Raw genomic sequence first — 576,716 nt, 5'->3', positions numbered from 1 at the left:
TTCCTCACCCTCTATGGTAAAACCTCTGAGACCAGGGATGTTGAAAGGGCCTCTCAACACTCCTGCCATAGGATTTTCTGTCTCTTTGGATTCCTCTATCTTCTGACAATAAACATTTGTCCCACTAGATGGCAGGCACCGAACTGGACAAGCCAGACCTGGGGTTTGTGGATTTAGAGTAGCAATGTATCTACAACTAGTCTGGGCAATGAAATCCTACCTGTTTGAGCCTGTGTGTAGTTTCAATACATGGTTTACAGGTAATTAAAAGGCCCTTATCACTTCATACCTTGGCTGCTGCAGTAAATGCTTCATCCCCACCTCTTCTGATCCATCTCACAACTGCTTCCAGGCTTATCTTCCTTAAAGCACAGCTTCAATGGGGTCACTCCCTGACTCAACCCCCTCATTTTACAGATAGAGACATTGAGACCCAGAAAGATTGAGTGATTCAGGAGCATAGACTCACAGACTGACAAGTGGAAGGGTTCTCAGAGACCATCTAGACTAGGATTTTTAACCTAAATGAGTGGGCGGATGGATGAATAGATGGATGGGTGGATGGATGGATGGATGGATGGATGGATGGATGGATGGATGGATGGACAAACAGACAGATGGATGGATAGACAGATAGCTAGACAGATGGATGGATGGATGGAAAGGGATATATTATGCTGGAACCAGCACAATTGTATAGTTATACTATGTAGTACTGTACTGAACCAGTGACAATTGTACTGGCTTGCAGGAGCATATTGTTAAATTTTCAGCATGAGCATTTATACTCCAGGAATCAGCAAATACTACAAATCAGGGCTTTTTGTTGCTGATATTGATTGTCTAGTCTTTAAAAAGTAATGGAGAAAATGTTAATGCCGATTAAACATTAAAGTGTGTTATTTGTACTTTTTTTTTTCAGAGAGCTGATTGTTAAATATTTAGTAGCACACTCCTGGGGCAGGAGAGAGAAAGAGAGAGAAATATTTCAATATAATTTATCCCTTTTGTAATACTACATATTTTATTTTATGCATTTGAAAACATTATTCTGGGGGCAGCTAGGTGGCACAGTGAGTAGAGCACCGACCCTGGAGTCAGGAAGACCTGAGTTCAAATCCAGCCTCAGACACTTGATGTATGTACTAGCTGTGTGACCTTGGGCAAGTAACTTAACCCCAACTGCCCTGCACCCCCCAAAAAAACAAATAAAAACATTGTTCTGAAAAGGGGTCCATAAGCTTTACCAGACTGCCAAAAAGATCTGGAACACCAAAAAAAAAATAAGAACCCCTGATTCTAATCAAACTCTATCATCTTCCATGAGGAAAGGAGCATCTAAAGAGATTAGATGACTTACCCAAGGTCACAAAGATAGATTGTGATGGAGATAGGATTTGAACCCAGGTCCACTGGTTCTCTTTCCTCTGAACCACACTGCTTCACATGGTTGTGGTCTTGAGGAGAGCACAATTTCCCTGCCCTTACTCTGACCCTGACACCAGCAGTCTGAAAGAAGAGGGGATTACAGGAATAATCAATCAATCAATAAACATTTCTTAAGTGCCTACTATGTGCTAGGCACTGTGCTAAGCACTGGAACATAGAACCTGGAGCTGGAGGAGATCATTTAGTGTGCATCCCTCTCCTTTTACAGATAAGGAGACTGAGGCCCAGATAAGCAAGACGATGTCCAAAGTCACACAAGTAGAATATATCTCCACCAGGAATGAAGACAGATTGGTAGCAAAAGCCCCCAACTCCCTAGTATCTGCACTGAACTAAATGGAATGAGCCATTATAGCCAGATGAACCCAATTCCCCCAAAGGGAATGCCCCCAAAACATTGTCCAATACAGAGATTTGAGTTTGGATCTCAGCTCTGCCTCTAGTAAGGCAAGACCTTAGATAAGTCACTTCTCTGATTTTGGCCTCAGTTTCCTCATGTGTAAAATAAGGGCGTTGGATTTAATGACCCTCCTAAGGCCCCTTCCAGCTCCAAAGCTAAATGTATAATCTAGAAGATGAGGCTTTTTCCACCATACCATATCGCTCTTCTATGCTGCTATATCTCTAGCGATTTCTCCCAAGGAGACTGCCTCCCAAAACCCACAGGTACATCGTTGGTTTGCTTTTTTTTTCCCCCAGCTGAATTCTCCAAACAGAGGCAAATCCACAGGGAACTAATTAGAGTCTTACACAGCCAAATTCTCCTCCACTGCCTGGCTTGTAACTGAACTCTCCGTAAAATTTTTGGCTGGAGACGCAGTCATGCATTTACAATGCTCAGCTTCGAGAGGATGCCTCAGCTTCCCGATAGTTCGATGAGCAGTTTTAAATGCCCAGCCCTCACCCTGGAGATCACAAACTCTGAGCTAGGGGGGATGCAAGTAGATGTACTTCCATTGTGTCAGGAAGCCTGTGATGATTCATCTCCACACCCACACCCAATTCTCAGGGCAGCTGCTCGGATCCAACAGCCCTGCTTGCTTCACAGGTTAACTTTGGAAGACAGCTTGAGTTAGAAGGAAAGGAATTTGGAAAAAAGAGTGCTTATGAGTGAGGAAACAGCAGGGCAGGGAGTGAAACAGACTTGGAAGAAGAAAGCATAACCATGTCTTAAAAAAAAAAGTATCAGCGTGTTTGGTTTTTCCATCATTTACATGTCCCAATGTATCCCTCCCTCTCACTCTCAGGGAGCCATCCCTTATAACAAAGAAGAAAAAAGGAGTTCACCAAAACTACCAGCCTATCAACCAAGCCTAATGTAACAGGCAAAGTTCCACACCCATAGTCCTCCACTTCTGGGAGGAAAAAAAATCAAGGGGAGGGGCCTTGCAGGAGTGTATTGGAGCCAGTTCTAATCAGTTCCCAAGAGTGTTAGCAAACTTTATGAATCAAGGCTAGATTTATTGTTCTGTTGATTTCGAGACTTAAGAATGTGATGGAGGAAATGTCAATATTGCAGAGTAAACTTAAAAGTGTGCCCTGCATTTGTTTGTTTGTTTTTTTCATAGAGCTAGTTGTTAAACATTTACCAGCATATCCCCGGTACATTGTCACCTTTGTTCTTTGAAGCCAAGCTTGGTCATAGTATAGCTGCTTCTAAATTATCAATATTTGACACTTCTATAGTTTTTGATTTAATTTACAATGGCTTTAAATTCTTTAACAGGCTCCCTCCCTTCCTTCTTTCCTCCCTTCCTTCCTTTCTTCTTTCCTTCCTCCCTTCCTTCCTTCCTCCCTTCCTCCCTCCATCTCTTCCCTCCTTCCTTCCTTCCTTCCTTACCTTCCTCCCTCACTCCCTCTTTTCTTCCTTCCTTCTTTCCTTCCTTCTCTCCTCCCTCCCTCCCTCCTTCCTTCCTTCCTTCCTCCCAACCTTCCTTCCTTCCTTCCTTTCCTCCCTCCCTCCCTTCCTTCTTTTCCTTTCTCCCTTCCTTCCTTTCCTCCCTCCCTCCCTTCCTTCCTTCCCTCCCTCCCTCCCTTCCTTCCTTTCCTCCCTCCCTCCCATCCTTCCTTTCCTCCCTCCCTACCTTCCTTCCTTTCCTCCCTCCCTCCCTTCTTTCCTTTCCTTCCTCCCTTCCTCCCTCTCTTCCTTACTTCCTTCCTGCCTTCCTCCCTCCCACCCTTCCTTCCTTCCTTTCCTCCCTCCCTCTCTTCCTTCTTTCCTTCCTCCCTCCCTCTTTTCCTTCCTTTCTTCCTTCCTTCCTTCTTTCCCTCCCTTTTCTCCCTCCTCTCCCTCTGTCCACATAGGATATCTTTTCCTTACCTGGCAGTGCTCTGCCCAAAGCAATGTAAATTTTGATCACTGAAACCTCACAATGTATCTTGGGGTTTAAGGGCTAGATTTCTTTCTTAAGAACCATGCCTTAAACCCAAATCACTCTGGCTCTCATTGTTTGGCCAACTATAGGTCACAGCCCAAGCCTCGCTTGGTCATTGTTTGAGCCCAGATGGCTCAGAGTGAGTATAAATAGCAATTGTTTCTGTTTTGGCCAGAAATCCTGAAGGTCTTCCTCTCCCAGATTGACTTTGTATTTTGACTAGGTAAAAGAGGCCATTCCTTGCCTCATTTCTTACCTAGCCTTAATCACTGAGTGGGCGATGCTTCAGTCAAAGTGAGACCTAGGAAAGCCCTTAGCTTAAAAAGGCCAAAGTCTCCCAGGACCATCTCCAATCATCTTGATCTATATCTGGCCACTGGACCCAGATGGCTCCATAGGAGACAGCGAGGCTGGTGACTCTGCACAGCCCTCCCTCACTTAAATCCAATTCACTCGCAAGTCATGGCATCACCTTTCTGATGTCATGGTCCTCTTCTAGCATAAAGGATAAACAACAATAACAATCTGGTCATAGTATAGCTGCTTCTTAATTATCAATATTTGACATTTCTATAGTTTTTTCTTTAATTTAAAAAGGGCTTTCAGCTTGTGATCTCATTTAATCTTGCAATAACCCTGTGACTTTAGTAATATACATAGATATAGATATATTAGTATTATAGATAAGGCATTATTATCCCCACTCTGTTGAGGAAGGTGAGATAAAGAATTTAAGCTACTTTCTAGGGGTCATACAAGCTAGTAAAGATACCACAGGAACTAGTTATTCTGCAGATGAGAAAACATGAAGCTGAAATTTAAATGACTTTGGTCTCTGCTCCTAGAACTACCCTGGGTTCTGCCAGGCCAGCTTTGGTGTGATTTTGCCCCTTACTAGGCTTCGTCCATACTTTTAAGCCATTTTGATGACATTCCCCTGGTCACATAACCCACCCTCCACCCCTTTTCAGGTCTCCTTTTATTTATTGTCTCTCTTCATTAGAAGGTAAGCTCCTTGAAGTCATGGAACGTCTTTCTTGCTTGTATTTGTATTTTTATTTACCATGGGGTCTGGCTCATTTATTAAGGAGTTAATAAATGCTTTGTCTACCTATAAAATCACAAGCTTAGGTCTGGCAGGGGCCTCGGGGTCACAGAGTACAAACTCTTCATTTTACAGATGAATAAATTACCTCCCAGAAAAGACAAATAACTTATCATAAGCCTCAGAGCCTCTGACTCCAGAACCAAGGCAGCCAAATGGTAATGGCAAAATTCTCCAAAGGAAAAATGATGTGTGTTGTTATCTTGCTATGGATACTCTTTGTAGGATCGAGGCCAAACCCCACATTTTCCAGGTGAAGAAACTGAACCCTATAAAACTGAAGTGACTTACCTAAGGTCACACAGGCAGTAAATGGAAGAACCGATATCCTCTGAGTTCTAATCCAGAGCTCTTTTCATTACACCAAGACTTGTCCAGAGGTCACATAGTAAAGATACTACAGATTTTATTGTCCCCATTTTCCAGATGAGAAAGCTTGAGGCTGACTTATCCATGGTCACCCAGAAAGCATACTACAGGCATTCTCCCCATTTCACTGAGAAAACTGAGTTGAGAGTCATTGAGTGACTTGCCCGTGATCACAGAGCTGACAATTATACCACAGATATGATTGTCCCCATTTCATAGATGACAAAACTGAGGCTGGAAAAAAAGGCTAAGTGACTTGCTTGATGGTCACCCTTCTAGTAAAGATAAAATGTGGAGTTAAAACTCAGGTCTTCCTGACATCAGGGCTCCAACTCTTTCCACTACACCTCTGGAGATGCTTATTCTTCTACAAGAGAACCCTTCAGATATTCTTGGACCACTTCCAAGGGAAGCTTTAGCTTTGATCTTTTCCAGGCTAACAAACTCCAATAATTTCCATCCTTCCTCTTATGAGATGCTCAACAGAGTCTTGCTCTCCCTCCTCTGGATTCTCTCTAGCTTACCAATATCCCTCTTAAAATATGGCACCTGAACTTACTAGCTGTGTGACCTTGGGCAAGTCACTTAACCCTGACGATCTTGCCAAAAAAAAAGAAATTAAAATATGGCACCTGGAATCAAACATGATTTTCAATATATTATTAAATGAACAAGAGGAGAAGTGACCTAAATTTCCCACAACGGGGATGCAATATTTCTATTAATGAAGTTTCCAATTAATTGCTAGCTTTAAAAAAAAAAGCAGCCATATTGCACAAACCTTAATAAATTTGGAGTCAGCTATAGCCCTCAGATCTCTTTTACAGAAACTCCTGTAAAGCCGGATCCCCTGTGTGTATTTGATTTTTTTAACCTAAAAGCAGTAGTTTACATTTATACCCACTCAATCATTATACCAATTCTAGTGTCCTAGCCTCTATTTTTATTATTAACTATCAAAAAAATGAAGTATCAAAACCTATTACCAACCACAAATTATTTGGTAAAAGCAGCTGAAAGATATTATCAAAGAGCTGCATATAATATAAAAATGGACATGAGTTGACTAGGTACCAAAAGAGACAGGTAATTAGTATTGGTTAATTTCTTTTAATAGATCAGTGGTGTGCTGGCACATGCCTATAATTCCTGCCACAAGGCATGAGGCTGCTGGATTGCTTAAGCTCAAGAGTTCTGAGTTACAGCAGGGTTCGAGCCAATCAGGTGTGCTCAATAAGTCTGATGCCAATATGGTAAGTCCCCAGGACAGGTATAGGAGAGGTGACCAGACTGCCTAAGAAGGGTTGAACTGTCCCAGGTCAGAATTAGTTCCTATGAAGGGGGATCAGGCCCATGAGTGAGTGCTGCACTTCTGAACTAGACAGGATGGAAAGACTCAGACAGACAGACAGGCAGCAGGCAGGCAGGCAGGAAGACAGACAGACACAGAGAGAGAGAGAGAGAGAGAGAGACGGACATACATAGATAGACAGACGGATGGATGGGTGAACAGACAGACAGACAGAAAGACAGATGGATAGATAGATAGACAGACAGACATGATAGATAGATAGACAGATAGATCGATAGACAGATAGATAGACAGACAGACAGACATAGATAGATAGACAGACACACACATAGATAGATAAACAGACAGACACAGACGGATAGATAGATAGACAGATAGATAGATAGATAGATAGATAGATAGATAGATAGATAGATAGAACACAGACTAGACAAATTCTAGAAGTAGCTGAACAATAGCAGTCCAGGGTTCAATAAACCCAAGATCAATAACTATTCCCTGAATTGTACAATTGACTTCGCTTGGAACTTTGTGGTTCATAGGAACTTTAGTGATCATCCAGCCCAACCCCTAATTTTAAAAATGAGAAAATGGAGATGCCCTCAAGAAGGAAAGTGACAGGATCATGGGTTTAGAGCTGGATAACACCGTAGAGGTCAAGTCTGACCACCTCATTTTACATAGAAAGAAACTGAGGCCCAGAAAAAAGTGATTTGCCCAGGGTCTCAAGCCCATTGACATATCCATGACGCCACATTGCCTCCTTATTTCCTATACCCCTAAAAGTGCAAGCATTTGTCATCCTTGGCTGACTCTAAAGACTAGGCACTATTAGGTATTCAATGTATCAGTGTATCCTCACACTGCCAAGAGTCCACCACAATTATGGCAAAGTCCTACATTTGAACAGTTTGCCCCATTTATCCAAAGTGCAAAGTTGAATATCATATACATGTATCCTGAATCTCAGTGCTGAACTAAGTCATTCCCTAAGCCTGCTTTTGATTTTAATAAACTCATTATCACCTGCTATTGTTCTGAACTGGTTATGTAGTTTGATTTTTAATTATTATTATTAATAATAATAATACTCATTAGCACCTGCTACTGTTCGGAGCTGGTTACCTAGTTTGATTTTTTAATCATTATTGTTAGCAACAGCAATAATAATAATTGCCTTTATATAGCGCTTAAAGGTTTGCAAAGCACTCTACAAATACCTCATTCAATCCTTACAACAACCTTGGATATTAAGTTTAACAAAGTGGCAACAAAATAACCATTTGTTTATATCCTTTTCCAGGCTTTTGTTGTTTTCTTTAGCATATTTTAAACTGATGCTGGGGGGCGGGGCAGGGGGGCATTTCTCATTACTCAACCCTCCACCATTGCCTATAAAAGCCTTGTCATGAGAAAGAAGTAGAGTCAAGCAGAACAGTTCAAGACATTGGTAGTCATCGTCATCATTATCCAGTGACCCTCCATTCTCTCCCTGTAAACCTGCCATGTCTGGTGCTACCAGTGTGTTACATGTTCTTCGGTTACAGCTATCAGCCTGTCTGCTTGGCATGTGTAGTCAGAGGTTACACTGTCCTGAATTATTGAAGAGCATAAACATCGAGACGGGATGTATATGCAAGATGTTACACAAAAACAATTCTGTACGCATGGAAACTCACTACTGAAATAGAATTTCTGACTGGAGCATCTGCTGTTATGAATATTTTACAATATTTTATGTCTTGCCCATATGATAACTGTTCTTCTCCATCTGATATTTTGCCTTTCTAGTGGCAATGGCAAGGAGAGGGAAAATGCACTTTTTCTCTCTTAATTGCTTTTTTTCCCTTTTGATAGAGTTTTGTTGTAAGGATTTTAAAGAATAAAAAGTTTCTAAATCAGCCATGAAATTTATGTGTTAGAAATTCTATCCCTTTTTTTTCAATTCCTAGTTTGAAGTATGTACTTTTTTCACATATACCTCTTTTTCTGTTCTATTCAATATATGGAGATGTTCCATTTGGGGGGTATTCAGTAAGTTCAGAATTTTAAAGTTAATTTTAAAAGATGTGCTTTTAGGAAAAGGTGACTTATGTCATCATAGCTTTAGAGCTAGAAAGAACCTCAAAGGCCATCTAGTTCAACCACCTAGTTTAAAAAATATTATTTAATTTTTTCAATTATCAATCATTTTCTCCCTCCCACCTCCCCCATCCACTTAAATAAGAAGAGAAAGAGAGAGAGGGAAAGGGAGACAGGAAGAAGGAGGAAGGAAGGAAGATTGGAAAAGAGGAAGAAAAAGAGAAAGAAAGAAGGAAGGAAGGTAGGAAAGAGAAAAAGGAAGGAAGAAAAAAAGGAAGGAGAGAAGGAAAGAAAGAAAAAAAGAAAGAGAAAAGGAAGGAAGGAAGGACGGAAGGAAGAAAGAAAGAAAGAAAGATAGGGGGAAAGGAAAGAAAGAAGGAAGAAATAAGAAAGAATTCTTGTGTCAAAAATGCCCAGTCAAGCAAAACATACTCCCTTATTGGTAACATCTAAAAATTCATTTCTCATTTTGCATATTAGTCCATCATAGCTCTATCATGAAGTAGGCTGCATTCTTCTTTACTTTTTCCTCTGGAATCATTTTGCAGATAGTATACTAAGACCCAAGGAGGTTGCGATTTGCCCAAGTTCACACAAGCTTCAGAGGTGGGATTTGAACCCAGGTCTTTTGACTCCAGATCCAGTCCTTTTTCCACACGTAAACCAAAAGAAATCTAAGAAGGCTTGTGATTTGTGCTGGACAAAGCAGTGGTACTCACACAAAAGCAGCTAAAAATAAAATCCTCCTTCTCTGGACAGGAAGTTTGTATTTATTTCACGTGGGTGTGCTGACGGCTATTTCTAATTTCATCGTCTTTCCTTAAAATAATTCATTGATGCTTTTTATTCTTTTATCACAATTATTTCTGGATATAGTTTCCCCCTGCCTGGAATTAAACCTTCCCTCTCTTGTGAGAAAGAAAATTCTGAACTCTGCTTCTTAGGCACAAGCTGGCCAGACACAATTTTTTTGCCATGGCATTACCATTTTCAAGTTACAATTTACACTGTTCTAAAAACAACAGGCAAAATTCTACATTGATGTAAAATATATTTAAGGACTCTAGGAAAAGTTTAGTCAATACAACAAGTCTCCTAACTTTTGCTTATCCTTGAAGAGTGATTTCCCTCAAACCATCTAATCCCTCTTTGGCCTTTAAAAATTCTTTTTTCCATTTGGTTGAGAGATACTTCCATTAAGTGAAATAATCTGAGACCTGCTCATTGAAAAGATAAAATGAATTTTAAAACAAAATTTGTAAGCTGGAAGGGACCTTCAAGGTGATCTAGTTCCATCTCTTCTTTTGACAGTTGAGGGAGCTGAAGTGTCTCTTACCCAAGGTCACATAAGTAGTGACAAAGGCTGGATTTGGACCCTGGTCTTCTAGCACCACATCCAACAGTGTACGGATGTACATTTTATTAACTGACCTCCACGATCAAGATTAGGCAGCTAGATAGCACAATGGATAGAACACTGGACCTGGGGTCAGGAAGACCTGAGTTCAAATCTGCCCTCAGACACCTACTAGCTGTGTGGCCCTCAGAGAGAGTCACTGTTCGCCTCAATTTCCCCATCCGAAAAATGAGCTAGAGAAGGAAATAGCAAACCACTCTAGAATCTCTGCCAAAAAAAACCAAACAAACCCAAATGGGGTCCCGAAGAGTCGGACACCACTAAAACAACTCAACAACAAACAGTAATGATCAGAATTGGATGTTATTGGATAACTGGATAATATTGCATATTACAATTACTTAGTTCAGTTTCACTGATCTAACAACTACACCATCATCTATTCCAAACCCTTGATCTTACAGATTAAGAACAAAGGAAAGAAGGGGTGAAACAAGTAGGACGTGGTAGGGTTAGTATGGCAGCTAGGTGGTGCAGTATAAGGCAGTAGATTGTAAACTCCTTGAGGGCAGGGACTCTTTTTGTACCATGGAGTCTTAGCACTGTGCCTGACACTTAGTAGGCTCCTAATAAATGTTGATTGATTGATTGATTGATTGCAGTGGATAGTGCTGAATTCGAAAACAGAAAGACCTGAATTCAAATCCAGCCTCGTGCATGTGACTCGGGACAACTCACCGAACCTCTTAGCCCTAATTACCTATCTATAAAACAAGGGGGTTGAACTCTCTGGCCTCTACAATCCCTTTCAGAATCTATGCTCCTTTGAAAAGTTCTCCCTTCCCTCAAAGTAAGACCGTGATCTTGAAATCGGAGGAAAATGGCTTCCAGACTAGATGGAGGTTCTTTGGCAAGTGACTTAATTAACCTCTCTGCTTCTTCATCTGTTTAGGAAAAAAAAAGTATAATAATTAAGCCCCTAAGTCATAGGGTTGTTGTAAGGATCAAATGAGTTCATATTTGTCTAGGTGGTACAGTAGATAGATATAGTGTTGAATTTAGACTCAAGAAGACCTGAGTTCAAATGTAACCACAGACTCATAATAACAATAGCTAATATTTATATGGTGCTTACTAGGTGCAAGGCACTGGGCTAAGCACTGGTCATCTCCTTTGAACCTCACAACAGGTAGGTGCTATTATTCTCCCCATTTTACAGATAAGGAAACTGAGACAAACAGAGGTTAAATGCCTTGCTCAGTATGTATCTGAGGTCACCTTTGAACTCAGACTCCAAGCCCTAGTTCTATCCCTAGTTCCAATTCCATGCCCTGGGCTTTATCTAATGTACCACCTATTTGCCAGTTACTAGCTGCATGACCCGGGCTGCTTAACCTCTCCCAGCCTCAGTTTCTTCATCCGTAACCCCAACCTTAAACAGCACCTGCCTCCCAGGTTCAAATGAGATAATATTTGCATTCTGCAAACCTTAAAGCATTATGCTAACTATTACTATTCCTAAAAGGCTTTGCAAACATAAATATAAATGGCTGCTGTTTAACCCGGCATCCCTGCCTCAGTTCGTTATAGTACCCTTTCTACTTTCTGGGTCCAAGGGGCTTTTTTTCTCTGACATCATTTTGTACATTACCCTTCTGGTTCTGCTCATTTCATTTGGTAACATTCACGTTTCCTCATATTTCTCAGAATTCCTCATATTTCTCATTTCTTTCTGCATAATAATGTTCCATTCCATTCCTATACGACAACTTGCTCAGATACTTCCCACTCAGAAGTATCCTTTGCTTGCCTTCTATAGTGGTGATTCTCTTCTACTACAAAAAGCCCCGCTTATGAATGTTTTGGTACATGATGTTCCTCATTCCATTTGCCATCTCAGAGTTATCTTGCAAGGCATTCTAAAATGCAAAGCATTCGAAAATGACTTTGAAAAATACCAAATGCTCCCCAAACATGCTTAGCTCACCCTCGGAAACAAGGAGACTAAGCAGACCTTCCAACATTTGCCCATGGCAAAGCTTCTGATTTCAGAAAACAATGACTCATGCAAGCATCCAGGGTTCATCTGCCTTCCTGCAATAACAGTTGAAGCAATCTATTATTAACCATGTTTCCTGTGCCCTTACCACTGGAGAATTAACTAGATGTAGGAGGCTAAATTTTCCCTTAGTAACAAAAAAAATGTATTGGATCAAAAGTCAATATAAAAGTGTCCAGCCCCTTACTGACTTTGTTTTCCAAAGCATGTTTTTGCCCTACAAGTTTTCCTCATCCCAATCTTCTCCAAAGACCAATGCTAGCGTAATCTTCCTCACATGTTACTCCTCCTCAAAGGCTGTCACTGGTTCCCACATCTGGAATTAAATGAGATAATATTGGGTCATGAGATAATATTGGATAAAACTGGATCAAATGAACTAACATTTGGAAGGCACTTAATACAATGCTTGGCACACTAGTCACTTAATAAATGTTTATTCCCTTCCCCTTACCACCACCCCATTGCCAACAGAAATCTCCTCCATATGAAGGAAGGCCCTGTTACCTAACCTGGTCCCACCCTAGCCATCCAATCTTATATCCCATCAGTATCTGCACTCAAGCAGGATGTAGTATATAGTATACAGAACAATGGTTTGGAATCAGAAGAAATGAGTTTGAATCTTGCTTCCATTACTTAATAACTGAGGTGATTCACTGCCATTACTGTCAGTGAGACTTTCTGATTCTCAGTGTCATCAGCTACATAATGGTATCTTTGTAACACCTCTTTCAAATGTGCCCTTCTCTCCTCTGACACTGCTCTGGTGAAGACCCTCATTTCCTCATACCTGGATGGTTACAACTGCTGCTCATTGATCTCCCTGCTTCAGGTGTCTCCCCACTCCAGTCCAACCTCTACCCAGCTGTCAAACCGATTATCCTAAAAACAAGTCACACCCCCACTCAGTGAACTCCAGTGGCTCCCTATTACCCCAGGATCAAATATAAAATCCTCCGGTTTTAAAAGCCCTCCACAACCTGGTCTTGTACTACCTTTCAAACATTCTTATATTTTATTAACACACCACCCCCTTGGGATATTGATCTCCAGGTGTTTTCACTGGTTGTCCCTCATTCTAGAATGCTCTTCATCTCCTCCTCCTGGCTTCCCTGGCTTTCTTCAAATCCCAGTTAAAATCCAGTCTTCTACAAGACCCCTTACCTAATTCATCATGATTCCAGTACCTTCCCTTTATCGATTATTTCTAGTTTATCTTGTATATATCTTGACCATTTCCATGGCTATTTCCTTCTTGTCTCACTCATTAGACTATGAGATCCTTGAGAATTGTTGTTCAGTTGTTTCAGACTCTTCATGCTCCCATTTGGGGTTTTCTTGGCAAAGATACTGGAGTGTTTTGCCATTTCCTTCTCCAGCTCATTTTACAGATGAGGAAACTGAGGCAAACAAGGGTAAGTGACTTACCCAGGGTCACACAGCTAGTAAGTGTATGAGGCTGGACTTGAACTCAGGTCTTCAAAACTCCAGGCCTAGTGTTCTATCCACTATAGCACCTAGATGCCCCTCCTTGAGAATAGGGACTATCTTTTAGCTTTCTTTGTATCCCTAGCACTTAGCACAATGCCTGGCACTTAACAGGCAATTAATAAATGTTTATCAACTAGTTAATTGATCCTTGAAGCTTCTCCCACACTCCCTCTGTATCTCTCTGGTACCCATGTCTGTCTGGAGTGTGTATCTCTGCTCCCCAGTGAAAACATTGACTCTTTCTGGTCCATTAACTCCCTTTCACAGTGTGAGTAGGGGGAGAGGGAAAAGAAATTCCCTTCTCCCTCTTACAGGAGTTTCACTGTACAAATGCTTCAAGTCTTGACTGTCTAGAAGTCTTTGGGATATTAGCTTGTTAGAGCCCCCAGAGGACCGCTAATTTGCCTTCTCGGCCATTGCTTCCTTTCTTGATAGGATTAAGGGAAGGGATCCCACTACCCATTCAGTTAGTTACACTTGGTGTAATCACCAGGTATTAATGAGATATTAAATTGAGTATATCATCTACGTCCTGATCCCTGTAACGAGTACTGAGCTCTCTGATGCTGGAGTGCTCTGTGACTTATAGCCTTCTAAAAAATGAGAGGATTAGACTAAACGAGCTTTAAAGACCCTCCTCTGAATCCTATGAACCTTCGAAGTTCACTCTCCTGTGTATCAACAGGATTACAAATACCAGGGCCTGGTCAGTAAGATTTGCTAAACTTTGACTATGAGCCAGGCAACACTGGTGTTTAAAAGATGTGCTTTATCTCAGTCCTCTCTGTAGAGAGGTGAGGGGGCTACAGATGTGGAATATGGCCTATGCTGTCCAATGAGGTCACCATACCAGATGGTGTCATTTTTTTTCTTTCCAACAAAGAAGGATTCAAAGTCATCAAAGGCAGTGCAATGATTGTGGGCTAAAATAAAATTTTTTTTATAAAGATGCACTCAGTAAATATTCATGAAATGTTGATAAATTCCCTAAGACCTGTGACCCTGTGTTCCCTTTTTCCCTTCTCTCAGCAGTTTTAACACAGAGACTGGACCCGTGATGTCAGGGGCTTAGAGAATACCCAAAAAAGGAAACTCCTACCAGTGCAAGCCAGCATGGTCTCTGTAACTTAAGACACACAGCCTCAGGGTGTAATGACAGGGTAGGTGATTTGCCCAGGGTCACATACATAGGTATCAGAGTCACCTATTGAAATCAGGTCTTCCAGGCTCTAAAAGCCCACATTAGCCACTCTGTCACACTGCCCCTCTCCTTTAATATATACAAAACAAAAGCATATTCTCTTTACAATGCTTTATTATTCACATTTTTCAATCATTAGTCAATCAGGAAGCATTTCTTAAGCTCCTCTGTATGCCAGGCAGTGGGGATGCGAGCAGGAAGGATGAGGCAGTCTTTACTTGGTTAAGAGCCCACCTTCTGGTCATTCAGTAATTGACTCCTCCTCTAGGTTATTTTTACCAAGAGGCCCAGAGTGATTTCAGGAGACCCTTCTGCCTCTCTAATTCTTTGACTCTAAAACGGCAAAAACAGTTCTCTCCACCCTAGTGACAGAGACCTGAAATTCCAAATGGAATTGGTTAGATGTAATTCTTGGATCCTACCCAAAGTCACCCCCTAGCCTTTCATCTTTTTCTACCTGTCCTTTTATACACACTTTCCCACCCACTGCCAGGCATAGGAAGGTGAAGTGAACTGTGAGTAAATGAACTTAACTGCATTAGCTTTAGTAATGCAAAAAAACACATGATTCAGAAGTCATGTGTACCTTTCTCAATAACACTTGTACTACTTAGAGGGTCGAGTACAGATCACACACACTTTTTTTCCTTTTTAGGAATTCATGCCCTCTTTTTGAACACCACACAGTGCAAAGGAAGGGCTCCAGATTATCTTTGCTTCTTGTAAAGCAGTGAAAGACACATAAAATGATGGCCCTGGCTTTAATTTTCAAATACTTCCTTAATGTTCTTCTCTCGTTTACATCACTATCAATTTCCAATGGTTCCCACCACCGAGACCCAAGGATGAGTCAGAACGATTCTTTTTTATGAGTTCAAATCTGGCCTCAGACTTCCTAGCAGTGTGACCCTGGGCAAGTCACTTTAACCCTGTTCACCTCAGTTTTCTCCTCTGTCAAATGAGCTGGAGAAGGAAATGGCAAACCACTCCAGTACTTCTGCCAAGAAAACCCCAAATGAGGTCATGAAGTCAGAGATGACTGAAAAAACGACTGAATGAAAATGAGAGAGACACTCTGGGTGGCTTCTGAGGTCCGTTTTCACTCTAGATCTATATTCCCATGAATCACAATTTTTAAAAAAGCTTTATATATGCATAAATATAATATATATGCATATATTATATATATAAAATAAAGATCACTATTAATGGGAAGATAAGAGGGAGATGTAAATAAAGCCAGCTTTAAAATGAATATGTTGAATCTATACTATAGTTGAAAAAACCAAACTGTCCATAGAGATGTACCATTTCATACATGATCCTCTTTCCTCATTCCACTGAATTTTACTTACTCTCCCTCTTTTTTTTAAAATCTTTGCCAAAAGGGGTGGATCATTGAGGAAAGAGATGTATTTGGAAATAAATGTAATTGTAAAAACAAAAGACATTGACAAAAATAAGAATAAATTTATGTTTCTTTCTACTGTATGTTGGTATAGGCATCAGTATCACCCTAGAAGCCTGGCATTCCTGGAGGCAAACTAGAGAGCACCCTACAGACTAGCTGCATTTTGTTGCTTTATTTTTCCACTATGGATGTTCCCATGACGTTTTATTTAGGATCACTGAAACTGGTTTTTTTTTAATGTATCAGTTTATTCTGAATACTATTTACTCTATTACTCCATCTCAGATAATGATCACCAACCATGGGTTGGGTTCTCGTTAGTGTTTTTCCCCCAGGTTCTCATGAATCTGAAAATGAGGATCAGCAAAAGAAAGTTCTTCCTTTTTTTTTTTTTAAATGAAGTAACTTGGTGATCTTTTTTTCCAGATGATGAAAATGGTATATCCTGCTGTTTTGCCAGCACTTCCAAAAAAATCAGTTTTCTCTGATCTGTTCTAACTGGTAGGACTTGGTGTTATAGAAAGCGCCCAGGTCAACAGGTCCTTTTTTAGAAAAATAATCTTTATTCCTATCTGAAAGTCCACTTGCAGCTTATGACTTCCTTGGTTAAAATCCTGGTATTGTACTGATTACAGGAGCCTGGAAGTTTCCCATGACCCTCCTTTGGGTTCAGCCTTCCTGTGATTTCCCTTGAAATTTTAAAAGTTAGTACCTTTTTTAAAACACACATAACACCACCAAAACTCTTAAAAAAGTACCAGCCCTTCTTTCTCTGGACCTCCTGAGAATCCACTTTCTTAGCAAGAACACTACTGGGGAATATAAGCAGATCATTCCTTATGGGCGATCTACATTACAACAGGTTTTCCTGGCAGCTTACCGAGGACAGCAGGTTTTCTTCCTGTTCTCTGCCAGGCTCAACAAATGGCAAGAGAAAAAAAAAAAGGTCCCAGCCTCCCCAGAAAAGGTTTTTATAGAGAGCTGTATTCCTACCCTGAAGTGGACCAAACCTTATAGGGAAACTCCTAGGCATATTCCTGAACCAGGAATGAACAAAGCTCAGGCTAGATCCTTCCTGGGATACCCTCTATCAAATCCCTTAAAACCAAACTGAATCAAACTAGGCACAGGCTCTCAAATCAACTAATACTCACTTCCAAATGCCACCACTCCTTCTTATCACCCAATTAGTCTCTGATATAATTAACAAGTCAATGGTAGCTCCTTGGAACTGATCACTTACCCACTTAAATAAACATTCTCCAACCTTCCAGAATTTCCTGCCATGTGTACATGGTGATTTAAAGCACAGACTACTCAGAGAAGAGATGAGAAAATATACCTCCTCTATTCCTTGGAGAAGAGTGGGGCTATGGGTGCAGAATGTCACATATGCTATTAGTCTACATTTTTAACAGAGAAAAGATGGGATGGACTGGTCGATGAGGATGCAGCCCTTAGAGCTGGCTCAGACTTGCCCTGTCTGATGAATTCTACAGAACATGGACTCTGCCTGTTTCCATTCTAACATATGCAGGCTTGTTGAACCTGCTTCTACTCATCAGTGACGTACCAGCTGGTACTGTGTGATAATGAAGAGTCTTTGGATTGGTTGAGGAGCTGGAAGGGAAAGGCATGGAAAGCATGAGCTGAAACTAAACGTGTCTACAAAAGGTTGCAGGAACTAGTCTTTCACTCTCACCTTTGGTGACTTTCAGGTCAGGAGGACTGCCATGAGTTGCTTGATAGAAGAGGATGTTTTTCCTCCCACCTGACCATCATGTGTACCTGAGCACATGGTGCCACTGTTTCTTTTGGGATTATTCTTTTCTGACCTTAGGTAGATGAGTATCCTGAGACAGAACTGATCAGGTGACCAGAAATTTCAGGAGATCCACCAAAGCTATAAGAAGTCACAACAGGAACCTAAATCAGTAATAAAGTCAAGTGGAGGAGTTGTTGGTGATTTAATTTTTTTCTCCCAGTTACATGTAAAAACAATTTTAACAATTTTTTTCAAATTTTGAGTTCCAAATTCTCTACCTCCCTTCTCTTCCCCCCCCCCCCGCCCCGCCCCCATTGAGAAGGCAAGCAGTTTGACACAGGAACACAGAGACTTCTCTGATGAGAGTACACCATGCTGGGTGGTCCTGTGCCAGTGTTTCCCATGTCACACAATCAATTCCTATGTCAAACTGTTTGCCTCAGTTTCCTTATCTGTAAAATAAGCTGGAGAAGGAAATGGCAAACTACTCCAGTATCTTTGCGAAGAAAACCCCAAATGGCGTCACAAAGTTCTTGGGTTCAAGGTCTTGACTTAATGAATTCATGAATTAAGTACAGAGGTAATGTCTGAGATGAGATTTGAATCCAGATGCTCAGATTCTAAAACCAGAGTTCTTAACCTTTTTTGTATGTCCTAGTTCCTAGGTTTGGAATCTGATGAAGCCTACAGACCCCTTCTCAAAATCACATTTGTCGCCTACGTTCATAATTGATGATAAATGCTAAATTTCAGTTAGACGTTAGTCAAAATAAAGATGTGATTTTTTTTATACCAACCTAATTCACAGAACCCCTGAAATCTATCTATGAAGATATTGGAGGTCTGCGGACCATAGGTTAAGAACCTCTGCCCTAGAATCAGCATGCTTATCAACAGGCTACACTGAGTCCATTCCATAAGTACATAATACGTAATATTACTCAAGACATTTTGCCAAGTCAATCAACAGTCTTTAAATCAAAGTTTAATTAATTCATTAATTCATTAAGTCAAGACCTTGAACCCAAGAACTTTGGGGATACTTTCAATCCAATGCCCTTAGCCTTAATCCTGGGAAGGGAAGGTAAAGTAAAGGGAGCAAGCATTTAATAAGTACTTACTATGTGCTAAGCACTTTACAAATATCTCATTTGTCCACTGTGGAGATTCAGTCTGGAAACTGCTACTTCACAAGCCATAACTACTGTAGACCCAGAAAAGAAAATTCTTAGCACCAAAGTCTTTGGCATCTTACTACTTGTTATAAAAGACCTTGTCAGCCCTCACTCAAAGTCCTTGGTCATTGAGACAGACCACTGACCCACTTTATTGGTTATTGCTAGCCTAACATTACAATAATAAATCAGACAGTTAGGTGACACAGGGGATAGGATGCTGGACTTGGCGTAAGGAAGACCTGAATTCAAATCTGGCCTCAGACACTTAATAGCTGTATGGCCCTAGGCAAGTCACTTCACCCTGTTTGCCTCAGTTTCCTTATCTGTAAAATGAGCTAGAGAAGGAAATGGCAAACTACTCCAGTATCTTTGGCAAGAAAACCCCAAATGGTGTCAAAAAGAGATTCCAAAGAGGTCTCCTAAGGATGTCTTTCCTTGTTTTCTTCACAAGCAGCCTTATTATTGACTGATTTTTTAAAATCCCTGCAGCCTTTCCTTGTGAGTTAGCCGTTTAGTAATTCCTCACACCATTGGGATTACCCAATGCATTTTAGATCTGAGAGAACAGAAATATTCTATTGACCGCTTCACTAGCTAAGAGGTATTTCTTTCTTGACAACCCATCTCAGAGTACTCCAAATTCATTTTTTTTCTTCAGAGGGAAACATGCTCCCTTTCCATAGCTTATTGTATATATATATATATATATATATATATATATATATATATATACACACACACACACAGAGAATCCTCTATTACCACTTATAATTATTATATATTATTATTTAACATTACCATGATAGCTCCCACCTTTACTGAGGGTTTTGCCAAACTCAAATTACATGCTTTTAAATTTAGTTACTGTGTCTATTTTTAATTCTACTTCTCTATTTAGAGCAGGTTAATCAGGAAAAGCATTCTGGTGCAGTACATTAACAGTAGGAAGAAGCCCGGTAAGGTTCAAATCCCATCTCTGCCAGTTACTAGCCATTGGAGTTTGTGGACTGGTCACTAACCAACCACAACTCTCCTCGGACCCAGAATTTGCAAACCTCTCAAACTTATAAAGCCACCTCCGAGTCTGAACACATTTACCCTATTTACAAGAACCCCGTTCAGTCACCTGCTCAGGAAACACAAAACAGAGGGCTTTGGGCGTTAGGTAGACTAGTTGAGTTTACATTCTCAGCAGGGTTGGTCATAGGGAGGAGGAGAGAACCTTGGAGGGAAGAGTCAAAGCAAAAAGTGTACTAGACGATGCACAGGAGCATGGAAGCCAACAGGTCGAGGCAAAACCCCATCTATCCTATTAGCTAATGGTTTCCATTGACTTCTCCCCTCACCACCTTTAGCTGAGGGAATATGTGGAGTGACTGACGACTCAGGGCTTATCATATCATTCTAAAAGCAAAGTTCTTTCCATTCTAGGTCACCAATGCCTCCAAAGCATCCATGTAGTCACTGGAATGGCAACTATGAGCATGGACCATAGGATTGCTTTCCCTTCCCAATGTGTAAAATAGGAATTTGGACAAATCAAGGGTTAATCTGGAGTCTATGAAATTTGTCCTTTTTATTCAATATTTTTATTTGTTATTCAGTTGTTTCAGTTGTGTGCTACTCTTGGTGACATTTGGAGTTTTCTTGGCAAAGATACTGGAGCAGTTTGCCATTTCCTTCTCCAGCTCATTTTACAGATGAGGAGACAGAGGCAAACAGGCTTAAGTGACTTGCCCAGGGTCCCATAGCTAGGAAGTATCTGGGGCTGGATTTGAATTCAGGTCTTCCTGACTCCAGGCCCAGTGCTCTATCCACTCTGCCCCCTAACTGGCCCCAATATTTTTATAATTGTATTTTAATCAGCCACATGGAGGATACTTCTAGGACAATCATGATGAGCTATAATGGAGCATTCATGGACATTCTGTAATTGGTTCTGGTTGGGATAACCACGTTTTGAAAGGGAGCCTCTTTGGCTTCTGGGTCATTTTTCAGTCATGTCCAACTCCTTATGACCCCTTTTGGGATTCTCTTGGCCTTGAATTTAGGACTGGCTTTAGAAACATTCAAAAAGGCTTGTCAGCACCAGTCATCTCTTCCAAAGAGCCTTGGTAATGATCACTTACAGAATGGAACGTGGGCCTGCTATTTCACATGGAAGGAAAGAAACAAAATGAGCATTTATTAAGCACCTACTGTGTGCCAGGCACCATGCTAAGCACTTTACACATATTTCATTTGCAAATCCCCGGGAGGTAGATGGTATTATTATCCTCCTCATTTCACAGATGAAGAGACTGAGGTTAACTGATGTAGGTAGTGAGTGTCTGAGATCAGATTTTAACTCAGACCTTCCTGACTCCAAGGCCAGTGCTTATAGTACCACCTAGCTCCCTGGGCCAGCTAATGTAAGAACATCCTGGGTGGGGGAGTTAAAAATCTCAGGTACGCCACATGCCAAGGTTAGGTAGACTACATTTGATCCATGAAGTCGCTGTTTGCCTCAGTTTACTCACTTGTAAAATGGCAAACTACTCCAGTATCTTTGCCAAGAAAACCCCAGTTGGGGTCACAGAGACTCAGAAACAACTGAAAAACGACTCAAAGGCCAAATCTGAACATCCAGCCTCTTGATTTCCAGCTTCACTAAATATTGGACTGGATTTTCACAGTCCCTTCTAGCTTCAAAAACCTATGATTCCATGGTAATCCCACTATACTAGTCCTGCTAAATTCTACTTTATTTCCATTTAATCCAAATCTTCGATTTAAGTTAAGCTACTGACTATATTTTGCCCCTGTGACAATCTTTCTCCAACACTTCTGTTGTGAAAATGAGACTTTTCCACTCAATAAAATACGGCACCAAATCTATCAGGAAGATATGCATAATAAAGACAGATCTAGTACATAGGAACACTGAGGAAAAACAACAAACCTTAACTCCTTCCTCTTGACTTGGAGGTGACCCTGGGTTCTCAAGGCAGAGTACAAACTCTATGTTGGCTCTACCAAGCTGGAGAGGTTTTAAGTAAAGGCACAGAAATGGACTGTGTCTTGATGCATAAATTTACAGACATCTCCACTCCAAACGTTCAAATGCTCTATTTGTGCCTAATCTGTGGTAGCGCCTTCCAGGGCCCATAGGTCTGATCAGTCACACTGTATCTTGACCCCAACATCGAGATGTCATTTTGAGCCTCTTCTGGCATGAAGGTCAACAACCAGTTATCTCAGGACTAAGCCCTAAGAACAAAGTTCAAAAAGGCTCTTTTTGGTGAGTTGGCCACTAGATGAGGATTTTAATTTATTTATTTTTCAGCTTGGAGTCCTAAGATCTGAGCTCATAGCCTGACTTTGCTAAAACCTGCGTGAACTCAAACACTTATCTAATGTCTGGGCCTCATCTGTAAAATGAGGAGGGGATGGGAGTTCAAGAGACAAAAAGAAACATACATTTTCCGACTCCGTGTATTTGTCACAAAGGGTTTGTTTTTCTTTCTTTTAGAGAAGAGTGGGTAGGCAAAGAAGGATAGGTGTGGGATAGAAGAAAAGAAGGGGTGGAGAGGGGAGTGGAAAAGGTTGAAGTTATGGACACTTAAAGTGCTGGTCTTAACTCTCTACAACTTGGGCTGAATTTTGATTTGACAAAGAAGAAAAGAGTTTTTTAAAAACATGATCACACCCCTCGCTGCTATTGTTCATTTCTGCCAAAAAGTCAACACTGGTGCCTGCAAATGATGACTCAGTCTTAGGGGCCCCACTACTCTGGGCAGGCCGGTGTGCAAATTCCTACTTTAAAATTCCAGGCATTCTAACCTGGCTCAGTCCTGGGTCTCGACCGGAGTCTTTGTTTGCCTCGCATTTGTACTCACTTTGGCCACAAGAGGGGGCCAGGATGGCTGGCATTTTTCAAATCTTAAACCAATGAAAATGAGAAAAACAATCGGAGACACGTGGGGCAGGGAGGATGGGGAGGAGGGATGGGCGGGGTAGTTGTGGCACAAGCTGCTTTGCTAGAGTGGAAGATGGATTATTCTGTGTTTAAGGAACCAGAAATAAGAAGCAACTTCTTAAGCTACCCAGCAAGGACTCAGATTCAGTTAAATAAACCACTGGGGCATGCTAGAAGACCAGGACTGGGGGGAAGGTGGGGAGAGGGCAGGGGGAAAACAGTCATAACCGTGCCCGTGGGCTGTCTGCTCTCCCTGCCACCAAGATTGTACCAGTCATCCAGCAAGCAGCCCTTGGGAAGCAAATTGTGAGCATATGCTGTGTGCCAATGCCAGCTCTGTGTGTGTGTGTGTGTGTGTGTGTGTGTGTGTGTACATGTAGGCTGGACAGCCCAGCTTCCACACCGTTTTTCCCACTTATTTCATTCCCAAGTTTGACTGTTGCTATACCAAAACGGAATGTGTGTGCGCGTGTGTGTGTGTGTGTGTGTATGAATAAATAGAATGCATTGCTGGAGATGCAGTTTTATACTATCCCAAGACAGAGGACAGGAATTTTACACTGAGAAGATGCCAGAAATAAGATCACAGGACATGGGATCATACATTCAGAATCAGAAGGAAACTTAGAGGTCATCTAGTCCAGCATCCTTAATTTATTATTATTTTTTTTAATTTTGTGGTTTTATTGTTATTGTTCAGAACTGTGATATCATCAGGTAGGGGACTCCTGGTGCAGAAATTCCTTGCATTGGTGCAAATCTGTATCTCTTCTATAATTTATAGCCAATAATAATAACAATGATATATAACATTTTTGTTGTTCCGTAGTGTCTGACTCTTCATTGATCCCATTTGGAGTTTTCTTGGCAAAGAGTAGTTTGCCATTTCCTTCTCCAGCTCATTTTACAGATGAGGAAACTGAGGCAAACAGGGTTAATGACTTGCCCAGGGTCACAATGCTGCTAGTGTGTGAGGCCCAATTTGAACTCAGGAAGATGAGTCTTCCTGACTCCAAGTGCAGCACAGTATTCACTGTACTACCTAGCTATCCTGTTGGGGAGATGAAGGGAGGAAGGGAGGAAGGGAGGGAGGGAGGGAAAGAAAGGAAGAAAAGAAGGAAAGAAGGAAGGAAGGAAGGAAGGAAGGAAGGAAGGAAGGAAGGAAGGAAGGAAGGAAGGAAGGAAAGAAGGAAGGAAGGAAGGAAGGAAGGAAGGAAGGAAGGAGGGAAGGAAAGTAATAAAGGACCCTGTCCTCAAGAGGTTCATAATCTAATGGGGAGACAAGATACAAACAACTATGTACAAATGAGATATATTCAGCAGGAAAGCACTAAGATTAAAGGGAGATTGGGAAAAGCTCATAAAAAGTGGGCTTTTAGCTAAGACCTGAAGCCTAAGATATCTAAACAATCCGTGACTCTGTGATTCTAAGCTACAGTAGGTCTGTTGAGACCACATGCTTCCTTATAGCCCAATGTAACATCAGTGTCACTAAGTTGTGTAGGTTTGAGATCTGATCACCTTAGCCAAACCAATAAACTTTTATTAAGTAACTACTATGTGCTTGGCACTGTGATAGGTGCTAGAAACATAAAGCCCCTTTCCCCCCTTCCCCCCCCAAAAATTCCAGGAACGTTCCACTGAATTTAGAGGACATGGAAACAAAAGTATGCGATAAGGCTAATGCAACAGTAACCTGAATTAAGAGAGGCCCGGTCTCTAGTATGAATGAATAAGAATCCTGCTGTATATACGCACTCTGCCCTGGTCAGATTACATTTGGAGTACAGTGTTCAAAGCAACTTTGAGAAACTTAAGAACTCTGATCAAAGCAATGGCTAGACAGGATCCCAGAGGACCAAGCATGAAACATGCTACCCACCTTTTGACAAACTGGTGTCTCCGTGTGCAGAAGAAGTCCAATATTTTCAGACAAAATCAGTGTGGAAATTTGTTTGGCTTGATGGTGCATATTTGTTTCAAAGCTTTTGTTTTTCTTTTTAGAAAGAAGGAAGGAGGGAGCAAGGCAGGAAGGAAGAGAGGGAGAGAAAAAGGAAGAAAAGAAGGAAAGAAGGAAGGAAGGAAGGACGGAAGGAACGAAGGAAGGAAGGAAGGAAGGAAGGAAGGAAGGAAGGAAAGAAGGAAGGAAGGAAGGTTGGTTACTGAACCATTTTTTAATAGGAGAAAAGGAAGAGCAGAAAGAATGACAAAAAGGACAGCATTGAAAGAAACAAGTTGACTTTGTTATATACTTAAAAACAAAAGCAAGTTCTTCATGATAGAGATTCACTATTTCATGTACAATCATTTGTTTCTGTTCTTTTATGTAAATGGACATCCTCATTTTAGTTGTTTTGTTAGTGGCAGAATTTTTTAAACGGAGAAAAATAAATGAAGAAGTAAAAAAAAAAAAAGTAGTATTGGGTCCAGCTCTAGATGCCACATTTTATGGAACACATCTAGAGGACGGTGACCAGAATAACGAAAGTCTTCTAGATCAAGCCATGAGAATCAGGAGAAGGATCCAGCAATATTTAGGCTAAAGAAGAAAAGCCTGGGGTCTTAGTTGTTTTCAGGTATCTGAAGAACTGTCACGTGAAAGAGGGACTAGATGTTTTCTTCTTGGCCCCAGAGGGCACAACCATAGGAAATGGGAGTTGGTTACAAAAAAGGACATTTAGGCTTGGTGTCAAGACAAACTTCCTAACAATTGTAACTGTCCAAAAGTAAAATGTGCTCCACTTTATCAGGGACATTCCAACACAGCCTGGATGAACTTCAGTCTGGTATATGGTAGATGGGATGCTTGTTAAGAAAAGGGCTGGAGTTGGCAACCTCTGAGGTCCCTTGAAACATTGAGATCTGTAATTCTGTGATTCCCTGAGATCACTTTCTTGGATCCTCTGACTTCTTGTTTCTCCTTCCTCTGAATGTTTCTAGCACTGGAGTCAGAGCTAGGAAATCCGACCTCCTCTCTTTACTCACCAAGTCTATCTTTTATCTGGACTTTAGTTTCCTCAACTTAAAAAATGAGTATTGGTTCACATGTTCTCTCAAAGGTCTCTTCCAGCTCTGATACTCTGATTCCATTGTGGCCCAAGAGCCGACATAATCTTGAGGCAGTATGATATAGAGGAACAAGAGCTCCCCTAGAAGTGAAAAAGGCCTGGGTTTGAATCCTACCTCGGACTCATGTGACTCTTGGCAAACCATTTGATCTCTCAGTGCTTCCAGGCAAGTCTCTGAAATTCCTATTTGCAGAAAAGTTGCTGATCTGGGGTGGGCCTAGGGATTTCCAGAGCTTTTCCAAGGCAGGCTGCCCATGTTTTCTGAGCTCACCATGCTGCATGAAAAAGGATCCAGGACCAGTTCCCCAGTACTCCACTGGGTGGTCTCCTGGCTCAGTACCATCTACTCCTTGGTGAGAAACACCCTGATCATGAAGTTGTTTTGAGTTCTTTTTTAAAGTAACTTTCTCATTAATCATTGCTTTGTCCCTGTTTCAAAACACGGAGCCTGAACTCTTAAATTATTGCTTCATTTTCATAGTGTCTGGCACAAAGCAGGTGCTTAACAAAAGCTCACTGGATTAGGGGTGCAGTAGAAAGGGCATTGGCTCCAGAGTTAGAGGACCAAGGTTCAAATCCTGTTTCTGTCACTTACTACCTCTGTGATCTTGGGCACATCCTCCCTGGGTGTGACCTTCATTTGTTTAAAAGGGTTGGACTAGAAGGTCTCTGATGTCCCTGTCAGCTGAAATCAAATTGAACTTTGAGGACAGCTTTGTTAGATCCTTGAATATAGGAGGCTCTCACAAAATGTTTAATGAGTTAACTGAATTAAAAGAGAGAGAAGGAGGAGGAAGAGAAGGAAGAGGAGAGAGATAAGGAAGTCATGCAATAAACATTCCTTTCTGGGATTTGCTATGCAAACATCATTTTTTTTCCTTTTAATATTTTACTTTTTCCCTAATTACATGTTAAAACAATTTTTAACAGTTGTTGAGTTTTTTTTGAGTTCCAAATTCTATCCCTCCCTCCTTCCCCTCCCCACTCCAAGATGGTAAGCAATACATGTGCAATCCTGTAAAACATTTCCATATTGGAGAAGACACAAACGGCAACAAAATGAAAGAAAGCGAGAAATAGCATGCTTCAGTCTGTATTCAGACAATATCTGTTCTTTCTGTGGAAGCTGTGTGGGACAAAAACCCACTGGCTCAAGTAAGAAAAACCAGAGATGTCTTGGTTTCTTGAGGTAGAAAAAAAACAGAAGCTTTATTTGATCAAGTCTCAAGAATTGGGCATCTCTCACTACCAGGGCAGAGATAGCAGTGAAGAGAGGCAAGGAGCAGGGAGGCAAGCAGGGAGATATATACCCTTGTACAAACAATTCTAAGAAATGCCACCCCAGAGGCTGGACCCCATTTTGGAGACCAGTGGCCTCACAATCTAACCAGGAATAAGTTTTTACCCAATACAAGCACAGAAACTACAGAATTACCTTATAAGGAAACTTTAATGCTAAGATGGCCATTTGTAAGTAGGCTAGGGGAGGGGGAGAGGGGAATATCATCTGGTTTCCCTGAAATCATATGATTTACAGGAAAATGAAACTTAGGCCTGGTGAGGTTCACATCCTAACTAAATTTGTGCTATCTCTATTTGAATATTGCCTTGCCTGAGTTATTCATAGGGAAGCTTTCACAATCTTGTATTCCATTCACGATTGAGGTGACATCTATAAATCTAAAGAAGGAGGAGGAGAAAGACATTCCTAAAGGCTAAATAATCAGATTCCCACAGACTCAAATTTATCCCATTTCCCCCTTCTCTAAATATTGATTCTCAAATGTTTTAGATATAAATACATATGTACATATATATATATATATACATATACCCTGTGAATTCTTCACACTTTGTTCTCTCACTACCTCACACAAAGCGGATAGTATCTTTCATCATAAGTCCTTTGGGATTGTCTTGGATCATTGTATTGCTGAGAATAGCAAAGTCATCCACGATTCTTCATCATACGATATTGCTGTTACTGTATACAATGTTCTCCTGGTTCTGCTCCTTTCACTCTGCAACAGTTTATGTAAGTCTTTCCAAAACATCTGTGTGACCTCTGTATGTGCCTCAATTTACTCATCTATATAATAGAGGCAGTAATACTTGCTTCTTGGTCTTTCACAAGCCTAGGATGGAAAAGCACTGAATTTAAAATCAAGGAGCTGGGGGTTCAAATACTGACCCTACTTCTCGGTACTTGTGTAATCCTGGGTAAGTCTCTTAATATCTCTGGATCTCGATCCTCTCCTGCAGAAGAGATTGTGTAGTGCTGTGGAAGGAGACCTTATCTTGGAGTCCAGGGCATGAGTTCGAATTCCTACTCTGCAGCTTACTGCCCATGTGACCTGTCCTCTCCCTACCCCACACCCCTTCCTCAGTATGCTAGTCACCTCATCTCTTTGATCCTGAGGAGCTGGATTAGATGCTCTCTCTCACATCAAGAGGAAAGTGTGGTCCAGAGAAATTGGGATTTATCTCAGGTCACATGGACAGTGCCAAAGGTGGCATTTGAAAGGGAAAGGGTGAACATGCAGGAGCCAATGTTCTTTTCACTATGCCATGCTTGTGGAGGGGGACGGAGGAATTATTGGGTCTCTTATGTCCCTTCTGACTCTAAATCTATAAACTTATGACAACCTCCCCCCAAACACACACACACTATTACTATCTGGGTAACTCTGAGCATCCTCTATCAATTGAGTCTGATATATTTGCCTTGCCTAAACCTACCAGATTCCAGTGAAGAAAACCTTTCGTAATCCTTAAAGCAACACAGAAGTGGGAGCTCACAAATACCAACAAACACAAATGTAAGACGACCTTCTTCCCCTAATGGCCTTCGTGTTATTTTTCCTCTAAATATAGCCGTGTCCTCAGAGACTGTCTGATAGATATCCCAACTTAACCTATCACTGTCTGATGGTGGAGGATTTGTTTCATTCCCGATCTTAAACCCAATTGGTCTCTCCTTTCCCTTCCTTTTTAGGAAGAAGAGTAACAGGTGGGTGACCTCCGTGTTCCCTGGCTACTGCAGATGCAGGCCCCTTCTCCGGTCCCCTGGGGGGTATTGGAGATCACGATTCCACATATATCTTCCTGATGGTATAGTTGCCAGTTCTTAGTCTGCAGAATATAGGACACAGTCTCAAGCCTTTCCAGAGTTCCCCTACTCCCCCACCGCCACCTCTGAAGTTGGGTGTTTCCTCCCTCCTCAAATTGTCCACCAGAATCTCATCTTTGTCTCCATGGCTCTCTACCTGGTTTTATACTTACCTTAGAGCCAGCTAGGTGGTGAAGTGAATAGAGTGCTGAGCCTGGAGTTAAAAAAAACCAGACTTCAAATCTAATTTCAAATACTTACTAGCTGTGTGACCCTGAGCAATTACTTCATCTCATTTGTTTTAGTTTCCCCATCTGTAAAATGGGGATAATACACGCACTGAGCTTCTAGGAATGGCATGAGGATAAAGAGATCCTATTTGCAAAGTATCTAGTAAGTGCTTATTCCCTCCCCCTTCTCCGGGTCTATTTGTGGAATTCCTCATTTGTCTCCGTCCTCCAAGTAGAATGTAAGCTCTTTGAGCAATTGAATCTTTTTTTTTTTAAATAACTGGGTCCTCAATGCCCTAGAAGTATCTTGCTCAAAGTAGGTGCTGAATAAATCATCACTATCTAGTGGAAAACATGTCTGTTGGTATATGAAGTCAGAGGACCTGGATTCATATCCAGCTCTCCCACTTTGGGCCTCGGTTTCCTGGTCTGTAAAGTAAGGTGGGGAGAGAGTGTCAGATTAAATGGCCTTTAAGTCTCTTCTAGCTCTAGATGGATTGATAGCAAGTCACTTGATGCCTCAGAGTCCCAACTTCCTTATTGGTAAAATTAGGGGGTTTGAGAAAGTTAGTCTCTCCAAGGACTGAGATTTTCCACCACTGTTACTGGAGAAGGTGGGCCCTTTGTATTGTTACATATATTAATGTAATTAATATCAACATGGCCTCATACATGCATCTCAAATTCTTTGTTTCCAAAACAGAACCTATCTCTCCCATCTTCCGAACTTTCCTATTACTGTTGAGGGGACCACCACCCTCCAGTTTAGTGAATTGCATGAAATCCAATCCAGCAAAAGTCTACCTCTTTTCTCTCCCCATCTTGACTGTCCCAAAGGGAAGGTCTCTCCCTCCTCTGAATTCTAATAGTACAACAAATTTTTATAAGTAGCTACACACTGTCTTGTGACATCTCATTGACCTGTTACTTAAATTGGTATTAACTTTCCATCTGTTTATTTGCTTTTCCAAGCAGTTTATAACTTTGACAGTAGAAGCATCATCTTACAATGACTTCTGCTGTTTCCCCATAGTGCCCTGAATACAGAAGGACCTCAGGAGAGTGGTATGTCTGCTTTCATTAACTGCCTGCAAAGGCATGTGTCTAACTGAACTCAGATACCAGACCATTATATTTCTCGACCAGGTCAAACGCAGAAAAAGGCCTTGAAATGTGAGGCAGGCCTGAATACACCCGACATATGGTAGCCACATGATGGGAACTCAACAGCCCTGCTCCAGGGGGAAAATTTTAACTTTCTTGCTGCTGATATGCCAACTCACCCAATCCGTTTCTTTTTTTTCAAATGATAACATAATTCCTATGTAGCCCTATCTCTAATATTTCACATTATCATCTAAAAGAACTTAGAGAAAAGCCTTGCATATATGGGGGGGGGGGGAGAGCATTATTATCCCCGTTTTATAGATGAAGAAAATAAGGCTGAGGCTGAGAGATTACGTGATTTGTCACATGACTAGTAAGTGTCTGAGTCCGAATGAACTCCACTGTTCTATCCACTGTACCACCTAAAGGCATCTCCTCTGTGGGAGGACACGGACAAGAGGGACACAGGAAGAGAGGGAGTAGATGGGGTATGATATGTACTGTTAGAGCCAGTACCCACATGGAGATTTGAATCCATTGAGGATGCTGAAATAGTAACCTCTTAGTCTCTTCCACCCCCTACTCCACCCTATACCACTGAAACCCTATTAGTATTATGTACACACATGTATAATACATATGCACATACAGACAGTTCTCACTTTTTGTAAACTCACATTACAAAGGCAAAGAATTCTGAAAGGCATCTGCATTCCAAAAAATAAAAAAATCCCTATTTACTTTACAATACTGTGCTCTTCCTCTCCTCCTTCCCTTCTGCTAGGCACTCAGCCTGTCCCCTTACTCAAAAGTGACCAGTGGCAGCGATCACTGCCAGATGGGGGGTGGGGTGGGGTTGGCTTAAGACCACCAAGAAAGGAGACCTTTGCACCACCCTGCTCATGTGCCCAGCCCCTGTCTTCTGTCTGTCTGTGTTGCAGTATCACATGGCTATCCCTGGCCCCCATGTCCCTTCTCCTGCTCTGATTATGTCCCCAGCCCCTATGTGTCCTTGAACCATGTGCTGCCCCCTCCCTCAATGGGTCAGTGGTCCCCTTGCCTGCCTGCCTCCCTCCCTTCCCCACTTCTAAGGACAAATTCCAATTACATAAAAATTGCTTTAAGTCTGCAGAACTGTCTGTATGTGATTAGAACAGCATGTCCTAATGGGTACATTTCAAGCTCAGCATGTCCAAAACAGAGCTTATTTTCTATCTTCTCCAAACCCTCACCTCTTTCAAACTTTCCTATTTCTGCCTCTGATGGCACTACCCAGGCTCACAACCTGGGGGTCAAATTCGACTGTGCACTTGCACTCCCTCCATATTGATACATATTGTGGTTTCTACCTTCATATCTCTTGGACCTATCTCCTTCTTATCCTCGATAAACTGCCACCACCGTGATCACCTGGATTATTACAATTGCCTCCTAAATAGCCTCCCTGTCTCAAGTCTCTCCTCGCTCCAATCCCTCCTCCGGCAGCCAGTGACTTTCTTGAAGCATAGGTCTCCCTACGTGATCCATCTACTCAATAAACTTTTAGCTCCCTATCATCTCCAGAATTACATATTAAGTTCTGTTTGGCATCCAAACCTGGCCCTTTCCTACCTTCCCAGTCTCCTGGCACTTCGCTCTTCTCCCAATTCTGGATCTTCCCCATGATGTAGCTACAGCAGCCTGCCTACTGCTCCAGCAGACCATAGCCCAGCTCCCAACTCCTCACCTTTGCACCATGCTTGCCCCTCACTCCCAACTCTTAAATGTTTTGGCTTCCTTCAGGCCTCAGTGCTCCTGCCACCTTAGGCTGGAGACGGGGCCCAGGCCCAGGCCCAGGCCCAGGGGCTCTCAGATCACCTTCCATCTACTCTGTAGTTACTTACATGTCTCTCCCCAACAGAATGTGAGGTCCTTGAAGGCAGGGACTATTCTTTGGTTTTTTTTTTCTTTGTATCCTCAGTACTTAGTACAGTAATCAAATCAAAATGCCCTTTGATCACTCATTTAAACAACTGCATAGCAATCACCATCCATTTTATAACTGCCAAACAAGTGTCCAGTCCCAGTGATTTTTATGTGCACCTAAATTTTTAAAAGGATTGTAAGCTTTTATTTTATAAAATAAATATGTTCACATCATAACTGCCAAACAAGCGTCCTTCCCAGTGACTTTCATATACACGTGTAAATTTTTTAAGAGGATCATAGGTTTTTATTTTATAAATATTTTCACAGTACACAATTCACAGTTTAGTGTTCTCTGAGGACTTAAGAGGAGACTACCAGTATTCTCAAAAATAACTAATCCAGTCATTTTGCTGCATTGTCATAAATTTAAAAAAAGGCACGCCGGCCTGCGTGGTTTATAATTTGAATCTCTGTTCCATTTCATCTGCGATCACCTCCGCGATGGCCAGCGAGGCGGTGGCGGCTGGGGAAGGGGCGTTTCTCACGTGGAGGACGCGGGCCCCTAGAGCCCCCACGCCCCCGTCGAACACAAAGTCCTCCACAAGGTTTCCGTAGCTGTCCAGGGCCTGGGCTCGAACTCCCGAGGGGCCTCTGATCACGTCCTGGATGGTGATCTCGGGGATGAACATCCTCAGCTGCGTGATGGTGGCAGGGAGGTAGAAAGCTCGGTACATCTCCCCGAGGCCGAAGGCCACATTGCGGAGGGCCAGGCGGAGCAGGCCGCTGTTGCAAAGGGCCTCCCACGTGTCCAACGCCGAGAAGTCCAGCGGGCCGTAGCCCTCGCGCTTGAAGGCTAGGACGGCGTTGGGTCCGAGCCAGACGCTGCCGTCCATCCTGGGCGTGAAGTGGACACCTAGGAAGGGAAAGTCGGGGTTGGGGACGGGGTAAATATTGCCCCGCACTAGGTGGGTCCTGTCGGGTCGGAGCTGTAGGTAGTCCCCGCGGAAGGGCACAATGGCAGGCTCGGTGCTGCAGCCGCTCATCCGGGACACGCGGTCCGAGTGCAGCCCCGCGCACGTGACCACAAACCTCGAGTGCACGTGGGAGCCGCTGGCGCTGCGCAGCACCACGGGGGCCCCGGGCCGGTCAGAGGCCAGCCGCATGCCTGTCACTTCAAAGCCGGTAAGGAGGGAGCCCCCGGCCTCGCGTAAGTCCTCAGCGAAGGCGGCGGCCACGCGCGAGTAGTCCACGATGCCCGTGGAGGGGCACTCAAGGGCCAGCAGGCCCTGGCAGTGGGGCTCGCGGGCGCGGATGTCGGGCGGCTGCAGCAGGCGCAGGCCAGGCACCTGGTTCTGCAGGCCTCGCTCGTGGAGCGCCCGCAGGCGGGGCAGCTCCGTGGGCCGCACAGCCACCACGAGCTTGCCGCAGCGCCGGTAGGCTAGGCCCCGCTGGTCGCAGTAGGCATAGAGAAGGCTGGCACCGCGCACGCACAGCCGGGCCTTGAGCGAGCCTGGCGTGTAGTAGATGCCGCTGTGGATGACGCCGCTGTTGTGGCCCGTCTGGTGCCGCGCCACACCGGCCTCCTTCTCCAGGACTAGCACGCGGAGGCGCGGCCGCCGGAGCAGCAGGGCCCGGGCTGCGGCAAGGCCCAGTATCCCCGCCCCCACCACCACCACGTCGGAAGTGTCCCGGCTGCCACCGGGCTGCGGCTCTGAGCCGGCTAGGCCCCGGGTCTGAGCTAGAGGGCCCAAGCCCCGGACAAGCCTAGCCAGCACGGCGCTCCTCGGAGCCAACATGACGACCTTGAGAGGTAGCACCATGGCCCTCGAAGGCCTAAGTGTGCCGGAAGTGAGGCTGCACCTGGCCATGACTTCCGGTGGGTAGGCGTGAAAGGCTTAGCGGAGCCTTGAATTAAGCCTTAGACGGCAGCGTAAGCACCAGCTCCTCGTTAGTATAGTGGTTAGTATCCCCGCCTGTCACGCGGGAGACCGGGGTTCAATTCCCCGACGGGGAGAGTGGAGATCATTTTTTGCTAGACCCAGAAGCGATATAAATTTATTTTCTAGGAGAAATTACCGAGTGGCGCACTAGTGATTAAAGTATGGGCGTCCTATGCTGCGCTTGTCAAAACAATTCAAAGTCGGAGAGGGAGAGTCTGCGGGCGCCCACTGCGCTCACACAGGAAGGGGGCGGGGGCACGGCGGCCGCGAGGCCACCCGCAGTAGCCAGTACAAAGCCGGGAACCTAGGCGCGGGCCTTTGGCCGGCGGGGGCGCGCGCGCACCACCGGGAGGGGCGGGGTAGGAGCTCGGGAGCGCGCCTCGGACGGGCGGGAAGCGCCAGGAGCCACCTCCCTCCCGCGGAGAGTGCAGGGTGGAGACTCACTCCTCCTTCTCTTCCGCCGCCCCCGGGCTGGGGGAGTCGGACGCTCGGATGGGGGCCTGGGCCCTTCCCCACCGCAGCCAGGCCAAGAAGGAGCGGGAGCAGCCGGCTCGGCTCGGCGTCCCTGCCTCGCCGGAGGGCGGCATAACGAGGGGGCCCGCGCGCACTGCGCAGGCGCAGGCGCGAGGGCGGGGCGGCGAGGCGAGGTGGGGTGGTGAGGCTCTAAGATCCTGCGGGCGACACAGCCCAGCAGGACCTCGTGGCGCAACGGTAGCGCGTCTGACTCCAGATCAGAAGGCTGCGTGTTCGAATCACGTCGGGGTCAAGACTTTTTTAACTTGATGCTGGACATCCTTTTAACTAGAGTTCTCGAGCTGCCCCGCCGACCCATGTCCCTGCGGGTGGAGCGGGGCGCAACACCACAGTGAGGTGTTTACAAATTCCCCGATGGGGGGCCGGGGTGGGGGGGGTGGGCTGAGCAGGTAGACTGGCCAAAGTTTCCTGCCTAACTCTGCGGTCACTCCCTTAACAAACGAAACGCGTCTAGCGCAGCTCTGGGTCGGGGTCGCCCCATTCACCGGCTGCTCCGAGGCCGAGGCCCGCGAGTGGTGGTTGGACCGGAGAGATTCAGAACTCGGAAGGCGAGTTGCGGCCATCTTGAGGTCATCCAACGCTCGCCCCCCATTCCACCGGAGAGGCGAGGCTCGTTCTCTGTCCGGATGACCGCAGGCCCCCTATGAGCCCCGCAGGCCCTGAGCCCGGGGCTGGGCTGCTTTAGGGGGCTGCCCCTGGCGGCAGGGAGATCGGGGGCCTCTTCGCAACCCGAAGTTTCCACCGTGTTACGTACATGTGGTCGAAGAAGAGGGCGAAGAGAAAACTCGCGGGTTCCTGGCTGGTTTGTCACTCTGTGGCCGTGACCCCCACAGAGGGAAACTGATCAAAGAGCAAGACTCTGCCCTTCCCCCCCAACCCCCATCCAGATGTCCTCTCGTTAGAGTACGGTACCTCGTCAGGAGGGACTCAGGAGTTTTTGTTTGTATCCCTAGGACATGATAGACTTAATAAATCCTTGTTAAACAATTAGTAAATTAATCGACCTGAACTTTCCTGATCTTGTACCTGCCGTAACCCCACTCACCTGAGCAAAGAGCAGCCCGGGCATGGTCCCCAGAGGCATAGGGAGAGCTCAGGGCATCCTGTCCCATTGGATGCCCCGGGCTGGGAGCACCCTCTGGTAGGCTATCAGGGACTACCTCCTCTTGCCAAGATCTGAAGGCCGCAGTGCCCACAAACTGGCAACATTCTCTGGTCGTACTCCTTCCCTATCCCCTTCTCAGTTTAGCTTGAGAGGGTTAGTCCCAACCCCAGGATGAGAGGGTTGGTGGGCTGTCCTAACCTGTGAGCATCACTTGGAGTCACTGTCAAGGAGGTGTGGGAGAGGGAGGGGGCTCTACTCCCAACCTTTCCTCTCCTTTGCTCTTGAATATCTCCAGGCAAGACAGGTCGCCTCAGCTTTCACATAAAAAAGGGCATTTTCTCAGTAGGGAGGGATTGGCTCCTCAGTTTTCTCAGTTTTTTGGTTTGTTTGTTTGTTTGTTTTGTTTTTTTTGTTTGTTTTTTTTTGGTGATCTCTCGTCAGGTACAACAGATCCTGAGGGATGTAACGCTTGCTTTTGTCCTGAAGGTGGAATTTTTCTCCTGGTCCCTCTCTGTTATTCTGGATCATTAAATTTGACTTCTGCTTGTTGGTAAGGAGGAACAGTATACACAGGAGGAGAGGAATCCTGAATCTAGAATGAGTGCTGTCATTGGAGGACCTTAAGTTAAGTGCCTGTGTTTCACAAACTGTTGGGCCAGAGATCGGGAGCTAGACAGCAGCTTAGAATTTTCTAGCCTGGTCCCTTTGTTTTACAGATAGGGAAACTGAGGCCCAGGGAAGTGAAGGAACTTGCCCAAGGTTGCATTGGTAAATGAAGGTTTTGTGAGGTGCCTGGGGTAGACTAACCAGCTATAGAGCTAAATGCTCTATCTGAAGCTTCCCACTCTTTCCACTTAAACTGCCTCCCTATTAATAAGTTTGATTTTAGATGGCCTAGAAGTAAGAAGAGGGCTATGTTCCTAGGGAGGGCCATAATGGTATGGTCTGGGATTAATCTTTCAAATCACAGCCTTAATTATGATGTCAGTCATGCTGGTTATGTCACATGCTGGTTACATCTCTTCTAATATGGCTCCTTGTTCTGGAATGATCTGGGAGGTAAATGTATTCTAAGACTATTGGGCAAGAGGGATGCCAGGTTCTTTCTAGGACCTTATATGAAGGTCACTTTCTCCAGGAAACTGTCCCATATGAGTGATTCTGTCTAAAGCAATATGCTGATAGTCTCTCTTCCTACCTGTCTTCCACCCCTAGAACAGAAGTAGGTCCCAAGGAAGTGGTATACCACATTCCACACCCATAGCTCTTCACTTCTACAAAGAAGAAAGCTCTACACTTCTCCAAGGATATGTTTTAGGGACATGTTTTCTTGTATGGAAGAATTAAATTCAAAAATAATTCATTTCAATAAAAATAAGTCACATACTCTCTTTTTAAAACTAAACTGATTACATACTAAAAGGACAAGTCCCCCTCTACTCTCCCCCCTCCCCCAGCCAGGCCCTGGGACCCATCGATGTCTACTTTCCACTCAACTTGTACCACTTGAATTTAGTATCCAGCCCCTTGATGCCTCTTGAATACTAAACGTAGTAAATATTTTATTCTTTGTCAGAGAACATCTAGAACCCCCAAAGCAAATGTAGGATTCTTGTAGATTTGGGGTAAAAAGGCAATCAGGACTTAAAAGACTCAATCTCTGCTGATAGAATTTCAGGTCCCATGACAAGGAGGGATTTTTGCCTAAGGAGGTCTCCACTGGACCTATCCAATCACAGTGTACAGGCAGCTGCCTACCCATAACAGCTCTCCTACTGGAATTGATACTTGGTCTCTCATTTCTTTGATCTGTGAACTCAAACCTCTTTTACTTCTCAAAGAAAAAACATAAGAGGCAAGGTCGATGAAAAGTCATTCAACTCACTGAATAATTATAATATTATAATGAAAATTATAATATCATAATTATTAATGATAATGTCCAAGAAACTTAGCCCAGAAAAAAAAGACTTGAGAAAGAGCACCTCCCTCCTTTCTTGCAGAGTTTGGGGAGACTCTGGGTGTGTAAAACTATATTGGCAGGTTTGGTTGATGTGTTGATTGTTTTGCTGAACCACCTCTTTTTAATCTTTCTTTTCCTATTCTTTTTTTCAAGGTTAGCTTGATAAGGAATTGAGATAGAAGAATATATTCAGAAATGAATGTGATATAAAAATGAAAGATACTAATAATTTTTCTTGAATAGGGGAGAAAAAGCATTCAAAAGAAATCTACTCATTTATAGATCATGTTGAGTGGGCAAATTGTGCTTTGGAGAAGTGAGAGAAGTGTGAGAAAGGAAGAACAGAATCCAATAACAAAATTATTCCCTTCAAGGGAAGAAAATACAAAAAACTATATTTGAAATCAGCTATCCCCATAAGTAAAATTGCACCCTTTCTTCCTATCTTGCAGCATGTATTATCCCATTAAACTATTTTAATGTTATAAACTAAAATTATTTCCAAAAAATTTGGCATTTTTTCTCATCAAAAGAACAAAAAGCTTTCATTTTTATGTATTTGTGATATAAGTCTCATTCTCACCGTAACACTGTAACGTCTAAAGTATTTTCTCGACTAAGAAATTTGCGAGAGGCCTTACACATTTGGTTTGCAAAACAAAAAGATACTCGTATGGTGCCAAACACATATCCTACAACTGAGAAGTGCCAAGTTCAGACCTGTGCTTTAAGGATATCTCTTTGGCAACTAGGTAGAGGATGCATTCATGGTAATTTAGAAAGACTAGTAAGGCAAAGGGACCAATTTGGAAGCTATTTCAATAGTCCAAGAGAAAAGTGTTAAGAGGCTGAATTACAAGAACTTATGTAAGTTGAGGGAAAGGAAATGGATGCTAGAATCCACAAGAATTTACAAGTGATTCGATGTAATAGATAATAGAATTGATATGCAGGGGGTATCCAGTCTTAGCTTAAACTGTAGCTACACCATGAAAGCTTAAAACTTCCCTAAGACTTTGGGGCCAATCTGTGTATTAGGTGGATAAGCTAGCTATTTTCTGTTTTTATTCCCACAGCTTAGCATTTATGGTTAGCGCTTTGCCCATTCCTTTTGTTCAGTCTTGTAGGGCCTGAGAGAAAGGGAAGAGTCGGGGAAGATTGCAACATTGTAAAATTAGGAGATAAGAAGGAAAACTTTTATGTCAACTGGGAATTTAGGAAGAAGAGTGTGCTTTAGTATAAAGATAATGTGAGATGCCCATCTTTCCCATACAGGCAGGGTGCTCACCACTGCAGAGAGGCAACCTGACCCTTCAGTGAGAATCTGGGACCTTTGCCTCTGGCCACCCAGTTGGAAATGTCCAGGAGGTAGATCTCAGGGGAAAGCCTTGGACAGACCAGATCTAGGTGTGATCTCCATCAAATCTACAATCTTAGCTGAAACATCTTAAGAGCTCAACAGAGAGAGAAGAGGAGTGAAGGGTCTAGGACAGAGCCTTGGGGCTAAGGGGTAGATTGGTGATGATCCAGCTAAAGAGACTGAGAAAGAATAACCAGAGAGGCTAGAGGAGAGTAGGGACAGAGCACAGTGTATCCACAAAGAGAAGCGGGTGCACAATGACAAAAGCTGCTGTAGGTCAAGAATGAGGATTAAGGAAAAGCTGTCAAATGTGGCAATTACGGGATTGTTGGGTTACTTTGGAGACCGCAGCAGCTTTCGGTCAAGTGATAAGATCAGAAGCCAGACTGCAAGGGATAGGAAGAGAGGGAGAAAAGAAAATGGAGAGAAGGATCAGGGACAGCTTTTTCCATGGTGGGGGGTCGGGGGGGGGGTGTGCTTTGCTGGAGCTAACAGAAAACTGGCTAAATTAAATTTTCAGTATGAGCATTTACACCTCAAACACTGGAAAACTTGATTCGTTGTTTTGTTGACTGACAAGTCAAGAAAGTGATGGTAAAAATGTGAATAATGCAAATTAAACTTAAAAGTGTGTCATGCCATACATCTCCCTACCACTTCCCCTTAAAAAAATTACCAGCATACCCCTGTGACAACTTCAGGGGTGATAGAATTAAGTCTTGAGAGTTGGCTTTTCTGGGGTTTTGTTTGTTTTGTTTTTTAAAGTTTGGAGATATCTCTGCATGTTTGTATGCTGGAGGGAAGAAGCCGGGAGGTAGGAAAAGATTGAAAACAGAGAGAAGGAGGCAGATTCTGGGGGCAGGCAGCCAGAGGAGACAGGAGGGGATGGCATTAAGAGTACAAATAGAACTGTCATTGCCAAAACTGGATAATTAGCAGAGTGTATATTACCATGCAGGCAAGCTGGCTTGTGATTACCAAAGGCTCTTGATTACTAGGGAATAGTCAATTAGAAGTTAAAGATAAAAGAGCTCCAGTGACCTAATTCTCTGAACTAAGAATTGGGACGCATAGTCTCATAACAGATAATCCCTTCTGAAAAACCTCCTGCACTTTGTTTTCTTAGAATTAATACTTCCCTAGGAAATCCAGGACCTATAGTCACCACAATTATAGCAGGTCAAAATCAAGAATTATACTGTAGATAAATATGATGGTGAAAGTTGAGAAAGGTTGGAAAGGAGGAACGGGAGACCAGGAGCAGGGAAGACCAAACAGAACAATGGAGATGCTAGAAATTCCTGCTGTAGCCCCACCAAGCAGCATCTGTGCCAGAGGGGAAATGTTTCTATTGGCCGGGGCAAAGACCCAAGATTCTCAGCAAAGGGTCAGGCTGTCTGCCTGCACGGGTGAGCACCCTGCCCGTATGGTCATAGTGAGAGAACCCTGTGCCCACTGGCAAACCGAGCAGGGCCTCTTGTGAAGTCTGTTCTTAGAAAGGGGAAGGGGGGGATTATGGGTTGTCATCAAGACTACAATTTACTTGTGGGCTTAGCTCAGTCAGCAGTGGGGCTGAATCTCATTCATTTGGTTGCCTTCCCTGGCTATTTGCATTTAAATATTTATCTCTAGTTGTGCAATAAAAAACCTGATTTTATGTGAAAGGAACACGTTTGACACTTATGGGAGATATTGAGGGAGGTTGGCAGGGGACCAGTAGACTTGGGGGAGGCCTCTTCCTGGATCCTAAAACCACAATACAAAGCTGTGGATGTAGAGTCAGAAAGAACTGGACTAAAATCCTACCCCAGACACTTACAATGCCTGACATAAGTGCTTAATTAATGCTTTTTTCTATTCCTAGCTCTGTAATCACAGATAAGTACCTTCCCCTCTTTAAACCTCAGTTTCCACAAGCATAAAATGAGGATAATACCACCTACCTCACAAGGTAGATATGAGAATCACATGAGACAATGTATATAAGAAGCTTGGCAAACCTCAGAGTTATATAAATGTGACCTATAATGACAAAGGTAATTAGAAATGGCCCTGAAATTTAACTCATTCTAGTTTTAATTTTTACTTCTAATGTTTAACTTTTATTTTCAATTAACCAGCATTTATCTTCTCTCCCTCCTACCCCCCCATTAAGAAAAACAAAACCCTTGTAATAAATATGCATAGCCAAGAAAAAGTTTCCCACATAGACATGTTCAAAAATTGATGTCTTATGCTGCATCTTGAGTCCATGACCTCTCTATCAGGAAATGGATAGCATGTGGTCCTCTGGATCATGGTTGGTCATTGCATCAGGCAGTGGTTCTACAGTCTTTCTAAGTTGCTTTTCTCTATAATGTTATTATATAAACTATTCTTCTGGGTCTATTCACTTTACATCAGTTCATATAAGTCTTTGCAGATTTCTTTGAAACCATCCCTTTTATTCCTTGTGTTAAGATAATATTTCTTTACATTCATATGCTATAATTTGTGAAAAAGCTTTTAAATTATATATATAAAGCAGAGTTGTCCATTTTATTTTCTGTGGTGCTATCTTTTGGTCATGGACTCTTTCACTGTCCAGATTTACAAAAGGCATAATCCTTCTTGCTCCTCTAATTTGTTTATGATGTGATTAAGTCATGTAGACAGAGTTTATAAAAGGAAAGTCAACTCAAGAAGCATTGGAGGCTCTCAATAACTAAATTCTGGCGAGAGTAACAAATTTGATGCAGAAGGAGATGGGAATATGCTTAAAGAAGCCAATGAACTGCACACTGAAGTTACAAATGATCACATCTCTGAAGGCCATGAACAAGAGACAGATAAAAAGCAAGGACAGGTAACAGATGATAAATCCAGGAGACTGGCAAAGCCCCAAACATTCAGAAGGCTAAAGTCAATATAAGTTTTTGATAAGTACTAAAGACAATGGAAAGGGCTTCTGAAATTAGATTTGAGTTCAAGACCCAGGAAACAATAAGATCCTTTGCTTGGGGTGGCTGGAAAGATGATGAACCAATTAGCCATGGGAGAATTCCTAGGTTCATCTTTTGCTTCTTTTTTCTCCACCAAGGAGAATGATTTCAGACTAGAAAGGATAGAACAAAAATGGGTAACAGGACATTAGAAGACAAATGAACAGATGGATTGTAAAAGAAGATTCGATGAACTTTAATAAGTTCAGATCCCCTGGCCTAGAAGAAGTGCTTGCACACAGTAGGTACTTAATAAATGTTTATGGACTATCTCCCAGGGCACTGGAGGAAAATATAGACACGATTACTAAACTAAATGATTCTCTCTTGGAAGAATCCTGGAGAGCAAGGGTTGACTTGAGACCAGAGATAAGTAAAAATCTCATTTTTTAAAAGGAAAAAGATACTTCAAAATACTGTATAGGCTGATGAGCTTGATATTCCTTGCAGAATTCCTAAATAGATTATTATATTGTAAGCAATAAGAAAGAACCAAAGCAATCATGAATGAAGGAATGAAAAAGCATTTATTTAGTGCTGCTTATGACAGCAAGATAGAACAATGGATAGAGTACTGGACATGGAATCAGAAAAATATGAGTTAGATTCCTGTCTCAGGCACTTTGTATGTGACCCTGGACATGTTATTGACCTGTTGTGGCTGATTTCCTCACCTATAAAATGGTAGTAATAATAGCCTCTAACTCAACAAGAGGCTCAAACCAGAGAAAGTACTTATTAAGCACTTACTGTATGCCAGTCACTGTGCCAAGTGCTGAGGACAGAAACACAAGCAAGCAGAACTACTGCTAGCCTCAAAGAGCTTACATTGCAATGGCTGAAGAGAACTTACTAAGCATTTTGGAAAGCAGATGTGTTAGGGAAGAAGAGCAGAGGGGGATAATATATGTAAAGCTCTTTTCAAATCTTAAAGCTATATAAATGTTAGCTATTATTGTATGCTAGACCCTGAGGATACAAGTAATAAAAGACAGTCCCAGCTCTCTAGAAGCTTAATTGGGAGAGAAAGTAGAAAGAAGGGTGGAAAAGGCTCAGAGTTCCCTGAGGTTTGAAGGGCAGAGGCAGAGCCCTTGACCTGGTGTGAATAATGTTGGTACCCCAACTCAATTTAATCAGTATTTACTCAGCTTATGGTGATTTATGGGTACCAGTGATTGTCTCTAAGTAAGATGAATAGGATAGCATTGAGTTTCGTGTAGTTAACAGAATAGGAGTTGTAGAAGATTGGATTAATTAACCCATTATGTATTGAGGATTATATTGCTTTTAATTGATCTATAGATTTATTTACACCTTTTACAAAGATTCACATCAGCTTGTGTATCAGTCTTGCTTTACTTCACCTCTATGAATGTACTATGAGAGCTGTGTTCCAAATGTTCTTTCACGCATAGTAACTGCTTGTGGAAAGTCCCAGAGCCCTGGCAACTGAATACTGATGAAATACAGGTAATTGATTAGTTTTTAATTGTAATCAGTTACCAGTATCATTCTGTTATAGATCACTGGAATAAAGCAAATATGTGAGTCACACAATTTCTTTTGTTTCCCAGTGCATATAAGTTATATCTATACTATACTGTAATGATTAAGTGTGCAGTAGTATTACGTCTAAAAAGACAATATACATACATTAATTTGAAAATATTGTAAAAAAAAAAAGTTGACCATCCTCTGAGTCTTCAGCCAGTAGTAATCTTTTTGGTGGTAGAGGGTATTGCCTTGATGTTGATGGCTGCTGACTGCTCAGTGTGGTGCTTGCTGAAGGTTGGGGATGCTGTGGCAATTTCTTAAAATAAGACGACAATGAAGTTTGCCATATCAATCGACTCTTCCTTTCACTTAAACACTTAGAGGCCACTGCAGTGTTATTATCTGAGTAATTTCAATATTGTTGTGTCTCAGGGAATGGGGAGGCCAGAGGAGGGGGAACAGCTGGTAGGTGAAGCAGTCAGAACATACATTTATCGATTAAGTTTATAGGGGTGTGGTTAGTGGCACCCCTAAACAATTACAATAGTAACATCAAAGATCACTGATCACATATCACAGTAACAGACCATAATGAAAAATTTTGAAATATGTAGAGAATTACCAGAATGTGACAGAGACATGATGTGAGTATATGCTGTTGGTAAAATGGCACTGATAGGTTTGTTTGGGTCAGGATTGACACAAACCTTCAATTTATAAAAAAACAAACAAAAAACAATCCTTAGTATATTTGGAGCACAATAAATTGAAAGACAATAGAACAAATTACCCCTGTCTTGAACCAACTAGGAAAAGTGGGTGGACCTGATTAGCCTGAAGACAGATATGATCTTTCATTGGCTTCAGAACATGTCCATCATTTCTGCTCTTAAAAATAAGCTGAGAACTGAAAGTATGCCTTTGTAGTCTTAGTAGAGGTTGTACAACCAAGAAGAACAGGTTTTGAAAAAAGAAAAGAACTGTGCTTGGATCTGGTGGGGTCACGCTTGAGAACGCAAAAGCCAGGGAATGACAGATGTAAAGGATATTTAAGGCCATGTGGTTAGTGGTGAAGCTAGGCCTGGCCTGCATCGTGAACAAGAGGTGAAGGAGCTTGCTTCACAAAAGAGTAGGAAGAGTACACAAGTAGCTTGTGAAAATGACAGCAGAGGTTAAGAGGTGGATCTTGACCCTGCAGTCTGCTCTAGAAACAACTCAATCATATCTTAGGACAGATTTTCTGGGCTCTCCAAACATGGCCATGCTTTGTATTGTTTCCCTAGCATCTTCTCCGGTCTCGCTCCCCCAGTTTTAGCCAGGTCCATCTGCTGCCAGTTTTCCCCCCCAGCTCCACCAGGCTCTGGCTTGGCTGGGTGCTACCGTGCTTTTCCAGAAAAGGCAGGGACCCCCAGCCTAGGACAGCAGGTTCGGTAACCACAGGGGCAACTGCTGCCTAGGGTTCTAGGAGTAACCCTTTGGGTACCTGTTCTATTCACACCCCAGCTCTGAGCTGCTGTGCTCTTTGAGAACTGTGGTCATACCTGTTGTCCCTGGGAGGTTCTTGCTCTACGAGGATGATGTTTGTTTAACCATATCTGTGATTTCATCAGTACAGGGAACACAGGGTAAGAAATTTCTTCTATCAACATAGAACAATCTTAAATTATAAATTGCAAAGTAGGTGCATAAATTTATAGTCTTAGAGTTTCTAGAAACAGAGAAGTGACTTGCCCAGAGCCACGCAAGCCAGTATGCAGCAAAGGCAAGACCTGAACCGAGGGCTGCCTGGTGCAGAAGTCAGTTCTCTTTAACAATAGGCAGCCTCTCTCAGCGTTAGTTTTTTGAAACTTTTACCATCTGTGTGTTTCCCCTTATCAATCAGACAGTAGACTCAATTAACTTTTAGAAAAGGCATTTGCTCAAATGCTGAGGCCCAGCAGTAATTACAAACCACTCCCTGCTGCTCCTTCCTAAAGGTGCTTGGGCCATTACCCTTTCAAGACTCAGGTCTCTAGTAGGTGAGTCACTGGGTTGGGATAGGGCAAGTATTTGGCAGTAATCTGTGCTCTGGAGCAAATTCATTGTCATTTTGTATTTGAGCCATTAGACCCCTTAGAACCTTCCAAGGTACAGAAAACTTCCTGTGTATTTGAAAGGGCCCTTTAGTTCCAAAGTCTTTGTCTCAGTGACTGCCCTTAAATTTGGTTTATATTTAAACAGAGCTAACCCTTACATCTTCCCTAGAGACTGCATAGAGTAATAGATGGAGTACTGACTTGAGAGTGTCCAAACCGTAGGTTCAATTGCTGCCTGAAGCTGTATGAAAACTGGGCAAGCCACTTAATTTATCAGCAGCCCAGCCAGTTCTGATTCAGGTTACCTACCATTCACTGGCTCATTTGTTGACATTCGTTAAGGGAGAGTAAAATTACAAATGGGGCTGCTAGGTGGCTAAGTGGAGAGAGCGCTAAGCTTTGAATCAGAAAGACTCATCTTCATGAGTTCTAATCTGGCCTCAGATGCTTATTAGTCAGGTGGTGCAGTGTTAGGTGGTACAGTGAATAGCACTCCTGACCTGGAATCAGAAGGACCTGAATTCAAATTTGACCTCAGACATTTAACTTACTAGCTGTGGGCAAGTCATTTAATCCTGCTTACTTCAGTTCCTCATCTGCAAAATGAGCAAAGAAAGAAAGAAATGGAAAAAAAAATTGGCAAACTACTCCAGTATATTTGACAAGAAAACCCCAAATGGGGTCATGAAGAATTGGACACAACTGAAATGACTCAACAAAATTACAAATCCCTAGTAAAAAAATAAAAATAAAAAAAAAGGCTTTCCTTGGCTATTGTGGAATCACAGAGGCTTAGAGCTACAGCTTTTGTCTTAAATACTCTGCATTTTTAATACTTCAGTCATGTCCTAATGATCTCACTCTTTACAATCTGGCCTTTTCCAGCCTTTTTGTCTTCCTACAGATTACTTTCCTTGACACAGAGCTTAATTTTCTATTCCTTGCATTTCACTCTTTACACTGGCTGCCCCCAGGTTTTTATTCCCCATCATTCCTCTTTGGAATCTCTGGCTTCCTTCCCAATTCAGCTCCAATGCCACCTTTCCCATGAAGACATTCTGATCCACCTTCTCTTCCTTTGTGTAGATTATGTATGTGTGTGTATATATATTTAAATGTTGCCTCCCCCATTAGAATTCCATCTCCTTCAGGACTGACACCAATTCACTTTTGTATCCCCCATGCTTAGCACAGTTCCTGGCATATGGTAAGTATTTAATATTTGCTAATTATGATCTTCATTTTAAATTTTTGTATTAACTCTTGAAAATTAATATTGTTAACAATTGAAATTGTATGTGTACATCTCAGAAGGTTTCGATAAGTATCACAAGGGAAGGAACCTATGCCTTCATTATTTATACACCATGGGAGCTTAAATAAAGCCATTAATAAAGAAATTTGGAGAAATTTGAAGTGGTAAAGGACATTAGAGATTGTATAGTCTAGGGGCAACTAGGTAGCACCGTGCCCCTGGGCAAGTCTTTTAACCCTGTCTGTCTCAGCAACTCATCTGCAAAATGAGCTGGAGAAGGAAATGGCAAACCACTCCAGTATGTAGAGGGGGAGCGGGGGGAAGGGAGGGGGGAGAGAGAGTAGTCCATCCATCTCCTCTATGAATGTTCTGCACAGCAGTTTCAATAATTGGTTACCCAGCCTCCACCTCAATACCTCATTACTTGAAGGGGCACTCCAGTCTACTTGGGGTGTCCTGTTAAAATGTTCTTCCTTCTGTTGAGTTAAAATAGGATTCCCTGTAAATCCCATCCATTGGCCCTACTCCTCTGCTCTAAGTTTAATTCCTCTCCCACTCTGCTTTCCCATGACTATAGATACAGGCAACCAGCAAGCATTTGCAAAGTTGCTTAAATGTTGGACACCTTATTCTGAAATTTAAAATATAATGACCTGTCAGACTGTTGTTATTCATCATTTTTCAAGAGGACCAATGACATCATGGGTGATGTCTTGACTTGTCTGTGAATTGTATTTAAGTGAGGTAGAGCTGCACAAAGTGGTCAGCCTCACTGTCTTCCAGAGTCATCAAAGTTCAGTGGCAAGACAAGCCAAGATGACTGTCACTGGCCTTGGATGCAGTGAATGACCTTGGCATCTTCCATGTCTGACCAAGCTCTAAGCGTTCCACGGCACCTGCTTCAGCCTCCTTCACGGCCGTAGGAACAAATTGTTCTTATGTACCCATACTGCCCAAGGAAGTCTTCATGTGCTTGGGGTAGACATCCCCCTGTTCGCTGACAGGTTTAAGGCCTGTTGGTTACCCTCAGCCTGCTGTAGCCTGTCTGCCAAGATGGTTTTTACCAGTGTTTGGCTGCTGTGCACGCTACAGCTTCTTGGAGCTACAGGTGAGGGCAGACGCCAAAGGTGGATGAGCAACCCTCACAGGAGAGGTGCTAGTCCTTGAACACCCTGTACACTCCACCTGTCGGGCTAGTGTAAAGATTAAGTTTTTTAATATCATTTAAGAAACCTACCTGGAAGAGTTTTGTTAGGATTCCAACTCTGCTACAGAAATCCTTCTAGTGACTTATTTTGGAGACAGAAAAGACTGTAGCCAAGCAAACATGGGGCCACCTGTGTGGTCACATTTTAAATCATCTCAGACATGAGAAGGAGCTTTTGCTTTTGCCACAAAGGGACCTGAGGGACATCTGCTTCATGTTTACAAAGCTAAAGTTTATTTTTCCTTTGTGTTCCATAGACCTTGACTGTTGGCCTTAAGGGCATTCTACTATATATCTATTCAGAGAAATGTCTGGCTCTGTAGGTAAGTTTTACCCTACGAGTATAGCAAGATAAAGCATTTTCCCTGGAGATTAACCAGCTGGCAAATCTGACAAGAGAGTCCTTGTGAAACATCTATAGTTACTCCAGTCCAAATTACTCTCTAATCAAAAGAGATTTCTATATCAAAACTGTAGAGTAGAAGGATTTTGGGAGGGTTATCAGGCTTTAGCAACAATAATACTAAATACCATCACAGTAAAACTGTTGTATTTGAGCAACCCTATAAACAGTGCAAGTTTGATTATTTCCATTTTACAAATACAGAAACTGAGTCTCAGAGATTAAATAACTTACCCATAGTCACATAGGTAATAAGTACTAAAGACCAGACTCTATACCAAGTATACTGACTACAGGTCAGTACCACATTGCCTCTCAATATTTCCAAACTCCTGGCTCCCACATTCATCAGGAACCTTCTCCAGAGATCTCATTCTCTATGGCCTCTCCTCCTGGCTTGATGCCTTTGTGATAGCAGATAACAGAAAACAGGGCCCCCACTCGGGCAGTACACACCAGTCTGATTAAATCTGTAGACACTAGCTAGGGTCAGAAGTTAAGGGAAATAAAGAGGAGCGTGGTGGGTCACACATTACAAACTTATGCAGCATTTTCAGTATAAAAGAGGTCGTCAGAGAAATATATGACCAAAAACAAATGGGCCAATCTCATAGCAACAGTGGGCAGCAACCCGTGGACAGCACATATGCTTTCTTGGTGTCCAAGGAATGATGAGAATGTGAGGAAGGTCCCAGCACACCAGGTAAATCTCAAAGTGGCAGAGTTATGTAAAAGAATATGGACAAGAGTCATACAGGATGGGTAGGCGTAAACAAGCAACTTGGGCTGGAAGGATTGGGTCTTGACACATCCACAGGTCTTTTGCATTTGATCCTGTTTGAGCTGAGCTTCTGCTCCCTGAACTCGGGTTTTCAATGAGAAAATTCCTTTCAACTTCTTTCCATTCCTATCATGACAATCTTGGTCCACATTAATTACACTGGGGGGAAAAGACTAAAAGGCACTGGGTGGAGTTGGTAATCTTTGTCCTACTGTCCTGCCTATAATATAGTTGATGGCCAACCCCACACGATCATTATCACCTATTTGCCAAGATGATTCAATTGATTTAAAACTGCTTCTTCTGTGCCTCTACTAGGTTTAATTTATATTCTGAATTAAGAGTTTGGTAAGGATCCCTGATTATAACCTGAAGGTTTCTCAAGGCTATGTAGAATATTAGATTTACTACTAATCGAGTCAGTTAACTATAGTTATCTTTTAATGGCCTTTATTTGATTCTGTAATTTTTTATTAAAACTTGGCCTCTTTCAAACTACCACTGTGTGACCTGCACATAACTTAAGCTGCCACTCTATAGTGGTGGGATACACAGGAAATGAGTTTGGAGCCCAAAGGCTGCTTTTTTTTTAAAGGGAGTCTTTGTTCTGAATCATCAACTGCTCAAAACACTCCAGCTCCAAATGTTGTGGATATTTGAGGACAATTTAGTAATACAGTCTTGTCAAAAGTTGAAGATTTGGAAAGCCTTCATGCTGGAAGTCAGACTTTTTCTAGTAATTTTTTCTTTCAAGAGTGTTTTATTGAAGCTTTAAAAAAATAATAATCATGTCCTGATGAGGTATTGGAATTCCAGAAACCCAGTCCCTGAACTTAGCGAATAATCCTTTTAACTTCCCTTTCACTGTGGCCCTCATAGTCTGCATCTGGCCCCACCTAGACTGCTAGTCCTTGATTCCATCTAGACCCACTCCTTGACCACTGTACGTGTGTCCATCTTGCCCCCATTAGAAAGATCAGATTCTTAAAATCTGGCCAATAGTTTGGACTCTTAAAATCTTACCCACCTCAACCAGTATTTTCATAAACCCTGTCTCTGACTAAAAAAGGGCTTGAGTCAAATTTGTTCGAGGCAGGACCTGAATCTGCTGCCCTTGAATTTCAGGGTTCCCAGCACCCCTAGACCACAACAGTCCCAATATTAACCCACACAGAACCCTGCTTTGTGATTAAGTACAGTTAATGATGGTAGCTAACATAAAAGTGCTTTACATATGGCATTTCATTTGATCCTAACAACAATCCTGTGAAGCGGAAGACAATGGAGTCTATTTTACAAATGAGGAAACTGAGGCTGAATGTTAAATAACCAACCGAGGGTTACACAGCTAGCAAGTGTCTAAGACAATTTGAACTCATGTCTTTCTTGCTCCAAGTTATATAGTTTGCCATGTACATTAACCACATCTGACAGCATGTACTTTGTTGCCCACCCATGGTTTGCCTCTGTAATTACAAACAAGATTTTTTTTCACCATCAGCCCTTTAGAGGCAACATCAGTGATTGCTCTGAGTTCTGATGCCTTTTCTGTGTTTTCTTCAGTTTTTTGAGATTATTACAAATGTTGCATTCATCTTAAAGATTCTTCCAAAGTCTTCCCAAAATTTTCCCAGCCATTCCTTAAATGTTTGGGACCCAATTTGCTTCCAGTTGTTTTGCTAACAATAGGTGCCTCTAGGAATTATGGGTAGGAGGTTTCTACTATCAGCCTCCCTTGGGTTTATTCCCAGTAGTGGGATCTCTGGATCAAAGAGCTTAAGATCCTTGAAGCCAGTGTTTTCTACTTTTATTTCTGGAGTTCCAGTGCCTGAGAGGCAGCATTGAGTCAAGAAGACCCGAGTCCAAATTTTACCTCTGAGCAGACACCGGCCATGTGACCCTAGTCACTGATCCCAGTGTCCTGGACCAGATGTATCCAACTCAATTAGAAACTAAATTCTGTTAAGTGTAGCCTCCTTCTTTAAGAATGTAAGCTCCTTGGGAGGTTTGCTTTTGCATTTTTATCCCCTGACTTCACACTTAGTGCTTAGTAATTTTCATTCATTCATTCACCAAACTCACCTCAAGAAAACTCCCTCAGTGTATGTACATCAGCCGCTGTGCAACAGTTTATCGTAGAACATAGGCTGTTCTTTTTATATATTTGTGAGAAAGTGGAGCCCAGCACTGGCAGAGGAAGTTTTTTTATATGAAAGTTCACTATACCAATGAAATCACAGGTGCCAGTCCCTACTGCAAAATTTCCCCAAGAAGGGGCATTTCACTTTGCATTGTCTCCTTGAATTGACTCTGACAGACATGGCCTGCTGGATAGAAAGGGGAACCTCCGAACCACACGACCAGTATCTGGGCCCGGTCCACTTCTGTCCTCGCTGGCTGGATGAGTCGGCCCTGCCTGCCCCATGCTTCCTCGGTGACCCCGTCCTCTTGTAGTTAGTAATCTGGGGAGGAATCCTCGTCTAAAAAACAAAACAAAAAAAACCATTTCACTATAACTGATTTCCTTGGTGGTCTTATGTACTTAATGCATTTAAAGTCACTTCTGAAAAGGGGCCCCAGACCCAAAAAGGTTAACAATCCTCACCTCGGCCCCACCCCCCACCCCCACCCGGTCACCCACTGCAATCTCAGACTCCTCTCCCCTTCACTCCTGAGCTCTCACCTTATCTGGGGGGAGGGCTGGGCCGTTAGTTCCCTTCTAGGCCTGCCAGCCAGCATATTTCCTTTCCCTTTATCTGTGTGACACTGGCCAAGTCACTTCCATTCTGTGCCTCAGTTTCCTCATCTGTAAAGTGTGGGGGTTGGCCTCGACGGCCTCTAAAGTCCTTTCTAGCTTTAGGTTTGTTAAATTAAGTCGAAATTAACGGTACCTAGTACACAACAGGCACTTAATGGTAACTGCTTTAAAACCCTTGCCGGCTCGAGATCAGTGACCCCACCATCTCAAGTCTCTTGACCTTTCTCTGCCTCAGTTCTCTCATCTGTCAAAGGGGGACGCCCAGCTCTAGGTCCGGGATGTCGCTCGCCCTCTCTAGTGACCCCAAGCGCCCAGGTCCCTTAAACTCCGTGCCTCCGTTTCTTCATGTGTAAAAGGGGCCTCGGCTGGTCGTACATCAGGCTCTGGCACACAGCAGGCGCCTCTTCCGGCAGCGGCCCAAGCCCCGGGGGCTCGGTCCGAGGCCGGGCAAGGGCCAAGGCGAGGAGCCGGAGCCAAGGCGGTGGCTCCCGCCCGGGCGTCTTTCAAACTGCGTGTGTCGAGGTCCGCTCGCAGGCGGCGCCTCTAATGGAACCCGCGCGAGGCTCCGGGCCAATGGACGCCGCGCTTCCTGCCGCCGCCGGCCAATGGCGAAGCGCGTTCTTGGGGCGTGGGCGGCGCGGGCGTCTCTCGGCGCTCGCGCTCCGAGTGTGTGTGAGTGAGAGGGAGAGAGCCGAGCGGCTGGGCTGGGTGCGCACAGCCGGGCTTCCTCTGCCTCTCGCTCCGGCTCCGTCTGCTCAAGCGCGGGCGCTGCGGCTCGCGCCCATCCCGTGAGGCCCCAAGGAAGGGGGTGGGGAGCCCGCGAGCCGGGCGGCAGCCGAGGAGATGCCCGAGTTCCTGGAGGACCCGTCGGTGCTGACGAAAGACCGGCTCAAGAGCGAGCTGCTCGCCAACAATGTGACGCTGCCGGCGGGCGAGCAGCGCAAGGACGTCTACGTGCAGCTCTACCTGCAGCACCTCACGGCGCGCAACCGGCCCTCACCTGGCCCCGCGCAGCCCCCGCCGCCGGCCCCGGCCGCTAACAGCCGCGCGCCCCCGGACTTCTCCAGCGACGACGAGCGCGAGCCCACGCCGGTGCTGAGCGTTGCGGGCCGCGGGCGAGGAGGCGCCGCCGCCGGAAGGGTACGGATCCCCCCCCCCCCCCCCGCAGAGAGCGGGAAGCCCCCCCGCCGTGACCGAGGACTCCCCCCTCCACCCCCCAGTCGAGATTGGGGATCCCTCCCCTGCCGGGCGTCCCCTGCGGGGAAGGGCGGGCCTTGTCTCAGCGCCCCCTCCCCCCCAGGGTACGGAGTGTTCCCTTCCCCCGCCTTGACAAAGCCCCGAGTCTTCTCCATTATCCTCTCCGCCCCCACTAACGAGCGTCCCCCTCCCCCCTCGGCGATGGGGCGCCCTCTCCGTGTCCTTCCTCTCCGTCCCTTTGTGGCCGTGAAGGCCAGCCCCGGGCCGCCTCGGAGCCGGTCCCCGGCCGGGGCCTCAGTTTCTCCTCGAGTGTTCTCGGGGCCCCCATCTGGGACGCTCGGTTGCCGTCGTAAATGTGGTGTGGGCGGGCTCACGGGCTGGCGAGGCAGGGATTCCGTTTCTCCGACTGTAAGGGAGGGCGGCTCTGCGGACCCGTCCCAGCTCCGCGGGCCTCGGAGCCTCAGTTTCCTGCTCTGTAAATGTGGGGTTTAGGGCCCCCGCGGGCTTCACGTGCGATGGCTTCGGGAGCCCCAGTTCTCTGCGGGGGGGGGGGGCTGCCCTATGCGCTGCCCCGCCCCCGCGGGGGGGGTCGACAGTCGCCTTGTACTGGGGCGGGGGGAGGGCACTGTCTCTAAGCCTCCCGCGGGCTGCTCAGGCCTCGCCGCTGCCTTTTCGCGCTCGGGTAACCGCCGGGCTCGGAGCGCGCCCTAGGGGCGGGGGGAGGGCTGGGGCCGAATTCAAACTGCGGGCCTCAGCCGTTCCCGCCTTTTTGCCCCGCGCGGGGCCGAGCGCCGCAGACTCTCCTCGGCGAGGCGGCTTCGCTTTCACCGTGACCGCTGCGGGGCTGGGAGCGCACTCGGCCCGGGCGGGGGCAGAAAGAGCGGCCCGGGAACTTTACGGTCCTATACCGGGAGGGAGGTTTTGTGCCGGGAGACGCCCCCTGGGAAAGGACCTTCCGCCGGCCCCGCTGGGAGAGACTCTCGGTGTTTAGAAGAGTACGGCGATTCTTACTTTACATGTGTAAACTGGGGCTTATTGATGCATCTCATGGCTGGGGGCGGGGGATTCGGGGGGCTTTGTTTTGAATCAAGGTGAAACTGGTTAGATTTCCTAGAGTTTAATTGTGTCAGTATTCCGATCTGTAGTTGCTGGACCTGTGTGATGTACTTCAGAACAGACTGCAAACTAACGTTTGACTAGAAAACGGGTTTTGAGTAAGAGTCGACGTTCAGAGGAAAGCACTCAGCCAAAGGATCCTTCCCTTCAGTAGCTGGTTTTATTTGCACAGGGTTTTTGTACTGATCATGTATGTTTGAAATCATAGGACTGCAGTATAAAGCAGTTGGTGCACTAGTGCCTAATTCAGAACAATGTAGTAGTTTCAGTACTTTTTTAGATTATTATCGAAAATAAATCTTTGAAAGTGTATCTGTAATAAAGTAAGTATAGAAATAAGAAGACTTGGCATGTACCTATACTAGTATTAAGGCGAAGTTTCTTTCAGAGCCACTTGTATTCCAGTAATTGCAGTACCTTTTTAATTGTGCACAAATACTTGGTCACCACCTTTAAACCTAGAATATACAAACATAAATGAAAAAGTTAGGGTAGCCTGATAAAATTTCAGCAGTTCATTCTGGAATTAAAAATCAGGTACAGTTTATGGTGTAAATTCCACTGCTTTATTCTTAATTATTTTTACATATTTGAACAAGGCCACCAGTTTTATTTTTAGAATTTGAGAAGGGAATATTTAGACAATTTAAATGCTCTCTATAGGAAATAAAATTTTCTTTCAATACTTCAATATCAACATTTTAAAAAGTATAGAATTTTATCATCAACAAACATTTAGAAATTGCCCTCTATGTTCAGCTGCTCACTGTGTTAGGAACAGGTGGTACTGAAACAAAATTGACATGGCCCCAGTCTTCCAAGGAGCTTACATTCCATTGGGAGGTTAATGTAATAAGATAATAAGTATGCAGAATATGTAGTCAGAATACGAAGGGGTTTTGTGAAAGATCATCCCTAAGTATGTCTCAACAGTTTAATAATAAATTGTTGTGTTCATTTCTGCCGATGAATCTTTCTGAACTTAGCAAAATCCATCCTCTGGGAATGGTCTGTCAGAGCCCCCCTCCCACCCACTATTAAGCCTGGCTAGCTTGGTACATAGAAGCTAACACTAAGGTGGCAATAAACCACCTCCGCCACAATGAAGAGTCAACTGGGATACTTCACTGAAGGAATTTTATAAACTTTTAACAGCAGCTTTCAGTTTTACATTACTTCTTAAACCAGACTGTATATCTTAAAGTAAATAACATGCTTTTTAGACCCACAAAATTATGGAAGTGGTTTATTTTGTACCAGGGCAGTTCTTTTTGATCATATGTACCTGTATTTTATTTAACTACTCAGTGCTGGCAAATATGATCTCATTAGATATCTTTATTCTCTCAATAAACTCTTGGGGTGGGGCAGGGCAGTTGGGGTTAAGTGACTTGCCCAAAGTCACACAGCTAATGCATGGGTCAAGTGTGTGAGTTCGTATTTGAACCCAGGTCCTCCTGACTCCAGGGCCGTTGCTCTACTCACTGCGCCACCTAGCTGCACCTCAATAAACTATTAAAAATAATACGCTCTTATTATATGTTCTGGGCTCAGTAAGGTCAGAGTGGATGGTCTTTAACATTCTTTAGAACCTGTTCCTTAAAGTAATCTATGGAATAGTGTGTATGTCTGCAAGTATGATTTATTCCTTAAATAAACTGACGGCTTGAATTAAAAAAACAACTAAACTAAATTTGGTTCTTTGATTCTGTTATTTGGCAGCGGTTTTATTAATAGTCTTTCCAAAAAGACTTGTTGCCTGCCGCCCCGCCCCCCCCCACCCTCCCGCCAGTTAGGTCCTAGCTCCAGACCCTTCAGAGAAATGCTTACTCTCTGGATGCAGGGTTAAGATAAGTGGTCAAAACAACTATAATAAATGACATGTTGGGAGAGGTGCAGAGTAACGGGAGGTTTTAAAAAGAAAGTTCGGAGTCGGAGCTGCTGCCGTCACGTTGGGGTGAAGACGTCCAATAGATGATGGTTCAGAGCTGGAAGGTGCAAGCTTAAGTCATCCAGTAGTGCTGTTGGTTGAAACAAAGTGTACTAGAGAAGGTTATTAGGGATATTCAGTTTTTCTGGGTTGTCACAAACATTCAGAAATAGCTTTTATCCTGTCTTAAAGTTGGAAGTGACCTTAAAGGTTCATCACCTGAACAGCTTTGAAGGTGATCTTTCTTTTTTTGGTTTTTCAATAGAATTTCAAAATTAGTGAAGACTTGTCCTAGACCAAACATTTCCCTCCTTTCAGAGTGTACTGTTTGTTTTATCAAATGTGATTGGCTGTATGAGAGGAATGTTGGGAATGAAAGATGAAATTATTTAAGCTTCCAGTTTTTAGCATTTAGACTTGTGGCAAATTGCCTTTCTCTTTCATGAAAATAATCATAAAACTTGGACTACTTGGAAGCCAGCATCCTTGAACAGCCCACTGAACCAAACTTGTTGCAAATGATAATCTCCTAGCGGAAAAAATCTGACTCTTAAAAATATGTACCAGAAATTTTAAAACATACTTAGAAGAGTGCTAGACTTTAGCATACATTTGCATTGATAGGATTTTGTAGTGTTTTACTTTATGACCTCACTCTATGGAAACCTCTCTATAAATATTATGCCCTCAGCATCAAGGCCACACTTTCCAGGTTGCTGCCATAAGAGTTGCAATGATGTTGCTGTTGAGTACTTTTTGGCATGTTCATAGTAATGTAGGTCACTGATTAATAGACCTAAAAAAGATCTACTTGTGGTTTTTTTTTTTTTTAAAGCGCCTAATTTCAAAAGACCATGGCCAGTGCCATCAATAGGATTTCAGGGTTTGGGGGGAGTATAGGTGTGGAGAATTGGAAAGAGTTGGTATTGGGACAAGGAAAATGAGAGATTTCATAGGAACTGACAAAAGAGGCAAGAGGAATGGTGCTTTGAAAGGGAATTTTAGTGTATAGTGGCTTATTTTTCGGCACTGATGGCTGGGTCTCCAAGGGACATTTTAAATGCTAAATATTGTTTTAGGAGTATTTTTTTTTAATTGGAGAGTAATATTAGAAGTTTTATGGCTAAAGTGCTAGGTTTATAAGTTATGTATATTAAGAGAAGGGAAAAAGCATTTATTAAGTACCTACTATGGGCCAGGTCTTCATAGGTCATCTGGTAGGTAGGTGCTATTAAATAATTTCCATTGTACAGTTGAGAAACTGAGGTCTACAGGAGTTAAGTAGCATGTCCAGATTCATACATCTAATGTCCTGAGGCCTGATATGAATTCAAGTCAGACTAAAGACCCAAGGTTCTCTTCATGGTACCACCTGGCAAGCTTTTCTCCATGCTTATTATATCTCCGGTTCTAACAGGACACTGACAAGGTTTGAAATAGTGGGGTTTTGACTATCATTATGAATGAACTGGAGATGATTGTTTTCGACAGATGTTTACATTTGACAGCCTTTGTGACTGGCAGTGTTTTTTAAAGCAAGACTTACTAATCTTGTTTTGTAGGTTATTTTCAAAGTTTGAAAAAGAAATGTGTGGTCCAGTTTATTTTTTGGAGGATTGAGTATTTACAACTTATCTTTTCAAAAGTAACATTCAGTGCTTGCTGTGTACAAAGCAATATGCCCGAAGTTGGAGATGAAAAGTTGAGATAAAACATCCTGATGCTTACTGACTAATTGGGATGTTAGATGCAAACCTATCTCTTTAATGAGTCATGGATACTACTCCCTCTACTGGCATATTGTCTCAACCTCTGTAACTCTCCTTTTTCTTCCTTTAGCAACTGGGCCCTTTTCTCTAAAAGGCAAAACCAAACACTTATAAGCATTAGTAAATATCAATACAATCTACTTAACTTGGTTTTGCAACCGTTTACATTTAAATGAATGAATTTTAACCTGAATCATAATTTCAGTCACTCTCTCGAAGTCTTCATCAGATGTCTTTGCTCTCCTTCTTATTCACTTGTCCTTTTATTTAGTTCTTGTTAGTGCATGCTTTGTCCTGCTATTGTTTTTATTTGTTGTTGTCATTATTTTATAAAAGTTTTTCACTATTTTTTATACTCTTCATGCATATTGCTTTTATTTGCATTGTAGGTCCTGTTAAATTAGTATAGTTTATAACGCTTTCAGGATATATTCCTAGCAGTGAAAATAATTGGATTAAAGAGTGGGGTGTGTTTGTGCTGCTGCCAAACTCATCTATATGAGGGTGCTCTGTTTATAATTCCATCAGCACTCTTAAGAAGTGAATCAAGGGATGGCCCCTTTAATTTAAAAAAAAAAAAAATCAGACTGGGTGGGGAAGATCTTCAGGGTTGCTGACCAAAGGAGAAACAGTATTTACATTCACTCTGAGTCAGGAGGGCCCAAAAAATTAAGTGGTGCTTGGGCAGAGACCTATTGTCTAATTCTTGAGAGCCAGAGTGAATTAGGTTTAGGCTTGGTTTTTGAGGAAGAAATCTAGCCAGTAAACCCCAAGTAAACTAGGTAGCTTTCATCAACATTTCCCTTCCTTAGGTGGGAGGAGAGGACAGGCATATTCTATGAATGGCTGTTTCCTCAAAGTAAGAACTTGAAAAGACCTTAGCTTAAAAGAGCCAAGGTCTCCAGTCATCCTGATTGATTGATATCTGGCCACTGGTCCTAGATGGCTCTGGAGGAGACAGTGAGGCTGATGACTTTGCACAGCCCTCCCTCACTCAAGTCAAAGTCAATTCCAGGTCATGTCATCATCTTCTTGATGTAATGGTTCTCTTCCAGAATGAAGGACAGACCACATTTGTTTGCTTTTTTGAAAAAACTATCCCTTGACCATTTATAGCCGTTGAGGACTAGAAGTGGACTTTATAAATTTTTAATTTCCCTATCTATTTTAGATGTCAAATTTTTATATGTTACAGAATAACTTTTCCCGATTTGTCTTTTTTTTCCTTTGGATCCTTTGTTGTACAGAATTTTTTTTTTTTATTTTGAAGTGATTGAGACTCTTTTATCTCTATTGATCCCTTCTGGTTTAATAGAAAGTCATCTATATTACCTTCTAATAGTGTTTATATTACTTGAGGCTATTGTAATAGTGACACTGGTTAATATACTTAATTTTAAAGTAAATTAGGAATGATGAAATATTATATAGTGTATTTCATTTATATAATAGCACCAGAAAATGAGCTATTTCACAACTTTAAAAAAATAAATATTTTTGATAGAAATCTTTCTGTCTTAAATATTATTTTACCTTTTCTTTGTGATTTGTGGGAATGAGCAGTGTAATGAATGGAAAGGGCACTAAAGTTGAGGTCAATGTCTGGGTGTTCCTGTCCTTATGTGACTTTGGGCAAATCCGTAAATTCTCTGAGCCTCGGTTTCTGTATCTATAAAATGGAGATAGGGAAGAAAGAACTTTATAAACTGTGAAGTACCGTGTAAAAGCGAACTGTTTTTGTCAACTGAGTATCTTTGATTTGTGTTTAAAATAAGAACAAATGGCCTGAGGGGTAATAAGACCATACATTTAGAGCTGGAAGGGACCTTAGAGGTCACCAAACCCAATCCTCTCAATTTGTAAATGAGGAAACTAAGGCCCAAAGTGGTTATCTAATTAATTAGTAAGGTACATAGATGACATTTTAAAAACTTTAGTTCTTTTTCAATTAACAGGCATTTATTTTCTATTCTCCCCTCCCCCCAGTTAAAAAAAAGAGAGAAAAACAAAATTCTTATATAACATATCCACAGTCAACAAAACAAATTTCACACTAGCCATATCCAAAAATGTCTGTGTCCTTCTTGCTTCATCATTGGTCCTCTGGAATCCTGGCTGGCCACTACTTTGGTCAGAGTTCTTGAAGTCTCGCAGAGTTGTTTGTCTAGACAACTGTTATTCTTATATACATTGTTTTCCTGGTTCTCCTCACTTCACTTTGCACCAATTCTTAAAAGTCTTTTCAAGTTTCCCTGTCATCATTTTCCACTTTTGCATCTTATGTTTGGACTTGATGTCTATTAGAGAATGCTTAAAGGCTACATTTTCCTAATTTCCTAGTACTATGGTTGATGTTGTCAGATAAGTGAAGTTTACTGAAGTAAAGTTCCAGTAGGCTTCCTGGTAATTTTTTTTTAATGTGTAGACCTAGGCAAAAGAATTGATTTGATATATTCTGGAAAGATATTTGAAGTTAGAGGACTGAGCTTCAAATCACACCTCTCATAAACTAGCCTTTGTGACCTTCGGCAAGTCATTGAACTTCACTGGGTTTTAGTTTCCTTATCTGTAAAAGGTGAGAGCATTCGGCTGGATTTCTTCTAGAGTCCCTAACAATGTTAAATCAGTGATCCTAATGTTTAAAGCTATAAATAGGTGTGACTTAAAAAAAAATAATGCCCAGAAATACTAATTATAGGTGTAGTTTTTTTAAAAGATCTCTCCTTTTTTATTAACTTTGAAAATGATTGGAACCTAAATTTAAGATATGAAATGAGATTTTTAAAAATAAATGACAACTCAAATATTCAGGTGTTTTCTCCTTCAAATTAGTCACTTCAGAGACTATATTTGAATGATGCTACTAACATTCAACATCTTTCTAAGTTTTCTTTCAAAATATTTCAGTGAACAAGCAATTAATTTTCTCTCCCCACCTGTCTCCCATGGGGGAGTGGGAGGAGCAGGAAAACTCGTATAACAAATAAGTATAGGCAAACAAAATAAATCCGCAGCCTTCACATTCCTTTGAATAGTCTCTTTTATTCAAAATAGCTTATCTTTCAGTTGGAAGTTAATTTGAGTCTGATAGATAATCTTTGTAGGATCAAAGATTTAGAGCTAGAAGAGACCTTTTTTTAGAGGCCATTGAGTCCAATTCCCTTATTTTGTAGATAAAGGAAACTGAGGCACAGTGAGGTTAAGTGATTTGCCCTGAATTACACAGTTAGCTCATGTGGGAAATAGAATTTGAACTTAGGTCCAGCACACACTGTCATCTTGTTGCCTAATACCAACAGCTAACATTTATTTAGTTTTTTTTTTTAAGTTTGCACAGCACTTTACATATATTAGTGAGGTGTAAATGCTGTTTCAGTTTTACAAATGAGAAGACTGACTGAGAAGTTAGTTGATTTGCCTAGGACCACACAAGTGTCTAATGCAGATCTTAACTCCCATCCAACCGTTTCAGTCTCCTGTACCATGTAGATAATTTAGGTTGGTTGGTAATCTTTTTGTTTAAAAGTGACATGTGATCATAAAATCCTCAGTTACATTTTCCATCAAATCAGATAGTTTCTCAAAAGAGTAGCTTGAGAAATGTTTTCAGCAATTATTGCTTTGTTGGAATAAAGATTATCATCTTGGGGGAGAGGGAGACTATTTTGAAGAGAACGCTCATTTAGATATATAAATTTTCTCACATTGCACAGGTGACTTAACCTCTCAGTCATAGTTTTTTCATTTGTAAAATGACAGAAGTAGATTTGATTATTATGCTCCTTCTAGCTCCCAAGTTCTCTCCCTTTTTTAAGCTCATTATAATCACAACGTGTGTCAGTCAGTAACATTTATTAAACACTTTGTGCCAAGTACACGTAACCCTACATTCATGCTAAGCTCTGAGGATACAAAGAAAAGTAAAAGACAGTCCCTGCTCCCAAGGAGTTTATCGTCTAATGGGGGAGCACCGGGAAAACAACCACACACAAACAAGCTATAGACAGAATAAATGTGTGCATGTCATAAACGTAGCCACATTAAAATTGGATTACACTGGCGGAGAAGCTTATAATAATCCAAGTTCCTCAAACTATTCTCGAGACCAGTGCTAAACAAAAGGTTTTCTTACCTTTAAATGGAATTGCCAAATTTGTTTTCTAGTACGTTCATAGTTTGTTGAAGGAAAATATTTAGGCCCAGCCTGTGATCGTTAACACATTTTTAGTATGCCTTCCCGTGTTTGTCAAGTGGTGTTGTTCAGTCATGTCTGACTCTTTCTGACCCCATGGACCATAGCCTGTAGCAAACTGGACCTTTTTATCCTCCACTCTCAAAGTCTGTCCAAGTTCATGTTCATTTTTTCCTTGATACTATTTATCCATCTCATCCTCTGCTGTCCCCTTCTCCTTTTGTCTTCAGTCTTTCCCAACAGCAGGGTCTTTTCCAATGAGTCCCATCTACTCGTTACATAGACAAAGTAGTTAAGCTTCAGCTTTAGTATCTGACCTTCCCGTGAATAGCCTAAATTAATTTCTTTCAAGTATTGACTGATTTGATCTTGCTGTCCAAAAGACTCTCAAAAGTCTTCTCCAGCACCGGAATTTGAAAGCGTTACTTCTTGCACACTTGCACTGAGCTTTCCTTATAGTATAACTTTCACAGCCATGCATTGCTACTGGAAAAACCATAGCTTTGAATATATGGACCTCTGTCAGCAAGGTGATGTCTCTACATTTTAGTTTGCTGTCCAGATTTGCCATAGCTTTCCTTCCAAGGAGCTAACTTCTTTTAATTTCATGGCTGCAGTTGTCATCTGTAGTGATCTTTGAGTCTGAGAATATAAAATCTGACACTGCTTCCATTTCTTCTCTCTTTTTGCCAGGAAGTGATGGGACCAGTTGCCAAGATCTTAGTTTTTTAGATGTTAAGCTTCAAGCGAGCTTTTACACTCTTACCCTCATCAAGAGGCTTCTTAATTTCTCTTCACTTTCTGCCATCAGAGTGGCATCTGAGATTGTTGCTATTTCTCCTGGCAGCCTTAATTCTGGCTTTTGATTCATTGAACCTGGCATTTTGCACAATATGCTCTGCATTTAAGTTAAATAAGGTTACAATTTACAGGCTTGTAGCACTCCTTTTCCAGTCTTGAATCAATTAGTTGTTCCATGTTTGGTTCTAACTTGCTTCTTGGCCCGCATACAGGTTCTTCAGGAGACAAATAAGATGGTATGGTACTCCCATATTTTTGAGGACTTGCCACATTTTGTTGTGATCCACGTAGTCAAAGGCCTTATTATAGTGAATGAAAGCAGAAATATGGTTTTTTTTTCCTGGAATTCCTTTGCTTTCTCCATAATCCAGCCAATGTTGGCAATTTGGTCTCTCATTCCTCTGTCTCTTCCAGCCTGCTCTTTTGGTAGTTTTCAGTTCATATTTTGCAGAAGCCCAGCTTGCAGAATCTTAAGCATAACCTTGCTAGTATTTGAAATGAGCACAGTTGTCCCTTAATTTGAACATTCCTTGTCATTGCCTTTCTTTAGGATTGGGACAGAAACTGATCTTTTCCGATCCTTAAGACTAATTGACCATTTTGACTAAGATTTTTTTAATACAGAGTTTATACACTGCTGTTAAGTGTGTAGACTCAGAACTTAATTCATCAATTTCTTGTGCTTTGCTTTTTTGTTGTTATTAAAATATAATCTAAGAATGGGTTACTTTAAAAGCTCGTTTTCACTTTTAGTGTAATTGTATAGTGTGCTGATTGTCAAGATAAATGGATGTCTTGTTAATTTATGTGGAAAAAGAATTTTAGATATTTATACAAAATGTACTGTTGTTTGCAGAAAGCTACAAAGAAAACTGACAAACCCCGCTCAGAGGAGAAAGATGATCTTGATGTAACTGAACTCACTAATGAAGAGCTGTTGTCTCAACTTGTGAAATACGGAGTAAATCCTGGCCCTATTGTGGGTAGGTTAATCTAAATTCTTTTTCTTTTCAGAGAGAGAGTACCAAATTGTTGAATTAAAGTTTCATTTGACTCAGAATTGGACAATACTACCCAAACTCATTACATCAACAGGGATCCTAGTAACCATTTACCATGTGAGTTTGAAGAAGTGCACAAAGTGTTAGATGTGATTTTTGCTTTTCTTCATATTTCTGTCTTCATGTTTACATTCTAGTGAAGGAGACATGTAAATAAATGATACATATAAGAAATCAGATATTCAGCAAATATTTACACCTTTCTGTGTGTAAAGCTCTATGCTAGGTGCTTATATATATATCTATAGATATATATTATACAGATAGATATGAAAACAGGGCAATGCTTTACCTAAAATCTGGCATTTTATACAATAGGTATTTCTATCAATACAGATTGCCACCCTTTTGTGATTCAAATGATAAGACCCATTAGATTTTAGTGGAGCAATAGTATCTTTCTATAATGCTTTATATATTCTGAGATGCTTTCCTGTATATCTAGACTCAGAGTCAGAAGCACTCTAGTCTTGACTGCCAAGTAACTTAACTCTGTCACAGGATCAATTCTATGAGTCTCAATAGTTTCCTTTGTAAAGTCATTATAATGATATTTAGACAATTCACCTCTTACGGATACTGTGAAGAAAGTATTTTGCGCATTTTGAGGCACTACATAGATGTGTGCTATTAACAAGGATAATAACATTTCAGCTGCAGAATTAAATTGGATTACGTCTATTATGATTCCTTGTAGCCATGTCTCACTTCATATTTCACCCTTATGAAGCATGTAGGGTAGATATATCATTATACAAGTATCAGTGGAGATTCACAGAAAAGGAACCGGAGACCAAGGGACTAAAATAAGTTGCCCAAGGTCACAGACCTGGACTAGAACCCAAGGCTCTTTTATTTTACCTTAGTGTTTAGTGTTCTTTTGACCGCTGCACCACGGCATAGGGAGAAAAGCCTTGACACAGAATCAATAGAAATGAAGGTTTCAACACACTTCCCAACTCTAGGACCCTGAACAAATCATTTATTTGACAAACTGGGACACCCAAAGACAAATTATGTTCTTCCTGCCCTTCAGGAGCCTATTTTCATTTGGGGAGATATTATGTATGTGTATAAGTAGATAGAAAATGAAAGGAAGGTATGGGGGAGCATACAAGGCAAGGCCTCAGAGGCGGAGCAGCACGTAGAGTGCTGATTTATACAGAGATGACTTCTATAAGGACCTGAGTTCAAATTCTGCCTCAGACACTTATTAGCTGTGTGATTCTGGGCAGGTCATTTAGCCTTTCAAATTCAGTTTCTGCATCTATAACATGGACATGCTAATAGCACCTAGCTCACAGGATTCTTGTACTTATCAAATGACATATTTATAAAGAGATGGATAGATAGATATAGATATAAAACATTGCAATGCTCTACCTAAAATCTGACATTTTATACGATAGGTACTAATACCAAAACAGATTGCCACCCTTTTAACAGTAAAGTTACTATTTTATTATTTGCTAGAATGATTTTAAGATTCCGAGCCTCAATTTCTTTATTTGTAGAGTTGGAGTAATGGTACTTCCACTATTTCTCTCATAGCATTTTGTGAAGAAAGGACTTTGTAGAACTTAAACTACTAAATGTGTTATTTTTTTCTATGTAAGATTAGTATAACATTCATTCATGCCAGGATTTACTATCTGTTGATTATTCTTGGCTAAAATTGACTAGGAACTAGGGACTCTTTACCTAACTTAGTAGGCAATAATATTATAATACTGTTCCTCCATTACAAATTGAAAGAAGATATTCACAAATTATAGAATCAGTTATTTTTCTTGATAATGTGCTGATGGGCAGGTGACAGGGATTGTCTTCTAAAGCTGATGCAGTCGGTGGCAGTCACTTCCAAAGCTGTAGACAAGAACAGTTCCTTGTCAGAATGACTTTTTGTAATGCTTTGTGTACAGTGGTTCTTTTTCTTTGTTTTGCGATGTACTTAAGCAGACTGAAGTTGTCTTCACTCAGTTATTTAATAAATTATGAATCAAATAAATGCTTACTGTCAATTCCTTGTACTCTGCTGGTTATAAAACTCCAGTTACTACTATTGCCTTGAGGGTCAAATAGAAGCTTCTGTTTGACTTCACAGTTTGACAGAGTCTGCCTTTTCAGACTCATTACACATTACTCTTCACACACTGTACCTTCCAGCTAACTTGGCCTCCACAGCATTCTTCAATGTCTTGTCTCCCTGCCTTTGGGCCCATAGGCTGGCCTTGGAGTTATACACTGCCTCTTACTCTCTGCCTTAGAGGAGACCCTCCTACTTGAGGCCTTTCTTGACCACCCTTTCCTTTTCCTATCCCTGTCATACATATGTTCTCATTGTGTATGTGTACATCTTTCCCTTCAATAGAATGAAACCTTGAGGGAAGGAACTATTTCATTTTTGTCCCTATATCTAGTATCTAAAACAACACCTGACCCAAAGTAGGCCTTTAATAAATAAATGCCCATTAAACAATTAAAATAAGGTCAAGTGTAAGTTTGATTTCCCTTCATTTCAGTGTAAATGACTTGAGAGAAATAGTAGTTATACTATATATTGGGCAACAATTTTATTCCAGAGGCAGATAGTTAAAATTTATTTTCATAAAGATCCACCTTCTCTCCCTACCACCCCTTCTCTATTATCTGAGAAAGGAAGGAAAAAAATACTCCCGTTACAAACGTGTAGGATCAAGCAAAACAGATTTCGACCTTGGCCAGGTTCTCTCCCTTCCAATTCGTGTCAGTCTGCACTCTAAATCCACTGGCTCTCTCAGGAGGTAAGTTTCATCATGACTGCTTGAATTGTGATTGGTCCTTATATTCATCAGAGTTTTTAAATCTTTCAAAGTTGTTCGTCTTCACAGTATTGTTATAATAATAACTGTTCTGCTATCTATTTATTGTTCTACTAACTTCACTCTGCCTCAGTTCATGTAAGTTCTCTCCACACCATCATCCCATTATTTCTTAACAGCACAATAGTACTCCTCATTCATGTATCTTATCTTGTTCGGCCATTTTCCAGTTAATGGCCACCCCTTCGATTTCCAATTCTTCACTACCACAAAAGGAGCTGTTTTAATTATTTTCCTCTTTTATTTGTTCTCTTTGGCATATAGACCTAGTAGTGGTATTATTGGGTCAAAGGGTATGCCCAGTTTTATAACTTTGGAAGCATAGTTCCAAATTGTTTTCCAGAATGTCTGGACTAGTTCACAGTTCCACCGGCAGTGCATTAATGTGCCAGTTTTCCCAAAGCCCCTTTTGTCTTATTTTGCCAGTCTAATTTGTGTGGAGTTTAAATCAGGAGTTCCTAACCATTTTTTTATGGTTAAGTTTTTTGGTAGTATGAAGAAAGCTATGGACCTTTTCCCAGAAAGGTTAGTGAAAATAAAAATGAATTCCCACTTCTTATCTTCTCCCATCTAATACATAGACATCCTTGAAATCTGTCTGCAGACCTCCCAGTTAAAAGTCTCAGGATTAAACAAATTGTGAGGTTTTGTTTTCTTTTGTAGTACGTGTTTTTGGTAAATACATTTTCTTGAAGTGCCAGATACTAATAGTCATAACTGATCCTTTTAGGGATTCTTCTAGGAAGTCTAGTTTTGGTGTTGGGTTTCTGAAAGAAATTTGTTACAATTAATACTTATCTAGGAACCAATATAACACAAAGACAAGACAAATATAAAATATGGAGACTAAAAGGTTTTTTAAGGAAAACTTTGTCAAGACACTTCATTTATTAATATTGAAATTAAATTACCTTGTAGTTTATTTAGATTTGATATACAGGTATTAACTACTGAAGTTAAGACCATTCACGTGGTTACTTTTAACACACCCATCATCAGTCGCCAATATAAATGTTTACTGCCATGCTTAGTGTCATGCTAGGAATTGCAGGGAATACAGAAAAGGTTATGACATAATTGGGCATGTAAAACTAGTGTTTGAAAAAGTTAAGTGTTACATTTTGTGATTTTGATTATAAATACATTAGTTCATTTTAAAAAGCAATCAGTGGGTTGAATTTGAGGAAAAGTTTCACATAAGAGATAGAAATTACAGTAGAACTTGAAGACAGGAAAATAATGTTTAAAACTTTTTTGAAGTAATAATAATAAGCGTGTTGGGAAAGATTTGATGGGGTGAAAATTAAAACATATCTAGGGTTAGTTTTCATATTCTGTGCCCTTGTCTGACCGCGCATGTTTATGTATCAGGTTTATTTTTAACTACATAGATCAGTTAAATTTGAAACTGATTACTAGTAGAAAAAGAAGTATAAAAAATAACCAAAAGTAATAATGAAATATGAGACTACATGACAATAGTTACTAAACAAGTTTCATTTTAATATAGGAACTACCAGGAAGCTATATGAGAAAAAACTGCTAAAACTGAGAGAACATGGTCCAGAGTCAAGATCTTCAACACCTCTGCCAGCAGTTTCTTCATCAGCAGAAAATGCTAGACAGAATGGAAATGATGACTCGGATAGATACAGTGATAATGAAGAAGGTAAATTTTAGCATAGCAGTAAAAGAGCATGTAACTTTTGGGGGGGATTTGGGTAGAGTAGTGCCACAAGGTAAAATTATTTCAGGGTAACCCAAAAGCAGATCTTTTGCCCCTATTGTTCTTAATGAAGTAATGTGATGTGGAAGAATTTTTCCTTATGACCATTCCAACTTAAATCTAAGATAATTATAATTGTTATATACTTGTCAGTGAATCTGATGGTTTCAGATAGGAAGAAAAAGTTAATTTTGATGCTTTTTAAAGAGTGATATGATTATGAGGATGGACAGTCTAAAATCTAGTCTAAATACAATAGTGTTTAATAAATCTCCTATTTCCCCCTTATTTCCTGACTGGTAATTTGACCCAGGTAGCCCATGTTGCTATACTAGTTAACTTAACCAGAACATAGAGAGCCAAAACATTTCTATGGATTTACAAAAAATAGAGGCTTTTTTTTCCACAACATCATTTTAGCAAGGAGGCAAAAAAGAGAACCAGGTCATCCACCCAACTATACTTAAATTTCCTGCCTCTTTTGCTTCTACAGGAAAGAAGAAAGAACACAAGAAAGTGAAGTCCACTAGGGAGTCTGTCCGTATTTCTGAACTTCCAACCTCTCCCTCTGGTGGATTTTTTCAGGCAGTTTCTTTTCCTGAAATTCGTGCCCGTCCTCCCTTGGGCTGGACTGAATTACAGGCAGCTAAAAGAGGACATAGCTCTAATAGAGACCCATTCAGGGAACCTCTGAGTACCTCCAGCTCACTTGGCATAGGACAAGCAGAAAAAGTAGTTTCAGGGGAGGATCTTTTCAGTTCTCCTAAGTATGGCCAGGATAGGTTCTTGGGCAAAAGTTCATTATCTTCTTCTCAGGCTGAACCATTTGCCACATTGGCCTCAGCTGCAGCTAGGCCTTCGTGTTCTCCTTCACTTAACCCCACCCCCAAATACCCCAGAGACCACTTAGAAAACATTTGTGGTGGAAATAAATATGAGTTTGGTTCTTCATTTACCGAGAGGGCATATAGTCTAGCACAGTCAGTTCTCTCCCAAAATAGAGAAAAGCCAGACATTTTAGAGAACTCACAAGTAATTACTCCACCTCTAGCTCAAGCCATCAGAGATTATGTAAATTCTCTGTTAATAAAGGCAGGAGCTAGTAACTTACCTGGAATTTCTAACCCCACCTCAGCTAATGTGGAAAACCCAGATAAAGAGGTTGGTCTGTCTCAGTTTCAAGAAACAGAATCCAGGTGTTCTCCCCCAAAATTCCCCAGACTGCATGAGAGTTCAGCAAAGGAAAGAGATTCAGGTTCTCTTCATGCTTCTCAAGATAACGTAGCACTTCCTGCCTTGGCAAAGGCTGTTATTTCTCAGTCACTCAGTACCTTAGGCATAGAAACTCCTAAAGAACGTCAGCATGACACATTAATCAGCCCAGAACCATCTTTTCCCCTCCATGAATCTATTTTAAAGGTAATTGATGAGGAGTGGAGTCACATTGATAAGGAGATCCCTCCAATGGCGAGCAAATACCCAGTTTCTTCTAGAGAGACCTCATGTGTGCTGTCAGTTCCCAAAGTGGATGATGAAATCTTAGAGTTGACTTCTGAAGTCACTTCACCAGCATCCGCTCGGGCTTGCAATAAGCAGCTTGATTTTGCCCTTTGCAGAACATATGAAGCAGCAGCAGGAGCCCTACAGATTGCAGCCCATACTGCTTTTGTTGCTCGGGCCATACAAACAGATATAGGTCAGGTTGCACAGATTCTCAGCTCTGATCCCAGTCAGATACCTGAAGCACTTAGGACCCTAAGCAGAACATATGATGCAGCCTCATTTCTCTGTGATGCTGCCTTTGATGAAGTGAGGATGGCTGCTTGTGGCATGGGATCTTCTACTGTGGGACGCCGGCACCTCTGGCTGAACAATGACAAAGTCAGTCCCACTCATAGGAACAAGCTGTCAGTGCTTCCTCTCAAAGGGGGAACACTGTTTGGAGGAGAAGTACAGAAAGTTATTAAAAAGCGTGGGAAGAGACAATGATGAAGTTGTAAGGCTGAGATCCTTTCTATGGTGATTAAGGCATGAAAAGCCCTGGAGACTTGACTAGCAGTTTCCAACTGTTACGGGCCAAGTTCAACCCAATCCTTCCTTTTTCTTTGCACAGATGAAAACCATATTCCAAAAACATTCAAAACACGGGAGTTGGCACTTTTATGGTTTATGGCTTACAAAGTACTACTAATTATTCCTTTCAAACTTTGGTGCATTTTATTCAATACTTTCCATTTGAGACTATTTCTATAAGATCATGAAACTTTTGATAGATTACAAGTTTATCTCCTTTGACCGTTAGGTGTACATTTTTACAACTAAGAAGCAAAATAAAAATCTTAGGTGCATTTCAATACTTTTAAAGATCTGTAATTTCATTGCTGTCAGTACTTTTTCTTCCAAAGCAAATTACAACTTCTCCACACCTTAGTATATTCTTTAATAGTTATAGTGGCTAACCTAATGATGAAGAGCTTCTCCAAACTTTGATTAGCTAGTCCTCTGATGCTAGTTTGTCTCTGGACCATATTAGAAGTCTTACTGCTTAATCACACCTTGCAAAACTTGTACATCATTAAGATAGCTTTGGAGAAATCATGACACCCACCTTGTTTTCCTTCCTTCCCCTCTAGTCACATGAGACATATGAATGGGAATTTAATGTTAAATACATGGAAAAAATAAGAGTTTTAATTAGATAGTCATAGATTTCCTAGAAATAATTCCCCATAGGAATACTGTATCTTTTCAACAACTATGTTTTGTGCTAAAAACATCAGAATTACTATTTTTGACTATTTTTCCTTCATCTTATTTTGTGCTTCGTATTAAGTAAAACTTTGTGATTAAAGTTAAAATTAATTTCCAAAATAAGTTTGAAATATTTGGTGTGTAAAATGATGGCAATGCCAAAAGTATGTTTATGTAGCTAGTTCTACAAAAGCTTGGTATCTTTTCTCATGTTTTGTTTTTGAAAGTATGTATTTAGTAATTGAATCCCCTATTTTTCTGTTTTATGGGAAATAGTAGCTTTGGTCTTAAATGTACCAAAAAAGATTATCTGTAGAGTAAGGTGTAATAGCAAATGGACTGCCGACCCATCAAAAGTGCCTAGAGTTTTTTATTGAGTAATCTTAAAACATTTGTATATGATAGAATATATAAAAGACTATATAAAAATTGAATAGCTACTAAATGTAATCACCTGGGCATTTGCCATTCCAGAACCCAACTAGCCTTAGGTTTTTTTATATGTTTTATACCTCTTATCTGCCTTTGGACTTTGTAAGGAATGTCATTGTTTTGCTTTTGTTTCTTCTGAAATGCTGTATGTGCTACTTACAGAGCGCTGTGCAATTAAGTTGTGATAATGTAGAGTGCCTCCACAAATTCAATAAAGTTTTTAAATTTGAAAGATATTGTGTGGCCTTCAAAAACCATGTAGCATGTGTGTTTATTCTTGGAACTTCACCAAATGATATCTTACTCAACATGGATCCCTTTCCCAGGTCCTTGGAGTAAATTTGACATCTTACAGTATTTACTTATAACTGAAAACTCATATTGCCAAATTCACATTATCATCACTTTTGATTTTCCTATTGTAGGGACCTGTTTTCTATACTCCTTTAAGCTTTTTCCAAAAGTTAGCAAATTTGTGAAGAATTAAATTTATTTGAATCCATTTAACTTCTTTTGTATACATACTAAATACAACTTGACTACTTTTTTTTAACTTTGTTTTCCAGTTCTTAAATTTCTATTCTGCTTCCTGTCTAGTCAAAACAAAACAAAACCCAAATACCCAAAATTTAAGAAACCCAAAGGGATTATCTATTTAGAGTTAGAAACAATCTTAGCCGGTCTTTAAATTTTACAGTTGAAAAAACTGAAACCCAGGAAAGGTTGTGCCATGGTCACCCAGGTGTTAAGTGAGAAAGCCAAGATTCAAACCTAGAGCATCCAAATCCGTTCTGTCTTCCATTTCAGTAGATTGCCTCAGTTTAAATAGCTCTTGTCCAGAAATAAAAGCTTTGATCACCCTGGCGGGGAGGGAGCACTTTAATCCCTCAATATGAAATAAAAGTAGTATTGCCTTGGTAAAATCATGATTTCATTTCTAATTTTGGCATTACAGTAATGTTTAAAATCCAGAAAGCTGAAGAAGCATAAGATGACTTTCTGCAACTGCATCTGTTTCAGGGATAGGGGTCATGGAGTAGAACCCTTGATGTTAGCCCAGTATACACATTCATAGCTGATGGTCAAACAAATAGTCACATAGGTTTTTCATTTGTTTAAGTGACATATCTGTGTATTGGTTTTTTTTTTTCTCTTATTTCATTAAGGGGCCAAAGAAGGAAATAGAGCCAAGGCCTTAGAATTTAGAAATTTAGTTTTCTGAATCTTTAAGCGGTGTCAGCAAATCTTATGACTAGGGCAATGGAATTGCTGTCTTTTAGAAAGATTTTTCACAGTTTTAGGAAGACAGCTTATGACCAGAAAGGTTATAAGCCAGTTAGCATCTTGATAGATTATAAACTCCTTGAGCAAAGGAATAATTTATCTTACAAATGTATCCTATTTGTAACCTCCATAATAGCTAACAGGGGTGCTTAGCAAATACTTTTAATTGAATTGATTTCTCAAGATACTGACAAAAGAATGTTCTATGAATCGTTTTTGTCATTGCATACAATTTAACACCCCCCCCCCCACCCCACCCCGTGCATTGCAACCACAGGGATAAAAGTAGTTTGCCTTAGAAAACACATAATTAATTTTGGTTACTCCCATCAAGTACCATTTGCTGGTTAACTGAAGGAATGACCAGAATCATTCCTTCTATAACATCATCTATTTCTTGAGTACACATAACTAGTTGTTAGTTTATTTCCATTAGAATTTTAATTTCTAGGCTATATCTAAGTTACTGTTACTTTAATTAAAAGTACTTTGTAAAGCACTTTAGAATACAGAGCTGAATGTGTTTTTATAAAAAGGAGTTTGGTCCCAGAGAGAATGGTGTGGAGATGAAAAAAGTAAACAGCATGAAAAAATCGTTACTTGCTTGAGAAAGATAAATAGGACACAATCAAATGGAAAAGTGGGGAACTGAAGAAGGCCTCATTTTTGGACAGATGTTGCATTTGAGCTGCTTTTTGGAATTTTGCATTTATAAAGACTGATATTAATTAGACTGATTTCAAAGCAACAGCAAGATGAATTAAGAGTTAATTTATTTTAAGTGCCAAAGAGTAATGGTGCTTTTGATGTTATTTCCAGAGCTCAAGCTTGAGAAGAGAGAGCCATTAAAAGGCAAGGCAAAGACTCCAGTAACACTCAAGCAAAGAAGAGTTGAACATAATCAGGTAAGTATCTTTCGTTTTATGATCTAGTCACTTAGATGTCTATTTAATTTTTTGGCAGTTGCTCATCTGACTCAATTTTCCCTTTAATGGATGATATACAAGTCCTAACAAGTATCATAAACTGTTAACAGTAGAATTGTTTTACTACTAATATGTTAAATAGTATTGAAAGTCTGAATTCTTGTCATGTGTTCCTTGTACGGTGGTAGCTTGTGATTTCTCTGAGAACATCAAATGTTCAGTGTATTCTCTGTCAGTCCTGTGTCTTTTTTTTAAAGCAAAGCAAACTATATCGCCTTGAGAAACATTAAAAAGATACGATCAGATCAGCTGAACCTAAACATAAACAGTCCTTTACTGTGTGTCTGACTTAGTAGTCACCTTGGAAGAGCTGACCTAGGTACCGTATGAGTTTTTCATCCTCCTGCTTTGGACTTGCTGTTGTTGCCTAGGACTTCCTTTACTTTAGTCCAGAGTGAGGTTTCAGGTCTTAACACGGATGATTGGTGAGAACAGATCCCAAAGCCGGCTTTTTTTCTGCACTACTGTTGTTCCCTGTTGCTGATGCTGGTCTTGTCTTGGCCTCCTGAGACAATGCTGTCTTTTCCCAGAGACATTTTCCTTATTTTTACCTCAGAAGTCCCACCTCTGCTTATCTCCTATGGTGAAATGCCCAAGATTGTCAGTTACCAGAGTTGCCACAGAATGGCTTTGAAGTCAACTCAGGTCCTGGAAGTATCTTTCAGACTTGATGATGGCAGGAAGTCTTTCCCCTATGGATGCTGACCCCACCTTCTATTGCAACTCTTGAGTCCATTTTCCACTTCTCACCCCAGAGTTTATCACCACCTGTGTGGTGGGAAAGGGAAATCAGCCTGGTTTTCCACTATATGTTACTGGTATCCCAAGTTGAACAACTGAATGCTTCCCTCCATAAAATGTTACACGTGTCAGTCAACAAAATCTGGGTTCATATCTTCTTACTAATCCCGTGTTCTTGAGCAAGACATCTGCTAAATAAGGACAATACTTGGTCTCAAAGAACTATTAACAAGGAATAGATAAAATAATCTAGGACCTCGATTCTAGGTTAAGTACTCAGCAAACTTTAGAGCATTACATAAATGTAAGCTACTATTACTATTGTAGTACTGTGTTTCAGCTACATTATGTTAAGATTTTTGTGGGAATCTACCACTTAAACACACTGTTAATTTGGGATTATAGGATCATAGATTTAGAGTTGGAAGGATCCTTAAAAGCTATCTTGTCCGGCCCCTTCATTTTACAATTGAGAGGCAATTAAGGGTCTTGCCTGAGGTCACAAGAGACAGGATTTGAACCTGGGTTTTCTTGATGCTAAGTCTGGCACTATTAACTCTGTGTGTGTGTGTGTGTGTGTGTGTGTGTGTGTGTGTGTGTGTGTGTGTTTTTAAGGTTTAACATAGATTCTTGGGATATCACCCATTTAAAATTTAGAGTTATTTTACATCTACACTTCTGAATGAGTAAACCAGAAGGGACCAAGGTGCACAGTTGACTCCATTTCTATCTCTCTGGTGCTCTCCCTGTCTTTCCTGATTCTAGAACTTAGTATGTCTCTCAACCACTAGAAATACTCTGATTCAGCCAGTAGGAGTACCCCGATGCCATCTTCAGCGAGATTGTGTACACATCTCATTTGCTAAGGCAAACCTGAAATTCCTTTAAAAAGAATTTTAATAATAGAGTAAGGGAAAAATAAATCCCAAAGGCTATTGAAACAAAATAAAGGGTGCAGAATTCTGACCCTCAGTTTAGTGTCTAGCTAAAGATAACTTAAATATACAGTTGTTTTCTTTTCTTTTCATTGACTCAGTCATATTTGGCTTAAGTAGATTTGAGTTGGTTACCACATCCAGTCTAGAGGGACCCTTTCCATTCTGCCCTGTCCCTTGTAAACATAAGTTTTTGTAGCTGATCTTCCTTTGCCCATAAATGAAGAGGGTACTTTCTAATTTCTGTCCCCTGACTTCGGTCCTCCTTCCACCCCTCCTCTGCTTGAGGTTCTGCTGCTAGCTTGCTTTTAGGTGCTTTCTTCTCCTTTTCATGGAGGGCTCCAGCAATAGCCCTCTTTATCCCCATTCCTACCTGAATATTTACTATCTACTCTGGTAGATCAAATATAAATTCTTGTTTATTCCTGACCTGACCCCGAGCCTATCTTTTCAGCCTCATTGTACATTCTTTTTCCTCCTACATGCTGATCTAGCCAGACCTGGCTTTCTTTCCCTTCCTTCCAGAGTAGTCTGTCCTCTCTCTCTGTGTCAGTGTGGTAGCAGAAGCACTCCCTCCTTAGTGATGGCTGTAGGCCCATCTGATGCATCAAGCCTTTCCTGCTCTCCCCAACTGCTGGCGTCCTCTCTTCCAAAAACTACCTTGTGTTTAACTGGAGATTGGCATTTATTTACTTTGTACTTATGCTGTGTGTATTTTTATATGGGCTTGTTTTCCCCATTAAAATATGCACTCATAGTGATTGTTTCCTCCTTTGTTTGTTCTTTTCTCCCCAAGCACAATGCTTGACATATAGTAGATGCTTCAGAAATACTTATTGGTTGATAGATTACTAAAGTAGACTGTGAAACCAGGCCTCTCCACCTGTTGCTCACTAGCAGTCATGTGACCTTGATAGCCCATGTCATTTTTCCCAGAATCTTGTTTGTATCGTCAGACAGACAGAAGCACAGTAGTTGTCTTAACTCTGCAAAATTTTCTTTTTGCACTGTCTTCCTATGCTTGTGTTTCCTGTTTGAGGGAAAACTACAGCTCCCAGATTATTTGCAGAGATGAGATAATCCATAGGACCTAATAAATTCAGAGAGTGGTCAATCAACGTCATGTTATTAGCTCACTTTACTAGGTCCTCTTTAGTGACTACTAAAGAGAAGAGTGGATTTTCATAACAGGTTTATGATGTTTGGTTGTTTGTGTTTTACTCTTTTTTTTTTTTTTGTCCAGGCTTTTGATATGTCAGTGTGGGGACCCCCTGATTTGAAACTCCTTCTTGATAAGACTTCAAACTGTCTATAACTTAGTCTTTTTTTTATTTATGGAATAAAAACAATCATTTCCATAACACAGTACAATAAAAAAGATGATTATACATGAAACTGCAAATCTACTATGCACAACTTGCTATTCCTTTCAAAGTATCGTGTAAATTTCTTTTTTTCTACCTTCCCCCTCAAAGTTGTTCTTAATATTTCTGCTACTGTAGTGCCCACTGATGTGGGAGGTTGAACACACGAGAAAATTGAGAAAGATAGATATATACCACATTCAGTATATTTTGTGTATGTGCTTAATCTAATCCTTTTGCTATCTTACTGTTGGCTGGCTCATGACTATATCTCAATTTGTATGAGTTCCAATCTCGTTTGGGTCTTTCCCCCAATATCTTCTGAATTCTTATTTGCTTGGGGGTTTTGTTTTGTTTTGTTTTTAAAATATGATAGACAAACACAAAAGCTTTCTGCTCCCTGCACATTATTTTTAAAAATTTTGTTTTTCCCCAATTATATGTAAAGACAATTTTTAACATTAATTTTTGTTTCAAATTTTGAGTTCCAAATTTTCTCCTTACCTCCCCCCTCCCTGAGATGGTAAACAATTTGACATAGGTTACACATGTTTACTTATGCAACACATATTACCATATGTTGTGAAATAAAACACAGGCTGAAAGGGAAAAAAACCATGAAAAAATACAGAAAGTGAAAAATAATATGCTTTGATCTGCATTCAGACTCTATCAGTTCTTTCTCTGGAGGTGGATGGCATTTTTCATCATATGTCCTTTGGAATTGAAATATCATTGTATAGCTAAGTCATTCACGGTTGATTGTCATGTAGTATTCCTATTATTGTATACAATATTCTCCTGGTTCTGCTTACTTCACTTTGCATCAGTTCATTAAGTCTTTACAGGTTTTTCTGAAATCCTCCTGCTCATCATTCCTTGTAGCACAATAATACTACATTGCATTCATATACCACAACTCGTTCTGCCATTCCTCAGTTAATGGGCATGCCCTCAATTTCCAATTCTTTGCCACTATGAAAAGAGCTGCTACAAATAGTTTTGTATAAATATGTCCTTTTCCTTTTTTTATTTCTTTGGGGTACAGACCTAATAACTGTATTCCTGGGTCAAAGTTTGTGCAGTTTTATAGCCCTTTGGGCATAGTTCCAAATTCTCCAGAATGGTGGGATCATTTCATAACTCCAGCAGTAGTACATTAGTTTCCCAATTTTCCCACATCCCCTCCAATATTTCTCTCTGCACATTGTCTTAAAGAATATTGGGTAGGTTATTTTATAGTTCAGATCTTCAGATCACACTGTGTCCTGATTCTAAATTAACCTTTGCATTCTATTCTGGCATACTATATTTATAAAGGGGGGAGGGGGTCCTGCCATTATGTTGATAGGAAAATCATAAGCCTCAGAGTTAAGGAGAAACTTCAACCCATCTAGTTTAATCCACCACCCCCCACCCCTCCCCAGTCTACACCGGATCAGGATTACCATGGCAGTATCCTTGAAAAGTGGACATCCAGGGCTAAAGAGCTTCCCCAAAGCATTTTTTTTTTTACTTTTGGAAAGTTTTCATTATTAGAAAACTTTTCTTTAGACTGATCCAAAATCTGTCTCCTTGACCCATTAGTCCTCTATCAGCCTTCCTAGGCTGAGCTGAGCACATATAGTTGCTTTTCTACTCAAGACATTTAACAAGTTCCCACCGTCTTCTCCCTTCTAGATTAAACAATTCCTAATTCCAAGTCAGCCAACTTTCTGTGACTTGGTTTTGAGTCCTCCCATCATACCATTTTCCTTCCTCAGGATATTCCCTAGTTTTGTGATGTCATTCCCCAAATGTGGGAACTGGTCACTGCACAATATAGCAATGCTATCAACTCTTTCATTCTGAGTATTTTATTTTTTATTCAATCTAAAATCAGATTAGGTGTTTTTTGGCTGCCGCATGGCATTGCTAATAAGTGTCAAGCATGAATCCCACTAAAACCTTGAAATTTTCACATCAACTTTTCCAGGCATACCTTTATATCTTCCCATCCCTCTAAGCCAGGGTTGTCCAACCCTAGTTTTTTATTGAAACAATAGACAATATATTTTGATTTGCCATTTTAGTGAGAGCCCTGCAGTAGCTCAGCTTCTTTTACTAAAGCATTTATGTAAATTTCTTTGCCTGTGGGCCTGTCACTGCCGGTGGCCTGTTTGGACAGCCCTGCTGTAAGCCATGGGGTCCTACCTATCCTTTGTCTTGCACGTTTGGAAATCTGCCTATGAGCAGCTCAGATTTTAGTAGTTGAAAAGCCCTTCTCATTGCTTCAGTGGTATTTTTGTTATCTGTTTCTGCAGCTCATCTGTTTGCTTCTTCTGGCTTAGTGGTTTGTAATTCCACAATATGGATTCTGGTTTTTCTTCCTTTGATCTTTGTTCCAGTTTCAGATACCATGCTTCCCTTTTCTTTTTGTGAATCCCATGAGGTCCCAATTACCTCTTTGCCTTACAATCTTAAAAAAAATTCTAAAACTTTGAATAGAAAATACCATTAAAAGAAATTTGTCAGACTTTGATAGTTGTAGACAAGACATTTTGAAATTTGAACACAACAGTAATTGAATTAAAAGAAAAATAATGGACCAAGGAAAATTCTATGGCTTACAGGACAAGTAAAAACTTGACATCTAAAATGTGTAAGGAAATGTTTAAAAAACTTTTCCCAGGCCACAATGGATAAATAGTGAGAAGGATATAAATGGAATTTTCAAAAAAGGAAGCATGATAATTACTTGAAAAAATGTACACCTTACTATTTATCAGATAAATACAAATGAAAATAATGTTGAGGTACCACTACAAATCCATCAGATGGGTGTAAAATGAATTTTTGAAATGAAACTCAGTGCTGATAAGAGTTATGGAAATAGATATGCTTGTTCATGACTGATGGAATTGCAAACCAGTAAAATCTTTGGGATTGTAATGGGACACAGCAAAAGTTATTTTTAAAAAAATTATACCCCTTAACCATCCAATTCTCATTGGAAATATCACCTGAGACTTATTGAAAAGAAGAAAGAGGTTACACGTTCAAAGATTTTCACAACTGGCTGTTTATAATTGAAAAAATGGAAGCAGCTTAATATCTGATAATAAATGTATTGTAGTATATTAATGTAATGGAATGCTAAAATTCAATTAAAGTTAATGTATATGAAAGAATATAAAGAAATATTGGAGAAGGGAGAGAAATATGGAAAAACCTTAATGAAATAATGAAAACTGGAAAGAAGCAGGACCAGAAGAACAAGAGTTGCTGACGATGACCAAAGAAGAGGAAAAGCAGGTGAAAATGAAAGGGACTTAAAAAAGACTCTTGGTGAAGGCTTAGAGTGGCCCCAAAATACACCATCTTTTTTATGGAAATCCAAAGTAACATTCAGTGAACAATTTATTTTAAATATATACATACACATACAAGGTGACCTTTGGATTAAGTTGTTTTATTTGATGTCTGGAAAATTTTAAATTGCTTCCCATTTCTTTGCTCAGGGCAGGTCACCTCTTGATTCTATATGAGGCAGCCAGGGGCACCACGGCGGGCATAGCTCTGGGCCTGTCGTCAGGAAGACCCTGAATTCAAATGTAGCCTCTTACACTTAGTGGCTATATGACCCAGAGCTGAAACTCTGTTTGCCTGAGTTTCCTCAGCCATAGGATAGGAATCATAATAGCACTTCGCTCTTAGTGTTGATGTGAAGATCAAATGAGTTGACATTTATAAAGCGCTTAGCACAGTGCCTGGCTCATAGCAGACACTTAAAACGTGCTTTTCCCCCTACCAATATGAAATGAAGGGACTACTTTTGAAACTTAATTCAAACAGTCTGGACTTAGGATACATAGAATAGTAGAGTTTGAGAGATGGAAGAGACCTCAGAGATCTACTCTCCAACCCTCTAGTCTATACTGAAACTGAGACCTAGAAAGTTAAGCTCGATTGTTACAAAGAAAGTGCTTTATATACTTTAAAAAACCTTTGTTAAGTGTTGTTATCATCATCATCAGATGATGATGTCGTGACTTGCCAGAGCCAAGGCCAAAACCTAGTTCTCCCAACTCCTGGGTCAGGGCTTGTCTGCTAGACCACACAGCAGATCTCACTCATCTGTCACAGAGCTAGCCTTTCCAATGTGCACAAGTTAAAGGGAGAGTCAGTTCACTATTTCTTATTCAACACCCTGGAGCTTAACGGTCCACCCTTTGAAAACCTATACACCAGAATACTCTGCTAAAGCCTGGGATCATCTTGTTTTCCAAAGCATTTTTTTAAACCTTTATCTTAGTTGGGTTTCGTAATGACACTGTATGTCAAGGATGTGTGGTGTCATCATCATGTGGGTGCTACCTCCACTGATGAAGATTACAACTGTTCTATGTCTCAGTACATGACCTTTGAGGGTTTCTGTGACTTTTCGTACTTTTGAGAGTTGAATGATTTCTCATCACTCTGTAGCCTGCCTGTTACGAAATTTAACAATTTAGCTTCATTCTTCCACTGCAGATACAGTTTCTGATCCACCATGGAGAAGTACCTTCATAATGTTGCTTTTTAAAAAGTTAGAAACAACCTTTGGATAATGTGGCAGAGAACAGGTGGTATCATGCCCTCAAGGGACAGTGTGGGCTTAGTAACAGAAGATGGGGATAACATGATTTGCACTACCTTCCTTAGGTTTATTGTGATAAGTACTTTGCAGAGTGTTAAAGCACTATGTCAAATTATTGTTATTAGAGACATAAAGAACCTAATACAAAGGTTGTCACACAGCTAGTTACTGAGAGAACAAGAATGAGAACCCACTTTTGCTGCTTCAATATATCCACAGTTTATTATTTTCTTCATCTATAAATTAGACCTCAGAGTTGTGAAGATCCAATGAGTTAATATCTTTGTAAACCTTAAAGGAACAGAATATATGTGAGCTGCTATTATTACTGATACATAATATCAGAACCTTTCGAAAATACTGTCATCTTTAGAAAGCCCTAAGGACTGGGTTAGCTTTAGGTTTATTTATAAAGTAACAGTGGGGAAGGAAGAGAGAAAATTTACAGGTACTCTGGAATTAGGACTTCATTTTTTTGTTTAAAGCAGATTCTTAGACTAGTAGACACATCCGTATTCAAACTGAAGTTCAAAATATCTTTTTAATAGTTTAGATAATTACAATTTAACTGTATTTTGTTTATAGCTATGTACATATACAGATTTACTTTCCTAATTATTTTTTAAGCTAAAACTAAATTTAATTTATGTTCCATGAAAATACACTAATTTATGGCAAAAATAAGCAGACCAGAAATTCTGAATTGGCAAAGAAAAGCCACATTAGTATAAGAATATCTGGCCATGAATAATATAGCTTGATAAGTATATCATGGCCATGGTGATTGTCCCAATATCAACAGTTATCTCATTTTGGCACAAGAAGAATAAAAGACTTGAAAAGTCTGTCAGGCCCCATCTAAGAACATCATATTTGGTGTCCCTGCATTCTCATTTGAGGATAACAGACATTAGTTCATTAGTTATCTAAATTACTAATTTGGACACATCACAACATAAGCAGACACTACTAAAATTTTCTCATCTTCTGTGGATATTATATGATGACATTATTGAGTAAACACTGCTGATTTTCAAAAAATAGTTTAAAATTTTTCATGGAGGGGTAGTTGCTGATGTACCATTGAGGAAGAGCATTTAGGATTACCTCTGCATACTTTCTTTGTGGCAGGGGATACCCGAAGTGGCTTTGGCAACAACATCTTTGGGCCACACGCACAAACGGGTGCCTGGCCTAATTCTCTTCTGCTGTGCAACTTCAGGATTTGTTTCCAGGGACAGCTGGAAATCTGTTAAAAGAGTGTTTATAGATTATAACTGGATATGTATCATTTGTACTTGTGCCTGCTTAACTACTTGAACATAGAAAAAAATCATATGTAATCTGATAATATTCTCCAAAGTTTAATGACAAAACTTTTATGTTTTAATTGGAAATTTACTTCGATTTAGGGAGGGATCCTTTCCCTTGTGAAAGAGTGACACAGGTATTGGTAGTTTGGTCTGGTTTGGTTTGGTTTTTTGAGGTTGTTGAGAGATTTGAAGATAGGCTTTGATGTCAAAGCTAAACACAAAAGTAGCTCACCAGATGTATGTCATTGATCTGAATTAGCCAATTATAATGTTGAAGAACCATGGTTATTTTTGTCATGTTTCCCCACTCCTCCATACTTGAGGATGTTTGGTTATCAGACTTCAAGTGTTAGAGTTGGGCTTTTCACTTTATTCTAATGTGTTTTCAGTACTGTCTAATATGATCTGATTGTGAGTATAATAAAGGGTGGAATTGTTCTACAAATTTGGAAATATTCTAAAGGTGTAATTTAGTGTGTACAAATGTTGGTGTAGCCATTTGATGACTGTGTATGTTGGTCAATAGCATGCACTGCTTTGGGAACCAGGTGGCTTGGGAAAAAAATTTTCTCTGAGTGGTAATATAGCCATTAGTTAAGCTGTTGGTGTTTAATGTTGGTATATGGCTTTCTAACTTGTTGATGCTTGAAATAGAGCTATTCTCAAGCTGGACTTACTGAGACTCTCTGGACAAGTGGATCTTCAAAAAGCGGACATCTGCAGGGATTAACTAGGGAGCCTACAAGAGGCTCGAGAAGAACTCCAAGGAAAAGGGTGATGCAAGGCTTCTTGTCTAGAATGGTTTGTCAGATTGGCAGGGCTTTAGTGATGATTTTACATTTATTGTTTTTGTTTTGTTTTCAAACTAACAGGTGGAAACTGCAGAACAGTTGCGTGTAGATGGTGAAGTAATTTCAGAGAGTCTTCCTATAGCTGAAACTATAATGCCTTCAAGCAACGAGACCTTAGTAAATATGTTTCATAAGTTATGCAAGTGGCTTCTTCTGTAAATTGACTGGGGAGGTGGTGAATCTTGACAAATTTCAAATTCATGTTGTTGAAAATACTTTTACTTTCTCCCAATCTGAGTTTATTTTTTTAAAACACATGTTCCTTAAATAAGTAAGCAGTTATTTAAACAGCTAATTAGAATTTATCTTTTGTGCAAGGTCTGAAATGGTTTGAAGAACCTTTTTGCCAAAAGAATTTTTTGAGAATTGCTGTAGCTGAACATGTGCCATGCTTTTAAAATTACATTTATTTCAAGGCTGTAGTGCCTGTTTTTATTTTAAGAGTTACTAGCATTTAACTATCAAAACCTTACAACTTCAGTTTTATTATTTTTTTTAAATCTTTGATGTGCTTGTAATTCTCAGTCTGAATAATTTGAATCTTGGCAGGTTGTCAATAGGGTGACTGGAAATTTCAAGCATGCAGCTCCTATTCTGCCAATCAGTGAATTCTCAGACATACCCAGAAGAACGCCAAAGAAACCATTGACAAGAACTGAAGTAAATGATTAAAATTTAGATGAAATGTCATTCCTCTTTTTTTGGGAGGAAATGTTTGTATTTGTATCCTGAAGTGGGAGGGGACCAAAGCTTTATTTATTGGGTTGCACCAATAATTAAAATTAGTGAAGTATTACAGTGTTTTATGAAGAGATTATGTATCTGAACAACATAACAGATTTTTGAAGATAAACCTGAATTTTACTAGTAAGGTAGTAAAACTAATCTTCCAGTCTAATGACAAAACTAATACCACTGTTATCTTGCTGCTTTATGTCTCTGAAGTGTCTGTTTTACAGGAGAGGGACAGGGAGCATTCTGGTGCTATGTGTACTTTCTCTTTGTTCTCTATGCTGTGGATAGAAGTTGAAAGTGTGATAGATGAGTGCTTTAAAATTGGTGATTTTACTTCTCATTAGCTAGTGCTGTAAAGAGATCTTGGATGGCTTTCAAGTTGGTTAATACCTCTCTAATCCAGCTGTAATATTTTCCATAACTGTACTAACCTGCATGGTATCTTACAACTATTTTACTGGCCTCTTTTTTTTTTAACTGCTACAAGAGAACACCAAATGTGCTTGATCTTGATCTGTGTCCTTCAAGTTGAAAACAGTAGCAAATAAAGGAAATCTTTTCTTATTTGTTCATAAGCATTTGCATGTTGCCTAAGAAAGGGAGTCTGGGATTGCTACTCATTGCTGCACCATGGCTTAAGAAAAATTCGTACAGTCATATGTTTTTAATTACTTTTTGAGATTTAGAATTCATTTTGTCTAGAATATCTACATAATGAAGCAAGAGGAAAGAAATTTTCTTCACTCTCATTGTGGGTGATTATGCCAGATGAAGTGATGTGCTCAATACAGCTACATGAATCCTGTTGTGTAGTTTTGTTTTTATTTGTGAAGCAATAATTTTTCTTAACTAGGCACGTAAAGATATTTTTACTTAAAGATTACTTAGGGAGATTTGAAGGTGTGAGGACTGCTAAACTAATTTGAAAATGAAGCTTGTAACCACAGTTTTAAGATAGAAAATACAGCTATACGTGCATGGGTAAACAAAAAGTCTATCACTTTGGGTCAGTTTAGTGTATATCCATTTTAATTATCCAAATTATATATAAAAGATTTTTACCTTTCTTTTTTCTATAGGTGGGAGAAATAACATTAACAGAAGACAGAAGAATTGAAAGAGATATTCTTAAAGAAATGTTTCCCTTTGAAGCAGCTACACCAACAGGAATTAGGTACTTAGATATCTACTACCTGAGAATTTCTTCGTATTCACATATAGTGCAACTGACAACAATATGACAGCAGCTCCGCCTTGAGTCTTAATTTTATCTATAAGGGAAAAATCTCTTTTAGTCCATAACTGCTAGTGTACTTAAGAGTTATTTATGTAATTTTAGAGTTGAAAGAGATCTTAGATATGATCTAGTCTTTACTTTCAAAAAGTAAACAATCAGACCTTTGGGTAGGTAATTTACCTGACTAGTTGTTTGGAGGAAGATGTGGGTTTTTCCTCCTTTTTTTCTTTTTCTTTTTTTTTTTAATATTAAGAAAAATATTCTTGATATTACTCTAGTAATAGAAAAGGCTGGGTATTTGTATTGAATTGCTGCTGTTGGTCAAATGACCCTGATTATTCCTCTAATTCTAGTACTCTTATATTTTACTGGTGTGCTTTTCACATTATGAAGGCAAAGAAGTTTGAACTTTGTGCAGCATTTATTAATATACTATGTTTTCATCTTTAAAAACAAAGTCTGTCTTCCCCCCATAGGCAAAGTTCTCTAAAAAGTTTTAAAATTATAATAGAAAATATACTTTCACACAAACAGAACTGTTTTTCACCTCTAGTTTTCTGTAGTGTCATTTATTGAAGTATGAAGAAGAAATAACTGAGTCATGCATATTTATGTAGATTAGAGAACTTGTCTTTTATTTTACTCTGAGGGAACTGATGTAAATTATTTACATTAATTGTGACTTAGATTCTCTTTTTCCCCCTATCACAGTGCTAGTTGTCGCAGACCTATCAAAGGGGCTGCTGGCAGACCATTAGAACTTGGTGACTTCAGGATGGAGGGAACCTTTTCGTCAAAATATGTCCCTAAATATGCTCCCTTGGCTGATGACAAGACAGAAAAGACAAGAAAAGGACGCTCCATTCCCATGTGGATAAAGATTTTGCTTTTTGTTATTGTGGCAGTTTTCTTGTTTTTGGTCTATCAAGCTATGGAAACCAACCAAGGAAATCCCTTTTCTAATTTTCTTAATAATTCTCAGGCAAATGCCAACTGAGTGTTATCTCAATGGCACACCCAACCAACTTGGTCTCCTATTTTTAGTAACTATAGAAAGAACTCTTGTTGGCTCAAGAGCTACTTTTAAAAATGTGATTTCAACTTCTTAAATTTAATATTCATTGAAAATGAACAAGACAGTACAAATGGACTCCAGTTTATATGTTTTGGACCTTGGACTAGTAGGAGATCACTTTGTGCCATATGAGTAATCTTTTTTGTAGCTCTCTGGAACCTTTTTGTAGGCTTTATTTTTTTAATGTGAGCATCTTAATTCTTTTTTGGAAAAAAAAATGTATATTTGTTTTGTGTTTTCGGGAAATGAAAAGGGCAAAACATAGTAGAATAATGTGAAGCTAAATGTTTTCAATGCTCTGAATTCATGCAGAAAAGATTTTTAAAAATTATTTCTCCTGGACAGAAAGTTTAGAGAAGAAATGTGAAACATAATCTAATGCAGGATAAAGGGAAATTCATTGGAGGTTGTGTTTTCTGTAACGGCAGCCAAGTATTTGACATTGTTTATTTGAAAAAGTACAGCAATAATCATTTATGTAACTTTTTAGTAATGTTACTTTAATCCTGTTGTACTCATTTTTATAACAAATTTCTAGTATCATGAGTTCTATTCACCTAAGCATAGAATCAGGTTTTACCTGAAGATCGTTTTTTAGTGTTACATTTACATGTTTGCAAAACCTATTACTGTAGCACCATAGTTCAAAACTTAATACTTGTTTTCCCCAGAAACTTTTGTTTCTTATTGATTGATTTAATCAATTCCAGTTTACTACTCAAGTAACATTTAGATGAAGATGTGTGTGCAAAGAATTTAGGAAATTTATAACACCATGCTTACATTTCTTCCACTCATTTGACCTAAATTGTTACAACTAGACTCATTTCATTAAGCAAATTTTGCCAATTCTTTTTGCCCTATACGTAATGTAATCTGAATATATGTTTCATAAATTTTTATTTTTAAACTGCATTGTTACTTTCTTGGATACTCCATCCTTTACTCATGAAGTTCTATACTCTTGATGTGAGGAGGGCATTATAATGCTATGTATAAACTCTTTGTAGTTGTCTTATTTTTTAAATTGAAATTTACCTCATATATAACTTGGTTAAGTAGACAGCTGAGATTTTGGTAGAATCAAGTGAAATGTGTAAAAATTAAAAGTTGTGCTTTTGAATTTGAAATATACAGCCATTGGTCACATAGTATACTTTATACAAATAAGTTATTTTAAAATACCATGTCTTATAAAGACTGACATTTCTAATAAAAGAATAAAGTAAAGACATATGTTTAGATGGGCGCTAAATTTTGATCTGAACTAGACATAGATACCCTGTAGGAATTTTACTTCTTCTGTAGTCAAGACCAGGCACTCTAATTTCGGAGTAAAGGGGCTGAAATACCAACTCTTAACCTAGAAATATTTGCTGATTAGAATAAAATTGCTTCTTTCTGTTAAGTACATTACTTCAAGAGAGGTCATGTTCTACTCTTTCCCACCAGGACATGACTTGAGTTTTGGTTGTAATCTTAGTCTAACTTTGTTCTTGAATTTTTCTCATTTAAGTTGTTATGTGTTTAGGTCTCATGTTCTTCCTTTAGAAATTAAGAAGCCACATCTGATGTTTTAAAAGCTAGGAAAATCATCATGACTTAGTGTTGTATATAACATGATCAGTTCTCTCATAGGAAGAATGCGGTCCAAAATAGCGCAGGTAGGACTCAGTTAATCATCCAGTCAATTTCTCCCTTCCCTCTCCCCCCCCCCCCCCAAAAAAAAGAAAACCAAACCCATGTACTCTGTTTTGTCTTTGTCTGTTTTATGCCACTAGTGTAAATGTGTTTGAGCAGTAAATTCAAAGCATTTCTTTGATTAAATTGTAGAAGTAGTGATTAATACTTTACAATACAATCTGATTAATAAAAAATAAATAACCTCTAGTTTTGTCATTGTAATAAGTGCTTTTCAGATAGCATAGGCAAGTTTTTTAAACAATCCCCAGATAATAAATATTCTCATGGGATATTGGTGAATTGTGATTATGATAAAATCCTTGAATTTTTTTTGAATTCTTACATTAATATATCACTCCACATTTCATTTGTAATATTTAAATAAGGCATTCATTAAATCATGAATAAGCAATATGTGTTGGTGATGCCCCCACTTGTCTTTGGAAGTGCTATCAAATTGCTACCACTGGTACTTTTTTTTCCATCATATTTTCTTCCTTCTTTGTGTCTTGGATCTGTTAGTAGTACCTTCAAGCTTTGTTAAGTCCTACTGGTGCCCTTGAAAACTACAGTAGTTTTTGATCTTCCCTTAGGGTTGGTGCTCTTGCATATTTATGTAGCAACAATATCCCCTGCATTACATACCAGACAATTGGCTTCCAGTCAGTGATGACTTCATCATCAGTGTTGTTCTAAGTATCACCTTTGCTTTATTATCTTTTAGCAGGACTACAGCATTTGTAATAGGTTCGTGGATTGGTTGGTTTGGGTATTTTGGGTGTTGAGGAGTACCTGTAGTACTGCAGTTACTTTTTATTATGTGTTATTTCCTAATTGCCCCTCAAATTGCCACCAAGAGACTGGACTGATAGCCTTCAGCATGTGCTTTATTTGGTTTTGCCTTTGAGGTTGCGAAAATCTTGAAAAAAATTAGTCATCTGGGATATTTATCAATATAATATAGTGACATGAAGGCTTACCTCCTTGACAAGAATATTCTGTTAAAAATAGTTAAATTTTCTTTATCCCTGAGGAAAAAAGAAATGACCATGGTCTGTGCATTTTCAGGAAGAGAAATAAAAGTCTGAGTTTCAGACTTGATCTTTTCTTTAGGGATCTACAGCAAGCCAGCAACAATGCAGAGATGATCATGAACTTGAAATCTAGTCATACCATTTCGTTTGGGTTTATTGTCCAACAAAATAGTACTGAAGTTTACATATGCATCTTGCCAGTGGTAATGCAATGAATTATGATAAAAGAAGTAAAGGGAAGATTACATTCTAATGAACTTTTTTGTGCATGTTTTCTTGATTTTAGATGAAATAGGAACTTAATAGGTGATGCAGAAGTATGCACCTTTTTTGACTCATCACTTTTGATCAACTTTGATCAAAAAAATTACTTTTTCAGGGCATCTTCAGCCTTCTCCTTAGAACCGATAATGAGATCAAGATGCATCCTCCTTTATGAGTTTGAAGTGCCAGCATGATATAATGAGTAATGTAGATTAATCACAGTGTCATTTAAAGCTTAGTTCTTTTGTTAAGCTAAATGATGCTTTTAAAGAGTTAGTGCAGTATACAGGAGACAATGCTGGAGTAGAAATCTACTGACTTTGCCTAGATTCTAAACATGGTTCTTTACTAACAAATTGTATAACTGATCAAGTATCTTATCATTGGGCCTCGGTTCCTTCTATATAAAATGTGAGGGGCCTAAATTTGCTTCATTAGTAAGTCTCTAATATAACTTACCAAGAAGACGGTTAATTTGTTGGAAGTATGTTCCTCAAGTCTCTGCAGCAGCCAGAAAGAATACAAATTAAATAAAAGTCCAGAAAAATTCTTGGAACTGAAACTTCATTCTCTGTGATCAAATTTCTTAGTGGAAAACTTATTAGAGCTGGTTTCAGCCATATCTTAAAAGGTATAGGCCCAAAGCAAGGGAGCATCTGGATTTGAAGGTCTAGTCACAGAATGAAGGGTAAGAAGTAGAAGTGACTCATAACATTTTAGAGTTGGAAAGAATTTCCTTACTGTATTCAGATTTTAAGTCCCATCTATACCTTCCCAAAAGGTCCTCCAGTCTCTGCTTCAAGACCTCTAGTGGTAGAAACCCATTCCCCTGTAAGTCAGTCCATTTTAAATTGACAGCTCTAAATAGATGGTTTTTCCTTAAATTCTGCCTTTCTGTAACTTCATTTATTTATTGGTTGTGGCTATTGGAGCCACAGGCTACTTCTAGCACCTCTTCAATGTGACAACAAATCATCTTTTTTTCTTTTCTACCTCTTCTATGGTCTCACCCATTTACTGGGTGGGGAGGAACCCTTGTAATAAACATAGTCAAGTAAAAGAAATTGTTTTGTCCATTAGGCACTTTGAAGTTGAGTAGCAGACTGCCTCATCAGCCCTCTGAAATTATGATTGACCACCATGGTGTTGATCAGTTTTTGATTCTGCTCACTTCACTCTGCATCAGTTGATAGTCTTCTCAGGTTTCTCTAAAACCATCACCTTCATCATTTCCAGCATAGTGGTATTCCATCACTTTCATGGTCCACGTACTTTGTTCTTCTAGTCCCCAATTAATGAGTCTCCTCTTAGTTTCCAATAAGGCAGTTCTTAAAATACTTGGAGATAATTGTCATAGCCCCATCAAATCTTTTCCCAGGGTTAAACATTCTCAAACCTCACACAGTAAGGTTTCTGGAAGCTCAGGCTTTTTGCTTTATTTTAAATGTGTCCCAGCTTCCCAGTGTCCTTCCTGAACCACAGTCACCAGAATTAAACAGTCTACTTGAAGATGTCTGATCTGAGCAGAGTTCATAGTTAGACTTTCACCTCCATCACTTTGGATAACATAGGGTTGTGTTTTTTTTTTTAATTAATGCTGCCCAAGATCACATACCAAGAGACTACTGAAATCCCCAAGCTTTCCTTGCATTAATTACTATTACTATGTATTTTTGATTTTGTTTTAGTTCCACTATTCCAGTTTATTTTTGTACTGTTTTTATCATCCAGCACATTCTTTGTCCCTCCCTAGTTTTGCCACCTACAAACCTTATTTGTTCCATCTATGCTTTCATCCAAATCAACCATAAAAGTCATTGAACATCATAGTCTCTAAGGAAAAAATTATATAACCCTTCACTACAGACTTCTCTTCAAATTGAACTCCTAAAAATCAGCTTTGGATTTACTTGGTCAATCATGCTCAGACCCATGCAATTTCATTATCATCTAGTCTACGTCTCAGCATTTTATCCGCAAGGATTTCATGAGAAACCTGTCATCTGCCTTGCCAAACTAGATGCACTATCCCCGTTTTGCAGTAGATATTAATGTATATGTGTGTACATATATACATATGTGTGTATGCATACATATAAACATTTACCAATATAGCAAATGTGTCATAAAGGAAATAAGGTTATTCTATCACAATGTTCTAAATAGGCCCATGCTGACTTATTAAGCACTCAAGCCATCGCTTTAACAAGTCATTTTAGAATTTTCCTAAGAATAGGATGGTCAGACTCACTAGCTTACAGCTAAAGGTATCTATCTTCTTCCCCCTTTGAAAATTGAAGATACTGCCTATCTATACTTCCAGGCCACCACTCCTTTACAAGATTATTCCAAGAAAAATCAAAGCCACAAGTTCTTTGAGTATCCTAGCATGGAGTTTATTCTGTCCTGATGATTTGAACTCAATGGAGGGAGGTGGGTACTTGCTTGCCTTCTCAATTATCTTTGATCTGATTTCCCTGTAAATGATTTTTGTTTTCTCCAGTTTGAAGTGATTATCCATGGAAAAAAGCTATCTTTAAATTATCAGTTTTCCATTCAGGCCAAGAAGGTTATATTTATACATGTACAAATGCACACATACAGTTTCCTTGCTAGAATATAAATTTGAAAGCAATGATTTCTTTCTTTTTGGTTTTTTTATCCCTATCATCTAGGACAGTGTCTAGCATATTGTGAGCACTTAATCAGTGCTTCTTGATTGAGTCTCATCCCTTTCTTGGTTTTCTTGCCATGTTTATTTTGAAACAGTTTGTTGCCCTCAGTATTTCTTGAAAACTTTACCTTGCCCACATTGGCCCTCCCTATTCTCTTACACTCATATATTCATCTTCAGATACCTGCCCTTATTTTTTGTATATATCCTTTAAATCTCAACTTCTTATTCATCAGTCTCTTTAAGCACCTTCCTTTTTACTTGTCAAAGTAGATTGTGAATGTGTCACCAGAATCTTGTTCTTGAGCCTCACACATATTTCCCTTTTGGAATTTCACCAATGAAATCTTTAAAATATGGCTGCTGAAGTTGAGGATCATATACTTAGATTTATAGCTGAAAAGGGCCTGAGAGGCCATCTAGTTCAACCCTTTCATTTTCACAAATGAGGCTCAGAGAAGCAGACTTGCCCAAGGTTACGTAGTGTCAGAGAAACTCAGCTTCTCTGACTCCAGAGCTCTTTCCATCGTATCTCACATCCTCATTTATTTGTTTAGTTGTTTGTTCATTTATTTATTAGCTAGCTCTGTGTTCAACAATTTTTATCACCAATTTCGATGAAGATGAGGTAGCAATAGCATGGTTACTGGGTCAGAATTTAAGATAGTTCCTCTCATCAGTTACTATTTTTTCTGTCTTTTGTGAAATGAGCAAATCAACCATTTGCAATAAAAACTAGTCCTTTGGTTCATTAACCCAAAATGGAAAATCAATGAGTTAATAAGGTAAGTCATCCAAGGCAGTATAACTCAAGGTATGTTATTTTGTTCTAAGACTACGTATATTGAGATATTTTGTTATATTAAGTACTCTTCCAATGAATACTTCATCGTGTTGTAGAGAGGACTCTGGATTCTTGATGGTTATAACAACATAGCTTGTACTCCCTGTCCTGATAGTACAGAAGCTCAGTGTTGAACTTATCACTTGGTTGGCTGCCTCCTAGGAGCATTGCAGCCTGAGAGGTTTGCCACTTTAAAGAGGTATTATGCAAGGGATCAGTTGTGGGAAATACCCCAGCCAAAAAAATTACAGATCCCACATAAATGCATAATTTCATTAGTATGCTTTTATATCCCCTACATTTCCTAAAAAATATCCTACCTGCCTCTCAGAAAACCATAACTTCTAGCAAAAAAATAAATTTTTTTTAAATGGGGGAATGTTTAACAAAAATAACCAATGGTTTTGATTTGTTTCTCTTTTTTCCTTCCATTTACATCATAGTAAGTTGTTTTCCTAGTTCTGTTTCCATGACTGTCAGTTCATATAAGTCTTCCCCATGTTTCTCTATTCTTCATTTCTTGGTTCAATAATATTTCATTACATTCAGTAACCATAATTTCTTCAGCCATTCAGTAGACATCTACTTTGTTTCCAGTTCTTTGTTACTGCAAAAAAAAAAATTCTGATCTAAATATTTTAGTGAATATGGGACCTTTTTTTATCTTTGATGTCTGGTCAGATGCTCTTGGAATTTGTAAACTTGTTTGTGTGTGTATGTGTGTGTATACACATGCATATATAGGTGTGTTTATGCCTATAGTTCAGTAGAATTGGTTTCTTTCGTAATCCTATTTTATTTTACCCACTTACAGTCTCAGAAAGGGTCCATAGGCTTCACCAGCCTGCCAGAGGGGTCCATGATACAGAAAAGATTAAGATCCCTGCCATAAAATAACCTTGTTTGAGTTCAATGGTAAAGGGTATGCCCAGTATCATAAAGTATAATACCAAGGTTTCCCTTTTGATCAGCAAGACTGTTCCATGTAGCCCAGACTGTAATAGGGTCTTGTCCATCCATGAGACAGAAACAGCTACCTCACACTTTTTGCACTTGATTGCCCATTTTAATACGAACTGAGAAGCCATATCAACTCAGAACCTTTCATTGGAAGACTTACTAAGCCTCGAGAGTCAGTGATGCACTGAGAGGCATGCTGCAATTGAAGTTGGACCAGGTTCAGAACCCAGCTTTGATACATGATTAGCTGAATGACTAATGGCAAATCATGAAACTGTTCTGAGCCTCCATTTTCTTCATCCTTGAAATAAGGATAATATCATCTGTTATGAATAGGTCACAGGATCACTGTGAGGCTCAGTGAGATACTGCCTTATAGGACTTTGCGAACCTTAGAACACTATATAAATGTCACCTGTTAAATTTTCTCTTTCTAGGGAGCACCATAATGCATAAAGCTCTGGGTCTAGAGTCAGGAAGACTCCTCTTCCTGAGTTCAAATCTGGCCTCAGACACTTGCTAACTGTGTGACCCTGGTCAAGTCACTTCACCCTGTTTGCCTCAGTTTCCTCAGCTGTAAAATGAGCTGGAGAAGGAAATGGTAAACCAGTCCAGTACCTTTGCCAAGAAAACCCCAAATAGGGTCACCAGGGATTGGATACAAGTGAAAAATGACGGAACAGTAGTGGAGAGTACTGGGCCTGGAGTCAAAAAGACCTGAGTTCAAACATCGCCTCAGATACTTTCCATCTGTGTGACCCTGGGCAAGTTACTTAACCCACATTTATCTCTTTTTCCTTAACTGCAAAATAATGATGATAATAGCCACCTGCCTCATAGGGCTATTGTGAGGCTCACAAGAGAATTGGAAGACGCTTAGAACAGTGCCTGAGGTTCTATATAAGCGTTAGCTGTTATTATTCTATGGAGGCAGCCTGGTACAGTAGTTAGCAAGCTCATCTCTGAGTCCTGAAGAATCTGGTTTCAAATCCTGCTTCTATCTATATATAGACTTGCTCTGTGACCCTGGGCAAGTCACTTAACCTCCTTAGCATCCACAGCTAACTCTCTAAGACTGAAGTTGCATAACAGGGTCCCATCTTCATTGGTAGAGGAAGCATTAATAAATCAGATAAATCAAGCATTTATTAAGTACCTGTTATATGCCATACTGTGGTAGGTGCTGAAGATGTAACAGCCAAGAATGATTTGTTGGGAGTACGCTTCTTGTGGGTAGGGATTTTTTTTTTTTAATTTTGTATCCCCAGCTCCTAGTAGAGTGACTGCCACACAATAGGTGCTTATTAAATGCTTGTTGATTGCTTGGGAGTTCCATATACCAATGAAATCACACGTCCAATCTCCAAAAAAAACAAATCCTATCATTGATGTTTGAGTTTTCTGTGCTTTTAGGACAGACCACTAGGTGTCACTATGAAACACATGGAAATTAATACTTGATTTTGGTAGTAGGCGGCTTTATCCAAGAAAAATGTGGCTATTTTAAATAATAGTATGGAAAGATATCAATCCCCAGGTAGTAATCTTGAGTACCAGATTAAAACACCCATTTTGTAATTCCATGGTGTTTAGAAAAGTACATGAACTTGTGTTCAAATGCCACAGAGCCTTCCTGGGCCCCATCATGTTTCTAGCTTATTTGTGCTTGCTAGAGCTTGTGCTCTGTTGGCAAGGCCTTCAAGAAGCCATGCTCACCTCTGCTGTATAATGGATGCATGAAGGACGATTTCATGAGAGTACTTTAGTACTTTAGAAGGGTATCATGAGGCTTAAATGACAGTGTGAAAAAGCATAATTTGCTTGTGAGTTTTTAAGTACTAAATACATATTTTATTTAAATATTCAGAATGTTTTCATTAAAGATAAGAATTCATACTTTAGACCTCTATAGTGCATTCCAGCCCTAAGATTCTCCTCTGTGAAATGCAGCCATAAATTAGCCCCTCTGTTTATATGTTGAGAGAGGCAGGATGGTGATGGGTAAAGGGCATTGAACTTTGATTCAGAGGATCTAGCTTTGAGTCTGAGTTCTAGCACTTTCTAGCTCTCTGACACTTCTGAAACTCAGTTTCTTCATTTGTGAACTGAGAGTAATAGCTGTCTACATGCTACATAGTATATTGTTAGGAGTAAATCATTTCAAAACTCCTAATCCTTTTTGTGTTTATGTAAAACAGGTTCATTAAAAGAGAAGTCAAAGAAAGGCTTTTTTTTTTCATTACATGAGCAGCTTAATTTCTGTTCTCCAAGTAAAATAAATCCATACATTTGTCACGTCTGAAAATGTATGTCTGATTCTTCATTTTGAGGTCATAACCTCTCTTTAAGGAGAAGACAACTTGGGTACCTTGCTTGTGAACTCTGGAGTTGTGGATGGTCATCGCTTTGATAAGCCTTTCAAAGTTGTTTTGGTTTACAAAGTTGTTATTGTATAAATTATCCTAGTTCTGCTCACTTCACTCTGGATCAGTTCACACATTTTCCCATACTGCTTTGAAACTATTCCTTTTGTCATTTCTTATGGTATAATAATATTCCATTATACTCCTAATTTATTCAGCCATTACCCTAATTGATGGGCATACACTTTGTTTCCCATTGTTTGCCACAACAAAAAGAGCTCATCTAAGTATTTTCATATATGGAGGAAGGGTGTCTATTTTGTCTTTGGGGTTTTTAATACCTTTAGGGTACTAGTCAAATACTGTTTACCTGATGGTTGTAGAACTCAAGACCTCCAAGTGGAGAGCTAGAAATCATTCAAAGTCAAATGTTTTCGGGGGGGGGGGGGCGGTATGACAGCCACTGACTCAATCTGAGAATCCATTGTGCACCTATGTGTGTAGTGTGTACACTTCCAGGGCCAGTAAGAGCCCTTGCTTGGTACATTCACACGGTAGCAGGTCTGAATGGTGCTGTTTGAAGTCCCTGGCCTGGGCTGCTTATCTGTACTGTTGAGACAATGGCCGAGATTGTGTTATCCTATGAGTCTGAGCCATAAGTCACACCAGCCATAACATGATCTATGAATGTGAGCTATAAATTGTTATTGGTTGTTCACTTGTTTTTCAGTCATGTCTGACTCTTGACAAAGGTACTGGAGTGGTTCTCCATTTCCTTCTCTAGCTCATTTTACAGCTGAGGAAACTGAGGCAAACAGGGTTCAGTGAGTTGCCCAGGGTCACACAACTGGTAATTGTCTGAGGCTGGATTTGAACTCAGGGAGATGAGTCTTCCTGACTCCAGCTCTATTTGCTGTGCCCTGTGGAGCTACAATTACTATATTCAAACAACAAAGTTTACAAATGTGATGAATTGAGGATATTTTATCCCTAATAATAATTTTTTTTATTTAAGAGCAGAAAGTTCCTAGAACTTTCTGGATTGTTCTTCCATATAGCATAGATATTAGAGGCAGTCTAGCATAGTGGATAGAAAACTGGCCTCAGGAAGGTAGGTTCAAGTTTTGCCTTTTGGTTGCTAGATCTGTGACCCTAGGCACCACTCAGCCTTTCATTGCCCAGAGCATCCCTTTAAAACTTAAAATAAAGGAACAGCTGCCAATCTGCATTGATGTAAAAGAAAAAGTCTCTTCATCTGGAGTTCCAGATAGATAGATAGATAGATATAGATCTATAGATGTGCATGTGTGTATATACTTATATAAACTTTCATTGTTTGAGACCACAGTTAAAGCATTCTGAATAGCCAGGTTTCCCAGGTAGCTGTCTTTATCTCTTTAAACCCCTCCCCCCATTTAAAAACTTTATTCATACTAGGTGTAAGGCATTCATAAACATATTGCATGTATAATCAGTAACTTAGGACTGTGTTTAGCTCAGTGCTTCACATAGTATCTGAACGTTGATTGACTGCTTGTACGTCTAGGCTTATGTGGACCAGATCCAGTCTTGAACTTTTCTCAATAAGTAGATAATAGCCTTTTTTTTTTTTTTTGCAAGGTGGGGGTGTTGGTGGGGGGGGATGTTATTTTTGGGAGGGGGCGGTGAGAGAAGGTTGGTGATAGTGTTGACTAAAAAAGAAAACGAAACAAAAAAGCATTATCAAGATATTTAAAACAAATGCACACAAGAACAGATGAAGCACAGAAGGAAACAGGCAAGCAGGATAGCTTTAAAAGTAACTTAGAATTTATGAGATACTTTGTAAAAAGCAAGTTGTACGTAATAGAGATTGAATTTCCTATGCAATCCTCTTTCTGTTCTACTTTGTATATGGAAATGCCCTTTTTTGTCTTTGTTTTTTTTTTTTATAAAAAATAATTTAAAAAATAATAATTTTTAAAAATAAAGTTCAACCAGAACACAGGTCTATTTAAAGCCATACAAAGGGGGAGTTGGGCTATGTGTGGTGAGTTTTGCATATGTCATCAGACCCAACTGATGAACTAGTTGATTATATTCGGGGGGTGCTAGAGCCAGCATTCTAGCAATGGATATCCTGCGAGCTGATTGTTAAATTTTCAACTGGAGCATTTATACCTCAAAAATCAGGAAACACAACAAATCGGAGTTGGATTTATTATTTTGTTCATTGTCTAGACTTAAGGTGATGGAGAAAATGTTAATAATACAAATTAAACTTAAAACTATGTTATGCTGTACTTCCCCTCCTACCCCCCACAGAGAGCTGATTGTTAAACATTGACCAGCATACCTCTAGTTATGCCAAACTTCTTTGTTACAAGAGATGGCTTCCTGGGTAAGGAAAAGGGAGGAATACACTTGGGGATGAAGGTGATGTAAAAACAAAATATATCCATTAAAAACATTAAATCATGGTGTTGTTTAGTCGTGTCTCTTAGAGATACTGGAGTGGTTTTCCATTTCCTTCTCCAGATCATTTTACGGATGAGGAAACTAGGGCAAATATGGTTAAGTAACTTGCCCAAGGTCACACAGCTAATAACTGTCTGTAAGAGGCTGCATTTGAACTCAGGTCCTCCTGACTTCAGTGCTGGCGCTCTATCCACTGCATCACCTAGCTGCCCTAATATTCTCAGGCAAGCCCAAATAGCAAGGGAATAATATTTTTAGGCTACATTCCCATCAGTGCCATTTCCTTTCTCTCAGAGGGCTAGTCACCATCCCAGCAAAGTCACAACGTTTTTAAATATGAAGAAACTGAGGCCCAAGGAGGGGAAGTAATTTTCCCCAGGTCACACCATAAGGGTCAGAGCTGAGATTCAAAATTGGGTCCTTCGGCACCAGATCTAGGATTCTTTCCACTGCCAAGCAGGAAAAGACTGACCCTGATTATCATTTCCTGTAGTGTTACCCTTGTAGTAAGTCAGTAAACACCTACTGTGTGCTATGTGTTGGGGGTTTTCAAAGAAAAATAAAATTCTGTCCCTGTTTTAAAGGAGCTCACTGTCCAATGGGAGGGAAAGTGTGCAAACAACTATATACAAATACAGTGTGCAGAGGATAATGAATAGGGAGAGATCCACAGAGGGAAGACACTGACATTAAGGAGGATCAGGAGAGGAGGCTCCTAGAAAATGGGGTTTTAGCTGGGATTTAAAGGAAGCCGGAGGCCAGTGTGAGGAGGCGGGCTATTTCAGGCACAGGAAACAGACAGTGAAAATACCCAGATTGGGAGATGAGTTTATCGAGGAGACCAATGTCACCAGATCTCAGAGTGCGTGAGAGAGGAGATTGGAAGTCCAAGTGTTGCACTGGTGCTCCTCTATGAGGAATTCCCTAATTCACCCAAATGAATTATCTGGTATTTCCATTATATGTTTTTTCTGTAAACTTCAGTGTGTCCATGTTTCTTTTGATGGAAATTAAGCTTCTTGGGGACAGAGATTATTTCATTTTTGTCAGTGTCTCCAGCACCCTGCAGAGTCTGGCACATAGTAGGTGCTTAAATGCTTGTGGATTGATTAATTTATTATTTTATAACTGTAAAAGACCATAGGATTATAGATTTAAAGCTGGAAGGGCCTTTGGAGGCCATCCAATCTTTTTTCTGATAAGGAAACAGGCTCAGAAAGCTTAAAAGATTTGTTTAGGGTCAGATAGTGTCAGAGGCGAGACTTGAACGTGGTCCACCACTCTATTCATCTTGCTATGTGGCCTCTTAATAATAGTTTAGTAGTTTATAAACCTAGGGTGACTTTTTAGAATTAGTCAGTAACAATGAAGTGTTTCCTACAGTACCAGACGTTGGCTGAATGATGGAGATGCAAAACCAAATTAATCAATTGACAAATACTTGTAATGCTTTATTCTAGGTACTAGGCACACAAATACAAAAAATAAAACCATGACTGCTCTCAAGAAGCTTATATTCTATTGGTGAAGACAGGAATAAAACTAAGAATACAGGAAAGGAAAAAGAACAAATATTAAGTGCCTGCTATATACTAGGCACTGTGCTAAGCACTTTACAAATATCTCATAGATAGAATTAATTTAAAGAGCATAAATGTAAAGTAATTATAAGGTAGTTGGGAGAGAAGAGCTTACATTTTATCTAAGTAGCTAAATGTTTTAAGCACTTAGGGCTTGAATCAAAAGACTGGGAATGGGAATCAGGATTATGTTTGCAAATATACAATAAATCAATCTCCGTATAGGTGCTTTCTGTTCTTTTTTCTTTCTTTTTTGGAATTCTGAACATTTTATTTTTTCCAATTACATATAAAAACCATTTTTAACATTCTTTTTTTAGATTTTGAGTTCCAAATTCTCTCCTTCCCTCCATCTCCTCTTCATTGAGAAGGCAAGCAATTTGATATAGGTTATACATGTGCAGTCATGCAAAATGTATTTCTGTATCAGTCATGTTGTAAAAGAAAACAGATAAAAAAATGAGAAAAATAAAGTAAAAAAACCAGTATGCTTTAATCTATATTCAGATTCTACCAGTTCTTTCTCTGGAAGTGGATCACATTTTATATCATGTGTCCTTTGGAATTCCCTTGGATCATTGTATTGCTGAGAAGAGCTAGGTAATTCACAGTTCTTCATCAAACAATATTGCTGTTATGGTGTACAGTGTTCTGGTCCTTCTCACTTCACTTTGCATCATAAGTTTTATATGTGTTTCTAAGTATTATATAAGTTCATATAAATCCTTCCAGGATGTTTTTCTGAACCCATCCCCCCTCATCATTTCTTATAGCACAATAGTATTCCATCACAATCACATACCACAACTTGTTCAGCCATTCCTTGGTTGATGGGTTCAATTTCCAATTCTTTGACATCACAAAAAGAGCTGCTACAAATATTTTTATACGTATTGGTCCTTTTCCTTTTTAAAAAAATCTCTGCAATATAGACCTCGTTTTTCTTTCCATTCTGTTGGGCAGGGAGGGCAGCACGGTCCAATGGGTAGAGAATTATCTTTGGATCCGGGCAGACCTGGTTTCAAGTTCTGCCTCTGACACTGTCTCTATATCCCTGCGCAAGACCCCCTGAGAGTAATCTCCTGGTACTCCAGACAACTGTCTAAGATGCAGAGGAGCTACCACCTTGCTTCAGCAGAGAGACTCCTCATCTGGGAGTTCCCTATCACAATAAAATTACAAGTCCACGCCCTATTCTCCTCTCGGGCAGACATTAAGGCCCAACTGTAGCACAAGCAGTAGCTGCAATCTAAGCTTAAAGGTTTTACAACGGCCCCACAGTTATGATGCCAAGTTAAGCTTGAGAGTATATCAAGGGCGGCTGCAGTGAGCCATTCATTCATTCTGCATGCTTTCTACCCAAGAGCTACAAGCAATGCCAACGAATCCAGTGTCTCCTGGTCAAAGAAACCACATTTCCCTGAGTTCAATTGGCCCGTAGCCTTTTGTAAAGAGGCATAAAATAGAGGTTCCAGAAGAATTTCAATAGGCTCTGTAAGCTCCAGTCTCCAGAACTTCCCAATAGAATGCAGAAGACATAGATAAATAGGAGCACAGTTAAAGCTGTTCCTGATAGTAGAATGTGAGTAGTATGTTATACCCTTAGTTGCTGGCCCAGAACAAAACACGCGGAGAATGTCGTTGCTCCACAAATCACTTTGTCACGGTTAAGGCTGAGCCAGAACAGGCTTCCTAAAAGCAGCATTGGCAAGTACATAGTGGGACATGTGTTTTGAGTCTGGGCAAGCACCCAAGTAACTCTGGGTATTTCCATTCCATTGGAGTTCAGCCTTGAAAAAAAAAGTCTCTGAAGGAGGTTCAGGAATAGGTGACCTTCCCAGGAAAGGTTGTAAAAGCACAGCGGTGTCCAGGAGGGCTGCTCCGGCTGGGCAGGGAGCTCAAAAACTACCTGTATGTTATTAGTGCCAATTTGCATTCATGGGCCAAAAGGGAAGTGAATTTTAGTCTTTCCTTAAATCAATTAGGAAACTTAAGTATTGATCTGTATACTGGGGACCTAAAGGAAAAAGACTTAAAAGAGAGAATGTGACAAATTTTATGTTTTAACTGGCCACTAACTAGTTGTGTGACTCTGGTTAAGTTAGATCCTGTCTAAGCTATAGTTTGTAGAAAGAAGTTGAAATGCGTGTTTTAACAAATCCTTTATATGTTGTTGTTGTTGAGTCATTTCAGTTGTGTTGGGACTCTCTGTGACCCTACTTGGGGTTTTCCTGGCAAAGATACTGGAGTTTTGCCATTTCCTTGTCCAGCTCATTTTACAAGTGAGGAAACTCAGGGAAACAGGGTTAAGTGACTTGTCCAGGGTCACAAACACAGTGTCTGAGGCCAGATTTGAACTCAGGAAGAGGAGTCTTTCTGACTTCAGGCCCGGCATCCTATCCACTGTGCCACCTAGTTATATGTACGTATAGCATAAACAGAGTCTCAACTCACTCTCCAATCCCAGCTTTACTGACTGGTTGAGCACAAAGGAAGGTCACTGACTGCTTCGTCTCTCCTCAAGTTTCTGTCCACATGTGGTGTATTCCCCTCCCCAATATTACCATTAATATGATATGGATAATTAATAATACCAGTGCTTAGCTCCCATACCTCTCTCCAAACTCTTCCTCCTTCTCTTCATCTGTTGCATTGTGAACTTTAGAAACCTCTCTTCTTGGCTCATTGGTGACTTCCTCCCTGGACCACCATTTTAGGAAAGACCTCAGATATATTTCACCTCTTTCTCACCTGAACACCCTATTGACTCCTCTTTCTCTTCCACTGATATTTTGACTCATGGGCACACCCTTGCTCTCCACCCCCTTCTAGGATTCCTGTACGATTTGTCTTCTTCTAAGTGAAATGTAAACCCCTTAAAGATGGGGACAGTTGTGCTTGCTGCTCTTTGTGCTCCTAGTGATTTGTACAGTGCTTAGCACATAATAGCACTTAATAAATGCAGTATCTGTCATCTAAAGAGTAATAACATTTATATCATGTCTACTACATGCCAGGCATTGTGCCAAGCACTTCACAAATATTATCTCAATTGATCCTCACAACAACCCTGGGAAGTAGGTGCTATTATAATCCTCCTATTATAGATGAGGGTCCTGGAGTCACAGAGCTAGTAAGTGTTTGAGGCCTGATTTGAACTCAAGTCTTTCTGAGTCTAGTCCCAGCTCTCTATCCACTGGGCTACCTACCTACCTACCTACCTGCCTGCCTGCCTACCTGGCTGTCTACCTGTCTGTCTATCTGTCTGTCTGTCTGTCCATCTATTCTCCTGTCCATATGTCTGTCCATCCGTCCATCTGTCTGCCTATCTCACACTTTTTATCATCTAACTAAAATCAATTAACCCATTGATACCTCTTCAATATCACTGATTAGCAATGAACATCAGTTAGCTTTCGCAGAAGGCTATTTATGAGAAGATACAGCAAGAACAAGAGTAAAAATACATTCTTCCCACCTCCTAACTGGGGCACACATTTCCTCACTTTCTTTTCAGTTTTAAAATTCTTATAACCAAGCGTTGCCTAGGAAATGACCTTCAGGTACCATGTGCTCTGCAAACTAGGCATTTCTGCTACATACTACGCGGAAACACCAAGGAGAAAGAGAGATGGGGCAGGGTCACTCCCTTTTAAAGGTCTACTGAGTCATCAGTCCTTCCTGGTCAGCTACCAGTGAGGGGATCGCCTCTCAAAGTGCCAACCCTTCAGCACTGAATCACACATGGCCAGAAGGCTCCAGAGGTTTTATCATCCATAAACATCCTACCACTAAACTAGTATAGATGGAGTTATGCTCCCAAAGTCACTAAAATGTGGATATCCCTAGACCCAAAAATAGGGTCTAGGCACATACCTTAAAGACAGCAAAGAAAGAAGAAAAAGTCCTTTCCCAAAGTCTTAGGGCCTTTGTATGCTTTAATACATTAGCATTAAAGGTGGGGAGTGGGGTGGGGGTGGGAGGGGAGGGAGGAATACAGAATGGCCCTTGTAGAAGATGGATATTTAGCTGGGACTTGAAGAAAGTCAAGGAAGATTTGGAGCTTTAATAGCTTAAGATGGCCCTGAGACTTTTGGGACCTGATGCATTTGTAGCAGCTGTTTTTGTAGTGACAAAGACTTGGAAATTAAGAAGGTGTCCCCCTTATGAGGAATGGCTAAACATTTATAGCATATGGATGCAATGGAATATGACCGTGTCGAAAGAAAAAAAGAAGGCAACAGTCTTGGAAAGACCTGGAAAAATTTGGATGAACTGATGGAGGGTGAAACAAGCAGAACTATAACAATATGGTAAAAATGAACAATCCTGAAAGATTTAGGAACTCTTGGGTAATTCCTGGTGCAGTAGTCTAATCTGTGGAATTCCAAGTTTGGTTTTGCTTGGCTTAATGGGTTTACTCTCTCTTGTTAATTTCTGATGGACTTTTGAATGACCATTTTGGTGGGAAGGAATCCAGCTGGCAACTGTAAGCTGAGGTCTAGTGACCAGAGAAGCAGCCTTTGTTCTGAACCTACTATACCCCTAGGACAGAAATATTTAGGGAAAAAATAGATACAAAACTTGCCCAGTACCCCCCTTGGAAATAGGTGAGGGAAGGAGCAAGTAAGCACCCAAGACAGAGCTCTTTGTCCAGTTCCCGTTGGGTAAAGAGATGGGCCTGGAGTCAGGAAGACTTGAATTCAAACCCTGCTTCAGATACTTAGTAGCTTTGGGACCCTGGGACCATTAATCAACCTCTGCCTGCCTCAGTTTACTCAACTGTAAAATGAGAATAACAACACCCACCTGCCAAGGTTGTCTTGAGCATCCAATGAAATATTTCTAAGGTGTTTAGTTCAGTAGCTGGCACACAGTAGGTGCTTAACGAATGCTTGTTTTTTCCTTCCTTCCTTCCCTCAAGGCAGAAACCACAGTTTTCATTAGAGAGGGGTGGAGGGTGGAGGCAGATTCCAGAGATATCTATCCATGTTGTCCATCTTCAAACCACATTTAAACAGCCCATGTGGTATACATCATGCATGTGCATGTACACATAGTTTAAAATCGACTCTCCCATTCATCACAATGGCTTTTCCAAACCTCCCCCATCCCCATCTTCTCAGCTGAGAACTTTACCTCATATTTCACAAATTGGATCCATTTGCCAAGAACTTCTCTTCAACTAACTATTGGATATTTTTAACTGGAAGTACAGTAGACATCTTAACTTCAACATGTCCAAAACCAAACTTCTTATCTTCTCCCCCACCAATCTTCCCCTCTTCAAAACTTCCCTATTACTGCCTAGGGTACCATCATTCTCCCAGTCACCCAGGCTTGCAACCTAGGCATCATCCTCAACTCCTCCTTCTCATTCTCCTCTCTCACATCCAATACAAGCCAAGGCCTCTGGGTTTTATTTCTGCAACATCTCTCAAAGTTGTTCCCTTCTCTCCTCTGACACTGCCACCACTCTAGCAAAGGCCCTCACCTCTTCACTCCTGGACTACTGCAATAGCCGGCTTGTGGGTTGGTCTGCTTGCCTCAGGCAAATATAATATATATTCAGCCACCAAAGTACTTTTCTAAAGTACAAGTCTGACCACACACCCCTACCCCCCCCCCCCGGGTCCCCCTCCCTGATCAATAAACTCCGGTCATTCCCTATCACCTCCAGGTTCAATATAAAATCCTCTATTGGGTTTTCAAAGAGCTTCATAATCTGGCCCTTTCTTACCTTTTTTAAAAAATAATTAATTTATTTTTCGTTTTCAACATTCTCTTCCACAAGATTTTGAGTTCCAAATTTTCTCTCCATCTCTCCCCTTCCCCTCACCCCAAGTTGGCATGCATTTTGCTTACCCCTTCCCCCAATCTGCCTTCCCTTGTATCACCACCCCCCCCATCCCCTTCCCTTCTATTTTTCTGTAGGGCAAGATAGATTTTTATACCCCATTGCCTGTATATCTTATTTCCCAGTTGCATGTAAAAACACTTTTTAACATTTGTTTTTAAAACTTTGAGTTCCACATTCTCTCCCTTCCTCCCTCCCCACTCATCCTCATTGAGAAGGCAAGCAATTCGATATAGGTTATACATGTGTAGTCATGCAAAACACTTCCATAATAGTCATGTTGTAAAAGACTAACTATATTTCCTTCCATGCTATCCCGCCCCCCCATTTATTCTGTTCTCTCCTTTGACCCTGTACCTCCTCAAAAGTGTTTGCTTCTGATTACCCCCTCCCCCATTTGCCCTCCCTTCTATCATTCCCCCCACCTTATCCCCTTCCCCCATACACTCCGTAGTGTAAGATAGATTTCCATACCCAATTGAGTGTGTGTTATTCCCTCCTTAAGCCAAATCTGATGAGAATAAGGTTCACTTATTCCCTCTCACCTCGCCCCCTTCCCCTCCACTGTAAAAGCTTTTTCTTGCTTCTTTTATGTGAGATAATTTACGCCATTCTACCTCTCCCTTTCTCCCTCTCCCCGTACTTTCCTCTCTCACCTCTTAATTTTAATTTTTAGATATCATCCCTTCATATTCAACTCACCCTGTGTCCAACTACCTTAATACTGAGAAAGGTCTCGTGAGTTACAAATATCATCTTTCCATGTAGGAATGTAAACAGTTCAACTTTAATAAGTTCCTGTTTACCTTTTTGTGCTTCTCTTGAGTCTTATATTTGAAAGTCAAATTTTCTATTCAGCTCTGATCTTTTCATCAAGAATGCTTGAAAGTCCTCTATTTCATTGAATGTCCTTTTTTCCCTGGGTAGGTGGTTCTTGGTTTTAATCCTAGCTCCTTTGAACTCCGGAATATCATATTCCAAGCCCTTTGATCCCTTAATGTAGAAGCGGCTAAAAAAGCTGTTGTCCTGGTTGTGTTTCCACAATACTTGAATTGTTTCTTTCTGGCTGCTTGCATTATTTTCTTCTTGACCTGAGGACTCTGGAATTTGGCTGTGATATTTCTAAGAGTTTTCCTTTTGGGATCTCTTTCAGGAGGTAATCGGTGGATTCTTTCAATTTCTATTTTATCCTCTGGTTCTAGAATTTCAGGGCAGTTTTCCTTGATAATTCCCTGAAAGATGATGTCTAGGCTCTTTTTTGATCATGGCTTTCAGGTAGTCCAATAATTTTTAAATCATCTGTCCTGGAACTATTCTCCAGGTCAGCAGTTTTTCCAATGAGATATTTCACATTATCTTCCATTTTTTCATTTTCTTTTGATTTTGTTTTATAGTTTCTTGATTTCTCACAGAGTCATTAGCTTTCATTTGGTCCATTCTAATTTTTAAGTAATTATTTTCTTCAGTGAGCTTTTGGACTTCCTTTTGTATTTGGCTGATTCTGCTTTTTAAGGCATTTTTTCCTCACTGGCTTTTTGACCTCTTTTGCCATTTGCGTTAGTCTATTTTTCAAGGTGTTATTTTCTTCAGCATTTTTTGGGGTCTCCTTTAGCAAGCTGTTGACTTGTTTTTCATTATTTTCTTGCATCACTCTCATTTCTCTTCCCAATTTTTCCTCTATTTCTTTCACTTGATTTTCAAAATCCTTTTTGAGCTCTTCCGTGGCCTGAGACCAATTCATATTTTTCTTGGAGGCTTTGGATGTAGGAACTTTGACTTTGTTGTCTTCTTCTGGTTGCATGTTTTGATCTTCCTTGTCACCAAAGTAAGATTCTAGAGTCTAATTTTTTTTCGTGCTGTTTGTTCATTTTCCCAGCCAATTTACTTGACTTTTTAACTCTTTGTTAAGGTAGGAGTCTGCTTCCATTGAGGATATACTGTCCTAAGCTTCAGGGGATTTGTGCAGCTGTTTTCAGAGATACTTCTAGGGATCTGTAAATTTGCAATTCTTCCAAGGTTGTATGATCAAAGGAGAGGTGTTTACTCCTCTCCTGGCCTGTGCTCTGGTCTGTGAATGACCACAAGCACTCTTTTCTGCCTTGGAACTGTGAAGAAGATTCCTTCGCTACCGCCACCACCAGCTCTGCCACAGGCTCTTCTTTGCCCCAGACCACCACCCAGGACTGTAACCCAGATCCAAGTATGGGCAAAGGAAGAGAATCCTGCCTCAGTGCCAGCAAAGAGATCATTGCAATCCCCCTCTGATCAGCTGCTCGATCCCCACACTGTCTGTGAACTGGAGTTCCAGAAGCAGCGGCTGCCACTGTCACTACCCCTGCCCCTCCATCCCTCTAGCCTAAGGTGCTCCTCTCTCACCCAGGAAAGAGACCTTTCCTGCTGACCTTCTAAGTTGTCTTTGGTGTTTGTGGGTTGAGAAGTCTGGAAACTACCACACCTGCCAGTGATTCAGTCCCTTGAGGCCTGCGCTGGCCCCCATTTGCGCCAGCATAGCCCACACTGGACTTTGCCCATCTCCCAGCCCAGTGCAACAGACCTTTCCTGTAGACCTTCCAGGGTGTCTTGGGCTAGAAATTTGTTTCATTCTGTCATTTTGTGGGTTGTTTTGCTCTATAATTTGTTTAGAGTACTGTTTTACAGGTATTTGGAGAGGTTTGAGGGAGAGCTCAGGCAAGTCTCTCCTTTTACTCTGTCATCTTAACTCCACCCCTCCCCCTTTCCTACCTTTCTAGCCTTATTATGCCTTATTCCCCCATCCCTCCCACACATTCTGTGATGCAGCAACATTGGCATTCTTCAAATAAGACATTCTATCTCCTGACATTTTCACTGCCTGTCACCCACACCTGGTACCTCCTCATCACTATCTCCTGGCTTCCCTAATTTCCTTTAAGCCCTAGCTAAAATCCCATCTTCTACAAGAAGCCTTTGCAGATCTCCCTTAATATTAATGGCTTCTCTCTGAGATTATTTTGATTTACCTTGTGTATATCTTGTTTCTACATAGCTATTTTCATGTTGTCTCCCCCATTAGACTGTTAGCTCCTTGAGAACAGGGACTGTTTTTTTCTTCTTTTCTTTATATCCTCAGTATTTAGGATAGTTCTTGGTCCATAGTGGGTGCTTAATAAATTCTTGTTGACTTGACTTGAGAAGAATCTATTAGTTCTCGAAGTTTTACCTGTGTGTGGATTTTCTCTCCAGAAGGAGAGTTTTGCCTCCACAGATCAAATGCTTTTGGGACATAAGTTGACCAGTTAAGTAGAGTTCATAAGCATTTAATCTCTTTGATCCTGCTTCCCCTTGATCTGACACAAGCCTCTCTTTGACTGAAGGATAGAAAGTGCACATTAACTTTCATCTCTTCCTGATAGCTAAACCGCACCCTTTCAACATCATTTTGGGAAGCAAGATGAATTTTAACAAACCACCAAAGGCCATTTGGTCCTGAGGCTCCATCATTTTTACCAGCTCTCCAACCGTCCTTTAGATCTCCTTTGCAAGTGAAAGGAAGGGAAGGAAGGCACAAAAAGGAAAAAAAACCTAGGTGGGCGTTCTCTTGTGGGAAAAATGATTTATTAAACTGGAAATAATAATTTTGCTGCTTAAATCCAACCTTATGTTGTCCACACCCAGAATGTCGCTTAATCCAGTAACTCTTGGAATACCAGAGATGGGTACAAGAAATTTCCAATTCCCCCAGGCTCCAGATTCACCAAAAGCTTCCTAGTTTTGGTTACCACACCCAGGAGCTCTTGAGGTCCACCCCAAGCTTCTCTTTAGGGTTACAGTTATTCAAACCTATCTCCATCTACCTTGCTTTCCTCAACAAAACTGCTTACGAAACCCTGGTCCACATACTACATGATGTAAATCTTCCAGAACCTGGGAAGAGGAAGCTACACTTGCTTTCTGGCTCATTCTCCTCTACCAAATGACCTAATAATTTCTTTCTAAAACCATTTCAGATTTTGGGGTCTGTTTTCACAAAAACCAGTCTTCTGCCTCAATTCTTTGGCTACAAAGTGGGAGTGCATTCCAGGCATGGGGGTTGGCTGGGGACGGAATATCAAATCCTGGGAAACGGAATATAGCCCAGTCCTTCTAGAATTCATAGTTCATAGTACCATAGATTTAGAGACAGAGGGGACGTTAGAGGCCAGCTAGTCCAAAACCCTTATTTCACAGAGGTAAGAAAATTGCCCAAAGTCACGTTGGTCATTGGTGACTGTCAAAGTGAAGAGTTGAACCAGCGCCCAGAGTCACAGGGCTGGTGAGGTTCAAAGTCCACTTTCCACATCCATCGGCGAGCACTGATGAAGAGCCTAGCCCACTATGTGCCTGGCAGGGTGCTATCCAACATCCGGACCTTTGTGTCACCTAATTTTCTCCTATATACGATTACGGAGAATGGGTTTATATTCCAAATACACGCACTTTCTGCTGTATTAATAATAGCAGTCACCTGAGCTCTAAGGTTCACAAAGTGCTTTACAAACGTTTCATTTTATCCTCGCAGAAACCCCGGGAGGCAGGTGGTATTAATAGCTTCATTTTGCAGATGGGGAAACAAAGGCAGCCTGTTTCCCCATCTCGCCTGAGGGTCACTTAAATAGTCAGTGTCCGCGGCTGACTTTGCACTGAGGGACTGGCCACCCTGGGTCCGGCGTTGTGTCCGTTGTGCCACCTTAGCCGCCTCCGTTCTTTAGGAAGAGTGTCATAAAGGTTGGAACAGGCGGTGGGCGTGGGGGGGGCAGGTGTCGACTGGCCTTCAATGCCATACTAACGAGTGTGGGGTTTTAACTCCTCAGGCGGGCCATAGGGAGCCCCTGAAGGTTCTGGAGCAGGAGAGGGACGCGGTTGGGCTAGGGGCCGTGGGACCGTGAAGGCGGGGGAGGGGAGGAGAGGGCGAGAGAGGGCGGGGGAGGGGAGCAAGTGGAATTTCGGGTCAGACACAAGATAATCGAGGTCATTGCATCGTCAGGTACAAGCAGAGTGAAAAAGATCTTCGGCACCGGAGGACGCCTCACCTAGGTCTAAATCATATGACGTCACAGGACGGACGTCAGTCCTGCCGGCCCGCGCTCCCGAGCTCAGGGCTCTGAAGGGCGAAGACAAAACGCAGCCGACCAACTTCCGCATATGGCGGTCTCGAAGACGCCCAAGGGCGCGCCTGCGCAAAAGCTAGGTATCTTGCGCAGGGGGCGGGCATCCCGGGGTAGGGGCGGAGCCACGCGGTGACGTTAGCGGCTGTGGAGCCGCTCTCCGCCAACCGGCGGGCTCCTGGTTGCGGTGACGTAGACGACGGCGTCACGGTGACGCCGGGCGGAGGGCACAGATTTTAGGGCGGGGAGGACGTTCGGTCTCTGTGAGCCGCAGCCTGCCGGAGCGGACGGAGGCTTGTGTCTCCGCCATCTTAGGTGAGCGGGCGACGCCGGAGGGGACGCTGGGGAGGCCCGGGTGGTGGGCCCGGGGTGGGCCGGCCGCGGGGAGCGGGGAGGGTGGCAGCCGAGGGCGCGCGGCCGCGGCCCGGGTGACAACGGCGGGGCCCTTGCCGGCCTCCGTCGGCTCAGCGCGGCCTCGCCTGCGTTCTTCCCCCAGGAGGATGTACTCGTCCGTGGCGCACTTGGCGCGCGCCAACCCCTTCCACGCGCCGCACCTGCAGCTGGTGCAGTATGAGGCGGACCCCAGTCCCGCGGGGCCCCCGGGCGCGCCCCGCCGTCTCCGCCCACGCAGTCTGGCCGCCGCCGCCGTGGAAGGTGAGACGCCTGGCCCGGCCCCGTGACCTTGGGCAGGTCATCGGGCCGCGTCGGCGCCGGACAGAGGGGCTGCGGAGGATCGCAGCCCCGGAGCTGGGCCAGCCGGCCGACGCCCTCTCCCTTACAGGGGAGGAAACTGAGGCTGAGCAAGATGCAGGCCCGGGGTGGGGGTGGGGAGGACGCAGAAGTCGCCCGGCCCGGAGCCATCGTTCGACGGAAGAGGAAACCGAGGCCGGGGAGGTGACAGCCCCGTAGATTAAGAGCCGGAATGGATTTCGGGGGCCACTGACTTAAGTGCTCATTCTGACAGAGAAGGAAACTGAGACCGGGAGGTCACGGGGTCAGGCTTTTGTTAAGTGCTAGGGCCGGTACTGAGGGGCAGCAAGGAAAGGTCTTGGCCGGAGCAGTGCCCAAGGTCACATGGTGACCCTGCTGGCATCCTCGACTCCTGGGCCTCAGTTTCCCTGTCTGAAGGGAGAAAGGTCGTCGGGGCTCCATTAAGCTTTATCTGTGAAAATCCCCGACATTTGATAGACTTTGAAAAGGTGAGCGAAATGCAGTGCCAGAGCTCTGGACCTAGGAAGATTTGAGTTCAGATTCTTCTCTGATAGTTGCTGGCTGTGTGATCCTGGGCAAGTCCCCTAACCTCTGCCTCAGTTTCCTCATTTGTAAAATGGGGATAATAATAGCAGTCAGGAAGGCCATAGGAGGTAGTAGTGTTAGGGTGTGTCTTCTAAGCAAATTCCACACTTCCACACACCTGGTGGCAAAGTAGTAGCCATGTAAGGTTTATTTTCCATTGCTGTAATTTCCTAGTAACACCCCCCCCCCCCAATTCCAGTGTAAGTCTTAATTTTAAATGTAATAAAGCAAGCTTCAACTATGCCAGGCATTGTAATGTCGGCAGTGCTGTGAGCTAGCCCGGGAGCTAGGAAGACTAGGGTCATCCTTCGGACAGATTTACAATGTGACCTTGAGCAGATCCTGGGCCATTTTCTTAAGACCAGCATTTGCAGAGAAAGCCCTTAAGTCCTGAATTTATTAAGTACCTACTGTGTGCCAGGCACTCTGCTAGGCTGGGGATACAAGAAGAGGCCAAAGACAGGAGCTCACAGTCCAGTGGGGAGAAACAACAAGCAAACATGAGTGCAAGCAAGGTGTAGACATATACTGGAGGTAGTCTCTGAGAAAGCACTGAGATACAGGGCTGGAGAAGATTTCTTGCAGTGATGGCTCTTGCGGCAGAAAAATTTATAAAAGAAAGAAAAATCCTTTTCTCTGATCAAGGAGCGTTTGATCTATTTAAATACTGTTAAGGTGAGAGGTAGGTCTGACCTTATCATTTATCTCTGATCAAGGAGCATTTGATCTATTTAAATACTGTTAAGGTGAGAGGTAGGTCTGACCTTATCATTTCTCTGACAGGAGAGAACTAAGATTCCAGGGGTAGAATCATTTAGCATGACATTATCTTGTTGAAAAAAGATAATTTATCCTAACTTGTTGAAATGGATGTTGTTAACTGTGTGTTTTAAATCCCTGTAGGGCTTTTGTGGCAACCTTAAACCAGCAGGGACAATTAGCCCCTGGAGTGGATCAGTAACTGCTGGACTTCTCTTCCTTTCATCCACTCCTTTGCTGATTTTTTTCTAAATAGACCTCCCTAGATTTTTTCCATATCATTGTAGTTTAAATTTTTTTGTGCATATTTACTGTAATATTTTTGTTCATGGTCCTATTTACAGATTGTAAGAAGGTTGGTAAACAGTAGGGTGAAGTATTTGTGCTAGACACAAGCTAGTTTACTTTCTTTCTGGGAAGCTCCCTTAGTTTTGTTTTTTTTTTCCAAATAGTAAAGCTGGCTTTCCCAGTATTTAAGAATCAGATACCTGGTATTTATACTGTCGAATCTGTATTGCTAACTTTAGGTGCCAAATATCTAATTTTTGTGACTGAATTGGCAATTGAGCTAGACCTTTTATAAGTGTAGCATGTTGGTCAAATTGGGCAGTTATGATTCTGTGTAGAAATATTTCTCTCACTTGCAGTATTGTGGTGTCTGGAGAAAAAACCTTTTTTTTTTTTTTCTTTAAATGAAAACAGAGCAGTATAGCTGCGAATATGGATCTGGCAGATTCTTTATCCTTTGTGGCCTCGGAGGAATTATTAGCTGTGGCACAACGCACACAGCATTGGTTCCCCTAGATCTGGTTAAGTGCAGAATGCAGGTTGGTTTGGCATGTTGGACGCCAGTCCATCCTTGCTGCATGGCTATGAGAGTGGCGAGTGTGGGCCTCTACTAACCAGCTGTGTGCAAATCCTAATTGGCCAGAAGGTAAGTTGCTGTCTAGTAACATGAGTTTTTCTATTAAAAAGCATGGTGTGTCTTGTTTCTGCTACAGAATACAGTTGTGAATATGGCTCCATGAAGTTTTATGCGCTCTGTGGCGTTGGTGGGGTTTTAAGTTGTGGCCTGACACACACTGCTGTTGTACCCCTCGACTTAGTGAAATGCAGGATGCAGGTTTGTACTGAGTTGGCTCTGTGAAAGGCTTTGGGATTTGTGGCAAGATTCTTAAAACCATAAAATGCTCTTGAATGCAAGGAAGAAAATAGCAGAAAATCAAATTCTGCCATTCATTTGAATATTCATGATGCAAGATACAAGATATTCAAAATACTGCCTTTTTTTCTTAATTGGTCCCCAAAGCAGTTTAACCTCTACTGACAAGTAAAAGCTGTTACTTCTTACCTGAGGTATTTGAAACCTGCCAGGACTTTTTTAAGAAACACTTTGGGGGAGGTGCCTTCTCTTTCTTGCCTGATTCTTATGCTGCCTTTTCCAACACAGCTGAAGTGTCTTTTCAGTCATTTGGGTCCTTTTTCTTATCCCTAACCCTAGTTACCAGCTTCTGTGTTGTCCATCTTGTTTTAGCTGCATTATGAAGTGTTACTTTGGCAGTCCAAGTTTTACTGTCTAGGATTTGCTTATGTATTTTTTTTTATAAAAGGGTTGACTTTTAATATATCTGTACATAGGTTTTTTGTGCTTAATTTTTTAAAAAATCAAAATGATCAAGGGTTAAAAATAATGAATTATAAAAAATTTACTTATCCGAAACAGGATTAGAAGTCCATTTACCTATAAGGGAGGGAGGGAGGGAGAGAGGGAGAGAGAGAGAAAAATGTGAAATGTGAAATATTAGGAGTAAGAGGAAGGTGAAGTATCCCAGCATTGACAGTAATAGTGAGATAAGATCTTTTTATCGTAGATAATTGTAGAGGTTTTCTAAAGGAATGTGAACAGTTTTCTTGACTGACATACTGGGCTAAGTGTGTTTTGCGATGTGTTTAATAATTGAAGCACATTGTGTTCAAAAATACCTAGGGAGTAGCTTAATTAATATTTTGATGTGTATTGTCAAAAAGTGTTTTACTTTGATACCTTATTTACAGGATATGTATTATAAGTCTACTTTGTGCTTTTTAGACTATTAAAAAATAATGCCCATATTTAAGGAGTATTAGGCTCAGTATCATAGTGAACCACTTAGTGCTTGAATTCAGGCGTTATCCTTTCAATATTACAAGGATGGCATGCCCGTATTTCAGTGAGCTACTAGTGAAAGTAAGTTTCCTTCAGAAGCATTGGGATCTTATGGCTCAAGTTGAAGGTTTGGGGAGATGTTACATCTTTTTATTTTGTGTGGCTTTTTAAGGTGGACCCCCAGAAATACAAGGGCATCTTTAATGGATTCTCCATCACACTTCGAGAAGATGGTGTCCGTGGTCTGGCCAAAGGATGGGCCCCAACATTCATTGGCTACTCCATGCAGGGTCTCTGCAAGTTTGGTTTTTATGAAATCTTCAAAGTCTTGTATAGCAATCTTCTTGGTGAGGTAAATAATCTTCTCTTTAAGTATATATACACTAAACTAGACTTAACAGTTGTTATTTTTCCAAAATCAGAAACTGAAATTTAAAGATGTAATATGCCCAAGGTCATAAACCTGCTTGGTGACGAAATCCAAAGTTATTTTTACAATACCACGTTGCTTCTGCCTTCTCCAGTAAACTTAGGCCCTTTGGCCTGGATAACCAGAAGGAACCTAGGCCAGGATATGAGAGGTCCGATTGTACCCCAGATTGCCTGCCAACGTTTAGAGAATGGGAAAGTGGTAAATTAAAAGTGTGATTGCATCTAACTTCGTGTCTTATGTGTCAAAGCTGTAATTATGAGTATAGCTCTCCCTGTACTTGTTTTCAAAATGATAATTTAGAGGTAATAGGAAAACAAGTGAGACAGGAAGTCAGAGATGGTTCCCTTTCACTTAATTTCTCATTTTGGCATTTCAGGAAAATGCTTACCTCTGGCGTACATCCCTGTATTTGGCTGCCTCAGCCAGTGCTGAATTCTTTGCTGATATTGCCCTGGCTCCTATGGAAGCTGCCAAGGTCAGAATTCAGACCCAGCCAGGTTATGCCAATACCCTGAGGGAGGCTGCTCCAAAAATGTTTAAAGAAGAGGGCCTCTTTGCGTAAGTGATTGATCTAGATTCTGAGTGGAGTCTGTTTGCATGGTTTTCTGGTCTTTTGTGGGTCCTTTCAGTCATTTTCTGTTAGCTTGGGCAAATAAAATGTAGCAGGTTCCCTAAAATGAGCCAATAATATAACTGACTACTAACAAAAAAGGACTAATCTTGACTTAACCATTTAGGCAAGCATTTGTGATTGAAAGACTTGGCCCCAAGTCTCAGCTTCGAATCAGAGGCCACACAGAAGCAGTACCAGTGTGAGCATCCCATCCCTTTGTTTCTGAGCTCTCCAGTCTGCTCATCTATAAAATGAGGCCAATACACTATGCCTCACAGGCTTATTGGACAGTAATCCTCTTGTAAACTGGAAAGCTCTTCTTGAGTTACTAAGTAATTTTATTTGCATTAACTTGTGCACAGTGCCTGACACATAGTAGGCACTTAATGCTTTTTTACTACTCTCAATGTTCTCATACTCTGTAAATCCTTTAAGGTTTAGTTCTTTAATCTCTGAATCTATTTTATTGGTACTTGGGCCAGTCTGAGCTGTCTCTTTAGAGATGGCTTATCTTATTTTTGTGTATGGGTATGTATATATTTGAAAAAAAATTTAAGTGAGAAGATGTGTTGATTTAAGAGTTTACACTTCAGTGCAGGTGTGTAGCCAACATGCTTCCTTAGATCCACCTTTGTGGATGCCAACTCTTGTTCTGAGTTCTACTTGCTAACGTTTGTTTCTTGTAGTTCCAGTCAAGAGGCATCCAGCAACTTTACCGGTTGTACTGTCAAAGGTGCTTGAGTCATTGGCATGTGAGAGGAATATACCTGCATATTAGTCATACGTTCTGGTAGAAATGGCCGTGTGTCATTTTTTACTATCAGGACTTGATTGGTATGCGGACAGACTTTAAAAAAAAAAAAAAAACTTTGGTTTTAAAAGTGTAGTTTTGTGTTACATTAACTACTTGGGTCTTATAGATTCTACAAGGGTGTTGCTCCGTTATGGATGAGACAGATCCCATACACCATGATGAAGTTTGCTTGCTTTGAGCGAACTGTTGAGGCCCTGTACAAGTATGTTGTTCCGAAGCCCCGAAGTGAGTGCTCAAAGGGAGAACAGCTGGTGGTGACGTTCGTGGCAGGTTACATAGGTGAGAAGTGCTTGTGAATCTTCAACTGCTTTTGAATAGATAGATACTTGCGGCTTTTAGTTATCGAGTCTCAGTATCGTTGGGATTTTGTACCAAGTTTAATTCATTCTTCCAAACAAATTCCTTTTCATGTTCTGTGACTTCAAGACTGAGGCATCTGGTTTGAAACTCACCTTTATTATTTTATGTGACATTGAGGCATGCTGTGTCACCTTGCTTCTCTAAATGAAGGTGATCAGACTAGATTGCTGTGATTTCTTTCCACTTTACCCGATGAGCCCTCAGGAGCAAATATTTTTATAAAGATTGTCTTTGAGTGTTGATTAAATTGTTGAAAAGGATTGACACTCAGCTAAAACTCTTATGGTTGGCACTTTGTGAATGAAGACTCACTAGTTTCTGCAGAGAAAATACAAATCAACAACTATACCTCTCCAGTATACAAAGTATAGGGAGCCTAAGAAGAGTGAACACTTGAGTTTTACACCTTCATAGTTGGTCTGTTTCTTACAGTGGCATTAGCCAGGTGAGCCCCCACCCTAGGCATAGTTATTAACTGTCCACTTCTTCTAGCCGGTGTTTTCTGTGCCATCGTGTCTCACCCTGCTGACTCCGTGGTGTCCGTGCTGAACAAGGAAAAGGGCAGCTCAGCCTCACAAGTCCTCCAAAGGCTTGGATTCAAAGGTAGAATTTTGTCTCTTAGATAAAACTCCCATACAGGATTGAATTTTCCCCCTCATTTCAATGTGCTTTACCTGTTATTTTTACCAGGTGTATGGAAGGGGCTCTTTGCCCGTATCATCATGATTGGTACCCTGACTGCACTGCAATGGTTTATCTATGACTCCGTGAAAGTCTATTTCAGACTTCCTCGTCCTCCTCCACCTGAGATGCCAGAGTCTCTGAAGAAGAAGCTTGGATTGACACAGTAGATAAATTAAGATTAACTATGGACTGAATCTGCTTGCTGACCAGTGTTGAGCAAACGTAAAAGAAACTTTTATATATTTGACTGTGTAGATCGTCTCTTCCTGATATAATTACCGGTTGTGCCCTTGCCTGATGCAAGGGTTTCAAAATGTAACTGTTGGAATAAACAAACTATTCGTGATTCTTGCTTTTTTGTGATCTGATTTTCACTTTTGAGGTGATAGATTTAACTTGCATTTTTTTATGTTCTGAATTTAATCATTGACAGAAATAGGACTGCGTATGAAACCCCACATCTACCTTATATAAAGCTTGGATTTTTTTTACAAGTGATCCTCCTTGTCTTTCTCCTTCTGTTTTAACATTTTTTTAATGCTAAAATGACCCTCTTCTTTTTTTGCATCTTCACCTTTCCCACCCCTTGAAAAAAAAGTTAGCAAAACCCTTACAGTTCTAGTCAAGAAAATAAATCCCTGCATGACCACTTCAGAAAATGTATGTGTCTCGTTGTTCTTGAGTCCCTCACCTCTGTTGGCCTATGGAGAGCATATTTCATTACCAGCTATCTTATCTGATCATTGCTGCTCAGAATTCTTAAATTTTTATTTTTTTCCTTTCACTTTACATAAAACATTGTTTTTGTTCTGTATGCTCTGCATTAATTTTTTGTTTGTTTTTGGCAGGGCAGTTGGTGTTAAGTGACTCGCCCAAGGTCACACAGCTAGTAAATTCATTAATTGGCAGGCTGGATTTGAACTCAGGTCATCCTGGTTCCAGGGCTGGTGCTCTATTCTCTGTGCCACTTAGCTGCCACTCTGCATTAATTTCCATCTAGGTTTCTGAATCCTAATCCCTCATTTCTTGTACAATGTTTAATTTGTATTTATATGCTACCATTTGTTCAAGTATACCCCAGTTGTAGGGGTTACGTTTCTAGTTATTTCCTAGCAGAATTGTATTTTTTTATGCATATGGGTAAAAGGACTCCTTTCATGCCTTTTGGGGCTTAAAGGACTATGAGTGGTGTTGCTGGGTCAAAGGGATCCAGCTGGACAGTTGAGTGACTGAGTAGAACTGCTTCCCAGGATGGGCCAGTTCACAGCTCCAGCAATAGTGTAGCCCCTCCATTGCTGGCATTTTCCTTTTGTCATCTTTGCCAAGCTCAGGGAGTTAAGGTAAAAATTCACTTTTTTTATTTTTCATTTTTCTGGGGTAAATAGTTTGTATTTCTAGAGAACTGACAGGGTTTAACTCAGCATGTTTATGAATTTAGACCTTTTATACTCATTGGGCTACCTTAGATACTTAGGTTTTTGGCACAGATCTGTGGTGTCATTGTGACAGAGCTCCTGGTAAGGATCCAGATCACCTGTTCTACAACTTAAGAAAAACCACCCCACCTTATTGATTGCTTTTGTATGAACAGAACCTTCATTTCTGAATATTACCCTCCTCTACCCAGTGAACCATCCCTTGTAATAGAATGGAAAGGAGTGAGGAGAAACATCAGAAGGCAGTTTTTTCTAACCCCCCCATGTTTTGACAATACAGTGTTCCACACGCCTACTGTTCTTCACCTCTTCAAAGAAAGAAGTTAGTTTTTCTCCCCATCTCTTGTTCATAATGTCCATTTTGTTTTTGTTTTATATTATTCCCATTTACATTTGTTAAACTTAGGTCCTTTTGCTGGTTTTACTTTACTCTATCAGTTCACATGTTCAGCCTTGTCTGACTCTTCGAGATCCCATTTTGGGTTTTCTTGGTACAGATCCTGGAGTGGTTTGCCATTTCCTTTTTTTTTTTTTTTTTTTTTTTTTGCCATTTCCTTCTATAGCTCATTTTACAGCTGAGGAAAATGAGGCAAACAGGGTTAAGTGACTTGCCCAGGGTCTCACAGCTAACAAATGTCTGAAGCTGACTTCAGGCCCAGTGCCCTCTCCACTCACTGAGCCACCTGGCTGCCCATCAGTTCACATTAAGCTTCCCTTCTGTAACTTAGTTTTAACAACTGCCTAGAATCGTGAGAGAATAAGCGATTTGCCAGTTAAATCTAACACCCTAAGGAAAATGATTTCTGGTTGGAAGCAAGCCCAAGAGTATCTTTGTATCTTTCTGCCTGTCCTTTTCCATCTTGAAAGGAAAAGCAGACAAAACTTGAGCTTCCTCTGGATCAAACTGCTTCCAGGCCCCTTTGACTTTACAGTGCTGATTCTTAGCATGGTGTTTGGCAGATAGTGCTGCAGGTAAGAAGTGTGGGGGGATGATGTGCTACCTAAAGACAAGGAGTAGAATTTGCACTGTTGGCACCTATGAATTACAGAGATAACTGCTACCCAGAGAAGGCCCAGTAACAGCATAGGCCCAAAGAAGTCATGTTCTTCATTAGATGAATCGAAGTTACTCATTATGGGTATTCTATTGGGATTATAGAATGGTTATTATTGATTTATCTGTTGGCTTATGAAATATGCTTACATTTAATTTAGAGGCAGAAGTTGCATAGTGGGAGGAAACCTGGATATACTGTCAAGAGAACAGTTTGACTCCTTGGCCTTGCTATTTTTGCAAATGACTGGGCAAGACATTTCTCCATCTATAAAAATGAGGTTTTTAGTGCCAGATGATTTCTGGTATTCTAGAAACCTTCCAGGCTCTAAACTCAATTTAGAACGAAATAGGGTTAAAGTAACCGCCTTTACTCCTTTATTAATAAGCATTAGATAGCTCAGATGTATTACCTGCTAGAACATCCTTAGCTTGTAGTTATTACACTCTTTAGCAAATGAAAGAGTGACTTTTTCCCTTTGAGTTTACTGATAAGGATTCTGAAGGTTAGACTGCTTTTCTTCGTGTAGCAAATTAATGGCAGTATGAGTTGAAATTCTTTTTTGCCCCCTGTAAAAATACTTTTGCTGTTCACAGGGTTCTTAATTAAATTATGCCTTGTTACCTAGCTGCAAAAAGATATTCAGGATTTAAATAGTATTGTTTCAGATGATCATACATAGAATTTGGCTCATTGTTTTAACAACTCCATGTGGTAATCTCCATAGTAATTTGAAAATTCTTGAAAAAAAATCTACAATTTTTGCTAATTTGTTATTCTAATTTACTTTGTTGTTAAGTCGTTTCAGTCGTCTCACTTTTCATAAGCCCATTTTCGGTTTTCGTTGTCAAGATACTGGAGTGGTGTGCCATGCCCTTCTCCAGCTCATTTTACAGATGAGGAAACTGAGGCAAACAGGGTAAAGTGACTTGCCAAGGGTCACACAGCTAGTGAATGTCCGAGGCCACTTTTGAACTCATGAAGTTAAGACTTCCTGATTGCCAGCCCAGTGCTCTGTGCACTTTGGTGCCACCTAATTGTCTTTTCTAATTTACTAGTGCAGTTCTGCAGAAGATGGAATTTCCTAACTGGAAGTTACCAGTGACAACAAGATTTTAGTCCCAAAGAAAATTACTACTTGCCCATGGAGTTGAGCTATAAAGCTTTGTTACTGTGACTTAAGTGATGGATTTAAGTTTTTTTTTTTTTAACCTTCATTAGCATTTAAAGACCTATAAAACTTAATCACATACACAAGTCTTTTGGGGCCACATCTGAAGATGTTTGATATGTAACTGATGATTTTTAAGCTTGGTCTTTCAGTCCAGAGTCAAGTGCTGAGCACTGATAGAGAACCATGGCCCACTGGGCCAAGTGGGAATTGGTGGATAATGTATGGTTATGCTTTTAATTTTTTTTTATGCACCTTTAAAAATTAAAGTTATGGGGCAGCTAGGTGGTGCAGTGAGTAGAGCACCGGCCCTGGAATCAGGAGGAAGTTAGGTGGCTTTGATGGGGTGCTTGGGTGCTTGTGCTTGGACCCTAATTCTAAAAGCCTCTACTTGGGTGCCTGTGCCTGAACCCCAATTCCAAAACCACATCCAGTTCTAAAATCACATCTCTCCCTAGCCTCCAAATGCTGTCTCAATTTTTCTCTAGCTCAAGGGCAGCATGCCCCAGCAACACACTTATCTCTGCTCCTTTCACAGTAGGCAGCTGTGCCTATCTATAGACTGGCTCCCCTGTGTACTGATAATTGTCTGTGCGCTGGGTCATGACAATATTTACTAATTGACCTTACTGAGATGTGTCCTAGTTGTAGTCAAATGTATACTCATATTTATTTTGTCTAACAAGACATTTGATGAGAGCCACCTAGATATTCCCAGTCAGCCCTGACCCTTAGTTAACTTAGTGACTTTCACAGTCAAAACCACTCCTAGTAGCCCCCACTTGGGCTATTTCCCAGTGAACTCTGGGTAATACACCTGCGCAATAGATACAAAAAATGTATGTTCCTTTAAGAACTGACCACCATTTAACCACTCCCTAATCCCACCCCAAAACACCTAATTGACATGTTTCACCCCCAAATCTCGTATGTAAACTTTGCATCCCTGTAAGGTTGCAGGTTCCCTAAGAACGCTATTACTCTATAAAGCATAATAAATCTTTGCCACCTTGACTTAAAGAATGCTTGAGATCATGAATTCATTCCACACAGCCCCTACCCTCTCCAGTACTCGGGTTCTTGAGGGGTACTCCCCCTCAACGAACCTATCTGGGAACTTTAGTTTTGGGATTCCTGAATCCCTGGGTTTTTCTCCCTTAGCAGCTTCACTGGGATAGAGATTCTCTTCCCACTTAAGCAGATTTTTTTTTTTGGTGGCTCCCACCCCCACCCCTATAAGCCTTTCCAGATCCCTGGAAGGGGAAAAGCAGCAATAAATGGTATGAGCAAGATCTGTAAGATATTTGGCACGTTGCTGTAAAATAATGAGACTGATTTACCTTCTTTGAAGGCAAGTACTATCTCATTTTTGTCTTTGTATACCAAGTGCCTGGCTCATAAATGCTTATTGATTAATTGTAGTCATGCAGTTCATGTCTTTGGACATCTGAAGTCTTACCGTATTAGTCTTTTTATCTGAAACAAAGTTGAGAAAATGGAGAAGTAAAAAAAAGGCTTCTGATCGACCAAGATAACACCCTTACACCAAAGTTCAGTTAGAGGGTGCCCAACTGCATTGGTAGACGCAGTTCCTATTTGTAGTCTAAGATTCAGAATTTTAGAAAATTTCGGGAGCCTTGGGAGGAGTAGCACTCTCACTGGCTGGTGGGACCAACAGTCCTGCTTCCAGCCCAGCCCTCACTGCCATCATTCAGGGAAATGGCTCGTGTGGGGAGAGGGTTGGCCATCTCTACTAACTGCAAAACAGTTGGCACCTAGGACAGGCAGACCAGTCTGGCTGGGGCAGCAAGGCACTTAGGGTGGGGGTGGGGGATGGTAAGAGGCAGATGAGAGGCATTATGGGCCAGGCAAGTTGGATCAGCACCACGACCTTGATCTTCATTTCCCCTTGGATCCTGATGGAGACAGCCTGGAATCCTGAGCCCAGTACCTTCCCATGTCATCCTGAGAAGTGAACACCTTGGAGATGCAGCCTGAGGCCTGTCTCTGGTGCTACAACCACAGCTCCCCAAAGACCCAGAAAAAAAGTCATCCCCAAAGTCCTTGGCACTATCAAACAGTTTCAACATCAGAAACTACTAAGATTCGATCTGAGGAGAGAACATTAAATGAGGCATTACTGTCTGCTTTGCTGTTGCACCCTGAGGACCACTGAAATGTAAGCTCCTTGAGATCAGAAACTGCCCTGCTTCTCTGTTAGGGTCCCCAGTTATTAGCACAATACTTTGTACATAGTAAGAATTTAGTAAATGATTTGTTCATTCATTCAGAAAAAAAGAGTGGGAGAAAAAGAAGGCCAGGGTCATTTTAGTGGTAGGGGCAGTAGGCCTTGAGGAGATCCCTATGATTACAGCACAATGAATGATATGATGTAATGATGACCCTCTGTCAGCAGGAAAAGGTTAAATTACATTATGGATACTTCTTAAAGAAGGCAGGGAAGTGTGCGATACAGTTTAGAAAGATTTCCTTCTAAAAATAATTAAATTCAAGGTTTAACGTAATATTAACTAATGTGCTTATAGAGCTCCCGACAATCTGGCAAACCTATCTTACCAGTGTGAGTATAGAGGTGGGCTTAGAACAGGTGTTGTTAACTTGGTGTCTATGAACTTTTAAAAAAATTAATAACTGCATTTCAATGTAATTGATTAATTTTGTAATCCTATGCATTTTGTTTTATCTATCTCAAAACGTGCTGTTGAGAAGGGTTCATAGGTTTCACCAGATTGCATAAGGGATCTGCAGCACAAAAAGGTTAAGAATACAATTACTCCACCACACTCAAAGTCAGTGATAAAGTGCTATGTCCTGAGGCATTTACCAAGTGAGAGCATATCTTGGTTGTTCAGTAGGTGTGAAAGTAGCCTGAACTCTTTTTTGTTCCAAGGAAGTCTGTTTGGATTGACTAGGGGACTTGGGTGTGCCATTTAAGACCACTGATCTAGTGGGAACCAAAGATTTCAAGGGCACATCAAGGCAGGAGAGCAGCTCCAGCCAAGTCCCTGAGGAATTGCTTGGATTGGGGAAGGGGTAAGGGGAAGGAAGGAGAACACCTTAGCCTAGGCCTGGATCTCCTCCTTCCTTCCTTCCAGCAGTGTCCTGTTAGCATTCCTGGAACAACTGATGGCAGTGACTTCAATGACAGCTAAAGACAGACTGCACTAAGAAAGCAGTAGAAAAAGTACGCTATTGCTTTTCCCTAGGACTTCTAGGAGCTGAGAGTTATCCCTTTAACATAAGTGCTTCCTCTTCACTTTGTATGTCCTTGTGGCACAATGTCACAGACTTCTGGGGCATGTTTGTCCCAGCTGTTCTTACTCCATTACCTTAATATTACTTTCTAAAAACCAAGACATTGATACTAACAGATAATCATACTGGAAAGTACACTGGTGGACACTCATGAGTTGTGGCATTAGAAAGACACCCTGAATCCATCAGGGTTACCCCTGGAGCTTTGAGGAGACAGCCTGCCAGTGCAGTTGGGGACATTGGGATAATAAGGACCCTCAAAGACGTTCTATGTGGGTTATACTGGCCTCCTTTATATAGTCCTTATTTCTTCCAACAGAGTATTAGGCATTCTCTGAATTCATATTCCTATGTGCTAGGCCTGGGATGCACTGCCTCTTCATCTCAACCTCTCAGAATCTTTTCTTCATGTGCTTTCCCTTTTCAAATGACCTTGTGATCACTGCATACATGCCACATTTTATAGTAGAATGTAGACTCCTTGGGATGAAGGACTGGGTGGGTTTTTTTCTTTCTTTTTTTGTCTTTGAACCTCCAAAGCCTGACACAAAGTTTCATAAAGTGCTTATTGAATTTATAACTATTCAGAATGACTACTTCCTTGAAGGTTCCAGATGATGGTTTTACTTAGGGAAATGTGTCTTGACTGAAGGGAAGTATATCTGTAAAATGCTTATTTCGTTTCTTTTTAAAATATAAGAAAATGCTATAAGGAATGACTGGTATGAAAAATTTAGAGAAACAAGTAGTTTTGCACTAACTTCTGCAGTAGAAAAAAGCAGATCCTAATTATACAATGATGACAATATAAAGTCAACATTACAGGTCAATAAAACTGGCCAATCCAGTGCTTAGTCTTTGTACCATATTCCCAAAGGTAAAGGACACACCACTCATTATTATTAAAAACTGGTTAACTATTTGGGGAGATTTTATTTTGTGGATGGGTACTATTTGGGTGTTTGCTGAAAAGTGTCCAAATTATCAATAAATTTAGAAAAATGCAAGTAAATCAGAAAGTGTTTTACATTCAAAATATGACTAGCACAGGCAAGTGGATGTAAAAACCAGTCATCCTTCTTGTTCAGCATGCTCAGTGTTTGCTTCTCTTTTAAAGTAGCTCATGTCTTCCTTAGAAGTCACTTTGCCTTTCTACACTTCAATAGCTCCCCCATCCACTGAGGCTTTCCCATTTTCTTGCATGTCTCCTTGGCCTATACCCTTCTAACCTATTATGCTACCACCCTCTCTTCTCATCTTCCCAAGCTTCTCAGAAAAGTTGCCTATATCCTATGTCTCTACTTCCTCACTACCTGCTATCACCTCTTGAAATGTGGTTTTCATTCCTGGTACTTCATTGAAATTATTTTTTCAAAGAGCTGTCAATTCATTCCAAACTGACCTGACTACATTATCACCCAGGAGTCCTCAACTCTCTATATAATGGGAGACTTTTAAGAAATGCCTTGCTGACATCAAGGTCCATGTCTACAGAATTTCCCTGATGTGTAGTCTAGTAATCCTAGCAAAGTAAGAAATGAGGTTAGTCTGGCATGACTTCTCTTCCCTTTCTAATTATAATTGTTTCCTGAGTGATCAAGTAAAACAGTGCAATCTTAGAAAAATTCTCTACCTTTTTTTAAAATTCAGTTTTATTTTATTTTGGAACAGAGATCTGCCTTCTTTCCTTTCCATTGCGAAGGCCAGAAAAAACAAAACTCATTACAAACACGTACAGTCAAGCAAAACAAATTCCCACATATAACAATGAGATCCGCAGAGCTCAAAAACCAAAAACTTTTGGAGAGAGTTTAAGTTTAACAAGTTATTCATGCCTCAAGTAGAATGGCACAAAACTAACAGAATATACTTCACATTGTTTTAAACATGATCTCCAAACTTCTTGAAAAGCCTTCACTAAAATTTTCCAAGTGCTTCAATTACATTTTTACAGTCATTCAGATAAGGGGCCAGAACTTGTCAGAATCCTCTGATGCTTTGTGCAAGGTATCCCTGCTGGAGATTTAGGGGGAAGTGCAGGGGTGATCAGAAAATCAGGGGTGATCCTTCCTGTGCTAGACTGAGGTGCCCCTCATGGAGCTGAACACATGCTCCAGGTCCTTGTTGAGAAGACAATGAAACTTCTGACTCCTGGGGACTGGGCTGGGGGGAGGTTGTCAAAAACATTTGACTTCAAGGAACCTCCCCTATCTGTAGTCTACATGAGGATTTAAGGAGACTTGGACCTGCCTGTCTCTTTTGTGACTTTTTTTTTTAAAGCACTCTCTCTCTTGGATTTATAGCAAGGGGTAGAAGGATCTTTCTCTCTTTTTCTGTCCTGATGAGTCCAACCTGCTCCAAGCCCAGAAGATATGCTGAGTTTTCTTTTAGGATTAAAAGGGGCTGCTACCCTATTGTTAACATCATCTGTTCTTCTGTATAGTCAGTGTGGGGCACGGGAAAAGGCATGCTCAAGGACACCTGAGTTTAGATCCCAGCTCCAAAACAGACGAGTTATGTGACTCTGGGAGAATCACTTCATTTATCTGAGCCTCAGTTTCCTCATCTGCACTCTCCTAACCCACAGGATGACTGTGGGGAAAGTGTTTTGCCAACCTTAAAAGTGACTCTATTAGTGTGAGCTCTTGTTATTTTAAAAATGGTGATGATCCCAGACATTATCGGATGAGAAGATGTCTTCCTGATCTTGAAGACCCTGGAGTTGGCTAAAGTAAATTCTCTTGGAGTCCCTGGGATGGCAGGGAAGCCATTTGCCCCACTGCTGTTTGGCTTAGGAGTTTTGTGACTCTTCATGTGTGAAAAGAAATCAGCCAACTAAAGAGCTGACGTGATAGTAATGAGTGATTATTCCTATTTGTTTGTGTCTGTGGATCCTCACAGAATTTGAGGTGCTATTCACAGCAAAGGCCCAATGAGGTGTTTATGGAATCAACAGCCAGACAGTCTTTGCTGAGGAAAAGGAAGAGTCACTGCATTAAACAGCTCACATTTATAGGGCCCCCTTCAGGGTTGCACAGGTTCCACCCCCTTCCCCCCCGCCCCCCGCAATGATCCTGGGAAGCAGGTAAGGCAAATATTTTCCCCATTTCCTCCAAATAGAGGTTGAAAGGACTCACCCATGGTCACATGGCACAGCTAGGCAATATGAGAGCCAGGCTCTGACCCTGAGATCTGATCTCCAAGATCTCACAAATTACTCTACTCTATGACATGGTCTCTCTAGGACATACTTCCTACTGGGTTCCAGAAATGGAGGTTTGACTTTTAGGTCAACAGACTCTCTTTTTGGTAGCGGTCCACTCTGAGGATTAATTCCATTTTTACAGACCAGTCTATGGAACTAAGTTTTCACAACCACAACCACATAATTTCACAACCAAGCAGACTATTTCAACCAAGATATCTAAATCTTGGGTCTTTAGTAGGAGGCAAAAACATGTTGTACCTTATTAGGTCTTACACACACGAATAAATAATGTTTTTATGATAGTCTTCCACATGAAATCTTTCATGATCACCCACCTTCATTCCTTATATCTATTTTCTGTATAGCTATCTATGTACATCTCTAAACCAACTAGATTGTAAGCTCTCTGAAGGCTTTTTGATTGATAACCTAAAACTCAATCCTGGTTATGATTAGCTAGCTATACTTAACACATATAGGCACAGCTATGGCTCCAAGAACTGAGTGAGACATTGAGTCTGAAGGTGGCAGAGTCATGTAATGAAGCTGAAGCATTCCAAAACTTGCCCAGCCCATTCTGGCAATGGGGAGACTCATGCCAGGGACTGAATTTTGTCAGGAGTTACTAAAGTCTCCCAAAAGCATTCCAGCACCTGGATAGAAACATGAGAGTACATGCTCACTTGCTGAAAAACTGAAGTACTCAATTGTTACACAGCTCACTAAAAAACACTTTTATTTTACGACACATTTTATCAAATACAAGAAAATTCAGAAGCTTCCCATATTTTAAGTATTAAATTTAAATCGTTTCTATCAATGTGTAATATAAGTAAGGTCCCATTTTTCATTTTTTTTTTGGTAATTTAGTTTAAAAAAACCAATTAATTTAGGGATTTTTAACCTGGGATATGTGAATTTTTTTCTTTATAAATTTCAATATAGTTGGGTTTCCTTTGCAATCCTATGTATTTTATGCACTTAAAAACATGACACAAAAGGTTAAAAACCCCTGAATTAATTTATATCTGAAATTTTGGTTATTTCCTCTTTCACATCCTTAATCTCAGTTTGAACTATAGTTAAATTAGATATTTTTTCATTTAAGAAAGCAATTTCTTTTTCTCTTTGTAGCAAGTCAGCAACCAATCTCCCAATTCGTAAGGTTAAATCATTTATCATTGGTTCCAAACGGGAAAAATCCTTTTTGAGGTTATAAACCTTAGGCTTTAAATCATTTGCAAAATTCACTGTTTTCAGAATTTTAGCCCTGTCACTTTCTAAGTTTAAAAGTCTATCTGAATGTTTGGTGAAATCACTCTTCAGTTCAGAAAGCATCTTCCTAGCAACCTGAATTCTTTCTGAATTTTCAGACGCTAAACTCCTGAGCTTTGCGGTTCGATCAATGCTACTAGAAAGAAGGTCGCCTATGTTTTTGATCGTATTCTGTTCTGCTTTTTCTAATTTGCTTTCCAGGTCTTGTACAGATTCTGTCAATGAAGTTACATCAGTTACTAACCCTGATATCCGCCTTATATCAGTTTTGACAGCTGTAATCTTGAGGGAAACCTCTTTGGCCAGGAAAGTTGTACTCTGGTCTGTGTTTGTAACTGCTTGATAAAGAGCTGTCAAGTTGTTGTTCAATTTATCCCTTTTTTCAGTTATCCTGTTGGACCAAGTTTTCAAGTTATAAACATCTTCCTGAAGACGTTTTAGATGAGCAATGATCTGAAAATCCTTCAACTGTTTTATCATAGCTTCAGACTTCTGACACTATAGGAAAATAAAATACAACAAGGATTACAAATGATAAACCCAACATTTTAACTCGACTTAATTTAAAATGTTATTTTTTACTGCAGCTTTTCCCTTTGCCAACCTGGAAAGTGATAGAAGTTTACATGAATTAAAAACCTTTAAGAGTAGATGGATTTACTATGGGAAGCTGCCCTTCTGGTAGCTTCGATAAACTATAAGAATGAGAAAATTCACAGACACTTACATGAATATTAGTTTTTGACTGTCTTTGAATTATAGATGCTTACTGACTGAATGCTTGAGAGAAACTGTAATAAATACACGCATTTGTCAAACAAATTAAGCACTGAATTCTAAGACTTGCCAATGTAGTGGTTTCCGACTATCACGGGCTCTTTTCAGATACAGAAAAGGCAGTATTACTTCATTAGATAACAATTCCCAGGCTTTTTTTTCCTCCAGTAGTCAACTACTTTAAAAGATCAAAACACGTAACATTTTCAATTCCCAACATTCAAAAGAAGGCCACTGAGTATATTATGTCTAGATAGTGGCAAAAAAGATGTCTTCTAATAATGACTAGGAAGGGGAGGAGGAAGTCTCCATTCGGCATAATGATGGATTTCGAGATAAGGTGGCCAAGGAGGTCCTCAAACACAAACCTCAGGGAATTTATGATAATTTGTACAGGATAAAGCATTTATTAAGTGCTTCCTATGTACAAGTCCCTGCTCTCAAAGAGCTCACATCCTAATAAGGGAAACAACACACACTAAAAGTCTCTTCTGCAAGTTAGATAGAAGGGCGTGGTGGCAAAGCAGATGGAATGCCTCTTGCTTAATGTCATTTTTCACTGATCGAGTCATAGAATGAATGCATATGCTTCAGTGTTCCATCATATTCTCTGACACCGAACTTGTGTGACACTGATCAAGCCATAATTTTCCTGGGGATCTCAAACATTTCTCCATGCTCTAACTTAAAAAAAAAATATTCTACGCAATTTTCTGTCAGTGCAAAAAAAAAAATACTACAGATCAGTATTTCCTTGAAAATCCAGAAGTTAAAATTGGATTAGCAAAAGTATGCTAAAATTGTGGGGCATGTCTTTCATTAATTCAGTCATCCATTCAACCTACATTTATTTTTAAAATTCAGTTTAATTTTTTTTTCAATTCTGAATTCTGTCACCTACAACACCCCCTCCCTCCCCCCACCAAATGAACAAGCAAGAAAAACAAAGCTTGTTATGAACATGTACGGTCAAGCAAAACAAATTTCCACATTTGCCATGTGCCAAAAACAAAAAAAAAAAAACCCAACTTCCTTCCATCAGTACTCTGAGTGCATCAGCTCTCTATCTGGGGATGGACAGCTTGTTTCATTATGAGTCCTCTGGAACTGTTCATTCAGCCTATGTTAAAATTCCTACTATGTAATAGTTTTTTACCTTGAAAGCCGCTCAACAGGCTGAAAAAACTATGATTATAGCTGTGTCTCCCAGAGTGGATCTGCAAGTTTAGCAGAACTCATTCAACTGAATGATCTTGATGAGTTTAATCTGTCACCCCAAATCTATCTACCAGGCTCAGTGAACTGTGGGCAACCTCAAAGAGCGAGTCTCTGCTTCTCAAAGAAGATCAGAGAATTCTGACTTAGAAAGGATGTTAGCAATGACCTAATTCAAGTCCTTCATTCTGTGGATAAGAAACAGAACCTTGAAAAGGTTAGGTAACTTGTCTAGTGTCACACAGCTTGTGAATGACAAAGCCTGGACACAGGTCTTTTGACTCCTGATGAAAAGGTTTTTCAACAACAACAACAGCCAATATTTCCCAGTTTTTATAAGAGGGCCACTGAATTTTTAGGACCAGTTATTTACATTCACTGGAAATTGTCAAGAGGATAAATACTAAGTTTGTATAATTTGGTTTGCTTCATGTGCTCAGCATCACAATAGAATAATTAGTGGTTAGAGAAAATTACAAGGTCATTGATAAATTTCCGTATAAACCGACTTTAAGCTTTCTAGATAAGGCTGGCAGGCGGAGGTTTTCCTGTGCACAGGTAGTGCTAGCCCACACCTACCCATTCTGGCACTACAACCTTGAAAATTGGCGGCATGGAGAGTTCCAGCCTAGCACTGATTCAGGGTTTGGTTTTTATTTAGTGCATTTCTGAATTTGGCCATATGCCTTGAAATGTAAGTACATTCTTCCATTCGAAAGTGACTGCCATCTGATTGGTGGCTATTCCTTAGCTGAATATCACAGGCACTGCCCCCCTTTGATGTTCTGTCAGCTAAAAGGCTTTATATAGAAACTATTCTGAGAATTTAGAGAAGGATGCCCTCCGGTACTAGGTGTATGGATTCTGTTCCCAGGCAGTAAGGTTTGCTGCTAGGCTTTGAAAGATCAATAAATGTACAAGTGCTAAGGTAAGCTGAGAGGGAAGTATTTCCTTTTGCTTCCATTTGAAGGCACAAAGGTGGAAGTAAACAAGATGTGAACCAGATTAAAATGTAATTGGGATATGTTTAATAAAATAAAAATACAATATAACATAGATAATGTTAACTTGTGACTTTCTAATGGCTTCTAATTAAGTTAGATACCATTGGTGTAAAGAACTTGGGTGTCAGGAAGCCTGAGTGTAAAGGTGGAACCTAGCATTTATCTCCTGTGTCATGTCCCAGGTAAGTCAGTAACCTGGAGGTCTCATTTTCCTCATATGTAAAGTGATGGGGTTGGAATAGACCATTTCTAAGGATCAGGAAACTTGAAAAAAATTCATATCTTTCCAGTTTTACTACTTGTGTTGAGGGAACCATCATCCTCCCAGTCATCCAAGTTCACCATCCAAGAGTCATTCCAGATTTTTCACTCTCCCTGACCCTCCAGAGCCAAACGACTGCCAAGTCTCACAGATCCTGTTTCCACAATGTGTCTTGCATCTGCTTCCTTCTCTCCACTGCCATATCTGCCACTCAGTTTAGGTCCTCATCGCCTCTTGGCTGAACTAGTGCAACAGTCTCCTTATAGGTCCGTTTCTAGTCTCCCTTCTCTAATCCTCCCTCGGCTTAGCTATCAAAATAATCTTTATAAAGGAAATACCTGACCATGTCAGTATCATGTAAAACAATCTCCAGTGTCTTTTGACTGTCGTTAGCATAAAATACAAAAATTTCACCCCAATATTTAAAGGTTGGCAGGAGCCCACCTTTCCAGACTTATCTCGTGACTCCGCTTAATGCACTCTTTATTTCTACAGCCCAAATTCTGTATGTCGTCTCCCACTGCTATGTCTTTGCATAGTGTGTCCCTGAAGCCTGAACATACTCCCCTCATCTCCACTTCTTAGTATTTTAAATTTCCTCTCAGGCTCAGTTCCTTCTCCTATAACAAGCCTTTCCTGATCCCCTCAGCTGTGTTTTCTCCCTTCTCATTTTGTTGTTTGTTTACATATATACACTAGAAGAATATCCATTAAGGCAGGGACTATTTTTTGTTTTTGCTTCTTCAGTGTTTAGCTGATCCTAACTGGGTGCCTTGCATATAGAATGACCTTCATTAACATTTGTTGAATTTAATTCACTTCCTTACATCTCTAATCAACTATGACTACAGATGCTGGCCTGAAATGTATATGGCGTCTGTAAATAGTATCATGGAGTGCAAAGAAATGCTACCCGGGAGTCAGAAAACAGATTTCAGTTCTGGCTTTGATAACTTGCCATGTGACCTTGGGTGACTCATTTCACCTTAAACTTCAATTTCCTGATCTGAAATATGCAGGAGTTAGATAGATGATGCCCTCCAAGGTCTTTTCTAGAGCTAATGTTTTATAAATGAGATGTGACAATAAAGGAATGAGACATTTTCACATGTGGTTTATGTAAAAAGGTTCATTTTTTGAGGGAGTCTGGCATGCTTTTTTACCCAAGGTTCCATAATCTGCCTTGTAATACAGATAGACATAAATGAGGTTTCATCTTATTGTTCTATTTTGTATCAAGCCTTGATCAGAAGTGTGGATTCAATTATGGGTTTATGATTACAGATTAGGGGACTATTAAACCTAAATTTTACAGTTTTCTTTGGAGTGATGAAATAAACACCTAATAAAGTATCTAAGCCCACCTGGTCAGCTGTATTAATTATTAGATTAAAAGTCTTTAAAAGTCTACATTTGGAAATTTTATAGCAAGAATACTTAGGGAACTTTTTTTTTTACAGTTAGCAAAAGCCCCTCTTTCTATACTTCTTTGTGTGATTTATGTTGTAGTAAGGAAGATAAAATAAATATGGTGAATGGAAATCTTCTATGAGCTAATTTCAAAATGAAAACAAAATTAATTACTATCTCCTTGACTATTTCCAGGGCCCACAATTCCATTGGCATCAATGCAGGTGGCAAATCCTCTGTAACTTAGTGTTCAGGAGTTGCTGTGGCTGAAAAAATTCGCTACCTGGTGACCACCTTCTGGCAATAAGGCACTACAAGCTTAGCTGGGCTCCTCCTTGATTGAGAGATGGGGGCTCTGTTGCTGGGCCTTTTCCAGCTCTGAAAGACCCACCAGAGCTTGGCCTCTGCTTACCTAGCAATCAAGAATACCTTGATTGACCTCTACAACACCATGCACCATTAGACATCAGGGTAGGACTTTAATGGAGGCATTATTGTAGGTGAAAGAATTTTTAAAAAGTCTTGAAATATAAGTGAATTATTTTCTTAAAGGGAAGATAAATTTTATAATTCCATGTTTGTTACAATATGTTGAGATTTCAACAGCTGCATGCAAGAAATGAATGAGAAGGGGAAGGTGAATTTTGTGTATATAATTCAGACTAATATTTTTGAAAAATCAAATTTTCAGATCCTCAATGGGAAGCATATACTGAGCCCCATGCCCTATGAACGGTGTCCTTATTTATTGATTATATAAATTATAATCTGATCTACTTCACACACTCATGATGTTGTTGCCAAATTCCTTGGAACACTCCCTGTAAAGTATGGTGGGGCCCTTCACTTAAGCTATGTCCAAGTTTGTAACTTCAGTTGTACTACATTTGGTAACATGAAAAAAAAATGTAATTAAGATATCCACTAAGAGAGAGAGAAAGAGATCATGTCTGCCTGGAAATTTCTACTAAGTCATTAAAGGGTCTATGATGATAAACGGAGGAGGCAGCATAGGGGCTAAAAAAATTTTATAATAATAACTTTCGCTGATATTCTAATCTGTTGTGCTATTTAAAAACTCCAGACTGTTTCAGTTCATAAATTTTCTTAGGTTAAATTAAATGATATGGTGTAAACAAAGAACAGAATTTTGTTAGTACACAGTTATGGGTAAGAACGTTAACATTAAGAAGTCAAGAAATTTAAAGATAAAATTCCAGGAATTAAATCTGTGTCTTGTAACCACTCCATCTTAAAGACTCAGCTCATGTCCCTCAGTGTATTCAGACCCTGCTTTCTGTGGCAACTCTACATAACTAAGGACAAAAAATACGAACAAGAAAAATAATTCATTTGGGTAATTTGAATAACATCTGGAATAATACTTTGAGTTGAGATATTTGAAAAAGGCAGAAGTAGTCTCTACATTTTATTTTACTGTTTTTATTGTTTAATATATTCCTCCAATACAATCCATAGGCTTATTTAGTTTATCTGAGTAATAAATATATTACTTCATTAATCTGATAAGCTCAAGCATACAGAACACAGATAAGAACCAAGATGTGAGCAAATGAGATCTGCTTAGCTGGAATGGATGACGCAGAATTGTCCATGCACTAATAATGCTCATGCAATGAACTCCTAGGTGAGTCCCTCAAAGCTCACCCTCTGCACCTATTTATTCACTCTTCCTACTCACACCAAGTGTGTTTCTCTCATTTCCTAGCCCACAGAGGCGCAATGGAGGTGAGGGGGTGCTGCCGGAAGCAGGCATATTGATATTGAGAAGTGATTGCTACCACTGTGTTGACAAGGCACCACCCCCACAATGACACTGGTGTGAAGTAGGCACAACAGGTACCATCATTCCTATTTTACAGAGAGGGAAAGGAAATGAGGCTCAGGAGAGCTGGGACTCAAAGCCAGGTCTTCTGACTCCTAGTCTAGTGCTCCTTCCACTATACCACATGACAATATACACAATGACTCACAACTCATAGCAGTCTGTGGCCGCCTGAGGCCTCTGTAAAATAGCTCATGCTTCTAATGACAACCTAGAGGCTAAATTATGTCAACTCTACTCTATTTAAGAAGGCAGGGAAATATGTCACACATTTTAGAAACCTCGGTGAAAATGGATATGATTTTTGGGAAGTTTTGGTGTTTAGGTGGCTACATTTGGTTATCTGGAAGATCCTCTTATGTGAATGAGACCCCTTGTTCTGTGATCATGCTGCATAAGTGAGGCGTTTTTACCATATATCAAAGTAACTACAAAACACGATATAAATGTATGAGATAACACACTTCCTCCTAACACAAATTGGCCGAATTTACTGTTCGCCAATTCCTTTATTTTCTAGGTCGTACTCTAAAATTCCTTTTTCCCTAATACTTGAAGATGCTATGAACTCTTGAACTTTGCCCTTTAGAAAATGTAGTTCATTCTGCATTTTCAGCATGCTGTTATCATACTGCATTCCTTCAAGGGCTTTCTGCATATCCATAATATCCGACACGGCTTTCAGCATATCATCTTCCATGTTAAACATCTTCATGGTCAGATCTTCCATTTTCTTTTCTGTCCCTATCAGATCTTGGGAGACCTTCAGAACCGAGTGAACGGCGCTTTCGAGCGCCGGCAAGTGGGTCTTGCATTCTTCCACTTTAGGCTCATAGTCAGTCAGCTTATTGCTCAGATCTATTTCTCTAGCAAAGAGACTTCTTTGTTCCTCTTCTAACTTTTCAACTGCTTTTGTATCTGACACTAGCTGCTCTTCCACTTGTAAAAGATCGTCGTCTTCTTGCCTCTTGATGGTTCTAATATTTCTCATAGTGCTATCTTCCAAATCTTTGAGCCTTTCAGTAAGCAATTTTATGCCTTGTTCAGCCAGGTTAATTTGGCCAGTAACATGAGAATGCATACGTTTGGCTTCAGATTTTAAACCGCCAGTATGAGCATTCATGTCATCTAGGTTTCTTTTCCAGGAATCTGTAACATTCTTAAATTTCACATTAACGTTCTGCATCTTTTGCATGAGCATCTGCTCACTGTTCTTAATGTCATGGATGATGTTATGGAGACTGGACACTTCCTGCTCAAATTGGGTCATCAAAGATATGGCTGATGTAGTTTCCTGCAGGACACTTTCAGTAGACTCAAGCTGCATTTATAACACAAAACAATTCCCAAGTCTACTTAATAGCAGTTAATGGTGGAGAAACACACACATTAACAATTAGGAACACAAGAGATGTGCAAAGTTCAAGTTCTGAAGATACTCTACAATATATAAGCACATCAGTATCAGAGCACTACTCACAAAGGGGAATTCATTTACTAGTTGTTTCATTTTATGACTTTTGTCAAAATTAACAGATTACATATTCAAAGTTACAAAAATATATACCTGCACCCTTCTCAAGGTCTTGGAGATTTGTATCTTAGTAAATAATATTAAAAGCAAGAGAGAATTTCATCTTAACTACTTTTTATCTTTTCTGGGGTGTATAAAAGTGATCTAGATAAGTTTTATAATTTACTCAGCTGCCTCTAATTTACAATCTGGTTATTCATTCAAAAAACATTTGGATAAAAAAATTTTTTTTCATAGAAACATTTTTCTTTGTGGTTTTCCAAACCTCTTCAAGAGAAATTACCTTAAAGTTATACTTTGTAGAAATTACAAACAAGTGTAAAAATGAATACAGAAAGTTAGTGAGATTGAAAGCCCTTACAAGTTTTGATCTAGATCCGTGATTTTGCTGGTGTAGGGACAGTTGCAAATTGTCCTTTGCTCTTCAACCTAAGTCTTAAGAGAGTTTGCTGGGGGCTTTTTGAGCTTAAATGAGCTGCCCAGGGTTAGGCAGGCAGTATGTGCCAACTTCCTGAGTCTGAGTTTGGCTCCTAATTGACTATGCTGATGTGATGCCATCTCTCAGACTCTGTACTACTCGCCTAATAATAAGGTACCTTTAGATTTTATATTCTGACATGCCCCTGGGAACACTGGTAAACCTCCGCATAGATCTATAGTTTGTAGTACCTGGAACTGAGGTGCCTTTTATTAACAATGCTAACCTTGGGGACATACAGAATTTATCTCTCATAGACAAAGAGATGGCTTTGGGGGCCACCAGGCCTGTGCTAAGCCAGATTTAGCTAATGGAGCCTGGAGTGGATCATGACCACTCTCCTGGTGTCTCCAATTGCTTAAGGCCACCCTTTGGTCAAAGGCCTGTTTCTTTCATAGAGGTCACCCACTTTCAGGACTTAGAATTTCACCTTTACAAATAACTCCCAAATCTGCAAGTTCTCACCTCAGGATCTCTAACTGGATACTGGACAGCTTTGTTTGGATGTTCAGCCATCACCTCAAACCTAACATGCTAAAAACCAAACTTGTGGTCTTTACATTCAGGTGGGTCCCTCGAAACTATATAGCAAAACTTTCACCATAGAATTGTTTCAAATATTGTTCACACTCTTTCCCTCCCAGACCTTCTCAGTCTCAGATGCTGCATCCTACTTTAATGATAATGAGGGACCAGAATCTCTTTGTCCACAGCAATTATCTGTAGTGTCAGTCATTATTTTTTCTCTTTTCCTTCTTGCATCAGAGGAAGTAGTATCTCTTTCCAAGGGCAAACCTGTCTACAGATGGTCTTCATCCCAATCCCTCCTACCTTTCCTCCTTATCTGAGATCCTCTTTTTTGCACTTTCAACCTCTCCCTCTCTACTAGCTTTTTTGCTTCAGGCTACACATATTAAATCTCTCTTTTCCTAAAAATAAAAAAAAGAATCCTTCTTTACTCTTAAGTTACTCCTCCTGGAGATACTGCCTCATCTCTCCTTTTACTAGCATTCTTCATGAATGAGTACTTTACACTCAATGCCTCCACTTTACAACTTTCCCGCTCCTCAATCTCTGGCAATCTGTCTTCCATATTCTATGTAAAAGATTCTTCTGAGGGTCATCACTGAATTCCACACTGCCCAATCCAATGGCCTTTTCTGTTTGCATTCTCCTTTGTCTCTCTGTCGTATCTGACACTATCAATTCCCTTCCTGCCTTTCTTGAAACTCTCCTCCCTTGGGGTTCCATGGCTCTGCACTTCTGGGGTTCTTCTATGAATTTTCTGTCCACCCTTTTTTGTCCATCTCCCTGGCTCTTTTTCTTCCCCTTGCTCCCTAATTTTAGGCATTCCCCAATGTTTTGCCTGAAGCCTTTTCTACTTTCACCATCTCCACTCCTTAGAGAACTTATCTATTCTCATAGCTTCAACTAACACCTTGGGGTAGGGGACTCTCCAATCTAGATCTCTAGTTCCCATTCCCACCATGCTCCAGCCCCCATTTCCAACTTCCTGTTGGTTAGTTTTACCTGAACGTCCCACCAGAAACTCAAATTCAACTTATCTAAAACCAAACTCATCATCCTTTCCTGCTTTCCTTTTCCCACAAGGGTCTAATATCTTTTTGTATTTTTATGAGTCCAATACTGTAATGAAAAATAAGACATTTTTGTAAAACCCTTAAGGTATGCATTTGGATAAAGTACCTTATATTTTTTAAGCACAGTAATCTTTACCAAATTTTCTTATGTTGAAGTTATTACCTTTTCAGAAATTAAATCAACTTGACTTTGAAGGCTATGGAACTCTGCAGCTTCCAATTTCAGTAGCTGGTATTTATTTTCCACATTATCAAACTTTTCTGACTGCTGAAATACAAACCTGTAAAAGACAAGCAAACAATAGTGATAGGGCTACACATTACACATTTCAAACAGGTACTATTTTGCATCAAGGTTGTAAAGAACATTCCAAATCCACAAGGTCATAAATTTAATTCTGGGAATTAACTTCTTATTCCTTTTTACTGCTGAGAGGGCTTTGAGCTGACTTGCCCAAGGCCTCTGAGGCCACAGGAAGTAGCTGAGGTGGGATTTGAATTCTGTTCCTCTGACTCTTCAGGCAGGGCTCCTTCCACAGCACCATGCTGCCTCTAAGAAAATCTCTATTATGTAAAGTTGCAAGGGAGTTTTATCAGATTTAGCATAATTATTAAACAAAAAATTTTCACAAGTGATAACTGAACATTACCTTAAAGGACATACCCACTTTTGAGATGAACAAATATATTCTAAGATTGAGCAGTTAAAATTGATCACAAAACTTATGAAAATTATTTAATTCAACTAAACTAAATAAACATGTAGTTTTATAGTTAGATAAGATATTTAGATAGTTAGATAAGAAACTGCCTTATTGAATTTATGGTCTAGGAAGCAGGTATGGTACATACACAAATATCTACATGAGAAACGCATGCTACACATTCAAGCAAAGTGCTAGGTGACGAGAAGCCAAAGCGGGGTTTGTTGTTGGCTATTTGGGGTGGCTAGAAGGTAGTAGCTGGAGGCTTGGCAGAAGGTTTCAGTAGCCAGGGATAGATTCAAAGTCCAAGAACCTGAGTTCAAATTCTGATGATGCCACTAATATCTATGTGCCTTTGGGCAAGTGCTTTAAGTTACCTGGGCCTCCTCTGTACACGGAGGATTTGTACTCTTCCACTGCTAACCCTGTGACCGAGTTAGCCTTTAGAGGATGTACAAAGCCACCATGAAGAGGTGGAGGATGGGGAAGAAGAGGGAGGGCTGAATATTTTCAGTCTGATGGAAGGAGGTAAATAAAAAGAATGTCCAGGATGGTTGAGGAATTCAGCTGGCTGCAGTGCAGAGTATGTAGAAGGGTGGGAGGTGAGATAGGGCAGAAGGCAGAAAGAGCCAAACTATGAAGGGTCTGAATGCTGGGAAGGGGAATAGGAAGCCATTTATAGATTCTGAGCAAAGAAAAAAAGGCATCACTGAACAGGGGGGCTGTATCTGGCAGGAGGGTGAGGAATGGTTTGGTGGGTGGAGAGAATGGAAGCCATGTCATAGTAAAGAGGGTTTGTATTAGTGCTGGCCATGGGAATATAGGGGAGAGGACAAATGTGAGAGATGTTGGGGAGACAAAATTAATAGGGCATTATTCATCTCCAGGAGTGTTTTCCTGAAGAATTAAATTCAGCGGTGTAGGAAACAAGAGAATCTCCAAGTGATTTCTATAAAATCTGATTACCCTACTTAGACTGTGTAAACTTTTTTCAAGCTAAAATCTTATTAATGTCTCCCTTAGGGTTATCATTTCCTGACTTTTTTTTTCTCATCTACCCAAGTCAGCATACCCAAACATGCAGTGAAAATATATGACAGAAGGCTAAGATATATTATATGTGTGTATGTCTGTGTGTGTTTGGGGGCAAAAGGGTGTGTTTGGGGGCAAAAGGCAAGGACCAGTAATGATCTGCCAGTCCAAAGGTCAGAGGTTAGACAGCACTAATTTCAGCTAACAAAGAGGGAACAATCCTGTATTGAAATGATCAAGTCTCTAGATATAGTGAACCCTCAAGGTTTTTAGGCCTCTTAGGCTTCTGGGGTAGTTGGGTTTGGGAGGAGCTGGGGTAGGAGCACTGATAGATGCAAAGTGGTCTCACATAATCTATCAACAATCAACTCAACAAATATACATTATGTACCTAGGATGTGCCAGGTGTTGGAACAAAACTACATTTGTTAATGGATATTTTCTGTCTTGACGTCATCTTTCTTTCTAGTTTTTGCGGGGATGGGGAAGACTGGTGTCTCCCTCTCTCACTCAGGCCAGAAGTGCAGGGGCCACTCATGGGCCTGATTCTAATACTGTGGGTTTTTTTTTCTAAAACTGTTTCACCCCTTCTTAAACAAGGTGCTCACCATACTGATGCCAGACTTCGTGCAGATACCAGGTTGGCCCGGTCCACTGAAGCTCTGAAATCCCGGGGTTAGGAGATTCTCTAGTCTGAGCTTCCTCCAGAAACAGGTTTAAACTACCACACCAGGCCCATCTTCCATATCTAATTTGTCCCCTCCCACACACTTAGCCATTTCTTGTAACAAAGAATAAGAAAAAAATCAGTTCAGCATCAACCAAACTGACAGCGTAACACTCCACAGCTATTGTTTCCCATCTCTGCAAAAAAGAGAAGCAGGCACATTTTCCCAACTCTTCTCCAGGGCTTTCAACAAAGCCAAGGAGGCAAAGACCAGAAAATTACATTCAACATCTTGGGACTGGTTTGTTGTAAAGGATGACATGTGGATGATGTGTATACAAAGTGTGAAAGTTCAGAACGAACAGGAGACAGAAGAAATGAGAGAAAAGACAACAATACAGGAGGGCTAATGACAGAGATCTAGTATAGAATAGATCTGAATTACTGAGGGAGGGGGAGAAGGAGAGGACATCATCTGCACTTTGATACAGTGTCTTTGAAGGCCTAAGACATCTATCTCTTTGCCACGTGGCATCTGACCATCACTTAACTGAAACTCCTCTCTCCAAAGCTGCCAGTGATCTCTTAATTGCTAAATCTGATGGGTCTTTTCTCAGTCCTCATCCTTCTCAACCATCTACTGTATCTGACACAAGTGACCAACCTCTCTTCTTGGATATACTCTCTGATTTGGGTTTTCATGACCCTCCTCTCTCCTGCTTCTCCTTTGATGTACCCACTCCTCAGACTCCTTTGCTCATTCACTATTCATATCCCATCCCCTAACTGTACATATTCCCAAAGGCTCTATCCTAGAACCCTTCCCCTTCTCTCTCTACATGCCCATTGATCTCATTAGCTCCAACAGGTTTAATTAAATTGATTTGAATGACTCCTAGAGGTACATATTCAGCCTCTGCCTCTTCCCTGGTGTGTATTACAACACCAACTGCTTAGTGGACATTTCAAACTAGATGTTCTGGAGATACACCGAATGTAGCAATATCTAAAACATGATCCCTTCCCCCATATCCGGCCCTCTTCCAAACCTGCCTATTTTTGATGAAGCTCCCCATTCTTGCAGCCTCCAGATTCTTAACCTTGGTATTATCCTCTACTCCTCACTCTCCCTCATCCCTCGGTCAGTTGCTGAATGTTGCCATTTCTATCCCCACAACATCTTTCTCATCCCAACTCTTCGTCTCTCCTCTCACAGCTACTGCTTTTTGCTGAGATTACTACTGTGGCCTCCTAATTGGTCTCCCCATCTCAATTCCTTCCCCAGGCCAGTTCATCCTCCACTTGGCTGCCAAAGAGATTGTCCTTAAACACTCAGTCAACATCGGGGTCTCTCTTGCCTTTAGGTGCAATTATACATTTCTCTGCTTAGTTTTTAAAAGTCCTTCACAACTTGGCCTCGTTATATCTTTCCAGCTTCATTATGTATTCATTACCTCCTGTACTTTGCGATCTGGCCAAACTGGCCTTCAGTTCTTCATCTAAAGCTTTCCGTCTCCTGCTCTGTGCTTCCCTCCCTCAACAGATACTCCTTCCCCCTCTACTCTCTTCTTTTGTTGCTTGTCCTGTTTCAATGACATCATGATGGGTGATGTCTTGACTTGTGCATTAACTGGACTTAAGTGAGACTGTTGTGCAAAGTCATCAGCCTCACTCTCTCTTCCAGTCATTGAAGTCCAGGGGAAAGACAAAAGTCAAGATGATGATGGCCCAGATGCAGTGGATGACCTTTGTGTCTTTGATGTCTGACCGATCTCTAAGTGTTCCATAGTGCCCATTCTGTTGGGGGAAGTCTTCACACACTTGGGGCAGGCACCTCTCTAACTCACCAGCAGATCTGAGGCTTGTTGGTTATCTACAACCTGCCTTAACCCAATGGTTTCACCAGGGCGTGGCCACTGTGCATGCTACAGCTTCTTGGAGCTACAGGTGAGAATAGGCAGACAACAAAGGTGGATGAGCAGCCCTAAAAAGGCCTCAGCGAGCCCTCACACCAGAGGTGCTAATCCTCCCTGAACCCCCTATACACCACTCTCTTACTTTACGATTAAGCTCAGCCACTGCCTTCTATATGGAGCCTTCCCTGATCCCTCCACCTGCTGGTGCTCTCCACCTTAAACTACTTTGTTTTTAACTACATTGTATTTATTTGTGCTTATTCTCTTTAGATTTGCTCTGTGCGTCTTTACACATGTACTTGTCCTTCCCATCAGAATGTAAGCACCTTCTCAGTTGAATTTGCTTCATTCGTTGTATTTGAAGCTGTGGTGCCTAGCACACTGCTTGGCAAACAGTAAGTGCTTAATACTTGTTGACAGATTGATCTCTATAGTGACGAGGCAGATGTGCAAAAAGATTAAGAGGAAATGGACATGTGCATATGTCCTGGAAAGGGGGTTTAAAAGAAAATATAGGTGAATATATCAGTTCATTTATTCAGTTCATATTTAAGATTTGGAAGGAAAAGTTATTTAAATTCTTTGTACATTTTTAAGTATCTTAAAGATGTGGAGCAGTATCTGAGGAGCCAATAAACCTACTTATATTAGAACAATCAGACCCATGTCGTAAGTGAATGGTTCTCAGTACAAAGTTTTGAGGGCTGTTCTGTTTTTGGCCCAATGATCACCGAAAAGCCACAATATTTTTATAATCAAATGATGTTAACTGAGCTATATATTTTTTGGGAGAGTGGTTTTAGTATTTATAATTGAACCACAATACAAGCTAGATATCGCTCCGAAAAAGTCAACAAGTGATGACAGCACTTTTTTCAGAAAGTATTTCTGATTACAGTTTATCTTTATGGACACTTTTACAATGTTGTTTTGTTCAGTCATGTCTGACTCTTCATGACCCTATTTGGGGTTTTCTTGGCAAAGATACTGGAATGGTTTGCCTTTTCCTTCTCCAGCTCATTTTACAGATGAGGAAATTGAGGCAGGCATGGTTAAGTTACTTGCCCTGGGTCACACAGCTAGTTGAATGTCTGAGGCCAGATTTTAACTCAGGTCCTCCTGACTCCAGGTAGGGCATCTATCTATGGGGCTACATAGCTGCCCCAACTTTTACAACACAGTTGATCTAAGTCTATTCTGGCAATGCTAGCTAATTATATTTCCCTGATAGCTGAATCAAGTTCTACCTTGCTTTAAAGTTAAGTAAAGCTTGTTCTTGCATCTTCCTAAAGCTGCAGGTATCCATTAAGTAAAACCTTTCAAAGTTGGAAAAAATTCACTTTCCTCAAGCTTCCAAAGTTATCATACAAAGTTATCATATCATACAAAGTTAACATACATATCATACATCTGTTACTCAAAGACCCCAATCTAATGCATGTCTGACTATCAGAATCACAGACTTAACTGAAATATTCTTCTCCTGCCTGAGAAAGTAACGCGTGCAAATACTGTCTACTTGGTCCTCAATGTTACCTTACTGACCCAAGGTAGCAGGGAATTATTCAGAATATAAAATCCAATTACAGAAAAGATTTCCTGAGGAATTTTTATCATGTAGACACAAGGCTAGCAATTTCAATTAACAAATAAAGATGGCAATTTCAATTCCATTTGTGCTTGTAATTCAGTTCAAAATCCAACAGCAGGATTGATATCATGTCAGCAGAAACTGCATAAGCAAGAATAATCTTAATCCACATCTCTAATCACATAACCATAGTATATTAGGAAATGTAAAGAATCTTAGAGATTTAGTTCAATCCTTTCATTTTATAGGTAAGGAAACTGAAGCCCACTATGCTGATTTACTCAAGATTACATTGCTAGCAAGAGAAGTTGAAGGAAACAGGTACGTTTGTACTGGAAAAGAGAGGATTTCAGAAGATCATGATAGCTTCAAGTACATGAAGGCCTAGTATACGAAAGAAGGGATAGAGGGTTCAGCATGGCCCCGGAGGGGAGAATTAGGAGCACAGGGTGCAAGACAAAGAGAGGCAGATATTGGTTAAAATTCCCAATAATTAGAGTCATACCAAAGGGGGATGGCCTGCTTTATGAGCTGATAGGCTTTGCCTGGCTGGTGGTTGTTAAGCAGAAGCTGGTAAGGGCTGAACTTGTGGACTTCCCAAGTCCTTTCCAATTCTGAGATTTGAAGAAAATTGCCAGCTGCTAAGAACTGTGGATTTCCTCGTTCAGTGCTCTTTCCCTAACTCCAGAAAGTCCAACTCTAACCTCCTCAAGCATATTTCATACTATTTTCTCTTCACGTACTTTATGCTTCTTTCCTTTCCCTGAACTCAACCCACCACCGCTCCTGTTCTCCTCTTGGCCTGGAACATGCACCATTTCTACCAGCTGAAACATTTGGATTCTTAAAGGTAAAGTTCAGGTCTCATCTTTTCTAGGGAGCTCTAAATTTCCCCAATTGGAAGTCATCTCTCTTTTTCCAAAGTCTATCCCATTCTTTAATTATATGCACTCTTCAGATTCTAATCAAAGGTAAGCAGCTAGGTGACACTGCAGTGGAGACTTGAGTTCAAATCTGGCCTCAGACATGTCAAGTCACTTCACTTGTTTGCCCCAGTTTCTTCAACTATAAATACGGATAATCATTGCACCTACTTCCCAAGGTGGTTGTGAGGATCCTGTGAGAAGATATTTGTAAAGTGCTTAGTGCACACAGTGCCTGGTACAGAGTAAAGAAAAAGGAGTGGACGTGGAGTCAGAGGACCTCGGTTAAGATGCCATGCTTCGCCACCTCTTGGGCAAGTTGTTTCACCTATCTTAGCTTCGCCTTCCTCATCCCTAAAATGAGCGTGGTGGACTTCCTTCCAGGAACTTCCTTCAAGCTCTCTATTGTCTATGCCTTGCATGTGGGGGTGCTTGATAAAAGATGTTTGCCAAATTAAATTCTTCTGAATTAAGCCCCACATGCCCAAACATCCTAGCATGAGTTCTTGAAATACTGAGACGTTTCCTGCTCACATTCCAAGAACAAAGTTTGCCCAGATGATCTATAAGTGTGGGGGGCAAATAAGGAAGTGCCTGTTGGTCTATTGTGTTAGTGGTAGAGACAGAGTATGTTGAATAGTGGTTACTCTAGCAGGGATCAGCCTAAGAAGGGGAACCCGGCCAGAAGGGCAGGCCGAGTCATACTTACCATTTTGGGTAAGTGAAAAAGTTAAAACATTCAGGCCAGAAAAAAAGGGAACTGCTATTGGGAGCAGAAATCACTTTTTTTTTCTTGTCTTTGGAGGGGGGAAGGCAGGGCAATTGGGGATAAGTGACTTGCCCAAGGTCACACAGCTAATAAGTGTGTCAAGTGTCTGAGGCTGGATTTGAACTCAGTTCCTCCTGATTCCAGGGACGCTGCTCTATTCACTGCGCCACCTAGCTGCCCCAGAAATCACTTTCAGTAAGGCTCCATGAGCACCATGCTATGTCCATTTACAAGCAGAAAGCAAGGCATAATCAATGTTGTCATACGTTCTACGTATCAGAATATCTGATGATGCTGTTATGGAGTTTCAGGGAGGAGGGCAAATTGTAATTATACCTGTGGTAGACAAGGAGTAATAGTCAAAAGTAGGGGTAAAACATCATTATCTACATGCAACCTGTACTAGAAGATTCTGATGTGCCACTAAACTACAGGGAACTGGTCTGGAGGGGTAGGTATCATGACACATTAAGACCTTGAGGGGCCCCAAACTGATAAATCCAGAACAATGACAACAAGTGTGAAGAAGATGGTTTTCTGGAGTGTGAGAAAACCAACTTGGAGAAACTTTTGCATTTGAGTCAATAATTAATTTTGCAAAGAGGCTGCCATGTTATATTGCCTGGGAGGTTTTTACATGCTTTGCCTTCATTAGAAAGAAGCAAATGACCAAAAAATAACTTCTATGACTTGTTAAAAAAATTATATTCCTCAGTCATTAAGTCATATATCTTATATTTCTTCAATCACCAAGAACTGGTAAAACTATAGTTAGTAGATTCTTTTCAAGAAGGCAGGAAAGGGTTATACATTTTGGGAAGAGTTTCATCAAAACAGAGTTAAAAAATGTAGAAAAAAATCCACTCTTCAGAAAGCCTTTCTGAAGGGGTTCCAGATGGTTAAGATTTCATCATACAAATAACTGCAAGAGAAAGCTACCCTACTACATGAGTGAAAGTGGGTGGGTGGGGGGGAGAGAGAGAGAGAGAGAGAGAGAGAGATGTGATTCTTGGTTCACAAATGATACTTGATGCTGCCTAATCTAGAACAAGCTATCACAAACTGATGTCTTAAAGAGGGCAAAGATAATAGTACAAGAATGAGAAAAATTTAAAATTCTACAAGAACAAGAAAAGTAACATACTTTCAGAGATAAACTCTAAACATCTCAAATTTCTGCTATGGAGAGCTCATTTGAGATAAGCTTCATTTCTGGAGAAGAACTGACACGGGGCTACAGTAAATCATGAATCTGTTTACTAATGTGTGGAGAGGTCACAATATGCATTGTTAGGAGGAGGGAGGAAATAAAAAATGCTTAAGATATTAAGGTTAAAGTATTCCAGAATTAATTCAAAAAACTCTACTGAACCCTTGCTAGACTATGCTCCACTACAGATCACAATTGGCCTGCTTTGTATCCTTCCAACCCTCTCATTGTTTAGAAAACATGAACTTCTTGAGATCCACTTTTATGTAGGGTCTTCTGAATGAAGGGTCCAGAGATATAATGATATGTGTAAAATGACACACAAGATTTTAGCACTGTGCCGAATGGCCTCTCCAACATTTCTACTACTGGGGTTAGCACAACATATTAGGACCGCACCTAGCTAGAGAGGATCCTAAGGGACAATACTTACTTAGTATGGTGTCGGTTGGCCCTGGTAGGAGCTGCTGGAGGGGCCATGATACACAGTGTAACACCCGGTTAGTTATCATCTGAACACAATTAATAGTTTTCCTGGAGAGATATTACTGCCTTCTAAAAATATAAAACTTCACCCTAAATTGAAGAAGTGCTTGAGGGATAACACATTAATAATAATCTCAAAATAGGGTTGGCTACTGAAACGCCATGAATTGAATGGCATGAATTAGTGCCATAAGTGCCCTTTAGTAGCATGAATTAAATTCGAGTCAATTTGGCAAGCTTTAAACACTTACCATGTGCCAGAGAAAGAAGGTCAAAATGGTAGTAGCCTTCAAGGAGCTAGTTATACTGAGCGATATAGGTGGATGGAATCTCAAGAGTGCTATGATTGGTATAGTTCCAGCTGTCTCATTGGTGCAACAAGGAAAATTCTTCGTCTGTTACGTGATAAAATAGGCCACAGCAACATTGACAAACATTTTGCAAATGTTAAGCTTTTAGACAGGGATGGGAACTGGGATTATGACTTCATTGGTACAGGGAACTCCTGAGTACAAGAAATCACTTTACCAATGCTGGTTGCCACCTTCTCTGAATTTTTAGTTTCTGAGAGCTTCATAGGGCAGAGATGTCAAACTCAAATGCAAACATGGGCCACCAAGTTGTATGTAAAGGATACCTATGGGCCTCATCTTAACATAGAAAACTACATGTTAACAGTATCTATGTTTTACTGTATTTTTATTTGTTAAATATTTCCCAATTACATTTTAATCTGGTTTGGGCAATACTCAGGAGTGTTGTGGGCCATGTGTTTGATACCTCTGACCTACAGCACTGAGAGGTGACATAGCCAGCATGTGGAACTTGAACCCATGTCTTCTTGACTTTAAGACCAACTTTCCATTCATTATAGTTGAAAGATAGAAAGTTTATTTCAACGTAATTTTTTTTGTCTAAAAAATGCTGCCCAAATGAAGAAAATTATTATTGAAGAAAAATACATTTTTAGGGTCTCATCAAGTATTTTTCTATGGTTTTTTATTACTTTTTTCCCATCATTAATATAAAGTTTTCCAGTAGGCAAAGACCCTGGGGCCATCTAGTCCAATTTTTACCTGAACAAGAATCCTGTCTCTAGTATTCCTGACAATTGGGCATCTGGTCCTTGCTTGAAGACTTCCAGGGAGGGAAAGCAAGTACCTCCTAAAGAAATCCATTCTATCTTGAGATGTTTCTAATTGTTGCAAAGTTGTACCTGACATTGAACTGAAATCTCCACACTTTTACCTCTCATTTGTAGTTCCAGTCTCTATGACCAAGTTGAACCATCTTTCGAATGTCCCTTCCATATGACAGGTCTTCAAGTACTTTAATACATAGTTTTATTTCCAGGTAGCCCCAGTTCTTTTCTTACCCAAACATCTCTAGTTCCTTAAGTCCTTTCATGTTTGCATGGCATAGTCTCTAGTCCCTTAACCATTCTGGTTACCATCGTCTGGTCACTTTTCAGCTTGTCATTGTCTTTCTTGAAAGGTGGTAACTAGAACTGAACACAGTCTTCCAGATATAGCCTGACTTTTCATGATCAAAGAATCACAGATACTTCAAGGCCCTCAGAGGCCAACTAGTCCAACTCACAACTCTATTTTGGAAAGGATCTCCATTCTGTAACTCTATTTCCCACAGAGCAGCACATGCCTGGGTACGGGTTCCATCAGCAATGGAAATATGATAGTTAATGAAAACTCATCTTGAGAGGTCATGGCAGAGCATTTCAATCTATGGCATGGGTATGAAAGCAAAATCACTAAGCTATGATGCCACAGAGGACTCTATGTGATACCCTGTAGAAATGTTTGCAAACTTAAAAAAAAGCATAGAAGATTATCTCATCATAATTAAAAATAACAAGAAAGAGCTTGGAAAAACATTTTTGGCAGACAGATTTGTATTGACATTTAAAAAATATTTCATGCATTCTAGCAATACTTTATCTTCTAAGGAAAACTGAATTTAAATAAAATCTTCCTGTAGAATTCAGCTTTTTCTAAAGTAGTCCTTTTCCTACATCTCCTTGTGGCAAGGACTTGACCATGAACTCTTGAAGGCCATGCCATCAGAGTGCCACCTCAAGGTCTACTAAGCAGGACAAAATTCAAGTGTAGGCCTTGTGGTGAACTGTCTGTTCTCTGAGGACCAATGTAGCTAAGACTGGGGACACTCATCACCAGGCTGGCCACAGAAGCTATCTACTAAGTCAGAGGAGAGTGGCAACCTACACTGTTAGGAATTATATTGCTGATAAAATCACACAGCTTTGAAGTATGAAGTGCAGCATGTTTGTCTACAGTAGGCACAACCTGGTAAATGTCGAAGTGGAAGTAGATGCTGTTAATTTCATTTGTCTTTGTGCTTTAATTTTCTATTGGGGCTTCTTGTAAAAATGAAATTTATCTGACAGTGTAGCACTTCGTGAAATCATAAAACTAAATATAAGCTTGCAATAAAGGGTATATTTTGGGGGAACTCTGGATCAAAAGGCTCAGAGATGATAAGCAGTATTGGATTTTACTAAAGAGGATACTTAATCTTTCAAATTACTAGGCTCCATTATGAAATTATTTCTCCTAGTGAAACAAGAGCTTCTCACTGTGCTCAAGAAGATGATGCATGGTAAAGAGTGTGACCAGTTTATTTTCTGCAATAGGAATGGCTGAATTTTCTCTTCCCACATGAAAATTAAATATTCTATATAAAAAAGAAAGGTTATTTAATAATGGGTTATCTTGCCTAAATGGAATATAGAAACAAAGTCAGGCATCATTAAACATTTAATTCTTTCATTTGACAAGCATTAAGTACTCATCTTAAGTATTAAGTACACTGTTTAAACAGAACAGAAAACAAAGATGAATATGATTTCTGACCTCGTGGAATTTACAGCTTGGGAGAATACAACATAACCCCACCTCCAACAATTCATGTCAGTAATCCAAGGATCCATGATTTTGGTGGTAGGAGTATCCCCTCTATCTATGTCAACTGGAGGAGAACAAATGCATAAATAAATACAATGTATATCACCCAAATACATGAGCGTGCCTACCTCAGAAAAGTGTAACTTCAAAGTCAGCATTATACAATAAATTCTAGAAAGAAAATAAGGTTTAAAATATCCCAGGAATGAAAACTATTTTAGATCTGATGGCCTCAAAGGTCCTGTCTCGTTCTAAATTGTCCAAGGCTCTCAGCAAATGAAAATGTACAAAACCAGGATGTAATGAAGTCAGTTAATTCAAAAAGTAGGGTGAGAGTTTCGCTATTTAAATAGTTAAATTAACATTTTTTTTGGAGGAGGGAAGGCAAGGCAATTAGGGTTAAGTGACTTGCCCAAGGTCATACAGCTAGTAAGTGTGTTGAGTGTCTTAGGCTGAATTTGAACTCAGGTCCTTCTGACGCCAGAGGAGGTGCACTCACTGCACCACCTAACTGTCCCTAAATAGTTAAATTAAATAAATATAATTATAGGAAAGGACTAGGAAAAACCAGCCAACAAAATAATGACATTTTACAGCTATCCCAACACTTAGCACAGTACTTGGTACATAATAATAGTAATACCAAGCATTTATATAATTTAAGGGTTTGTGAAGTGCTTTACAAATATTCTGTTTTTTTCCTCCCAACAGAAGATATGTGCTACTATTAACCCCTTTTTATAGATCAGGAAACTGAGGCAGGCAGAGGTTAAAGCTAGTATCTGAAGACTAAATTGGACTTGTCATAGCAAGTGCTTAATATAGGTTTGATTTGACTTGACTATTTCCTAGAAGTCCATTTGTCTTCACTTACTCTGAAATAACAGAAAGATCATTTTAATTTTTTAGAAAAAGCAAAGACTGATGCTTTATTTTTGTAACTTTTAGGTCCACCACAGCCAAAGATTGGAAAATTCAAGAGAACATGTCCACTTTCATCAAAATCTTCTGCATAAATCCTACTATCAGATTTTGGCGTAAGCAGTAGTGTTTGCATATGACAGGCCAACAAGTTTTGTGTAAATTATTAAAAAACCTCTATAAATCTCTCCAGAGTGAAGGGAAAGGTGATCAATCAAAAACATAATACTTGTTCTATGTGCCTTAGAGGACTGCCATGAAGAAAGCACTTTGTCAACCTAGAATCAGTAGAAAAATTATTATATATAGTACATGATGTGTTATCATGTATTATCATTGTTCAGGAGCTTGACTCTCCAGTTGAAACACAGAGACCTGCTATCTCTGCAAAGATAAAGATCAAGTAAGAAACCGCAAGGGAAAAAAAAAGTTGGCTTCTAGCAATTTGGGGATGGGTTTGGCTCTGAGGTATAGGGGTCTGTAATAATAAAGTGAAAAAGCTCTGTCCACGGTTCTCTCTTCTCTGTCTATACTCTCTCGATGACCTCATTAGTTCTTAAGGATTTAACTATTATTTTTCTGCAGATGATTCCTAAATCTACCTATTTATTGTCATCTATTTTCTGAACTTCAGTTCTGTATACCACCTGTCTGCTGGACATCTCTACCTGCATACCCTATAGTCATCTCAAACTCAACATGTCTGAAACAGAACTTATTATTTTTTTCTTTTATTGTTTACATTTATTGTTATATTATTGCTGGTATTGTGTACAATGTTCTCTGGCATTATTCATTTCACCTTGCATCAGTTCACATAGGTCTTCCCAGGTTTTTCTGAACCCCCTTGTCATTTCTTATAGCATAATACTATTCCATCACAATCACATATCACAACTTGTTCAGCCATTCCCCAATTGATGGGCATCCCCTCTTTGCCACCACAAAAAGGGCTGCTATGTTTTTGTATATATAGGTCTTTTTTCCTTTTTCTTTAATCTCTACGGGATGAAGATTTAGTAGTACGCGTTGCTGGGTCAAAGGGTATGCATAGTTGGATAGCCCTTTGGGCATAGTTTTAAATTGTTCTCCAGACGGGTTGGACCAGTTCACAGTCCATCAACAGTGCATTAGTGTCCCTATTCTTACCTCTGTTGAGGACACATTCTTCTAGTCATCCAGGTTCACAACCTAAGAGTCACTCTCAAGTTTCATCCAAATCAATTGTGCCTCAATATTACTCACATCTGTTACTTTCTCTCCAATAACAACCATAGGTAGGATGAAAACTTGGGCCTAGTATACTGGTCACGTATGACCCAGGCTCTGTGCATTCCTTCCCCCTACCACGCAGCTAGGTGGCGCCATAATGTACAGAGTGGTGGACCCTCAATCAGGGAGACCTGAGTTCAAACCCCACCTCAGATACTTATCAGCTTGTGATCCTGGGCAAGATGCTTAACTTCTGTTTGCCTCAGTTTCCTTACCTTTCAAATAGAGCTAATAATAGCACCTACCTCTCAGGGTTGTTGTGGAGGTAAAATAAGATATTTGTAAAGTGCTTTACAAACCTTAAAGCGCTATACAGGCATACCTCAGAGATACTGCAGATTTGGATCTATACCACTACAATAAAGTGAATATCACAATAAAGTCACACAAATTTTTTGGTTTCCCAGTGTATATAAAAGTTATGTTTACACTCTACTGTGTAGTCTATTAAGTGTGCAATAGTATATGTTTAAAAAACGTACATACCTTAATTAAAAAATATTGCTAAAAATTGCTAACCATCATCTGAGCCTTCAGGGAGTTTTAATCTTTTTGTTGGTGGAGGGTTTTGCCTTGACATCGATGGCTGCTGACTGATCAGGGTGGTGGTGGCAATTTCTTAAAATAAGACAATAATGATGTTTGCCTTATCTATTGACTCCTTTCACTTGAACACTAAGAAGCCATTGTTGGGTTATTAATTGGCCTAATTTCAATACTGTTATGTTGCAGAGACTATGGGGGTGGGGTGGGTGGAACAGCTGGTTGGTAGAGCAGTCAGAATATACACATTTATCAATGAAGTTCTCCATGTTATATGGGCATGGTTAGTGTCACCCCAAAACAATCACAATAGTAACATCAAAGATCACTGATCACAGATCACAATAACAGACATAACAATAATGAAAAAGTTTGAAATATTGCAAGAATTACTAAAATGTGACACAGAGATATGATACAAGCACATGATGTTAGAAAAAGGGCATCAATAGACTTACTCAATGCAGGATTACCACAAAATTTCAATTTGTAAAAAAAAATGCAATACCTGGGAAGCACAATAAAGCGAAAGTGCAATAAAACAAGGCATGCCTGTACAAATGCTAGCTACCATTGATAACTTCCAAAATGGTCTTCATGCATCTAGCCTCTCTACTCTCCAATCTATTCTCACAAAGCTACCAAAACAATCTTCTTCAAACACAGGACTAATCCTTCCCTTGCTTAAGAAGCCTCAGGAGTTCCCTATTGCCTCCAGGATAAAATACAAATGGCCTTCACATGTTGGCTCCAGTAAACCTTTCCAGGTTGTGATTACACTTGACCACTGTCATTTATCAGACAGCCAAACTAGCTGATTTCCGTTCCCCAGATGAGATGTAATATTCCATTTTTTGGACCCTCTGCATAGACCCACCTTAGGCCTGAAATACTCTCCTACCTCACTTCAGCCTACTGGAATCCCTAGTTTCATTCAAGGGTCAGTCCAAGTGCCACCTCCTTCGAGAAGCTTTTGCTGATTTCTCGTTAGCAGTCTCTTCCCACCTGCCATTTTAAATTTCCTATATATCCTGCATATGCTTATCTGTGAACGTGTATCTTTCTGGTAACATGTAAGCCCCTGGAGGGCAGGAATGGTCTCATTTTTGTCTTTCATAATCTCTAGCCCCTTGCACAGTACCTGGCACATAAACAGGCCCTTAACAAATGCTTGAGAGGCAGTCTGGCATAGTAGCTAGAGAGCTGGGTTCTGGCCTGGAAGAGCAGGACTGAAGTCCTGCTTCTGTCACGTACTGACTGTGTGGCCTGGGACAAGTCACTTAAACCCAGTGTTCTAGGCAACTTGTGAAGCCTATGACATGAAAGCAGGTGTTGATCTGTGCTGGTACAGAAAGTCTTACCAGGAACTTCCTAAGGCCATGAAGTCACAGGTCTGGTAAAAAACAGAACAAGAAGAAAATAAGCAAAAAACCCCAAAGAAAAGCAAAGCTTGCCAACTGACACTTTAAGCCAACTGTGGCTGGAGTAGGGAGGCCACTGTACAGGGTGTTCCTAAAATCTGGACACATATGCAAAAATGCATATTTTCAAGAAATGAAATGAATGAAATTTTCAACAACATTTTATTTAATTGTAATATTAACAAATAACATCTTCAATATGATTTCCATCATTTGTGATGCAAAGGCTTTTGCAAGATTCACGTGAACTCCATGCAATAACTCCACATTGCCGTCAATTGCCTATGTGTCCAGACTTTAGGAACAGCCTGTGGTATGTAGAGTTGTGGACAACACGATTCTACCAGTCTTCAAGCTGATGTGGGATGACTACTTGTTGGGTTGTTCTAGTGGTGATTTCCTTTTCCATGGGTGTTTGGCTAAAGGGTTGCTGAAATTCCTTCTTACTCTGAAATTCTGTGACCTTAGAGGCCATCTGGTGTGATCCTCTTTTTAAAAATGAGGAGACTTAGGCTCAGAAATGTTAACTGACTGAGATGAGTTTTGAAACTGGCTGGGTCTTCTGACTCTAGAACCAGTCCTTTTTCTCCACGCTATTCTGGGCCTCAGTTTCCTCCTCTGTAAAGAGGGGGCAGGTCTGGATGAGCCAAATGGGACAAGTTAAGTCAACAAGCATTTATTAAGTACCTACTATGTGCCAGGCACTGTGCTAAATACTGGTAATACAAAGGAAGACAAAAATAGTCCTCGCCCTCAAGGCCTCACAATGTAATGGGAGGAACTGTGGACAACAACGTACAACTAAGATATATATATATATATATGTATATATATATATACATATATGTGTGTGTGTGTACACATACATACACACATGTGTATATATGTATATGTACATATATGTATATATATGTATATAAGGGATCACTTGGAGATAACCTCTGGGAAAGACACTAACATGAAAGAGGACTGGATAAGACTTCCTGTAGAAGGTGGAATTTTAGCTGAGATTTGAAGGAAGCCAGGGAAGCCAAGAAGGATCGAGAAAGAGCGTTCCAGGCATGGGGGAGGGTGCCCAGTGAAAATGCCCAAAGTCAGGTAATGTCTGGTGTGAGGAACATGAAACGGAGGCCCATCTCACTGGATAGATTTGGAGGCGAGGAAGCTGTAAGCAGGATAGAATGTATGATGTAGGAATGCAGGAAGGAGCCAGGTGATGAAGGACTTAAAAGGCAGAGGATTTTATATTTGTGCTTGGAGATGAGAGGGTACCACTGGAATTTATTGAATAAATGGTCAGACCTGTGCTTTAGGAAGATCACTTTGAGAGCTGAATGGAGGATGGAATCGAGTGGGGAGAGACTTGAGGCAGAGAGACTAACTAGCAGGGTATTTGAATAGTCCAGGAGGGAGGTGATGAGGACCTCCACCAGGGTGGTGGAAGTATCCAAGAAGGGTGTGTAGCTCCATAGGACTAGAGGACTGATTGGCTTTGGGGGATGAGGAGTGAAGAATTAAGGATGATGCCTAGGTTTGGAGGGAGTGATGCTATTGACAAAAACAGGGCCCTTGAGAAGGCCCGGGGAAGAGATGAATTCCGTTTTGGACAGGCTGAGTTTAAGATGTCTACAGGACGTCCAGCTCCAGATGTCCACCAGACATCTGGAGCTGTGAGTCTGGAGAACAAGAGGGAAGGGAGAGCTGCATACATTTGCGAGTGATCAGCACAGAGATGGTGATTCAATCCACGGGAGCCGATGACATCACCGTGGGAACAGTGCAGAGAAGAGGGGGTACCCATGCCACCGGGGACCCCCGATGCTCCAGGGCAGGGCCGAGGAACGGTGGGAGAGAGAAAGCTGAGTCGTGGGATAGGAGGATGCGGGAGAAGAGGGTCGCGGTCTGGACCCAAGGCTGCGGGGCCCGGGGAGGATAAGGACGGAGAAAAGACCCTCGGAGGGGCTTTTAAAGGCAGGACCGCGGATCTGGATCCGAAAGGGTTTTCCAAGGTCTTCCAGTCCAACGCCCTCATTTTACGGAAGAGGAAACTGAGGCCTGGAGAGACACCTTCTAGTCCAGCCCCTCCCCCATTTTAGACATGAGGACGCTGAGATGCTGGGAGGGGGGGGTGTGATCTGCTCCGGGCCTCAGTTTCTCCTCTGTAGTAGGAGGGGAGGGCCTGGATGGGCCCCTCCTGCGGGTGCTCCACAAGGATGGGGTTGGGGATGGATGGACGGACGGACGGGGGCGCCGGGGTCCCCTCACTTACCAGGCCAAGGCCAGGCTGGTCCCGAGGGAGAGCAGGCACAGCACGGTCCGCGGGTCCGCCCAGCCGCCGCCGCCTCCGCCGCCTCCACCTCCCGCTCCCCGGGCCGGCTCCGGGGGCTGCCCGGGCTCGCCTCGTCGGCCCGGCTCCGGGGGCGCCCCCTTGACGCCCGCCTTCTTGCGATGCTTCGCCTCGGACATGTCCGTGGGCCCTGGGGGGGGACACGGGCAGCCGCTGACCGTGACGAGGCCGGGGTGGGGGGCGGGCATCGCAGCCTCCCCCGCCCGGGCCCCCGAGGGCTTCCCCGCCCGCTTCTTTACCTTAGAGCATCCGTCTGTCAGTCTGTCCGTCAGTCAGTCTGTCAGTCTGTCCGTCTGTCCGTCTGTCAGGGCGTCCGCAGCCGCCGGCAGCGCCGCTCCTCCTTCTTTGCCGGGAGCCTGGGGGGCGGGGCCGCTCGCGCCCACTCTGGGCGCGTCCCCGCCGCGCGCGCTCCACCCGCGGACCCGCCCCGCCCCTTCCCTCCTGGCTTTCTGGTCCTCCAGAAGACAGCCAAATGCGGAGCGTGCGCGGGCCCAGAGCTCTAGGCCCCGCCCCCCACTCCTTCCCCACCCCCCCACCCCCCAACCTCAGAGGCAAGCCCGGGTTTGGTTGCGCGCGCAGCCCTGGGCAGCCCGGGCAAGCCGAGCCTTGCATTGAGGGTTCTGAAAGCTGGAACGTGAGAGCGAGACTGAGGCAGCCCCCGAGGTGCGCGCGCAGCCCGGACAGCCTGAACAATTACTACGTGGGCTGTGGAGGCCCGGGCGCGAGCGCCACACGTCTCTGAGAAGCAAGCCCCTGTTTGGTTGCGCGCGCAGCCTGGGAGGCCTTCAGCGAGTCGGTCTGGGCTGGCGCTCGCGAGCGCGCGCTTGCCTCGTCCCGCCGCTTCTCTCGGCCTCGGGGCGGAGCGTGGAGGGCTGCTTGTTGGCCCGGCCTCCTCTCCTCCCTCCCGGCTGTAGCCGCGGCCGTGTGCCTCAGGCGGAGAAGGAGCCGGGCGCGCTGCTGCGGCGGGAGCCTCGCCCTGGTCCTCCAAGGTGGGGGGGAGGAGGAAGTCACTGTAAAGGCTCAGACTCGGCCTCGGCCCCGCCCCCCCGCAGCCCGGGGCAGGACCCCGGCCCCCGCCGCTCCTTTCCCTCAGTCTGCGGCTCCGGCTCCGAAGGCTGGCACCGGACCGAGCCTGCGGCCGCCCCGGAAGAAGCTGTGTCTCGTCCCGGACCGAGCACCTGCCGGCGGCCTGCGGACAACGGACGGCCCCTCCCGGGAAAGGTTTGTGCTGAGCGGCTGCGCATCCCCGCGCTGCTCCAGCTGCGAGGGACCGGGGCGATCCGTCAGTCACTCAACAAACCTGAGTGCCTGCTGTGTGCCAGGCACCGCGCTGGGCGCCGGGGGTGACAGAGCCAAGAAAAGGAAACAGGCCCTGCCATCAGGGAGCTCACCGTCTATGGGGGGACACTGTATGTAATGTCTCAAATGAGTTAAAAGGAAAGCGCTTTGCAAACTTGAAAAATGCTGTGTAGATGTTGCTTATGTGTATGTATTGTCCATATCTGTATCTATCCGTATATACATATGTGCATACATAATATACAGAATGCAGATACATAAATTTGTTTCTCTCTGTCTATACATACACATAAACCCGCATATCCTTTTCTACCTGTACAGAACACAGGGAATCGCAGGGGGGAGGGCACCAGCGTTTGGGGGTGTAGATCAGACCTTGGAGGTTCGACATTTCTTGAATTTTTGAGCATGGTACATAGTAGGCACCCTCAGCAAATGTTCCTTGATTGGAATTGAAACTGATCTCACTTCCTCCTTTTACAGACAAGGAAATGCTCTCTTAATTTCTAGTGAGTTATTGCCCAGCACTGACTTGAGTGTCAGAGCCCAGCTGTCTTCACTTCGCATAGGTGGCATGTTCTGGCTTGTACCTAAGTGACAAAACTTGGTTTTTGGCAAGAAGACTTTTTTTTTATCTCTAGGGGACAATTTTTCAGCGTGAAAATGTTTCATTTTGTTGTTTGCTCCAAAATCTCCGACTTCAGTCTAGTTATTTCATTCCAGCATTTATGGATTCTGTCTGTACGTTGAGAAGCCGGATGTAGTCCCTGGCCAAGGAAGTTTGGAAAATGCTGGCCCTGGCCATGTCACTTTTGCTGTTGCCTTAGGCTTGTACAGTCTCAGCAGTATGTGTAAATGAGGGAGACGAGGACATGGTCCTCCGAAGACCAAGGGCTAACCCAACAAGGACCTGTAAATGAGGGAGAGAGGGAAGGGGAGGGAAGGGGGGGATGTGATCATAGGGGAAACTCCTTTCACTGTGCAGGTCCACAGCTTTTACTTCCTAAGTTAAATTCAAATTAGACAGATAATGACTCATTTATGTGTCATTTTAAGAAGAAGCTAGGTGATTCAGTGCAGGGGTTGTACTTGGAGTAAGAAAATTATTGTTTAGACATTTTTTTCATTTGTGTCTGACTTTTCTTTTCCCATGTGTTGTGACCCCATCTGGGGTTTTCTTGTCCAAAATACTGAAGTGTTTGCCAGCTTATTTTACAGATGAAACTGAGGCAAATTAGGTTAAGTGACATGTCCAGGGTCATACAGCTAGCAAGTGTCTGAGGCCAGATTTGAACCTGGGAATATAGTCTTCTTGACTTCAGGCCTGGCAGTCTATCCACTGTACCACACAGCTACCCCAGTTATACTCTATCTTTTATTATTGTAATTTGTGTATACATATCATACCTTGTACTAGGGTACTAGAGTAAAAAAGTAAAAAAGACCTCAGACACTTGCTAGGGCTGTGTGAGTGTGGAGAAAGAGAGAGAGAGAGAGACAGAGACAGAGACAGACAGACAGACACAAACCGACCAACTTGGGCAAGTCACTTTGCCTATTTCAGACTCAAATTTCCTCATCTGTCTAGTGGGGATAATAGTGATGATAGCACCTAGTTCGCAAGATTATTATAGTGAGGATCACTTTACAAAACTTAAGGCACTTTATAAATGTAAGGTGTAATTATTATGGCAAAGACCTTTCCACAGAGCACTGCTGTGATGTAGATAAATAAGCATAAATATTATTGTCCCCCATCTCACAGTTGAAGAAACTGAGACTCTGAATAGTTCTGTGACTTGCCTAGATCACACAGCTAGTGTTAGCTAGGATTTAAAACGGGTTTTTCCCGATTCCCAAACCGATGATCTTTCCATTACATCATGCTGCCTCTCTGAAATATTAAAATATTTAACAGAATTTCAGAAGCTCCTAAAACTCTTCACCTCCAGGCATGGTTTTTCCTCCTGTTTTCACAAAAGAAGCTTTGGTTCATTCCAGCCGTCTGCATTTGTGAACATTGACAAATGCAGACAAATGGTCATGCTTCTATTTTGGGCCCCCCCCTCATTTGGTGATATTTATTTTAAACGTAGTCATTTGTTAATAGCCATTTTAGAATCTTGCTGCAATGAACTTGGTGGGAAACTGTGATTGACTTAGAAGCACGAGCTTTTACTAACATTAAATATCTTACTTAAGGCTTTGAAACATTCATGTTTGTTGTTGGCTCTAAGGAATTTGGAAAGCAGATTGTGGAAGCCTGATTTTTACTGTACCTTGCTTTGCCCTGAATCCAAGGGATGACATCAGAGAGTGTACGTGTGTGGGGGAAGGGTTTCCTTTCCTCTTGTTTTGTCTTGCTTAGTAGCCCAGCTGGGAATGCTGAGCACATGAGAAAGGTTTCCCTAACACAGACAAAGAGCTGGTGATGGGGATTTCCACCTTATTAATGGCCCAGACAGTTCTAAAAGCCATTTTTAATTTTCCAGATGGAAGAAACTAGCTGGGGTGGGACTGCCCTGGGACTTCAGCTTTTTGGTGTCTTGATTACAGCTCATGTTTGTTCGTCCTGAAGAGGAAGATCAGCTTGGAGGAGGATGGATGCCAAAGCTCGGAACTGTTTGCTCCAGCACAAGGAAGCCCTGGAAAGAGACATCAAGACTTCCTACCTCATGGATCACTTGATTTCTGATCAGGTTCTTAGTTTATCAGAGGAGGAGAAAATAAGAAATCAGGTACATCTCCTTCTCCCCTCCCCTGTGGCACCCTTCCCCCTAATGCTGGAAGGACTAGGTGTGTTAGTTGATGCAAGAGTTTTAACATTTTTTTTTTATAATTTACCAGAGTTTCTCCTATCTGCCCAGATGCAGTTTGGATTTTAAATATAAATAATTATAAGCAGATATTGCAATTTTATTTTGAAATAAAGTTTTCATCTTGTCTCTATTTTCTTTTTTTATGTATAAAAAATGTACTGTGTCAATGATGCAGCCTAGTTCTTCAAGGTATTAATAAATTTTGGTCCTTCTGTTAGCTATACTCTGAAGCAGGAGTTCTTAATATAGGGTCTTACATACTCCCAACAGGTCTGTGGATGGATTTTGGAATGGGTGTGTCTATGAAGTTGGATGTAAAAAAATTATGGTTTTATTTTCACAACCTTTAACTGAAATTTAACCTTTAATTATTTTAAAATATTATTCAGAAATGGAGTCCCTAGACTTTATCAGACTACCAAAGGGGACCATGACAGAAAAAAGGTTAAGAGCTCCTGTTCTAAGGCTACTTGTGTTGCCTTAGAAGTTATCAGTATTTATCTTGGGTACTTGCTTATGGGAGAAAAAAGTTCTTATCATATATACTAAATTTCCTTTTGTTTTTTTTCTTTTTAGCCTACCCAAAAGAAGAGAGCATCTATGCTAATTAGGGTGTTACTTGCAAAAGATAATAACTCATACATATCTTTCTACAATGCTCTTCTACATGAAGGCTACAAGGATTTGGCTTTCCTTCTCCAAGATGGTATTCCTCTTGCTTCATATAATGGAAAGGATTCTGTGGATGGAGTGACTTCATATGGTCAGTATCTGATCTAGCCCATGTTCTGTCGAGAAATACTAAAATGCTAAATTTTATCTTATAGGATCCAAAGATTACAGGATTAGAGCTAAGAAGGACCTTATGAGCCATTAAGCCCAGCCTCTTCATTAACAGAGTTGTGACCTTTAAAAGGTTTCTGAATAATGTAATCATTTTATTAATAATGCTAGCATCTGTATTACTAAAAGGCTAGTCACTTGACCATCTCTCTCTTAGACCAAAGACAATCATGGGGTCAGGGCTAAGGCTTATATGTCCATTGGACAAGAAGTGTGTTCCTGAGAGTAACAATCAACTCTGGTTAACAGTTAATGAATGAATATTACAATGAGGGGCCTAACCTATTCAAAAGAACTTTGTGTCATTTACTTTTAAGTTATACCCCCTTCTCCCCTCAACTTGGGCAATCTTTTCAAAGAATTTATCTCTTCCAAAACTGAGTAGAGCATAATGGCTTCCTCACCTGGATGGGGTCTGAAAGTTAGTCCAGTCACATTATCAGTAATGTCTTTCAAGAGATTAAACTTTTGAAATCAGGACCTTAGAAAAAGGGGGTACTCTGGATCTCCCCAAATCATTGCTTATTAATAATTATTTCTCTCAGTCAGGATTTGAACGCAGGTCCTTGTACTTAAAATACAGCACATTTTTTTTATTGTGTTATCCTGCCTTCCCATTAGGAAGGCCCACCCAAGGAAGTAGTTGGTCAGTTCTCTTTAGAAATGAAGGTCTAGGATAGAATTCTTTTCCACTTAGTTTTTAAAATCATATTGATTCTGCTCATTGTAGTTTGGTCTTGGTCATTCTCGGTTTGTTTTTACATTTTCTATTAGTATCATCTTGGTTGTGCTCTCAAGTCCTCCTCTTAACACCCCATCCTTGTGGTGGTCCTTGAAGGCCATGCCAACGAGCAGGCCTTGTGTTGGACAAGAGCAAAGGTAGTGGGCTAGTGATGGACTGACTGCCGGGGGACCAGCCAGGATGCTGTGAAGAGGCCCATGGCCACTAGCACTAGATTATAAGATTAAAGAGGTTGACCCAGAAGGGCCCTTCGAGGTCATCAAGCCCAACTCCCTTATTTAACAAACAGATGGAGAAGCTGAGCCCCAGAAGAGTGAGGTGACTTGCCCAAGCCCCCTGGGAGTCAGGGACAGAGCGAGGGCCAGTTTGGGGCTACGGTGATGCCTGGAGATTGTCCTTTAAGTCAGAGGGTCAGTTGGAAGTGACTTCAGAAGGGCCTGAGTCCTCCTTTTATTACAGTTAAGGAACCTGAGTTGCCAAGCAGGGAAGTGACTCTAGGGTTGTAAAGGACATTAGAGGCCACCGAGTCCACTCTGAAGAATTAGAGACCTAGAGAGGGAAAGTGAGGCAGAATTTGAACTCAAATCCTCGGCCCAAATCTAACACATAAAGAACCATCATCTTTGGTTAAATTCCTCCTTATGCCCGGCCCTGAGGATTGGCTTGTTGCCTTCCCATGATAAAATTATATTGTGTGCATTTCAAAGAAAGCTATGGGGCTTAGTCAAAGCCCTTTCAGTTGGCAGGGAGATGAATAGGATAACGGGATGTGACAATTTTACAACTGTTTGTTAGTCAGCTAATAACACAAAGACCAGGAACTTGGGCTTGTTGCTCAGGCTCCTTGAGGTCACCGAACCTGTTTCCTTGTGGGATGATTTCAGTTGTAAGAGACGTTACTTTGCAGCAGTTGTATTGTTTATCTTGGTGCCACAGCTTTCCTCATTTTGGTTTTGTAATTGGTGTATAGGACAGATACTCTCACACTGCTGCTGCTTGGAGCCCTGCATTCCCAAAGCAGGTTCTAGCACCCTCACGTTCTCCCTTTCAGGCTTCATTATCTGAGAGAGGACGACTCAGGCGAGGTAGCTTGGAGGAATAGGGGAGTGGAGGGCAGATACTGCCAGGGCAAATGAGGGCGCTTCCTTGGCCTTCACTGAGGGGAGTGTGCTGTTGCTTTTCTTCTGAGTAACTTCGATTAGCCACCAGCTCATTTTCTTCCTCCTTTGGGTGTTGGGCTGGAAGCCTCCACATTGTTCCCTCTGTCCACTCACTTGTAAGAAATCAGGGCTGATTTGGGCCTGGATCTTTATTATAAGTTGGCAGGAATTCAGGCAGCTTGAGAGTGGCCATCTCCAGTTAACAGCCATTAAGTGAAAGGATGCCTGGGACCGTTCCCTTTCTTAAGTCTCCAGTCTTTACGTTTCAGATTTAGACTGCTTTAGCAATTGTTAAGAGGTATATGGCCTTACCTTATCTTCTCTTCTCCATCTTTGTTCCTTTATCCTGAACTGCCTTCTTTCTTCACAGAGACCTTTCTTGTTGTTTTTTCACTATTCATTTACTGCTTTCTTCATCTGGGCTTTTTCAAATGCTTTCTCCTGCTTCGATTTCTGGCTAAACCACATTTCTTGGGCAAAGCCTCTGAAGTTTTCATCCAACTCTATGAGCAGAGAGACCAAGAAACTTATAGGACAAATTAAAAAATGTAAAGTCATGGCTAATAATTGGACTTTGAAGTTTGTCCATATTCGCTAACTTTCTTTTAGATTTATGTTTCAATTTTTTTTACTTAAAATTTAAATGGATATCTTTTGTTTTTATGTTCCTTTTGCTTCCATATACATTTATTATCCCCTTCCTACCAACTTTAAGGCTATTCCTTGTAACAGACAAGAAAAAAAAAGAAGAGGAAACAGTTCATCAAAAGTAACTAGCACAGTATCTATAGTATTTCATACCCACAGACCCTCACCTGTCCAGTAAAGGAAAGGAAATGAATTTTATCTCATCTTTGAGAGCCTGATTGGTCATAATTAAACAGTATTAAATTTTTCAGTTATTTACATACACTGTTATAGTCATTATATACATGGTTTCCTTGTTCTGATTTCTTTACTCCATATCACATCATGTAAGTCTTCCCTTGTTTCCATAGCATCTTTTATTATGGTGCAGTAATGCTCCATTATATTCATGTGTCATATTTTGTTTAGCCATTTCCCAATCAATAGGCATCAACTTTTTCTTCAGTTCTTTATTACCACCAATACTTTGGTGGTAATAATACTTTAGTGTCTGTGGGATCTTTTGTCTTTGATCTCCTTGAAAAATATACCTAGTAGTAGGATCTCTGGATCAGAGGGTATGGTCAATTTTGTGACTTTTTTTGCCACCAGTAGTAGGATTTCTGGATCAGAGGGTATGGTCAATTTAGTCACTTTTATATTTTTTTTGCCAAATTCCAAATTATTTTCCAGAATGGTTGGACCAGTCCACAGCTCTAGCAATAGCATATTCATCTTTTGTGGAATTGGATGGAGACCTGTGTATGGTGTTAAAAATACGAGCCATTCTAGGCTGATTTAGTGGCATTCCCCGAGTGACCTTTTGTATGTTTTATGTTTGTTCTCATCATTTTGGGTTTCAGTGAAGACAGTGCTGTGTGAAGGTGGTGTACCACAGAGGCCTGTTGTATTTGTGACCAGGGAGAAGCTGGTGAACTCGATCCAGGAAAAGCTTTATAAACTCAAAGGTGAACCTGGATGGGTCACAGTCTATGGAATGGCAGGCTGTGGGAAATCTGTCCTAGCCGCAGAAGCTGTCCGGGACCACAGCCTCTTAAAAAGTAAGTGCTCAAAAACTGAGAGTGGTGGCTAATAATGTACTTTTCATGAATGATTACTTCGAAATTATACAATTTGGGGAGGACTGGCTGACAGATTTGATCAGGTCACTGTGAGCTGTAGTTCCCAGAATATTGGGTTGAGAAGTAACTTAGAAGTCATTTAGTCGAGGGGTCTTGAACCTGTGAGATTTTTATTCCATGTTATGTTACAAGAGGCAGGGTACTGTGGTGGGTAGAAGTCATAGCCTTATTATTTTTATTCAGAGTTTAACAAAACTGAATAAAATGAATGTTTTCATATGCTTAGTATAATAGAAAAAGAGGATTTTACATGAAGCTACAGTTCTCTCTGAAGTATAACTTTTAATATAATTTATATATACACACATGCATACACATATGGATATATGTGTATGTATACACACATATACATATATCTTTATCTGTAGCAATATAAATTTGTATATATGTATAGAAATAAAAATAAGGTTACCCCATAATTTTCAAACACATCCTGCTTGTTTCTGATTCCTTATGGCTTTCCTTCTGTTTTCTTCTATGCATTTTAAAAAAGTGCTTCAGTGACAGTCTTTTATTTTTCTTTCTTTTTTTTTGAGGGGGGAGGCTCTGTTTACTCTTTCTCCCCAACTCATGGCTAAAAAGAAAAACAAAAACTTTGTAACAAGTATGCATAGTCAAGTAAAACAGATTCCCACGTTGGCTATGTCCAAAAATGTTTATCTTATCCTCATCTATGAGCACTTCATCTCTCTTAGGAGGTGGTAGATAGCATGGTCCTAGAATCATTGCATTGATCTAGGTTCTTGTGTCTTTCAAGGTAATTTTTCTTTACAGTATTCTCCAGGTTCTACTCACTTCACTATCCATTAGTTCGTATAAGTCTTAAACTTCTCCTTTTGTAATTTCTTATCATGCAATAAAAAATATTACATTTACCTCTCATAATTTGTTCAGCTGTTTCCCACTTGATGGATACCCCCCTTAGTTCCTAGTTCTTTGTTCTAACAGAAAGAGCTGCCATAAATATTTATTCACATGAGTCCTTTTCCTTTTTCTTTGATCTCTCTAGGGGTATAGGCCTAGTAGTGATATCACGGAGTCAGAGGGTAAACACAGTTTTGTGACTTTGAACATAGTTCCAACATGATTTCCAGGATGGCTGCGCTAATTCACAGCTCCACCCGTAGTACATTCTGGTGGCTAGGCAACTCTTTTAAGATGATTAAATTATGGACAACTGCAGACTTGCATCTGGGGAGAGAGTTTCCACGTTGGAATTTCATATATCCCTGAGATTATAGTTAGTTCTCAGTTCCTATTCTTCCCCTATTCCCACTTTACCTGGTATTTATCTCATGTCTATTTTGTTTATTCTTTTTTGTGTACACTTTTTCTCTTGGATAGAATATAAGCTTCTCGGGGTAGAGAATATTTCTTTTTGTCCAAGTGCCTAGCAAAATTTCTGGCACATAGTAGGCTCTTAACAAATGCTTATTGATTGATCAAGATTGATCCAGTCTGTTTTACAGATGAGAAAACTGAGACCCAGAGAAAGGGAGTAATTTGCTCAAAGAAAGTCACACAAGTAGTAAATGGCAGTACCAGGACTTAAATCCAGGTTCTCTGATACCAAAGTTAGTGTTTGCTATTCAAGGACACATCCTTCTGAAGGAAGGCATTTTCTTTTTTGGAGGAAGAAGGGGAAAATGGCTTGTAAGCAGTGGTCTGGTATCTACTTCAGAAGTTGATTATTTTTAGTTTCTTAAAATTAATTTGTAAAATTTTGAGTTCCAGATTTTCTCCCTTTCTCCTCTCCTCCACCCATTGAGAAGGAAATATAATACACATTATACATATGAAGTTGTGCAAAGCGTATTTTTCACATTAGCCATGTTGCGAAAGAAAAAAAAGCAAGAAAAAAAATCAGGAAACAATATACTTCTATTAGCACTCTTTGCAGTTGCATTGCAACTCATGGATAGCAAATTCATTAGTTTTCTCTCTGCAGGTGGATAATATTTTTTATCATGGGTTCTTTGGAATTGTCTTGGATCATTGTTTTGATTAGCGTAGCAGAGTCTTTCACAGTTTATCTCCCTTAAAATATTGCCGTTACTGTGTACAGTGTTCTCTTGGTTCTGCTCACTTCACTTTGTATCATTTCATATAAGTCTTCTCAGGCTTTTCTGAAACCATCTTGCTCATTATTTCTTATAACACAATACTATACTGTCACAGTCATATACCACAACTTGTTCAACCATTCTCCAGTGGATGGGCAATCTCCCAGTTTCATTTCTTTGTCACAGCGAAAAGAGTTGCTATAAAATAGCTTTTGTACTTATGGGTCCTTTTCTTTGATCTCTTTGGGACACAGAGCTAGTAATGGTATTAGAAGTCGATTCTTGAGTTTCGGTGACACCACGATACTTGTGATTTTCTGGATGGCTTTTCTGTGATCTAGGTGTGGAAGAGAGATTGCACTATACTATGAGGTGGAGCTTTGCAGCCAGTGTTAGCTGGTGAGCTCCTGGTCACCACATCTACAAACCTTTTGTTTTCAGTCCTCAGCCTCCCATGACCCTTACTGCTTTTGATACAAATGCCCATCTGCTCCCTTGGGGTTAGGGGCCTGCTCCCTCCTTCCCCACTCCCAGGGCCTCAGACTCTTCATAGCTCTTCTGCTCAGTCCTCATCTACTTCTGTACTGAATATGTGTATTCCTCCTGGGTCGTTCTTAGCTTTTATCTTTTTCCTTTGTAAATTCTTTTGGCAGCTCCATATACTAAACAGTGACTAAGGGGAGACCAAATTATGGGCAAAATGACTGTTTATTTAGAAAATAACTTCAGTAAAACAGCAGGGTAAAAAATGAGCCCACACAAATCCTCAACTTGTCTATATATTACTAACACAACCCAGAAGGAAGAGATAAAAAAATTCCATTTAAAATAACTGCAGCATATATGAACTATATGGGAGTCAGTCTGAGAGAGAACATGGCATAGTGGGAAGATCATTCACTGGCTTTTTGGAGGCTGGCAACCTAGGTTCAGTGTCAGCCTCTCATGCTTGTTCCATTGGGATTTGAGGAAAATAACTTCTTTGGGCCATGTTTTCTTCAGCTATAAAATGAAGGGGTTGAACTTGGCTTTTGAGGCCCCTTCTAGATCTCAGTCTGTATCCTGTCATCAGGGAGTCGACCCAAGAAAGGCAGTGTGGTGCTCTGGAAAGAGCTGAATCTGGCATTGAGATCTTGGGTTCAGACTCTAGTTCTGCCATGTACTTTGGGTGAGACTGCAGGCAAGTCTCTGACTTTCTGTGGCCCTCAGGTGCCTCATCTGTAAAATAAGGGGCTTGTATTACCAGGCCTCTAAAACCCATTCTAGGGTTAAATCCCTAGGGTTCAATCTAGGGTTAAAGCCCTAGGATTCAGGACCTGGATGAATGCTGCTGTGACCTTATTTATTTCCATGCAGTCAGTATATCTGATTTCCAAATCTCAATCTCTAGCCCTGACCTTCCTTAGATTGACAGAAAGAAAGATACATACAAGCACACATACAGGCAGCATTTATTAAGTGCCTACTTTGTGCAGTGTCTGTGTGATATTGGGAATGCAAATGTAAGCAAAAATAAAGATGGTCCCTGCCCTCAAGAAACTGACATTCTAGTGGGGAACTACACATAAAAGGAATCTGAGAAGGGGAGTGTGGCAAGGTTCAGAAGTACTCAGAAAAGTACTTGGGCCAGTGGTGGGCTGGAACTCCACACCTGATCCTGTACCTGGCTTCACAGCACCACCACCTATATCAGTAGGATCATAGGCTAGTGTTGGAGGCTGTCTAGGCCAACCCCCTCTTTTACAGATAAAGAAGCTGAGGTCCAGGCAGGGGAAGTGATTTCTCAACGTTACCTAGGTAATAAGTATTAGTGTTGGAATTTGAACTCAGGTCCTTGGACTTCAGGCCAAATGTTTTCAATTGCACTGTGCTATTTTTCTATAAAGCCTGTAGTAAGTATTTATTCTGTACCTATGGTTGGGTGCTTGTGATTACTTCTGGAGCTCCAGAATCTGAATCATAGGACATTAGGGCACATGTAGTCCAACCTCCGTTTTACATTTGAGGAAATCAAGACCTAAACGCAGACCAAATGCTCCTTCCAGAACTTTGTACTGCTGGGTTCCCAGGTACTTTTTGTGTATCTGTATTTAGTGTACAGTTTGCGCAGTGCCTTCTGTAGATGGGTAGGTGTTCAAGAAACATTTTTGTTGTTATTTGATTCTAGAAAATTTGGATTAGGTTTAGTAGTATTCTCTTTCCTCTGGCATTAACTAGGTGTGTGAACCTGGGCGATCCAACTGATTTCCTCCTTCCTCCCTTTTCCGTTCTTCCTCTTGAAACTGGTTTTAACATATGGATTATTCTTGGGGACCTTTCAGAGAGGTGCATCTGGCCTTCACAGATTACCCTATTTTCCAGTTTGTATCAAAGTTGAGCCTAAATTCTTAAAGTATAAGATGACTTAGGCTTTGATTTAAAAAAAAATCCTCCATATCTTGTAGTAGCTACAGTCAGTAACAGGCTTATTGAAGGTGTCCAGTTTTAGAATTTCAGAGAAATGAGAGCAGCTCCTTTGCTAAGGAAGATTTCTATCTCTTGAGTTCATTTCTTTCCCCGACTCCCTTCTGGTCCCCAACTAAATCCCACCTTCTCCAGGACATCTTTCCCAATCTCTCTTAGTTCTAATGCCTTCCCTCAGTTGCAGATTTCCTCTTCACCCTGTATATGTCTTTTGTGCAGACTTCTTTGTACACTGTCTCCCTTATTGTAATGTGAACTCCTCAAGGGTAGGGACTGTCTTTTCCCTTTCTATCTCCACCACTTAGCACAGGGTCTGGTGCTGTAAATGCTTGATAAATGGATGCTTCTTTTTGGACAGAGTTCTCACTCTACAATGACCCCACCCCAATAGAGCCCTTCCCTGTGACAAAGAATAACAGTTAAACAAAACAAATAGCACATCAGCCTTGGCTGAGCGTCTGTGCTTCACTTTGTGCTTGTAGTTTACCACCTGTTTGCTCATAAATGGGAGCCATGCTTCACCTTGGTGCTCTGAAGTCAGGATTGGATACTGCATGGGTTGGAGTCTTTTCATTGGTGCTTTTCTTTGTCATTGTGGTCATCATGTAACTTGTTCTGCTGGTTCTGCCGGCTTTGCCTTGCCTCTGTTCATGTAGGTCTTCCAAGTTTCTCGCAATTCTTGGTGTTCCTTCTTATGACACAATGACATGTTATGTGTTCATATACACAGTTTGTTTAGCTATTATCTAATTGATGGAAATCACTTGGCTATTTAAAAAAAAGCACCGCTCACAAATATCTTTGTGACTATTTGGGTTCTTTCCCCTCTGTCTTTGACCTTTTCTGGATCTAGTAGTGATAATCCTGGGTCAAAGCCCACGTGCAGGTTAGTGATTTTTCTGTATTATTCCAAATTGTTTTCCAGACATGGTGAAACCGATCGATAGTTCCTGCTACAGTCTGTTAGCCAGCCTTCTCACTGCAACTCCAGTAGTTACCATTTTGTCTTTGGTATTCATTGCATCATAAGAAGAAACACCAAGTTATTTGAAGCATTTTCCATATAATGGTTACTAATTTGCATTTAGAAGAACATTCTTGCTGATTATATAAATATATGTTTTTTGAGTGAACTTGTGATTTCATTGCTTTTCACTGAATCAGTTCTTTTTCCCTCGGTGAGGGTGGGGCATCCCTGGGCATTCCTCCTGCTTGTCCTCCCTTAGGGTACTCCCACCCCCTCAGATCGGACATTTGGCCATTCCTCATTACGGGCCTCCCAGTGTGTGAAGAGTTGGGTATATATCTCACCTTCCTTTTTGTTTCTAAAATCCGAAGTATGTATACCCTCTAGCGTGGCCTCTGGGTAAAAGAATAACTTCTGTGTGTATGCCAACATCATTTCCTCTTAATTACCAATGTCCTTTTGAATTGTTTTTATGTTTTTTAGTTTAAATTAAGTAAATGTGTTAACCCTTAACAGATTCCTTATATCATGACTTTTGGTCTCTGAGGTTTGTACAAATAATTAACTTTGTTTTTAAAAATTTTATCATTTAAAATGTTTTTCGCATGCCCCTTCCCTTCTTTATTTGGTGAACTCCAGAGGTTCCCTATTCCCTCCAGGACCAAATAGGAACTCTTCTGCGGTTTTTAAAGCCCTTTGTGTTCTGGCACCTTCCTCACTTTATAGTCTTATGCTGTGCTTCCTTCCATATGATCCACTGATCCTGGCGTTCTTGCCCTGGGGCTTTTTGTCCCCTGACCCTTGCCTTTGCCCTGGCTGTCCCTCATGCACTCCCTCCTCCCCTCCACCTCTTGATTTCCTGGCTTCCTTCAGGAGTCAGCTCCATCGCACCCTCTGCAGGAGGCCTTTCCTGAGTCCTCCCACTGCACCTGCTTCTCCCAGAGATTACCTTCCATTTGTATTGGATGTGTCCTATGTGTATGTAGTTATTTGCATGTTGTCTCCCCCGTTAGACTGGGAGCTCCCTGAGGTCAGAGACAACATTTTTTGCCTGCCTTTGTATCCCCAGTCACTGAGCGTAGTGCTTGGCACATAGTATATGCTTAACGAATGCTTGATGACTGACTGTGGTCAGATTGTGTCAGTGATTGGATTTGAATCCAGGCCTCCCTGACTTCTTGTTCAACATGGCATCCTGTACTCCCACAGGCTCATTCTCTCTCTGAAGCATTTATGCTGCCTATATTCTTTCTCATTTAGAGAAGCCATCTCTTCTGGTGTGGTAGAGATAGCCTCCAGCCCATGGGATCACCACAGGATTCATACGCTGTAGCATCTGAGGGCTGTTTGGTGCTTAGTTATTAGGGAAGGGCTTTCACGCCCATCTTTGAGCTGCTTTCTGCCTAGATTCTGAACAGGAGCTACTCCCAGACCTCATCGAGCCAGGCTGGCTCAGCTGTGCTGGAGGGATGGAGGCTGGTGGAGCTTTATGAGCTGAGATTTTGTGGTTATTCTCAGCCTTTAATTTATCTGGCTGCAATTGGGAGTGAGGGGCGAGATCAGCTGCTTCTACTGCCTTGTAGAGACAGTATGAGTAAAGAAAACCACTTAGCTGAGGGAGGGGAGCACAAAGGAATTAGGAGAGGGATGTCCTAGACTAGTTTGGAAGACCCTGAAAGGATGGCTATAAAGCACCTACTATGTGTGGGCACTGTGATAAGCACTCAGAATACAAATACAAAGAATGAGGCAATCCCTCTGCCTGTGAGATTACATAACAGGGGAGACATTGACCAGATATATAAGCATGTATAAAATGAATTTAAAATAGAGAGAAGGTAATTTTTTTGAGCGGAGGGGTTGGGGAGAGGCATTAGCAGCTAAAAAAGTTTTTCCTTTTTTTCCCACTTAGGAAATGGATTTATTTTGTTTCAAGAGAACAAAAGAAACTTTTTTTTTGGTTTGGACTTGTGATTTCAACTGTATAGCTAATTCCTAGGGAGCAAATTCCCTTGCCCGTTCTGATCCTCTGCTCTGCAGTTTCTAGCCTTACGCTCTTGTGCCAAGTGTCTTGGGATGATTTTGGCAGAATTGGATGAAGCTCAGGGGTCCCTTTGCAGAATAATGCAAATTGCATTATTTTAAATTTTAATGGCATGACATATGAATGATTATACAGGGGATCAATTCTATTGAAATACAGTGATCATAATAATTAAAGAAAAAATCCAAATTAGTTCATGGACCCCAGGTTAGGAGATCCTGCCTTAGAGAAGTGCCTGAAGCACTAAGAGATGGAGTAACTGGGACAGGTTCGTGCTTTCTGGGTCAGAGTGTAGGACCTGAACCCAGGTTTTTTTTGTTTTTAATTATTTTTTTTTCAATTAACAAAATTCTGTTTTTTCTACTTCCCACTTCCCTCTTGAGAAAGAACGAAAGACAAAACTTCAGTTGTAAACATGTGTAGTCAGACAAGACAAATTCTCCATGTTGGCCATGTCCAAACCAAACATGCCTCTGAGGCTAAAATGCAGGTCTTGGCTGACTCCACAGCTAGCTCTCCTTCCATGCTGCCAGAGGTGACTGTGCTGAGAGGATGGATACATTCTCACAAATGACCCAACAAAGCCCTGCCCCCCAAAGAATCAAGCAGAATGACCAGATCTTCCATTTGTCCTCCTTTTTCAAAGAAGCAAGGAGGAGATGTGGATCTGGAGCAGGTCTGCTTTTTTGTTCATGCAGCGCTTTAGACTGAAGGCTTCTTCAAGTGTTAATTTAAGCCTCTTGGCTTGGCTTGCTGTCTTTCCCAGGTTGCTTCCCAGGAGGCGTGCATTGGGTCTCCATCGGCAAACAGGACAAATCTGGGCTCCTGATGAAACTCCAGAATCTGTGCACACGGCTGGACCAGGATGGTGCTTTTTCCCAGAGACTCCCGCTGAACCTTGAGGAAGCCAAAGACCGCCTCCATTTCTTAATGCTGCGCAAGTGCCCAGGGTAGAGATCGAGTCTGGGAGCCTCACTCCTGGCTTTTCCTCATCGTTGCTTAGGGTTAAGTGGATTAAAGAGAGCTGGTTTTAGCCCCTGCCTTTGGGTCTTCCGTCTATAAAATGACGGGAGACAGTAGAGTACTTAGAGTGGACCTGAATTTGAATCTTGTCTGTCTTCCTTATGAGCTCTGGCTCATAACCGGGCAAATCAAGTAATCTCTCTGGGCCTCAGTTTTTTCATGTATGAAAGAGTTGGCCTCTGGTCTCTTAAAGCTCTTGATTTATGATTCTGTCTAGAATAGGGATTAAGCCTGGTCAGTTTGTCTCTGGAAAGCAGAACTGGAAACATTGGGTAGAAGTCCTGTTTCAGCTTGGGAGAACTTCCCTCCTGGGTTGTGAGGATTCTCTGTGTATTTGTCTGGCACTTAGCATGGTGCCTGGTATGCAGTAGGTGCTTAATAAGTGCTTATTCCCTCTTTCCCCTTCTCAGCTGTCAGTGTCATTTCCTAATCTGGTGCAGAGCCTGATTTTATCAAATCGTTTTTACTAAAAATACATTTGATTATCCTCATTGAAAAGCAGTTCTCTGGGTGGCTAAAAAGTAGCCCAGGAAGAGAAAAACAAATCAGTACCTCTGGCAAGAAGGTTCCTTGGGATCTCAGTAGTTCCTCCCTGAAGTCTATGGCTAATTGCTAGATGTGAGGTGAAATCTCAGAGTTGTTGATCTGCATTTTCCTTATTATTAGTTTTTTTTTGTTTTTAAAATTTTTATTTATTTTTTAAATTTTGTGAATGGGAATGGGATAAACTCTCCCATATTATTGGTTATTTGAAGCATTTTTCATGTAATGGTTAATAATTTGCATGTAGAAGAACACTCTTGGTGATGATATAAATATATGTTTTTTGACTGAACTTGTGATTTCATTGTTGTGGGGAATCCTAGGTAAGGAAACTCCCTCTGCCAGTATAGAGCAGCATATTTGCCCCCATGGGAAAATTCCCTATGCTTTTAAGCTTTTTTTACATTTTGTCTTTTCCCATTAGAATATAAACTCCATGAGGGCAGGGGCTAGCTCTTTTTGCTTGTGTTAATTTCTCCAGCACTTAACATGGAAGTACACACTAGGAGCTAAATCAATGCTTGTTGCCTGCCTTCCTGTCCTGCAGCTTGTAGTCTTAGATGCCTGGAGCAGTAAGAGGCAAAGGAACTCACCCAGGGTCACACAGCCAGTTTATGCCAGAGGCAGAACTTGAGGCCAGCCCCCCTCCCAGGCTTCTTATAATATAGTCACGTTGCCTCTTAAAGTGAGATCCCCTAAGTGCTCTCAGCAATCCTCAGAGTTTTCCTTCCTGCTCTAGGTCTCTTTTGATCTTGGATGACATTTGGGATTCGTGGGTGCTAAAAGCTTTTGACAGTCACCATCAGATCCTTCTCACGAGCAGAGATAAGAGTGTGACCGACTCGGTGATGGGTAAGCTTCTTTGCTGCTGGCTGCCCAGTGTCTTTACCTTTTGATTCCAGTCATTGAGATGTGCCTTGTGGTTTATTTCTTTTCTCTTACGCTCCCGTTACAGGTCCCAAATATGTCGTCCCTGTGGAGAGTGGCTTAGGAAAAGAGAAAGGATTGGAAATCTTGGCACTCTTTGTTAATATGAAGAAAACAGACCTGCCCGACCAAGCTCATAGTATTGTGAGGGAGTGTAAAGGTAAATTCCTTGGAGGTCAAGCAGATGGATTTGAGGGGTGGGGGCCCTCACTTGCCATTGCTTAGGTCAGCCTGTGAATGTTAATAGTTAATTCCACATTGCCCTCCCCTCCCCACCCTGGATTATTTCAAGGTGCCATTAAGTAATTTAGTCATGAAGTCATTCCTGGTTCAGGGTTTTATTACGTCTTGCCTGCCTGGGATTCCTGCATCTAGCTTCTCCCGTGGAATCTGTCTGATTGCTGTTGTCCAAGCCTATGGCTGACGCTCTCTCTTCTCTGCCCAGAAGCCTCAGGGTGTCCACAGCCACCCCAGATTGGGTAGGAGGAGCTCCTCTGGCTCAGACCTGCAGAGACAGCCTGGGATCATGGAAGGATATTGCCTTGTGCTCTTTCTGCCCTTGTGGGCTGGGCCTGAGTGTCATCTGCTGTAAAATGACAGCATTGGACTAGATGCCCTCTGGGAGTCCTTTGAAATTGAGATTGATGGCCCTGTGAGAAGGCTGACAGGGTAGAACAGTGCTAGGTTGTGGTAGGCCTTGAATTCCAGGCAGAAGGGTTCAGCCTTATTTTTTATTTTTTAGTGTGGGCAAGGGAACCACTAAAGATTTTTGAGCGGAGGAGTGACTTGACCAGAGAAATGCATAGTAAGGTTTTTCTAGAAATGAGATAAAGGATGGATTGGAGGGCAGGAAGAGAATGGAGGTTGCAGGCCTTTTATTTGGATGCTGTTGCTGTAGTCCAAATGGGTTGTAATGATGACCGCTACTATGGTGACGGCCATAGAAAAGGGAGGGGGAGGGTGATGAAGTCGACATTATGGAGGTAGAATTAACTTTCCTTTTCTCCCTTTTGCCATAGAATGGAAATACCTGGCCTGAGCTGGCTGACTCTCTCTCTCTCTCTCTCTCTCTCTGTCTCTCTCTGTTAATGATTTTCTTTTAAAAGGGTTTATGTTGACATTGTTGATTTACTTTCCTCTTTTTTTTCAGGTTCCCCTCTTGTAGTATCTTTAATTGGTGCTCTATTACGTGATTTCCCCAATCGCTGGGGCTACTACCTCAGGCAGCTTCAAAATAAGCAGTTTAAAAGAATTAGGAAGTCTTCATCTTATGACTATGAAGCCTTAGATGAAGCCATGTCCATAAGCGTGGAGAGACTGAGGGAAGACCTCCAGAAGTATTATAAGGACCTTTCCATCCTGCAGAAGGATGTTAGAGTACCTACCAAGGTGAGCCCAGATGGATGGTTTGGTGGGTCAGAGTTAGGGCCTCATTGGAATACTTGAGTCTCATTGTTGGGTTATTATCATATATAATCTTTCTTGAAATCGTTTTCTCCATTTTTCCATTGATTCTCCCCTTGTCCCCCTTCTTTTTTTAATAGCATAGCAGTTTTCCAGTAGCTCCCCATGCTTAGTTCCTTCCTTGATTTCTCCCTTGTAATAAGTCAGTTAGTCAGCCAGCATTTATTAAACGCCTACCTACTGTGTGCCAGGCACTGTTTTAAATGCCGAATACACAAAGAAAAGACACAAAACAGCCCTTTCTCCCAAGGAGCTTGTGCTCTAAGGGGGAGACAACATGCAAACAACTAGGTACAGGCCAGATACAGACAGAACAAACCAGAGGTGGTTTCAGAGCTTGGCAAGGCGCTAAGGTCAAGGAGGACTGAGAAAGGCTTCTTGCAGACAGTGGGATTTTATCTGAGACTTGGAAGCCAGGGAGGTCAAGCCGGGCACCGTGTTAGGCTCTGGGGCTCCTTCAATTGATCCTGTGTGTGTCTTTTATAGACGTAGTTGTTTGCATGGTGTCTTCTCCATGAGTATTCAAGCTCTTTGAAAGTGGGGATTGTGTTTTTCCTTTTCTTTATATCCTCGGGGCCTGGCACATCATAAGTGCTGACTAAGTGCAGAGAAGGAAACGATCCCTCTTCTCCAGTAGCTTGTATTGTAACAGAGGAGGCAACGTTGTTGTGCAGTCGTTTCAGTCGTGTCTGGCTCTTCCTGATCCTATTTTGGGTTTTCTTGGCAAAGACACCGGAGTGATTTGCTGTTTCCTTCTCCGGCTCATTTTCCAGGTGAGGAAACTGAGGCAAACAGGGTTAAGTGACTTGCCCAGATTCACACAGATAGTAAGTGTCTGAGGCCAAATTTGAACTCAGGGAGATGAGTCTTTCTGATTCTCAGCCCTGTGGTCCAATCACTTTACCACCAAGCTGCCTTGGAGGCAACATGAACATGTACAAATGTGTATAGAAGAAATAGGAGGAAGCTAGGGAGTGAGGGCTCAAGCAGTTAAATAACACAATGGGAAAAGCAACCAGGCCTGACCACATATACCATGTTTCACATCTTTGGTTTTCTCCTGTCAGTGAAGAGGACGGTTGGGTGTTAACAGCCTGTTTCCCAGAATGGGAGGTATTCCTTGTGATCATTCTGAGTTCATTGACCTTTTAGTATTGATCTGTTTATATAATTGTAGTCATTATGTAGATTATTCTCTTGATTCTGGTTTCTTTGCTGGCTCATTTTCCATAAATCTTCTCATTTCTCAAAATTCCTTTGTCACATTCATATTCCTCTACATTCCTGTATCACAGTTTGTTTAGCCATTCCCTAAATTGATGGGAATACCCTTAGTTTCCATTTTTTTTTGACCATGCAGAATGCTGCTATTTATATGATAGGGATTTATCTCTTGGCATATATGCCTAGTAGTGGGATCTTGAGGTCAAAATGTATGAACAGTTTAATCACTTTTCTTGCATAGTTTTTGCCCAAGTGATTTTACTGAAGTGAAAATCTGACTATGTCACTTTTCTACTCACTGAACTCCATTGGCTCCCTTTTATCTCTTCTGTTTGGCATTTAAGCACCTTCAAAATCTGTCTCCCACCTACCTTTCAGACTAATCATATGTAACTCCCCTTCATGGCCTCTGTGGTGTCGACAAATGGGCCTTCCATCCTTTCATGGGTCGTCCCTCATGCCTGGAAGCATGTCCTCCTTCCCCTTTACCTCTTAGAGTCCTTAATTTCTCAGATCAAGCTCAGATCTAGGCTTAGATCAAGTGTCATCTTCCTCGCAAGGCCTTTTCTGATCTCTCCCAGCTCTTAGCCCCTGCTTCCCCTGCTCCCAAAGGTATCTTGCATTTACGTATTTACCTTGTCTATTTTTGCATATGTAGATAACATATGCACGTGTGCACAGATGCACACTTGTAGGTATACACATATGCATATATTCATAGACCCAGATAGACACACACACAAGCATATTTATATGTGCTTTTTGTCCTGGAAAAGCATAAGCAATGTGAAGGCGTGGATTGTTTCTTTGTGTCCCTAGCACCCAATGGAGTGTCCACTACAGATAGTTGATGAAGGAACACTTGTTTTATTTGTATTTTTATTTTTTTTCAACATTGGCTTTTTTAAAATTTTGAGTTCCAAATTTTTTTCTCTCCTTCTCTCCCCATCTTCTCTCCCAAACAGCAAGTAATCTGGTATAGGTTATACATGTACAATCATATTAAACACATTTCCACATTAGTCATCCTGTGAAAGAAGAATCAGAACAAAAGGGAAAAACCACGAGAAAGAAACAAATTTTAAAAAGTTGAAAATAGTAAGCTTCAATCTGCATTCAGACTCCATGGTTCTTCCTCTGGATGTGGATGGCATTTTACATCACGAGTCTTTTGGACTTGTCTGTGTGTACAGTTTGTCATTGTATTGCTGAGAAGAGCCAAGTCTCTCAAAGTTGATCATCGCACAATGTTGCTGTTAGTGTGTATAATCATGAACACTTGTGAATTGATTAACGTGTTGCAGTTGGCCAGACATTCCCTAGTCAGTGGTTACCCTCACAGTGTTTTTCCTGTTCTTCTTCCATGAAGCTGCTGCTTTGAATGTCCATGGAACCTTTCTGTTCTTGATCTCTTTAGCCAATACCATATAGCTGGACTGTGGAATGTCAGAAGATGTCCTTGGGGTGCCTTCATTTCCTCTTATTCTAGGGCTTGAAGAACCACAGGCACCTTGTCAGCACAGAGTTACTGAATTGGGGGTGCAATGGGGAAGTATCTACTAGTCTCCCATTTACACCTGTTCTCCAGTGATGTTGTAGAAAGTTGCATGTATGAGTATATTAAAGATATGTATTTTATATGGAGCTTGTCCAGGTGACCAATTTCAGGCATCCACTTCTTTTCCACAAATTTTGAAGTGGTTCTGATGAAGCAAGAAAGCATCCGATTCCTTAGTGCCCTGCCTGCTCCCCAGAGGAGCAGGTGGGTGGCCACCTGCATTCACTGAAGTTCGTGATCTAGCTGTACTGGGTAGGCCCCTTCCCCACATCCCTGTTCTTGTTGCTTCTGGGTATCTGAAGTGCTCACAATGTTTCTCAGGTATTATGTATTCTTTGGGACATGGAGACTGAAGAGGTTGAGGACATCCTACAAGAATTCATTAATAAATCACTCCTGTTCTATGACCGAAATGGAAAGTCATTCCGTTATTATTTACATGATCTTCAGATTGATTTCCTTGTGGAGAAGAACCGCGACCAGCTCCAGGTACCAAGGTCTTTGGGAATTTTGAATGGCACAGTTTTTTTCTTTCCATATTTTGAACAGTCATTTTTGGCTAGTGTCCAAGTATTTGTGAGAGCCTTGACTATCTCTTTCTATGTGATTCTTCATGAATTAAAAGTCAAAGTTATATGAGTTGATTCCAAAATCCTGTCTTTATGAGGATGGTTTTGTCTTGCAACTAGAGCCATCCATAGTGAGGCGCATGGAAAGTTGTTGAAGTTTATCTGTCCACTGAAATTATCTGAAAAATTTTTTTCTTAAAATATATATTTTGTCTCTCTTCCATTTTCCCCTACTCCCAATGAAGAACAAAAAAAAAAAAGGAAAGAAAAAGAAAGCTCTCTAACAAATATGCATCATTAAGCACAGCAAATTCCCTCATTGGCCATGTTAAAAACTGTATGTCTCAGTCTACACCCTGAGTTGGTCACCTCTGTGTCAGGAGCTGAGGAGCATAGATTATTGTCTATCCTTTGGAGTCATGGTTGGTCATTGCATCGATCCAGAGGTCTTAAAGTTGTTTGTCTTTACAGTGTTGTTATGTAAATTGCTTTCCTGGTTCAGGTAATTTTACTCTGTATCAATTAGTACAAATTTTTCTGTTTTTTTTTTTCTGAAACTATCCCTTTGGTCATTTCTTATGGCACAGTAGTATTCTATTGCAATTGTAGACCCTAGTCTGTTCAGCCCATTAATGGGCACCCCCTCCCTGCCATTGAAGTCTGTCATTCGGGTTACAGGAGCTGCACAGAAAGGTGGTGACTCAGTTCCAGAGATATTTCAAGGTACACTCCCTCACTTCCGACCAAGAAGACTCCATGTACTGGTACAGCTTTCTGGCATATCACATGGCCAGTGCTGACATGCGCCAAGTAAGTCGGCTTCACCTTGGTTTCTTCGCTGTCTCCCTCCCTCCTGTGATGGTTTTCCATTTTGGTCTTGTTGATGCTAGAGGACTCAGAGCTGCATCTTCTCATGGACTTGGGGTCTGCCAGGGAGACAGGCCAGTGTTGCTCATTTTAGGAGGTGTATTAATTTTAATGAAAAAATTTTATTGATACATGTTTGTTTTGACATGATAGAGGCTTCCAGACAAACTTGTACACCTCCACCTCCCCCCACAGACTTCATCTCCTTAAAAATGAATCGATGGCTAACAAAAAGAAGAAATGGATATGTCACATACATGCATGCACATATACATGTGTGACATAGTAACCTAAATATAAAACACATGTTACATATTGTGTTGTAAAGCTGTGTGTGTGTGTGTGTGTGTGTATGTCTATGTATATATAGGGATATATGGGTGTATATAACTATCTGCCCGTTTCTCTATTGATCTCCATCCCTCCTTCCTGTTAATATCTGATTAAATTTTTTCGGGATATGAAGTCTGTAAAGGGGCTTGTTGGCAGGTTTGTTGGGATACGACACAGACACACATACACACACATGTAAGGCAATAGGACAGGTTTGCGGTTGGGGGGAAACTTTCCTGACGGGGGATGGGGAAGGTACTAACATTTGAAAGGATGATGCTATTATTGACTGTTATCATTGACCAGTGATTTTCCAGCCCTCTGTGTTGTCTTTATATACAAAGTTGTAGTGATTTTGTATGTTAACTTTTCTGCTCTGAATTCTTTACTCTGGAAGGCTTCCTACAGGTCTCTTATGCTGTTTCTCATAATTTACTCAACTAATTAGTCAGCATTTATTAATTCCCCTCTCTGTGCCAGCCACAGTGTGAGGTGCCGTGTGACCCTGGACAGGCCAGTTGGCTTGTGTGAGCCAAGACTCCTTGTCCCCCAGTGGGGATAATATAGTACTTTTAGGGCTGTTGTCGGGGTCCAGGAACATACGTGAAGTAACTTTGCAGCTCACTTAAGGTACTAAATACATGTTAGCTATTGTTAGGGTTGTTATTATCATGCTTTCCCCCCATTTTTTGTTATTACCAGTAATGTGAGGTGCCTTTGTTTTAAATGGTAACATGGTACCCTCAGTAGAGAGTAGGCAGAGGGAGCATGATGTAGTTTGGTTGAGAGAGCCAGCAGCGTGACCCTGGGCAAGTCACAGCTTAGTGCCCCAGGCAGCCCTCTGGGGCTCCATGTTGGAGAGTTGGGGCTGACCTCCGTTTACTCACTGGGAGCTTGAGACTCGAGTGACATCATAGGTCTGGATCAAAAGCTATAGTGGGAGAGTGTGACGTGGATCTACTTTGGAAGAAGTTGACCCATCTTTGCGACAGCTTTGTGTGGTACCAGGTATAGTTAGTATGTCCAGGGAAGTCATGGACTTGGAGATTGAGAAAACTAGGAGGGTCCTCAGAGGCCTTTGAGGTATTCCATTCCCTTCCATTTCCTTTTAAATTTTTTTTCTTACGTTCATTTATTTTTATTGTGAATTTCAACATGAAATAAAATGCAACGTCCTTTTACCAAGGGAGAAACTGAGGCCCAGGAATATAAATGACTTGCTTAGGTTCTCTCTCACAGGGCGTGAGCATCAAAGACAGGATTTAAGCTGTTTCTTTGCTGTCTCTTTGGGGCATGTCCTGGCTTCTTGAAAATTTATCGGTGAAGCGTGAGCTCTTCTAGGCCTCTGGAGCTGGAAGGCATTTGAGTGTGGGCTTGGGAATGAGTCTTGGTCCCTCGTCTGCTGACCAGCCAGCTGGAGCCTCAAGGTCAGAGGGCCCATCACCAGGTTGCCTTTAGGAAGATGAGCTTTTTAGCAGCAGACTCATGAATTCCATGTTCTTAAGTTGTATCAAGACCGGTAATGACGTGCAGTGGTATGAGGAGGTCCTAGCACCTCTCATTCTTGTTTGCAAAGCTGTTGTACCTGGGTCAGCTCATTCCCCGCAGTGAGGCCAGAAGAGACCATCTCTGAGGCCTCTTCCAGTTCAGATCTGGATCTGACATTCTGTGATTTCATAACATTAGCAAAACCGTTAGTATTTCATTTCAGTCAGTCCACAAGCATTTAGGAAGCAACTGTGTATGTGCTGGAGACCAGGCTAGGAGCTAAGGATGCAGGCAAGAATTAAACAACCCCCTGTTCTTAGAGAGTTTATATTTTATTGGGAGAAGAAGCACATATATGTAAAACTAAATAGAAACATGAACAGAATAAGGATGAAGCCTTTGAGGGGTAGGCAAGCACCAGGAGCTGGCAGGACCAGGAGAGGCTTCATGAAGGACAGACCACTTGAGCTGAGCTTTGAAGGAAGTGAGGGATTCTGAGAGGCTGAGGGAGGAAGGAGGACACTGCCCAAAGACAAGGACATGGGAGTCACATATGGGGAGTGGCAGATGGGCTCTGGGCTGCAGAACAGAAAGGGGGGGACATGTAATAAACGTGGACAGGTGGGTGGGGACCAGAATTGAAGGGCTTTAAATGCCAAACAGATGTTTCTATTTGTTGAGCAGGGCTGTGACCTGGTTCAACCCATGCTTTAGGAATATCACTTTGGCCACTTGGCTGGAGGTTGGGTTGGAGGAGACAGAGGGATCTGCTTTTGATACTTGGGTGTCTGGTTTGCTTCATTCCTCATTCTTGGTTGTATTCTGTGTAGTTGAGGTTGCCAGTGAAGTGAGCTGTGGAGGAGTGAGGTGTTACTATGTGAGGACCTGAAGTAACAGGAATCCGGCAGCAGGTGCTGCCAGCGGCTGCAGGTGCTGCTTCTGAGCTGCTGAAGGCTGCAGCCACAAGTAGGCCCAAGGCATCTGTTGGTCCTACCCTGCCTGTTCCCTTGGGGCCTGAGGTCCTTGGCGGAGCTGCACATAATACCAGGGGAAAGCAAGACATCATTTTTCAGGCTTTCTGTCCTTCCTCATTTCTGCCCTGCTTTCGCCTGTCCCAGATTTAGAAATGGGAAGAGGGGATTTCTGGTGATACAGAAATGCAGCTGTCTCTTTTCCTAGGAGACTCAGTGTTGGGTGGTAGCAGAACTCAGCCAAGCAGATGCTTGTTCAGAAGAACAGGGCGGAGGAGCTGAAGTTCCCCTGCCTTCTCCCAAAGAAGAGATCCAAAGATCCCTGAAGGGAGTAAATACAAGGGATCACATCTTTTTTATATAAACTTGAACCCGAGTTTGGACACTTTCTTTTTTTAAAAATAGTTTTTTGATAGTCATTAGCAAATAGGAATATTTTCACATATGAAGGACAGAAAAAGAGGATTTTATATGAAACTTTGAATCTTCCAAATACAACTTTTCAAAAAAGTATACATTTATTAATTTTTGATTTTATTTTTCAGTTAACAAGTATTTATTTTCTTGTTCTTCTACCCTTTGTTGTTGTTCACTTTTTTCAATCATGTCTGACTCTTCATGACCCCATTTAGGGTTTTCTTGGCAAAGATACTGGAGTGGTTTACGGTTTCCTTCTCTAGCTCATTTTACAGATGAGGAAACTGAGGCAAACTGGGTTAAGTTACTTGCCCAGGATCACATAGCTAGTAAGTGCCTGAGACTGGATTTGAATTCAGGTCTTCCTGACGCCAGACCTGGCGCTCTACCCACTGAGCCACCTAGCTTCTTTTCTTTCACTCTATGCCAGTTTAAAAGAGAAGCAAAACCTTTGTAACAAATAGCCATAGGCAGGCAAAACACGTAGTATAAAATATGTCCTCGAATCAGCTTTTAAAGGCATTCATTTGAAGGGGTGAGAGAAACATTTGGGACACCAAAACCTGTCCTGGGATCCTGGTCTCTTTTAAGAAGAATGATGGAAATCTTCTGTTACATCACCACTATTTGCCACCTTTTTATCCACTCTTCCCAGAGAGCCATGCCTTTAAGTAAAGAATAAGAAAACCTTTGGGTTTTATAGTTGTTTCTGAGTTAGTGCTTTGGCATCTTTGGGTCTTGGTGTCCTTTGGTAAAGTCCCGTTCATCATATCGTCATTAAAGCTCTGCATTTCCTATATGGGATCGAGGAATCTGTTAGAGGCCTTGTTTACATTAGCGCCTATGTATCCTTTAAACTAGTGTAAAACAGAATTAAATTGGTACATCAAAACCATATCAGAGACTTCTTTAGTTGCTTTTGTGCTGCTTATTGCTTTTGACAAGCATTGTCCAGGCCCTGTTCTTAGAAAGGTGATGTGCTTTCTAGTTTCTACCAGCAGTGATAGGCATAGTGATATGTGTGGTTGTGGTTGTGTGTGTGTGTGTGTGTGTGTGTGTTTGAGAGAGAGATGGAGTGTCTCTCTTTTGGAAATCTAAACTGTCCTCCCCTTTGTTTTAGGAACTTTGTGATCTACTGTTTTCCCTAGATTGGATTAAAGCAAAGACTGAGCTGGTGGGGCCTGCTCATCTGATACATGAGTTTATGCAGTATGGCCATCTACTGGATAAGAAGGTACGTATCCAGGTGAAAAGTGAGATCTTGAGTGACTCCTTGTTTGGATGCTGGGATCTAGCTTTAATAGTGGGTCTACATAAAATAAAAGGGATGAGGAAATACCTCTTAGAATGTAAGCTCCTTGAGGGAAGGGACTAATTTTTGTTTTGTCTTTGTATGCCCAGTGCAGTGCTTAGCACATAGTAGGCACTTAATAAATGCTCTTTGGGTGGTTTTCTTTTTATATTTTCCCCCATGTGGTGAGGTGGTGTGAGGAGAGAAAATGGATTTTTGTTAGTTGAAAAAAATTTAAAAAATTTAAACTTATTACCTTCTGTTCTTTGAGTTGATTGTCTTCCTCTATAATTTGCTTTTTGTCCTGTCTTCTGGATATTTCTTGAAGGGTAGGTTTTGGGGGCTTCAGGTTGGGACTAGAAAAATATATAATGGTCGTTCTTAATAACTCTTGGAAATAATTTAGAACAACTTAAAGAGGGTTATTTCTTGTGTTAGGAAAGTAAAACTAACCCTGAATGGAGGCACCTGGCTAACTGACCTTTTACTAGATCCTTTGCTAGATCCTTTAAAAGCCAGGCTAAGAGAGGTCACTTCACATTAGTTCAGAGGAAAGAATGTTTCCTTCAAGCCTAGAAAATGACAAGATCACAGAGACATTTAGAGAAATATCAAATTTTAGATCTGCTTGCATTTCTAAGAGATTTCAATTTGCCACAGGATTGCTCCGTGTGTGAGAATTTTCAAGAGTTTTTATCTCTCAACGGACACCTTCTTGGACGCCAGCCGTTTCCCAATATTGTGCAGCTAGGTCTCTGTGAACCAGAAACTTCTGAAGTGTACCGGCAAGCCAGACTACAGGCCAAGCAGGAGGTCGATAAAGGGGGGCTTTACTTGGAATGGATGTAAGTCGGCTAAGACAGACTCTGAAAAGGGGTGAAGTTAAAATCACACCACAGATCTTTAAGCAGTGAACACTGTGGGAGGATTTTGGGGTTCTGAAGATTACTTTGACTTTTTTAAGAGCCATTCTTGGGAAAGGATTCCAGCCTCTAAGACAATTCCATGGAAGTGATTATAGGGAGAGACAGATGGGATCCCATAGTCTAGGGACCTCCCATCTTCCAGTGCAGGTCTGGCCCCTTCTCTTGAACTGAGAACCTTGGACAGATGCCCCAAACTCTGAGAACATCCAGTATCTTGCCCAGGGTCATGTGGCCAGTATCCATCCCAGGTGGGACTTGAAGGTGGGTGGGCCTTCTTGGCTTCCTGGCTGGCTCTGTAAGACCATGCCAACCTAGCTCAGTGAGTAGAAGAGACATGATTACATCAGCCACGGAAGGTTTAGAAATAGGATCGGGAAGAGCCCTGGACTTGGAGCCTTAAGATCTGGGTTTGATTCCTGTCCCAGATATCCAACTAGCTGAGTGACTTTGAGCCAACTGTTTAGCCTCTCTGCGTATCAGTTTCCTCATCTATAAACTGGGAATGGTGATGCCTTCGCTGTCTGCTTCATGGAGTTGACATCCTTTCCAAGTCAGTCTTGTGTTTGCAGTCTTGTGTATACCGCTTTGTGTACATAGTGTTTCCCCAGGTCCCTCATTAGCACAGTAGGTACTTAAATGATACTTGAACGATTGGTTGATTGAGGAAAAGTATATCCAGGTCTCCTCATCTTTAAAAGAGAACAAACAGGCTCCCTTGATCCCTGCGTTCTCTCTCTTCCCTTTGCTGCTAAACCTTTGGAAAGGAAAGTTCACCCTCCATGCTTCTGATGTTTGATCCCTGCTCTCTGATCTGTTTCTATCAATCTTCTACAATGGCCTTCGCTAAAGTAATTTCCTTTTCATCTCCAGTTTGCCCAGTTCAGTGGCCTTCTTTTCTGGACTCCCCACTCCTGTTCTCTCTGGACCAGGGCCTCCTTCTCGAGACTTCCTGCAGCTCCCTGGTTTCTGTGGTCCTACCTTTTCCTTTTCTCTGAGCCTGGGATGGTTCCTCATTCTTCACCTGCCTTCACCTGTGTTTGCCACAGTGGTTATTGGTCCTCCCCTGGCTCTCCTCTGCTCCTGTAGCTTCCATTACCATTTTCATGCAACTTTCTCCCAAAGTGTCATCTCTGCCTCTGTGCTCTTCTAGACCCCCAGGGTAGGGGAGGGAGGGAGAAAGGAAGAACCATTTATTAAATACCTGCTATGTGCTGGACACTGCTGAGCGCTGTACAAACGTTACCTCATTGGATCCTCACAACCATCCTGGGAGGTGGGTGCTGTGATCATTTCTACTCTACAGTTGAGGGAGGGAAGTGAGGCAAGCAGAAGGGAAGCACCTTGCTCAGGGTCACACAGCTGCTCAGTGTATGAGGCAGGATTTGAAGTCAGGTCTTTGTGACTTTGAGCAGGTGAGGAATTGTGCTCGACTATTGTGCCACCAGCTGTCTCAAATACCAGATTTCTAGCTACTGCCTCAACAGCTCTGCCTGTACCTTCTGGGCGGGTCTCTCACCAAACCATTCCCAAGAGTCTCCACAGGCAGCCCTCTGTCTACTGTCCTTGTTCCACAGTCCTGGGTGTCTGGCTGTGCCCCAGGCCCGGTTACCCAGGCCCTCACCATCGCTGTGTTATCTGTTTAGTATTGACCTGTCTGTGCACGCGTTGTCTCTCACAGACAGATTGCGGGCATGACGGCCAGCATTGGTCATAGTGTTTTAAGGTTGGTAATGCGCAGGACACAGGATTTCACTTGATTCTATGAACACTGTAAAGTAGGTGCTGTATTAACCCCATTTTACAGATGAGGAAACGAGGCTTGTACAACACAGCTAGTAAGCGCCCAAGGCAGGATTTGAACCTGGGTCTTCCTGATTCTAGGTGCAGTATTTTATTCAGTGCATCCTCTTTGCCTCTATATGCTCCCTAGATGAGTAGATTGAAAAACCAATTGTGGGCTTTGAGGGGGAGAGGTTCGTTTACATACACAGTATTTTTCTGTTTGTGTATTATTATATTTGTAAATACACAGTTATGCAAAGAATCTCAGTTTTGTCATGGTGGGGAACTCTTAGAGTGGCAAATGCTCTCCACAAAACAGATGACAACCAGCCTGTCGCATTATGTGTCATGGGATCACAGAATCTCAGAACTGGAAGGGCATTCTGAGGCCATTTTGTTTACATCATCTCTGAGCAAGAATCTCCTCCATGAATGAGTCTCAGAAGCTGTCTGAGTGAGTGAGAGCCCAGAGCTCTGCTCCGTTTCCATGCTCTAGTTGTTGTTATTGTCCACAAGGGTGATTTCATCTTCGTACTGAGCTCCCTGTTCGGATCTCGCTGGTCACTTCGAGTTGGAGAGAGTAGCTTCAGGCACCAGGCGATTAAGGGACTCGCCCACGGCCTTCCGGTCAGCCTCGGCTGTGGCAGAAGGAGGAGGGAGCCCAGGCCTTCCTGCCTCCAAGGCTGCCTTGTCTTCCACGACACCCAGTTCACTGCCTCTCGTTTTATTTTTAGCAGTTTAATAAATTGTTATTTTTAATAATGAGCAGCAACAATCAAGCCAGAACAAAAAGTCAAATGCAATTGGTTCCCTAATTTGCTTCCATTGGAATGAAATTCACAGTACCCAGCACTGATTGCTTTTTTATGTGGTCACATTTTTAGAGAAGAATAATTTTTTTTTAAATTTTATTTCATTTGAAATCTGCGTGTCGGTGCATTTTATTCGAAGAGGAGAAATATATTTCTGAGGAGGGGGAAGCAGGCTCCTCATTAGGTGTTAGAAGAGAAATCAGTTATTACTGGGAAGTATGGTTGCCAAGGATCCTCATTTACTGGGACTTGTGTTCTTCTTCTTTGTGTCTAGAAACAAAAAAACCATCAAGAAATTCTCCCGTTTAGTTGTCCGCCCCCACACAGATGCTGTTTATCATGCCTGCTTTTCAGAGGATGGGCAGAGGATCGCTTCCTGTGGTGCTGATAAAACCTTACAGGTGAGGCAAACCGGCCTGATGGGCCTGCTCAGTGAGAGGCGTGATGCCCACCCCATGAGGGGGCTAGTGCTTGGTCCTGAAAGGCAAGGAAACAAACAGTGGAGACTGCCTCATGGGAACAGGCCCGGCTCTCAGATTTTTAAGGGCAGCCTTGCCTTGTGAAGCCTTCCCCTACTTCTTACTGACATGCCCATGAACTTGCTGGCAGGCATGGAGGGGGCTCTCGCACCTCCTTCATTTAGCTCTCCGTCAGTCTAGCCGTCCACCCCCAGCTCCCCTGGCACACATAGCAGCTGTCTTCTCTCTCCCCACATCTGTCTTCCACCTCCTCCATGAAAAATGGGCCAAGAGCTGGGAGTATTTGGAGGATGGGTGATTGGTGGTTTCCACTTGAGGTGGTAGTGTCAGGGGGCACTGGTTAGGACAGCATGGACTAGCTTTCTCCTCCTGGAAGCTGTAAGTGTTGTCCTGTCTGCAAACAGCAACTGGACTCTATTGTTTTCTGAAGTCCCTTCATGACATCTACAAGATGATTTGTTTTAAAAATTGGCTTTGTGCCTTTTGCTTTTACATCCCAGTCATATCCACCCTCCCTTGTAACAAAGAACAGTTAAGCAAAACCCTTCAGCATTGTGGTTGTGTATGCGCCATTCTGCATCTGTGGCCCTTTCCCTCTCTACTGAAAGGAGGGAGGCATGGTTATGGGATCCAGATCAGTCTCTACAGTTCTCAGAGTCTGGCTTCCACATAGTGTTGGAGCCCTTGTGGATGTTCTCTTTCTGCTTATTCCAACTCTGTAAAGCTTCATGCCATTTTTCTTACATTCTTCTGGATTTCTTAGGTTTGTCATTTCTTTTTTTTTATGTTCTTCATTTCTGATGGCGAAATAATTCTCCATTTATTCCACCATTCTCTAGTTGATGGGCAACCCTTTTGTTTCTTGGTTGTGTGTGCGTGTGCGTGTGCGTGTGCGTGTGTGTGTGTGTGTGTGTGTGTGTGTGTGTGTGTGTGTGTCTGTCTGTCTGTCTCGGGTGCATGCATGGGTGTGGTATAAAGAGTGCTGTTGTAAATGCCTGTCTTTGGCCTCTGTGGCGCACATGCCCAGCAGTGAGAGCTCTGAGTCAAAGGATCTTAAGTTTGGTGACTTTTGTACTACGATTCCAAATGATTTCTCATTCGTTTTCCAGTAAAAATAGATATTCTTGTGATGGTGGCTTCAATTCTGAAGGACACAGGATTGAAATTTCAAATTTTAATATAATTTTTATGAACATTTGTATGGTGGATAGATGGTGATGGTGCTTCAATTCTGAAGGACACAGGATTGAATGTTTGGAATTTTAATAGCATTTTTATAGACATTTCTGTGGTGGATAGAATGCCAGTCCTGGAGGCCGGAAGACTTGACTTCATATGCAACCTCAGATACTTATTAGCTGTTGTTGTGACCCTGGACAAATCACTTAACTGTCTTCCTCAGTTTCCTCAACTGCAAAATGAGGATAATTATAGCCCTTACTTCACAGGATTGTTAGGAGGCTTAAATTAGATAATATTTGTAAATTGCTTTATGAACCTTGAAGAGCCACAGAAATGGGACCTTAAACCGTCTATACGTGTGATTTCTTCAGCCTCTCCCAAAGTAAGTCTGACCTTGCTCAGTAACTGAGCTTCTTAAGAGAGTTGTCCAGGCACTGGGCATGTCCCTGTTTATTTGCTTGCTGTTTCCCCCATCAGAATGCAGACTCCTTGAAGGCAGGCCCAGCTTTTGTCTTTCTTTATATGTTTTTTACAGTGCTTGGTGTAGACGAAGCCTTCAATAAATGCTTGTTGATTGACAGAAGTTACTTGATCAGAATTGCGCAGCTTGTGCGTGTGTGTGTGTGAGTGACCAGAAGCCAGGCCTTCTGACTCTATGGTCTGCCCTCTCTATAGATCATGTCATGAGGCTGCCCTGGCATTGTCATAGTCATCATCGTCATTCCTCCTCATCATCAGAGAGGAAAGGTTTTTCCTGACATGTATTTAATTCTGTGCCCTGCAGGGGTCAGCGTTGCACATTCCACGATTGTATTTTTAGCTTTTGAGTCCCTGAAAGAATTCGTTTTCTTCTGGTTGGACTGTCAGAATAGTGCCCCTAAAATTATGCCCGTCTCCTTACTGAAATGTATAGATGTCCTAATGATGGCTAATAAATGATAAAGTGTTCACTACAATGAAGGAAGCAATCTCTTCACCAGAAGAGATTAGTATTTTTGGATTGTTTGCCAACACTCGTTTCATCTCTGCAATTAACACCTGTTAAGATGATGCTTTGAAACAGAGATTTCACTGCAGGGTTCCTATCCCCCCCCCTCCCCCCGGCGCTTAGGTTCGGTGGGTTGGTGATGGTGGAAGGATTGATCAGCAGCTTTATGCTCATGCAGGTGCTGAAAGCAGAAACGGGAGAGAAGCTCCTGGAAATCGAAGCCCATGAGGACGAAGTGCTTTGTTGCGCTTTCTCCAAGGATGGTAGATTCATAGCGACCTGTTCAGTGGATAAGAAAGTAAAGGTAGGCAGATGCTTTGCCTGGTGGCTTCAGGTTACAGTATCATGTGATTTTTTTTCATTTATTTTGTCTATATGTTCTTCTAAAAGTCCCGTTCTGATGACTTCCCACATTGGATGGAGATGATGCTAAGTGGTGGTGGTGGTGGTGGGGGCACGGTCTCAGAGCCTTTGTTTTCAGAAAGTAAATTCTGACATGTCTTCCCAAGCTGGAAAGGCTTTAAGTACAAGCCTGGACTGCATGTCTGTTGTTTATGGACTGGTATAAGTAAGCTCAGTTAGACCCATCATCTGGCTGGTCATAGGCTGGTAAATTTTTTTGCCCACAGCAACTCTTAAAGCCCACCTATCAAGTTATAGAGGGGCTGCAATCTATACTGGTGAAGGGACTGCGTACACTAATGAAATTAAAGAACCTTGAATCAGTGGAGTATTTTTTCCATAATAAAGGCATGAAGGCAGGTGGTGTAGATCATCGAAACTGGAGCCAGAATACTTGGGCCAAGTTGTGGTTCTGCTGCTTATCAGCTGGGTGATATTGAGTAATCTAATCAGTCAGCCAAGGAAGATTTATTACAGTCCATCACCTTGTTAGGCCTCAATTTCATTATCTATAAAATGAAGGGGTTTGACTAGATTAAGTAGGGATTCTTAACCTGGGGTCAGTCCATGGACTCATCCCAACTTTGATGTTGAATGGAATAAAAATGATATCTTTATTTTCTCTAGCCTTTAACAGAAATTTAGCATTTCCTTCAGTTCTGCATTTAAAAAATATGTGATTCTGAGATAGGTTCTGAAGGCTTCCCCAGTCTGCTAGAGGGGCCCATGATACCAAAAAGGTAAAGAGCCCCTAGGCTAGGTGGACCCAGGAGGTGACTCTGTTATGCTCGCTGCACGATGGCACCCTTGAAAGTGATTTCATTGGTATGTGGAACACCAAAGATTCTTAGCTTGTTCCACCTGTAGATGGTTTTCAGAGGTTATTGGAATACAAGAGGCAAAGATGAATTTGCATATTCTTGAATTATTCTTCTGCATTCTTTTTAAAGGGTGTCATTGCCTTAGAGTTGTTTCCATATGAAAGTGTGGGCCAGTCTTAGTGTGCAGTGTGTGATTTGTGAGAGTTTCATTTACATATAGTCCCTGATGGATCATAAAGTACAGCTTGTCACAGGACCGTGTGCACACAGAGGCTAAGTCATGGATTTGCTCATAGCTTTTTCCGCTTGGTCTTTAGCTGGGGCGGTTCCATGTGGCATGGCAGAGAAGCCGGGGGTGGCACCTTCTCTGTAGGCTGCTCTATGGGACAGGAAGGGTGGGGGCGGGATGGAGGGGGGTGGAGGGGTTCCAGTCCTGGGCTAGACTAGTTCTGTCCAAGCCCGTTTGGCGAGGTAGCCTCAGGCCCCAGGATCCTGCAGAGGGTTCTTATCTGTGCGAGCTCAGGTTAGACTTAATTGTTTTATGACCTTCTGAGCCAGTGAGCGTGCCCAGGAGAGACCTGGATCCTCTTAGGGACTTTGCCTTTGGGGCTCTGGCTGCCTTGGAGTGTTTGCCCTGGGGCAATGCTGCGTTTGGGCCCCTGAAGCTTGGCCTGGGTATTGCTTACTTGCTCACAGCCTACCCACCACTTGTTGGAATGCTTGATTGAGTCATTTGAGTTGCCCATCTTCAGATCTTCAGCTAGTACAGTGGCAAAGAACACTGGGTTTGGAGATAGGATCTGGGTTCAAATTCTTCCTATGCAAGTTACAAGTCACCATGTGACCCTGGGCAAGCCTTTTGACTTCTCTGGTACTTCGTTTCCTCATCTGTAAAGTGGGGAGATTAAGTTTTCTTTGTGTGTGTCACAGAACCCTTTGGAAGTCTGGTAAGCCTAGTAAGCCTGCCCCCCGCCCCACCCTGCCCCAGCAGAATCAGTTTTTAAATAAATAAATAACATTTACAAAGGAAACCAATTATATTGAAATATAGTATCAAAATATAAAAAAAATAAGTTTGTGAACTCCAGGTTAAGAATCTCTGGAATAGAGGTGTCTGGGAGGCTTTCTGGAGCTGTACCCCTATGGGATCTGCTCTATGCACTCAAGTCATCTGGTCTCTTTGGGCTTTAGTTTCATCATTTGTGAAAAGATTCAATCAATTAATCAGTAAGCCTTTATTAAGCACCTACCATGTGCTCAAGGGGCAGCTAGGTGGCACAGTGCATAGAGTTCAAATTCAGCCTCAGGCACTTACCCCCTATGTGACCCTAGGCGAGTCACTTAACCCTGATTGCCTCAGCTTCCTCATCTGTAAAATGAGCCGGAGAAGGACATGGTAAACCACTCCAGTATCTCTGCCATGAAGAGTCATACTCGACTGCAACAACTGAACAACAACCAACAAAGATCAAAACCTTAATGAAACTTAGTGGGGTGCAGGTTTGATTTGCCTCCAGGAAAGCTGAAGTCCTTCCTGAAACTCATTGGGGGAGTTGTCAGCTTTCATTCATTCACAGATGCAGAGTGAACTCCCCAGAGTTTGATTTGTGTGGGTGTTGTGCAAAGTCAGAGGCTGCTGGGGGGCATCACAGTGCACAGAGTGCCTCCCCTGGGGTCAGGGAGACCTGAGTTCAAATTCAGCCTCAGACAGACTGGCCATGTGACCACTGTTTGCCTCAGTTTCCTCATTTGTAAAATGGGGACAATGACAGCACCTACCTCCCAAGGCTGTTTTGAAGATCAAATGAGATAGTAATTGAAAAGCTCTTTGTAAACCTTTGAGCGCCATGGGAATGGAAACTATTCTTATTATCACTGTTACTACATCCTTGCCATCACATGATGAAGACAGATGATTAAAAGCAAGTGAGGACCTTAGCCATCCCCTAGTGCAGTACCTGGATCTTAGAGATGCAGAAACCAAGGGGACGTAATGATGGGCTCAGAAGCAGTGAGAGGCAGAGTGAGGATTAGAACCCAGGTCCTTTGATGCTAAATCCAGAACTCTTTTAACTTGTGCCCCCCAATTATTTGCAACACTAAGCTGAAGCCGCACCTTCTCTGGCTGCCTCTCCATTCCTCCCGGATGCTAACCTTCTTCTCAGGAGGTTCTCTTTCATCTGTTTCCCATCTTCCCTCCCTCTCTCCCCCACTTTTGTCTCCCTGTTCCCCTCCTGTCTCCTCTCTATGTGGTCTCATGGTGTGTCTATATAGACTGTGTTCATGTATTGTCTCTTTGAAGGTAGAAGCCTTTGTTTTCTCATTCCCAGGGCTCAGCATATAGTAAGCAAGCACTTAGCAAATGCTTGTTGGTTCATTAATCAGTATTTTCAGGAAATTTGTAATCTTGTCAGAAAAGACACTCCTGAGTAGGCTAGTGGAGATCCTTCCTCCTTTGCCTCTGTGCAGACTGATCGTTATTCCCTGAACAGTGTCAGCTATACCCACAACAGGCGTTCAGGATTGTTCCGGTCCTCTGCCTTTCCTTTGAGAATGTTGTGTTGTCATGAGTCCCTGGGTGCTACAGAAAAAAGTCAGTTTGCTGCCTCAGCATTTTTTTTCATCCTGTTTAGATTTGGAATTCAAAGACTGGGGAGCTGGTACACACCTATGATGAGCATTCGGAGCAGGTCAACTGCTGTCACTTTACCAATATGGAGAACCACCTCCTCTTAGCCACCGGATCCAGTGACCATTTCCTCAAAGTAAGTGTGAATGTTGAGTTAATTTTTTGAGTAAATTTATTAGTTTGGCTTAAAATTCATCCCTTAATTTCCTTATATTTAAACATAAGATAATAGATTTAGAAGTGGAAGGGACTTCAGAGTCCTACCCTCTTATTCTAAAGATGAGGAAACTGAGTCAGAGAGGGGTTAAGACTTGCCCTGGGGTCCCACCACTTAGTAAATGTCTTCTTGACTCCAAGTCCAGTGCCCTAACCACTGTACTGTAGTGCATGTCAATGTTTGGTAGGTTCTTGTAATTAATAATCACTGAAAGGTGATATTTTATACGTACGTGAGAATGCTGAGAAAGACATAGGGATTAAATCTCCTGGAGTCTTGGAAAGATGTGATACATTCCTTTCGGTCCCAGAGTGACAAGTTTCTCTCTTGAAACCTTTAGGAGTTTTCTTCCACAGTGTGCTGCCTGCAGTTAATCAGCTAAGTTACTAGATTGAAGATTTGTATTGAGGAGTGCCAGAAACATCCATTCCTAGAGTTAAATGATAGCTTTTGCTATAGATTGCCTTTTAAAAACATCTGTGGGTAATTCCTATTGCTGAGATGCACCTTCCATTTGAACACCAAGCTCAGAAGCAAAACTGTAACTGTTCTGAACTAGTTAGTTAAAGGAGGCAGTAACTGTCTAGCCAGTTATTTAGTGTTCAAACTAATGGACTAGGGAAATCTTATGGTTCCCTAGTGTCCCTTAGATTCTCCCCTAAATGCTGTCCCATGGCGAGGTACTCGCTAGTTCATGGCACCTCTGAAATACTTCGAATTAAATATCCTCCCTTAGCTTCAGAAAAATGAAGGAAGCAGATTTAGTCTTGGTGTAAAGGAGAAAGTCTGACAGTGGGAGGTGGTGGGCTCTGCATTGCTGGAGGTCTTTGGGCACAGGCTGGATGACCACTGGTTGACCTTGTTGTAAAGGACATTGCTGTTAGGTACGGGCAGGATTTGTCGGCCTCCTGGGTCCCTGCCAGCCTGAGATTCTGCATGATTCTCCTATCTTCACTTAGCCTTCTTGTTTCTATTTCCACCTAGCTCTGGGATCTGAATAAGAAGGAATGTCGGAACACCCTGTTTGGTCATACAAATTCCGTGAACCACTGCCGATTCTCACCTGATGATAAACTTCTGGCTAGTTGCTCAGCGGATGGAACGTTGAGGGTACGCTTTTGTATGTGTCCGGAATGGACCGCAGTTTCGTTGGATGTATCCTGATTTATTGGAAAGTGCTTAGATTTAAAAACAGGAGCATTAATCTGTTTCCCATCAACCTTTTCCCAGGAGCATGGTCAACTTAGCTGTCACTATTTGTCATAAGACTCCCGGGAATAGTTTACAGCTTTATTCTTGAAGCACAGATACTTTGGGTTCACTAGCTGGAATTTTTTAAAGTGTATGACTTTGACACATTTTTAATTGTATGGGATTGGCACTTTAAGGGACCTATGAAGGTAACATGGCACAGCAGCACAGGAAGCTGGCTTCAGTCATGAAGGCCTGATTCAGGTGCTGCTGTTGCCATGTCCTGGCTGTGTGACCCTGGGCAAGTCACCTCCCTGTACATCAGGTACCTCCCTGTATTCATGGAGGGACTTTCCTTGTTGGGAGTTCCATAACAGTGAACTCAGCGGTCTGGCCCAGCAGTAACAAGGGTGCATTAACTCAAAGAATACTTATTGTAGTTACTGATTTTTATACTTTCACTGATATCCTGCTCTGATGCGTCATTGTCACTATGGGCCTCAGTTTCCTCATGTAAAATGAGGTGGTTGGACTAGACTCCTCTGAACTCCCTCCTGGCTCCAGATCAATGGTCTAGTGTCCTTGTGACCTGGCGTCTGGTTGCTGGAGGACTTTGGTTTATCTTCTCATGTTAGTCTCAGACTCTTCTCTCTCCCTCAAGCCTCAGATTCAGCCTTCACAAAGCACTGTTGCTTCTTACGCATGGGTGACTTGGGATCCATCCCTTGCTTTCCTTTTCCTTAATGTCTAAGCTCAGGCTTTAATGCCTTGTGAACAGCTTCTTAAGATGGTCCTTTTCCCTCCTAGTCTTTGTTCTTTCCAGGCCTCAGAGCTGCTAGAACAGTTTCCCTCTGGTGCCATTTTCATCACATAATTTGCCTGTTGAATTCATTTCGATTCAGCAGTCATTTGTTGAAGCCCTGCTTCACGCAGGGCCCTGTGCCTGGTGTTGGGCATACACAGACAAAAACAAAACACTCCTTGCCCTCTGGGGCTTCCGTTTGTGAACTGACTGTGGATGTGAGGTCCTGTGACACTGGAGAGTCCTACCAGGGGAATCAGGGAGGGCTTCCCAGAGAAGGGGGCATCAGAGCTGAACCTTGAAGGAAGCCCAGATGAGGCAGGAAGAAGTCCAAGGATCTGTGGACTTCTTCCTTCTCTCCCTGATCTTGAAGGTCCACCACCCCCTGGAATCCTCCCTTCCCCCAACAGATACTCCCCTGGGTGGTGTTCACACTTGCCTGGGGCCAAGGGGAGGTCTAGGGGTGGATGCTTGGCTGCGGGAAAATGACTTCTCCATATGTACTTCTGCCTCCCTTCGAACTCCCCTCCATGAGAAGTTGGCCCCCCACTAGAATCCTTTGTAGCATAGGTAATGCCTTGTGTGCTTCTTGAGACTCCTGGCTCAGCCCATCTTCAGATTTCTGCTCTTCCTCTCTTACCATCTGCCCCCTCTGCACACGTCTGCCCTCAGGCCCGCTCTTGGGGTGGCGAGGTGCCAGCCATGCTGTGTCTTTCTAGGCTAGACTGGATTTCTCCACTTCCTTGACAAGAGCCTTGCCTTGCCTCAGGTACCCTCTCCTCATTCCAGCCCAGCTTGGCAGCCTTCTTCCTGTCTTGTTGTCCGCTTTAGATTGTAAGATGCTTGAGGGCAGGGACCGTTTTCTTGCCTGTATTTGTATCCTCAGTGCTTATTACAGTGCCTGACACATAGCTTAAGCTCTTAACAAAGGCTTGCTCTGTCTGTCTGTCTCTCTATCCATCCATCCATCCATCCATCCATCCATCCATCCATCCAATATCTACTCATGCACCTTCCCTCTCCCGCTTCCAAGGTAAGGCCTTCTGCTCATATCCCATAGCTTGAGTAGAACATTCATTAAGCTGTTCCTGAGCCAGTCTGCTTTTCTGAACTTAGCTTCATTATAAATGATTCAGTTTGATTAGATCAGGGATTTCCCCCTGGAGTCTCTGAACTTAATGTTCTGATAACTGCACTTCATGACATTTGGTTTCCTTTGTCATCCTGTGTACATTATCTTATGCATTTAAAACATTCTGTGAAGGGGCCCATAGGCTTTGGCAGGCACTGCCATTGGGGTTTGTTTATGTTGATGTCCTTTAAAGTAATGTCTGATAGCCTTCACAGTCAAAGTCCTTTGAAACCTTTGACTAACAACACCTTCCATCCCCACCCCCCATCACCAATTCTCCTCCAAGCAACTCAGATGTGCCAAGCATTGTTGAAGTAGTTGGGTAAGGCTAAGAGTATTGAGAATCATAGACTTAAGACTGAGAGGAACCTCGGAGGCATCCCGTCCTGTCCTGGCCAATTCCAGTCTCTGTTTCTTACTTCCTGAGGCCCCAGGGATTGGCCCAAGGTCAAAGAATCTGTGGTGGGATTCGAATCCAGGTCCTTTGACTTGTGAGCCATTGCTGTTTCCACTGCACTGTGTTTATTCTTCAGTTTCTGATGATAAATCTTATCAAAATGAGTTATGTACGAGGGAGTGCAGTACTGTGGAACCGGGGTGTCGGGGCAGAAGATCTGGCTTCACGTCCCAGCTCTCCTCCTCACTCCCTGTGTCACCTTGGGCAAGTGCCTTGGCTTCCTTGGGCCTCAGTTTCTGTATCTATACAATGGGGGCGAGTGGATTAGATGGCCTCTGATGTCTCTTTCATTTCTAAATCTACAATCCTGTGATCACTTATGGTAGGCCCAGAGGAGAAGTCATGTTAGAAATTACAGAATGTCCGAGCTGGCAGGGCCCTCGCGCGTCATTTAGCAAAGCCTGCATCTGACCAAGGGCCTTGTCTGTAACATCTGGTCACCCATCCTGCCTCCACTTGATGGCCATCTCCAGACAGCCCATTCCCCTTTCTGGGCTGCGCTGTCCTGACATGAAGCTTGAATCCTGGCTGTCTGCAGCTTCCAGGCTGTGCTCCTGGGTCTTCTGTCTCCAGGAGTCAAACAGACCAAATCTCATCTTTCTCCCCAGTCACTTTACAGGCTAGGACCTTCTCTTCAGTGGCCACTGAGGAGCTCCTCTGGAGCTTCCTTTGTCTCATTGCAAGGGTAGCAGGGAGAGGACACTTTGTCCTTGGCTATACTGAAAGGCCCATTAGTGCCTCAATGTCTGCCCATATGTCTGAGATGCTTCAGACTGTGCCATTGAGATGAGTGTGTGGGCCTGGCCGGCAGGGTCCCCACAGGCTCTTCACAGGTAGTCCAGAGTCCCCAGCGTCCAAGCCTTCAGATTGGGGCTGCCTCTGCCCACCTCTGAGAAGCACCGCGCCTCAGACGCTGGCATGGCACTGGCTGAGAAATGGCACCTGACGTCCAGAGTTCTTTACAGCTTGCGAGGGGAGGTCGGTGTTATGGGTATCGCTGTCCCCATTTTACAGATGAAGAAACAGGCCCAGAAAGGTTAAGTGCTTTGACCAGATCATAGATGTAGAGCTGAGAGGGACTGGAGAGGCTGTTGAGCCCAGTCCCCTCCTTTCATAGATGAAGAAACTGAGGCACAGTCATCCAAGGTCCCATGGCTGGAGGTATCTGAGGCGGGATTTGAACTTGTGCCTCCATGATTCTAACTCTGACATCCTGTGTACTGCCGTGCTACTCAAGGAACAAATTTGCTTAGCAAAGTCAGAGCAGGCTGAAGAAAGCCTTGGCTGTCTTGTATTCAGCTGCCATAGCTCGGGTGTTCTTGGGTCCTGTAGCTTAGTGCTCTACAATCAGCTCTGTGGGTCTCTCCTCATCCACCCCACTCAACGGCTCTTGCTTTTCTCTTTTGCACACTGTTATTATGCATTTATTATGTTTAGTTAAGCAATCAAGGCTGTGCATTGTGCCAGGCGCTGTCTGAGAGCTGAGAGTATAGTGCAAAGAATGAAACATGCCAGGCCAGTGAAATTACCTGTCTGGACCCCCCAGAGTCCTCACCATTACCACCTGGGCTTTCACCTGTTCTGCTCCAAGCAAGTGATGGGTGGATTTGTACTTTTAAAAATCCAGATGATTATCTGGACATTTTATTTATATTTTATTGTTCAGTCATTTTTTAGGCACGTCCAGCTCTTTGTGACCAGTCTCTTTGAGACTTTCTTGGCAAAGACACGGGAGTGGTTTGCCATTTCTTTCTCCGTCTCATTTTACAGATGAGAAACTGAGGCAAACAGGGTGAAGTGACTTGCCCAGGGTCACGCAGCTAGCGAGTGTCTGAGGCCAGATTTGAATTCAGGTTTTCTTCACTCTAGTCCTAGTGCTTTGTGCTCTATGGTGCCACCTTAATGCCCCTTTATTTGCATTTATATCCTGCTTGTTGAGAGGCAGGAAAGTCTAGAGAATAGAGAGCCAGTCTGGAAGCCAGGAGACCAGGATTAAGGCCTGCCTCTGATGCACAGCATGTACTTTGTGTCCTTTGGTGAGTTGCTGGCCCTGTTAGTGCCCTAGGCAGCTCTGTAAGACTCTTAGGTTCAGAGAAGGTGCTGCCGAGTCCAGGCCACATCCCCTCCTCTGTTGATGCTTTTCCAGTTGTTGACCCTGCTTCTACTGTTTTACTTTCAGAAAAGATGGAAATGGAAACTTTAATGAAATATCTAATAAAAAGTAGTGCTTCACCTAGAGAAAAATTCCTTTGGGATCATGGCTGTGTGAGGCTTAGTTGTTTGAGATTTGATTTGTTCCTTTTTTTAAATCGAAGCTTTGGGATGTCAGTTCAGCCAATGAATGGAGCAGCATTGACGTGCGGCAGCACTTCCTCAATTCTGACGGGTTTCAGGAAGATGTGGACGTGATGGTGAAATGCTGCTCCTGGTCCAGCGATGGGGCACGGGTGATGGCCGCTGCTGCCAGCAGGCTCTTGGTACGTATGGACGTATAAAATGAGAGTATGTTTTCTTTTCGTTGTTGGACGGTAGATCTGGGTGGCTTTTCGTGATTCCAGAGTATGTACGGTGTGGATGTTCTTGGATGCAGTAAAGTGAGGAAAAGTAGCTGTATGATATTGGCCATGTCACTCATCCAGGGCCTCAGTTTCCTCATCCCTAAAATAGGTGAGGGGAGACAACAGGATTCTATGAGCAGCGAGGCAGTTCAGTGGATAGAACACTGGACCTCAAGTCAGGAAGGCCTGAGTTCAACTGTGACCTCAGATGTCCCCAACCACTGTGACGTAAGGCAGGTGCCTCAGCTCGTCTACCTCCAGGGTTTTTGTCAGATGAGGTAATATTTGTAAAGTGCTTTACAAACCTTAAAGTGCTGTATAAGTGCTGTCATCATCATCATCATCATCATCATCATTGCTAGAGATTCCTTCCAACCCTAGTGTGATTCTGTGACTACATGAAATTTTTAATGTTCACTGAAGACTGAGTAAGTTTGGGCGAGAATGTGAAGTGAAAAAAAGGGGTGTAAGTGTGTACTGGGTTTGAAGTCAGGGATCTGGGTTCAAATCCTGCTCTCGTCATTACTTCTGGGCCCCTAGGCAAGTTCTTTCAGGTCTGTGAACCTCAGTTTTTTCATCTCTAAAATGGGAGTCGGGAGACCTCAGAAGGTTGTCCTGAACAAAATGATAAATTTCTTTGTTCATGTCGCCTGTGATTAGGACCAGGACAGTGCTGTGACTGGGACTTCCCTGGTAGAGAACTCCTGGGTGAGGAAGCAGCCTCCCCCAAGGTGGGTCACCACCTTTGCTGCAACTTAATGTGTTAGAGAGCAGCCTGGATCACTTAGAAATTAAGGGACTTGGCCTGGCCAGAATGTGCCAAGGCAGGCCTTGAATCTGGGACTTCCTGGCTTCGAGGCTGGTTTTCTGTCCAATGTGCCTCTCAAAAACTCTCTCTGCTCTTCCACATTGTCTTTGAATTTGTTGTCATCTGTAATAGCTTGGGCAGGCCTGCACGATGGGCTGCTCGTGGCATGCCAGAGGATTTCCTCTACGTATAAAGTATTTTCTTGTACAGTTTTTGTGGGCTGCCCTGAAATCTTTTAGTGTGCCACAGGCTGTGCAGGCCCACTATAGGGCAAGGAAAATCCTGCCTCTTTGTCTCACTTAGGGGCTTTTAATTTGGGGTCTGTGAACTTTTTCCCCCCGACTTAGTAGGATTTTGTTTTTTCCAATTACATGTAAAGATAGTTTTCAACATTCACTTTTATAAGATTTTGAGTTCCACATTTTTCTCCCTCCTTTCCCTCTGCCCTCCCCTCTCCCCAAGCCGGCAAGCAGTCTGATATAGGCTGTACATGTACAATCATATTAAACGTATTTGCATATTAGTCATGTTGTGAAAGAAGAATCAGAACAGAAGGGAAAAACCACGAGAAAGAAAAAACAAAAAAATGAAATGGTCTGCTTTGATCTGCATTCAGATTACATAGTTCTTTCTCTGGATGTGGGCAGCATTTTCCATTATGAGTCTTTTGGAATTGTCTTGGAACATTGTATTGGTGAGAAGAGCTAAGTCTATCAAAGTTGGTCATCATACGATGTTGCTGTTACTGTGTACAGTGTTCTCCTGGTTCTGCTCACTTCACTCAGCATCAGTTCATATGAGTCTTTCTAGGTTTTTCTGAAATCTGCCTGCTCATCATTTCTTATAGCACAATAGTATTCCATTGCGTTCATATAGCACACCTTGTTCATCTCTTCCCCAACTGAGGGCATCCCCTCAATTTCTAAGATTATGCTACCACAGAAAGGGCTGCTATAAATATTTTTTGTAAAACTGGATCCTTTTCTCTTTTTTATGATCTCTTTGGGATACAGACATAGTGGTGCTATTGCTGGATCAAAGGATTGCAGTTTGGTTGCCCTTTGGGCATAGTTCCAAATTGCTCTCCGGAATGATTGGATCAGCGTGAACTTGTTTTTAAAAAACATTTTTATAACTATATTTTGATATAATTGGATTTCTTTGTAATACTATGCTTTTTATTTTACGCATTTAAAAACAGAATTCTGAGGAGTCCATAGGTTTCCCCACACTGACTTCCAAAGGAGGCAGATATAAAAAAGGTGAAGAACTCTTTTTAATGTAGCAATGTAGCAATACCCACTGTACCAGATTGGTGACTCTTCTGTAACCCTGCCCTAGAGAGTTTCCCTGGGGCAGTTAGAGGTCAGGTGACCTTGCCCAGGGTTTCACACCTAATGTATAGTACAGATCTGAGGTGGAATTTGAACCCATTACTGAACTCTTGTGCTCCCTCTCTACACTATGCTAGCAGCCTTTCATCTTATAAACGTGTGGTGTTTTTTTTGTTCAGAGATCTTTCATACCCATTACTTTGTTTGACATGACTAACAGTGTGAGAGGCAGGGCAGGTGGTGTTAATTTTACAGATGTGGAAACAGCTTCATTGGAAGGCTTCTCCAAGGTTGCACACAGACACCTCCTTGGCTGCAGTTGAGAGCCCGGAGCCTGGTAAGTGGCAGACTCAGAATTAGGAGCTGGGTCTCTCAAGTCTCAGTTCGATCCTCTGTCCACTGGGCGACACTGTCTCTGTAATAGTAATTAAAGGGAAACGTCAAGTCAAGCACTTCTTGAGTACGTGCTGTGTGCCAGGTGCTGTGTTGAGTGCTTTACAAATATCTCACTGGATCCTTAAAATACCCTGGGAGGTAGGGACTCTTATTGTCTCCATTCTACAGTTGAACACACTGAGGCAAACAGGGTCAGTGACTTGCCTAGAGTCACATGGCTGGTGAGTGTCTGAGGCCAGATTTGAGGTCAGCTGTTCCTGGCTCCAGGTCTTACTCAATGTACTATGCCACCTATAATGACTGATGTAAGTGTAAAATGAGGGTCTTGGATTAGATGGCCTTTAAGGTTTCTTCCAGCTCTGCATCTCCGAGTTTTGCTCCTGGCTCCTGTGACTTCTCAGGATTCCAGCTCCAGTAAAACCAGGGAGCTGGACTTGCCGGCCCCTTGGGCCCTGTCCAGCTCCAGGCCAGGGACCCTCTGAATTTATGTCATGAAAACGTAAGGATGGTCATGGAACCACGTATACAGCACTAGCAGCAGGGCCTCTGGACAAAGATCCTCTGAGGAGGAAAACACGGGAAGGCTCTTTTCCCTTTGTGCACACCTACGTGTGTGTGTATAAGCTGTTCTTTGCAACATTTGTTGATGTTAAATGATGCATCCAGAAGAACAGCTGTGTGATTCTGGGCAAGTCACTTCTCTCAGCCTCAGTGTTCTCATTTGTAAGATGGGGTTAATAGTGCCTATGGCAGCTGCCTCCCTGGTGCTTGTGAGCATCAAATGAAATAGTTTAGGCAAAAGGCTTTGCCAACCTTGATGTATGATAGAAATATACCATCTATTATTAAACATAAACTGCCTTTCCTGCTTCTGAAATCCTGGTACCTCATTTTTTATGTTGAATTAAAACTATTGAAAGAATGAACGAATGAAAGAACATTAGTGCTCATTTTCAGATCCTTTGCTAGGATGGCCCTCAGCGCCATGGGAACTCTCATTTTCTCTTGTTTGGTTGGCCTTTGCTCCCTTTATTCCTCATTCCTGCACTTGCCTCCTTTACCGTGGCTATCAGAGGGCTATCATCCTGCTCCACATGTTGGGCCTTTTCCCTCATTGCCCAAGTAATGGGCACAGTTGCAGCTGTTCACCTCCTAACAATTGTTCTCATTTTCAGAAGGTAATTTTCAGGAATCCCCTATTCTTGAAAATATTCAAACTCCCATGATCCTTTGGGCAGCCTCTTTGTGGCATTGTCTGATCTTAGCAGGGACTACCTCCTATCTCAGGGATACCATTCACTCTCCTTTTGCAAGAATAGACAAATAACTGGGATGCTCTCAGGAATATAATATGTTGTGGCTCCCAGTTACCAATATGGGCCTGAATTTCTTCCCTCTGAGGATTGCAGATCAGTCCTAAATTGTCATCAGGTGAAAATTGGTATAAAGTATTCTTACTGCTTTAAAAAAGTCTTGAAAGAATATATTCAGTGGCTTAGAAACTTCTTAGACAGTGAAAGGAAGTGTGAATAAGTCAAAAATAGTTTGTTTTTCACTTTTCCCATGGGGAAATGTCTTGGTCACAGTGAAATTTTTTTTTCTTTAGCAACAAGTTAAAAATGGTTGAATTAATTGTTTTTTTTTTTTTTGCAAGTTTTTGCTTAGCATTATTGTGGGGTCTCCATTCACTGTGACGCTCTCTGTCTTTGGGATAAATCAGCACATAGTAGACTCTCACTTGTTGTCTGGGATCATGCTCTCCACCAGTGTGGACTGCAGCTCCTTCAGACATTCTTGCGCTGTTTGATCTTTGTGTGGCGCTCTCCATGGATCCTTTATGAAGGGTCCATTTGACTCACTAGAGGCCTTCCTTTCTGCTTCTTTGAATATCTCAGAAGTGCTAGTGGATACCTTGGGTTGCTTCTTTGTGGTTTTCTCCCTCACAGTTCACGACTAGCCTGCCTGCTCTTCTGGTTATTTGTATCCTTTTGTCTAATTTGTCCTATTTTGTTCTTTTAAAGAATTGCAAATGCTTTAAAAAAAAAAAGCACAGTTGCCTTCTTGTCACTGTTTAATCACAAAAGAATTTTCTCTCAAAACAAAGAACTACAGTCAAACAGGACAGACACCTTGGCCATATTTGAGAATGTATACCTCATTTTGTACCTGCAGTCCCCTACCTCTGGCTGAATGGTAGGAAGAATGCTTCATTGTCTGTGCCTTGAAGTCACAGTTGCTCACCTCAGTGTTTGGAGTTTTGAATTCTTCTGATATTGTTCCCTTTTACATTACCGTGGTCAAATGATGTCTTTTTCACCATTTCTTAGGGGGCCTTCATGCCGGCAAACTGCTTAGAGTTCACCGTGTATCTTTCTTCCACCCTTTAAGTTTCTTATGATTTAATTTTTTTCCAAATTCATGGTCTATGCTTTGAAGTCAGGGAGTGTGGGCATGTTAAAGAAATGGGCTTTTGTAGCAGAATAGTTTAGGATTATTGAAAGGACTGTATATTTGCCTGAAAGTGGCTCAGCCAGTGTTAAAATACTTCATAGAGTCCCTGCACAGCCTTCTACAGGAAGCCTGTCCTGATCTCCTCAGGTACTAGTGTCCTGGGCTCCAGAAATTATCTGGTAATGACTTTACTTACCATTTGGATTTACTTTTCTGTGTATGTGTTGTTTCTGAACACTCTCCCTTTCCCAATAGAATAGAAGTTTCTTGAGGTCAGGGACTCTTTAAATCAGCCATTCAATCATCATATATTAAACATGTGCTATGTGTCCTCCAGTATCTTTGCTAAGAAAACCTGAATTGGAGTCCCAAGGGTCAGAACCAACCGAGAACGACTGAACAACAACAAAATGTGCCATCCAGGCATTGTGCTAAGCACCGGAGATCCAAAAAAAAAAAAAAAAAAAAAAAGGAAAAAAGACAGTTCTTGCCCATAGGGAACTTAAAATGTAATGGAGGTATACCATGCAAACAAATGTATACAAACAAGCTATGGACAGGATCAGTGCTGTTGTTCACTTTTCTCCAACTCTTTGTGATGCCACGAACCATAGCATGCCAGGCCCTCCTGTCCTCCACTATCTCTTGAAATCTGTCCACATTCTTGTCCAGATTGTCCAAGTTCGTTGTTTCCGTGATACTATCCATCCCATCCTTTGCCGTTTCCTTTTCCTTTTGCCTTCAGTCTTTCCTAACATCAGGGTCTTTTCCAGTGAATCTGATCTTCTCATTTTGTGACCAAAGTATTTAAGCTTGAGCTTCAGTATTTGACCTTCCAGCGAATAGCCTGAATTAATTTCTTTAAGTATTGACTGATTTGATCTCCTTATTCTCCAAGTGACTTTCAGAAGTCTTCTCTAGCACCAGAAATCGAAAGTGTTGATTCTGCAGCGCTCAGCTTTCCTTGTAGTCTTAACTCTCGCAGCCATTCATTGCTACTGGAAAAACCATAGCTTCAATTAGGCATACCTTTGCCAGCAAGGTGATGTTTCTGATTTTTAGTTTGCTGTCCAGATTTGCCACAACTTTCCTTCCAAGGAGCAAGTGTCTTTTAATTTCATGGCTGGAGTCACCATGTACAATGATCTTTGAGTCCAAGAATATAAAATCTGACACTGCTTCCATTTCTTCTCCTTCTGTTTGCCAAGAAGTGATGGGACCAGTTGGCAAGATCTTAGTTTTTTGGATGTTAAGCTTCAAGCCAGCTTTACACCCTCCTCTTTCACCCTTGTCAAAAGGCTTCCTAATTCCTCTTCACTTTCAGCCATCAGAGTGGCATCGTCTACTTATCTGAGCTTGTTGATATTTCTCCTGGCAACCTTAATTCCCACTTTTGATTCATCCAGCCTGCCATTTTGCATGATATACTCTGCATATAAGTTAAGTAAAGTGACAAAATACAGACTTGTCATACTCCTCTTCCAATCTTAAACTATTCAATTGTTCCATGTTTGGTTCTAAGTCTTGCTTCTTGAACCACATACAGGTTCCTCAGGAGACAAGTAAGATGAAATAGTACTCCCATCTCTTTGAGGACTTGGCACATTTTGTTGTGATCCACACAGTCAAAGGTTTTTGTGTAGTGAATGGAGCAGAAGTTTTTCTGTAATGCTTTTGATTTCTCCGTAATATGCTTTTGCTTTTTCCGTAATCTAGCAAATGCTGGCAATTTGGTCTCTATTTTCTCTGCTTCTTCAAAAACCAGCCTGCTCTTCTGGTAATTCTCAGGTCACATATTGCTGAAGCCTAGTTTACAGAATCACCAGTGTGTGAAATGAATGCACTTGTTTGATAATTTGACATACTTCAGCATTGCCCTTCTTTAGGATTGGGATGTTAACTGATCTTTTCCAATCCATAAGACCAATTGACCATTTTGACTAAGATTTCTTAGAAGACTAAAAGTACACATTCTCTGCTGTTAAGTGTGTAGACTCAGAACTTAATTTTAAAAAAAGTGGCCACTGTTGAGTTTTCCAAATTTGCTGGCATATTGAGTGCAGCACTTTAATAGCATCATCTTTTAGGATTTAATACTCATCTGAAATTCCATCACCTCCACTAGCCTTATTATTAGCAATGCCTCCTAAGGCCCACTTGACTTCTCTCTCCAGGATGTCTGGCTCCTGGTCTAGACACCTGATAACACCATTGGTTATCAGTGAAGTTAAGATCTTTCTTGTATACTTGTTCTGTATTTTCTTGCCACCTCTTCTTAATCTCTTCTGCTTCTGTTAAGTGCCTGTCATATTGTTTTTATATGCCCATTTTTGCATGAAATATTCCCTTGATCTCTCTAGTTTTCTTGAAGAGATTTCTTGTCTTTCTCATTCTATTGTTTTCTTCTATTTCTTCACATTGCTCATTTAAGAAAACCTTTTTAATCTCTCCTTGTTATTTTTCTGGAATTCTGTATTCAGCTGGGTATATCTTTCCCTTTCTCCTTTCCCTTTTCTTTTTTTCTCAACTTTTTATAAAGCCTTATCAGACAGCCATTTTGCTTTTTCTTTCTTCTTTTTCTTTGGAATGTCTTTTTTGCCACCTTCTGTGCAGTATTGCAAACCTCTGTTCTTCAGGCACTCTATCTACTAGATCTAATCCCTTAAATCTGTCTATTACCTCTACTTTATGTTCGTAAGGAATGTCATTTAGATTGACGATTTTCTTTACATCAGTTTAAGTCTGACTTTTGCAGTAAGAAGCTCATGGTTTGAGCCACAGTCAGTTCCAGGTCTTGTTTTAACTGACTGTGTAGAGCTTCTCTACCTTTGGCTGCAAAGTACATAATCAGTCTGATTTCAGTAGTGACTATCTGTTGATGTCTGTGTGCAGAGTTATCTTTAGAGTTGTTGAAAAGGAATGTTTGCTATGACCAGCTAATTATTTTGGCAAAACTCTATTAGTCTCTGCCCAGCTTCATTGTGTACTCCAAGGCCAAACGTCCCTGTTATTCCAGTTATCTTTTGATTTCCTACTTTAGTATTCCAATTCCCTGTGGTGGATATGACATTGTTTTTTGGTATTATTTCTGGAAGATGTCCCAGGTCTTCATAGAAACTGATTAACTTTGGCCTCTTCAGCATCAGTGGTTGGAGCATTGACTTGTATTACTGTGATGTTGACTGGTTTGCTTTGGATTTAAACAGCTGTCATTCATTCACTTTTGAGATGATGCCCCAGTGCTGCTTTTCTCACCCTTTTATTGACTATGAGGGCTGCTGTTTCTTTCTAAGGGATTCTTGCCCACAGTGGTATATGTAGTGACTACCTGAATTCTCATCACCCATTCTCATCCATTTAAGTTCACTGACACCCAAAATGTCAGTGTTTAATCTTACCACCTTCAGATTGACCATATCTGGTTCATCGATCTTAGTTCATAGATCTTGCATTCCAGGTTCCTGTGCAACATTGATCTTTATAGCGTTGGACTTTCGTTTTGTCACCAGATGGATCCACAGCTGAACTTCATTTTGGCTTTGGCCCAGCTGCTTCATTAGTGCTGGGACTACTTTTAATTTCCTCTGCTCTTCTCCAGTAGTGTTGGACACCTTCTGACCTGAGGGGCACACCTTCTGGTCATCTTTTTATTATTTTAATACTGTTCATGGAGTTTCCTTGGCAGAAAGACTGGAGTGGCTTGCCATTTCCTTCTCCAGTGGATCACCTTTTGTCAGAACTCTCCACTATGACATGAACGTCTTTGGTAACCCTGTATGGCATAGCTCATAGTTCTATTGAACTACATGAGTCCCTCCACCGTGACAAGGCAGTGATCCAGGATAAATAGGAAATTATTAACAGAGGGAAGGCACTGGAATTAAGAGGGGTTGGAGAGGACTTCCTTTAGAAAATGGGACTTTAGTTAGAATTTAAAGGAAGCCAGGAAAGTCAACAGGAGCAGAGGAGGGAGAGCCTTTTAGGCATGGGGACAGCATGGAACTGAGAGATATGCAGGGCCATGTTTGTGGGATGACCACAGGAGGTTAGTGTCATTGAATCAAAGAGCATGTATTGGGGAGTGAGGTGTAAGAGGACTGGGAAGGTGGGAGGGTGCTGGGTTCGGAAGGGCTTTGAATGTTAAACAGAAAATTTTAGCTTTTATGTTGGAAGCATTTATGTCTTTGTATTCCCAGTGCCTAGCATAGTAGGCACGTAATAAATGCTTGTTGAATGAGTAAAGGAATTTTAATAATGATAATTTTGGACACTTCAATTAAGCAAGCATTTATCAAATGCCTGTTATATGTCAGGCACTGCTCGGTGCTGGGGATATCACTTAACCAACAAGCATCTATTAAACACCTACTGTGTGCCAGGCACCAGGGATACAAAGGTGAATGTAGAACATCCCGTGCCTTCAGAGAGTTTACGTTCTATAGGGGGACTCGCTGTATGTCCGCAGAGAAGTAAATATACAGTCTGCACAGGCAGTTTTAGGGAGGGGCCAGGAGAGAGGCCTCACGTCTGGATGATTGGCAAGGCCTTTTTCCACAGATACAGGGCCAGAGCTGAGGCTTGAAGGATGAGAGGGACAATGTAGGCAAAGGCGAGGAGATCATACTTACATGGTGGCATTTTGGTCAAATGCTATCTCCTTTTGTGTATTTGAAATGAATGCAGATAACCAGTTTTCATTTTGTGTTGGCTTTTGCTTGAACATAATTGCTTCCCTTCCATGAATCTTGCTTTGCCATTTATTTGCAGATTTTTGATGTCCATAGCAGGAGCCTGGTAGGAGAAATCCACACTGGTCACAGCAGCACCATCCAGTACTGTGACTTCTTTCCCAAGAGTCATCTCGCTGTGGTAGCTCTGTCCCACTACTGCGTGGAGGTGAGTTGCTGAATCCATTGAATTTGTTGGAACCTCTCCCTTCAGGATGGATGGATGTAACAGGATCATAGTTTTAGAGCTGGAAGGAACCCAAGAGATCACATAGTCCCCATCCCTCACTTTTTAGGTGAGGAAATTGAGTCTGAGAGAAGTTAAGTAACTTGTGTAAGGTCACACTGACACATATCTGAGGTCAGATTTGAGTCCAAGTCCTTCTGACTCCAGGTGTAACACTTTATACACTGTAGCCTTGCTGCCTCTGGATGGGAAGGTTTGACTCCTGACTGAGAATCTCTTCCCACCCTTTTGGAGGAGAACACGAAGGGCCTCATGGGAACTGAAGGGTCAAAATCAGCTATGGAAACTTGCAGCCATGTTGAACATGGAAGCAAATTTGTCTTTCAGACATTTTTCATTTCCTTGTAGGTGAGGGAAATGAGAGATATGTGTGGTCTTCTCCTTCCCTCTCCAAAGATTGCCAGGCCCTTTTGTTGAATATAAACGTCGTGAGGGTGGGGACCATTTTTCACTTATGTCTGTGTATCCCCTGGACCTAGTCCAGCTGCCAGCAGATAGTAGGCACTTCATGGACTTCTGTTGACTGCACAAGAAGAATCTGAGTTGTTAGTGGCCCTCCATGTGTTTGAGAAGAAGTGGAGAAGTTGGTTTTTATCCACAGCTAAAGGCTGGTGGTGATTGTTTATTGAAATGCAAGGCCTGTTGGGTTACTTCAAGGAAGACTTAAAACTTTAATTCCAAGTTTATGGGGGGAAAGGCTCCGCCGGCTCCTCTCCATAGAACAAAGCATAGTTTTGATGAAATAACATGTGCCCAGGTCAGTGCTTCAAGGAGAGAAATAAAGACTCGTGAGTCCCATTCAGATTTCCTGGGTGGCCAGGAAGGGCAGGCGGGCAGAGAAGCGGGATGGGGGAGGGCAGAGGAGAGGGAGGAGGTCTATTTCTGGGCTTTGTGCTCTCCTGAGGGCTGCGCCTGGAAGAGTGCCTGGCAGGGCCCTGAGCCCAGGCTGCCTTGTGGCCACATCTGTCTGCTGAGCTGTTCCACTCCTTTCTTGAAATGAGAATGAATTTCTTGCCATTGTTATAGCCCAAAGACTGCTCAGGAACGCCGGTTCCTCTGAGCTCCCCATTCCTTTCTTTCATCTTTGTTTTCAGTGTAATTTTTTCTTTTTTCTGTTGCACCTCCCAGTCATCTGCAAATACAAATACTCCAACATATGAAGAGGATGACATAGGAATGTGACAGACAAAAAAGGAGGATTCTATGGGAAACCATGAGCTTCAGTTAGTCAGCCAATGTCTGTTAAATGCTTCCTGTGTGCTAGCCACTGTGCTAAGTATTGGAGATCCAAAGAAAATCAAAACCCCCCACTGTCCCTGCCCTCAAGAAGCTCATGTTCTAACGGGGAGACAACGTGCAACAAATTATACTTAGAAATTGTGTATGGTGTAAGCAAGGGGTGCCTTGGGGGGTACTAGAGGTAGTGTGGGGGCTGGAAAGGCCTCCCACAGAAGGAAGCCGGGGTGTCAGGAAGTGGAGGTGAGGAGGGAGAGCGTTTGGGGTGGGGGGACACCCAGTGCAAAGTCAGGAGATGGAGGGTCTTCAAGGCAAGTCACACCAGCATGCATTTATTAGGCACCTGCTGTGTGCCAGACAGTGTTCAGCACTGGGGTTACAAAGAAAGGCAAAAAACAGCCCCTGCTCTGGAGATAATCGCTACTGTGGTTTATTGAGCAGGAGGTGACACGGACCGCTGGAGGATCACTTTGGTGGCTTAACAGAGGAGAGATTGGGGAGAGACTCAGAGCAGGCAGACTCACCAGGAGGTTATTGCAATATTCAGCTGTGAGAAAGTGAAGGCCTGCGCCAGGGTGGGGGCCGTGACACCAGAAGAGGGGGCATTTTCGAGAGAGGTTGTAAAGGTAGGAAGGACAAGAATGAATGAGAGAGGAGAGTCAAGATCCCACTAAGGTTAGAAGAAGGGAAGGTTTGGGGGAAGGACAGCAGGGGCATTCTGTTTCGGAAATGTTGATTTTGAGACGTCTGTAGGATATGCAGACGTCCACTAGGCAACTGGACTCAAGATTAGAACTCCGAAGAGAGGTTTGGGCTAGATTAGAGCTGAGCATCAGAATGGTCATCAATCCCATTGAAGCTGCTGATCTCATTCTTCAGGATGGTGTAGAGGGAGGGGAGAAGAAGGCCTGGGTAGACCCTTGAGGTCATCCACAGAAGAAGAGCTAGCAAAGGAGGAGGAGGAGCAGCCAGAGAGTTAATCAGTAATTGGGATTTCCATAGGGGTTTAAGGTTTATTTAGTCTTTTTATGTATCATTTAATCCTTACAGTAACCTCATGAAATGGGTGCTGTCATTATCTCTATTTTACAGTTGTAGAAACTGAGGCAGACAGAGGTCGTTAAGTGATTTGCCCAGGGTCACACATCTAGTAAGTGTCTGAGGTCATATTTGAACTCACGTCTTCCTAACTCCAAGCCCAGAGCTCTATCCGCTGTGATGGCACCTAGAACCAAGGAAGAAGGATGTCATGAAAACCTAGAGAAGTGAGAGAATCGAGGAAAGAGCAGATAGCAGTGTCAGAGACTGCAGAGAGGTCAAAAAAGTTGAGGATTGACGAAAGGCCATTAGATTATCTACAATTTGTTTTTTAAAAGTGCACATTCAGTTTAACAAGGGATCAGTGAGACTATGCTGTTTGTGTCCCCTTCAAAACATTTGAATTTTCTTTTCTTTGTTAAAAAAATGTTTTATTGATGGAAATGACTGCACTTTCCTCCTGCCCCCCCCCACCCCCAATTCCTGAATTAGGGCCTCCTGTGACTGAGTGAAAATTTGAAGTGAAGAAATTCTAGTTATGAGAATATTTCAGGCTTGGGAAATTGGGAAAATTTTCCCATTTAACAGCAATAATAGCTCACGTTTCTATAACACTTTAAGGTTTATAGAGTGTATGTATGTGTATATACGTTTGTTGTTGTTCAGTCATTTTAGTTGTGTCTGACCCCTTGTGACCCCATGTAGGGTAACTGGGAGAGAAGGTGTGCTGGTACCAAGGTTAGTGGCTGCCTCCAGACCCTTGAGAGGACCTTTTGTCCAAGAAGCCAGACTCTTAACCCTGCTCTAGAGAACCTCTCCTTCATTGCCTCCTGTTCTCAGCTCACAATGTAATAGTCTCTGTTTGACAGCAAGCAAGCTTAGTGTTGTGCAGGCTGACAGCTGCCACGGCCGCCAAAGCCACTGTGGCCCTGCTTTCCGTGGTGGCATTGTTGGCAACATTTACGGCAAGTCTAGGTTCTCATCTTGGCCCTGCTTTCCTTGTTTGGTGTTGTCATCATTGCTAGCATTTATGGCGGCTCTGGCTTCTCATCTCGGCCCTGCTCTCCATGTTTGTCATCATTGCTAGCATTTATGTTGTGCTTTTAGGTTTGCAAAATGCTTTACATTTGTCTTTTGATCCAGTTCTTACAACAACTCTGGATGGTAGGTGATATTCTTTTCATTTTACAGATAGGGAGACTGAGTCTCAGGGGGAGTGACTCTGTGTGCCCAGGGGCCCACAGCTAGTAAGTGTCTGAGGCCAGATTCAAATGCTTCACACTTCCTGTCTGCTGTGCCCAGTTGCAGCCACTTTCTGACTTTGTGGCCTTGGGCTGTTCCCAGACCAACATGGAGCCTTCACTTAAGGCTTAGGCCACCGTTAGCCCTTCCCAGTGACCTGACCCTGCTGGAAACTTTTCTTCAGTTAGTGATGTCAGTGAGCTCTGTGAGGAAGATGCCTCTCCCATGGAAGAGCAGAGAAGGGACACTCTTGTATAAACTGGCAAGAGGGAGGAAGTGAGGCCTAAGAACCTTTTGCTTTGTAGGAGCATGCGTGGCACTTGCTCAAAGAGTTTTTCCTCATGAGAATGAATATATATGTAAGAGAAGCCATAAAGCCCAAGTGTTGCCTAGGAGAGCATGAATGATGTCCTTGGGAAGACCCTCCTATGGCGAGGGTGCCGGCCTTAGATCAAGACCCAGGCAGCTTGGTATTAGGGAGAATGCTGGAGTTGGAGCCAGAAGATTTGGGGGGCAGGGTCCAGTCCCAGCTTTGTTGCTTTCTGTATGTGTACTGAATCACAAGCTCTTAGGTCCTTAGCTTGCTCATCTGGTAGGCAGGCAATGGGCATTTATTAAATACTTACTGTATGATAGGCCCTGGGCTAAGTGCTGGGGAGAGAAATGCAAGTCAAAAGAAAGACAGTTCTTACCCCTAAGGAGCTTATACTCTAATGTGGGTATACAAGAAGAACGGGGAGCTGAAATGTAAGGGATGGTGAATATGGAGGGGAGGGAGAAGGTACCTCTACACGGGCATGGTAGCAAAGTCTAGGAGAGTCAGAAGCCCAACTGGGAGGGGAATAAACCCTGTTCAGCTTGGATCCATCCCTAAAATTGAGGCCCCAGAAGGAACTCACTGATTGGAAAAGGGGGACAACGTGGTAGAGGGGTGCTCTAGAGTGAGAAGGCTGCTGAGTTGTGGTGGTGGAGGTGGTGGAGTCAGAAGCACATCTGGGAAATGGGCATGAGGCTACTTGGGTGACCTACCTTCCAGGGTTGTTATATGTAAAGTGTGTGTCAGGCTGAAAGCCCTCTTGAAATGTGAGCTATCATACTTATCCCAGAGTCTTCCCTGAACATCCATCTCCAGGCTGGCTGCAGCTGCAGTGCCTGCCTCCCTGAGGTTTGTCAGGGAGTTTGGACTAGGTTCCCACTGGGAATCCACAGGTTCAGTCCTTATCTCTTGTACATAGATGGATGGATGGGTGGGTAGATAAGAAGGCAGACAGAGAGGTTGATAGATGGAGGAGATAGAGACAGATCGGTGGGTAGAACACTAAAGTGCTTACCATGTGCTAGGCCCTTTTCCATCTTGTTTCTCCCAATAAAATGTAAATTCCTTTTGGGCAGACGCTTTGATTCCTGTCTTTGTGTCTCCCAGCAGTTAATACAGTGGCTGGCACACAGCAGTCCTGAACACGTGCTTGTCGGTTGATTGACTGGATAGTTGAAATACAGCTACCCTTTCCTCCCAAGCTCCCTGACTAGACTGTGAGCCCTCCCCTCTCCTGCCCCACTGGGGGGAGCTTTCAAGCTTTCAGAGAAACTAAGGGTAGCTCTGCACAAAAAATTAGGCCCTGCTTGGTCTGCCGGGTTACAAGTAAGACCAAAAGGAGCATAAGCGGGAGATCTTTGGGTTATGAGATGAATCCTGTTACTTTCAGGCAGCTAGATGGTGGTGTGCATAGAGTATTTGATTGGGGTGAGCAAGGTGAGAGTTCAGATCCTGCCTTGGACGCTTGATAGCTTTGTGACCCTTTGTAAGTCACTTGACTTCTGCCTCAATTTCTTCATCTTTATAATGGGGATAATAATAGTGCCTGCCTCCCAGGGTTGTTGTGAGGATCAAATGGGATGGTTGTAAGTGTTTTACAAACCTTAAAGTGCTATATAAATACTAGATAGCTATCTTCTCATTTGTTATCATTCTCATCATCATGTTGTCTCAGACTGACATAACACAGGGAAAAAATTTATACTCTGAGTCCCACAGAACTCACTAAGTGAAGAACATGGGAAAAACCCTCCTTTTTTTTTTCTTAAAAACCCATGCAAGTTCTGAAAGCCTGGAGCATGACCATTATTCAAATTCTGATGATGGGGAACTCTGGCACACGGGGTATTTTATGAGGTTGGTGTGTGGATGATTAATTTACAAGGAGACATGGGCCAGAGCAAAAGGGAGCTGAAAGCAGATGCTCGAACAGGCTTGGAGATTGTAGGAGCAGCACAGGCTCCTTCCTTGGGTTATCTTCCTTATTTCTTCCTGTATTTCTTTCCCTTGTAGTTATGGAATACGGATACAGGTTTAAAAGTAGCAGATTGCCGAGGTCACCTGAGTTGGGTTCACTGTGTAGCATTTTCTCCTGATGGATCTTCATTTTTGACGTCTTCTGATGATCAGACAATCAGGGTGAGTCAGCTCAGGTTTTCATTTCTAGATTTGTGAGGCCTCCATTTCCTGCAAACTGAGAAACTGCTGGCATGTGGTGCAGGGGTGGGCAGGCAACAGAGTATTTACTCAGGTCTTGAAAATTATATATGAGATAATATTTGCTTGACCCAGTTCTAAAGATTTTGAGATTTTTTTGTGAGATTTAAGAGTGACATGAGATATACTCCCCCCAAAGCAGGCAGCCAGAAAGAAACAATTTAAATATCATGGAACTACAGGGTGTTCCTAAAGTCTGGACACATAGGCAAAAGTGCATATTTTCAAGAAATGAAATGAATGAAATTTTTATTTAATTAGAATATTAACAAAGAACATCTCCAGTATGATTTCCATCATTTGTGATGCAAAGGTTGATGCTCTTTGCAAGATTCATGTGAACTTGATGCAGTAACTCCACATTGCCATCAGTGGCCTATGTGTCCAGACTTTAGGAACGTCCTGTACAGTTAGGATCACAGAGGACCTTGCTGCTTCTACATTAAAAGATTGGAGGGATTGGAATATGATATTCAGAAGGGCAAAGGAGCTTGGACTACAACCAAGCAGTTTTTGGAACGAGATAATATTTGTAAAGTGCTTAGCATATAGGAGGTGCTGTATAAATGCTATGATTATTAACCATCATCATTAGTTCACCATGGGGCTTTCTGGAGCTTGTGAGAGCTAGTTCTGGAGTTTAAGTCAGTTTTATGATTTCATTTGATTATTTTCAAATGGTAACATTTTGATTGTTTACAGACATAGAGTTGATGGGTTGACCTGCTTCTCAGTAGGCATTTCAAAAGCCTTGTTTGTACCATAATCAAAGACCAAGCATTTCTTATTACATGGTCTCTGTCTGATGAAGCTGGAACCTCTATCCTTCACAATGTGGGTAGCCCTTTCACTCTTGCAGATCTCAGCCTATTTCCACCTTCTCATCCTGTATCATCATTCTTGTCTTGTTTCTTCCACAAATCCTTGAGAAGCAATCTATTAAGCATGCTTCCCCTTTCTTGGCTTTGCCTGGATACCAGGCACATGGGCCATTCATCACTTTTTCTCACTCACCACTTGATCAGTTCCTCTCCTTTTCCAGTTCTCTGTCTCTCCTTTACATGGAGATGTCATTTGCACAGCTTCTCCCTACAGAAGACAGACCTAATTTTACCTCTGCTTTGTAATGCTTCCTTCCTCCCTCCCTTCCTCCCTCTCTTCCTCCCTCTCTTCCTCCCCTCCTCCCTCCCTTCCCTCCTCCCTCCTTTGTTCTCTTCTCCTTTTTCTCACTTTCTCTCCCTTCTCCTCCCTTTCTCCCTTTGTTCTCTCCCTCCTCTCCCCTCCCATCCCTTCCTCATTTATTTGCTTACTTATTATCTAGTCATTCATTCATTCATTTATGTATTTATTAATTAAATTCACGTATTTATTTTAACCAGCTTTGGGAGACAAGAAAAGTGTGTAAGAATTCAGCTATCATGTTAAAGCAGGAAGTAGATGTTGTATTCCGGGAGGATGAAGTAATGGTTCTTGCAATTGACAATGTACGACGCTTACAAGTGAGTATTTTTTTAAAAATATGAATCAGAAAATTTTCTAATTCAGCCCATCCAATTTGTAGATATTTTCTGTTTCTGAATTTTATTTTTGAGGTTCTATCTTGTACACAGTAGATGCTCAATAAATACATATTGGTTTTATGAATGAATAATACCTCAGTGTTACAAGAGTCCATGGCTTTATCAGTGTGGGAACTTCTCCTGGGAACTTTTCTTGTATTATGGACCCATTTTGTAGGGCCCGGGAAAGCCAGTAGGCACTCCTCAGTCATGCTTTTAAGTGCACGAGATAAAATACACAGGAAACCAGTTATGTTGAAATAAATATGTAATTTTTTTACATCCAAATTCATGAACCCCTGAAATCTGTCTATGGATCCCTTAGCATCTGTGGACTCCAGGTCAGGAACTCCTGATATAGACCTTTGTAAGTGATCTTTAAGATTTGCAGAGGCTAAAAAATTCATTATCTGGTGGTCAGCCTTTTGGTGCTGAGCCTCTCCAAATTTCACTCCCTTTACCAGGACTTTTCCCAAAAAGTGCTGCAGCTTCTTTAGAGTTGTCATCTACTGTGTGTATAACAGCACAAAGCGCTGTCCTAGGTGCTGAAGGAAATAGATTAAAGAAGACATTGTCTTTGCTTCTAGGTGACTTCAAGGGATGGCCCCTTTAATAAAAAAAAAAAATCAGACAGGGAGGGGAAGACCCTCAGGGTTGCTGGCCAGAAGAGGAACAGTTACTATTTACATTCACTCTGAGTCAGGAGGGCCCAAAAAATAAGCATTAAGTGGTGCTTCGGCAGGGACCTATTGTTGTCCAATCAGTGAGATCCAGAGTGAATCTTTGAGAAAGAACTCTGGCCAGTAAACCTCAAGTTAACTAGTGAGGTTTTGGCCATTAAAATTGACCTTCCTTTTGGCAGAACACCCTCAGGTAAGGGCATGATACCCCAGGAGAAAATAGAGGAAGAGACTGAGGAGGAGAGGAGAGGAGGAGCTGAGTTGCTGAGTTGTATTACTCAAAGTGATAACTCAAAAAGACCTTAGCTTAGAAAGGCCAGGGTCTCCCATTGCATCCTGGGCCATCTCCAGTTGTCTTGATCGTTGTCTGGCTACTCGACCCAGATGGCTCTGGAGGAGAAAGTGAGGCTGGTGACTTTGCACAACTGTCCTTCCCTCAAATCCAATTTACTTGCATGTCATGGCATCACCTCCCTGATGTCGTGGTGCAAAGGACAAACCACAACACAAGTTACTTAGAGTCTTGTTAATAGTAGCTCAAGATGGGCTCTCAGAACCGCAGTCCACGGTATACAGCTGAGGTGCAGACAAAGAATCTTCTTGGGAGTTTCAAAGATGGAGATGGTGACATTTGTTCTGCATCTTGAAAGATGGATAGGATTTTAACAGGTGGAGGTGAGAGAGTGAAGGCCTGGTCCCCTTTGCCTGGAGCATCAAGTATATGGAAGAGCCAAATGTGAAGGAGATGCTGAGGCAGAATTTGGCAGGTTTGTGACTGTGGAGCACTTTGAGTACCAGGCTGCAGAATTTGGACCCACATTTGGCAGGGGAGCGCTATATGTTTTAATGGGCTGTAGGCTCGGTATGACTTAGAGTATAGTGAGGTAGCCAAGAAGGCCAGTATTATCTCAGGCTATATTGAGAGAGACTGAGTATTCAGGCTAGGAGGAGGCTAGTTCCAATGTACTCTGTCCTGGTCAGGCTATGTCTGGGGCATCATGTTCAGTTCTGGACTTCACAAGAGCTTTCAGAGCAGAGCAAGCAGGAACATGACTCAGGCCTTTAAAGTCATGCCTTATGAGGATGGGGATATTAGCCTAAAAATGGAAGACAAGGTGAGTGCCATAACTTGAGCAGTGGAGTATTTGAAGGGCCAGCATGTGGAGAAGAGAGTAGACTTACCCTCCTTGGCCCCTACCAGTGCAGAACTGGGTAGGAGTGACGGTGATGTGGTATAAGTAAGGAAGGGCCTTGCAGCCATCTGAAGGTGGGATGGGCTGCCTTAGGAGGTGGTGAGTTCTCTGGGTGGTCACTTATTGGGTATGTTAGAGAGGGGATCAGGGATGAGTTGGATTTGACAGCCTCTGAGGTGCATGCCATTTCTGAGATTCTCAGAGTCTGTTTTGTTTTGTGACTTTAATGCAGGGGAGAGGTATTGAAGGTTTCAGGCAGTGGAGAGATTGACCAGAGCAGCACATACATAAGGAAGATTAATCTGTATGGCAGAGATCCTGAGTCCTTCTTGTGTCACAGACCCCTTTGGTAGTCTAGGGAAACCTACGATCTCCTTTTCAGAATCACATTTTTAAATGTCTTTAAAAACAGGACAACATGGGAAATTAATTATATTGAAATATATTTATCAAAATATATTTTAAAAATCAAGTTTATGGATTCTTGATAAATGGACATATTACTGCCTTTGGAATCAACATACCTGGGTTCAACTCTCGGCTCTTTGGATTACTGTCTGTATGACCATGGGCGCGTCACCTCTCTTGGCCTCAGATTTTTCAGCTATACGATGAGAGGGTTGGACCAGATGACCGCAGGGTGTTTGTAGTTCTAAATGTATTTTCCTGTGATTTGTGTCAGTTAGGACTGACTGGCTTTCTATTGCTTATGTCACACTGCTTTTCATGAGAAAGATCAGGCTCGAAATCCCTTTTTAGTGGTTGGGGGAAGAGTTTCAGTACACCAGTACATAAATGAACAAAGTACTTTTTGTTTCTTTTTAAAAAGCTTCTTGAAACTTTCTTTGGAGAAAAAAAGGTTTTGTTTTCACTAGCTGTGACTTCCATCTAAATAGAGGATATATAAAGTTCCAACCCTATACAATACGATACAGGCAGTAAGGATGTTAAAATGATTTCCCTGTAAGCTTTGTGCCTGAAACAAAGATTGTTCCATGTCTTATGTTGTAAGACTTGGGGTTATTGAAATAAAAGAAAAGGAATGGGGATCTCGCAATGTCAGCCATTCAGATGAGTCACTGTTTCTTTTAGAAATGCTTCCTTAACTTCATGTCTTCCTCATAGTCTAAGAGAGGGACAGTGGGAGAGGGGTGCTTCTCTTTGTTCAGGAAGTCACTGGGAAATCCTTCTCATCCTTCAGTCTCAGTTCAGGTCCTGCCTTCTCCATGAAGGCTCCCTACGAGGCAGCTGGTCCATGGAGGGAGCACCTGCAGACTTTGTAGGCAGAGGTCCCCCCCCCCCCCACCCCATGCTTACTGCCTGCTGGGAGACTTGGGAAAGTTGCCACATCCCCTGGGCCTCAGTTATCTCATCTTTAAAATGAAGGGATTTGATTAGATGCACTGAGGTCCCTTCCACCTCCGTCCATGATCCTTCCTGTTGTTTGGATTGTTCTTTTGCCCTTATTCCTGTCTCCCTTGTATCTTCGTTGTATGCTTGCCACATTTTCCCGATTAGATCACAAGCTCCTTGAGGTGAGGGACTGTGAAATTTGCTCTCTTTGTATCACTAGTACCTAGCACAGTGCCATATGTTAAGGAAGCATTGGGTACAAAGTAATTAAATGTTTGTTGAATTAATTCTCTGTGCTTCTGTCATCAGCGCTGGTGCATATATGGTAAGTGAAGGTGATAAAACAAGGTAACCAAAAGACAATAAGGTTTTGTTTAAGGATGCTAGGAAAAGGGAGGTGCCTTAGCAGAACTAGGGAAGAACAGGTTTGCAGACATTATGCCCAATCTGAACTCTGGTTACCTTTGGATCTGCTGCAAATTGAGATAATCCCATGCCTAGCTCAGAATGCTCTATAGATAGGTTTCAGGACACACTTGAAAGTGTGTGGAAAAAAATTACATCTTTATTTCAGTAGAATTGATTGACTTTGTAACCCAATGGATTCTATTTTTTGCATTTAAAAACATGATTCTATGCAGGGATCCATCTAGGCTTTAGTAGCCTGACTATGAAAGGGGTCCAGGATACCCCAAAATTAGGAACCTCTGTTGTGGCCCAGTAATTTGGGGACTACTACTCTCCTCCAGCTTGTGCCTGTGGACACCTCTCTGCCTCCCTGAAAGGTGCTTTAGTTGTGTTCTGTGGGTCATATGGGAGGTATAGATTCCATTCTACATTTGGATTTTGACCTTTGAATTGTGGGTGTCTCAGACCAGGTTTGCCTTCCTTGAACAATGTTAAGTTCGCTTTGGAAAATTCTATTTCAACATATCCTATCCTGTATTAAAATAAGCTTTGTGAACAATGGGAAACCTGGCTTCTATTAGTTGGAGAAGCCAGTTGCAGACCCCCAAAGCAGACAGATGTGTCTCCTGTGGTAGGCATGGCAGTGGTTTGGGGAACCTTTAGAAACTCGTTTCGTTTTATGAAAATGTATTGGAGCATCAGCACTGCTATAAACAGGAAGGTAAATGCAAGCCCAAGAAGCTAAAAGCAGCTGCTGAGACATGCAGAGGGTTTTGTTGTTCCTGCGGGAGCCCTGGCAGGCCATATTCTGTGTGCACATTCTGGGGTTTTTTCCCCCCTTCTTTTCCAATTGAAACTCGGTGCTTGAGAACACAGCAGCAATTACCATTTAATCACTTGCTCTGTTTTATTTTCATTTTAGCTAATTAATGGAAAAACAGGTCATACCGATTATCTGACAGAAGCCCAGAAATCTCGAATTAGCTGCTGTTGTCTGGGTCCAGACCTGCACTATGTGGCATTGGGAGAAGAAGATGGGTCTGTAAAGGTAGGTACTGACCTCTTTGGCCTTCAGGATTTGGGATTCTTTAGTTTCACAGAAAAAATGTGTCTCCTCCTGTCAGTGAGAATGCTAAACATAAATTGGCCATCTGTTGCTGCTTCGTTAAGGTTTTAAAAGAGCTTTTGTAATCTGTTTGGATGTGGCTTTTTCAAACTGACAACTCTACCTTTGACCTTCCCTAGTTTTGTTTATTTCTCTCGTCTGATTCTCAATCTCTGCCAGTTCTGCCAGTCCGTTGTCTCAAAGATCCCGCAAGACCCTCGGCCATTTGTCTTCTCTGAGACCATTCAGTCATTGAGTGAGGCTATGCCAGTGACTCTCCATTTTGGCCTCAGTAGGATGGAAAGTCCTCGAGGGCAGGGCCCATTTGTTTTTTTGTCCTTGTATTTCCAGTGCCTGGCATAGGGGTGTCACTTAGTAGGGGTGTAAATAATAATGCTTGTTGAATTGGATTGCATGGAACTGACTAGAGAGCTCTGATAATGTAGTGGAAGGTAAAGGGACCTGGGTTCACATCCACCCTGTGTGACCTTGGGTAAGGTCCTTAACCTTTCTGAGCCTTAGTTTAGACTTGACTTTGTTTCCTCATCTGTACAGTGGGGATGATGATATTATTAAGTTGTTCATATGATCAGAAGATCCTAGAGGTAGAGCTGAGGCCAACTCAGGTGACTTTCCACTGTCTTAGCCAAGTGCTTAGTATACCTTAAAGTGCTTTAGGGTATCTTCATTTGATATCTGTCAGTCAATCAGTAATTTATTAGGACCTTACTATGTGCCAGGCACTGTGTTAAACACTAGAGATACAAAGAAAAAGCAACAACAGTCTCTGCCCTCAAAGAGCTTACGTTCTAACCATACACAAATAGGTGTGTGTAAAGCGCATACGTAGCAGATGAGATGAAGAGTAATTGTGGAGGGGGAGGTGCCAGCCGGGGGTGGGGAATGGCCCAGAGCCTTCCTCCTCACAAGGTAGCATTTGAGCTGAGTCTTGACAGATACCAGCCAGGGATTCTACCTCTCCATCTCCCTGCCTCTCCTCTTCCTCCTCTGAGCCTGTGTACTTCAGGTAGAGGAAGTCATTGTCAGGGTGTCTGAAGAGAGGACTCGTAGTGATGGCTTCAGTCACCTGAGTTGCTTCTCTTGTCTTGTTTCTTACTGTGCTTGTGCATTTTGGACATGACTTTTTCTATTTCTTTCCCTCTAAAGGTGATTGAAAAAGCCTTTTGTTTAGAGTATCTTTTCCTTTTTTGGGGAGTAGGGATGGGGTCTAGACAGGGTACTTTAAATGGTTCAGGGAGCTACCTGTGAAGAGTCCTTGTCTCCCACAGAATAGGAGTTACTATGGTAGCTCATCCTGATAGAGGACTGCCTGGTCACTGTATGGTTAAATGAATGACTTTCCCAGGATCACCTGGTCAGTACCCGAGTTCAGGTCTTCCTGGCTCTGAGCCCAGCTCTTTTTACCCACTCCTCCATGCTTTCTTTGGCTTCAAGGTGTCTTACCAAAAAGCCTGCCCAGGATCTTAAGCCCAGCAGATTGGTGTGTGTTGTATCTGCCTCAGGGTCCATCCATCCATCGGTAGGATTCACTGAGTCACATAAGCACCCTTCCTGTTCACATCCCTTTAGCTTGGAAGGTCTACTTCTAGTTGGGCGAGCTTGGTTATTTTGAATGTTAACATTTCTCCTTGTTCATCCCTATCTCTGTTTTCCTTAGGCCTTTGGGTAAATGGTAATCTGAGTCAGGAACAGAAATCGTGTTTTCTGTGGCTCATTTCTTGGCTCACTCAAGAAGCTGTTGACCCACTTATTACTTCTGTCCTGTTATCCACCTCCTTTGGCCCTTGGAGTTAGGTCAAGAGTCCCCTCTTTAGGTCAGAGGGCCTGCTCTGTGATGCTGTTTGGAGATCAGCATCTGGTGTAAGATGCCTGTTCTACCATTCCTGCCCTGGGCACGTGCCTCTGGGTTGAATTTGTGATCTTGGGCTTGGAAGATGTCCTGCTGTGGTTCTTCCTCAGACTGTGTTCTTCCTAGATCTCTTTTGAAGTAGTTATGGGTAGGTCTGGGTAACAGGCCTACCCACTCCACTGTCTTGGGTGGTCTCTAGGGCTCTCAGGGTTGGAAGGGACTGGCGGCTTATCATTGGGTCAGAGTTGTGAAGAAGAAATAGTGTTGGACATATAGGAAATGAGGTGAATTGAATTGAATGGATGGAAGTTGCTTTGGGCAAGTCCTTAATCTCTGAGCCTTAGTATTCTTATCTATAAAATGGGAGTCTTAGGATTTCAAGCTAGAATGGATCTTAGAGGTGATCTAGTTCAAGATCTCACTTTATAGATAAAGAAACAGAAATTCATAGATGTTAAAAGACTTGCCTCAGGCCCCACAGAATAAAGAGCAGAGCCAGGGCATGGCCCAGATCATCTGACTTCATATCCACTAGGTTTTTCCCTCACTGTATTATGTAAATAATGTATTCTTCACTATGTAGAACCTTCTTTATTGAGTAATTGTTAGGATTGAATGAGGAAGTGCTTATAATGTTCTTTCTAAACTTTTTTTTTTAGAAAATAAATTTTTATTTGTATTTTTGGTTTTTGACATCATCATGGTTACCCTTAGTATCCCTCCCTGCTTTCTCCTCCCAGATAACCATCCCATATGACAAATTTATTTTATTATTATTATATTATATAGAGAAGGCAACTAGGTGGTGCAGTGGATGGAGTGCTGGGCCTGGAGTCAGGAAGACTCCTCTTTGTGAATTCCAATCTGGTCTCAGACACTAACTAGCTGTGTGACCCAGGGCAGGTCACTTAACCCTGTTTGCCTCAGTTTCCTCATCTGTAAAACCAACTGGAGAAGGAAACAGCAAACCACTCCAGTGTCTCTGCCAAGAAAACCCCAAATGTGGGGTCACAAAGAATTAGACACAACTGAAAAACAACTTAACAACACTAAACAACAAATTATTTAGAGAGGAAAAAAATCCAGCATGGCATATGAAAACATAGAAAACATCTGAAAGCATGTTAAGGGCTCTAAATTTTCTTAAATTTTCAAGCACTGTGTCAGTTACTATAGTTGGCATTACAGAAATATAGTGGGAGGAGTAGATAAAGAGCTGGCTTGGGGTCAGGCGGGCCTGTGTTCCATGCCTGCCTCTGACCCATTGGTGGCACGACCCTGGATCAATCCCGTCAGTGCTTTTGGCAGCTCTTATAGGCTCCAGTCTGTAGAGCAGGTGCTAGCTTAGAGTTATCATCATCATCTCATCCACCATGAACCTAAATGAGTGTCTCCTCTACCACATCCCCTGCAAGGGCCACCTCTCTGCCCTCTGAGGCGGCCCATTTAGAGGATCCTAGATGCAGATCTGGGAGAGAGCTTGGAATCCATCAAGCACAACCCTCTCATTTTTACAGATGAGGAAACTGAGGCCTAGAGAGATGAAGAGACTTAGATAATAAGATCATGGATTTGGAGCAGGAAGGGACCCTAAAAAGTAAATCAAGCCCAGTGCCCCCATTTTACAGATGAGGACACTGAGGCCCAGAGAAGTTACGGGCTAGGAAGACACAGGGATTCATCTCCCTTTCCTCTTTCGTCTGTCTCAAATGCCACTCTCTCTTTAGAGGCGAAGTCCAGGGGCTTCTCACAAAGACCTCCAGTGCCAGTCACTGTCTGTGGCATTCCAGTCAGAGGTAGCCTGCTTCCTTGTTGGGGTAGTTACCTTTCCTCTGTGTGTCTTAGGCTCGACAACAAGCTCCCCAAGAAGGTCATTTCTTCCCTTCTGCCTGATACACTGAGGGCTCTGGGCTCTGTTCACGCACAGAAATGCCCAGCTTTCCTCCAAGTAATCTTGGTGTGCTTTTCCACTTTGGAGATTTTAGAGCTCCCCAATGGAAGAGAGTTTCGATCTCGAATGGGGCACGAGAAAGCTGTACGGCGGGTGCAGTTCACATCTGATGGGAGGACTCTGATTTCGAGCTCTGATGATTCTACAGTTCAGGTGAGTCGGATGAAGCAGAATTGAAGCTTTGTGGGATTTGGGTTCCCTTTTCCTGGCACATGAATATTAAAAGTGTCCAAAAGCCAGATCTGGCATACTGGGGTCACATACATAGATGACGGGAAAGTCTTTTGTGCAGTGTTTTCCATAGTTTTTTGGTCTCCAGACCCCTTGGCTTTCAACCAGCCTAATATTTCACATGGAAGGTAATAAATGCTATAGATTACCATGTTATGTGCAACTAAGAAATCAAATTAGGAGATTAATTTAAAAAGGATGATATAGTTATTTACCCGATAGTCTCTGTGCCCGTTTATAAGCTCCTTGCATGCTGTGGAGCTCTAGGTACCCGAGGATGGGAATGCCTGGTAGGGTGGAATTCCTTCCTTTGGTGTTGTAGATGGAACAGCTTCTCTGAGAGCCCCTGATGGAGAGAATGAACAACAGAGGCTTTAGCCAGCTCCATCCAGCATGGCTTGTAGCTCAGTAGACACCATTTCAATTAATGCATCTGTGCATCACTAAATATTAAGCACCTGCTCTGTCCCAGGCACTGTCTCAGGTGCTGGAGATCAACAAGCATTTATTGAGTACCTACTGTGTGCCAGGCACCGTGTGTGGTCCTGGGGATACAAAGACAAATCAATCAAAAAGTGTTTATTACGTGCGTACCATGTACCAGGCAGTCTGTTAGGCACTGAAAATAGAGACAAAGATGAAACTGTCCCTGCCTTCAAGGAGCTTAGGTTTTATGGGGAGAGACTACATGTACATATACACAAAATAAACACAAGGCAATTGTGAGGGGAGGGCACTAGGGACTGTACTAATTGGGGCGTGGGGCACTCTAGCCAGGCTAGACTGTACTGTAGGCTGACTTCTACAGAAGGAGGTATGCTGCTGTCTGGAAGGGCCCAGTGATGAGCCTGGACTGATCGCTTTTTTTTCCATCCTATAATGGCTACATATGTTTTCTGTGCTAATAGGGTAGATATCTGCAGTGTAAAGAGTTTTGGAGTCAGAGAACTCAGGTTTGAATACTGAAACTGGGCCTCGATTTCTTTAACTGTAAAATGAGAGAACAAGATGTTCTCTGAACTTCTTCTGGCTCTAGGGCCTTATGTTAATTCTAATGAAGTTTTTTTGCTGCGTTAGATTTATTTATAAATTTATATATTATGTATTTTGTAAATTTATGTACAAATAAATTTACATATAGATAATATAAAAATAAGTATTAAATTGTTAAATTAATTTTTTTTAAATAAAGAAAAATCTCTTCTGTAGCCTTCCTTTTCTATTGAGGGAGGGGGGAAGAAAGACAAAACCCTCATAACAAATATGCATAATCAAAATTCCTACATTGGCCATGTCTAAAACTATCTCATTTTGTGCCAAGTCTATCCTTTCTTGGCAGGAGGCTGGCCGCAAGCTTCATTATGGGTCCCCTGGAGTCATGGTTGGTCATCTTACAATACTGTTTGTGCTGTATAAATTGTCCTTCTGGTTTTGCTCCCTTTCACTCAGCATCAGTTCATATAAGTCTTCCAAGGTTTCTCTGAAACTGTCCCCTTCATCATTTCTTATAGCACAACAATATTCAGTTACATTCATACCATGATTCTTTTAGCCATCCCCTAGTTTCCAGTTCTTTGCCAATACAGAAAGAGCTGCTAGAGATATTTTTGCACATAAACTGTTTTTCTTTTCTTGGATGTCTTTGGGTGTAGGCTTAGTGGTGGTACTTTTGGGTCAAAGTGTATGGATAGTTTGGTAACTTTTGGGGGCAGAGTTCTGTGTACTTTTCAGAATGGCTGAACCAGACTGCACCTCCACCATCCAGACACAAATGGGCCATTCTCCCTCCACCCCCCAACATTTATCGTCATCCTTTTTGGTCAACTGTGCCCATCTACTAATTAAACCGAATGGAGCTTGGGCAGGTAGGGTGGTGTGAGTCATTTCATCTTCAAGGGCCTCAGTTTCCTAGTCTGAAAAATGAGAGAAGGTTGCTGAAATCCCTTCCCCCTCCAGATCCGCGCTCCCATGAGCTTAGCTGTTAACTTCAAGATTGATTCCTTGAAGTTAAGATGCCTAAGTGGCGTTAAGTATGATTCTAAAACCCATTTGTCAATTTACGATCTCAGGCTAAACAGAAATGACCATGGGGAGATGCTGTTGGGACTTCAACTGTTAGTAAGTTTTGGTTCTCAGAGAGGCCACCTTGTTCCCCCCACGTTAGTTTAGTACAGGACAGCACATCAGCCCCGGAGTCGGGCCCTGGGTTCAAACCCTGCCTCTGATGCTTTCTGCTTGCATGACCTTGGAGCTCGGTTTCCTCATCTACGAGATGGCGTGCTGAGGTCCTTTCCAGCTCCTGAGCTGTTATGATCTTATGAGCGTAGCTTATAATTGGTATTATTTTTTCATCGTAGACTCATAGATAGTTTTCTTTCAAAGAGCTCATTTTCGGGGTGCAGATTATGTTCAGAGGCGGTCTTTTTCAGAGTATGGTCATAGGATCATAACATCTAGAGCTGCAAAGGAGGTAGTTTAGTCCTGTCCTCTGACGTTAGAGATGAAGAAACTGAGGCCTCTTGTGATCCTTCGCCCGCAGACATATGGGTGGTTGGAGCAGAACCCAACCAAGACCAGTCAACTCTCACAAGTGGCTATTCAGCCTTTCCTTAAGGATCCTGAGTAAAGTAATTCCTTTTTTTTGGTCTTTTTTCTTATCAGTAGAGATAGCTAATCAAAATAATTTCATTTCCTTCCCCTGCCTGTTCTGAAGTAGCAGAAATACCTTGGCTTTGTGACTAGAGCTGGGTTCAAGCCTTGGCCTGACACACTGGCTCTTTGACCCTAGCCCCTGTTAACATAGGGATTTAAGGTTTGCAGGGCTCTTTACACATGTTATCCCATCTGATCCTCACAACAGTCCTGGGACATGGAGAGGCTGTTACTAGAGGCAAGTGGAGTGACTTTTCCAGGGACGCCAGGCAGGACACCCTGGGCTGCCTAGGACTGAGAAGTCCCCCAGCCCCTTTCCTGGATCCTCTGGCCACCATCAAGTGAAGCCTGTGGACCCCTTCACGGAATTGTGCATGTTTTAGATGCATAAGATAAAACACATAGGATTATAAAGGAAACCAGTTATGTTGAAGTATCGTTACTGACGTTGTTTAAAGTTCATCAGCTCCGCATTAAAAGCCCCTAGTCTAAGGCTGAGGTGCCTGGATTGGGGCAGAGAATTTCCTCGTCTGGGAGTGAAACAGGAGTCTGGTCCCTGATGCCATCCTAGGGCAGCAAAGTGCACTAGAGTCAGGAGTGGGTGGGAATGCTGATGCCACACCTCACTCAAGCCACAAGACCTCTCTGAGCCTGTTTCCTCTTCTGGAGAATGTGAAATAATGTCCTTATTTGTACTTGGACTGTTTGCCTCACAGGGTAGTTGTGAGGACAGCATTTTGTAAGCCTTAAAGTACTCTGTAAAGGTGAGGAAGGGCAGCTAGGTGGCACCAAAGTGCACAGAGCACGGCCTGGAGTCTGGAAGACTCTTCTTCCTGAGTTTGAATCCAGCCTCAGACACTTCTTAGCTGTGTGACCCTGAGCAAGTCACTTCACCCCGTTTGCCTCAGTTTCCTCATTTCTAAAGTGCGCTGGAGAAGGAAATAGACCACTTCAATATCTTTGCCAAGAGAACCGCGAGTGGGCTCACGAAGAGATAGAAACAACTGAAAAATGATTAAACAACAAAGGTGAGAGGCTCTCATTATTTCTTTGAAGACTAAAATGACCGTATTTGGGGTTATGATCCTCACAACTCTGAAAAGACTCACTCATTTTAATGAAGAATTTGGGGGTCCAAAATTTGAGCTTTAATATATTTTAATAAGATATTTTGGTTTTCTTGATTAACTTCAGCTATTAAGAATTAAAAAAAAAGCCTAAATCATACCCCCTTCCCATCCTACCCCCCAAAGTCATAAACAAGCTCTTTTTTATTTTTTGTGGGATCTATTAAAAGAATAAGATACGATGGGTGAATTTTGCTTCCAGATGGAGATTGGCTAACTAACGCAGCCCCTGGGTGTGCTGATATCTAGACCGAGGCATTTGAGCCCTGAGCTCAGCACATGCTTGCCTTTCTTCTCCCGTGAATGTCTTTGAAATGGGTAAAACTAGACCACAAATAGGAATGAAGCAGATGAAATCTTGCCAGGCAGCTGTTTGCCTGTCTTTCCTGTAGGAAGATAAAGTTAGAGAGTTTTATAACCAGCTTGAAGTTCAAGGTCTCCCAGCCAGAATGAAGCCCTGCAGTCATCCTGGTGATGCTCTCTTAGAAGCTCCCCCGCTTTCCCCTGCTCAGCCTCTTTTTAAGTGAGGGAATGTTCCCAGATGTGTAGATCCTTATAATAAAACTCTTGCTCGAGGTTTCTGAGAAGTGGCCTATCTGAGATTTTTAAAAAGCAGCATAATGAGGAGTGATTGAAAGGAAGGAAAGTTGTCCTGTAGAGTTGAAGAAGTGATCCTGACCTGGTCACAAGGCTTAGATCTCAGAAGGCTGAGGTCAGTTTTAGTGAGTGTTGGTGTAAGGCTAGAGTGGTCAGTGTTTCCATACGGGCCACAGATGAAGAGAATGCTGGTTTCTAAAAATATTTTAATGAGAGGCCGCATGATACAGTAGAAGAGAGGCCTCGGAGCCAGGAAAACTTGAGTTCAGATGCTACATCTGACACTAGCTGGCTGTGACCCTGGACAAACCACTGCCTTTCTCATCTCTTTGGGCAACTCTAATTTATAACTTATTGAGGGACTGATTTATTTAAATTAATAAAAGATATATTGACAGTAAACAGGATAATAAAATTAATTGATTTTATTTTTTTCTTCTTCAGTCATTTCATTCATGTCTGACTCTTTATGACCCTTTTTGGGGTTTTCTTGGTGAAGATACTATAGTAGTTTGCCATTTCTTTCTCCAGCTTATTTTACAGATGACGAAACCGAGGCAGAAGACAGTTAAGTAGTGCCCTATCCCAGGATTCTTAAACTTTTTCCACTGCAACTTTTATTGCCTTTGCATGGCCTGAGGGCATGCGCAGTGCAAAGTGTACATCCTTCGTGTTCAGAACCAAGGCTGCAGTGGAGTTGCATGATGCAACACAGACAAGTGTTGCCAGAAACACCTCAGCTTCATTATGCATTTGACTTTTAATTAATTTTTAGTTGTGTGTTCAGAAACCTTTTACTGTTGCCAAATTTTTCACAGTTTAAGAAGGGCTGCTGTATCCACTACACCAACCGTGTTCCCTATCTTATTTTAAAATATATTAACCATCCCAAATTTGAGCTTTAATATATTTTGAAATAGTATTTTTTATAAAATTATTATATCATTTACTGTATTAAAATATATTAAAGTTCAAATTTGGGATCCCACACTTTCCATTAAAATGAATGTGAATCTGCAGTGGTAAGAGGAAATTTGCTCCTCTGGGAGTATCCAATGCCACTAAAATCACAAGTCCAGTCTTTAACCCCGTGACCTGCACAGTCATTAACAAATGTGACCATTCTGGTACAGAAAGAAAACTGAAAAGCAAAATGAGGAATTTACATGAAACTGAACTTCTAAGTGTGATTAAAAAAATTTTTCATTGATATCTTGGTTTTTACATCTTCATAGTTACCTCCTACATCCTGTATCTTCTGGCCCTCCCCCCCAGCCCCAGGCATTGCATATAACAAATAAAATTTTTTAAAGACTGGGAAAAAAGAAGTAAAGCCAAAATGATGGAGTGTTAGGAAGCAGTGTGATGAGCTCTACTCCACAGATTCCTCCTAAGAATCTAGAAAATGCACCAGACTGAATCCTGATGGAGAAATCCATAAAAAGTCACAGTGATTTCTTTGTCTGGCCCAGCTAGGTACAGAAAGACACACATGGAGCTTTGTAGACCCACAACAGGGCATGATGATGAGGACAGGGCTGAATTGGTAGGTCTCTTGCCCAATCCTCTGTTCTGGGTTACAGATCCAGGGTGGACTGAGAAGGGGACCTGTATATGGGAGTGGAATTCCCAGATGAGGAGGCCCTGGGTGGTGTATGGAAAAAATAAGAAATTCAGAAACCCCCCCACAGTGGCAGTGTAGCAGTGTGACTCAGACCCCAATCTCAGAACAGGGTCTCACTTCCAGCATGTAGACACCCCCCTACAGAGGAATAACAAGGACAGGAATCCCAGACCACAGGGGAGTCTACAGTTCTGCAGCTCTGAACCAGCAGAGCTTCCAGATGGCCAATGGAGTGGAGTCCTGTAGTATCTTTTTTTTACAGACCTATGCCAAGGTCAGAATCTTGCAGTGCTCAGACCAAGGGGGACAGCAGACTTTGCCCTGAATCAGACCACTTTGGAAGCACTGAAAATTTGAAGGTCCTCAGCCTGAGCTGTCCTTGAGATCCTGAAATAACATGTCACTCTAAACCCCAAGAAAGCAGCTCAGACCTTCTTTCCAGAAGTGCCAGAAACCAACCCTCACTTCAAGTCTAAACTCAAGAAATAGGCTGGAAGAATGAGAAAACAAAAAAAGAACCACACCATAATGAGCTATTATTATGTCAGAGAAACGTAAGATGCCTATTCAAAAGAAGAGAATGACTCTAAAATGTCTACAAGCAAAGCTTCAGAGAAAAACACAGCTTGAGCACAAACCGAACCAGAATTCCTGGGAGAGATGAAGGAAGAGTTAAAAAAAAAAGAATTGAAAAATGTTTTTGCAGATGTTTGTAGAGTGTTTGAGGTCCTTTTACTTCTCTACCAGGAGGTGGATAGCATGTTTCATCATTAGTCTTCTGGGATCCTGGTAGGTCATATGCTAATATGAGTTTCGAACAACAGTATTCCATCACATTTATATACCATAATTTGTTTATCCATTTCCCAATTTATGGGTACATGTACTCAGGAGTCCCATTTTTTGCCACTTCAAAAAGAACTGTAAATATTTTTGTACATTGCTAGAGTTTGTTTTACTTAGGACCAATCCCTCATTTACTCTACCCTCCTCCTAATTCCTCCTCCCCTCTTCCCATCCCATTTCCCTGTTGAATGAAGTCTATTTCTGTACCCAACTCTGCGTGTGTATGTGTGACTATCTCTGTGTGTGCCCGCATGCACATGTTCTTCCTTCTTCTGGTCATTTCAGATGAGAATGAGGTTCAGGTGTCAGGCGCTCCCTGAACTTTATCCTCTGTTCCTAAAGATGTCTGCCTGTTCATAAAATAATGGTAACAGGGATGATGATGTTGGTGATGCTGTTACCAGTGTTTGGTACATAACAGGAGCTTAATAAATGCTTGGTGAATGAAATCTTTTTTTCCTTCACCTTCGTGTAGGGATCAGCTGACCAGTCCGGAACATTATGGGTTTTCAGTTAATTAACATCTGTGCTTTTGCAAAGATTTTTGTGGTTCAGAAACCTGGATAAGTAATTTGTATTATTTCCACCACAAAACTTCATTGTCGAAAATTTATTAAGCACCTGCTATGTGTCAGGCACTGGGTGCCCTCAAGGGGCTTATGTTCCATCAAGGGAGACAACACATCCACATCGAAGCACATAGAATGTATGTACAGAACACATATGAAGTAGGTTTGAGAAGGAGGGCCTGAGCAGCTTGGGAGCAGGTCTGGGGGATATTAGGGAGTGAGTCATGGAGACCAGGAGGCTTAAGCTGAGCCTTGAAGGAAAGAAAGGGTTCTGAGAGGCCGATGTGAGGGGGGAGAGCATCTGGGGGATGGGGTACAGCCCATGCAAAGGTGCAGAGACTGGAGATGGGCTGTAAGGAACAGCAAGGAGAGCTGAATCATAGAGTTTGTGAAGAGGAGTGATGTGCAATAAGCCTGGGAAGGTGAGCCAGATTTAATATCCACAAAGGATATTAAATACCAAAGAGGGTCTTGTATTGGATTCTAGAAGCACTGGAGGGCTCTGGGAGCTTTTTGAGCAGGGGCATGAAAGGAGCAGACCTTTGCTTTTGGAATGTTGCTTTTAAGTGTCTGAGGCAGGATCCAAACTCACATCTTCCCCACTGAACGTCTGCTACTGTGCCTGTGTATGTGGGGTAGCACGTTTCTCCATCGGGCGGCACAGAGGTATGTATGTCCAAGCAGGGTTCCTAACTGGTGACTTTATCCCTTTGTCGTACAGGTGTGGAACTGGCAGTCGGAGGAGTTTGTGTTTCTCAAAGCGCACCAAGAGCCCGTGAAGGACTTTAGGCTCCTGCAGAATTCACGGCTCCTGACTTGGTCATTTGATGGCACAGTGAAGGTAACTGGAAGCTCGAGCGGCTGTGGTCACTGTTGGCATCTTCATCAGGCCCCTGGATGACCTTGTAGAAACTTCGTGGATGAAGTCAGAGACCTGAATGTTTGTGGTGTTGGGGAGCCTCTCTCCAGGGACTCTCTCGCCCACATCAGGCGCTTCCATTGGCGTCCTTTCCTTTTCTTTTAGCTCTTTAGGGCCCTCCAGGCTGTGAGAAGGTTCCAGCAGGGACTGGTCATACCTGTTGTTTCTTAGCTCTGTTGACTTCTAGCTCTTTAGATGAACTGATTGGAAAAAAATCACAGCTCACGTGTTATGGTTGGAATCAATCTCTTCTATTCATGAGTGGGCTCACAGATTTAGAGTACTCTTGGCACAATACCCCTCTCTCTTGTATTTTTTTAAAGGTTTGGAATATCCTTACTGGCAAAGTAGAGAAGGACTTTGTTTGCCACCGAGGTACAGTTTTATCCTGTGATGTTTCTTCTGATGGCACCAAGTTTTCATCTGCCTCTGCTGACAAGACTGCAAAGGTATTTTGGTGAATCGGGATTTGCACGTGAGTGAATCAGTCTCCTTAGGCAGCAGTGGATCAAGTGCTGGGTGTGGCCTCAGAAAGACCTGAGTTCAAATGCCACCTTTGAGACATTTCATCTCTTGAAGCCTAAATTGTTTCCTCAGACTTATCTGTGAAGTCATAGCTGGATTATGGTTTTGTTTGGTGAGGGAGTTCGCTCACACTGATAAAATTAGTTTTTTTGCATATCTACCGGATCAAAATACATATGCCTTGAGGCCTTTAATCCTGTCTGATCTGATTATTTTTTCTGTGTCAGTTATTATTCTGATGCATTCTCTAAAACAGTTGGCAGTTCCTGGGCAGTCTAAATAGTTTTTCCTCTGCTTATGGAAGAGCTATCTTACTTTCTTAAAAACCTTTTTTTTTCCCTTAGATTTGGAGCTTTGAGAGCCGACTGGCTCTTCACGAGCTGCGGGGTCACGAAGGCTGTGTGCGATGCTCTGTCTTCTCTGGGGATAGCACCCTCCTGGCGACAGGAGATGACAACGGAGAAATCAGGGTATGGCTCTTGGTGCCACGCTCCCACTGCTTCTCTTGCCTGCTGTCTGGGGGGTCAGCACCCTTGTGCCCCATCCTCCGGATGCCCTCCCTCCTCACATCAGCCTCTCAGAACCCTTCCTTTCCTTCAAGGCTCTTGAGCTGTCTGCATTCATCCTTGTTTGATCTTCTGGAAGGTTCTGTGCATGCTGTTTTTATAGCCTCACCCTACATCAGAGGAGGATCGGTTTGCCGTCTGGGCCAAGCTTTTCTTTGGGGCGGGGTGGGGTGGGGTGGGGCAGGCCCAGTCATTTGCTGTTGCTTTCTGTCTTAGAGTCTTAGTAGTGGGAGCTTGGAGGAGTCATCCTCACTCTAAAAGGGACTGGGCTCAGTTTATATTGGCAGAATTAGAGGGGAAAATAATTCTTTAAAATGTTCCTTTGTCTTCTCAAATGACAAGTGAATACTTTTTAGAGAAGAAAGAAAGAAAGCCCAATCATTCTGAATCCTTTGACCATGAAACAGGCAGCCCAAGGTATTGTCTTTTTCCAGGGTCTGCTCCTCTGCTGTTTGTTAATCAGTGGAGGAGAGATGAGCATTTCAGATATTAAACATAGAAGGTTTTTGGTAGGTAAAGGGTAGGTGTGCTTGCAGCTGGATGGCTCTCATTTCCTTGTGGTTTAAGAAGTGCATGTGTCTCTCAGACCAGTTTTACTTGGGAACTAAGGGCCCTTTGGTCTGTGCTAAGACCACGTGTTTATGTGACAGTGCTTCTTCAGGGGAGCCAGGACTACACTGCCGGGGCTGCTCGACCCATCCGTACCTTTTTGTCTTGGGTAGCTCTTGTCCTCATCCATCTCTAAATCACTGTGAAACATGATGGAGACTTCCCTGTGGGACCTTTAGCATTAGCCATGTAGCTAGGTGTTGGGCACACGCCTGCTTCTGGGGAGGGCGATGCTGGTGGTGGTTCTCTTGAGCTTGGCAGTTGTGAGCTACGGTGAGCTGTGCCAGTCAGATGTTGTCACTTGTCACTAAGGCAGCGCCAGTGTGGTGGGGGGCAAACAGGTGACCCAGGTCAGAAATGGAGTGGGTCCAAGGTTTTGTGCTGAGTGGGTTAGCAGTGAGATTGGGCCCATGAGTGGCAGCTGTAGCACTTCCAGCCTGGGTGACATAGACCCAGTGTTAAAAAACCAGCCATCCGACCCCAAACCGGAGACAGGCCAGGTACCAGGCCATGGGTACCAGTGCTGCAGTGGGTAGGCCATCAATATTCCTTGCTGATGCCTTTGACCACAGTACTGACCTTTTCCAATCAAATCTCTTGCCAGTCTTTCTGTGCTTTGACACTGTGTCCTCTGGTTTCCCTGGCATTGGCATCTGCTTTGCCACTGTCCCCTAAGACTTACATATGAACCCTCCTATGTACATTGCCTCACTTGGTAAGAGCTGCCACCACCTCACTCTCTTCTTTCTGTCCCAAGTGCTAAGTTCAGTTCTGGCACTTAGTCTCTGGCACTCCATGCCATTCTTGGGTGCTTCTTTGGTGGTGCCTGTTGATGTAAACTTGGATGTAGAGTGCAGTATTCAGACACGGAAAGGCTTCAGACAGTGGAGACAGAGCCAGAGAGGCCTGGGTTCAAGTCCTGCCTCTGACCCATACCTGGCATGTGACCCTGAGCAAGTCCCCAACCTGCATCTGTGGAAGGAACTCCCTGCACCAGAAATCACAGGGAGATCGTGTATCTATGTGTAAGTGCATGTAACACAGATACTGTGTATCTCATGTACTACATGTACACATTTATGTATGTTTATAGACACGCACGAGTACACAGGGAATCTCTGTCAGAAGCAGGTCTTGAACCCGTGTCTTCATGCCTGAGGTCACCTCTCCATCCACTTTGCCACAGCTACCTCATGCAAATTAGAGACAGAATAAATCCAGGTAACATTTTGTGGGAAGACAGCAGCAGCTAGGGGCATCAGGTAAGGCTTCATCGAGAAGATGATGCTTGAATTGACTCTTAGGGAAATCCCAGGATTCTTCTGTAAAAGGCAGAGATAAGAAAGGAGGGTGTATGAGGCAGGAGGCAGAGCCAGTAGCAAAGGCTTGGAGGTGGAAGATGGAGGGTTGTGTATGACTGCCAGGAGAGGCTTGGTTCTGGGCAGGGTTTTCTCCCTATTTTTGTGGTAAGTTTCTGTTGTGTCTTCACATCTTGTGTAGGAAGAACTGAGTCTTGTTGGTTTCCTTTTTGCATCCCTGGTGCTGTGGTTTGGAGAATCCACCACCAGGGTGGAAGGTCCAGGGAGGGGGAGGTGGCCTCCAGCTCTGACGTAGAAGCAGGTTTGGTTCCGACTGCTGCTGCTGATGCCCTTCCTCTTGTCTGTGTGTGTGTGTGTAGATATGGAACGTCTCCACTGGCGAGCAGCTTCATTCCTGTGTTCCTGTGACTGTGGAGAAAGGAGAGGCCACCTACGTGGGCTGGGTGACCGACCTGCGCTTTTCTCCTGATGGCAGAATGCTCGTGTCAGCTGGGGGCTACCTGAAGGTAAGGCCATTCTGAGCATGAGAGGTGGGAGCTGGGCCCTGGAGGGGCCGTGAAGGGCTTGTTGCCTTGGACTGAGGCAGGCAGCCAGGACAGGTGCTGTCATTGCTTTCCTATAAACAAGGGGCAGCCTTGGTGTAGTGGAGAGAGAGCTGATCTTGGACTTAGGGAGATTTGGGTTCAAGTCCTGCCACATACCAGTTTTATGGTCCTGAGCAAGTCACTTAACCTCCAACTCATCAGTTACAAAGCAGGTGCTGGACTGCGTTGGTTCAGTTTGCTCCCTGGGGGCTCCCTGCCTCAGTGATACCTCCGGTACTGCTTATGGTACAGCTGTGGTACAGATCACAAAACTTGGAGCCACCTGGGTACTGGAATGCCTTCTTTTAGAATCTTTTTTAAATTTAAATTTAATGTAATAAGTCTTAAATGTTCATTCTGAATTTAACAGATACCAAATAAAATGAGCATTTCTACACACACAGTAGAGTGGGGAGAACGCTGTAGCTTAGGGAGGGTGTGGCGTGGCACTCTTGTCAGACTTGTAGCCTGTCCGCTGGCTGTGGTCAAGCTGAGAGGAATTGGGATGGGTTCAGTATTGAGGGTTGTGGATGGTTAGCAGGAACACATTTGTGTATGTGCATGCGCACATGCACACACACACACACTCACATTCCCACTCACACACACTCTGTCTGCTCTCTGAGCTGGCCCGCTTAGTGTTATCAAGGATATTGAAAGAGGAGGAGCGAGGCCAGGAGTTTTAAGTTCTATGGGTCGCTTGGATGTCTTGTGGTAGTTCAAATTGATCAAAGATGAAACATAAAGCCCAGAGGAGCCTCCCACCCATGGAAATAGTGTCACGGCGTTGTCTGGGGCTCCTGAGCATTAATGTCCCATCCCTTGGGGGGATCTGTGTGTCTGCTGGGCATGCTGCTTGGCAAGGAAGTGCCTTGTTGACATGGCCCTGCCCTCTGTGCCTAATAGGGAGATTGGCAGTGTGCTGTAGTGAATAGATCATGTGCCTTGGAGTTGTGAGAAAAACTTGGGCCTGAATCCCAGCTCTGCACCTGCAGGCAAGTCTCTTCTCCCCTTTCTACTCATCTGTAAAATGGGAACAGTCATACCTGTACTACCTGCCTGCCTTTGTGAGGCAGTGGCTGTAAGGTGCTTTGTCAGCTTGGCGGGGTTAGTTACATCAGTGTCTTTGCTGTTGTTCTTGCTGCCCCCTTGTGGCAGAGGGCAGGGTCTGGGAATGCCCTGGGAGGAATGCCTAGGGTCTTTCTGAGAGCACTTGAGGTCACATTTTTGAGCCTCTGGCACCCCCCCCCCCAGATGGACGTAGGCCCAGATCCCAAATGTAATACTCTTAGTTCAGGACTTTTCCCAATGCCCTGGATTTGCTTGGAGTCAGGTGGAAGAGCTCCAGGCACCAGGCTTGGCACTGCCACTTCCATGTGTGATCATGGGTTAGATGTTTAATTTCTTGTAGCATCAGTTTGCCCAGTTTATAAGACAGGGTTGAATGTATTCGTGTGAGGGTAGCTGTAAGGCCCAAATGAGCTAATGAGCTGGCTGTATTCATGAATCTCAGCCACTATACTCATTCTTAGGATTATTGGTTATTTTTTTCTGATAAAATCCAAGTCTAGAAAAGAATTCTGGTTAATTAAGCATTCTGCCTCGCTGGGTTCTAGTTAGTTGGAGTTTTATCATATAGGAAATCTCTTTGTACAACAGGTAAATTAGGGTATGTTTCTTTGTATGCCCAGAGAACTCATTTTGAGATTCTCTTACATAGTTTGTAGGAGGGCAAGGACTGTTTTTTATCCCTGTATGCCTCGTGCTCAGCACAGTGCCTGGCACATTGTGGGTTATTAATCAATGGACTTGAGTTGCTTCATGGATCTAGAGCCAGAAGGCACCTAGAAGGCCAGGCCTGTCATTTTATAGATGAGGAAATAGACCCCAAGAGGAGCACTGACTTGCTTGAGGTTGCCCTGGCAGGAGGCACTAGAAGCAGAGGAGCTTGGGTCCTCAGATGCCAGGCTCTGCTCTTTCACCTGGACCGAGCAGACTTCTTGGTCTCATTTAAATGAATTATATTTTGAGTTATAAAAAAATCTCCATTGCCACCTGGCCATTCAGGAATGCTTCTGTAATCAATTCCCAGGGCACAGATGTCCCCCTTAGGAAGAATTGGTGCCCTGGTTACCATTTGCCCCCACTTCACTCTGCATCAGTTCACATAAGTCTTCCCAGGTTTTCCCAAAAACAGTCTGCTCATCATTTCTTATATATAATAGTATTGCAACAGTCTCAATTTTCAATTCTTTACCACCACAAAAAGAGCTGCTATAAATATTTGTGTAAATACAGATCCCTTTGCTTTTTTTTTCTTTTGGATACAGACTCAGTAGTGGTATTGCTGGGTCAAAGGGTAGGCATACTTTGTATCCCTTTGGCCATAGTTACAAATAGAATGGTTGGAATGGCTCACAACTCCACCAATAGTATATCAGTGTCCCAGTTTTTCCACATCCCCTCCAACATTCGTCATTTTCCTTTTCTATCATATTAGCCCATCTGATAGGTGTGGAGTGGTTTCTCTAATTAACAATCATTTAGAGCATTTTTTCCAGATACATGTAATTAGCTTTGATTTCTTCTGAAAACCTGTATGTATCAGGTATTGCTGGGCCACCTTCCTTCACTTTTCTTTCGTTGATTCCTTTGATATTCTTGACCTTTTGTTCTTCCAGATAATAACTTTGTTATTAGTTTTTCATAGCTCTGTAAAATAATTTTTTGGTAGTTTGGTTGGCATGGCACTGAGCAAGCAAATTAATTTGATAAAATTGTCATTTTTATTATATTGGCTTTGCCTACCCATGAGCAATTAATATTTCTCTAATTGTTCAGATCCGACTTTATTTGTGAGAAAAGTGTTTTGTAATTGTGTTCATGTGGTTCCTGGGTTTGTCTTGGCAGGTAGACTTTTTTTATTTGTCTGCAGTTATCTAAAATGGAATTTCTCTATCTCTTGCTGCTGGACTTCGTTGGTAATATATTGAAATGCTGATGATTTATGTGGGTTTGTTTTCTATCCTGCCATTTTGCTGATGTTAATTATTTCAAATAGTTTTTTAGTTGATTCTCGAGGATTCTTTAGGTATAGCATATCATCTCCCTTCTCTCTTCTCTCTCTTTCTGCCTCCCTCACTTTCTACTTCCCCTTCTCTCATCCCCCTTTTTTTTTCTAATTTACCTACTTCAGGTTCTCCTCACCTCCTCGATTATTTCAATAGCCTCCTAATTTCCTGCCTCTTTTTCTCTCCCAAATCCATCCTCCATTCAGCTGCCAAAAATTGATTTGTTTAAAGTACAGTTTGACCACATCCCCCTGCTTAATAAACTGCAGTGGCCCCTTAGCGTCCCTTTTTGGCATTAAAGCCCCTTCCCAGCCTTACTCCAGTCTGCATCTGCAGACTTTGTGTGCTGTAGAATGCAACCAGCCTGCCCTTGCTGATCTTCCCCAGAACATTCCATCTGCCATGGTCATGCCTGAGAGCCTCTTCACCTCTCACTTCTACCATCCCTGGCTTCTTCATTGCCTACCCTGTCTCTGTCTTGTGTGTTCATAATTGTTTCTACGTTGTCTCCCTCCTCAGGCCCTGAGCTCCAAGAGAGCAGGGACTGTCTGTGGACGTTCTTTGTGTCCCCAGCAGCGCTTAGCACAGCACTTAGCAGGCACTTTATAAGGTGCTTGTTGGTTGACTCAGCCCGATCAAAGACCACCCTCCTTCTTGAAGCCTTTTTGGATTCCCCAGCTGGCAGTCCTTCCCCCAAATAACTTTGTATTTATTTTATATCTCCCTTTATACCTATGTGTGTGTTATCTTCCTCTATAAACTTTGAGCCCCTTAAGGGCAGGAATTATCTCATTCTTGTCTTTGTAACCCTATGACTAGCACAAAGCTTGACACATAGTAGGCACTTAATACATGCATGTTGATGGATTGCTTCGTGTAGGCTGACTGGTAGATAATAAATGAATACTCTTATTGAAATTACAAAAAGCAGTCATTTAATCTACATGTCTTAAGAGTCTAAAGAGTATTAAATAGGTAAGAATAATGGGAGCATGGTCCTCATCTTTGGACTGGCTTCTTCAGAGCCTTATCCAGAAGGTGAGAAAAACAAGATAATGAAGGAAGGTACCTGGCTGTTAGATAGCGCTCTACCATTTACAAAATGCTTTCTATGCAGACTTCCTGGAACTCACAACAACCCAGGTAGGCAGGTACTGTGTGTCTTCAACTCACTTTGCTGAGGAGGGGATTGACACTCAGAGTTTAAGTGGTTTTTAGATGAGGTCGGATACCAGAATCAAGATTTGAACCCAGGCCTTCCTAACCCCACACTGTCCTTCAGTGACCCTCTCTCCATGAGGCCCCTGCCCTCATCAGGGGACCCTTGCCTACAGTTGGATTGGGTTTCAGTGGGCTTGGGAGTGGAGGAGAGATGGGATGCTGTATTAGGAGGGCAGAGTTTATAATCTCAAAGAGGATCATATATATGTCTGAAAAGTTCGGAACCGCCGGATATAAGAAACTCTCAAAGTAGAAGGCAGAAGAATCAAAACATATATTTAGGCTCCACAGTAACCAACCCATGAACCAGCAACCCCATTTTGATATATTGATCAAAAGCTTCCAGGCCCAATAAGTACGCCTCGAAAGAGTAACCAGGAGGCTACAGAGAAGCATGATTGCATAAAGCAAAATCATGCTTCCCCCTTCTATGGTAAAAAGATTACCCACTGGCCTGAAGTCCTTGTTCAGCTTCCTCCCGTAGGTCAGCTCTGCTACTGGCAGCTCCTGCTTCGGCTGTGGCTGTGGCTGTGGCTATAGCAGCCTCTGGCTCCAACGGGAGCTGCTTTTAACCATCCGGTTTCTGCGGGGGGGTGTAAGGTACGCCGGGGAAAGCACAGGTTCTTTCAATCTGCTTAAGCAAGGTGAAGGGGTTGACTGGGAAAGCACAGGTTCTTTCGATCAGCTTAAGCAAGGGAAGCAAGGTGAAGGGGCCGACAAGCTTACTCCAACCCAACATACAAACAGCATTCAGTTCAGGGGAAAAAGCCAAACTAGTCAAGGGCACTTGTTGACTAAGTGCTAAGGAGCCCATTTTTGGTTACCAACACAGATGCAGACGACGGCTTGCAGGGGATACATACAACTCTTCATTGTAGTCATGAGTCGAATGCTGCTGAGGCCCCTTCCAGCTCTCAGATTCTCTGATTTTGTAATTCTCTGTGTAAGGCCATTAACTCCATCTGAGACTCTCTTTTGTCTTTTGATAGTGGTGGAACGTGGACACCGGCGAATCCCTGCAGACCTTCTATACGAACGGAACTAACCTCAAGACAATACTCGTGTCTCCTACTTTCAAAACATATGTGACTGTTGATAACCTTGGAATTTTATATGTCCTGCAAACATTAGAATGATATTGCTATGCTCAGTGTAAGTCATCCTTGACTGCTTGTGGCTAGGTGCTTTGGAATTGGGGGTGGGGGAGGTCCCACTCAGACTCTGTATGTCAAGTTTTACTAAACTGTGAATCATTTTGCAGTATTGAATTCATTACACGTGCTTGTTGTCAGATGAATAATGTTTATGTAGATTTTTCCCCAAATGAGTGCACCTTTAATCTTGTTTTCCATAATCATTATTATTGTTAACAGTTTGTACTTTTGGATGCAAAAGAAAATTTATGTAGCTTGTTATACTGTTGATATAATTCTATTTTCAGATATATTCAAATTGATTGACATAATTAATGAGGCTCAGTAAAAAGAGAATAGATATCTGGAAAGTAGGATAAATGCCTTTCAGGCTTGGAGGGGTCGATCTAGAGAGGTGCCTTCACAAAGCACCTCTTACCTCCCTTCCCCCCACCCCCGCCACATTGTGGGAGAAGGCATTTAAGTGAAAGAGACTCTCTTTTAATTTATCATGTTTTGTAACTCATAAATGTGCTTTATGAGAAGCAGTGTATTGTAGCAGCTGGTGGGCTGGCCGGCCTTGGGATCAGACGGAAGACACGGGGTCACTTCCTGCCTCTGCTGTATAGGGGAAAGTCATTTAATTTGTCAGTGTCCCAGGCAATTCTTTAAGACTGTAAATGGCAGATGAGAAGCTGATCTGCATTGGTGGAGGGAATTTCCATACCAGGATCTCTACCAGTGAAATCACAGGTCTGGGCTCTCCCTGCCCAAATTGCTATAAAAATATTTTGTGGTTGCAGTGTTGACTTCAATTGACTCAGAACCATGAACCTTTAAATTTCAAACTTGCTCCTTTATAAAGCATTATGGAAGGATGAGAAAAAACCAAATCCATTAGCCCAAATATTTTCATTACCAACCTCCCCTACAGTGAACATGGTACCAGGGAGATCATAGTGGGCCAGCCATTAGGAGACTCTAGAAATGTGATTTGGAACTGATGTCATGGGCTTTCAGTCCCTTCACACCTACATCCTGGTCAGAATGCTTCATTGTCTGAGCCCTAGTTTATTAGAATCCTTTTCCAGAAATTCCATTTCTACTGGAAAATAATTTTGGGGTAGGGGAAACCCATCTTTGTTGGAGAAAATTTAACTATAGATTGATTTAGGCTTTGATAGGCCTATCTGCATGACCTCTGCTAATCTCACTGGGTCTTAGTTTCCTTATCTACAAATTGAACTAGATGGTCATTGAAGGTCCCTTCCATCTCAATGAGATTTTAAAACTGCTGTTATTTTTTTTTTATGAACACAGAACACCCTAGGACTTGGTCTGTGTTTAAAGGAAGGGCTTTATAACTCTCAGCAATGCCAGGTGTAACTTCGTAGGGTTTTTCCCCCTCTTCAAAAAGTGTGTGAAAAGTGGATGTTCCATGTTGGGGTGCCATGGATATCTCGGCATTAACTATTTTGAAATCTGCTAAATGGTCCAGCCAAACCAGAGAGTGCCACTCAATTGGAGGCAAAATTGTATCAGCATTCACTAGCAGGAGGAAGAGAATGGAGAAGTAGAGGAGCATTATTGTAGCATAGAGCTCCCTTAGACAGTCCTTTTTTACAGATGGGGCCTGGAAAGGTGAGGTGACTTTGCCTGAGGTCCTGCAGATCATGAGTGGCTGAATGAGCAAGCCCAGCATTCTTTCTGTTGCAACATGAAAGCTGGGAAATGAGACCACCAGAGCTGGAGTCCTGCCCTTCCTCCTTGGCCACATCCCTTCACCATTCTTAGCCTCACTTTTGCAGTCTTATAAGGTGGGGATCAATAGCACTTTCACCATCATACTGGAGGGAGAAGCTCTTGGTCCTCATCAAAGTGTTCCAGAAATGTGGCTTGTTATCTCTGTTAAGTGGAGGTGCTTAACAAGAGCCAAGCTTTTTGCATTTTTTAAATGCAGTTTGCCAGTCTTAAGAAAAGAAGTCCAGATGAGAAACTCAAGTTCTGTGCTGGAACCTTGATGCAATGACTGATGTCACCTGTGGGCGTGGAACTGACAAGCTTCCTGTCATCTGTGCTCAGCTGACAGACTTGTTGTGAGCAAGGACATCCATCGTGGAACATGTTTCTAGAATGGAAATCCAGCATTCAGGATGGCTTTAGAGCTCATTGAGGGGCAAGGAGGGTAAAGAACACCCCCGACCCTCTGCTGTTCTCCAGGAGCTAAGCTTTTCTCGTATTCAGGAGAGAAAAAACATTCTCAGGTGTATGCTGTGTTAGCCAGAACCAAAATATGACAATCTGAAGTTGTTATGGTGGTTGTTTTTCCCTTTAGAAGGAACATGTAAATAGTTTTCCCTTTTGTCTGGTCAGAATTGGATTTATAGCAATAATTATGTGTGCACTTTTTCAGAAATACCTTTATTACACAAAGCCACGCATAGTTTGTTCGTAGAAGTATAGATTTAGAACTGGAAGGGAGCGTTGGAAGCCATCCGATCCTACCCTTTCATTTTACAGAATTGGAAACTGAGGTACAGAGATGTTAGCTGACTTGCCCAGGGTCTCACAGCTAGTAAGTGTCTGAGGTAGGATTTTAATCCAGGGGTTTCTGACTCCAAGACCAGTGCCCTCTCCTGTACCGTGTCACCTCTCGTCACTTTGGCATTACTTTTAAAATATAATACTTTGAAAACGTGTTTGTATATTTTTTGTTTTAAGGGTTATTATTTGTGTATGTGCCTTCTCCCCCATCAAAAGACCCTTCCCCATCCAGGGCTTCCAAGATAGGATAGTAAAGGAAAAAGCACAGTCTGACTTGATTATTTAGTGACAAGGGCTGGCCCCTTCTGAGGTGAGCAGTGACTCCAGAGGAAGGATGGCTTTGTTTTGTCGCTCTCTTGGGACCCTGTTAAGCAGTTCCCCCTGACCATTCTGGTGTTTGTATTGGGAGTCCCAGCTCGTCCTCTGGCTCATTTCTCTGTGACCACATTGTATACCTCTTACTGTGTAAGCGTCTATCAAATGCTACCAGTTTGTACATGAATCCTTTTGTTTTCCCTTTGCTATACATTTTTTAATGAATTTTTAAAGATGTTATTTGTATGAATAAACTTTTGGAATCCTGTTTGAAACGTCTCTTCCTCTACAAGCAAACAGATAGACATAGTCTTTGTCCAAAATGCCATCGGGCTGGGCCATATCAAGGCTGGTTGAAAAAAATAAGACCCATTTATGAGCCTCCTTCAGGCTTGCCACTTATGAGCTTTCTTCAGATGTCTGGTCTCTTCTGGATGAATCTACGTGTATGTCTTGCCCTCCCCTTCTCTCTCTCTTTGGTGGAATTAACCAGGGTGTCCACAGTGGCAGGAGGGAGAATCCTTTCCAATAGAGAGTAGAATTTTGTAGCCGGGCTGCCCTGAAGGCTGTTCAGGCAGGATGACCACCACATGTGTACATAAACCACCACTGGGTATTTCCATATCTGCAGGGTTCCTTCTAAACAGGTTAAATCAGCCTAGTCCTGAAATTATTTTAATGCAGTGCTTTGGCTGGTTTCTGGAGTAACTTTGCATCTGTTTCCTGGTTGGCCATGACTCAGCCATTAGTTGCTTTAATGTGTTCACATGCTTTATGTGTGTGTGTGTGTGTGTGTGTGTGTGTGTGTGTGTGTGTGTGTGGTGGGGGGAAGTTAAGGAGACAGGGCTTTTTTTTTTTGTTATTATGGGAGGCCCAACTTCCCCTCTTATTAGCAGGGTGAACCTGTTTGCTCATCTGTAAAATGGGGATAATGCTACTTTTTGTCTTGCCTTTCTCTGGGGTGAGGATCATGTGATGAACAGGCATAGAAGCCTCATTGCAAGTCTTAAAGCATCCTATCACTGTTGCCATTTTACCATAGTTGGTACAGTGGATAGAGTACTGGGCTTGGAGTCAGGGAGACCTGAGTTCAAATCTAGCCTCAGACACTTCCTAGCCGTGGGACCCTGGGCAAATTACTTACTCTGTTGCCTCGGTTTCCTCATCTTTAAAATGAAGATAAGAGCACCCACCCCACCTACCTCTCAGGGCTGTTGTGAGGACTAAATGAGATGGAATTGTGAAGTGCTTAGCACAGTGCCCAGCACATAGTAGGTGGCATATCAGTGTTAGATATTATTGATTATAGGTCCCTAGAGTCAGATAGAACCTTAAGTTTTCTCTGGTCCTGGGGAAGGATTCCCTTCTGTACCCTCCCCATCGGATGGTTAAGTCCATCTTGGAACATTTCAGGGGATAAAGGAATCTTGCTATCCACCAGGCAGCCCTGCTCTGGTTCCGTGGCCTTGGGCACAACACTGAACTCTTCCGATTCTCAGTCGTGCCCATGTGTAAAATGGAAAGTATAACGTCATATTTACCTATCTCATTATCTTGGAAGAAAGGTGAACCTTAAAATGACTTAGAAATAGGAGTTGCTATTCAGTTTTTGGACCTCTCTCCTAAAACATAGCCAGAAACTGTATGAGTTTCTGAGTCGAGCAACATCAGATATATCACTGACACATTCTGTTTTATCAAAAAAAAGTGGATTCAAGTTTTAATTTAATTGCATTATATAACAGTGTCATCATCACCACCACCACCACCACCATCATCACCAACTAGGGGGACAAGAAGAGACCACACATTTATTAAGCGCCAGGCACTGTGCTAAGGACTGAGGTTACAAATGCAGTTAGAAAGACAGCCCCTGCCCTCAAGAAGCTACATTCTGATGGGGGAAGACAAATACATGAAAAGGGGTAGAGTAGAGAGTGGGGAGATGAAAGTACCCAATGTGGGGACATGAAAGAAAACATCCAGGAAAGTCATGGGTTCAGTTTAGAAAGGAATGAAGACTTGTCTTGCCTGAGTGGGTCAAAGTCTATAGAACTTGCCTTGTTTCTATTGCTACATCCAGTTCACTCAAGAGACATTTATTATTGTTATTTATTGTCATTATAAACTTGAGGGCAGAGACTCATTTTTTGGTCATTGTATTCCCCGGTGCCTTGTGAAATATACATATCAGGCACTTGGAAAATGCTTTTTGTGGATTGGTTTATTGATGTGTGTGGCTTTGTTGATACAGGGAGACATGAAACAATCCCTGCCCTAAGTAAGCTTATCTTCCATAGCAGCCAAACTGTTAGACCAGTTTCCTTCAGTTTCTCAAATTGAAAATTATTGACTCTTGTTATCGTCATGCCCCTTGAGCTTAAAATAAAACTTTACTTGGCTATTCGGTTTTCAAAACTTGCTACCAAACTTTGTCTTTATAAACATATCTCTGGAGCATTCAAGTCAGCAAGTATGGGCATCTATTCTAATTAATTTACCTTTAGAGAAGGAGAAAATGATTTCTTTCTAATTCAATTCTCTGAAGATAGTAATTAGAATAGATTCATGACTTGTCGCCCTTCTTCCCCTCAGGAACCCCGATGTGTTATACAGTTATTAAAACTCCCAAATTAGGAAGATGTGCCTCTGGTGGGCTGTTTGTCTGCAGAAGCCCCCTAGACTGAGTTGGCAGAATGTGGTCAGGGCACAGCTTCAAGAAGTTGGACTTGTGATCAATCTCCCTTCTGGGGAGCCAGCCTTTGAAGTGGTTGCCCCCAAGTTCAATGGCGTTGTCAAAGGACCAAGACTTGTGAAATTTTCATCTCTCTTTATGCTTCAGAAGGAAAATGAATCATGGGTGTTCGTTGTAAATTCATTTATGAGGTCAGGCCTCTAGAACTGGGAATATTGCTTATCTGACAGAAGTGAATAAAAATTCTGCCTTTGTAATTTGAGATCACCCTGGGCTAGAATTTATCAATACAGAGAGCATTCATTTCACACTTGAACTGGAGTCTGTTGGTTCCAGCTAGCTGATCAAACTGGACCCCAACAGGTACACTTGAAGTACTCGGAATTACTTGCAAACTGAGAGGAGACCCCTGGGCTCTACAAAGTTCAGAGTTTTGATTTACTTCAAAGAAGTTGTGATCTCCTCATGTGTCACTCAGTACTCCGTCCACTGCTTCAGATCATAGTCCATTCATGCCCTTTTGTCCTGGGCTATTCTTCTCCATGTCTTTCCATAAACTCTCCACAGAGAAACCCTCTAAGGTATTCTCGAGCCTTTCCTCAGCTTTTAATAGTTTATAAAAACCAATGTAGTCTCTGGCTGTTCATTTATTATTACCAGTCTCCCCTCCTTTTTTATCATACTTGACTTTGAAAATACCCATTTTTATTTATTTTTTAAAAATTATTTTTATTTGATATTTTATTTCCCCCAATTACATGTAAAAACAATTTTAACATTCTTTTTTTCTCCAAATTTTGAGTTCTAAATTCTCTCCCTCTCTTGCTCCCTTCCCCACATTGAGAAGGCTAGCAATTTGACATAGGTTATATATGTGTAGTCCTGTAAAATGCATTTCCACATAAGCATGCTGTAAAAAAACACACAGACAAAAAACATAAACCCCCAAATAAAGAAAGTAAAGAACAAATATCTTCAATCTGCCTTCAGGCTTCACCACTTCTTTCTCTGGAGATGGATAGCACCCGTCATCAGAAGTCCTTCAGATCATTGTGTGGCTGAGAATAGCTAAGTTATTCGCAGTAGAAAATATCCATTTTTAAAATATTTTCTTTTTATTATAAACTTGATAAATGTCAGCCATCAACGAAGGCTAGAAAAAGCGGATTGTGTGTATGTAACCAGGGGTGTCCTTGAATTCCGCGTCAGTCATCATTGGTGATGGGTTGCAGCCTCATACTGACCGTGCATCTTTCTTTAGGATACTGTGATACTGTCTTTCTTCATGAAGGGCGCTAGATGAAAAAGACAAGGAATACAGCGATAATATCTCCAACCTGACATTCAGATTCACTGTTGAAGCTGAGAAACGAGAAATGGGTAAAGAAAGACGTTGACATTGATAGTCGCCATTTCCTTCAGATGTTTAACTGATATAAAAGCAAGTAAATACAATAGGGAGGCCCAAAGGACCCAGAAACCAACTCGGCAAATGCTTTGTCTCCTTTCTAGGCGACAATAATAGGCCCCCGAGGGCAAAATGAATTTAGGATATAAACTCATTTGCAAAATCTCATAGAGGAAGATTGTGGAAAGTTATAAGCAAGATCACCTCATAAAATAGCATGGACCGAGGAAAGAAAAATGAGTCTGTAGAAAGCCTTAGTGTGAAACTCAGTTAAGCCAGCTGACAAGCATTTATTAAATGTGCCAGGCACCGTGCCAGATCACTCCAGTAGCATCTAAAGATGCAGATGGAAGGGGTGCAATAGATAGAGAATGGAACAGATTTGTCTACGTGGTTTTTTAAAGTATTATTTTTTATTCTTGACGATGGAACTGCTACACCCAAATTATTTTTGATTAAACAACCAGCATTTATTAATAATAATGATAGGTGACATTTACATAGCGTTTACTGTATGCCAGGCACCGTGCAAAGTGCTTCACAATTATCTCATTTGATGTTCACGACAAGCTTGGGAGGTGGGTTCTGTTATTACCCCCACCTTATAGATGAGGAAACGGAGACAGAGAGAGGTGACGTGCTGTGCCCAGAGTCACATAAGTAGGAAGTATCTCAGGCTCGATTTGAACTCAGATCTTCCTGACGCCAGGGTGGCGCTCTATCCCCTGCACCATCTTGCTGTCTCTGTGCTAGGTACTGGGGATGCAAAGAAAGTCAAAAAAATGTCCCTGATCTCCAGGAGGCCACGGTCTAAGGGTCAGGGAACAGGAGGAGCTTTTTGTAACAGCTTTTCTGAAGCAGACTCTAGACACGTCCCCAGACGTCTTCATGTCAGGCCTCTTTACCACCATCCTATACCTCCAGCTTTCGTCCTGGGGTCTCAGAGTTCTCCCTAACTAGCCTCAGCCAGACACCAAGTTTGCTACTCTTCAGCCATCCGGACGCCATGCCGCTTCCCCAATACTCTTTCTCCTCTTCCACACATGCCTGCTTTCCACGTCTTTCTCTGGGAATAATAATCAACTCGATGCTACCATTCCTGGAAAGAGAATCTCAATTGCCCCCCAGCGACATTCACCTTCCCTGTGATTTCCCGGTTCAAAACACCTCCCCGACCACCAGGGAGGTAGGTGGTGCTGGGCCTGGACTCAGGAAGACTTGAGTTCAGATCCAGCCTCAGACACTTATTAATGGCGTGACCTTGGATAACTTACTTAATTTTCTCCTGCCTCAGTTTCCTCCACTGTAAAATAATAGCACCTACTTCCCAGGGTTGTTGTGAGACTCAAATGAGATAATATTGTGCTTATTAGCACAGTACCAGGCACATAGCAGACTCTATAGATATTATTGTTGTCATCAATATTATTATTATATAGAATATTATGTGTAATATATAATTAAATATTATATAATAATATAACTATATTATTATATATTATATAATATCACTATAATATATTATTATCTATTATACAATATCACTATAAAATTATATATTATATAATAATATAACTATAATATATTATATAATATCACTATAATATGTATTATATAATAATATCACTATAATATATATTATATAATAATATCACTATATTATTCTATATTATACAATAGTATCACTATAAAATGATATATAATAATATAACTATATTATATGCTACATATCACTATAATATGATTTTATATTACATAATAATATAATTATGTAATACATTATTATTATTATATTGTGTTATAACCAATCCTCTGTATGTGATGTCTTTATGTATTAGAATGGTAAACACTTAAGGACAGTGACTGTTTTGCTTTTTGTATTTGTACCTCCAGCACTTAGCAAGATGTTTGGCACATTAATAAATTTTTTTTTGATTCATTTATCCTTTTCCAATAACAGTTGGTAGGGAGATATCGAGAAGAAAAGACTCTACTGCATTTGTTGTTCGATAATTTTTAAAAAAGCATTTCACTTGGTCAAGGACAGGCAGCTTTTAAGGCAGTCCCCCCAACAAGGCATCTTCCTCGGCCAGTTCCTCGACAGACCCAAAATGCTCTGATTATCAGTGTCCAGAGAGGGATATCCCTGTTTTACACCTCTCTTGGCACTGATAATCAGAGCATTTTGGTTTTTGTTGGTTTTTAGGCATTTTTCAGTCACGTCCGACTCTTTGTGACCCCATCTGGGGTTTTCTTGGCAAAGATACTGGAGCTTTTTGCTGTTTCCTTCTCCAGCTCCTTTCACATGCAGCTAAGCTGGGGTCTTCTCCATTGCTGGGTCTGTTGAGGAACTGGCCCGGGAAGATGCCTTGCTAGGGGATTGCCTTAAGAGCCGCCCGCCAACGGCATCCCAATTGTCTTAGAATAATAACAGTGAATATTTATATATCCCTTGAAAGTTTTCAAAGCACTCTATGTATGTCATCTCATTTAATCCTCATGAGGTAGTGCCGTTCCTATCATCATACAGATAAGGAAGCTGAGGCAAACAGCCAGACTCGCTCAGGGTCCCACAGCTAGTAAGTATCTGAGGCAGGATTTGAACTTGGGTCCTCCAGCTCCAGAAGAGGCCTGACTGGTTCTCTGTACGCTACAAGTGACGTATGGTCTTTATCCTCTAGGAGGTGACGAGTATCAAAGTAATTACTCAGTAGTTCAGCCCCGGCTTGACGCAGATTGTTACAGAGTGAGAGGCCTTGGAGCTCATGCAGGACAACCCCGTCATTTTATAGAAAAAGAGCCTGAGGCCTAGAGTGACTTCCCCAGTCACACAACTAGTAAGTGCAGAGGTGGGATTCGAACCCTGCACTCTTCCTATTGCTAGGTCTCTGAGTCTTTACTTAGGGCATGAGTACTGCTGCAGCCACATAGCAAATACTTTTTTCCCCCTCTTAGGGCACTCCACCAGAGACTTGCTTTATTTTTTTTTTAATTTAACATTTAATTTTTATTTTATTTTTTCCTCAAATTACATGTAAACAACAATTTTTAACATTCTTTTTTAAAATTTGAGTTCTAAATTGTCTCTGTCCCTTGGTCCCTCCCCACCTCCCTCCTTGAGAAGGCAAGCAATTCGATATATAGATTATACATGTGCAGTCATGCAAAACATTTTCATATTAGCCATGTTGCAAAAGAAAATGCAGACAAAAAAACCCAAAATAATCAAGTTAAAAAAGTATACTTCAATCCGCCTTCAGATTCCATAATTTTTTTTTTTTGGAGATGGATAGCATTTTTCATCAAAAGTCCTTTGGAATTGTCTTGGATCATTGTGTTGCTGAGAATAGCAAAATCATTCACAGCTCTTCATTGTGCAATATTGCCGTGCTATGTACAACATTCTCCTCATGCTGCTCATTTCACTATGTATCAGTTCATATAAGTAGTTCCTGGTTCTTCTGAAATCATCCTGATCGTCATTTCTTATAGCACAATAGAATTTCATTGTAATCCCATGCTACAACTTGCTCAGCCATTCCCCAATAGGTGGGCATCCCTTCAATTTCCAATGGCAAATATTTTTTTACAATGAACAATTGAGCTTCTTAATGTCCTTTCCCTTCCCAGGCCAAGGTCGTGGTTTCACCCAGTAGCCCAAGACTTATCCTCTCCAAGTGAAACTCTTGTCCTCTCCACCTGAGCTCCAGAACGCACAGAATCCGGGCTTTCTGAAAGGTCAGGAGTCACTCATTCAGGTGAAACTTGTTGCCTAGGTGTGACCTGGGAAGGAAAGAGGAGGGGAAGGAGACAGATAATAAGGTTTTACACCTGGGTACCTGGTGAGGCCTCACGGAGAAAGGGAAGAGGGAAGCAGGAAGCAGAAGGAGCTGGTTTATCAGGGAAGGTGGTAAGTTCAGTTGTTTAAGTTTGAATTTTCATAAGAGGTTAAAAAATTTTTTTAAAAGGTTATGTATCTGCTTTATAATGTTATTTTCTCTTCACCTTGGGTGCCTAAAGATTTAACCCCGACAGAAAGCCTTCATCGGTGCCTTGTAGCCGGTGGCAAAAACTTGTTTATTCTTTCAAAAAGTATTTAAGTGCCTTCTGTGTGCCAGGCAGCTGTTAAATGACAGTGACAAGACCTGTAATTTTATTGGTGAAGGTACCACCTAGTACTTTTATAACCTTTTAGGTGGTGCAATGGATAGAGCACCCCCATCTGGAGTCAGGAAGACTCATCTTCCTCCATTCAAATCCAGCCTCAGGCATTTACTAGCTGTGTGACCCTGGGCAAGTCACCTTAACCCTGTTTGCCTCTGTTTCTTCAAGCTGTAAAATGAGCTGAAGAGGGAAATGGCAAACCGTTCTGTATCTTTGCCAAGAAAACCCCAAATAGGGTCACAAAGAGTCAGATGTGACTGAACAAAGACCTTAGAGAGTTGCTTATAGCCCTGACTTGCCCAGGGACACGTAACCAGTACATATCAGTGGGGAGATTTCCGCCCGGTTTTCTGGACTCTGATGTGGGCTCTGTATTACACTGTATTCTCAAACAGCTCATTCCCTCATGGGCTTACATTCTGCTGGGCGATACAGTGGGAACACAAATACTAATATACGCAAAATATTTTGCAAAATAGATGCAAAAAAAAACAGGCAATGCAAAATGGAAGTGTATGGCTTTCCTAACTGGGAGGATGTTGAGGGACCTCATGTAGAAAGTGACATGTGAGCTGAGTGGTAAGGTAGCTGGAGATTCTGAGAGAAGAGGCTGAAGAGAACTGGGACCTGTGCACCTCTTTGGGATAAGGAATAGAGCAGCCCTGACTTAGTGTATGGAAATACTAGAGCTGGAAGGGGCCTAACAGAATATGGTGTGTTGTTGCATCATTTCAGACTCCTCATGACTCCATTTGGGGTTTTTTTTGGCACAGGTGCTGCAATGGTTTGCCATGTCCTCCTCCAGCTCATCTTACAGAAGAGGAAACTGAGGCAAACAGGGTTAAGTGACTTGCCTAGGGTCACATAGTTAGTAAGTGTCAGAGGCTGGATTTGAATTCAGGTCTTCCTGACTCTAAGCCCAATGCTCTATCCGCTGCACCACCCAGCTGCCCTATACTCAGGTGTTTAGTGGGCCACATTCAGACATTGGGCAGCATGCTTTACATCTGTGCTCTAACCTAACTCCCTTACTTTACAAATGAAATGGAGACCCAGAAAAGATGCTGTGACTTTCCCAAAGTCTTACAGGTGATAAGTAGCAGAGCCAGGATTTGAACCCAGTTCTCTTGACTCCAAACCCAGAGTTCTTCATCTTTCTATTCTGAGACTGGGCCACATACGAACTGCATGACCTTGGAAGGGGCCTCAGAAAACATGTTTCATCTCATTTTACAGATGAGGAAACTGAGGCCCAGAGAGGTTAGGTGATTTGCCCAAGATCACACAGGTAGTAAGCAACAGTGGATTTGAACTCGGGTCCCTGGACTCCGGAAGAGCACTGTCTACCACTCTATTGATGGGACTTTTCTCTCCCCCGAAGTGGAGTAACTGGGCTTTTGGCCCTTAAAGTGCCATGAGATCCTAGGGAGTGTAGATCATAGCCAAGAGGTTATTTTTCAGACTCAATGCCGTGACTGTCTCCCTTCCCCTAGTTCATTGGCTCTCAGCTTTTAGGACATCGAAATTATTTTCTGCAGACAACTGAACATTGACTTTGAAAAAGGAGGGAAATTAGCCCGGCACCCTGATCAGAAAATAGCTGATGCTGCCTCTTCCTGGGGGCCGGCTGACTTTCACCATCGGACTGGCAGCAGACAGCTGGTCGCCATGCTTGATTGAGGTGCTAACATCCAGAGCACAGTTAAATTATAAATCAGGCTCGGTATTGCTTTTGTAGCTTTTTCTTTTATTACCTGGGTGGAATTCTCTTCTGTTGCAAGAGACATTCAGCATTTGCTGAGATAGGAGTAGTTCAGCATCTAGCTCTTAAAAAAAAATTATTGACATAGAACATTGATTAAGCACCTACTGTGTGCGAGGCACTGTGCTATAAATACTTGACAACTGTTACCTTATTTGATCCTCACAACAAACTGGGGAGGTAGGTGCTATTATTATCTACTTTTTACAGATGAGGAAACTGAGGCAAACAGGGCAAAGTGACTCGGCCAGGGTCATGCAGCTAGCAAATGTTTGAGGCTGGATTTGTACTCAGGCATAATTGACTCTAGGCCCAGCACTGTGCATTGCCCAATTGCCTCTAGCGTCGGCATTATGATTATGCAGGGTTTTGTTATGGTTGTTGCCGCAGAGGCTCTTCTTTCCTTTTACATCACTGTAGTGAAGTAGTCATTTTGTAAATTGTTATTGTGGTAAATATCCTATCTCTTAACAGATTTCTCAAATCACATTTGCTCGAAAGGGTTTTAGCAACCACCAGCACATGCTTTATGAGGTCTGGCAGTCGCAGCGTCCTTCTTCCGCCTCTGCTCTTTGGAAGGAGCAGCCCTTTCCCTGTTAGTCCTTATTTCCCAGAGGTCACCTGGTGAATTGGCCTCAGTCACATGGGGTCCCTCTTGGAACAAGACTGAGAAACTCCGTGGAATCCCAGGCCCCCCAGAGGGAGCCACCCAGCTGAGGTTAGCTCTTTGCTGAGAGAAGAGCCAAGGCAGAGGTGGGAATCTGGGAAGGGAGCCCAGAAGGCCACTCACCCCGCTGTGGCTGGGGAACAGACATTCCATAGCATTTAGAACTGGAAAGGGATCTCAGAGGTCATTTAGTCCATGCCTTTCAATTTCTAGAGGAGACACTGAGGCCCAGAGCATTTAAATGATTTACCTATTGTCACATCGGTAGCAAGGGACAGATCCGAGATTTGAACCCAGATTCATTGAAGTTCTTTTGTTTGAAGCAAGAAACAAAGCAAGAAACTATTACAAGAACCTAAGTAGGAAGAGTTGAATCTAATGTCAGAAGGCCTGAGATTAAATATTATATTTATTATTTCTATTATAATAGGATTATATTAATATATCACTAACATGCTAATGATATATTAATAATAAATTGGATTTGAAAAATATCTTTAAAATCTCTTGATAGGCAGGCAAAAAACAAGGCCACAAGTATTCATTAAGTGCTTACTATGTGCCAGGCTAGAATTTATTAAGTGCCGACTGTATGTAGAAATCTGTTCAAATATGTTGGGAGGGGAGAATAAATTTCAAATTGGGCTTGGTCTCTTCTGTAGCAGAACTTACTGAAAAAAGTTTTCAAATGCGAATGCCGAGCAGCCGTTGGCAATAGTTGAAAACCTATGGCGAGTTGGAGAGGTGTCTCAGCACTGAAGATGGAAAAATGTCTGAATTTTAGGTGATTGTTTTCTATTAGCCTAGGCCAGTGAACTTGCCTTGGGTTCTTGGGAAAATTCTAGACTAAGGGAGATACAAGGATGTTTTGTGAGCACTTGGGACTAGGATGGAGAATCGCTCAACCCAACAGGAGTTCAACAAGCACAAGTCACGCCCGAAACATCCCATCCTTTTTTTGACAGGATCATTAGACTGACACATCAAGGGAATGCTGTAAGCGTGGTATCCCTGGATTTCAACAAGCCAGTTGACTGACAAAGTTTTTTTTTTTTTTAATGATAGCCTCATGGGTAAGACGGGGAGATATTGGCTGACTACATTTAGCTTGATTGGCTGACCAAAGAGCGGCGATTTCCCAAAGAGTAGTGATTAAGTGAAGTAAGTGATTAGTGATGTCCGTGTAAAGAGAAGTCTGTAGCTCGGTACCCCAACACTCGTTCTAGTCGACATCTTAAACAATGATGTGGATGAAGCATAGATGGTGTGTATCAAGTTCACAGGAGAGAAGCATAGTTCTTATGGTGGGTGACAGAACTGGGTTCTAAAAAGAACTCTGTAGGCTAGAATGTTGTAGAGTCATTTTTCACTTGTGTCCAATTCTCTGTGACCCCATTCGGGGTTTTCTTGGCAGAGATACTGGAGTGGTTTGCTGTTTCCTTCTCTAGCTCATTTTACAAATGAGGAAACCGAGGACAACAAGGTGAAGTGACTCGCCCAGGGTCACCCAGCTAGTAAGTGTCTGAGGCCAGGTTTGAACTCATGTCTTCCTGACTCCAGGCCCAGTGGTCTATCTACTGTGCCACCTATCTGCCCTTCATCCATAGCATCACATGGCCATAATAACAGCTGGTATTCATATAGTGTTTTAAAGTTTGTAAAGCATTTTACAAACCATGTTATTTTAATTAATCTGTACAGCAACTCAGGGAGGTGGATAGTTATCCCCAAGAGGAAAGTGAGGCTCAGAGAGGTTAAGAGACTTGTCCAGGGTCTCACAGCTAAGACCAAGGCAGATTTGATTTGAGGTCCTCCTGACTCCATGTCTGGCTCTCTACCTACTATGCCAGCCAGCTATGTGATGTAACTTTGGATGGAAACCTGGAATTGAGGCCTTCGAATTTTCTTCCAGTTCTGGGATTCTGTCCTTGCTAAACCAGAGGAACTGTGCATGCTCCTCACTGTCCATCCTCCCTTATCATGCTCATTCCTCACCTTGTACCTTTTGCTCATGGTGCCCTTTGCTGCTCCTCGCCATCTATTCTAAATCTACTCATCCTTCAAGGTCCAGGTCAAATGTGGTTTCCTCCATGAAGCTCATTCCTGACAATTCAGGCCTACAGGTGATTTATTTTCATCTCGATCTCCCTTGGTCCCGCTTCACTGCACTACACATTTTAGCCTTTAATTGCCTACTTCATTTCGTACTCTGATTGTTTCACAGCTAGAAGTTTTGTCTGCTGGCTTCCTTTAATTCATCTACTGATGACTCTCTGTCACTTTCCCCCAAGGGCTAGAATCAGACTTCTTTTGGCCTGCTTCCCAATCCATACTCTGCTCTTAGCAGATGACCTCAGCTTCTACTTTACTGAGACCAATGGACATAAGCTCCTTCAATTCCTCAGATTCCGTCAGCGTCCTCACCCATTCTCTCCTTCCCCTTTCAGTCTCAGAGTAAGAAGGGACCCTCTTCCTTATCAAGATTCATAGATCCAGACCTGGAAGGGACTTCAGAGACCATCTGGTTCAACCTCCTCATTTAAAAAACTTTTTAAAAAATTCAGTTTTTTTTTCAGTTCCGATTTGTCTCCCTCCTCCCTCTGCCACCCATTGAGAAGACATGGAAAACAAAACCCATTATATATGTATATAGATATATAGATGTGCAAAACAAATACCTGCATTAGTCCAAAAAAAGAAAAGAAAAAGAAAGAAAAGGAAATATGCTTCATTCTGCACTCTGAGGCCATTTGCTCTCTATCTAGAGATGGATGTTAGCAGGTTTCATCATGAGTCCTTTGGAAATTGTGGTTGGTCATTGTGTTAATCAGTGTTCCAAAGTCTTTCAAAGTTGTTTATCTTGACAACATTGTTGTGATTGTATAAATTGTCCTCCTGGTTCTGATCGCTTCACTTTGCATCAGATCATAGAAGTCTTCCCAGGATTTTCTGAAACCATTCCCTTTCTCATTTCTAGCAGCATCGCATTTATATAGCATAACTTGTTGGCCGTTCCCCAACTGATGGGCATCCCCTCAATGTCTAATTCTTTTCCACCACAAAAAGCTGCTAGAAATATTTTGATACATGTGGGTCCTTTTCCTCTTAGATCTCTTTGGGAGGTACAGACAGTATTGGTATTCCTGGGTCAAGGTGATGCCCAGTTTAATAGCTTTTGGGGAGTAGTTTCAAATTGCTTTCTGGAATCCAAACATTTCAGTTTTACAAATGGGGACCCAGAGGTCAAGGAATGTTAAATGACTTGTTCAGGGGCACTTGGTAGGAAGGATCATAGGTGGGATTTGAACCCTGGTCTTTTGACTCCAGGGCTAATACTTTTTTTTTTTTGCTCCACCATTTTGCAAACTTGATTGCATCCCTCTGGTTGTCTCCATGACCTTACTTTATCAGTTGCTGTCTCATGCATTGTCCCTCTCTCCTCCCTTCTTTTATAAATATGCAGCAGTCTACCTAAACCTTCCCTTTACCTCCCTACCTCTTCACGTTACCATCCTAATTCTGCCCTCCCTTTCGATGTCATTCAGAGCTGCCTTAGCACTCAATTCAGTTTTAAGACCACAAACTCTACATACTCCAAACTAAGATAATTACCTTCCCTGCCTTCTTGGGATTTCACTGTTTCTTTTTGTGGTGTCAAAACTCATCACTTCTACCATGTTTGCAGCTTTGGGATTTTCTGTTACTCATTCTCCTCCTAGCCAACCAATCAGTAAAGTTTGCCAGTTTCACCTGTGCAACATCTTTTGCCTCTGTCCCTTCCTCTCAATTTCCACCGCTACTACCCTAATAGAGTCTTTTACTCTCAGTCTCCTAGGGCAGACACGGATCAGGGTAGTGTTCCTATATTAGGCAGTCGTAGGACCAGTCTATGAACAGCTGTCTTTCTGTTTGGATAAGATAAGGAGATCTAGTGTCACATTTTTTTTATAATGGTATTTCATTATAATTGGTTTCCTTATTATTCTGAGGAGCCTGTCCATAGGCATCACCAGATTTCCAAAGGGGTCCATGATACAAAAAAAGTAAATCCCCATCCCATCTTAGAGAGTTTCCTGAGGATATTGGAAAATTAAGTGATTTGCCTAGGGTTGCGCAGTTAATATGTGTCATAGGCAGGATTTGAACCCAGGCCTTTTTGACTCCAAGGTTTGTTCTCTTTCTACTTGGCCATGATACTTATTCAAATTCCTCTCCCCAAATGCCATCCTTTGCCTGACATTCAAAACTTTATACAATCGGTTGATTCATTGTTTGTTTCCGATTCTTTGTGACCCCATTTGGGGTTTTCTTGGCAAAGATCCTGGAGCGGTTTTCCATTTTCTTCTCCAGTTCATTTTACAGATAAGGAAACTGAGGCCAACAGGGTTAAGTGATTTTCTCAGGGTCATATAGCTAGTAAGTGTCTGGGGGCCGATTTGAACTCAGGAAGATGAGTCTTCCTGACCCCAGCCCTAGCGCTTTATGCACTATGGCGTTCCCTAGCGGCCCAGTAGGCTGAGGGGGGCAGAGAAAGAGAAGGACGTTTATACTTGTGGGCTGCATAGTTTAGGAAGAACACTGATAATCTGGAGAGTGTTCAGAGGAGGCAGCATGGATGTTGAAGGACCTGGAAAAAAGGTGATTTGGGGGGACAGCATAGCTATATTCAGATATCTGAATGGTTGTCATGTGGAGGAGGAAGTGGACTTGCTCTCTTTGGTCCCAGAGGACCAGGAGCCATGAGAGAAAGCTGCAAAGACCAGTATTTGACTTTGGTGCCAGGAACAGCTTTATAACATAAGAGATATCCCAGCATGCAATGGGCTGCCTGGGGATTTGTGGCTTTCTCTTCACGAGAGGGCTTCAGGCAGAGGCTGAATGGACACAGTTTGAATTAGATGGCTGCCAAAGTTCATTCCAGCTCGAATTCTGTGATATTACTCCTTTACAGCACTCTACACTTAGATTGAATTGGTGTATTTTTGGTCCCTCAAACATAGCCTGAACTCTCTTGCTTCTGTGCCTCTACTCACACTGTGCCTTATGTCTAGAGTGAATGAATGAATAAATGAACAAATGAATGATGAAGTGTTTATTAAGTAGTAACTATATGCCAGGCACTGTGCTGAGTACTGGGGATATGAATACAAGCAAACAAGACAGTCTTCACATGAACAACACAAAGGAATTGAAGTAGTGGTGGGTGAATGGAATACTTCCAGGGTGGTTTGGCTTGGAAATGGCCTGCTAGTGACTTGGAAGCCTCATTCTGGGCAAGATAGGATTCAAAGTCGCTTCTCAGCCCAAGGTGGTTCCTGGAGTATGAGCTGAGCATCTGATGGGAGGGGGATTAGGAGAACAGGGACAATGGCTGGAGAGTTGGCAGATTGGTTTGGAAATGGCTGGAAGGTGACAATGAGGCCTTCTTCCCAGTTCCTTTCCTTTCTTTAATAAAGTCCATCGCAAATGCTATCTCCTATAGGAATCTTCTTTGATTTCCTGCTTGGCAATGATCTTCTCCATTAGATCTCACCTAATGTCTTCTTTTCTCTTCTCTAGTGCACTTAACAGTTAATAATGTCTATCATAGTTGTTTGTGTTTGTGTCTTATCTCCCTACTAGACTATAGGCTCCAGAAGGTGTTTTATCTGGACTTGGTAGATAAAACTCATCCAGCACCCAGCTCAGCAGGAGCTCCCTACATAGGTCAATAAAGACAAAAAAAAAAAAGGCCCAAATTTTACATCTCCATCTTTTCTGACTCTGCAAATTCTGCCAATTGCTTCTGATTCTTCCCTCTGGGACTAAGCACAATAAATCAAATCCCTTTTCCATATGAGATGGACTGGACTTAGTTTTACTAGTATAGCCGGATCCTGATCAGTGCAAATAATAAAGTGGTAGAATTCTTTAAATTGATACTGCATATTTCCATCGGGCTGATACCAGTGACCATATTTGACATAGTTGTAACTTCAAGTAGTATGAACGTGACCATCTCATGGGATTCAGTATTCACACTAATCACAGCCTGGCTGTATTAGACAACAACTTCTTTTAATGCAGGTCCACACTTTCTCAGCAACTTAACAGTTGCCTGGGCAGCTAGATGGTGCAGTGGATGGAGTGCTGGGACTGGAGTCAGGAAGACTAATTCTCCTTGGTTCAAATACAGCCTCAGACATTTACTAGCAAACGATATTTACTACTTAACCCTGTTTGCCTCCATTTCCTCATCTGTAGACTGAGCTGGAGAAGGAAATGGCAAACCACCCCAGTATCTTTGTCAAGAAAATTCCAAATGGGGTCATGAAGAGTTGGGCATGACTGAAAATGGCTGAACCGCAAAATATCCTTAAATGGAGCCTAAAGTTGCCTTATAACAGCTCCTGAGTCAGCTTTCTTGTGGCCAAGAAACAGACAATCTCTCTTCCCCATATTTGAAGATATCTACCATTGTCCTAGTCTCCCTTCCCTCTGTACTCCATATGAACAATGCTATTTCTAGAATAGAGTGTTTGGATCTGGAAACAGCATTCAAGATGTGGTCTGACCATGGTAGATATGGTCCTAGGTTAATGGGATCTTAGATCCAGGACTAGAAGGGACCTCTGAGTCAGCCTAGGCATTTTACAGATGAGGAAACTGAGACCCAAGGAGGTTAAGTTGACTTAGGATAACAGGATCATAGATGTAGAGCTGGAAGGGATGTTAGAAGCCATCTTCTCTAACCCCTTCTTTGGAAGATCTTCAGTCTATACCTTCTCCAGTCTATCTTTTTCACTACTACCTGGATAATCTTCCAAAAGCCCTTCTCTGCTCACATTCCTCCTGCACTCAGAACCTTCAGCGCCTCCCCAGTAAGTATGAACTAGCCACATATCAGTGACTGGGGCAGATGTCCAGGGCCCTCCACGAGCTCCCTCCAAGCTGCCCTTTCCAGTCTCATTTCATGCCAGTCCCCTTCAGTCACTCGATGTTCGTGCCAGACTAGACCCATTCTCCCAGTTGTCCAGCCTTGCCCTGCCATTTCCCTCCCCTGTGGCTTTGCGCACATCTCGAGTAACCCCAACTTCACCCATTTTAGTCCCTCCTTTCTGACAAGGCCCAACTCAATTGTCACCTCTTTCATTAAAACTTCCCAGACTTTTCCCTTCAAAAATGATCTTTTCCTTTTAGAGTATTTCCCAGACAATTTTGCTCTTCTCTCCTGTATTTGTTATACGCACACTTGTGTATGTATTCCCTCCCACCCCCACATTATATTATTGGATTGAGAAGCAGCAGGGTGTGATGGACAGGACTCGACAAAATGGTAGACTGGCTTCTTATCATCCAGCTCCAAATCTGTGATCTGGAATTGTAGAGAAGATACTGATTTTCATTGGTGGAGGGAGTCTACACACTGGGAGTTCCTCATAGGTCTAGTCTCTCCAAAAATATTAGGTTGTAAACTCCTTAAAAGTAGGGTTTGGCTACAGATACCTTTGTATCCACAGGTACCTTAGTATATTGAGTGATGCTTAAAATTTTGCACAAAATCCTCCCCCTGGCATTTAAAGCCCTCTACAATCTGACTCCTATCTACCTTTCCTATTTTATTTCATATTAATCCCCTCTACTCTCTGTCCCAGTGAAGCTGCCCTGCCAGCTGTTCCCGATAGATGCTTTTCTGTCTCTTGCCTTTGTCCCCTTGATGATGTCTGTCATAGTTGTTTGTGTCTTATCTCCCTACTAGACTATAGGCTCCAGAAGGTGTTTTATCTGGACTGCCCCTCCTCCAGTGAAGGTTGGGATATTCTCTTTCCTCACCTTCAGCCCTTGAAGCCTCAGGATTTCTTCCAAGGACAACTCAGGTGTTGCCTTATACACGAGACCCTTCGATATCCTCCCACCCCCGTGAATTAGTTTTCTCTTCCTAATGAAATATTTTGTATAACCTCAATTTATATATATGATTATATGTAATCATATATATATAACAACCTCGATTTTATAGATATTATATTATATATAACAGATAATTCAAGGTTATATACAAAGTAGTTTCTAAAAGTATATGTGTGTACATATATATGTAAATGTATGTTTACATAGATATATGTATATGTGTGAATATGTGTGTGTATGTGTGTATATGTATATATGTGTGTATATATATACATATATATACATACATATATGTATATGTATATATATGTAAACATTTACCTATTTACATAGAACGTAAGCTTCTTGAGAGCAGGGCCTAGTTCATGTTTCTCTTTGTGCCTCTGGTGCCTCCTACAGTATCTTGTACATAGCAAACCCTGACTGTTTGTTAACTTCTCTGATGGCAGAGACTGGGCCATTGACTTCTAGCCTGTACTTTTTGTAGCACGGTGCTGGGCACATTGCTAGGCTCACTGACACTTACTAAATCAGTTACAGTGTGAATCCTTAGTTTCCTTCAAGATTCAAGTCAAGTCTTTTACGCTAATGAGCGGCTCCTAATCCTACCAGGTACTCATGCTCCCTCCATTACTCTGTATCTCATTTGTATATAGTTAGTATACCTATGTATTAACACAGTGGATGGAATCTGGGGGGCCTCGAGTCAGAAAAGGCCCAAATTTTAATCCTACCTCACATACTTCCTCGTTATGTGACCCTGGGCAAGCCACTTCACCTCTGTCTGCTTCAGTCAGTTTTGTCATCTATGAAATGGCATCTAATAGCATTTCCCTCCAAGGGTTGTTATGAAGATCCAATGAGATAACATTTGTAAAGCACTTAGCATTTTATATAAGGCGCCAGTCCCTGGTACATCTTAATAAATGCTTGTTTCCTTCCTTTCTTCCTTGAATATATGAACTGTTTCATTTTTTATCTCTGTATAGTGGGTACTTAATAAATGCTAAGTGATTGACTAATAAATAGGGAAAGCATTTTGATATTTTGGTTGTAGGTAAAACTTAGGGCAACTAGGTGGAAGAGTGGATAGAATGTTGGCCTTGTGGTCAGGAAGATTTAACATTCAGATCCTGCTTCCATCACTAGATGTATGGCTCTGGATGGGTCATTTGATTTTTCTTTGCTTCTGTTTCCTCATCTGTAAAACTACAGGGTTGGATTCAATGGCCTCTAAATCTATGAGCCTGTGAAACATTACATCCGCTTGAGTTTTTAGCATGGCTTTTATTCTTCTTCTCTCAAACTCCCTGCAACCTAAGATTCCAAGTAAACAAAGACTTTGGCTCCAGAAATCCAGGCCTGGATCAAAGACAGTATAATCCCCTAAGCATGGATCACAGGTGGCATTAGCTGAGCTGTCCATATGCTGGCCCGAAAACAACTGGCATTCTTTAATGAAGATGGAATGTTCATTCATTTTAGGCAGCGATCTAAGAACAGCTCGCTATATCATGCACGAGGCTTAATTTAGCCATCAAAATAAATTCTGACTCATGGGTTTAGGGCCCCAAAGAAATCAGGGAGTGAAACAAATGAGAACCAGCCTTCAGGCTTCTAAGGGCACTCAATATGTTCACTTACACTTTCTCCAGTCTATGCCATTTGCATGGAACTCTGTCAAATACAGGATTCAACATTTCTGCAGGGAGGCATGGGAGGGGGACCCTGGAACAGAAGGGCTGAGAGGCATCAAAGGGTCATGGCTGGGAGGGACCTTAGAGATGGAGACCAACCCTCTCATTTTACAAATGAGCAACTGAGGCACAGATGAAGTGACTTGCCCAAGGTCATCCAGGTAACAAGTGAATAGGGTAATGGGATCATGGATTTACAACTGGAAAGGATTGGAGGTCATCAGTCCATGATGAAACTGAGAACTAGAAAGGAAAAGCACTTTGCCCAAGGTCACATGGTAGGAAGCATCCAGGAAAAGAGCCGAATTAGTAACTGGGTGAAGGGGTGTGTGTGTGTGTGTGTGTGTGTGTGTGTGTGTGTGTATGTATGTATGTCTAGATGTCTAGAAAATACTCAGCGAATTACTCCCAAATGCTAAAATTTGTAATGACTAATTTTAAAGATGGAATATCCTATATGCAGGTCAAATAAAAAAAAGTCACTTTAAAGTTGCTTAAAAATATCAATTTCATACTAATGTCAATACTTGATGATAACTGCTATTTAGGTAACACAATGACACAAAGAGCAAACTGTTCCTGCTTTTAAAGAGATGACATTTGAACTCACTTTTGTATTTTTAAGTCAACAAGCATTTATTAAGTGCTTGCTATTCGAAGTATTGGAATCCCATTATGGTACCTGGTACACAATAGATGCTTAATAAATGCTTATTGATTGAAAGATACTTTTATATATACATGTCTTCTGAGATAGGATGTAATCTTACTAAAGGTAGGGACTGCTTTGTTTTTGTCTTGGAATCCCCAGCATTTAGCATGTAGTAGGTGTTTAATAAATGCTTATTGTTTGAAAGATAATTTTATGCATACATGTCTTCTGGGATAGGATGTAATCTTATTGGAAGTCCCAGCATTTAGCACATAGTAGGTACTTAAATGTTTGTTGATGGAGCGTATTCTGCCAGTTGGCATTAAAATTGGTGAAAATTATGCTAGGGATAGTGCTGGTTAATTTTCCATTTTTGTTCAGAGATAGCCTCAAGCAGCAATTTTAATCCTATAATGTACCCTCAGTTCAGTTGGTGGGGAGGTGGTGACAGAGACTCCCTGAAACTATGAGGTGACTTGGGGGAAAGTGGGCAGTATTGAGAAGCTTCCCTGGGATGTTTGCTTTCTAGTAACTTCCTATTTTAGCTAGCCACTCTTGCTAGCTAGGTGCTAACCAGAGATCTTTCTTTTCTGCTGAAAGATCCCAAGTCCACTGTTCAGTGCCCCAGTGCAAAGCCCTGATTGACCTGCCCTAGTTCCATGTGGTCCAAGAAAACACTGGAGCGGTACTGTCTGGCCTCTAGATGCGATTTGTTCATTCACGTTTAAGAATTTGGTGATGACTTACTTGGCGCTCCTGTCTCCTCCTTATAAATAATTATAGGACCATAGATTTAGATCTGGAAGTAACTTTCGAATCCAAGTCCCCTACCTTCTTAGAATCAGAAGACTGGTTCAAAGCCCACCTCTGACACTTATCACCTGTGTGTCCTTAGGTAAGTCAATCTTCCTGGACCTCAGGTTTCCTAATGTGTAAAATGAGAGGGTTGAATTTGATGACTAAGTTCTGTGACCACCTGTGATCCTAACCAAGTCCCTTCACTTTCTTGGGCCTCACTTTCTCCATCTTACAGATGGGGAGGGGACTAGATGGTCTTGGAGGTCCGTTTCAGCTGTACATTCATTATCCTGTAACACAGTAACTGCTTAATAAATGTGTGTTAAATGAATGAATGGAGCCAGCAGCAGGGAACTTTTCCTCTGGTCTCAGAGCATCAAATGTAAATCTCTGATCTCGATAGTGATTTGAGAAAGGCGTATTATACTCTCAGGCCTCTTCCCAGTTGTGTTCCAGAAGACAAAGAGTTGGAGGGGAGGGTGGATAGTGAGCCTTGGAAGGCAGGTTGCCTTCCCTCAAGGGTCAGGGTCATTTTGTGTCCTTTCTTCAAAACACATGGCTGCTTTAGAGAGGTGGTGACCTGAATAGTCGGGAAGACCTGAGTTGGACGCCTGCCTCAGGTTCTTATCAGCTGTGTGACCTTGGGCAAGTCACTTAACTGTGCCTCAATTTCCCCATCTGTAAAATGAGAGGGTTGGAATCTCTGGCCTGTAAGGTCCTTTCCAACTCTAGGATCCTAAGGCTCTCTGATCTGTCCTGTTAAAAATAAAATGGCGAGTCTTAGAAGTACAAATGGGAATTTCTGGTGCCAAATGTGCCTACCTGTGTCATAATGTCACCCAGTGTGGTCCCCATCAGCTGATTTGGCAGACAATGGCCTTTGGAAAATCACCTTGGGGGGGGGTAGAGGGGAATTATACAGAGCCAACTCAAGCTACTGGTTCTAATTCAAGGGCCAGAGAGAGGCTTGTCAGAGTTCCTTTCTCAGCCCGAGTAGGAATAGCAAAGAGGAAGAGTCTGAGAAAACTTGGAACAAAGAGAAAACCCCTTCGTTGTGGGTTTTTCACAGAATGGGCCTTTATTTTTGCTGCTTCCCAAATCTGGGAGGTGGGAGGCACAGAACGATGCCAAGCATCAGTGACTGTACAACTTCCATTTTATTATTATGTGTGCTTTTATAGGATATAAATAATGACAAAATTACAAAATTTATAACTGGAAGCCCAAGCATATTTACACATATGATTCTGTTGCAATGAGGCTATTATTTGCTTAGCTCCTATACAATTTCCTTTGGGTACCATATTTCTTTTTAGTGTTATTTTTACTGTCAAGTGACTACATACATATCGACAGTGAATAGGCAAGATATGTACAAGGAACTCTTCTGTTCAAGTAATTTAATAACGGTATTAAAAGTTTGTATCACTCTGAGCTATAATCAGATTCAACTAAATCATACTCATTGACCAGTTCAAAATGAAGTTCAGTTATTCATCTTTGGCATTCACCAAGCGATGAACATAACTGAGAAGCTCAGTTAGATTTAAAATAATGTTAATTAATTAAAAAAAAACATTAAGACAACCACACAATTTATCAATATCGCTATAATGAACTTCAAAGTGATTCACAATTTGACTGGTTAGAACAATATACAGTAAAATGCCAGTTTTGTCTATAATGATATTGTATTGTATTTTTTTAATAATTCAGTTCTACATAAATATACATTATGGTATCATACAAATACTCCACAGAGACATTAAAAAATTAAAATACCTTAAAGAAATGTAAGTAAATTTTATTTCATCAAATAGTAAGCAAATGGTCAATTCTTTTTTTTTTTTTTTGTGGTTCATTTCAAGAAAAGAGTTTTATTACTTTGGAATTTCTTCTTTTTAGTTTTTTTTTTTTTTGCATGTGTTTCATTTTGTTGCTTTTTTTTTTTTAGAAAAAAGATTTTTGCAATAGAATTTTATCAACACTTTCCTCAAACACTGTTTCCACCACAGAAATCTCGATAGCAAGGTCCCTAGGTCCCAAATGTGTTTTTTTAATACACGCCATAAAGATTTTAAAAAATATTTGCAGGGTTCACGGCTATCGGCAACATCCTCCATCTCAATGCTAGCTCTTCATAGTGCAATGACTTGCCTGTTTCTGATTTCTCTGCCTACACAGAGCAACTTGTGCCCCTGTGGCCATGGCTGCTCCATTTTTTTTTTTTAGTGGGAGCAGCAGAGATTTCATTATGCAAAATAAAGCAGAAATATCTTGTAACATTTAACCTCTGTTCCTTATTGTCACATCAATGAGACATTCTTTTAATAAAAATATTTAATACAAGAGACACATCTGTGCATAAATTCCTCTTTTTTTTAAACCATTCTTAAATTTTCCGCTCTGTAATAGGATTAAAGGCCATCTTTATAGGCTATCATGACACAATTGATGACGTAGAAAACCCACAAGTATAGAAATTAGGAAATGGAATTTCTTGGCAATTGTTGGGATTTTTTTTTGTCTGCCTACAATAAATGATAGGTAGCAGTTCAGTGAGTGTACAAATACTATGTGGCGCAAGGTCTTTTCTGATGTTACTTTAAAACTGCCAACAATGAAAAAGAAGCCCACACTATTATATTCTTCGGCAGTATTAGAGACCCTTTTTAAAATGATAATAAGAAGAATAAAAAGTACAATCTCCAAATAACCAACCAAAAGAGAGCACGGTGGCAAGAGTCACTACAAATGCCTCATGTGTGGGGGGATTGGGGAGGCCTGGCATAGTAGGATGGGAAATGGGGGGGGGGCTCTCAACTCCCTCCTCTTATGGATTGCAATGGGAAAGTCTTGGATGCATTCTTCGGTCATTGGTTCAGGAAGAACATTGCCAGAAATAGCTGGTGCGCAGGGCCTTTTGTGAGTGACAAGGCCATGCGTGCAGCGCAGGCTTCCCCATTGGCGGGGTGGAAAGGTCGCCACAAAGGAAGGCTGGGCTGTGACTGCTTGGAGTGCAAGGCACAACAAGGACGAGAGGGCGGTTTAGTATCAGAAAATTGTAGTTTCATACTTGGTATTTATTCCCCTTTTGGCTTCCTGTCCCGGTTCTACAATCCAGGGTAGGTTGGCGAGAGTCTTTTGTTCCGAAGGGTCTATCTGCTTTAAAACAAAGACAGATGGGTATTTTTACTTCAGGTATCCTCGAAAGGGTTGCAGCTCACCATAAACAAAGTACTTTCCACCTGAAAACTTTGCTAGGTAAATAATGCAATTATCATTATCCCCATTCGATATATGTGGACCCTGAGGCTCAGAAAAGGATCACAGCTTTAGAGCTGGAAGGGAGTCTTTTCACAAATGAGGAAAATGAAGCCTAGGGAGATGAAGGGCAGCCAGGTGGCAGGGCCTGGGAGTCCGGAAGACTCAACTTTGTGAGTTCAAATCTGGCTTCTGACACTAGCTGTGTGACCCTGGACAAGTCACTTTGCCCTGTTTGCTTTGGTTTCCTCATCTGTAAAAGGAGCTGTGAGAAACAAATGGAAATCACTCCAATATCTCTGCCAAGAAAATCAGTCATGGAGAATCAGATACTACTGAAAAAAAAATGACTCAACAATGGAGAAATGAAGCAACTTGGCCCAGGTCACACAGCTGGTAAATGGCAGCTTAATTTGAACCCTAGTCATAGGATGATAGGATCATAGATTAGATTAGGGACCTCAGAGGCCATTTAGTCCAAGCCTCCTCATTTTATGCAGGATGAAGCTGAACCTCAGGGAGATTGTGTCTTGCTCCAAGTCACAAAAGGAGGAAATATCAGCAGTGAGATCTGAATCAAACTGTGCCATATCACTTTGTCCAATGCAAAGGGTGCCGGACTAGATTCTGAGCTAGGATTTGAACCCAGTTCTCACAGATTCTAATCTCAAGACCCTTTCCCTTATGCCTCTCTATGCAGATCAAGATTCAATCTATATCTGCGAGTTCTCCTGGGAGACATGCTGGAAAAAAAAGTCATTTTGGACCAATTCTATTGCAAATCGAGATTTCAGTGAAATGATTACATAAAAGAAAAATCAAAGGCTATAAAAGACAGTATCAGGTTGGTGACATTTCCTGTAATGTTGGGGTAGAAGAAGAATGGGATCCCTGTGGGGCACCATAGTACGTAAGACTCCTCAAATCACTGTATCATTTTTGGGCTGTTTCCTGGTCTGTTGCATTATTTCATTTAGAGGGGTGGGGATAGGAGGAACAGATGGTGAGCTACAGTGTAAGGAACATTGGATTTGGATTTGGTTTACAATCCTGGCATGGCCACTCTACTTACTACCTGCAAAGGTCAAATGAAAAGATTTGACCAACTGACTTTTGAGGCTTCTTCCATGTTTCATCCTGTTATCCCTGATTCCCTGAGCTGGAAGGCAAAGACCTGGTTCTTGCCACTAATATGTTCAGGCAAGTCTCCTTAACCTTTTTGGGCCTCAGTTTCCTCATCTATAAAATGAGAGATTTAGATCAGAGAGTTTCTGCTCATTGCTCAAACTCTGATCTTGTTTGACCAGACTGTGCCTCAGTTTCCCCAAACTACAAAACAAGAGGGTTGGAGTAGCTGACCTTGAAGGTCTCTTCTGATCACCAATCCATGATTTTATTTGTGGTTGCTCTGATGGCCTCCAAATCAAGTCTCGCTCATGAATGAAGGTGAGTTTTCACCAAGGTCATTCCTTGTTCGTTTTGTATTTGCTGCTATCGTGAGGTTCCGATCGCTGCTTCAGGGCTGTGGGATTTGTGTCCATCTGGCCACCTTCAGAATATGTTTTGAGCTATGTACCTACAAGGCTGCACTGAAGATTATATATATATATATATATTTCAGGAGCAACTAAATTTTTCTCAACAAGAAGGAAATGGAGCCGAGGGAAATTAATGTGAACAATGACACCAGTTGTGTGTGTGTACAGCAGATAGGACCTTGAGGCTGTGAATGCATACCAATCTCCATCCTCCATTTTCACAGTCCCCGGTGGAGGCCCTTCAATGAATATTCTATCAGCCCTTATGCCACCCAATCTTTTATGTTCCTCAGAAAGATGTCTTGAGGGACCCGATTAGTGTTGGATGTAGGTACTTGGTATGAATAATTTTATCAAGCTAGCAGTGAAAATGGGCAGAGAGGTGTAAGGGGGAAACCAAGGAACACACAGAAAACTTGCTAATCATGTATCAATCCATCTCCAAGGCCTCAGAAAGGCTGCTGAACTGTGTTGGGTTAGCAGGAATCTTTAATTATTACCAACCACTAACTAGGGAAAACTTTTCCCTGAGGCTTGGAAAGCATGCGCTCGAGAGTGTGTGTGTGTGTGTGTGTGTGTGTGTGTGTGTGTGTGTGTGTGTGTGTCTATGTCTATGTACATGCAGTGATTCCAGATAACAGAATCCTCGGAACTTAGAGTTAGACCTGGAAAGGAGGACCTCAAAAGCTATCCAGTCCAGCCACCTCATTTTACACATGGGTAAGTGGAAAAGGTGGTAAAGCAGAAAGCACACCAGTGCTATAGTCTGGGCCTGAAGTCAGAATCCTGCCCCTGATGCTTGATAACTGTATGGCCTTGGGGAAAACCACTGAAACTTCCTGGGGTTCCGTTGACTCATCTGTAAAATGTGGGATTGGATTATATAGCCTCCATGGACCATATGTTTAGAGGATTGTAGATTTAAAGCTGGAAGGGACCTGGGAGGCCCCTTAGTCCAGGTTCTTATTTTATACATAAGGAAACTGAAGCCCAGAGAGGTGACTTGACTAGGGTCACACAGGTGGGCTTCTAGATTTAGAAGAGAATGGACCCTCCAGATCATATAATTGAACCCTTTCTTTTGGACATCATGGATTATAATGATGGCATGTGAACAATGCCAGTGCTAATTGAGGAGGTGAAGTGAAGGGGGAATATATGTATGTCTAAAAATGCCTTGGGAATGGCAGGATTTGAACTCAGGGTAATGTAATCCCCCTCCCCCAGTTCAGTACTCTCCTCATTGCACTGCACTGTTGTCTCTATGGGGGTGCTAGATGGGGCTCTGGTTAGGGAATGGACTTGTGATCTCATTGCTGTAGGATACTCCCTCTGCCAATGAGTTCAGTACCTTCTCCAGAACATAGTTTTCAAGAACTTCCTACAACACTCAGACTCATCTAGGGTCTCACAGCCAGGATACTTCAGAGGCAGGATTTGAAACCAGGTCTTCCCGGCTCTCTGTACACAACTCCTTGCTGCTTCTGCTAGATTGAGAGCCTCCCAAATATGGGCCACTCTTACCAAAATAAGGCCTTTCAGGAGTCAGGAGACACACAAGAGCCTTTTAGGACCAGCCCTTTAGGGTATGTATAGAGGGGAGGAACATTACTGAGGAAGATTGATGGAGAAGTGGGAGGCCCACACCTGCTGATGTGTCTCACCCCAAAGCTATAGGGTTTTAACCCAGTGGAGCCTTCATAATTCAATCAAAGGAGGCTAGGGGATGCAGACAGCTCCATGTTAGGTAAACTGAGCATTCTCAAAACCGGGTCACAGGGTGCATCTGCTACAAAGCACATCCAAGCACACTTTGGCAAGCCTCACTTTGTGCAGAGATGTGAGTTTTATTCTGGAAAAGGAGGCAATTACACTTGGATTCCCAAGCCAGTGATTTTTATATTAGATTCCCCCAGGCACCGGATGAGGTGTGTGGTGGTTTTAGATTCAGGCCAATAGAGAAAGCTTTGAAAATTTGGTTGTTGTCACTTATTAAGGTGGATATGGGACATTGGAGAGAGAATTAGCCCTGGGCTCCTAGGCCTTGGTACTTGCTGCCTGAATGACTTTGGGCTAGGCACTTAACTCCCTGGGCCTCAGTTTCCCTAGCTATAAAGTGAGAGGGTTAGATTAGATGGTCTCTGAGGTTTCTTTCAGGTCTGGCTCTACAGTCCCATGTGTCTCCCATAGAATGGAGGGATAAGCATGAAAACTTTGCACTCTCTGCTCCATTTCCACTCACACAAACGCACATAGACATGAACACAGATATACATACCTATACAAAATATACAAATGTATATATGGACATATAGGAAGAGCAGTCCCATGCTGATATTATGATACCTAAATCCAGCCTATACCAACCATATTGCTAAAGCCTCTACATGCTGATAACAGAGGGCAACTCAGTGTGCAAGTATATATTAAAGACCTGCTGTGTGCCAGGCAGCTAGAGTGGTGCATGAGATAGAGTGCTGGGACTGGAGTCAGGAACACCTGAGTTCAAATGTGGCCTCATAGCACTTATTAGCTCTGTGACCCTGGGTAAGTCACTTAACCTTGTTTACCTCAGTTTCCTCATCTGTAAAATGAGCTGGAGAAGGAAATGGCAAATCACTATCTCTGCCAAGAAAATCCCAAATGGGGTCACAAAGAGTCAGACATAAGTGAAAATGACTAAACTAAACAACAATGTGCCAGGCGTCGATGAAGCCATTGGGCGTACATGTACGAAGATGGATTCAATTCAAGTCACTCCAATGATCACTTGTACATTCATTAGCAACTGTAAATGAGGGCCAGACACATGATGTTTTTACCAGCACAGGGTAAAGGAAGGCTGTATTTGGAATGAGAAGTTGACATTTATTTATGCTGTGACTTGGATCAAGCCACTTTACAACTCAGTTTTACTTATCTGGAAAATGATGGGATTGGACCATGTTGCTTCTGGGGTCCCCTCCAGCTTAGACCTATGAGACCATGATCTTTTTAAATCACTTCACCACCCTGGGCCTCAGTATTACCTCTGAGGTCCCTTCTGGCTCTAAATCTATGGTCTTCCAAATTAGACTGACACTCCTGAGAGTGCCAGAGGAAAGGTGGAAAGCCAAACTCAGTCAGGCTCTCAGGCTTATAAACTCATCACTAGAAGGAATCTAGGTGAGAATTGATTCTAACTCCTCGAAATCCAGAGCCACTGTTCTTTTCCATGAGGATGGAGGACTCTCTGCATACCACTTTTGCCCAAGGTCATGTGATTAGTAAGCGTATAGCCCTTTCTTCAACAAACATTACTCACTTCTATTAATGCAAGGCACGGTACTAGACGCTGAGCTAGGATTTGAATCCAGCTCTTCCAGATTCTAACCCTGGTGCCCTTTCCCTGATGCTCACTGCCTTCTCACTGCTGAGAGGTAAAGGGGGGAATTATGGGCTCTATCTGTGGCGTCTGAAGAGCACAGATTCTTGAGGAGGGAAGGAAGGGAAGGCATAAACACATGCCTCTAAGGATGGCTTTAGAGACCCCTCCTACTTACCACTGACTTGCGAATACTAACTCGCGGCTTGGGAATGGGCTTGGCGGGTTTGTTTTCGAAGCTTTCTGGGAGCGTTGAGGAATGCCCACCTTTTCTTGCTTGGAGCGCGAGCTGGTAGGCCACTTCAAACGCTTGTCCTAGTGTGAGTATGATTTCGTAGGCTAAATTCTGTTGCAAAAATAAAGGGGGAAAAAAGCATTTAGTAACAGGCCCATTTCAAATGACGAGTTAAAACACTTGGGAACATGGGAGGAGGTGAGCTAGATGTGACCTTGAACTATTTATTTCACCTGCAGTCTAAGTGATTCAGAAAACACCAACCAGAACAGCACATTCTAGGACCAATTTAAGAGTCTGATGAAAGGGATTAGTCATTAATTAGACACCTTAGTTTATAGCCAATGGGGACCTCAACTTGTTTAATGAATGATAAATAATTCTTTTCTATTTTCAATTTAATAAACATTAAGTGTCTGCTGTGTGCAGAGCTCACTAGGCTGTACTAGGCTCTGAGGGAGGAGGGAAGAACAGCTCAGATTAGAGACGTTCTGTATCCTCATGGGGTTTAGAGTTTAATAGTGAGATATCTGTTTTCCCCAAGAGGAAATGGAGTTTTGTAGGATTACAGATAGATTGAGAGCTAGAAAGGACCTCAGAAGTCATCTAGCTATTTGATGCCCTCATTTTAAAGGGGCCTATTCACTGAATGGGCGTTACCTTACTCTAAGTGAGTAAGTGAAAAGGCTTTAGCCTAAAAGGGCCAGGGTCTCCCATTGCATCCTGGGTCCTCTCCATTCATCCTGATGAATATCTGGCCACTGGACCCAGGTGGCTCTGGAGGAGAAAGTGAGGCTGGTGACCTTGCACAGCCCTGCCTCACTCAAATCAGTCAACTGCAAGTCATGACATCCTTTCCTTGATGCCATGGTCTTCTTCGGAAACAAAGGACAAACACAACAACAACAACCCTCATTTTATGGACGAGGAAACCGAGCCCCAGGGAGTTCAAATAACTTATTGAAGGTCACCCATATAATGAGATGCCAAAGGAGGGTGTTTGGAAACATACAGAGAAGGTGCTATGGTCATGGACAGTCTTCGTGATTAGATGCAGGACTTCATTTAATATACTTTCCAGGACAGCACTGACATTTCTTGTCCATCCTCAGATGTTTAGGGAATCACATAATCATCAAGTTGGAAAAGACCTGAGAGTCCCAACCAGAATTGGTGAGGGATGTCACGAAAGCCTCTTTGGTATGCCAGTAACTCAGGGCAACTGGGATGGAGTCAATTCAATCCAATCGAACAGTGATTTACCAATTCCCATGGGCCAAGTGGTGGTGGTGGTTGTTGTTTGTCCTTCATTCTTGAAGAGGACCATGACATCCGAGAGGTGATGCCATGACATGCAAGTGAATTGAATTCCAGTGAGGGAGAGCTGTGCATGGTCACCAGCCTCACTCTCTCCTCCGGAGCCATCTGGGTCCAGTGGCCAGATATGGATCAAGATGACTGGAGGTGGCCCTTGTGGGCCAGGTGAGGCTATGCCAAAAAGACAAAGATAAAAGAACAAACAGTCCCCGCCCTCAAGGGGCTTACCTTCTCCTGAAGGTGAGGTGGGATGGGAACAACTCAAATGCAGATAAATCAGTGCAAACAAGATACAAAGTAATTACAAAGTGTGAGAAGCAGAGCAGCGTATCTGATAGGGAGACAGCCTTGAAGTCAGGAAAGTCTGGGAGATAGAAACCCTGGGTTCAAATCTCAGCTCTGCTACTTACTGCTAGTATGACCTTGAGGAAGCCACTTCAGTTCCCTAAGACCTCAGTTTCCTCATCTGTAAAATGGGCAGCGGGGTGTGTGTGTGTGTGTGTGTGTGTTTGTGTATAAATGACCTCCAAGATCCCCTTCCAGCTCTAATTCTGTAATTCTGTTTCTAGATTTCGTTAGGGGTTCCCTCCAGCTTGAATTCTGGGATCCTATGATTAGGTGGTCTCTAAGGTCTTTTCCAGATAGAATCCTATGACTGTAACCCACCCGATCTCTCAGTGCCCCTGAGTAGCTCTAAGACTATAAGCTATAGGCTAGTTACCAATGTGCCTTGGGAGAGGGAATCTCCTCACTGGGAGTTCCCCACATAGATGAGGTCACCTGTAAGGACCAAAAAAGTACAAAGAAAATTGGAGGGGAAGAGGGGGAGGGGGGGGAGAGAGAGAGAGAGAGAGAGAAGGAGAGGGAGAGGGAGAGGGAGAAAGAGAAAGAAAGAGGGGAGGGAGAGGGAGAGAATATGAATATATGTGTGTGTACAAGGAGAACTCCATGCACACACCTGGGCACTTGACAAAGCCTCCTCTATTTTTGGTCTCTAGACATGGGTGCCCCTGGGTTATGTACTGTTTGCAAGCAAAGGGGAATATTTCTGCTGGATCCTCAGGGTGTAGAACAAGTCCCATACCTGTATGGTGGTAAGGAAGTTATCAAGTTGGTGCAGTGGCTAGAAAGCACTGGACCTGGAATTGGGAAAGATTTGAGTTCAAATTGAGGCTTAGAAACTAGCTAGCTGTATGACCCTGGACAAGTCATGTAGCCTCTGTCTGCCTGAGTTCCCTCATTTTTAAGATGGAGATAACAGTAGCATCTACTTCTGAGGGTTGTTTGGAGGCTAAAATGGATGATATTTGTGAAACGTTTAGCAAACCTTAAAGTGCTCTATAAATGGTGGCATTATTAATAATCTTATCAACAATCTCCCAACCCCCCTTCTTCCCACATGCACTGGAGAGGGTCCTCCAGGGGAGTATGGGGCCTCAACTCTTTTCTAACACCTGCATCTAAATTAAAACACAACCAACATTTTGCCTAGGAGAAAGGCATTAGTCACTCAGACACGATCAGCTGCAGCAGCAGGCATAAACATACTGTGGAAGTGCAGCCCAATGAAGTCTGCATGACTAGACATTTCCTGGTCTCCCTCTGGCCAGATTTGGCATTTTATGGCCACTTTGGTCACAGCATCATCCCCCTTCTGAACTTTCACTGACATTTCTTAAAACAAATCAAATTAACACTTTTTGGATAGCTTTTGGGTATTTTTTCTGGCAAGTTCATGGATTGAGAATTGGAGAGGATTGGAGAAGCCACGTAATCCAACGACCTCATTTTTCAGATAGGGAGGTTGAGACTTGCCTAGGGTCACACAGCTAGTTAATGTCAGAGGTGGGCTATGAATACAGGTTCTTGTTCTCAAAAGCCACTGCTCTTTCCAGTGTACAAGGCTGCCTCCTCAGCACCTTCATTTCCAAACGTACATCTTCTCTGCTCCCCTCTTAAGCAAGCCATCTTTATGACAACAAAAAAAGGAAGAGAGGGAAGTTGTTCTGCATACCAACACATCCACAGAGCCTGATGGTGTCTGAACTGTTCCATACCCATAGTGTCCCACCTCTGCGAAGAAGTGGGGGAAGGGGAAAGAGTCTGGACCTATGTTTTCATTAATGTGGGCAACTCAAAGGTGAGGAAACTCTCTCTACCAAAGCAGGTTGGCCCCTTCTTTGCAACTTAGAAAGTTGTTTAAGTGACGTGTCCAGAGTCACACAGTTTGTGTCAGAATTGGGGCTCCAGGGTCAGTTCTCTGTCCACTATGCCACTGTGCTTAATGCCAAATGGCATTTTGGACCAAGGCTCTGCTGATGGGCTGTCCTTGATGACATTCAAGTGGATGTTCTCTTTTAGAACTAGGAAAGGATACTCTCCCACCAAACTCTCCTAGGACCACTTACTTGCATATAATTGGTGCTTCCTGGGTTACAAAGAATTTTCCCCAAAACAGACTTGTGAGGAAGGGAGGGCAAATGTTATTGCTCCAGTTTTCAAAAGGAAGAAACATAAGCTTAGAGGTTCAAGGAATCTAGTAGCTTCCTGTTGCTTATAGGCAAAGTCCTGAAGCCTACTTTGCCAGATTAATTTCCCATTACTCCTCTATGAATCACAACCTTCCATCTGTGCACCTGTAGGCTCTTCCTCTTGCTTGGAAGGTCCTCCCTTCTCTCAGAAGCTCCAGCTTATGTGCCATTTTCTAAGGGAAACCTGTCTTGCTCTCTCCTCAAATCAGTGTGTGTACGTGCATGTGCATTTGTGTGCGTGTGCGCGTGTGCGTACATGCATATGTGTGTGTGTGTGTGTATGAGTGATGTATATGTAGTCAGGAAGACCTGCGTTCAAATCCAGTTGTGAGTATGTCCTAGCTGTGTGGCCCTGGGCAAGTCACTTAACCTCCATTTACCTCGGCTTCCTTATCTGTAAAATGGGGATAATAATGCACCTACTTCCAGGGTTGTTGCAAGGATCAAATCAGATAATATTTGTAAAGTGCTTTGTAAACCTCGAAGTGCTTATGTAAATGTTGGGTGCTATTTCCACCATGTCAGGCTCCCTTTGTGGCCTCACCACTAGAAAATAGAAGAGCTGGGATCTGAACCCAGGTCTCCTGAATCTGAATTTGATGCTCCAGTCACTATACCACATTTCACTTCAATTTTCACCCTCCTAGAGGAAGAAGTAGGAATGGAACAGTGTAAACCATTTCCTTTCTGAAATGGAAGCAATGGAGAGAACTGTAAAGGTGCCTTAATGTAAGTGACCCATGGAAAATGGGTTCAGATTTTAGTGAGGAAGACTGAGGCTAAGGAGGGAAGAAAGGTGAAGTTGAAAGAGTTCTGGGGTCAGAGGCCCTGGGTCCAAATCCTCCCTTTGAGGCTTTCTATCTGTGTTGACCTCAGGGAAATCCCTTCCTGGGCCTCAGTTTACCCATCTGTAAAATATGGGCTTGTTCTATATAGCCCTGATGGGATATATATCTAGAGGCCATCTAGTTATAGGATTATAGAAAGGAGTTTTAAATCTTTGATTTTAGGATCCTAGGCTAAAGGTAGAAGAGATTTTAAAGACTGTTGAGCCCCACCCCCTCACTTTATAGACAAGGAAATTGATACTTAGAGAGGGTATGTCACTTGCCCAAGGTCACATAGCTCCTAAGTATTTGAGACAGAATTTTAATTCAGGTCTTCCAGACTCTGAGTCCAGCCCACAACCCCAAACTGCCTCTCTGAACCAGAATGGACTTCAAAACAAGGTTCTGCCTTGGCATGGTTTTTACAGACTGCATCTTGAGGTGAGCTGGGATCCTGGGAACAAGTGAAACAGACGTTATCAGGTTGGATGCTGATTTGACAAGAGGCAGCAATCTTTACTGTGGCACTTTCCCCTCCTTTTGCTTAGGAAAGATTGCCTTCTGAGACTATGTGCATGTTTTGGGGAACTAAGGAAACCTGCAGAGTCTGCTAAGCATCCCCTCCCACCTTTCCACCCCCAGCCCCAGTAAACACTGAAGTAGCACTGGCCTCTGTAGATGGGTCAGACTAGCACATTAGCAATACAAGTCTCCAGATGATAGTGGAGGAGGATGGCAAGTGGTAGCTGACCACCACTGCCCTGGGTAGCCTCATCAGCATCAGCCCCACCCTCGGCAACGCACCCAGCCTCCTTGGAACAATTTTCAAGGAGGTTTTGGAATCTAACAAAGACATTCACCTAAAAAAATGAGAGGACTCTTGATTTCATTCAATGCCCTGAAGAAGAGGCTGGTTGGCCAAATTTGTGGGGGCTCTGGGGATGATTCTGTGGCGCACTGGGTAGGAGGGGACTGGAGGAACTCTGAAGGTCCCAGCTGACACTGACAGTCTGTGGACCACGGTGTTGCCTTTTGTCTGGCACACTCAGATTGTCGTGGGTGTTTGGGAGAGAAATCTCCCCTCAGAAATAATAATGATGATAATTTACATATCTTTAACCCTGTAAAATTCTCCCTGCAGTAGTCCTGGAAGTGAATGAAATCTCTAGATCATAGATTTGGACCTTGGAGGCCATTTTGTCTAACCCCTTCATTTTTCATAAAGGGAAACTGAGGCCCAGAGTGATTAAGTGATTTTGTCATCAGCTACACACTTGCACAGAAAAATCGGCCCCTTCCACTGCTCTCTCCCCCTCCCCCCCCCCCACAAAAAATGCTCTAGAGTCTTCAAGGTAGAAGTCAATGACAATCATTATTTGGGCTACTGGCTCGTTTCAAATGATTTCCTTTTCATATGGGAAACAACAGAAGGAACTGCTGCTGGATGGAAAACAGGTTAACAGTTCAGGCACTTAGCTTTTAAGCAGTGCCCAGGGTCAGGAAGGCAGCCAGCTGAGTAAAGAATTCAGCTGGGAGATGCTTGGAGAGATTGGCTGGTTCCAGAGTTTAATCCCCAAACACAATTAGGTTCAGCCTTTAACAGTATCTAGAGTCTTCGGTGCTGGGTGCCCGTGGCCATCACAGATAGCACTTGGGGTAGCAGGATCCTGGTTAATTCAGAAACAACATGACCTTGCACTTGGACCCAGGGAGCCCTGGCTCCAACATTTTCTGATTCCAAGTCTAGCCCTCTATCCACTAGGCTACACTGCCACACACGTGGTAAGTATTGGAGGCAGAATTTGAACCTGGGTCCTCTGATTCCAAATCTCTTATGCAACGCTGCCTCCCAGGTTACCTCATTGTATTAGATAACTTCCTGTCTAGCTTGTACTACAGTTATTTGTGCATGTTTCACCTCCCCCCTCCTGCCCATTAGACTATAAGTCCTATGAGGGCAGGAATGGTGCCTGATTTAATCTTCACAGTTTTAGCATCTGTCACAGAACTAGCACTCAACAACTTAGTTGAATGAAATTAAACTTCATAATGTCTCTGAGGTTTTCCCCTTGGCTTCAAGAATGGAATTCAAGCCCACTTATCCTCCCATCCAACACCAGGCCACTCAGGTGTGATCGTTCCCTGTGAGACTTCCTCCTACTCCAGTCCTCCGTTCTCTGCCTTGACTGTTTCCTCATGGACAGTTACTGAGACAGCCTTCTAATTGTAAAAGCCAGACCCGGTATGCCTTGAATGGCAATTCTTGAATCAAAATCACATAGAGCAAAATATTTTCTACTTGAAGAGGACATCTCGGTTAGGATGATAACTTCCCTTAGCAGCTGTTCGGCTAGCCTCAGCATGTCAGTCTCCTCAGTGTGACCTCACTTAGGGGAGGGAGGGAAGGGGCGCCTACTTTGTAGTTTCCCCAGGCATCATGCCCAGGACCGGCTAAAGCTCTAGACAGCTAAAGGGCAGCCTCCAGGCAAACTCTGTAGGAAGCATGTGAAGTGTGACCTACATTTAAGGATTTAAACACGAGCCATTAGAGCAGCTCAGCAAACCGTCAGGTTTTAGGAAGAGAACTTTAACTAAGAATTAGGAAGATGATACATGGCTATATTTCTCCAGAAGCGTGGAGATGAAACTGAGTTGACAAGACTGGAATGACTACTGTGGATCCTCCAAGTTTCTCACAAAGATTGAAAGGCAGGCTTATGATTAGACCAAGTGATGTTGGAACCTAATGGTGGAAAGTGCTGGGTTTGGAGCTGGGGGGGGGCGTGGTCTATAGTCACTTTGGTCACATGTTAGCTTTGGGACCTTAGGCAAATCACTTGGCTTCTCTGGGCCTCAGTTTTCTGATTTGTAAAATGAACAGGTTGGATTAAATGGCCTCCGAAGGCCTTTCCAGCTGAAAATCTATGACCTAGAGATTTCATTGGCTTCCAGGGCTGTTACAGGGTAAAAGGTATGTGAATTATCATCATTATTATTCTGAGGGGAGAGTTTTCTTCTGATCATATTTCTCCCAGGCTCCTTGTTCCCTCCCCATTCTTGCTAAGTCTGGTTCCCCTATTCACCTCGCCCACATCTCAGAGTAAAATAACTTTGTTACTGTGCCCAGCATAGTCACAGAATTCATCAATATTGCCCTGGTTCTACACGTCACTCTCCAAGGTACTAGTAAGAAACTAGACTTGATAGGCTAAGATTGTAAAATGTAAAACGCTGCCTGAGGTTTCTGGGCATCAAAAATCTTAGTGAATTCCATTACAGTTCCTATAGAGATGGCCAGGGCCTGCATGCTGACTGCTGAGACCTTCCAGGGCATAGAATGCCTAGTGACTGCTTGGTATTGGAAAGAATTTGCAGATTTTTTTTTCTCATGCCTGCTAAGGTTTATCGCTTTAGGCTTCATACCAAAGAGATTGTCATCCACTGGCTTAGTAAGAGACTCTGAAAAGAGGGCAAAACATAGCCTGCTGAATCACCCAGCACTGTTTTCTCAAATTTCCTGGCACTGTGCTCTCCTATCCCGACCAAGCCACTTTTATGAAAATTGACAAGGCCGCAGCTCAGGATGGCAGGGCATAGGCAACTCACGAAAGAAGTGGGGCAGTCGGTGTTTGGGAAAAATACTCTTGACTGTACCTGCAAGGAATGCTATTACTAGTTTTGGGGATAGAGAGCATATGCAGGGGGGAGAAGCTGATGCATTCCAAGATGCTCAGAAAGAATATATAAGAAAAGATTGAATCCTAATGGAATCTGCAGGAAAATTCTCATTAAGTAGGAATATATCTTGTAAATACATATAGGTACATGTAGATATATAATTGACCAACATTTATTAAGTGCCTATTATGTGCCAGGCACTGTGTATACAGGTATGCATGTGTATATACACATATATGTGTATGCATGTATACATATACATGTATATGTGTATGCATGTATACATATACACATATATGTATATAAGGCAGTTAGGTGGCACAGTGGATAGAGTGCTGGCCCTAGAGTCAGGAGGGCCTGAGTTCAGACCCTTATTAGCTGTGTGACCCTGGGCAAGTCACTTAACCCTGCTTGCCTCAGTTGCCTCATCTGTAAAATGAGCTGGAGAAGAAAATGGCAAACCCCTCCAGTGTCTCTGCCAAGAAAACCATAAATCAGATCATGAAGAACCAGACACGATCATCAACAACAAAAATGCGTGAATATATGCATATGTATGTGTACACACATCTGTTCATAGATTTACAACTTGAAGGGACTTTAGAGGCCATTGAGTCCAATCCTTCCCATTTTACAGATGAGGAAACTGAGGCCCAGGGAGGTTAAATGACCTGTCCAGGGTCATGTAGCTAATAAGCATTTATGGACAGAATATTTTGTCTCCTGAGAATGTCATATCCTTAAGAGTATGGATTTCTGTTCTCTCCCTTCTGTCTTTGTGTCCCCAGATCCCTGTACAGTGCCTGGTATACAGTAATCACTTAATAAGTGCTTGTTGCTTGAATGTGTAAGAAAAAGTAGGGGTGTTTTAATAAAAGTCTGGATAACTGGAGGCTAAAGGGGCAACCCTTCTTTATTTTTACCCTCATTGTTGGAAATTTTTCTAAAATGTGTTTTTTTTTCCCTTTGTCACACGGCAAGTGGCCTCTCTTTTAGGGCCATCTTGTATTCATTTGGAATATGTTGTCTGTCTCACTAGAATGTAAGATCCTTGAGGGCAAGGAGTGTTTCATTTCTGTGTTGGTATCTCTAGCACTTAGCATAGGTCCTGGGCACATAGAAAGGTTTTAATAAAAGCTGTTGAATGACCAGCTACTTGTTATGGGATAGAGGAAAGGAGGATTTATGGAGAAATGACTGACTTGTTAAAAAGAAGGAAAAATAAAAAAACGTATTTGTCTACTTCCCTGCCTTAGGACATAGAGTAAGGCTCATTAAAAAAGGAAAAAGATTTCTGTAGGCATGGAAAATGCTATAGTACTGAATAGAGTATCCGTCCTTCTCAACATAAATGATGATTATATTAGATTGTAGAAAGGTTCTATGGCCTAGTGGAGAGAGCTAGCCTTGGAGCTGAGAAGACCTGGGTTTGAATCCCTCCTCTGACATAGACTGTCTGTTTGACTCTGGATAAATGACTTACCTTCTCAGTACTCTATAGGCATAAATTGCTGGTAAGGTGCCAACCTCTATTAGTAGAAGGGGGTTCCTCACTTGGGAGTTCCCTATGCCAGTGAAATCACAGGTCTAAACTCTAAACCTATCAGAGCAGAGTTATATTAGGTGTAGAAGATTGGGCTGATTGTGTATTCACCTCAGAATACGGTATTTCTCATTCCTGGACAAAGGTGGGAAGTTTTGACTCTGGTAGGTCAATGGATCCATGATCTCATGGTGACTGTGACTGTTCCCTGCATGCTTTTGACTTGTTCATGTTTTTTTCCCCTCAACTCTTCCATTTGTTCAGTCATGTCTGACTCTCCATGACCCCATTTGGGGTTTTCCTGGCAAAGATACTGGAGTGATTTGCCATTTATTTCTCCAGCTCATTTTACAAATGAGGAAACTGAGGCAAATAGGGTTAAGTGACTCATCCAGAGTGAGTCTGCTAGTATTGAGAAGCCAGATAGGAACTCAGGTCTTCCTGACTCCAGTCCCATTGCTCTATCCACTGCACCACCTAGCTGCCCCTAACTCTTCCATAGAGGATTTTATACAACCTGTTGGATGTTTTCCTCTGTATCACAGACCCAGAGTTGGAAGGGACCCCAGAGGCCCTCTAGTCCAGCTCTCTCATTTTCCAGACGAGGAAACTGAGGCCCATGGGGTGGTTAAGTGATTTGCCCCAGATCACACAGGTAGGATTTGCATCCAGGTCCTCTGTCTCCAGAGCCAGTGCTCTTCCCATGGTACCTCTGATAATTTTTCAAGAGATTTAGTGTGATACTTAGTCCATCTGTCACTCTTTACTCTGGTGACACAGATCTTTCCCCAATCATCTATGTCATAGAATGCCAGAATTTTGGAGTTGGAAAGGATCCCAGCGGCCATTGAGTCCAACCACACACAGAGAAGAGTCCCCTTGATGGTATAACCAACCAATGGCCATCAGACGTCCATGTGAGGACCTCCAGGAGAGAAGCCAGTTTCACCTCTGGACAGCTCTAGCTGTTAGAAAGCCCTTCCTTCTATCAAACCTAAATGTGCCTCATGGCAGCTGCTCCCCTTGGCTCTTCGTTCTGTGCTCTTCACTGCCCACATCTTGACGGCTCCTTGCATTTATGATCATTCTCTTTCCCATCACAGAAATGACCATCACAGATTTCTGGGTTATGCTAATTGTGTCGTGATGAACCTGGGCTTCTCTTATAATAAGAGCAGAGATCTCTGGCACACTGGAGAATTAGGAAGATCTTAGGGACACCTACTAGCCATGTGACCACAGAGAAGCCTCTCTACTCCTCTGACCCTCCCTGTTTATAAAATGGGTATATCCCCCATAACACAGCACTTGGTCACCACATATATATATATTATATATACACATATAAATATTACTGTTATTACACATAACTATTATAATTATAACTATTATTATACAATAACTATTAAATAGTATTTCTTCATAATTTGATAATGACTTCTACATTGCCCCCCTCCAAAAAATGGACTTGAAAGCATTGTTATCATCTTGAGCTGACTCCAAAGATATGCGAGGAGAGGGAAGATAAGCTGGCAATTATAACTTTGAGCAGAGATCATCTTGAATTTATATAGTTAAGGTTACAGATTCATCCATTGTTTCATTACTTCTCAAGTCATAGACTTTCAACCAGTCTCCTTGTTTTCATCCTTTCTCCACTTCTAATCTGTTCTCTCTACAGTACCGCAGCAGGCACAGCAATCTTCTGAAAGCATGAGGTAGAACACAGCCATTCCCATTTAGTGGCTCCCTAGTGCCTACAGAATTAAATGAACTCCTTCCCTGGTTGGGATCAGTTGCCTACAATCCAGTTCCAGCCTACCTTCCTGACCTTTCTCACACTGCTTTCTGCCTTACTCTTTCTTTATATTTGAGCCGAATTGGAATCCTAGCAGTTCCTGATTTCTCGTTGCCCCTTCTCCATCCCTGGATTTTGATAGGCCATCCTCCCATCCTGGCATGCACTCCTTCCATTCAGTCCACAAGCATCATGCTAAGTTCTGGGGATACTTGTTGAAATCCTTATCATCTTTTAGGGTCAAGCTTGGGTGCCACCTTTTCTATCACACCTGCCTTGGGTCTCCAAACCATCTCTCCAGTCCTCTGATGACAGTGATCTTTCTCAATTTTTCTTAATCTTTTTAAAATCTTAATCAATTTTTCTTAATTTTCTTCAAATCTTTCCTTTGTCCCTATCAAATCCTGCCATATACTAGCCTTATTTGTGTACATGTTTGGGCTTTGTTATTAGATTGTAAATTCCTTGAGGGTAAGAAGTGACTCTTATCACCTTTGGATCCCCCATGTGCCTGATACATATTATGCACTTACTAAATCACTAAAAAAAATAGTATCACAGCTTTAGGAGACTTCAGAGGCCACCTAGTCCAACCTTCTATCTTACAGAGGAGGAAATAGGCCAACGGAGGTGGCATCACTTGCTTAGGGTCATGCAGCTATTAAGTATCTGAAGTTGGATTCATGGGAACCTAGATTTAGAGCTCAAAAGGATCTTAGAAGCTATAGTGTTGAATCCCCTAATTTTACAGATGAAGAAACTGAAGCACGGATAGGCTAAGTGACCTGTTCAGAGGCTAGATATTTTAATTCAACTTTATAGATGAAGAAAGGGAGGCAGTTAAAGTTTGAGGGACTCACCCAATTTAAGGCATTAGATCTAATCAACACGAAGCTCTTCTATTTTTAAGACTGTCCACCTAGGGGAGAATGTGCCAGAACATGCCATAAGCAAAGCTAAAAATTGCACTAAGAATTTTGGGCCATGCCGTATTTTAAAGAATAAATAGTTTTCTTAATATTTTGGTGCTTCTATGGCTCCAGGAAAGGCATGGACCAATAGGGGGCAGCCTGGTGCAGTGTAGAGTGAGAAAAACCTGGGTTCTAATCCTGCCTCTGATTCTTGCTAACTATGTGACTCCGGGACAGGTAATTTCCCTTTTCTTAACCTCAGTTTCCCCATATCTAAAGTAAGAGAGCTGCTATTTGATGGCCTCAGAGATCCCTTCCAACACTAAACCTAGGAACCTATGATATTTTTAATCCAGCTTGTCTTTCCATTCCCTTGCAGTGCAGATAGGAGACAGGAATGCTTTTAGCAAGAGGGAGATAGTGAAAATCCTTCCTGCCTGAAACAGGCAGCTCTACTGAATTCCTTCCTTCAGAGGAATCAGGATAATATTTCACTGCTTTGTTCTGGTCAGGACCTTTTGTGTCAAAACTGACATTCTTTTCATTCATTCAGTAAACATTTATAAAGTGCCTACTATGTGCCAGGCACGGAGCTAAGCACTGGACTTTTTGATTTCATTGGTCATAGGGGACTCTTGGTGATAAAGCTCCTCCTCCCAGTTCAGGTTGGCACTTGCCTCCCAGCTTCTAGTCTCTCTCCGAGAACAGAATGCTGAGAGGTGAAGTGACTTTGCCCATGTTCCTACAGCTAGTCCATATCAGATGTGGGATGCCAATGCATGTCTTCCTGAATCCAACCCAACTCTCTTGCCACTGCCAGGACCGCTTTTTTGTTAACATTTGTTTCACTAAATGTGGTCCCTTTTATATATAAGATCCCACTGAGAATGGCTGGAGGAGGGAGATGGGGAATGATGTCCTTCATGCACAGCCAGCCGCCATCATGACAATTCTTCAAACAAAGCCCAACCTCCTGGTGCACCTTGCCCTGCTGGCTGCTAAATTTTTCCATCGCAAGGGAATGGAAAGACAAGCTTGATAAAAAATATCAAAGTCAGAAAGGGTGACGTTTATTCTGAGGATTAGCAAAGTGAGAATTAACAAGGGTCTTGCTGCAAAGTCACATCTCTTCAGTGTTGGGTTTTTTTGAGGGGAAAAATAATCTTTTTTTAATGCTTCAGTTACCCTGAATGTAGCTCTCTCTAGAGCTTGAGAGAACTAGATATTCCCATAATAGGATGCGTCTGAATTATTTCTCATCCAGTGAGCATAGTTTTATTTATGGGAAATGAGCTCAAGGATTATCAAAAAGAATTGACTTGGGGTAGCTAGGTGGTGCAGTGGATAGAGCATCAGTTCTGGAGTCAGAAGGACCTGAATTCAAATCTGGCCTTAGACACTTGACACTTACTAGCTGTGTGACCCTGGGCAAGTCACTTAACCCTGATTGCCTTGCAAAAAAAAGAAAAAAAAAGAATTGACTTGTTGACATATACTTTAGGAGAGTCATAGTCTCCTCTTTCTGGCTACTTCCTCTAGGGATGCAGAGAATAGCTCCTTCACTCCTTATCAGGTGGTTTTTGTGTGATGTGTACAAGCAGTTGGATCACTTGGTGGCCACGCTTCAGGCTGGATTAAGCCAGGCAGCATGGAATGTCAAACTAAGAGGCATGATGTTGGCCACTTCCTCCCTATGAGACCTTAGGCAAGTCTCTTTACCTCTCTGGACCTCAGTTTCCTCATTCGTAAAGTGAAAGAGGTAGACTAAATCGCTTCTAAGTTCCCTCCCAGACCTAGATCTTTGGGTCTATGTGAGGTCAGTGCTATTATATTTTTATACATGAGTAAACTCAAGTTCAGAGAAATGACTTGGCCAGTCACACAGCTAGTAAGCATTCAAGCCCAGGTCTTCCCAGCCTTATCCACAATGTTGTGCTGCCTTGTCTCTCTCCCTCTCTCCCTCTCCCTCCCTCCCCCCCATCTCTCTGTCTCTCTCTGTCTCTCTCCCTCTCTGTCCTTCTCTCTCTCTCTCTCTCTCTCTTTCTCTCTCTCTCTCTCTCTCGCTCCCTCTTGCTCTCACTCTTTATCCCCATCTCTCTCTCTGCCCATCTCTCTCTCTCTCCCCATCTCTCTCTGTCTCCTCTCTCTCTCTGTCTCCTCCTTCTCACCTTCCTCTCTCCCTCTCTCTTCTCTCCTCTCTCCCCATCTCTCCCCCCCTCTCTCCCCATCTCTCCTCTCTCTCTTTCTCTTTCTTCTCCCTCTCCCTTTCTCCTTCCTCTTCCTCCCCTTCCTCTCTCTTTATGTCTCTCTCTCTCCCCATCTCTCCCTCTCTCCATCTCTCTTTCCTTCTTTTTCTTTGTCTCTCCTCTCTCTGTCTCTCTTTGTCCCTTTCTCTTTCTTCTCCCTCTCCCTTTCTCCCTCCTCTCCCTCCCCTTCCCCCCCTCTCTCTCCCTCCCTCCCTCTTTCTCTCTCCTCTCTCCCCCCCTTCCCCGCTCTCTCTGTCTCTCTTTTCTCTCTCGCTCTCTGTCTCTTTCTCCCTCTCCCTCCCTCCCTCTCTCCTTTTCTCTGTCTCCCTCCCCATCTTTCCCTCCATCTCTCCCCATATTTCTCTCTTCTTCTTTCTCTTTGTCTCTCCTCTCTTTCTTCTCCCTCTCTTTCTCCTTCCTCTCCCCCTCCCTCCCTCTCTCTTTCTTCCTCCCTCCCTCTGTCTTTCCTCCCTCTCCCTTTCTCCTTCCTCTCCTTCCCCCCTTCCCCCCTCACTCCCTCTCTCTCCACCTCTCTCTCTCTATCTCCTCTCTGTCTCTTTCTCCTCCCTCTCCCTTTCTCCTTCCTCTCTCTCTCTCCCTTTCTCTCCCCTTGTCCACCCTCTGTCTCTTTCCCCTTCCTCTCCCTCCCCTTCCCCCCCTCTTTCTCCTCCCTCTCCCTCCCCTTCCTGTCTCCCTCTCTCTTATCTCTCCCTCTCTCTCTTTGTCTCTCTCTTTCTCTCTTTCTTTTCCCTCCCCCTTTCTCCTTCCTCTTCCTCCCCTTCCTCTCTCTCTATGTCTTTCTCTGTGTATCTCTGTCTCTCTCTCTCTCTCCCCTCTCTTGCTCTCCCTCTTTTCCTTTGTCTCTCCCCTCTCTCTGTGCCTTTCTCTTTCTTTCTTCTCCTTCCTCTCCTCCCCTTCCTCTCTCCCTCTCTCCTTTTCTTTCTCTCTCCTGCTCTCTCTCCCTTTCTCTCTCTCCCTCCCCATCTCTCCCCTCTCCCCATCTTTCTTTCTCCCTCTTTCTCTTTGTCTCTCCTCTCTCTCTTCTACCTCTTTCTCCTTCCTCTTCCTCCCTCCCCCCTCCCTCTCTCTGCACCCACTCTCCTCCCCCTCTCTGCTCCCTCTCTCCTCCCTGTCTCCTTCCCTCCCTCCCCCCCCTCTCTCTTCCCCCCCCCCTCTCTCTCTCCCCTCTCTCCCCCTCTCTTCCTCCCTCCCTTCCTCCCTCCCTCTCCCTCCTCTCTCTCTCTCTTCCCCTTCCTCTCCTCCCTCCCTCATTAGAATGTAAGCTTCTTGTGGGTAGGGTTTATTGATTGATAGGACTCAGCTCATGTGTTTGATTATAAGGCTAGACTGCTTATGTTACCTCATGCTAATAAAGAGATAGAGATACAAATACAGATGTGCACACACAAATGGCCATGGCACTTTAAATACATGCATTTATACACTGTGACACAATAGACAGGAAGACCCGGGTTAAGATGCCCACCTCTGACTAGCTCTATGACCCTGGTTAAGTCCCTTAATATTTGTCTGCCTTAGTTTCCTTACTGTCAAATGGGTATAATGTTAGCACCCATTTCCCAGGGTTGTTGTGAGGATCAAATAAGCTAATTGTAAAATGCTTAGCATAGTGCCTGGCACACGGTAGCAGCCAAATAAGCTTGTTCCCTTTCCTTCCACTCCCCTCTTTGTTCCTCCAGGCAACACTTTAAGATTGCAAGTTACAAAAAAAGTGCTGACCTCTATAAGCAGTGGGAGTTTTCTTACCAGGGACTTCCTTGTACTAATGAAATCCCGAGTGTGATCTCTGCCCATAGCCTTAGAAATCAGGAAATAATGTAGACAGAGCACATTGCAACTTTTAGAGTGTTAATACACTCCGGTTATTGTGATTAGGGGTGGTATATTCATTTATGCACATAATGCACCTATCAGTTGGCTTTGGTGGTAACAAGAGATATCAGAAGAGTGACCTACAAAATGTCCATGGACTCTGCTAGGCAGCGAGCAGACTCTCTAATGAACCACATTTTCTTTTATAATAATCCCTCTCTGATTTAAGGATGTGATCTGGCCATTAGGCTGTGAATTTCTTCACAATTCCCCATCAGGAGCCATGTAAGAGACTTCTACAGATGTTTATTTAAAAAGGCTTTAAAACTTGGACTGAATATATAGCTGCCCTACATAAAGATAGGAAGTCTCTGGTCAAAGAGGAGAAATGGGGGTTTAAAAAAATTTTTGGGTGGTAAGCAAAGCCTGTCTCATCTTTAAAGATTGCTCAAAGGCCCAGGTCCAGGCTTGACACCTTTGCAGGGATTTTGGGCAAGAGCCAAAGTATGGTTTCCCCAATGATTATTGAAATGGTGGATTTCAGCTGGGTGGAGGGGAAGGGAGGGGGAGAAAAGGGCAAAGCTAAAGTTTGGAGCTTCTAGAACATTCTGGCCAGTTTCCTACCTTTATGTAGTTCACAGGGCTGAGCTTTAAGATTCAGGAAGCGTTTTCCCAAGGGGTGGGTGACATGAGTATTTGCATCTGCACTTTACAAAACAGGAAACTGAAGTCTAGAACATTTAAGCCACCAGCCCAAGTGTCATGAGCCTTTCCAGTAATAATACTAGTTGGTATTTAGAGAGTGCTTGAAGGTTTGCAAAGCACTTTACATATGCTGTTTCCTTTGAGCCTCACAACCATCCTGGGAAGGAGGTGCCATTATTATCCCCATTTTATACATGAGGAAGCTGAGGCTGACAGAGGTTCAGTGACTTGCCCAGCATTGCATAGCTAGTAAGTGAATAAGGCAGGATTTGAACTCAGGTTTTCTTGTCTACAGTCCAGTTGTAATACCTAGTTGCCTCCACTAATTTTTTTTTTATTTGAGAAGTTAATTTTTCTCAATTACATATAAAATAATTTTTAACATTTGTTTTTTAAAGTTCCAATAATCTGCAAAAACTGGTACATTTACATTGGGCTTACAAAGGATTTTACACACATGATCTCATTTGATTCTATCAGCTCTGTCAGGGAGACATTGTTATATGAGTAGGTAAGTTTCTCCTCCTCCTCTTCCTCTTCCTCCTCCATAACTTACAGTGACTTGTGATTTTATTGGCTGAGGGAATTGCTGATCAAGAAATTCCCTCTCCTGGTGCCAATCAGTACCTTCTCTGCAATTTAGAATCTTAGTTGTCTAGAGCACTGAGGTTAAGTGACTCACCCAGGGTCACACAATCACCATGAGAGGCACACCTTTAATCCACCTCTTCCTAACTCTAAGACCAGTATTCTGTTTATTAAAATGAGGGGTTCCTAACCTGGGGATTAACCCTGATGGATCGATTTCAGGGGGTCTGTGAGCGTGTTGTTCTAAAGAATATTTTGATAACTGGGGGCCATTGCCAGTGTCTTGACTTTTGTCTTGCCACTGGATTTTGATGACTCTGGAAGAAAGTGAGGCTGATGTCTGTGTCTCACTTAAATCCAGTTCATGAGCGAGTCAAGGTGTTGCTCTTGAAATGTCATTGGTCCTCTTTGAGAGTGAAGGATGAACAACATTTTGATAACTATTTCAGCTATAACTGGTTTCCTTTGCAATCCTACATATTTAAAAATGCTACTATGAGAAGAGAGACTGTTCTAGCTTCACCAGATTCCAAATGGCTCCATAACACGGGAAAAGCTATGGACCACTGTGACTTCATAGATCTGACATAGGGAATCCCCCTCTATCAATGCAGGTTGCATCTTCCTAGGGCATTGTTGGTGCAATCAGTGTCATACATCCAGCATGAGAATCAAGAGTGGAATTTGAACCCAGGTTTTGCAGATTCCAAGATTACCTCTCAACCAGTTAAATGGCATAAGGGAACCCTAGTGGCTTAATTTGATCTCTCTTTAGATCCACTGTGAGGAAAAAGAAGTACACGAACACTTAAGCAATGGATTGGTTTTTTTTGAAGCTAAAACCTGTGACCTTAGTACAGGGATTGCTATGTTTGGTCAGGAAGTTAAGTAGAGTCAATGTCAAGTGCCTCTTAATGGAGATCTCGGTGTAATTACAGTGAGGTCACCATCTGAGATGTGCAAGGTTTCTGGGTGAAATGCTTTTTTCTTGTTAACATCACAGCAGGGAGCTGAAGCTCTGCTCTGGGGCAAGGCAGCGGGCCAACTTTTGACCATCTGGAGCCAGTTCCTGAGAAACCACCACCCTGGCCTGGCTTTTCTTGAAAGGGGATGGAAAGAAAATGGCCAAATTTCCAGCTGAGATGTCAGAGGAGAGGTAAGCTGGAAACATGCACGAACATACACACATCTGGGGAGGGAGACAGAGAGACTGAAACCTCATTGTCTGCAAATTAAACAACTGCATTTCAGGGAATGGCAGGATCTGACTAATTGCTTAATTTGCCAGGTTTAATGGGGTTGTGAACAGGAGGGAGGGAGGAGAGAATTTATCCTTTTGTGGATTGAATGGAGCTACTTTAATTAATGCATTAATAGGGCAAAGTTCTTCTGAGGGAATTCTTGGTGTGGGGAGTCCCTCAGCCTATAAGACATATAACCTCTCTGTGGTTTAGGAGATGAGTGAATTGTCCTAGGATTATATTTTTTAAAAAATCTGATTTGTTTGATATAGGGAACCAGTAAGGAAAATTTCTCTATAATGCAGAGCCACAGCTGCTTTGCCATTTAGAGAACTGTCCAGGTCATTGACATGTTAAAGTGACTTGCTTTTCCAGGGTTCCACAGCATATGGGCAGCTAAGTGGTACAGTGGATAGAGTGCTGGGCCTGGAGTCACGAAGACCTGAGTTCAGATCTGGACTCAGACATTTACTAGCTGTGTGACCTTGGGCAAGTCACTCAACACTGTTTGCCTCAGTTTCCTCATCTGTAAAATGGGTTGGAGAAGGAAATAGCAAACCACTCCGGTATCTTTGCCAAGAAAACTCCAAAAGGGGTCAGAAGAGTTGGACATGACTAAAAATGACTAAATAACAGTAACAGTCATCTCCTTCTTAAAAAAAGAGAAACAGCTTGAGGTGTGTGTGTGTGTGTGTGTGTGTGTGACATGTCTTAACCCCTCACTCAGTACCCTGCCCACCTTCTCTGATCCTCAGAGATTTCCATTTTAAGAGAGGAGCTTGGCAATAAATCTCTGATGGGTAGGATGTGTGTAGGAGACTCCTTTTGAGGTGGGAAAAGGTCTTGATACCATCCCTGTGCCCCATACAAAGAGGGGGGCACCAACTTTTTAAAGGCCTACTTAAGAATTCCATAAGGACTTAATAAATTTAGGAATTTAACTTCATCATTACCCAAGTTGAAGGAAAGCAGAGTTGTACAAGGGCTCGGAAGGATAAAAATGGAGAAAGAGAGATGGCTGAGGACACATACCTTCTGTGTCCTTAGAAAATCCAACAGCTCAGGGTTCTCAATAATAGAGCATTTATATAATGCTCTTAAATTGCTTTACAAATATCATCTCATTTAATCCTCACAACAACTCTGGGAGGTAAGTGCTATTTTAATCATCCCCACTTTACAGATGAGAAAACTGAGACAGGCAGAGGTTAAGTGACTTGTCCAGGGTCACACACCTAGTAAGTGTCTGAGATCATATGTGAACTCAAGTCTTCTGACTCAGGTCCAGTTCTCTGTCTCCTGTGCTGGATGGCTTTCTCCTTCACTGAGAAAAAAATTTCCCCATCCTTTATATTCCATGGTATAGTGGAAAAGGAGGTTGAACTTGGGCAATTGATACCTGAATTCAAATCCCACCTCTGCTCAAACTGTGTGAATTTGGCCAAGTCATCTAACCTCTACCTGTGTCAGTTTCCTCACTGCAAAATAAAGGGGTTGGACTAATTGGCCTCTGAGGTCTGTGAGCCTAGGAACCTTTAATAGATTTCGTTCAGAGTGCTATAGAACCCCTTCCAGAATGAGCATACGCCTTAGCAAGCCAGCTTTTGTTGTCGTTGCTGGCATTTGGTTTTACTGGGATTAGACAACCTCAAACAATGAGTACTGTAGGAAGCAATGAAAGCGATACTTGCTTCCAGCTGGACTTTGGAAAACAGATGTTAAGAGGAAGGAGCCCTCCGTGGTGTAAGAGGAGGGAGCTATCCGTGGTACTAAAGGCAGGGATTTGTTCAGCCAAAAAGTTTGGGCAGTAAAAGAAGAAACATAGGACTCCTGAAACTCATGAGTCTGGTGTGTGTGTGTGTGTGTGTGTGTGTGTGTGTGTGTGTGTGTGTGTGTGTGTGATGCATGCCTATAAGAAATTTACACTGATTTGAGGAGGAAAGTTTTTGTCTCCTGCCTAAGTCCCAACCTGCAGTGCATGTGGGTGTAGTACCTGGCAAAGCAGTTCTGTTACTCAGACGGACTTTCAAAGCCCCAGGACTCACCACATCAAAAGCTGTGAAGACGTGGCAGTAATGGTGATTCGATTTCAAGTCTTTTGTGATATATGCAAATGTAGAGAGATCCTCAGGATCCTGAGCAGCACAGGAGATGTTCCGGATTTCGTGCTCAGCAATAATGTTCTGGAAGAAAAAAAAGACACATTTCCAACCTTTTCTTTTTTTCAGTCATGAGAACAAAAGGCTCTTAAATGAAGTGGGCAGTAGTATTAACCTTTTATGCTGAAATTATTTTACAATATCTCAACCAACCCAAGCATTTATTAAGCAACTAGTATATGCAAATCACTGTTGGGAACAGGGATACAAAGACAAAATTAAAAATGGTCCCTGCCTTCAGTGAGCTTACCTTCTATTGGGAAGATATAACTTGTAAACATAAATATAATAATAGCATTTTTATAGAATTTTAAGCTTTGCGAAAGTATTCTACAAATACTGATCTCATTATGCATATAATATATATCCATTATATGCATATTACTATATAGTCATCATATAATATGTGGTATATGTAATATATTCATTAGCATAATGCCTGGCACATAGTAGCTGCTATATAAATTTTAGCTATTATGATATTATTACATAAATATATATATACGGCTGTATCTAGGCATGCCTGTATATGTATAAATTCATTAGCACCAATGCCTGGAAAATATAAATTCTAGCTATTATAATAATATTATTACATATATGTGTATATATACATGTGTATGTGTGTATCTATGTATGTATATATGTACATATCTATAATTCATTAGCACAGTCCCTGGTAAATAGTAGATGCCATCTAAATGACAGCTATCATTGTATCATTGTTATGCATTTATATAATATATATGATATACACATATGGCATAGCTATATCTATGTTCTCTATCTACCTACCTCTCTCTCCCCCACTGTTCCCCCTGGCTCTTTCAGGAGGAGTGAAAGAGTACTAAGGGATCACCCATGGGTGCTGGTATATCTTAAAAGAAGCTAGAAATTCTGAGGTGTGGCAGTAGGGAGGGAAGGCATTCCAGGCATGAGAAACAGCCTGTGCAAAGGCCTAGAGATGGAATATGAGCTCATGGGAGAAGCAAGTGGGACAGTTTGACTGGAGGGTAGAGTGTCTTTATATGCAGTAAATCTGGAAAGATTTAGATTATTCAGGGTTTGGAACTCCATGCTGAGGAGTTTACCCTAAAGGCAATAGGGAGCCATTGAAAGTTCTTGAATAGCATCTATACAAGTTCAGGCAAAAAAGGATGACAGGAATGAAATGGAAATGATAAGAATGAAAGCTCTTTGAGGGTAGGGACTGTCTTTTTTTTGTCTTTATCTCCAGTGCCTGACATGCCAACGTTTTGAATTGAATTGCATATTTTCGATTGATTTTGAACTCCTGAAGATAGCAGTTCCCCAGAGCCTAGAGCATCTGTACAGCATTCACTCTGCAGCAAACATTCCCAGGCACTGGCTGGAAATGCTTCTTTTATTGTGGTGCCTCAAAGGTGAACTCTGAAAGCCCCCAAGTTCACGTAAAATCCATCTCTGCCATCTTAGAACAGCATCTTTGCCTTCTTAACCCTTGTCATCTCTCAAAAAAGTCCCTGTGCTTCCTGTACCCAGATTACTTGCTAATTGCACAATCTGAAATAAACTTTTGGCAGCTTGCCATTAGGGAGGAGCCTGCCTGTTGGCACCTAAAAATAGTTTAAAAACATCTGTCTGCTGCCAGCAGCACCAAGGAACACTTCATGTTCTGCACACAGAACAGCTGCATTGGTGGAGGAACAATTAAAGAATTAACTACATTAAAAATAATAAATTAAGGTGTCTTTCATCTTGGCACTGAATCGGCAAGCTACAGAAGTGCTGCCTGTCAAAATGAGTTCAAAAAAGCCAGAGTCCTCCAAGCATGGAACATCCTCTTCCAAGAGTCTCAGAAGTACCACAGAAGGTCACAGCCTCATTCTGTTGTTCCCGTCAGCCCTCAGTGACAGGCAAATGGGACAAAAAAAAGCATCATGTGAGTTTATGAGTGAACATTTTATTTATTTATTTTTTTTAAAACAGAGTGGTTGCTACTGGTGAAGTCTCTAAGGTTGTCCTCCTCCTTCCCATTGGATGCTACTGACACAGTGGCAAGCTGGTGCCTCTTGCATTGATTTCACCTTCCTAGGACAGAGTCATGCTGGCAATATAGAGACAGCATGATGCAGAGGTTAGAGCCCTGGACATGAAGTCAGGAAGACTTGGGACCCAATCCCGTCTCAGATGCCTCTTAGCTGTGTGACCACAGGCAAATGACTTGATCTCTCCGTGCCTCAGTGTCATCATCTATAAAAACAGCACCTGCTTCCCAGGGTGGTTGTGTGGGCTGTTAAGTATTATCTAAATGTCAGTTATCATAGGAAAGTTCTTTTAAAAACATTTCTTATTTTTAGCAATATGGAAAAGGACAGGGGGATAAGGCCTGGGCTTATGGTTTCATTGGTAAAAGGTGCTCTTGGGTGAGGAAACTTCTTTTACCAATGCAAGTCAATACCTTCTCTTGCAACTTATAGTCCTAGAAAGGTTTCTAGAGCTTGTTTTTTCAGTTGTTTTCAGTCATGTCCAATTCTCCTTGAGCCCATTTGGGGTTTTCTTGGCAAAGATACTGGAGGGGTTTGCCATTTCTTCCTCTATCCCATTTTACAGATGAGGAAACCACAGGAAACAGCGTTAAGTGACTTGCCAAGGTCACACAGCTAGTAAGTGTCTGAGGCTGGATTTGAACTCAGGAAGATGAATCTTCCTGACCCCAAGCCTAGCACTCTATCCACTGTGCCACCTAGCTGCCCAAGTCTGGAACCCTGATAGGTTAAAATAACTTGCCTAGAGATGCCTTTTGATTTTTTTTTTTTATGAATCTATCTGCAGCATTTCCCCTACCTATCTTCTTGTAAGACAGATTATGAAAGAAAAAAAACCAGCCCCCTCCCACCCACCTCAATGGTATGTAAAATTCCATAGCCATAGTCCCCTACCTCTGCATTTTCCCCTGGGGCCAATCTTGGTTATCATAATTATATAGCATTCAGTTTCATTGTATTTTTTGTTTTTTTTAATGGTCATTTTTTTTGCTGTAGTCATTGTCTAGAATGTTTTCCTGGTCCTACTTCTTTCCTGCTGTGTTAGTTGATGTATCTTTGCCCACTTCTCTGAGTTCCTCACATTTGTCTTTTCTTGCAGAGGAGTAGTATTTTATCACATTCATAGACATTTTCTTTTGCATGCTATTTTAGCCAAACTGGTATTTCATTTGCTCTCTCTAGAACATTAACTAGGGACCCATAAGACAAGCCAAAGCACTAGGGAGCAATTAAATTATAGGAAAAATTGTCCCTATGATTTTCAATGAATTGAGCTCCTTTATTCTCATCTAGAGAGTTTTTAAATGTCTTCCCTTAGGAGGGAAGTAACTGGAGGAGATGGCATTTTTTTTCCTGATTGCTGAGGAAGAGAAGGGTGAAATATTGCTGAGATGTGAATGACATGGTCAGATTAATTTTCTCCATTAACTCTTTGCATTAAAGAAACAATGGCGTGTCTAAGACACTTAAAGGTATATACTTGTCAGGTTAAAAAAAAACCCACCAATCACATACACACATGCATAAATCCCTCAACTTCCTGTGTCTTTCATCAAAAGGCAGCTAGGTGGCACAGTGGAGTCAGGAGGACCTGAGTTCAAATTTGACCACAGATACTTAATAGCTGTGTGAGCCTGGAAAAGTCACTTAACTCCCATTGCCACCAAAAAATAAAATAAATGGAAACACATTGAAAAAAGCTGTTAGCTTTCTGGCTGGTTGGGAATATGGTGGAATGATCTGGTCCAGTTAATAAATATGGCTGTTCTATGTAAGATTGGGTTATAGCAGAGAAGAGGGAGCCATTATTCCATTTTTTTTCTCCTTCTACAAAATAAGGCATATATTTCCTCTCAACTCTGTTTGGTTTTCTCTGAGGCAGAGAATGAGGCCCTTCCCGCACAGAGTGGCACCCAGGGAACAGCAGCAGCAAACAGTGAGGGCTGGCCAGGTGCCAGAACTGTGCTCAAAAGCCCAACTGGAGACTCCCTAGGGAGCAGGCCCTGAATGCTGGCACACACAGTACACAACTCTTAATTTGCTCTTAATTTGAGTCCCAAGTTCTTAGAAAGTGACAAATTTGCATAAAACAAAAGGATTTTTTTTGGGGGGGCATCCCTCCCTCCCCACCTCACAAACATTCCAAATTATCTTGTTAGTCTTGGGCTGATTTGAGTGAGGCATCGGGGGGAAGTTTTTTGTTGTCTTCTTAATTTACTCAGATGGAGAAACTGTGGTACCAGTGGGTTCAGGGCCTTTTCATTCTGACTCCAAGCAGAAAGTTGGCATAAAACACAAATCTTCCCATTTTCAGCCAAGTACTTGTTCTGCATCTTTGGCTCCTTCTTGAGGGATCTTCTAAATCTGAAGATCGAGGCCAGGGCACTGCAGGAACTCAGTTCTGACAGTTTGCAGATGTCTGCTGTCAGGTCAGATGCTCCCCCACCTTTGGGTCATGAGCCTTGGTGAAGCTGATTGGATTTAAACTCTCTTTGTGCTAAATCTTTTCTGAGCTCAGTTTTTCATTTAAGATAATTTTCAGCTTCTCTCTGTTCAACTTATGATAACTGACTCCATTTTTTTTTCTCCCAAGTTGTTGGGTAGTGAATTTCAAGTGTCATAACTTGCCTCCTAAGTACTTGTTCCTACCCCACCCACACCCAAGTGAACGCAGATGCAAATCATTTATTTGAAAAGACAGAACAGCCTTACTTGAGAAAAACCTTTCCCTGTCTCTCACCATCTAATGGAGGCCAACGCTGGTAGGAGAAAAAAGGGAAATTAGAAAATCACTAATTATCCTTTATACGTCAAAAAACTTCTTTGTTGGGAACAAAGAAGTCAAATGTGGCAGTGGAAAGAGCAATATTCTGGGAATTAGGAAGTATAAGTTCTAGCCTCAAAACTCCATTATTAACTAATTAGCTATGTGTCCTTGCATGAGTCACCTGAGCTTTCTGAGCCTCCGTCGTCTCATTCATAAATCCATAAGGATTGACCACAAAATTGTAGATTTTAGAGGTCATGCCGTTCAAACTCCTCATTCATAAGGAAATTAAAATCCTCAGAGGTTAAATGGCTTTTCCAAGATCATCCAGGTAGTAAGCATTAAAGATAAGGTTTTTTTGGGGGGGGGGGGCAGAGATACTGGAGCGGTTTGCCATTTCCTTCTCTAGCTCATTTTACAGATGAGGAAACTGAGGCAAGCAGACTTGCCCAAGGTCACACATCTTACGTGTCTGTGGCCACATTTGAATTCAGGTCCAGATATTTGGATGTGAAAGAATTCTGGAAGATAGGAATGTACCACCAGGATAAAATATCCATATTCAGGTATTTCTTTAAGCTCTGTCTTGATTACAGGCTTAATGGCCATTAATAAATGAAACTGTTCTCATATTCCATATGTAGGCTTGGATTTCACAAGTCTTGTATTTCACATAGAAGGTTCAAGCTAAGTTAACACTTCTATAACAGAATCTCCATGGTAAAAGCATGCCTTAAAGTACTAACTAGGATTTTGAATAATCAACCAATAAGTACGTACGAAATACCTATGAAATTCAAGTGCTAGCCCTGAAAAGATGCTAATACTTTTTTTTGAGGTGGATTGGAACAGAGATTTAATTGGTATGGAGGATTTAGATCTGTAACACTGTAGGGAGCCTTCTATGCAACTCATAGTCTTAGAGAATTGTCTATGTTAAGTGACTTTCTAAGGGACACAGTGTCTAAGGCAAGTGTCTTAGAGAAGACTTGAACCCAGGTTTTCCTGACTCTAAGGTCACCCTTCTATCCTCTCTGCCATGCTGCCTCCCCTGATAAAATGTATAACCAATACCATAATTCCTGTTTCTATATATTTTTAAGGCTGACAAACTGCTTTCTTCAATCCCACTCCAGGAGTTAGGGAGTGCAAGAATAATTATTCATATTTTACAGATGAGAAAACCAAGGCTTAGCAGGAGTAATGTGCCAAACCTGCTGTTACACAGCTAGTATGCGACCCGAGTTCAAACCCAGGCATCTTGACTCCAGCTATCACAGATGCTCCACACACATCGTGTCCAGAGAAAGGACAGAAAGCTGGCTTTAGAGTGAGGAAGACCTAGGTTCAAGTCCTTCCCTTGATACTGATTATGTGACCCTGGTCACTTCATCTCTCAGTCCCCGAGACTAGAGGTTGTCAGACAAGGTCCCAAGTGTGGTCAGAACCAGATTCAAATGCCATTGGGAAATAGTTAACAAAGCAAATAAAAATACAATAGAACATAGATAATGTTAATTTGTGGATTTCTAAGCAATATGTATGTATGGTTTAGTGGCCTTGGTTTCTATTTGAGTTTGACACCACTCCCTTAGCTCCCTGAGATGATAGATAAATTGCAAAGCAAGTGTTGATTTGAATTGGAAGGGGAAGTTTTCCTCATTTGGGAGCTCCTTATCAACAATGAAATCTGAGATCCAGCCCCTCTTCCAATATTTACTTCACCCCCAGCACTGGAAACTGACTCCTTTCTCGTCTCTGCTGTTCAGAATCTTTATCTTCATACAGGCTTCTCCTCTGTGAAGATTTTCCTGCCCCCCTCCAAGAGGTTCTCTTTTTCTTCTCACGCCTTCCTAGAGATCTTTGTCAGGATCTCTCCTTGTCCCTTTCACTTCATGCCTTATACTATAATAATTTTTTTTATTGCACATTCCAGTAGAATATAAGCTCTCAAGGGTTGGGATGGTTTCACCTTTGTCTTTGCATCCCCAGCATCTTACACAGTGCCTGGCACATACAGTAGGTGCTTAGTAAGTGCCCGGTGAGTTAAATTGAACTATGGAGCATGCTTTTTAAATGTAGGCAGTATGATTGCATTAGAAGACACTATTGGTTTCACTGTGCTGCAATTCATTCACTGTTAAATTATTTCTGATGAAGTGGTTGACATTACATAGGACACACACTAACGTTTTAGTCTTTGTAGTCGTGATAATAATTTATGTTCATAAAGTAATTCATAGATTCTGTGCATTATGACATTTGAAGCTCACAACCCTTTAAGGGAGCTTATACAATGATTATCATTCCTGTATTACAGATAAGTAAACTGGTTCAAATAGGCCAGGCATACTCTTCATGCAGAACTACTTAATAAATGCTTGTTGAATTATAGAATAATAGAACATCAGAGACAGAAAGGACTGCAGAGATAATTGAGTACAAATTTGTTTTTTTTTAAAGATGAGGAAAATGATCAAATGGAATTGAAAATCTTTTATACCAACAAAATCAATGCAACTAAGCCAAGAGAAGCTGTTAACTGAAAAAATACAGGCAACACATAGTTCTCACAATAATTATCACCCACCATATGAAAAATTGCCTTAGATTGCTAATAATGAAAGAAATTCAAATAATTTCACATTCAAAAATTGGCAAAGAAGACAAAAGATGGGAATAATCAGAGTTAGAGGAGTTGTAGGAAGACAGCCATAGAGATAGAATACACCATGGCGAATGGTCCAACCACTCTGAAAAGCAATTTGGAATTGTGCTGAGATAAAATGTCCATGCCCTTTGGCCCAGACATTTTACTGCCAGCCATAGAACCGAAGGAAGTCGAACACAGAGAGGACCTATGTACACCAAAATATTCATAGCAGTGCTTTTGGTTGAAGCAAAACACTGGGAATGATGGAATAAGTGAAGACAAGAAAGGCAAAGCTAATTATAATGACAAGATTATAGATGTAAAGCTGGAAGGAACTTCAGAAAAGTCCATCCTCTTCATTTTACTGAGGAGGGCAAGGGAAATGAGACTTGTCGAAGGTCAGAGAGGAGGGAGAATTTGAACACAGGTCCTCTGACTTCAAATCTAGCACATTCCTCATTGTATTGAGGCAACGCCCTTAGTGAGTGGCAGAGTAAGGTTGGAAGGGGTGCCTTTGGTAATATTGTTCCTTAAGGGAGATGGTACTGAGAATGCATTAAGCTACACTGACCTGCTAGATGCAAGCACATGGTTCTTTCACCTGCCCATACCCTACCACCCATTTGTCTCTCTTCAGAGTTTTTCTTTGTATTGTACAATGATGAGACGCCCTGATTGTAGACTTTAGGATATGGTGCTCTTCTCGATTTGGCCTCTACGTGGAGCCTGCTAGGTGGCACAGTGGATAAAGCACTGGCCTCGGAGGCAGGAAGAACAGAGTTCCAATTAACCTCAGATACTCACTAGCTTTGGAATCCTGGGCAAGTCTACCTTTCTCAACCTCAATTTTTTAATCTGTGAAACAGGGATTATAATAAAACCTACCTCCTCAGGCTGTTGTGAGGATTAAATGGGACAATATATGCAAAGTACTTTGCAAACCTTAAAGTGCTATGTAAATTTAGCTGTGATTATGATGATCACTCCTTGGCTTATCAGCACATCACTGAATATCTAGGCTTTCCAGGTAGCAGAGCTCAGCAGTACCTCTCACTTTTCTGCAGGGGATTAGGATGACAGGATTTAGATGTGGAATAAACCTCAACAACTCAGTCATCATGAGTCCCTTATTTTACACACGATCAAACCAAGAATCAGAAAGTTCAGTGACTTGCCCGAAGTCACCCAGACAATAAGACAGCCTGGATTCACACCTAGATCCTCTGACTCTTCTGCTTTATAGATGGCTTTCTTGGTAAAGGATGGTATGTGGTCTTAGGCTTTTCACTTATGGATAGGATTGAGCTAACCCTGAAGGAAGAAGGTGGCCTGGTGCAGTAGAATAAGCATTAGACTTGGGAGTCATGAGACCTAAGTTCAAATCCCACCTCAGACATTGTGTGACTATGGAAAAGTCAGTTTCTGGGGGCCTTAGTTTTCTAATAATAAGAATAAATAATGTAACATAATAATATATGATAACACGATAGAATCTACATAGTGCCTTAAGGTTTACAAAGCACTTTACTTGTGTTATCTCATCTGCTCCTCACAACAGCCCTGGGAGATAGGTGCAGTTGTTTTCCTTATTGGAGAAACTAAAGCTAAGTAAGAGAGATGGAGTGATTTAAAAGCCCATGGTAAAGTGTTCTGCAAATCTTTAAGGTCCATATAAGTGGCACAGTTATTGCTTTGTTGTTGTTATTAATCATTCCTTTGCAGCTTTAGAACTCAGGTGGGCTAATGGCATTAACTTAACCAAGAGTGTCAAAATGAGGACTAGCCTTGGAGTCAGGAAGTCCAAGTCTTGCCTCTAACACATACTAGTTGGGTGGTGATGGGACTGGAGATATATGGTATAATAGTAAGAGCACAGGGTTCAAATTCTGCCTCTGATGGTTACCATATAACTGGAAAAATCCACTTAATTTCTGTCTCTGCCAGCTCTAAATCTAGGAACCTAAAATCACTTCACCTCCTTGGGCCTCAGTTTCCTCATTTGTAAAATGAGAAGGTTGGACAAATGATTTTCAAGGCCCCTTCTAGGTCTAAATCTAGAATGTGATACTAACTGCATGGCTTGTGAGCATTTAGGAAGGGAGTGGTAATCACCAAGGTCCAGCAAAAACATGATAATAGCATTTATTAAGCACCTACTATGTGCCAGGCACTGTGCTGAGTTCTGAGAATACAGAGAAAGGCAAAACCCAGTTCCTGATCTCCAGGAACTCACAGTTGAAGCTTAGCACAGGGCCTGGTACAGAGGAGGTGCTTTTTGGACTTGACTTGGCCAATCAAGGGAATATACTACAGTCATACAATTCCAGTACTTCAGCAATGTATCTGAAAAAAATTTCCCACGAAGGAGAGATGCAGGTTAGATGGTGTAGCTATGCAAGAGCCTAACTGCTAGAAGAACCAAACCTAGAGTCCTCATTATTGGTGCCGTGGCCACTGGAGGAAGGTCTTTAATGTGGTATCCCTGGGATCTGTCCTTAGTCCTGAACCTTTCAGCATTTTTATCAGTGACTTAGAAAAAGGCATTTATGACATGCTTATCAAATTCTCAGATGACATAAAAGTAATTAGAATAGTTAGCTAAAAAATGAGAGAGGAAGCATCCAGAAGCATCCTGAGGTAATAGCTGACTCTTAATAAAATGAAATTTAATAAGGATTTATAGATATGATGCAAACAGGCGGAGATGTATGGCTAGAATTTTTAGTAAGCTATAAACTCAGTATGAACCTACAGGGTGGCATGGAATCTGAAGATGTTAACTTAATGTTAGGCTGCCCTAAGAAGGGTATCATAATCAGAATGAGGAAGGTGAGAGTACCATTATATTCTGTCCTGGTCAAACCACACCTGGAACTCCTGGATTGGAAACTCATTCCACCAATACTAATCTCTAAGTCATCATCTTAGAGATTTACCTGGGGGCACTGAGGGGTGATCCATATGGGGTCATCCAAGCAATACGTGTCGGAAGCATGACTTGAATCTGGGTCTTCCTGACTCTATACTTTGCTCTTTCTCCAGTATACCATACTGCCTGCTCATTACATGATTGCATAATTCCAGAATCAAAACCATGCTGGCATCCTTCATTCTTGGCTGCATGATTCAACACCTGTAGTTGCTCTAGAGAAGGGAATCCCTTGGGACCACTGAATTCTGAATTTGGATAATTTGAACTTGATGGTAATCAGCCAATAGAACTATGCTCAGCTCCAAGCAAGTGAAATCTTGTCTGTGCCATCATAGGTAAAAGCATCTCACTTTGCCGGGAGTGGCTCTAAGGTGACACCACCTGAGATGCAGGACAGTGATGGCTCAGGAGCTTTGGGCATGGGTCATATGCCCTTGTCAACAAAAGGGAAGAATCCCTGGCACATGCTTATACAAAATGTAGCTTCCTTGTGCGCACTGCACCTTTGATAGTGGGAGGCCTGCTCCACCAAGCCCCATCAAACCACTATCATCTTTCTGAGCTTTCCTTGATTCTGCCTTTCAGTAGGATGAGGGCTGAAGCACTTTTGCTCATCTCCCAGTGTGGAAAATTAGGTGGAATATAGGGATAGGGACTGAACCTGTGGTTTCCACTGGTATAGAGAACTCCCAGGTGAGGAAAAGACCTCTACCAATAGAGACTGGCACTTTCTCTGATACTAAGAGTTTTAAAGAGTTAATTAGAGCCATGAGAGGATAAGTGACTTGCCTAGTGTCACACAGGAATTATGCATTTGGAGGGGGAGTGGAACCCAGATTTTCCTGACTTCATGTGTAATTCTCTATCCACTATGTTCTGCTTGAATCTCAAGTGTTAATTTAGAATCTGTAAATCAGTGGGCAGCCTCATATAGTGGACACATTGTTGAATGCTGAGTCAGGCCTCTGACTCTTGTTGAGGAACCACAGGCACCTAATATCTTTTCCTTCCAGATATTCTTGTCTCCATTTTACAGATAAGGCACGGGGGGGGGGGCTCAGAAAGATTAGATGATTTCACTTAACCTTTTTGAACTTTGCTTTCCTCATCTGTAAAGTGGGGCTAAGCCTATCTGAAGCCTACTTTACTTTACAGGGTTGTCTTTGGGGAAAGGACTTTGTGAATCTTAAAAGTATGATATCAGTGTGAGTTATGGAGATTTTTGCTGTTAGGTGGCCGTTCAGTGGATCTGCATGTGTCGAATGTATTGTCCAAAAGAAGAGTGTACATGTAGGTATATGACTATAAAGCTCCATGTATCAAGTCCCTTATTTAGTGACATTCCGTCTGAGGAAGAAGGCTTAAAAATTGTGCCTCTTTCTTTCCAGAAGTGTCGGTCAATTGGGTAAAAGGTGCTTAACCCAATGGGGCTCAAAAGATGTGACAATGGAGCTCAGGGTTAATCATTCAGTGAGTGCCTACCACATACCATGCCCTGGAGATAGAAAGACAAAATTAAGACAGCCCTGCCCTCAAGAAACTTACATTCACTTGGGGGAAAACATCATGTAACTATGTAAGAAGAGACAAAATACATACAGTAATATACAAAATATTATATATAAATAGATGCAAAATATACAGAATAATTAATCGGCATGTTTTTGAGGGAGAGAAGTACTAAGAGCTGAGGGAGGGGTGAGTGTCTCAGGAAAGGCCTCATGTGTTAACCCTGGCAAGTTATCTGAACTTCTCCGTGCCTCAGTTTCCTCATCTGTAAAAGGAGGGGATCAGAGTCAGGGGCCTCTAAAACCCCTTGTAGCTCTAAATCTGGGATCCCATAGTCTTATGATCTTTTTAAGGAGCAAGGGGAAAAAAGAAGGGGAATCTTTGTAAGAGAAAACTACACAACAAAGACCAAGAATAAAGCAAATGTATAGCTAGGGAGAGGGAGGAGGGATTCATGGGTTGGGGTAGAAAGCAAAGGATTATGAAACAAATTTAAAATCCAAATAGGCCACCTTTGTGGGTCTCTTTTCTCATCTGTAAAATAAGAGGGCTGGGCTAGTTGATTTCTCCTGACCCTCCCAGTTCTAGGTCTGTAATACAGTAGTCTTTAATGTCATCAGCATAGGGAACTCCTGGTATGGGAATTCCCTCTGCCCCCTTCAGATTGTGACCCCATATATGACATAGTATATTATAGGGTACACCTTCACTTTACAGATGAAGAAACTGAGGCCCACAGTGATTAAAAGACTTTCCTAAGGTCACACAGCTAGTAAGTGATAGAATTGGGATTTGAGTTTCGTCAGAATATTCTTTCCATCTTGCCGTACTGCCTGTAAGATCTAGGGAGTGAGTTGCCTGGGGCATGCAGAATATACAAAATAAATAGGGTAATTTTTTTTAGCGGGGTTGGGGGAGTGGGGAAGAATTGGTAGCTGACAGGGACTAGAAAAGGATATAGGATGTGAAGAACTTTCTACTTTCTATAACCTGGGTGTCCCCAAAGTCTTATTCAAATTTAATCTGTTTTATTTATTCTAACTCATCTATTAAATCTATTCAAGTTTGAAACAGTACTAAGATTTTAGGATGCCCCCCATGTTAGGTGATTTGTCCAGAGTCACCCAGCTAGGAAGTACCAGGAGTAGGATTTGAACTCAGGTGTCCCTGACTCTCTTACTAGGACCCTGGTACTGCTATGTGTCTGCTATCACACTGGAAATTTGTACTTGGCCTTGTACCTGCTGGTTTATAAAGTAGCCTCGGGCACTGTTCTTAATCTACTGCCCCAACAACCTCACGTACCTTATTTGTTGCATCGATAAATTTGACTCCTTTATAAGAGACCGAAAGAATAATCGTTGGGACTTTTTTCATCTGCTCTGTAGATTTCTGAAAATAAAATTAGAAAGCTGTGAGAACAGGACATGTTGCCTGGCAACTGAAGCACATAATTTTTCCTCCTGAAAGATATAAATGACCTAAACTTACACACACACACACACACACACACACACGCACACCACAACACACATACATCCACACACATCTATTCCCCCACAGAACACACTCTAATTTACATGTTTGTCTCTCTTCTCTTGGGTTTTGACTATGCTTCAGGCTTATAAAGTGTCTGTCTTGCACTTCAAAAGCTAAAAAACGTCTCTCTTGCCAGTCTATGGGAATACTCTTCTTCCCTGGCACTAAAGACCCCCTCCTGCATTTCTAGAATTTCTTGCTCCTAGGAGAGTTACTGAAGCCACATCTGGTTTACCCTAGGGCAGGAGTTCTTAACTTTCTGTATGCCCTGGACCTCCTATGGATCACTTTTTCCATATACTTCTTTTAAATTCATAAAACAACATACATAGAATTACAAAGGAAACCAATTATCTACTTATCAAAATTTTGTAAAATTCCCAAATCCAAGATTAAGAACACCTCACAAGGGAAGTTCTAGGCTTTAAAAACAAGAAAATAATGAGAACATATTATCCTTCACCCCGTGTTCTTTATTCCATACATATAGGTGGTTTCTCATTAAACTTAATACATTAATCCTTGAGGAATCTGTGGTTTGATCAGTGTGAGTCATCTCTCCACATATCTTTCAATGTTAATTATGGAGTGGAGGTGACCCTGGGTTCTTAAGGCCTAGGTATGGCAGTAGAGTATAAAGTATGGAAGTTTCTGCCAGTTAGAAAAGTTTTGTGTAAATTCTTTAAAAGGATGCATTTAATATTTCTGCTTTCCTGCATTTGGTTGTGAGGTTTTTATGCCCCAATACATGGTCAGTTTTTGTGAAGGTACCAGTGCAGCTGAGAAAAAGGTATACTTTTTTCTATTCCTTTTCAATTTTCTCCAGAAGTTTATCATATCTAACTTTCCTAAAATTCTACTCCTCTCCTTAACTTCTTTCTTGTTTATTTTATGGTTAGATTTATCTAGTTCCAAGAAGGGAAAGTTGAAGTCCCCTGCTAGTATTGATTTACTCTTTTCCCTCTGGTCACTCATTTACCTTATGTAAATTCTTAACAATGAACTATGACACTTGCTGAGACTCAGCCTAGTTAAATGTCTTCAGAGAGGCCCATCAGAAGTAGACCAGCCACTCAAAGATGAATTCTTTAGCCATGATCATCCATTGATACACAGTCCCCACTGCTCTAAAACAACAGTCTTCTGAATTTTTCTTGAACAGGGTCAATCTTTCTCAAAAATGCAACTTGTATTTTCAGCAAAATCTTATTAGGCCTACCAGCCATCCCACATTCCAAGTCCTTTGGATGATTGAGACATCCTTGTAGTAATCATTAACAAGCAAAATGAAGATATATAAGTACTTGCTTAGGTTCCTTCATCATTTAGACCTGTTCATCTTCTTAGGTTAAATTCTTACAAGAAATGTTCATTTTTTTAAATCGACATACTTGGAATGACAATACCTTTGTGCTTGCTCTTGGTAATCAGTCTTTTTAGCTCTGCATGTAACTGATCACAGACTTTCACTTTTTGCTTTCAGTACTAGTGTCTCTATATGTTTATATATAAACATACATGTACATATATGAATATGTATGTAAATACATGAGCATGTGTAGAGTCATACATATTCCTCTAGATGTGATGTTTATTGCTGTTCCCAAATCACCTTTTTAAACATCATTTTCCCCATCAACACCCTCTCCCTCTACCCTATTACATTAAATATCAAAATTAACCTACCTGACAGTTAGCCTGATGGATTTTCCAGGTAAAACAGGTAGGAAAACAAGGAAGAAAACACATGAAAAGGTAAGAGAAAAACCTTAGCAGTTCACCAAGAGCTGAATCAGTTTGCTAAAGACAGTCACTTAGTACTTTAGGCAAGCCACTTAACCTCTTGGACCTGTTTCTTGATTTGCAAAATGAGGGACTGGGACTAGGTGACCCTTAACATAGTGCCTGGCACATAGTAAGCACTTAAAAATTCTGTCTGTCTACCTATCTATATTTAAGGTCTCTTATAGCTCCAGACTGAGATACCCAAATAATGCTGCAAAATGGGAAAAGCTATTGATATGTTCCAAGAGCTGGACCAAGGCCTTCTCATTTTAAAAATTGCTGTGGATTGCTTACCAACCTGGTCTCTCTTCTCCTCTCTCTGTTTACTCATCTTTACTCCATTTGCACGGCTGTCTCACTACTGACACGCTGGAGCCTTCTGTTCTGAGTTCCCAGCACCCAGCTCACTGCCTTATATAGGCCAACTTCTTGGCTCCTTCTCATGTGAAATTTCATCAGGAAAAAAAAATACCTAGCCTTTCTTCCTGGTTTTCTGCTGCCATTGCCCAAGTTTATTTCTGAAAACTCTGAAAGGGGACGAGGAATTGGAGGTCTTTTCAGACACAGCTGGAATCCACACCTGCTCAATTCAGTAGTGGTAATACAGTCGATCTCTCACCTAAGCCATTTCACCCTGATTTAGATAATCTTTTTTTCTCATTCTTCAGACACAACGTCTTTTAGTCAGTCATTCATTTTTGTCCGTTAGCAAACATGTATCGCCTTCTACATAAAGAGAACTAATTACCCAAATGTTAGGCTTCCACTGTTCCCATTTAGAGTTTATTCAATAGTCTTATTTAATAAATAATTTATTTAATAGTAATATTAAATGATTGACAAAAGCACCCACTTTCCTTGTGCTTTGAAATGGAATTTGAAATGATTCCATTTGTCATTTTTCTTTTATGATAGCTGCTACCCTTTTTTTTGGTGGGGGCATGTAACTGTGATTTCATCTGCATAGGGAACTCCTAGTATGGAAACTCCCTCTACCAATGAAAATTAGCAGCTCATAGCATAATAAAATCATATATTTAGAACTGGAGGGGACTTTGGAGGCTATTTATTCTAGCCCACTTATTTTTACAGATGAGGAAACTGAGGCACCCAGATGTTAAGTGTCTTGTCCAAAGTTGCTCTGTAACTCACAGTCATAAACAGCTGCCTGAGACACTGAAAAGTTACTAGAAGAACTACTATGAGTCAAAGGGAGTATTAGAACCCAGAAGGCAGCATGGTATGGTGGAAAGCATGCTGGATTTGGAGAAAAAGAAAAAGACCTGAGTTTGAATCCTGATTCTCTCACTTGGGCAACTGTGGACAAACCATTTTACCTTTCTGATTTCAATTTCTTCACCTGTAGAAGGAAGGAATTGGACTAGATTGCCCTTCCAACTCTAGATCTCTTGTTCCGTGATCTCTCCCAGCTCTAAATCTATGATCTTAAATCCTGGTTTCTGGAAAGAGCTCTTCCTTCAGATGATCTGGCTCTCAGATTCTGCCTTAGATGCTTATCACCTGTGTGACCTTGGGCAAGGCACTTCACTTTGCTGGGCAGGTTTCCCTTATCTATCAATGAGAGGGTTGAACAAAATGGCATCTGAGATCCCTTTTAGTTCCAAATCTATGATCCTATGATCCATTCTGGCTCTAAATCTGTGTTTTAAATTCATCTTTCTGAAGTCTTTCCTATTTACCTCGCCATCTGCTACATCTCCATTAAAAAGAGAAAACAAAATGGGTAGTCTGCTAGGTAAGATCAGAGGATTATCATTTAGAATGGCAAGGTTTTTCTCAATGCTTTACTTTTTCCATCCTTATATTTTCCAATACTTCTCACCCTTCCTGTCCTTCCTGAACCAATGTAGAAACAGCCCAAATTGAATTGATGTCAGGACCAGTAAATAATAACAGTAATAATAATGCTTGGGTATGCTAATTGCCTTGGGTATGCTAATTTCCTTGGAATTAACACTGTAAAGAAAGCTCTGGCAGACAACGAGCTATGCAGCACACATAAGCTTTTATAAACAATCCAGTCTATGGCAGATTTTTGTCTTTCAAAGGGGGAAAATGTCAGAGATCACAGAAGTTAGAAGGGATTTCAAGAGGTGATTTTCTAGTCCAGGGGTGGGGAACCTGTGGTCCTTGGGAGTGGCCTTTGGACTGAGTCCAATCAAGTTTTACAGAATACATCCTTTTATTCAGGGAATTTGTTCTGTGAAGTTTGGATTCAGTCAAAGGGCTACACTTGAGGACCTAGAGGGCATATGTGGCCTCGAGGCCACAGGTTCCCCACCTCTGTGCTAGTCCATTCTTTCTTTTTGCAATCAGGAGCTTGTATAAACCTTCCCAGGATTATGAAACAACATATAATGAAAGGAAATAGCAACACAAAGTCAATTTCTTATTCATTTTTTCATAGAAGTTTAATAAAACTACATTGGTCCCAGTACAAACTGCAGTATCCACCAGACTGCATAAGACTGAGTATCACAGAAAAACAGTTTTACAGTCGGATGTGTCCTCAGACCATCTGGTCTAACTCATTTCTGATGAAAAAAAATCCTGGCTACAACTTAGCCAACAAGTGGCTATTCTACTTGAAGGCTTCCAGGGAGGGGGACCCTACTGCCTCCTGTCTATTTTTGGACAGCTCTAATTGTTAGGAAGTTTTGCCTCTTTTTGACTTGCCTCCATTGCTCCTGGTTCTATACTCATCAGCCAAGTAGAATCAATGTAATTCTTCTGCCACAAGCCAGCCCGTTAGGCACTTGAAAACAGTTATCCCATCCCTCCTGAGTTCAGGCAAAACATGGCCATGTCCTTCAACCAGTCTTGTCCTGGGGCCTCTTCTCTTTTCTTCCTCTATACACTCTCACTTTGTGATTTCATCAGCTCCCATGGGTTTAATTATCATTTCTATGCTGATGACTCTCAGATCTATATATACAGCCTAAATCTCTGCTAAGCGCTAGTCCCACATCACCAACTGCCTATTGGATATTTCAGATGAAATATTCCATAAGCATCCTAAACTCACTATGTGCAAAGCAGAACTCAGTTTTTGCCTTTGCCCTTCCCAAAATCACTTCTTTACTTCTCTTACTATCGAGGACATTCCCATCCTTTTAGTCTTCCAGATTTGCAACTCTGGTATTATTTTTGACTCCTCACCCCAAAGATGTCATCTATTCTCTCGCCAGATGTCATCATTTCTTTCTTCACAGCATCTATGGCATCTGCCCCTTCTCGCCACTCACAAGGCTACCACCTTTGTTCAGGACCCTATTTATTTATTTATTTGGTTAGGTAAAAAGAGGCCATTTTTTGCCTTATTTCTTACTTAGCCTTAATCATTGAATAGGTATTGCCTCAAGTCGAACTGAGACCTGGGAAAGACCTCGGCTTAAAGAGGCCAAGATCTCCCACTGCATCCTGGGTCATCTCTAGTCGTCCTGATCTATACCTGGCCACTGGACCCAGATGGCTCCAGAGGAGAGAGTGAGGCTGGTGACCTTGCACAGCCCTCCCTCATTTAAATCCAGTTCACTTGCAACTTATGCATCCCCTTCCTGATGTCATGGCCCTCTTCGAGAACAAATGACAAACAATACCTCTTATGGACTATGGTCCTAGCCTCCTAATGGTTCTCTCTGCCTCAAGTTTCCCCTTGCTCCAATACATCCTTCACTCAGCTTCCAAAGTGCTGTTCTTTAGGTAAGGATCTGACTATTTCACTTCCCTAGTCCACAATCTTAAGTAGCTTCCTACTTCCTCTAGGAACTAACAAACTCCTCTGTTGGGCTTTTAAAACCCTTTACAGCTCAGCCCCACCTGGCTTTCCCACTGCTCCATGCATTCCTTTCCCTCCTACTGTCAGGACAAACTGGCATTCTTGTCATTTATCAAACACAGCATCTCATGCCTTTGCACCGGCCACCCTTCGCACCTACAGTGTACTCCCTCTTGATCTTTGCCTCAGAGAATTTCTCAACTCCTTCAAAACACAGCTCAAACATCACTTTCTACACAAAGCATGATCCTTCTACCTATTTTCCCTTCCCTACTCCGTGTATTTTAAATTATTTATTCTGTATATATGTGTATATATATGTATGACATACACAAACATGTATATCACCCTGTATTCTGCATTTATATGTGACATACATTCATATATATTTATTCTAAATTATCTTGTATTTATTCTGCATATAAGCATATATGATATACATATCTTCTAAATTACTTTGCATTTAGTCTGTATATACGTGACATATACTATATATGTGTATTCTAAATTAGCTTGTATTGTGTGTGTGTGTGTGTGTGTGTGTGTATATCTATATATATATATCTATGGCTTATACCCATACATTCTGAAATACCTTATATTTATTCTCTCTGTGTATATATATGTATGACATATGTACAAATATATTCTAAACTACTTGTATTTATTCTCCATAAATATGGGTGTTCCCAAAGTCTTAGTACCACAACTTTTAAACTTAGTACAAAAGTCTTCACTAAGACTTATATATGTATATACAAACATATGCATACATAGGCAGAATATGTACATATGTATACACATATATACATACACATGTATACACACACAACATATACACATACACACACGGTAGTTTAAAGTATACACACACACACACACACACATATTCAGAATACATATAAAGATAACTGAGGGAGTAAAAAGCCATAATAGTTGGAGGGATCAGGAAAGGCTTTGAATAAAATATGGTACTTGGATTGAGTCTTTAGGATATAAGACACACACACACATAGACTACATAAATACACACATATTGTCTCCCCGAGAGAATATAAGTTCTTTGAGAACAAGGACTTTTTTGTCTTTCTATATCCAGTGCCTGGCACACAGTAGACACTCAATAAATGCTTGTTGACTAAGACCCTGAGGAATATCCTTCACTCTTCTTGGCCTTTTCTGAACACTTGGCCATCTTATGAACAAACTTCGTGACCAGTGGTGCCTAGAACTGAACTCAGCAGTGACTGCAGATGTCATCTGGCCAGTTCGGAGTCCAATGGGACTGTCACCTCCTTATGTCTAGAAATGATGTCACCATGAGGGTAGTGTCAAGATTGCATTGGCTTTTGGGGCCATTGTACACATGTATGTGTGTGTGTGTGTATCTACATATACATATACATATGTGTGTATGTATATATGTGTGTATGTATATATACATATATATATAATTAGCACATATTAAAGTTAATTAATTGAGCTTAAAATCCACTGAGACCCCTAGATTTTTCTGGACAAGCAGGTATATTCCCTCTATTGTCAAGTCCCAATTCTAAACAAACCAAAACGTAGTAACTTCTCTGGTTGCTGTCTCCAAAGTAGACACCATCCTGTTCAGACTGGAAGTATTCACATCTTCCTTGGTAGCATGATTGTGTGCCCTTACTGTACACATCTTTTAATTGGCCATTGATGGAAGATGAGGAACAGTGTGGTATTAAACCCAATTTATCATCTGATCATCAAACAGTAACCAAAACTGGAGCCTAAATTCTACTGGTGTCACCTAATCCTTTGACTATAGGCTTTGTCTGGTATTGTACTGTGGAAAAAGTTCTGATTGTGGATTCAGAGATCCTAGGTTCAAATCTTGGGCAAGTGATTTAACTTCTTTGGGCTAAAGTTTCCTTATCTGTAAAATGAGGGGCTCAGAGTCAATGACTTCTAAGGCTTCTTCCAGCTCTACACTTCGATTCCATGGTAGGACCTTGAGAGGTCATTCAGTTTTATTTCCATTTTGACACCCTGCTTGAGCCTGAGAGCAGGTGCATGTTCACAGTAAGCCCAAGAGCAAACCAACCCTGGTTCTGGAGAAAATGGCAATCAGAGAATCGAGAAAAATCTCTCCAGCAGCCATACTCTGTGTTCCATTTTAGGATTTTACAGCTATCAGAATGTGACAACAGATTCATTTCAATCACGCGTGAGCTGATTACTGTTGCTCCTTCCCATTTCCCTCTCACCTCTGCAATCACCACTTCCCTTTGCTTTTAAGGGGTGAAGGCACCTGTTGTGAACATGTTTGCTTCCCCAGTGCAATCCTGCCAAAACACCCTTGCTGCCTGGTGAGGGCCCACTAATGTGCTCGACCTTGCGGCACTGGCTCATTGAGTCTTTGGACAATTAGAACTCCATGTGTTGATTTTTGTAATCAGTCTTATTTACTTTTTTATGATCAGAGCTCATGCCTTCTGGCCTATTTTCCCTTATAGGATGCTCAGGGGAGGTGATGCTGAAACGTTCTCCCTCCTTTTATTGTGGAGTGGTTTATGGTTCCTTTCTGAGACATAAATGAAAGCAATGGCCTTTCCAGTTGGTGTTCCAGTGTGATTCAATAAACACCTATTAAAGCCCCCACTGTGTGCAAGGCACTGCAGATACAAGGACAAAAGGAAATGTTACTGCCTTCAAGGAGTTTCTTTTCCTTCGGAGGAACATGACATATATGCAAATGCATAGCTACAGTCTGTGCAAATGTATGCAAAGTGAAAGAGGGAGGGAAGGAGGGAGGGAGGGAGAGAGAGAGAGAGAGAGAGAGAGAGAGAGAGAGAGAGAGAGAGAACTAACAAAGGGGGTAGAGGATCATGTAGAAGGTGGCACATGTGCCATGAAAGAAAGGAGGGTTTATCCTGATTGCTTAGGTCTGAAGGCAGGAAGACTCATCTTCCTGAATTCAAATCTGGCCTTAGACACTAATTAGCTGTGTGACCCTGGGCAAGTCATTTAACCCTGTTTGACTCAGTTTCCTCATCTGTGAAATGAGCTGGAGAAGGGAATTGCAAACCATTCCAGTATCTCTGCCAAGAGAACCTCAAATGGGCTAATGAAGAGTCATACATGAGTGGAATGACTGAACAACCATAACAACCATGTGAATACGAGGTTTTCTTAGTCAATATGTGGCTGTAAGGATCCTTATGTATAGTTTAGAGGTCACCATTTCTACTTGAGTTTGACACCAATGATCTAGTCCAGTTCTTCGTCTTACATGTATGAAAACTGAGAAGAAAAGTGACTGCTTAAGATCACCCAGGAAGTAGAAAGAAGAGCCAGGATTTAAACACAGGTCTTCTGCCTCTCTCTAGAGAGATTACTAGAGGATTCCAGAGGGGGCACCTTACTCTTATGAAATAAAATAATTTTCCATGATCTTTCTTGCTATCTTTGTAAACATCCTATGAGAACCATGCTGTAAGTAACTTAAACAAATTACACATTTTTTAGATAGAGTTGATTCTTTATTCCTAAGACATCAAAAAATACTCCAATCACTAAATACCATGGGGAATTTATAATTTGTTCGTTGCTCTAGCTAGGGACCCTAGGCATTTCTGTAACCGGGAAATAGTAATGTTAGCAGAGAGTTTATAACAGGGGTGATTTAGGTTTTGATGTTTCATTTAACCTCTGTAAAAACATGTTTTCTGACAAAGAAGCCATTTGTGCTCCATAATCAGTATGGGGAGGAAATTGGTTTAGCTCCACACTGGCAGGGAATGTGACATTCTCTTCTTTTGTACAACGCAGCAATAATTTCCAACAGAATTTAAGTCTTAACTCAGTGATTACATTCCTTATGACCAGTATGATTCCTCCTTTGTGTATCTTTGGCTTGGTTAATCGCACTGATGTGGCCTTTTTACTTAAGACCCACAGTGCTTGGCAAATGCTGTTAATTCCCATGTAAAGTTTGACTCATTAGGGCCGTGTGTGTGTGTGTGTGTGTGTGTGTGTTTAAAGTACACACTTAACTTGGAACAGTGATACTAATTAAATGTGCATTTACAACCCTTTACACTTAAAAACACTATCCTGAAACTTAGAAAATGCCCAACGACTGATTAGCTATTCCATTGATATCCCCTTTGTACTCTTTGGTTTTGTTCATTGCAAATGTACAAAATGTGCTGGTGTGTATGATTTTCCTTTGATATCATTGTCATCCATGCTTATGCCATATTGGTTGTGCTTTCTTTTGATGGCTATGCAAGCTTTCCCAAATTTCTTTCAGTCTCTCACTTATCACCTGAACTGGACCATTTGTGCCCTCATCTTCTTCCCTGCCATTTTCTTGCAGGCTATTCTCCATGCCTAGAAACTACTTCCTCATTCAACTCCATTTCTTCCAGGCTCCCTTCTGGGAGTGTCACCTTCTCGAAATGTCTAATCCTGCCTAGCTTGATACCCCCTCACCAGTTGAGAGTATCATAGATTTATAGCTTGGAGACCATTAAGTCCAAGTCCTTCAGTTTACAGTGAGGAAATTGAGGCTCAGAGAGGTTAAGTGACTTGCCTGCAATCACCATTGATAGACACTGAGGCAGCATATGAATCAAGGTTTTCCTGGCTCTAAGGTCAGCTCTCTAACCACTGTTCCACTCTGCTGCTCTCTTCATCCTCACATTTTTCTAAAGCACTTTGAATTTTTCCTCTGCTCCTTTTGTATTATAGGGTCACAGCATCACTGATCTAAAGCTGGAAAGGACCTTAGAGGCCATCAGGTCCAACCTCCTAATTTTAGAGATGGGGAAACTGAGGTCCAGAGAAGTTAAGTGACTTGCCCAAAGTCACACGGTTCCTAAGTGGCAGAGCTGGGACCGAAGTCGGAGTACCTGGGTTCAAATATTGACTCTAACCCAGGACCTCCAAATCCAGTAAACTTGTTATGTGACCCAGCAGACCCAGAGAGGGGAAAGGCTGATGTTTTTCATCTTTGTATCCTTAGTGCCTTGCCTGTTTTTGTTTTTGGTCTGCAACTATGATTTCACAGTTATGGGATAATCTTGGTGGGGAAACTCCCTCTACAAAGTACCTCTTCTATTGCTTAAGGCAAATGACATACTCAGGGTCACACAGCCAGCAGATGTCAGAGGTGAGACTTGAACACAGGTCTTCCCAAATCTGAGGCCATCCCTGTATCCACTAACCCATCATTGCATTGTTCAACCCATAGCAGGCATTTAATAAGTGATTGCTGAAATTATCAATTTACTTGACATCCTAATGTTCCATTACACTAATAAACCCCAGCTCCTGCAGCCATCCTTCAACTATTGTATAGAAAGGCTGTTTTCAGTTCTTTGCAATTGCCAACAGAGCTGCTATAAATATCCTTGAATAGCTATGCCTTTGTTTTCCTTTTTGGTAACACTCAGAGTATATTACCAATGATGGGATTGTTGGGTCATTCATTCATTTATTTAATAAACATTTATTAGGAATCTATTGTGTTCAGAGCAACGTGAGCTGTTCTTTGGAGAGATATATATTGGTTGGTAGGAGACAACACTTATAATTCTTCAAGTAAGGTGGTGAACCATTGGGCCTTACACTCTGCCATGCATCATGCGTTTTGGACTCCTAGGCACTGCTATCAGACCTGTCTTTGTACCCTAAGGACTCTTGGGCTTTGGCATCTTCCCTGCAGCTAAATCTTCCCATACTTGCCATGGGCAGCTAGGTGCCACAGTGGATAGAGTTCTGGCCCTGGAGTCAGGAAGACTTGAATTCAAATTTGGCCTCAGACATTTGCTAGCTGTGTGACCCCAGGCAAGTTACCAACCCTATTTGCCTCAGTTGCCTCATCTGTAAAATGAGCCGGAGAAGGAAATGGCAAACCACTCCAATGTTTTTGCCAAGGAAATCCCAAACGAGGTCATGAAGAGTTGCATAGGACTGGAACGATTCAATAACAACATACTTGCTGTCTTCCCCAGTTAGACTGGCTTAAGTGGAGGGGAGGATATGACTAAATCCTAGAATTTCAGAATTTCAAGGGATTTCAGTGGCCATCTTGTCTAACTCATACCTGAAAAAAGTCTGCTTTCTACACAACAGTTGGCATGCAGAGCTCCCAGGAAGGACTCATCACCTCTTGAGGAAGCCCATTCTGCTTTTGGACAGGCTCAATGGCTAAGAAGTTATTCCTGATTACAGTCAAGCCTAAATTTGCCTGTTTGGAAATTTTACCCAGCACTCCTAGATCTGCCATCTGGGGCCAAATGGAACAAGGCTAATCCTTCCAAAGCCCTTCAGCTACTTAAAGACAGCAGCCCTTGAGTCTTCTCAAGGCTACAAATCTCTAGTTCCTTCTATTGATCCTTATGTGGCAGGGGCTTGTGTCCCATCAGTATCCCATTTGCTTTCTAGGTGCTCTCTATCCTTCCTAAAATGTGGTGCCAAGGACTGAACATAGTACTCTAGATGTGATCAGCCAGGGCAGAGTGCATTGGGACTATTCCCTCCTCTTTCTTGGAGGCTGTATCTCTCTTAATTCTGCTAAGATCACATGAGCTTCTTTTTGGCTGCCACATCATATTGTTGACTCATACTAAGCTTGCAGTCCAGACTGAAAAAAAAGGCTAGTGGGATCAATGATTAGGTGTGACAGCAGGGGATGGAATGATGTGTACAGGGAAGACTGTAAGCCAGGCTTTGGCCAGGCTACTCTCCAAAAAGAGAAAGCACCTAGCAATTTGTAAATTTACCAGCAACACATGAACACACTTTTCCTCACAATCCTGCCAAAGAGGAGTTGACTAAGCAACTGTTCTTGGTCATTTTGAGTTGTTTTTGCTAAGAAGCTGAGAAATTGAGGGTACTGGAAGGTTGACTTGGAAACTAGGAAGTCTTGGGTTCAAATTCCACCTCTGACACATACTGGCTGTGTGGCCTGGGTGAGTCACTTAATTGTTTGGTGCTATAGACACTTCTCTCAGTTTGGCTATAAATTGCAGAATAGGTACCTGATCTATATTGGTAGAGAGAGTTTCCTTACCTGGGACTTCTCTAGACCAATAAAATCACCTGTCCAATCCTTAGATTAGTATGAATGATTACCTTAAGGTAATAATTTAAACTTTCTCAGTTTTTAGGCTGAACAATTTTCCAAGTGACTGGTTCTAATTGGTTTTTTGTAAATTGCCTATTTATATTTTTTGAATATTTATTCAATACAGATTGGGTATTGTCCTTCAATGTCTATGTAGTTCCTTATTAATTGTAGAATTTAAGCTGTTGTCTCTTATATGTGCTGCCAAAGGTTTCCCATTTTGTTAATTTTCCTGCAATCTCTTTGAAGACAGGGGGACTGTTTTACTTTGGTCATTGTATCCCTAGCACTTAGCATAATGCCAAGAACATAGTAGGTGTTTAATAATTCTTTATTGATTGATATTTTCATGATATTTTGTGGTGCAGAAATCTTTTCAGGGTAATTACATCTACCTACTCTATCCCCAATGATTTTCCTTTTCATATGATTCAAATATTTTTATTAATTAAATGAATATAAAACGGCGATTTATCCCTCTTTGAAAGGGGGAAAAACTCAATTTATTTATTTATTACCAATAAAGCTAAACAGTACCAACTCAACATAGCACAATGGGATGCTTACCCCCTACTCCCTTGATTCATCACATAATTTGCTAAAATTAAAATCCTATATATTACATATCTTTATGTAAAATGATAGCCAATAGCTATTTGTTAGGCATAAAACCAAAAGATTTTCTAGACTCTGCAGTCATCTGAGGAAAAATAACACATTTATTTGCCTTTCAGCTTACTCTATTTTCTAGCCCTCCCCCGTCCCCCCAAAAACTCACCATAATTTCTTTTGTTTAGTAGAAAAAAATTCATCTCTCTACAATTGAAAACTTGAGCTTGTTTTCAAACTTTTATGTTTAAATCTTATTATACAGCCAAAATTTATTCTATTTCCTGGCTGGAGTTGAGGCTATCCTAGTAACATGTACTTATTTCCCCAATAACATTTATTTAACAGTGAACTTCTTCACAATTTTGTATTTGCTCCCTTTATTTGTAAGATCACTTTGTTCCATGGATCTAATTCTGCATTTTATTTTTATTTGTTCAATACCAGATTGTTTTGACAGGAACTGCTTTGTGATGTATTCTGAAGTCTGGGAGAGCAAGCCTTCCTTCTTCATCTTACTCAATTCCAAATAAATTCTTAATATTCTTGCCTGCTAATTTTTCTTTTGTCTTTTTTTCACCCAAAGAGGCTTGTATAAGAAACTGTGAACTGTTACATAGTTTTGAAAAAGTAATACATATTAAGTTTTGGTTTCAATAGTATCTCCTTCTGTTCTTTTTTTCTTTGTATGGAAAAAATATTGATGCTTTTTTCATGTTTATTACTAATGACTAATCCACTTCCCTCCTCCATTAACTCCTTGAAGGAGCCCCCTCTGGTAACAAATATGTATAGGCCAGCAAAAACAAATCAACACAATGACCATGTCTGAGAATATGTCTTGTTGTGAATCTATTGTTCATCACCTCTCTGTCAAGAGGTTGGGAGTATGCTTCATCCTCAGTCTTTTGAAGTCATGAATGTTTGTTGTTTTAGTGAGAGTTGTGAGCTGTTTCAAGGTTGTCTTCCCCCCCCATTATTACTATGGTCATTATGTAAATGGTTCTCCTCATTTCACTCTGCATCAGTTCATACAACTCTTCTATAGTACTGTCAATTGGATATGTCCATCATTTCTTATGGTGCAATAAGATTCCATTGCATTTATATATACCACAATTTGTTCAGTCATTTTAAAAATGATTGGTACCTATTTTTTCCAGTTGTTTACTACAAATTGTTTTCTATTTAACTTTAGTTATGATTTTAACCAGTTAGTTATACATGGAAATCTATTGACATTTTAATTGGTATTACATCTATGACATAATTTAGGGTTTATGATAATTTCAACTGTAGTAACCAAGGTCAGAAACATTATTTTCACTTTTATTTAGTTTCCCTTTTATTTTTATTAATTCAGTTTTACAGTTATTTTTATGGAGGCCAAATATGACTTAATTATACATCTGCCTAATAGAATCCTTCTCTTTCTTCAATATCCATCTCAGGAGTCATGTCCTTGATGTCTGTGGTTGAAAGTGATTTCTTTCTCTTCAAACTGTCCTTGACAACTTGCATTGATCTCTACTGTATCCTTAAAATATCCTGCCCTGTACCACATATATTTGTGTAAGCATCTATCCCTCCATTAGATTGTGAGCTCTTTGAAAGTGTAGACTGGGTTATTTTCATCCTTTTATCCCTAATGCCTATCACAGAACTTTGCACATAGAAGGTACTTAGTAAACTCATTCATAGAGATTAAATGGAATAGTCATTTTATTGTTATAAAGAGGATTATTTTTCAAATAACTTTTGAGCCTTTATGAATAATATGTAGGAGGTAGCATGATGCAGTGGAAAAATTATTTTCTCTGGACTCAAGAAACCTTAGTTCAAATTTCAGCTCTGCTTCTTACTCTCTGTGCAGTATTACTGAATACACTTTCTGCACTTATTGATAGGATCATATTCTTAATCTTAAATCATCTTTATATTCACAATAGAAATAAAACTTGGTCATAATGAATGATTTTTAAAAATGTGGTACTTTATTTTGCTTAGTATTTCTATATATAGTCATTAATTAGATTATCCTATAATTTTCTTTTTTAGTGGCTATCCCTATCAGATTTTAGATTCAAGGTAATATTTGCTTCATAAAAATAATTCAATATCTCTACTATTTAGAAATAGTCTGTGTAGCAAAACAAAATTATTCTTTGAAATTTTAGAGAGGTTCCTATGTGAACCTATCTGGGCCGTGTGTGTGTGTGTGTGTGTGTGTGTGTGTGTGTGTACTGGGGGCAATCAGATGGTTAACAAATTTTAATTGGGATTATGACTATATCTATCTATCTTATATGTACATAGTTATTTGCATGTGGTCTCCACTCAGAAATATAAACACCTTGAAGGCAAGGACCAAATTTTTCCTTTCTTTGTATCCTTAGTGCTTACAACATGTCGATTTTAAGTAATTTATATTTTTGTAAAGAGTCTTTTAATTTACTCAAATCCTTAAATTTATTAGCCTATACCAATCAATCAATAAGCATTTATTACAGCCTTCTTTATGCTTAAATGTATGCTCAATTTCTTGAGTTTTGTTTGCATTAAAAATACAATTTCTCCTACTTCTTCCATTTAGTTCTCTCTCCATATTGATAATTTCCTCTTTATTAAAATCTTTGTTGGTGATTTCTTTCTTTTTAATAATTTCAGTAGATGTCTCTTCCTGAAAGAGGGACAGAAATATATTGTTTTGAAATTTTTATACCTGTACAGCTGTTTATGAATTGACCTGTCATGTTCCCCTGGCACTCTCTAGATATGAGAAAAAAATCTACTCTCTCTTCTACGTGATAGATCCTCAAATGCTTGAAGTCAGCTACCATCACCCTAAGCTTTCCCCCACTTAGTGTTGGGGTTAGAGGTAGAGTTAGTATTCCCCTTATGAAATACAGATTGAAATTACTTGAAGATCCATCTTGGTATCACTATGGCTCAACCTAAGTGGGGTTCTGTAATTTAATGGGCACATTGGAGATATATGGCTTTTTCAAGCCCCCTAATAACCCCTAATCCATCAATGCATCTGAGATAATAAGTACATGCAACCAGGAAGAGGACAGGCAGAGACAGCATCACACTGGGCTTCTTGATAACACTGGCTAGTACAACCTCACTGGTCCACTTGCACTGACCTAGGAGACCTTAGCGGGATCTTTCCCTTCTTGGGTGAGAGGGCTTGCAGTTGGGAAGAAGGGGGTCTTTTCGAAAGCCTTTAAAAGGGAGGGGAAAATGTCAGAGGCTCTGAGTGGGAGGAAGAGAAAGACAAGGAGAAGTAGGAGGAGGGAGGACATTAATTAACTGCCTGCTTCCCTGCCAAAGTGAATGATGGTCCAAAAATGACTCTGGGCAGCTCTCTGTGTAGAGACAGGGAAAACATCTAGGCAAGTGATGGATGGAAAGATGTGAGTGCTAAGTTTGGAAATGGATCTTCGGAGAGGAGGGACATTAAAGATCAAGGAAGCAAGCCATGCTTTTCAGGGCAAAGGAAGTCTAGATTAAATGGTAGAACCGCAGGTAACCAAACAATAAAAACAGAAATTAATAAGAAAAGAAGAAAAGTGGAAGGAAAACAATGTGTATGGGAGGGAGCAGAGTAGAGGATATATCTATTCCACTTCTGGGAAGAGTTCCAGGCCAATATTCACGAATACTGTGTTTATGAGCAAGGGAAAGTATGAGGTATCTGGAAATGGGGTCTGTTTGTCGGTGGACTCACGTACAGACCCAGATCTACCTAGAGGGATTTGTGTAGTAATGAACACAGGAGGAGACAGAGAGAAACATCAATATTAAATGTTTACCTGCAGGTAGAGGAGAAATCTTGGGTGCAGTGGGCCATGGGGAGCTCTGCATTCCTACCTGACTGTACGAGCTGGAGGCAAGCTAAACCTGGGGCCTGAATCTTGTCCTTGGTGGGAGTTAGGGAAAACCTCAACTTCCTTTTTCAATTGCTTTCATCTCTAACTGGAGGGCACATGAGTGTGTATACAACTGTAAATAAGAATGGGTCAGATTCTCCTTAGACATTCAGCAGGTGTTAAAAACAAGGATTTTGAAATGTTCCTAATTTGTCATCCATTGTAAAAAATACAGGAGGCAAAGAGAAAGAGCTTAAAGATTGGTGGTGAAAAATTTGGTAAGCTTTCTGAAAACCTTTTAAAGATAATACAAAGAATGTCACATGAGTGGTTATTTTTTGAGAATGTAACTTTTCTTTTCATTTATTATTCTAAACTTGACAAATATCAACAAACGAGCATTTCCCTATAGAGAAGAGAATAGAAAAAGAGGAGTGTCTATGAAACTGTGTGTCCTCACTATGTAGAGCTTGGGGGTTTGGAGGGAACATTTCAAATTTAACCTGGTAATTCCATCACTTTGGTGCTTGTTTGTGTCCCCTTCTGAATAAAAATGAATCACTGTAATAATCCACAGGAGTTCTTTTAATGAAAAGAGTTTATAAGATCCTAGAGCGGGAGTGGATCTCAGGGACCATGAAGTCTGACTTCCTTATTTTACAGATGAGAAAACTGAGGTGCAAAAAAGTTAAGTGATTTACCCAGGGTCACAGAGGTAGTAAGCAGCATTTTAACTCAGATTTCCTGACTCCATCTCTAACCTTAAATTCCTAAGAGGGACAGCTGGGTGGTATAGTGGTTAGAGTGTTGGGCCTAGAGTCAGGAAGACTCATCTTCCTGAGTTCAGATCCAGCCTCAGACACTTACTAGATGTGTGATCCTGGAAAAGTCACTTTACCCTGTTTGCCTCAGTTTTCTCATCTATAAGTGTGGACCCTCCAGTGCCTAGCACAGAGTTAGGCACAAAGTAGGTGAGGGCTTAATAAATTGATTGGGATCAAAAGTAAGGGGTATGACCTTTCATAAATGGGGATAATAATACTTGGCATACTTCCATCCCTGGGTTATTTTGAATCAAAATCTTTGTGAACTTTATTATAGAAATGTGAACTTTGATTATCCTAAGATCTTAGCTCCCAAAAAATTTGAATCAGAAGTATTTTGTATAATTTTGAAATTCTTTGTGAATAGTTGGACCAAAATTTTAAGTATTTGTCTTAGGTGGGAAAAATTTCTTAACATATCTAATTTACTATAAATGAATTCAAATTATTCTATGCTATCCATAAAAACTTTGGTTTTTAAGGGAATTTTTTAACTGAAAGAAAAACCTAAATAGATATTAAATTCAAAAATAATCAAATTCCTCTATGCCTACGCACACAGTTGGAGGCAACATGGTGTAGATTGAGGGCTAACCTCAGAGTCGGAAAGATCTGGGTCCAAGTCCCATCTCTGTCTGACCTACTGGCTCTGTGACCCTGAGGGAGATACTTTATCTCTCATTTTTGCCCCTTCCTCCCACCCCTGCAACTCTCTAATGAGTTGGCTGTCCATCTTCATTAGGAGAGGGAATTTACTATGTTAGTGAAATAATATATGCATGTATATACACATGCATTCATGCGTATATACACGGTTGCCTGTGCTTAATAAACACGTTATTGTTTGTACGTTCAGATATGTGCATGCCTAATGAAAATGTCAGGAAATTAATGTGAAATTATCTTGATACCTTAAATGTTGAGAGAGTAATTGACAGATGATGAGCAAGCACTTTATATAAAGTTGGAAATGACTCCATCATCATCGTCAGTTTTACTAAACATTCTGGGTAGAAGGAAAAGTTATTTCCTGATTCTTCCTACAAGAAGCAGCTCATTTTTTGAAATACTTGGAAATGCAAGCCTTTGTAATACTTCAGGATATCAGAGAAATCTCACCCAAAGCAGATTTAAGTCAAACTCCATAGGATTTCAGCAAATCGCTGGATTTTTCTGAACTTGCAAGTTGTTTATTTTAGCTAATGTTAATTTCCCACTCTTTTTGATAGATACCTGAAATTAATACTTACATGTCTAAGACAGAAAACCCAGGCGATTACCTTAACCTTTCAGTGCCCAGACAAATCTCCACCCCTTTCAGCTTGAGGTAGATGATCCCATAAATGCTTGTCATCATAAGGGTTCTTGTGGATTATTACTGTGATTCATCTTTGAAATCACATTTTTTATTCAGAAGGGACACAGACAAGTAGGGGAGCTTTGGAACTACTATGTTAGATTTGAAATAGACCAGAAAACCCTCCTCTCTAGAGATTCCCAGTTTCACATGTAGACCTCTTTTCTTGTTCTCCTTTCTAAGAAACAATTTCAAAATTGAAATGTGAATTGGTTTGAATAATTCTGAAATTCTGTGTGTCTTAGAAGAACAACAGCAAAAAGAGGACTACATGTGAAATTGGGAATCTCTGCTCTATAGAGGAGGGTTTTCTGGGCTATTTCAAATATTCCAGTATTTTTCAAAAGTCAAGGAAGCAGACGTTTGATGTTTTCTTGAAGACCTCCTAGGAGAGGGAGCCTAATTCCCCAGGCCACCCAAGCCATTTTAGGACTGATTTAATTGCTAGAACGGTTTTCCTTTTCTGATGTAAATTTGCATATTTTCCATTTTGACCTATTATTTATCTCTAGTTCTGTCCTGTGAGGCCCAGCAGACTAAGTCAAATTCCTCTTCCAAACACTTGAAAACAGCTATGATTTCTCCCTGAGTCTTCTCTTCTTAAGACTATGCATCCTTAGTTTCTTCAGGTGCTACCATATGACATGGTCTCAAGGTCCTTCCCTACTGTGGGTATCCTCCTCTGGGTGCTTCTAACTTGGCAACATCCTCTATAGTAGGTGGTGCCCAGATCTGGACCCAGTAATCCAGGTGTGGTCTAAATAGAGCAGTGGAGAGCAGGACTGTTGTGACCCGTTTCTTAGTACAACCTTAAATCAGATCAGCTGCTTCTTCTGAGTTCTCAGTCCATTAAAATCTTCAGGTCTGTTTCCAGACTCCTGGTGAGCACCAGCCTAAGTTGGAGAACATCATGGTGTGGTGGATGTTGAACTGGACGGAGACCCAGAAAAGCCCCAAGGTCAAGCTGACTCTGGGACTCTGGGCATGTCACTGAAGCTCTTGATGCCCCCAGGCAGCTCTCCAAGACGATAAACCTCAGAGAGGGGTACTGAGCTGCATTGCTGAAGGGAGTTTTCTCATCTGGGAGTTCCTTAGACCAATCAGACCACAGATCTGGTCCTTATCCCTATCCCTACCTTTGCATCTCTTTCTCACATTATTCTCCTTCGTGTATAATTTGTGACACTTCAGCCCAAGTGGGCTGTTCCCTATTGCAAGAACGCCTCCTCCACCTTCCTACCATGTACCTTTGCTTATGTAATAATGACAACGTCTAGCATTTGTCTAGCATGCCAAGGTTTGCAAAGTGCTTTATAGATGTCACCTCATTCGATCTGCACAACAATCCTGCTTGGTGGGTGTTTTTAGTATCCCTATTTTACAGAAGAGGAAACTGAGGTTCAAAGAGGTTAACCATTGCCTGGGGTCACAGTGTGCAAGTATCCAAGGCAGGATTTGAACTCAGTTCTTCCTAACTCCAAGTCTATTGCTATGCCACATAACTACTATTACTACATGCCTTTTGCCACCCCTATAAATTTCAATTTGTTTTTTTTCAGTATTATCCAACTCTTTGTGACCGCATTTGGGTTTTTCTCTGCAAAGATACTGGAGTGGTTTGCTGTTTCCTTTCCAGCTCATTTGACAGGTGAGGAGACTGAGGCAAAGAAGGTTAAGTGACTTTGCCCAGGTTCACACAGCTAGTAAGCGTCTGAGGCTGGATTTGAACTCAGGAAGATGAGTTTTCCTGACTCCAGGCCCATAGCTCTATCCACTGTGCCACTTAGCTGCCTCTGGGCAAGTCACTTAAGCCTGTTTCCCTCAGTTTCTTCATCTGTAAATTTGTATTTACTTTATACATATTTGACATTTACTCATCCTATATATATAATCTCATTAAGAGGAAGGATTGTTTCATGCTTTGTTTTTAAATCCACACTGCCTGGCACATAGTAGGTGCTTAACAAATGCTTGTTGCTTGCTTGCTTAGCTATCTAGATCAGGACTGAGGAACCTGCACCTTAAGGCCACACGGCAGGTTCCCCAGCCCTGATCTAGAGGTGGTGTGGAATAGTGGTTAGAGAGTTAGACTCAAAGTCAAGAAAACCCAGGATGAAGTCTCCTCACTCATGTTTACTGGTTGTATGGCCCTGGGCAACTCACTTAACCTCCAAGTTCTCCAGACAGCCCTGTTAAGTCTAGAAATTGCCACCATGTGCCAATTAGCAACAGTAGAGGAAATTTCCTCACCAAGAGTTCTCTATACAAATGAAAGCACAAGTCCAGCTCATAAATGTACATGGCATTTTACTCTTGTAGAATGTAAGCCCGTTGTGGGCAGGGGCTGTTTCATTCTGGTGCATGTGTGTCTTTCTATCCCCAGTGCTTATAGCAGGCACTTAATAAACCTTTCTCAAATTGATTGACATCATAGCTTTTGCATCTGATGAGCCTGAAAATAAATGAATGAGAAAGGCCTGTTTAATCAGGTGTGGAATTAAGAGTTGCCTATAATCAAAGAAGCAATAAATATATCCCCTATTTTCATGCAAACAACTCATAACAAAAGTGAGGGCTGCACACCAGAAAATTCATGCTGGAGCAGAAGAATGGTTTCTAAATAGGCTGCAGTTCCTGAGCTCTCAATTTCAGCACCAGAATAGTATTTAACCACACTGTACTCCACAGAGACCATTAAAACCTCTTTGCTCCTGCTATCAGAAAGGGATTTCAGAAGCATTCAACTCTAAGAAATTAATTGAAATCTGAATCACAGATTTGGTGTCTTTTAAATACCATGTACATGGTGAATTCTTTAGAATGATTATGATGATCCCCCCAAATCTGATTGCAGTCAGATAATTTAGTTATGAATATTGAACAGAGATGCTTAGTTTTCTTGGACCAGCAAGTAGATATCCCTGAAATTGTCAGTAAGCCTTCAGGACTGAAAAACCTAAAGTATTAAGGTCATGCTTTCCAATTGTGGACAGTTCCTCATTTTCATGTGAGTATTATCATTTAGTTTTGCCATCTATATCTATATCTATCTGTCTCTCTATATATTGCTATACCTCTGTGTTTTTTGGTTGGGATCTATGATTTCATTGGGGACTCTTGGTGAAAAAGCTCCCTTAAGCAATGCAGATCAGAAGTTGCCCTTCCAATGATAATGAGAATAGTTAACATTTAGACGGTGATTTAAAGTCAGCTATAGACATTTCCTCATTTGTTCATAGGCTCATAGATTAGGAGCTCCTGACTCTCTGGACATCTTGCCCTGGAAGACACATCCTCTCTTTCAGTCCTGCCCTGACTGGTGAGTTTCTGAGAACTTTCAATTTTCAGTAAGTGCCAAGGGCAGCCCTGCTTCTGACGCTCCAGACGTCTTCTAAATGCTTCTATGCAGGTTCCTTCCCTTCCCCTCCCCCCTTTTAACCTCTGTTTTATGACTTGTTTTTCCCCATTAGAATATAAGCTCCTTGAAGGCAAGGTTTGTCTTATTGCTTATATTTGTATCCTTAGTGCTTAAGCACAGTGCCTGGCACATAGAACATTTATAGTAAGTGCTCACTGTCTATTTAGAGCTGGAATGGATCCATCAAGTCCAACTTTTTCAGTTTAAAGATGAGAAAACTTTGGCCCAGAGTCACCCAGCAAGTAAGTGGCTGAGGCAGGATTCAAATCCAGGTCATAAAAAGATTCTAAGTCTAGCATTCCATCCGTGACAATGGTCAAAAACGCTCTTGAATGTTGAATGCTGTTGAACCAGATTAAAATGTAATTTTTGTTTAGTCATTTTCAGTCAGTATTTGACTCTTTGTGACTCCATTTGGGGTTTTCTTGGCAAAGATACTGGAGAGGTTTGCCATTTTCTTCTCCAGCTCATTTTCCAGATGAGGAAACTGAGGCAAACAGGGTTAAGTGACTTAGCCAGGGTCACACAGCTACTAAGCTTCTGAGGCTGGATTTGAACTTAGGTAGATTAGACTTCCTGACTCCAGGCCTAGCACTCTAACCACTGTGCCAGCGATTGCCCTGATGATATTATTAAGTGACTCACCCAAGGTCACACAGAGAGGAAAATATTTAACAGAATAAATAAAAATACAGTAAAACATGGATAATATTACATTTTAAAACTAAGTCAAAATGCAGACTGTAGGGATCTTTCTGTAAGTATTAATGAACCATTTTTTAATATCTGTTTGCCACCATTGATTTATCTCTCCTTTGAGTGTTGCTTGGGAGCATTGAGAAGTTCTGACTTACCCAGGGTTATGCGGATAGTTTGTGTCAAAGGTGGGACTTGAACCCAGCTATTCCTGACTCCCAGGCTGGCTGTCTGTCTGCTTTGCCTAGCCATGTACTTAGAATCACAGAATTCAATTCAGTTGAACCTAAGAAGCATTTCTTAAGCCTCTGCCACATGGTTATAGAGACAAATAGGAACCTGTCCCTACCTTTAAGGAACTTATATTTGACTTTGGGGAAAATAAGACATAAAAAGGATAAGTAAATAAAAAATTAGGGCTGGAAGAGACCTTAGGCATCATCAACTCTAAGTTCCAAATTTTAGAGAGAAAAGGAAAGTGAAGCCCAGTGACTTGCTCCAAGTCACTCAGCTAGAGAGTGGCTGAGCTAAGATTAGATCATAGCTAGCGAGATGCTTTGGGGTCCAGGGCTCTTTCCATCAAAATCACAGAACCTGGTAAAAGAGATATTTATGGGCATTTTGGCCTATAATTCTCCCGGTGGAAAAGCTCTTCTGTTAAGAAAGCCGGAATACAACTGGGCCCACGACAGGGCACCTCTCTGATTTAGGTTCCCTAGATCTTTCTTCCATAGAATGAAATGCAATAGTAAATCAGTCACATCACATGTTAGTGGAAGGACCTGGGTTCACATACTCAATCTGCCACTTATTACCTCTCTGTGACTTTGGGCAAATCCCTTCCCCCTTTTGGGCCTCACTTTCCTTATGTATAAAATAAGGGGATTGGTTTAGATGGCCTTTGTGGTCCCTTCCAGATCTAAATCAGATTCGTGAAGCTTGTTTATATACACATAATTCATTCAAAATTGATTCCAACCATTAGGAGCTTGTGAAAAAAAATCAAGGCTTCTCCAAATGAGTGTGTTTATGGTCTCATAGTCCAGAGCTGGAGGGGACCTCAGAAGCCCCTCATTTTGCAGATGAGAAGACTGAGTCTCATGGAGGTTAAATGACTTACCCAAGGTCACAGAGGGAGCACGCATTAGAGGTGAGATTTGAACCCTCCTCCTCTGGCTTCAGAACAAGTGCATATTCACCTGTACCCTTGTAACATAATCTATGATCATAGACCTAGAGTTGGAAGGAACCACAGGGGCCATCTAGGCCAACTGACTCATTTTACAGATAAGCAAACTGAGGCTTGGCGGGGTTGGGGGAAGGGGAGGCGGGGAGGGAAAGATTTGCCTAAGGTCACAAAGACAGTAAGTGGCAGATTTGGGATTTGAACCCAGGTCCTTTGACTCCGAACCCAGGGCTACTCCCATTGCACTATGAATGGGTAGACTTTCTCCTTCAGAAGTTTTGAGTCTAGGAAGAAATGCAAAGGAGCTCTTGGACCAACGTGAGAAAGGGCCTCAGGAGGCGTGGGTGGGCCCACATGCCCGGTGCAACTTTAGCACCTTGATAAACAAAGGCAACTCCAGTTTGGGAAGTTTTAACTTTCTCCGTGAGCGTTTACTATTTCGGCTTTGACACAGAAATGAGGGAATGACTTACCCTCATTTTGGCACATGCATCTTGTGTCGATTCTGTCCCTCGAAGTTCTTTAATCAGCATAGAACCTAAATACTGAAAGAAAGCAAAAAATTCCATTGTCTAGAATTGTCTAATAGCATTAAAGGCAACCAATCCATCAACCAACTGAAAGAGCACTAAATAAATGCCTACTATGTGCAGGGGAGGATTGTCTAATAGTATTAAAGGCGACCAGTCAATCAACCAACTGAAAAAAGCATTAAGTGAGCACCTACTATGTGCAGGAGAGATTAAGATGAAATTGACACAGTTTCTGCCCTCAAGGAGCTTACAGTTGACTGGAATTTATTCACAGATAAGGAAAGAAATACAAGACAGCTATAAATCAAAGGAATGGGTCTAGAACTGGGAGGAATATTGAATCCACACTCCTTACTCTAGTTGGCCAATGAAGAAATGGAGGCCCAGGGAGGTTGCAGCTTGTTTAGGTAGTGTCAGAATCAACACAAAGGGCTGGGTGTGGCACTCAGGAAAGTCCTCTTGAAAGAGGTGACCAGAGTGGAGCCTTTCGGGGTTCCAAAAGAAAACAGACATTTTCTCAGCGGTTCTTTGGCCTGATACTTGTTCTCCAAAAAACCCAAACCAAAACTACAGTATTCACTTGGTATCATCTAAGAAAAATCACATTGAACTGCAAAATGGGGCATCTAAAAATGTGTGCCCCCTCCCTCTTTTTCTGACGCAGCAATGTCTGCAAAAATAAATAATCCCAGTGTTCTCCCTGTAATTGCAGGGCTGTATGTACCCGGCAGCTGGGAAACCAGTAATGCACAGCTCATTCGGGTGATTCAGTTGCCTAGGTAATTATACTAGGCAGAGACCATTCTTTGGGGAGAGAGGGGCTCTTTTCATTCACAGCTGCATGCACTGTGGCTCACCCACCTGAATGGGGGTGAAAAGGGAAACTGGGTTCCCTGGGGCTTCAGGGTAGAGAAAACTAAACTGAGGCAGTTAAGTCTAATTCCTCTTTTGGAAACTTTATCACTGTACACAACGAATGGGGCAGGAAGGGGAAAGACCAGGAATGATCAATTACTTTTAAAGGATTGTGCCCGGAAAGAATCCTGACTGGAATCAGTGGGCCTGGGTTCAAAGCCTCCTTCCAGTTCTTATTACCTGTGTGTCAGTTTGTCCAAATCACTTCACATTTCTAGGCCTCAGTTTCTTTATTTGTAAAATGAGGGTGCTGGACTAGTAGCCTCCGAGGTCCTTTCCTTCTCTAGAGCTTTGTTCCTTATGGAATGAAGCCATGGGGCTCCTGGGTCACAGATTTAGAGCTGGAAGGGGACTCAGAGCTCATCTGGTCTAACTTGTACATTTTCTGTAAGTGGAAACTGAGGCACAGGTTGGTGAAGTGACATACCTGAGGTCATCCATCAGAGACTGGATTTGAACTCAGGTCCAATTTCAGCACTCTATCTACTGGCCTGCATTCCATACAAAAACAATGTCTTGAATAGAGTACAGCAAATTCATCTTAACTGCAAACCCATTTGGCCAAACCAACACGTAGGAACATAGATATGGAGCTGGAAGGTATCTCAGAAGCCATCTAGGCCAATCTCCTTATTTTATAGATGAATAAACAAGCTCCAGGTCACATAAGTAGTGAACATCTGAAGAGGGATTTGAACCCAGATTTGGCCAATAAGGCCACTCATGGTGGCATTGGACCGTGCCAGTGAATGCATCTCTATGAAATGTGCCATTGGAATTATCCTGGAGTTTCAAGATAGCTTTGTGCTGGGATCATGCCTCATAAGGGAGGAAAGGTCTTAGAGATGCCCAAATCACCGTCAGGATTATGTGAATCCAAATGGAATTAAGGGAGAGCTGGCTAAGGCGAACCTTTATCCTTTAGGTTAAGTGGAAAGTTTTCCCTAATTGAGCCAGGGAGGCAAACTAGAGACAGCTCAGCTACAACTTGTATTGTAGTCATGGAAACCACCAGATGCCTCAGTGCCTGCCATCACTTTTCAACATTTACCTGTATATGTGACTCATAATCTCCTGCTGAATATAACCAATTCCCCTACCCCCACAAAATAATAATTAATAATAACAGTAATCAGAATGTTGTAATGAGGAAGGCATATGCTGAGACTGATAGCCCCCAAATTTCAATGTAACTGATGGATTTGGGTGGATATGACCTAGTCAGGTTCTGATGAGTGCCAATAGTGAATCCCCCCTAAAGTGGTTGCATAATCAGAACTCCATATCTCCATTAGGCTGGAACCAATGACTGTACCTTACATAATAACAACTTTGAATAAGTCAAATTTGAAGAAATGCAGTCACTCCATGGGATTCATTAGTTTCACTAATTGGGACCTAACTGCATCTCCTTCTTTTCTCCATCTTGCCTAATCCTCAGAAGGTGGCACTTTATTTTAAGAACTCAGAGTGAGGAGGCAAAGGAATACCATGGACTTTGGTGATTAAATACTTTAACTATTCAGTCTTAGCAAGGCAATTATTTTCTGTAAAAGACTTTTAGGAAGGGAGGGAGAAAGAAAGGAAGGAGAGGAGAATGTGGAGAAAGGCATGGGGGGAGAGAAAGAAAAGGATGGAATAATAAAATATAGAAAAGGGAGGGATGGAAGAAGGGAGGAAATGTGGAGGGACACCCAGAGAAAGAATTACAGAGTCTGAGTGCAGATTGAGGCAAACCATTTGCTCTTTTTTCCCCTTTCTTTTTTGGTTTTGTTTCTTCTTTCCAACTTTACTATTATGTAAATAAGTTTAATGCAAAGGTATATGTAGAACCTATATCGGATTGCATGCCATCTTGTGGGGGAGGAGACGGAGAGAGAGAAAATTTGGAACTCAAAAACTTGTGGAACTGAAATAAAAAAATAAATTAAAAAAAAAAAGAAATGTGGAAGGAGAGAAAAAGAGAAGGAAGAGGAGATTTTGAAGATCGGCATTGTTGGGATTTAGATTAAATAAATAAATAAATAAATAAAACTCAACCCAAATTGTTCTCCAGGGGATACGCAGTATTGATTACTTATCGATTACTTAAATATGGAATGTAGTGTGACTTACAAAAGCTTTATAATCACATGACTGGAAGATGAGTTTCTCTGGGTGGTGCTGCCAGTACTGGACAGGGGTTGATGCCGTGGCTTCATTAGGCGGTCTCAAGGTAATGGAGGGCTCTCCCCAGTCTCCTGTCTGAAAATCACATTTATTCTCAAGGTAATATAAGCAGTAGGCAATGTCATGATGCTTCTTCACTGTCTATAGCTTCAGCTCTTTCTATCCATGCACTACATACATGCATACTGTGGTGGTGTGTAGGCATACAAATTCTATGTTGCAAATTTACTGCATATCTATTACTACCATTCCACATTCCCAATGTTTCATTAACTTTGAGGTGCAAGTGGCATGTGATTTACTCTAGCTTTAGAATATAAAACGGAAAGCTTTGAAATAAAATTTCAAAATCTGATCAGTTAAGTAATTAAGAAACTAAAACATTTAAACAGAAAATGAAGACATACAGAGATGATAAACTAAGTCTACCAACAGAAAAAAAAAGAAATTTAGTGTTGAAAAGCGTTTTCTAGTTGAATATATCATAAAATTTATTTCACAATGTGTTTACATCCAGGATGCTTATGCTCCATAATCGTCAAGCCCCTTTGTTTGATACTGGCTGCCAATCATTTGACATCTCTGGAGGCAAGGTGCTGTTTAAGTCAAGTAACTAAACAAATTTTAAAAGGGGAGTGACGTGAAAGGGTGACAGCTAACATCCCACCTCTGAATCCAACTCCATTAAAGTCATAACCCTTTTGCTGCTCTCTTGATTGGTATAATTGCTTCCCCTTAGAAGACCTTAAAGCACAAATAACATTTAAAATGTCAAAGGTCACGTTTGGCCCGCTTAAGCATATACCCGCATGTGAGAAATGGAATTGGCAGTTACAAGCATATGGCTCTCTCTTGATATTTCGAGTGTCGATGCTTACCCGCCCCCTCCCTTCCAGCCACCCCCAAGCGCACGTGCATTCCATCACTGCATCACTATCTTCTTCTGTGCATTTACCTGTTACCGTACTTGACCAGTGAAATAATCTGCAAATTCAAAGGCCCATGTGGGTGTTTCTTCTTGAGTGTGTCTCTGTGGGTGGGCAGCAATAGCATTCCTGCTGATAACTGTACATTCCTCCCTGGTGGAGATGCTGCCTGTTTCAGCTTTTATTTATTTATTTATTTATTCTGCTCAGATGGGCATGACTAGGTCTTTGGAGTAAGCTAATGGTCACTTCTTAATCTAAATAAGACGATGTGGGTTAGATTCTGGAATCTGATTTCCTCCTCCCAATAATAGAAAAAAAAATCCTAACTCTCTAGGGGGTGCAGGCCAAAAGCCCTTGGGAAGCCAGTGAGCAAGCAAGACCCTAAAACTCCTGGGCTCCCAAATGAAATAAAGCTTTGATGAGGGATAGCCAGAGTGGGGGCAAATGAGAGAATCAAAATGGTCCCCCAGTTCAAAGGCCTGGCAAAGAATACAAACAGCCTTTATGGCAGTTTGTAAGTTTGTGCTTGGGGTCGAATGATTCTCTCTCCAAGGCTTTGTTTTGCTGTAGGAACAGTGTAGCCTCCTTGAGGAAGAGTGTCTAATTTGTCTTTGTACCTCCCGCCACAGGGGCTGGCAAAATGCCTTATGAGTGAGTGGAAGGATCCCCATCTATGTTTGTCTTAAAAGGTGCTCTGGCACCGTCACCATGATGTGGGAGTCAGAGTAGGCTATTGCTGAGTTACTTAAATTCTTCCCCAGGACATTGCCAGTTGTGGAAAGGGGCCAGGCAAAGACACGGCCTCTGTTCCTGGAAAACCCTGGCTCATCCTGAAGTCCTCAAAGAAGGTGACTGTCATTCTGTGAAGACTGGGTCATGTACTTTGCCAAATGGGCAGGATCTCCCAACAGGCCTATGGTTGCAGGGCTTTATTTATTTGGAAAAATTCTGCACACATTAAAAATAATCCTAGTTCAGTGGTTCTCTTGGCTACCTCCTGGAGGCTTTCCCCTCCACCAGATTGCCAGTTTCTATCTTCTCCTGTTGCTTCTCCTCTCTCACTTTCTGTTATCTCTCTACTATTTAAATCATCCCCCCCACCCCTTTCATTTCTGCTCTGGTTTCCTCCTTTCCATCTGCCAACATCTTGAAGACTTTCTTCTTAATGCTATTCATTTAACGATTATGTTTTCTGACTCATTCCTGATTGGTTCTGATTCTTTAAGATTCCTTTCTTTTCCTTCCTCCATCCCTCCCCTCCCCTCCTTTCCTTCCTTCTTTCCTTTCTTCCTTCCATCCATCCATTGTGGTTAAGTGACTTGCCCAAGGTCACACAGCTAGTAAATGTCAGAGGACAGATTTGAATTCAGGTCCTTCTGTCTCCAGGGCTGGTGCTCTATCCACTGCACCATCTAGCTGCCCTGTTCCTTTCCTTTTCGATGTGAGGCTTTTTTTGTTTGGAATAGACATTAATGAAAGACCACAGTGATCTGATGTTCTATATCCCTCTGACATCTTCCCTTTAGAATCTTTCCCTCTCCTCTTGTCTTCATAGATCATTATCACATGAAAAACCTTCTACCTAATCTTTATTCCAGTTGATTGGAAGCGACTGCCTTGACCAAAATCTTGTTGGACAGATGAATGGTGGCCTTTGAGTAGTGAGAGCTCTTGGTACTTAGAACGTGGCCTGAATGATTTGAAAACCCCGGATTCCCAAGATGGCCAATCGCCACCCCTCTCCCAAACCCTCCCTACAGCCCCAGCATGGCCCACAAGTAGAGTACAATACTACAAAGATAATACAACACTGTCACATAACAACAGAAGTTTGCACACCACTCTGTCGAATGATACAAAAGGGAGATCCAGGGAATTCGGTTACATGGCCAAAGAGCAGCCCCAGACTCGGCTGATGCATTTTTCTCAAACCAAGCACCCACTTCAGATTTCAGCTTTATTAGTGGCAGAGGAGAGCTGGGGAGAATCCTCTTTCCTTTGTGCAAACCCAGTCAGACACAGCAGGGCCCAAGGGTGGGGTGAGGGTGTCGGCGGGAGAATGCAGAGGGAGTTACAGGGGATTTGGGCACATTAGTATATTAAGCATGCAGAGAAGATGCAAACCCTTGGCGCTAGTTTTTTAGTTAGCCCAGGCACTTTCAGGGGAGCTAGAATCAGAGGGAATCACCCCACACAAAACAGAATTGCAGCCAAACATGGTTCCAAATGAGGACGCACGTCATGAACATAAGGAGTAGAAGCAACGTAGGGACTAGCAAGCACCACCTTCTAGGGCACTTCCTCATGGAAACCACCTCAGTCTAGTGAATGGGTATTTGGAGAAACCAAACCACTGGTGCCTGTGTGCAAGACACCTTTTTTGGGCAGGCTCACCTACAGCTGCTCTAGAACTCACAGAAAAACCCAACTCTCAATTATGGGCTTAAATCAGGGAGGACTCCCACCTATGACCTTTATGATAAAAATGGAGATCAGAAGATCCTAAGGAGGAGAACCTGGAGGGACCTTAGAAGTTACCTAATTCAACCATTTCATCAGACAGATGAGGAGATTGGCATCTCCGAGGTGAAGGAACTTATCCAAAGTCGTGAGGTTAGTAAGTGGCAGAGCTGGGATTGGAACCCAGGTCTTTTGCCTCAAAATGCATGCTTTCTACCATACCAAGAGGAGAAAGGACTGGCCTTTTATCTGTGGTGGCAAGGGAGAGAAGATGAATGGAAGGATGAGTGAGAAAAAGAGAGGAGAGGGAGAAGGAGGAGAGAGAACACTTTTCTTTGTGTTCCTGAAACTGTGCTCCAACCCAGAGGTTTAAAAATTCCCCCACAGGGTCTGAATCTGCATTTCTGGAAATAGAAACTTAAATTTTGTCAGACAGCGCTATTTTCAGAAGAACGTATTCAACTGAGTAAAAAGGAAAAGAAAATGGGGTTGCTTAAGATAGAATTCGTAGAAGAGAAATTTGTTTTGTTCCTAGAAATTCACCATCTCTTTTTTTTTTAATGACCCTACCTCTAAGAACACCCAGAAGTCTTTTTCTTTCTGCTGCAGATTCTCTTTCTCTCTCTTTTACTCTGTTAATTTGCTACAGATTTTGTGGTTCCAACTATTGGATCCAACTGAAGCACTGGTTTTATGTATTTTGCCCTTAGGTCTGAGAGAACTATTACCACTCTATGGTCTTAGTACCAGGAGGAAAGAGGGAGAGTGGTCTGTCCCAGAAGTGCCAGGTCACAGTTTTGTCCACGGTCTCCAAAAGCATGGAGGTTGTCTTCAAGAAGGAAGGAACCAAGAGAGCAAACCCAGCCCAGAAGTGACTCTTGGGACTGGATGACGAGACGCTGGTGTGGAAATCTGAAATTTGTGAAGCCCTGACCAACAGCAGGTGTGCCGCGAATTACAGCGATACACCCGATGGAAAATCAGCATTCTTTGAAGTTTTGAAAACCAAAAAAGAAACCAAGTTGTTCATTACATATTTTGGTAAGCTCTCCCTTTGGGAAAAATATTAATGAAAAGCAAAACCAAAATTAAGTCCAGAAAGTCTCAATGTTAAAAACAGGGTGTTCCAAAAATCTTAGCACAGTTTAAACTTATATTAGTATGTTTATAGGTCACGATCACCTTTAATGGAGATATAGCTGGGGCAGCCATGACAATATTTATTTAAAATTACAAGAGTTAACCTAGTTAGCATCTGGCCTGTATTTACCACTACACTCTTTATAAAGGACTGAATAGTCTACAGACCTCTACAATGTTAGAAGGTCTCCTTTGCTAATTACACATAATGGTGGAATATAAGCTTCTGGAGGGTGGGGTTTGTCTGTTGCTTTTTTGTTTTTGAATATCTTTGTACCGTGGCTGGTTCATAGTGGTATTTATCAAACATTTGTTGATTAATGGTAATTAAAATAGTTTTCATGAGACTCCATGGATTTAAAAGGGCTTTTACTAGTTAGACAAACCTATCTGTTTCAATCTGTCCTAATAGGTCAACAGTGATGTAGGAAAATAGGGGATGTCTTATAGTGCTGAGGTGTCAAGCTCACAAAGCCATAAGACAACTGCAAAACTCCAGAGTGTGGCTAGATTAAAATGTAACTGGGAAATATTTAACAAAATAAATAAAAGTACAGTGCAGCATGTTGTTTAGTCTGACTCTTTGTGACCCCTTCTGAGGTTTTCTTGGCAAAGATACTGGAGTAGTTTTTGCCATTTCCTTCTTGAGTGAATTAAGGCAAACAAAAGTTAAGTGACTTGCCCAAGGGCACAAAGCTAGTGCGTGTCAGGTTAAATTTGAATTCAAGTCTTCCTGACTCTAGGCCCGGTGTTCTTCTATCCACTGAGATACCTAGCTGCCTCACATTACAGCATAGATGATGAGAATTTGTAGTTTTCTAAGTCAATATGCAGCTTTGTTTCTTTTGAGTTTGACACCACTGTGTGCCATTTTAAAAATTCAGACTTACATCTTTGGATATGGAGGGGGAAGCGGAGGGAATAAGCATTTATTACATGCCTACTATGGGCTAGGCACTATGCTAAGTGCTTTACAAATGTATCTCATTTGATGTAGGCATTCCCAGTAAGGTAATTCCTTCTAGCAATGCAGGTCAGCACCTCCATGCAAAGTATTGTCTGAATTGAGAGATAAAGTGACTCGCGCAGGGTCACACAGCCAATATGGGTCAGAGCTGGGATCTGAAACCCTTCTTCCTGTCTCTGAGGTCAGCCCTCTATCTACTGGGCAATGGCTGACAATGGTTTCTCTTTCTCCTTGTTTTTATACAGAGCCCTGGAGCGATTTTTCCAAGGTCATATTGAAGGAAATCAATAAAGGAGGGAGAACTTGGCCTTAACAAGGCCCTAAATGGAATGAAAAATGGTGACATCCTAAAATGATAGGAAGATTTAGTGTAAGTCATGCAGCTCAACAAGTATTCACAGGGTTCTTCTTATTGTACCAACTGTCAGAGATAAAAGGATGTGAAATCTGTGACTAGCCTTGCATTATATAACCCAGTCCTCAGCTTTCTTTGTACCTGCTGTGGGTAACTGTAAAAGCCCAGTAGGACTGTGCTTGGGCTGCCAAGCCCACAGGGACTGGAATTTCATGTACTCAAGGAGACAGAAATGCAGTTTAGTTCTTTGTAGAAAGGAATCACAGGCAGATGGCCTCCTATAATCCAAGCCTCTCATTCTATAGATGGGGAAACTGAGGCCCAGGGAAGTAAAAAGCCAGGATTTGAACTTCAAATAGAGTAACATTTCTCCTGCCCAATTATGCCTCCATATCCATACCTATGAAAGGTAGTTTAATTACCCCGTGTTGCAGAATCCAAAATAAATTATGGGATGAAAAATCTTACTTAGCTTTCTCTCTCTCAAAAAGAGCCAAATTATTATTATTTTAAAATTTTGTTCTAAATGCAAAGGGAAACTGAATTGGGGGAACATTTTGTATATTCTAAGCTTCACATTCTCAGAGTTAAAGAAGTTATGATGGCTGCAAGTAATTAAAAACCATAATTGTGTATTAACTTTTCTTAATGAAAAAGAAAAGCAGGGTGTCTCCAAAGCCTTATCAACACCCTTCTTTGATTAGGATTTAATTGATTTTTGTTTCTGTAGAAGTTTTTCAATCTTTCTTCCCTGATTGGTTTTGCCCACCTACTCCTTGTCTCTCACCTGGCCCACTGCCAATTAACCCATTTGTTCCGGGCTCAATAGATAAAAGAGCCTAATCCTAGTAGAGCATTTTCACTGGAACTGCAGTTTTGAGGATTTTGCTCTCAACATTTCTAATAAATCAGGGTTGTCGATCAAGCTACATACATGTACATGAGACATACATGATGGTATTTATTTTTGGCATCCCTTAGGGCTTCAAAGAATGCTCTGCCTGGAGCTGCATATTTACTTAGATGTATTCTCATATATGCAGTGTAACTATAAGAAAATGTATCCCACAAATGCCCCCAAATGTAGGCTCTCATGGCTAAAACATCATTGAGCAGTTTGGGGGCTGCAGATTTAGAGCTGGATGGGACTTTAGAGTTTATTCAGTCCAACTCTCTCATTTTATAAATGGGGAAATGGAGGCCCAGAGAAGTTAAGTGACCTGCCCTGTGTCACACAGCTAGTAGATGTCTGGGTGTCAAGTCCTCCTGATTCCAAGACCAGAGCTCTGTGCTACACTACCCTCCTCAGCTGGTGTTTTCCCTATCTGCATTATTTTGTAGTTACTTTGTTTATATCTGTGTATATACTCTCCCCCAACTTCAGAGTAGAAGGTAAGCTTCTTGAGGGCACGAATTATTTCTTTTCTTTTTTTTGTCTTTGTATCTTCAGATGTTTAATATATTTTTGGAATGGAATGTAGCAGAATCCCTAGTATGAGCCAGACTTGTAAGGCTATTAAAAGGAGAGGGTAACTTTCGAACACTTAAACATTTTCCATAGTTCATTTAAGTTTTGGAGGGACTCCTGAAGTAACTGTACAGATGGCATTCTCTTGGTTGTACACAGCAATACCAGGCAATGGTCATATTCTAGCTACAAGAACATTACAGATCCCACAAGCCAATACCCTTCACATCTGAAAAAACCATGCACTGAAAAAACTCAGTGTCTTTTCAATACAGCACACTGAGAGAGGGCCTCCTTTGCTAATTAAATGCAGATTAGTGATTCTCAACCAGGATACTGAGGTAGCTTGAGGGTCCAAACTCCTTCCAGATGGCAAATCTATTCATTCCATACTTCAAGGACCAATAATTTCATTGGTTCAGATACTCCTTTCCTTGACACTTATCATTGGCCTTTCATGCCTTAGTAAATTTTATGAGTTGCCATGGCCAGAAAAAAACTCATAGGATCATAGATTTAGAGTTAAAAAGAAACTTGGAGACCATTTGGTTTGCCTCATTTTTTACTGATGAGGAAACAGGCTCAGAAAGTAACCTGCCCAAAGTCAAATGGGTAGTATGAGCAGAGGCTGTATTTGAACCTGGGTCTTCTGACTCTCTCTAGAGCCAATGCTCTTCCTACTGTGGATATCCAAACTCCTGGTGATGACCCTTCTGAATTTGGCCAGGCTGGTCTCTGGACAATAATCAACTTGCTCTTTGGGATCCACTAGTCCTTCCATTCCATTGCCAAAGAGAAGGCATTGACTAGAGCAGGGCTATAGGGGAGGCTAAATTCTTCAATAAAAAGTCTTCTGCAGAAAAAATTAGAAGGATTTAAAAATATTTTTTTAATTAAAAATGAAAATGAAAATATTTGATTTTTTTCCAAATAGAAAGGAACTCTTATATTATGAGAAGGTGAGTTGAAAAAGTTCTAATGTTAAGTATTTTGAAGCAAAATGAGTAGAAATTTCACATCAGTCAAAGGCACTGTCAAATGAGAAAGGTTGAGAATTACTGTTTAGCTAGGAATTGGCACCTCTGTGGCATATTTTTCTGCTCTTGAACAAACTGCATGAAATTCATACAGGTTGTCATGCAAATCATACTATGATCAGGCTGGCTATAAGCAAGGAACATAGACCTCTGCACTAGGGCATATCAGACACAAGGGTGGTAGGGAGAAGGACCTCATGGAGAAGGAAATAAATAGTACAAGATGAGGGGACAAATGGACATATTAGTGTAGTTTTTCTACCTTCCCTGCAAAAACGAGCCAACATAGACATCGGAATAGAGATCAAGACTGACATGGGGTGGGGTGGGGGTGGGAGGTGTTGTGACTGAAGACTTTAAAAGCTGAGTATACTCTGACTCTGGACATGTTTTTCCCACACCGACGAATCACAAGGCATGATAAATGAAGGCACAGACAAAGAATCTCAGGTATCAAGGGACATTACAAACCATCTGGCACTTTCAGGACATAGCACCTGTTGATAACTGCTCACAACACTTGGCAAGACATCACACGGTGCAAATTGATAAAGAGAACATAACCGTTCATTGTCTTACATTATGAACCTGATGGATCGCTGAGAATGGAAATCCTGCATTCTGGTTGGTCCATATTTCACAGACAGACGACTGCTGATATAAACAGAAAACTATATCTTATCTTGAAAATATTTCAACATCGACAACTGCCCAAGTGGACTCAGAGTGTGCAAGGAAAATCAACAGAATGGTAAAGAATAACATTTTAAAAAACCCAACTTGTAAATGTTTTACAGTTTTTTGAGTTTGAGTCATGTATTTCAAAGTCATTTTCTTTGCTAATAAAATTGATTTTTGACTGATTGGTTACGTTTCAAGCTAAGGAAGAAAAATCATGATCCTATCAGAGGGTAACAAAATTAACATCAGCTTTTGGAAAAGAAAACTGTTGTTTTTCACATTTGCCAAAAGAAGTAGGTTGTTTCTTTAAAATATTATACGAAGCATATAAAAAAGCCAAGAACTGTCAGTAGCAATGGAGAAACAGTAGAAGCTTTCTCAATAGAAACAGGCAAAACAAGGATGCCTCTTGCAATCTGCTGTTATTTAACATCGTTATAGAAATACCAAGAGAGAAATTTAAGTCACAAACACCAGCAAAGAGGAGATGTAGCCCTATTTGCAAGTAATTAGAAAACCTCAGAGAATCAGCAAAAAAACTCTAACAGATGATTAAAAGCTTCAGTGAATAGTAGGATACAAAATAAATTTTAAAAAATCATGTGTATTTCTGTGTAGCACTGACAAAAACCAGGAAGAAAAGGTTGTACAAGAAATTCACTGCAAAGGGAAAGGTTTATTCTTTCAGGATGCTACTGTCTCTTCCTATTCAAGATGCAGAAATTTACCTCCCCTACCCAGGCAACTGAGATCCTTCCATGCCCCTCTCCCTCTATATCTAATTTAACATTGTTTTTTTACCCCCCTCATTAAAGTTTTCAGGAAACTTTCATAAAATCAAAACTTTCTATTGATCTGTGTTCAATGCCTGATCACAAGACAAAAAAAGGGAAAATTTTCCCATTAGTTATTGTACCATTTTGGAAACATATATTTATAGCATAAATCTCCCATTAGAGCAACCTGAGGAAAAACAAAGTGGTCTCTAGTGCTTCAAAGCCCACTCAATGGCTCAAGCAGTGTCTATGTGTGTGTGACACAGAGGTTGGGGAGGGGTAGTTGGGAATGGGAAGAATTCTCATTCTCTTCCATATTGAGCATAAGATCATGAATTTGAAGCCAGAAAGAACCTTAGAGGTCATTAAATTTATACCCTGTCATTTCATAGATAAGGAAACAGAGGCCCAGAGAGGTGAAGTGATTTACTCAGGATCACAGAGTTTGGTGAGTGTGAGAGAGACAATCATAACTCCAGTCTTCCAGACTCCAAATTTAGTATGCTATTTAGTGTACCACACTGCCTAGGCTTCCCATCACAGTTGGCCTTTGATTTCCATCTCACCAAATCAAACTAACAATGCCCCTTTATCCCCAATTCAACCCAACTCAAACCCACACTGCAAGGAGATGGCTGAAAAAAAATGATCTGGCTTTTCTCTTGCATCTTTACCAATTTTGTCATCTAAAAAAAAAGACCTCTCGAAATCCTAGAACATGGATGAGAACAGGCTTCATAGTTGCCGAGCAACTAAAAATTTGCTAAGCATCATAATAATCCACAGCATTCCTGAGCAGACAGCAACAAGAGGCATGATGAGAGGAATAACACAATCACAACATCCAGAGAGCTGGCAAAAAAATAGCAATGTCAGAGCCTGCATCTAAGTAAAAACTACAGAGAGCAAAGTGACATTAAAAACAAGGGCCAGAGCCATCACATCTGTTTCCAGAATAGCTACTAGCATTCAGTCATTGCTGGGTGGCCCCATTTACCCCTCACCTTTTGCAGTCTGCAGTTTGAATGGCTTGCTGAGCAACAGGTTCTCATTTCTGAAACTGGCAAAATAGATCAGTTTCCTGTGAAATTACCAAAAGGCCCTTCGAAATGAGCTTCTGAGTAGTACTGACCTTCCATTCTCAATTATTTCCTTCTAAACTTCATGCTCTTTCCTTAGTTGGGAGAGGTTTTCCCCTGGTTTTTTCCATCCTCCAGTGAGTTGCCTCTTGGATCTACAAAGCCTCTGGCAGTGGTTAATTCTAATTCTCATCAGCTGTTTGAGATGAAATGACTATGCATCACTGGAAGTCTCATTTTAAATGGAAAAAAGTATTCTTTTGAAATATCTTTGATGCAGTGCATCATCTTTCTCTACAAAGTCCTAATCTAATTCATATAAATTGTACCTCCTGTATAGAATCATAGCACTCTGGAAGTGGAAAGGGCTATGGGGTGGGGGGAACCAACCATTAATCCCACCTCACTTCATTAATGAGGAAGCTGAAAATGGAAAGGAAGAGAAAGGAAACCAGAATGTATAAATGACCTGCCCAAAATCATACTATTAATGGCAGGGCTGGGGCTAGAATCGATCCATGTAAAATGTAGCATTGACATAAGCATGTGAGACTACAGATGTGTCAATAATTTGCATCAGCATGAGCAACTTCTTCCACCAGTGCTGATTGCAATTTGTCTATCATTTCTCTCTCCTTCATCTCATACATTTGACCAGTTGCAAACTCCTCTTAATTCTTTCTCCACAACATCTCTTGCATTCCCTTTCTCTCTATTCTCAAGGCCACCACTTTGGTCCAGGCTCTCATCACCTCTTCTTTGGACCAGTGGTGTCAAACTTAAACAGAAATGGGGCCACAAAGTCATACGTAAGGATCTCTGCAGGCCATGTATTGATTTCATTTTAAAATGTAATATTACCTATATTTTACTGTATTTTCATACAATAGTTCCCAATTACATCTTAATCTGGTTCAGGCCACCCTTGGGAGTGTTGTGGGATGCATGTCTGGTTTAGACTATTATGATAGCTTCCTAATTGATCTGTCCTTTCCAGACTGTTTTCCACAGAGCCGTCAAAGTGATTTTCCCTAAATGTGTTACTCCCTTGCTGAGTAAACTTCTGTGGCTCTCTATTCTTTCCTTGGTTTGGCATTTAAAGCTCTTACTTACAACTCAGCCCCATACTATTTTTCCAAGCCAATTACAAACTCCTCCTCATATTCTACAGTCCAGCCAAATTGGCTTTCCCACCATTCCTTAGACCTGATGCCCTATCTCCCATCTCTGTGCCTTGCATAGGCAGTCCCCTATGCCTGGCATGCTCTGTCTCTTTAAAACTTAACTTGTGAGCCTCCTTCTGCAAAAAGCCTTCTTAAGCCTCCTAGCTGCTAGTGTTTTCCCATCCTCCAATGATCTTATATTTCTTTTGTATATATTTCATTTATATCTACACATGTACACTTTATCTCCCCAATAAGCTTTTTGAGTTAGTTAATTCAATCAGCTAGCATTGATTAAGCACCTACTATGTATTAGGTACTGGGTACAGGAACTGTTTCATGTCTGTTTTTTGTCCCTAGCACTTGAGAAATTGTAAGCTGAAACACTGTAGTAGGAGAGAGTTGCCTGAGTCTCAGAGAAGTGAAGAGGCTTGCCCAGACTCTTACAGTTAGTAAAGCATGATGGGAAGAGTTGAACCCAGGTCTTCCTGACTCCAAATAGGGGGATAAAAGGCAGTTAGTGATTTCATTATGAGATAATGTTGGTAAAGCACTTAACATAGTACCTGGCATATAGTAGGTGCTTAATAAATGCTTCTTTACCTTCCTTCTCCTTTTTGTTCTCCTCCCCACTTCCTTCTCCTTCCCTGTTCCATTCTGTTCCCTTCCCTTCCCAATAAAACAGGAGGTAAAACGCAGACTGTTTTCTAACTTGGAGTGTCTATCCCACTAGGTAAACAAGCAATATTAATATTTTACTGTGTTTGAAATATGCCTAACCACTTACTGTCCAAGGTCAACTTTCTGAGGCTATCGGACCCAAAGGTATTGGGGAAGGCCTGCCACAGAGCTCATGTCTATCCCACATCCAAATCTATACTTTTGCTTTAATGGATCTCATTGGTGTGGGTACAACCCTATGAAAACAACAATAACCTTCCAGTGATACACAACCAAACAGCCAACCCCTGGCAATCTTTCAGATGCAGTTTTGATAACCTTTCTGAAATGGTATTCAGTGTTCCAGGTCCCTCAGTAGGGTCCCATTTTGTAAATCATGGCTCCAGGACATCAATTCGGAGCACAAGTGATGATTTAGGCTCATTTCAAAGCAGTAATGCTTCAATAACATCAAATAACTAGTTGGATGGTCAGCCTGAATGGAACTTGGAATTTAAAAGCATTTTTTAGAAGCTAGTTTATTGTTATTTTCAAGTAAGATGGTGAGGTTTAGAGATCATATATTCTAGACTGTTGCTTTTACAGATAAAGAGACTGAGACTCAGACAAATGAGGTTACTTAGTCAGGGAGAGAACTTGGATAGGAATCCTTGTCTAAAGATTTTCAAAAGTCCATATTTATGTTTTGTGTGACTTTGCATGTATAATTGGCATCATATTGATTGCCTTCTTAATGGGTAGGGGAAGGGCTAGAGAAAGGGAGAGAATTTGGAACTCAAAATAAAAAAAAATGAATGTCACATAAATTAACAAATACAAAATTTTAAAAAGAGAACTTAAGTCTATATTTAACTGTCAGGCTCTCAGATTACCAAGAGTAAATTTAGATAGTGATAAAAACAACAGTTTGCATTTCTATAGTGTTCTAAGGTTTACAGATTGGTTTCCTTTAGTGGAAGTTTCCCCAATTGTAAATTTATTTTATTTTTATTCTTTAGGTAGTTGAAGTGTTACTGTACCCATATGCTACATACACTGCCTCTCAATTGGAGGGAGGATGAGGGAGTGTGTGTGTGTGTGTGTGTGTGTGTATGTGTGTATGTAGAGGGGAAAAGTAAGAAACTCTTAGATTTAGGACTCTGGAGTTGATATCATTACCTTATTTTCATATGTTCTATCAGAAATGAAGTCATTGCATCTCCCATCTCTGGGCCTTTGCGTAAGCTGTATTCTGTGGCTGGAATGTTTCAAATTCTGTCTCTTGAAACTCCTGGTTTTCTTCAAGATGGTTCAAGTGCCATCTTCTCCACGGGACTTTTGTCCTAGCTTCTGGTGCTGTCTACCTGCCCAGGTTACCTTATAGCTATTCATGCGTTTGTGTGTGTGTGTGTGTGTGTAAATGTGACATATATATGTATGTATATGTACATACATATATATGAATATATTTAAAAACAAGCTAGATATAAGGTACATATATGGAGATGTGTGTATATTAACACACACACATACACACACACACATATTGTTTCCTCCTTAGAAATAAGTTGTTTGAAGGGAGGCCCAAATTCCCCTTTGTTTTTGTCCCCTCGATACCTAGCACAGTACCTGACAGAGAGAAGATGCTGAATAAATGGTCAACCTCTGCTGTCCCTTCGGTCAGCAAACCTTCGCTGGCAACCACAAGGTACCAGGCACATTGTGAGGCAGTAGGGGGATGGGAGGAGGAACAAGGCCCAGTCTCTCCCATCTGTCAATGTTTAGGGCATGGCTGGTGGCCATGTCCATTCCCACAGTCCCCGGCATCTTCTTCAAGGTGCCGCTGGCGAGGGCAAAGAGATGGAATCCAGCTTTGTGGAACCAAGTCACCACTCCAGCTGTTTGAGCTCAGTAGATACTCTAAAGACTTTTGAAGAGTTAAAAGCTGACATTTTAATGGTACTTGTACTTTACACTTGACCTTTTCCATGAAGCTTTGCACATCTTAAAGTAATATATAAATGTTAGCTATTATTAGGGAGAGGGCCTGGACTTGGGATTTCATTGATATAGGGAACTCCCGGGTGAGGACGTTGTCTTTACCAATGCAGACCTGCACGTGCTCTGAAACTTAAGCATTACAGAGCCTTGCAGTGGGGACTGAGGCTTAGGTGACTTGTCTACGGTCACACAACTCAGAAGCAGGACTAGAACCCAGGTCTTGTTGATTCCAAGGCCACTTTCTATGAATGAATGAAAATGAATCACAGAGCACTTACTGAGCACACACCATGGGCTGAGCACTGTTGGCGTATGCTTCGTTCCCTCCTGGCTTTGTTCAAGTTCCAGCTAACATTTCGCCTTCTGGGAGGAAGCCTTTTCTGATCCCTCTTATTTCTGGGCCTTGCCTCTGTTGGTTATTTCCAGTTTATCCAGAATACGTACAGCCTATTTGTACGTAGTTGTCTCTCCCATTAGATTGTGAGCTCTTTGAGAGCAGGGACTGTTTTTTACCTTTCTTTGTATTCCCAGGGCTTAGCACAGTACCTGGCACATAGTAGACAATAAATCTTATTGATGGATAAATAGAAAAAGGAAGACAGTTCCTGCCCTCCAGGAACTCACATTTTAATTGGAGGAGATAAGATGTTAAAGAAAATTCAGCTGCAGGGCAGATAGTAGATTTCTCTAGCCTATAGGCCATGTTGCCTGTAAGGTTATTATTAAGGAAATATGAATGAATGGAACTTTTAAGCAGGATGCCATTAGGGTAGAAGCTTTCTGCCTTGATTTTACCCAGAAAAAAAACATATCCTTTCCCTCCATCTTCCCATTGTCCTAATTCTTGTACATTTCAGGTCACTGGCCAAATCTAGCAAAGGATTCCACAGTCCATTTAAAGGCTCAGTTTTAGAATTCAAGTTAAAAGAAAAATGAAAAGCAAAAATCCTGTCTCTTGAATGACAGCGACTTTAAAACAACAACCCACAGATTAGATAAAATAGCCTATAAGGCAGAAAGAAAAGGTCATCCTTACAAAGATGCTGCCTCATTTTCTTACTCGCAAACTCCACAGCCTCTTGAGCAGAGACTCAGACGAGGTAAAAGCTGTCAAAGAGTGGAAAGTCACAGATGCTCAGTTCAGTCACAGAACATGAGGACCAAAAGACCTCTCATTCATCTTGTCTTTCCAGTGTGGCAGGAGTGTTGGCTACATCCAGGAAGGCGCACTGAACCTCAAAAGTCAAAACTTGCAGGCCCGCCCCTATTTTCCTATGAATGAAATTTCTTAACCTGACTGGGAAACTGAGGACCATGTCTTTCCCCTCAAGCTAGATAAGGGAGTTGCTTCCTCTCATTCTTGCTCTCCTAATGGGCTACCCAGCACAGGTGCTGATCATATGAAATGTGGGCCTGAGGAGATTTTTCCTGCCTTCTCTTTGTGTTGCCTTTCTCTGAAGGAGCCTCATTGTGGTGTGGAAATGATAGAATCATAGATTTAGAGCTTAAAGGGGGCCTTGGTGACCATTCATTTTACAGGGGGAGGAAATTGAAGTTCAGAGAAATGATTTGCCCACAGTTGCATAGTTAATATTTGCCAGAAGCAGAATTTGAACCTAGGTTCTTTCTGATGCCAAGTCTAATACATCACCCAGCTGCCTCTGAAAATATAGAATCACAGCTCTAGAGGAGCCTCAGAGGCCATCCTGTCCAACCTGATCATTTTACAGATGAAGAAACTGAGGCCCAGAGACATTAAGTGATTTGGTAAAGGTCATAGTATCAGAAATGGGATTTGAACTCATTTCCTCTGACTCTGGAGTCAGTGCTTTTCCCACTGTACTACCCTTGGCTCTAGAAGGCTTTATTAAAGAAGCACCACTCTAGCAGATACCCAAGATGGACTCTCTTTGAGTACAGCCCTGGTTAAAAAATATATGTATATATATGTTGTCTTTGGATAAGCCTAGCTAAGCTCATTACTAGGTTGGCCACAAGGGGATGAATTTTTTTGGCCACAGTAATTCCTGAAGGCCATCTATTAAATTACAGATGGATCAGAGGAATGTAGGTCTAGAGCTGGGAGAGAGCTCAGGGGTCCTCTAGTTTCCCCCACCCTACCAATTTTACAAAGAAGAAAACTGTAGTAGAGGGAATTTTTGTTCAGATACCAATCATTTTATAAGCCACTGAGGTCCCTTCCAACTTAGAGATTCTGAGATTCTCTAGACATTGGCATTCATCAAAGCAAGCTCCATTAGATCTGTGATCTTTTTGACATGGGATCAGAGGAGCATAGACTGAGGGCTGGAAGGGAACTCGGAGGCCATGAAATCCAGCCTCTTCATTTTACAGAGGAGGAGACTGAGACAAAGAGACGGTAAGTGATTTATCCAAGGTCATGCAGGTTTTAAGTGGCAGAGATGGGATTTGAACCAAGGTCCTCTGAATCCCAAATCTAGTACTCTTTTCACCATTCCATGCTTCCTCTATGGTATTCCCATCCATCCTTTCTCCAAAGGAGGAAATCACAATGCATCAATGTCTGCCCATTTTGTGTGACTCTTGCCATGCTCTGTCCTGCTCTAAAGCCACCATGGTGGCCAACCCAACATGGTGGGGATCTTCCTTGTGTCCTCTTAAAATCCCACTGATATCAATGGGACCATGTACATTGTCAGTTATCTCTTGCTTCCCTATGTGACTGACTCATTTCTTTTGGTTATTTTTTTTTGAAAGGAAAACCTCCAGACCCTTAATTAGCTTATGTCTCTTGGAAGACAGGGCATGAACTAAGTCCTTTGGATTGTCTCCTGATACTACAGGTTTAAGTTAAAAAAGATAGGCATAGATAAGCCATGTGCCAAGCACATTGCCTCTAGTGTAGGGAAAACACCACAGCCTGAGAGGCTATAGCTCCACTTCATTTACAGAGATCATGGATTGACTGCACACGCATCCTCCACGTTGGCTGGAGCCAAAGGGCCATCCCAGAACTCACAGGGAACTTCTTCATGGGGAAAAATAGAGCAACTGGTACAGAAGCTACGTATAACCCCATTCTGGCTAAGGCTGTTAAGTTTCCTAGATGTTGCTAAGAATTTGGAGTAAGATGGAATGATGCTGACTATCAGGGAGTAAGTCAGGGAGTAGTTTTCCCTGGCAGCCCAAGTCTCTTCAAAGTTATTGAGACATACATATCTCAGGGCAGCACAAGAGAAGGAATATTGCAGTTGTCAGAAAAGTAGCCAGTGGCTTCTTTATCTTAAGTGGTCTGGCTTTAGGAGAGGCATCCTGGTGTGGTAGATCTTTAAGTCAGAAAGCCCTGGATTTGAATCCTGCCTCTGATATTTAAGCATGTGCTTATGGGTAAGCCCTTCGATCTTGTGACTGTCAGACTCCTCCCCTCTAAAATAGCTGTGGTACCTGTAGACGCTACCTCTCAAGGTTGTTGTGAGGTTCGAGTGAGGTCCCTTCCAGCTCTTGAGCTATGATTCTGTGGTCACAAGTTGAAAGGGACCTCAGTGGTCATCTAGCTTAATGCCTTACCTGAAATATAAAGTCCCTCTTGAATGATCATATCTTTATGACTCTCTGATTCCATTTATATAAGGGTAGGGGCTGAATCTATGACTTCATTAACATAAGGAGGTCCTGGTGAGAATCCCCTTCACCCAAAGCAGATCAGCACCTTCCCTGAAACTTAGAGTCTTAGGGCATTGTCTGGGGACATTCAAGGATTGGCCCAGGGTCATACAGCCAGCATGTTAGAGGAAGGATTTGAATCCACGTCTTCCTGGATTCACTAGATCACATCGCTTCTCTTTCGTTAACATGTAAAAACCAATAGGTTCTAGGTCTCGATCTCCACCCCACACTCTTTCCTGAGCCCCACTGCTAGATTTCTGATTTCCTGCTGGACACTTCTACCTGGATAACTAGGTCCCTCCCAAAGGCCTCTGAGGTCCCTTAAAGTTCTAGACCTGTGAGTCTATGATCCATGTGTCTGAAAGGGAACACATCAACTTCCTTCCTGGACTCCAAGCATCTTCTTCATCTCCCTGTTTCTGTGGATGGCACCATCATTCCCCACCTCTCAGGCTTATAACCCAGGCATCATCTTTGCCCTCTCCCTGACTCCCCGACTCCCCCACTGTCCCATCAGTTACCGAGTCCTGCTGATTGGACCTTCGTGGTGTCTCCTCCCCTCGTCCCCTCCTTTCTACTCCAACTTCAACCACTCCAATTCAGACCCTCTCTTCTTTTCCTTCTTTAGTGTTCCTTCATTACTGCTGCCAAATTCATCTTTCTGCTAAGTCTAACCTCATAGCTCCAAAATGAAGCCCCTGATGTTTTGGCAAACCCTAACAAGACACAGTAAAATAGAAAGTTGGGAGTCATTGCTTAGAGTCCCGAAAGATTCAGTAGCTCTTTGTCACCTCTTTGGATAAAATGCATACTCCTTAGCCTGGCATTGAAGGTCTTACACAATTTACTCCTCATTTATCTTTCCAACTTCCCACCATATTGTGACTCTTCATGTTTACAAAGAGCTTTAAATACATTATCTCATTGGATCTTTCCCAAAGCTCTGTGATGTAGGGGCTGTCATTATCCCCATTTTACAGATGAGGAAACTGAGGCTGAAGGGTTACATGACTTCTCCAGAACGCCTACTTCTAGTAGTGGTGGTGGTAGTAGTAGTAGTAGTAGTAGTAGCAGTAGTCACCGTCATACTTCTAGTAAGCAAGATTAGAACTCAGGTCTTCCTGATTCCAAGCCCAGCACCCTATCCACTAGGCTACCTAATTGCCTCTGCCTCTGCTGATTTCTGAAGCTCCTTTCCATTGTAAGATTCAGTCAAAACCCAACCTCCACTCTGACTATTGGGAATAAGGGAAGAGGCAGAAGGCAGGAGAGTGAAAAGGGGAGAATTTTTGTGCCCCACAATGAACAGGTTCACAATAGCCCAGTTTCTGAGCCACTGATCAGAGAACTAGGAGGCGTATAATCTGTTTTCATTTGATATGTTTGTTTTTGTTTGGGACTACAGCATGGCCCAGAGCCCTTCTCTAAAAAGCCCTGAAAGACTTGTATTTAAGGAAGTGCAAAGAAATGATTTTTGATCTTGACTGTGATTTCATTCATTCATGTGGCGTGTGTGTGTGTGTGTGTGTGTGTGTGTGTATGTCTGTGTTTACAACCAGTGGCAAAGGTAGGATCTGAACCCAGGACCTTTGCCTCCAAATCTAATACTCTCTCCATTGTACCCACTGACTGCCAATTGTCTCCAACATACACAAGGTGGAAAATAAATAAAAGTATCTGAAATATAGAAGTGCTATCTATCTCTGTGTATATACAAATATATATCCATAAACACACATATATATATTTATGTAAGTACATATATACATACATATATCTACATATGACTTCATTTTAGATTAACACACTTGATCCTCAAGCTCTCTGCCTGTATTGTGTAGTCCAGATAGGATCGGGGCACTACTCTCTATTATCATCAGAAGAACCTCATCCGCTTGTAGCCTCTGATGAGCTAGCTGTCAAGTCTGAGGCTGGTGATGGGAGAGTTTGCTGAGCCAGCTTATTCCAAACTGTCTGTTTTGTTATCTATTGTTAGGGTTTGCCAAAGCATTGGGGGTTTCATCTTTGGAACTATACGAGAGAAGATTTTGAGGTCAATGGTTAAATTGGGCCTTTTTAAGTAACACTTGTGCGGTGGAATTCTAAATGGAAAATCCTAAGGGCTTAAAAAATTGATATGACGAAGTGTTCAGAAAATATTATCGGGACTGAACTCTCCTTTAGCCATTATTTGCCCCAATTAGGATGTGAGCTCCTTGAAAGCTGGGCCATCTTGCTTTTCTACGTGCATCGCCATCACTTGGCATAGTTTATCGCACATTGTAAGTACTTAATAAGGGGCGGCTAGGTGGCCTGGTGATTAGAGCCAGATTTGGAGCCAGAAAGACCTGATGCCAAATCATCTGCCTCCTGGGCAAGTCTCAACCTCTGTTTGCCTCAGTTTCCTCATGTGTAAGATGGGGATAATAATAGTACTTCCCTCCCTGGGTAGTTGTGAGGATCAAATGGGTAACATGTGTAAGGTATTTTGCAAACCTCAAAGCCCTATAACATTATTATTGTTATTAATCATTATTACAAATGCTTTCCCATTCTGTTATTTCAGTCAGCTCTGAAAACACCCATGGTGCCTGGGGAGTAGACCACATTTTCTGACATGGGGGTCACTGCTCCAGAGAAGAACGAAAGGACAAGTTACTCCCCACAGACTTCCTGGTACCTTTTGGAAAAGGCCAGCTGCATTTTCTAGCACCTAAAAATTTAGTGTCCTATTTCAAACAAGCAGAAAGAAACTTTAGAAAGAGCAAGAAAAACATTTTCTTTCCTTCTTCTAAGCTGAGATTTCCTCTTTTTGCCACTTTTAAAAATTGACCAAGACTGCAAAATCACCTTGGCAACATCTTTTTTTTCCAAAATCCTCATAAGTTTGGACGTCTATTGGAAATTGTTTTAGGGCCCCTAAGCTCGAATCTGTTCTCTCTCTGCCTTTGATGGTGCTTTCACAAGGCCCCCTTCCCAGTATTCATTCCTTGATGTATTTTATATTGATATCCTCTGTTACGCCAGTAAGTTACGATGTCATCAATGGGGGCATTCCCTCCATTAATGAGGATTGCAGCCCATCTCCCTGCCTGCCCTTCCTGGGAGACTCTTGTACATGCCCTTCCATAACTTTGCCATAGGGGGTCCTACCAATGTGTTCGGGGGCCTTCTTCATGTTTGCTTGATCTTATATGGATATCAATAACACCCACAGAAACAATGAAAAATACAAAATGGTGGCCCAATCCATATTGGTACTGCTGAGATAATAATGAAAAAAAGTTGGTTGAGAGCAGTGAACTTTTCTCCTAACAATGTCATAGGATTGTCTGGGGCAAAGTTTGGGAGGCAATGGGAAGGACATTGTTGGAGGCAAAGAACCCAAGTGTAAATCCTGCCTCTCCCACTTACTACTTTAAGTACAGATCTGACTATGCCACTTTCTGACTCAATAAGTGCCAGTGGCTCCCTATAGTTCCCAGGCTCAAATATAAATTCCTCTGTTTAGCCTTTCACAATGTGGCCCCAACATGTCATTCTAGTCTTATTATAAATTACTCCCCTTGCCATACTCTGTTCGTTAAGCCCAATTGTCTCTGTCTCTTTCACATAAGCCAGTCCATATCCCATCTTTGTGTTTTTGTACTGGTAATCCCTATGCCTGGAATGCTTTCTTTACCTCCTCCTCATAGATTTCCTCTTTTCCTTCAAGATATGCTGCAAGCACCACCATCTACACCAGTAGCACCAAACTCAAGTAGAAATAGGGTCTACTGACCCATATACAAGGATCCCTGCTGCCTGCATAATGACTCAGAAAACCACATATTAACATTACTTATGTTCTATTGTATTTTTATTTATTTTGCTATTTCCCAATTACATTTTAATCTTGTTCTGGCCATACTCCTTGCTGGCTGCTTACACCCATATGTAAGTTATGTGTTGTCTAAAGGAACTATTTCCTGGCCTCCCAACTCCTGGTACCCCCTTTCTCAAACTAGCTTTGAGTAGTATTTAAGTATGTGAGTAGTATTTAACTCCTTTGTATTTGCTCTCTTTACATTTATGTCACAAATAGTTACATGTATATATTTTTTATTTCCCCTGTTAGAATGAAACCTCTCTGAGAATCAAAATGGATCCATTCTTTGTAGGTGTATTCCTTGTCTCGCGTAAGGCACACGCTCAATAGATCCTTACTGATGAACTGTGTTTGGTTTACTTTATCTCTCTGGGCCTCAGTCTCCCTAACTGTAAAATGAGGAGATGAGGCTAGGCGACCTCCGAGGTCCCTTCTAGCTCTATGATCCTGTGCCCCTGTAAACGTTCTGTAAATCTTCAAGAACCCCAGCTCCAGGAGGTGGTGTACCAGATGGAGCACTAAACTTGGAGTCAGGGAGACCCGAGTCAGAAGAATCCTACTTACTAGCTTGGTGAGTGACTTAACCTCTCTCTGCCTCAGGTTTTTTCATCTGTAAAATGGGGATAATAAAAGCACCTCCTCTAGAGGGCTGTTGTGAGGATCAAATGAGATTATATATATGTATATAAATATGCACACATACATATATACATATATGTGTATGTATGTATATACATGTACACACACACACACAGTGCTTTGGAAACTGTAAAGCCAGAGATTCTGGTAGTGGTCACATAAATTACTTTTTTCTTAGCATCACCGTTTTTAGGGACAAAAATGCAAAAAAAAAGGCAAAAAAATGTAATCTTTATGCGTTCCATAGGACCAGGGTTCATACTGCCTTCAACACAGAACAGAACAGACTTCAGTGATAAGAAAAAAGCACAGCCCTTAGGACAATGGAAAGAACATTGGCTTTGGAGTCAGAATTTCCATTGTTCGGTTGTTTTTTCAATCATTTTTGTCTCTCCCGTGACCCCATTTGGGGTTTTCTTGACAAAGGTCCCAGAGTGGTTTGCCATTTCCCTTCTCCAACTCATCTGATAGATGAAGAAACTGATGCAAATAGAGTTAAGTGACTTGCCCAGGGTCTCCTAGCTAGGAAGTGTCTGAGGCCACATTTGGACTGATCTGAAGACGATGCTTCCTGACTCCAGGCCCTGCACTCTATCCACTGCGTTCAAATCCCATGTCTGATACTTACAAATTCCATCTCCGTGTAACTTTGGGGAAGTCATTTCACTTTCTTTGGCCTTAGTTTCCCCCTGTGTAAAATGAAGGAGATGACTCGAAGATACCTGATGTTCTTTCTAGCCCTCAATCCTCAATCTCAGATTCTGCAGTCTTTCCAGAAAGAGCTCTGGGTGGGAAGTTGTCCTCTGAAAGATTTTGAAAGATCTTACCATAGGCAAAGCAGGGACCTTCAGCAGGGTACACTTTCCATGTACAAAGCCCCGGACAGAATAGGAGAGCAAGGATCAGAGGAATGATTAGATAGCCCCAAGACCTCTTTTCGCTTAAAATCTGTGATCCTTTGATAATGGCAGTATACATAAAAGTCACAAAGGTGCCATTGAACAACACCACTAGTAACTAGTTTTGGCCTGGAAATAGTCAAATAATCAGAGAACCATAGACGTCAGAGATTTATCTAGTCTGTTGCCTTTTACAAATGAAGAAATAGTCTCAGAGAAGTGACTTGTCCAAGGTCACATGACCAGTAAATGGCAGAGCCTGTGGTGACAGCTAATAACCAATTCAATTAATTGGCAGGAAATGAAGCTTCTTTTATAATGCCTATCTTCACTCTTATAGTATTTGAGCCCTATGTCTGTATAGCTGGAAACTGAGACAAATTGAGAAGTTGGACATTTCTTTCAAATTAACCAGTACTTGCCAACAAGCACTTATTAAGCACCACTTGTAGACCAGGCAATGAATGAAACAACTCTTAGTCTCAAAAAGCTTACAAAGACAGTTACTAATTATAAAGGGGGATGTTTATCAAGCCCCCCAGAAATTTAACAAATACTATTCAGTGTGGGTGGGATATAGGAAGAATTAGATTTACTAATGGTGTAAGAGACAGCATAGCATCCAGCCATCAGTCAGTCAACCAACAAGCATTTATTAAGCACCTATTATGTTCTAGGGACTGGGTTTACGAATACAAAGAATGTAATAAGCCCTACTGTCAAGAAGCTTTCAGATAGATTACTAGGCTTGGAGATAGGAAATTTGTTGTTGAGTCATTTTAGTTGTGTCTGACTCTTTGTGAGCCCTTGGAGATTTCTTGGCAAAGACAATGGAGTGGTTTACATTTCCTTCACCAGCTCATTTTACAGATGAAGCAAACAGGGTTAAGTGTCATACAAGTAACGTCTGAGGTCAAATTTGAACTCAGAAAAGGAGTCTTCCTGAGTCCAGATCTGCTGCTTTATCCACTATGGCACCACCTAGCTATCTAGATAGGAAAACATGAATTCCAAATCCCATCTCTGAGACTTGATCATCTAAACTCTTTGAGACTCAGGTTCCTTTTCTGCAAAAATGAGAATAATATATAATACTTGTTGGTAGTATCTACCTCAAAGGCTCTAAAGACATAATGTATATGAGAAGTTTGCCAATTTTAAGACACCACATAATTGTCATTGATTATTCTATTTTAAAGTCTTACTATCTAAATGGACACACCATCCAGGCAAGTGATCCTATTCACTCTTCTTGTTTTCAGCCTAAACCATTCAGGCTCAGGAAAGAGTGCTAGATTAAAAAAAAAGACCTGGGTTCAAATCCTTGTTACTTTTGGGACCTTGGACAAGGCATTGTCCTTCTCTGGGCTTAGTTCCTTCATCTGAAAAATGAGCAGTTTGAAATAGATGATCTTTGAGGCTCCCTCCAGCTGTAAATTTCTGCTTCTATACTTTTAATCATATACAATATAGTGTACCACTCTAAGGCCTTGAACGAGAGGCACAAACACGTTACAATTATAATCTCTCTTCTTGTATTTAAAAAGACTACTTTGATTTTGTGAAAACACTAGCTGGATCAGGTGTTCTTAATTATGGGATCACAGGGAATCTATGAACTCCAATAGAAAAAGATGACATCTTTCTTTTCACTAACCTCTAATTAAAATTTAGCATTTCCTTCAATTATTTAAAAATATGATTCTGAAAAAAGAGTTCCTATGTTTTAGCAGACTGGCAAAGGGGCCATGTCATGAAAAAGGTTGAGGACCCCTGGTTCAGATGGTCTGTTTAACTGTCCTTTCTTGAGTCTAAACAGGATCCCAAGGCTGCCTTATATAGGGAATCACAATGATCTAGGATTTGGGGGAGGTGGTAGTAGTGTGGAGTTCCCAGCATGAAAACTCCTTGCACTTTTGCAGATCAGCAATTTGTCTCTAATTCAAATTTTTAGAGAATTGCTTGAGGGTTAAAGGGACCTACCCAGGCCCGCACAGCCAATAAGTGCCTAGGGGTAGGACTCAGGCTCAAATCTTCCTGACTCTGATGCTTCCTAAATTTCTCTACATCTCTAGCATTCCATTACACTGTTATATAATTCATTTTTGGAGAAAAGTGCCTATACTATAATGTGATTTAAATCTACCTAGTTACGTCCTAAAATGACACATGCCTAGAAAAGTTACCTTTGGCACATTGCATCAATTCAGTGACAAAGGACATTGATTTCCAAAAGTGATGGCTGGCTTTGAAATGCCCCACGCATATGAATACTTATGGGTTATTAGTCTTGATTTAGGCTAAAATAAGAGACATGAAAATGCTTTGGAAAGCTGAAAACACTAATACAGGACTATAATCATGATGCTATCTTAAGTAGTACAACACATTCATTTTTCAGAGTGAAAACTGGGGGTAGAGAGATTGTTTCTAAAAAACAGGCCTAATGAATTGAAGTTGAAATTACAGGTCAGATAGATTTTCAATGTGGCATCTGAGTTTACTCTTGATATATTTTCACATTACTAAATTGATTTTGGAAGTACATTTATTACTGTTGATGTGGATACAAACAGTGCCCTAAGGGTTAAAAGGAATACTAAGAATTACTTTCCCAGGCCCCCTGAGTGGGGTTTGAGGCTCATTCTGTAGCCCACCCTATAACTTGAGGTTGTCTTAATGCCCTTTTCCCCTTATCTTGAAATACCATACAACTTGTACCAAAAGAATTGCTCTTGTCCCTCTTATCCTGTGTTCCTTATCCTGTCATTCATCTTTCTCGTTCTGTGTCATGACTTTTCCTTATCTTGCTTATCTTCTTTATCTTCCTCACCTTGTTTGTATTTATCCTGTCCCTAAATCTCCAACCCCCATAAGAAACCCTAAAAATTACATCATCATCCTGAACATCTCTATGTAAGCAAAACTCCCCCAAATATCAGGGTCTCACTTAGCTTTCTTGCTAAGAAGGCCTGCGATGCTTTTTCATGTAAAATAAAAAGCTCCCGTTGGCTAAAAGAGAAGGTCTAAGTGAATTCTTTCACATCTGAACCTGCTCTCCCAACTCTGACCTCAACACTTACTAAGATGAACAACAAAATAATAGCAGCTCTACCCCTTAGTGAGATAGCATTTGTAAATGCTTAGCCCCAAGTGTCTTATACACAACAGATAATTCATAAATGCTAGTTTCCTTTTATCTAGGATGCAAGCATGGGGCAGTAGAAAGAAAGCTGGTTTTGGATGAAGAGGATCTGGGTTCAAATCCTTTCTAAACTTTCAAAGCTTCCACAGTCTGTGCCCTTCAGAACTCAAGGACTAAGCCCGGTGACTGGAATTTCAAATCCACTTCAGCTGTGGCTCAGGAGAAGGCTAAGAATTAAATGTGGTGGTTTTAGGACATAAACGCTCCATGGTGGTTTTCTACGGACTACATTTTCTTTTCTTTTCATGGATTAGGAGAAGCCCAAGGGTGGATTGATAGGTTTTCTGAAGTTGAGAACCAGAGGGGGCTGGGCCCACATGAATTGAGGACTAAGTCCCTTCAGGGAAACAGGAACACTTTTTAAAGAGCTCCATTAGGCAGAAAAGTGAGTGGGCTTCAAATTTTCTCTGGAGGGGGAGGGAGAAGCAGCATGACTCATTACTTAGTGGAATTTTAATTGCTAATGTAAGTTTTTATGAAGAACCATGTGGACCTATCTGTCTGCTGAGCACAGCAAACCTACCTCCAGGGAGGGATATGGTTTGGAGCCAGGGAAGACAGGGTGTGAAAATAGAAAATGGATTTTTAAAATTATTATTATATTAAGAATCTAAAAAAAAGGAATGGGGAAAGGTGTGAATTGAGTGACAAAACATTAAACATAAAAATCTGATGATGCAGCTGCAAATAACTGAATATTTCATCTTCTGGCAGACAAGCTTGCTGAGCTACAGAATAGCCATTCAAATTGATGCTTGCTTCTGGAAAGAGAATAGGCTTTGGACAGAGTTTTATGGGGGAAAGGGAAGGGGAGGTGTTTATTTATTTAAAAGTAAAAAAAAAATAAAACAACCCCGACAAATCCCCTTCTAAAATAAAGAAATGTGTCTGTCTTCTAATTCCTTTGTTCAGTTCCAGTGGTGCCTTTTCCTCCAAGCTCTTTGGATCATGCATTTAGCCTGGAAAGAGCCCTTGCTGATTACCTAAATCAGTCCCTTCATTTAACACCTGACAGAGCCGTGAAGGCCCAGACAGGGTCACACAGGTAGCAACTCAGGTCCCATGACCCCAAGTTTGGCAGTCCACAATCAGTGCCCTTCCTGCTAGTATTAATCTTCCCTATCATGGTTACACATACCCATCCTGACAGACACTGCTCTCCAAATCATCCACCCTTCTTTCTCCTTAAATCGCTATGTTGAGTGTTGGGCATTCCTCACGCAAGATCAGAGAAATCACTGAGGAAGCCAGAGAAAAATTGGAAGAATACTCTACAAGGCAAAGTTCACAGGTTCAGAGCCGGAAGGGACCTCAGAGCTCATCTAATCCAACCCTCTAATTTTACAGATGTGGAAACTGAGGCTGAGGGAGCATTCAGTTAGGGATTGTATTTGTATCCACGGTGTCTAGCACATAGTAGGTACTTGTTGATTGCCTGATACTGAAGAGCAAATGAGCTAATACTTGTAAAGCATTTAGCACAGTGCTGAAAACATAAGTTGCCTAATAAGTGCTCATTCCCTTCCCTAATAAATAACTGGCCTTTATATAGAGCTTTAAGGTTTGCAAAGCACATCACTCATTTGATCCTCACAACAACCTGTGAAATGGGTGCCCTTATTATGTCCATTTTACAGATGAGGAAGTTGAAGCTAAGAGAGGGTAAGTCATGTGCCCAGGGTCACATAGTGGATGAATGTCTGAGCTGAGACTTAAATAAAGGTCCTCTTGACTCCCAATTTACTTCTCTAATTATACCTTTACAGCTCTAAATATTGCCTCAACTTTCTATTAGTAACATAGTGTGCTGTATTGATGGTGGTAACTAGAAAAAAATAGGCAGAGGTAGGTACTCAATAAATATCAAAGAAATTGAAAAAAAATACAGAATGCACCTCTGACTCTAAACCTAACTCAGCAAGGTCTTTAAAAAGTACCATCGGTCTCCAGAACTTTAGTCATGCTACAAAGGAGAAGCCTTTCTAGATTTGTCACTTGAGAGGTTTTCAGGAATGTGAAACTACAGCAGGCAAATATTTGGACAGAGAGATATATAATTTTTTTTCTTTATACAGTTGCGTTGTATGGAGGAAATAACTACATTCCCAAAATTAAATGATCAGATACAACAGTTGGTAGTTATAGATTCGGATGCTGGATTGCTGTACAACTGGTGCTCGTTAGATAATTAGGAAAAAAAGAATTACTTTCCCCCCATGCCAGTATATACCTATAACCACATAAGCCAACAAGAAGAGGAAGAGGGTCCTAGAAGACCCAGTTTGAATTTATTTCTATTGGTTCCATTCTTGTGGGAAAATTTCAAACTATAGTCCATTCTGAAAAAAAATGCTCTTATTAGGGAAATTCAAACACAGATGTCATCCGCAAATGTTAAGAGAGGAAAACATATGATAAATGCCTGGGAGAATAAAGCACAAGTCAGTGCACTCAGATTTGGGACAGGGCATTTGACTGCCCTAGGCAAGGTTTGAAAATTAGGTACCCTACTCCATGCCACCCCTTTCCGGTTGTCACTCCCAGGAGGCTTTCAGCCTCAGTTTTTAACTCATGAAACCACATCACAAAACCAAGGATGACTAGAATTTTCTGGCCTTAAATATGTCCATTTTTAAAAAAGCAGTTGAAACTATTCATCATACCACTGGATTGTGTGTGCCCTAGGAAGCTACCTGCCTTGCTACCTCCCAGTCTCAACTCTGAACATACCTTTGAGTGACTTCAATCCAAACAACTATAGTAGCAATTAAATGATGATTCAAGAGAAGGAAAAAAAGTTTCAATGAGGTTCATCTCCTATCTACATTCATGTGAAAACAAAAGCAAGGAAGACAACAACGCGGTGTTTGACCTTGCCTCTGGCAGAGAACAGAGAGCAATTCACAGCTGAAAAGAGGCAAATGGAGACAGGGTCACCCAAGCCTTCTCCCTCCAGGGTTTTCATGCCCACAAAGCATTGTGCCTGCAACATTTCCTGCAGTGGCCTGTACAGCACCTTCATTCCCTACAGTTTTGAGCTAAAGCATGGCATATGCACTGAAGATTTTTAAAAAGATATCTCCTGTACAGTTAAGAGCCTCTTTCCCTCTTTTTTTAAAAAGGTTGAAACAAATCTCTTTATGGTCAAATTTCTACCTGGACTTTCTCATCTCAGATGTGGCTAGCTAGCAAAAGAAAGCCTTTGGTTAATCAATCTGACCCCAGAGCAAGGTTCAAAAAACGTCTCCTTCTCTACTGGGGAGTTTTCAACAAATTCATTTCTCTCGATGTCTCTGGCTGCTTCTGGGACCATCCATCTAAGGTGGCTTTAGGGAGCACTTAATTACTAATCACTCTGTGGCTAACTATCTATGCTGAATAATGACTGCAGACTCTGCAAACTGAGAATCTACAAGGATCTCTCCAACCAGACTTGAAACATGGAAAGGATTCCAGATTGTATAGATCTGTTGTGGCAGCCACTCAATGACAAGTCTTCAGCAATAATGCTGTTCTTTTCAAATGCAACCAGGTTCTTTGGTTCTCCTGTTCTCGTTCTCTCCCTCCCTCCCGTCTCTGTCTCTCTCTGTGTCTCTCTCTCCTTGACCTCTCATTTCATAGCAAATTCCTGGTATAGGTACTCTCTCCACTCCTTTGAGCTGCCACTCTACCTGGTTTCAATAAGGGATATGATGCCCTCCCAGGATAAACTTTTCTAATTTCTAATTCATTTCTAATCTTTGATGCCTTCTTCCTTAGCCTCCTCTTCCTCTCTAATTGGAGGGCTGGAGGGTGGAATACCAAACTTTTCTGAAGGCTTCTTTTGTGCAGGGCAGAAACTGAACTCAGCTCCTCCCCATTGCACCTGCTGTTCTGCCTGGTTTCAACTCTTGGGAATGAGATGCTCCTGAGCTGGGTACCTCCTGGTATCTCTCTCCCCTCCCCAAACTTTCCTGCCTCCTTTTGTGTATTGTTTCACCTCCTTAGACTGTCAGCTCCTTGAGAGCAGGTTGTCTTTCTGTTAATCATATCCCCAGCACTAGGGGGCAGCTAGGTGGTACAGTGGTTAGAGCACCAGGTCTGGAGTCAGGAAGACTCGTCTTCCTGAGTTCAAGTCTAGTCTCAGACACTTACTAGCTGTGTGTTACCCTGGACAAGTCATTTCACTCTGCCTCAGTTTCCTCATCTGTAAAATGAGCTGGAGAAGAAAATGGCAAACTTTCCCAGTATCTCTGCCAAGAAAACCCCAAATGGGATCATGAACAGTTGGACATGACTGAACAAAAATAAATCTCTAGCACTGAGCACAGTGCTGGCATATAGTGGGCACTTAATAAGTACTTATTAGATTGGATTTAATTTATAATCTTAGATACATGGCCAGGGCTACTGAGAAGTTAAGAGACTTGTCCATGATCTCATAGCTAGTCTATGTCTTAGGCAGAACTTGAACCGAGGGTTTTCCAATCATAAGCTGACCCTCTGTCCACCACACAACACTGCCTCTACACTATGGTTATATAAAATTATACCATCCAATCACAGTCTTTTTTTCATATCCATTACCCATTGATTTGCTCACAGCATTAATTCTTTCAGTAGGAAAATATTTATGAGATTTAATTAGATTATTACATACGTTGTAGTATAATTACACATACCACATATATACTGTAAAATATTATACAATATAATATAATGATACAGAGTGTCTCAAATGTTTGGGTGCAGTTTTAAGCTTTAATATCTCAAAATTGAGTTAAGATCTTCCAGACACCTTGTATATACAGGAGTATAACTTGTTATTTTTTTCTTCCTGGGACCTATGGTGTCATGGGGAGAACACCATGGGGAGGAACTGTCTGTCTCCTAACCACATCTCTTTGTCCCTTTCTATAAATATATACACATATATGCACATATATATTTATATACACATATATAAACTTTTTTCTTTTGGAGGGCAGTGGGGGCTGAGCCCACATACAGAACTCCTGGTAAGGAAATCCCTTCTACTAATTAGATCAGCATTGGTTCCTCTGCAAAACAGAGTTTTAGAGAGTTTTCTGGTGCCAATGAAAGGCCAGTCACAGGGCAGTCTGTGACAGAGGCTGCATTTCAAACCCCCTCCAAGGCCAGCTCTCTTCTATGTTGTCCTGCCTCTTTACGCATAATCTAGTTATCATTATATATCCTGTGGCATAATTAAATATAAGGTCACACAAACTATAATATAGTTTTTGACATACTGTATTCTAATTCTAGAAAAATACATATGCCCAGGAGGGAATCAGAACCATTCCTCCTGAGTCACAATCCTCCATCCTATTCTAATCTTTTAAATTTTAGTTATCGAATCATTTTACACCAATCCAATCCTGGTTTTAATCATCTACATTCATTACCCTTTGGTTTGTTCACCAAATTACTTCTTTCCGTAAGAAAATATTTGTTGAGATTTAATTTAGTTTCTTCAGTAAGAAGAGAGAGCAAAGATACATATTTGATAAGGAAAGTTCCAGCAGCTGGATTCTGTTCTGGATGGGGGAGGCTGGAAATGGGGCATGTGGTGAATAAATAGAGCCCAAGGTAAGACCCCCAGGGGAAGAGTTGCTAGGAAGCCAAAGGCAGGAGTTACAATGAAGGCATTACTTGATTCTAATGATAGGTACAAGAGCTCAAAGATATGCTTTTTTCCACCTTACCTGGGCCATCTGTCTCTCCAGTTTCGATCGGGGAATATCATCAAAGTAGTTTTCATTTCTTCTTCTCCTCGCATCACCCTGCATGATAATGTGTGGAACGTCTAGGGAGCCCCCAGTGGTGTAAGTACTTTGGCTAAGTGATGGAGACAACTGAGGAGGGCTGTGATTACCACTGGGTTCCTGAATGGAAATACATCATGAAATAAATACCATATTCTAGCGGGTACTTGTTGGTTTCAAAACTTTGAACGACTGACAAAACAAAAAAGCATTAGGGATGCTTCGGGGGGTGGGTGGGTGGACAATGCCAAGGAGTTGGATGGCATTCTCCCATTCCACTAATGAATGGTATGATATATTCAGTGCTTTTTTTTCCTCTAAGTATTTTAACCAAGTCATTTGAGGGTAAAGAATAGGGCGTCCAGTTTGTGACGCTAGAACAACCGGTGAGCTCAGCCATGCATATGAACGTGAGGCACCATTTCCTGGAGTCAATCATTTTGGTGAAAAAATGAGGAACTTGTGCCTATGTATGATGAAGCAGTGGCGTCACAAACTGGTAGATGCACGTGAATATGACACTGTCAACTGGAGCACAATGGATGATGATCTACCTTCGAGTAGCGGGTAGGTGACATGGAACGGCACAGCACACAGTGTAGACAGCATTATGACGACCATGGAACGGTGAACAATGGGACAAATGGGGAATTTGATTTTTTCCTTCCGGGGGAAAATAAACTTGAATCTGATGGAGATTGGTCCAAAGTGAGGTAAGGATAGGGTGAGGGGTTAGACCTGTGATTTCTTTGGTTTAGGGAATGCCTGAGTGAGGGAATTCCCTGTACCAATGCAGGTCAGCACCTTCTCTACAATTTAGTCTTTAGAGAATTGTCTAGAGCACTTTGCATTTAAGTGATTTGCCCAGGATCACGCAGCCAACGTGAGGCAGAGGCAAGCCTTCAAGGCTGGCTCTTTGTCAACTACACTTCGGTGTCTCTCAAGGCACTCCTGAGAACTGGGTTCTAGGATTTATAGAGAGGAGGAAACTCGGGAGATCCTGGGTTCTTCCCTTGTTCCTCACCTCTCCATTTTCTTTTCCCAGCAGATGTTCCCAAGTAGACAAATGAGCCTTTGAGGGAGTCAAGCCATTGCACATGTTTTAGTCATTATTATTATTTTTTGAAAATCTGTTCCTATTAACTGCTTGCAAGGAGGGGAAGGGAGAGGGGTAGTAAAAAGGAAAAGATTGGAGAAGGAAAGAAAAGGAGTTAGCAGAAGAAAATGACGATCCCATACCATAAGAGATTTTAGGATTGTTAATCTAGAATGAGTTTCAGAGGCCATCTAGTCCAATTCATATATTTTACATTTAAGGAAAATGAGGCTCATGGAGATTAAGTGACTTGCTCAAAGTCATGCAGGTAGTGTCAGAGACTGTATTTGAACCCAAGCCCTCTGACTATGGAGCCAATGCTCTTTTCAGTGAACTTCAGTAAACTGAGCCTCCCTTGTCTCACTGTTACAGCTGCTAACTCCTTTCTCCTCCTCCATGTACTTAAAGCAAAAGAAGGAAGTTTTCCAACCCCCCCCCATGCCAATTTTACCCTGATCTATTTAGGGAGGGACCTTTTCAAGGATGAAAATGGCTCTCCAAGTTTCTACCACTCTGCAAACACCTCTAAAGTCTTCTTACCTACCCCCAATGGAGCCTTGTTTCATTTCCTGCCATTCTCCAACCTGTTCCTACCTGTCACAATCTAATTCCTTTCCCTTCTCTTTAGCTGCATCTTCTCTTTCTTCCCCTACTAGACCCCAATTCCCAACTTCCTCTATGAAATATCCTTGAGCTCATCACGTCATGTCATAAAGCTCATTTGTGGAGTGATCCCATTTACATCCTGCAGATGGTTCAGCATTTTGCAAAGGTTCTTTTGCCTTTTGTCATTTATTGGCACCACTGATTCAGAGGTCAAACAGGCAAAGTTACGCAGGGGAAACCAAGTCATAAATGAAGAATGAGAGGGAGTAAGGCTGGAGTAGTTTGCTATCCAAATCTCCAGTTTTTGGATGAACTTTTGAAAACTCAAACCTGGGTTGATGAAGGGAAGTGTCTTTGGGTCGCTACTGCCTCTAGCTAAGAAAATGATCCAGTTCCTATTGTGCAGAACGTTGAAGAATCCCCTTGGTAAGAGTTAGGTCTTGCTTCTAGGATCATAGATCTTGAGCTGGAAGAGGGGTCAGAGGCCCTCTAGCTCAGCTCCCTCCTTTTATCGATGAGGAAACTAAGGCAGTGAAATGGCTTGTCTAAGGTAATAAGGCAGTAAATGGAAGAGCCAGGATTTAATGTCCGGCACTAGTTTGGTGCTCTTGACTCTTGACGCACTCCGAGTCAGCACTTCAAAATGGAGAAGTGAATTGTTCTCCTGTTAGAATGGTGTGGAGCTGGAACTGATGATGATGATGATGAGAGGGGTCCTCTGGCTGCCCTGGGACTCCAATAGTCCAGGGCCTTAGAGTACTGGGAAAGGCTGTCAGTCTGCTAGAAGGAGGAGACATTGTTGGTAGGTGGTGGTATGGAAGGGTGGTTGGCCCTTTGAGATGGCTTAGAGATTTGGGAAGTGGCAGCTACAGCAAGTAAATGTTGGGTGGGCAGGAGATTGGGCTTTTTCTTCCTGCTTCTGCCTCTTTTCTTTCCTCTGTCTAGCTCCTTCTTAATCTTCTTCCCCCTCTGTAATTTGTATTTTCTATCCAACTTCCTAACTTACTTTATCATCCCTTTCCTCTCCTACCCTGCCTCTCCCTCCTTAGTGTATGTGTCTATCTCTTCTCTTTCTCTCTCTCTCTCTCTGTCTCTGTCTCTGTCTCTCTCTCTCTCTCTCCTCCATCATTCCTTTTCCCTCTGTTACCTTTTCTCTGCCCTAATCTTGTTACAATGTGAAACTGGAGCATCATTTTCATTCCTTTAAAAGTCATTAACATTTTCTTTTCATTTTTAAAAGTAGGCAACTGGAAGGTTTTATATTCTGTTCTAAAGCAAGAATCATAGACATAAAGTTATTATAAGATACTTTTTACTTTGCTGTGGCCCTTGATTAATTTGTTTTTTCTGTGGATCAGAAGTGTTCAATTAAAAAAAGAAAATGAATTCCCATCCGTTGGCAAAGATGGTGATAGAGGAAGCTATCGAAGCAGGGGTTTGTTGGAATGAATTCAATTGAACTACACATCTGGACGTAAAATATTCATATGCTGCTTTGGCCACAGCAAATGCATTAAAACAGCATAAAATTATTAAGATAGAGAGAGTAATTTCTCCTCCCCTTCCTCACCCCTGGAAATGCAGAGGATGTAAGTTACATGGCTAAGAAATAGCCCATGGTCTCCCGACCTGTAGCTTCGGGCAGTTGGCAAACCCCTATATTAGTTAAGCATAACCATGAGAAGGAAAGCCATGTTCAGGCAACTTACCCTGAGAGTGATGGAGCGAGGGGGTTTCTGGGGAGGATCCTCGTGTAGCCGGTCTCCCAGGGATGCCAAAATACGTTTTCTGTGGCCAATCAAACTGATTTTTAAAACCTGAAACAATACATATTTAGGTCAAAAGATTTTGTCCGAGCAAATAAAAGTATGAAGGGAAAGCCCTTCTCTCCTCCCCTCAAAACAGACCCGAAGAAATTCTGTGCAACTAACTCTTGACTCTTGACCCACTCCGAGTCAGCACTTCAAAGTGTAGATTGTTGTTGTTTGTCTTCGTTCTTGAAGAGGACAAGAAAATTGAGAGGAGAGGTGAGAAAAGGAGATGAGAAGGGAGGGGAGGAAAGGACAGAAGATAAGAGAGAATGATAAAGAGGAGAGAGGGAGAGGAGGAGACAGAGAGAGGGAGAGGGGAAGAGAGAGGGGGGAGAGGGAGAGAGAGAGAGAGAGACAGAGAGAGAGAAAGAGAGCGCGAGCGCGTACGAGTGAAGATAAAGGAAATAATTTAAAAAAACGCATGGGTGTTGCAGACTTGGGAGACAGCATGTTGTAATGGAATGGATGTTGGATGTGGAGACAGGACCTGGGTTTGAATCCAGGCTCTGCCTCTTGATTCATGCATCACAATTCACTTTACCTCCCTGGAAAATGAAGGGGTTGGATGAATGGTTTCTGAGACCCCTCCCAGCTCCAAATCTAGGTCCAATCACCTTGAGACCAGACTCACTTGGTCAGACCTGCTTTCATCCCACTCCCTGTTCTGATTTTGGCAGTGTGTCTAAGAGATGGGTTATGGAATGGTGTGGTTATAATTCTAGATGCCAGCCTTAAAGGTTAGGGATTTACTTTCCAACTCATCTCCTTTCTATCTTAATAAAGTATAAGACTTTTAACTAAAAACAGCAGAGCAAAAAATGTCTAATAAGGGCTTGAAATCTTAGATAAGCATAGATAGAAATAGAAGATCCAGAAGTCCTTGATGAGGTCAAAGAAATTAGCTCATACCACCTACTGTGAAATACTTAGCACAGTGCCTGGCACAAAGGAAGCACCTAATAAATGTTTGTTCCCTTCCCTTTTCCCTTTACTATGCCCAGGGTATTGGGAGAACTGGCAAATGTGATTACTGAGCTACCATGAATAATCTCTGAAAGGACTAGGGAGAATGGGAAAGGTGTTGGAGGAAGGTAAATGTCCTGATTTTCCACAAAGGAAGAGAGTGAAGATTGCAAACTATAGGCCAGTGCACTTGACCTTCAACTCTAGTAAAACTCTAGAATACATGATATTAAAGGGTTGGTTAGTGAACGGTTAGAAATAATTGACCACAAATGACTAGCACAGCTTTAATGAGATCAAGTCATACCAGACTAATATAATTTACCTTTTTGGATAGGGTTACTAGACTGGCTAATGGGCAGCTACGTGGCACAGTGGATAGAACACTGGCCTTGGAATCAGAAAGACTCATCTTCATGCATTCAAATCCCACCTCAGACACTTACTACCTGTGGGATCCTGGGCCAGCCACTTAACCCTGTTTGCCCCAGTTTCTTCATCTGTAAAATGAACTAGAGAAGAAACTGGCAAGCTCTAGTATCTCTGCTAAGAAAACCCCCAAATGGAGGTGACAAAGAGTCATACATGACTGAAATGACTTAACCACAACTAACCAGACTGGTACATCAGGGGAATGCTGTAGGATGAAGTTTAATTAGTTTTGGTCAGAACAAAGTATCTTCTACATCATTACTGTGGGAAAGAAAGACAGATTAAACCAGAGTATAGTCAAGTAGATTCAGAATATATTGAGTGACTTGGCCCAAAGAGCCATTGATAATCCTGTTGTTTATCAATCATTTAAAAAGTACTTTACAACTTGCAAAGAGCTTCGCTCGATCGAACATTTGATCCATCCATCCATCCATCCATCCATCCATCCATCCACCTATCCCTCTATCACATGTTGTCTCGGGATTAAATGTAATCTCCTTCAGGGCAGGGACTGTCATTTTTGTCTTTGTATCCCTAGCATTTGGCACAAAATAGGTGCTTATAAAATGCTTGTTAACTGACTGATTTCCATTTGGACGCACATCTGGACTAGAGTGACTGTATCTCTACCCCACACTAAACCTTTCAAGAGATGCTGAGATGAGAATCTGGCCATATATAATGGAACAAATATGCTTATTTAAAAAAACAACAAAAATGATTATCAACTTTTATTAAATCATTTTTTCAAATGAATCCACTTTTGGAAAAGAGGAGCAGGTGGTAGCTAATTTGTGGTTTCATGTAGGTGCTATCAGAGACAACCTGGCCCTGTCTCCCAAAGATGTCCAGTTCACCAGAATGAAAACAACAAACTGGATGGCTTTGGAAAAACAAATCTGGCCAAACAAATCTGAGAAATTTCTCTGTCCTAGAAGTGGTAATTAAGACATTTCATAATAGAAATAAAATCTGCCTTTTCCCCCTGAGATTTATTAGTTTAATTCTAGAACCTAGTGAAAGGATTATGGGCTATCCAGCAAATCACATTGATGAGGACCCCCTCCCCCCAGTGGTATCGATGACCCTCCTCAGAGAACAAGCAGTGAATGGAGAGACCTTTCCAAGTCTTAAGCCCATGGGTTGACAAGTCCAGTTTCATGGTCATGGTTTTAGAATCAATGCTGAAAATGATGGGTTAGTAACATTGGATAAAATGTCCCTATTCTCTATAAATAACCCCACTTGTGAATGGAGAGACCTTTCCATGTCTTAAGCCCATGGGCTGACAAGTCCAGTTGTATGGTCATGGTTTTAGAATCAATGCCGAAAAAGATGGGTTAGTAACACTGGATAAAACATCCCTATTCTCTATAAATAACCCCACTTCACAGAAGATCCTGCTGCAGTCCCAGAATTCACCCACTTGTCACTTGTGTAGCTAAGACCCAAACCGTGGATAAAGGCACTGTGGGTAATCCCAGCAAATCTGTCAGAATGAAAAGAACGGAGTCTAAATACATCCAGTCTTCCCAGCTTTGGAGGCAGTAAAAGAAAAACAACAAAGCGCCTGCGGGCTTGGATGGGTCCTAAGAGAATGGAGGGAACTGCCAAGGAAATCCTTCTGGGGGGGCCTTCGAATGGCACTTTCTTCATTCTTGGTCTTAGGTCATTTAGTCAAATTTGTTGTTCAGTCATTCACTTGTGTTTGACTTTTTGTGACCCTGAGGACTATCGTATGCCAATGCTATTCATGAGGTTTTCTTGGCAAAGAAACTATAGTGGTTTGCCATTTCCTTCTTCAGTGGATTAAGGCAAACAGACTTGCCCAGGGTCACACAGCCAGTGTCTGAGGCTGGATTTGAACTCAGGTTTTTCTGACTCCAGGCCCAGCAGTGTATCCACTGAGCCATCTAGCTGCCTTCATCTGGTTGTTCAGCCAAATGCCAGTCTTCATTAAGCACAATATCTGACAAACCACAAGTAGTACCTTAAAATTTTGACATACACCATCTCTCGAGAATCCATAAAGTTCCTATGTTTCTGTTGGTATGTAAACAGCTTATAGTCTTAAAGACTACATATTAAACTCTTAAAGAGTTGTCTGAGGCTCAGAGAGGTTCTAAAATTTGGCAATGGCCGCACAGTTAATGTCAAAGGTGAAATCTGAAGAGTGATAATAGCTAACATTCATATAGTGCTTTAAGGCTGGCATAGCACTCTCCATATATTAACTCATTTGACCCTCATGACAACCTTGGGAGGTAGGTTCTACTTTTTATTTTACAGATGAAGAAACTGAGGCTGAGGGCTCCTAATGTGGTGACTGTCTCTGCTGATCCAGAATGACTTCTCATCTTATTTTTTACATTTTTATGTGTTCTTTCACACTAATTTTTAAAAATTTGGATTTCCATATATTCTCCCTTCCTCCTACCCTCCCCCATCCACTGAAAGGGCCAGCCATGATATGATATCAATTATATGTATAGTGACTTCTCATCTTAGAGAGTAGTCTGGGACATGGAGAGGTTAAATCCCTTACCCAGGGTCACACAGCTATTAAGTATCTCAGGTAGGGTACAAACTCAGGTTTTCCCTGATACCAAGTCTAGCACCCATTCCATCACACACTTCAGATTCCTTGTACTATTTGTTAAATGATAATTTTGTCCTCTGAAACCATGCTTTTTTTAGGGCAGGGACTTTCTCTTTTTTTCAATTTATATCCTCAGTGTTTAGCACAAAAGGCAGCTTAGAAGAGTGGAAAGAAAGCAGGCTGGAGAGTCAGGAACCTTAGATCATGTTCTATTTCTGATACCTCTTGGTTACAAGACCATGGGTAAGTCATTCAACCTCTCCAGGCTTAAGCATTTCTCTAATTCCCTACAGAAAAGGTGTATGGTCTTGTATGGCATTGGTATAGAACATGTACACACACACACACACATATACACACATATATATTGCCTATACCACTGGTAGATCAGTATACCAAGGAAATCATAGGTCTCATCTAAAAAACAGTAACAAAAATACAGTGCCTGGTGCAAAGTGGGTAATGAATAAATGAGGGTTTGTCTATCTAAAGTATTTATTAAGCACCTACCAACATGTGCCAGGTACTGTCCTAGGTGCTGCAGATACAGCTACAGAGAAATGATTCCTACTCATAGTGACTGAGAGAAGGGATTGTGCTGAGACAGGAAGGGCTTGCTCAGGCTCACACAGCTCGTATGGCTTTGAGGTAGGATGACTAAGATGTCTCTCAGGTTAGTCACTTACGCAAAATTTAGGAGTACTGAGCATATCTATTCACAAACACTGTTCTCTGTATACAGCGATCTTTCTCTGGTCTCTGCATCTTTTGCACTGGCTTCCCATCAGCTAGGCAGTACAGGGGATAGAGCATCAGACCCAAGGTCAGGAAGACCTGAGTTCAAATCCAGCCTCAGACACTTCCTATCTGTGTGACCCTGGGCAAGTCACTTAACTCTATTTGCTTCAGTTTTTTCATCTGTAAAATAAGCGGGAGAAAGAAATGTCAAAGCACTCAAGTATCTTTGCTAAGAAAACCCCAAATGGGGTCACAAAGATTGGACACAATTGAAAAATGGCTGAACAACAATCTACCAGGCTTGGAATACTCTCCCTCCTCACCTCTGCCTGTTAGAATCTCTGAATTCAATTAAGACTCAGCTCAACTGCCACCCCCTCGGAGAGGTCTTTCTTGATCCCCCCAGTTGTCACCCAAGTTTTAAAAAATTCCCCCAAACCAACCATTGCCATCATTACCCTCTAATTTCCTTGGCTAATAATAGTAATAGGGACACTCCCTGCACCCATTACTTTATATTTACTTTGAAGACATTTTGCATTTAATTATTTGTGTACGTGTTATTTTTCCAGTAGAATTTTAGCTCCTGAAAGGTAAGGACCATTTCATTTTTGTTTTTAAACTCTAGCACCTGGCCCAGTACACATAGTAGGGGCTTAATGAGTTCCTGCTCAATTGAATTCAATTGAAATCCAAATGTAGATCAAAGATCAGAAGCCTACAGCAAGTCCCTAGTTTAGAGATGGTTACAGAATAGAGACAAGTCTGCCTTCCAAACTCCAAAGTCTGCAGAAGAGATAAAACCCAACTGGAATAAGGTAAAGCAGAGAAAAACTCAAAGGAGGAAGAAGAGAAAAAAAAATCCCAAGGCAAAATCGGCAAAGAATCCTGGATCTGGACTCCAAAGATTCGGTTTTCAGACCTGTGTGAACTATGGCAAATCCTTTCGTCTCTCTCTTTTGGCTTCAGTTCCTTTATCTATAAAATGAGAGGCTTGGATGAGACATTTCTAGGGTCCTCTCTGCCCTTAAATTCTATGACAGATCAGGTATCTTGGAGGCATAAGGCTTTCTTTTCCATTCCTGGGCTTCCTTTCACTCCCTGCTGTCCCTTCAGCACCATTCTGTGCTGGGATACAGGTCAAATGAAATTCTTAGGCAAGCCTGCCTAAGGTAGCAATGCTCTTGAAATCCCACATATCTCTTATAGGGGAGCACATCACTGACGCAGTCAGCAAGCTAGGACCTGCCCCATGTTATTTCTTAATATCTAATCTGAAACAAGACCTATAATCACATAGGAAGTGGGATGGAATGGGTGCTATATTACCTTTGGGAAATTGTGAAGCACTTTTTTCTTTAACCAGTCTCAAGCTATTCCATGGACCAAAAAAAATTTAAAAAGCAGCCCATCTTTTCACATTAGTATTCTCCCGGTTGTTGCTACAGGGCTGAGAATCATAGAACCCCACTGTCTCCCAAGAATCAAACCTGCAGGTGACCTGCAGGGCAGTGGAAGGATGTGGTGGGTGTAAATAAATAGCCTGATAGTTGCTGACAACAAAGACATGAATACAGGAAGAGGCAGCAGCGTGTGAAGGGCAGGGCTGGGGATGGAGGAGAAAGCACTGACCCTTGATCTTGCTAGGCAGATCCGAGTTTAATTCTCCCTTCTGACATGCTAAGCTATATATGATCATGGGAGAGTCTCAGTGTCCTCATCTGTAAAGGGGGGTTATAATAGCATCTGACTCACAGGGTCATTGTGAGGCTCAAATGAGGTGACGTATATAAAACACATTATATATGCCAGTTATTAGTACTGCTGGTTTTAGGGATACTAATTTAAAGCACTGAATAAATGTCAACGATTTCTCCTCTTTCTCCTTCTTCATATTTATACTGAAATATATCCATGGTCTCATTGATGCAGATGGTCTTTCCAGGGATATCAGTCACAACCCATGTTAAACTGGTCCAGCATCAGAGCACGGGGGCTGTTAGCTATCTCTTACTCTTGCTACGTAAGCAATCAATGAGCATTTATTAGGCACTCACTAGGTACCAGTTAATGTGTTAGATGCTAGGGATATAAAGAAGGGCCATCTCATCCGACAAATGCATGTCTAGAAAAAAAGATAGGTCGGTCATGGAGCAAGACTGGGGTTTGACTGCGGTAGGAAAAGTTAGGAAAAGGTAGAAGGCCTGCAGTGTGCTTGGACAGATCCTCGAAGCGAGGGCCTCAATGAGATTTATACAAGAGGAGGAGGCATAGATGTATCACAGGGTCGCAGCTTTGGAGTTCTAAGAGACTTCAAAAGGTCTTTAGTCTAAACTCTTAACTTACAGATGACGAAACTGAGTCTCAGAGAGGTTCATATGACTTAGGATCACAGACTGAGATCTGAAAGGAAATTTAGATGAGTTTTATCAAAATTCCAGAAGCAAACTATATATACCAGTCATTTTATAGGTGAGCAAACTGAGACCTGGAAAGGTTTGAATAACGTGTGTGTATGTGTGTGTGTACGTGTGTGTTTCACACAGTTGTATGTCTAAGGCCAGATTCAAACCCAGGTGTCTTGAGTAGGTGACACAGGTAACCCATAGGCATAGGTAGGATTCACAGTCAGATCCTCCAGTTTCCAAACCAATGCTCTCTCCACCACATTACTCTCTGTTTCGAGATGAGCTGCCATCTTTACCAATGAAGAAGAGGCACATAGACGAGGTCCCTGATCCACAGTATTGCGGTATAAATGTAAACAGTGCTTTTAGACTCTCACAATATAATGACACAAAGACACTCATGTCATATCCCAGCCATGTGAGCCTGGGCAAGTTCCTTCCCTTCTGTGGGCTGGATGAGATGATCGCTAAAGCCCCTTCCTGCTCTGACAGCGCATCTGATGATGGTTCTAGACATCAGCAAGAGCATAATATTATGTCAAGGGTGTCATTCAAGCTTCTGTGTTTTTCGCCAGGGGGGAATTCACATTGAGAACATCATATTAACAGGGCATGGAACAGCTCACGTCAGAAGAAATGTCACATCAAACCTTCACCAGGCTACGTATGCCACATGATTCACACACACGCACACACAACCACGGTTACTGTGGATTTCCCTGATATTCGTGGATGAAAATAATAGGTATAGGGATAATTCATTGATGGAAAGAATTCCTGGTAGCAGACACTCTCTCCACCAAGGCAGGTTAGCACCTGCTCTGCGGCTTAGAAGCTTAAAGAGTTACCAGAGGGCACTGATGGGTTAAGGGACTTATCCACAGTCACACAGCCATGCTGTATAATGGAGGAATGTGAACAAAGGTCTTCAGATGAGCATAGACCTTGAGCCCAGGAAGGCCAACCCATTCATTTAATAGGTGAGGAAATAGGTTCAAAGAAGGAGGAATGAATTCCCCAAAGTCACACTGCTAGTAAGTATCACAGGCAGTATTTGAATCTAGACTTTGGTGGCTCCCAATACAGCATTCAGTCTCCTACACTACACAGGGGATAATGTTTAAGCCACCTACCTCAGACAGTTGCTGTGAAATTCAAGTAAAATTCAGATAAAATAATGAGGGCTGCCTGAGGGACACTGGGTGAGTCTCAGTTTACTCATCTGTAAAATGAGCTAGTAGCCTCTAAGATACCTTTGAAATCTAGCTGGATGGCTATCATTTTCCAGACAGAAAGTGAGGGTCAGAGTCCTTAGAAGAGGGGAAGTGGAAACCCAGCTCTTCCTACCTCCAAGTCCAGTGTACCATCCACTCCCTCCTAAATACAGCAGCAGCAGCAACAGCAGGTGACCTTCATCTAACACGCCCTGGCTTGCTCGCCAAAGAGCTTTCCACGCTCGACTGAATGCTATGAAGCCACAGTGAGAACTCGGCAGCAAGTTTACCCGAGTCTCAAAGGAGAGTAATGTAGTTACAGCACATCTCCGTGTTCTGCATGAAATCTATTTATTGCTAGAGATGGACTGAGGCCTCCGGGGAGAATCACAGATTCACATAATGTTCCCAAGCGTTGCATTTTGCATTGGTTATATTTCAGAGCTCAGATTTAGCTGACAGACGTGGAACGACACATGCAGCCAGACGATTCCCCGGGGAGGACACATGTACAGATGCGGAGGAACACAAGCCATCCTCGCCAGGCTTGGTTGGCACCAAACCCAGTCCTGGGTTGTCCCCCCTCACCCCCATCCTTCCCCTCTTGACAACCTCCTACTGCACTATTTTTTTTCCTTCCCCTTTGGTGGCGATAACACAGTTCCATCCTGTGTTTTAGAATCCCACTCTGTATTCAGAGAGAATCACACTCCCACCCCCTGCTCTGGATGCCTTCCAGGCAGAGAGCGGATCCCACGCAAGTCCGTGGGTCTCATTCTGGGGCAGAGCTGCCTGGTTGGTGCAAAATTGAAATTAGGATGATGTTTGCAGGGTCTTCAGCACTGACTGTGGAAGTTCAGGCACAACACAATTCAGTTTAATGCAATAATCATTTATCAGGCAGCTCCAATGGGCCTGGCTCTGTGCTAGCTACTGTGGATCCAAACATATAAGAAATGTATACCCTATTGGCAGTGGAGGTTGGGAGGGAAGAGGAAACACCCTGTAGACAGATAAGCACAGACTCTTCCCCTCTAACCCGCAACCTTGCTGTTGATACAAAAATGCCAGGCTAGGCATTGGCGAAACAAAGCCAAAAGATGACAACGGTCCCCTCCCTCAGGGAGCTAACATTCTAATGATGATCCCTGTCACTCGATTCAGTTCCACAAGCATTTAGTGAGGCAGAGTAGTACGGGGCAGGGATTCTCCACCTGGAATCTGTGTTTAAAAAACTTTTTTTATAACGACTTCATTGTAACTGGTTTTCTTTGTATTCTTACGCATTTTATTTTGTGTGTTTAAAAGCATTTTTCTAAGACGTCCACAGACTTCACCAGACTACCTAAGGGGCCATCGGCACGCAAAAATGTTAAGAACCCCTGGATAGTAGAAGGTTCTAAGCTCAGATGTGTTACGTTGGAATAGTGAAAAGAACAATGGCTTTAGGCTCAGAGGGGTGAGAGGCCTTGGGTTCGAATGTGACCAAACTGATATTCATTTCCTGTTTGACCCTGGACAAGCCACTTAGCCTCCTTGGGCCTCAGTTTCCTCGTCTGTAAAGTGAGGGGCTGAACTAGAAGGCATCTAAGTTCCCTTCCAGCTCAAGATCTATAATCCTGTGACCTCAAAGGGCCTCAGTTTCCTCGTCTGTAAAATGAGAGCAACTAGGTGGCACAGTGGATAGAACACCAGGCCCGGAGTCAGGAAGCCCTGAGTTCAAATCTGGCCTCAGACACTTACTAGCTGGGTGACCTTGGGTAAGTCATATTACCCTGTTGTCCTCAGTTTCCTCATCTGTAAAACGAGCTGGAGAAAGAAATGGCAAACCAGTCCAGTATTTTTGTCAAGAAAACTCCACACAGCGTCACAAAGAGCCAGACATGATTGAACCACAAAAACTGAGGGGGTTGAACAAGATGCCCTCAGAGGTCCCCTCTAGAACTATTGCTATGAATCCAAGAATTCCAGGACTTTTTTCCCACTTCCCACTTCTCCCTGTGGCCTTTTTTTGGGGGGGGGGTGCGGTTCATCTCAGCTTGTTAAATTTATTCTTCCCCTATTTTGAAATTTACCGTGAGAGGCAGTGTAACACTGCAGATAAAGAGCGGGCCTTGGAATCCGGAAGCCCTGGGTTCAAGTGTCACCTGTGATCATTATGGCTTTGTGACCCTAAGCAAGTCACATTCCTTCTCAGCGCCTCGGGAAATCTCTAACCCTCTGCCTTTCAGAACAGATTCTTTTCTAGACTCTCTGGTTTCCTTCAAGACTCAGCTCCAACACCATCAGCTACACAAAGCCTTTACTGATCCCCCAGGTGCCAGGCCCTCCCAAGCCCCCAAAGCACCTTGCATTTATTTTGCATATGCCTGTTTATGTACACAGTCTAATAGACTGCAAGATGCTGGAGGGCACGAAGTAATTTACTTTTATCTTTTTGTCTCCAGTGCGTAGCACAGTGCCTGGTACAAACACAAGAACACTAATCTGTATGCTCATAGACCTCAGTAGGAGTTCCTCGGGGACAGGTCTACCCACAAGGCTTTATATTCATGGGGTTTGGTGGGTAATAGGCACCTAATAAAGGCTTATTTGTTGGTTGACTGATATTATTTGTGGAGATGTTTCCCCACTCCACGTGGATAGGACAAAAATCCTACCAAACGACCTGTCCATCCAGCCTCTGTCTCATGGATCCTGTCCATCTCTTGCTTTGTCAGATATAACAAGGCAGAGAGAAGAAATTCAAACCTCTCCAGCCTCACCTCCGACTTCCTCTGAAAGATCAAAAAATAGACCTCTCATATTTGGGAAAATGGGAACGGAGCCCAAAATGGCCAGTAGGATTCCCTCTGTGGATAATGTGAGCCAGAGACTGTGCAGTAAAAGGAGGGAGAGAGAGGGAGAGAGAGGGAGAGAGAGAGAGAGAGAGAGAGAGAGAGAGAGAGAGATGGAGACAGAGAGATACAGAGAGGAAGAGAGAGGAAGGGAAGGAGGGAGAGAGGGAGAGAGAGATGGAGAGGGAGACAGAGAGAGAGAGAGAGATGGAGAGAGAGAAAGAGAGAGAGAGATGGAGAGGGGGAGAGAGAGAGAGAGAGATGGAGACAGAGAGATACAGAGAGGAAGAGAGAGGAAGGGAAGGAGAGAGAGAGGGAGAGAGGGAGAGAGAGATGGAGAGGGAGACAGAGAGACAGAGAGAGGAAGGAGATAGAGACACACACACACAGAGACACAGAGACAGAGAGAGAGAGATATGAGACATAAAGAGAGAGACAGAGACAGAGAAGACAGACAGACAGACACAGACACACACAGTTAGTTGTTTTGGCCAAAGATCAATTTGTCTGTCTTGCTCTACACTCCAGACACAGGACGGTCTGGTGGGGTACAAATATCATAGGCTGGTAGAATCAGAGCTGGTAAGGACTTTAGAGGCCATTGGGGCCCCCATTTTTTTGGAGAAGGAAACTTTGACCTAGAAAGAGGAGATGATTCACTCAGGGTCACACAATGCGACACTTACCAAGAGATGTACCTGAACAACCAAGTCTGGTGACTCCAAAGCTCCTGTGTTTTCTGGGAGAGCCTGCTAGGGAGGCACCATTTGGAAAGCAAACGGACAAGGATGGCTGACACTTAGATACTGCTCTAAGAGCTGAAGAGCCTTTTACATGCATGCATATTTTCATCCTTTGAATAACCCTGAGAGGTCGGTGTTATTATCCCCATTTTCCAGCTGAGTCAACTGAGGCTCAGAAAGAGTTACCTGACCCACAGTCACATAGCGAAGGGTTTTAGCTCAGGTCTTCCTGACTCCAATTCCAGCTCTCTGTCCCCTTCAGTGCTTCGCCATTCATCTATCCACTAAAGACTTCTACTCATGTCACCTTGTTACATGGAAATGCCACAGACTTCTTTTGCCAACAGAAGCTTCTTTAGAGTGGGGACTGCTTCATTTCTGTCTTTGTACCCCAGGGCCTAGCACAGCACCCGACACACAGTAGGCACTTTATAAATGCGTGTTGACTGACTGAAGGCTCTGGTAGAAGTTAACCAAGCTACAAGGGCTCCTGCAGACCTGGTAATATGCGGACTGTATCTTTTAAACAAGAACCAACCTGGCTAAGTTTGAACCAATTCACCTGAGAAGGGTAAACACCTGGCAAAGATGTTTCTGACCATAGAAACTCACAAATACAGTCTCTGGAGGGATGGAGGGACTACAGTCTACACTGACTGGAGGAAACACAGGTCAACAATGAGGAAATCCCAGATTTTTTGCATTACTAAAGTTTTATCATAGGGTTCCAGATCTGAGCCCGGAAGGGACCTCGGAGCCCATTTCCCTCATTTCATCGACATGGAAACTGAGACCCAGAAAGGTAAAGTGACGTGCAGCAGTAATGGGCAGAGGCCCTATCTCTCCAAGCTCAGCCCTTTCCCCTCTGTCTCTTAATAGGCTACATCAGTGATTTCATTGGTCTGGATCCTGTCTCCCTCAACACTGATCACTACCTTCACTTTGACCTAACAGATGGTCCCCAGTAATAAATTATATAGCACTTTGAGGTTTCAAAATACTTTAAAATATCTCATTTGATCCTTACAACAACCCTGGGATCTAGGGGCTATTATTATCCCCATTTTGCAGAAGAGGAAACTGAGGCTGACAGAGGTCAAATGACTTAACCAGGGTCACACTGCTAGTGAGTGTTTGAAGCAGGATTCGAACTCAGGTCTTCAGTGCTCTACCTCCTGCACCCGCTAGCCAACTGTGGCTGAACATTTTATTCCCCTGCAGATCTCCTGTGATGAACCTCTCTTTACATTTAACCAGGAGAGTCTTTGCGTAATAGAATATCAGTTAAGCACATTTGTTGGATTTATAAATTATAGTTACATATGTTATATGTAATACATAAATTTATAATACAAATTGTTCCCAATAGATGCCCTATTTCTTCTCATTTCTTCTACAAAAATAGTTCCTAATAGAGACTCTTCCATCTTCAATACTCCCCTTGTTCCTTCTTCTTGCTCCTTGAGGGCAGAGACTCACTTAGCTTTTGTCTGTGTATTCCCAGAACTTAACAGAGCCAAGTATACAGTAAGTACTTAATAAATGCTTGTCAAATTGAAATGAATTTTGCCATTTAGCGCCTCAATTCCTTCCCATAATTCCACCATGGTTGTGATGAGAGACTTCCTTGCAGTCCTGCCATCTGGAACTTTTCTCCTCTACCTACCTAGTCTGAACCACCCCCTCCTCTCAGCTAAACTCTCTGATTCCTTGTTCCGTCTGCTATTGTTTTTCTGTTTAATGGCTTTTAAAAAACGTAGCTCAGCAGATAGCATTCTGCATGGCAGATGCCAGAGGACACGGGAGCTGCTGCCTATTGGGTTTTTAACTTCAGGGAGATGGGTTCTGAATTCTACAACTCCAGCGACAGAACGAGGGAGACAGAGACAAAGAGAGGGAGAGGGAAAGGGGGAGAGAGGGAGAAAAAGATAGGGAGGGGGGAGGGAAGGGAAGGGAGTAGGGGAGAGGGGGAGGGAGGGAGAGGGAGAGAGATACACAGAGACAGACAGAGAGAGGAAAAAGGGGAGGGAGGGGAAGGGAGAGGGAGAGAGAGACACACATAGATACAGAGAGACAGAGAAAAAGAAAGAGAGGGAGGGAGGGGGAGGAGGAGGGAGAGTGGGTAGGAGAGGGAGGGGAAGAAGAGAGAGGGGGAGGGAGAGTGAGGGAAGAAGACAGAGAGACAGAAAGAGACAAAGAGACACACAGAGAGGCAGACAGACACACAAAGAAACAGAAAGGTAGAGACAGACAAAAAAAATAGGATGGTGGAGACCAGAGGTGTCTGGGCTTCAGTTTTCTCCTGTGGGGGGCTGGACTTGATCTCTAAGGCTCGTTCCAGATCGAAAAATAGGACTTCATAAGAAACCTTCTGAAGGGAAAATGTCCAGTACATGGAGACCCCATTAACTGGTGCCAGAGGACTTGAATCCCCTCTGCTGAATACTACCTATATGTGACCCTGAGCAAGTCACTGAATAACACCAATAAATGCCCTATTTCTTTCCACTTAAATTCACCGGTCTTCAGTTTCCTTGGCTATCAAATGAGGAGGCTGGACCAGATGGCCTCTCAGGTTCTTTCCATCTCTTAATCTACGGGCCTACCCTGTAATACAATTTCTGGCTCAGTTTCATCTCTATAGTAGAAGTTCTATTTCTTGAAGCTTCCGGATCATTCAAGGAAAAAAAAGAAATCAGTGCATAAAAAAGGGCCCTGTTATGGTCTAAACCACATCTGAGGCGGTACTGGCAGACTTGGGATCGTGCCAACCACATCTCAAAGCGCGAGCATTTATACAACATACTGCCAATGGACAACGTGACCTGAATTTTAAGAGGCTAGCGGAGTACTCCAGAGTTCATTTTTCTTTTATTGCCTAAGTTATCAGCTGTCCAGGGCACTCAACAATTGATTTTCCTTGGATGACTGAGATTACGTACTCCTGCCTAATATGCTACATTGTGGTCCAGATGGTCTCAATTTGTAGAAGGCATGGTTACCGAGATTCATTATGTCTGTATGTGCATCCAGCGGAGAGATATATAGATATATGCAAAACACGTGTGCATCTACATACAAACATATGTCCAGGCGTAAGTGGGAGGCAGGGTGGGGAGGGAACATAATTTTATTAAGCACCTACTATGTGCCAGGTGCTGTGCTAAGCATTTTAAAAATATTGGATCCTCACAACCACCTGGGAGATAGGGGCTATTATTATCCGCATTTTATGGATGAGGACAGGACACTGAGGAAAATAGAGGTGAAGTGGTTTGCCCAGAGTCACACAGTTAATAAGTATCTGAGGCTGGATTTGAACTCAGTTCCTTCCTGACTCCAGGCCCAGCTCTTTGTCCACTGTGCCATCTAGCGGCTATGGATGACTGTGGAAAGAAGGCTGGCTGGATTCAGACTTAGAGGACCAGGTTTCGAATCAAAGTGTCAACCACTTACTATCTATGTGACCTTGGGTGGGTCACTCTCTTTCTTGTTTCTCTAGATCTCCATTTCCATGTATGTAAAATGAGGAGAGTGGTTGAACTAGATGGGCTTTAAGGTTCCTGTCAGCACCAAGTCTATGACCCACATTCAAATCCTGCCACTATTATCTGTGCGACTGGGGCCAAGTTCACCCTTTTGGAACTCAGCCTTCTCCTCTGTAAAATGGCGGGGTTGGCTGGAACACATGGCTTCTGAAGGTACCGCTCAGGGCCTGGAGTCAGGAAGACCTTAGTTCAAATGTGACCTCAGACACTTACTAGCTGTGTGACTCTGAGCGAGTCACTTAACCCTGTTTGCCTCATTTTTCTCATCTGTAAAATGATCTGGAGAAGGAAATGGCAAACCACTCCATTATCTTTGCCAAGAAAACTCCAAGTGGAGTCACAGAGTCCAACATGACTAAAATTACTAGCTATGATTATTCTGAGGTCCCTTCTAGCTGTAAGTCAGTGAGCTAGGTTGGAACCTTGGGTTCATCACTTATTACCTGTGTGACCCTGGATGAATCTCTTCATCTCTCTTGGCCTCAGTTTCCTCATCTATAAAATGAGCAGGCTGGAGCTAGGAGGTCTTTTCCAGCACTAATTCTACAATCTTCTGCCTCTCCCTGGAAACACAAGTAAGTCAGCAGAGCAAGGCATCCAGCGGTCGTTTAATCTGCTAAGACAATTCTAGCTCCATCAAAGCCTTGGTTATTGATTTCTGTTTCACCCATTGTCTGGATTCCTTCTCCTGACAATCAGCTCCAGGGCTCCTGCTGCCTGTTTGCCTACTAGACAATTCACTGATACTTAGCAGCGACTCCAGGAGATGAAATCCCCATCAGTCGATGGTTTCTTGTCAGCAGGTCTGGCGAAAAAGCTTGAAGGGGGAGGATGTGGCAAATACTAGCTAAAGTGAGGCTTTAAAGAAATTAGCTGCAGATTTCTACTGGATTCTGCTGTGCCTAGAGCTGGGGTAGAAAGTTGGGAAAACAATGGTACAGTCATATAGATGGAGATCTCATGGAGACTATCATCTAGTTAGGGATAAGAGACATAGAAACCAAGAACCATTAGAACAAGGGTGAAGGAATAAGTGTCAGGGCCCAGCGTGGTACCTTGCAATTTTTTTTGATAAATTGCCAATAGGAGACTGTGGGACCAGGACCTGCAAACCGATTATTATATGGAACACCCTGTGTGGAAACACCTTCCCCCAATGCAGATTGGCACTCCTTGGCAACTTCTAGTCTCAGAAAGTTGCCTTGTGCCCAAAGAGGATCCTGTGAACATAGATTTAGAGCCAGAAGGGACCTAAGAGGCCATTTAATCCAAACCTCTTTCTTTACAGATGAGGATAACTCGGGAGAAGACAAGGTAAGTGACTTGCCCAGATCACTCAGATAATCAGTCAGATCTTCCTTGCTCCAAGGCTGGTCCTCTGTTGACTACACTACGATGCACCTGTGACATAGCCAGTATCTAATAAATGCTGATTGGCTGAACTGAGCAGGATGGCATTGTGGGAACTTAAGTGAGTTAATTAACTCCTTAGGGCCTCCTCATCTGTAGGGCCTCTTCAACTCCTCAGAGCTTCCTCATCTGTGAAATAAGAGGATCAGACTTTTGTTGTTAATGTTTAGTTGTTTTCAGTTGTGTCTGACTCTTCATGACCTCTTTTGGGGTTTTCTTGGCAAAGATACTGGAGTGGTTTGCCATTTCCTTCTCATTTTACAGATGAGGAAACTGACGCCAACAGGGTGAAGTGACTTGCCCAGGGTCACACAGCTAGTTAGTGTCTAAGGCTGAATTTGAACTCAGGTCTTCCTGACTCCAGGCCTAGCCGTCTATCCACTGTGCCACCTAGCTGCTTAAGGATCAGAGTAGGTGGCCTTTGAGGTCTTGCCAGTTCTGAAATTCCATGATCAGAGAAATGCCAAAGGAAACCTTCTATATGGACTGCAGCAAAGCATTTTATAAAATCTGCTGATGCTTCTGCTGATTTTTTATTTTGATTTGGTCTGGGATTTCATCAGGGAAGGAGCTCCCAGTGAGGAAGCTGTCTCTGCTCATATAGATTGGCACCTGGTCTGCCATTCACTGTCTTAGAGAGAGCTTCATGGGGCTTTGGGAGGCTGTTCGACCTACCTAGGGTTGCATAGCCAGTATGTTAGAGCCTGACGGACTCAAACCCAAGCCTTCCTGACATCAGGTTGTCTCTCTAATTAAATGGGGACTGAGAGACCACCTTGTTACATAGAGCCTCAAATACTTGAACGAAAATGCGGACAAGGTATTGATCATAGTGTTCTCACTCTAAGTCCAGATCACGAATCCTGCTTCTGACAACTGAATAAACAGAAAATTAATGGGCATTTACTAAGCATCTACTATGTGTTAGATACTGGGGATGCAAAGACAAAAGTTAAACAGTCCCTGTCCTCATGAAGTTGACATTCTACCAGAAGGTGACTACCTGTACACGTACAGAAAAATATAAAATAAATTCAATGTAGTTTCTAATAATGGGGAAGAAATCAGGAAAGTGTGATTTCAGCTGAGTTAGTAGGATTGGAATCTAGGGGTTCCACGAGTCAAAGATGAGATGGGAGAATGTTCTAGAGGACAAATCAGAAGGATGAACAAGTCCCTGTGTCTCTCTGCAACTCAACTTTCTCATCTGTAGAGTGAGGATAAAATATCTATTCCCTCTTTCCCAAGATTGCTTTGGAAGGGGAGGGGGTTTGAAAAGCATTTTGGAGACATTTAGTCCCTATAAGAATGTCAGATGTTATTACTTCAGCCTGTAGGAAAGACTCTGGTGGCTTTTGAAGGACCCCATCCTTGCCAACTCTGTCTCAAAGCTTTATTAATGACTGGAATGAAGAGAGAGATGCATGTCTACTGAATGCGCAAAGAACATGAAGATGGGAGAGGCTCCTAACATGATGAGGATGGTTTCAGAATCCCCAAAGATCTCCCTCAGAAGGCTGAAATGCCATGCCAAATCAAAGCTGGCAGAATTTAATAGGGATAAATGTAAAGTCTTGCAATTGAGTTAAAATATATCAATATCACTATAATTAATAAGAACAAAGATTTAGAACTGGAAGGGACCATAGATGCCATGGGGCCCAACCCTCTTACTTTGTAGATGAAGGTAAGTGAAGGTGCCCAGGGTCATACAGCAAATAATGTCTGGGGAAGGATTTTGAATCAGATATTCCTGACTCCAGGTCCAACACTTCATTTACTATGTCACCCTCATTACACAAATAGAGGATGTGGGAAGACATAGCTAGATAGTATTTCATATGAAAAAAAATTTTCCTCATCTGTAAAATGTGACAAGGTGGATCAAAAGTGCCATGTGGCAGTCCCCACAAAAAGCATATTTGAATTCTCAGTATTTGAAGTTATAACTATGGAAAATATAATAATCCCTAGGTTTCAGCACAAAGGAAATATTCAGTCATTTTTCAGTTGTATTCAAGCCTTTGTGACCCCTTTTGGGGTTTTCTTGGCAGAGGTACTGGAGTGCTTTGCCATTTACTGCTCCAGCTCATTTTGCAGATGAAGAAACTGAGGCAAACAAGGTTAAGTGACTTGCGCAGGGTCACACAGCTAGGAAGAATCTGAGGCTGGATTTGAACTCATGAAGATGAGGTCTTCCTGACTCCAGGCCTGGTGCTCTATCCATGGAACCACCTTGCCGCCCATAATGGAAATACATAATGTGAATTCACATAATGTGATTTCATTATTTATATTAACCCTGTTCCTAGTTGTATTGCTTTAGGCTGTAGTAGTACAGGAAAAGGATTTGGAATTAGGATGGTACAAGCCCCCTATGTACTTTGAATTGGTCAGACTCCCTCGGAGAGAAAGAGAGGCATATGGCCACGGATAGAGTACTGGCTGCAGTCAGGAAGATCTAGGTTCAAGCCCTGCCTCTTCTACATACTGGCTTGGTGACCTTAGACAAGTGGACCTGGATCACTCTCTATGAATTTAAATTGCAGAGAAGGTGCAGATTTGCCTTGCTCAGAGAGAGTTCCTCACTAGGACCTTTCTACACTGGTGAAATCACAGGTTAAGTAAACAAACAAACAAACAAAAAACATTCAAACAAAACCCCTAGTGTGCCAAGTTTGATTCTGGATGTCACATTTTAAAATGGATGTCAGCAATTTGGAACAAAAAGCCTCAGTCATGATAGGTACTTAATAAATGGTTCTGGATTGGCTGACTGGTGGAGGGAGTTTCCATGCTGGGAATTCTCCACACTAATGAAATCATAGGTCCAGAACTTACTGTCTGCCCCACAAAGTCAAATATTGAACCAATTAGAACCTATTCACTATACCTTAAGAATAAAAATTCAGGTAAAGCAGATGAATGGGTGGACTATTAGAGACCTCCTTGATAGTAATTATAGGCTTTAGGTAGGAAATATGGAAAAAAAACAAACAAGAATGGTGTTAACCATAGCACTCCTCTATGAGGTAGGTGCTATATTACCCAATGGGAATGCCACATCTGAAGGGGCCAAGGTAATTCATTATAATTAGAGGGATCCTAGGGAGCACCAAAGGGAGAAATAATGATCGGCCACTTGGTAGAAAATTGGGTTTTGTTTGCAATCGTAACTGAGCTCATTACAGATACACAGTACCACTCGCCCAGGGAGAAATTACTCATTTTTCACTTCATGATAATTGTCAAATTAAACTGGCTAGAATAACAACAGATGATGAAAAATGGCTGAATTATTTTTATACAGCTGGTGGTGCCAGGGAGGTATTTGCCTATGGTAGGTGAAATTTGTTAATAAGGTAGTTTTCACGCAGTGGGCAACTCCAAAGCTATTTTTCCCAATAATACCTTACCTGCTTCCAGATGGGTTCTATTCTATTTAAGTCTTCCTGAAATCCCAAGAGATACACCCAAGACTTCATTTGGCATGAGTCTTTATATACCAAAGTCCTGGACTCATTCAGTCAACAAACATTTATTGAACACTCTGTGCTAGGCACTGTGATCATTACCGGAAATACAAATATAGCCCTCAAGGAGCTAACATTATAGTGAGAAAACGAAATGTAAATTACTGCATCCATACACGATATCTAGAAGGTCCCAAAAGTCTTAGTGCAGCTCTGTTGCTTCAGTTGTGTCTGACTCTCAGTGACCCCGTTTGGGGTTTTCTTGGCAAAGATACTGCCAACTATGTGAAGCAATTAGTGGGAGAGGCCCCCTCCATGTTCCTTCACTCTGTGTTCCACCTCCTACCTCCTTTGTTCCGGGGGCCCAACGTGCCGGAAACCCACCTCCTTCTCACATGTAACTGTTAGATTCCTTTGCGTCCTCAGCTACCAACTCCAGAAAGAAGCCTTTCCTGATGTCTTGCTCAGTTGTTAATCTTCTCTTTAACCTTTAATAAAGCTTCAAGCTGCACTAGGCAGCTAGGTGGCACAGCGAATAGAGTGCTGGGCCTGGAGTCAAGAAGATCTTCAAATCCAATCTCTTACACTTATGAGTTATGTGACCCTGGCCAAGTCACTTAACATCAAGCTTGACTCAGTTTCTCCAACTGTAAAATGGGGATAAAATAGCACCTACCCCTCTCCCCCCAGGATTGTTGTGAGGATCAGACTGGCTTGATAAGCCAGTCAGACACACTGTACCTTGACCTGAACATAGTGATGTCATTTTGGTCCTCTTTGAAAATGAAGGACAACAACCAACCAGCACAGTGCCTGGCACATGAGTTTTCTTATACTTGCATAGATGTTACACATGTTTACATGCATATGTGCAAAGACTGTCAATTCAGTGAGTGTTGATGGGAGGCCCACAAATACTAGTATGTTTCCTTCTACTTATTTTGAGAACTAAGATCTTTAGCAATCACTCCATCTCAAAGACTTCAGTTGAGACAGTCAATGTGTTGCTTGTGATGCCTTGGGTAATTAGTGCTCCTGTTTCTCTGGGCAGTGCCAAATTGATTCTTCAGTGGTCACTCTGAGCTCACCGCTGAGTAATTTAATGGACCACCATCGAGTTTCTCCAATTTGGTCATTAGGACGACAGAAAGAAAATGGACCGTGTTTTCTTACCTTCACTGTTGTGGTGTCTAACCACATTTGCTCTGATTAACTGCTCTGTGACGTCCAGACAACTGAAAAAAACTCATTTGTCTTCAAGAGGGTTGATCTTCCATGTGTATAGACAGAGAAAGGACCTTTGCTAATGACTGCGCAGTCAAGCCAAATTGAAACGCTATTTTTAATAGCTGAGCATTAGGCATACTTGATGTCTCATCTCTGTGTTTCATCTCGTATTACCATATTTGCCTTAGGAGGTAAAAGAGTTTCTGAAAGCTACACTTTCCAATGGCCAGTCCTTGGGTCATGGGTGCACAGGTCTCGAGCTGGAAGGGACCACCAAGGCTGAGTCCGATGAGGAACCTAAGGCCTAGAACAGTGATTTCCCCCAGGTCACACATATAGTAAGTCCCAGAACCAGGATTTGAACACAAGTTTGAACCAAGCTGCAACTCCCTCAGACTCCAAACTCTGCAGACTCTCCACTGTACCATACTTCTAGGCTCATGCCTTTCAGCAAAACCTTTTTGGAGGCTGTGGATGATGTATGCTGAATCATATAAAGAGAAATGGCTCCTTTCTGTCCCTTTCTTTACCTTTAAACGCATCAATGTCATCTAAGTGCTTCCTGTTAGCATTATGAAGGGAAGATTAGGTAGGGGACCTGTAGGACTTAGAAATAGAAGGGGCTCCAGTGATCATCTAAGCTGATCCTCAGTCATAAAGATAAGGAAACTGAGGCAGAGAGTGGTAAAGCAACTCAGCCACGGTCACAAGCATTAGAGGCAGGATCTGACCCTAGCAACTTCCCTATTCCAGCTTCAGCGGTAAAGCATATATCAATTCTACAACGTCTTTCCTACATGGTGGCCACACATTTCTTGCTAAAATTGTTCTATTCTAACTTCCCTGCTGGCATCTCTTGTTCTCTCACGTGGAGCTGCAAGCCAGTGGTCATCACCTACATACACACACATGGATTCTGCAAAGGGCTTTGGAACATAAGGAACCAGATGTGCAACGCATGCCTTGTGACAAGCTGGTTTCAGCCTCCCCTACCTGCTTACTTATAAATAGTACTGACATTTCAAAATGTCTCCAGAAAGCTCAGCCAAAACTCAGGAAAAAAGAAACTTTCAGACTAGACTGTTGCATAATTAAAACTAATCGGCATTGAATATGGCACCTGGCACATAGTAGGTGCTTAATAAATGCTTGCTGAGTGAATGAGCAAATATTTATTAAGCACCTATGAAGGTCAAGGCATCATGCTAGGCACTGGGGATACAGAGAGAAAATGAAAAATCTCACCTCCCCTTAATGGATGGGGACACAACAAGTAAACGGGTAAATGAAGAGAAGATCATTTGTCTTGATGACTAGGGGAAATGAAGAAAGACCATCCTTAGGAGATGGCACCAAAATTGAGCTTTAAAAGAGGTAAACAATTCCAAGATGTAGAGGTGAGAAGGGAGTGCATTCCAGGCATGAGGGACAGCCTGGACAAAGGCGAGGAGGTGGGAGATAAAATATGAGTTTGAGGAACATTAAGTATTCAAGTTTAGCTGATAGAGGGTAATGCCAATAGGGCAGACCATGATGGATTTTAAATGATCAGCCAGAGGTATCTTTTGCACTTTGTTAACCTGTTATAGAAAGTTTCCAATAACATGATTATGTTTTATAAAGCTCTCTTTCTAAACTCCACCAATTAACAGGCATTTCTTAAGCTCATATTGCGTGTTAGGCATTAGGAACATAAAGAGAAAAAATGAGATTGTGAGCCATCAAGGAACATGAACTCTGCTGGGGAGAGTCAGCATAATCACTGGGGCCACCGTATCTAGCCTGCCACAGATCCCCCATCATGTTTTACCCTGGCCATCTTTGTATCATGTCATCATTCCAATGCCCCCAACCTCTCCCACTGTCTCCTTGAAATAGGAACCAAATTAAAACCATCATTGCTTCTGGAAAGGGCTCATCTCTTGATTGGCTTTACTCACCATCCCCCTTGACCATCTAGATCAAACATCTTTGCTGAGCCATTACTACCCTATCCACACTGTCTCCTCCCACCAGACTATAGACTCCTCAAGGGCAGGGATTGTCTTCCTTTACTCTTTGCAACCCCAGGGTTTAGCACAATGCGTAGTACCACAGTAAGCATGTAATAAATGTTTCCATTTGCTCATTAAAAATACAAAATGATTTTGGCTAAGAGAGGTGTGAACTCTAAGGCTCTGAGAAGAGGGAGTCTTTGAACTGAATCTTGAAGAGAATCAAGGGTTCCAAGAAGTGGAAGTGAGAAGAAGACAGTGTTCAACTCATGGGGGGCCAAGGTTGGATGAATCCTCTCCATTACTATCCACATTCCATTCCTTTTCCAGATTTCACCTTTGGTGCTTACCATCATAGTACTACTCAACTTTCCATGTGCACAAATCTTGTCTCTCTAGCTAAAAAGCCTGCCTTCCTCAACTCCTCTTAATTTCAGTGCCTTCTCTCTGTTAATTATTTCCTATTTATTCTCTATGTAGCTTATCTGTATATATTTGTTTGCATGTTGTCTCTCCTATTAGTTAGTGAGCTCTTTGAGGGCAGGGACTATCTTTTGCCTCTTTTTGTAACCCCTGGGGCTTAGAACAGTACCTGCCCCTTAATAAATGTTTATTGACTAAAAACTGACTGGTAGCCAGAATTTTTTAAAGGAGAGGATGTCACCCTTCCCTTCAGCAGCTAGTCCAAGGTTTGCCCAGAACTAGACCCTGATACTCATGTATTTAGTGTCCAATATATATTCATCAGTTGGAATGCTTAATTTCCAGAAGCCAAATAGGGATATGCTCTCATTTTTAGGTCAGGCTCACAATATCAAAACACCTTTAGTAAGCATATATCTCTGTGGAACTAGGTCTACTTTATAATTAATATATTTTTATATTAATATGCTATATTACTATATAATTATATAACATTATATTAATATATTGATCATTTATTTTAATATGCTAATAATTAACGTAGTACTGTATAATATCTCCCTAGAAAAATATAAGCTCTCTGAGGGCAGGTATAATTTCAACTGTCATGGTATATCCCCAGTACTCAGCAAAGCGCTTGGCATGTAATAGGTACTGAGCCAAACTAAATCAATTTTTGAGCCAAACTGAATCAATTAAAGACCACCAGGATTATAAATCTAAGGGAGGGAAGGGACCTTTAGAAATGACCAAGTCCAACTCTCATCTGACAGATAATGAAACTGACGCTGAGGGAGGCGAAGTGTCCAGAAGTGGTGGATCTGCCCAGAGTCACATAGCTAGTACCCCCCGAGGTAGGATTTGAATGCAGGTCTTGCCATCTCCAATTCCAGCACTCTATGAACTATACCACCTGGATGAGCTCCATATGTTTGTAAATAGAGAGGCCTACATTTCAAGACATGATTTTAAGTACTGGACTATAAGTAAAAACCCCTGACAAAAAAAAAAACACTGCTTACAAATTATCCTTCATTTACAAAAGGGATGCTGCTGTTCACCCAGCAGGAGGCTCAGTGTTTGGAGTTGCCTTTTTAGGAGGCTATTAGTGTGGCATGGGGTTATATACTCTCTCACCTGGTACCTGCTCTGAAAAAAGTCATGTGTTAAGGAACTAATTGCCTAAGGTAAGGTTGTCACCTGGGGCCAAGGAGTAACGACACCGGCTTCTATCTGTATAACTTTTTATAATCACAGAGCACTCTCCGGTCATGATTTTTTTTTACTACCCCTGTGATTTTACTGTTGAATCGAACATCTCAGGGAGGAAACTCACTCTACAAGTTAATTTTGCCTTTCCTCAAATCCCAAGAACTTAGCACAGTACCTTTAAGCTTGCTAACAATAGCTATCATTCGTGGAGGGCTTTAAGGTTAGCAAAACACTCAACATATGTCTTCTCATTTGATCCTCACGACAACCCTGGAAGGCAGTGAGATGGTTCTCTCCATTTGACAAATGTGGAAACTGAGGCACAAAAAGTTAAGTGAATCATCCAAGGTCTGCTACTACCTGTCTGAGGCAGCATTTGAACCCAGGTCTTTCGGCCTCCAAAGCCACTTCCCTGTTCTTTGACTAAGTGTCTTAGAGAGTTGCCTGAGGCCCTGCAAAGTTAAATAACTTACCCAGGGTCACACAGATGTTCCTATTCTTTATTTTACATTAGTGTCATAGCATCTCTCTGAGGGAGGCAGTTTAAGTATTACTATCCTGAGCATATGGTAGGAAATTTTATGAAGCTTTCCCTCGGCCAAATGTGGAGGAGAACAATTTGTTCCAAGGGCCATGAAGGCAGCTAAGTTTGGTCAGACATCAGAGACACCAAGGTTATCCACTGTATCCAGCCGTCTTGACTTGTCCTGCCACTGGACTTCGATGACTCTGAAGAGAGAGAGAATGATGACTTCGTGAAACTCTGCCTCGCTTAAATCCAATTAACCCACGAGTCAAGACCTCACCTGTGAGATCATTGGTCCTCTTCAAAACTGAAGGATGAACAACAGCTGGGTAGGAACCCCTGATGGACTGGGTTCAAATCCTGCCTATAACATTTACCAGCAGAGTGACCTTGGGGCAAGTCACTTAACCTAATTGACCCTGAGTCATTAGACTGGACTAGATGGTTTCCAGGGTTCCTCTGAGATCCACCATTATGATCCCATGACCCTCATCTCACAGATGGGAAAGCGAAGCTCAGACCTTTGCCCAAAGCTACATGCCAAGAACATGGCAGAGCTGAGACTCAACTTCTTTATCTGTAAAATAAGGTCAAGAACAGCACCTACCACTACCACTTTTGCACAGCCCATGATTTGTTTGGGCACCTCTTCTTTTTTAGGGAGATTTGTTTATGTGAAGTTTATCTGTTCAAATCGATCAAGGAATTTCAATTATCATGGATAATGATTATAAAATGAAATGATGGCTTTGTAATTACAAGATAAAACACAAGTAAGTTGGGACAGAATCTATTGCTATGTAAACTAAAGTTGACACGCAAACCGACAGACATTTGATACATCGTTTTACCAGATAATTACAGCAGTCTATGCATAGCACAACTTTCTAAATAAAGATACACATTAGTGGTAAAAAAAATAGCACCTACCTCACAGGGTGGGTTTAATATGTGCACATATATGTATAGACACACACGTGAGCAAACACATACATATGGATTTATGCACGTATGTGATCTATACACATGTATGTATGTAATGCATTTTCAAACTTTAAAGCACTAGATAACTGTGACTATGCCACTATCTATTTTTCTATGAGCAGCTAATTAGCCCATGTGGAGATTGATGCCATCACCTTGGCCTCATTATCTCCAAACAAGTCCCTATGCCTTTGCAATGCTTTCCTTGTGCCTGGAATGTTCTTCCTCCTCATCTCTGTTTCAGAGATTCCCTTTCTTCCTTCAAGATCTATCTCAAGCACCATTTTCTGCACGAAAGCTTTCCTGATATCCCTCCCCAATGGCTAGTTCCCTTTCGCCTGAACCACCTTATATTTAGCCTCTTTTTTAGCCTTATATTTATCTTTATATTTAATTCTCTTTATATTTAGTGTTTATTTTTTAATTTTAATTTTTGGAGGCAACTGAGGGTTAAGTGACTTGTCCAGGGTCACACAGGTGTGTATGTGTTTATATGTGTACTTGTGTTGTCCATTAGAATATAAGCTCCTTGAGGGCAGGAATTTTTTCATTTTTGTCTTTGTATTTCTAGTGCCTAACATAGAGTCTGGCATTAATCAGTGCTTGTAGACTGAATAAATGGCCTAAATGCAAATTTAGATAAAGAGCATCTAATATTGTTTTGGTGGCCATTTTTCTTCAAACTGAGGGTAGCTTCCTTTCCCCCTAATTATGTGTATGTGGTATGTAAGAATAATTTCATAGACAGAAGGGCCTTGGCTACTCAAAATAGGCCAGAAAAGTGCTTGAACAGTTCAGTGGCTTTTAAAGTCTTTCATAACTTATCCCCTTCCTGCCTTTCCATTCTTCTTATTCCTTTCTTTCCTCCAAATGTTTTTTTTTTTCTGAAAAAAGCATGGTATAAGATATACTTGAACAAGTTTCTGTGACTCAGTTTCCTCATCTGCGAAGGAACTTGCACATGTCATGCTCATCTCAGAGAAGAATTCACAGAATCAGAGGAGCATCAGTCTAGTCCTGAAAGGGACCTCAGAGGCCATCTAGTCCAACCACCACTTTTGAGAGATGAGGAAACTGAGGCAGAGAGAAGGGAGTGACTTGCCCAAGGCCACAGAGGCAGTAAACGTTAACTTGAGGTTGAATTAGGTAGTTCTAATGTACTCTTTCTGGGAGACGTGACTTACAGTGGTAGTCTTCCATAGCATACAAACATCCAAAGCTCAGCAAGTGCTTTATGGCAGAATATATGGGAATACTCAAAGACTCTGAGATTTCGCCATCCAGGGAAACTCCTGGTCTGGTACTTTTCCCACCAGTACAGATCCCAACCAGTCTTTGACTCAACAGGGAAGTCCTGTTGGGGTTGACTGTGGAACACAGGAGGTTAAGTCAGAGTTTCTTAAACTTTTTTCCACTTGTGACAACTTTCCAAATTTTGGCAGTGTTCCCTGGTGTTGTGTGGACTGAGGGCACATGCAGGGCAAAGCGTGCATGCTTGGCGTTCAGAACCAAGGCTTCAGTGAAGTTGTGCAATGCTACATGGACGAGTGCTGTCAGAAACACTTTGGTTTCATTATGTGTTTGATTTTGAATTAATTTTTGGCCGTTGTCTGTTCAGAAACCTTTTACTGTTGCCACTTTTTTTCTCGTGACCCCATATGGAGTCTCAACCCGCAGTGTAAGAAGTGCTGAGTTAAATGACTCATCCGGAGGAGCTAGAAAGTGTCAGAGACCATATTTGAACCCAGATCTTCTGGATTCCAATATTTCACCCCACTCTGCCTTCATGTAACACAACTGTCACATAATAGAAATGATTCATAATGCACTAATGGAAAGGGCATAGTGCATGGAGCTTTAAGGCCAAGAAGATGGAGGTTGAGATTCTACATCTGATGTATGCTGGCTGTGTGACCCTGGACAAGTCACTTAACTACTTAGGGCTCAAGGCAACTCTGTAAGATGATAAGTATTAGTAGAGTTCCCTCACTGGGAATTTCATATACCAACAAAATAATAGGGCCAGTGCTAATCCCTTATTTTGTATTGATTCGTTATGTGGTATGGCTACCACGAATCTACATTAAATTGCACCACGTTACTGTCTTATTAAAAAAAGAATTGAGAGACTATAAGTGTGAAATGCTGCATGTGCCATCAGAGGCTAGAGAATTGGGTCTGGTTCAAATTTTTCTTCCTAACAAGGCATGATTCAATGGTAGGTATGTTGCAAAAATTATTCTAGTGTTAACAAAGACATAAATAAGTAATTAAAAAAAATCAGGTATTTGTCAGTTCTGTGTGATGCGATGACTGCTAAATTTTTCTAACTAGGGAGCTAGTCACTGGCTAATGCCTCTCTTCAGTCCTCCTCTGGCATTTCAGTTGGGGTCCAGGAAGCATTAATGAGGGTGTCCAGAATAACCTTTAAGAGCCCAGCAGGACAGAACTGAGTGTAGCCAGGGCTGAGAAAGAACAGGAAAGGAAGCACTCAAAGTACATTTTCTCTTTCGCCTTGAGGTGACAAGCAGGAAGAAACATCAACCAAATAAAGCTGTTATCAAAGAACGCCAACGAAATAACATATTTACGTCTGCCTAGTTCAATCTGGCGGATCAAAAGAGAGGTAAGAAATTGACTCTGTAAGATGACGGCCTATCACTCAAGACAAAATGGCACCATCAATCCATGCCAACGTCTTACTCGCTGGCACTTTGCACAGTGCTAGGCACATAGCACATACTCAATTCATAATGTTTGACAGACTGATTTCATGCAGAATTTCCCCTTAATCTTTAGGATGTTTAAGACAAGAACTGACATTAGAGGACATAAATCGGGAAGAAGAAATTGAATGGCCACACATCAGGAGCAATTTAGGGGCCTGATATTAAAATGAGAGACTGACTGTTGTGAGTAAAAAAATGAACCAACTTGAACCTCAGTGCATTCAGTTTAGATTTTTCTAAGGTACAACAATACCTACAGAGAACCTTTGCTTTTTCTGGTTTATAGTTAAATAAATGAGAGATAGGGAGAGTGGGAAATGGATGAGGATATAATAGTAATAAATAAATAATAATAGCTGACATTTAGATAGTGCTTTAGGGTTTGCAAAGTTCTTTACATGTATTATCTTATTTGAATCTCACAACAATCCTAAAAAGTTGGAGCTATTATTATCCTCATTTTATAGATGGAGAAACTGAGGCTGGGGTAGGTTAAGCAATTGAACCAGGTTCACACAGCTAATAAACATCAGAGATAGGATTCAAATTCACATCTTCCAGTCTCCAAGCCTATTGCTATATCCATTATGCCACCTAGAATAGCCTTAGATATGACAGAAAAGGAAAATGATAAATGTTGGAGGGGAGGTGGGAAAATTGGGACACTAATGCACTGCTGGTGGAGTTGTGAACTGGTCCAACCATTGTGGAGAGTAATTTGAAAGTATGCCCAAAGGGCAATCAACTCATACATACCCTTTCAATACCACTACTAGGTCTTATCCCAAAGAGATCATAAAAAAGGGAAAAGGATCTATTTGTACAAAAATATTCATAGCAGCTCATTTTGTGGTCACAAAGGATTGGAAATTGAGGGGATCCCAATCAATTGGGAGAAAGTCTCAACAAGTCGTGGTATATGATGGTAGTGGAGTACAATTAAAAAATGATGTACAAGCTGCTTTCAGAAAAACCTGGAAAGACTTACATGAACTGATGCAAGGTGAAGTGAACAGAACCAGGAAAACATTGTACAAGGTAATAACAGCATTATAAGGATGATCAAGTGTGAATTACTCAGCTCTTCTCAGCAATACAATGATCCAAGACAATTCTAAAGCATTCATGATGAAAAATGTTATCAACATCCAGAGAAAGAACTGATGGGACTCTGAATGCAGATTGAAGCATACTGTTTTACACTTTATTTTTTGTCCTTTGGGTCTGTTTCTCATTTCACAGCATGACTAATATGGAAATATGTTTTACATGATTGAATATATATAACATATCAAATTTCTTACCATCATAGGGAGGGAGGAGAGGGAGAAAGGGAGAAAATTTTAAAAAGTTAATGTTAAAATTATCTTTACATGTAATTGGGAAAAAATAAGATATTATAAAAAAATAGAATAGCATCAGAGTTGAGAAGACCTGAGCTCAAATCCTCTCTCAGATACTTATTAACTGTGTGACCCTGGGCAGGTTAGTTAATTTCTCTCAGCCTCAGTTTCCATATCTGTTAAAAAAAGAGGGGGTTAGACTTGACCTCCATAGTTCCTTCCAGTTCTAAATCTGTGATCCCAGGATATTCTTGAAACATTTCTCTCTGAAACTTTTTGTCCCTTTTACATCAGTCATGGAAAATACTGTCATGTAATAAGAACTAAAGTTGACCCAAAGGATAATGATGAAGGGCACAGTCACTGGGTAACCTGCAGAATATTATCAACACAAAAAGTCAGTCAAGAATGTCATGAGAGGACTGAAGGCAAAGTGGGCTGGTCCCATGGCAAGAATGGGGAAATCAATGGATCTTTGTGCTTGTATCACTGGTGCCTAGCACAGTGGCCATATCAATGGACCCCTAATTAAGAGTTTTTAGATGAGAAGGCACAGATGGACTGTGATCTCTTTCCTGGGAAAGAGTACACACACTGATGAGATCACACAGCTTTCCAAGTATTAATTCCACAGGAGCACAAGCATCTTATAGGAGATCCTATTCCCACTTTTTAAAAATGATGCCCCATAAGGTTTTGAGCCAATGAAAGATCTGAAGGTAGGTATGGGGGCGTTGGGGGTGGGGAGGGTTTAGAGATCACCTAAATCTAACCACCTTCTTTTACAGATGAGAAAACTGAAGTCAAAGGTTAGTAGGGGCAACATCCCTAACAAGTGATAACTTATTCTCTGCTTAAACACCGCTAATATGGGGAACTCACTACCTCCTGAGGCATATCATTCTACTTCTGAATACCTTGAATTATTAGGAAGTATTTTTTTAACATCAAACACAGGATAGCATTTCAACTTCTCCCCATTGCTTTTATTACCACCCCCTGGGGCCAGGAATATAAGTGGAATCTCTTCTCTACACTGCAGATCATGAATTATTTCAAGACTGCCACTCCCCAGACCCCCTAAGTTTTTGCTTCTCTAGTCTAAATAGATGCAGTTCCTTAACTAATCCAGGCTGTTTTGTGCTTGTCTATAGTCTAAGGAATGTGTGAGAGGCAAGAAGAACTTTTATTTCCTGGAGTCAAAGACTAAGGATATTTCCACCATTAACTACTGTTCCAAACTCACAATCTCTGCAGGTATCTTGCATTTGAAACTAAAAGGTCTCAGAGATGAAGTTATCTCCATCTGAAAGGGTAGTTTATTGACTAGAGTAATGGCCAACACAGTCTGGTCTAGTCAATTTTATCTACAAAGTAATCAGCAGCCTTACTTTTTACATTAAGCCCAAGCTGATCCTGGGGCAGGGATGGCCCATCTTGTTAGAGCAAATTGACAAATGCAAACCAGCCTCTCAGGTAACCACATTGATTGGATGCCCACTGCGTGTGAAGTCCTGAACTTCTCTACCAATGCAGGTCCGAGTCTGCTTTGCATCTTGTAAACCGAGGGCTTTGTTGTTGTTCAGTCGTTTTCAGTCATGCCTGACCCGTCAGGCCCCCATTTGGGGTTTTCTTGGCAAAGATACTGGTTTGTCATTTCCTCTTTCAGCTAATCTTACAGATGAGGAAACTGAGGCAAACAGGATTAATTGATACGCCCAGAGTCATACAGCCAGTAAGTGTCTGAGGCTAGATTTGGACTCGGGTTTTCTAGTAATAAGTAAGAATACCAAGCATGGTATTCTATCCACTGTGCCACCTAATTGCCCCAGACTAAAGGCAATTAGAGATTAAATCACTTGCTCAGGGCCACGTGTCTAGTGTCTGTCTGAGGTAGGATTTGAACCCAGCCCTTTCAGATTCCAAGGCTGATTTTCTAAGCTAATGCTCAGTTTTTATGTAGCAGTTCACAACATATGTACTCTCTCATTCCACCTGCACAACAAAATTATGAGGTAGAGATAAGGCTATAAAGGAAATATTGCTGTCCCCATTGCACAGATATGGGAACAGGGGCTCATGGCTGTTATGCAGCTGGTTTCAGGTCACACACTGAGTAGAGCTGGGATCCGTTGCCTCTTCAACTGTATCCCAGCTGTCTGCTTAATAGCAGCTGTGCTCTCTTCTCTACTTCCATGGGCTGTCTGGAGACTCATACGAGGTAAGCCATGCCCAACGCTCTTTAAACCATGTAGCTTACGGTAAAGACACCCCTGATTATTACTAGAAAAGCCTTAGAGTGAAACTGGAGCTATAATGAGCCTTCCTGCTGAGGACCAACATTACTCTAAGACTTCAAATGGTCCAGCTGATGAAAAGAGGGGCCTTATGGATGTTTCAAGTGTCTACTGTCTCATTCTCTAAAGGAAAGTTTTTTATTTTAAATCATGGGTAGGTGAATCGACCCATGAGGATGTGTTTGTAAGCCAGTCAGTCAACAGTCAACAAGCATTTATTAAGCACTTACTATGTGCCAGATGGGGGAAACTAGATGGGGTAGTGGATAAAGCACTGGGCTTGGAGCCAGGAAAATCTGAGTTCAGTTTAAGCCTCAGATACTTACTAACTGTGTGACTCGGAGCAAGTGACTTCACCCTGTTGGCCTCAGTTTCCTCATTTGTAAAATGAGCTGCAGAAGGAAATGGCAAACTACTTCAGTATCTTTGCCAAGAAAACCCCAAATGGGGTCATGAACAGTTAGACACACTGAAAACAACTGAAAATGTGCCAGATGTTATGCTAAGCCCTGGGGTTATTTTAAAAAAAGGCAAAAACAGTCCCCGCCCTCAAGGGGTTTACATTCTAATTCGGGAGACAAACATACAAAAAATAGTCTATTCTGAATTATATACAGGGTAGGTGAAAGGCAAATTCAGAGGGAAGGCACTAGCAGTTGGGGCAAAAGGTCTCCCATAGAAGGTGAATCTTGGAAAAAGAGAGGAAAAGTGGGAGACAGAGACGAGGAGAGCATTCCAGGCATGGGGGAGCCGGTCCACAGACATAAGTCAGGAGATTGCATGTTGTGTGTGAGCCAAGCCAGAAGGTCAGCCTTGCTGCATCATGAGGGCCGGACAGGGCACAAAGAACAAAAGGAGGGAAGGAGCCATGTCTTAAAGGGCTTTCAAGGGCAGCCAGAGCATCGTAAATGAGGCAATTTTTGTGCTGAAAGCATCTGTAATTTCGTTAATGTGAGCGCTGCTACATGTCACGGCACCTTAGAAATTGCAGTTGCTCAAAAAATTAATCATCGTGCGCCAACATGGTGAGAAGAGTAATGATAAGAGCAATAATGAGGATCAGGTGATTGCCGTCAGAAGGAACAGAAGGGCAAGCCTTCAAAAACTGGGATGTAGCGACCCAGGCGGACTTTGCAAAGAAATGTTGTAAGTTGCACAACACATCACTGCAGACTGGGAAAACTAAGCATCTACTGAACACCCAGCAAGACATGATCTGGGGCTTAGAGATGTGGATCAGAAGCTTCTCTCAACCTCTTCTGCTCCTCTCCCTCCAGGTGAAGGGAACTGGGGCTGTGGGTCTGGATGACAATTTCCAGAAGTTCATGCAGCTCCTCTCAGAAAGCTTTTCCCCTGTCTGTGAGAGTTCATTTGTATTCAACAAAATTTATTAGGCACCTACTATGTGCTATTTTAGGCACTAGGGAAATAAACGTAAAAATGATGAAGCTGTATTTTCCTGGGGAAGGGAGATATGGTGTACCTAAAAGCTCATTATCTTTCATCGTCTGTACCCTCAGAGCCAGGTCAGTCCCTGGCACATAGTAGGTGCTTACAAAACGCTTGCTTGACTAATAGATGACAAATCCTCACAATGTAAATACAGACTTCAACATATCCTTGAGAATTTAACAGATAATAAACTGGACTAGAACTGCAGCTTTATCATGGATAAACTCCCATAATAGTCCACAATGGTCTAGATGAAACATTAAGCCATAAATCCATAACCCTAATCTTAAACTAGCAGGCAGCTGGGGGCACAGTGGATAGAGGACTGGGCCTGGAGTCAGGAAGACTGGAGTTCAAATCCAGCCTCAGACACTTATGAGCTGTGTGACTCTGGGCAAATCACTTAGGCTTTTCTCAGCCTCAGTTTCCCAATCCGTAAAATGAAATTAACAACAGCACCTACCTGCCTGTGTTGTGAGGATCAAATGAAATATTTGTAAAGAGCTTTGCAAACCTTAAAGCATTATATAAATTCTGGCTATTATTAATTAATATTATTGGAACTTATAGAACATGGACTTTTTATTGACATATTTTCATTCAAAAGGCAGTCATTTTAATCAACCTATACAATAACAATAGTCTGCAGAACACTAAATATAAAAGGATGTGATAGTGATATCTGACACAGCCACCTGTCTCAGGACCATTTCTATCTGAACCCCATCAGATTGTATGAAAAGGATGAGACGGCGATAGTAATAATAAATTATATTTCTATATGCCATTAAGGTTTACAAAGCACCTCACATACATTGTTCCATTTGATTCCCACAGATGCCCTGTGAAATAGGTGTTATAATTATTTCCGTTTTATTGATGAGAAAATTGATAAGGGCTAAGCTACTTGCCCAGGACCACGAAATGTGTGAGGAAGGATTCAAACCTAGTCACTCCACTATACCACGCTGTTTTGGGACCAGCCTTTCTAAACTTGGACTGGTCCTTGGATAGATCTATATTTCACTGACATGGATGTAATGCCTTCTGAACTAGGTAGGTATTCTACCAGTGTGGCCATTGAGAACCCCAGGGTCAACTCCATGTGAAATGGAGTGGCAAAGGAATACTTTTATGAAAGTGAACCCTGGTTACAATATCGCAACATACCGTAATATGAAAAACTAGAGTAGGTTATAGTTTCTTTTTTTTCTGGATCACAAAATTTCCTAGTTCTAAGAGTAGTATAGCACAGATGGCCATTTCCTACCCACTTACCACTGTATATTACATGGGATCCATCCAGATAATGATGATAATGATAGTTAACATTTATAGAGTACTTACTATGTACCAAGTACTGTGCTAAGTGCTTTGTAATTATCATCTCATCTGACCCTCACAACAACCCTGGGAGGTGGGTGCTATTATCATCCCCATTTTATAGATGACAAAACTGAGGCAAACAAAGGTTTAGTGACTTGCCCAGAGTCTGAGGCTGGATTTGAACTTAGGTCTTTCTGATTCCAGGCCTACTGCCCTATCCACTAGCTGTCAGAGAAAGGACAGAGTCATTAATAAATATTTATCAAGGACCTACTATGTGAAAGGTGTGGGTTTACAAAGAGCTATGATTTCCTGCCATCAAGTAAAGTCAATCAATCAACTAATGTAGCCAGGTTGTGGTACCAATCCCTCAATTTCCCTCCTTGCTCTATTTCTCTCTGGGCTGGGGCTGACTTGCTTACCCCACCTTTACCCACTTCAGCAGGTAAAAAAGGCTCCCCTGAGAATTGGCCATACAGCATCATTCAGTTCCCAAGGTCCCAGGGTAACTGTGGTATGAGGGAAGATATAGTCTTCCTATTTGCCACTGTAGCTCCTGAGCCCCCACTGGAGTGTTTCCAATTCACAAAAAATCAGTTACAATGACATCATTGTCTCTGAAACATGAAACATTTACTCAATGATTGGGCAAAAAAGAATAATCATAACATTTACTCAATAGAAGGTAAAAGCTGGAATAATTGAAACATCACAGTACACCCATAACTTGGGTCATGCTTTCCCACCAATGCCCATAATTTCTATGCTGGGGAGTGGGCACACACGGAAACTTAGCAGTGAGGCACATGAGTAAGGTAATTCATGACGATAACGGCAGGCCTTGATGTTCTTGATTTCTTTTGTGAACAATCTGTACCACGTGTCACCTAATGTTCAAAGCAACTTCTTTGGTAGCTCTTTCCCAAATCCTCATAACTCTCTTTCTGGGGAAAGTCATTTTTCTGCCACTCTTTGGCCACTGAAGTACTGTCAAGTTCTTTTAGCACACAACCACTCATAGCAGGGTTCTGAGAAAGTGTTATGATCTTTTAGCAAAATTTATTATCAACACACTCTTTTGGTGAAAAGCAGTCCTTAAATCTAGAATCTGTCAACTGAAACAGATATGATTTTCTATGAGCTATGAAGGGCTTCACCTTCTCAAGCCACTGAAAGCAGTAAAGTATGTTATAGACATTCCATCTCTCAGGTGGTAGATAGTTCTAAAGGACAATAAAGCTAAGTGGCTCTCGCATAGTAGGAGGACTTTGCTTTCCTCCAGCCAGGGTCCAGGAGCTATAGCTCCCTCTTCCAATCACGTCACTCCTTGGATCAGATCCAATGCCTGCTAGTCAGCTGTGCTCAGCTCCAGTCAACGTCTATATTCTGTCCCTTGTAAGCAGCTTCTCTCCTTGCCTTTTGTGTCTTCTGGCCCCCGATCACTCCTTGATTTCCTTAGGATTTCTGGCTCATTTTCTTTAGGCCTCTAGGAAGAGCTCAATCTTGTATTTTCATGATCAGTCCACTTTACTGCACAGCTAATTGTGGAGTCTAGGAATGAAGTGCTACACTTCTTTTTATTTCTTCTCTTTTATATCTTTAACTGGTATCCCTCTCTCTGGCTTCTAATGCTTCGGGTCATTGCCTCTTCACAAGTAGTGACCCATCTCTAACTCAGGTTAGGGAATGTTCCATTATATATAACACAAACAAACAACATACAAATTTCCCATATGCCACAGTTTTATGATTCCTAGTTTCTCAGTTATATCCCTCAAAACTCTGACAACAGTCACATGCAAATAAGCAGGTGGGCTACAATGCACTGTGGCCACTTTTACATTAGTCAGTCCTTTTGCCTGGGACCTGCTTTCAAACAGGTCCTCTCAGTACATTAATCTGAAGGCTGCTTTCTCTTAGTCCCTGAGAATGGCTTGTGTTTCTTCTTTAAACACCTTTGTCTAAGGGGTGGTGTTTCCTCTAAGGCTTAGCATTTGAAAAACCACTCTTTTTCTGCCCCTTTCAGCAACCAAGATATTCTCAAAACAAAGAGGGCAGTGTCTTACCCAAGCATTTATTAAGGGCTCCCTATATACTAGGTACCAGAAATGCAAGACAGTTAGGAAAGGCATCTTGGATAAGGGGCGAGGGGTCGAGTCTTGAAGGAGATAGTGGCTCCAAGAGGCAGAGGTGAGCTGGGAGAGCACAGGGGACAGTTGGTGCAAAGATATAGAGATGGGATGGGGCACTGAGTTTGGGTGAGCAGACTGGTAAGCGGATCATATATCACAATGAACCACATGTGACATATTGAGAGTTAGAAGAGACCCCAGAGATCTAATCCCATCGTCCCCTCATTTTCCAGATGTGGAACCTGAGTAAGGTCACAAAGGTAACCTATGGCAGAGCTAGGATTGGAAGTAAGATCCTTTGGCTCCAAATTCTTCACTGTTTTATATTGTGTTCCATTATGAGTCCCCCAAGACCAACGTTGGTCACTGAACTCTCTTCGGCTTTCTGCCTCATTTCCTTAAGACCTTTGGGAAGAGTACAATTCCGTATTTTCACGATCGGTCTACTTTGCTGCTCAACTAATTGTGGAGTCTAGTTTTGTAAAACATCTTGTTAGAAACCATTCTTATTCACTTGAATTAATTTGGATCCTGAGGGAAATAAAGGCTTAATTCTAGCAGTGATTTTGGGCTTGACTCCAGGCCTTCTGACCCTACAACTAAGAACAGACAACAGACTTTCAAGCTATGAAAAACAGCTTCAGTAGAATCTTTTGGTTACATGATGGCATAAGAGCCCATGGCTTCAAAGAGAAATATTGTGAAAAGCATGCTGGTTTCTGGCAAGAAGAAAACCTTATTTTCCAGCTCTTATTAATAAGATTTTCTTTTACAAAAAGGCTAACAATGTGTATATTTAAAAACCTGGTGAATTCATCAGCAATTTAATAATGTCAACAGATGAATTGAATTGTACTGTAATTCACAGCGGAGAGATTTTGGAAAACCTAAGGGCTCCAAACAAGCTATTATGAACATTTTATGGAGAGTCAACACATGGATTGTGATTAATAATGAGTCAGAATAGCTCTGAATGACAACAAATAGAAAGGACTCATTAGTTAAGAGTGCTTAGTACTGAAAATTTTTTTGTAATTTGGATCCTCATTCAATGTTTTCATTGTTAACCAACAGGGAAGATTATGATTCTTATATATGTTATGTAAAATGCATTTTAATTATATAAATGGATGTCTTTAAGAGGCTTAATGGGTTTCTATGGCAAAAGAATGACTCTGCTATTAATTACTAATGTGTCTTTGGAAAAGTTAAACTCTTTGGTCTTCAATTTCTGTAATAATAGTAATAGCTCATGTTTACATAGCACCTTAAGGTTTGAAAAGTGCTTGGTACATATTACCTCATTCGGTGGGTACAGCAACTCAGTGAGGAAGGTGTTACTAATATCCTCATTTTATAGGAGAGGAAACTGAGAATCAGAGAGTTCAACTGACTTGTTCAAGGTCTCACAGTGATTGGGGTAGGGTTTGAACTCAGGCCTTCCTGCCTCTTAGCTTGATACTTTCTCAACTATACCACTGAGCTGCCAGTCATCTGTTAAATGAGGGGATGTGGCCAGATGGCCTCTTGGAATCCCCCCAGCTCTAGGTCTAGGAGTGATCACCTGCTGGTCAACTTGTGAGTGATTCATTTTCTCCTTTCTTAGGTAGGCTGGTCCTCTGACAGCAGACACAATCAACCAACAAGCATTTATTAAAACCCTACTGCATGCCAGGCACTGAATTATTCATTAGGGATATAAATACAAAAGCCTGTCTGCAGGGTTTACATTTTACTAGCATTTTTTGCCTGGAATTTCACAAAACTCCAAGGACCCCATGGATATATTTCACAGGGTCCACAGACTTAGATGGGAAAAATTACATCATTATCTTCTCTGATCCCTAACTATAATTCTAAGAAGGGGCACCTAGGCTTCACCAGAATGCCACAGGGGTCAAGAATACAAAAAGTCTAAGACATTGGTCTAGGGGAATATAACATTCTCACAGATAAGTAAATGTAGGATGGACATGATCTAGAAAACATAAAGATATAGGGCCTGGACCAAACCTGGCCTCAGACACCTGCTAGCTTTGTGACCTGGGAAGGTCGCTTAACCCTGTTTGCCTCAGTTTCCTCATATACAAAATGAGCTGGAGAAGGATAGGGCAAAACACTCCAGTATCTCTGCCAAGAAAACTTCAAAATGGAGTCATGAATAGTCAGAAATGACTAAACAACAACATAGGAGAAAAGCATTTGACAGCCAGGGGAATCAGGAGAGATCTCTTTTTTAAGACATTCGTACTTTGAAGCTTTTTCAGCTTGCTAGGACCTAAAAGAATTGGTGCTTTACTGATGTAGCCTCTGAGAAGGCAGAATCTTCTCTCTGTCTCAATGAGGGATTAGAGGGGAAGTCTGATAAAACACATAACTCTAGAAATATACTCTACTTGGCCCCAGAGGGCAGAAGTGGAAATAATGGGACATTGTATTAAGGTAAATTTAAGCCTGATATTAGAAATAAAGGGCAGTTGTGTGGTCCAGTCGATAGAACACTGGGCTTGGAGTCAGAAAGACTCACCTTCCTAAGTTCAAATCCTGCCTCAGACACTTCCTAGCTATGTGACCGTAGGCAAGTCACTTAGCCCTGTTTGCTTCAGTTTCCTCATCTGTAAAATGAGTTGGAGAAGGAAATGGCAAACCACTCCCATATCTTTGCCAAGAAAACCCCAAACGGCATCATGAAGAGCGGGAGATGACTGAAACAATTGAACAACAACTAAATAAGAAATAAACCAAACTCCTATCAGAGCTGTCCAAAAGTGGGAACAGGCAGGCTCAGGCGATCTGGAAGTAGGAGATTTTGATTATTACTCTTGGGGAATTCTTGTTGAGGGATGGGTTAGATTAGATGGTCTCTGAGATTCCAACCCCAAGATTCTTCTGTGAAGTATATATTAAGCAGCCACTTTTTGTTAAGCACAAAGGCATACAATTCTGAATTAGTAAAAATCAGAAATAATTGATTTCCGGGATTTTTTCAGGGTCTTACAAGCAAGAGATGAGTCCAGTTAGAACCATTTAGCTTTCTCAAACAAAGGGCTGAGATCCTTTAGATTTGCTTCTAAAAGGCAGATTGAGGCTGGATGTCAGGAAGAAAATGCCTAACAGCTGAAGTAGAATGGAATGTCTTGATAGGAGGGAAGTTGCCTCTCCCTGGAGGTCTATAAGAAAACAGCAGGTGACCACTTGGTGAGTCTGTCATAAAGGAGATTCTTTGGGGTGATATGTTGGCTTCATGGCCTGTGAAGTCTAACTCTGAAACTGCGAAACACTGACTTAGCTAGTCAACCTTTCATATTCTGCATGGCCATTGTCAGAAAAACAGAGGTGCGACTATATTCAAAACTGGCCTCAAACACATTCTTAGGGCAATGGACGTCTTATTTGATTGACCAAAACAATTTCACACCAGTGATTGGAGCTCAAAACACTAAACAGAATTGATCACATGGAATAACATCTTTAGAAATAAATACAACAGGATTAAGCCATTCTTGCCATAAGCTTCACATGGCATGCTTGTTTTAAAAAAATTCTATATTCTTTTGACTTTGGCTGTTTTTCATAATCTGAAAGATTTCAAACAAAAGTGTTTCTCTCAATGCAGAAGAGCCTCCCACAAACCATCTACTCATGTAAGAAACTTCAATCCGTCCTGCACTCAGCTGCCATGGTGATTTTCCTGAACATGCCGCTCCCTTACTCAATGAACTCTAATAACTCCCTATTACCTCTGAGAAACAAATCTAAACTTCTCTGTTTGGCATGTAAAGCCCTGCACAACATCATCCGGCCTCATTATACCTTTACGTACCCAAGGATTCATTCAAACTGGCCTTCTTCCTGCTTTTCATACCTGACAACCTGTCTCCTGTTTCTCTGCATTTGTACTGAGCGTACCCTTCCTCTTTCCCGCCCCTCCCACCAGCCTGGGATACATTTCTTTCTCACCCCTGTCTCTTAGGATTCCTAGCTCCCTCCTTTAAGTCTCAGCTTGGGTACCACATTTTCTATATGAACCTTTCCTCATTCTCTCCAGTGCTACCCTCCCAATTATATTATATCTACTTGAAATATATCTACATATGTATATGTTGTCTCCCCAGGCTACATTCTAAGCTCTTCGAGGGCAGAAAATGTTTTGCCTCTTCCTTTGTATTTCCAGTGTCTAACATGGTGCTTAGTGCATAGTAGGTCTTAATAAATGCTTGTTGATTGAACAAAGAGATGGAAATACTATAAAATGGAAGGATTTTTTTTAAGGGACTGAGAGGCTGAATGCATTTAAAACTGTCAAGTATCTACCAAAGCAGAGATGCTAAGATATCGATTCATTATATTTGGATTCTGAGAAAATATGCAATCCATTTCTTTTTCCCAGCAAGGTTTTACCCTCAGTTATCTAAGAGATCGCCTTGGCAAGACAAGGACCCCTTGTGCTTTCTCAGAGAATACTAATTTGTCTTCATTAAATTGTTAGAGCAGACTGTAGCCATCACTTAAAATATGTGCAAAACTGGGGGTGGGGGAACGGAAGGAGAATATTAGACATCCAGCAAGAGGAAAGGAAAAAAGGAGACCTCATTGTCAATTGAGAATTGAAAGACCATTCTAGTTTAAAATTAGGCCAATTTCCTTTCACTGACCTGAGCTTCTTTAAAGGAAAAGTGAGGTGAGGGGGCAGAAGGAGCAGCGTGGTAGAGATAAAAGGACTATTCAGAGATTCCTGGCAATTTGAAAGAGTCACCCGGAAATCTAGCCATCTTGCTTTTCACTCTCTCTCAGGAGGGAAGAAACTAAGCTATTCTGGTAGAAGAGGAAGGACAGAAACCAGGCCACCAGGAGCCTTCTTTCATAATCTTTTAATATTGCTCCTTATGTCATAAGATCACTGATCTGGAGCTAGAAAGGACCTTTGAGGTAAATTAGTTCAGCCCCCTCCCCCATTTTCCAGGTGAGGAAACTGAGGGAGAAGTGACTTGTTCAAGGTCACATGGTAAGCAGCAGAGACAGACAGACAGGATTTGAACCCTGGTTCTCTAAACCCCAATCATTTGCTCTTTCTGTCAGACTATGCATGCTTAATCTCTGCACTGTTAAAAGAGGGTGTTGATACAGATAGGAATGATTTTGTTCCAGCACGGTACAAAAAAGAGAAATGAATTTGGAGTCAGAAGACCTGTGTTTGAATCCTGCTTCTGACATTTACAACCTGTGAAACCTCAGGGAAATAATCAGAGCCTTGGTTTCCTTATCTGTAACATCAAAGTGTTAGACTAGATGACTTCTGGAATCTCTTTTCTGTTCTGGATCTATTATGTTACTACTGTGTGTGTGTGTGTGTGTGTGTGTGTGTGTAGAACTGACCCCCTTGGAGTACACTTTTCTCTATAAAGATTAAACCAATTTAGTGCCTCTGAAAACATTAGCAGGTTGCTACTTTAATAGTTCATAAATCCTATTCTAATTGTTCCATATGGCTCCTTGGTCTATTTTTTTTGGATGAGAATTCTTGAGGGGTGGGGGAGGAGTAAATGAATTCAGCAAATGACCAAAGATTAACTGTGATTATGGAGTTAATGTGATCAATTATCCACTGACAATGCAGAAAAGAAAGTGACGTCTGCCCAGATGTTGGTCTCCAAAGGAGGGTGAGAGGGGGACAATCTTCCCAGAAAAGATGCATAATTATCTTTGATTTGAAGCTGATTTTCAGCCCAAAGTTATTCATAGAATCAACAGAATTTGAAATCTGGAAGTGATCTCAGAGCTCATCTTATCCAACTCCTCCCTGCACTTTGGCTATTTTAAAGATGAGGAAATTGTGGGTCCTAGAGGTTAAATGACTTACCCAAGGTCACACAGCTGGGTATAACTATATCCCATATCCTGGCTCCCATTCTACCGCTCTTTATGTCACCAGTTATTATCTTTGGGTGTCATACCCTCAAATGAAAGAGAATATTGCCAATTTAAAAATTTTCATTTTGATATTACCTTTTGTATTAAAACCTATATAACAACAAATCAGCTTCTGCTTCATACCTTTGGCTTCTGAACTGCTCTCCTCTCCTGGCTTGTGTCTCTCTGACCTCTCTTGTCTTTAGCTTTTGCCTGTCTCCCCATCCTGCTCCCTTCTCTGAAGTGTATTTAGGTGTCTGCCAAGACAAAAGACAAAAAGAGCCTTTGGCTCTTTTCCCTTCTCTTTTCAGACCTTTCCCTGGGTGATCTCATCCAGTCTCATGGCCAGGAAGAGCTAAGCCACTTGGCTCCAAACTCCTTCCTTGGCCCAGGATTGTTCATTCCACTCATCTGTCCTGCCACCACTTGTGGGTCCTCTTCCCCAGTTCTTGCTCTGAGAACTGTAACCAAATCAACAGCACCATAGCCTTTGTCTGGGATCCTGGCAATGGACTGCACTATGGCTCCACTCAAAGTCTTTGTGATTCCTTAGGCCAAAGCACCTTTCAGTGAACTCCCCTCATGTTCCAACCTCCTCTCTAGACAAGGTTCAACAATGGAGCCACCTCTTCCATAAAACTTTTCATGACTCCATTAACTGCAAATGATATCTCCTACAAATTTCTCATAACCCTTTGTCTATACCTCCCTCTCTTCTGTCCTGATCACGGTCTACCTTGTAACAGGTCTGGAGTCAAGACTTAGCTCTGCCACCTATTAGCATTGTGGATCTATTACTTGGCAATGCTTCAGTTTCTTTTTTCCTAAAAGAGGAATAAGAAGCAAGCAATAAACAAGCATTTTAAAAGCACCTAATATGTGCCAGGCTCTGTTCTAATTGCTGGGATATAAACACAAAGAATGAAACTGTTCCTCCCCTCAAAGAACTTCTGTTCTATCATGGGACACATTGTACATATATAAAGATACAGAGAATAACACAGAGGAATTATGGAGGGTGGGAACCGGTAATTGGAGAGAGGGTCAAGAAAGGCTTCATGTGGAAGGCAGTGTTTAAACTGTATCTTGAAGGAAGAATGGTTTTCTATGAATACTTGTACTGGCTTGGGTTGGATGCAGGGAGAGTGCTGTCACGTGGCAAACTATAAAGAATGTAGGATTTGGATCTGGACTACTCAGAGGATTTGGCTTTGAATCCTGGCTCTACCACTTCATGACATGGTAGGTGCTTAGTGTTTATTGACTGACTATTGATTTCACTTCTCTAGACCTCAGTTTCATCATTTTAAAGTGATGGGGGAGGGGAGGTTTGAAGCAGAAAACTTCCAAGTCCCTTCTTTCTAGCTCCAAACCTATGATTTCATAAATTTCTCAAGTGCAGGTCCTTTGTAATATCTTGTCTTTGCATCCCCAGCACTCAGCCTTAAACCTCACAGAGGTTAGGCACTTAATAGATATTCAGTGAATCGAATTGCACTTTTCCTTCAGAGCTATGTTGATGGATCTAGGTTCTCACTGAGGCACACACTCCCTTGAATGGTACAGATGGCCACCCATCCATTCCTGCTCATCCTGAGTGACTCTTATCTATGGCCTCCCATAAATCCTTGAGAAGCTGTCCACCCAAAGTGGTGGTGGCGGGCCTTCCTCAAGATCTCTTGAATAGCATGGAGCTATCTACTCACTCATGGCTCCCACCTCCTTTTCCAAGCAAGCCTCTTTCTTTCCTTTCACTTTCCTGGAATGGTTGCCTGTTGAAAACACATTACAGACTACTCATGACCATCACACAACTCTCCATTGTCCCTTCAATTTTAAATCTTCACAGACTGTGGCATTTTTAGTTTCTTAAAGTAAAGCTGGGACAATGTTAACGCTAGGTTGAAAAAAATCTTCAGTTTAAAAAAAATAAGATGACTTTCTTCTTTTAAAAATTTTCCTTTCTACTTGATAAGCTACAAGTTTGCTCTCACCTCATTTCCTAACTCCAGTTGCAAATGTGAGGTGAGAGTCTGGGTCAGTCTTCATTTCCCCAAATCACTTTATTCTTCCTGCCACCTAATACTCTTTTGTTATGGTCATGATGACTTAAAAATTCTTTTTCTTGAAAGTAGAGCTGTTGACTTCATCCCAGCTTCAATCGCTATTCACACAAGGACAGAAAAAAGGAAAACCAATTTCCTCTATTTTTGCGTACACGCAGTATGTTCTCAGATGCATGACACAATGACACAAGATAGAAAATGCCACAGCTCGGGCTGAAAGGAGGCATTTATACAAAATTCCCTCTCCTTTTTTTTTTTGAACAGTATAACTTGGCCCAGAAAAGAAAGTTCAACTTGGCTTTCATTTGTAGAGACTGCAAAATATTAATATGACCAAGGGTGGCTGTTCTGAAAATGATGTTTAATAATTCAACCTTTCCAAGAGAGGCAAAGGAGACACCTTAATTTTTTAAGAATGAGGCAATCTTTCCATAAAAGTGACAGGCTGACCTTGCTTTCCACAGTACCCGGATATCTAAAAAGTTGCGTGTAAAGTATGTTTATTTAGTCATTCACAGGGTCCTAGATTTAGAGCTGCAGGGAGCTAGAAGGAAGCTTACAGGTACATTATAAATTCATGGTATCCAACTTCAACAGGATCTTCAGTGCAGCAAGGCAGGCCTTTGATTTCTCCCTAGGTCCCTACCTCACCCCTCACAGAAATTATTCCAAAGCTGCCCTTCTCTAAACCTTCCATACCTCCCTCCATCCTCCTCTCTCACCCTTGTTCTGACTACAGCTCTTGCCATCTTGTTTTCTTAGTGACAAAATAACTGAGGCCTTTCCTGAGGAAGTCCCTTGTTTTTCCTTTTCTTCATCCTCCAAATCCATGACCTAAACCCCTACTCTTTCCTCCCTTCTCCCCATCTCTGACAATAAAGTGGCCCCTTTCCTTGCCAAGATCACTCCCTCCACCTGTGCCCTTGATCCCACCCCCATCTCCTTTCTTCAGTAGATTATAACCTCAATCATTCCCTCTATCTCTATTCCTTCACTTCTCCCTGTCTACTCACTCTTTCCTTCCTTTCTGCCTTCAAACATGCCCATTTCTCTCCCATCCTTAAAAAAAAACCTTCATTGGCTTCTGCCATCCCCTCAAGCTATCCATCTCGCTCTCTCAATCAGCAAACATTTATTAAGCACCTACTATGCACCAGGCAGTGTGCTAGGTGGTCAAATTCCTAGAAAAAAGACATCCACAGTTACTGCGGCCACTTCTTCTTTCACTCTCTCCTCAACCCTTTGTAATTTGACTTTCAACCATATCATTCAATTGAAACTGCTTTCTTTTAAAGTTAGCAGTGACCTTTTAACTGCCAGAACTGGCGGCTGTTTCCCTTATGCCTGGAATGTACTTCTTTACCTCTTCCCCTTAGAATAGCTGGCTTCCTTCAACATTTAACTCACACGCCACATACTAGGGGAAGCCTTTCCTAAAGATATCACTGGTTGTTAATGCTCTCTTCTCCCTAAAATATACATATATATATATATATATATGCACATTTATACATATATGCAATTACATGTATATGTATAGATGCACACATTCCTACATGCACACAATTCACATACATTTATATGCACATGCATACATGTATATACCCAAACAGGCACACATTTCTACATATGTGTACATATATGCAAGCATCTATGGGTATATATTTGATGACAAAGAGTACACTTACAACCAGGGGTACACACACATTAATTTCTATATTGTATTACCCTAGTAAAACATAAGCAAGCACCCTGAGTACAAGAATTTTTTTTCCTCTTGCATACCACAGTACCTTGCACACAGTAGGGGTTTAATGAATGCTTGTTAGATTGGATTATGTTAAACATCCTCTAGTTTTAGGTTCAAGATGGCTGGTGACCCATTCAACATTTCTTATAAAAAAAAAGCTTCTACAAAAATCAAGTTTTCTAGAACTGTTCCCATCAGCTCCACAAGGTATCATTTTGCCCTTTCCTGTACAAATCTATGACAAATGATAAGATTTTAGGATTTAAAGTCAAGAGGGATCTTGGAGACCTTGCACTCCAGCCCCTTTAATTTAGAGATAAAGAAAATTAAAATAAAACAACGAGCCCAAGATCAGTCAGGTAGAAAGGTCAAAGGGCAATGAAAACTCATCTTTTCTGACTCCAAACTCATAACCCCCTTACTTACACTTGGGTAAAAACACTCAACATTATAAGTCCTTATAAGAGGCAAGGTGAGAAGAAATATATTAAAGCAAACATCAAAGTTAGCAAAGATAAAGTCAATTATCCATCATCCAAACTAATGGGGGTGAATGTATATATGTGTGTTGTTTAGACACAGCTAATCCAAAAGTGTACCAAACAACAAGTTATTGAATTTAATTTTTTAAATTAAAAATTTGAAAACTTAAATTGTACAAAATGCATTTTATACAAGTTTTTGGGCGGGCATACTGCCAGAGTGGGAATGCCCTCTACTTAAATAGGTTAGCAACTCACCTCTACCTTAGAGCCTCAGAAACTTGCTTGCGGACATTGGAAAGTTAAGAAATTTGCACAGTCAGGATATGTTAGAGGCAGGATTTGAACCCAGGTCTCCTGACTTGGAGGTTTGTCTCCTATCTACTAATGCCACACTGTCTTTCATTTTATAATGTGATTCAACATACATACACAATCCAGGATGACATAATACTTCATTTTGCTTATTTTGAAATTAAACTGAATTTGCATCCCCAGCATAAGCAGCTGGAAATGGCCCAGAAGGAGACTGGGTAACCTGCTCTTTTACAAAATGAACCCAAAGAATTCCACACTACAGATAATATACATATGGAGGAAAGCAAATCACTGGCATGGGCAAAGGGGAGGGAGGATAAATGCATACAATACAGATTCCTGTCCTCCAGATAGGGTTTATTTTCTATTGTCATGGAATCTGTCTGTCACCAGGAGGTACTTTTTTTCCAGAGGATTCTCTCAGTGATTCGAGCTGCTACGTCTGTCACTGTGGATTATCCGGTTATCATTTAGGGTCAAGTGCATTACGATGATCTTTCTTTATATCCATTACAAGAAAGCATGGCTGAAGGGCAAACTCATTCAGGCACCTGATCCTTTTTGTGTTCTGTGGGCCACGCAGGAAGCTGCTTCCCTCTCTGGGCAAAACAAGTCTTCTTCTAGTGTGAAACAATAAAAATATAAAAATACCCCTTTTCCACCTCTGAGGAACAGCCTAAATGGTGGATCAACCTTACTGGAAACCACAAACAGGGGATGTAAAAGGAACAAACAAGACAGGATACAATCCAACAAGTACCTAATAAAACATCTACTAAGTGCCAAGAGGTGTTGTCCTAGGTACGGGGATAAAGAGCCAAAAAGTGAATGAGTCCTTACCCTCAAGTAGCTTACTTGCTACTATTCCATATATTATAATAATAGATTTTTCTCAGCCTTTCTTTGCTGGTGAAAATTAGTTTCCAACACAGTTACCAAAAATCATGCACAGAACTCTTGGTCCTAATATTCTTTTGTTGCAACATATTTTATTGGAAAGTAGGAATATTGGGTTGGTTCCCAAGATAGTTCTCTCTTTTTAGGTGCCACTCTTTGAGATATGGATTTTTTAAAATTACTTTTGATCTTTTAGAGTCATAAATAAAAAAGCACCACCTGCTCTCTTTTCACATTTGATACTGATGCTTCTGGCTTACCACCAGTGGGGAACCACCCTTGGAATTCTTTGGACTCAGGAGTGGAAATGGCTCAGTGAGTCATCCATAACTTTTGAAACTCTCTCCCCTACCCATATACCTTTGCCCTCTGCAGTTTAATGGTGGTTGGAGGTGGCCCCAAAGGATGCTGGGTGACCTGGTATTTTTAAAATGGCCCTGATGATCTTTACATCATAGTTAATGTAATTGTAAGTGACAGCAAATTTCTGGCAGTGGAGAATGAGAGTGAGGATAAATGTATATACAACACTGATGCCTGATTTCCAGAAAGAGCTCTTTTTACTGTCCCAGAAACTGTTAGGTACTAGATGGTACATGGAAGATACTAGCTGAGTAGCCATGATACTAGACTTAGAGGTCATGTAGAGTCTAGATTCTAGACCAACCCCTTTTAATTTACAAATGAGGAAGCCAAGACCCAGAAAGGTCAAATCACTTGTCTGAGGTCACACAAGTAGCATGTGGTAGAGTTAGGATTCCATCCTAGGTCACCATTTCTTCCTTCTATGCCATATTACATTTTGCTACATCTTTAATTATTTATAAGATCTTTGCTTGCATTTCATAATTTTCCATTCATCTCTCTTGCATGGACTTGGATCTGAATTGAGAGTAGGATACAGGGAAGGTCAAGCAGATTTCCTCCCAACCTTAGTGTTTCAGAATTATTTTGGATTTTTATTTTTAAAAGAGGATTGTTACATTGGAAACATATGAAGATATTAAAAATAAACAAAATAATAAATAATAGTTAACATGTTTATATCATTGTAAAGTTTGCAAAGTACTCAACTGATATTATCTCATTTGAGTCACTCATGTTTTCTATTGTTGATATGGGGTCCCTCCCTACTCTAAATCTGTGGTCCCAGGCTCCCCTGGGAGATTGAATATTATGCTCTTTTGAAATAAGGCAGATACTTACAAATAACAACATCCAGGATATCATTTAGAAACACTTGATTTAAATGTTAATTAAACTTAAACAAAGCTACTTGCTTTTTCATAAAAAATATTTTTCTTGAATGTGGAAAGGTAGAATGAACAAAGGCAAAAAAGAAAGAATCTTGTAATTTATAAGAGGAGGTGTTCTGGGATGTCTTTTAAAAAGGCAGGTAGACAAACAGTACCACGGTACATCTTGCATCATGTTTTGTACTTTTCAAAGTGCCTTCCCATCTGTTCTGTGATATGCCACAGGCAGAGAGAATATTATTCCCATTTGATGGACAATGAAGCTGTAGCTCAAGGGTTATTCAGCAGAGTGGGAGAGAACCTCAGAGGTCAAGTCCAATCTTGTCATTTTATGCATGAGGAAAGAGGCCCAGACAAGTGAAGTCACTCGACTGTGATCACAGAATTAGTAAAGGGCAGGGTCATGATTTGAATCAAGTTCTCCTGAATCCAAACCCAAATTGCCTCTGCTAGAATCATAGAATTTTAGAGTTGGAAAGTTTCTCAGCAGCCAGTCCAACTGGAGGCAGCTGGTGGTGCTGTGGGTAGAGTAATGAGCCTGGAGCTAGGAAGACTAGAGTTCAAATCCAGCCTCAGACCCTTACTAGCCACGTGACCCTGGGTAACTCAAGTTCTTTGCCTCAATTTCCTCAAAAATGGGGATAATAATGGGGATAATAACAACACTAACCTCCCAGAATGGTTCTGAGCATCAAAGGAGATATTTGTAAAGTGCTTAGCAGAATCTGGCACACAGGAGGTGCTTAATAAATGTTTCCTTCCTTCCCTCCCTCTCTCAAGAATGAATTCCATGTGTAATGGCCAACAAAAGGTCACACGGTTTCTGTTCTGAGAACTACAAGGAGAGGGAAAACTGAGGAGGCAGTCAGCTCCACTTTGAGATAGCTCTAATTTTTAGGAAGTTTTTCCTGACATCAGTTCTAATAAAAATAGCTAACATTCATCTAGGGCTTTCAGTTTAGCAAACCACTTTCCATATGTTATGTCATTTGATCCATGTGAGGCAGGTGCTAATGATCATCCTTGCTTCTCAGACGAGTAAACTAGGTGATTGGACTCATAGTTCTAGAAGCCATCATGTTCAACTATGATCCTTCCCATTGTACAGATGAGAAAACTGAGGTTCAGAGAAGTTATGTGACTCAGAAGCCATCTAGGTCACGCCCCTTATTTTTATAGCAGAGGAAACTGAGGCCCAGAGAGGTGAAGAGATTTGCCAAGGTTATACAAGTGCTGAGTGTCAGAGGCGGGCTTTGAACCCAGGTCCTCTGACTCTACACCGGCTCTATATCACACAATTGCCCAATGGCAGAGCTGGGACTAGTACTTCTAACTCATACCTACTTCAGCCCTCCTTCCACTTCAAATGAAATCTGGGAGATCAGACAAAGTGCAGAAAGGATTTCAAACCCTCCAGCTCTATCTAGTTAACACAGGAGAGTCTGTATAACTTATGAAAGTAGCGCAATAAAGAGAATTTAAATGCTTCAGCTTGCTTCCAGTGTGCCTTAATCAGAATGGAATTCACACACTCAGAGATTTAAGGCTGGAAGAGATCTCAGAAGCCATCTAGCCCAACCCTCCCATTTTACAGATGAAGAAACTGAGGCTTAGAGAGGCAAAGTGACTTAGGCGCCCAGATCTAGAGCTGGAAGGGACCTCAGAGGTCAACCTCTTCATTTTGCAAATGGGAAAGCCCAGCAAGGGAAAAGTGACTTTGATTCATAGACTGAAAGCTAGAAGGGATCCCAGATCCCAATATCTGTGTCATTTTACAGATGGGGAAACAGAGGCCCCAAAAGGTAAAATGACCTGCCCAACATCAGACAGGTAATACCTGTGAGAACAAGGATTCAAACTCATGTCCTTTAACTCCAAATCCAGTGGTCTTTTCTTCCTTAAACAGTGCCTTAAAAAAAACTACACTGAAACATAGTTACAATGTTGCATCTAAATCAAGACAAATATAGCTAAATCCACAACAGGAACACATTACAGGAAATTAAGCCATTGAAAGCCTAATCATTTCATCAATGAAGATGGATACAATGTAGCTTTTATAGCAGTTCAGAAAAATGTTATCAAGTGTCAAGAATTCTGGCTCCTTCAGGGATATAATTTAGTATCCAGTGGGATCGGTAATTTGGATATTATTTTAGCTTTAAACTGAGAAATATGGGGTGTGGAAAATCTCATAAATTTCCGATACTTGCTTAGCATAAATGGATCGCATTCAAATACAGTTTTGCCTCCGTAGCAGAGTTCATTTTTTATCCCTGCTTAAGTTGAGGTTATGTTGAATAATGTGACTGGGCAGATGAGTCATGTTAGTTCAAATACGAAGGACGAGAAGCTTTCTGAAATGAAGATAATCCTTATTCTGTCTCCCTCCTGCCTGTGTTGGGCTGCCTCCGTGCCCAAGTTCTCTGAGACATTCATTCTCCTGGCTTCGGCGTCTGCCAAAGAGTGAAGGGTGTGGTGGAGTTGGCGGAGGAGGGAAGGAGGAATCTAACAAGGAGTGGGAAGGCATCTCTAACAGGGAGGGTAGTAAAGATGTTCAGAATTCAAGGAAAGAAAAAATAATGAAGGAATCCGGCGTGGGTGTCTGCTTCCAACCTCCCCACGGCTGGAGGGGAAGGTACAATGAAAAATCTCTCTACTTTTTTTTTAAAAACCAGGGTAATAAGACTATTAACAACTTGGATGCCAGCTCGATAACTATTGTCCTTAGCTACCTGTTTCAGGAGGAGGGGAAAGGATTCGTGAGCATGAGATGATAGAATGTTTAAAACTAAAGAAAATAATATAATGCAGGTGACAGGGCTCTCCCCATCCATTCTCTGAAATCACTTTGTCCTTTTGATATACCTTGTCTTTTCTTCATAAGCTATACACGTAGATCTGGAAAAGATCTTAGGGGGTCATGGAATCTTTTCTCCTCATTTAGTAGGCGAGGAAACTAAGGCCCCAGGAATTCATAGGATCATAGATTGAAGAACATAAAATCAAGTCTCCTCACTTTACAGACAGGGAAACTGAGGCCCAGGGAGCTCACAGGGTTCATCAATTTAGGACTGGAAGGGACAACAAAAGACAGAAAATTGAGTCTCCCCACTTTACAGATGGGGAAACTAAGGGAAACCAGGGAACTCATAAGATCCTGTATTTGGGGCTTGAAGAAACCTCAGGTCATCAAAATCAATACCTTCATTTTATAGAAAAAGGAAATGAATGAGGCAGCCAGGTGGCACAGTGAATAGAGCACCAGCCCTGGAGTCAGGAGGACCTGAGGCTAAATCTGACCTCAGACACTTGAAACTTACTAGTTGTGTGACCTTGGGCAAGTCACTTAACCCCAATTGCCTTGCCTCCCACCCTCAAATGAAAAAAGAAAAAAGAAATGAATTCTAGAGAGGTGGCCACCTGTCCAAGGTCATGTAGGTTGTAACAGAGCCAGGTCAAACCCAGGTCTTCTGGCTCCCAAAACAGTGAATTTTCCACAGTACCAACATATCTTGCCTGTTGAATGATGCACATGTGGTGCTCTGCCATTAGAATGTCTACCCCTTGAAGGCAGGGGCCATCCCATTTTTGTCTGGCACAGTGCCTACCACATACGAGGCGCTTAAAAGGTTTTTGTTAAATTGAAAGGAAGAAAGAGCCACTCCTGATCTTTTGGCACAGAATCACAGCTCTTGAGCTGGAAGGGACCACAGAGACCATCCGGTCCAACCCTTTTGTTTTACCCATGAGGAAACTAAGACCCAGCAAATGGAAGTGACTCATCCAAGGTCAACATAACCCATAATAATAACAGCAAATGCTTTAAGGTTTACAAAGCACTTTAAATATCATTTGATCTTCACAGCAACCCCAAGGTAGGAGCTATTATCCTCTCCATTTTCCAGATGGGGAAACTGAGGCTTAGAAAAGTTAAGTGACTTGGCCAGAGTCCTACAACTAATGAGTGTCTGAGAAAGGATTTGAACTCAAATTATTCAGATACCAAGCCCAGCATTCTATCTACTATACTAATGGACTCAAATAAAAACAGACTGCCCTAGCATATTGACTTAGAAAAACACACATTATCATTATCTATGTTTTATTGTATTTTTATTTATTTTGCTAAAACTTCCCAATTACATTTTAATCTGGTCATGGGTCATACTAGAGAGTCACTTGTGACCCAAGAGAAAGTGCCACTTCTATACTACACCAATTCAATGTACCATGTCTCAAGGACAGAACCATGATTTGAACTCAGCCACATCTAGCATTCTGTTCACTCTGTTAGTACAGGAACAAGTTAAAGCCGGGAAGGTAATAGCAATGACCTTGTGATGTCAAAATCAAAAAAGGATGCACCAGTGCTGATTAGGCTCGACAAATGCAAATCTGAGGCAAGAAAAAAACATAGGGGAAATAGCCTTCAAAATGTAACCAAATCCCAAGAGATGCTCCAGTTAAAACAAATATACTTCCTAGGAAATTCCCAAATGAAAGGAATACAATGTTTGACTCTAAGAGAGAATATTCGAAGACCTGGGGAATGGGGTAGAGGGAGGGAGGAGGGTGGAGAAAAAGTTAGATGCAGAAAAATCAAACAGAGATGAATGCTAAGGTTTCCTTTCTAAGAGTAGCAAGAACAGAATGAGCCCACATTAATGGATCACTTAAGGAAGGAGAAAAAGGTTTTTTGTACATGATAAAAGACTCCAAGGGTAACGGGTCCATTAGTTAATGAGGAGGGTGATGATGAAGCATAGCCAGAAAATTTTGAAAATACTAATGGCACAGGATTGTTACTGGAAAGTTAGGCACGGTGGCATGGCTGCTTTTCCTCGCTTCAGTGTGTTCAACCGGCTTGAGATTGGTTAGGGAGAAGCGAATATTAGAAAGAGTGACATCTTGTCCCACCTTAGGATCATCTGACCACAGCTTTAGAACTGGAAGGGACTTGAACATCTGACAAGTCCAACCCCTCCATTTTAGAAATTAGGAAATTGAGGCACAGAGAGGTAACAGGTATGGATATAGAGCTAGAAGGGTCCTTGGAGACCATTTAGTTGAAAACTCTCATTTTACAGATGAAGAAACTGAGGCCAAGTTACAAGACATAATCATAGATCTGGAGCTGGAAGGGACCTCAGAGGCTATCTAGTTGAACCCCCTCAAACTTTACAGATGAGGAAACTGAGGCCAAGGGAGGTGAAGCAGTTTGCCTAAGGCCAGATAGGTGGGATTTGAACCCAGGTTCTCTGCAGAGCCAGAGTTATTTCCAATGTAGTATGCTGTCTCCTTAATAGAGGGCCTTCTCTTCCAATGCCCTCCTAATTCTGAAGTCAGAGAACTGACCTGGAGGTGGAAAGCCACATCTACCCTTTACAAAGCCCCCAACTTTTGGCATTCCCTCTTGCCAATATCCACTTAATTGATGTCCCTCTCCCTATCTTGAAAAACTTGTTCTGTATTAGTCACACATGATCAAAAGGTAACCAAATATTAGGGAACCAAAATAATAAAGCACCCCAATTTGCAAGAGATCACAGTGACCCAAGGAAACAATCATTTTGCAGATCAATCAGCAGACATTTATTAAGTGTCTACTGTGCCAAGCACTATGCCAGGTGCTGGGGGCATAATAATAATAATAATAATAATAATGATAATTAGAGCTAACATTTACATGGTGCTTTAAGGTTTGCAAAGTAGATTGCAAATGTCATCACATTTGATCCTCACAACTCCCCTAGGTGGTAGATGCTATTATTATCTCCATTTTATTGATGAGAAAAGTGAGGCAGAGAGGGGTTAAGTGATTTGCCCAGGATCACACACTAAAGAAACAATCCTGAATCTTAAGGCACCTATAGAGAAAACACTAAAATCTGCTAATGATCAAGAGAAAATCTAGAGCAAAAAGCAGCAGAGTAGTGTGTGTGCGTGTGTGTGTGCGTGTGTGTGTGTGTGTGTGTGTGTGTGTGTGTGTGTTATGGTGGGGGAGGCAGCAGGGGAAAGTACAAGGTGCTGGCTTTTTTGGATACCATGACTAGATTACTGGATTAAGGGACTGGAGCAGATGTCACACATTTGGATTTTATTAGACCATTTGGTAAAATGTCTCACGCCAGGCTCATTATAAAACTAAGTGACTCTAGCTGGAACATGGATGGAGGGATAATAAATGAGGGGTAACAATACATGACGATCCATCTCATTGGGAGGAGAGTGGGTAAGAGAGGTGAAATCAGGACGCCTGCTCTTAGGGGCTTATACAACACCCTCTTTAATGATCTTGAAGAGACAGGAAAGAGGGCAGCTGAGAGGAAACTGGAAGATTCAGCAGACAAGAGGGTGAGAAATTCAAGGAAGAAATCCGAAGATGGGGAAACGAGCTAACCCCAGCAATGCAGAAAAAGAGCTGAAAATACTTTGAAAGCTCATTAAGAGGGGTGAGGCATAAACTACCCGATATCAGTGTGAACTCAAACATAGAAAGATGTAGGTAGAGTTACAGAACTTCAGCTGGAATGATCCTTGGTTGCCACATAACTTAACTCAGGCCTGATTTTAACAACATGTAACATGTTTTAAGAACATGTAACACAACATGAGAGGCAACATGGCTCAATGACTCTAGATGACCAGCCTCAGCATCAGGAGGACCTTGTTGGTTCAAGGCCCATTCCTGGCACGTACTGGCTGTATTATAATAGGTAAGGTATGTTTAGTGCATGAGGAAACTCACTAAAACTCTTGAATTCACAAAATCACAATCTGAGAGGTGGAAGAGGCCTCAGTTGACATCCAGTCACACCCCAAAATAATCCCCACTATAACATACCCTACAAATAGTCATCCAGCATCTGCTTGGATGTCTCCCAAGGAGGGGGCACCTGCCACCTCTCAAGGCAGACCATTCCACTTCCGGACAGCTCTTTTTGCTAAGAAGTTTTTCCTTAAAGTGACCCCAAATTTTCCTCTTTGCAACTTCCATCCACTGCTCCTAATTTTGCTTTTGGGGCTAAAAGGGTAAGTTTCATTTCCCTTGTAGAGGACAGCCTTCAAATACTTGGACATGGCTGGGAAGTCAGTCATCTAGTATGTTGGTTACACCTCTCAGCAATCCATTCACTTGATGAATATGTTAGCTATCCCTTTACCCAAATTTCCGATAAAGAATGTGAAAAAGCAAGGAATGAGCATGGAGCCCTGTGGGACTCCACTGGAGACTTCTAGCTACACTGACACTAAATCATTAATAACGGTCTTTGAGTCTGACCATCCAACCAGTTATAAATCCTTCTAACTGAATCATGGTCTAGCTGACATCTTTCCATCTTCTTCAAGGGAACAGCATTAGATACTTTATAAAAAGCTTTAATAGAAGTTGGGTAAACTATAACATTCCCTTCATCAACTAGATTAGTAACCCCGTTAAGAAAAAATTTAGTTTGGCATGACAGGTTCTTGAGGAAGCCATGATTTATGATTCCCAATTCCCTTTTCGCATGTCCACCAGCCATTTCTTTAATGATCCTTTTTAGAATTTCCCCAGGAAACCAAAATCAGGTTCATTGGCCCACAGTTTGTGGACCCTGTTCCCTTCCCTGTTTTGCAAATTGAGACACTTACCCCTCTTTTAATCTTCTCCATGATATTTCGTAGATCACTAAGAATGGCCTAGCAGACACGTCCTTTAGTTCCTTCAGGGCCTGAGAATGTAGTTCAGCTAGTCCAGAGCTAGGAGTGCTCTCTTACTCTCTCCTAACTTAAGTGACTCATCAATGCCATGCCAGTCATTTTTGTTCTGCCATTTCCAGAGCAGAGGCCATTCTCCCTTGACAGACAAACAGAGGCCAGATAACGAAAGAGAAGTTCTGCCCTCTCATTCACCCTCCCATCTACTCCAAACAAACACTTTTTACTCATCCTTTCTCAGATTTTCCTCTTTCTTTCACACAGAAAAACCACACCACAGCACACCACACCACACCAAACCAAACCAAAATAACCAACCAACCAACTGACAACAGCAAAACAACTCTTTTTGGTTGACTTTAGCTTCCCTTGAATTTGAACACTTCTGACACTATTTTTACAGGACCATGCCATGCCCTTATATCCATCCTCTGTTACCTGGCCTTGCTTCCATCTTCTACACATTTCATTTTAAAATTGAAGTTGGTGAGTGAAATCCCAGGGCAGCAAGGTAGCATGGTGGATAGAGTAGCAGGATTGGAGTCAGGAAGATCTGAGTTCAAATCTGTCCTCAGATACTTCTTTGCTGCATGACCCTGGGCAAGTCACTTAAACCTGTTTGCCTCAGTTTCCTCATCGGGAAAATGAGCTAGAGAAATAAATGGCAAACCACTCTAGTATCTTTGCCATGAAAAACCCCCAAATGGGGTCACAAAGGTTCAGACATGACTGAAAAATGACTAAACAAAAGTGAGCTCCCTGTGCATCCACATCTGTCTCTTCAGACAAACCCCATTTCTTATCCTCTTTGGAATTCTGTCCATTCATGTCTTCACAATGTCATTCTCTCCCATCCCTCCTGGGATGACTTCACCTGGAGTATCTTAGTCTATGTGATTCTACCTCTATTTTCTCTGAACCTTTTAAAATTTGAAGTATGTGTCACACTATGCTTGGATCCCCTTTCCTTCTTTATCAGAAACTCTGGTTCAGAATGGTCACTTCCCTCTAGACTTCCCTATCCTGATTAAAAACTGAAACTAAAAAAACCTGAAGTGGTAGGTGATAGTATCAGGTATAAGTTAAATTTTAAGCTCAAATAGATTCCGGTTTTTTCTTAGAGTAGGGTTCTTTAATAGCTCTTTTTGTGGTGGCAAAGAAGTGGAAGTTGAGGTGATGCCCATCAATTGGGGAATGGCTGAACAAGTTGTGGTATATGATTATGATGGAATACTATTATGCTACAAGAAATGATGAGTAGGATGCTTTCAGAAAAACCTGGAAAGACTTATATGAACTGATGCTGAGTGAAATGAGCAGAACCAAAAGAACATTGTACAGAGTAACAGCAATATTGTATGATAATCAACTGTGAACGACTTATCTATTCTGATCAATACAATGATCAAGACAATTCTGAAGGACTTATGATGAAAAATGCTATCTACCTCCAGAAAAAGAACGGGTGGAATATGAATGCAGATCGAAGCATAATTTTTTTTTCACTTTCTTTATTTCTCTCTCTCTTTTTTGTTACATGGATAATGTGGAAATATGTTTGACATGATTTCACATGCATAATTGATATCACATTTCTTGCCTTCACAATGGGTAGGGGAGGAATGGGAGAGAATTCGGAAGTAATTTTTAAGAAAATGAATGTTAATAAATAATATAAAGTAAGAAAGAACAGGGGTTCTTAAGCTAAGGTCCATGAACTAGGTTTAAAAATATTCTTATAACTGTATTTCAGTATAATTGATTTTCTTTGTAACCCTATGAATTTTATTTTATACATTTAAAAATATTAATCTGAGAAAGGGTTCATAGACTTCACCAGACTGAGAAAAGGGGTCCATGACACAAGAAAAAATTAAGAACCCTTACTCTAGAATTTGTTCAACTGGGCTTTAACTCTGGGATCTGGTAACAGAAATATCAAAATCATTCAGATTTTCTTCTAGCCCAGCCACTATATTTCTGCCTGAGGTTTTATGCCAGATCTGAATGAGGGCCAGCTCCAGCTACTTCTTTAAACATCTTGCTCTACTAACAGGATCATAACTGACAATAAAAAGGGACTACTGTGGGTTTGGGCTGTTTTCCTTTACTATATTTTTCTTTTAAAAATACACTTTATTGATGCCTTTGGTCTTTAAATCACAGTCAATTCTGTGAAAGAAAAACAAAATCTCCTTCCCTAGACTGAAACTTGTCTTGTGGTAAGAACAATGATTAAGCAAAAACATTCAATATAGTGACCCCATCTGGGAGCATATGTAGCATTCTGTCCTACTAGTCCCAGCCTGCCCCAGCCTTTCCAATCCATGCACCACGTGGTGCCAAAGTGATACTCCTAAAGCCCAGGATTGACTGTGTTGCCTCCTTTCTCAACAAGGTTACCTAGTGCCTCTAGAATCAAGATCCAAACTGGAGTATTTCATGTCCTTCACAATTTGGATCTAGGTGACCTTTCCAATCTTATACATTAAGCCCCTTCACATGCACACACACACTGTTCTGTCAAATTGGCCTTCCCAGTGTCTCTCACTCATGACATTCCATCTCCTCATCGTAGAAACTGTAACCCTAGCCACATGTTGCAAGGGAAGGAAAATGTTTGGGCAGCCCACATTACCACTGGTACCTTCACATCATCAAGAGAAAAGTAAGAAAGGTCTCCTGCATGTCGGGTGGCCACCCATGGTGAACTGATGGGGGGTCATGGACAAGAGTTGCACAGAATGGGCAGTTATGGATGGGTTATATCATTAGAGGGGATAGAGACATCAAAGACATTTGGATCCACTAGGGTATTTGAATGTAAGTTAGAAATCACCACACATCACTTGGATGATTCTTAAGGAACTAGTGATAAATAAGTGATAAATTAAAAGCTAAGTTCTCTGACTCACAAGTTCTTCACTCTTAAGAGACTTGGGTTCTAATTGAGTTTCTGTCACTTACTGGCTATTTAACCACAGATACGTCAGTTAATTTCTAAACCTGAGCTTCCTCCTCTGTAAAATGGACAGAATGATACCCACAGATCGTAATTCCCAAAGGTGCTCTAAGAATCAAATGAAATAAAGGATACAAAGTACTTTGTAACTCTCAAAGCACTATCTCAATGTCAGCCACTGCTGTTCCTCAGACACATCTTTTTTACTTTACACATACTGTACTTTCTGAGAAGCATTTAAACATCAATGCACTCTCAATGACTTTATCCAGAGTAATTATACAGTAAAGGACAGTACTTGGACTTTGGGTCACTGCGTGTGTAGCCAAATTATGCAGTGAGGTGACATGCAATTAACCAGAGCGGCACATAGATTATGCCTCTAATGAGGCCATACTGGGTGTGTGACTTAGAAAAAGAATACTTCATTAAATTATAGCGTTTACTCTTAAATGCATCTTATTGTCTACCTGGGCCTCCACAAGTCTCTTCTGTGACTCAAGGAAGAAAGGAAATGGAGTCTTGAGAAATACTGGATAATAGTTGGGAGTTCTGCTCTCAAATAAACAAAAAAGCCAACTTGATTCCAGGTCCTAGGTTCCAAACTCTGAGTGAGTGTTTCCATATTTTGGCTAGCAGCTGCTGTGGGGGTGTAAAACCAACAACAGCCAGCTCACAGAATGCTGCAAGCCCAGGTTCTTTTGATCTGCTTTACTAAGGAAAGCAACATCAAGGGGTTGACAATCTCAGTTTAATCCAGCATACAAATATCATTCACTTGATTCAGGGGAAAAAGCCAGCACCCTGAACTTCAGAGCAAATACAAATTACAGACATCAACGGACAGACCTTGTCTGATTCAAATCTCAATGCATAGTTATCAGAGTTTAAGAAAGTCCAAACATCTGGGTTTACAAGCTGGAGGGCTCTTAACTACAGCTCCCCGGAGTCTCCACATCAACATGCCACCAAGAATGAGAGCCCTAAGCAAATAGCTCCGTCTTCCCTTTTTATGCACTCTTTAGCCATCACCAAACTGTCATCTGAGCGACCAGAACTTAAGCTCTTACTATTGGCTCTGCAGTTAGCACCTCTCCCTAGGACCTTGAGGGCTTCATGCCCACATCGACTTAGCACCTAATAGCTGAGGGTTTTGGGCCTACTTGGGAGTGAAGATATAATCAGACCTCCCTTCTTGGGCCCCACCTGGAGCCACCCCTTAGTTACCTAATTTAATCGAGGAGATAAAGGCCAAAACTCTTCAAGGGCACTTGGTTGAATAAGTGCTAAGAGCCCATCTTGATCACCAATACAGTGAGGAAGGACTCTGATGCTTCTATACAGTGTTGGAAGTCAACTTTATCATGTTGATACTCACATTACTAGAAAGAAGAGGTTAAAAAAACATAATTGTTGGGAAAGCTAATTTTAAATTGACCCAAAAAACCCAGATGCTACTAATCACCTTAAGAGCTCTCCAGGTCAGCAGGAAAAGCTGGATTGTCTGTGAGGGATGATACTAGATAGGATGCAGGGTGGAGCAAGAGAAGGAGTGCTATATCTGGGGTTAGAAGACATGAATTCCAGTCTCTGATGTGCCATTTCTTCTTACCTTAGGCGCTTACCCTAGCCTCAGTTTCTTCATCTTTAAGATAAAGAGGTTGCGCTAGAATGCTTCTAAGATCTTTTCCAGCTCCAGATCTTATGATGCTCTATGCCTTCTTACTCAGAGGTTGTTAATTTTCTCAGCCTATTTCAGTTGATCAACAAGCCTCCTTCGTGCCAAACACTGTGCCGTGCACAGAATATGAATATTAAGACAAAAATGAAATGGTCCCTGCCCTCAAGGAGCTGTATTCTATCAGTAGAGGCAACAAATAAAGTGGGGACCAGATGGCCTATGAGGTCTTTCTAGCTCTATGATCCTGTGGAACATTTTATACCATTTTGTATCATTTTTGTAATTTCAATAAGACTCAGAGCCTGAACTGATTAACCAGAAGAAAAGACTGATCCTAACAGTCTCTCTGTTCTCTGAGTAAACTCAGAGAATATCCTTTCTCTGTCAGCAAGGCCAGATCCGGCTGACCTAAGAACAGTCTTTCCCCTGGTAACCATTAAGGGATGAGACCCTAATCCTGAGACACTACCTCACTTAATATTGTATGGGCATATACTATGCTATAGAATGTTAATGAAACACAGAAACATTGAGTTGTAGTTTCAACTGACCCTTGTCAACACTCTTATATTATTGTATTTACAAATCTATTCCATTAAGGAAAATCCTCTTCTTGTATCATGGTTAAACATACATGGGGATCATAAAAGTGAGGTAACACAGACTTCTGAGTCTGCTAAAAATAATGTTTATAAGTTTTCTCCTTCCTTTGTTCAGGCAGTCAGATTCAGGTCTGACTCCATGCATGCATGTATCCACTAAGTTTAAAGGGAATGAATGAATGAATGAATAAATAAATGCATAAGTAATATGAATTTTTCTATCACCTAGCTTGTTTGTTTCCTTCAACCAAATTTTCAGGTTTAACAATCCTAAGCTAATAGATAAAATAAATACAAAATTAATTCAAGGTGGTCCATGTTTAGGCAGGTCAACTATGTCCTCATCAACCAAATACAATTAAATGATTAAATTCCAGGAAAGAAATTAGGTTGATTCTCTAGTGACAGTAGTAAGACAAGTTGAGACAAAACAGTCCCTGTAGCTCTTTAAAATACACAGAAATCACCATCACCAAATGCTGTGAACAATGCATGAGTGGTTTGCTTGATAATGGACCCTCCCTCTCCCCCCAAAAGGGAGGGGTAGTATAGTGGTAGGAAGTGGGAGGGGATTATTATGATATCTCTTGCTTCTGGGCCTACCTTTTGCTAAAAGCATGAAGTCCGTTTTGGCAAAAGAAAAAGTCAGAATGCCTTTATGGATTTCTGTAGATTTTTCTTTTAAATATAGGTACAATGGCTGAATTTTTCACTTTTCAGCTTAGGGAGGGTATGTATTGTTTTGGGAAGAACACCAGATTTGGAGTCAGAGAATCTGAATTCAAATCCTGCCTTTGACTTTATTACTGTGGGGCAATAAAAGTGCTTTGGCAAGTCCCTTACCATTTCCGAGCCTCAGTTTCTGCATCTGTAGAAATAAGAGGGTTAGATCTCTCAAGTGCCATCCAGGCCTAAGTTGATGATTCTGTTCCATTAAACTTACATTCATTCCTCATCCCACCCCCTTCCATGAGGAGATCTGTTACATAAAATCATGCACTATTCAAAAGAACCCTATAGTGAATCTCAAAAAAAAGTGACAAATCCTCTGGGAATGTAAGCAATAACCACCCCCTCTACCCACACTGTGTTTTGACAGTATGGTAAGCGAGCATTTTTGCATACAGCAAGTTTTCTTAAAGCAAGGCACACATGTCCTCTGAGGTATAGAATCCTAGACTCAGAGCTGGAAGAGACCTCAGGGTCCATCTAGTCCAACCCATTCATTTTTCAGATGAGGAAACTGAGGCCCAGATAAACTAGTATCCTAATGGGTAATGGTTGTATCTCCGCCAGGCTACACTGAATCATGAGATTATAGATACAGAGATGGCTAGGTGGTACCATAGTGCACAGAGCACTGGACTTGAGAGTCAGGAAGACCTGAGTTCAAACCCAGTGTGAAACATTTACTAGCTGAGTGACCCTGGACAAGTCACTTGATCTCTGTCTACCTCAGTTTCCTAATCTGTAAAAACCCTACCTCCCAGGGTTATTGTGGGGATCAAATGAGAGAATATTTGTAAAGCACTTTGTAAACCTTATGCTAGCAATGATTATTCTATTACTATTATTAGAGGTAGAAGGGACTCAGAAGCCATCTAGCCTAACTCCCCTCATTTTAGAGATGAGCCAACCGAGGACAGAGGAGGTCATAGGATCATCTATCTAGTGCTAGAAAGGACTCAGAGGTCTTCTGGTCCAACCACCTCATTTTATACAGAAAGAAACCAAGTCCCAGGAAAGTTAAGACATTTTCCTAAGGTCACACAGATAATAAGGGGCATAGGTTAAATTTTAAGACCAGGTACAGTTTCTCTCCACTGTACCATAACCCCACTTCTCAATTCATCAGTACCCATCTTTTATTGCAGTATTTGGAAGAATTATAAAAAAACCCCATAATGAAAGTGTCTTGTGGCTGATTTCCACCTCCCTCTTGGTGGGTGTGCTTTTTTAAATGTCACTGCAGTATAAAGAACCAAATAAATTACTGCTAATGTTTCCTAAGTGGCTGGAGCCTTCAGTCTGGAGTCAGTAAAAGAGATGCCTGGCCCATGGTTTTCTTCAGACTACAGGAATTCAAAAAAAATCAATCATTCCAGGTGGCTTTTATAGCTCTGTCGGCAATAAGAGTCATGTTTTATTGCATCCGGGCACTTAATTAGTGGGTATTATTGAAATGCAATATTCCATGCGGAAACTACTTTTACACAATGAGAAGCTTCATGGTATGCGGATTCTCAAGTGATGGGTTTATCTCCTACTCCTCCAACAGATTGCCAATAACACATGCTCCTCCCAGGGAAAATATTTCAGGTCTGCCGACAATATTCATCCTGTTCTCATCACTAAATAGAATGGTGGCCCATACCAAATGCTCTGCAATATCTTATCCCATCAAGGGCTTTCTAGTTCAGACTTGGTAAGACAGCTGATTGTATTTTCATTGGACTTTGGGATCTAAGGATATTTTTAGCTTTTAAAGTCTTTTCCAACCTAGTTAGGTGGCATATTAGACAGAGTGCTAGACTTGGAGTCAGGAAGGCCTGAATTCAAATGTGGCCACACTAGATGCGTGACCCTGGGCAAGTCACTTAACCTTTGCCTCAGTTTCCTCATCTGTAAAATGGAAATATTAATAGCACTTACATTTCAGGGTTGTAGTAAGGATCAGATAGGAAAATAACTATAAAGTACTTTCAAATCTTAAAGTGCTATGTACATACTAGCTGTAATTATTAATAATCTGTCCAGGTTTATTGGAAAATATCCCAAGTCCCACACTCTGTTATCCAGACAAACTAGCTTTCTCTCTGTTCCTCACACAAAGCATTTCATCTCCTACCCCCATGCCTGGAATCTATCACCTCCTCTCCTCTGCCTCTTACAATCCTTCTCTTCCTTTAAGACTCAGTTTAGGGGGCAGCTAGGTGACACAGTGGATAGAGCGCTGGCCCTGGACCCAGGAGGACTTGAGTTCCCATCCAGCCTCAGACACTTACTAGCTGTGTGACCCGGGGCAAGTCACTTAACACCGAGTGCTGCCCCCCTCCCCCATAAAAAGTCTCAGTTCAAGCATCATCTTCTGTTCCTTCTAACTCTGAGTGCCCTCCCTCCCTCCCTCCCAAACTACTGTGTATCTAATTACTCTGCATTTACTCCCTTCGTATTTACTTATATATATTTATATATGTACTTGTGGTCTCCCCCATTATTGTTTCATCTTCTGTATTTGTATCCCTGTCTGGCACAGGGTCTGGCATATAGGACATAGATAGGTAGGTAGGTAGGAAGGAAGGGACAAAGGAATGGATAGAGGAAGAGAAGAAAGGAGGGAGGAAGAGAGGAAGGAAAAGGGGAAAAGGAGAAGGACAAAAGGGAGGAAGGAAGAAGGAAGAAAGGGAGAGAGCAAGGAAGGAAAGGAGAAAGGGAAGGAATAAAGAAGGAATGAAACAAATATTTGTTAATTACTTATTATGCATCTCCTGTTGTGAGAGGCACTGGGGATACAAATTCAAGTAAAAAGACAGTTCCTGCCCTTAAGGGGATTACATTTTAATGGAAGGAAGGTAGCATACAAAAGAGAGATGAAATGATAGGAAAAGGGAAAAGAAGGTATCTGGTTCAGGGCCATGGTTTTGACGTTCTTAGGAAGTCTGAAGTCAGGAGCAGAGACAGGAGAGGAATAAAGGCAGGACAGCAAAGGTCCCTCCATCAAATGGAGGCACTGAGAAGAGCTCATCAATGGGAAGAGGGGCATTTCCTAAGGACTTATTACTGGATTCATCTAATTGTAGCCAATGCATCAGCAAAACATAGTGTGCAACAGCATCTGGTATTCCTGAGGCATTCTGTGCATGTTACAAATGCCATGACTTTTTGCTCCATACATAAACTCCATCCTGCCATGCCTGTCCATATGGTTGAGAGAACAAGACTGGGGATTAACACACTTGAGGCTAAGTCCAAATGATCAGCTCCAATGGAGGCAAATTTAAGCAGTGACAAAAGGCTCCCCTGTTCCTCCTTATTAGGGACATTCAGCAGACTTAAAGACTTTAATTTTAGCATGTGCTTAGAGCTCCTTAGCACGAGGCCATGATTAGGCAATTTAAGAGACAACTTCCTAGGTTTCTGATTGGTTTCTCCATCATAATCCAAAGAAATGAGACCCGATGTTCATTAACATCTGGCCAAGTCCCTACGTAGGAAGATGAACATGATATAGTGGAAAGAAGGCTGGATTTAAAGGCAAAAGACTTGTTTGAATATTGACTTTGGGATGTTCGCCTCTTTGTGTCTTAACTCCCTATCTATCAAGTGATGATTGTAGCTAGCCTCTAAGTGTTTCCAGCCAGACATTGATAACTGAATTTGATAACAGAAATTGATATTCTGCCTTCAGGGGTTGGACTATTAATCTCAGCTGCCATAAATTGTATTTTTGCCTTAAGTGCCCCAAGTAGTGGAGAGAACAATGAATTCAGAAGTCACAGGACCTGAGTTCAAATTCCAGCTTTGCTACTTGCTATCTGTATGACCTTGGACAAGTCCCTTTTCTTTTTTGGACTTCAGTTTCCTAATCTGTAAAATGTGGAGGTTGGACTAAATGGCATTTAAAGTCCCTCCCAACTCTATAAGATCTAGGATCCTATGATTTTAAGAGTGAAATGTGGCTATTTGGAGTCTATGACCCAAAGAATAATGTCAACTTAAAACTTACAACGGCATTTTTATGAACACCATACGAATAGCTCCATCTCTCTTCTTCTTTGCTTCAGATATGCCATGAAAAGCATCATGAAATAGTATTGGGATCCTCTTTATGCATGCATGTGCATGTATTCATGTGTGTATGCATGTGTGCATGTGTGGCCTGAACCCTTGTGGGAGCCTTGTAAAGCCAATGGTTCACTTCTCAGAATGTTCTTAAAAATACAAAATTAAATACACAGGATTATAAAGTAGATGAATTACAACAAAACACAATGATCAAAACACAAATGCGCACACACACACACACACACATATATATATATATAAAAGCATATGGACACATGCATACATATATGTATGTATACATAAGTAAAAACATGGGTGCATACACATGTATATGCATCTATATGTATGCATGTGTATATATATATGTGTTTGTGTGTGTGTATGTACATAAACATAGTCACATACAAGTTCACAGATTTCACGTTAGGAACCCCAGGTATAGTAGATAGTCAGGAAAACCTGGGGCCAAGTTCTTCACATGATATATACTACTTGTATAATCATGGAAAAATCACTGTATCCCTCAGTGACTCTGGTGACTCAAAAATTTTAAAGTTACAGATGAGCTGTTGACCTGTCTCAGAAGGGTTTTCCACACTAGGATGTTCCCTATACCAATGATCAGTTCAGATAAAAAATGTACCCCTTCTCTTGCAGCCCGCACCCTCCTAACCTTAATTCTTCCTCCATCAGAATCAATCTTAAGGACCAGTTATAGAGGAAGAAGGGGAGATTGCTGGGCAAACACACCTGTTTCAAATCCCTAGTTGTGATGCAAGTGTACTAGCTACATGGTGCTGGGCAAACTGCCTGACCTCTCTCAAACCAACACCACTCCCTAAGATTCTAAGCTTCAGACAAGTCGCCCTCTGCCTCTGTGGCAGATGGAGGAAAACCCCACTACCCTTGTAAACAACTTCCCATAAGAGATATACTTGTAGAGTTGGTCTGAAAAGTGCTGTCATGTTTCGTATCAGCCTTTACACTGGGAGTGATTGCAAAACAAATAGATAACTTTGACTTCTGTTGCTTTGCTAGAAAAAGGATCTTTCCAGGTGATTAATAACTCCTTCCCTTTCAACTGTTCAGGAGAAAAAGTCATCTTGAGGATGATTGCACAGTTCCTTTCTCCAATGGTCCTCCGCAAACAAATCAACAGCTTTGCTAATAATGATGACTACAGGGTAGGCTAATACATTGGATATAAATCATTGTCACTAAGAAGAACTCATGGGCTGATCCTCCAACTAAAGCTAAACAAGTCTACCTTGTTACCTAGCAACTGGGCTAGTGACTGCTATACTGCAAAAAAAAAAAAAAATCCTTGTTTTTTATGTCCGGAAAGCGTTCATTAAAAAAATCATTTAGATAAGGGAATAGGTGACGCTTATTTTTTGTGTATGTCCAGAGGCTTCATATGGACTCAAGTTACCTTGCTCATGATGCTAAGGTTTCATTTTAATCTTTTGGCTAAAGGCTATCTTGGGCTGGAAAGTGGACATAGGCTTTTTTTTTTTAAATTTAAAAAACCTTACTAGATTCATCACATACTATTAATACTATAGTATTAAGACTGGAGTTTTATTTCTGAAGAATAATAAAATTCCAACAAGGTCTCAGGCTAAGCAGGCTACTCTCACTGTCTACGTGAGAGGCAATCAGATTTTTCAGAACACTTCCCTGGCAGGTGGACTGAGCCATGACTTGTAAGCTTTTGCAGTGTCTTGAGCACAGTAGGTCTGTTAAAACAGGCCAAACACAGTAGTAGACAAACCAGTCCAACAGAATGGAAGTTCCTTGAGGGCAGAGATTATTTTCTATTTTTCTTGGTATCCCCAACACTTGGCACATAGCAGATGCTCAATAAATGCTCATTAAATGATTATTAGTTATTAATCCAAGGGAGTGATTTAATTTTAATGCCTCTAAATTTAAGTTCACATTGAACTGCTTTAATTGCAGAGAAGCCTAGATTTCAAGATGACCTCTGAATTAATCAATAAACAAGCATTTATTATTTGAACCATGCTATGTTTTATTTATGCCTTTGCACCTGCACATAGTAGGAGCTTAAGAAAAACACTTATCGAATAGAATCAAATAGACAAAACTAGCTTCTCAGCTGGTCTGTAGGGCTAGTGGAACTGGTTAATAGTGGGTGGTCTATGTATTCAGCAGCACCAAATGGGCATGAGGTGCTGACTGGACAGCACCACTCTGTAGACTGGCTCTCAAGGGAATGATTAAGATCCACAGATACTCTTGAGTTTGACCAGGCTATCACTGCTCACCATCTCTAAAACTATGGAAACCCAAATCAATTAATCTTAGTGATTCTTATCTATGCCACTACTCAAATACTTCAATAAAGCTTCCAGATGATGAGTCATTTGTAATGTAAGAAGACTGATGAACTATGTGTAAAAACAGAAACTTTAAAAAAGGATTCATTCTACCTTGATGTGCTTGGGACTTGGAGATACAAAATGTTGCATACAATTTATACTTAAATCCATGGCATAATCTTTAGCCTTTTAAAATTATTTGTTATATTATTATAAATACCATTTTTAGAAAAGAAAGTCTGTGTTCCGCATGTTGAATTAAATTGGTTTAACTCAACACACATTAATTAAGCATTGACTATATGCAATGCACTATAGACATGAGGTCAAAAATATAATCCCTTACCTCCTGAAACTTACATTCTGATGAGGGATACCACTTGTACATATAAAATTAAATATAACAGACAACAATTTGAGGGGAGAGACAGTCCTGGCAACTGCAGAGGGCTGGAAAGCCTTCTAACAGGAAGCAACAGATTTTCAGAAGCAAGGAGGGGTATGGAAAGAGTACATTCTAGGCTTGAGGGGCAGCCCTTGCAGGGTGGGAGATGGTAGGCTGAATTTGGGGAACATTAGATGGTTCAGTTTGAAGCATAAACTGTATTAAAAGAAGTGATGTGGAATAAATGCCAGAAAGCAGGCTAGAGCAACACTTAATAAGCTAGCAGTCATTAGAAAGGTAGACCTTGGAGTCAGATGACTTGATTTCAAATCACGCCTCTATGTTCTCACTATCTATACAAACTCAGGAAAATCACAACCTCCATGGATCTCAGTTTACTCATCTGTAAGATGTGGGGGAGGTAGGTAATGCAGTAGATAAAGTGCCAGTCCTCGAGTCAGGAAGACTCATCTTCCCGAGTTCAAACACAGCCTCAGGCACTTAATAGCTATGTGACCCTGGGCAAATCACTTAACTCTGTTTGCCTCAGTTTCCTCATCTGGATAATAAGCAGGAGAAGTACATGACAAACCACTCCAGTATCTTTGCCAAGAGAATCCCAAATGGGGTCATGTAGAGTTGGACACGCTTGAAAATGACTCAACAACAAAGAACATGTGGGTTGGACAAAATAGCTTCTTAGGTCCCTTTCAGCTATGGATCTATGGTCCTATGATTCTGTAAGTCAGATTTAATAATAATCAATTGTAGAGTAAAGGAAAGGAATGTGAAAGAATTCTGGGAAGGTAGGCTGGAGCCACCCCGAATAAGAGTGATGGGAGGCACCTTGGGACAGTGAAAAGAACATGGGCTCCTATAGTCAGAGAATCTCACTTCAGATGCCACCTCTGACGCTAAGGATGCACATGACTTTAGGTAAATCAATTTCACCTTGCTGGGTGTCAGTTTCCTCCTTTGTCAAATGAGAAGGTTGGACAAGACAGCATTTGAAGTCCACTCCAGCTCCAAATCATAGATGATCTTATGAATACCCATCTTCTAAGGATGAGGAATAATGATAATGTGGGATTATGTTATTTCATTGGAGCCTCAAAAATGGATTATTCCCATTGGGGTAGGGGAGGTGGGAAGCTCTGGATCTGTGATTTCATTGATATGGAGAGCTCAATGAATTAGTAAGTATTTATTAAGCAACCATCATCAGTCAATCATTCAATCAACCAGAAATTTATTTTCTCCCTATTATGTGCAGGGCCAGACTGGGGATAAAAGTACAAAGAGTATGACAATCCCTACTGCGTGCTAAGTACTAAACTCCCAAGACAGAAACTCTCCACTAATGCAGATCATAATTTATGGACTTACTGAGCTGCTTGAGGCCCTGAGAGGTTAACTGATTCACACAGACAATGTGTGTCATAGTCTAGATGGGAACTCAGGGATATTAAGTGACTTGCCCAGGGTCACACAGTAAGCAACCAGGTCAGGACTTGAATCCAAGTCTCATCTCATTCCAACTCTAGTATTTTTCTATTATATTGTCATTATGGTACATTTGTAATTTTTTAAAATATGGGCAAAGTTCTTGCAGCACTAGTAATTAAAACAGAACCCAATAAAATTGTGTATTTTTACCTCAATCCATTTTAACAAATCAATCCATAAGTTTTTTTATTAAGTACCTGCTATGTACATATCAGGCACTGCTTATGGCAGCTGGATGTCATAGTATATAGAGTGTTGAGCCTTGAGTCAGAAAGATCTGAGTTCAAATCTCACCTCAGACACTTACTAGCTGTGTGACCCTGGGCAAGTCACTTCACCTCTGTTGGCCTCAGTTTCCTCAACTGTAAAATTGGGATAATAATAGCACCTAACTCTCAGGTCCATTATGAAGATCAAATGAGATATTTATAAAGCACTTAGCACAGTGCCTGACCCATGCTAAGCACAATATAAGTGATTATTTCCTCCCTCCCCCATATGTAGAAAACTGTGGTTTTACTCAATAGTTATAATTATTAATTATCAATTGCTATTGTTAATTAATAATTGCTCATTGTTATTAATAATTATCATTATTATTGAGAGTGATTATTACTAATTATCATAATTATTGCTAATGGTGTCATTGTTGTTAATCTTGAATGCTGGTACTTTAGAAAATCAAGTTTAATTAGAAAAAGATGAGGTGGTGGTAGTGAAAGTTCCCAAGGGAACTTCTGGACAGTTTTAATGGTTTTAGAGATTTCTGGCATGCTCTTGGTGATGATGGATTTCATTTTAAAACTTCTGACTTGACTTTTCCTTGATACAGCAGTATAATTTATGTTCCTCTTACCACTTATTGATTAGGATCATATTTTGGCTCACGGATAGGGGAGAGATAAATAGATATGGGTTAGGGAAGGAAAGGGATCAAGTATTTATTAAGCACCCACTGTGTGCCTGGTGCTGTGCTAAGCCTTTATTATATTTAAAAATATCACCTACTTTAATTTGACTGTAGAGTGAGGGGAAGGAGAAAGGGCACTAGAAAGGATGTATATCCTCTAGTGAGAAAGAAGGAAAAAAACTGACAGATATTAACTGAGCTATAGAGAATGAAAGAAGTAAAGGGGAATACTGCATCTTCGCAGTAATTTTCCTGAAGAAGAAGAAAGGAGGTGTTTGGGAAGAGGTATCTGCCCAGGAAGCATGAAAAGAAGGTGCAGAGAGTAGCTACTCAGCTATTTGTCTTATTAAATTGATATTATAACTCAGAGAATTCCTGTACATTTCTAATTTGAGGCTGAATCCCAAATTTGATCTGGCATCAATTTCTATAAGTAACAAATTTGATAACATAAGTGACACCATTTATATTAGTAATACCCACAAACCTTTGGGAAGTATTTAGTAAGCAAAGCTTTCTTCCTTTCTTCCTTCCGTCCTTCCTTCCTTCCTTCCTTCCTTTCTTTCTTTCTTTCTTTTTTTCTTTCTTTCTTTCTTTCTTTCTTTTTCTTTCTTTCCTTCCTTTCTTTCTTTCCTTCCTTCCTTCCTTCCTTCCTTCCTTCCTTCCTTCCTCTCTCTCTCTCTCTCTCTCTCTCTCTCTCTCTCTCTCTCTCTCTCTCTCTCTTTCTCTCTCCCTTCCTTTTTGGGGGCAGGGGGGAAGAAAAACTGCACACACAGAAATGCAAACACACAATTTATTCTCACACTAAATTGATGGCTAAGTCAGGGAAAAAATCGTAAGAGATACTGAATATGATCTGTAAGTCTTTTCTGGAGGAATTATGTGAATCACAGAGATCAAGATAAACTGCTTAATTTTCTATGTTTTACCGTTTTAGGGGAAAAAACCGCACAAACTTGATCATGAATTGTAAATGTTAGGAAAAGAGACCTGTGAGTTACCAAATGTGAAACATACCACCTGTTGTTTCAGAAAAAAACCCAACCCAAGAACCAAGCCATTCTGTTGTTGCATATGAAGCGTAATTAAAATACATTTTTATAAAAGGCAAGAGATCTTTTAAGCTTAAAGTGAGACAGAGACAGTACTGGCACCCAAGTGCATTTAGAAATGTTAACATCAAGGCATCAAGGACTTTGGATTTCCTCAGTGTGGGGGTTTCCCTGATGTGTCTATAAAATCCTGTTTAGCTTTTAAGTCCTTTACTACCTAGGTCCTCCTTATCTTTCCAGCCTTCTTAAAACTTGCTCACCCCCATGTACTTCCTGGCTCCCTGACATTGGTGCCCTTTGCCATTCTCTCCATCATGATCTGTGCCTTCTAGCTGGCTTCCTTCAAGTCTCAGGAAAAGTCTTGGTCTGCTGCAAGAAGCCTTTATCAGTCCTCCTTCATCTTAGTACCTTCCCTCTGAGACTGCTTCCAATTTATGCAGAAACTGGGTGTGGAAGTGGCCTGGGGTCAGGAAGTTGTTGGTGAGTCATTTTTCAGTCTTGTTCAACTCTTCCTGACCCTGTTTGGGGTTTTCTTGGCAAAGATACTAGAGTGGTTTGCCATTTCCTTCTCCAGCTCACTTCTCCAGATGAGGAAACTGAGGCAAAAGGGGTTAAATGAGTTGCCCAGAGTCACACAGATAGGGAGTGTCTGAGGTCCTGAGCCCGGAGTCTGGACTCTCCACTGTGCCACTAGCTGCCAGAGGTCAGGAAGACCTGAGTTCGAATATAACCTCAGACACTTGCTAGATGTGTGACCCTGGGCAAGTCACTTAATCTTCATTTACCTCAATTTTTCCTACTGTAAAATGGGCATAATAATAGCACCTACCTCCCAGAATTGTTATGAGGATTAAATGAGATATTTGTGAAGTGCTATAGGGACTATATAAATGCCTATTCTCTCTTTTTCCTCCTCTATTTCTTCTTTGTGCAAAGTCATTTGCATGTTTTCTTCCCTATTAGACTTAGTTCCTCAAGAGCAGGGACTCTTGCCTTCCTTGGAATGCTCAGTACTTAGCACAGCATCTGGCACATAGTAGGTGCTTAATGAATGCTCAGTTGCTGACACATAGTAGGTGGTCCATGAATACTCAGTGCTTAGTATCTGGCACATAGTAGGTGCTCAATGGATGATAGGTCACTGACAGCTTACAGTTTTAGAGAACTGTGGGAGGCTCAGAGAGGGGTCAAAGAGCTAGTGTCAGAGGTGGCATTCAAACCAAATGTTTTCTGACTCTGATTCTAGTGCTCTCATCTGGGCCATGCTGCCTCTCGAATACCTAAATAATTAAAGTGCATTGAATTCTACACAAAGGAAAATAAAACATTTGAGCATTCATACCACATAAAATATGAAACAGTCAGTGTAGAAGGAATGGTAGTAACATGAAAGTAATAATATAAACTTGGGCTTTGGGGAGAGTGGGGAGAGATCTTTTTAAAAGCATGTTATTTTTCTTCCTGCGATATTGTTTTAAAATAACCACACACACACACTCACTGCCCGCTGAATGTTACTAGAACCACAGAACTGAATACCTTCCAAACATATGGCCCAACTCCTCTCTGCTTTATGCCTGTGGCACCCACTGATTTCAGTGAAGTTTTCCCTACGTGCAGGAGAGGCTACTCTCTGGAGTGAGCAGTGGTATCCTATAATGCCAAAGAGAGACAGACAGAAAAAAAGAAAACCTAGGAAAAGAAAAGAAAGAGAAAGAAAGAAATAAAGAAAAGAGACAGAATGAAAAGACAGAAAGGGAGAAAAGAAAAGAAGACAGAAAGAAAAGAAAAGAAAGAGAAAGAAAGAAATAAAGAAAAGAGATAGAATGAAAAGACAGAAAGGGAGAAAAGAAAAGAAGACAGAAAGAAAAGAAAAGAAAGAGAAAGAAAGAAAAGAGACAGAATGAAAAGACAGACAGAAAGAGAGAAAAGAAAAGAAGACAGAAATAAAAGAAAAGAAAGAGAAAGACAGACTGAAATAAAATGCCTGAGAAGTATCAGCCATCAGACAAGCAGCCTGTCTGTAACCAGAAACACTTGGAGAAAACCCTGACTATTATAAATTCCATACGGCTGTACACAATTGTAGGGCAAAGGTTTCCTATTCTCCTTCCCCTCAAAATTCAGATGGAGTTTTCCTCAAGTGAGAGTCAATATGGTGTAGAATGAAAAGCACTGGATTTGGAGTTGAAAAGGATCTGAGTTTATGATCTGACTCTAACATGTACTGGCTGTGGGACCACAGGCAGGTTAGTTGACTACTCAGCCTCAGTTTTCTTACCTATAAAATGGGAATAGTGGGGCTTTCATCAGGTTGTCATGAGACTCAAATTTTTCTGTTCAATATTTAAAGCCCTTCATAACGTAGGCTTGGTCTACATTTCCTGTCCTAGTAAACATCACTCACCAACTCTAGCCAAATTGGCCTTGATGTTCCTTTTCATAAATAATACTCTATCTCCTCTCCCCATGCCTCCCTGTTCCCTATTCCTTATGTCTAGAATACATTTCCTCCTCCTGACCAGCAATTCCTAGTTTCCTTCAAGCACCACCTTCTACAAGATCTCTCTTGATCCACTGCTAGGGCCATCCCTCTCAAATTATCTTGCATCAGTTTTGGATATAAGCTTAACACTGCAGTAAGATTTTGGGGACACCTTGTACAAGTACATAGGATCATAGAGTCAGAGATGGAAGGGCCCTTAGAGGTCATCTAGCCCAACCCTCTCACTTTTACAGATATGGAAACTGAGGTGAGGGAGATTAAGAAGACTGTATGTTAGGTTTCCTGACAAGAGGTTCTGGAAGACAGGGGATTGTTTTCTATTTGTCTTAGTATATCCAGGCACCTAGCACAATGGCTGGTACCTAACAGGAGTTTAATAATTCTTATTGATTGAAGGCCGTTGCAAGATGCTTACCAGCTGTGTGACCCTGGGCAAGTGACTTAACCTTTCTCTGCCTCAGTTTCCTCATCTGTAAAATCAGGATAATATATATATATACCCATACACATATAATATATATGCACATATATGCTAGTTATGATTATATATGCAAACATTGAGCTGTTATATAAATGACAATTCATATAATTAAGTATATTCAACCATTTGCATTTTGGTAGATGCATGTCCTGCGTCTGAAACGTACTACTTGTATAACCCTGAGTAAGCCAATTAACCTCTTAAGACAAGGGTTCTTAACCTGGTGCCCATGAATTCACAAATTTTTTTGATAACTGTACTTCCATATAATTGATTTTCTTTGTGTATTTTATTTAATGTTTTTATTTATGTATTTTATTTAATACATTTTAAAAATATTAGTCAGAGAAGGGGCCTATAGGCTTCGCCAGCCTGCCATGGGGGGCCACGACACAGGAAAGGTGAAGAACTCCTAAATACAAGTTACAGAGAAGGTACAGACTCGCACCGGGAGTGTCCTCATCTAGAATTTTGGTGAAATCATAGGTCCAGCTCCTGTTCCATTGCTGAAGTTTTTGCATGGGGAATTTCCTAAACCATTGAAAGTACAACTGCTTTACAAAATAATTGGCTAACTAATATCTGTAATGAAGAGAGAGGTAATCACTTTCAAAATGAATCTTGAACACCCCTTCCCCCCCCAAAAGAAGAAAACCTAAAAATAACTTACAAAACAGTCTCATCTCTGTCTGACATAGCTTGACCCTGGCCTGATCAGAAAAATCAAAGAAAATAAATAGTAAAGTGATTTACTGCTTGGTCATTTTAAATAACTTCCAACTTTCAAACTAAATAACTTTAAATAACTTTAGGCCAGAAATTAACCTTGGTAAGGGCAGATAAACCACACCTGGCTTTGTATGTTCCATCTGCATCCATTCCATGTGGAGAAAGTTGGAGGAAGGACTCCACCATGCTGGATGGACTATTTATGGGAGGACAGAGACAAGAATGGTGGGGCATTGGAAGATGTGGATGGTTTGCCACCCACTGCCCTGGATTATAGGTATCAGTGTTCACCACCCCCGACATGTTGATGAATCCTAGATTCCTGATGTAAAATACAAGATGTGTAAAATTCAATTCACATGCCTACGTGGATGACATTCTAGAGCACCTACTGTAAAAATCTGTTGTTCTTGTGGGTCCTTTGTTTTCAAAGAGGATCAATGACATCATGAGTGATATCTTGACTTGTGCTACTCACTATCTGTGACAATGGGCAAGTTGCTTTGCCTGGCTAGGCCTTGGTTTCCTCATATATAAAGTGAGAGTCATAATGAGGTAGGTTGGAGCATTCTTGGGTCCCATTCAGCTCTAAATGTGTGATCCTATGATATCACTAATGTTGGTCAACCTGCTTTTTTAAGTGATCTTGTTCCTGGTTTAATTTCATGCCAAGTATGTATTCAAATGAACAAGCATGATGGTTCCAAATTTTAAGTATGGATAACATGAATAAGGAGATATCAATGATACAGATATAAATGGACCTATGTAAAAATAAGGGTTAATGTAACACAGTGGTCAGTAGATTCACCAATATTCTAGTGTCCCTCTACAGATACTGGCTCCCTTTGGTTTTTGGTCCCATTGCCTCAGTATCTTCCACTGAAGCCCTACTCTGATTCAGCCTCTTCGTGGCCAAGAGGTGACTCTGGGTTGTCAATGATCATGGTGATTCATTCAGCAAGCACAGACTAAACACCTACTCTGTGCCAGGCAATTTGCTAGGTGCTCGAAATACAAATTCACAAGTCTCTGCCTCTTAGAAGTTTACATCCTACTGGATGGCATGGACTGGGATGCAGACTCTGGGAGATCCAACCATGGTGGAAAGTCTTTGAGTTAGGACCCAACAATAGGTTTAATTTCCCTGAGGCCTGTTTCCTCTTCTGTAAAATGCAGTGATTGTACTAGATGGTCTCTGATATCTATTCCAGGTCCATGACTCTGTGATTAGTCCCTTTTTACTCTGATCATGTCTATGTGGTCAATAACAATTTTTGGTAGGGAACATTATAATGTGTAGGATCTATTTCTTGCCTTCTACTCATTCAATGTTTGACTTCAGACAAACTATTTTTCAACCTCAATTTCTTCATCTATAAAATAAGGCTGGACCATGTTATCTCTAGGGTCTACAATTCTAAAATGCCGCTCCCACTTCCCCATATTGAGAAATTACTGATAAAGTGCTTTATAAATAATAGTTAAGGTTTATAAACCCCATTCTTATCAACCACCATGGGAGGTAGGTGGTACAAATATTCTTATCAATTATTTACACTTGACGAAGCTGGAAGGGCTTTGGATATGGACCAAGTCAAGAAGCATTTATTAATCACTGTGTGCCAAACACAGAGCTAAGCACTGGGAACACAGATGCTAGCAGAAAGAAAGACAGTCTGCCCTCAATGAGCTTATATCCTAAGGGCAAGGAAGACAACACAAAAAGAAAGCGGAAGGGGTGTGTGTGAAGTGGCATGACACTGAGGTAAAGAAAGTCCAGAAAGGCAGGAGTGCACAGCCTAGAGAAGAATCAACAATAGATGGCCAAGGTGTTCTCCTTAAAATAGGGATTCTGGAAGGAACCAGCCAATCAGAGGAAGAGGCCAAAGGGGCCAGAGGTTATTCTCAGTGTGAGAAGTCCAGAGATGGGCAAACTCACAAGTGATAGACTGTATAGCTTCTATTCAAGGACTAATCTAGTTTATTTTGGAGATTCTTATTACCAGGGTGGCTGCAAGGTGATGGATTTGGAGGGCAGAGCAATTTCCAAGATCGCCTACAAGATCACAAAGGGGCTGCAATCTGTAACAGTGGAGGGAGCGGGTACTGACATAGGTATAATCAGAGATCTTTCAAATACTGCATATTTGCAAATAAGAAAACTGAGAAAGCTTAGTTAGTGGTAAAAGGTTAAATGATTTGTCCAGGGTTACAAACGTAGTAAATAGCTGAACTGGGACTTACAGCTTTTCTCAAACTAGGCAGCTCTTGTCCTACAACAGGCCGTATCATAGGAATAGTCATAAGGATTGACAGAACCTAGCAGAATAATATCCAGACTATAGTGCCACAGAGCTTAGAATTGTACTTGCATTTATAGCTAAGCAAATAACATGCCCTTCATTTTTCTAAGAAAAAAATTGGTATAGATCTCGACTCGCTAAAATTTACGACATATCTTTTGTTGATGTTGGCTGATAAAAAAGCAAATTTCTCTAAGAATCATTCTATATTTTCTTGATGATAGAGCAAAAATTGGATTAAGATAAATGTTTTCCAGTTCACATTAGCATTATAGGAAGCATTCTTTTTTTTTTTTTTTTACAAAAAAATTAGGTATGTATCATAACGGAATTCTGGAAGATGGCGTTACTGACAGTTTGTGGGAGGACAAATGTAAGCGTGTCAGTGTCCTTGATCAAACAAATAATGATTAAATTTATTGACAATGCTGCTCTTTCGAAATTATCTTCTTAAAGGCAGCAGATATCAATATAAACAATGAAGGTGATGGTGGCTTATGCAATTTTTCACCCAAAAGAACTTGCTAGGTTGGCAGTACTTATGCATTCTACATTTATTCCAAAGTTTACTGATGGATACTGCTTTTAAATCCGAGGGCACATATTTGCGCCCATCCTGTTTTTGTCCAAAGTAGCGAAGAAGAAGGAACACACTGATGATTTAGGAAGCTGTCTCTACTTCTCCTTTAAAGGATAATTACTATTAGTCTAAGCAAGACCTTATGCCTTGATTATAGGTATCAGTGTTCACCATCCCCCACATGTTGACTAATCCTAGATTCCTGATGTAAAATACAAGATGTGTAAAATTCAAACATGTCTCTGCAAATGCAAATGCATATTCTTTTACTCATGGCCATTAATAGAGTCAGTCGGGGCAGACCTATTTCCTAATTAGTCTTGCTAATTGTTCTTTCCTGCTGGGACATTAACTAGTTTGATGAATGCTACTGTGACATATGCTGACATATAAAGGGTATAGTTTCAGCATCTAGCCAGAAACAGGGACATTAAGGTGTCTCAATGCTTTTAAAGCCAAAGCTAATGATGTGAATGTGGTAATAATGCTAAAATGGTTCATTCCTGAATGTGTCTGCTCAAAAATTTAGAAGCAGGGAGAAACTGTCTTCATGTAAGTTCACTGATTGCAATCCATAAACCACATCTGCTGATACCCAAATAATAAAAGGGATAGGGAAGAGATCTATCTCCCCTAGTGATCCTGTTGAGGTAGGGAACTCTTGGGTGAGGACATTTCTCCCACCCCTTACATGCTGACACCTCCTCTGCAACTTAGAGTCTCAGACCAGGGGTCCTTAAGCTTTTTTGTATTATGGACCCCTCTGGCAGTCTGGTGAAGCCTACAGATCCTTGCTCAGAATCATGTTTGTTGCTTACATTCACAATAGAAGGAAATGCTAAATTTCAGTTAGAAGTTAGTGAAAATAAAGACGCATTTTAGAAAAAATCCCCCAAATTCAAGGTGCCCAATCTTCCTGGTGCCAAGGTTGGTCTTTCATTGTATCACGCTGCTTCTCTGATGCTCAAATAAATAGAAACAATATTTTGAAGGATTATTGGGGATGCCTTTCCAGGAATAATTTACAATTTAATCTGCCCCATTTCACATAAAGCATGGTGACTTTAAACTCTAATATTTCAATAGAAAAGCAAACCCTTTATAGAAACATCCCAGCCCTAACAAACTGGTATAGTTTAGAGAGTAAATATAGCATATTTCTCCAAAGGCCAGTCATTCAACTGAAGACAGAATAGTTGGATCACTAATAGCTGTTCGATTATGTGTATTTGATTGGCAAGTTGAATATACATGTCCATAATAAAGTTTGAAAATCAGCATCCGCATGCATCCCTCACCCAAGCCTCCCATCAGATGCTGTATTGTCCTATGCACCCTTCAATATTCTCTGAGGAAAGCACCTGAGACCGAGACTAAGTGGAGCTGATGCTAGGGAAGGTCTGACTCTGGGCTGTTACTCTCATCTATGCAGCCTAAGTACGGAGACTAGAAGAATGATACTCCACATTGAATGATAACAGCGAAGACTGATAAAACATAGCCTCCCTTTCCCTCCTCTGCATCCTTAGCCAAAGGAGATTTTCTGATCAGATGTGGTAGGGCAAAGTTTTTCTCTTTGAAGAAAAACAAATATTTTTTTTCTCCTTCACTTTCTCTTCTCCAGTCATTATCTTTGGTATGTATGAAGTTATAGAATATATATATATATATATTATATATATATATATATAGTTATAGAAAGAATAGGGCTTTCTCTCTCTCCCTCTCCCAAATGTCTGGAGCTGAAACTCTTTAATCAGTTTTAATTTCCAGATTAGATTAGAAGCACCAGGTAGGTTCTCTGCTGCCCGCTAGGCACCCCCCCCCATCTGAGGCTTTGAGAGTCATTATGTCAATGTCAAGAGTGACTCTAAGCACTCCTGTTTGTATGGTTTATTGACAGAGGAGATCTTAATCTTTCTGATCTACGATGTCAGGAAGGGTCCCTAGAGCACCTGACTTAATATAGAGACTGTTGCTTGTCCATATGATAGACACAAGCAGGGTGGGTTCTGAGCTCAAGTAAAAAGGCAGCATTGCCACATCCTTGGGAAACATCCATTCCTGAGTCGACACAACGGGGGATGAGAATGAACTTGGAGGTCCTCTGATCCATTTCCTTCCCTCTGGGAAGGCTACACTTTAGTGAGAATCTAGCTCATTTTCAAGGTTTCTAGAGAAGCTTTATTAACATATCTCCTGATAATTGACAGCAACACTTGTAGCCAGGGAATCCTCAAAGCCACCCCAAATCCTTCATGCTACAGGTCCAAAACTATCTCCTATGATTTCTTCACAGGTGCACAAATGTGGCCTCTTAACAAATACAGGACGGTAAGGATTGCAGCACCGACTAACCTTCCGGGTCAATCTCTCTTAAGATCCAAAGCCTGAGACGCCTGCTATAACCATCCTTATTTATTTTAAACAGCTGGGCTGGCTTCCTTAGAAGCACGGTAACAAAAAAGCAACAGCCAAGCTGGGGGAGGGAATGGAACCAACCAAGACCTCGATGGGCTTTCACAAGTTTTCTTTTGGAGTAAAATCTTATCCAAGTTATACGGAGCTGGAAATTGGGTGTGGGTGTGGGTGGGATGGTTTACAATGGAAACGCTGACCCAATCTTCACAAAAGCAGTTAGCTAGCTAGTGCAGGCATAGCAGCTGCAGTTACCGCTCTCCAGGATGCAGCGTTTTGAAAGTGCATGCCCACTCCCTCCCCCAGCCGCCCCATTCATCGATGTCTGAGAATGCCCGGAGAGCGCTTGAGATCCCCCCACCCCCTTTCAGCAGCTCTCCTTCCTACTACTCCTAAAGGCGGCTCGAGGCGCACGCTTTGGCAAGGCGCCGGAAAAATCATTCAGGGTTAGGAAGGGCTTCCTAATATCGGAGAGGATATCTTTGGCAAAATGCACCCTGACCATTTTAGGAAGACGCTGGACAATTTCACACTTTGGCCGACCCCTGAGTCCCAAAGGCTGGTAGAGGTAAAGGGAACTGGGGAAGGCAAGCCACCCCTAGGCAGACTACTAAGGAGACAGGATGCCCTCCCGGGGTGGATGGATGGACGGATGGCTAGCCTGGCTGAATTCTAGACATGAACCAGGGCTGCGGCGAAGCTTCTTTCTCTAATTTTTTTTTCTTGCTGTCTTCGTTTTTTTCTGACCCAGTTGCAGAAATAGTTCCTCTAAACCGCATCTTCGCAAGCGGGGGATGTGTCATTAAGGAGGAGGAAGAGGAGGACGCGAAGGATTGTGCCATGCATTGCTTAGTGCCACATTCACTACTCACCCAACCCAGGCTTCACAACCGACCACCAGCAGCCGCGGCGGGATGGCCCAGACCCAGGATCCGCAAGGGCTCTCGCGCTGCTCCAAGCCTCGGGGTTACACGCACACAGCAGCCGTGCATGGAAAGGCGGGCGGGGGTGCTGGGTGCAGGGTGGGGGTAAGAGCTTCAATTCTCTAGCCTTCTCCTGGGAGCATATTTCCGGGCTCTCCGACCTCCAAGCAGCGAATGAGAGCGAGCAGTAAAGAGAGAGCAGCCCAGCCGGATCAGATGGGAGCGGAGCGGCTCAGCCACTCTCCTGCGCCCTCCCCACTCCAGCCGGCGGCGCTTCGCTTCTCTCCGGGGGCCGCGCGCACACGCACGCTCGGCTCACCAGCCCGCCCCGGCCCCAGCCGCGCCAGTGACAGCAGCAGCAGCAGCCAGAGCCTTAGCCCGAGCTCCAGTAGCAGCAGCAGCAGCAGCCAGCGGCGCCTCCGCTGCGCAGCGCTCAACCCCAACACCTCCCCCTCCCCCCCACGCCGCGCGCCCTTGCACGCTCCCAGAACGCACACTCACACCCTCACACACATCCACACACACACTCACATCCACGCTCGCGTGCCGGCAGAAGAAGCGTTCCTCCCCCGGTTGCAGCCTCTAGCTCTTGCTCACAGGCTCCATTATTTCTCCCCTTTTTGGAAGGGGTTTGGGGAAGAGGTATAAGGCGGGATGGTCTGAGAGGGAGGAGTCACTCCTCACACGGGAGCCTCAGGAAGATCAGGGGGCACCAGGCTGGGGGATGAGCGGGGCTCTGTGATGAGTTACCTAACTGACTGCTGCTGCTGCTGCTGCTGCGGCCGCCGCACACGTTCCTCCTTTCCCGACACTTGCTCTTGCTCGGTGCCCCTCGCATCCTCTGTTACTATGGATATCTTCTCCTCCGCCCCCTCCTCGCACGCCAGGAGAGGCAGGCGCAGCAGCAGCACAGCGGCGGCCAGGCGGCTCTCTGCGCGAGTGCCCAGGTGACCAGCTCAGCAGGCAGCGGCTGCTGCTGGGCATAGGAGGAAGAGGAAGGAGGCGGAGGAAGGGAAGGAATGGGGGAGGAGGAGGAGGAAATTGTTTCGGGCCAAGAAAGGGTTCGAAGGACGTGTGCCCCTCTTCAATTCCCACCCCTTTGAGCTCATCCTCCTCCCAACCCAACCACTTAGTTTTTGCAGAAAGGCCGGGAGAAATCGACTATTCTTAATTCGTTATTGGGGATGCCACCCAACCCGACTGGCACCCTTCAGCGAATGCAGAGTCCTCCTAGAATCCCGAATTGCTCTAGGAAGTGATCGGGGCCCTCTAGTATACTCCAAAGTCTGACATTCAGAGTTTTAGCCCTCTGAAGGATAGAGCCAGCCCTCTCCCAGGATGCTGAAAAGCTGCTGTGTTAGGCACAAGACTTGGAGTCAGAAAAGACTATTGAATTTCCCCTCAGGAAATCAGCCAGACAGCCAACAAGCATTCATTAAGGGCTGACTACGTGCAGTGAATACAGCCTGGAATCAGAAAGACTTCTTTTCCCGAGTTCAAATCTGGCTTCAGACACTCACTAGCTGTGTGACCCTGGGCAAGTCACTTCACCCTGTTTTTCTCAGTTTCCTCACCTGTAAAGAGCTGGAGAAGGAAATGGCAAACCATTGTTATCTTTGCCAGGAAAACCCCAAATAGGGTCAGGAAGAGTAGGACATGAATGAAAAACTACTGAACAAACTACTATGGGCAAGCCACTTGCTAGGTGTCGGGGCTAAAAAAGAAGGCAGCGATCCCGGGCAAGTCCCTTACCTTTTCTGGGCATCAGTTTATCTGTCAGACAGGCTAATAATAGTAACCCATCTTACAGGATCCTTGTAATAGTCAATCATCAAGCATTTATTAGGTTCCTACTCTGTAAGGGATTTCTGGGGAGAAGATGGGGGAAGGAAATAATCTCCACTTTCAACGAGTTCATCAATTTAGAAATGGGAGGGATCTTAGAGGTTAACTTGTGATAGACTCTTAGATCTTAAACTGGAAGAGACCTCGGGTACCATTTAATCCAACCCCCCCCATTTCACACATGAGGAAACTGAGGCCAAACTGCTTTAAGTAAAATGCTCAAAATCACTTAAGCAACAGCAGTAAAATTTGAACTCAGGTCTTTCGACTTCAGAGTTGGAATTCTCTCCAATGCACCATGCTGCTTCCCCTTCCATTTTCAATGGATCCAGGAAACCAAGATCCAGATAGGTTAGGAGAGCAGCCTTAGGCCATACAGGTAGTAAGTGGAATACCTTGGATTTGAACCCAGGTCCTCTGAATCCAAATTTGATGCCCTCTCCACTGTCACAAGAGATAATGGATGTATAAAGGACAAACCTGAACACCTATAAATGTGAGTTGTTTATATTGTTATCGATGTCCATAATACAGTATCTTGAAATTTGGGTTTGGCTTGACTTCAGAATTGAGGCAATGAATCCTTTGATGGCAAGGCAGAGGATATTAGACCCTCTTCAGCTCTGGTGCAGTGCCAATAATAATCAGAGATGAATTCAAATCTTGGCTATGGTACTTAATTGCTTATGTGACCTCAGTGCTCTTAGGGCCCCAGTATCCACATGTGAAAGTGAGTAGGTTGGATGACATCAATTGTATAGTCCCCCCAAGCTCTAGATCTAGGATCTAAAGACATCTTTGGGTTTCAAGTGACTCATCTGCAAAGTTAAGAGGTTGAGCCAGAATCTATGGCCTCAGAGTTCCCTTCCACCTTCAGAGCTAGGAGCCTATTACCTGTCATTCCTTCATACTTACTTCCAGAAGCATTCTAGCTGACATTTGTTGAGATCTTACTTTACTATACACCTAACACTGGACCCTTTTGTTAAACCTATGCAATTATTGATAAATTATGGTCCTTAGGAATCCCAGGGGTTAAGTTCCCTCTATACTTGGCAGACCCCATTTTCTGCTTCCCTGAAGGCCTCACTAAGATTCAGGGTAGCTTCTGAAATTGATGAGGTTCTGGAAAAGAGACAAAGGGCTTGAAGCAGGTTGGTGTGATGAGAAGGTGAAAAAAAATGACTTCAGGAATTATCTAACATCGTGAATCATTAAAAAGAGGCTTTAACACTTATCTGAGTCTCTTCCTTAAAAGCAGGATGTTAAATCAATGAATAAGTGAAAAATGTTGCTAAGTGCAAAACTCCAATCAAGATTTTTAAATAAATTAACCGATTAAGACTTTTTAAATGCTGGAAGATGATTCCTCTTTCATTATGTGTAATTTCTTCTATCTTATATATTGTGGTTAGACCTATGATTTCATCAATGTAGAGATTCCTGGTGTGGGAACTCTCTCCACTAAAATTTATCTGTAACTTGCAGTCTTGGAGAATTGCCTGTGGATGCTGAGAGGTTCTACTGCTCACTCTACTATCCGCTCATCTGTGACTTTGGCTTGATTCCGTTTCCTCAGTTTCATTCACTCCCTCCCTCTTTCTGTCCCTCCTTCCCTCTCTCCCTCCCTCATTCACTCATTCATTCAAAAGAGATTTGGTAAGGACTTGGCTATATCCAAAGGCACTGGGGATAGAGTACAAAAGTGAAACCTCAAGGAGCTTACATTATGGGATATTAGAACCAGAGACCCTTGGCTCAAAAGGGACTCTCAGCTCACAGATAAGGTGCCAAGGCACAAAGAGGTTAAGAGACCTGGCCAAGGTTAGTCACATAGGTAGAAAGTGCTGTGAGCCAGGATTTCAATCCAAGCTTTCTGAATCCAGATCTAACACACTTTCCATTGTAACATGTTCCCTCCTCTACTGTGAAATGAGTATAGAAGTAGCATTTGGTACAGCATGGTGTTCTTGAAGCCGCTTTATGGGTACGCTTTTTAAAATCACAGGTACATTATTTTAATAAAATGTTTTTTGTAAGTTACAAAAGAAATTTTGACTTGATAGCTTCTAACAAACACTATTTTCATTTCATGATGACCCAAATCAAGTTTCTATGCCTTTATGGAATCACCATATTGACTATCTAGTCCAACTCATGCCTGAAAACAAATACCCACTTCTCCATACCCAATAAAGGGTAAATAAACCTCAGCTTGAAGACTTCTAATGAAGGGGAACCTACTACCTTCTGAGACAACCAAATCCACTTTTGTATAGCTCTAATTATTGGGCAGTTAGGTGGTAAAGTAAATAGAGTACCAAGTCTGGAGTCAGGAAGACTCATCTTCCTGAGTTCAAATCCAACCTCAGATACTTACTAGTTATGTGACCCTGGACAAGTCACTTAACCCTGTTTGCCTTAGTTTCCTCACCTGTCAAATGGAGAAGGAAATGACAAACCACTCTAGTATCTCTGCCAAGAAAACCCCAAATGGGGTCACAAGGAATTAGGCACAACTGAAAAATGACTGAACAATAATTATTAGGAAATTTTTTCTTAACATCAAGCCTTAATTTGCTTTCCTGAATTGCAGCTTGCACCTGGGTTCATGGTTCTTCCCTCTGGGACCAAATAGACCAAATCTAATTCTTTTTGCACAAGGCAGCCTTTCTAATACTTGAAGACAGCTATCTGGGTTCCCCTGAGTCTTCTATTCTTTAGCCTAAACATCAACCAGTTCCTTCAATTGCCCTCTAAATGGCAGAGACTCCCCAAATAAATGGTTTTTTTTCATTCACCCCTCTTGGTTGTCCACTGCTGGATGCTGTTATCTTAACATACCCTTCTTAATGTAGCATTGATCTCCATTAGTAATGTATCAAATGTTACCACAGTCATTCTTCCAAAAGGTATCACATAGACCTAACGATGTGAAATTCCAAGCATTCAGATGTCTTTCTTCATCCCATAAATAATCAGATATGAATTTCACCTATATAGTAGATGGTTAATGGTCTGTTTCAACAATGTCTTCAGCAAAACACTATCTAACCCAACAGCAAAAAGCTCATAAACTCTTCTAGAATCTTTTGCTAGAATATTAAGAACAATATGGTAAGATCATTAACACATAAATAAGGAGTTTAATTAGGTGGAATGATGATAACAATAGGGCTGTTCAGCTAGCCCTTTAATGTTGGCCAAGTGCTTAAAATCACATTCAGCTGAAATGACTACATATTTCTGCGGCTCACTTCTGTAAGGAATTGGTAGGCAGAGAGACTACAAGAGAGGCCTTTTGTAATGAAGTCAAAGAAGTGCTAATAACAATAATAATAATGATAGCTAGCACCCAAATAGCACCTTTAAAGTCTTCCAAATGTTGATCATCTCAATAACCCTGTGAGGTAGGCACTTCTGATCTCATTATCCTCATGAGGAAACTGAGGCCCAGAGAAATAAAGAGACTTGCTCAATGTGGGCACTGAATTATTAAGTGTCACAGGTAGGGTGCAAACTCAGGCCTCCTCTGATTCCATCACTCTTTCTATAGCACTACACCCTATATAACTTTCTAAGTACCACAGATACCAGGAGTTAGGATGAGGACATGTGGAGTACGTGCTACCTGCAAAACTCTATCATATCTTTCATCATTTGCACTAATTTGCTATTGGTCATGCTAGGAATTGATCCAACCATTCTAGAAAGCAATTTCAAATTATGAAAAAAAGTGAATGAGGTGATCATAAACTTTGGCCTAGAGATTTCACTGCTGGGAGTATCCCCTAAGGAAGTCAATGGCAAAAAGTCCTACGTATAATAAAATATTAATAGTGGTACTGTTTGTGGTAACAAATAACTAGAAATAAAGCATGTTTTCACTAATTGGAGAGTGAATAAATAAATTGTGATAAAATAAGATAGTGGAATATTATTGCGCCATAAGAAATAATGGATATGAGTAATTCAGAGAAACATAGGAAGAGTTATATGAACTGATGAAGAGTGAAGTAAGGAGAACCAGAACAATATACACACTGGCTACAACAATGTAAACAAAAAGAAAAGATAACATGAAATGTAACACTTTGTAATCATAATGACCAAGTTTGATCCCAGAGAAGAAATGAGGGAATATACTACCTTTTTTCCATTGGAGATGTGCAAGACTATCAATGTGAAATATTGAACATACACTATCAGATGTGATATATACATTTACTGGCTTTGCTTACATTTTTTGTTGTTGTTCTCTACAATGGAAGGATTACTGAGTGGGTGGGGGAGTGATATATTTCTCAGTGACTAATGTAAAACAAAAGGCATCAGTTGATAAAGGGAAAACCAGATATGTTTGGAAAGAATTCAAAGTTACTCTATTTCTAATAGCAAAAATGTCAAGACAATCTTTGTGTCCATTGGCTTGGGAATGGCTAAAACAAATGTGGTATATAATTTTTAAAAATATGAACATCTTCTGGGCACCTTTGTCTCTATTCCCATTGCAATCACTTGAGGACCAGTCCTCATTACCACCTGCCTAGACTATTGCACTAACCTTCTGAGAGGTAACATGAGTACCCTTCTAAGACTGTAGCATTGGCCTATTGCACAGAGATGTTATTTTTTTATAATGCCAAATGAGATGTTTGGAAGAGATGCAATTCATTATTTTCATCATCACAACAATAAAAGTCAGATTCTCAAAGAACAAAAGCCCCAAGCCCATCAATCCTCATTTTTCACTTGAGAGACCCAAGCATCCTAAGATTGGGTATGTACATTAAAATGGCAATGCTCAATTTGACAGGGATCTTTTGGCTTTTGCTCTCTCAGCCTCCAAACTAAGACACCTTGTTCCTTAGCAAGTTATTTCAGAAGCAAGATATTAGAATTTGTCTAAGTTCCTCAAAATTTTCTAAGATTAAAAAAAACCCTGCAGTGACAGAATAGAATATTACACATATTCCCTGACTAGTAGCTTCTTTGGCAAGAGTGCAAACCTCATCCTATGGCTAACTTCATAACAAATGAAATGGTCAGAGAACAGTGGTAGGACTTCTATTCATGATGTGAATTTGAATGAAAGGACCTGGATTCAAATCTTGTCTATGCCACTTTCTACCTGGGTGATCTTGGGCAAGTCTCTTAAATTTGTCTAAGATTCAGCTCTCTCAAATGTATGACATCTTATATTAAGAAGTATAATACAAAGTTTTCTGGATTTGGAAAACCCAAGTTTCTCTCATAGTCTCAGGTTCCTTCTCTGTAAAATGGGGATAATAATAGCACCAACCTCCTAAGGTTATTTTGAGGATAAAATGAGATTACATATATTATATATTACATACATACATACATATATATATATATATATCCCTTCGTAAATTTTAAAATGCTATATAAATGCTACCATTATTATCATGACTTTTACTACAACTACAACAACAACAATGACTACTACTACTATTACTACTACTACTACTACCACCACTACCCCTCTTCCTCCTCCTGCTGTTGTTGTTGTTGCTGCTTACCACCACCGCAGCTGCTCCTATTGCTGTGGCTGCTGCAGTTACTGTTGCTGCTGTATCTGCTATTGCTGCCCTCTACTATTGCTGCTGCTGCTACTACTCCTACTCCTACTACCATCACATTGAAATCTACTTACTGCTGCATAACCAAATGAAAGTTCCTTTAACTTCTCTGGGCCTCCGTTTCCTGAAAATATAAAATGAAAGGCTTGGACTAGAGTCTTGTTCTGTGACACCAAGATTCTGAGATTCTGCTGAGATGGCCTCTGTGTTCTTGAACTAGGGAACAAGAAGTAATGGTGGTGGTGGGGAGATAAGTTTGTTCAAGGCATTGCCAGTACCACCTCCATCTTCACTTCAACTAAACAAACATTTTCTAAGTGCTTATGGTAAGCAATATACTGTGCTAGGTACTGGGTTTGGGGGTGGTGGGGAACAAGGAATTTAGATAAGACATGTCCCTGTCGTGATGGCTTATAGTCTAGTAGAAGGACAATAACATGGAATTAGAACTTGAAAAAGCTTTCAAAGTCCAAACACTTCATTTTATATTTTATATCTACAGTAAACTGATACTCAGGGAGGCAAAGGGATTTGCCTACAGTTATGTACAAAATGAAGGGATAGGGTTAGGATTTGAACTCAGGTCCTCTAAATCAAAATACAGTATTTTTTTCACTGTACCACTTATCAAGACTGTGATAAGAGGAACAGAATCTCAGTGTTGGAAGGGACCTCAGAAGCCATGTAATCTAAACTTTACCGGAGAAACAGTCATCTGGGCTGTACTTTAAGACCTCTGGGGCAGCTATCTGGCTCAGTGGATAGAGTGCTGAGGCTGGGGTCAGGAAGACTCATCTTCCTGAGTTCAGACACTTGTGAACCTGGGCAAATCACTTAACACTGTTTGCCTCAGTTTTCTCATCTGTCAAATGAGCTGGAGAAGGAAGTGGCAAACTACTCTGATATCTTTGCCAAGAAAACCCTAAATGGGCCATAAAGAACTACTAACACAACTAAAAATGACTGAAAACAACAACAACCATGACAACGATGACAATGATGATTACTTAAGAACTCTCATGAAGGAAAACCCACTACTCCACAAAGTAGCTTCATTCCCCTCTCCATGTTGAAATAGCTAGTGATCAAGAATCTTTTAAATTCGATCAATTTGAAATTAACAAACAAGCAAAACTATGGTTTCAGTCCATTAAGGGAGGGTAGAATCAGTGCTATATTAGCCTTTATAACAGGATGGGATCTGAGTAGGAGAGGTCGAAAATATGTGTGAGAGAGGGAAAAACTGATAATCAAGGTGCTAGAGGAAGAATAGAAGAGAAGGAATGGAACCAAAGGCAAAGATGCTTATTTTTCTGACAAAGGAAGGAAAGAGCAAATATTCTTTCTTCTACTCCTATGTTTTTGGTTCAAATCTGCCATTCCTGCTTCCAGGTAATCCAGAATTTTAGCGAAATCCTTCATTATTTGCTCTGATTTTTCTATTCTTTTTATTCCTGAAATCTTTCAAGGCTCTAATTTCTCTCATTTATTCTTTTAAATCTTTTGTTGGTATCCAGAGAGCTTTGAACTGTTCCATGATCATTTCTGGGATTTCCTTCCTTTTATTGTATTTCTCTTCACCTGAGGTTTCTTTAGTTTTCTTTTTGCTCCACAGTATTTATTCATTTTATTGGGACCTCTTTTTGTTTACTGAGTAACAGCCATACAAGGAGTGTCACCAAAGGTAATGTGCTTAACCTTCCAGTGTTCCAGATAGCTGAGCTGAGATTAGAGCCTAGGTCTCTAGACTTGCAGTTTCTATGACACCATATTTTATGTTCTTTAACATAAAAATCTTAAATCCTTTTAGTCCTTTAATTTTTTACTTAGAAACACAAAAGCTCTGCATTTCAAAATCTCAAGATGTATTTATTAAACATGTGTGTGCTTCTGAGTATGTATGTTGGATATATACATGTATTTATATCTCCATGTATATATAATCATATGTATATATATATGTTTGCATATATAACTTTTTTTTTGACTGTGCCTGTGATTTAATTTGTTTTGGGAAATCCTAGGGAGGAAGCTGACTCTACTAATGCAGTTTGGCACATTGTCTACCACTTATAATTTTAGAGAGTTGCTTGGAGCAGTGAAAAGTTAGGTGACTTGCCTAGGCTCACACAGCTGTTGTGTGTCAGAGGTAGGACTTTAATCCAGATCCTATTATGAGCTCTCTAATCAACAGGTCACGCTGCTTGTCAAGCAGTCCAAATCCTTATGAAATCTGAGCATGCTAATAGACAGCACTAGCTGCTACCATGGACAGAAGCTTCTCCTTCACATTCCAGCTGCTTCCCTGAACCTGTTCACCCAGCCGATTACTGGTACCGAAGGAAAGTTACTTTTTCACTACTATATGGATCACTTCTCTGTATTTTTACACATTGTCTTCTCTTTTCCAGGAGAAAATGTGGATCAAGGGCAGGGAAAGAGAGAGGCTGTGAGGAAGTTCTCCACAAAGAAGAGTTAAGTGATTTGACATGGTTGCACAACTAAAATGTGTCAGAGGCAGGACCTGAAACCTTCCTTATACCAGATATTATGTTATACTGGAAAGAGTACTGGGTTTGGGGTCAGAAAACCAGTGTTCAAATCCTAGCTCTTCCACTTCTTACCTGTGTGAACCTGGGTGAGTCTTTTTACTTTTGGGCCTGTTTCTGCATCTTCAAAATGAAAAATTCAGATTTAAGGAACTCTAAGGTCATTCTAGCTCTAAATCTATGCCACATTGTAGCTATTACATCCATGTTCCTTCCTTCCTCCTTTCTTCCTTCCTTCCTTTCTTTCTTTCTTTCTTTCTTTCTTTCTTTCTTTCTTTCTTTCTTTCTTTCTTTCTTTCTTTCTTCCTTCCTTCCTTCCTTCCTTCCTTCCTTCTTTCCTTCCTTCCTTTCTCTTTCTTTCTTTCTTTCTTTCTTTGTTTCTTTCTTTCTTTCCTTCTTTCTTTTTTCTTTCTTTCTTTCCTTCTTTCTTTTTTCTTTCTTTCTTTCTTTCTTTCTTTCTTTTTTTCTTTCTTTCTTCCTTCTTTCCTCTCTTTCTTTCTTTCTCTTTCTTTCTTTTTTCTTTCTCTCTTCCTTCTTCCTTCCTTCATTTGTTCGTTCATTGCTTCCTTCCTCCCTTCCTTTCTCTTTCTTTCTTTCTCTCTCTTTCTCTCTTTCCTTCTTTCTTTTCTGTCCTCCCCCTCCCCTTTCTCTCCTCCCTCTCTGTTTCTCTGTCTCTCTCTCTTTCCACACATAAACACCAACACACATATTTACATAGGTAGTAGTGTGCATGTATACATACACCCAATCCTTTATTATTTTATATTTTTGATACAGTTAGTAAAATATTTGATTGCATTTGATGTGCCCCTGTTAATGCTCTAGTTGATAACTAATGACTTATAGAGATCTTTAATTTTATATAGATATTTTATATAGATATGATGAAAAACTCTTTTCTTACTATTCCATGGGTCATCACTGATCTTAGATGCCCACTTCTCCAAATAACTCTTTTTGTTAGAGCTTAATGGATAATATAGTCCATTTCAACATTAACTGTTGGTTTTCCTAGAATAAATTTACATCAATGAACACTACAGTTTTGGATTCCTCACTATAAAATGGGGATCATAATAGCTCCGACCTCTAGAGTAGTTGCAAGAATAAAATGAGTTAACATATTTAAAGTGCTTTGCCAACCTTAAAGCACTATGTACATTCTAGCTGTTATCACTGCTGCCACCACCACCACAACCACCACCATGATCATGAAAATCTCTATCAGAGGGGAGTACATTGGAAAAGGGATGAGGAGAAAGCCCTTTTGGCTTCATGGTTAAAGTCTTGGTAGCCAAATATCTAAACCTGTCAAATGCATCTACAAAACAAGGAAGTTTGACTAGATGATACAAATCTCATCCGTCTTCAATGTCCTTGTTTCTATTTGTTTTTAGTCTCTGTATATTTTACTGGCTCTGTGCCACAGTCCTTTGCAAAATGTTAGTGGCCATCCTTGACAGCTTTCACTAGCCCCCTGGCATATGCTTCTCACTGGTGGTGAATGTCATGGAAATTCTTTTATTGAATAAGTAAATATATTTCCTGCAGATCAGGAATTCACCCACATGATCAGGGTAGAAAAGGTTAATGATGCAAAAACTGAAATTTAGCAGTAAGAGGCTCTTGAGAGCAATGCCCTGTCACAGAAAAGACAATTTCAGAACTAAGCTAGTAGTTATGTAAACATGGACAGAAACTTGTTATAATTTGACCTTTATCAAAAATTGACTGTGATATTTTGGATTTTGCAGACAATGTTTCCTGATCCCTATAGCTATTCATGCTCTCTCTCTCTCTCTCTCTCTCCTCAAATTATATTGGTTTTATTTGTTTGTTTCAATTTTTATTCCTACCATTGTTCTATAAGAAATGATGAGCAGGCAGCTTTCAGAAAAAGCTGGAAAGACTTACATAAACTGATGCTGAACAAAGTGAGCAGAACCAGGAGAACATCGTATACAGTAACAGCAATATTGTGTGATGATCAACTGTGATAGACTTGGCTCTTCTCAGCAATACAATGATCCAAGACAATTCCAAAAGACTTATGGTGGAGAATGCTAACCACATCTAGAGAAAGAATTATGGAATCTGAATGCAGAGCAAAGCATATTATTTTTTACTTTTTTCTTTCTTGTGGTTTTCCCCTTTTGTTCTGATTCTTCTTTCACAACATGACTAGTATGGAAATATGTTTAACATTATTGTACATATATAAGCTATATCAGATTGCTTGCTGTCTTGAGGAGTAGGGAAGGGGGGGTAGAAAAATTTGGAACTCCAAGTCTTACAAAAACTAATGTTGAAAACTCACTTTACATGTAATTGGAAAAAGAATAAGAAAATAAGAATAAGAAAAAAGAATAAGAAAAAATTTCATTTCCATGAAAGAATGATCCAAGACACTAATTATAAGAGAAATTAAAATCTGAACAAATCTGGTAGTTTCACCCCGCGTTGTTTAGATTTTCAAAAATGACACAAAGCTAAAATGGTAAATGTTGATGGGGCTGTGGGAAGACAGGCAGACTAGCACATAGTTTGTAGAGCTGTGAATTGGTCCAATAGTATTAGAAAAAATTGGAATTACCATATACCAAGAAAAGGTAGATGCCCTTTGACTCTATAATACCACTACTGGGTGTATATCCCAAAGAGGTCAAGGACATATGGAATGGTCTCATTGTTACAAAAAATATTTATAGCAGCACTTCCAGGAGTAGGGTAGAGAAGAACAGAAGTAAAACAGGTGCTCATGGATTGGGGAAGGACTGAACAAAGTGTGATCTATGACTGTCAAGAAGTTATTATTATGCTGTAATGATGAATATGAAGGACTCAGGACAACTAGGGAGGATTCTTGTGAACTGATACAAACTGAAATAATCAGAACCAGGAGAACCATTTAAGCAATGGCTACAACAATGTAAAGCATAACAGCTTTGAAACATGTCAGAACTCTGATCAATGCAGAACAATGATCAATGACCAAAGCGGACCTGTAAAGCAGGCATCCTGCCTCTCAGCAAAGAGGTCATGGGATTATATATTTAGAACTGGAACGGACATTACAGATTGCCTAGCCCAACCCCCTCATTTTACCAATGGTGGATTACAGGTTAAGAGGGAAGCTTACATTGTCAGATGTGGTCAATGTACTGATTTGTTATTCTTAACTGTACTCTTTGTTATAAAGGGTGTTCTGTGGTGATGGTGGTGGTAAAATGGAAGTGGCGGGGGAAGTCCTTGAGGCGTAACACTAATTAATGTTTAAAAAGTATCAATAAAAAATTTTAAGATATCTTCTTTTTTCTTCCCTGTAGTTGTATCCCCAGTAGAATGTAAGTTCCTTGAGGTCAGGGATGGTTTTGATTTTCATTTTTGTAATCCATATAACAACCAGCACACTACCTTGCCCATATGAGGTATTTAATAAAATCAAAGAATTGAAGAATTATAGAATTTTAGAGTTGGAAGAAACATCAGTAGTCAGGGAACCCAATCCACACATGAAAGGAAGCCTCGCTCTATGAAACATACATGACAAGTGGTCATCCACCTTACGTTTGAAGACTTCCAAGAAGATGGACCCCACCAACCATTTTGACAGCTCATTCCACTTTTGGACAGGAATTTTTTCCTGAGAGGAAGTCTAAATTCACTTCTTTTCATCTCCCACTCTTAGCTCTTGGTTTTGTCTTCTGCAGCCAAACAATATAAACCTAACCCCTCTCTCACATTATAACTTTTAAATACCTGTTCAGATATCATGTTCTTCATGAGGCTTCTCTTCTCCAGGTTGAAGGTGTCTATTTCCTTCAACTTATTCTCATGTGACATGATCTTAAGGCCTTTTCACCTGCTTTGGATTCTCTTCAGCTTATCAGTATTCTTTTCAAACCATAGAACCCAGAAACTCTAAAGCACAGAACTCCAGAAAAAAATGGAGGATGGCTTGCTGAATTGAATGAAAGAGTAGCATGAAACTGACTTCACCTCCTATGTTTTAATCACACAACTGAGATAGTCCCTGTGGCTTGAGAAAGCAACAGAATGAATTTTACTAGGAAGGAGTGGGTGAGAAGTACTGAAGTAAACTAGTTAGGCAGTTGGACCAGCTTCCAAATTCAACAAAATCATCCCTGGCCTCCCTTTAGATCACTGCTTTGTGGCTTACAACTAAAAAGGAAAACAAGAGGGCCAGGAATAAAGCCCAATTTACATGCAGTCAAATCCTTCATGACCAGGCAGTGTCTTGACTGGGGAAGAGCCCTTCCCCCCCATCTCCTTATTTGCAAAGTGAGCAGAAAACAACTTAGACTTAAAGAAGCCTTGTCAACTATGTGATTTACACCCTGAACTCCAGAGCTAATGAACGAGATGCTTATAAAAGACACCTCACCCGAGCAGAGCCTGGAATGAGCAGAAGGTCCCACACTTCTTCCTGGAAGCAAGCAGGCTTGGAATCCAGGGGGAACACATTTAAATGCTGAGACCCATCTGCCAAGAACACTCTGCCCCAGTCTGCTGAACAGAGACCCAGAGACTCATGCTTGATAGTAGCTACATTCAGGGGCCCAGTTATCTCTAGCTCTACTGAACCACAACTGATACGTTCCCTTGCCACCCCATCTCTTGACAGCTAGACCCAATGGCATGTGTTCCCTGTGGCTCCCACCTCTCTCCAATTGAGCTTATTGTGTTCTGCACCAGTGGGGGCTTGCAGTTCACAGGAAGAGAAAAGGGATATGTTAAAATCTGGAGCTTGTCTAGTCTGTAATCAGTGGGTTCAAGGCTTGGCTTGCGTAGAAAGTTGGAATTTTCATGCTTTATGTTTAAAGGGTTGCACCACCCTTCTAGGGAGACACTGAACACTGAAAAGGTCATTGGAACATGGGAATAAGTCCCTTGTGATCTGGACCATTCATATGCTCTAATTTCAAATGGAGCACGGAATTTCTTCAGTTTCATTACATATATGTAAAGTGCTAGGCTTGGAGGACTTTCAGGGAATCCTAATTATTCCGAAACCAGAGTCAAGTGCACGTGCATAATATTTTCCAGGTGTGTTCATCTCATTCTTTCTTCTTTACCCTCAGCTGAGCTGCCTCTATTAACAAACCTATTATCTCCAAACTAAAGCAGGCTGGGTCAGAATGCAGAGTGGACAATATCTGAGCCAGAATTGGAGGGAAAAGGTCAATATTATCCTGGATTAATAGCTTTCTTGAAAGAGTTTCATAAGGGATGCTAATTTCTTTTTCAAAAATATTTTTTTCAACGAACAAAAATTCTGTTTTCTCTCTATTTCTTCCTTTCCCATCCATAAAAAAAACAAATCCTCGTAACAAACATTCATAGCAAAGCAAAACAAATTCCTGCATTGGTCATATCCAAAAATTATATAACTGATTCTATGTCTTGAGTTTATCATCTCTCTGCCAGAAGATGTTAAGGGTGCTGGCTTTAATTCTGAACTCAGAAGCAGATATTTCAACTTCCAAAACTTTAAGCTTTAAACTGCCTTTTAAAGCTTTAAACTTTTGACTTTGCACCCCCAGTGCTTAGCACTGTGTCTTCCATGTAGAAAACATTTAAATTTTTTGGTTGATTAAACTGCAAAACAAAGAGCTCTCCAATGGTGATGGAGCCCTCTCTAACTGTGGTCCTACTCCCAAAATACAGAGACTCCCTGGGTTATATGTGAACTTTTCACACTCAGAAAAAGAATATGCACATAGGAGGGTAAGCAAGTCCACCTGCCAGGCCACCAAATGGGAGCCTTGGAATGTGGCTGCCTGGGGGAGTAGCTCTAATGAGCCATATGTCCTTCCTTTAATTCCTCTTGATTCTCTGTTTCCTTGTCCTCCCTATCAAGTATATGTGGATAAACACCTCTCTTAAAAGAAACCTATAAAGCATGCTAGTTCTCCCTCAAGTGAAAGAATAGTCAATTCACTCCAATCCAGCATAAATTCCTATTTATCTCTCGAAGTAGCTATACCCCATAGGTAAGTAGAAAAAGAAAAAAGAATCCTTGAATATAGGAAGAGTTAATTGGTGGACAAGGAATTACCATAATTTTACATTGCTCTATGAAATCCTCCCTGTAATTAAAGCAAACACATACCTCAAAACAAGATTACTCTATTTCCGAGGAGCATGATATAGTGAGGAAGATAGTGGAGTTGACAGATGATGACAGTGAATTGTAGACAGATGAAATAATTTGCCCAAAGCCATACACATGATAGGTGGAAAATCAGGATTTGAACCCAAGTCTCTGGACTCCAAATTAACCCTCTTTTCACTCTATGTATAGCCTTGCTGAATCTCAAACCAAATCTCTTATCTTTATTTATTGCATCACACAACAGCTGCTTCTGCAGATAATGGAATTTAAGTGCCTATGTTAAGTGTCTGGCACAGAGTAAACACTATTAAATGCTTACTGAATAAATGAATGAATGGGTAGCTCCGCAGAGGCCCAAGCAGGCCTCTCCTTTCTTTGGTAGCCCTAATAATTTTTTGCTGTCTTTTGTAACCTTTTGTCATGAACTCCCTGTGTGACATTGGGCAAGTCACTTATTCTGTCCAGTGTAAGTTATAGCCCATTTGAAATAAGCAATCACCAATCTCTCTCTCGCTCTCTCTCTCTCTCTCTCTCTCCTCCTACTCCTCCTGCTCTCCTTCTCCTCTCTCTCACTCTCTCATCTCTCTCCTCTGTCTCTGTCTCTCTGCGTCTATCTGTCTGTCTGTATGTCTCTCTCTCTCTCTCTCTCACACACACACACAAAATGTAATACTACAGACAAAAGAATGCAGGCTTGCTGGAGTTTCTGGTGGGAGCAATATTCAAAACCTATTAGTCTAATCCTCACTGCTAATGAATACCAGGGCTGGGGGTATATAACCGTGCTTCTAGAATCACTTCAAATGATTGCTAGGGTCTATGCAACCAGTCAGGAGTCAAGGGAGCAATGAACCAGAGTCTCCCAGTGCTTTAATGATTCCCTGGGAGTAAATTAGATACTTTAGCAGGTTGTGTTAACTCTTTCACATCATTAGCCTACCATTTTGTAAATTGGTACTTCAGGGCATTAAGTGGGATTCTGGTGGGTTTGGAGAGTCAGCATTTTCTAATTTTCTCCCTCCTTCTAGCCCTGCCTTTTCCTCCCTAGAATATTTCATCCACTTTTGCTGTGAACCAAGGTCATTAAAGTTCCATAGATTTTGAATAAGAAGAGACCTTAGAGGTTATCTAATCCAAGACCTGGGCAGCTAGGTGATACAGCGGATAGAGTGGTAGGCTTGTAGTCAGGAAGACCTGTGTTCAAATCCAGTTTCAGAAACTTCCTAGCTATGTGACCTTGGGCCAGTTATTTAACATCGGTTTGCCTATGCCTATGACGGATGATCCACTGGAGAAGGAAATGACAAATCACTTCAGTATCTTTGCCAAGAAAACCCCATGGACAGAGATTCACAAGACCACAAAGAGTTGGACATGACTGAACAAGACCAAGACCTTGAGTTTTGGGATGAGAACACTGAGGGTCAGAAATGTTAAGCAACTTGCCCACCATCACCAGTTGGCATAACTATCTTATTTTGATCTACTGTAAACCTTCTTCAACCTGTTGATGATGTCTCTGGGATCTCCACTCTGGGTATTCATAGGCAGGGGTTCTTAACTTGTGGTCCCTAACCTTGTCAGAAATATTTTGAGAGCTATATTTGAATAGAATCGGTTTCTTTCAAAATACCATAGATTTTATTTTATGCATCTATAGACATTATTCTGACAATGATCCACTAGACTGCCAAAGGGCTCTAGGACAACAAAAAAGGCTAAGAACCTCTCTGCTAGAGGTAGATATATTTTGTTTTGATACCTTTCCCACAGGCAACATATGGAGAGAAGGAAGGCTCATAGGATCATCAATTTAGGATTGAAAAGCTCTTATAACCCAAGTCCCTTATTTTATGGGTACGGAAACTGATACCCAGAGAGTTGCAGTGATTTGCCCAAGGTTACACTGGTAGAAAGTAATAGAGATGGAATCTAACCCCCAGGTCCTCTGATTACAAATCTAGTATTCTTTCATGTTACCTCCAGAAACTCTAGAACCAATTTTTTTTTGCCTTTTTTGAGTCCTTGGACCCCTATAGTAATCTGGTGAAGCTTATGGACTCCTCAGAACAATGTTTTTAAATTCATACAATAAAATATAGGATTCTAAAGTAAATCAATGGCATTGAAATAAAGATGCATTTTTTCCCATCTATGTTCACAGAACCCATGAAATCTATCTTCAGATCTCATGGTGGAGTCTGCGAACCCAAGATTAAAATACCTGCTCTAGAGATACCCTTGAAACTCCCTGTCAAGACAGAGGTCTCTAAGTAGGAGTCAAATGGGCAGTTGTTAGTGAGACTAAAGAGATTCTTCTTTTTGGTGGAGATTTGACTATGTGTCCTCTGAGGTACCTCCCAAATCTTCTTTGAAAAATTCTGTGATTTGCCACTCATTCTTTGCTGTTTTTCTCCTATTGGGTGGCCAGCATCATAAGGGCATGACCAGGGATTTTTGTCTTCCATAAGAAAAAAAACCAGAACTTTCCTGTTCTCCCCTTCACTTTAATGCCTGCTATCCTCAATTCATTATTCCACATAATTGTTTTGGTGGGGCTACCAAGAAAATATCCAGGGGAGTTCACTCATTCACTCAACAAGCATTTATTAAGTGTTCGCTATGTGCCAGGCACTACCTACAGGCCCAGGTAGTATATCCCAGCAGTACTAGACCAAGAGTCAGAAAACCTGGGTTAAGGTTTCATCTTGGTTGCCAATTCACTGTTTGACCTTAGTGTATCAGTAAGGCAATAATAACAATGTAGATGATAATTGCCAAAATGCCTATGTAGTTCTGTGTCGCAAAGTATATGAGACTCTCCACATAGAAGGTAGAAGTAAACCATTTATTCAGACACCAGAGAACCATATCCCAGAAGCCATTTATCCAGTCAGTCCACTTCATCATAACAGCAAGGAACCCAAAACATTCAATACACAATATAACAACTTGGAGCCTCGCCATCCCAAAACCTCTCCAACTCCCTGCTGGGGTCTCCCCACAGACAAACTCACAGTGCAGCTAAGTCAGCCTGTTCAGTTCTAACAATCACAAAGGTGGCCATTAGCAGCCATAACATCTCTCTCTCTCTCTCTCTCTCTCTCTCTCTCTCTCTCTCTCTGTCTCAGTATTTCCTGTGACATAACTTCCTTTTCCTGTCAGGAAGCTCCTCTCACCACATGTGGGTTAGGCTTCCTGTGATGTAAGCAGGTCACATGGCCTATTAATGGGTGGGAAAGATCTTCAAATCTAATTACTAGTACACTTAGGAAAGTCATTTTCTTTCTCTGGGGTTTCTCATTTGTAAAATGAGGGACTTGGGTTGGGTTCAATCAATGGGAGGTGCTGGGAGATTTACAAAGATTAGATAAGACAAGGTCTCTACCCTCATCTAGTACACAGTCTAGTGGGAATTGTGGCTACAATACACATGATAAATGTCTTTGAGAGGCAGATGCCCCAAAGTACCATATTCTGGAAGGTCCCTTCCAACTCTAACACTGAATGGAGTCTATAATCCTAGGTTCTGGTCACAACTCTGTCACTTGTTGTGTGATCTTGGGTCAGTTACTTCATCTGCCTAGCCCTCTATTTCCTGATTTTGAAAAGGCTGGGGTTGCTACCAAGAGCAATAAGACAAGAAGAAGAAATTTAAGGCAGGTGGATGGGCAAAGAGGAGACAAAACTATTCCTATTTGCCAACGACATGAAAAAATCCTAGTGAATTCACGAAGAAACTAGCTGAAAATAATGAACAGCTTTGGTAAAGGATCAGGGAACAATACACCAACAAAAATGAAAAGCATTTTTATATAATGATAACAAAACCTAGGAATGAATGACAGAAAGAGAAGTCTCACACAAAACAGCTACAAAACAGCAGTCACTCTGCCGAAGAACATCTAATACTTTGTATGGCCACAATTACAAAATATCCCCTAAAGAAATAATGAATGATGTAAATAACTGGGGGAAATATTCAGGTGTTTATGGCTGAGCCACATAAATTTAACAAACATGACAGTACTGTTTAACTTTATTTACAGTTTTAGTTTATATCAGTGAAGCAACTGATGTGATATTTTACAGAACTAGACAAAATTATGACACTTAACCTTTTTGTTCCCCAGGAAATGCTTTAGACCTGAAGTTGCAGAGCATGGGCTAATCTGCCTTTATTAAGGAAGATCTCTTTACGAATAAGATCACAAGTGTAGACCAAAAAAAATTCTCCACCCCCTCTTTTCTATTCATCCCTCTTACCATCACAATTAAGGTCCTTATTCTCTTTCACTTGGACTACCCCAACAGCCTCTAAACTTGTCTCTCTGCAGTCCTTCTTCCACCCCACATCCATCCTCTAAACAGTCACCAATGGTCATCCTAATGCAGAGATTTTACCATTGTCAAAACCTTCAATGACTCTCCATTCCATCTAGGACAAAGACTCTTAAACTGAGGCCCATGAACTTTTAAAAAAAATCTTTGATAAGTGTATTTTGATATAATTGATATCCTTCATAATTCTATGTATTTTAGTTTATGCATTTAAAAACATTAGTCTGACAAGGGGTCCATATATTTTGCTAGATGGTCAAAGAGGTCCACAACACAAAAGATTAACACCCCCTGTTCTAGGACAAAGTAGAAACTCCTTATCTTTAGCCTGAAATTTAGGATTCTTCATAATTAATGCCTGCTTTATAGTAGGTGCCTAATAAATGTTTGCTGATTTATTCATTTGGCTCCATCCTACCTTTCTGATTTTATTTCTGCATTTTCCAATATTGCATTCAAACTACTCTCTTAGGGATTCTCTGGTCTCACTTTTTCTTCTCCCATTTCCCTGAAAGTCCTCCCCCAGGCTCTGAACTCACTCCCTCTACACAACCCCAACTACTAAAAATCATTCTCTTCTTTCAAGTTGCAGTTCACCTGTCTCCTTGTTCATCATTTCCTCCAGTTGAAAGTCATTAATTCTGCATCATATTTCATAGAACACTTCCTCTAAGTCCTTTGGTCACTTTCCACATTTTGCCATATTTACTGATGTATGATCTGTTGTTGTTGAGTCATTTCTGTCTTGTTTGACTTTGAGACCCCCATTTAGGGTTTTCTTGGCAAAGATACTGGAATATTTTGCCATTTCTTTCTCCAGCTCACATATATAAGGAAACCAAGGAAAGCAGCCATTTGCTCAGTATCTGAGGCTGAATCAGGTCTTCTTGACTCCAGTCCTGGCGCTCTATCCAGAGCACCAATCTGGCCCAATGTATCTTTTACCTTCTATAAGATTGTATGCTGATTGAGGGCACAGGGACTGTCTTTACTACAAAACATTTGCTCCATTTTATTATTTTGATGCTTCCACAAAATTAATTTTTGAATATTGTCCACATTCAGCAAAACATCCTAGTTTATATTAATTAGTTTGTTCACTAATCAAAGACTGCCACCTCTCCAGCTACAGTCTGTCTCTAAGACTGCCTCAGAGAAGTCCAAAGCTTCCTTCCACCCGGCCAAGTAAGACAAAAAATCAGGAGGCTGATGGGACATGAATCCCTGGCTGAAGCTCACCTTCAGCAAATGCCAACTCCTGCTTGGGGCTTATACATCCCCAAACCTCAGGGAGTCATGAATCAGTTGCCAGCAGCCAATGGGCTTATGGGCATTCATAACCAGACCAGGTGCTGATCCATCAAAGCTAATTAGCAGCCTGTGGGCCTGTAGCTGGTTGGAAGAGGAGAGGTTTTAACTATTTCCTTGATAGACTCTGCACCTAAAAGCATCTGTCTGCAAAAGGTGATGCTAAGGGAAGACACAAAACTTATCTTCTTTCTCTCCTGTCCTCTCTCTCTTCCCTCTGTCTATCTATTTCTCTCTGTCTCTCTATCTCTGTCTCTATCTCTGTCTTTTTCTCTCTGTTTTGTTCTCTCTGTCTGTCTCTATGTTTGTGTTTCTGTCAGTTTGTCTGTCTCTGTCTCTCTGTCTCTGTTGCTCTCTCTCTAACACACACACACATACACATACACACACACACACGCACACACTCAAACCATTGGAGTTCACAAAGAATACAGATTAAAAGGCAAATGCAGGTTTGCTTTATTAGGAAAAGAGCAAAAATCCAAGAGAAAGGAAGGATAACTTTGGTGCCTTAGCAGACCTGAAAAGACTAAGTATGGAGTAAGAGGATTTAATTCCTCCAGGGCAGAGACTAGTGTGTCTTGTCAGAATCTGCAAACCCCTATTATTCTCGGTACAATGCCAGGCACACAGCAGGCACACAATACATGTTTGCTTTTCATGATAATAGTGCTTAGTGTATTAATATGAGATGGAGCCACCATGGAAAGAATATAATACAGAATCATGAAGGAGCAAGATAAAATAGCTGCTAGAAATCCTAAATGAATTCATAGCATCGGGGGCCTGGGAGAGCAGCTTGGGAAGTGTAAGCTACAAAGTGACTCTTCCAGAAAAGAAACTTTTGACAGTTTGGGGAAACAGAGAGCTTAACTCAAAAGCAAAGGGAAGAGCGCTAGAATAGAGAGGTATTGTTGTAGAGGATAAAGAGCGCAGAATAGGGCATTGGAAGACCATTTTCATGCTGTGTCTCTGATACAGATTATCAGTGTGACCTGGGCCTCAGTTTCCTCATCTGTTAAATGAGGGGATCAAACTAGGTCAGAGCACCTTAACCTCTTTGGTACCCATGACTCCTTTGGCAGTCCTTTTGGTGAAGCCTACAGATGCTTTCTCAGAATCACATTTTTAAATGCATAAAATAAAATGCAAAGGATTACAAAGGAAAACCAATTCAGTTGAAACACAATTGTAGAAAACATTAAAAAACCCCAACAAGTTCTTGGATCCCAGGAGCTCCCTTCTAGCTCCAGAGCTATGATTCTATGATTGCTTCAGGAATCATGAACTAGTCTAGAGGTTACTGGGATAATTGTAAAATTAAGTGGTATTTATGGAGCACTTTTTAAAATTGCAAAGTGCTTTCCACAAATTATGTTCTTTGAATCTCACAACAGCCCTAAGGGGTAGGTACCATGGATATTACTATTCCCACTTTACAAGTGAAGAAACTGAAGCTCAGGTGAGATAACATGCAAAGAAAGCAGAATTTAGAGGCAGGGCAGCTAGGTTTGAATCCTCTCATCTTTGCCTCTGCTCTCACATGGGGAGACTCATTGAGCCTCTTTCTCAGTCTGTTTCCTCATCTATAGGAGGAGACAAGATGATGAGACCAAAGAACCGATTTTAAGACTTCCCCAAGGCCATAGAATTAGTGAGTGTCAGAGGTAATTTTGGGATTCAGGCTTTTCTGACTCCTCTTGAGATTTAAAACCAACAAATACAGTCATTCAGTCAAAAAGTATTTATGATTATTTACTATGTGTTAGGAAATCTACTAAGGGCTGACAGTAATGATTGACCAGGTGGTGCAATGGTTAGAACATCAGTTAGACTCATCTTCCTGAGTTCAGATCTGGTCTCAGACAATTACTAGTGTGGCAAGTTACTTCACCCTGTTTGTCTCTGTCTCCTCATCTGTAAAATGAGCTGGAGAAAGAAATGGCAAACCACTCCAGTATCTTTGACAAGAAAACCCCAAATGGGGTCAGGAAGAGTCAGACAGAATTGACTCAACAACAATATTGTAGGTAAAGTTTTCTAAAGCACTTTACACGTGCAATTTCATTTGAAAGGATCAGATAATCATAGCTTTATTTATTTTGATCTTAAAATTATCAGGCATTTATTTTCTGCTGCTTCCACCCCTCCCAGGAATTAAAAACAGAGGTCTTGTAACAAATATGCATAATTAAGCAAAACAAATTACCACATTGGCCATGACAGAGCCAGAAGGGCCCTCAGAGGCCATTGAGTTCAAATCCCTCATTCTGAAGAAGCAAAAAATGAGGTCCAACTATAAGTATCAGAGACAGGAGGATTCAAATGTGGATACTCTGCCAACAGATCCAGCACAATATTTATTTCAACTTGTTGCCTCAGTTTCCCCCCTGAAACCCTGTGAGGTAGGGTGCGACAAGCATTATTATCTGTACTTTATACTTGAAGACAGTTAAGTGGCTTGCCCAGGGTCACAGTGCTAGTGAGTGTTAGAGGTGGGATTTCAACCCAAGCCTTCCTGATTGCACATCTAGGCCTCTTAATTAACAAGACATTGTGTAACCTAACAGACATTATCAAGGAATATCTCCCAGCTTGTTAGAAATCATGGTGAATAAGCCATCTGAAAAGTACCTTTAACAGGAACAATCAAAGCTAGGAATAAAATAGTTGGTGTGCTTTGTGTTACTGAGCATGGAGTAGTGAGGCTTAAGCCATGCCAGCAGAGGCTGCCAAGATGTGCCAACCAAGAGGTGTTCCTCTCTCGAGGAGGTCAGAGCAGAAGTGGCAAAGAGTGATAAGGTGGGATTCTGGCAGAAGGATCACACTTTTGAGCATGGAGGTGACATTGTGTGGAGGTATCGGCAAGGGCTCTCTCAACATATGGAACAGTGAGGAGGGGCCCTAGGATTTCAATGATGTCCCTATCATTACCATCTGGAGGTAAGAAAGCCAGCCCTGGCAGCTCTGATGATGTCTTACTGATAAATTTTGCATCAGAGATAAGATTGCTTGGACAGCTTGCTACTGAACTGCCTGCTTGGGGTGGGGGGAGGTTGGGTTGAAATGCAGCCTCATGCTACCGTGAGCAACTGTCCTCATTAACTGTTTAATCTCCATGGCAGAAAGTAAAGGTAATTTGAAGACAGCATTGGAAGGCCCAAGTAGACCTGACTTGTGAGTCAGTCAACAAGCATTTATTGGCATCACACTGACCACCCCTGACATTACCCTTGGGGGATGCGCACTTGGCTGAACTACCTGAAGGCACCAATGGAGCTTATTGCATAGTATAGATCTCATAATCCCTGTACACATGTGTTAGCATCTCCCTGTTCTCCGTGTTTCAGAATCCTATTCTTTTTTCGAGACTCAGCTCAGAGGCCACCTTTTTCATAAAACCTCCGACAATTTTCTCAGATTAAAGTGTTGTCTCCTTCAAATTTCATAGGAACATAGATTTAGAACCAGAAGGGAGCTTAGATGCCATTGAGTCCAACCTCCTTATTTTACTGATAAGGAAACTGAGGCACAGAGAGGCTAAGTGATTTTCTTGGGCTATCTCCCTGCCCCTTTTGCAGCCTACCTTGTGTCATACTTCATAGGCTTATACATATAGTGACTGCACCTGAAATTGTATTTAACTTCATTATGAACCACAGCAGAAAGTCAACTGATTACGATAAAGCATAGCTCATTTCATATCCTAGGACTTCCTAGGCTAGACTGGAGCTGTGATTTCATTGGGAACTCCCAGATGAGGAAAGCACTTCTACCAAATGCAGGTCAGCACCTTCTCTGAAATTTATAATCTTAGAGTTTCCTGGGGGACAATGAGAGGTTAAGTGACTTGCCTAGAGTTACAGAGCCCATGTTTATCAGAGGCAGCACTTGAACTCAGGTCTACCTGGTCTAAGGGTAGCTCTCTATTCATGTGGCGCCTCATGATCATGGGATAACCAATTAATCTATCAACAAACTAAGCATTTTACATATATATGGGGCTGGAAGGAATTGTAAAAGTTGCCTAGTCCCACACACTCACATGGGGAGGAAACTGATTAATTGCCAGCAGTATTAAGTGACTGGTCTAAAGTCACAAATGGATCCATTAATAATCATTAATTAAGCAACTACTTGCTAGAAACTGGAGATACAAAAGTGAAACAGCCTTGGGGAGTTTACAGTCTAATGTGGGGAGACAACCTGAACATAAAGAGATATATAGAAAAAATTAATTCAAGAAATTACGAGGTACATTTTTTTGGGGGGCAAAAGTGCTAATACCTTGAGGGGCAGGGTGAGGATCAGAAAAAGCTGGGCATCCTTGGTAGGGTACAGTGTCAAGAGCACTAGATTTAGAATTCAAGAATATTGGTTGTAGTCCTGGTGCTGCCATTCATTGCCTATGTGATGCCTATGCAAAGTCATTTTAAAAAAATGTTTCTGGGCTTCAGTCTTCTTGTCTGTCAAATAAGTGGGTTGGCTTTGATAGCATCTAAGCCCCCTTACAGCTCTAAATCTATGTTCCTATGAAATTTGAAGGAGACAACCCTTTCATTTGGGGAAAATTTGGGGAAGGTTCTTTGAGGTCCCTTCCAGAACCAAATCTCTTAGCTATAATCTAAAAGACCCACTTCAGGAGTCTGGGCTCTATTTGGAACCATAAGGAAAACCAAATACAGAATCCCAAAGTGGGCAGAATTGGGAAGATCACTGAAATGAAATCACAGAAAGTCTCCATTAAACTGAGCTTACTACTGAACACATATATCTGTCAGGGAACTAAGACTTTTAATTTTGACAGTCACACTGAAGAGAAGGAATGCCACAAAGGAGCAGCAATATTTCTGCATCAGTACTAAGCAGAACAAGATGATTTCAAGTGGCAATAGAGAAAACTAATGTTAAACACATAGGACGTTTGGGAAATAATCATGTGAATGTATGATGGACTGGGTATCTAACCCAACTCTCTCATCTTACAGAGACTTAGGGAAGCTGATTTCCTCAAGACCACACAATGCGAATAAAACAATGGTGGGACCCAAACCCAGGATTGCTGATTCTGAATCCTGCACACTTTCCACAGTACCATGTTGCTTCCTCTGATGCATGGGTAACTGAGCTGCCATTTCAGAAACTGCTGTGACTATATCCACCAATCCAAGGGATTGCTAAACAACTCTTCTTCTTTTCTGTCTTTATAATAAACCATGAGTCACTCTATAACAGTAACTCTAGCATGTAATCTCTCCCTGAACCTCTTAATTAGAACCCAAGCATGGACTGTCTTGTTCATCAGGTCCAAGTAACAACCTATTCAGTCTAGGCTGCATCAATGGGTTTCATGTTTCACACCCAATGGCAGGAAATTGATAAAGCATTGATAAAGGTAAAATTAGTCTCTGGGATCATTGGCTCCTGGCTCCAGAGCTAGAAATGTCCTCAAAGGCCATCTAGCCCAATCCCCTTACTTTCCAGATGAGGCAACTGAGTCCTAAGGAGTTTAAGTTCTCCTTCTTGGCTTCTCCATGCTTCCCCCCTCCCTAGCCTAGAGATGTTGCGCTAAGTGTTTGCCAAGTGTTTTGTGATTTAGACAGGATTGTTACATTATTCAAGGAGTAATAAAAGCCACAGTCAAAATTTATAGAAAGAAATGAATCTCTGGTATACTGTTGAACCATAGGGAGCAATCTATGGTTCAGCAGGAGTGATCATCTCTGCTAAGTCAAGATGATGTCATCAAAGGCTATACAAATACTGAAGTGGGCAGAATCAGGAGCATCATTGAAATGAAATCAAAGAATGTCTCCATTATACTCAGCTCACTACTGAGTCACATTTAAGGAATAGAAATAAAAGGAATATCACAGAGGCAGCAATATTTGTGGATCAGTTCTAAGCAGGAGGAGATGATTTCAAGTTGCAATAGAGAAAATTGATGTTAAATGGATGGGACATCTGGGAAAAATGATATGAAGGTATGATGGACTGGGCTGGGAAGGAGTCAAGGAAAATCCTGTTACAGTCTTTCTGGTGATGAGAGGTAGTGAAGACTTAGTGGTTGAGACTGCCTGAGTGTTGGGTTCAAGTTCCTCCTCCGACATGTACCCTCTGCATGAACTTGGGCAAGTCTCTTAACCTCTCAGTACTATAGGCAATTCTCCAAGAGTGTGTTTTCAGAGGTGGTGCTGATCTGCCTTGGTGGAGGGAGTTCCCCAATGAAATCATAGGTCTAGTCCAAGAAAAATGAAAGTATTTTATTAGCTATGGGGGAAATCATGCAGGGCTACCATGTTGGGTGGGAATGATGCAAGCTCATTCTTGAAATTATGCTAGGAAAGCAAAAAAAACCAGTTAATGTCCTTTGATTTGGAGAATCTACTTCTGAGCATTACACTCTAAGACAGTTAAGGATGCAAAGAAAAGTCCTATATACCCCAAAACACCCATAGCAGCATTGTGGGAGGTTGGAAAGAATTGCATACAATGTGGATGCCCTATGATTGAGGGTATCTAAACAAATGATGACATTTGAATATTTTTGAGCCATTATAAATGATGAACATGAAAAATCCAAGATATTGGATGACATTTACAAACTGAGATGGAGTGAAGCTTGCCATCCTATAAACAAGATATACAATGCCTGCAATAATACAAATGGAAAGAACAATAAAGTAAAGCCAAACATTTTAAAATTATAATGATCCTGTGAGGTAGTTAGTATAAGTCCTATTTTCATCCTTCCCCCATTTCACAGAGGAAGAAATTGAGGATCATGGAAGAAATGAAGGAATGGAAGGAATTCAGAGAAACATGGGGAGGCTCAGTGGAACTTTATGAAGGGGGAGGTGAGAAGAAGTGAGAGCATAAATTGACACTGGTTACCTCCCTGACTTGGAACAGCTGGTCCTGGAGTCAGGAAGTCTCATCTTCCTGAGTTCAAATCTGGCCTCAGATACTTACTAGCTATGTAACCCTGGGCAAGTCACTTATCCTGTTTGCCTCAGTTTCCTCATCTGTAAAATGAGAAGAATATGGCAAAGCACTCCAGTATCTTTGCCAAGAAAACCCCAAATGAGGTCACAGAGAGTCAGACACTACTGAAACAAGTGAACAACAAAAAAGATGTGCGGGTTGGACAAGATGGCTTTGCAGGCCCCTTTCAGCTATGAATCTGTGGTCCTATAATTCTGTAATTCATATTTGCTAATACTTAGTGACCCAAATTGGATCATGAACAGTTGAACATGACTGAAAAATGACTGAACACCTCCCTGACCTTGGGCAAGTCATAGCCTCTCAGAGCATCAGTATTCATGCCTAGCAAATGGGGAAGTTGAACTAGATGCTCTCAGAAACCTCTTTTAGTTCTAGGTCTAAGATCTTATGATGTTAATAAACACAAAAAATACAATAATATAAGCAAAAACAACTCCCAAATGGTGCTGAATGTAGATTAATTGCATTAACCAATAGTTGTCACGGAGGGACTGGTTATCTCAATTAATCTGCATTTAGCAGTAGAGCAATAGGGGACCACAAAGTGCAGGTAACTACAGGCATGATCACTTTGTAAGTCTTTGTACAAGGGTAGGTTCAATATTTATTGGGAAATGACATTGTTTAAAACACAAAAGATATGAATACCTCATCAAAATAATTAATTAAAATGAAAGAGAGGCTCTTTGTAAAGGTCTCAAAGCTATTAAGTTGTATGTGATACAGTGGAAAATCCTGGCTATGAAGTCAGAGGACAAGGGGTTCAAATCCAGCTTCTGATACTTACTACCTATGTGACCTTGGGTAAGTTCACCTTCACCTCTCTGGGACTTAGTTTCCTTGTCTCTAAAATGAGCTTACTGAACTAGATGCTGGCCCTCTGAGGACCCTTCCACCTCTAGGCAGGTGGGTCTATGATGCTGTTACTGGGGTCTAAAACTCTGTTACTCCTAAAACTATGGGAATTCTCCAACATCGTGCTTCCTCAAAGAAGGCAACTACTTATTGCAGGTCAGCATTGTCCTTGCTCCATGGTATTTCACTTCATCAATTGGACAAATTTTTCTTTTGGTCCAGACCTGTGATTTCACTGGGCTATGGAACTCTCAGTATGGAATTTTCCCTCCAGGGATATAGCTTGGCAAGTCACTATTTTAGAGAATATATTGGAGTTCATTGAGAGGTTGTGACTTGTGCATGGTCACACAGCCAGAATGGGCAGAGACAGGATTTGGAGTCATAGCTTTCTCACTTGAAGACTGGCTCTCTACCCACTGTACAACACTGCCTTTTCCATGGGATAAACCTTTTGTTAATAGGAAAGTTAACTACCATACCTCAAGTGCTGCATTAATGTAAATTCTAACAACATTTCAAAGACTAAAATGTAAATTTAAGCCTCTTTGAGCATAATTAAAATGTAGACTGGCCTACATGGAGGTATTTCCTCAATTGAATATCTGTCTCAAAAAATACTGTAGCAGCATGCATACTCACTATTGAACTTGGCAGGTTCTTAAGAGAGTTGCAGATGTGTACCGTATTTTGATTGCTGCAGAGAAAGGGGGATAGAAGGAAACCACTGGCAACACCCCCAGCACATTGGGTAAAAATTTGTGAATGTGAAAGTTGTTCCTTCTACCCACAAGACATTTTAATGGCAATTTAGGAATGAATAGATGCAATAGGATGGAAAGGGAATGGAATCAATGATTATTTACTTATGGGATTGTTTGCCTTTCCACCCTCATGTACCATGACTGGCTCAGAGTAGATGGTTAATACTCATCAATGGATTGGTTGATGATCAGCTAAAGTTTACTCATTGGGTGTCAAGGTATCCTGAAGAATTAAGTTGAGGATCACTGAAAGGGCAACAGAGAGGAGCACGGTGAGTACGAGCAGATGCAGCAGGTCCCAAAAGGAATTTGAGAGAAGGAAAGTATGGCATCGGAGAAATGGAGAATTAACAAAGAGTTTGGGCTGGTTGTGTGGCTAGAGCAAGGGATAACCAAAAGACAGACCACTTGCTGTTCTTCTGATATTGTAGAATCATGGATCCAGAATTGGAAGGGACCTTAAGAGTCCATCTATTCCAAATCCTTCATTTGATAGATGATGAGATTGAGGTTCAGGATGGTTCAGTAGTCACCAGCTCAAGACCACATGAGCTCTGGGTCTATGTTCCAATGGTGATTGGTTGTTGTCCTTCATGATCGAAGAGGACCACAATGACATCATTACGTCAGGATGAAGATACAGCGTGTCTGACTCTGGCTGATCAGATCGATAGGAGCTCAGAAGGCTCCACCAGAGGTCAGGAACAAATAGTCTATATGAACATTTGGAGTGGACATGTCTCTACATTGGTACATCTCGTGTTTCCTTTGTGCTACTGCAGCTCTGCTTTGCACAGGCACTTCCTCTATGCAGACACACCAAGATGGGTGGTACTGTGCCAGTGTCTCCCATGTCTCACAATTGGTTTCAAAGTTCTTCAGATTTATATAAACAAAGTATATACAATGGAGTAGAAATTAAAGTCAGGCCTTCAGACTCTAAATACATTGTTCTTTTCAGTGTACTTTGAAAGACTTCTTGGAATATCACAACAAGTCAAGGAAGGCCTCCAATACAACGACTGTATCCCCTGCCCACAGAGAACATAAGGAAGGCCATGGACCAGAGTAGTAGAGAAAGGGCTGGCATGGATGAGGTGTGATCTGCATTGTTGGGGGGAATGTCCATAGTTGTGAGTTTGTAGTTCCATTGGAGTACTGGAGTACCATGCCCACTTTCTGAACTAAAAATAACATTCTGATTAAGTACCTTTAAATGTTTATTTGTTAGTCATTTTTTCAGTCATATCTGACTCTTTGTGACCCTGTTTGGGGTTTTCTTGACAAAGATACTGAAGTAGTTTGTCATTTCCTTCTCCAGCTCATTTTACAGGCAAGGAAACTGAGTCAGATAGGGTGAAATAACTTGCCCAGGGTCACACAGCAAGTAAGTGTCTGAAGGCAGATTTGAACTCAGGAAGATGAGTCTTCTTGACTCCAGGCCTAGTGCTCTATTCACTGTGCCACCTAGCTGCCCACCTTCAGATGGTACTGATGACTAATGGCTAAATTTAGTCTTTTGGGGTTCAGAACTGTATTTTCCTATAAGCCTGAGTTTAGAAGTTACCTTTGGCATGTTTCTCCAGGGTTCTGAGGAGAGTGCCAGGGAGAAAACAATCCCTTGGCATCTTTATCAAATTAGAGAATCAGAGCCACTAGACAATTCCATGAGAGCTTTTTAGAACGCCAATGAGACACTGTGGGCTTCTCTAGAGCTTAGCTCACTGTCTGATACATAGAAAGCGCTTAATAAATAGTAGTTGACTATTTGAGTACCACCTTACGCATCCTGGGAAGTATTTTGGGTCCCTTTAAATAGAAAAAGAGTGTGGCATAGTAGATAGAGTGGAGAAATTGAAGTCAGTAGCATCTAATAGCTGTATGAGCCTGGCCAAATCACTCAAGTTTCCTCAAATGTGACATAAGGGGGCTGGACTGAATGACCTAAGACCCTTCTAACTTTTACTCTGTGATTCTAAATACTTTTATAAGCATATAGGTAAGCCACTTCCCCTCTCGAGGCCTCAGCTTCCTCATCTGTAAAATGAAGGGGCTGGACCTTCAGAGGTAAGATTTGAAGGCCTCTGTCCACCACCTCTAACAACTCTGCCAGTTCTAAATCTAGGATCCCAATCACCTTGTCTCTTTCACACTAGTGAGACAGAGAACCATAAAAAGAGTTGTCCATATTAGGAGGAGAAAGGGAATTCTGTTGGTGCATAGCCCTGCTCTATCCCTAGAAGTCAGTTTGGTTTTATAGCATTTGAAAACATGCTAGGCTCTAGAGATACTAGGATAGATAAATGGAAGGGACCTCAGAATCACAGTTTTCATTTTGGAAGGGACCTCACAGGCCATCTAAATACACAAATGGGAATCCCCACTATAACCTTCCCAGCAAGTGGCCACTTGTCCCCTGGTTCCCTGCCATCCACCTTGCCATGCTCCAGACTGAGGATCTGCCTTGTTTTTAAAAACTGCAGGAGATGAAGCTTCCACGGCCTCCCTCAGCAGCCTGTCTCACACTTTAATCACCTCTGGCTGAACCCTCTCCCTTACAACAACAACTCAAGTCCATTTCTTCTTCTGTGATTCTCTGTGGGGATGGAGAACATTTAGTCCATGCCTCTTCAGAATCGTTTTTCATCTCCATTTTAATTTAGCCCCAGGGAGGGAAGGGAAAGCTTCAGTGCTGGGATGATCAGGAAACAGAAAAGGGCATAAATGGGTTTGATTGAATTGAGCTCTGCTGGCTAGAAAGAATTAACATCATTAAAACTCAACAAACATTCACTAAGTGGCTAGGCACTGTGCTAGGCACTAGAGATGCAAATGTAGTTCTAGTTTCAATAGCCTTTCTCACATGGACTTTAGATGTTGCCACTATCCTTAAGAGAGACGGGGTGGTACAGTAGAAAGAGAAGTCAAGTCGATAGGCAATTATTAAGTGTTTATGGTATGCCAGGAACTGTGCTAAATGCTAAGGGTACAAAGACAGGCAGAAACAGTCTGGGCTTTCAAGAAGCTCACAATCTACCGAGAGGGACAATATCGAAACAATAAGATAATCTCAGAGGGGAAGCACCAGGAGCATTAAAAGAGGTGAGGAAAGATTTCTTACAGTGACTGGAATGTGGTTAGCTGAGACTTCAAGAGAGCAGAGGAAACCAGGGAAGCCAGGGGATGGACATGAGCAGGGCAGACAATTCTAGGCATGGAGAACAGCCAATGAAAATGTATGGAAGATGTCACAAGTATGGACATTACCCCAACAATGCAGATCACACCTCATCTGTGCCAGCCTATCCTCTACTACTCTGGTCCATGGCCTTCCTTCTGTTCTGTATGGGCAGGGGGACACTCATTGTGTTGGAGGCCTTCCTTGACTTGTGATATTCCAAAGAGGCTTTCAAAGAACACTGCAAAGAACAATGTATTTAGAGTCTGAGGGCCTGAGTTTAAGGCATGGTTTTAAGACCAGCCTCTGAAATGTAGTAGCTGTGATCCTGGGATGGTCATTTCCTTTCTCATTGCTCAAGCAGTAAACTCTCCAAGACTGTCAATATAAGGGAAAATGTTTGCTCCCATGGGTAGAGAAAGTTCCCTCTGGGGAATTCCCCATGCCAATGAAACCACAGGTCCATCCCTATCTCTGTCTTTAAGAAAAAGGGCCCAGAAAGGTGGGGAAAGATAAAGATTTCTTTTAGGATAGCATAGTCCCTGACCTCAAGGAGCTTGTATTCGAGGAGGGGAGATCCCACATGAGCACAAATAATCTAAGTAGGCACTTATCAGGGCAATGGGGAGGGAAGAAAAAGAGCTCTAGGAGAAGGATGGGGCAAGGACTGGACTAGGGAACTTCTGGTATGGAAAGCCCTTCTTCCAATGTAGGTCAGCACATTCTCAGAAATTAAGAGAATTAGAGATTTCTCTGGAGTGGGTAAACACTTTCATCTGTGGGTTGGCATCACCTCTTTCATGGAGTAGCTGGCATCTGGATTGGGATTTGAAGAAAGAGAAAGATGTTGAAAGTGAAAAGTGAGGAGGGAGTACATTTTGGGCATGGGGTTGGGCTGGGGCCTTATGTCTGCATGAATGCCCAATACATATATGTATATATATATATATACATATATATATATGTATATATGTACCTACATACATATTGTATAGATAGATAGATAGATAGATAGAGAGGAGGAGGCAATAATGTAGTGAGTTATGGGAACAGTCTGCTTTGTCTGAAATGTAGAATGTGTAGGTGGACTAATGTAAATTAGTTCAAGATGGAAGGCTGAAGTCATATTGGGGGCTAGGAGAGAGGGACAGGTTGTGCTTAGATACACAGCTAAGGAATTTTAAATTTTATCCTATCTGCAATAGAGAGTTACTGAGGTTTGTGGAGCAAGAGAGTGAGATGGTCAGACCCCAGACAAGTTTTGGCAGCTATGTGAAGGAGGACTTGGAGAGAAGGAGCCCTAGAGGAAATGAGATTAATTAGGAGGCTATTCAGAATAGTCCCAGTGAGAGATAATCGGGACTTGATCTAGCAGCCTGGCAAAATGGAAAGACCATTGATTGAATTCACAGGAGTTGGGTTCAAATCCTGCCTCTGACACCCCTGTGTGACCCTGGGCAAATCACAACCTTTCTGTGCCTCGGTTTCCTCATCAGTAATGGGAAGGGGTTGAACTAAGCGGCTTCTGATGTCTCTTTCAGCTCTAGAACTGTAAGCCTAGGGTGAAGGGCCATTTTAGTGAAGAGAAGGGGAAGATGAAAGAGACAGATTGAATAGACTTAGCAGCTGATTGGAGCTGGTGGATGGGGTGAAAGAAGAGTCAGGGGTAACTAGGAGGTGGCAAATTGGATGACTGAGAGGATGGCAGTGCCCTTGACAGAAACAGGGAAGCTAGATGGAAGGTCTAGGCAGATAGAATATTAGATGTGGAAGTCAGGAAGGCCTGAGTGCAAATCTAGCCTACAATATGCATAACTCTGGGCAAGCCACTTAACTTGTCAACCTCAGTTTGCTCACCTGTAAAATGGGGATAATAATAGCACTTACTTCCCAGGGTTGTGAGGATAAAATGAGTGCTTTGCAAATGATAGTGATTATGATTATGATTATAATTATTATTAGATTTTGGGGGAAGATGAATTAATGTGAAGAATGGTGTGGGGGAGAAATTCTATACTATTCATCTAGATCATTACTTGACATACTGCTTTATGGGGTGGGTTCTATATCTGGGAGACATGGTGTTAGCTATGTGGCTGAGTGTGAGCATCAGTGATAGGTGAGCTAAGTCCTTCCTTGCCTCACAATGTGCCCAGACTGTCAGATGATGAGTACACTGAACCTTTCCCACAGCATTTACAATGAGGATCACTTGCTCAGCTGGCTGCAGCCAGAAACAGTTGGCAGAACTGCCAAGAGCTTCTTTGGTGGCATGTTTTCAGACCATCTATCACAATGCACCCCTCATGCCTGGAAATCTGCTCTGAGCACCAGGAAAATCCTGAGGTGGTAGACTCAATGTCCTGAAATGTCAAGCAAATTAAGTTGCTTTTCCTGGTCTTCCAAAAAGGTAGGATGCAATATAACAGCACCCCAGGGGTTATACATCATCCAAGGTGGATGGGGGTGGGGTGGGAAGGACACAGGTGTACATGGGGCAGATTCTATGACCGAACAAGGGCCAGTGATAAGGGCTGTTTGAATTCTCTAGAGAGAATGGATTTGAAGGACATCATGGCAGGTGATGAATGCCCGAGGGCCCATTCCCAACTTTCTAGGGTCTAAACTAGCCCTCTTAGACTTCTTCCTACACGTTCCACAGAATCACAGAACTGTATAATCTAAAGGGAACTAGTAACCGACTAGTACAACCTATACTTGAAAAAGAATCCCTTCTATGGCATTCACGATAAGTGGTCATCCAACCTCTCTTGGATGACCTTGAGTGAGGTACTGCAGTGCATAGAACCCTGCACCTGAAGTCAGGAAGACCCAAGTTCAAATCTGGCATCTGATGATTACTAGCTGTGTGAGTTTGGGCAAATCGCTAAGCATTGTCTGCCTCAGTTTCCTCATCTGTCAAATATAAAATGGGGACAATAATAACCTTTACCTCCCAGGGTTGTGGTGAGAAGAGAATGAAATAATATTTCTAAAGTCTTTGCAAACTTTAAAGCACTTTAGAAATGCTCACTATGATGATAAAGATAAAGATGTTCCAAGAGAGACGATTTTCTTATGGGCAACTGTAATTGTTAAGTTTTTCTTTAGACCAAGTCTTAATTTGTATCTTTGTAACTTCCACCCACTGCTTCTGATTTGTCCCTCTGAGTCCAAGAAGAATAAATTTAATCTCTTCCTTAGGTCTTCAGATAACTCAAGACTGACACTAGTGTGCTCCACTCATGCCCAGTCTTGCCTTGTCCAAGGTGGGCAGCCACATTTCCTTCAACTGCTCCTCATATAGCACAGACTCAAGGCCCTCCACTGCTCTCCATCTTATCTATGTCCTTCTCAAACAACAATGTCTAGCCCTGAGCACAATAGTCCAGATGTGGGCTGATGGAGGCAGAGTGCAGTGGACTCATCATCTCCCTATGCTTGGAAGAGATCTGTGTGCAGCCTAAGATTGCATTCAGTTTTTTTTAACATGCCATGCCATTCTATTATGTATAATATGTAGTGGAGAGATGGCCAGACTAAAAGCTTAGAAGATCTGGGTTCAAATTTTGTTCCTGAGTCATACTGGCTATGTAACATTGGGTAAGTCACTTCACCTCTCAGGTATCTAGGGAGCTCTCTAAGACTATAAATTGTAGAAAAGTAGCCTATCTATGTTGGAAGAGAGAGCTTCCTCATCCTGGAAGTTCTGGATACCAATGAGGTCATAGGTTCAGTTTCTAACCCTATCCTATCATACTTCAGCATTCCCAGATATTTTTAAGATGAATTGCTAACTATGTCTTCTCCATCTTTTATTTAAGAAGATGATCTTTTGAACCCAAGTGGAGGACTTTCCATTCATGTTATGATTCCGCCTAAATGTTCTAACTCATAAGATCCTGACTTTGAATGCTCTTTCCCCTTCTGTCTTGTCTGAGCCTCAGAGTTTCTTATATGTTCTTATATGTAAAAATCAGGGTGGGAGGAATAATTCCCTAAGTTGCTGTAAATGAGAAACTTATTAACCTGGGGCCAATCTGGTGATACCTCTGAATTTGCCAAGGTTTGTCCTCAGACAAAAGACATAAAGTTCTTTCTCAGCTCATGCTCAAAGCCTTTCCATCTTGGTAAGACTGGTCAGAGCATCTGAATTACTGACATAGCCTCGGAGAATCCAAGGTCACCTCTCTGCCCCCTGGGGAAGAGGAAGTGGAGAAGGACTTTAGTGAAGGCCAAAGATACTAAGAAATTTAATTTGCATAATACCTTGCCACTTCCTCCTTTCTTTTTATCTGTTTGTAGATTCTTTTGGAGATGAAGCCTGCCAATTGCCTCTGCTGGTGTTGTAGCCCTTCACTCCTTGGTGGTCACAGCTATTGAAGACTCAGAAATGAAAGTCCTCACCACTAAAGTCCTTGAAATTGTTAGATGACTCAGGGTAACAAATGGAAATGACATTAAGAAAATACATTCCTATATGCTTTGGTGCTGTTCTCTAGGGAACATTCCTTCTGAAGGGGGCTAAAACCTTCCACACGTATTGTCTCCCCAATTAGAATGTGAGTTCTTTGAGAAGGAAGTTGTCTTACTTTTCTATTTGTATTCCTAGGACTTCGCACAGTGCTTTGCATATAGTAAGAACTTGATAGTTTCCTTCCTTCCTTCCTTCCTTCCTTCTTCCCTCCCTTCCTCCTTTCCTTCCTTCCTTCTTTCCTTGCTTCCTTCTTTCCTTCCTTCCTTCCTTCCTTCTTCCCTCTTTTCCTTTTTCCCTCCCTCCTTTCCTTCCTTCCTTCCTTTACTTCCTTCTGTCTTCCTTTCCTTCCTTCTTTCCTCTCTCCCTCCTTTCCTTTCCTTCTTTTCTCCCTCACTTCTTCCTTCTTCCTCCCTTTCTTTTCTCAAATTCCAGACTTTGATCTTTTTAACAGTTGGAATCCCATTTCTGTACCATTTAAAAATGGCTCCTCAGGGGAGGGAGGGAGCAAACCTAAGGAACAAATTTTTTCCTGCAATATCCAGAGAATGTACAGACTGCTGGTTCTTTCAGTGTTTATTACTTCAACATAGCAACAGGGAAGGAGTGATTTGTTTAGCCCTTGCTCTCACCACTTGAGAATTACTGTGAAATTGTATTCTGGCAGTTTCCCTCCCCATAAATGGTATCTCTGCATGAAAACTGGATATTTGATTATTTAAAGCCTTCTCCACTTTTACTTTATGATGCTAATATTTAATACTGCACTGCCACAAGAGACATATTTGGGGAGCTTTAAAATATACACCTCTCCCTCCCCACTAAATTTTGACTATTTGTTTCAGCATTTGAACGTAAAAGAATCTATATCCTTCTTAATGAATTCTTATTTCTTTCCCCTGAACATAATTGACATTTCTTTCAGACATTTCTTTCACTATATAAATCATTGTACCCAGCAATTGATCTTAATTATTCAATAAAAAGGTAAATTTGAATGAAAATCCTATAATGCCTTCTTCCTATCTAAAGAGTAAAGTGCTGGTCAGCTGTTTGTGAATTATAGGATTTTTATTTGGGGGTGGTGTGGGGGATCTTTTGTGTAAAAGGAAGTTCTGCTTTAGAGGGCTCATGGGATCATAGACTTAAGCTGTGAAGTGACCTTAGAAAGCCTCATTTTACAAAATAGGACGTGTAGAACTCAGTGAAATTAAATAACTTACACAGTTTTATCCTTAACCCGTATAGGTACAGACATGAACAATATTTGAATTATATTCTGAGATGTCTCAGAGACAACTCTGGGTAGGGCAATTACTTAATTGGTTTGGGAACTCTTAATACTGATGTAGATTGCAACTTAACTATATGTTACAGTCATGAACCATGTCATATATTTAGAACTGGAAACACTTTCAGTGGTCATCTCGTCCAACTCCATTTTACAGATGAGAAAATTTATTGTTGTTCATCCTTCATTCTCAAAGAGGACCAACGACATCAAAAGGGTAATATCTTGACTTGCAAGTGAATTGGATTTAAGTGAGGTCATCAGCAAAGTCATCAGCTTCACTTTCTCCTCCAGAGTCATCAGAGTCCAGTGGCAAGACAAAAGTCAAGGTGACTGGTGATGGCTCAGAGATGAGGAAATTAAATACAAGAGAAACTGAGTGACTTGCCCAAGGTCACACAGGTAGTAAGAAACAGAGGCAGAATTTGAACCCAGGCCTTCCACTATTTCTAACCTTTACTTTTCTTACCTTTCCAGCTTTCTTACACCTTATTCCTCTCCATGTAGTCTTGCCTCCTTGCTGGCCTTTGTACATGCTACTACATCTCCCAGTGTCCTGCCTTTTCAATGACTGTCTGCCATGCCTGGATCTCCTGCCTTTTCTTCCTCCTCATCTTTTCCTCAAGTCTCAGCTAAAGTCCTGTCTTCTATTAAGAAACTTTCCCAAATGTTAGTGACTTCTTTCTATGATCATTTCCAATTTATCTTATTTTTATCTGGGTCATACACAGTTGTTTGTGTGTTGTCTAGGTAGCAAAGAGGAAAGAGCTCAGGGCTTGGGATCAAGAAAACTCTTTTTCCCAAGTTCAAATCTGACCTCAAATGCTTACTAGCTGGTTGACTCTGGGCAAGTCACTTAAGGCTATTTGTCTCAGATCCTCATCTAAGCTAGAGAAGGAAATGGGCAACTGCTTCAGTATCTTTGCAAGAAAACCCCAAATGGGGTCATAAAGAGTCAGACACAACTGAAAAATGACTGAACTGAACTGTCTCCCCAATTAGGGACAGGCCTGGAGTCACGAAGCCTTATCTTTGTGAGTTCAAATCCAGCCCCAGACACTTAGTAGCTGGGTAACCCTGGGCAAGTCACTTAACCCTGTTGTCCTCAGTTTCTTCATTTGTAAAAATGAACTGGAGAAGGAAATGGTGAATCATTTCAGTACCTTTGCCGAGAAAACCCCAAATGGGGTTATGAAGAGTTGGGCATGACTGAGAAAAAAAGGCTGGACCACAGGACAATGATAACAACAACAATAAGAACAGTGACAACAACAGCCGTAGAGATGCTTGTTGAAACAGATTAACCAGGGTCACACAAGTAGTTAATATTGGAAGTATGATTCAAACCCAAGTTCCCTGACCTCAAATCCAGTGTACTTTCTACTACATTGTTGTATTATATTCAAGTGAGATGAGATTAAGGTTTTGCAAAACTATTGGCCCCGTACCTTAAAGTGTATGTTAATGGTTGAGTTCAATTAATTGTATGATTTAAAAAATCTGCTTTGTCTCTCCAGGCTTCATTGTCATCATCCATAAAATTATGGAGCTGGATTAGATTTGGAGCCTATGGACAATGTGCTTTATCCATGGAGACAAGGGTGTTGGTTTCAATCTCTCCTGGTTGCATTTAAGCTCTTTGAGGGCAGAGATTGTTTTATTTTTGTCAATTTTGTCACTGTATCCCTAGTGCCTAGCATAGGGCTGGGTCCATAGAAAGTGCAATAATAAATGCTTGCTGATTGATTGTTAGTAGAGCTAATAGTTTTAGTTCTAAATGGATTTTCACTTTATAGCTTGCTTTAAGCTATGCAAATCTACATCTCTAGCCCTAATACAGTGCTGTGCACTCAGCAGGCATGTAATAAATTCAGAGTGAATGAATTCTTGTTGTCAATATATTTTTTCAGATAACAAATGAAACAGGAGAGTTGGCTTCTTTTCATCTTATCTCCTCTCAGATAATACTTACATTCTTCCAACTTCAAGCTGAGCATTCTTTCCACTGCCTCATACTTTAAAAATCCTGAATATTTCCCCCAATTTTTCCTCTTTCCTCATATAATTTTTTTTCTTGGCTATTTTACCTTGCTTGGGGGGTAGAAATGTCATTATCCCTGGGTACAAAAGTCTTTGTCACCATTTTCACCTTTCAAAGGATGACAAGAATAGAAACTGCTGAACCTTATTGTAACAATTAAAACCACTACCTCTAGTGAACCTCATCGACTTACATATTAAGAGGCCATCAAAATGAACTCCACAATTTTTACTTGTGCTGCATCTTGACCTATAGTTACAACTTCCTTCCCCATTCTATATTTATCTCTATTTATCTTTCCTAATTCTTCTCCCACTTCTTTTCTTAAGGACACCTGAGGCTGCTATTTGGCTTTCTCTTTAGTGAAAGAAGGGTCTTGAATTGGCCATGTCTTACCTTGACTAAAGGTAAATATTAAGTGAAACTGAAATGGGTTAGGGTTGGGAATAGAAGTAGGGGAAATGGGTGACAAGATCTAAACAATGAGGTTGTTTCCACTAAGAATGCCTTTTATAAGTGGCAAATTAATGAAGTAAAACCAGTACTTGATTAGGAATCAGGAAAAGAAAATTCAGGTCCTCACACAGTCATTTACTATTGTTTTTACTGGAGTATGGGATAGGAAGGGACCTTAGAGATCATTTAATTCAACTGCCTCATTTTACAGATGAGGACATCGAAGGCCAGAGCTCTGAAATCTCTCTCTCTCTAGGATATAGATGTAGTAATTAGCAGAGTTAAGACTTGAACCCAGGTCCCTGAATATAATCAGAGACCTAGAGCTAGATGAGAGTTCAATGGCCATCTAGTCTAAGGGTTTGAAGATGCCAAGGTGCCCCATTGCATCCCAGATCATCTCCGGTCATCCTGACTTTTGTATGGCCATTGGACTTCAATGACTCAGGAAGAGAAGCTGACAATTTTGTGCAACTCTGCCTCACTTAAATCCAATTCATGCTCGAGTCAAGACATCACCCCATGATGTCATTGGTCCTCTTTGAAAATGAAGGACAAACAACAATAATCTTAGGCTATAAATATTAGTGGTATGATCTAAATCCAGGGCCTCTGACTTCAGATTCAAACCCAGTGTGTCAAATCCAGTTCTCTTTGCACCAAACCATGCTGTAACTTTGGGTATTTGTCTTACCTGGTAAGGAACCAGGACACACCACACCTTTTCTTCTTCTCTACACTACAGTTTCACTCTCTGATCATCACCACACCACTGGAAACTAAAACTCCATGCTGGATTATCTCCACTAGCTCTGAGACTTTTTCCTTATCTGGCTGGGAACCAAGGTACTTTACCCCTTCCTAGCATGTGCTGCCATGATCATATACGGGTATCCTTTACTCCTTTCTCTCTCTACCTCTCTATGCATTCTGCTTTTTTATTTCTTATATTCCTCCATTACAATGTAAGCTCTTTGAGGACAATGACTGTCTTGTTTGCTTTTACATGTATTCCCAGGGTTTAGCGTGGTGCCTGCTACATAGTAAATGCTTAATAAATGTTCTATCTCTCTAATAAGTCTGCCCTTCAGTTTACTCATCTGAAAAAATGACGATAATATCTGCCCTACATACTTCATAGGATTATTCTGAAACTCAAGTGAAATAATGCATGTACTTTGCCAATTGCAAAGTGCTTTAGAAATGATTATATGGTATGAAGAAAGATGGTTCAGCACCAGGGCCAGTGCCTTTCATGGCTTCATTCCATAACTGCTTTCCTTACTGAGGGAGGGCTTTCTGGTTTGTTTTTCCCTTCCTCTTCCCACTCTGCACCCTGCCCGCCCCCTTCATTTTCTCATCACAGCTGAGGTACTTTTTGGCAATAGTTTGCTAAAGACTAACAGAGACTAATTTCCATAGTCTGATGAGTTAGAAGGTGAAACACATTATTTGCTAGTGCCAAGGATAGGTCTGATCCATGGCAGTCAGTATGCACAATCCAGGCAGGACAATGAGTGACAAGCATGTTTCACACCAGCAGGACTTGTTACACTCAGGGTAAGGCTCCATTATTTGTAGCTGACATTCATTTACTAAAAATCATTAAACAGAGCCCAATGGAATTGTGTAGCCCCAAGCTGCGGGAGAACAGAAAGTGTGTGTTTCTTGCATATTATTTTGTCCAGGGCTTACCATGCTGAGGGGTACTTAATGACTGTTATTGCTAACAGCAATGTGATGCTAATCAGTTTGTAATGAAATGGCAGAAAACATTGAGCGTGTATAGAGGAACTGAGGAGATCAAGATACATAAAAGACAGCACCCCTCCCTTTACCTGCTGGTCCTGCACAACACTCTTTTTTTGCCTTCTAAGATTATGCTGTTCCATATGTGTTCCTCCCTCTGTTACTGATTTCCAAAGGTCTAACCACTAATAACAATATAGACTGAATATGGGTGCTAGAAGTTTTTCCTGTTGTCCTTTTCAGAGTGAGAATGATTCAGAAGTTCCCTACCTTGCACCTCTGGCTGAAAGTGATTCTGACAGCAGATGCCATCTCAGGAATGCCTTTTAAAGGACCAGGAGCAATTGCCTCAGGATAATAACCATTGTTAGGCCACTCTCCTATGCTGGGAAATGAAATCAACCTGATTCTGTCCATCATGGACATTGGTGGTTTGAGCTGTTGATGAGTGCAGTGTAAAACTTAATGTCCTTTGTTATATTTAAATAGTAAAGCAATCAGTGGGGCCCTCCACAGCTCAAAGATCTAGAACAGCCAACTTTGAGCATGAGAACTGGTAACTTAAGTCACACTGGCAATTGGCAAAAATAGGTCTATTTTTGTGACCTGGAAACTAGTTAATATTGAAAAGAAAACTGTCACTTGGGCTTTTAAAAATCTGGAATAAAAGATTTGCTGGTTAAAAAAACAATGAGGCCATTTATAATCATCTCCTTTTCCCTGCTTGCTTTCAGGCATATGATTTTGTATTCTGCCTCTATCAATGTAGTAATAATAGCTCACATTTACATAGCACTGAAGGGTTTACAAAGCATTTTGTTCACCACAGCCCTGTGAGGGTGGTGGTACAAATATCTTTCCCCATATTTTCTGACTTGGGGGAGTGACTACCTGTGCAACACTGGGTGAGTCACTGGATTTCTCTGGGCCTCACATTCTTCAGCTACAAAATGAAAGGGAACATGTTGGAGTTGTTGATCTGGAAGAACTCTTCCAGCTTTGAATCTATGATCTGGTGCAATCCTAACAGACTTGGTCACAGCCACAAAACTGTGACAGATTGGCACCAGGGGTCAAGGCTAATTTCTTCGAATTGTAAACCAGCATTCTTTCCATGAAACCTTGCTGTCTTTCTATAATTCAAAGGAATAGTGTCAAAAGATAAAACAAATTTTTCTTTCAAACATGAGAGAGATCATGAAATCCCCTGACATTTCATCACTACTCATTTTGAAATTCTTCTGTAGCTCAATTACAGCATAATTTTGGTATATATGTCTCTGAGAAAATAGAGGAACTTGGCTTATCATCTGGTCAAACATATCTTAACTACTTTCAACAAGTCATTAAGAAGCAGAGAACACAATGAGAGAGACAGAGTTGCTAGAGATCTAGCTTTGAAAGAAGAAGATCTGCGTCTAAGTCCCTCTTCTGACACATATGGGCTGCGTGACCTTGGGTAAATCGCTTAACCTCTCATTGCTCTAGGCAACTTCCTAGGATAAGGGTTCTGAACGTTTTTGTGTGTTGTGGAGTTTTTTTGGCAGTGTGGCAAAGCCTATGAACCCCTTCTGAGAATAATGTCAGTCTTGCTATCCTTGTGACTTGAAGGGAATGTTGTATTTCAGAGTTTAGTGAAAACAAAGATGTAATTTTTTCCCACTCAAATTCACAGACCTGCTGAAATTTCTCCCAGGTTAAGAACCCCTACTTAAGATGATAAGTTGCAGAGAAGGGATTGAACTGAATTAGTAGAGTGAGTTTTCTAATTTGGGAATTCCTTATATTGATAAAATCAGAGGACCAATCTCTATCACTTAAACACAGTTAGATATTTTCTGAACCTTCTCTTCTTTTTCATTTCAAAATCAGGCAACAATTTTCTTGCATTTACCCTCTTCAAGTAGACCACCACCCTGTCTTCTGCTTCTTACTCTTCCACTGCTTTCTTTCCTTTGCAACACTTCATATTTTCCCAGGAATTAGAACAAAGATGGAATCTTTTCTGAAATCCCAGAGACAGAGCACACCCAGAGAAATTCCAAGTTCCTTCAGCAAAACAAATCTTTTCCCTTAAAGGGAGAAAGTTATCGAGTGTCACACTGACAAAGAACTTTCTTATTGGCCCCTGTGGTTCACAATGATGTAGTATAGGGGATAGAGTGATAAGCTAAGAGTCTAGGAGACCTATGTTTGGATCTCATCTCAGATACTTACTAGTTGTGTGACCCTAGGCAAGTTATGGGAAATTTCTGGGCTCAGTTTCATCTGTAAAATCCAGAAGTCATAATGGCTGACCACTAAAGTCCCTTTCATCTCTAAATCTATGATCTTAAAAATATAGTCTCTTTAATGTCCTCCAATGTACATCACTCTCAGTGTCCAAAATCAGCATTGTTTACTCTAAGAGTAGAATATACTTATTAACCATATTTGAACATCCTAGCTTTTAATCATGAAATCATAGGATTGTAGCTAGAGGGCACAGTGGATAGAGTGCCAGACTTGTGCCAGTCAGAAAGACCTGAGTTCAAGACTGGCCTAAGATACTTGATAACTATGTGTCCCTGGACAAGTCACTTAACCTCTGCCTGCCTTGGCTTCCTCATCTGTAGAATGTGGATAATAATAGCACCTGCCTCCCAGGGTTGTAGTGTGGATAAAATGAGATAATGTTTGTCAAGTGCTTTGCAAACCTTATGGTGCTATATAAATGCTTGCTATTAAATTCTTGCTACCTAGAGATGAAAGAGACCTCAGAGGCCATTCAGTCTAAACATTTCATTTCATAAATGGTGAAACTGAGTCCTAGAGAGGTTAAGTTACTAGCTCCAAGTCAGCCAGGTAGCAAGTGCTGGGCACTGTGCTTGGGGAACACAAATATAAAAGTGAGATACTTCCTATTCTAAAAGTGCTTACATTCTACCAGGAGTGAGGTGATAGCAAAGTCCTCTGATGTAGAATGCAATGGCTCTGTCTCTCAGTAGGTGGTCTTCCAAATTCATTACTCTGCAGTCAACCTGGTGGTTAGATTCTCTGAACTCATTAAACTTTTATCTTCTTGAGACCAGGGACTATCTTCTGCTTTTTCTATCCCTAGGGTTTAGCCCAGTACATGCAATAGGCACTTAATAAATGCTAGTTGAGTGACTGAGCTGGATTGGTTCTCAGACAACAGAATCATGCATATTCAAGGTGCTAAGCCTGTTGAGTGAGGGGCAATAGAGACTAGAACTTTACTTATCTAAGAGAAAAAGAACATATTAGTTTTCCTATTCCTCAAAAACAAACAACTCTTACATCCCTACTTTGTTCAGGACATTGCGCTAGGTGTTAGGGATAAAAAGACACAAGAGACAGTCCCTAGGCTCAAGGATTTATGTACTATTTGAGAGATATAATATATCCACAGACTTTTTGGGGGTGGTGAGAACTGGACTTGGAATTTTATTGGTACCAGGAAATCATCTCGACCAGCAGTGATGATAAGCATTGACTCTGCAATTTTTAGTCTTATGGACTTGCCTAGGGGTACCGAGAGGTCAATGATTTGTCCAGGGTCACAGAACACTAGAGTATGAATGTGAAATGGGACTTGAACCAAGACATTCTTGACTCTGAAAGCAGTTCTTTATCTGCTATGCCATACTGTCCCTCAATACAAAGTATATGTGAAATATTTGAAGAAGAAACATGAATGGGGATTGGGGAGGGAAGGTTCAGTGGGATCATGGAAGGGCTTATGAAGGAGATATCTCTGGATCTGTACTTTCAAGGAAGCTTTGGATTCTGAGAGGTTTAGAGGTGAGGAGGGAGTGCATCCCCAATATGGAGGACTATCTGTGCAAATGCATCAGAGTGAGAAAGACAGTAATTGGTGGGCAAGAACTAGAGTAGTGGCCTGATTTAACTTGAAGAGCCCAGAAAGGGCCTATACCTGAATCATCTTGAGGGCTGAGAAAATTAGAAATTCTCTTGCCTATAAATCTCCAACAAGACCATGTATCTCATCAAGTTTTCAGGCCAAGATAGAATCTCAGTCCTCTCTTTAGACTTAGACTTTTGGAACTATTGCCAACTGTGGTTTATCCAGCATGTCACCCATCAGATGCTTCTACCAATTAATACTTCTGGATTTCACCAATTATTGGAAATCACCAATACTTGGCATGATAATATAGAAGCACTGCAGAGTTTGGAAGGATCTCTTGAATTACTCAATAGAGATTCAATGACTAAATTATAAGCTCTATGAGGACAGAGTATATTTTATTCATCCTCACACATCCTCAAATGGTCTGCACATAGTACGTCCTTAAATGTTTGCTGAATGAATGAAATTATGTTCACCAGAGTCTGTAGTAAGTAAATCATATAGTTTGTGGAATTGAAAGTTGTTAATCTATGTATGCTATATGTAATAATTTCTTCTTAGCAGAATATTGAATTAACCAGAACACACCACTGCTTGACCATGTCAGATGGTGATTCCTTGTATTTTAGCTCCTTACCACCATCAAGTTTTCTTAATCTAATGGATCTCAGTGGGATCTTACAGTTTCTAACATGATCACATTGTTCTAATCTGCCTTAGTGATGTTTTGTAGAATCTGAAGATCTCTCCTCTAATATCTTTCCAATTTGGTATCTTTCAAATGAAGATAGGGTAGTATATCACAATCCACAAGATGCAAATTAAAAGTTACTACCTCATACTTATTTAAATAATAAACAATTAAAACAATGAAACTCACTGCTGGTGGCATTGTAGAACAACATGTACACTCATTCATTGCTGGGGGAATTGTAAAATTATAGGATCTTTTTGGAGATCAATCAGGAAGTAGGTGGTAAAATTACAAATAAAAAACATCATACCCTTTGGCCCAATAATTTCACTGTTGGGGATCTATCCAGAGACTTGTCATCAAAAATCAAATAAAGCCATCATTCAAAGATAATTGATTTATGTGAAATTACAAAATAGGAACAATCCAATAACAGGAGAATGTTTAAGTATATGTTTTGTATATAATATAATAAATATATAATATTTAATATATAATATCTATAATAATAAATAAATATATAATATACTAAACATATAGATATAATACAAATAATATAATATGATATCTTAGTATATTAATGTAATGATAGGATGTAATGCAGTTAAAATAGATCCATGAGAAAAACTTAAGAGAATTGAAAAGACTTTTCTAAGACAACATGAAGCAAAAAAAGGAAAAGAATGGAGTACTTGGTAGCTAGGACCACACACATGGGAATGTAACTAAGAAGAGACAAGGGAAGTTAGAAGGGAGTGACTAAAGATTATGTTATTTTGTGTTTTGAAATAAATTAACATATAAATTGTTAATTAGCAGTCTGATTTATTGTTCTAATGTTCAAAGTTAATTATCACAAAGCATTTCATAATAACAATAATGAGAGCTAACATTTATATAGCACCTACTATGTGCCAAGCCTCTGTTATGTGCCTTACAATTATTATCTCATTTGATCTTCACAATAACTCTGGGAAAGATATGGTGCTATCATGGAAAGGTAGCTGGAGCCAAAAGATTCTTCTTTGTGGCCTGATTGCATGACTTAAAACCTTTGTTATTTGTGACCTTGGGTAAATTACATCACCTTTCTGGTGTTAGCTGTAAAATAAAGTTGGACTAGATGACCTCCCAAGTGCCTTTGAGCTCTAAATGCTGTGATCCCAGGAGACAGATAAAGATAGGAACACATTTTACAAGAGCATCTCATTTGGATAGGACCAAGAACTTTATGTGGATCTCTATCTCAAACAAATGTCCCTGATTTCAGTGGGAACTCTTTCCAGGGAAAGCATGATTTAGTGAAATGAACATCAAACCCAAAGACAGGAGAACTGGGTTCTGCTCTTGGTTGGTCTTGGTTGCTGTTTCTAAGGTTGCCATTTCACTGAGAAAGTCAGCCAACCTTTCTGGGGATTAATTTTCTCATTTTTTAAAATAAGAGAAAGGATTCCCAACTCTCCTGCTGCTCAGGGTGGTTATGAAGTTAAAATGACATATGCAAGTTTTTAAAGATACACAAAGCTTGATCCGAGTATAAAGTATTAGCCTTATTAACACATCCTGGATTCCCACTGAATCACTGAGATCTAGGTGTCTTAAGACAGAGGATTACGATCCATGTTTAAGTGCAAAGCTGTTTTCATTAAAACTCTTCACAGTCCTTCCAGTTGACATGGACAGGAAAATAAAAGCACTCTGGGAAATGTGGACAGCAGGGGTTGCTTTTCCTAAAGATCTGACCACAGCTACAAAAAATCAGGGCCCTGCCTTTGTAAAGCTTGTGATATGTCCTTGGGAAGAAAACCACACAAAGCTGCAGCTATTTATTAGATAGTGTGAGTCACTGAGATGAAAGTGGGGAAATTTAAGTACTTACCAGCATGGGTTCACTAAGAATAGATCACCAAAGAATTTTTTTTAAATGGTAAAAATATTGACAAGAACATGGATAGAGATAAGGCCATTAACATCGAGGCATGAGTGTTGGCCAGGGTCAAATGCTTAAGTCAGAGAGCTATGAGATGATCTCATAAGGCCTTGGGCAATATACAGATGAGGTTAAATAATAAAACAGACAGTTACATAGTATTTTACAGTTTGCATAGTGCTTTTACATCCACTGTCTTATTTCAATCAATCAATAAGCATTTACTAACTATTATGTGTTGGGAACTGTGCCAAGTACTGGGGTTACCAAGGAAGGCAAAATGACAGTCCCTGATCTCAAGGAGCTGATGGTCTAAAGGGTAAGACAACATGGAAACATCTATGTATAAATGAAATGAATTATAGACAATCAACAGACAGAATGCACCAGTACTGAGTTCTACAATAACTCTGTGACATAGTTATTACAGGCACTTTTGTTGCCACTTTAGAGAATGAGAGCAAAACTTGGAGAGGTTAATTGACTTGCCTATGGTTATACAACTAGGGTGTTAGTGACAGTTTCATTCTTTAAAAATGTTGATTGTAGATTTAGACATGGAAGGGATGCTGTGTGTGAAACTTTCACTTTACCGATGAGGAAACTGAATCCCGGAGAAGATGAGGGACTTTACTGAGGTCACACAGGTAGTAAGTGGCATAGCTAGGAGTGAACTCAGGTTTTCTGTCTCTAAATGTAGTGATTTTCTCTTTGCCCCATGCTGTTCACAGGATCATAGATTTATTGATAAAGGTACTTTGTTTGTTCTCTGGTGTCACAGGTGAGATTTGAACCCAAGTCTTCCTGACTCCATGTTCTTCACACTATCCACTATTTTGTTATTTTTGTTCAGTTGTTTCAGTCATGTCTGGCTCTTTGTGACCCCATTTGAGGTTTTCTTGGCAAGGATACTGGAGTGGTTTGCCATTTCCTTCTCCAGCTCATTTTCCAAATGAGGAAACTGAGGCAAACAGGGTTAAGTGACTTGCCCAGGGTTCCCCAGTTAGTACATGCCTGAGGCCAAATTTGAAATTAGGAAGATGAGTCTGCCTGACTCCAGGCTGGGCGCTCAATGCTCTGCACCACTATCCATTATGAGAAGCACAAAAAAGGGCATTATTGGTACCTTGGAGAGCTCCCTGCTATTTTGTACTATACTTGTTGATTTAAGTGTTAGTGAAAGGAGAAAAAAAGGCAAAAGTTCACAGTCAGGTCCTAATGCTCTGGCTAACACCTTTTCTCCTTTAGCTTGAAGTGTTAGACAGCAGTGCTGGAGTGTCAGATCTGACACAGACTTAACTCCTAGTGAAATGTAGCATTTAACACCAAGAAATGTTGATGTTGTTGCTTTGCAATTTCAGTTATCTGCAATAATAATAGCTGGCATTTATATTGCAAATTTAAAGGTTGCCAAGTGTTTTAAACACCCATTAGCTCGTGCCACTATGAATGCATTAGTGCTTTTGGTTGCTGCATCTCAGAATTGACACATTTTGAGCCTGTAATTCACCAAAATCCTCGGACGGCTTTTCCCCCATTGAAACTAACATCTAGACATTCCTCTCTTACCCAAGTGACTGTTTGATTGCTTTTTTCAACCAAAGGGTAGATCTTTACGCCTTCCCTGATTTTATTTCATGTTATTAGATTTGGCCTATCATTCCATCCTGCCAAACTCTCTTAGGACCCAGACAACAGGCTAGCTATTCCTCCCAGGTTAATGTCTTCTACAAATTTGATGAGCACTTCATCTCTGCCTCCATCCAAACATTGATAAAAAAGTATTAGATGACACAGAGCAAAGGACAGAGCTCTGGGGCACACCATTAAGAGTCAACCTAAATTGGTTCAAGTTGAATTCTTCGATAAAAAAGGGTTTGATAATCAAATTCCCGGTGAACAGAAGATTGCAGGTTGAATGTTAAATGCACTTAAAAGAAAAAGCTATTTTCAAGCTTTCATGGCATAGGCTGCATACATTCAATCAATATGATAATTACAAAGAAATCTTACCTATTCCTTGAAGCAGGTAATGGAGCCTTTCCTGATCCTTGCCTCTGCTTGTACCACCTTCTTACCAAATTGACTTGCATTTATTTGTATGTATTTTAGGATTCCCCCCAAAACAAATATAGAGCTTGTAGAGAGCACAAATGCCATTGAGTCCCCTTCATTTTAAAACTAGGGAAACTGAGGTCACACAGGATCACATATTTGGAGCTGGAAGGCACCTCAGAAACTATCTTACCTAATCCTCTATTTTAAGAGATTAGAAAACCAAGGGCCAGAAGTTTAAGTGCCTTTGCAGAGGTGGCTTTTGAACCCAGGTCATCTGCCTCCAGAACCAGCACTATTTTTACCATCCTCAGATGTGTATATATGGTTTCCACAGTAGAATGGAAGCTTCTTGCAGTTTGGGTTTTTTCCCTTTTTTCTCTCTTAATCACTACTACAATGTTTGACAGAAGAAATGAAGAAACATTTATTAAATACTTACCATATGAGAGTGTTTTGTTAGGTATTAGTAAAACAGAGGCAAAAGTAAAAGTTTCTGTCCTGAAGGAGTTTACATTCTGACCAGGGAGATAATATGCACATATGAATTTATATGTTTACAAATATGAACATATGTATGTAAGTATACACATATATGCAAATACATATATGTATGTGTGTATATGTATTTATGTATCCATGTATGTAGATGCTAGGGAGTCAGGTCTCATATCTTTATAGCACCAAGCTATACTTTAAGGATGTCTGGTTTCTTATCCAAAGAAGTCTGGTCCACTCTCTCTAACCATGCAGTTGGACTCAAACAAGGAACATTTCTTAGTCACAGGAGAGAAGGAGAGGATTGCTGCTCTCATTCCCAATTTCCAGCCAATCATGTTATCCTTCATGCCTCAGCTCTACAACCAATCATATTGGTTTTGCCACTCATGATGTCAAGCACTTTTAACCAATCATATTTTGCTCCCTGCCTTCAAAGTCTTGTACTTTGTTCTGTAGCCCCCAACACTGTAAGAGAGAGCTGTCCCCCTCATTCAGGGTCTTAGCTTTGCTGGGGAAGTCAAGATCTCATTTATCAGTGAATTCTTGCTTTACTAATAAATTAATCATGCTCAGAACTTTGTATCTCAGTCTACCTTATTTTTTCTTAATTTTAACTGTTAAAGTAGGGAGTAGTTTAAGGTAGGGAGAGGGATTAGGAGTGTATTGGAATAACCCAGGTAAGAAGTGATCAGTCTAAAAATAAGGTAATGGTTCTGTGAGTGAAGAGAAGTGGACAGAGAGGGGCATGTTGTGGAGATACAAAAGACAATTTAACAACTGATTAGATATATGGGGTGAGTGAGAGGGAGCTTGCAAACTTATATGCCTGGAAAGATAGTGATACCCTCAACACCAGTGAGGAAGAGGAAGTTCAGCAGATAAGTAGGTTTTGGGGAAAAGATGTTGAATCCTGTCTTGAACATGTTGAATTTGAGATTTCTATGAGACAAATAGTTTCAAATGTCTAGCAGGAAATTCATGATGTGGTTCTGCAGCTTGAGAGAGACCAGGGCTCAGTATATAGAAGTGAGAGGCTTTGGCATAGGGATGGTAACTGAACCTATGGGAACTGACATGGTCATCAAAGGAGAAAATCTAGAGAGAAGAGGTAAGGGGCTATAAGACAGAGTTTTGGGATATACCCACAGTACTATGACATCTTTGAAGGAAACTAGGAGTGGTCAGACAGGTAAGAAGGGAACAAAGAGAGAGAAATGTCATGAAAATCAAGAGAGTAGCCTGGAGGGTGGTCAATAATGGGAGATGCTATAGAAAGGTCAAGAAAGATGAGGACTGAGAAGAGGCCATTGCATTGTGAAATTAAGAGATGATGGTTAAGCTTGGAAAGAATAACTGCATTTGGATGTTGATGTCAGCAGTCAGATTTCAGAAGCTTAAGAGAGGAGAAAAACTGGAGGCATTGAGTATAGTTGGTTTCTATAAAGATTTTGTCAGAGAAAAGAGAGGAAAAGATATGGAATCATGGTTATCAGTAATGGTGGGATCTAGGGAAGGTTGTTTTTAAGGATGGGAAAGATTTGAGCATGTTTATAGGCAACAGAAAGGAGATAGTATATAGGGAAATAATGTGGATTAGAGAGAAGGGATATTAAGTGCAATCTGCTGGAAAAGATTGGATATAAGGAGATAAAGGTACTGACATAAAGGAGAGCCATGGCAAGGGCTATTATCAGATACTGGAATAAAGGAAAACAAGAAGGAAGATAATGTCATGGGACTGCGAGATGAGGAAGGGGAAAGAGGGATTTTAGTAAATGTTTGGTGATTGATAATACTTTGTCATAAGTAAGGTTAATGTATGAAATCAAAGGTAATAATATTTCATTCCTTTTAAATTCTAATATTCTAGAATTTAGTTTGTGACTTCCTTGGTTTCCAAAACGTGACAAATTCTCAGGTGTGATGTAATCTCTTGGAAGTGCCTGAAAAGACATTTGGAAATATTTTTTGCAAAGGTGTGTACTTTGACCCTATATGGCAATCTGATTTTATGTTCTGTGCCAATGCTTTATAATCAGATAATTTGATCCTTGTTTTGAATCTTAGTCTCTGTGTGGCCTTGAGCAAGTTAATCCACTGCTCTGGGACTCAGTTAGATCATTTGAAAGACAATGGTCTTAAACCCAATTATCTCTAAGATTCTTTTTTTTTAGCTCCAAATAAATGATTCATAGGGGAGAGTTACTATCATCAACAGGAAAATTGAAATAATCAGATTCTGAGTAGATGGGCAGCCTCAGGCAGAGCCTCAACTACTCTCCACTTTTACCTACCCAAACCCAAAGACTGGTTTGATTGAAAGATAATTAAGGAAAGGAAAAAAAATCAAAGTATGAATTTGTTTGAATTCAGACCTACCCGAACAGAATCACAGAATGTTAAATCTGTAAGAAAGCTCAAAGATTATCTACATACCTCATAATATCACTAGGAGGATGTGTGATATTGGGAGATTTCTGGTTTTTTTGGTATTTGTATCCTCAGCACTTAGTACAGTGCCTGGCACATGGTAAATTTCAGCAAATGGAAAGTCCTAAATTCAGAATCTTGATTGCTATTAGTGGGAATATAGTACAGTGAACAGAATGGTAGGATTTCATCTTAAGTCAGGAAGATGGGTTCACATCCTGTCTCTGATCTTTCCTAGCTCTGTGACTCTGTCCAAATCAGTTGATATCCTTAGGCTCCACTTTTTTCACTTATAAAGGATAGGGATTAAATGATATAATGTTTGCAAAGTGCCTTACAAACTTTAAATCAATATGTAAATATGAGTTAATATTAGTTGAAAAAATCCCGAAGAACCCCCATTTCCTTTTTGTTCTTATGATTTCTCCCTTTAAATGCACACATTAAATCTTACATTCCACAGTCTTCTGTTTCCTGGCTCTAAAGGAAGAAACTCATCTTTCTGGAAATTCACAAAGCTAGAGAGCATCGCTGGCCTTGTTCAATGTGCTCTGGCTTGATAAGGAGTTGACTGGATCCAGTTCAAACTTTAATCCAATTCCTTACGTTATCGGAGAATGTTCTAATCTCAAAGCTGAGTTTCTATCCACCAAGTTCAATTCTCCAAAAATAGTTATCACTTCTATCCCCAAATAAATAAAAACAAGGCCTAACCAAAGAATCAGAGAATCAGAGATTTATTTTAGTTGGATGATCTGTTCCATTTTTTCCATGAAGTAGATTAGATGAGGCTCTTCTGCACTTATCACTTGCTGTTCTGTGTCCTGGCAAAAGTGACCGTATGACTCTTGAAAATTCTGGCTCACTTTGGAACAAAAAGATTTTACAAAACTAACTGAAGATTCAGAGTAAGTACATGAAATTGAGCAAGTTCAGAACTAGGTCCCATGGCCAGTGTGGGAAGGGGATGGAAGGGGTACAGTGATAAGAGTACTGACTCTGATCCTGGATCCTTCTCTGACACTTATTACCTACCTGCGAGACCTTAGGCAAGTCACTTAACCTCCAGGAGACTCAGTTTTCACATCTGTAAAGTGCTCATGCATGTGTGTCTCTGTGTGTAACCTAAATGATCTCTGAGGAGCCTTTCAGCTCCAACTCTATTATCTTATGACCTTAACTGATCCTTGTGACAAATCTCATGACTTATTATTATCCTTAGCTTCCTTCAAAGCACAGCTCTTGTGGTATCTTCTATACCAGGCCTCGTCCGGTCCTCCCAGATCCCTCTTCTATTTAAATTGTACGGATTTTTCAGAGCCTACATAACAGTAAAAACCACGATAATGATAGCTAGCATTCATATAGCCCCTTAAGGTTTGCAAAATACTTTACAAATATTATCTTATTTTGTCCTCATGACAACTGTGGGTGGAGGTGCTATTATCATTCTCATCTCACAGATGAGGAAACTGAGCTAGACAGATGTTATATGACTTGCTCAGGGTCACACAGCTGGTAAGTATCTGAGGCTAGATTTGAACTCAGTTCTTCCTGACTCTAGGTCCAGCAGTCTCTCCCTCCAGTAGAATGTAAGCTCCTTGAGGGTGGTTTGTGTTTGTCTACACATCCCCAGTACCTAGAACATAGTAAGTACTTAAAAATGTTTATGAATTAACTGAATGGAGAAATGATATTTATATTTGTTATTACAGATCTTCAAAGGGAGATACAGATTAAGAAAAAAACTTAGAAAATACATTTCTTATACCATGGAGCCTCCTGCTGGTCCCTCTCAAAGGAGCTCGTTCTATTTTTACCTGCACTTCTGTCCTAATGTCATGTAATTTCTTGTCTACCATGAGCGATGCACTGTGGAGTGGCTGATAGAGGAATGGCCTCAAGCCAGAAGATTGGGATTCAAGTCTCCTTTTTGATGGGGCTCTGTGACCTTGGGCAAGTCACTTATCCTCTAAGCAACTATCTAAGGACTATCAAAGCTGCAGAAGGGGTGCCAACTTGCATCAGTAGCTGGAGTTTCCTCATTTGGGAGTTTCCAATACCAATGAATCCCAAATTGGGATTCTCTTCTCTCCTCTAGATTCTTTACATTTACTTCTTCACATGGTGCACAATGGTCAACTTGCCTGCTGTTTATCCTTGAATTCTTCCCAAATCTCTCATTTCTAAATTATTCTGGTCTTTCTTTTATGGTTACAATTGATTTGTGATGAGCCACTAATGATCTGTGCTTCTTTCTTGGTTGTAATGGAGGCGGCTGGCTCAGATATGTCATGAATTCACTGATTATTAGACCTGGAAGGAACTTTTGTGAGCACCAAGTTTAACTGTCTCATTTTAAGAAGATGAGAATGGAGAACTGAGAACCATGTGGATAAGTGATTTGCCTGGAGTCACACAGCTGGTCAGTGGCAACCTGTGTTCAGATACAGGCATGAATACACACATGCCACTCCCAGTAACAATCCTCACATTTATATAGTGCTTTATGTTTTGTAAGAAAAGTATCAGTATGTCATATTTATATAGCATTTCTAAAAGCCCTGTGATGTAGTTAAGGTAGTTAAGTATTACACCCATTTTATAGATGGGAAAAAGAGTATCAGATAGGTGGAGGGACTTGCCTTTTGGTCATTCAAACACTAAGTCCTACACTTAATCCTATATTTTTACCAAGTGTTCTCACATCATTTCTTTGAGTAGGTAGTAAAAAAATTATTATTCCATTTTTATAGATTGAAAAGCTGAGTATCAGTGAGATAACATGATCAGCCCAAGGGAGGACAGGTATTGGGTAGAAGAACTAAAACTAGAACCTAGGTGCTCTGATGCCACAGCCAGTCGGATTGTTTTTGGCAAGGCAGTCAGGGTTAAGGGACTTGCCCAAGGTCACACAGCTAGTAAGTGTGGTGTCTGAGGTCAGATTTGAACTCAGGTCCTCCTGACTCCAGGACCGGTGCTCTATCCACTACGCCACCTAGTGGCCCCCTCACTGTTCTTTTCAATAAAAATGTAAGCTTTGTGAGAGTAAGACTTATTTCATTGTTTCTATATATGTCCCCAGGACCTAACATTGTACATGGCACACAGTAGTTGCTTAATAAATGCTTACTGATTGAGTGCATCTCTAGCCTTTTCCTAATTAAACACAGTCACCATTGACCGAGATGACAGAACATTTCTTAAACTTTGCAGATGGTTTCTTGAGAAGGGTGGTGGAAGATAATTGGCACCTTGGAAAGATAAAATTGGAGTTTGAAGTCATTTTCATAATTTGAAGACAGCGGGTAGGGATATCAAATGTCCGACTGCTGCTGATGTTTCTTTGAGTTCTGTGATGCCTTCCCTCCTTCCCCCCAATTTACTCCAAGCAAACTGGGACACAAGATAAGGCATTAATAGTTATAACTTCCTAGGATAGTAAGATTTCAGAGTTGGGGGCACATTACAGATGACCTAAGCCAGTTCCTTAATTTGCTAGACAAGGAAACTGAGGCCCAGAGAGACAAAGTGAATTGTTCAGTCACGTGCTATGTCAGTGGCAAAGCTGAGATTCAAACCCTGCTCTTCTGATACTCAGTTTATCACTTTTCTCTGCATCAATTCTGTTCAGAGCCCAAACCCTAAGGGAAGAAACAATCATTATGTTATAATGATATGTTATCACATTACAGAGTATTGTAGAGGATAGAGTCTTTATAACCTATCATTATAATATAATGATTATTTCACAATATAATGTTATATTATAATGTAATGACATTATACCCATACTCTATAATATAGAATTATAATTATATATTGATTAGATATATAGATTATTACATAATCTATATGATTGTAAATACAATCTATGTATTTACAAATAATAATTATAACAGTATAGAAAAATTATAGATTATGTTATATCCATACGCTATAATATATAATTATAACATAATGAAAATTACACATCATGTATTATGTAATTACAATGCAATTATACATTATGTAATATATAATTATAATATAAGTTATATATCATGTAACATATAATAAAATGTTTAATAAATGTTTTCCTTCCATTTCCTTTCCCTTCAGCACTCATTCCAGAGCTGAATGCTTGGCACTGTTAGGAAATTTATTCCTTTTCTTTCTCCTCTTAGAGCAGAAGGTTACCAGCTAGTCACCACATTCAAACCCTTCAGGTGCCAGGAGATAATGATTATATATAATACAATGTAAAAATGTAAATAGAGATTTACTCTAAGTCTGTGTTAGTCTCTGGGGGTAGAAATACAAAGAATAAAAGAATCCTTGCTCTAAGGGAGCACCCGTTCAGATTAAAATGTGGAGTCTTTCTATCGAACTTTTCATAAACAGGGAACACTTCCTCTAGTTTAGCTGGGAGAGGAAGGAGTGGCTTTTAATCATAATAGCTAACATTCATGTAGCACTTTAAGGTCTGCCAAGTGTTTTACATGTGTTCTCTCATTTGATCCTTATAACAAACTTTGTGAGGCAGGTGCCTTTGTTACTCCCATGTTACAGATAAAGAAACCAAGGCTAATACTCTATTTAAATCAATATCACCCCCACATAGTAGTTTTTCATCTATTCCAACAGGCCATAGTCAGCTTCATTATCTTTAAGTGATGGTTTTGTTGTAACATCCCTCAGTCTGGTAGCCAAGTCAGTTAGTCAAGATTTCTTAAGCATGTGCTATGTGCCAGGTACTGGGCTAACCAATGGGCATAAAAAGAAAGTCAAAAGGCAAATGGCAGCTCCTGCCTTCAAGGAGTCTGAAATCTAATGAACATGTAAACAACTCTGTACAGACAAGAGATCAAATGAGGAAATATGTAAAACATATAGGACAAAGAGAGGACAGCAGAGGCCAGGCACTACAATGAAGAGGAATTAGGAGAGGTTTCCTGTAGAATGGGGGATTTTAGCTGAAACTTACAGAAAGGCAAGGAAGCCAAGTTGAGGAGGGAGAGTATTCCAGGCATGATGGACAGCCAATGAAAATACCTGGAGTTGGGAGATGGAACATTTTATTTTAGAAATAGTAAGGAGGCCAGAGTCAATGGAATGAAGGGTCTATGTGGGGAGTTGGAATAAGAAAGGTATGAAGACTTCAAACTTGCTCTTGGAGGTGAGAGGGATAAACTGGAGTTTATTGAGGAGGGGTCTAACATGGTCAGATCTGTGCTTTGGGAAAATCACTTAAGCAGTTGAGTGGAGGCTGGCCCCCACCTGCCATGTTCTTGTTTCTGGCTGATGCTTCCAGCTTTCTCACCCACTCTCATATCTGCACCCCACACCCTGTATTATTCTCTTCCTCATAGATGCCTCCTACAGAAGTGCTCCACTTCTTCCAAATCTGCTGTTCCTTTTGCTGTGAATGCCCTCACTCTCTCTCCATGCGTCCAAATTATACCAGTCCTCCAGGGTCCAGCTCAAAATCCATCCTCTTCATCTCTACACCAATATTTTCACAGCCAAACTCATTAACTTACATAGTCACAGACCAGCTCCTTGTCTCCACTTATCTTCCTTCTCCTAACTGCTTTCCTCAAAATTTTGAAGAACATTGGCTCTGGAGTCTAAGGTGCAGAGTTCAAATCTGGCCTCTGATACTACTCATGTGAAACTGAGCAAATATCTTCACCCCCATCCCACCCGAACGCCTCAGTTTCCTTATTTGTAAAATGGACTCAATGCCCTCTGTGGTATCTTTCTAGCTCCATCTCTAAGATCCTATGAACTTCTATTCAACACAGCCAATCAATCACACAGTTCTATTGATTCTCCCTACAAAATATCTCTCCCATTTGCTTCTTTACTTCCCTTCCCATTGCTGGACTTGAACTCAAGAGAGATCTGAGTTCTAACCTAATCTATGACAGTCACTACCAGATGACCATTAGAAAATCAGTTGATCTCTCTGGGCCTCAGCTTTTTCATCAGTAAAATGATGATAATCTTACCCATAATAACCATCCCACAAAGTTGCCATCAAGATTTGATAATTCATGTGTTTTGCAAATCAGAAGATTCTGTACGAATCAATCAATCAACAAGCATTTATTAAATACTTAGATTGTACCAGGCACTGTATCAAGCATTGGAGATATAAAGCAGAAGGTGGCCCTGCCCTCAAGGACTTTACATTCTAATTTGGGAGACAATATTTAAATAAATTGGTGTGTGTATATATATGTATATATGTATACATATGTATATATACACACATATACACATATACGCATGGGGGAGAGAGAGAGAGAGAGAGAGAGAGAGAGAGAGAGAGAGAGAGAGAGAGAGAGAGGGAGAGAAAAAGAGAGTGAGAGAATGGCTAATTAGAAAGTAACTTTAGAGAGGAATAAACTTGAGAAGACTGCCTCATTAAAATATAAACTAGGCCCTTACCCAGAGATTATTGTTACAGCCTTTTAATTAATGTCTTTGTCTCTAGATTCTCCCTGTTCCTATACTACTACTAGATTAATTTTACTAAAACATCAATTTTTATCACATGACCTTCCCTTTAATAAAAAATACTATAGACTCAAGCTCAGACTTTTTAATCGTGCATTATAGGCTCTTCTAAGTATGCCTCAATTTACCCCTTTTAACTGCTTCATCTTAATATTCTGCTTCAGCCAAATGAGTCAACTGACTATTCCTAAACAGGCTTTCCCCCTCCATGCCTTTGTCTTTATTGTTCCCTCTTCTTCAGTGCCATCATCACTCCATTCCACTGACATGAATCACATAAATCCTCTGAGGCCGGATCTGTTCACCAAAAGCAGCACAATCAACAACAGTATTTATATAGTACTTTAAGGCTGACAAAGCACTTTACATGTTATCTCCACAGATCCTTAGAACAGGTATGTGAAGTGGCTGCTATTATTATCACCCCCATTTTACAGACCGAGCAAACTGAGACTGAGAGAGGTTGAGTGGCTTGCCCAAGGTCACATAAGTAAGTGACTGAGGCAGGATGTGAGCTCAGATCTTCCTGACTCCACATCCAACACTATTTACTGTGCCACCTAGAAAGTTATTCTAGTCCACTATGATCTCCCTCATTTCTTAATTTCTCTAACCCTTCTTCTCTGTTCTATTCACATAAGTACTTAATTACACATGGCCCTGCATAGACATTAAACTGTTAATGTGTGTAGTTTCCCATAAACATGATGGTAAACTCCTGGAAGGCAGGAGACTTGTCTCAAATCTGAAGCCTGGTATAGTGGACTTAGAGTCTGGAGATGGAGAGCTTAGTTCTGCTTAGTTCACACTTGCTAGTTGTGTGACTATGGTCAAGTTATATGACATCTGGAACCCCCAGTTTGCTCATCAACAGAAAGGATAATAACTATAAAACCCATATTATCTGCCTTGTAGGCTTTTTTGAGAACTTTAAAAACTAAAGATTACATGTGTTGTTGTTCAGTGGCTTTTAGTCATGTCCAACTCTTCATGACTCCACTTGGGGTTTTCTTGGCAGACATATTGGAGTGGTTTGCCATTTCCTTCTCCAGCTCATTTTCCAGATGAGGAAACTGAGGCAAACAGGGTTAAGTGACTTGCCCATGGTCACACAGCTAGGAAGTGTCTGAGGCCAGATTTGAACTCAGAAAGATGAGTCTTCCTGACTCTAGGCTGGATATTCTATCCACTGCACCACCTGGCTGCCCCATACATACATACATACATACATACATGCATAAAATATACATATAGATATGCACACACATATATATGTCTGTCTCTCTGTATATGCATATATAGATAAATGTGTACATATTATAGCATATGTTTATCTACAGATTTGTACATATGCTATTGTAATTTTTTTACCTCCTTTCATACTTAACCTAGAGTATTCACATAGTAGATAGATATGTGATGTATTAATGAATTGTGTAGCTGTAGACCAAGGCTAATTTAGGTCCTTTTGTTTCCATACTGAATCAAGCTTCACTGCTACCTGATTCACGGTAGCTGAACTGATAAATCTTATTCTGAAGGCTAGAAATCTTTTCATGGATTTTCTCCTCAGTGCTATTAATAATAATACCAGATGACTTATTCATGATGCCTTAAAGTTCTTTACAGACTTTACAGACATTGTCTCCTTTGCTTACAACCTTGTCATATACGTGCTCTGGGTACTATGGCTAGTATTATCTGCATTTCCTGATGAGAAAACTGAAGCTTAGAGAGGGTAAATGATTAGTGCAATTAGAACCACGCAAATAGCCAGTGTTCAAGGGAGTCAAATGTTCTTTTTCTTTCCCTATGCTATTTCTCCTAACACTTTAAAGATGGGGGACAAAAACTTGATACCTGAAAGTGGAAGTACCATCTAAATATTACTTACAACTCAAAGAGTGAAAATTCCCATAAGTAAAAATACACCCCGCCCCCCACATATAATATTAACACTTTTTGCTGCAGTAAAGAACCAGAATCTAAGGGGGTGCCAATGAGCCAGGCAATGGCTGATCAAATTATGGCATATGAATGTAACTGAACATTGTTATACCATGAGAAATGATAAAAAGGATAGATTCAGAGAAATTTAAGAGGACTTATATGAAATGATGCAGAATAAAGTTAACAGAACCAGAAAACCTATGTTATTTCAGAACACTGTAAAAGGAAAACATTTATAGAAAAGTTAATATCTGTGATCAATGCATCGACTAATCATGGCTGCAGAAGACTGATAATGAATTATGCTTCCATCTTCCTGGCAGAGAGGTGGCAGACTATAGGTCAAGATGTACAGCTTCATATAGGATCAATGTATGGATTTTTTTAAACTTGCTACACATATTCATTACAAGGGTTGGATTTCATTTGCATGAATAAGTTTGTGTGTGTGTGTGTGTGTGTGTGTGTGTGTGTGTGTGTGTGTATGTGAGAGAGAGAGAGAGAGAGAGAGAGAGAGAGAATGAGAATAGTGGAAAAAAAGAATAAAAGAAATAAAAGGTCCAATGAAACATTAACAAACTACACAGAAGAGAGCAGAATGAAGATCTTAAGGGAATATAGACAAGTAGGACAGTGTTGTAGCTATCATATTTAATATATACTTAAAATAAGAAGTAGGCAATTGCATTTGTGATATCATATAAAATGTTCTATTTTTCTTCTTTGTATTTGAAAATGTTCATGTTTGTTGATATTTTGTCAAGCTCATAATAATGAAAATTAATTTAAAAATTAAAAAAAATTGTAGAAGCATATGCATGGGGTTCTTTCCAAAGAGGAGGAAACTGAAATTTTTGAATGGTGATGGGGAAAAGGAAGGAAAGAGAATATTGAGTCAGGAATCAGAGAAAGAAGAGATGAAAAAGGGTGAATAGTCACTCCGTGCTGAGAAGGTACAGAGGCAGTTATTTGTCAACTTTATAGCAATAGAGTAGGGGCAACTAGGTGGCACCATAGTGCACTGAAGTCAGGAGGACTCATTTACATGAGTTCACATCTGGCCTCAGACACTAGCTATGTGACCCTGGGCAAGTCACTTAACCCTGTTTACCTCAATTTTTGTCATTTTGAAAATGAGCTGGAGAAGGAAATGGCAAACCACTCTAGTATCTTGGCAAGGAAAAACGCAAAATGGGGTCACAGAAAGACCGACATGACTGAAATGACTCAATAACAACAAAAACAGCAACAGAATATGTCTTTTCTGGACATGTATACAGAATATGACAGAAATCTGTTGGCACTCTCTCTTTGCATCTGAAGCACACAGAAGGGACACCAAACTTTTTATTCTCTTCACTCTCTCTTCTCTTTGGGCTGGGATTGGCTTGCTCACTCAACTTGCATCAGCGCCAGTAGATTATAATTTACCGGAGAGTGGAAATGCTCTTATTACTCACTCTCAAGTCCTAGGGGTAATCCTGGTAGAGAAACCGTATTCATACTACTCACAAATATACAGAGTCTCCCTGCCCCCTGCTGCCCAGGGTGCTTTGAACCTAACAAATCAGCCAGATGAACTCAATTAACACTTAATCAGGAACATTTACTAGCTAGAAGCCAAAGCAAGAATAATTAAAACATAATATCCATCCAGAAACCTGAGACACACTCTCCCATCAGTGCACACAGTGTCCGTAGGATAGAATAAGCATAAACTTAGTGAACCATGTCAAGGAGGTGTATGAATAAGGAAGACATTCGCTTGCTGGCAACTCACAACTTTAGATTGTGAGACTTCTTATTTTTCCTTGTTATTCTCTAGAATTTGGCATTCAATCAAGTATATCTTTCCCTTTCTCCTTTCTCTTTCATTTTCCTTCTTTCTTTAGTTATTTGTAAAGCCTCAATAGACAATCATTTTGCTCTCTTGCTCTTCTTTTTCTTTGGAATTTTTTTTCTGTTGTCACTGCCCCCAGTACAATATTGCAAACCCCTGGTCATAATTCTTCAGGCACTCTATGTACCAGATCTAATTCTCTAAATCTAATCATCTCCACCTCATTCATAATAGATGTTATTTAAGTCATACCTATGTGGTCTGATAGTTTTCCCAGATTTCTTCAATTTAAATCTGAATTTTGCAATAAGAAGCTCATGGTCTGAACCACAGTCAGTTCTAGGTCTTGTTTTAACTGACCGTATAGAGCTTCTCTACCTTTGACTGCAAAGTAAATAACTAATCTGATTTTGATATTGACCATTTGACAATGTACATTGTACAATCACTTTCTGGACTGTTGAAAAAATGTTTGCTATGACCAGTGCATTATCTTAGCAAAACTCTCTTAGTCTCTGCCCTGCTTCATTTTGTACTCCATGGCCAAACTTGGCTGTTATTCCAATTTTGGGTTACTTCTTTAGTGTTCCAATTCCCCATGATAAATATGACATCTTTTGGGTGTTATTTCTAGAAGATCTTGTAGTTCTTCATAGAATTGACCAATTTTTGCCTCTTTGCATCAGTGGTTGGAAAACAGAGTTGTATTACTGTGGTGCTGAATGGTTTGCCTTGGATTTGAATGGATATCATTTGGACATTTTTGAGATTATACCCCAGTACTCCTTTTCTCACCCTTTTATTGACTATTGAGGCTATTATATTTCTTCTAAGGGATTCTTGCCCACAGTAGTGTCTGTAGCAACCACCTAAATTAAATCCACTCATTCTCATACATTTAAGTTCACTGACACCCAAGTTGCTGATATTTAATCTTTCCGATTCCTGTTTGACCACATCTAGTTCATAGATCTTACATTCCAGGTTCCTATGCAATATTGATCTTTACAGCATCACACTTTCCTTTTATCATCAGATACATCTGTAGCTAAGCTTCCTTTTGGCTTTGGCCCAGCTGCTTCATCAGTACTGGAACTACTTGTAGTTGTCCCCTGATCTTGCCCAGTAACATGTTGGACACCTTCCAACATGAGGGGCTCATCTTCCAGTATCATACCTTTTATTGTTTCAATAATATCCATGGATTTATTTTGTCAAAGACACTGTAGTGGTTTGCCATTTCCTTCTCCAGTGGATCACCTTTTGTCAGAACTCTCTATTGTGACCTGTCTGTCTTGGGTAACTCTGCATGGCATAGCTCACAATTTCACTGAGCAACACAATCCTCTCTCTCTTATGACAAGGCAGTGATCCAGGAGGGGAAATGGACAAGCAGGAGATGTTATGAGACCACCTCTGGTTTTTAAATAGAAGAAAATGGAATCTGTAAACTAGATGTCATTGAACTTATTTTGACTCATGGAAAAATTGTAGAACATGTTATTCAGGCAATAATTAGTGAACAGCTAGAAAAGGAAGTGGCTATGACAAAGAGCCAGAATGACATCAATAACGACAGGTTATGGTTTCAAGAGATAGGTTACGAAAACATGTTCACTTCTCTTCTTTGTAGAGGCAATGGATTAGAGGTGTGGACTACTGTCTATATAATCAAATGCATTCGATGTGTTGGTTGGTTTTGTGAAACTGATTTTGTTTCCTCTTTATTTTCTAAACTTGTTTATTTACAAGGCATGGTTTGCTGAGTGGGGAAGGGAAGAGGGATAGATTGAGAAACAGTGATCTAAAAATAAAAGATATAAATAAAAAGATTTTTTTTTAAAAAGTACACAATGTTCCCCCCCCCCCCCCGTCTCTTTGCCTTAGGATTACTAGGCTGGCAGATAAAAAGAATACCATAGTCAGATTTTTAAGCAAAGCATTCAACACATTTTCTCAAGCTATTCTTGTGGAAAAGATGGAGAGATGTGAGCTAGATTCTATAGCAGTTTGATTTAAAACTAGTTTAATGTCTGGGACCAAAGTTTCATTAATGATTTGATGTCAACTTGGAAGGAGTTTCTAGTAGAATGCCTTAGGGATCTTTGCCTGGCATGCTTCACTTCGCTTTATTTCCTTCTTTCCTTTGTTCCTTCCTTCTTTCCTTTGTTCCTTCCTTCCTTCCTTCCTTCCTTCCTTCCTTCCTTCCTTCCTTCCTTCCTTCCTTCCTTCCTTCCTTCCTTCCTTCCTTCCTTCCTTCCTCCCTTCCTCCCTCCCTTCTTCCCTCCCTTCTTTTCTCCCTTCCTTCTTCTCTTCCTTCCTCCCCTAATGATGTTGGTACAGATATAAATGGAATGCTTATCAAATTTGCTGATAACATAAAGCTGGAAGGGACAGCTAACATGCTGAGTGAATGATTCAGGATTTTAAAAATATATATCTTTACAGATTAAAAGATGGAAATAAATTGAAAAAGATGACATTTAAGAAGTATGAGAGCAAAATCTTACACTTTAATTAACACAAATCAGCTTTGGAAATTCAAAATGGCAGAGGCAGGGCTACATAGGAGCTTCTGTTTTTCTGAAAAGGATCTGTGAGTTTTTGTCATCTGCAAGTTCACTATAAGTGAACAAAGTGGTATGGAAGTCAAAAAAACTAATGAAATTTTTGTTAAGAGAAGAATACTATTTGTGGCTTAGGAGGTAAGAAATCAATCCTAATTGGCCCCAAACAGATCACCAGTCAAAATTGTATTAAATTTTAGGTGTCACATTTTTTTGGAAAGACATTGAAAACCTAGAGAATGTTCAGGGAGGAAGGCAACCAGGATGTTGGCCATCTAGTTTAGAATGTTGCCCAGGCTCTAGTTTGGGATGTTGGCCAGTCTCTAGTTTATGTGAAAGGAGGATCAGATGAAGGAACTGGAGGACCTTAACCCAGTGAAGGGAAAGTGTGGAAGACGAATTAGTCATTTCAGTTGTACCCAGAAGGTAGAACTAGAAACAGTGGGTAGAAGCATATTGAGGCAAATTTAGGCTTGATGTAATTAATTCCCTAACAACTGAAAGGCAGCATGGCATAGTGCATTGGGCACTGGACCTCCTGTATCACATGCTCATTAGTTTGTCTCTGCTTTCCTCAGATGCAAAGTGGGCAGGGGTAGGAGAGGATTTGATAATTTGAAAGGCCTCCTCTAAGATCCTATGAATTATATCTATCCAAAGGTATAATGGTATAATGTTGTGGGTTTGCTGGATGACCACTTGGTAGATATTTGGTAGAGGGTATTTGTTTGCAGATGTATACTAAAGCAGATAGTCTCTGAGGTCCCTTCAAACTCTCAAATTCCACGATTCTTTAAAGCATTGAATTCAGGCAGGAATTAATCAAGCCTGAATTGCACAGATTTAAAAGAAATTCAAATAAAAAAAAACTTTCAGATGTGGAAATTACTGTCACCATTCATATTTAAAAGTGTTATCATGAAACTTATATTAGCCAGACAAAAAGGTGAAACAGGCGGAGAGATAGTGGGAATGTTACTTGGGAATTAGTGTTTTTTATATTGGTAATTTGATATCTTACAATGAAAAATAACTCTCTTCCTTTTTCAGAAATTCATTTTGTATGTCTCAAAGCATATAAGAATTCATTTCGCTTAGCAGAGAAAATGCCTGCCTTGTGACAAATGCAGGCAAGCAGATAAATGGAAAAAATGCTGAGGATGGAATTGACTTAAACACAGAATCATTATTCTCTCCAAGTTTCAAATTTATGAGACCTATAAATGGACAGCCCAACCTCTGGTGGGACCAGCAACAGTGCTTGCTTATATTGGTATTTGTTTCTCAGGTAAGTAAGCCTTATCTCTCCAGAGAGAAGCTCCCCAAGTGCAAAGACAGTGGGAAAGTAATTCTATATATTTCCCACAATGCCTAGCCCAGAGTAAGCGCTCAATAAATATGAGCAGAATGGAGAAATGCAAGAGCAACAATGTTTGAGCTCTGGAATTCTGCCCTTTGGCTGCACTGTCCTGACTAGTGAGTGGGTGCAAGCTCACTTAATCTACCCAATTATTGAGCTGGCTCAGCCTGTGCTTCACATCCTATCTGGCCATTACCAAGACACCTGAGCCTGCCTAGCCATCTGCCCTGCTTCAGCATGTGTACCCCGCTCTCCAGCTCCACCTCCTCATCTCATTTCACTTCCTATTTATTGCTTTGGGGAGAGTAATCAAAGCAAAATTACTTTTGCTACTGGAAAGAGCATGGTGGTTGATTACTCTATGGCTCCACTCACCATTCCCATGACACCCCAGCCCCAAACTCCCTTCTCTTGTCATCAGTTCCCTGTATGCTCTCTCATCCTGTGAGAAGGTAAGCTCCTTGGGGCTGGGGCTGCCTGACTTTTGGATTTGTATCCCCAGTAACCTAGCATAATGCCTGACACATAATAGGCAGATGATCAGATATTTTTCGTTGATTGATTGATTGATTCATTCTGTATGTACGTATCTCTCCCTTTAGAATGTAAATTCAAGACAGGGACCATTTCGTTTTCATCTCTATTTTCTAGCATATTGTTTTTGTTCAGTTGTGTCCAGGTCTTCATGACCCCATTTGGGGTTTTCTTGGCAAAGATACTGGAGTGGTTTGCCATTTCCTTCTCCAGCTCATTTTATAGATGAGGAAACTAAGGCAGAGTTAAATGACTTTCCCAGGGTCACACAGCTAGTAAGTGTCTGAAGTTGGACTTGGTCTCAGGTCTTCCTCACTCTAGTCTGGGTGCTCTATCCACTGTGCTACCTAGCTGCCTCTGGCATTCCTAGCATAGTATCTGGCATATAGTAGATGCTGTCACTCGGTTGTTCATTATAGAAGGTTTTTTTTTCTAGTTATGATGCCTATTCAATAATAACCAGATGTTTTCCCAAGAATTAGTTACTCCTTAGAAGTGAGTTAGATGATTTTAAGATACCCTGCCATTGCTGATGCAATTACATTATAAATCCCTTGAGGGAAGGACTGTCTTTTGCCTCTTTTTTTTGATATTCCCAGTGCCTGCTAAAAAGGAGGTGCTTAATAAATTGATCGATCGATACTCCAAACACAGACTCCAGAGACCAAACCCAAGGGGAGCCAAACATTCAGTTCTGAATTCTCCAGGACCATGCTTTTTCACCTTAGGTATTTTCCTCCCTGCTGCTTTCTGTGTAGGCAGTACACAGTATTCCCTTGGCATTAAACCTATTGTGCTGAAAATTGGAATTAAATCAACACTCCCATTGCTATGCAAAGGATGTGTCAATTGACCCCCTATCCACTCTATCTAACTTCCATTAGAAGTTCCATTCACTTATCCTAAGTTCCAACTCTCTAACTTTGCATTTTCAAGTTCCCTTCTCTGGCCACTACTCCTCCAGATATTATCTCCCCCACTGGAATGAAAGCTCCATGAAAGTAGAGACTGTCTTGGTAACCTTATGGCCCTCCTCTCTTGGGGGTTGGCTATATTAGTGCTGGACTTAGATTGGATACCCTAGTCTTTTAGCCCACTATAGCTCAGAACTCCTGGCTCAAAGATAAGTCCTCAGCTTCCCCAGTAGAAGGGAATATAAGACCATGCCCAGCCGTACATTCATTTTAAAAAGTGCCATTGAGGTACTCTTGCAACCTGGGGTCTTCCGGCCAAGGAAAAATGTTTAAGAAGCTATACCCCCAAAGCTGTTAATATGTACATAATCTTTGATGCAGCAATACCATTATTAGGCCAATATCCCAAGGAGATCAAAGAAAGAGGAAAATGGCTTACCATATATTTATAGCAATCGTTTTTTATAGTTGCAAAGAACTGGAAACAAAGGGGATGCTCATCAATTGGGGGTTCGTTGGACAAATTTTGATATATCACTGAAATGGAATACCATTGTGCTGTACAAAATGAAGAGATGGTTTCAGAAAAAGCTGAGAACATCTGTATGAGCTGATGTAGAGAAAAGGGAGTAAAACCAAGAGAACCATTTCTATTCTAATACAAACATCGTATACACAACCACTTTGGAAAGGCTTAAGAACTCTGATCAATGCAATAGCCAGTTATGGTTCCAGAAGGCCAATGATGAAGAATGCTACCTGCCTTCTGACAGAGAGGTGATGGACTAATATGGAGAATGAGACCTACATTTTTGGATGTGGCCAATACAGGAACTTGTTTTGCTTGTCTTTGCTTACTTGTCACAAGGGTTTTATTTTGTTTTCTTTTTTGCAGTGCTGGGGAAGGTTAGATCAATTGCTGATTGACTGGGTGGTACTATTGATCCTGTGTTCGTGCCTAATTTCTAACTGTGGCACTAGGCTTTCAAAGAGAGTCCTAGCCTTGGCTTCATCATCATCTCTCTGCACTTTCCCTGCTTTCTCCTGGATTGTTAGATAGATTTTTTTGCCTAGTCCCTCTGTGCCCCGCAAGGTATAATTTAATAACTAATTATCACTTCATAACTATCATATTATTTCATATTTTCATAAGTCAACACAATGAAATCCCACCTTACCAGAGGGAGGTACTGATTAGTAAGTGGAATTTTTTTCATGAGTGCAGGAGGAAAAAATTCTCCTTTCACAAATTACCAGTATTCTTTTGAAGTAGGAAGGAATAGACCCCATAGCATTTCAGCAGCAGTACTAGAGCCAAGTGGGAACCATTATGCCCCATGAGGGATGAATGGATCCCCACCCCACTGGTTTGTTATCACCTGCCAGAAAGCAACAAGAAACATCTGTTGATATGACTTTTGGTTATCTCATATTGTAGTGCTGCTGATAAGGATTTGTCAAGCATCTCCATGAATACAACTACAGTTTGTGTGCCCATAGCTGTTGCAGATGATGAAGAGGGAAAAATTCCTCTTGGAATAAGACTTTCTAAATTAAATCAACATCTCTTTTCATGTCTGGTGACTTCAATGAAAAAGCGATATTGTGGCAAATATCAAAACAATTAGATGTGGTGGCACATGCCTGTCATCCTTGCTATTAGGAAAGTCTGTGACTGGTGGATCCCTGAAGCTCAGGAATTTTAGCTGCAGTTAGGATAAAACTGATCAGGTTTCTACTTTAAGTCTGACACCAACATGGTGAGCCCCCAGGAGCAGAGGGCCATTATGCTGCCTAAGGAATATTGAATCACCCAGGTGGCAAAAACAAAGCAAGTTTAAGTTCCTATGTTGGTTAGCACTGAAATCAGGCACACAAATGGATGCTGTGCTACCAGCTACAGTGAGGAGGATGAGATAAGAAGCCTCAATCTTGAGAGAGAGAGAGAGAGAGAGAGAGAGAGAGAGAGAGAGAGAGAGAGAGATGGGTGAAAGAAAGAAGGAGAGAGAGGGAGAGAGGAAGAGAGGAAGAAAGAGAGGAGGGAGGGAAGGAGAGTGAGTTGAGAGAGAGCAAGAGAGAATGGTAAAATATACATTCAAAAATATGGTTTATGAGTAAAGGATGAGAAAGGACAGCCTTGTTGGCTGTACAGAAACCTTATGCCTATGCATCATAAATATAGTCTTTGAGAAAAGAATCAGAAGGTGTGAGACTTGGTGAGCAATGAATAATATGACAAAAATGAAAAATATTGCAATTTAACAGATATAAAATGACTTTTTACTGAGTTGGAAATCATTCCTGAATCACCTGTTTGGATAATGTTAGGCCACCCACTTGCAAAAACCAAAATAAATACAGAGCTAGAAGACTATATAATGGGGAAAATGATGGCACACAATGAAAACATCTCCAATCTAACCAGAATAGACTGTGAGCTCTTTGAGAGCCGGGGCTGTGTTTTGTCTTTCTTTGTACCCCTAGCACTTAGCACAATACCTGATAAATAGAAAGCACTTAATAAATGATAGCTGACTGATAGACTGTCCTATTCAAACAAGTAACTGGGACCAAAGAATGTGAAATGGGTGGAAAAAGAGGATACCGACATCAGTGCTAACAATTTTATCTAGAAGTTTAACCACTGTAAATCAATTTGCTGGAAGGAAGAAAACAAAAGAGCCTAAAACTATGAGAGAAAACACTTGCTCTATTTATGAAGTAAAAATGTAGAGAAACTAGCATAGGATTCATTTAAAATACAAATGCATTAGTAGAATTTTATGGAAAAGTATGGTGGACAATTATAAGCAATGTCATTTCATAAAACAGTGAGAAGCACTGCAGGGAAAAAACCAGGTTAAATAAAATCTGGTGAGAGGCCCAACTAAGAAAAGTCATCCTGAAAGTATTTAGCAATGGAGCTAGAAGGAGGATAACAAACAAATGAAAGATGGGAAAGATTTGTAATGGTTTCCCATAGCAACCTTTTTAATCTTTAAAAACAATGGAATCAATACATTTGGACTCTAATGCCACAGACACAGATGTGCTGGTTAAGGAAGTAGAAACAATATTGAAGAAAACAAAGAAGGGAAAAGCAGCTGGACCAGGCCAAGTATACTCAGAATAGGTCTATGCTGGACCCGACACAATTTTAAGTACATTAAAGGATTGTCACGAAGTCCCTTCCTTTGAGGAAGGAAATATACTAAAGGTGAGCAAAAAATCTTGGATATTGTTACTATCCAAAAAAATGACCAAGAGAACATTAGTCACCACCAATCCTCTATGAACATTTGCTCTTCTATATAACATTTTAATGAGTAATCTAAATGCACATGGAAGATATCCTCAATGAGGACATTAAGAGGCAATGGGAAAGCTATTTCAAATGATATTTTACATTCGACCTCATCTTAACCACCACACAACTGACTGCACGATGTAGATCCCAGTGTGTTTCTTTTATGTTAGCTAGAAAAATAATTTCATTTAGTTGAGGAAAACACCAACTTTCCAAGGCACTCTTCCAACAATATGTCTCCCATGCATATGTCACAATTATATAAGACTCCCTGAAAGATATAACACCACAGATGTCCTTGTTTGATGACCTTCTGAACATGAACATAAAATGAAGCATAATTTAGACACATGTTTATCAAAGGTGTTTATCATGGTCATAGAAGAGACAATACAGAGTCAAGGTCAGGAAGGCATTCCCTAGAGATGGCAAGGTCCTCCAGATGAACAATGTGTTGACTACATCAAGTTCTGGGACATTGCAAAATCTGCTAAATGGGAGTCATAATTACTAAAAAGAGTATGGTTTCCCAGAGGAAAAAACAGGTAGATAAGGAATGCCTACTGTCCGAACTATGGTATACAGCTAGGATGTCAACTTACAGATTTTACCTATCAATATATATGCACATGTATCTATATGTAGATATATGTACATATATGCACATGCATATATGCACAAAGATATACACACATACATCCACAAATACATGAAATTGCAAATAGTGAATTGGGTTCAGAATTTAACAGCAGGGGGATGGTGGGCTGAATTGCTTTTGGGAAATTGCAAAATTCATTTACTGATCAAAATTTTTTTCCCCCAAACTGGATTCTACTTCAAAAAAACAAACCAATTTCTACTGATGTATCTGGATAACTATGAATCATAGAATGCAATAATCTCTGAAGAATAAAAACTATTAGCACTCAGAGGGTAATGGAGAAGTGCATGATGGACATAAGTAGGCTGCAAGACATGACAGAAAAGGAAATTACATGGGAGGATTAAAGGTGGCATCAAGCAAATATATGATTAGAAAGGAAGATTGGCTGGTCACTTAACTAACTTATGGATAGATTGTGTGATCTTTTAGTATGCTAATGCTGTCAAGAGAACTTGAGGAAAACACAGAATTTTAGTTGACTTCTTGTGGTTAATTGATGGGAGGACATGATTAAAGTCATACAGGATGGGCAGGAGTAGGTAGGTTGCAATCTGCATTGCTGGAGGTAAAGATGACTATGATGAAAGCACCAATCCATTGGTGTATACACATATATATGTATAATATCCATACATTTAAAGCCATCCACAACTTCACTCAACCTTATCTTTATAGTCTCATCGTGTATTATTCTCCTCATATTCTATGATCCAGCTAGAGTGTCCTTCTCTCTATTCCTCACACAAAGCTCTTCATCTTCCATCTTAGTGTCTTTCCACTACAAAACCAGATTATACACATACCATATGTGTGGTGTGGATTTACAGTGCCTGGTACATGGTAAGTGATTAATAAATGGTTGTTAACTTGTTGACTATCTAAAACTTGGTTTTTGGTATAATAATCACAGAGCCCCACTCCATGATGGAGTGGAGGTGATTCTAGGTTCTTGAAGACTTTGTCCTGGCAGTTTCTACCAGACTGGACAGGCTTCAAGTTCAACTCCAACAACAAATGGTCCTTGCTCTTAAAAGACCAGCCCTGCTAAGTAGAGAGACATAACACCAGGAGGCTGGCCACTTGGTGATGCCTTCACTTGCTGTTGCAACCTTTAAACTATTTCTTTTTGCATAATGTTGTCTTTATTTTATTTTTTTGAGCTTGAAGGAATCTTTTTATTTAATATTCTATTTCTCTCCAATTACATGTAAAAAAAATTTTCAACATTCATTTTAAAAACTGAGTTCCAAATTCTTTCTTTCCCTCCACATCCCTTCTCATTGAGAAGGCAAGCAATTTGATATAGGTTATACATATGTGATCATGCAAAACATACTGCCATATTAGCCATGTTGTAAAAGAAAATATAGACCAACATAAAAACCCAAGAAAAATAAAGTAAAAAAAACCCTGCATCATTCTGTGATCAAACTCTATAAGTTCTTCTCTTGGGATGGATAGCATTTTTCATGGGAAATTCCTCGGAGTTGTCTTGGACCATTATATTGCTAAGAATAGTTAAGTCATTTATACTTGATTATCTTACAATATTGCCATTACTGTGTACAATATTCTTCTGATTCTACTCATTTCACTTTGCATCAGTTAACTTAAGTCTCTCCAGGTTATTCTGAGAGCAACTAGCTCATAATTTCTTACATCACAATAGCATTCCATCACAATCATATACCACAAATTGTTCAGCCATTCCCCAATTGATGTGTATCCCCTCAATTGCCAATTCTTTGCCACCAGAAAAGAGCTGCTATACATATTTGGACATAGTTCCAAATTTCTCTACTTAATGGTGGAATCAGTTCACAACTTTACCAACAATGCATTTGTGTCTCAATTTTCCCATACCTCCTCCAACATCTATCATTTCCCTTTTCTGTCCTATTAGCCAATCTAATAAGTATGAGGTATAAAATAATACCTCAGTATTATTTTAATTTGCATTTTCCAATCAATAGTGAGCATTTTAGAGCATTTTTAAATACAGCTATATATAGCTTGATTACTTCATCTGAAAACTGAATGTTCTTATTTTTGAACATTTGTCAAGAGAATGGCTCTTATTTTTATAAATTTGACTCATTTCTCTATATATTTGAGAGATTAGGCCTGTATCAGAGAAACTTGCCTCAATTTTTCACAGTTACGATTGCCAACCATATTTCCTTTCATCCTATTTCCCCCATTTATTCCATTTTCTCTCTTTTCACTCTTTCCCTCCTCAAAAGTCTTTTGTTTTTGACTATTGCCTCACCCCAATCCAGCCTCCCTTCTATGAGCACCCCACTCCCATTCTCTTATCTCCTTCCCCTCCTACTTTCCTGTAGGGTAAGATAGGTTTATATATCCAATCAGATGTGTGTGTTATTCCCTCTTTGAGCCAAGTCTGATGAGAGTGAGGTTCAAGTGTTCCCCACCACCTTCCCCTTCTTCCCCTCCATTGTAATAACTCTTTCTTGCCTCCTTTATGTGAGATAATTTACCTCATTCTCCTTCTCCCTTTCCCTTTCCCCCAGTGCATTCCTCTTTCTCTCCGCTTAATTTTATTTTAAAGATAACATCCCATCATATTCAACTCATACCTGTATCTTCTTTCTATATATACTCCTTCTAACTGCCCTAATAATGAGAAAGTTCTTATGAGTTACAAGTGTCATTTTCCCCTGTAGGAGTGTAAACAGTTTAACCTTAAGTCTTTTATGATTTCCCTTTCCTGTTTACCTTTTCATGCTTCTCTTGAGTCTTGTATTTAGAAGTCAAATGTTCTATTGAGCTCTGGTCTTCTCATAAGAAATGCTTGAAAGTTCCCTATTTCACTGAATGTCCATTTCCACCTGAAGCATTATGCTCAGTTTTGTGGGATAGGTGATTCTTGGTTGTATTCTAGCTCCTTTACCCTCTGGAATATCATCTTCTAATCTAAGCCTTTCCATCCATTAATGTAGAAGCTGCTAAACCTTGTGTTATGCTGACTGTAATACTTGAAATGTTTCTTTCTGGCTGCTTGCAATATTTTCTCCTTAACCTGGGAGCTCTGGAATTTGACTACAATGTTCCTCAGAGTTTTCATGGGAATCTGTTTCAGGAGTTGACCATTGGATTCTTTCAATTTCTATTTTACCCTCTGGTTCTAGAATATCATGGTAGTTTTTCTTGATGATTTCTTGAAAGATGATATCTACACTCTTTTTTTGATCATGGCTTTCAGGTAGTCCAATAATTTTTAAATTATCTTTCCTGGATCTATTTTCCAGGTCAGTTGTCTTTCTAATAAGATATTTCACATTGTCTTCTATTTTCTTTGTTCTTTGGGTTTTGCTTTTAGTGTTTCTTGATATCTCATTGAGTCATTAGCTTCTACTTGCTCAATTCTAATTTTTAAGGAATTATTTCCTTTAGTGAGGTTTTGTACCTCCTTTTCCATTTGGCCAATTCTATTTTAATGAGCTTTTTTAGTGAATTTTGCACTGCTTTTCTGTTTTTTTTTTTAAGTGTCATTTTCTTCAGAATTCTTTGTGCCTCCTTTACCAAGCTGTTGACTCTTTTTTCATGATTTTCTTACATCAGTCTCACTTCTCTTGTCAATTTTTCCTCTACTTCTCTTACTTGATTTTTAAAATCCTTTCTGAGCTCTTCCATGGCCAATTCACATTTTTCTTGGAGGCTTTGGATGTAGGAATTTTGACTTTTTTGTCTATTTCTGAGAGTGTGTTTTGACCTTCCTTATCACCATAATAATTTTCTATGGTCAGAAATTGTTTTTGTTGTTTGCTCATTTTCCTATCCTATTTCTTGACTTTTAACTCTGCTAAAGTGGGGCTCTGCTTCTAGGGTGGAGGACTCACTGCCCCAAGCTTCAGGGGTTTTGTGGAGGTGTTTCAGAGATACTTCTAGGGACCTGTAAATTTTCAGTTTTTCCAACATGGTATGATCTAAGAAAAAATGTGTTTACTACCTTCCTGGCCTGTATTCTGGCCTTTGAGTGTCCATAAGCATTCTTTTGTTCCCTGAAACTGTGAGGAGGTTCCCCACTCTATTGCAATTACAAGCTCTGGTGTGCTACCGCTCCTCCTCACTCGGGGACTACAACTCAGGACTGTAACCCAGATCTGAGTATGGGCAAAGCAACAGAGTCCTGCCTCAGTACCAGTAAAGAGACTCCTGTAATCTCCTTCTCACTAGCTGTTTGACCCTCTTACCATTTGTGGGCTGAAAGCACTGGAAGCAGCTGCACAGCAGCTGCTGATTCAGTGGCTCCCAAGGCCTGCTCCTGGTTTTCTGGGTCTGGGCCTGCGCTAGCACAGCACTGTGCTGGACTGCACTCCACTCTCACCCTGATGTGACAGACCTTTCCTCCCAAACTTTTAAGTTGTCTCAGGCTGGAAAATTGTTTCACCCCATCCTTTTGTGGGTTCTGTGACTCTAGGATTTGTTTTAGGGCATTATTTAAAGGTCTTTGAAAGGGTTTGGGGAAGAGCTCAGGTGAGTCCCTGCCTATCTTCATCATCTTGGCTCTGCCCCCTAGAACTATTATTTATATATAAACAATTACACTAAATCGAAGGAGTTGAACCAAACTAAAAACAACTCTTACACATGTAGCATTTTTACATATGTTTCAGGGCTGTCCAAAATGTGACCCTCGGGCCCCATGTAGCCCACAGTGCGATTTATGCGCCCTGTCTACAAGCATAGAAATTTACATAAATGCTTTAGTAAATAAAGCCGAGCTATGTCAGAGCTCTCACTAAAATGGCAAATCAAAATATATTGTCTATTGTTTCAACAAAAACCTAAGGTTGGACAGCCCTGTGTTATATCACTCGAGTCCTCTTTTTTATTATCCCATTTTTACAAATCGGGAAAATGAGGTTTAAAACAACTTCCTCTCTTCTTTCTCCTTTTCTTTCCTTCCTTCCTTCCCTCCTTCCTTCCCTCCCTCCCTCCTTCCTTCCTTCCTTGTTTCCTTCCTTCCTTCCTTCCTTCCTTCCTTCCTTCCTTCCTTCCTTCCTTCCTTCCTTCCTTCCTTTCTTCATTCCTTCCTGTTTCCCTTCCTTCCTCCTGTCCTTCCATCACCACTTTGAACTTCCAAGAGTTAATATCTGGTAATGGAGTTAGGAAAATGTATATGACAAACATGAAAGACTAAATTCAGTTTACTAGATTCAGTTACCAGCAATCCATTTATTATATCTGTAGGCTTAAAAAATAGCATGAAATTAGTGTGTCTGTGAAAGCACCACAACTTAAATTTAAATGTGAGAACTTTAGGAGACACTATCTATAATATTGCTGCTGATTATATTACATTATATTATGTTATGTTATATTCTATTATATTACATTCTATTATACTATACTATATTATATCATATCACATCGTATCATAATAATATTATTTATATAGTGATTTAAGTTTTGCAAAATGTTTTGCCTACAACTACAAAAATGACTGTTAGAACTGAGGTGAGGCAGCCAGGTGGGCTTCTTTGACTTGGAGTCAAGAAAACCTGCCTACAAATTCTGCCTCAGTTACTTCTTTCTTGTATGACCTTGGTCAAGTCCCTTGGTCTCTCTCAGCTCCAGTTTCCTCATCTACAATCTGGAAATAATAACAGCCCCTAGCCCACAATATTGTTGGGAGGATCAAATAAGGATACACATGGAATATGCAAACCTTCTGACGCCATACAAATGTTCGATTAGTTATTGTTAGCTATCGGGTAGTACTTTAAGCTCTGTAAAATGCTTTATGGAACAATTCATTTGTTGGTGACAATAATCCTGTGAGATAAGTGCTAGTATCCCCCCCCCCCATTTTTTAAATGAAAGAAACTGAGGCTTAGAGAGTTAAGGGAGGTGCCCAGGATCACACAGCTAGTAAATGTTTAAGAAAGGATTTGAACTCAGGACTTCCGGACTCTGTCTGGCATGGCATCTGTGAAGCCCCTTAGCTGCCTTTGATATTTATGAGGCTTGAATTATCACCACTTGCTGGATGTTGCACTTTGACCCTCCCCTCTATCCTTTGTTCCTTGGTTTCATTTTTTCTTCTCTTATCCCTTACAGAGCAATTTTCCATCGTGCTGTCAATCAGCAAGTTGTAACAACTTATGAATATATTTATAGCCACAAACACTTTCAATAATTTATACAGCACAGAACTTGCTTCAGTGAAAAGTGAGAGCAGCTACAAAATCCTTAATTTATTTAAAGAGATGCCTGCTTGGTTATTAATTACTTCAGATATAGTTACGGAATTTTCTAAGTTACCATGTAGCTGATTATTTATTAATCAGCCAACACATTGGGGCAGATCATTTAGCATTTTTCTTTTAACAAATTAAAAAGACAGTGGATAAGGAGGAGGTTATTTTATTGTTTATGAAGGCATCTGGTGATTAGGTTTTTATTATGAACACCTTATTTAACAATTATGAGACGTAATGACTTCTATAGCTGTATTTCACAATAAAATTTATACCTTGAATGATTTTGAGTACATCCTAGGTACTGAGCAGACTTTAAGGAAATAACAGTGACTTGTAAAGTCTTACCTTAATTCCCTATTTGGGTGATGTTTACAGTTTCAGCATTGGAAATTTCTCCTTGATTTTACACCTCATTGATTGCATGTTAATGGCCTGGCTCTTGTGGCCATGACAGAATAAGGTCAGTATACTCTCTTGCTTATCAAATAGTGATCATGAAACCTGAGTATGGGCCCAGCCACTGCTGGGTATTGGAATGTAAGATTCCTGAGGGCAGGAACTGTTTTTGTCTTTCTCTGTATCTACAAAGCTTAACACATAGGAAACACTTTATAAAGCCTTATTGATTGAATCACCACAGAATGGAATCGTTGGCACAGTCAATCTTCAATATTGGAAACTAATATGGTTTGGTCGGTGGAGATGACCTTTGAGGAGAGTCATTGCCGTTTACTTCGCTTTGGTGACATAAGGAACATAGGATTTTTCCTTTTGACTTTGCGGCTGAAACCTACCATGTGTGTTGTCTCTTTCATCAGAATGTGAACTCCTTGATATCATGGACGATCTTATTTCTTTATTGTAGCATAGTGCTTTGAGCATAGTAAGGACTTACTAAATGCTTATTAATTAATTAATTCATTCATTCATTTATTCAAGGACCTCTATTATGATCTTATGATTTACAGCTAGTCCACATGTATTTGAATTCACACTATTTGAAGATATAATTATGTAAAACATGGCAACTGGCTTCAACCCAGTGAAAATACGCAACGCAAATTCGAATGGTGTGACCAATTTAAGGATGTACATTATTCATGCTAATTATTCATATTTATTATTTGAGACCTAGCTATACACTGTTGTCTGGGAAGACTAGGGGCTGACCTTTGTGGGTGCACCATCCTTCACCTTTCCATGCATGCTAATTCCAAAGGCAGGTTGGCCCAGGTGGGGGCAAGGTGGTCAGTGAGCTTGCCACTGAGATCCAGAGACCACATATCCAGGATTGGGATGTTTACCAAAGAACCAGCCAAATTTCAGGCACTGGCTGAATCTAACACCATGAATTTAGCTAGAGTAAGGCAAAAACAAATTCTCTAGAGTAAAATGATGTTCTCTTGTATAGCATTGCCAATATTATAATAACATTTTCAGGGAGTATGCAGAATTTTGATTTTATTGGTACAAGGAACTCCCAGTATGGGATCTCCTTCTACACATGAAAATCAACAGCTCATCTATAATTTATAGTCTTAAAAAGTCATCTGTGTAGACTAAGAGGTTAAGTGATTTAGCCATGGTCATACATTTAATTGATATCATAGGTAGGACTTAAACTCAGGGCTTTTTGACTTCAAGAAGGACCCCCTCTTCATTCTTTCACAGTATCTCTCTCTATAATTACACATAACAATTGTTCCATTCTGTTGAAAGGTATAGGAAATACATCTACCAAGTTCCTTCCATCAACAGGCATCAAAGTATGAGCAGGCGTCCTTACCTTTGTGAGAGTCACAATGCATTATGTATGTGCTGCCCAGGGGGCAAAAATGAAAGAAGAAAACAACACAATATTTCCTTTAAATGTCAAAATGGCAACACTGAAGGTTTTGGGCCGATGAAAGCTGAAGCATGACACCCTGAGCAGCATCTCCAAGCAGAACAGGATCTATTGCACTTGGTAACTGGGAAGATCTGAGAAAAGAACATGAAGACTGCTCTCTCTGCATTAGTTTCATCAACTCTTGGGGTCTGTAATGATCTCTAATAATTGGTATAGAAGCATCCAAAGCTATAAGGCTCAAATGTTGAAATGCAAGCACCATATAAAAGGATTTCAAATTGGAAGGGACCTCAGAGATCCATTCCCCCATAATTTTATAGGTGATGTCTAGAGAAGTTCAGTGATCTGCCAGAAGTCACATAGGAGTCATAATCAGGAAATTTGACAAGCTCCACAAATTGCATCTGGGGTAAGAATCATGAAATGTGCCCTCAGGACTCTGGCCAAGGCTAAAGCTACAAAGGCCATGAGGGAGGAGGGGCACCATCTCAAGGGAAAGAGATAAGACCCTACAATACCAGTGCTGGGCAGGGATGGAGAACAAGGAAGAGGAGAGGATGAGTTTACCCCAAGCTGAAGTCTAGTAGATTCATCTTTTAACCAATTATTTATGTTAACAGCATAGCAAAGCATACATAGTTACCAGAGAGACAAGCACCAATATCTTCAAAGCAGGGGGGAAGTGCTCGTTAACAGCTACTCAGAGTCTCATCTGGCCAAATCACACTCTTCCAATGAGGGAGCCTCAAAGCAAAATGCTAACCTCAGAGTATATATACACTTCTTCAGGGTCAGCCCACAGAGGGCGTCATGACCATGTGACTCAAACTCATGTGACTTAGACTTTCTTGGGACTTAAGCAGGTCATCAAAGACTCTTGATTCAATCAAAGAGTCAATCAAAGGCACTTGATTGCCTTAGCGATGAGAAGGAGTCCAAAAGAAAAAACAGCAAAAAAGTCCCACTTTGCTTGCCATTACACTCTTCAAGACTAAAAGTAAGCTAGGCAGTGAATACACACTTATTAAAATTGATGGTATCATGGAAACAATGACTGTGAACTTGGACAGATTTTGAGAGACAGTGGAAGGTAGAAGGGCCTGGTGTGCTATGGTCCGTAGAATCACAAAGAGTCAGATATATCTAAACAACTGAACAACAACCACAAGGGACTACAATGTGCTAGGCACTGTGGTAAACCTTGGGACATTGGCAGAGAAGGTACTAACCTGTATGGGGGATCAAGAAATGTTTATGGACCAACTAAATGACTGATTGGTAGAGGTAGTTTTCCCAACTGATGGTTCATTGTCATTGCAATTACTGGTACAGTCCCAATCCCCATTCCCATTCTTGCTAGCCAGGTGCTAAGCTCCATTGTTTCTAGCTGCTGTCTGCATCTTTTAAACTTGTTATGCTTGGGCAGAGTCCTAGTTATGCTGCTCTAGGGTCATACTCACAGCCCTAGAATCAGAATTCAAAGCCAGGTCTTCAGACTCCAAACCCAATGCACCAGCTCCTCATCTTTGCACCCCAGAGGTTTGTGGAGAGGAGAACATTTTGTAAACCTTGAAATGCTATCTAAATATGATTTCATCAATAGCATTAATAGAAATAAATACTATTTTCCTGCAAGAACATATTTCCTACCAGAGGGTAGAGACTGATAGACAGGCAGAGACAGAACAAAATCACTCATTCTAAAAGGGGCCTGATGTTATTTTCCTACGTAGCTCCCCAGGCCCAGTCTGAGAAGGAGCCTGAAAAGAGGTCAAGTAAGTAGTACTCTGGGGGAGAAGAGGATGGGCACCTGAGGTTTATTATATATTTATACAATCATATCTTGGTCAAACCAGAAAGAAGTATTCTTTAACCTGTTCTGCTTGTAATATGTAAGTAAATGTTCACCCTAGGCTCAGAACAAGGAAGGAATTAGATATAAAGCGTTGGGGCATTTATTCTGGGGAAGAGAAGACTCGGGAGTGGGGCTTGGTAGCTAGCTTCAAGGGGAGGAGGGATTGCAGTTCTTCTGTTTAACAGTAGAAAAGAGAACTAGGAGCACTGGGTGGAGGGTGCAAAGAGGCAAATTTTGGTGAGATATCAGGGAAACAAAAAACAGGAACAAAACCTTCCTAATGATGAGGACCCAGAAACAGAAATGACTGCTACTGAATGGACAGGTTCCCTTTTACTGGAGGTCTTTATGAAAAGTATATGGAGAGCTAGGTTGCACCATGAATAGAGCACAGGGCATGGAATCAGTAAGACTCATCTTCTTGAGTTCAAATATGTCCTCAGACACTTGTTAGCTGTGTGATCCTGGGCAAGTCACTTAACCATGTTTGCCTCAGTTTTCTGATCTGTGAAATGATCTGGAGAAGGAAATGGCAAACTCCTCCAGTATCTTTGGCAAGAAAACCCTAGGTGGGGTCATGAAGAGTCAGACATAATTAATTGACTGAACAACAATAAAAATGCATATATGGCTCTCTGGGAGAGGAAGGGGAGGGATACACACATATGTAGATGTATACATATGTTATAGATATATACTTATGTGTACACAGGTATATATATATATATATATATATATATATATATATATAGGTATACATATATACATGTATGCATATGTGTATCCCTCTTCTTCCTCTTTCAGAGTGCCATAAATACATACTACACATACATACATATATGTATGCATATATTCCTCCACCTTCCTCTTCTAGAGGTCAATCTTTTATAATAAAAGGGAGGGGAAAACCAGGTCAGTAGGGAGGATAGGCCCCAAAAGAGCACAAGAGCGTAGGATCATGGGTCTGTGGAAGTCAGAGAAGGAGACAGACCACTCCTTTCCCCCTATGCTTATACTCAACTCTGTCTTCTAAAGTCAAACTCCTTTTCTTCTTATAGCTCCAATAGGATAGCAGGATGGACTTTCTAGGGGAGGGGCTCTTAACTTGAATTCTATGGACTTAAAATATTTTGATAACTGCATTTCAGTATAAGTGGTTTCCTTTGTAATCCTCTGTATTTTATTTTATGCATTTAAAAACAGGATTCTGAGAAGGGGTTAGTGGGCTTCACCAGACATAACCAGAGGGGTCCAGGACACAAAAAAGGTTCTGAACTCTTCCTCTAGGGGATACTCCCTTTTCCCACTCAATTGAATTTGCCCCAAATATTGGGATTTTTAGTCAAGTTTGAACCACCACAAGGAAAAACAACAGAAATGAGGCTGCAAAGCTAAGCAAAATGCCTTCTTACTGGAGTGAACTCTGGGATAATGTATACTTGGGACAATTTTCCAAGCATGAGGAAGGAAGCACAGTGATTGCCTGTCTTAGGAAACACTGCCATGTCCTTGTCCAGATGTATTTGGTGTGGTTCATGCAAGTGGCTTGGTCATCTTACACTTTGCTCCCCTTCTCACACTGTACAATTCAGTGATGTAAGTCTACCTGCTGGCCTTCACACACAGCACTCCATTTCCAGACACAATGCTTTTGTATCTGTTGTCCTACCTGCCTGCAATGCTCTCTTTCTTCACCTCTGATCCTAGGTTCCTTTGAGATGGCTCAATTCTCACCTTTATAGGAAGCTTTTTCCAGCCCTACATTCATCACTGTGCTTTCCCTCTGAGCTTACTTTCTGTTTACACTCTATAGTTCATTTGATCATAGATATTTTTATGTTGTCTCACTTATTAGAATGTGAGGTCCTTGAAGGGAGGGGCAGTTTCTGCCTTTGTTTGTATGCCCAGCACTCAGCACACTGTTTAGCATACAGTAAGAATACAATAAATGCTTCATGAGTGAGTAAATGAATGAATACTGGTCAGGATTCTAATCCAAGATATTCAATTCTCTATGAATCCATTTCACATCAATGATAGAAACAGAATTCCTGAGTTGGAAGTGGCCTCAGTGGCAATCTAGTCCAACTGGTAAATATATAAAAATCTCCTCTTTGACATACCAGATAAATATCAATTCATCCTTTGCTTTGTTGTTGCTGTTCAGTCACTTTTCTTATGATATAGCAATCATTGATGCCTTGGTTTCCCTATAGCAACTCCAGCTAGCACAGAATGGTCTCCATTGCAACACACACACACACACACACACACACACACACACACACACACACACCCTGCATATTTCTGTGTGAGCAGAGAAATGTAATCACAGTGGCTGAGAAGGTGAAAGCCTATTGCTTGGAAATCAGGCTTGGAATCTCATCAACTCCAATCCAGGCTGCATTGCTGGCGTGCTCTGTGACAGTGGGCAAATCGTTCATTTTTTTTTGGGCTCAATTTTCTCAGCTTGAAAATTATCAGAACCATGACAATGAAATAAAATGGCAGAATGAGATTCTGCACTGAACCAGACAGCAGGGAAGCAAATGACAGGTAGTGTCTCGATACCATTAAGAGGATGAAAAGAAAGGCAAAGAAACCCTTGTAGTCTAGTACTGTCACCTTCTGGTAAATGGGCATAATGAACCTAAGCTGAAAAAAATCCAGCTAAGAGAAAAACAGTCTAATTCAAAAAGGTTGATTAACTAATGTTTTAAGTACTTTTTGTTCTTTTGAAATCTGTCCCATCTTAATATACCTTCTTTTTTGGCCCATTATTAGAAATGTTGCTGACAGAGACCTCAAGTCAACTTGAGATTTCATTAGTATTGGGATCTTCCAGGTTAATAAACTCCATTTATTCATGCTGGTCACTACCTTCTCTGCAACTGACAGTCTTAAGAGTATTTTTGAGTGCAATGAGAGGTTAAGCAACTTGCCCAGAGTCATGGAGACAGAATGTGAGTCTCCCAGGCTTTGAGTTAAATGAAGCAAAACCTAAACAAAACAGATCCCTTCACCACCACCCCAACCGACGAAACCCAAGTTTTGATTTCTCTTGTAAAGATGTATTTTTGCTTACCTATAAAGACAATTTTGTTCAAAATGCTGTCTACAATAGAAGTCTCCATTTCATTTCTTCCCATTCTAGTCTTAACTCCTCACAATCTGGCTTCCGACTTTATTATTCCACCTACAAACTGCTGTCCAAAGTTACCAATGATCTCTTAGTCACCAAATCGAATGATCTTTTCTCAACCCTCATTCTCTTTGACTTCTTCAGCCTTTGACACTGTTGCTCACTCTTTCCTCCTTGACATTCTCTTTTCCCCAGGCTTTTAGGACACCCCTCTCTCCTGATGGAGCCTTCTCTATCTGCTTTGATGGATCGTCTTCCACATCATACCCCAATCTCTCTGCTGCTCTCCAATCTCTCATCTCCAATTGCTGTGCAGACATCTCACATTGGATGTCCAGAAAACCTTTTAAACTTAATATGTCCAAAACAGAACTCGTTATCTTTTCCTCTAAACACTCCCACCAATTCTTACCTTTCCTATTACTGTAGAAGGCAAGCACATCCTCCCAGTCCTTTAGGCTCACAACTTAGGAGTCATCCTGGATTCTTTACTATCTCTCACCCCTCCTGCCTCCCATATCCAAGCTGTTGCCAAGGCTAGCCAATTTTGCTTCTGCCACATCTCCCAAATAGGACCCCTTCTCCCCTCTGACATTGCCACCATTGTGGTGCAGGTGCTTGTCTCCTCATACCTGGACTATTGCAATACCCTGCTGCGAGGTTCTGCCTGCCCCACCCCAATCCATTCTCCATTCTACCACTAAAGTGATTTTCTTAAAACTCAGGTCCAATAATATCGTCTCCCTCCTTCATCTCCTGTCTCGAGGTATTTCTTCTGGCTAACCCCCATGCCTGGAATGCTCTTTATCCTCAATTCCATCTACTGACTTTCATGGCTTCCTTTAGGTCCCAACTAAAATATCATCTTTTTCAAGAAACCTTCCCCAACCCCTCTCCATTCCAGTGACTTCTCTCTGTTAATTATTTCCTCTTGATCTTGTATCTAGCTTGCTTTGTATGTATTTGTTTGCAAGTTATCTACCCCATTAGAATGAGGAAGACCTGGTTCAAATTCTGCATTTGTCTCTTACAAACTTTTCTCAGTCTCAATTTCCTGATTTATAAAATGGGGATAATAAAGATACAAGTATTTTGCAAACCCTAAAGTGAAACATAAGGCATCCAAAAGTCTTAGTACAGTTTTAAGTTTTCTAAAGTTTATATCACTAAGACTTTTGGGACATCCTATATAAACATGAGATATTACTATTTTCCATTTGCTTACCATATTCTCAGTACTCTAGGCAACAAAAACAGAGGTTCTTAACTTGGGGTCTATGAGCTTTTTATATTTTGATAATTATATTTTAATATAATTAGTTTCCTTTGTAATTATGTGTATTTGATCTTATGCATTTGAAAACATTATTCTAAGAAAGGGTACAGAGGGTCCACCTGACTGCCAAAGGGGTCCATGACTCAGAAAAGGCAAAAAACCTCTAAGACTATATGTTGAAGAAAAAATGCCAACCTGCATTGGTAGAGAGGCTTTGCTCATCTGGGACTTCTCAAGAGTAATCAAATCACAGGTCCAATGTCTCTCTCTATCCTATTCCAATTTGCATACACTTCTACTTATATTCCAATTAACATGATAATTATTTGTGTATATTTGTCTACTACTCTCCTAGATTATAAGAGTTTCCTGATAATTAGAGCTGCATAATTTGAGGTGGAACAGCCTGCTTCAGGAAGTCTTCATTGGAGGTCTTCAGGCAGAGGTTTGGTATGTGGTAGATGGCTTTCCTGTCTAGGTACAGGCTAGACCATATGGCCTCTGAGCTCTCTTCTGGCTCTGAGATTCATGATTCTATCTCTTTGTGTTTCTGAGGGTGGGCACCATGTCTTTGCATCTCCCCTAGTACCTATCAACACCATCCTTTGCATGTATATACATGTATGTATATATATAGATACACACATACATATACACATACATACTATATATACATACATATATGTGTGTATGTATACATACATATATACACCTACATATATGTATATATATTATATATATCAGGTCATAATTAACCTTTTGGTCATGAGAATTCAGGTCCCCCAATCCTATGAATGCCCAGTTCCTCTTTACAGGCTTCCATGGGCTAGGAGTCAGACAGGGCTCCTGAAGACGTGTACCTGCCAGCAAAGGAAAGCTGTTCCATGATTCATTCTCACAGCATCCATCTCCAGAGCCTGTTCCCTCGGACTTACAAAGGATGAGGCTCTGGGGAGGAGAAGCAGAGAAACAATGAGTCACTCACCGGCAGGTAACTAGCAATTTGACATTGGTATTCAGACCATGGAACTGGTTACCTCTGCCTTGTTTCAGCCCCTTCTCAGGCTCCAAGGTTTTTTCCAGAGTGCTCTTTATTACTCTGTTCAATATCTTTATTGCTATGCGCAACCACGGTTCTGCTTCTCTCAAACACAGCTTTCCTTTCGAAAGTGTAGTACCTTTCATTTTTTAAAAAATTCATTTCTCCACGAACTTCTTTCTTTTCTACTCCCATTCTTTTCCCATTAATTACCATGTTTTTCCCCATGGGTTTTATTTTTATGCTACTAAGTCCTCTCATTTTCCCCATTTGTTACATCATTTCTCATTCTTTGCAGTTTTGACGTTGTCTCTGATTCCCCTAACTGCCAGTGTTCTTGCTACTTAACTACCTTGCATTTCAGACCTTTTCATTCCTTCTCTATTTGGCCCCTAAATGCTTATATGTGTACTTGTCCTTCCCAAAAGAGTGTAAACTCCTTGTCAATAAGCATCATTGTATTCATTGTATTTGCATCCATGGTGCCCAGCACAATGCCTGGCACCTAAGAGGTGTTTAATAAATGCTGGTTGATTGGAACAATTGATGCTCTTCTCTACATTTCTTAGATTTTCTATTTTTTCCCCTTTGATTTGGAACAATGCACAAGACCTGGAGTCAGCAAGATGAGTTCAAATCCAGTCCTAAAACATTTAGTGGATGTGTGACTTTGGGTAATCACTTAATGTCTTCCTCAGTTTCTTCATCATTAGTAAAATGGGCATAGTGATAGCATCTACCTCCCAGGATTGTTGTGAGGAGTAAAAGAGAAAATATTTGCCAAGTGCTTTGCAAATCTTAAAGCACCATGTAATGTGCTAGCTATTAGCTATTAAGACAGTTGAGTAAATTTTAGTGAATTTATAGTATTATGTAGTTTTTAAGATATTAATATAGGGAGGCAGCATGGTGTAGTAGATAAAAAGCTGTCCAAAGATTTAGGTAGACCTGGGTTCAAATTCTGTCTCTGCTATGCACTGGCTGTGTGATCCTGGACAAAACATTTAATCTCTCAGCTTGCCAGGAAGCTTTCCCCAGATCACTAAGGAATGTACAAATTCAAACTATGCTTCATTACCTAAAATTGAAATATACCAAAAGTTTAGAGAAGGGGGTGTATTAAGGATTAAGACATCCCATTCAGTCAAGTTGTGCCTCTGTGTGTGTGTGTGTGTGTGTGTGTATGTTTGTGTGGAAGCTAAATAGGCTTATCCACCATTAAAAAGGTCGCCTATGGGGTCTGCTCTTGCTTTTCTAAGGCTTGGGCCAGAGCTGGTAGGTTACATACTACTCTGTGGGGCAGTCTGCTAGGTGCCAATTGGTGGAGGAGCTGCTGGGAACTTTGCTAAATGGGCTCCTAAGATAGGCATGGTTGGGCCCTCCCAGCATGAAAGAAGGGCAGAAGAGCAGGCCTTGGCAGGACATCATGGCGTCTGCTGTACTTAGTTCTCAGAAGATGAATGATGAAGTGCCTCAACTGGAAGCTTTTGTCTCTGGTTCCTTTCAGATCTCTGATAGCATTGACTAATGGGCATGGTCCAGGGAGGAGAAGGCATGTTACAGGGAACAGCACAGTGCTACTTAGGAGGCTGGGCTAGGAAGGAAATTGGTTGGCTTTTAATTGTCCTTCTATTTAACAGTACCTGTATTTAACAGTATTTAACAGTACCTGTTACTCTGTCATCCATAGAAATCACTGATACTTTCCTATCACATTATATTTGTTACAGACATTTTGAAATATCATTTATGCTCATCATATTAAAAATGACCATACTTATTAGATCTGCTGGGTAATATTTTACTATATCACAAATGTGTTTTTAAAAAATTTTTGATAAGTGTATTTCAATATAATTGGTTTTCTTTGTGATTCAATGTATTTTATTTTATGCTTTTAAAAATTCAATTCTGAGATGGGGTCCATAGGTCTCATCAGACACTGCCAAAGGGGTCCATGACACAAGAAGGGTTAGCCTCTCTTCTAACACTTTTTTTTTTTCAAATAAAGGGCTTTACTTCTCCCTCCCCTGCCTGCCACTGCTCCTAGTTGTTCTCTTTAGCCAGGTAGATCACAAGCCATTGGCTCACATACAGGGTGTTTCCAAGTCTGTACTAAGACTTTGAGGATGCCCTGTATTTAGAGCTGGAAGGGGTCCTGGAGGTCATTGGTTTCAACACCTGCATTTTACAAATGAAAACCAAGGGTTCATGGAATCATAGATCTAGAGTTGGAAGGTACCTTAGAGATCATCTACTCCAATCTCCTTATTTCACAGTTGAGGAAACTGAGGCCCAGAGAATTTAAATAACTTGACCAAGGTCATACAGGTAGCATCTAGCAGAGCCATTGAATTCATGACCTCTGACTTCAAAGCCTCTTCTCTTGTACTAAGCTACCTCTGTTGAAAATCCCCCATCTCTAAATTCCATCTTTTGCCCCTGGGTCATTTCACAGGCTGTCCCTCATGTCTGGAATAGGCATTCACCTTACCTTGACCTTATAGACTCTGTGACTTCTCCTCCTTCTCTGGCTCTGCTGATGTGCCACCTTCTATGGAAAGCCCATCTTGATTCCCCTAGCTATTAATGTTCTTTCTATCCTTAAATTGTCAGGTGTATATTTATCTGTTTACAGATGAATAACCCTAAGCCTAAACCAATTTGCCTTTTTTGGGGGGGGATGGGTTGTGGAGAAGACTGCAGTGTCCTTGAGGTCTCTGACACCCTTAGTTCCCTGGGGACCGTCTCTATCTCCTCAACCTGCAGAATATGAACTCTATGATGACAACGACTGTTTGGCTTTGTATCCTCCAGGGCCTTGAGTATTTTCTCCTCAGGCAGAAAAGGGGAGACATGGGGCGGCACGGTGGAAATCACCTAGTATGTGAGACAGGAAGATCTGCCTTTGACACACGTTGGCTGTGTGACCCAGGACAAGTTGCTTAATCTCTCTGCATCCCATGCAGCTTTCTAGGATCATAAATTGCTGAGAAAACACTGATCTGCAGGGGTAGAGGGAATTCCTTACCTAGAACTCCTTATGCCTATGAAATCAGAGGTCTGGTTAGAAAAAAAAAAGGATCATCCACCGGGGCGAGAAGAGTGGCTTAAAAACAAGTCGCTTGGGGAGGGTGTCGATACTGACTTGGGTGGTGGGCTGTCTTTGGAAAACAAGAGTTATGTCAAAAACTGCCATCTACGTTCGAATACTCTTTTTCTTTTGCAGTTCATGAAGAGATTGGTTAGCCACAAGCTATTAACTTGGGAGTCTTGCGACCCGGAGGGACAGCTTGACAAAGTCTTGACAAAGAGAATCCAGTCTAAGGGAGGAGAATTGAGGAGGCCTGGGCTTCAGAATGAATGATGCAGAGGCAAGAGAATAAAAACAAAAATTTAGAAAAAGAATCCAAGAACAATAGTAATGCCATTGCATGCCAATACTGCTAATAACAACTAATATCTATATTGCACTTCCTAGGAGCCAGGGACTGTGCTGAGCGCTTTACATCCCATTTGATTCTCGCAATAACTTTGGGAGGTAGGTGCTATTATTATCCCCATTTACAGATGAGGAAACTGAGGTTAAATGAATTGCCTAGGATCACACAGCTAGTACGTGTAACTGTAAATAATAGTCTGAAATATATATGTGCATACATATATACATACATATATGTACATATGTGTGTGTATATGTATATATGTGTATATATATATATATATATATACACATACAGGGAGAGAGAGATACACAGAGAGGAGAGAGATGGGGGGAGAGAGGGAGAGAGAGAGAGAGAGAGCTAGAGAGAGAGAGAGAGAGAGAGGGAGGGAGGGAGAGGGAGAGGGGGAAAAATGGAATGATGTAAACAAATGCATTGAGGTAGTGTGTCAATTTATATATTTTTTGCTAATATGTAATTAATGCTAGTTTATGCCTTTACACACAATATTTTTTTTGGCTTTAACTTGTATATTTCAAGGTTTGCATTTGTTCAGAGTCAAATTTATATTGAAAACTTTTTTTTTATTTTTTAAAAGAAAAAATAACATGGTGATCACTAAAGGGAAAAAAGCCAGAACGAAGCTTAGGTGGAGACTTGTCAGCCCGATCCAATGAAACTCATTTGGTTCTTTGGTGATACTTCTCATGAAATGCAAGGGTTCCAAGTCCCCCTTTGGCAGAAGATACAATGAGAAGCCTTTCTTTGTGTGTGGACTAGTGAGGTAGAGAGTCTAGATTTAGAATGGATCTTAGAGATTGTTTAGGTTAGGCAAACTCCTTCATTTTCCAGGTGAGGAAACTGGGACCCAGAGAGAGATGGTGTGTTCTGCCCAGGCACAGATAGCAAGAAGAGCCACAACTGATCCATATATGGTGTAATATAAACAGCATCAGATTTGGAGGGATAAGACTGAAATTTTGAATCCTTACATGACTAACCTGTATGACCTTGGGTATTTAGCCTTTCTGGGAATGTTTCCTCATCTGCCCACAGTGACTACTTAAGATGTATGTATACACACGTATATATATTTCTCCTATTCATTTGTTCATTCGTTTGTTCATTCTTTAATTCATACTGATCTTTCTTATGTTTCCTGTATGTGAAATTCCATCTCCCTTTTACTCAGCTGTTCCGTATGCCTGGAACACTCTCTCTTTGCACCTCTGCTTCTTGGAACTTTACAAGGGTTTATCTCCAGTGTCATATCCTATATAAAGCCTGTACGTATCCTTAACCTACCTGCATTTGTTAGAACTCCTTCAGAAATTACCTTGGATATATTTTGTAGCTATTTATCCATGTATGTGTTCTTTCTCCTAGAGCAGGAGTTTTAATTGTTTTTGGTGACATGGACCTCTTCTTAGATTATTGTTTTTGAAAATACATAAATAAAAACCCATTGGATTACAAAGAAAACCCATTATATTAAAGTATAGTGATCAAAATATTAAAAAAAATTCATAGACACCAGGTTGAGAATATTTACCCTCGAATGATGCAGATTCCTTGTGACCAGGAAATGGTTTTTTGCTGTTTTTCATTTTTGTATCCCCAGAGCCTAGTTCAGTATCTGGCCCATAACAGACCCTTAATAAGTACCTGTTGCCTTACCTTGATGACTTGTTGAACTGCCACTGAGTAGACCATGCTAAACAAGGAGTTTGAGCTATATCTTTTTTTCTGGCTACAATAAGTTGTTAGGCTCAGAAAAATACATTTTCATCTTCCATGTCAAGTAGATGAGAGTTTTAATACCAGAATCAGAGAATCTCAGGATTGATCCGTTCTGCAGGGGCCATTGAGTCCAAATCCCATTGGAACAAGAATTCATTTTATAGCTCTCCTAACAAATGTTTCATCAAGCCTTCACTACAATACCTTCATTGATGGGGAGTGCACGAGACAGTACCAGGAAACACCAGCATTTTCTGCAGTCACTGAAAATGTGTCAGAAGCAAGGATATCTTCAAAAGGCAATAATATAACCCAAGCTAATAACTAAAGCAAATCAATTACTTAAGCCAGACATGGCTGTTCTCCATACTTGCTTGTCTGCCTCACAAGAAAATATAGAGAGTGAAAGAAAGCTTATTTGATTGATTATTATTTGAAAAAATGCTACATCTCAGAGGATATTTTTGGAGTTCCCTTTCTTCCTTCTTTCCTTCCTTCCTTCCTTCCTTCCTTCCTTCCTTCCTTCCTTCCTTCCTTCCTTCCTTCCTTCCTTCTTTCTTTCTTTCTTCTCTCTCTCTCTCTCTTCCTTCCTTCCTCATCTTGCTCAAGCTGGAAGTGGGTAGTCAAGGGCCACTCTGGTTGGCATAGGAACTTTGATTGGTTCTGATTCCAACATGGATCAGTTTACCCCCTCCTTAGGCATTCAGGTGATGCTCTTCACTATGTTACTGCTGAATGTAATGCAGACATCTGATGAGCTCAGCCCAGTGCAGTCCAGAGCTCTCAAGCTCAAGAGGATGGCCAGTCTCAGCCTCAATCTCCCCGAGACAGGGATTCTAGGCGTGAGTTGTGGGCTGTGCTCTATGCAGATATATCACACTATACTTGTGGCTCAGGTGTTTCTATAACGAACTTTTGTCAACTGAGCTACCAGTGGTCTGGTGTCAGAAGAGAAAGAATAGCATGAAGTGGGGAAGTATCATTTAGAGATTCTGGGGAAGGGCAGGCTCTACTTCATAGGCAAATCTAAAAGTCAATACTAACTACTTAAAGAATGTATACAACCAACACATGAATTCAAACAACATGAAAGAATAACTGTCTGGCATGTGGTAATGAGTACAGTTGTTTAGGACTCAGAAAGAGAGAGAAGAGAAGTAGACATTGTTACCTGGCAGCCTGAAATCTTTACGTAGATACAAAAGGTTTTAGTTTTGGATTCCCTGTTTCCAAATCTCACCTTTGCCATCTGTTACCTGAGCAACCTTGCACACACATGCACATATGCATATAGGATATATGCCATATGATGTATATGATAATACAATACACATATTTATGCAAGCCTGTACTAATAAGTTTTTACCTACTGACTTTCCAAAAACTCAGGACATACTTTTAAGCTTAATCTGCATTAACATCTTTCCTCATCACTTTCACAATCAGCAAAATAATAAAATAAGGCCTGATGTGTAGCATTTGGTAGAAATGCTCAGACTGAAAATTTAACAACCAGCTCTCATTACTTCATTACTGGCTCTGGTACACCCCTTTACATCTAAGTGTGTGTGTGTGTGTGTGTGTGTGTGTGTGTGTGTGTGTGTGTACATGCATATTTATGTATGTGTATTTGAGTTGACTGTAATTTCAATGATTCAGAGCAATCCTGGTAAGGAGAAACCTTTTCCCAATGTAAATACATATCTAATCTGTAATGTGCTGTCCAGAAAGAGTGGTTCTTTATATTTTTTGTGTCATATAGGTACCCCATGGGTGGTCTGCTGAAACCTTTGGACTCGGAATAATATTTTAAAATGCCTAAAATAAGACATACAGAATTAAAAGGCAAACCAGTTACAATGAAATATAGCTGTTAAACTAAGGTCATGGACCCCATACTTCAGAATCTATGTTTTAAAGAGTTGTGTCAGCCACTGAGAGCTTAAGTGACTTGCCCAGGCTCATACAGCTGTTACTTATCAGAAGCTGGACCTGACCCCAGATCTTCCTAACTTCCTGCTTCCTGACTTAATTAGTGGATAGTTCTCAATTCACCAAACCATGATGCTTTTCATGTAAATATATACTCTGTCTTTAACATCCTTATCTCTATTATCTCCATCTCTATCTTAATATTTATCTATAGATATGAATGTATGTCTATATATTAAAGAAAAAAAACAAGTAAAAATAACATTCTTGGAGCATATTTCTGTCAGATGTGCTGTACATGCTTTCATGGTTACCAAGACATTTCCTTATGGTTTTTCCTTTCTTCCTGGATACTCAAAAGACAAGATTCTCAGAATGTCAAGCCTGTGACAGGGCTTTCTTGTTGCTGTTTGATTTGTTTACTGTCTTGCTTAGAAAAGTCAGCACTGGGCAACTGGCCTGGCAGTCTCTTTGAAGCTTTTTGTTTGGAAACACTTTACCTTCACTCCCCTCCATCCTTCTCTTTTTCAAGTAGTTCCTGTGGCATTTTTCTCATATTCACCTCTTGTGTATCTGGCAGCCATCTGTGGGCCCATTTTTCATAATGGAACTTCATCTGGCTGACTCCTTTTGTGTCCCCTAAATTAATGTCTTACTAAAATACTCCAAGAGAACAGAGTTGCACGAACAGTTTGTTGGCATGTTTGTGATAGATTTTGGTAATTAAGTAGGCATTTCTTTGGCTAAGTGTTAAAAGCACAAAAGAGATAAATGTGCTATGAAGAGCAATGAATTATCAATGGCTTTAGACTATTTAAAAATCTGATTAACTTATTCATTTTATTTTCTTAATCTGCCATGAGAAAAAATGCATCATTAATTGGATTTGACATGGTCTTCCATCTTTGTAATTGGGCCCTCAGATAGTAACTTTAGCTCAGACCATGGAAATGTTGTTTGAAGAGTTGAATGAAATTCTAATTATGATTCCTATTGCAAATAACATTGATTTCCAATTGGGAAATGGTTTTTCTCTAAAGCCTATTTGCCAAGTGTTGCCAGACATTCATCAGGTTAACCAGAGTAAAATTGTTGTCGTTTCGCTCTTATCGATGTCTGATTGCCATTTCTTAGAACAATGGTGTCTATTGGTGGTACAGGGGATAGAGTGCTGGGTCTGAAATCAGGAAGACTCATCTTCATAAATTCAAATCTGGGCTCAGCCACTTACTAGCTGTGTGACCCTGGGCAAGTCACTTAACCCTGTTTGCTTCAATTTCCTCATCTATAAAATGAGCTGGAGAAGGAAATGGCAAACTGCTCTAGTATCTTTGCCAAGAAAACTCTAAATGGGGTCATGGAAAGTCAGATATCACTGAAACAACTGAACAGAAACAACAAATTGAATATACGGGAAAGCCTGAATCATTAAGCTTTTGGAAACTTGTCTCTTTCCTGTCTTTCCAGTCATCTTACACATCATTCCCCTTTGTGTACACTATATTCCAGGCACATTTGTATGTTTTGTGTTTCATACATGATCCTCGGTCTCCTGTCACCATGCCTTTGCATTTGCTGTCTCCCAGGCCTGGAATGTTCTCCCTTCAAACCCCCACATCTTAGAATTCCTGGCTTCTTTCAAAGCTCAGCTCCAATATAGTAGTAGCCCCTTCCACATTCTCCCAGGTAGCAGTCCTTTCCTCTCTAAGATTGCCTTCCATCTACCCTCTATGTATCTTGCATGCACTTACTTAAGTACATCCTATCTCTCCAAAATAAGTTCCTTTAGGGCAGGGACTATTTTCAGGAATTATAAGATAATACATATTTTCAAAGATAACACATCCCAATGTCATGCTGAGAAGCAGCATAGAGTAATGGAAAGAGATCCAGCCTTGGATCTGAAAAGATTTGGTTTCAATCTCCCCCTATGGCACATAAAGCTAGGTGACCCTGGGCAAGTTGCTTAAACTCTCATTGCTCCTATAAATTCTCTAAGATTATATGTTGCAGAGAAGGTGATGGTAGAGGGAGTTTCTTTACCAGGGAGTTCTCTATACTAATGAAAGACTTGGAATTGCCACTGGGGATATCTGAATTCTTAGAGTAGCAGTAGCTGTTGGCAACTTCTGCTTTGGGAGCTGAGAGATGTACTGAGGACAAACTAGACATACCATACAAAGGTGCCCACAATGGCCCCAACTCTCAGATCCCTATTGAGAAAGTCATAGAGATTCCATGAAAGAAGAAAAAGACTTCGAGTAACTAGGAGCTGTGTTTTCCCCCTTTACTACACATGTTCTCTACATGTACACATCACCATCATCATACTTTAAGTCTGTGCTCATGGACTCTGTGAGTGTAAGGGAGTGTCTCAAACTTTGGGAGGCACTGTTTCTGTGCCAATTTCCTAGCAATACTTGTTTAGTTAACATACTTTTTTAATATCTAACTGCCTGGTTGACAATTAATGGAGCACACTGGATGGGGGCTTGTGAGTACAAGAAAACTCCAAAACCTTAAGGTTACACCTAAAACCCTGAACAGAAAAGGAATCAGCCACCCTCCAGGTATCCTTCCTGCCAATTTGAGTGAAATTTGGGGGAGTAGCCCCAGAGAGAGGCCACATAAATATATACAAAATAAATACATGGCATTAGGGAGGGGTGAGATCAGGAAAAACTTCCTGTAGGAGGTGACTCTTGAGTTTGATCTTTGGAAGAATCTAAAAGGAAGAGGTGGGGGAGTAGTTAGTGCAAATGCAAGGAAGGAGATGGGGTGTCCTGTGTGAGGAGCAGATAGAAAATAACTTTCATTGGACTATAGAGTGTGGGAAGGGAAGTAATATATACTAAAACAGGAAAGGTAGAGTGGGGCCAGGTTGTAAAAGGCTTTAAAAACCAAAATAAGCAATTTATACTTGATCCCAGAGGCATTAGGGAGCCACTTATGTTTACTGAGTAGGGGAGTGACATGGTTGGAACTCTATTTTAGGAAAATCACTGTGGCAGCTGCTTGGAGGATGGATTAGTGTTCTGAGACACTTGAGGCAGAGGCCATTTACAAAGTTATTGCCATGGTTGAGGTGAGGGATGATGAGGGTGTGAACCACGGTTGTGTTGGAGAGATGTAAGAGATATAGATGTAGAAATGAGATTTGCCATGATATTGAATATATGGAATGACTGAGAATGAAGAATTGAGAACACTGAGGTTGAGAACCTGTATAACTGGAAAAATGGTGTGCCCTTCACAGAAATGGGAAAATTCCCAAGAGTGGTGGGTTTATAATTGAATTTAAGACAAGACTCCAGAGGGGTCTGATTGTGGCAGAGGAAATTAGGATAATCACCACCAATTCAGTGGTCCTATCCTTTTTCTGATCTTCCTATGGGTCTGAAGGAGTATACATGCTATCAGGAATTTAAACTTTAGTATCCTATGACAAAGCCTTAGCATTCTCTAGTTATAGTTCTGAGAGTTGATGGTATACTTGACCTATCACAATCTAGCTAAAATGTTTTGCCCTTAATATTCACTGCCAAGGTCAACTCATTCTATGATTTAGCACTCTTGATATAAGATGCTGCAGGTCCTTGGTCTTCACTCTCCACTCCCTGTTCTTTCTTCCCTCTTCAATCCATGTCTTTAAAATCTAAAGTGACTAATGGGCATCTGAATCCATCTCTTTAGACATTCCCCCCATCTGGATCCTCTGTGTTGTTCAATTTTGAATGCCTGCCATCCATGTTGGCCAAGTGCCCCTGTAAAGTTTCTTATCATAGGATGTTTCCTGTTCATTCATTAAAGCCTTTGAAATCAGTTTTTCCTAATTTTTGGATGTGGATCAGACCACTCTGGACTTTTCTATCTTTTTCTATGGTGAAGTCCAGTTTGAGACTGAGTTTCTTCCCAAGGTTCTCACTATTTCTACTTGGCAAACTCCAGTGGCTATGTATTAGTACGAGATCTAGGATAGCAATTCTCCCTATTTTGTCCACCTTTTGAAGACTGAAATCATCATTAAGGCAAGCCAAACTGCTTTTTCAGCTGTCCTTCTTTTGAAAGAGATAGCTTGAGCAAGTGTCAAGTTCATGGTCACCATGTCCTGAGTAATATGGCACTCAGAGCTGTAGCTAGGACTTAGTCATCAGGATTTTGCGTGAGGGTTCTGAAATTTGTGGGGACAAGAAAGCATTTACATTTTTTCAGCAGCATAGAAACTCCTCAGTTTAGTTAGATAGAATTATTGGTTAGACAAGGAAAGTATCAGATAGGCAGACTTTCTTCCGAGGGCTGTTATACCTTTAGGTGGGCTTCCTTAATCCCTCCCATAATGCCTAAGCCTCAATTTGTCTCAAACGCCAGTGTTCTGGAGTCTCTGACATTCCCCAAACCCCAGTTGAATTTGGCTAAAAAAATAATTCTTTGAAATTTGTTAAATTTGGTGTTTGTTTCAAAAAATACTAGTTCTCATAGCTATATGCCAGATTTGTAGTATTTCCTGATGACATCCATATCCTCCTTCTGTCTTGGTGACTGCGATATTATTGCCTGTCTCCATAGTGATCTTCACTCAGATATTCTCTATCAACCTTTCCCCTTTTAGTTCCTGGATTTTTTTGTGCCATTTTGAGATCCCTCCTGGAACTATAAACACTACTACCTTCTGTAAGTTCTCTATATTTGTACTGGATAGAGCCAGCCAGTTACACCTTTGTACCATGGTAAATATGTTTCAAGGGCAGGGGGGGTGGTGGTGGTGGGGACCATCCGTATAGGGAATGGGTCAGAGCAAGCACTGTAAGCAAAAAGAACATAAGGAACCATGACTAAGAGTTATTAATTTGTAGAATAGATTCAGACATCAGGTAATGGGTTAAATCAGATTATTTTACTTTTTTAAACCACAGCTTGAGAGCTAGAAGGCACCTTAAAGAACAATGTGTCTAATCCCCTCATTTTATAGATCAGAAAAACTGGCTTAAGTAACTTGTGTGGGGTCATACCACTAGCAAATACATGAGTTAGGAGCTGAGTGGAGATCTTGTAGATGCTACATACAATACCTTATTTTCTATACAACACTGCCTCTGAAGGCAACACCATTATTCTATTGTTACAACAGAGGTGAGGAGCTCCCTTCAATTAGTTCTACCTGCTGCTTTTAACCAATAGATCTATTTTAAAATTATAAGCTTAATTATAATTAACAACAAAAATCTTGGTGGTGCAATGGATAGTGTCAGAGTTGGAGCCAGGAAGATGGGATTCAAATACTCTGACACTTAGCCATAGGACCTAAACAAGTCACTTAACTTCTCTCAGCTTTTTAGTCTTCTTATTTGTAAAATGGGGATAATAATGGCACTTATTTCATAAGGTTGCTGTGAAGATCAAATGAAATAACATATGTAAAGCACTTTGTAAAACACTATACAAATATTAATTATTACTGTTAAGAAAAAATATCCAATAAAAGTCAATGCAAGCATATTATTCTGGAAAATTCTACCTGTTACATATTTTTAACAAACTGCTAATTTATTTACTTTACGATGCTTCCTGATGGTTTTTTTCCATTTATAAACATATGAAGTTTTATTGTTTTTGTATACCTCATGTATGTGCTGATTTTCTAACCCTGCTTTTTTGGTACTATTTTGTATGTCTTTGTATCTTTCCTTATATTTCTGATATTTATCATTTTAATGGCATAATAGCATTATATTACACTTATATACCAAAATTTGTCTAGCCATTTCCTAATTGTTGGACACATAAATTGCTTCCAAATTTTTTAGATAAGCCTTTTCATTTTAATTTTAATTACATCCTTAGGGTATAGGTTGTTTACACAGTTTTGGGCTATTATAAAGAATCTGTGTACATGTTGTGAGCAGATGGCTTTCTTTTTCTTTTTAATTATATCCTTAGAGTATAGTCTCAATAGTAGGATCATGAGGTCAAAGGGAATTATGAGTTTTGTAACTCTAATAGTGATTTTAAGATTTTCTCCCAAATGCTGCATCAGTTTACAATTCCACCAACAATGCAATTAAGTTCCAGTTCCCTTTCAGTCTTTCCAACAATTAATTTATCCAATTTTAATTTTTTATGCCAATTTGATGGGTACATCACCAAAGTAACTCAATGTTGCTTAATTTTGTTCTTTTCTGCTTATGAGAAGGTTTGATTAATTTTCAAAGTAATTATTAATGGGCTAATTTCTTTTTTTCAGAAAATGTCTTTATGAGACATAGTAGAAAGAGTATTAACACTGGAGTCAGATGACCCAGCTTCAAATCCTAATCTTGGTGCTTTCTACCTATGGGGCTTTTCTACCCTGGGGGAATCACTTGCCCTTTCTCAGATTTCTCATCTCTAAAATGAAGGTTTTTGAGTACACAGCTTTTCAGGGTTTTTCTAGCTCCAAATATATAAGCCTATGAGAATGATCTATTGGGGAATGAGTTCCCTTTACAAAGTTTTATAAAATCTCACAATGAACCATCTATGGCATCTACTATCATTAGCACTATCTAGTGTCAAAGGGGGTCCTAATTCTATTGGGCCAGATTTAGGTTTAAGAAGTTCCTACGGGTAAAAAAAGGAAAAGAAAAGAAAGCAGCTCTTTGCTTAATGATTTGCATAATAGCATTATATGTAATTACAAAAAAGTGGAATCAGCCAAATGCTTCAGCATTTGATAGAGAAATGGATAAATAAATTATAACACAACAATGGAATTGAATATAGGAGACCAAATCTGGTGCATGGGGCAGGGGTGTTCCTAGAAAGAGGCTATAATAATCTTGTTTTTGGAGCAGGGTCTGGATTTGATTTGTTTATATCACTGAATATAGATATGTAGAGTCTCAACTATTTTTACTCATGCCTGTTTGTCTAAGAGGATGGGAAAGACCCTTTACAAAGTGGGCCACAAGTGTCAAGGAACTGTGGTTCAGCCATAAGATCACAGAGATAGAGTAGCAAGGGATTTTAAAGTCCATCTGGTCCAAGCTCTTCACTTTATAAATGAGAGAACTGAGGTCCAGAGTTTTGTTCTGATTACATGGTTAGTAAGTATCTGAGTCAGAATTTGAATTCTGATCCTCCTTGTAGGGGATCATCACCTATGATTTAGAACACAGGCAAGGATGCCTTGAATTGGTTGAGCACTGACTCTACCAGGAAATTTATTTCATTAGGCTCATGGAGCTGGAAGGGAGCCCAATGGGAGGTTCAATGATCTCCAGCTCCAATGCACAGATGAGGAAATAGAGGTCCTGACAGTTGAAAGTGACTTGTCTGAACCACATAGGTAATAAATGGCAGAGCTAGAATTTGAATCCCAGATCCTGTGACTCCAAATCAACCAATAAACAGGCAGGAAGATGGCACAATGGATAGAGCACTGGATAACTTAAGAGTAAGGAAGATCTCAGTTAAAATTCTGCTTGAGATACTTATTATCTATATGACTGTGTAAGTCGCTTAACTTTTCCCAGCCTCAGTTTCTCCATCTGCAAAACAGGAATGATAATAATAGCACCTACCTCACAGGGTTGCTGTTGGTACCAAAGGATATAAAATATGTAAAGCATTGTGAAAACTTTACAGGGCTGTATGAATGTTAGCTGTCATCATTTGTGTGGTAAGCCTTGGGATAGAAAGTAAAAGCCTGGTTCTTGGCACATAGTAAGCACTTAATTAATATTTGTTGATCTTTTGAAAAAAGAAAAAAAATCAGTCCCTACCTTTCTAGAGTTTATATTCTAATGAGAATTAAGCATTCTTTCTCATGAAATGGCTGTTTGTGAGAGAACAGCTCAATACAAGGTGGCCTGATAGGAGGCTGGTCAATGGCAACTCTTTGACTTGTTGAGCATGGTACTCCCATGGATGGGGGCCTCTGGGAATGAGTTTTCTTAAGGCAGGAAGCTGGACATATTTTCTGCTTGGCTAACAGATTTCTGTGGAGCCCTGACTCAGCTCCCAAGACATCAGAGTTCAGGGAGCTGTCCCCAGCACCACCCATTTTCTTCCTGTAAGGGGGCAGCTATCCCCTAGAGATAGTTTCCATTTCATTATGGCCCAGGTCCAGCTACTGTAACCCTGAACTCTGGTCCCAGTGGTTCTGGCAACTGAGGATGCAGGGCCAAGAGTGATGCTATTGGATCCAAGATCTTGGGAGTATGAAACCTTTGGGGAATCAAGAACATTCCAACCAACCTGGTCTTTACTTCCCTAAGGATGACTTAGAAGAGCTTATGCTAATCTGGTGACCAGATTGGAAATGAATAGACTAATAATGCTAAGATAAAGAAGATAGCTTCAAACAAGAGGGTCTATAGAATGTGTCTGGGTAGGCATTTTGCTTCACTCATCTTTCTGAATGGCGAAGTATACAGATAGAGATAGCAATTTCCACTAATCTCTACCTCTACAGCCTTGATCCACAACTGCAGGATAGACAATAGCCTTTCCTTCTTTGAACTCCATATCACTAGGTAATCTGATAATTCATGCATTACAATCCTGACCCTGTGATCACAGGTCTAGCCCTAGAAGTGACCTCAGAGTCCATCCAGGTCAACTCCCTCATTTTATAAATAAGGAAATGGAGGGCCAGAGAGATTAGGTGCTATAGGAGCCCAGATTTAGCACTAGAAGGGACCTCAGCGAGGCCCTCTAATCTAATTTTTCTTGTTTTACAGATGGGGAAACTGAGGCCTAGGGAGGTTAAGTGACTTACCCAAAGTTGCACAGGTAGTAAGCACCAAAGGCAGACTCTGGGATCAGATGTTAAAATCCTATCTCTGATGCTTATTACCTTTAGGACCTTGGGTAACTTAAGCTCTGTGGGCTTTAGTTTCTCTCCTGGTAAAATGAGAGGACTGGATTTAGAAGACCTCTGAGGTCCTCTTTGGTCTTATTATCCTCACCTATTTGCTTACTCCTAATACCTAACCTCAGTCTCCTCACCTATACAATGGGAGGGTTGTATTAGATGACCTTTGAGGTCCTTTCTACATCTAGATACATAATCCTATGAATTCAATTTCTCTTCCTTAGGATCAACACTCTTGCCACTGTGCCATGACATTTCCTCTTTATGTAAGGAATGTTTCCCATCTTGATACTTATGTAAAATGCTTCCCAAGTTCTACTCATTTCTAATTCAATTTTTAAATTAAATCTCTTTGGTTAAAAATGAATTTAATCTTGAAGTTATTTGGAGTGAGCATTCATTTTAGACCCTACCTCATTTATTGTAGGTTCATCTTATTTCTAAGTTTTATTTCTCTCTTAAAACATCAATTTAACAAAAGTTCATCCTTGAGCATGACTGCTTTTTGGTGTGAATTATCCTAGCAGGCCAACTGGATAGCTATCAGCCTGGAATCCTGCAGTGTAAGCTAGCCCTCCCCTACTCTTCCAGAGTAAATAGAAGGTAACAGCTGGGGTCTGTGGTTTCTGGGAATTCTGCCTAATGGCTTGGCAAGATGAGAATTTACAAAGTCTGCTTTGTGGGAGGTCACCTAGCTCTTCATGACAATAGCAGCTGTAAACTGTAGGGAGAAATCTTTGAATCCAGCAGGCATTTATTAAGTGCTTACCATGTGCCAAGAACTGTCCTAGGTATTGGAGAGATAAAAAATGACCAGTTGCACCTGCCCACAAAGAGCTTATATTCTACTGCATGGTAAAGACTTTGATGAGTTAAACTTGCCAGGAAGTACATAAGACACAAAGGGAGGATATCACAAAGGATTTTGGGTTTGTAAAAGGGATTTACAGCTTGGTTAAGGGATTGGGCACTCAAGCTGGAAAGAATTAAAGATCATCCAGACCGGGGTCCTTAAGCTGGGACCCTTGGATAGATTTCAAGAGGTCTACGAATTTGAATGGGAACAAAATTGCAAGCTTAGTTGCACTAAGCTCTGACAGAAATGTACTATTTCCTTTAATTATGAATGTTGTCGTTAACATACAATCCAGTTAGAACCTGCCTACAGTAAGTCCAGCCTTTTCATTTTACATTAAAAAGGTCGGAGTGGTTAAATGATCTGCTCAGGACCACAGGGGTAATAAGTGCTAGAGTCAAGATTCAGGTCCTTTGACTTCAAAATTCCTATCAATTTTCTTTTCTTTTTTTTGGATCTCTGATTTCTTTGATGTAGGTAACTCTGAGATGCAGAAACTCCCTTTACCAATGCAGATCAGCATCTGCTCTGAAACTTAGAGTCACAGTGACTTACTTGACATATAAGAAGTCATTTGAGAGAAAGTGGTGGTGAGTGTATCAGGAAATCTTTTTGGAAATGAGTAACAGCTGTTTTTTTAGCTGATCTCTAACACCTCAGCCCTTTGGATCGAATCATGTAGTAAGAAGAAATGGACTGAGAAGTTTAAATATAGTTACTACAGGTTGAAATTTCTTCAGCTGCAAAATGGGGGTGGGGTGGGTTGACTAGATGGCTTCTGGGGTCCCTTCTAGCTCCAGGTTTGTGGTCCTATGACTTTGGAGAAGTTACTTAGCCTCTCTAGGCCTCAGTTTCCTCATTTGGAAAATGGCAGTATAGGGGTGTGTGTGTGTGTGTGTGTGTGTACTAGCTGGTCTATGAGATCCCTTTCAGTTCCAGGTCCACCATCCTTTAATTCTCTGCCTATTGAAGGAAAATGGATATGTAGTGACTTTATTCCAGAAGTTGAATCTTTAATTGACTAGAACAAATTGCACCCTCCCTCTTACCCCCCACCTGCCACTCCCTCAACCACTCCCTCCAAACAGTCTATCCCAGATGGTCTATGCCATCTGGGATCAACATAACAAGAAATATTTTAGGTTCTGAATTTCACAGCAGGCTTAGAATCCATAGGGCAAGAGCAAGATGTATCGAAGGCCCTCACAGAGACTTGCTTCTAGTTAGAAGAACGCCAGACCCACCTAGTGGCTATTTCAATTACTACAGTCAAATACTGAAATCTGTATCACTATGATGCCAGCATCTGGTGAATAGCAATCCCTGAGACAAATCTTAGGTCGAGATCAGCCATTATGTGCTCACTTAGGTTCATAAAGTGCTCAGATACTGTCAATTTGACTTGAATAGATGAAATGGCCTCTATACTCAGAGGTTATTATTTCCTAAAATCAACAGCTTTCTCTCTGGCCCATTGAGAATCTCAACCAGTGTGAAAATAGTAGGGTGAGAGTCTGAGAAATACAGGGTCCCTAGAATTCTTAATTTTCTATTAAAGTTAGTAAGCAAATGGTCTACAGGAATTCCTGGCCAAGCCAAGTGTCGAGAGCTCTGCATAGCTTAGAAAAAGGGAAGCATTTGTGGTCCACTGGAAACAGTGCTCAATTTGGAATCCAAAGACAACACTGGAAATTCTGATTCTGTCATTTAACCTGTGTGACTTTGGGCAAATCACTTAACATTTCTGAGCTTTAGGTCTCAGTATAATGGGGAGACTGGACTAGATGTCTTCTAAGGTATTTTCCAATTTTAATGACATGATCAAGGTGGCTAGATGGCACAGTGGGTAGAGTGCCAAATTTGGAGTCAGGGAAACCTGAATTCAAATCCTGCTTTAGACACTTAACTTTTCACTGTAACCCCAGGCAAATTATTAGATTTCTTTCTGCCTCAGTTTCCTCAGCTGTAAAACAGGGATGATAATAATCTCACCTACTTTACAAGGTAGTTGTAAGGATTAATTTAAACACTATACTATATATAAACTGTTTGCAAATCTTAAAACACTGGCTAAATGCTATATAATAATTATTATTGATAAAACAATAATACAATGTAACTTGATTATATAATATAATCATTATAATTATTACAAATAAAAATTAGAGGGCAGCCAAGCAGTGCAGTAGATAGAGCACTGGGTTTGGAATCAGAAATGACTGCAGTGTCCTTGCCAAGAAAACCCCAAATGGGGTCACAAAGAGTCAGAGATGATTGAAATAATAGTCGTTACCATAATAATTAGTATGATAGACTTAAAGACAGAAGGGGCCTCCAAAGTCATTGATTCCAACCAACAGGGTTAGTAGCTAGTAGCAGGGTCTCTGTACAAATATGTGCAGAGTTAATAAGTCAACAAGCATTTATTAAATGCCAACGATGTGCCAGAAACCATGGATATAAAGGCCAAAACTAAACAGTCTGTGCCCTCAAAGACCTTATGCAGCAGTAAAGTGAGGCACAGTGGATAGAGTACTGGGCTTGGAATCAGGAAGATTCATCTTCATGAATTCAAATCCAGCCTCAGGCAGTTACTGGCATTGTGACCCTGGGCAAGTCCCTTCACCCTGTTTGCCTCAGTTTCCTCATATGTAAAATAACCTGGAGAAGGAAATGACAAATGACTCCAGTATCTCTGCCATGAAAACCCCAAATGGGCTCACGAAGAGTCAGAAATGACTGAAATAAATGAACAGCAGCAGCACATATAAACAGATAAATAGAAAGTGGCTAGACATACATAAAGGAAGATAACTGTAGAAAGATATATGGATAGATAGGTGATAGATAAATGGATAGATGGAGCAGGAGGTAGAGACAGAAAAAAGGAAAGATATGTCGACAGACAGAGGAAAAGAACATTTATGAAGTGCTTGCTATATGCCAGGTACTGTGCTAAGCACACAATTAGAAGTAAGTATGATAGTCCCTATCCTCAAGGTTACATTCTAATAGGGGAAGGTCACATATGAAGGGAAAAAGAGGGCTAAGTGGGAAGCTTGAGAGTACTAAGGACAGAGTACAAGGCTCCTGTGGGAGGGACATAAAGATGATGGCCAGGATGCAGTCAGCACGGAGTGGAGATGACCGGGAAATGACCTGGAGGGCTGATTCCAAGCAAGATGAGGTGAAAAGTTCCCTCTCAGAGCCTGAGGATCCAGAAAGACCTGGGTCCAAATCCCACCATTGTCACTCACTAGATATATATTTGTTGCTCAGTCATTTCAGTCATGTTTGACTCTTCTTTGCCCCACTTGGGGTTTTCTTGGCAAAGATAATGGAGTGGTTATCCCACTCCCTTCTTCAGCTCATTTTACAGATGAGGAAACTGAGGCAAAAAACCCAGGGTCACACAGCTACTAAGTGTCTGAGGCTGGATATGAACTCACAAAGATGAGTCTTCCTGATTCCAAGTCCAGTGCTGTATCCACTGTGCCACTAGGTATATAACCATGGGCAAGTCAGTTAAAATCTGACTCTCAGTTTTTTCACCTATAAAACAAGGATAATAACGTAAATGGGAGCTATCTCACAAGGTTGTTGAGAGGCTCAAAGGAGATCATGTACCATACATAATTCACTTGAAGATTTTATTTGTTATTTGGGTTTTTTTTTGAGGGGGGAAGGCAGGGCAATTGGGGTTAAGTGACTTGCCCAAGGTCACACAGCTTGTAAGTGTGTCAAGTGTCTGAGGTCAGATTTGAACTCAGGTCCTCCTGAGTCCAGGGCCGGTGCTTTACTCACTGCGCCACCTAGCTGCCCCCTCACTTGAAGATTTTAAAGCACTGTATAGATGCTAGTTGTCATTATATCTATCTTGAATTTATTTCCCTTTTTACAGAATAGTGAGTAAAGATATAGTGGTCGATATACAAAGCCAGACATTAGCCCCTGTGCTGGGCCACCTTTAAGTCCTTCGCCACAATTTGCTAAAGGCTACTAAAACTCCAGTTGATACTGCCAGGTGCCAGTTGGGACCCAGGTATCTGAAAACCCTCTGGTCCCATGGGCTCACATTTGGCAGTTTTTACCATTCGAAATACTAACCAGATGGTCAGGTTAGCAGCAGCATCCACGCAGGTTGATGTATTTCATGGAAAAGTTCCTCACAAAGGAAAAGAATGTGAATGAGCCCTTGTTGGGGCCATGTCAGGGTTGTATGCTTGGATTTTTATTCTTTTATTAAAATTTTATTGATGCCTTTTGTTTTTATATCACAGTCACTTGTGGAATCCCCTTCCACTCTCTTCAACAAGCCTTCCCTTGTGACAACAAGT

General features: G+C 41.2%; 6 protein-coding genes and 3 non-coding genes across 21 annotated transcripts; 6 read left to right on the top strand and 3 right to left on the bottom strand.

Moving 5' to 3' along the window:
* Window positions 1–32,834: 32,834 nt before the first annotated feature.
* On the bottom strand, window positions 32,835–34,357 carry L2HGDH (L-2-hydroxyglutarate dehydrogenase). Its single transcript, XM_036760709.1, has one exon. The coding sequence runs from the start codon at window positions 34,355–34,357 to the stop codon at window positions 32,993–32,995; it is 1,365 nt and encodes a 454-aa protein (XP_036616604.1). The 3' UTR covers window positions 32,835–32,992.
* Window positions 34,358–34,479: 122 nt separating this feature from the next.
* TRNAD-GUC lies at window positions 34,480–34,551 on the top strand. The gene has a single exon. It is a non-coding gene; the product is annotated as a tRNA-Asp (tRNA).
* A 620-nt stretch (window positions 34,552–35,171) lies between these two features.
* Window positions 35,172–35,243, top strand: TRNAW-CCA. The gene has a single exon. It is a non-coding gene; the product is annotated as a tRNA-Trp (tRNA).
* A 17,780-nt stretch (window positions 35,244–53,023) lies between these two features.
* Window positions 53,024–89,465, top strand: TMPO (thymopoietin). 2 transcript variants are annotated; one of them, XM_036759519.1, is made up of 9 exons: window positions 53,024–53,533; window positions 64,255–64,381; window positions 68,831–68,989; window positions 74,333–74,418; window positions 84,125–84,244; window positions 84,343–84,438; window positions 84,871–84,981; window positions 86,136–86,230; window positions 87,005–89,465. In XM_036759519.1, exons 1-9 carry the CDS (start codon window positions 53,237–53,239, stop codon window positions 87,288–87,290), a joined length of 1,377 nt encoding a protein of 458 aa, XP_036615414.1. In that variant the 5' UTR covers window positions 53,024–53,236; the 3' UTR covers window positions 87,291–89,465. The 2 variants fall into 2 exon arrangements, with proteins under 2 accessions (XP_036615414.1, XP_036615413.1); XM_036759518.1 differs by lacking the exons at window positions 74,333–74,418; window positions 84,125–84,244; window positions 84,343–84,438; ... (1 more) ...; window positions 86,136–86,230; window positions 87,005–89,465 and adding an exon at window positions 69,540–72,478 and having other exon boundaries at window positions 53,047–53,533.
* A 22,956-nt stretch (window positions 89,466–112,421) lies between these two features.
* SLC25A3 (solute carrier family 25 member 3) lies at window positions 112,422–119,663 on the top strand. Of its 2 annotated transcripts, none has more exons than XM_036760281.1 (8): window positions 112,422–112,522; window positions 112,704–112,861; window positions 114,965–115,089; window positions 116,581–116,760; window positions 117,218–117,399; window positions 118,375–118,547; window positions 119,121–119,231; window positions 119,319–119,663. In XM_036760281.1, the coding sequence occupies exons 2-8, from the start codon at window positions 112,708–112,710 to the stop codon at window positions 119,477–119,479; spliced, it is 1,086 nt and encodes a 361-aa protein (XP_036616176.1). In that variant the 5' UTR covers window positions 112,422–112,522; window positions 112,704–112,707; the 3' UTR covers window positions 119,480–119,663. The 2 variants fall into 2 exon arrangements, with proteins under 2 accessions (XP_036616176.1, XP_036616177.1); XM_036760282.1 differs by lacking the exon at window positions 114,965–115,089 and adding an exon at window positions 115,264–115,385 and having other exon boundaries at window positions 112,432–112,522; window positions 119,319–119,660.
* LOC118852484 lies at window positions 118,063–118,301 on the top strand. Its single transcript, XR_005010560.1, has one exon. It is a non-coding gene; the product is annotated as a small nucleolar RNA SNORA53 (small nucleolar RNA).
* Window positions 119,664–130,168: 10,505 nt separating the features above from the next.
* LOC118850375 (IKBKB interacting protein) lies at window positions 130,169–159,945 on the bottom strand. 3 transcript variants are annotated; one of them, XM_036759725.1, is made up of 4 exons: window positions 159,841–159,945; window positions 159,524–159,731; window positions 141,024–141,141; window positions 136,829–138,568 (listed from the first exon to the last, which is right to left on the bottom strand). In XM_036759725.1, exons 2-4 carry the CDS (start codon window positions 159,718–159,720, stop codon window positions 137,738–137,740), a joined length of 1,146 nt encoding a protein of 381 aa, XP_036615620.1. In that variant the 5' UTR covers window positions 159,721–159,731; window positions 159,841–159,945; the 3' UTR covers window positions 136,829–137,737. The 3 variants fall into 3 exon arrangements, with proteins under 3 accessions (XP_036615621.1, XP_036615620.1, XP_036615619.1); XM_036759726.1 differs by lacking the exon at window positions 136,829–138,568 and adding an exon at window positions 130,169–131,231 and having other exon boundaries at window positions 159,524–159,945; XM_036759724.1 differs by having other exon boundaries at window positions 159,524–159,945.
* Window positions 159,946–160,726: 781 nt separating this feature from the next.
* Window positions 160,727–249,236, top strand: APAF1 (apoptotic peptidase activating factor 1). Of its 2 annotated transcripts, XM_036761987.1 has the most exons (27): window positions 160,727–160,822; window positions 163,457–163,638; window positions 164,296–164,482; window positions 167,955–168,152; window positions 176,537–176,720; window positions 178,076–178,188; window positions 178,292–178,423; window positions 179,414–179,652; window positions 182,831–182,998; window positions 183,757–183,888; window positions 188,275–188,388; window positions 189,106–189,290; window positions 192,240–192,366; window positions 194,793–194,918; window positions 198,471–198,602; window positions 199,668–199,793; window positions 204,581–204,742; window positions 214,580–214,708; window positions 220,632–220,757; window positions 222,215–222,334; window positions 226,951–227,076; window positions 230,982–231,107; window positions 239,322–239,441; window positions 239,843–239,968; window positions 240,389–240,514; window positions 242,898–243,044; window positions 248,404–249,236. In XM_036761987.1, exons 2-27 carry the CDS (start codon window positions 163,501–163,503, stop codon window positions 248,548–248,550), a joined length of 3,756 nt encoding a protein of 1,251 aa, XP_036617882.1. In that variant the 5' UTR covers window positions 160,727–160,822; window positions 163,457–163,500; the 3' UTR covers window positions 248,551–249,236. The 2 variants fall into 2 exon arrangements, with proteins under 2 accessions (XP_036617882.1, XP_036617883.1); XM_036761988.1 differs by lacking the exons at window positions 222,215–222,334; window positions 226,951–227,076; window positions 230,982–231,107; ... (3 more) ...; window positions 242,898–243,044; window positions 248,404–249,236 and adding an exon at window positions 221,538–221,609.
* Window positions 249,237–259,079: 9,843 nt separating this feature from the next.
* On the bottom strand, window positions 259,080–380,882 carry LOC118850410 (ankyrin repeat and sterile alpha motif domain-containing protein 1B-like). Of its 8 annotated transcripts, none has more exons than XM_036759780.1 (10): window positions 380,776–380,882; window positions 377,305–377,484; window positions 353,560–353,634; window positions 344,571–344,699; window positions 341,481–341,552; window positions 318,031–318,042; window positions 316,111–316,197; window positions 302,804–302,941; window positions 281,484–281,651; window positions 275,507–276,304 (listed from the first exon to the last, which is right to left on the bottom strand). In XM_036759780.1, exons 2-10 carry the CDS (start codon window positions 377,386–377,388, stop codon window positions 276,194–276,196), a joined length of 876 nt encoding a protein of 291 aa, XP_036615675.1. In that variant the 5' UTR covers window positions 377,389–377,484; window positions 380,776–380,882; the 3' UTR covers window positions 275,507–276,193. The 8 variants fall into 8 exon arrangements, with proteins under 8 accessions (XP_036615671.1, XP_036615675.1, XP_036615676.1 ...); XM_036759781.1 differs by having other exon boundaries at window positions 275,507–276,301; XM_036759776.1 differs by lacking the exons at window positions 275,507–276,304; window positions 380,776–380,882 and adding an exon at window positions 259,080–259,292 and having other exon boundaries at window positions 377,305–377,449.
* Window positions 380,883–576,716: the final 195,834 nt, after the last annotated feature.

This window comes from Trichosurus vulpecula, chromosome 5, assembly GCF_011100635.1.
Source record: "Trichosurus vulpecula isolate mTriVul1 chromosome 5, mTriVul1.pri, whole genome shotgun sequence".
Taxonomy (NCBI): domain Eukaryota; kingdom Metazoa; phylum Chordata; class Mammalia; order Diprotodontia; family Phalangeridae; genus Trichosurus; species Trichosurus vulpecula.
Note: the sequence above shows the minus strand (reverse complement) of the source record. Positions and strands in the feature narration are given on the sequence as shown.

Excerpts from the sequence above, each read along its gene's own strand:
- LOC118850410 (XM_036759780.1), bottom strand. The coding sequence starts at position 377,388 with ATGCAGGGTGATGCGAGGAGAAGAAGAAATGAAAACTACTTTGATGAT. Across the intron at positions 302,942-316,110 it reads TTATCGATGCAACAAATAAG|AACATTATTGCTGAGCACGA; the intron begins GTACGTGAGGTT and ends TTTTTCTTCCAG. Across the intron at positions 281,652-302,803 it reads TCTTCACAGCTTTTGATGTG|AATTTAGCCTACGAAATCAT; the intron begins GTGAGTCCTGGG and ends TTTTTGCAACAG.
- TMPO (XM_036759518.1), top strand. The coding sequence starts at position 53,237 with ATGCCCGAGTTCCTGGAGGACCCGTCGGTGCTGACGAAAGACCGGCTC. Across the intron at positions 64,382-68,830 it reads AAATCCTGGCCCTATTGTGG|GAACTACCAGGAAGCTATAT; the intron begins GTAGGTTAATCT and ends ATTTTAATATAG. Across the intron at positions 68,990-69,539 it reads ATACAGTGATAATGAAGAAG|GAAAGAAGAAAGAACACAAG; the intron begins GTAAATTTTAGC and ends TTGCTTCTACAG.
- APAF1 (XM_036761987.1), top strand. The coding sequence starts at position 163,501 with ATGGATGCCAAAGCTCGGAACTGTTTGCTCCAGCACAAGGAAGCCCTG. Across the intron at positions 214,709-220,631 it reads TGTCCCACTACTGCGTGGAG|TTATGGAATACGGATACAGG; the intron begins GTGAGTTGCTGA and ends TTTCCCTTGTAG. Across the intron at positions 222,335-226,950 it reads ACAATGTACGACGCTTACAA|CTAATTAATGGAAAAACAGG; the intron begins GTGAGTATTTTT and ends TTTTCATTTTAG.
- L2HGDH (XM_036760709.1), bottom strand. The coding sequence starts at position 34,357 with ATGGTGCTACCTCTCAAGGTCGTCATGTTGGCTCCGAGGAGCGCCGTG.
- LOC118850375 (XM_036759724.1), bottom strand. The coding sequence starts at position 159,789 with ATGCCCGCCCCCCACCCCGGCCTCGTCACGGTCAGCGGCTGCCCGTGT. Across the intron at positions 141,142-159,523 it reads ACCAGCCTGGCCTTGGCCTG|GTTTGTATTTCAGCAGTCAG; the intron begins GTAAGTGAGGGG and ends TGTCTTTTACAG. Across the intron at positions 138,569-141,023 it reads TTGATTTAATTTCTGAAAAG|CTTGAGTCTACTGAAAGTGT; the intron begins GTAATAACTTCA and ends TTATAAATGCAG.
- SLC25A3 (XM_036760281.1), top strand. The coding sequence starts at position 112,708 with ATGTACTCGTCCGTGGCGCACTTGGCGCGCGCCAACCCCTTCCACGCG. Across the intron at positions 116,761-117,217 it reads ATAGCAATCTTCTTGGTGAG|GAAAATGCTTACCTCTGGCG; the intron begins GTAAATAATCTT and ends TTGGCATTTCAG. Across the intron at positions 119,232-119,318 it reads CCAAAGGCTTGGATTCAAAG|GTGTATGGAAGGGGCTCTTT; the intron begins GTAGAATTTTGT and ends TATTTTTACCAG.